General features: G+C 41.8%; 7 protein-coding genes and 1 long non-coding RNA gene across 17 annotated transcripts; 2 read left to right on the top strand and 6 right to left on the bottom strand.

Annotated features, from left to right (window-relative positions):
• The first annotated feature begins 25,800 nt into the window (after positions 1–25,800).
• Positions 25,801–67,754, top strand: ASZ1 (ankyrin repeat, SAM and basic leucine zipper domain containing 1). Its single transcript, XM_054187949.1, has 15 exons — positions 25,801–25,905; positions 27,267–27,363; positions 32,620–32,742; positions 35,788–35,899; positions 45,650–45,761; positions 46,023–46,157; positions 48,590–48,702; positions 52,420–52,495; positions 52,872–52,928; positions 58,478–58,590; positions 63,803–63,908; positions 64,332–64,445; positions 66,256–66,339; positions 67,258–67,298; positions 67,628–67,754. Exons 1-15 carry the CDS (start codon positions 25,801–25,803, stop codon positions 67,662–67,664), a joined length of 1,425 nt encoding a protein of 474 aa, XP_054043924.1. The 3' UTR covers positions 67,665–67,754.
• A 1,531-nt stretch (positions 67,755–69,285) lies between these two features.
• Positions 69,286–95,373, top strand: WNT2 (Wnt family member 2). Its single transcript, XM_054187950.1, has 6 exons — positions 69,286–69,384; positions 75,220–75,798; positions 77,239–77,462; positions 80,990–81,267; positions 84,161–84,425; positions 94,112–95,373. The coding sequence occupies exons 2-6, from the start codon at positions 75,719–75,721 to the stop codon at positions 94,339–94,341; spliced, it is 1,077 nt and encodes a 358-aa protein (XP_054043925.1). The 5' UTR covers positions 69,286–69,384; positions 75,220–75,718; the 3' UTR covers positions 94,342–95,373.
• Positions 95,374–101,078: 5,705 nt separating this feature from the next.
• Positions 101,079–253,251, bottom strand: ST7 (suppression of tumorigenicity 7). Of its 6 annotated transcripts, none has more exons than XM_054188782.1 (16): positions 252,907–252,958; positions 244,942–247,875; positions 172,627–172,709; positions 161,634–161,793; positions 157,017–157,071; positions 156,331–156,446; positions 155,127–155,202; positions 153,229–153,383; positions 149,850–149,947; positions 139,300–139,414; positions 128,790–128,862; positions 127,146–127,248; positions 117,054–117,204; positions 112,425–112,517; positions 109,253–109,392; positions 101,079–101,409 (listed from the first exon to the last, which is right to left on the bottom strand). In XM_054188782.1, exons 2-16 carry the CDS (start codon positions 245,099–245,101, stop codon positions 101,314–101,316), a joined length of 1,674 nt encoding a protein of 557 aa, XP_054044757.1. In that variant the 5' UTR covers positions 245,102–247,875; positions 252,907–252,958; the 3' UTR covers positions 101,079–101,313. The 6 variants fall into 6 exon arrangements, with proteins under 6 accessions (XP_054044757.1, XP_054044760.1, XP_054044759.1 ...); XM_054188785.1 differs by lacking the exons at positions 244,942–247,875; positions 252,907–252,958 and adding exons at positions 203,704–203,819; positions 253,159–253,168 and having other exon boundaries at positions 101,080–101,409; XM_054188784.1 differs by lacking the exon at positions 244,942–247,875 and adding an exon at positions 203,704–203,819 and having other exon boundaries at positions 101,080–101,409; positions 252,907–252,979.
• An 11,169-nt stretch (positions 253,252–264,420) lies between these two features.
• CAPZA2 (capping actin protein of muscle Z-line subunit alpha 2) lies at positions 264,421–296,860 on the bottom strand. The gene is made up of 10 exons (XM_054210079.1): positions 296,730–296,860; positions 281,599–281,662; positions 279,517–279,568; positions 278,737–278,800; positions 277,997–278,203; positions 276,727–276,806; positions 273,911–273,989; positions 270,227–270,298; positions 267,522–267,584; positions 264,421–266,591 (listed from the first exon to the last, which is right to left on the bottom strand). The coding sequence occupies exons 1-10, from the start codon at positions 296,766–296,768 to the stop codon at positions 266,451–266,453; spliced, it is 861 nt and encodes a 286-aa protein (XP_054066054.1). The 5' UTR covers positions 296,769–296,860; the 3' UTR covers positions 264,421–266,450.
• Positions 296,861–319,118: 22,258 nt separating this feature from the next.
• On the bottom strand, positions 319,119–421,151 carry MET (MET proto-oncogene, receptor tyrosine kinase). Of its 4 annotated transcripts, XM_054207293.1 has the most exons (22): positions 419,487–421,151; positions 417,930–418,055; positions 391,552–392,766; positions 377,219–377,410; positions 365,227–365,361; positions 363,702–363,875; positions 357,586–357,746; positions 356,286–356,388; positions 355,942–356,078; positions 353,373–353,537; positions 352,407–352,506; positions 343,482–343,700; positions 336,382–336,528; positions 334,156–334,312; positions 333,209–333,349; positions 330,576–330,806; positions 328,121–328,201; positions 327,419–327,600; positions 325,725–325,834; positions 323,129–323,294; positions 322,095–322,231; positions 319,119–321,954 (listed from the first exon to the last, which is right to left on the bottom strand). In XM_054207293.1, the coding sequence occupies exons 3-22, from the start codon at positions 392,749–392,751 to the stop codon at positions 321,744–321,746; spliced, it is 4,149 nt and encodes a 1,382-aa protein (XP_054063268.1). In that variant the 5' UTR covers positions 392,752–392,766; positions 417,930–418,055; positions 419,487–421,151; the 3' UTR covers positions 319,119–321,743. The 4 variants fall into 4 exon arrangements, with proteins under 4 accessions (XP_054063268.1, XP_054063284.1, XP_054063275.1 ...); XM_054207309.1 differs by lacking the exons at positions 417,930–418,055; positions 419,487–421,151 and adding an exon at positions 413,024–413,149; XM_054207300.1 differs by lacking the exons at positions 417,930–418,055; positions 419,487–421,151 and adding an exon at positions 412,289–412,395.
• Positions 421,152–443,316: 22,165 nt separating this feature from the next.
• On the bottom strand, positions 443,317–461,478 carry LOC128911839 (uncharacterized). 2 transcript variants are annotated; one of them, XR_008467196.1, is made up of 3 exons: positions 461,230–461,478; positions 457,120–457,208; positions 443,317–447,259 (listed from the first exon to the last, which is right to left on the bottom strand). It is a non-coding gene; the product is annotated as an uncharacterized LOC128911839 (long non-coding RNA). The 2 variants fall into 2 exon arrangements; XR_008467195.1 differs by lacking the exon at positions 443,317–447,259 and adding an exon at positions 455,473–456,038.
• A 4,383-nt stretch (positions 461,479–465,861) lies between these two features.
• Positions 465,862–485,773, bottom strand: CAV1 (caveolin 1). Its single transcript, XM_054185424.1, has 3 exons — positions 485,553–485,773; positions 484,419–484,583; positions 465,862–468,231 (listed from the first exon to the last, which is right to left on the bottom strand). Exons 1-3 carry the CDS (start codon positions 485,580–485,582, stop codon positions 467,890–467,892), a joined length of 537 nt encoding a protein of 178 aa, XP_054041399.1. The 5' UTR covers positions 485,583–485,773; the 3' UTR covers positions 465,862–467,889.
• A 6,459-nt stretch (positions 485,774–492,232) lies between these two features.
• Positions 492,233–502,461, bottom strand: CAV2 (caveolin 2). Its single transcript, XM_054188098.1, has 3 exons — positions 502,233–502,461; positions 501,804–501,991; positions 492,233–494,402 (listed from the first exon to the last, which is right to left on the bottom strand). The coding sequence occupies exons 1-3, from the start codon at positions 502,380–502,382 to the stop codon at positions 494,252–494,254; spliced, it is 489 nt and encodes a 162-aa protein (XP_054044073.1). The 5' UTR covers positions 502,383–502,461; the 3' UTR covers positions 492,233–494,251.
• Between the last annotated feature and the right edge of the window lie 21,174 nt (positions 502,462–523,635).

The following is a 523,635-nucleotide window of genomic DNA, read 5'->3' as shown; positions in this document are numbered from 1 at the left end:
CAGCTGAGGGAGCTGGGGTTGTTCAGCCTGGAGAAAAGGAGGCTGAGGGGAGACCTTATCGCTCTCTACAACTACCTGACAGGAGGCTGTAGCGAGGTGGGGATCAGTCTCTTCTGCCAAGTAAGAAGCGACAGCACAAGAGGAAACAGCCTCAAGTTGCGCCAGGGGAGGTTTAGACTGGATATTAGGAAAAATTTCTTCATCAAAAGGGTTGTCAAGCATCGGAAAAGGCTGTCCAAGGAAGTGGTTGAATCATCATCCCTGGAGGTATTTAAAAGACAGGTAGATGTGGTGCTTAGTGATATGGTTTAGTGGTGGACTTGGCAGTGCTAGGTTAACAGTCTTTTCCAACCTAAATGATTCCATAATTCTATGAAAATGGTGAAATGCTAATTTAAAGACAGACTGGAAACAGTGTTTTCTGAGCAATACACACACATACACCCTTCTTCATGCTCTTTCCCTTTCTAGCCTTCAGATCTCTGGTGCAGGTGAATAAGGCAGAAACTGAGCATGGGATTAGATTTTTTTGTAATTTACATTAGAAAGTGAGGTATGTTAGCCATTTAAAACCCCTGTGGATCAGGTCCAAACTGCTTAAAATGTCAATGGTGAATGGAGTGCTTTTTATAACAGTATCTCCCTGTTGCTATTACCACCAGAGCTGAATTATGAGCATTTGTTGCAGATTTGGGACTAACAAAGACATCCCATCAGTCATTGCTGATTATGTAATTTTTTACATGAAAAATTCCACCACCTTTTATTTGTCAAGCTCTGTAGATCCCTGATTTTGGATGTTTCTTCTCTAAACTTAGAATATTTCTTTGCCTACTTCCTTAACTACCGGCTATGGCACCACCATGGTTCAGCACCACCAGAACCCAGGGAGTGATTATGTCCCTGCTCTGTGATCCGATAGTTTTGCAAATCATAGCATGGTTTGGGTTAGAAAAGACCTTAAAGATCATCTAGTTCCAACCCCCCTGCCATGGGCAGGGACACCTCCCACTAGACCAGGTTGCTCAAAGCCCCATCCAGCCTGGTCTTGGAACACTTCCAGGGATGGGGCATCCACAACCTCACTGGGCAACCTGTTCCAGTGCCTCATCACCCTCACAGTAAAGAATTTCCTCCTAATATCTAATCTACATCTCCCCTCTTTCAGTTTGAAGCCATTACCCCTCGTCCTATCGCTCCACTCCCTGATAAAGAGTCCCTCCCCATCTTTCCCATAGGCCCCCTTTAGGTACTGGAAGGCCGTTATAACGTCTCCCCAGAGTCTTCTCTTCTCCAGGCTGAACAACCCCAGCTCTCTCAGCCTGCCCTCACAGCAGAGGTGCTCCAACCCTCCGAGCATCTTCGTGGCCCTCTGCTGGACCCATTCCAACAGGTCTGTGCCCTCCTTGTGCTGAGGACTCCGGAGCTGCACGCAGTACTCCAGGTGGGGTCTCACAGAGCAGAGTAGAGGGGTAGAATCACTTTCCTCGACCTGCTGGCCATACTTCTTTTGATGCAGCCCAGAATGCAGTTGGTTTTCTGGGCTGCATATATAAATAACTCAGCCATTTTCCAACATGCACCCCCTCTGCAGTCACAAACTTTAACTAGTTGCATTTTACAGTATTATTTCTTGCCATTTTTCTCTTGTGTTTCCACAAAGTTTCCACTGATATATTTCCTTGCCCTTTTTTTTTTTTTATCACTGAACATTTTGTAGTTTCAGAGCAACCGATATTCCTAACCTTCTCAGGGATCCTGAACATACTCAGCTGACATGAATGTGAAACTTGTCATTAGCATTACTGTGGGGAGGAATAAACCGTAATATTTCTATTCTCTCTAGGGACCTCCAATTTTAGTATTATCTCTGAATTTCATTTACATGATCTTCTTTTACTTCTACAGAAATGCAACCTGATATGACAACAGTTACTTTATCGTTTAACTGTATCCACATCTGCCATCTATCTGACTTTACTTTGTACCTCTGAAGAAAATGTAGTGAGACTGAGTTACAGAGCCAGGTGGCACATGAACAGGAGGACAAGCAAAAGCTGTTTTTTCATGCCATCACTACAGTAACTCTGGCTACCACACTTGTGCCGGGGTACCTCAACCAGGCAAGAACTGACATGCCATGGTCAGTCTGAAGTCACACACCTGGCAAGCAGACTGGCTGGCTAGATGCTTTCATGTTCACGGTAACTTAAAGTGATCTGTACCCTAGGGGCTGTAACCCTGGTCTCTCTCCTGCCCTTGGGTACACCTTCCCGTTCCCCTCCAGGACCACCAGACTGCATGTAAAGCTGCTTAAGGCTTCTGGTCTAGCTGAACCCCATCGGAGTGGTGCACTTTCAGTGGGATCTGAACTTCGGAGGAGAAGAACTCGTTTAGCATTGGTGCCAAGTTAAGTAAGGGTACGAACACTGTGGCAAGGGGCAAGGCAGGAGAAAGGCAGAGCAGGGGGAAGATTAGCTTTAGCTGCCACGGAGCCACCAATGGAATTTTGCATCTCCTTTCTTAGCTATAGCAATGCAGTAGGGCTACAGAGCTTTTCTGGTTTTTATCCAGCTGCTGATTATCAAGAAAGGTAGAAGAAATTAATTATATTTGAATCTTTGATTGGCTAATGTCAATGGACAAAGGGGTAGAAATTATTAGTAGAAAGAGAAGCATGATCATATTAAATATCTCCTTAGAAAATGAAGCTAAGAGGCTGCCAAAAGTAACACTAATTAATCAATTTTTTTCTTGTTGCTTAAAATGAAAAAGTGTTTTGTTCTGTCTCGTAATTCTGATCTTCTGAAAACTTCATTCTTTAGAATAGTTCCGACAAAAAAAAACGGTCCTTTGTTGCAGGGATAGGGAGAGAGAAAACAGGTATCAAGGTGAAGTTTATTTTCTTTGTTTGGTGGTTGAAGCAACCAGACCTATCAATCAAATTTCTAATCAAATCCTCAAATTCTTCCTAATCTTTTAATTAACTGGAAACTATTTTGGTTGCAATGTTTCATTCAACCCAAAAGCAGTCCAGTCTATTCTCCATATTATTTTTTTAATATAAGCAGAGAACTTGATCCACAAATCTGACAATGGTGTTTCCCCTCAAGCCTCCCTGCACCCAGCTGGACTCTAGCACACTGGGTTCACTTCCTCATTCCAAGTGATTTAAAAAATGGTGGAAGGCCTTGCTTCAAAACCTCTTAGATGCATGCCCTTAAGATATGGGTCAGGTATAGCTCTTCAATATCTCTTGTGAAATGGCTCAACTTGATCTAACTTCCAACTATTCTTGGGAGCAGGGAAAGTAGTCTGGACTCCTTTCCATAGCATAGGGCTTTACTTTACCCTGCAGTTTTCCTTTACAAAAAAATGACTACTCTGTCTCAGAGCTGCTCACATACCAAGATATAGACAACCTAAAAAAAAGGGTTCAAAATAATAAAGCAGTAACAATGAAATAACTTTGTCAACTACAATTACATGTAAAATTTAATATTCAACAAAAGCATTCTACCTGATGGCTTACAAATACCTATTTTTAATTGTTGAAGTCCCCACAGTACTCTCTAGTTTGTGGATAAATTAGCACCGTCTTGCTTTTTATATTGCTTGTCAGTTTTTGCTTATGCTACTATGAATTCCAAAGAGCTTCCCTATTCCCAGGCAATATAATAAAAACTGAATCATAACCAAGATAAAAGATACAGAAAAATTTGTTTAAAAAAAGTAAACTATTCACAGATATTTACCACGCAAACAGATTTTGAGTCCACATTTGTAATACTTTTAGAATACAGATGGACAGAATATTTTATTTCTAGATGCAGAAGACACCAGCCTGACAGTTGCTGGATCCATTTACACAAGCAAAAACTGTATCCCAATGCATTGTCTTAATACTGCTAAAATTGCTTCAACCAATGCTTTCAGTATTTGTAGATTAACATTCTTAATCTGTGCACACCAGATACTTTTGGCAAGCAGAGTCATGTATGTTTTCCCACGCTGCATCATCAGTATCGTATCTAGCCATTTCAACACATGGTCTCGATAAATCCTGAAAACAGCTTAATATTCCAGGAAACTAAGCAGATCTTCTATCAGACATTTATTTCTGTGATACCGGGTATGGAGCTGGCAGGTGAAGTATTGTGAAAGTACCAGACCTTTCATTCTGGAGAGGCAAAATGGGGTGAAGACCACATTTTGATAAGCTCTTAAATGGAAATCATGAAAGGGAAACCAGCAATGAATACATCACAGGCCTGATGTAAGAACCGAAGAAGAGCTGTGTGTTGGTGTTTAGTGCAACTCATACTGAATTTGCAGGGGTTGATCCTACAGACACTCCAGACCAAATTCTTCAAAGTACTTCAAATTGCATATAATTTTCAACAAAAATTATAACATCACACTAGAAGGAGACATCAGATAAAAGTCAGACGTGTTCATATGCTGCCATTTTGTCTATGAACTGCAAGAATACCTTTTTAAACTGGAAGGTATTTTTAAGCCTTTTGAAATTGTTGATGCACAATAAGGGAAGGAAAAATGTATCATTTAATTCAGAAGCACAGGATTCTGTGACAACGCATTTCTATTTGTACCAATGGAGGAACCCCAGAGCATCAAAACCAGTTAAAAACTTTCAGATCTGCTGAAGTGTCATCTTGATCTACCTTGCTACATAAGCTATCAAAATACTCACTGAGGCCTTGCTGACTAAGCTTACGTCGAATTGAGTCCTGAAGGACACAGAATCTGAGAGGAGGAAGTTCAGACTGTGGCCTTGATAACATAAGAAAGTCATACTACTCAATTTAAGCACGAATTCTAAAAGATTTGTTAAAATGGTGAAAGCCCTGATGGTAGTAACTCTAATAATATCAAGATTTGTGGAGGGTCTTGTCAGTTTGGACACAGTTTAATGAAAAATTAGAATTGTCCTGGCAGATAGGACACCTGCATTTAAAAAAAAAAAAAAAAGAAAGAAGAAAAGAGAAAAAAGAAAAAGAAAAAAAGGAGACACTGTTGACAAACACTGAAGCTAATGAAAAAAACAACTTTGAATCAAGATGATGCAGCAATATAACAGAACAATTACTGGATGTAGGGGCACACTCATGCACTTTACACTTGATAAAATATATTTGGTTCTTTGGAAGCTGCAGTAGAAAATGAGCTGTAGGTTTTCTGAGGACTTAGGTTTCTTTGCTTTTAGTCTAGAATAAACGTGAGAGGGGTTAAGAGCCTGAGAATCCAAGTCTGACAAGGTTGCAAGGTTTATGTTTCCAAAGATAGCTTTAACTTCTTCCTCTTCATACTGTCATGTAACAATCCTAGAACAATGATATTATTGAGGTTGAAAGGGCAAAAATCCAACACTGATACCTTCTATGACTCACTAAAAGGCACATGCCAGCAATCTTAAACAGTTGAGCAACAAAGATTATTGAATCACCTACAGCATAACAAAATGTGCTTAATTATTTACAACTGTTTAAAAGAGAAAGAGTTTAAGTTCCTGACAGAGCACTCAGATTGGCATCTTCTTTACTGGAATCTTACCACAAAGATCATGCAGTATAAACTCTGCCATGTGAATCCATGCAGTGCAATGAATCCTTAACCCACTGCTTCTTCAAAGTGTGCTTAGTTTGGTACATGCTATTCTTGCCTAAAATAATTCCATATGGGTCAAAATATTTTCTGATCTTAATGGAAAAAGTTTGAAGCAAACAATACCACCATTACTCAAGTTACAGAAGAACTGCAAGACTTGGTCTTTTTTTCTTGTCTTGAAATAGCCTAGAATTGCCCATGCAATTGCCTCTTCAGTAAGAAAGCTGCCTCAACCTTCAGAATAAAAAATAAAAAATAAAGGAGGGATAACCAACCCCCTAAAGATATCCAAGGACTTTGAGTTCACTATGGGGAGAAAGGGGGCAGACAGTGCTCTACATGAAGACAAAAGGCCGGGTGGCATACAATCCACACAGTTTTCTCAGCATTCTCAGCCCACATCCATCCCATTTCCAGAGGACATGCTGAGATTCAGGTTAGTAGGTTAAAGCCCCATGTTTAGTCAGACTTCAGAAAACCTATAAGGGTTTTAAGTACAAAAGGACAAGGATTGGGCTCGCTGACTGACATTTTCACAAAGGATTTTCTCCCAGCCAAAATGAGAAGTGATGTCTTCTTTTTTTTTTTTTAAATGGCAGCTGACAGCAGAATGTTAGAATATTATGAGTTACTGAGTTTAATTAAAAACCTTTCACACTGGACACAATGGAAAATTTATGAGGTGAAAAGTATTTCTCATCATGGGATCTTGCAGCTACTCGTGCTAAGCCAAACAGGTGCAGCTGTATTTTAAATAGTTAAGATTTTTGATGGCAAAAGCAAGATGTTTGAATTTGAGTAACCTTATGTAAAGCTGTGATTTACATAAGCGATAGTAAGAGAAACCCACCATTACATAGGTGGGTTTACCCACCTTACATATGGAAGGTAACTGCCTTTTTTTTTTTCTTTACAAAATACTTTGTGACTTTCCTGCAAGAAAAAAGCTTACATTACAGGAAAGTGAGAATCACGGTAGAGAATCATAGCACAGTGATATCAGTGACAAAACAGAATCAGCCTTCCAGAAGTTGTCCACAGAACTGGTTGAAATAAGCATTCCTCCACTTAAGAAGGAATCCCTGAGATTTAAGAATTCTGATGGCACTTTTTAATAAAAATTGCTGGACCACCAGAACATAAAACTTGATCATCAAGTTCGGCCTGCTGCTGTTGCAAATAAATCTGCAGAACAATTCAATCCTGCCCACCTCAAGATGCTGCAGGCCAAAAAATACTTGCCAGCATTCTAGAAAAATTAAGGCTTATTGTAAAATATTATCTATCTTTCAAATGTGGAATGATGGTGTTTTTTTCTGAAAGGAAAGGTACTCTTGACAGAAGGAGGAAAAAAAAAACTAAAACCCACAAACTTGTCAGGTGTCTCAGTTTCTTCCCACAGCAGAATGGGAGAATGGATAATGTCACTGTTTTCTTTGGTATGAGACTGGAGAGAGGAGATAAGAAAGGGGTTTGATAGAAAATAAGAAAAAAAAAAGATAAATTTAACTGCATTGAGCATTGAAATGACAGACTCAAACAGTTCTAAAGAGTTTATGGAAGAAAGCATTTTCAGATTAGACCCTAGAATCTACAAAGGCTCTTTTAAAAGTTAATTTTTATTTTCCTACCCAGGGGTTTCTATAATTAGCTAGCTACAATAAGGACTATTACATTGCTTAATGCCAGCTTTAAGTGAACAAATGTTACCCAAATATGCTCATTAATTACCTCCCAAAACAGCCAATATTTGCAATATTTTTAAAGTAGAGTTTGAAAAAGCCAGGCATACGCAAAAATAATTATAACTCACACATTGGTTTTATTACTTAAGAAATGGAAAATATTTGCAGATATAACAGTTTTATTTCTAACTGCATTTATTGCAGAAATTAAAAATAGGAATTTAATACTCTAGCCTTGGATAGACTTCTCGCTTGCTGGCATACAAAAACTTAATTTACACTTCCCTGTGCCAGTATGAAAGGAACAATATGATCTATTCATGCAGTCTAATGGGTTATAAATTAGTATAACCATTCAGGGAAAGAACCAGCTGTGTGTCTAACTGTAGACAGCACAAAGAAACAGGAGTGGACAACACAAGGTGTAAGTCTAAATTATGAGATAGAAACTAATAATTAAAATATTTCATTATATTATAGAGAAAAGTAACGATTTCTCATCAAATACATGTTTTGGTCTCATTCACCTTTTCTCAGAAATAATGCAACAACTGAGTTGAATTTAGAGAATAATTAAAAAATTATGTATTTGAAATACCATATGGGAAAGACAAAGAATATCAAGCACTTCCGTTTACACGTTTGCACAATCTATAAGTAAGAGGAAATGCTTTTGTCATTCAACACATAATAAAGGTGTGAAAATCAATGACCCACAACTTTGTTAAGCTTACAAGGGATCGGGACACAAACAGGTATTTACATAAAAAGGGAAATATTTAATGCCTTTACACTGGTTATTTATCAAAATCTGAAATGTCTTTGTCTTAAGACAATGTCTATTTATATGAATTTAGGAGGCAACATCTAGTATATGCAGTCTATCACAAAACATTCTGTTACTGTAGCTTTACTCTTTTCGCTGTGGCATCCTGTACAGGATCCTGGCTAGGGTTGGCAACCACTGTAAATTGGTCTGTCATATGCATTTGGCTGCATGGAACTAAAGAAGTTTTTATTGACACAAATTAAGACAATCTTATTCTGACAGAAATACAGTACTGCTTTAGACTCTCCGTTTAGAGCTAGAAAATAAAAAACAACATCTGAGTACTAGCAAGAAAACTAAACAATAGGAACACTTATGCATCCATTGGCCATACAATAATTTCATTTTTAAAGTCAGAAATAAGAGATATTTTCAGTTTATTTACCATATTACCTTATAAGTTGTTTTTCCTATTATTGTGGTACTACCTACAGTCAGCTAAATTGGGATTCTGCTGAACACAAACACAAAGAAAATTATACCCTTTCCTCAAACTACTTCCAGTTCGAAGGCAAGATACAACAAATAAGTGAGACAAGCTTTCAGGTTTTGAGAAAACCTGTAACAAGAAGAGGCAGTAGCATGCATATTAGAGGCACATCTTTCAGCTCACTCTTTTCCCAACCTCAGCCAGCTTTCTGCTTCTCTGAGTAAAACAGACCAAACACGATTTTCAACGAGCACGTCCACCCAGTTAGGGTATACCTGGGAGGATAAGAGGATGCCTGGGATGCATAAGAAGAGAGAATTCAGAAACAACAGACATTTGTGATTTTAGAAAAAAAGAAGTTAAACAGAGGTGTGTTGTGATTTTTTACCTCCTTCCTTAAGAGACAAGACAATTAAGAACACCAAAAAAAGACCAAAGCTAGAAAAAAAAGTTGAAGATTGTGCCACCTGAACTCCATATAGATGCTGAGGGGAGAGCAGAAACACTGAAGGCTAGAAGAAAGAGAGTAACAGAAATAATTCACTTTTATTCTTCAAAGATTAAGCCAGGAAAGGAAATGAAAAGAGAATTTTTAAATGGATACCATGCTGAAAGATACACCTAAAACTCCAGTGGCATGGCTGACACACCTCATTTCATGTATGTATTGATGGAAAAAAATACTATAAATACTAAAAAAACCAAACCAAACAAAACAAAAAAAACCAACCTGAAACCAATATATCTGTCTTGAGAAATGTCATAGGAATTCTGAATACTGAACACACGAACAGTAGGCTTTCCTAAGCCATGATAGTTTTTTGCCATTCAAGCACTTTCTTGTCTAACTACAAATGTCTGTATTCTACTACAAATGCTTGGGGGACAACTTACTCTCAAAACAGAGGCTAGAACATCAAGTGCCTACACCCAGTATAACACGTTCTCTATATCCAATGAACTTGAGTTGGTAGCTTGACATAAACACTCTGCTTCATCAGACAGGAACAGCAAACAGATTCCACTGCAAAAAGAAGGCAGCCTTTTAAAAGCAAACACGGAAAGTATAACTTACCACTATTCAGACATAGCTGACGCTCAGCAACAACCCTGTTAACACCAGAACAAAACGTTGATCTAAAAAACCAGTGAAGATGGAATACCCTTCATATAACAGAACTCATGAGAAGGGAATGTTGACATTTTCTCTGTAGCTATATCAGTTGTACATGCATAGAGACCAATCAATTCCGCTTGTGGGATTCCCAGGAATACACCCACAAGAAATTAAATTCAAACAGGTGTGGATCAGTGCTGCTCCAACAGGAGACCAACTACTGAGTGAGATTTCCCTGTCTGATCCATGACTTTCAGGTACTGAGTTTCTATTAAAAAATATGCTTTGTGTTCTTCTAGGAGGTTGACATTTTTTCTGAATCATTCACCCTAACTGGAGCCAGGATCCACACCCATCAGAGGCTTGCAAAACCCAGAAGGCTTCAGATATCATTTATCTAAAAAGGGCCCTTAGATCCTACTTCCTGCAATTTTATATATTTTTTTTAGTACTGAAAGAATGAAGGCAGAGAAAGGTAAACAATAGTATATGTAAGAAACAATCCCATTTAGTTTGGTTAAGTTTTCACTGCATCTCAGTAAGACAAAGTACATGATGCAAAACCCAGCCTAACCAACAGAAAATCTGTTTTTTGCCTTTTAATCATGGATCAATTAGATCTATTACTCCCACATACAATGCCTTTGATTAAATTTATTTTCAAACAGCAGTTTCAACACTGTTAACTGAACACTACATTACTAAATGGAAAACACTGCCTTTCTTTATACTTAATCCACAGCTCTCATTATACTTTTGCCATTGCTGTTTTGATCCTTAACTGTATCACTAGAAGTGGCTTAATAATTACTCATTGCTTCTAGAAGCATAGTATAAAGTTCTTCCTTATTCCTCAGGTTTTCTGGAAAAAAATATCAAACTTTTTAATACCATCACCTGTTGAAAACTTTTAATACAATTTCAAGAGATAGTTGCAGTTTTTAATAGAGTCTCCCAAAAGTACTGCAACAAGTACAGCGGTGACTTTAACAATTCAGCAGAGCAATCAGATGTTTAGGTTGCTTGAGCCTAACATGAAAACCCATCTGTAATGAAAAGCAGCCTCTTCCCAATAGCAGTCCTCTCCAATGGCAGTGTAACAAGACATACACTACTGTTTTGCAGAAAAACTCCCCAAACCAAGATCTATATTAATCCTTGTGTGCTCAAAATTAACAGTTTCTCACTGGATCTGCTAGTAATTTATTAGACATTAAATACTTTAGGTGATTAACATTATGCACTCATGTCTGAAAATACTCATTCCATCCCTTTGTAAAAGGTTTAAAAATGTCAAACAGACCTTTCTAAGCTTTTTATATTTATAGGAAATCAGGCATTTCAAAGCCTATTTTTGTGTTGTAGTCAAAATGGTTTTTTTGCACTTTTATAGTTATATCTTTGTAAAATTCATGCAGGAAATTGCACCTTTTATTAAGGAACAAATTAAGGCATAACTTTTTGGTGGTGTTGAGCTACATGCTTCCTCCACAGTTACAAAAAAATCACGGCTGTAAGCAAACCTTGAATGTCTAACAATTACATCCCCAAAACGTTAAACGGAATACATTACATTTGAACTGACATCACTGGTTGCCATTGAAATCATTAGAGAGACAGATCCAAATTTACAAGGTCATGCATACCTATTTTTTCCCTTTCTTTTCAGATAAGATGTTTTTGTGATTAGATAGTAAAATACATATTAAAAAAATCAGGTATAAGAAAGGAAACAGACAACAAAGGTACAAAAAGGACCATCTGCTTCTTTGCTCACTGCTACAAACAGTAACAGTGTTTTACAGGATGATAAACTTCAGTGTCATGTCCAGTGTTTCAGAACCAATAAATCTGCAATGCAAGCAAAAGGATCTTGATAAGGAGGAGAAAGTGTGTGAAATTATACATAACAAATACACAAGACAAAAGGCATCATGTAAGTGATGTGAAATAATACAACATAAAATAAAAGAAGACTGAAACACTAAGTAGGAAGAAAAAAAAGTAAATAATCAAAGGCACAAATAGGAAGCATGAATACCCTACTAGTTCTGTGGAAAATACCCCAGGAACTCAGATTCAATAATTCAACAAAGTAAGTGGGGATAAAAATGCAAATAGAGTTGTGAAATATATTAACAGAAGTGGGGTATATAGGCCATGCAAGGTAGTTATGCTGCTACTTTTGGCACTGGGGTTATAGCTCGGCTGGATCACTGAATCAGTTTATTGGATATTACAGTGTAAGAAAAACACTGCAGCCTGGGAGAAGACCTGAAGAGGGATGGGCTTCATTTTCTAACCTGTAAGACCTAAATCTTCAAATACATGTAAAAATTACAGTCGATCCTCCTGTCTACCAAAACAAGAGCGGCTGGAAAGCTGCCCAGCAGAAAAGGACCTAGGGGTGCTGGTGGACAGCCAGCTTAACATGAGCCAGCAGTGTGCCCAGGTGGCCAAGAATGCCAACAGCATTCTGGCTTGTATCAGGAATAGCGTGGCCAGCTATTCCCCCCAGTAGGGAACTGATTCCCCCCCAGTAGGGAAGTGATTGTGCCTCTGTACTCGGCACTGGTGAGGCCTCACCTCGAGTACTGTGTTCAGTTCTGGGCCCCGCTGTACAAGAGGGACATGGAAGTGCTGGAGCGTGTCCAGAGGAGAGCTACCAGGCTGGTGAGGGGTCTGGAGACCAGGTCATATGAGGAGAGGCTGAGGGAGCTGGGCATGTTTAGCTTGGAGAAGAGGAGGCTGAGGGGAGACCTCATTGCCCTCTACAACTACCTGAAAGGAGGCTGTAGAGAGGTGGGTGTTGGCCTCTTCTCCCAAGTGAATAATGACAGGACCAGAGGAAATGGTCTGAAGCTGCAGCAGGGGAGGTTTAGATTAGATATTAGGAAGAATTACTTTACTGAAAGAGTGGTCAGGCACTGGAACAGCCTGCCCAGGGAGGTGGTTGAGTCACCATCCCTCGAGGTATTTAAGAAATGTCTAGATTTGTCACTTCAGGGCATGCTCTAGTGACAGAGACTGTAGGGGGTTTTTTTGTGTGTGTATGGTTGGACTCGATGATCTCAAAGGTCCTTTCCAACCATGAAGATTCTATGATTCTAAGAACTACAATAACTTGCAATAAAGAGGACCAGAAAAGTCTTCCCCTTCTAAGGGAGGGGAAGTAGGGAGTAGACTGCAGGTCTCCTTCTCAAGACAAGTAACACAAAATATCTGTGAAGAAAGTTATAGGTATACTGCATTTTGTTTCAGTGCAAGGGTTGGGTTAGATGACTTCTTGATGTCTGTTATGACAAGTTAACACCAGATTTTGAGAATTTTTCCCCCGAGTCAGTTACAGCATTGTGTCAAGTGTATGAATCCTTCCCCATCCTCAGATATAGTCTTGTTTCAAGCTTTAAGAAATGTAGACAAAAAGATGTGATCCCATTCTTACCCCGACACAAATCCAAAAATTGCAAGTATGCACCCATCAGAGCACAAACAGATTTAGCCCACCACATCCCAATTTACTGCCTTCACATATCCCATTAACCAAATTAATGACATAAAAGCAGGGCTTTTCTCAAAAATGTCGGAATATGATTCTAAATGGAAATGGGATTTTCAGGCACCTATCCCTTGAGCAGTCTCTATATTGTGTATATATGCTGCATGGACCTACAGGCATGATGTGGACATGGTGATAGCGCAAGAAGTGTTTGTTCACTTCCTGGAGTAACTGCAGAAGGTAAAAGAAAATCAGTAGATGGGTAACTACTCCTCTTCTCTTCAGAAATTCTTTAGCTTCTCTCTAACTTCCCAGGTTGTGAACTTTTTCCTCAATAGCTCTAAGTTTCAGAGACACCGAGACAAAAACAATTTGAATAGGAATTTAAGTTAGGTGCCTCTGCATAAAAAAGACCACTCACACTTGAGCAAAACAAGGCAGAAGACTCATTAGACTTTCTGTTGGCAGCATTTAAATAAACTAAATTATGTCCACAAAAATGACAAACAAGAAAAATTTCCTTGATCGAACAGGATTGCTAATTGCTTTTTCTCAAATAAAAATGAAGAGTCTAAAATTAGACAGTATGTATAATAGAAGCAAGCACTCCCACTAGAAACCATCTAGGAACTATAATTTCACAGGGATCCTGCCCTTCGAGCACACCATACACTCTCAACGGGAAATTCTTTGTTCTTACCCTGACACTGTATCGTCTATGCCACCTTTTGTCTCACAAATCTGGAGAACTGTTGGAAGCAAAATAACTTGGTTCCAATCCAGGAAAGATGAAAGTGTCTGACAGGTCTAAACAAGCATGCAAAAGGCGGAGTTGTAATAGCATATTCTGTGAATATATATGTACTCAATACCTACTCTTACGCATTCTGGTCCCTGTGTTATTTGGGGCTCTGCCACTCTAAAATTGTCAGTTAATAGCCACACCATGACATGGCATGCCTCTTTGCTGTTGACTGTGATACGGTCTTTTCCACACAGTGACTTGCAGCTTTGTAACCTCAAAGCTATAACATTAGAATGTGTTACAAAATGATCAGTGGGTGTCAAGGGGCAAGTAAAACAAAGGACTACTTTGTTAATGCATACAAATAAAAAGGCCCAAATAACAAGTAGATGTCAAACAGAAATCATATTTACATACCAGAATTAGAAACAATGCAAGCAGAAAAAAATTATAGATTAATTCTAAATTATTCGAAAGCATAAATATCCTTAACACTCTGCTTCCAGATGTAACAGAGAAATCTAATTCCATTTTTCTACGCTAAGTCTCTTCAAGCCTAAATTATGCTTAAAAGGTCCCATTGATCCCTTACAAAATTAGTTTTCTTTCAGATAACACAGCTGTCTGCTCATTTATTTGTAAATAATCATGCTATGCTGTTTAGGTAATGTAGATGAGGCTTAGATGGGGTTTGAATGTCATATTTAACACTTTTTTGAAAATGTGTTTTTCCAGTGTATATTCTTGGTATAGGTCACCAAACAAACATACAGAAAATTACTAACTTAAGCTAATTAGGATCAAAAAGAGTCTACAAGTGTATTTAATAGTCTTGAATGGAGTCAAGGCTTATAGAAGAATACAAATTTCCTGTACTTGCCACCTAAACCTATAAATGGTGTGTAATCTCAAGAGTTAATTTTAGCACTAGCCAATTTTTGCTACTAGAGAAGTGACTAGCCCAAGAACATATGAAGACCAATGACATATTTTCTTTCATGCTATGTTTTCCCCTATCTCTGAACAGGTACAGTGATGGGTTTAGATCACTGTACAGAAGAACACACATTTAGAAGCATGTAACAGACTATCATCCTCCATTGTTTTTTTAAATAAACATCTGACAGGATGAAAAAAGAAGCAGAAATCTCATGAGCTGCTCTAGATGAATTAGTGTAATATACTGTAATACTATGCTATGGCTAAAGATGAAAAAATGGCACAATTGTATCACAAATAAGGAAACTAAATTTTGTTATCTCTTGGAATTAGAGTTCTCTGTACAACTGTGCCAACTACTCCCATCCCCATGGCTGACAACCAAATTTCCACTGACTTCAGATAGTGCCATTTTTTGTATTAGAGGCTAAAGAAATAGTGTATTTCTTTCGACTGCTGTAATACAACACAAAACTACATCACACAACCTATATGCCTATACACTAAAATTAACAGTAATCATGATTTTCCTGCAAGCAGGCCTACGATCAAATTATCTTATTAAGAAGCAAACAACAAAAGTTCAAATTAGATCACCTTTATTGACGCCAATTTGTAAAGCAGTACGGGTGAGTTTTGTCATAACACTGTAACAGCAATGGGTCCAATATGAACAAGACCCGTTAAATTAAACATCACGGTATTGGTAAACGTTGTAGAAAATAACAAAATGAGCAAAACATTAGAAAAAATGTTACCAGAAGTGACTGTGCTGACATTTATTAGCCTGGTATGATACACTGCAGGAGAAATCCACATGACTTACTAACAGATTCTTATCTACTAGTAGTTATGAAACATAGTGCATTTAATTTACTATCTCAGAATTATATAATTGCTTTAATTTGACAATCTCAAGGTGCTTTGCAAAAGTTAATAGATAAGGTAAAGTATGCACAAGCAGCATGCTGAACGCCAACAAAAATATGTCATCTCTTGAATATATAGTATTAAATACTTTTTCTGATGTGTAAGAATACACAGCTCTTATGGAAATCAACAGAAACCTAAACATCTTCATACATCAAACTCAAGACTCCAAATATTATTTCTAGGTAGGTATAGACATCCTAATGTAAAAGATCAGTAGCCAGTCATCAGTGTTTACATACAGCACAGTAACCACCTTACACAGCAATAACTGGTACTCAATGTTTTTGAGTCATCCCAGACTAGAACGCAGATGTTTCTGGCATTCAGTACCAACTGGGCAGCTTGCAAGTGCTATCTTGGAGGTATAGGCTAGGCCCAAGTTTGGCGATGCCTTTAATGAAGCAGGTTTAAGCTGCGCTGTTCAGCAAATAACTTTAGCAAATAGCTGAAAGCATTTCCTCTTCCTGTATCTCGTTTCACTTGTGTCCTTTGACTGCAGCAGAACTAAGCATATAACTCTACAACTTCAGTATGAATTATACATATTTTCTAGAAAAAGCTATCGAGGAATGATGGAAACATCATTTAAAACACCATTTTTCATTACACTTAACCACCATGTAAATGGCTGTCCGTAAATATCTACAGTACTACAAGTATTTGAAATAGAAAATAATTGTCTACTGTGGCAGTCTCTGTTCCTGTTTTCTTCTACTCCAGATTGCAATACTATTCCTATCATCACAATCTAGTGAACATTTTTTAAAATTTATTTTGAATATTCTACTTTTTTAAGTCCTAGTTCTTTTTAAAGATTTAATGTGTAAAGGCCTTCTCAGTTCAGTATAAACACAGCTTAGTAAAACCTTAAAATTTCATTCTTCATGTACTGAACTGACCTTATTTTAGCCTAAGCAATGCCTAAAGATGCATTTTGTGTTTTTAATGTTATCTTGTAGGGAAAAAAATCTACACCGAACATGACTCCTCGTTTGTTTCCAAAAGCCCTATCAGAACTGTTTTGCAGCAGTTTCATCACAAGAAATGAAGAGATTGAAAAAAAAAGGAGTAAAAATAAACAAGGAAAAGAAACATATTAGAAGTTGTTTACCTGTATTTGTCTTTCTTCAAATTTAGTTACTGATGTAAGAGAGGGCTCAAGGAAAAAGAGATGACTTGTTACAAAATGGAGAAAATCTCAAAAGCTCTTCTGAACAGCCAGTACTACCAAGCTGCACAGGAGTTTGCCTTGCCCTCCTCTTCTCCTGCTGACACAGGGAACCTCCTTTGCTCTCTGCTTGGTAGAGACCAAATGTTACCTCTACTCTCAATACAAAGACCAACTTCTTTTCTTTCCCTACCTTGTCTTCTTCCTCCTTTGTGTAAGTCTACCTGAAAACTTAATGGGTACTGTATAGTAACACACCTTCCTTTCTTGCTGTGGTGCTTTTAGCTCCTGGTAAAATTAAGCAATATCAACTGCAGAGGCAACCGACTCGCTCACACAAAGGAGAGAATGAAATAGCATGTCTTGTTCTTCAAAATTGGGAGGGAAAGGATAGTTAAAAGTAGGAATAAACAGGGAAGCAGAATAGGTAAAAACAAGGTGAAAGAGCAGGGTATTTGTATCTCTGCTGAAGTCTTCAGACTTCATTTTACTATTTGGATCTACAGTGTTTAATTTTGAAAAATTCCAAACTTAGCAAGAACTAGAATATAAACACTTCTAAAACCTATTATGTGAACACTGCAAAGTCAAAAGTAAAAAAAACGAATCACACTGAAGTCCTTTATTTTGTATTTTTTCCCTACAGCATTATGATACAGCCCTTAATTATATTGTCACCGTATCTAAACCTGCCCATCCCACTTCAGATAACAAAAAACAGATACATAGGGAGAAAGTCAAACAAACAAAAAAACAAGCCAAACAAAGAAAAAAAGAGCCTTGCTAGGACCATTCATTCCTTAAGGACTTTCCTGAACGCAGAATCACAAATTTGATAACCTAACACACAGATGAAATTTCAGCTTCCCAGGAAAATAAGATTTAAAGGACACTGTCTTGTGTCTGTACTTCTAGATGACAACAATAGTAAGAATCCCATAAGTGTCACTGCTGCAAGTTAATTCTATTAAGCCAAGAGCTGGGTAAACTACAACAAACTGCCTAAGCTTTGCTACTGCTGGACTGGCATTCCACCAGCTTGCCAGTATTCTTTAATACTGTTGCATCCAAAGATTTTGAAAAAGGTCAGAATATTGAACTTTAGCATCAAACATACACCTCGCTTGTTTGATAGAAGGTTTGCATTTACACAGGCTCATCAACTAAAATTTCTGATGACAAAACTCCAGATGTAAAGAAACAACTGCCATAAGCTGCATAAATACAAATGGCTAGGAACTGCCAACCCATGGGAAAAAGGAAGGATTTTAATGTTGTGATATTAATGGCATTCAGTAAGTAGTTCTAACTGAGAAGAGAGGAAGGGGATTTTTGTTCTCCCCTACAAAATCAAATTCATTGAGTTATGTGAAAAAATATAAGACTTTTCTGAAGGAACGAGTAATTGATTAAAAAATATTAAAGCACCTACAAGTTGGTTTGGTTTTTTTTTCATTCTACGGGAGAGGATAATAAAGTATTTAGCCTGGGAATACAATTCACAAATTTTAGGACAATAGTTTAGGACAAGGGTGGAAAAAGACTACTACAGAGTACTATCCTAATTGAGCAATGGATTGGTTTTCTGTTAAAAACAATGACTGTGAAGTTATCACAGAGGAACATCCCATTGACAGGACCAACTGGTACAGCAACAACATCACAGAAATCAGTCCCCACCACAGAAAATTACCATTCCCCTCTTTTCTCCAACTTATGACACATCATTTGTCCACCTGTGACAGACACATCCATATTGTAGTCCCACAATCTTCACGCTATTCCCATGACGTTAATCAATACATCTCAATGTCTCTTTTGACATAATGCCATGGTATGCAAAATAAGGCTACTTAATACAAGTTTTTAAGTAGAGATACTAACAAATAAGGAAACTGCTTAGTGGGGAGACAACGCTCTTGACTAGTAGGCTCTCTACCTGAAAATGGCTCAACTCACAGAGGGACATATGCCTACTACAAAAACCCGTCTACTTAAAATCACCAGTCTGAGCTCTCTGCCAAAGGGAACTGTGGAGATTTTGCAGAAAGTTAGACAAGGGGTTAATCAGAGGTTGGTTACAATTGGCTGATGTGGCCAAGGAAATCTATGACCATTGATCATCAGTGCAAGCGATACGGCCCCATTTTCCCCCATATACACCTGGATTTGAGCTATATTCCATGATAGTTTAGATGATCTGGTTAAAGGAATGGGTATTTCAAGGAGGAACATAAGAAACAACTATATGGGATATAAGCATGTATGTTCATTGCAGAGCCTTGGGGCAATTGGAATTCCACAAGTTTAGTGCAAGGTAAGTTTTGTAGGAAAGTGTTATGCTAAAGAAATCTAAAGCAAATAGCTGGTTTGTGCATTAACAGAGAAGAAACCATATCTTCAATAACCTGAATAGTTCCGGTATACAGGATAATTAAGACTCCGGGCATTTTTACAATGCTAAAGTTGATAGGAACTGCTGAGGATTTTACTGCACAAAGTAGACAGAAGGTATGGTTTTTAATATAGTAGTGCCTGTTGATAATTCTGAGATTTCACACGCTGAAACTAATGGGACTAATAAAAGGTTTTTGTAACAAGAGAACTGTTATAACTATGGCAACAGCAACTTGAATGAAGGAGTTTATCAGTGTTTAGAGACTTAGGGAAAAAAGATACAGATATGGGTACAGGATCTTATGTAACAACATGGTTCAATACGGGCACACAGGAGGCTGGACTCAGGCTATTTAAGTATTAGGGATTTACTAGAGGGAAGAAACCTTCCTCTGCAATCTCAGTAGTCGATGCTTCAGACAGCCAAACAGTGAGGGCATCCCCAGTGCATAACTGCTTGCACCTGGCCAATAAGGAAGTCTTATGGCTTCCTGTTATTCGGCCAGCTGTGTACCCAGAAATGATCATAAAAGTCTATTCCACAGTTAGACATTTCTGGACAAAAGTCTGAAGAGTAGTGTAAGAACGCAGGTATAAGACACTGGGAAAACAGTGCAACACCTTTGGATGGTTTTCCCACAGAACATATTCCAAATGTTGGTTTTATACCAATTTTAGTTCATACCACTAGGGATGTGGACAGTATCCCAATTACATGCAAACAGAAGAGCTTAATGCAAATGTAAAGGAGATGCTGACTTTGCTGGAAGAGATGAATGAGATAAAAGGAACTGGTAGCAATGTTCAGTTAGCACTTTCTAGGAATTCAGGGAGAGAATTCTCAGGAGAGAAGCTGTGAAGCTTTAGGAGCTCTGAATTACTGATATCACTTTGGAGAGCCAGCATCACAGACTATAATGTAAAACATCATCCTAACTTTAAATAAACTCAAGCAAAACAAGTCCAAGAAGACGGTATATGTGTGGGAGTTGTCACAATGCCCAGTGACTAGTGATGAGCAGCCCCAGCAGCCTCAGAAATAAGAGATAAACAGAGACTTAATATCTTGTGGTAAAACTATGAAAGCAAGGAGGTTCAGTATGCAAAAATGACAATTAGATTGATTGCTTTGCTATGAAAAGAAGAAAAAAATCCACCAAACACAATAAAGCTAAAAGAGCTTTTGGTTCAGTCCCTTTCCATAAGGCATATTCCTTCTAAATTGGTCAGAGCGAAATAAGAATGTGGCGACCAACAAAAATATTATATATGTGAATACACTTAAATATCTGGATAGCCTTCAATCTTGGTAAAAGTGGTAAGATAAAGTGATATATCAGAATAAAAGGTAAATGAGGCAGAAAGTTCAAAGCACCACTTGATCATATAAAAGCCATTAGTATATTCAAACATCTGAGTTCCTAAGAGACAGGCATTACTCTTAGAAGTGGCCGCCTGAGGATCAGCAGAGAGTGAACAGGCTGAAACAAGAAGGTACTCACCATTCAGCAACATGATAACGAAGTAGGAGTACTGCCAGTCAAGATTAAGGGGAAGAAATAGTGTAGAAGGGAGGAGAGATAGTGGAGGAATGAGGAATTTTTAAAGAGGGGATGCATCTAGTAATAGCAGGAATCATTCTGACATGTACTTGCCATGCAGACAAAAGCTTCTAGGTTATATGGAAAGAAGCTAAAAATGTGCCTGCCTGACACTAAGAAATAAATTACCTTCAACATCCTGATTCCTGTTCTAGGTTTTTTATACACTACTATGATAATAAGGTATTTTCATGACACTGGCACCTAGGAGGTCATGAAAAGGATTCAGGTTTACACCATACCCATGAATTTCCCACTAATTACTTTATGTGGTCTCGTTTTGACACCGATTTAAGGCTTCTACCAGAAAACAAGCAAATTTTATGAACAGGAAAATAGCTGGTATGCAATTTATACTCAAGCTTTTGGCAGCAGATTGGAAGTTTTACATCATGTACTATCCAGAGAGATTTGGCAAAGTGAACAGGATGAATACAGCTATAAAAAATGAATTATCAGAAGCAAAACAGCTGAAATTAAATGCTTACCATCTATCGTAAGTCCATTAGAACAATGACTGAAATAACTACGAATAACTCAATTCGCTGTGGTGCAGCAGCTCGTAACAAAATTTCAGGATGGCAAAACTAAAACTGATTTAACACAAAGGGTGATTTCACAGATCACAGAAAGGATGCAGCTCCCTTCAGTGCTTTTTACAGAATAAATGCTGTACAGTCTGGAGTCAAAGTTTATAATATTAGCCCTTCTTTGTACTTGAAATACCTTAAAAATAAGAGATGCCACAGGTATATACAAGTCAGCTTAAAATTCACCCAGGACAATCTAAACTGCTGTGAAGTACTTTTTTTTCCCATTTGTTTCATGAATGTGACCCGTGAAATTGTAATCACCTGTACTACTTTATGGGACTTTTTGCAAATTATGTAAATTCCTGTAGGATGTCCTGCCCTTAACCATGGAACTGGTACAGCTGCTACTTTACCATCCCCCAGCTAAAAATTTACTGGTGGTTTGTCAATTCAGTAGACCCACAGCTACTACTCCTCTCTGGGAATGAGACTCTCTTACAATTGCGATGTCCCTTCTCTCTGGGGTGCCCGTTGCTTGCGCAAGGACTTCTTTCCTCCTCTGCACAAATGAATTAGGAGACCACGAAAGGAATGGGTTCAAGACCTCTTACCAGTTGTCCCACAGTCCAATTAAGTTTTGTCAAAGTAGTAACTAGCTAACATTAAGATAAAGAATCACGGAGTTTTTTCTCTAAGTAACGTTACCACAGGTGAAAATTACATAAGAATAGTACTGAAAGGGCGTACTCAAATGAGTAGCTATGATAGCAAATACTATGTAGAATTCCACTAAAATGCTGTTAAACCTCTAAAGTATTAGCTGCTGTTATAGCAGTAGTTAAGGTTTACAGAGTCATTCTCTTAAAAAATCTACCAGTTCTGTTTCTCCTCCCAAGAACATTACTTTCACAACGTCAAAGCCCTTAAATATTTGCTGATTCAACCTTTTGGTCTGAAACAGAGGAAACCGAATCAGTTACAATATTCTGGAATATTGTGGCAACCATGTTTGAATACAAATTTTTAGCTATACATGCGTCAGTCCTATGTGAGACAAAACATGAGCTATAGATAAAAATACAGAAGAAATTCAGACAACTAATACCAGAAGTCATGAATAAAGATTAAAAGTCAGCTGATTAATAAAAACAAGCTGAAGTCTGAATGCAAGTATGGCTGGCAAGGAGAGTGGCTGAAGACAGATGGAAAGTGTATTATGGAAGTTCTATTATTCAGAGCAAAAATGGGTTCTTATAAGAATACAGTTATTTACTGCATCCCGTGATTGCTATCCTTACTATTCACTGTATTTTTAACAGATACATTTAGCACAGGCTGACACGCAAGTACATGGAGCTAGGCTACACGCAGATTAGGTATTTATTTTAGAGTTGGCTTTTAGTGCTTATTCTGATGCCCCTTGTGATACAGGAAATTATTCTAAGATGTTTTCCCAGCTTGAGCCATTCTATAATTGCCTTCTGCATGTCAAATGAGTACTGCATAGCAATGAGGAAAAGATGTTGGAAACTGCTCCTACCAGAGTAAGTAAAAATATACTGATATTTGGCAAACATCGATGACAACCAGAACTTACCATACTGTCAACCAAAAGGAAGAGTCTGCTTAGCTGAAAAATGAAGACAGACTTCAAGGTCACAAATGAACTGGAGCAAGAAGAATCTGAAAAAGAAGAGGGAGAGTCCACATCAACAATAATGTCAGATTTACAGTTCCAAGCAAACACACACGGAGAGATCACTTGCTATCAACTTCTGCATGATCAGCACGTTCACATTTGAAACAGCTATCAGGTACACTGGCTGCAAAGCTCTTCTGTGCTGTATTTTTGAGAGGGGGTTTGTTTTGTAGTACTAGGGACTAGCAGGCCTGTTACTGAAGGTGACCTTTTTAAAGAGAGGTGGCCTTTAAACAAAGCAGCAGCATGCAGGTTGCACATGAAGTGTCTGCTGTGACATTTTAAATTGTGCATGAGATGGTGCACAGAGGAAAGGGAAGAAAGAAAAAAACAACCAACCAATCTCAAACTTTGAAACCTGAACCAGGACAAAGAAATCACAATTGTCAAATAGTAAATAATCTGTAGTGTATTAAAAGTAAGGAATCTATAGATAGTAGCATCGCCAGTTAGAAACAACTCTCTTGCACTCCATCAGGTCAGTTGTAAAAAGTCTTTAGAGTTCAGCAGCTAGGGATTCTAGTTCTAGATTCTAATTCTACTAGCGAGCCCATGTTCTGTAACATGGCTAAGCCAAAGAATATTATGGAAGCTTGATCCTGGATATGGAGACTAGAATGTTGAGGACTGGTAGGCTCGTATAGATACAAAGAAGCTAGATGACAATGCCATAAATTCTACTTTTCCTCTGAGGGCAGAAAGTGACAAGAAATCTTCAGGCCAGTGATCAGAAAACTGAAAACTCTGAGAATAAAAGTTACAATTTTATAAGAACTGACATGGCTACAATTTTTTTTAATTATTACATCCAGTAAACGTTATATCTTCATTACTAAACTAATTTAAACAGACTTTTAGTATATGCAGGTAAAACCAAAATAAGCACATAAAGCTAAGCATTTATATAAAGGTATGTATTACAGTCGACTCAATTTTAGCATCTTTTGTTCTAGGGAGGCTGTGTGAAAGGAAAGGTTTTTGCATTTCTATCAAGTTTCCAGAACTGGAAGTTTCTTTCATGGGAGTTCATTTAAATTGTTCAGCTAGCTCTATACCAGAGTTCCTCATTGTTAATAACCTGAGTTTCACAATACTTCTATGCAAACAGGTTGTCATAATTTACAGACAAGCAACTAAAATCCAGAAAAAAAATTGCTGTTAAAAACATCAGGGGTGCACAACTGAAATATGCAGACCACATGGTTTTTTTAATAAGTGCCATTTTTATAGCACTTAGTATGTTCTAAGCACAGCTCTTCCCAAACACTTTCCCAAAAATTACTTTTACGCCATCATGGGCTCAAGGACGACACTCACCATTTCATACTAACACCTGCCTCTTCTCCAAGACCAGACTTTTTCCCTGCTGTTCCCTTTCGTTCAGTGGAAGGCCAAATTCATTTCAGAGTGGGGCATGGTCTGCATTGCGCTCAAAGACCAGTTTTGCCTGTGGATGAAATGTAGAATGTTGTACCCCATCTGTTCTTCAGAGAGTTGCATGTGAACCTTGCAATGGATGATCATCCATGTGGACATTATCCATGAAATCCAACCACAATTCTGAAAGTAATCCCAGGTGGGAGGGAGCAGGGTGAAAGTTTGGCTTATGCACGGCTGCTGTTCAACCTTCCCCACACAAGTGCCACCACCATGGGCTTTTGTAACAGTGGTTACTTTGGTAACAGTGCACGTACACACACATAAGTAGTGTAACTGACTGCTATTGGGTTAGGTGTATTAATGATGACAGAAATTTGAGAGAAAACCTTATTTTTTACCATAAACAAATTTACCAGTCATGGATTTAGAGAGACAACTTCATACAAAGCCCTGCTACGTTACCTCACCCCCCACAAAACCGCTGAGCCACCAGTAAGCCATGTCAGCTTCCTGTAGACTCAAAACCCTTCACCTCCTTCTTTTACCTGACGCTGTAGCGTCACCACCAGCATGGGCCAGGCGACCCTCTTCCTCTCACAGAATCACAGAATGCTAGGGGTTGGAAAGGACCTCTGGACATCATCTAGTCCAACCCGCCAGCCAGACCAGGGTCACCTAGAGCAGGTTGCACAGGAACGCATCCAGGTCGGTTTTGAATGTCTCCAGAGACGGAGACCCCATCACCTCTCTGGGCAGCCTGTTCCAGTGCTCTGCCACCCTCAAAGGAAAGAAGTTCCTCCTCATGTTTAACTGGAACTTCCTATGTTCAAGTTTGTGCCCATTACCTCTTGTCCTGTCACTGGGCACCACTGAAAAGTGCCTGGCCCCATTCTCCCGACACCCACCCTTTAAATACCTATAAGCGTTGATAAGATCCCCCCTCAGTCGCCTTTTTTCCTGACTAAAAAAGACCAAATCCCTCAGCCTTTCTTCATAAGAGAGGTATTCCAGCCCCCTAATCGTCTCACAACCCACCGCCGTCCAGCCCTGAAATCGGTGCCCACGAAACGTCTACCCGTCCTGCCCCGCCGCTCCCCTGCTCTGAGGGGCGCCGCCGGCCGCGCGCCACGCCCCCAGCACGCGGCGGGTCGTTACGGTCCCTCGCGCCGGCCGCGCCGCACTGCGCGCGCGGGAGAGGCACGTGAGCTGCCAGCGCCATGGCCGCCGCGCCGTGGGCGTTCCGCGCCGTGGCGGGGGGAGATGAGGAAGGCGACAGCGAGGAGGACGGGTGGGATGTCGGCGTCGTGCGGCGGGAGCCGCAGGTGGGGCTGAGCCTCCCGGCGCCACCGAGCCCGGGGGAGCGTGAGGGAGGTGGCCTCGGCCTGAAGTCGCGGTGAGGGAAGCAGGGCTCGGCCGGCCCCGCTGAGGAGAGCGGCCTCCGAAGGGGCTGCGGCGACTGGCCCCTTCTTTGTGGTTATTTCCTGGCGGGTAGTACCTTCAATCCAGCAGTAAATAAAATCTAAATTTTGGGGGGTTGTCTTCTCACATAAAACCTCAATGTTTATTTAAAACATTTTTCTCTGCCTCAATAACGGACCCCAGTCCCTACCTCAACATGAGAACAAATTTGAAAGTGGCTGGAGGGCTGTAAAGCTGATTTATATCTTAAATCTCTGAGACTGTTTCTTGCTCCCATGAAGATTCCAGTGGTTTTATTGCATCTAATAGGTGTGAGGCGTCTGATACTGTGAGGCAGAAGGAGATTCTGAAGGGCTTTGTTGCCGTTAGTTTGTCTCATGGCTGGAATTGGAAAATGGAAGTAACTGAATACTTGCAGTAGAGAATCATAGGTAGAGATGGCAAACATTTGAAATGCTGCATCCTGTTCCTTTTAATAAGACTTTCTATATCATTTTTGGTTGTGTCCATGCTATAAAGAGGCTTTTCTTCTAATGGGAGACAGTACTCTTGCTAAAGGTTATAGGCAGTTTTTCAGGGGCCTTGATTGTTAAATTGAGGTTCCATTCCAAGGATATGCATTATTTGGAAATTGTTGGCTAAGTAGAACAAAAATAGGGCTAAATTGTTATATTGACTGTTGCTTACCTTTGGTTCACTAGACAATAACTATTAAAATCTATACAAAAGTTATTGGAAAGATGGACTACAATGTGCTGGGGAAAAATGTATAATTCTGAGTTCTTATTTTATGACTTTGGAACTTACGAAATTGCTTCTCTTTACATACCCACTTCTGTCTGCAAAGAAACTGGGGAATAGTATTCCACTTATTGGTGTGTTAAGTGGTTTGTGTAATCTAGATAATGCCAGCAGCAATCTTCAGCTGCATTTGATGAAAAAGAATCTTAACTGAAATCAGCTACCATTAAGAAAAACTGAGAGCAGTGTAGGAGGATAGCAGGTCTGTTGAGAAAGAACATACTTATATTTTCAGAGAATGGAACCTTTCTGAAAAGTTAATTTTAAAACTTAGGTATTACAGTAGACCCTAAGCGGATCTACTAAGATGGAAGAAGGAAAGTTTTACTATGCTCCTCCTGCCCTCCTCCTCCTCTGCTTTGTCCTTACAGAGATCATTAATGCTTTTATACTGAAATCAAGCTGTAGTTTTTACCTTGGAACAGTTACCAGGTTTTGACTTAACTTTTCTTTGCTTGTCTAGCAGTTGGATCAAATGTTGCAGGCGGACAAGAATGAAGCATTAAAGAAGGCTCTGTTTCATGGTGATGTGTCATTAATTGAAGAACTCTTAAATTCTGGTGAGGAAAAGTCAGTTATGAAGATTAATATTTGTAATTGAACTTGGCAAGAATTCTAAAGCTTTGAAGTTTCTTGTTTCAAAATAATGTGTCAAGTGCACGTAGGAATATGTGAGTGTTTCCAATACAGGATATAAACTCTTATAAAATAAGATGAAATTACTTTTTCAATGACTCAGCATTTGGTATTCCAGCAAATTCCTTATAATTTATATTTCTTTCATCAATCAGGAGCCCTGAAAATTGAGAAAACTATAATGTGTGAACTATGAAATAAGGTGTTTCTTTGTTTTCAGATGCATTTTTAACCTGAAAATATAAATTACAAACACTGAATTCGAGGTGGTTTAAATTGAGAGTGTGAATTCAGTGGGTGGTCTTACTTTGGTGTTGAAGGTTGCTGGGGTGGGGGCAGGAAGGGGAGGCTGGCTTTTTTTATTTTAGTGCTCCCCCCCCTTTTTTTTTTTTTTTTTGGTCTTTTCTCACAGCACTGTTAAGTTTCTGGTATGTGCCCTGTGTAATACTGCTGTCCTGGCAACATCAGCTGGACAAAGATTTTGTGATTCTTAAAGGTCTAATAGGGTTTATGTGGCATTTTTCACTAAAAAGTAGTTTGTCTTAACACTAAAAGCCTTTCTCCCTGTTCTGTTACTCAGTATTTGTCTGTAATGTGTTTCTGTTATTCAACATTAGGAGAATTGGATCACTTACTGAAGCATCCAAGGCAATCAAAAGCTGCATAACTGAGTTAACCTGCCTAGTGATAATTGTCAGGGAGTTCTGCTTCAGCAAGCAAGCAGAATATAGTAGCCAAGAGCATGTTCTCTGAAGAAAATCTGTCTTATGGCTGGAAGAAAGTCGTTTCCTAGTTAGCAATAGATTTTTCTGAGTTTTAAAACAATGTCATTACTTGCCCTTCTAGAGGAAGAAGACTGTTTCTCACCACAGTGGGGGAATGGTTTTCTTTTTAAATTAAGTAAAAAGTATTGCACAGGCTAAAACACAGAGGTATAATACTGAGCAAAATACATCTTCTGTCTTGCTTTCAGAAAATATGTTCTTATTTATAGGTAGAGTTTTTAGTGATGTCTTAGTGATTGCTTGATTGTTTTGTTACAGCCATCCATTTTTAATTGCTTGTATTCCAGTCAAACAGCAGTAGTTCACTTTCTGCATTGATGGCTGCTACATAATGAGCAGTTCTGTGCTGTTGGAAGATGACAGGTATCTGTAAAAGTGTAAAGTCAGACTGAAGATTCCTGTAGTCTAGTGTCCTGTCTCCTGAAATGCACAAGGCAGTATAACAAGAGAATCTATTGTTTCCTGAAAATAAGATTAACGGTAAATTTTGACCCATCCAGTACTGTCCTGCAGAGCAGTAGAACACAATGCCTCTCTAATAGGGAAGTGTTTGTAAAGAAATGTAACATTGTCTTTCAGAGGATTGGTGCTCACTCAGATTAAATCTTTGCCTCCAAAGTTGCCTTTAGTGTATGTTCAGTAGAGCTTGTAGGAGGCTCGCTACCAGCACTCAACCAAACTCAGGATTTGTATTGGGAGTGGATTTCCTAGCAACAGTTGGGGCGATTCTTTCAGGGAGAGCAAGAACATGTTGTCTTCTGACTTGCTTAGCCATTGCTTTAAAAATCTTTGGCGCCGAGGCAGTTTTACAGAGCTCCTTTAGGAGACGGACAAGCAAAATGTCTTCTCTTACCCCTCCTATAAAATGGCAACATACTAAGAACTAAGTTTCTGAAGTACCTGTCACAAAAGGTAACGCAAGTAAGTAGCAGGTTCAAAGATGACTTGGGCATTTTCGTCTGGTTTTGCGAGTAAAATACTTAACACCATATAATTCATATGTTAGTTTTCCTCAAATGGAATTAAAAGTTATGACCTCATGACAGTTTAGGCTGATCAAAGCTATGGCTACAGTCAAATCCTCATTCCTGTTTTCATTCAGCAGTCTGTTCCACTCCTATATTTGCACAAGTGCTGGAGCCCATCTTATTTTTTGTGAGCCAGTTCAGGGAATTAAAGCAGTAGTAAACTATGGGAGTGGAGTGTGTGTGAATAACTTTTCAGCCAGTTTAGGACTCTGGACCCTGAGTCAGATGAGAACCATGGCTGGCCCAGCAGTGGGAGACATCAGCAGCTCTGACGTAACTCAGCTTTGGAGCTTTGGAGCGGAACCATAGCACATAGCGCTGACAGACTTAAAAGAAATCAATACTTTTATTGGAGAGAATTCTTCTAGAATCAAGCCTTTTAGAACTTTTCCTTCAGATAAATTGTGTCTGAATGTGAATGAATTCTAATACTAAGAGCTAACTAAATGAAAATCTTTCAAGATCTCAGGTTTTTTTGGTGTCAAATGTGGAATTATTTAGTATAAAAAGCTCTCTGTAGAGGTTGGTCATAGCTCTTCGGGCATTTGTCTTGTTAATCTTTTTGAATTTTTATGTATAAAACCAGCCTTTTTACCATAGCTATTATTAGCCACAGTCAACAAAATATCTGGCAGACCAGAGAAACTGTAGTAATCACAGAAAGAACATAGTTCTTCGTTTGCCATTCTTTGTCTTCACATGGTTCTTACAGTTTCTGCTGTAGAGCTCGACTGGGGCCAGAATGTATTTCTCCCCATTCCTGGTTAGAGAGGAGGGTATTTATCTGTTACTTGGGTTGTAAGAAAGAGTGTTGTAACTGCTTTACCTCCTAGACATAATTTGTGAGGTTATGTGACTGAAAAGCTCCTCTGCTCATGCCTAGAAAGGAACACAGAGAGGTAATGGCAGGTGGGGGAGCCCAAGTGATACCCTGGCCCAGCTGCTCCCAGGCCTGTCATGGAAGCCATCAGCCCATCACAGGCCCAACTCTACAAGCCCAGAGGATCAGAGAGGCCCAAGGGCAGGCAGGAACCCAAATTACGGACTCAGAGGAAGGGACGCCCGGGGCTGTCATAGGGCCCTTGTGCCTGGGTACCAGCGACTATAGAGACTGGAGTGAGTGAAAGGATGTGCCGGGCACAGGAGTGGGACCAGGGGTCAGAGGCCCATGTGTCTGTGATGACAGCAGCTGAAGGAGATACATCTTTCCCAAAGGGGAGCAAGACTAGGCCATTGGTGCTGTCTGTGTTGATTGGCGTGGCTGGTGGCGTATGTGCGTGCCTGCTGGGAGTAAACAGCATCAATACTGGTTGGACTTGGGGAAATGGAGCTGCAGCAGCCTCTGGCTGTTGGATCTAGCCTGACTTTTCACTAAAAAAAATCTTTCTGTGTTTCACTGTTGCCTTGCAGAACTTCTTGAGGGTGATTTTAAATGCTAAACTAACGTTGCTTAGTTCAAGAACAGCTCATGAGAGAGTCTGAGTAGTAACCAATGGGTGGCATTTCTGGTTCGGTCAGCAGCTCCTATAACTAGCCATGCAGCCAAGAAGCAACATGACTGTTGCTGTTTCAGTCCTTTCTTTGTCTTCCTCTGAGATTCTAGCTGGTTTGCATTGTGACTTTCACACTGTGTGGTACTTCAAGGCAGTTACTACAAAGATGGAGGAGACCGTGCAGGACGAACAAGCTGTAACACAGCTTTGACATTTCATTGCCAAAAAGACCTTTTAAAACTTAGAAGAATCACTGGCATCGTGGCAGATACTGTCTGCTATGCATGTAAAGAAAACGGTGAGGAACCTGCCTTCTCAAGAGTTTTAATAAGTTTCTGTATGCCTGCCAAGCAGATCTTTTATCACTATTGTTCAGATATGTATTAAAATAAAAAGCTGTAGATGGGAGCTCTAGTTACATGGACTGCTTTTCTTAAGAGGAAAAGGGACTTCTTAAGGCTGACAGAGTGCCAGCTTTCTGGTGTTCCTTTTCTACTAGTGTTACTTCAGTGGGCTGTTGGATATCAGGCTTTCTGAATTCTTGAAGTGACTCATCTACAAGGAAGTTCAGGTGTGACTGCTAAGGGACACTTGCTGGCTCCCGTTGTAGAACTTGGCAGTGGGCTTTAATGAAATGTTTTTTATGTTGTAGACAGACTGGTGTGCTGTGACATTAAGGATGAAGCTAGTATGTATGAATTACTAAGGAGATTTGATCATAAATTTAGTAGCTTGCAGGTGTTAGAGTGCTTCAACACCTGGCTTTCATTGAATGTTGCCACTTTACTGCTCACTTCAACTCCAGAGATGTTAAACAGTTGAAGAATCAATCCCAGAGCAGTGACCTGTTACTCTCATCTTTAACAGCTTTATGCTGCTACACAGAGCACATCTTTGACAAACTACCAAGGCAGGGAAAGTAAATACACATTTTGCATGAAAAGGTATGCATGTAGCTCAAGTGTCACAAATTTCTTAGGACAGTCTTGGGTTTTTTTTCAGAGCTGTCTCTTTTAGAGGAGTATTTTTGATTATCCGTAATCACTGTTGGACTGGTATGGAACCAAATGATGGAAACTGTTATACAGGAAGTAATATTTGAGGAAGGATTGAAGGAAAGATGATTCCCCTTACTGCAAAAATATTTAGAGGTTTTTATTTGAAAGTTGTCAGATGAGTATCTCAGTCTGATACTTGGCTTTTGGTGAACTTGGGAGGACTGTCTGTCAATTTTACTTCTAGCCACAAAGGAAGATAAGGCTATTATAAAGATCAACAAACAAATCTGGTGATTGTGACTGAATATTGCATAATCTTCTATTTCTTTCTGTTGATACAATATTTTGTTGGTACTGAACGCAGAAGTGGTGTCTGCAAGTTAACTGTCTTGCAAGAAGACAAGGAGTTGTGAAGCAGGAAGACCCTACTCAATATGACCTTAATATCCTGACAAGCAAGTTGCTTCCCAAGCAGTCCACTTGGCTTAGGAAGAATCAAAATTTTTCATTTTGATTGATGAAAGCTGTTGCACATAAGTGGAGAAAACAGAGATTCTGTGCAATTCTCTGAAATTATTTTTGCAGCTAAATTTATTAGTTACCTTCTTTTTAACGTAGTCTTTCTGTGGTACTTAAAGTCTTTCTGTGGTACATAACTTCTTGGATTCCTTGGTGTCAGTTCTAAAAGCTATTTTCTGGTATTCTAGGTATAAGTGTATTAAAAAAATGAAAATGGTATAAGAGACTTCTCTCCCTAGGACTAAAAAACACAAATGGTGTGTAACATTTGTAGTGATACATATTAAAAGTAAGGTTTATAAAATGAATGTTTATTGTGGTGCAGTTTTATAATTTTAGTATCTTAAATTTTGACAGGTATAAGCATAGAATCTAGCTTTCAGTTTGGTTGGACTCCCCTGATGTGTGCTGCCAGTGTGGCTGATTTCGCAGTAGTGCGTCTTCTTCTGGACAGAGGTGCTAATGCATGTTTTGAAATAGGTAAGATGTGAATGAAAAATATTGGCCAGTAATGGTCAGTACCAGACATTGTCCTATTCTTTTTTACATATATAGGGGAAAAAATCAAAGTTCACAACAGAACCGGGACCTAGCCTGGCTTTCACAGTTTCGAAGTAAAAGTAGTAGTTTTAAAGTAAAAATTGTGTTCTTGGAACTGATCTGGAATCAGTTGATGGGTTTTCTTTTTCTTTCACTCTGTCTTTTCCTCCCTACCTCTTAATCCCCAAGTACTTTTTTAAAAAGGATGTTTGGAAATACTTATTAACTTGGATAAAGCTGTAGAGTTAAAACGTCCTTTGTTTCATCCTGTTATGAATTATGTACATGCAGAAACCAGCTAGAATCCCAAAAAACGGGAACAGCTTTTGAGTTTGTGGGAAACTAATGTGGATTTCTCTAAAACTAGAGCACAATTTTTCTATTAAGTGAAAACTGTTCTTCAGTGTGTTGCTAGATCACCTTTTTCTGCAAGAGTTCAGTGGAGCTTCTAAGAAATATCAGTTCCTCTGTCAATTTTTATGGCTTAATAATAACTTTTTCCTACTTAACCATAAACATGATTTTCTTTCTCTTTCATTGTGTTGGAAGATTTATCCAAGTTCAAGAAAAAGCATTGCAGTACAGAAGAAACTGATGCAACACATGATATCGCCAAGTACATAAAAACAGTGATCGTGTTTCCAGTAGCTTGGCAATATTTGTAATAGTAGTAAACTGAAATGCAGATGGTACAAATCTGGCTCTGAAAATTTTCTTGAAAGTCTTAGCAGCTGATCAGAGTATGAGATTAGAGTAGATTTCCTGCACCAAAAGCAGTCATGCCTTCGAATTACTGTCCTTGTTTCATCAGCCTCAGAGAACTTCCATGTGGCTGCCTACAACTCATACCTGTTCTTGTTTATGGCTGTAGAGAGCTATAAATGGGGCAGAAACTGCTATGGGCAGCAGTTTCGGCTGACCAGTTAACCAACATGCGTGGCATTTTTTTAGTGTGTGACCAACTGTGTTTGCCCTAAGTGGCACCTTGCTAGGATCAGGTTTCTCATCTTGTTTCCCTGTTAGTCTGTGTAGGGAAACAGTAGCTAGGGCATATGCGCAGCAGAGTATTGTCTGGCCAGGAACAGTCTTGCAAGTCTTTGATTCAGGTCAGGCCACATGTGTTCAGTAAAGGCATACCGTCCTAAAGCGGTACTAAATGTCACCAGTCCTGCTTTTTTTACATCAGCAAGCAATCACATAAACGATCATATACTAATTATCCTATACTGCTTATAATCCTAATAGTAGCTATAGTGTTAATTACTGTCATTCTTTGTAAGCGGTTACTTAATTTTAGGTAGTCCTGAAGAACAAGGAACTTATGTAGCATTCACTATGTGGTGGGATCAAAATGCAGCATCTTTGAGCAGTAAATTCACTGTCACTTCTGGGTTTTTTTATCTTTTTTGCAGTCTCTTACCAGTTTTTCTCCGCAAAAGAGAAACCTGAGAATACTAAGGTGTTTCTTCTCTGTCTCTTGCTCACATGTATGAGTTATAGGTAGGCTAACAGAAATGAATTTCCCACTCTTTACCACTACATGAATTACTGAATACAAGTATAACTACAGGTTCGTCCTAAATATCATTCCCAGATTAACCTTTGTTCAGAGTCTGCCATCTTTCTGTCCATGTTGTTATTGATAACCAGGTTAAACATTGTGAGTAAAAATCTGTCAGTGTATCAAGTAGTTTACTGAAATGTTACTTTTCAGGAGTTTAAGTGACTCTCTGAAACCTAATTTTTCATTTAACATACTGATTTATGTGTGTTAGAAATTGTACATGAGGTAGTTGAAAATTAGAAGATGGTATATTAAAAAAACAGATGAATTTATACACAAAACTAAGGTCTTTGGTTGGGGGGTGGGGGACAAGAAGTGGTAAGAAATAAAGAAAGTAGAGCAGAGGGGGATGAAGTACATAAAAAAACTTCCAATGTTTAAGTATAATAAAAATCTAACCTCAGTTGAAGAATAAAGGTGTTAATTTATACAGGGTCTTAAAATTTCTACAAGAAAGCTAGAAAATATGTTGTAACACTTCATGGTATGGTCTGAAGTATGTACAGCTAAAATTATCCTTGTTAAAACAAATTGTTAAAGGCATGTTTGAACTTGTGAGCAAGTTTGTGCAATAAGCAAAATGGGTAGTTATTCAAGTGGCAGTCTTCTAATTGACTCTAGGGCCAACCAACTTGCTAAGGTCCTTGAGGTGTGATGCTTCCCACATCTCTCTAGGAGAACCATGGGAAAGGAGATCAGCCTGTTCTGTGGGCAAACAGCAAGGGTGTACAGCCTGATTTCTGAGCAAAGGTGGCATGGAACACCCAGCTGGCTTCAGAGCTGGAGCAAATACCCTGGTTCCTCCCGAGGAATCTTTATGGACTGTGTAGATGTTCTTTAAATCCACATCTAAAAACATACTTGTAATTCTCTTCCTGCCACTACTGCACCATAGTAATCTAGTTTAGTAAACTTACTTCCTTCTCCTTAAGCCCTATAATACAGCCTTTGTACTTCAACTGTCCTTTGTACTAGTCTCTGTTCTCCATAAAATTGATGTTGCTATGTGTTTATAATACATTTCATGTACTTTTTTTATAGGTTGCAGTTAACTTCCTGTGAGCTGTTACTTCCCTTGACTGTATTTTGGGGAGAAGTGGGGAGGAACAGGGAGTGAATCTACTGGTGTGGAACAAGATTTGAGATTTTTTTGGGGGGTACCTAAGAAGTATCCTAAACTTGAGTAGGAGTAGATGCTTTACTGCTGCCGTTCACTCTCATCTTTCTGAGTATCTTGTCAGATGCCTCTATCTTACCTGATAATTCTAGTTGGAATTGGAAGGAAACCAAGTTTCTTATAATTTTCTGAATATCTTAAGAGTATCAGAACTTAATAACAACTCTAGCAAATGTAAAGTGTATCATGCAAGTGTAGCATGATATTTACATATGTAATTCTCTAACTGCAAGTTTCAAAACAGATAAGTACACTGTGCTGATGGCAGCATGTACTGCGCATGCTTCAGAGGAAAACATCTTGAAGACTGTAGAACTGCTTCTATCAAGGAATGCTGACCCTAACGTTACTTGCAGGTACCAAAAAAATCCATGTCTGTGGATACAGCGTAAAATTTAATACTAATATACAGAGACTTCTTAATAAACTTAGCTGTTGTTGGTTAAAATGGTGTATACTTCATTAGCTTTTTGTAATTTTGCTGCTGTCTGTATAAGGTAAGATCAGTGTCCAGATATTTATTTCTCCTAGTACAGTCATTCATCTGAATAAATAAGACTATGATCAGTTTTATCAAATTTAAGTATGTTCCTCAGCTGAACAAGATATATATTTAAGATAAAAACTAATCTTAATACTTCAGTTGACTGCAGTATAAGGGCAAGAAATATGTCCTCTACCTTTCCCAAATCATATTGCTCCTTCTGTATAAGGATGTAAGTTAAATCAGTTAACTCGTTATTTAAATTCATGGCCTTCTTTTGTGGGTATCTGGCAATATTCCTTTCACAGACAGCCTCCTATCAAAAAAGAAAACTTTTGTGTAAATAAAATACGTTTATTCCAGTGCAATCTGGAATAATCCAGATTAAAAAGAGATTTAATGTCCTTTTAAAAACAAGTAACAGCTTGTTTCTTGAATTACCATTTTGTGTCTCAGCAGTCTGAAGCAGTGCATTGTGAGATGTGTGTAGTTGCATAGTCTGATGCAGTGTTTCAGTTTGCATCCAAAAGAAAAATTCTTTTTTTCCCAAGATAAACTGTCCTGCCTCTGTTGGGGAAAAAAAAAAAAAAAAAAAAGATATTGTTTGGGTCAAACTGAAACTGCTTGGTTTTCAGCTAACTGAAATTATTTTTTTTTTATACCACAGCTCTTTCACCACATTACCCGAGATACATGGACAGTGTAGCCTTTTGAAAAGAACAGAATTGGAGGCCTGTTGGTTCTCATTAGTAGAATTCAATTACTCTGGTCCCTGAACCTCGCTGTGAGCATTGTACTGGTAGACAAGAAGGAAACATGGTTGTGCTGAAGTACCACTGATGTCTGGTACCAAATTTAAATGCCATTCATTTATTCTTATCAGAGAGGCTAAACATTGTTCATGAAAGAAGAGAAAGCTACAGATTCTGAAATAATTACATATTGTTGCCATCAGATAGCTGGTAATTAGGATAAACATCCTGATTTAAAAAATGGGGGAAGTCTTTGCATTATTAAACTTTGTCCTGGGTGTTTGGAAACGTAAACCAGAGTGCAAAGCTGCAGGTTTACATTTGGAAAGGCCTTTGGCTAAACTTTGGGGGGAAAAAAAAGAAGCTTGTATTCTGACACAAAAGATGGGAATTTTAAGGGCAAAACTTTATTTATAAACTTAGAACATGCGTAGTTAGTCTTTATACACAAATATTTATTTGCTATCTCTTTGTTTATATGAGTTATGCTTGCATATGTTGGATACAGTATCCAGTTGTGTCTCTTTCACTGTTGCAATGTTAGTCTTTCTCAAATGAAAAGGTGAATTGTGACAATTAGAAATGTCGTATTTGTACCAAACAAAAGTAGAAGTTTGATGACAAGGTCTGGATTTTTCGAAAATCTTCGTGCTGCCTTTATTCCTTTCCAGTATGTGACATCTGTGCATACCACTGTCATTAGAACTGCTCAGGCAGCAGCTGCTGCTTCTCGTGGGCTTCTTCCACTGTGTTCTGAAACAGAAGGATGAAATGCAGACAGCTTCTGTGAAGATAAGGGATCAAAACAGACCCCTCTGTGGCACTGCAGTCCCACTTTACACCCATTTCATTAGAGTGAGCAGGATGTTCTCTAGGAGGGCATCAGAACTGTCAGTGAGTTGAGGTTATTGTGAGAGTACTTCCTGTGTGATCAGCTTACCACAGGTGTTAAGAACTAAGGTTCTTAACCAATGGCTTAACCAATAAGCCATTATTTGGCTATCTCAGCACTTAAGAACCAGAATGATTTTAAGCTTCGCTTTTGTCCACAAACAACTGGAATGTGTGTGAATGCAAAGCAGAATATTTAATTTTCATGTAAGGTGGAGTTTGGTATTTATCCTTTCTCTGTTGTGCTGTCAGGGCAGCCAGTAGGCTTTTTTTATTTCATGTCATCAGGAGGTGATACACAGAAACTTGCAATTTTTTTTGTCCAGTTGGTAAAGTGTATGTGGAACGGAGAAGGACTAGTGAGAAATAAACTGGTTTTTGAAATGCAGTCTAAGAAAGAAATGGATTTAGGAATGGGCAGGTTGATGGTTTCTTTGCAATAGGATAGAGTACTGAGGAGAAAGTATTCAGTAGAGTGACTTCTGATATTTTTGCTAAATCAGAATTGGGAACTGAGTACTGATGGTTGTAAAACCAGTTTTGTTGATGAGAATGTAGTTTATCAAAGCATAAGTGCTAACTGAGGAGTTTTGAAAGACGAACAAGAAGTAAGGTAATGGCTAGGTGAAACAAGAACGCATTGTAAGACCTGTTCTGTGTAGTCTTTGTAGAGCTACTATGTCCTGAGCACTTCATTTAAGTCAATGCTACCTTGACAAATTTGTTCTGCTTATCTTGTATCATTCACCTCTTTCTTGCTCCAAAACATAAACTATATACTTTATCCTTTTGTAAGGCCTCAAAATATTTAAGCAGTCTTTTTTTTAAAAAAAAAAATGTTTAACCTGCAGTTCTTTCTTGAAGGTACACTGGTTTTATTAATGTTAAGCTGTGATTTTGTTTTAGGCAGAAGGAAAAGGCATGACCAACTGATAACTAAATTACTACTGCTAGGATTATATGTTATAGGTTGTTTAGTGAATACGGATTTTAGTGATGACATCCTCCAAGTTCGTGTTTACATAAAGTAGAGTAAAAGAAACCTAATGGCTTTGCAGGTAAGGAGAGTGCTCTGAGTTGAAGTTTCATGCTAATAGCTCTTTGTTAGGAGAAGGTACAAATAGGTGAAGGACTGAAACCTTTATTTTGGTGTAAGCTCTTTGTCTCTTCTTCTGTATGGGATATGTGGAGGTTTGATTTTGTTTGTGTAGATTTTTTTCCCCTCGCTGTTAAAACTTCTGACACAATTGAGTCCTGGTCAATGATCAAGTGTTTCTGCTCTGAAATGGTTATGAATTTTGTGTATATTTGAAGAAAAGTCTTCAGAAAGTCTTTGATTATTTTTTTTCTTTTAGGATCAGTATTGTAAGAACGAGACCTTTTGTCTGTCTTTAGTCATTGTACAGATTAAAAGTTAAGCTTGAAGCATACTGTCATGTACATGAATGCCTATACATGAAAATATAATCATTGCTCAGGTGTGGTATTAAGTTGCCTATGTATGTTCACTTATGCTTATATTCAGAGCAGTTTTGAGGAGTATCAAAAGTGGTTTCAGGATGTAAGTTTTGGTCTATTTTGCCCGCTTGAGAAGATGATAATGGAAGGGGGGAATTTTCATCATAGTATTCCCCAGTTCACAAGGTAGGTCTCTCTTCAGGTTGCATAGTCAGAATAAAGCAGTTGTGTAACACCTCAATTTTAGCAAGATACTTATTGCTACTGATAAGATAGTAAGTCTGCGCTGCCGCATAATAATTTCAAAGACCTTGACATTATCATTATGTGATAGTTAACCACGCCAAATGACAAACAGTACATTTCAGTAAAGGTAAATAGCCTGGGAAACATTAATGCACTACAGTGCCTTTTATGGTTGGGGCAAGAAAATCAGGGAATTTAATAATGATTTAGTCATGATCTTTAATCCTCTTCAGAGTGAAAAATACCTGTGATGCTATGCTCTGTTATGCTTCATGCCTTTCAGAGAGTTTTTTATTCTAGCACCATAAACTCAGGACAGAAAGACTTTTTTTATTATGTTGGTGGAACATCAGGACAGAGGGACTAAATATAAAAAATCAGATGCAAAATTACATTTACCAAAGTACTGTGTTCATCTGGGCTATGTCCATACATCTCTTCCTTCCTCTTATTTGAGTTAGGGAGAAGTCAAAAGCATGGTAAATATGTGAGTTTGGAAGAGTGGCTTTTGAACATAAGTGTTGAGTCTTGTTCATCACATCTTTTGGTAGGGGGAAGGAGACTAGACGCTGAAGTAGATGATTGTACTTTTCCCAGCTAGTATTGACTGTACCATGGCACTGACAGGCTTACAACTATTGATCACAGTTTCTGGGCAAAGGTGTAAAATACTTGGGGACAGCAGCAACATTAGGTGCTATTTTTAACAGTGGCATTCTGAAAATGTACTGTGGTGTCTTGGAATGTCATCTGAACAGTCTTTGTGTAAAACAGAAACAAAACCTGCACTGAAACCCATTAGCATTATATCAGCAACATTCTATCACAAGTATATTAAACTTCCTGTCACTGCCACTAGTTTACCCTGATCATGGATTATTTGCATAGAATTGGTTTGGGTTTTTTACATGACAGAGAACTGCCCTTTCATCAGAAAGGTGGAGTAAATTTCACATGTATGTGCTGATTTCTAAATCCAGAGATTTAGATTGATTAGAAATCACTTAGAAAATTATTTTTAAAGACTGTAGACTTTACCCCCACTTTGAAAGTAAAGTTGAAAACAGTCCGAGAAGTTTCTGATTATGTGGATGACTCTTTTCTTTTTCTAGTTTACATCAAAGTCTCTGTGTTTTAAGTTAAACCAGCATGCTTGTAAAAATGTAATGGAGTAAGGATGTAGGAGGACAGGGTAGGATAATTGGGAATGTCATAGCATAGAGTGCTGCCATCCGCATTGTTAATTTTTATGCTAATCCCTTTTATAATCACATCCTTAGTACTTTTCTAGTCATATGAAGATATCTTTATAGCTGTCTACCATCCCGTCTCTGTGTGATGTAGTACTTACACAGAAGGCTTTTTTTAATTTTAAAACAATCATGTAGACAGAGTTCATAAGCAGAAGGGTACAAGAACCAGCAATCTGAATTGAAGTCTAAAACTAGGGAACCTGAAACTAGGCTGTCACCTTTACCAGCCTCACTTTCTTACTAGAGCTCTATGTTCCATTCTCCTAACAAGTTCTGCTTCAAGAAGACAGAGGACTCTTCTCTCTTGCTGCAGCAGATAGTGCCTGAAAGAAGTATCTTGCAGCTCACAGTACGCTAAAGTATGTCCTTCCGATACTACTTGTTGTATAGGGTTTACCACCTTATCACTTAAAACCCCAATAAGCCAGAAAATGGGCAAATAGCTTTCCTTCTGTTGGCTGTGGACACACTCTTACCACTTAGTTTCTCAGTTCCAAGCTTAACATATGACACTGGTGTGGTGAAACTGGCTCCAAAAGCTTCTGAAGATGCTTCTTGGTTATCTGAAGCAGTGTTCAGTTTGCAGATCAATAGACTGAAAATATTAGTGTCTTGTAGCATCAATTCCTTGCTTTGGGATCTCAATAAGAAAAGAACGAGACTAAGCTCGTAAGGTTAAATTGTTTTCTACCTGCTGTATTTTTTTCTAATATTAGTGATACACTGGTCAGTTAACAAAACATATATCCAGTTATGAGACTTTACATACAGCTTATACTTAGGATCATAGAATCGTCTCACCAACCTGAAATACAGAGTTTTCCGTAGCCATCTCCCCGAAGGAAGAAAACCTGTGTCTAGATGGAAGATATCTTCTCTGCTTCTCCTCCGTCTTCTGAAATTTTCCAGGAAGATAAACTTTGTCTTGCTTGAGAGTGCGATCCCCAACATAAGAATGTGCTTTTGTCAGGTGTGGTGAATTCTGCACCACAGATTTAGCTTAGTGATGACAGGCACCTGGGACATCTTTTGGTGAGATAGCTAGCTATCACTGTATCACCTGGTTTTATTGTGGCACTGGTTATCCTGGGGGGGATATCCAGGGGAGAGGAGGCTCCACATGGTAGCTTTTAGGATGTTCTACTCAGCTTGTTCTCTTGTGGTTATGTTTTGCCCCATTTTTTTGATAGGATGAAGATGAAGTGAGCCTGTAAGAACCTCTTGTTGTATCTTTATGTAGATGTCACATACAAAGTTTTGGATGGCCCTGAACACTGAAAAACCTCTTGGTTTTGTCCTTTTCTCTAGCCTTGACATAAGAGCAGGGAGACCTAAAGATAAAACAAAAAACAAAACAAAAAAATAAAAACAGCCAACTTTCATTTGCATGAGACCAGTGAAGAATTCCTTGCTTTTTATTTAGGTGCTGCATAGCTGAAAGCAAACATAGTTGGAACGGATGTCATGCTTAATTAATCAATTGCTTATATGCCTTTTAAGATTTTTATTTATTTATTGACTATCACTTGAGTATCGTGTTCAATATGGGCAAATGTCATGTGGCAAATTGTGCCTTACAAAAGGACTTCACAGGTGTTTGGACAAGAAGGTGATCTACAAACCAGATTGCTGAAATGCGAATGTTTGCATGGTTCCTAAAAATGATGAAAGGATTCTTCAGATCTTCTGTCTGGATGGTTATCACCATGCTTTCTATGTACATTTTTAGATTGCAGTAGGATGTACATTTAATAAATTTAATTTCTCTTGCAACATTTCTTCAATCAAGAAACAGTGGATTTGGCATCTTAAAGCTTGTTGTTGTATTTGTCGGGGTTCTTTGCAGGGTTAGGAAAACAAGATTTGTTTTCCCTAATGCTCTAGTCTCCCTCTTGTGGACCTACGTGTAAATGGACCTTGCTTTCTCAGGTGGTGCCTGTGCAGCATGTGTTCAAGACGGTAAATGGTACCTCCTGATACATAGCAGCGTGTAAATGAATTACACACCTATGCAGCACTATGTACGTTTCTATCCTGAAACAGCTTGTAGCCTTTGAAATTAAAACCCGACCATTAAAATGGAATGTTTTAAGTACATATTGCGTATTCATGTTGGTGGACCTTTTAAACATCATGCTTATTGTGCTTTACTTAAAAATGGAGAAACTTTTTCAGTGGTTTTAATGTTACTGAATTGTTGCCTTGATTTCAGATGCCATATCTGCAGTTCTGTACAGCTGTAACCACTACATGATGTCCTTTGGAGAAAAGACTGTTCTGTAGCCTCTGGACTTTTGTTCTGTATTTTTCCTTTGAAAAAGCAGGAGGTAATTGTGAGGTAGTAACAGTGTGCAAGTTCAAAACAAAAAAAAAAAGGTTGAGAGCAGAAGAAATGAAAATGAAAACAGGTGTGAATGGACTGTTTTTGCATTCAGATGTAAATATTTTAAAGGTGGTAGCATGGAAAGCCTGTCAAAGGCTACCTGCCACTGCATAGAAATAAGATTGGAAGTAAGTGTCTGCATTGGGCAGGAAAGTTTGATTTCTGTTACTACAAAATATTAGGTTGTAATCAACTTCTGTTCATTCTTTGAATGTATATGTCTATATATAGATACCTATGTCTTACTATCTCATCCATTAGTTGTTAAGTTACAGGAGCAGATTGTAGAGTCTTTATTTCTGTAGTAATCTTCATGGGATCACAGGGTAGTTCCAGTCAGAAGGGACCTCAGGAGATCTCTAGTCCAGCTTCTTCCTTAAAGCCACCTCCGGTATGACATTGGGCTAGGTTGCCATCTGGTCTTGAAACTTGCCAAAGATGGAGACTACAAAACTTCTCTGAGCAACCGGTTCCACTGATTGACTGTATCCCATGGTAAAAATGTCTCCTTGTGTTTAGCCAGAACTTCTGCTTTTGCAGTGTTGATGGTCTAAATTGGATTAGTTATAGACTGATGCAAGTCTTTTTATTTCATTAACAAGTTCCTTTCTCTTATTTGACTGTATGTCTTGACAGCCTGGTTACCTTTCAGTTTGCTTAGCTCCAAGTAATTGACTTTTCCCCCCCTATCATAAGGCTCTTTCAAATTTGTAGTATTTGTAATTTTTTCAGTGCACTTTTAACTGTGTTTGCAGAAGACAAAAGATTATCCTTTTGTGAACGAGCGCTAACAAGGAAAGATGAGCAAAGCCTTAGTTCTATCAATACTCTGGAAGGAGGCAGAAAATCGGTGTTTTAAGACAGCTGCTTTGGTATACATACACTTTTCAGGGTCCCTCTAGTGGTCAGTATTGAACTTATTATTAAGAAACAATATTGGAAAAAGCAATCCTCCCCTCAAGTATATCCTAATAAGATAGAATAATCTTTTGACAGCAGATTTTTGTTGCAGAGCTTAACGTTAAAAGCAATACATGATAGTTTTTTTAGGAAAAAATACTGCATTTTAAGATACGATAAATTTTAATTGAACATGTTTAATTGAAATTTTTAATCAAAATGTTTTAGCTTAAATCTGATTACTTCATAGCGACCAGAAACTCCGCATCTTTGTCCTCCAGTAGTGATTTTTTAAAATTTTTTTTAATTTTTTTTTAATTCTGCAATCTTATTCTACCAAAGAATAAGTGTCCAGCATGTGGGAAGATACTTTTCTAACATAAGTGTTTGAGTGGTATTTTTTTTTTCTTTCAAAAAATTTAGAGCAATTCACAATGGCTCCATCTTGTAAGCATCTCAATAGAAGCATAAAATCAATAGGCTGTTGTCATCATGGTTTTGGGATATAAAAAAAACAGAATAATGGAAAAGGTGGCGTCTGTACGTACTCATTTCTTCAGCAATTGTAAGAAATAGTAATAGATGGAGAAGAGAAAGTGTCAACACTTCTGGGAACAGAAAACAAAAGTGGGATAAAGGACAGAAATACTTTGATGTGCATTTAATTTTAGTACTTGGAAAATTCGGATTTTCAACATGGTATTTGTATTGTAATTCTCTGAAGACTCCTCTTAGGCGTACTGGGGGGGATCTGAATGTTTGATACTACGTGTGGACCCTGTGCTATTGCACTGCACCTGCGCACACTGGCAAGAGGAGTGTGACCTGTGATTCTGTTGCTTACATTGTTTTTACCAGAGAGGGTTTTGCAAGTATGTACATATTTAAGAGGAAGAATATTCAGTTGGGATTTACAACTTGCCCTCCGCAAAACTGCATATTTCTTTTCAGAACTTTGGATTTAAATTAAACTGTGTGTAGAATTTGTCACTTAAGCTGTGTCTTTTAAAAATAATTTTTGAAGTAAAAAAATTAAAGTCCCTGCCACTTTTTTCTTAATTGAGGCAGCGGGGGGGGGGGGAAATGGGTGATTTGCTAATACTCTCTGCTTTTACTAGGGTGAAAACTTGTGATGTGGAGTTATGCCCATTCCCTTCTCATGAAGCTGATCCATGTGCTAAATGAGAGGCCTGCTGCTGGGTCTGTGGTAGCAGTAGGAGGGATCGTCTTTAAAAACTGGTTTTATGTAGTTCAGAACCAAACCAGAAATGGTTTAATCACCAAGCTAACACACCAAGTGTTTAATAGCTGGGATGTGTTAAGATTATTTGTGTTTTAATGTGCTACTTGAATTTGGAGGCAGTAAAAGATTGATTTTATTTTTTTTTCCCCTCCCATTATAAATCTGTATTCTAAACTCCTATAAGAAACTTATTTAGTTTCTTCTGAGTTTCCTTCTTGCGAAGGACAACAGTTGACTTCTTGACTTAATTTCAATCAGGAAATAAATGCCAACTCTTAAAATATTTAAAAATTACTAACTGGACATAAATGAGTTGCTGAATTCTGTACTTTCTGTTAAGTTGACTCTTGTGCTGAAGCGTGAATGTGGTGGGCTTTCATCTTCTGCTTTGTTCTTCTATAGAAAGAGAATATTTACAGAATTGAGGTGTTCTACTTGATAATACAGTTGGAAATCTTTAAATTTTTTTTTTTTCTCCCATCCCCTTTTCTTTCAGGAGACAAATGACTCCGCTTATGTATGCAGCTAGAAAAGGCTATCCTCAGGTTGTTGCTCTTCTTGTTGCTCATGGATCGCACCTTAACGCCCAAGATGAAAATGGATATTCAGTAAGTGATTTAGTTCTGTGTGTTGTAATTAATGATAAACATTTTAAAGCAAGAACCCACAAACTTGTTTCTTAGTACAACTTCCTCAGAAATACTCACTGGTGTATTTTTCTGCTTTAACACCACTTTGAGATTGTTTTGCATTACCTGTCTTTGTCTTCATATTCTGCCACGTAAGAACTTGTGAAGGTTGCATTATTGATTGAACCTCGGTTCTTTTTTTCTCTTTTAAACTTGGTAAAACAAAGTTGTTCTTTGCAGGCATTAATATGGGCAGCACAGCATGGACATAAAAGTGTAATTTTTAAGTTGCTTGAGCTGGGAGCTGACAAAAATCTGCAGACTAAGGATGAGAAGACAGCAGCAGAGCTAGCAAAAATCAATAAACATTTAGAGGTATTTAATTTTATTTCTCTTTGAAATGCAAATTCTGTGTTTTGCCTCAAAAATTCATTCATTAATTGTATAATTTTCTGTAGAAGTGTTACTTTATTAACTAAATTATAGCAGCTAGTTGAATACTTGTGCTATTACATCTGTATAGGCTATTTTCTGCTATAACCCAACTTTTCACAGGCCTTTAAGTGCCATAATGTTTTGGGAACAGGTGGGTTTTTTTCAGAATCCTTGACTTCAGATGTGGATTACAGAACAAGGGATTATTCGTGTTAGTAATGTTGATGTGAGAAGTAAAAAAAAAAATTATTTTTTTTCCTGTCTGCTGAAGTGTGCGAGCAAATGTGGATATCAAACTGATTTGCAGTGTATAGCTTCTGATTGAATTTGGAAGTGAAAAGAGTAAAGCTAAAAAGGGGGAAGTTGGCACTGGCCATCTTCAAAGTCCATTCTCAGGAGGGAAGAAGGTGTAAAATTCTTAAAAAACAAAACCAAAAAAAAGGTAAAATTTAAGAAGGTGTAAATTGGTCAGATCTGCTGAAGTCAACATATATTCTCCTAAAATCAATCTGTTTACTGCTGTTACCGAATGATGCATAGCGGATCAATCAGACCAGATTTCTGTGTATTTTGCTTTGAGTTGCTCTTAGCAATGATGTGAGGTTTTGCATTGGCTATTCAAAAATGTATGTGAAATGCAGTTCGCTTTACAGTTTCTCTTTCTTTCTTTTTCTTTCTTTCTTTCTTTCTTGGCTAGGCAGGAGAAAAAATGATAACTATTCACAAAGCTGTCAGTGTAGACTAGCAAGATCAGTGTCTGCGGCTCGGTGATCTGTTAGCTCAGGTTACTGAAAGGGTCTACAAATACTTTCTGGCTTTGATAAATTACTTGTTCAGCAGGCTATGGCCATATAATCTCATAACATGACTTTGTCTGACATGGAGGGAATACAGGCTCCTTACACTTGAGAGGTGGGTCTTGCCTCTTGACCTGTGAAGCGCTAACTTTCACACAGTTACTGCAAAGTCTTGCAGATGGTATTGAGATATTTAATGGTCATGAGCTTCTTCCAGCTTGGGGGTTTGCTCTTCAGGCTGTTGACAGCCCCTTGGGTTGTCATATAGACTATGTCTGCAGACACTGTACCTGGGAAGGATGATATTTTTCTTACATGTTTTTGGCTGGGATAGAGTTATTTTTCATCCTAACAGCCTGCATGGTGCTGTATTTTAGGTTTGTGACCAAAACTGTGTTAATAACACACCAGTATATTAGCTATTGCTGAGCAGTGCTTGTGCAGTATCAAGGCCTTCTCTGTTCCTCACTCTGCCCCCAACACCCAGCAAGTAGGCTGGGGCTGAGCAAGAGGTTGGGAGGGTGCACAGCCAGGACAGCTGACCTCAACTGATCCAAAGGATACTCCATACCATGTAACATCATGCTCAGCAATAAAATTGTCAGGGAAGTTTTTCTGAAGTAGCCATTGCTTGGAGACAGGCTGGGCATTGGTCTACTGGTGGGAGGTCATGAGTGATTGCCTTTGCGTCACTTATGTTTTTGGTTTGGTTTTTTTTCCCTTCAAATTTTGAACTGTATGTATCTCAACCCATGAATTTTTTCTCACTTTTACCCTTCCGATTCTCCCCATCCTGCTGGGGGAGAGTGAGTGAGTGACTGGGTAGGGGCTTATTTATCAGACAAGATCAACCCACCACACACACTTATATGCTTATTTGTGTATGTATATAAAACTGGCTAGTCACCTGAATTTCAGGAAAGTGGTTTCACCATTACTTTAGGTTTATTAAGGTTCTACTTGTTTTGCTGGGTTTTCTAGTAACTATCTCAGAACTCACACAGGGGCAGTTCAGTTTCTGGAATCCATCACTGATGTGTAGTGATGTCTGGCAGAAGGCTTGCTTCTTTAATCTGTTGAAAGAATCCCTGTCTGTCAGATATAGTTAACTGGGATTGTCAGTTGTAAATTGCTACATGTTGGGTCCATATATGCACTGGAAATGGAGACATTGAAATAGTCACAAGCCTCATGCTTTTTAGACAACTTATTCCCTTGTGTATGTAGAACTCTTGTCTACAAACTGCAAAAATGAGTATGTTGGTGTATTGCTGCTTCTATGGTGACAGATGCTAGCTTTTTTAGACTCCCTTATATACACTGTTTTGCTCTGCATCAGTTCGCCGTTGTGCTGGAATTTGGTTAATTCAGAAATGCTCTTGATAAACTCTGCGGGCTTAGTCTTAACTCCTCGTTGTAGTTGTAAGCTTTAGAGAAGCGGCAGATGTTTCATGTTCCCTGCAAGTAGTAATTTATAGTAGAACTCTTTGTAGTCTTACTCCTGTGTATTTATTTATGCATTTTGAGTTTGAATTCTGAGTTTGAATAATAATTAATTCATTTTGGCTCTTCCAGGTTTATAGTTTACTCTCTTTGGCTGCAAATCACTTGCAAGGGAGATGCCATGAAACAATTAAGCAAGAGGCGATCTACAAATTTCTGACAGCTGTCCCTGACCACAGAGTTGGGTAAATGCAGTCATAGTGTAATTTTAGCTTATAAACGTTCCTAAGAGATTGTATCTGTTCATATCAATGATTAAGCTGTACTGATATGTATTGTTTGGAGTGCTACCAAGAGTCCACAGTAAGTATATTAATGTAGTATTAATTTTTCAAGATTGCAAAGTTCCTTTGCATTATAAACAAAGAGCGCACTCTAGATCTTCCCGTCTTCTCATTTGGTGTAAAGTACAGTAGAGCCAGGGTCCAATGTCAATTCAGTTCATTTCAGCTCTGTTAAATTTGTACGCTCCCCTGCTGGATACTCCTTGTTGTGTGGTTGTCATTTGATGTTAAATTTTTGATGCTTTCACTGTGAATGCCTGTTTTCAGCTTCATACCACCAGCAAGAGCTTTCAGTTTTTCTGCATATTTTCATTTTTTTCTGCATATATGAGAGTCAAAATTAAGTATGAACACCAGTTAAGCTCTAGAACTTTTTGCATAGCATGCCCCTGGCCCTGAAGATTGCAGGTGTCTTATGACTGAAATCAGCCTCTGCTTCAGCAGCTTCAGAGATCTTTGGTATGGTTTTGTCCCAGAACATGTTGGCTAACAACTCCTCAGCAAACCGTCCACTTGTCTCTTTGAGCTTGAGCTCCATGGTCTTGAGAAGACAACTTCCAGGGCCCATAGTCTGTTCTGGCTGGTCAAATTGATTGTTTATGTCCTTGCTCAGTCAGGTCATGCTGAATTTGAAATCCCCTAGTTTTATATCATTAGGCTGATGGCAGTTCATTAGGTAGCAGTTCGCCACATTCAGGTAGTCTCAGACAGGGTACCTCAGTTCGGACAAAGCCACACCGGGTTCTGTTGCTAGATGAATGTATATGTCAATCAGATTTTTGTTCTCTGGTGCATCAACCACAATCATCTTGGAGGTACTGCTTGGAGCAGCAGGGTGAAGGCTTTGGATGGTAAAATCAATTATCTATGCTGTCCTCTTTGTTATTGCATCTTACTACTCATAGATTCCTGAAGGCGTTGTTCTGGGTATATCTCCCCATCTCTGAACCAGGGCTGCTGTGGGATTTGTCTGCTCCTTGGGAATCATCTTTTGAGTCCCTGTACACTTGCCTTGAAGGTGACATTCTTTTAAATATATTGGTCTTCCAGTACTATTCACAAAGACTCATACTCCTAGATAGAGTCTGTACTAAATGACCTCTCTTTTTTAATAGGTTTAGGTTATTTAGGAAGTTTCCCAGGTTTTTTCTGGTATAAGAAAATAAACGCTATGCAGCAGTTATCCAAATGGATTTAGTGCTGTTGAAGCCTGATGGTGGCTAGGGGACATTCTACCAGTGTTCGGGTAATCTCAGTAAGCATATAAAATACAGCAATGAAATCCTGAAGCCCACTTAAAATACTTTGTGGCAGACAGATGTCTAGCTAGGCAAATGTAATTCTGTATTAGGCAATGCTTGGGCTTCCAGAATTTCACAATGTTTTGGTAGTCTTTTCCTAAACTCTACTGGTTTTCTCTGCATCAGATGAGCAACTGATTCGTTTGTATGAACAAGCTGTCAAGCTCAAGGCTTTTTATATTAACAATAGCTAGTTCTGATGTTTCATAACTTTGAGCATTTCTGGTAATTAGTAGAACTCTTGGTTTCAGGAAACAGTCCCCTGGAGTGTATCAGATGTCTGGCTGTTAAATGCCTGTTCTTACAAATACAGCTTATCCGTTTCCACACATGCACACATACCCACCCCCTAGTGAGTCGGGGTTTTTTCACCTAGTGATAGGCAAGAGGTACATTGATACCTGTGTTTACTCCATCATAGTTCCTTGTGCTGGATATCTCCTTCCTGCCTGCCATTCACTTGCATAATTTTCATCGCAAGCATTGACAGTTGTCTTCCCAAGTTCCTTTTCTTTCAGTTGCTCCTAACGCATTATCTGGTACTGGATATCCGTTGTGCGCCACCATGCAGGGTCAGTGAGTGTAACTTGTTGTCCTTGGTGTTTGTAATCCTTTTGTCATTCTTAGGTAGTGAGTGTAGCATCAGTCATTCCGGTCTGCCATCCAAATTAGACAGTTGTCCTGGCTCTAGAGACCTGGACTATGCAAGGAAATGCACATACCTGTCAGGAATTTGCTTTCTTCAGCTCCTGGATTAGGTCCTTCTCTAGCTCAGGGGCTTTCAAGTTATTGTCTGGATGCTGAGTAGCCCTTTCTTTGGTCTAGGGAAAAAAATGTCCTTTCCTTGCACCTTTAGCAGAGCCAAAAGTCTTGAGTTATGCAAGGACTCCCAAAACCTTTGCAAACTGGGAGCTTTGAAAGCCTAAATAGCAACATTTCATCATTGCAGGTCATTCACACACCGTCTCCTCTTGCCAGCTGAAGGGCATTGTCTGTACGTATGATGTTTGGATCCATATGTGAATCACTTACTTCAAAGACTGGTTCTGGCTGTCTTTGTGTTGAGGGGGGAGGAATCAGGCAGAAGATAACACAGTTCTATAAAATTTCATGATGGGGTGGTGGCTTTAAACTCCACTAAAATTATTGTAAACTCGTTTTATATTTTGCGTGCTGACAGAAGGCATGCTCACAGAATTATTGACTTGTTACAATGTGGACGTTGCATGAACTCCTTCATATGTGATTTAGGGTGTCCATCCTAAAGGGATTAGTATACTTAAATGCCAGAAATCCTGGAATGCAAGATTCTCAATATGCAAACCTGAAATATTTTCTTATGTACTCAGAATAATTTTCAGAAAGGTTTATTTGGGGGTTGGTTGGGTTTTTTTTGTTTGGGGGGGGAGAGGGGCCTTGGTTTTTTGTTTTGTTTTGGTGGGCATTTTTTTACAAATTTTAATAGATGATCTTTAAGTCTTTGATGTGAAAATGAGTCAAACCTTCATTTCTGGGCCTACAATAACACAGAGCAAACTCTCTCTTAACTTGGGGTTTTGTCAAAGGATTCGCTGTAGCAATTGCAGTAGTCCTTTCTGCATTTCATATAATTTACTTTTTGGTTTAATTCTGTTCATTAGAGTTGTTCATCTTGATTATTGAAAACTGTTTAGATTTTTTTTTCATCTTATATTTTTGTATTGTGTGGTAGGGTGGAGAATCAAAATTTATATTTTACCTTTGTTTATAAATGTTAAACTCTGAAACTGCAGTGGGTTATACTACTTCCTCGGTCTACCTTCTGAACCATCCTCTTCTGACAACAAATTTCTTACTGGACTAATTTACATTATTTTTAGTTACAGATATTCTTGTCTTCTTGATAATCTTTTTTGGTTTAAATGCAACTGGAAAGGTAACAGTTGTGGGATTAATACAATTTATATGAATGTTATGAATGTATAAGAATACATAGTTATCTTCCTTAACCCCACTTCCAAATTTTTCAGGCTGTTGCAACCCAGCTTTAAGGTTCATTTGGAACATTTTGCTACTTGAAGTGACATCTATTTGTGAAAATCATTCCCCTTAGGCTCAATTCAGCTCATTAGACAGAAAGGCCATTTATAAAATTTTGATAGATACAATTGTTCCCCATGATGCTTATAAGATACTACTGTAGGTGTGTACAACTTTTTGTTCCCCAGTGCTTTGTCCGGAGAGCTTTTATATAGTATTTTGTTCTCTGTGTGTATCTTTTTTTTTTTCTTTTAGTTTCCACTGGTTTTATCTCAAATATCATTAATTATATTTCCAGTTCCTATTCAGCTTTTGATGACATGGAAGTGTTTTTACATGGTCTTGGTCTAGGACACATAATAGGATTACTGAAGGTAAGTTTGTGGTGTATCTGTTATCTGTATTCATGGAAGCAAAATGCGCCTACAGCATAAAAAAAGTTCCTCACTACTGGTATATTAATTCAAATAAACTTATTAAATTAATTCAAATAAATCTATTAAACAGAAGTTTATATATAAAGTGCTGAGTTAAACTGCAGTGGACTGCGTTGGATTGCGTAACTTTGATTATGTTCGTTAGTCACGACATGATGTTCTCTACAAGAGTAGAGAACTCTTTCATTACTTCGATAATGGTGTTGTGTGTCTGGTTTTGTTTCTGAAAACTGAAGTAAAACATGAATGAAAAAATTAAAACAATGTTTTCTGAAATTCTTTTTAATGACAGAAACCCCTTTGTTTTACACAGGAAAAAGATATAGCTTTAAGGCAACTTCTGATCATGCAAAAAGATGAGTTAATACAGGTCAGTTTACTACTTTAGAACTTAATTTACTTTTCTCCTTTTAAATGTTTTTAATGTCTTAACTTCTCTTTATAAATGTCTAACCTTGTAAGAATTCTTTTTTTTTTAAGATCTGTTTTCAGAATATTCTGCAACTTCTTACATTTTAATATAGACAGACTTTTTCTGAAGTACGTAATCCTATAGATCACCCTTGAAATCTTGGATCTTCTCTGCCTAGATCTCCGTATGAAGTGGAATTCCCCAGTATTTCTTTGCTGCAATGATGTGGGAGTTGGAGTGAGCAGGAAGTAATTCTGTTTTAAATTTTACTTGTTACCACTTTTAGTATTTAAGTATGTTTTCCCTGAAAGGAAATCAATGCTCAGATTAGCAGCAGATAACCCTAAACAACTACTTTAAATGTGGTTCTCCTTCGTGAGGTGGTAATTTCTGTTGAGAAAACAAGAGCTGTCTTACAATGTGGAATTCCATATCCCACACAGGTTTGTAAAACCTTACCAAAAAAAAGAAAAAGAGAAGGATAGAAGATTTGGTTTCTTACGGTTTACGGCAGCTAGGATTTTTGCTGTTATGCAGGACTAAGGGATGCATTATTACAAGGTTTTTGTTTCCAGTTCAGTTAGGGTAGTTGCTTTTCCTTAGTCTTTACTGGAATTATTCCTGTGGGAAATGAAAGACTTCCTGTGCTTATAGGAAGATGCCATAATAAAATCCAATTATATGAGTTTCCTTGGAACAACGTGAGTACTTCAGGCCGCAGGATTCTTCTGAGTACTCTGTACCTGGCCTGGGATACCAAAAACGCCTCATTAAAATAGCTGCTTCAAGACTGCTCCCTGTCACTGATGCTAGCCATGTCCTCAGTGTCGGCTTTTTTCCTATTGTGGTGCCAAGGGGGCATGTGTTCTAGTGGCTGGAACCAACATTTGCATACAGATGTTAATATGCCTTTAGAGTTGGTGTCACAAGGATGTTTTGTGTGAACTTTTGTACCTGAGTGGAGTTTCGGTGTTTGACTGTAATTTTGTATTCTCAGAGGGTGCACGTATAGGGAGCTTTGTCAATGAAGAGATTTTTAACAGTTCAATTGACCTGAATATTTTAAGGCATGCCAGTGTGTTCTGATGTTACTGCTTTTCTGAAGCCTCGGGATCGTGCCCATTAGACAGCATCCTGGTGTGGGCTATATATGAATCCTAAAGCCCCCTTTGGCAGGAATTTAGCTCTTAAAGGAGATTTTTTTCTGGCTTTCGTGTCATCACTGTGTGAGCTGTTGTCTTGGTCATGATTGCATTAAACTGCAAATCTGACTGAGTATGTGTTCATATTGATCACCTGTTTTGGTGTTGTAATTGTTACTTGTTTTTGTCTAGGGGACAATGGGATAAGGGGAGAGAATTGTGGACTTCAGTGAATGGCTAAGCCTTATGGTTCCCTTGTTGAAGGGGTATAATTTCACACAAACTGATAACTTCTCTTTCAGTGTTTTAACATGTTTGAGACTCCGTATTACAAAGAGGGATTTTTTTGACAAACTGAAATAAACACGTGGATCAGCTGCTCTTGCACAGGAAGATTATAGGAACAGAATTATTTTGCTTCTTAGCTCCGCAACAGCAGGAAACAGCAGTTCCTGGAAAACTAGTTGTGCTTTGTGCATGGACATGAATTAATTAGTGAGTCTTCAACTGAGAATTTTAAAAATGACATAACACTCCTGGCTTATTAGCACTTCATAAGTTATCCTGAATTCTTGATGGAGTCTAGTTTTAGAGTTCTACTAACAGTTTCTCCCCACACCGCTGATAGAACAAATCTAATCAGTTTCCTCGTAACTCCAGAGTCGAAAGTTTTTAGTGTGATGGCAGATCTTCAGCTAACAGCCAGCTATTTTAAAGAGCCTGGATCTTATTACTACAAAGATTAATGATGACCTCTGATGGATGCCTCTGAACCAAGCTGCTTTGTATCCAGAGAACTGGGGAGAAATCCTGTCACTAACATGATACACTTTCCTCCATCAAACAATATCAGAAAGATATTTTCTCTGTAAATATCTTTATCTGTGCTCTACAACAGAGCCTAAACAATGACTCTTTCAAGCTGAAATCCTTACATTCCTTACGCTTACAAACTGTTCCATACTGAGACAAGTCTGTTCAATATACTGGGTCACGTCCATTCAACATTTGAAGGTTTTTGTCTGATTCTGTGCTACTCATAACACTCAGTTCTTTTTTGTCTATTTTTCTTGAGCATTGGTCTCACAAGATAGCAATAAAAGTAATTTTACTTCTGGATGCATTTAGGATTGAGAAGGTTACTTTCTCACATGTTTATTAGTTTAGACTAAGAGAAATTGACATCCTGTTCTGGATTTGAGATTGAATAATGAAAATTGACACATCAAAATTCAAAATATAACCCAGAAGTTTAACTTCTCCTTTAGAGAACTACCTGATCTGTGTGCTTCCATATCACAGTTCCAGGACTGTCCTTCCTCTACTCACGCTCCCTGCAAAAAAACCCAACATTTAATATTTGGCAGAAAATTGTCAGGTTATTAAAATTAGTGGCCACTTGAGCAAGATGGCAAGGATGTAAGAGTTCATGCATAACTTCACTGTTTTTATCAGAGAAGTGTGTCATCTTTCATGTGTTGAGGCAATCTGCTATTCGCCTCTTTTTTTCTGTCATCCTTTAGATGGAAACAAAAGGTCACGTTGATGCTGGAGCCTGAGTTTGGGGCATGTGTTTTCAGGGGTTAGGTTTTATTACTTTATTTAGTTAAGTTAGAGTTGATGTGCCTAAAATCAAAATCTAGACTGTGCAGTCTGTTTTACAGATAAAAGCAAGTTCTTGTACAACACTTGCACATTTTTAAACATATGGCCACTTCACAATAATATTTGCGTTATTTGGACTGCAGAGTTTAATTGAACCAACACCAACTTAAAAGCTTGCTTATCCATAAGGAAGAACGGCACCTTGCACTGTGCTTGTTCCATGCATTCATCATTGCATGAATAGTCAGGTTCTGGATAACCCTCATGTTCAGCAGAGATGGTCTAGAAAGGGAAAATGTCTTCTTTGGGAAGTAGTTTGAACTGATTTATGTGCTTTCTGTCTGTTAAGTTGTGCACCTAGTACCTCTGAATTCAGAATTACTGTGGTGGTGGAAGGTTTTATCTATGATGACTTTTATCACATTCTTTACTTCCTAAACCTTATCTTCAAGATGTGGTGGTGCTTACTCACTGATCCATTTGCAGAAGGATGAAATTATGTTTTAGTTGTAGGGAAACAAAGTACATCATTTTCCTGATACGCTGGTCAGAAAGCTGTATCCTGATTTGCGTTTTCCAGGAATGAGAAGACGGAGTCAGAAGCAAACAGTCTTCGCAATAGTTCCTGCTTTATGCAGGATAGTTTTCATATTCAAGAATAACTGCTGTTCTGTCATTGGAAGAGCTAATTTGATTTGTTAATTATAATTAAAAGTAAACTTGCTGCTCTTGTATAAATTGGCTTACTTCTGCCTCATGAAATGACTGCTGTAATGCTTTGTAAGCACTAAGGAAACATTAGTTTATACCAGATAGGACTCCACAAGGCGAACTTGAGAACTAATTAGTTGAGCAAACTTACAGTTCAAAATAAGTAAAGCAAATTATTTCTAGGAAGTCCTGATCTTTCTCTCTTAATGCTGCTAGTGATATTTACCAAAGAGACTTGAGTACAATTCGTTCAGGTACCCATGGCAACCTATTGGAAACAGAAGTTTTTGACACCTGTAGTTAAACTCCTGATTAATATTGTTGGGATTTTACATTACTGAAGAACTTACTTGTCTATAGACTTAAGAAGTTGTTTTGAAATATTTAAAGACACACTTGTGAGCCTGTACTTACGTGTTACCTGTGATTTCTGTTTTGTGGAGCCACGATGAACACTGGGCATTGTAAACAACAGTCTTGTGTAAAGCAAACGTTTCTCCAGGCACCTTCTCTTCCCTAGAATTGCTGCTCAGCACCATCCAAGGAACTGAGACTGCCTGGCATTTTGATCTGATATGTGTTGTCAGCTGTTCATTCAAAATTCTTTCTGCAATAATTGCAAAAATCTAGAGACTGCAAACACTAATATCTTACGAATTTCTGAGGCTGCAGCAGGCTCTAACATCAGTAAGAGCCCTATATGTTCTAGCTGTGGAGACTGTGGAATCCTTGCAGTCTCAAATTCCAGAGTGGTCCACTCCTGCTGAGTCCAGGTACTCAGCTGGACAGTTAGGAACAAAGTCATACTTGGAGATGGCATTACGAATTTTTTCACTTGTGTGAAGAAGCATCCTTAGGGCTGCTAACATCAGAAGTCCTGTGTTGTACAGCAGCCTGTCAGATGAGCAAGGAAAAGTATTGAATGTGCCACAGAAGCACATCTCTCTTAACAAATTGACTATTATTTTTTCTTTATTTAAGTGTTCTGCAAGAAAACTCAGCCTAGGATTTAAATAGGAGTTAAATTTTAATCCGAGATAGTTGATGGATAACACAGCTGACAGTGCTTTCTGTCCCAGTCATCACTTGGAGAATCTCAGTTATGTAGTGCATAACTTCTGAGGAAAATTGTGCCTTTCTTCAGCTAAAAAAGGCAATAAGCCTTGAACTCTTCAGAACTTTTCGGTTGTTTGCAGCATTAGTCAAGAGTAGCAAATACGAACTGATTTGAGTTTAGGGACTGTATAGCTGATGTTGAGTAGTATTTAGGCTTAGTCTTAATTTCAGGTGAGAAATCTATTCTGAGTTTATAAGTATGGTGTCCTTTAGATATATCAAAAGGCTGTTTTTACAGGCTATTTCATGGTAGAAACATCTGGATGAATGTTTTTTTAACAGATCATATTCTCTCTCTTTCTACTAGTTTCTGATCATTTGAATTTTTGGAAATAGAACCAACTAGATTTCTTTGTAGATGTAACATTTTTAAAATGAGATTCTATAAGAAATTAAGATTTTAAAAGGTATCACGTCTTATGAGACCAGTTTCTCTGGAAAAAAATAGACGCCTAAAAGTTCGTAAAAGCCCTTCTTAAAATCTGGCCTCTTTCTGTAAAATTATCCATTTGATGCTGATTTGATGGTTTCCATTCTTTCTTTCTGAGTTAATGCTGTATCAATATCATGATGATTGGTTATTTTGCTATAAAAAATGACTGAGATGATTCTGAAAGAGGGGAGCATAACATCCTAATAACAGGGGTACTTATAAATACTGCCATTCATTTTTTTTTTAATAAACCTTAAACGGATTTTCTGAGTATCCTGTGCAATTTCTGTTTGGCTCTTCCACAGCTCTTGTAATTTTGTTTTGCATCACTGAATAATTTTATTTTTTACTTTGGCAGTTACGTACACTGCAGTTGGTTGCAATAACTTAAAAGCAACTTCTTTTGACTCCTAATAATGAGAAACTAGTGCAATAAATGGTACTGTACTGTTAAGTCTAATAAGTATTAAATAATATTTGGAATTATACTTTAAATTTAGGTTGGCATTACAAATCCTGGCGATCAGCAGAAACTCCTAGGTGCTACTAAGGAGCTACAAACAGAAGAAATAAGAATTGGAGACCTTCCTGAAGTGATGAAGCTGGAATTGAGGTATTGACTGTGTATCTAAGCAATTGGAAGTGAAATATGAACTGTTCAAGGTGACAGCATTGTTTTCTATACCTCAAAGGTAAAATTCTCTCACACCTTATCCCATACATAACATTCATGAGAGTTAGTGGATTATGAGGACGGGTGGTACGTGTGTTTTGTACAATGGAAGTTGGAAGCTTAGATTCCTGTTGTAGGAATCTGTCTGTGGGTTATATTGCTATTACATGCCATTACTTTGGCCATCTTTTTGAGTGGTGAATCCTTTCTTTGTACCTCAAACAGGGTTTCATGGCCTTGCTGTGCAGGGTTTTCATATAATAAACTCTGAAACTGGCTTCTCAGGCTCCAGTATTAACTCATTATTTAATTTCTCTGATAGACTTCAGTGAGCAGATATTATTATTTCTCCATGGAAATGAGGTCTTACCCTCCTTGCTTCCCCATGCTTCAAGAGCGTCGTGGACCCTTACAAACCGCACATGATGTGGTCTCTCTAGGTCTCCATTGTGTCTGTAGACAAGGCAGGCTGTATTAATCTTGCAATCAAATTTGTCTGATTGTAAGATGCAACAAAAAGATGCGTGGAAGGGAGAGATGTGTGTAATTTCTGCATAGGACTTTAATTTTCAACTGATGAATTAATTACTTCTGTATTTCTGTCTTAACTCATAAATGCGAATTCTGTGTAGATTCGGGATTTTTTCCTTGTTTTTCTCTTCCACTGGAAGCAGCTTTAACTGGCTTCTAAAAGGATTCTTTTTTTATATTACAAATCAATAACTTTGTAAGATATTTTCCTTATCATAGATTGTATGTGTCAGTAGAAGTAGATTTCTAAGGAATCCATTTTTTAAGAAAGTCCTTCAAACTGCCATTCCAACTTGATATTTTTCCCATTATTGGTTCTTTCTCACAGCCCTAAGCATCAGCTCTGCAATACTTCTCATACTTCTTGTGTAGTCTTGTGCAGTCCCGTGAAAGCCAGGCCTGAGCTGAGAGGAACATCCCTCAGCAACCTTATTAAACTCATCAGTCCCCTCAACACCGGTAGAGCACTTCCCCCATCCAGCACATAAAGAAGTATGAAGGCTATAGTAAGTGCAAAGGTGTCCTAAGATTTCTTAAACCTCTTATCCTCTATTTTGCTGTGTAAATATCATATTTTTTCCAGAAGAGAGACCTAGACTTGAATTTAGATTCTGTGCTCTTATCTCTCCTCTTTTTACTTCTCAGAATTATAGAAGAATTGCTCCTGAAAATAGGATTAGTTTGATATTTTAATTTGCAAAAGTTTAGAGATGGACTTGGGCAGAAGAAGACTGTGGCTTGCCTTTCAGAGGCTTTAGTCGGTTAGTTGAACTGTGGTTGTTTAATCTGGAGAAGACTGGTTTGGAGGTACTGCTCCTTCCTCATACGGTAGCTGCATCACTAGTAAATTAGCTTCGCTGTGCTCATTTCTTTCTTCCCAGTCCCACCACCATTTGCATATCATTGTGTTGCCTTGTTTGCAGTGGCCTGGCTGGAAAAAACTCCTTGCATCGTGTTTACTCATTAAATAACTTTCTACTGTCTGGAAAAGTAAGGGTTTAGTTCCTCTTTGCAGTGTGTCTCTCTCCCTCTTGACTAGTGACCTGACAGCTGTGCTGCTACTGTTAGATATTTCTTCCCCCTCCAAAATGCTAGGGAGAGCTGTCTGCATTATGGAGGTACTATAAAGCTAGATAGACTCTTCATTAGTCATCTTGTTCATTAGACTGAAGAATGTGCTTAGGTTCAAGTTCATTCTGTACATGTTGCCATCCTTTGGAGGCAGCTAATACTGCCAAAACCACCACTAACCCATGGTCCTAAGCACCACGTCTACCTGTCTTTTAAGTGCCTCTAGGGATGGCAATCCCACCACTTCCCTGGGTAGCCTGTTCCAATGTTTGATAACCCTTTCAGTGAAGAAATTTTTCCTAATACCCGATCTAAATCTCACGTGATGTGGTTCTGCGGTTGTCTTTTGTGCCTTGGCTACATGAGTCTGTCTAGTAAGTACTCCACTCCTGTCTAGTCATTCTTACATATACTGATTGTTCCTGTGCCTGTGTCTGTATCCATTACTGTGTTTATACAAAAGAGGCTTTGCAGCCTGCTTGAGGTACGTTTTTGCAGCATGATGCCAAATTTGAGCTGTGGGATGTAGGAGAACGTACAGGGCATTTGGGGGAAGCTCTTGAAAGACTAAGATGGGCTTGGAAGAGCAAGGTGTCCATGTCCTAATACAGAACCTTGATGCTTCTTCTAGTCTGTGAGAAGATTTCTCCATCAAAACAAGTACCTGTGTACTTTCAGAAGAGAATCCAGGTGCAAACTAGTACATGTGCTGTAAGACTGAAGAACCAAAGTTCCGGCACGCAAGAGGGTACAAACCAGTTTGATGTGGATACACCATAAATACTCTCTGACAGCACCTGAGCCATTCTTATTAAAATAGAGGTTTTGCTGCTGAGCTGAGGTAGTCGGCCAGGCATCTGGGCGTCTAGCTGTCCAAGTTAGGCACCTTTAGGAAAGGACGTTGACCCTTCAGCAAGGGATAATTAGCTGCGGTTAAAGAGGACTTTGCCCAGCTTAAGCTTCATGCATTTTTATGCTAGAAGTGTATGCTTTTTTGAGGTTGGTCCATAGTGGTGCTTAATATATACATTCAAGCAGAAAGCTTAAAAATTTGAACAGAGGTAGTAAGTGGAGAATTACAAAAAGTTAACAGTTCACTGCAAGTATGGCCAAGTACAATAAAAAATACACATGACGTCTGGTGCAGTCTCACACACCGGTGACATGTGAAATTCCTACTACAGTATGGTTTTAGCTCATATGTAGCTCTCAAAACCAGATAATGATTGATTGATTAAAGATTGAAGTACACTAAATATGACAGCATTTCAGCTACAGCAGGCACTGCATAGTTTTCTAGAAAATGGCTTGACATGTATTCTAGGAATCTGACCTTGAGACTAAAATCATAGGCTGTGTTTACATGCTATTATATAAAGATTTTACTTCCTGCTTGTTCAAAGTCATTCTGTGAGGAGGAAAATCAGTCATTAAGTCATAGAAAAACTAACATAGTAGAAAATGTTGAACTGATTGATTATAAACTCACAGTGTGTCTAGCACTGTTTGGCCACTGGTGTTTTGACAGCCATTAATTCTTTTTAAAAGTGATTATTTTTTGAAAACGTTATTTCCATTTGCAAATATAAGAACGTCACCGCAACAGATATAAAATTATCTGAAAATGTTTTTTAAGAACTATTATTCATATAATAAAGAGGTATGAGAAGTAGAAGTGTTTTTCTTTTCCTGTTTTTTTTTCCTCCCCATTTCATGCCTATGGCATACTTTATTTTTTTCTGAGAATCCTTCCAGAATTCCTAAAAATAATTTCCTTTGTGACAAAACACAGAAGGTGCCATAGCTGATCCTAGCCAGCTGAGAAGTTATCTAAGTAGAAGGAAATTTACATGAGCACGGCTTGACTGTAGTAATGTCGGAGAAACTGTCAGACTATGTCCAGATGTGATTATTTTGTGATTTTTTCACTCTAAATGTTCAGTTCAGTTATATTGTTCTGAAATAAATAATAATTTATTTTATAAAAACAAGCTAATAAACTTTCTTACTTCCCTGACTTCATAAAAACCATGAACAGGCTTGGGTTTTTACCTCCAGCATCCCTTCTGATGCTTCTGTATATTTCTGTTTTAAGTGTTAAAGTCTTAACAGTTTGGCAGTGTTGCAAATCACAGATGTCCTGGGCAGTGTTGGAAACTTTACTCATGAACGATCTTGTGCCAAAGTTGAAGGAAAACAGACTATTGGCTAAATTCTCTCTCTGTTTAGATACTGGCCTGTAGCTTAGTTTGGGAAATTTTATGTGTATCTTTTTGCCATCAGAAGCAACAGCAAGTAAGGTTGTGAGTGTGTTACATCTAGGTTTAGTAGCAGATTGCCCTAGGGAAAAGAACAACATTGGGGGTCTGAATTAATTTTTTCAGATGCTTCCATAAATGTAACAAGCAGTCCTGCCATAGCAACTTAAAATTGTCTCTTGTTTTGGCCCTTCTTATTAGTCACCTGAATGGCTTATCACTAGTGGAAACTTTTCTACTGGAGGTACAGATGCTTCTCAGGGGTTTCAGGGTTTAAGAGCTCACTCTGTAAAAACAAATGCATGATATTCCTTGTCCCCCTTTCCTCTGGCCGGTCAAGGGCAACAACGTTTGGACAGGACCGTGACTCGTAACTAACACTCTCTGAGGCTACAGTGAAATAAATTGACTGAGAGTCAAGTGGAAGAAGTAGAAACTTCACATTGAAATTAATCTATTAAATTTTTCTATCCTTTACTCTACTCTTTGGCAATACTGATCAAACTAATTTTTCAGAGTTCAGAGTCTTCCTGCTTGTATTTCGCCATAAGTATAAACTTTCTTCAAAATAGATAACATCAGATATTTTAGGCTTTGAGGAATGTATTTCCAGATCCAGGGGCCAAGTCAATATTACCGGATTCTTCTTTCTTCCCCTATGCTGGAGACTAAGTGACTCTTAGCCTAGTCATTTCAGGCCTAGCTCCAAAGCAACAAACCAGACTTTTTTTTTTTTGCTCCCCGCTTCTTCCTCAAAAATGTAAGCTGTAGGTCAGGAACATTAATAAGTCAGCATAAAATTGATTATAAATTCTCTGTTTCTGGTGTTGCAAGACTGTGATCTGTGTGCACATACGCACAGGAAAACAGTGTGTTGCAGTTGTTATGCATAATGTGTCACAAAATTACTTATGGAGCAGGTAATGGAATGTTTTCATTGATAATACAGGATTGATGAGAGTTAGAAACAGATGTGGAGGTTAATAGAATGTTTCCGAAAAGCTTTTGGGTGACACTTTTTCAGGTTTCAGTGTGTCTTACTAGCTGAATATTCCAGATAACCGAATGATTTGTTGTCCTTCCAAAAGGGGGGGTGCAGAACCAACTTGCTAAGTTGTTAAATGTAATGTTTAACTGCCCTGTTTTAAAATGACCCTGGATTTTTTTTTTTTATGCAGTGAAACTGCATGTCTGATTCACTCACTAGCCAATGTTGAAAATGCTTAGATAATATCAGCTTGCAAAAAGTTACAGCCTTTAACAAATAACAGAATATCGTTTTATTTTTGTAGTGGAGATGAATTCCTCAAGTTTCTTCAGAAGTTGAATAAAGAGTGTAGTAAGCTGACTGTTCCTGTGCAGACCATAAATAAGCATTTCCTTAAGAATTCTCACAAGGTATTCAACCAAAGAAAGACTGATTTAGAGTATATTATTCTATTCTAGACAAGTATTCTACCTTGTAAAATGAAAAATATGAATACTCATCAACATCTTGATTATTGTCTAGTTATATAGAGCTGTCCAATGCTCTTTCTCTAAAGAACACCTTGTTTTAATAATTTATTTTGAAGAGTTAAGCCACCCAGTTAAAGGAGATAGATCTGTTTCTTCGTGGTTCTGCTGGTAGGGGAGTTAAGGTGACAAAACGTTCCCACAAAGGCTGATAGACAATAGTAGATCATGTTGTGCATAAACCATATAATAAAAACCCAGCATAAATGCAGTTATAACCTTTTTCTGACACTGTCTTTTATGATATGTTAACTGAGGAATAATAAATGATAATCTATGGTAATTCTGGCAAATAACTACTAACAGATAGTGCTGCAGTGGACACCGACTGAAAGTTTTATTGAAGTCTGCAAAGACTTGATTTGCAGTGTTGAAAAGCTGGGAGAAGAAGTTACCAAACTGAAGGACCTGTTGGAGAAGGTGGGTATGTGTGAGTGAGGCTACTAAATACTGTGTACAAGTTTCTGCATGCAACCTCGGATGTGACATCCATCAGTGAAATGTTTTGTACCTGGTCTGGCACAGGCTCTTTAGCTGTAGCTTGGACATTGCATCTTCCTCTCCCCCATCCACCTTTCCATGGACAGAATGAGAAATAATCTAGAATATTCGACAGCAGCGTGGACAGTCACCAAAGGAAGGCGTAGTCAGCCTTTTTCTTTCTACCACAGGAAATAATTAAGTTGAATGTATCCCTGTGCTCTTGGACAACCACTGTGGCATAAATGTCACTGTGAATACTTCCACTCTTACTCCTTAATTAAGGAATCTTCTGTTTGGAATTATTGACTCACAAAGAAGATACTAAAGTTTTATGGATTGGATGGGAGGCATCCCAGATAACTGCAGAGTGACAAAAGAAGAGGGTGGGAGAGGTCAAGGCTAGATGTTAGCACCACATCAGTCATTCTCAAACCAACACAATGACACGCTCTTGTCAGATGGGGTCATTTTAAGTAATAGGCTACTAAAAGGAATGGCTGCTGGGATAGAGTAAATGGAGCATCAGTGTCAGAAAGGAATCTGTTGCTGAACGAAGCCATGTGGAACTTAGACCTTGAGTATAATGCTACTAATGCAATTTCCTGTAGCTTAAGTAAATTTGATGTAATATAACAGCCTTCTCCCAATAAATCAGTTAACAGCAAATGTATTTAAGAGGTAGATTGAGGTAGTGGCAAAGAACGTTTTAGCTATTTGTGTTCCTTTTTTTATGTATGCAGAAACCAATTGTATGTATATATTTGCCTCCTGTATGTGCAGGCCAGTTATAAGGGCTGGCGGGTATCTGAGTTAGGTGCCACTTGACTTTACTCTCATCTGTACTTAAGGTTTTATAGCTGTCAAGATGAAGCACGGCGGCTCTGTACCCAGTGTTAAACAGAGGTGTTAAATGTTAGCCTTCTAATTACTTCAAAAATACAATTCCCATTCTCTCAAAATACAGCAGTGTTTTAGGAATTTCACTGAGGAAGACTTTAACACAAAAAATTTTTGTACTACTTAATTTATGGTGGGGCACTCTTGAATGAGTAGAGCACCGAAACATTTATTATGAAAAGTGCCAATTTAAGTGAAACAGTTAAACCTCTTAGATAATAAGTTTGTATAAGTTCCCTTAAAATCTCCAGTACTGTTTGCTAAGCTTAGTCATTACAAGACTTTGCCAGCAGTACGTGTTATGTCTGCAGCATATAATTTTTGAAAGCTGGCCTTCCAAGTGTCATAAACTAAGGTGGGGAATCCAGACGTAACCCTGCTGCACTTCATGATGAGGCTTCACTGAGCTTCAACATGTGTTTGAGCAGGCACTTGTAAAGTACTTGCCATTCGCCCTTCAATTTCAAGGAAGCCTGATCTGTTACATATTTAACTTGCTGTTCTAATAAACAGTTGGTTTACTAATTAAATGGCAAAAGTTCTGGTTAAAATATTTGAGTTTAAATGTTTTGTAATTACATTTTTGTAGCATCTCTTAGCAGTGTGTTTTACCCTTGAGGAATTAAGTTTGTAAACAAACAGTTTGTTTTTCTAATATATATTACAGAATGATTGAGTATCACGTTTATTTCAATTGAAGTAGGGCACAGACAGACGGTGAGAAATAATAGCAATACTAGATGCATGGACAGTCTTAGGACTGGCTACTTTATCACATACTTAAGAAGCTTTCACGCTAACTTTCTTTTTCTTTGTTGCACTTTTTACATGAACTTAACATGTACGTCAGCATGAACAGAAGAACGACCCCAGCCGAGTGAAACTTCCAGAAAAAGCACCCACCTTGGAAAAAAGATTAGTAAAAACGGGAGCGGTAACGTTGCTTGGATTTGGTTTTTTCTTCTTTATAACTAAGTTAATGGTAAAGAAAACCTGACTTTTAAGTTTAGTGCTATGAATAATTCTGGAAAACCTGGTCACATTACGCTTCTGTTCAGTATATGCAGCTGAGCTGAAGTCTTGTGAAAATTTGTGTAGTTTCTCATCATATCAGTAGTATTTGCATACAGTAAATACTTTGATCTAGAAATAAAGTTATTAGAAATTAAAACTGCTACTTAAATATATCTTAAGGTTTTATTTTCAAAATTATTTTTGGTATAGACAACAGGGCTATGATCTTGTCAAAGCTCCTTTTGGCATGAAGCTGTAATTATTGCTTACTAATTGCTAATTTCATTTTTACTTTTAGCTGTTGTTCAGAGGTGAATATAAGCAAATAATTCTGATTATATCATATGTTTGTATTTAAAATGATGATGCAGGTGTGTTTTGGTGTGTTTTGGGAGTTGGGAGATTTAAAATATTTTAAATATCTCATGCAGCTTATGTTGATGAAGATCTTTTCTCTTGCAGTTTTTCATATGAGTCTGTCACATGAAAAACTTCCTGCTGAGGTGTACATTTTCTTTGTCACAATCACAAGATTGGAGATGTCATTACATGTTGCCTCAAAAGTCATTTCCCACTAAACTATGATAGTCAAATTATGCCTGAAATATATCTCCTCAGGGATACTTTCTTCTGTTAAGAGTTTCATCACATCTATTAAAAGGGTTATAACAGTCCTTTGCTATAAGAATGTAAGCAACTTAGAAGGCATGGCAGCATGTTTTTTCTTGGTCTGGTCTTTCAGCAGCTTCATGTTTGGGAGTAATTTGTTTCTTAATATTTTCGCCACTTAAAAAGGTGTTTGTAATTCTGCAGTGAAACATTAATATCTGTTTTTCAGCTGGTTACCGAATCATCTATGTTGGAAAAAAGGGAATCGGTGTAAGTAATTCAAATTAAACGTTTTGGCAGACTTCAGTAAATATCTGTAAAAATCCTGAATGTTTCTGAAGGGACATTCCTCTATCAAAATAAAACAGAAGCAGTGTAGAAAAACCTAAGCCTCAACAGGTGTCTCCTCTGTTTTCAGAGATGTTGTGTGGAGTCTTAATCTTTGATGTTCCCTCCAGAGACTACTAATGAGAAGATAAAAGCCTGAGTGCTACTCCAGTTGCTGTCACAGTTGTTCTCTGCTTTTTGTTTTAGAAAACTAAGTTGGATGTTAGTATGTTTCTTTGTTACTGCAATTGTTACACTTCCTTTCCTCCCAGGTTTATCCTTCAATGCACAGAACATCCTACAGAGTGATGAGGACGGAAGCAAATACAACAGAAGTTGGTGGTTTTTTCCCATTCTGTTCCCAGTTTCGGGTCAGAGTGGTTAAGCTGTATTCCTCACCACCACCATCTACCAGCAAAAGTGAAGTGCACATACTATCAGCATACTGAATTGAACCAACAAAGTATAGAAAAGGAAATATTTTAAAAATAGTTCTCTATTTCTTGATGTTACCTTATAATTAATCCTGAATTTATAAGATGCATATCCCAAAAGGAAGAAGCCATGGAAATGGAAACATCCATGGAAATACAAAAATCTGTAAAGCACAGTTCTAACTGTTTGTCATACGCGTGGATCTTTATATATACAGAGCACTTCTCTAATTCGCCCAAAATGCAATTCAGATGCAGTTCCCAGTGGTGGGATGGCTCACAAGTATTACTAGGACTTTGACTTTTTCTTTTGGGTGAGGGTTTTTTTTCCTTTTCTGTTCTTTTTTTATTTTTTGTCTTTTTTGGGAGCAGGAAGGTAGACAGGCATTTTGTTCTTACTACGTTTCCAACGTGTACTTTCACTTTAGTTAAGTGGAATTATTTCAACCACTAGTGAGGTTTCTGCAATACTGCCCTTGAAAAGATTATGTTACTTAGTCTTTACTCTACACTATTCCTTAATAGTACTCTACACTATTCCTTACTTCTCCAATTCACTGAGAATTTGCATTAACAAAGCCACTTCAAAGGACACTGAAAGTAGCTTCCATTTCAAGAGGTGCATTTCCTACCAGTAGTAGATCTTGTTATTTGAAACAACAACTAAAAATAACTCCACTTATATGGAAGCTTTTAAGCTAGCCTTGAAGGTCTTGCAGTTGAATAGGAAATCTGTTCCAGAAAATAATTTTCTCAGTATTTCACTAAATTATAACAATATGAATGATGCCATCAGTGTAAAGTACCTATGAGGGGAAAAAAATAAGGCATGATACTTGCTGCTAAATGTTTTCTAGTTACAGTAAAACATTATTTGCAGAAATGAGCCAAAAGTCTGAACACTTGGAGATGACCTCCAAAATGCATTTGGGAGAAGCTGGTCCTGTTATCTTATGGATCACTTGCTTATAATCACAATTGCAAACACACATGTGAACAGCATTTGGGTTAAACATAGATTTTCTGCCAGCAGCATCCTTAGCATGGTGCACTGTTGAAGAAGTGTTCAAAATGGTATAAACCACACAGGAGAAGCAAGGATCTTGGAATAAGCATTTTGAGCTGTTCCATTAATTGATTGGTCATGAACTGTCTTGCATGAGTAGGATATGGTAACAGCCAAGTAAACAAGGATTATTTTAACCTAACATATCATAAAAAATGTCTGTTTTCCTCTTCGGATTCCAAACTCGGATTTAAACAATGAATTTCAAGGTCCTTTATTCACTTTCATGTTGTTCCAGTGCCTCTTTCAAATCCTGTGTTTGAGAAGGTGTCACAATGTGATTATGGTAGGATGGGAAGCAAAGAAAGAGATTCCTTCAGCATCTGTCTGCTGAGCTACCCTGTCAAAATTCTCACCCCCACCAGCACCAGACAAGGAAGCCTGCAGATGAAAATGTCCCTGCTGAGAGGCCTCCTTCTGTAAATCATCAAATTAAAGTCATTATCCCAGAACAGTAAGAATACAACGATTTGCATATCTATGAGGGGAGTGGAGGAGAACGCTAAAGAGCTTTGCATGCATTAAGCAGGTAAGCTGCACAGCCTGGGAGCTATTGTTCCTCTCTTACAGTAGTGCAAATGGAGATGGAGGAGGATTGAGTGGATTGGACCTGGGGCCAAATCCTGCAGCTACATAGTTGCTTAAAGATGCAGCGAGGTTCCTACTTGCAATACCATTGGATACCTAACTTCTCTTCATGCAGATGAATATTCATGCAATGGCCTTTTCTGAATCTTTAGACTGTTATGTAAAATCAGGGACTTGGGTGATCCTGTGGAGATGTGAAAGAACCGAAAGAATTTTTGTTTCTAATTTGTCCTGTCCAAGATAAACTGCAGGTTGTGTCTCTCTTCCTGTGCTTGGGATTTGCCCCACCCTTTAAATTTTGCTTGTGGAGTACCTGGCCTGTCGTAAGGCGTTGCTTAATTACTCCTGTTGGGTACCAGTTGCAAATAGTAGACACTAATTTGGGGTATCTGTATTCTTCAATGGAGGAAGAGTGAGCTTTTTTTTGTTACATTCTCCATTGACTTGGAGAAGTGTTGTGTTTGGGTTTTCTTTCATTTCATCTGACTGCCTTGTTGGGGACAAGACTTACGCATGAGCTGTGCAGTTTATTCTTTTTCGTCTTGCCGTCTTTGAACCCCTCAGGTGTTCCTTACTCCTAAGTGTGAGTAGGTGTTTGCTTGCATTTGCCTTCTCTGTTCCAGCAGTTCTGCAAAAGTTACAGGTTTTCTTTCCCAAATAAAACTTCTGTGTTACTGGTGAAGTACTACAGATGTTGCTTTGGGCCTTACGTGGTGGAAGATTTTGAGTCTTCAGCCTTGCTGAACAAGTCTCTCTCAGAATAAATTGAGTAAATCCATCTTGCCCTGTGTCGTGAAAGGATGGCTAAGTGATCCATAGCTTGTCTGCGTTAGTTGTCCGCTTCCTTGCCGTCTGTTTTGGTATTGATACGAGAGGTCATCTTTCTGCGCAGATAAAAAGCCTTGAAGGTCTAGCAGGTACCATAACTGCAGGTTTCTGCTTTTAAAGACTTTTACTGTCATTTCTTTGTCCTGGAGGCATGGAGGAAATGTGTATTTCCCTATTCTAGAAATAGGATTTTCCAGGTAATGGGGTCTGTATTTTACGGACCAGAAATTATAAGTGGTGAGGTATAAAATGAGGCATTACTGGCATTAAATGAATAATGTGATGTGTATCCCTAACAGCTTTAATAGCTGTTAAATTACTTCTAGTTTTTATCCTGATTCAAATGGTGTCATTTCGTGTAATACAGAGCCATAGTCCCTGGAAGTGGAACTATCCAGGGATCCCTCTGGGAAGGATTTTCAGTTGTTTTAAGCTGTGCTACTGACTGTGATATATATGGGAAGATGCCTTCTACTTAAGGGTTTGGTGGGGTTTTTTTTCTTACTAATTATTCTTCTCAGGTGAGCCTTCCATGCCTTCAGCTTTTCTGAAAAGTCTTTATTTGAATGTAGAAATACAGGTTTAACTACATTATTTTCACTATTGTATTGAAAAACCCCAGGTCAATTTAAGGTATGTATGCAAAAAACTGGGCTTTCAGTGTTCCTGACTACTCTGCTGTCACCTGTATTGCACATGGCATGATTTCTTGACTGGATGAGAAACTCAGTGCATAATTCTCGTTGAAGGCACGTAGAGCTTTGAAAGTCCAGTCCGCTCTTGCGGCAAGGGTGGCAACTAGCCTCTCCAGGGCTGCATCAGGAACAGCATCATATCACCCGCAGGTCGAGAGTGTGATCCTTCCCCTCTCCTCGGCACTGGGGAGGCCACTTCTGGAGTGCTCGGTCCAGTCCTGGGCTCCTTGGTGCTAAGAGGGTCATGGACATACTGGAGTGAGTCCGGTGAAGAGCCGTGAAGATGCTGAAGGGCTTGGAGCATGTGAGCTACGTGGAAAGGCTGAGAGAAGGCTCAGGGGTGTCTTATCCCTGTGTGTACATATCTGGGTGTGGAGTGAAGATGGCCAGGATCTTCTCAGTGGTGCCCAGGGGCAGGTCAAGAGGCAACGGGCACAAACTGAAGTATAGGAAATTCATTTAAACTTAAGGGGGGAAAAATGCATCCCGGGTCAGATGCTGAAGCAGGTTGTAGTGTTTCTGTCCTTGGAGGTACTTGAAACTGGACAGCCTGGGCAGCCTGCAGGCTGACCCTGCCCTGAGCAAGCGCTTGGACTGGAAGAGGTCCCTGTGGTGGGTTAACCTTGGCTGGACGCCGGGTGCCCACCAAGCTGCTCTGTCTCCTTCCCCCCACCCTCCTTTCTTCCCAGGCTCAAGTTCACTCCCGGTTTTCCCTACCTCTTCTGACACAGGGGTACGGGGAATGGGGGTTGCAGTTAGTTCATCACACATTGTCTCCACCACTCCTTCCTCCTCATGGGGAGGACTCCTCACACTCTTCCCCTGCTCCAGCGTGGGGTCCCACAGGAGGCAGTCCTCCACAAACTTCTCCAATGTGAGTCCTTCCCACAGCATGCAGTTCTTCACAAACTGCTCCAGCATGGGTCCCTTCCATGGGATGCAGTCCTTCAGGAACAGACTGCTCCAGTATGGGTCCCCCATGAGGTCGCATGTCCTGCCAGCAAACCTGCTCCATCATGGGTCCACAGGTCCTGCCAGGAGCCTGCTCCAGTGGGAGCTTCCCACAGGGTCACAACTTCCTTTGGGCATCCACCTGCTCTGGTGTGGGGTCCTCCACGGGCTGCAGGTGTGTATCTGCTCCACTGTTAACCTCCATGGCCTGCAGGGGGACAGCCTGCCTCACCATGGGCTTCACCATGGGCTGCAGGGGAATCTCTCTGCTCCAGTGCCTGCAGCGCCTCTTTCCCCTCCTTCTTCTCTGACCTTGGTGTCTGCAGAGTTGTTTCTCTCGCAGATTCTCACTCTTGTCCCTGGTGCTGCTGTTTTACAGCAGGTTTTTTCCCCTTCCTAAATACATTATCATAGAGGTGCTACCACCGTCACCGATCATATAGACTCATAGAATGTGTTGGGTTGGCAGGGAGCCTCAAAGGTCATCTAGTCCAACCCCCCTGTGGTAAGCAGGGACTCAGCTTTGGCCAGTGTAGGTCCATCTTGGAGCCAGCTGGCACTGGCTCCATCGGACACAGGGGAAGCTTCTGGCATCTTTTCAGAGAAGCCACCCCTGTAGTCCCCCTGCTATCAAAACCTTGCCATGCAAACCCAACACAGTCCCCAGGGCCCGTCCCAGCCTGGTCTGTTCCGTTCTGTGTAACGGGAGAGAGCGGTTAATAGAAATGATGCATCCAGGGTGAATTCGTGTAGGGCCAGCACAGAGTGTAGTGCTTGGAGAAGGAATCTGGAAAGCAGTAAAGCTGGAATGCAGGTGTGGTAAATGACCCTTCTGGAGGGGCAGGGGACGTCATTCATGAGCCGCTGGTGCAGTTGCCAGAGGTAAAGGAGCTCCCACAACAGTCCAGAAGGGTATTTCAGAAAAAACACAGGTCAACTTCTTGCTGCAAACCCGAGAAGGCTGGTGGCAGTAGGACTGTAGCTGTCCTCTCCCTGCCTTTTCTCCCCCCTGCTAATTGGTCTCTTAAACTTCAGAAACTGAAGTTGGCCAGCAGCTGAGAATTGGAGTGTGTTTCTTCAGGCTGATAGTGCTTTATCAAATAGATATAGAATGCTCGTCTGTTGCTTTTAAGACGTGGTGGAGTCAGTAACTGGAACTGTAGTTGCCTCTGGGCAAGTGGCACTGCTGGGGAAGCAGTAATGTGTTCCAAGCTTCAGTTGCCCTTGACCTGAAGTCTTTGCAACTAGAAGCCTTTCTGATGTTGGTGGAGTGGGGGAATGGGTGTTTTCTGTGGGGGTGTTTGCATTTTGAGACGGTTTTTAAAGTTAAATTGAGAATTGTGTGAATGTTACCATCTCAAAAGTTGGCACGACTCTACCTTTTGCATTTTTTTTCCGAAAGACTGCGTGCTTGCATCTGGTTGTATGTCTGGGATCTCAAGGAGTCACGCTGGGCGACAGCCTGGAAGACCGATGTCAGTTCTGTGCGCAGTCATGGCTGTAATGTGCTGCCTGGAGAACAGATCCCAAGGGTGCTTCCTAGCTTGCTTTTCCAGGATTTTCACTTGGGGTTGACAACTGAGGGCATCTTCAGGAACAAGAACTATATGATTCTGAAGTTCTTTAGCAACCTTCAGAGTTTTCCTTTGTTACAGCCAAAGTGGGCTGACTGGGGGGGGGTTTGTTGGTGGTTTTTTGATTCTTTTTGTTTTGTTTAATGTCTGTTGTCCTGTATTTCCCATATAGAGATGCCACTAAGTAAAAAAAAAAAAAAAAAAGTTGCTAAATTCCTTCCTCTTGAGTTTGTTTATTTGGCAACCATCAGTCACAGGGAAGGAAAGTGGGACTGCGTCACCTGGAAGCTCTGATTTATGGGCAAGCAGTGCCAGTGCCTTTGTGCCACTGGGTGGACGGGCTGGCACTGGAATAGTGCCAACATGAAAGGACGAGACACCTTTCCTTATGGCTTGGAGTTCAGGGACAGCTGCTGTCTTCTCTGGCCCTAGTCTGATGCATTTGTTGTGGGTGAGATGTGGCTGATAAAATGGACTTACTAGAGCGGTTCTGTCTTGGTGATCGTTAAAGAAGCTGTGATTAACAGCAGGGGGGAAAGTGAATGGGGAGCTGAAGAGCAGAAAGGTCCTTCGGTGGACTTCTTGGGGTCTGGAGATGGAGAAGTTCTCATTGCACGGGGAGGAGAGAGGAGGCCTCCGCTGTGAAGAGCTGGTTTAAGGTAAGGATGAGATGAGGGGAGCTGATGCTGCACAGGTGCAGAAGGACGAATGGATTGAGAACATTGCAAGGAGGACGGGTAAAGGTCTTAAACTGAAAGAGGGGAGATGTAGATTAGATATTAGGAAGAGATTCTGTACTGTGAGGGTGGTGAGGCACTGGAACAGGTTGCCCAGAGAAGCAGTGGATGCCCCATCCCTGGAAGTGTTCAAGGCCAGGCTGGATGGGGCTTTGAGCAGCCTGGTCTAGTGGGAGGTGTCCCTGCCCATGGCAGGGGGGGTTGGATCAGGATGATCTTTAAGGTCCCTTCCAACCCAAACCGTTTTATGATTCTGTGACAGGAGGGGAAGGAGGGCTGGGACCTGCCCCGACGGGGACTGACACGCAGCGAGAGGCCGCCTCTTCCCCATGCGTGGATGCGAGGGCAGGTCACCGGGGCCAGTCGGGGCCGCTCCGGTCGGGGCGGCAGCCGGAGCCGCCGCTTCTGTCGCTTCGCCTCCGGGGCGCCGGGCAGGCTCGCTGCCGGGAAGGAGCCGCTCCCGCCGGCGGGGGTGGCGGGGCGGGTACCCCCAGCCCCGGAGGCATCGCCCCGCTCCCCGCCCCAGGCCGCCGCTCCCGGCCGCCTCCCCGCCCGCCGAGTCGCTGCTCGGGGCGGGGAGGCGCTGCGGCGGCAGCGGGCTTCCCCCCCAACCCCCGCCCCGGGCTTTAAGAGCCGCGATGGGGCGAGTAGCCCATGTTCTCCTCGCCGGAGCCCATCGGCCGGGGGGCCCGGCGCTGGTGGCCGCGGGAGGTGGCTGCGTGGGGTTGCCGGGGGCGAGGGGAGGCGGCAGGGCGGTGTCGCACCCCCGCAGCTGGGCTGTCCCCGCTCCCCGCTGGACACCAAGCCGTGGTGTCGGTCTGTGCTCGGTGTTTGCGGGGGCGCGGCACGGAGTAATTAATAAAGCGGCGTCGTGTCAAACCCTGGGAGGTGTCAAAGGGCTGCTGGTTTTTAACAGCCGGGGTGGTCGCGGCTGGTGGCAGCGGATGGCGCAGCATCTGCTGCCCTGTTTGAACTAACTGTCTGCTCGTAGGGTTACTGGAAAGCAACTGGCTCCTCGGGATTCCTTGCCTAATCAGAGGTGTTACCTCCTCCTCTTCCCCCAGTGTCTCTTGACATCATTTCATCCATCAGAGTTTCAGAGGAAAAAAAAAAAAAAGAAAAAAACACAACCCAAAGCAGAACCCACCCAGTCTGCGAGCAGCCCGCACCAGCCCCTCAGTTTTGCTGTGACTGCAGGGAAGAGCTGGATCAAGGCGAAGATGAAGGATGGGAGCGGGGCTGAGCTCCTTGTCCTGAAGGATTTGGTGCGGGGCGAGCCGAGAGGAATGCGGAGCGATGCACAGACCGGCATCCCCCGTACCCCGGGAGGGGATCAATAAACCCGTCGGCACTGCCTGGGGATGCGGAGGCGCTTGACCCAGGGAAGGAAGAAGCCCCCAAGGTGCGTTTGCTCCTGCCGGTCATTGTTGCTCCATGGGATTTCTCCTGCCCCCCGCGACTGACCTGATGTGGACCGAAGCGTTTCTAACATGAACTTTCTCTCTGGGATCTGGTGGTCTCTTCCCTTGGTCTTGGTCTGGGCGACCCCACCAGTCACCTCCTCATGGTGGTAAGTTGTGCAATTCCAGGAATTTTTATGTGCTCTTGGGGAAGGTGGGGTCGGATTAATTGTAAATTAGGGAGGTGAGGGGTGTGGGGGGGAAGCCTCTCCCTCGCAGTCTCGTACGAGCAGAGCTGGCCGCTGCCAGCTGCTCCGCTCCAGAAAGCCCGGCCTTAACAGCGAGCGGGGATTAGACGGTCTCGGCATCTCCTTCCACACCCCGTCCCTTCTCCCCGGCCTCCTCCTTCCCAAAACCCCGGAGCAGCTGCGAGGGCTGAGCGAGGGGCGCGGGGGGAACCGGCCCGGCCCGGGGCGGGGGGGGGGGAGCACAGCGGGCACCCCCTGCCAGAGCGGCCGGAGGGAGTGGGAGGAGGGCGGGCCGCGGGGAACACGCCCGAGGTGCGCGGATGAAGCGCAGATGCTGGCAGCCGGCCCTCCGCGCCCCGGCGGTTCTGGGACTTGGCTACAGCGAGGACTTTTTTTTTTTTTTTAATTATTATTATTATTACTATTATTATGTTTTTCCCTTCTTCTTCGCCCTCCCCGTCCCCTCCCTCCTTCGAAGTCGCTCCTCGCTGAACCGCGAACCGCAAGCGCAAAGGGGCGAAGGCCCCGCGGGCAGCGCAGGACCCGCTTCGAGGGATGTTCGGTCTCGTAGCACGGGTCAGAATGGAAACAAGGAACCTGCCCCTCCAGCTGGGGACCCCCACCAAGCCCAGACTGGAAAAGTCTTGGCGTAAAAGAGGAGTTAAACCGCTTCTTACAAACCTGGGGGACACATTTAAACCTTGACGCTGGCTGATGCGGGATCAAAGCCTGATTTATCAGACTGGGCATATTTCAATAAAATTACTATCTGTGTCCACAGCCGTATAAACGTAATTTATCGCCCTGGCTTTTTTGTCATGGTGTCTTTTAACTGCCGCTTAAAGATATCTATTTTTTGAAAGTCACGGCTTTAGCGATTTTATGATCGTATAAAGTAATGAAAATACAAGAAAAGGACATTTTCTCCTGTTTGATCCCTTCAAAAGACACCTATAGTAGTTTGGGTTTTATAAAAGGTACCTTTCGAAACATTTCAGGACTAATAGAGACCATCTGGACGCAGATGATGATGTAATTTAATTTTTGTCAAGGTTTTTTTGGTTTGTGTTTTTTTTTTTAAGAAATACTGCACGAAGCTGTAATAGCGGGGTTTGGGGTTCTCCTAAATGCTTCACGTTATTAAAAAACACAGCATCGGAGACTCATTTTAAAGGATTTCCACACCAAAAAGAAAAAAAAAAAAAAACAAACCACAAACAAACCAAAAAAAACCCGGCAGCGGCAGCTCTGGCTCGGCCGGAGGAAGGCTCCCGCCCGCAGACGGGGGGCGCTGAGGACCCCCCCGCCGCCGGTGGTCGCGCGTCCCCGTCGCTGCCCGCCCTTTCCCCTTCCCTCCCGCAGGTACATGGGGGCCGTGGGCTCGTCGCGGGTGATGTGCGATAACGTGCCGGGCCTGGTGAGCCGTCAGCGGCAGCTGTGCCGCCGGCACCCCGAGGCCATGCTCTCCATCGGCCGCGGCGTGGCCGCCTGGACGGCCGAGTGCCAGCACCAGTTCCGCCGCCACCGCTGGGACTGCAACGCCCTGGAGCGGGGGCAGCGCCTGCTCGGCCGCGTCCTGCTGCGCAGTGAGTGTGTGTCCCCCCCCTCCTCCTTCCCGTCCCGGGGAGCGCCGGGGGCTGGGAGGGGCCTTTCCCGCGGGATGGGGCGGGGGCGCGCAACCTCCGCGCAGCCACCGGCGCGGCGTCCACCGCCGCCCCTCTCCGGCGCCTGCGAGGTCCGCGTAAAAAGGGGGGTGCGGGAGGGGGACGGGGCTCTTCGGGAGGGGAAAAGGGACGGTCAGCGCAGGGGCCGGCACTACCGGGAACAGCAGGGGAATACCGGGAAGTGGTGACCCTCCTCCCCTTACCCGTGTTCCCAGCAAGGGTGAAGCTGCGTTTTACTTTTCTGGAGGAAGGGAAGGGCAAATGCAAAAGTATCTGAGGGTCTCACAGTCAGCAGAGCAGCTGGAATCATGGAATGGTTTGGGTTGGAAGGGACCTTAAAGATCAACTACTTCCAACCCCCCTGCCATGGGCAGGGACACCTCCCACTAGACCAGGTTGCTCAAAGCCCCATCCAGCCTGGCCTTGAACACTTCCAGGGATGGGGCATCCACAGCCTCCCTGGGCAACCTGTTCCAGTGTCTCACCACCCTCACAGTAAAGAATTTCCTCCTAATATCTAATCTAAATCTCCCCTCTTTCAGTTTAAAACCATTACTCCTCGTCCTATCGCTCCACTCCCTGATAAAGAGTCCCTCCCCATCTTTCCCATAGGCCCCCTTTAGGTACTGGAAGGCCACTATAAGGTCTCCACGGAGCCTTCTCTTCTCCAGGCTGAACAACCCCAACTCTCTCAGCCTGCCCTCACAGGAGAGGTGCTCCAGCCCTGTGAGCATCTTTGTGCCTTCCTCTGGCCCGTTTCAACCCGTTGCAACATATGACAATGAGAAGTGCTGCTTTGCTTAAAAACCTGTATCAGAGCAGAAGGACATGGACAAGGTTCAGAAAAGGGGGAGCCTGGCATATTATGGGCTTGCCCTGCAGTTCCCAACTTCTCTGTTTTTTGGGTTTTTTGCTGCATAATGGACCCCCAAATCACAAATTTAGAGCTACAGAGAAACCCAGGCACCAGAATGCAGCAGTTGGGCAGAGGGCTTTCCAGCAAGGAAAACCCAACCCACCCCGTCTAGGGATACCAGTACTCTGGGGGGCTGAAAGGGGCAGCCCGTGTCCGAACAGGATCCCAGTGCATTGGGATGGCAGACGACAGCTCCTTCCACAGGCCGGTTCCTGCTGGAGCGTCTTACCAGGGAAGTGCAGCAGCAGGGCGCAGCCCCACCAGGGCTGTGCCGCCTGCGAGATGTCCCATGGCCGGGGCAGCGCTGCCCTCCAGGCCGTGCGTGACAGCTGGTCCCTCAGAGTAGGCTTTGGGAGAGGGATAAGCAGGGACACGTCCAATAGGGGTGAGCCAGGCTTGTGCGGACCCCGGGCAGCTGAGGACTACAGTGTGCTACCCTGAGGGAAGGACGGTTAAGCAGGGGCGTGTTGCCATCTAAATGGGGGACTAAGGCATCTAGTGAGTCTTCAGACAGCTGATGTGGTCCTTTTGACTCAAAGAAAGGGCTGGGATCTGTTACCATCCCGGGATGTCCCTACCCAAGTGGTAAACGTGCTGAGATTCTTCTAAGCTGCAGCTCTCTTCACCAAATGCCACACCTGGGCTGACCCTGCCCTGACACTTGTGTCCCTGGGATGTCCCCAGTACCCTCTGGGATGGCCTCTCCAGGCTGTGAGCAGCGTGGCACCTGCAAGGGGAGGAGGAGGAAAGAACCCTGGGGCCATTGCCCCACTGGTGGGGCCAGGGAGGAGAACAGGAGACGCTGGGCACGCTGATCCGAGCAGTGGGATTCATCCGTGGAGCATCACTGGGTGCCAGGCTCCGCTGCTGGTACGCGGTCAGTTCCCGTAACTGGTTTCGTGTTCCCTCAGCAATTATTTGTGAGTAACCAGTAACGTCACCCATCAGCTGAAGCTGTCGATGAGGTTTGTCTGACATTCAGGAAAACATGTCTGGCAGAACACAGCCTAATTCTGGTGAGGCTATTTCATTTAAAAAAAAAAAAAGTAAAAATGCAGTTCTCCCAAAAGTGAAGCTTTGCTGCTGGCTGATGGGAGAGAATTAAGGTGTCGGGCTTCTGAGCCCTGCGCTGAGCCTGACCAGGCGGTGACTGCCACGGGAAGTGTGGCTTGAGACTGCTCTAGTTTGAAATGAAACGTTTTTGAGTAGTTTAGTAAACTCAAATGAAACGTTTCTCTTCCGATGACATCAGGGGTTTCTTTTTAATTTGTAACATTTAATTTGGTTTCTCAGAAATGAAGTCTTCAAAAGAATATGGTTTGTAACAAGCCGTGGTGTCTCCTGCCCGAGTTTGAAGGTAGTGTAGGGAGGGCAGGGTTTGCCCAGTCCCTTTGCAAGTTTTTAATTGCCATTTGCCGAAGTTATGCGCAGTCCGGGGCCCTTCCTATTTGAAAGATCTAGATGCCACTGGAATATAAACACTAAATAATAAGTTATACGGTGTAATGCTGCCCCTACAATAAAATCACAGATAACATTCCCTCACTGGGGTCCCACTTTACTGTGCTGACATTACTTAAGACTTATAGTTCCTCCCAACAGGGGGCTCTCACTGCTAGTGGCCTTAGGTACTCCACAAAAAGCTACTTCTCCCCCCTTCCATGCTAAAAAAAACTTCTAAAATGTTAAAATATCCCATTACCGTAAATACAGTTGTGCCAATGTGAGATAGCTCTGTATTGTAAATGACTACGTCTTAAAACAAACTTAAGCATTGAAGTATGTACCTGATAGCCTAAGAGTAGGTATAGCCCAAAAATACAGATAATCTTTAGTATTAATACAGTGTCTTCGTTAAGAGAAGGGAGAAGTGCCTGCACAGCTGGCGTGTAGAAGTCACGGCTGCCAGGCCAAATCCTGCCTCGAGCATGACACAAGCAGTGCCATTGATTTAATGGAACTTATTTGTGTGGATTACGGTTACCGGGCTTGGTTCTAGGCAGAAAAACCTAAATTTAACTTATTTTCAGAAACTAACACCCAACATTTCTCCTAACTGCCTTTTAAGCAGGAAAATTTATTCCGAGTGCTTGAGAAGAGGAAAAGCTAGTTTCTAGAGCGATTTGCAGTATTTTGCAATGTACATGTTGTTCCAGTGTCCCTATTTAATCATTTCTTAAACCCATCTCTGAGATAGCACTTCATATATTTTCCTAAATCGATGAAGCACGATAGAAATACCAGCTGTCCTGTTCACATATCTGTACAAAACAACTGATCCGTGAAGGTATATTAATCAATATCAGAAGCACGCGTTTAATGTTTTCCAACTCTAACACTATATTGATGAGCTTTTACCAGGGAGGGGTCCAAGTTTAAGCCATGACTAATTCTGGCTCCAGGGAATGTGTGATTTCAGCCCAGTTTTATCTTTTGCTCAGCAAAAAAGTCCAGGCTAAATGGCTGGAGTCAGGAGAGCCACTCAAGCTGACTACCCTAACAATTTTTAAAGTGACTTTTTTGTTTGTTTCAGGTAGTCGGGAATCTGCTTTTGTACATGCCATCTCCTCCGCTGGAGTTGTTTTTGCCATCACCAGGGCGTGCAGCCAAGGGGAGCTGAAATCCTGCTCCTGCGATCCCAAGAAGAAAGGCTCCGCCAAGGACAGCAAGGGCCACTTTGACTGGGGCGGCTGCAGCGACAACATCGACTATGGTGTTAAATTTGCCAGAGCCTTCGTAGATGCCAAAGAACGGAAAGGAAAAGACGCGAGAGCGCTGATGAACCTTCACAACAACAGAGCTGGAAGGAAGGTGGGTGTCCGTCCAACAGATGCCTCTCGGTGAGCTCTTGTGGGTCTTGCAGGCTGGTCTCAGCAGTTAGGAAGACGTATGGGATGAGTGGGAGCCTGAGATGCTGTTTCTGTCTCCCTTGGAGGTTCAGGGTGGCAGGCATCTCCATAGAGAACGGGTGCAACTGCTTCACGGTGCTCCCGTCTCCGTCAGTTCGGTGGCTCCATGTGTGGGAAGTTGAGCCCGAGTCCAGGGCGTTGCAGGATGAGTTTGGATGGAGGTTTCGTTTTGAGCCTAATCCTTAAATATGGAGGAGTTTTACTTTTGGTTAATATAGAACAGCAATTCCTAAGGGAGGCTGAAGACCACACTGAAGAACAGGCTTGACTATTAAAGAGCAAATTCAGAATAGCATTGGAGAAAAAACCCCATCCTGTCCATTCCCATATGTATACGGTAAACCTAAACACAGAATGAGCAAAGAGAAAATACAATTACTTTGCTTTTCAAGAAAATAAATCCAAAATGCGTATCCCTCCAAAAGGCGTTGGCCTTGGGGCATGACCTGCTCTAACCGACCCCCTTTTCTAACCATTGTATGAAAATACCATTCACGAATTTCAACAAAGAGCCTTTACTTTTTTATTGTAGCTGAGCAGAAGGAGTAGTTGCCAGGCGTATTGCCCACTGCTGGTGCAAGGGCTGAGGAGTTACATGCCCTCACGTTTTATGGTGGTGGCTAGAAATAGTCAGAATAGTGCAAGAAACTGCAATACGCTGTTTCATTATTCAAAAACATATTCAAAGTTTGCTGCATCCACGGCATCCGGAATAATACAGAAGAGTATTTTACAGTGCAAGACCAGTAGAGACAAGAAGTAGAGACTTCTTGTTTCTTGTCCGGTTTTTCTTAACATATATTCAGCAGGAAGTAAATTGTTCATATTCTGATCCTATTGTATTAAAAATTTCCCTTTATAAACTGTAAAATCGTTCTGGATTAACTAGCCCTTCTTAGAAGAAAAGATCCAATTTTAATGAATTGTACTGCAAGTAGATGATTTTTTCTGATAAATATTCCCCCATCAATGTCTTTCCTCCACCTGTTTATTGCCAGCAGGTGTAACTAATGTGTGGTACAGCCAGGTGAGGCTGTTCAGGTCAGTGATGTGCATATGCAATACTATGGCTGTACTTGTATTCCTTGGCCAAGGAGACTGCAGTCTACAACACAAGCAAAGAGTTTATGGGGTGAATTACCTCCATGCTGGGAACTTTCTGAAATAGTTGAGTGTCTTAGTAAATTTAAAAAAATATATATATGCCAAATAATACGACGGTATTGGTAAGCAGGTAGTTTGTGGTTTTTTGTTTTGGTTTTCTTTTTAAGAAAGAAAGATAAAGGGACTTTAATAAATGTATTTGATTGAAAATAATCAGCACGTTCTCATCTGCTTTACAGAAGGGGATGCCGGTTTGTATCCACAGTGCAATAGCGTAGGTTTAGTTTTGCAGGGCCCTCAAGCGCATGGCGTTCTGATCCGGGTAAGCCCAGCTGTGCCCTTGGCTTTTTCTCACTCCCAAAAGGGGAAGAAGCCTGTGTTGATAGTTTTATTTTAAAACTAGGCTATTAAGATATCACTAATTTATAAATACATTGAATAAATAGTTACGATAATCCCATACGAATCACACAAAATAATATGCCGTGTATCAGTGTAGGAACGTCACTGCAAAAAGGGCCTCCATCCCTGCGTGCTGCTTCTGCTGTTCCACGCCTCAGTCCAGCAAGTTGGTTTGAACGTACAAGAAGTTTAACTTATTTCTACTCAGATAATTAAAACGAAGCATCCGCTTAAATCCCTTTCTGAGCAGAATCCCAGTTTTGTGGAAGTACCGTTGGCAACGAAGTGGGGCTGTGGGAATGGCGGCGGCTTCTTTGAAGCGGTCAAATCATTTACAAGTTGGAAAGAAAGAACGAAAGTTAGAAGTGCTTTGGTTTTCTGGCACATTCTCACTTTATTACTGAGTGCTTGACTGAAAAACACACCCCGCTGTGCATCAGTCTCACTCCTAATCGTGGAGCTTTCCTCCCTCCTACCTTCTTCCCATGATGCTGGTCCTCTTGGACAAACTCTAAAATGTTCATATTTCACGAACCCTTAAGGCGTACTATTTATAGATCAAATATCCGTATCTTCAGAATTGGGAATTAATTATTTATTGTATATGAACCCATCTGTTGTTCTCCAATGTCGTACAGAGAGTTTAAATGTCTGAGATGAAGCTGAAATGGCTCTAATGCTATTCAGACATTAAATTAATGATGATCTCTCGAAGGTCCTATTCAAAAATGTTTGTTAAAAGGTTTATAAGCATTTTAAAATTTTGCATGGATCTGATGCCTAGCCCAGGTACAATGCTTTGCACAGTCTCTGCAAAATAATTTTAATATGAAACACCTCTTAATTTCTAGGCCATATTTGAAACACTATTCATGGCAAAGGACAACTTCATGAAGGTGAGCGAGAGGGTCATCAGCATGGCGATGCTGGAACGACGGGGAAACGGGGCACTTTGCCCGCCAAGGGGCTCAGTGGTTCCCTCTGTCTCCCAGATCGTTTCCTCCTGCCCAGTCCGTGTCCTGGTGTTATGGACCATCCCAGTCCTCGGGATGACTGGCAGGAGCGGGGAAGGGAAGCCCACCAGGCAGAGGATTGTGTGTAGGGTTGAGTCAAGCAACCAGAGCCGACCAGCCATGTGGGGATGACTTGATGCTACCAGTGGGTGTCACTACAGACCGTGGCTTGGAGACCCATTGCAAGCCTGGCATTAGAGGATGAATGGAAAAAGGCTGAGAAGCGTAAATTACAGTTTGTTTTACCTGTGTGTATTTTACTGCGTTTCTAAACAGGCCGTGAAGCGGTTTTTGAAACAGGAGTGCAAATGTCACGGTGTGAGTGGATCATGCACTCTAAGGACCTGTTGGCTGGCCATGGCAGACTTTAGGAAAACAGGAGATTATCTGTGGAAGAAATACAATGGAGCGATTCAGGTGGTCATGAATCAAGATGGCACGGGTTTCACCGTGGCTAATAAGAGATTTAAGAAGCCAACTAAGAATGACCTGGTATACTTTGAAAGCTCTCCAGACTACTGTATCAGGGACAGGGATGTAGGTAAGCCTCTCTCATTACATGTGAATGGTTTTATTTCAGACATTTGTACCTTGAAGGTCAAAAATTTATCATTATTACTGAGTGTGTGTGTGTGTATATATATCTCTCTGTATAGATCCATGTGTGTAACCAGGGGGGAAACAGGCAGGAGGATGTTTTGGAAGGCCAGCTCTGTATGAGAACAATAGCTCCTCGATGTCCCTAGATGTACGACAGACACTTGTTCTAACAATTCCGCAGTTTCTTCCAGATGCTGTGGAGCCCTGGAGACTCTGCAAGGCAAAAGCTGCTTTTAAGTTTAAGTTCAAGTTACGCTCTGGAGGCAGGTCCGTACCCTACACAGCCACATACACGCTTGTATCACACAGCTCACTCCAGAGCTGCCACGTCTAACTGCAGCAGCCCCAGGTCCCATGACGTCCCCATGATACCACCTCCAGTTGCGTTGCTTCTCTTCCATGTTGTTATGCTACTTCTGCAGACTCCCAAGAGACCCGTGTCCTCCTTTATCGGCACATTCCCCGCAGCTCACTGTGGGCCGTGGACCCCTCTAGTTGTAGACACATCTGTCCCTGTGGGTGATGTAGGAGGCACGGCAGCTTGGTGCAAACCGCGCTTGCACCAGCCAACGAATAGAGGTTGGTGGGGCGCAGGCCGCTGCGTGGGGTGACACAGCTGTTATTCCTCTTTACGAGATGGTCGTGGCTCCGTCCGTGATAACCATCACATTTGCTGAAGAGTCCTGCCAGCCCCCGTGGGAAGAGGTAAAGTTTCAGGGCTGCTATTAACACGGAATTTTTCTGCTTTCGGAGATTTCAGTAGAGACACTTAGCAGTGTTACAGGACTGGAGGCATTGCCAGGCAACAGGAATCCTGCTAACGGTTCCCGACCTGTGTATAGCGTTTCCTGATGTGGCAATTAAAAACTAGCAACTAGAAAACCAGAAATTTGGAAAAGAGAGCCAGAGTGAGTAATGTATGAAAGATGTTGTGGAACTAATTAATAGGTTGTATAACGTACCAGATTGCACCCGGTATGACATCTCCGTAAGTATGTGGATAGCAATGCAGCTCAGCTCTTTTTGGCACCGCTGGCTATTTACAATCCAAGTTTACTTGGAATAAGCATTGCAAAACAACTGTACTTAAATAAGAACAATATGTGAAATCCTGGTCATGTACTATTGACTTCAGTGAACCCGGAATTTCATCCAGTATGCTCGTGTTGAATAGTGTTCCTGGTTAGTAGAGCAGTCAAGGTAATTTTAAATGTTATTTATGGCTTTCGCGGGTGATGCTTATTACCTGCACAAACACATATTGTTCCTTGAATAGTGGCCTATATTCCCATATTTAAAGTACTAGACTTTATTGCTTGAACAAAGTCTAGTACTTTAATCCGAGTGAATAAATGGGCATTTTGTGGCATTGTGCAGAGTCTGACTTTGCAGGCTAGGATTTATTCAAACCTTTATTTCTTGAAGTTGCCTCACTCACGGTAAAACCCGGGACTTCTTTCCCCCCAGAAAGAGAGCCTGTACGCCACCCGCTTCTGTGTCGAAAAGCCGTTTAATGCTCTTTTTGCACTAAACCTAATCTCACCTGTCGGTCTCGTTACGGTGGGGGAGAGTGGGCATTTTTCACTGCAGTGTTTTACGTGCGCTTGCCGGGTGCTGTGGAGCCCTCCCGGAGCCGGCAGGGTCTGACACGTGCTTTGGCTCAGCCCAAGACAAGGCTGCGGCTGGGGCGGTGTTTCTCTCCTGCCCAGAATTCAGAGAATGTGGCTGTTTGGAAGAGCGCATTTTTTTGGCAAGCTGCAGTAAACCCTTAAGGGGATGCCCTGCCGCTCGCCCGGAGCAAAGAAAGAATCAGACGAACAAAAACTGATCTGGGTTTGAGAGAGGCAATTTCAGCAGCTGAGCAGCACTTTATTACCTTCGGTTTGCCCTGTTGAGCGCTCCAGAGTGTCAGCCCTGTTAAACTGTGGGAAATGAAATGAGATTATGGAAGTCTGAGTTTGGAAAAAGGTGGGGAGCATCTCAGCGTCAGCTAAAGGTAATGCCACAGCGCTGTAGTATGTCCTTGGATACAGTACTGCCTTTCATTCTCTGGGGAATTCAAGCAACTTAGTGCTTCAGGAAAAAAAAAAAAAGAGTAGCTGGAGATTGGTTATTGTTGGGGGTGAACGAAGGATTCGCAGAGCAAACCTTATGAAGCGGCACGACTTGACCAGGAGACGCTTCACAAACTGTAAAGCAACCAAGCCGGTGTCCTCTGTGGTTTGAGTGTGTGAACACGCATGAGCCAGCAAACTGAAGGTGCTCAGGGGTCGTACCATCAGTGGCCTATCCAAAAAACCTCATACCTCGTCTTCTGCCATCGGAGCTTTTAGTGTTGGCTCTTCTCCCTGGTGATGGGCAGCCAGCGGAGGGTGCTGGGGCTGAGTATGCCCCACTGGGTCTGTCAGTCTGTCTGGGGGAGGCAGCTGGACATACGTACATGGATCACCCCTACAGCGTGAGAAATCTGGTATTACTATTTTTTTTTCCTGGGAGGAAAACACGAGTCATTGATTTAGGGACAGATATAATATGTGGAAATCACTAGTAGCAACTCAATGGCAAGAGAAGGTAATAGCCCGACCACCTCTTGTCTAGCATTAAGATTTCACAACTTTTAGAACAGAACCAAAGGAAGGTTTTCAGAAGTGTTCAGAATTCACTTTACTCACGTGGAGGCTGAAATCATTTTTACTCACCATTTTGCATTCATAATTTGATAGAGGTGGGACATTCCAGGGGGCTTTTGAAAATCTTGTCATGAGCTTACAAATTTTGCCACACATTTTTGCCACACTTTGCGTGGTCTTCCCTTATGTTATCATAAACTTCCAGCTCCCAAAACCATTACAAGTATACCCAGGACTGCACAGGGAGAGACCTGTTAGAGATGCTAAAGCTGTGAAGGGAAGGAAAGTGACGGCTATGCAAGTGGCAGTCCCGCTGTCGCACGTCCTGTCTTACCCTGATCGTGTTACTTCACTTCCAAAATGCTCTAAAAAACCCTCTCGCTTGTCTGCTTATAAGCTTCTGTTAGAAGCATTTTAGTTTTTAAAAGATTTCTACCTGACCTATAGCCATGCAGGCTGGGTCCATTACACAGAATCACAGAATGGTTTGGGTTGGAAGGGACCTTAAAGATCACCCTGTTCCAACCCCCTGCCATGGGCAGGGACACCTCCCACTAGACCAGGCTGCTCAAAGCCCCATCCAGCCTGGCCTTGAACACTTCCAGGGATGGGGCATCCACGACCTCCCTGGGCAACGTGTGCCAGTGCCTCGCCACCCTCACAGTAAAGAATTTCTTCCTAATGTCTAATCTAAATCTCCCCTCTTTCAATTTGAGGCACTTACCCCGTGTCCTTTCATTACACTCCCTGATAAAGAGTCCCTCCCCATCCTTCCTGTAGGCCCCCTTTTAGGTACTGGAGGCCCCCATCTTGTTTTGAACGTACCGGTGGACTAGCAGAGACTACTTTAGGAATAAACATATGAGCAGCCATCGCGTGGGCATCAGCAGCTTGCTGCCCCCGCCCTCGTTACAGGCTGTTGTTCGTGGAGGCTATTAAAGCAATGTAACGTCTTTCTGCAAAAGAGAGCATCTTAGAACAAGTTTATTAAAAATTAATTTGTACAGAGCAATCAAAAAAAACTTAGGAGGTGTTTGAGTGAAGCCTTTTCCTGCAGAGAGACTCCCACCAAAGTGTGTAGAGCGAGATGAGCTCGGCTACGTGCACTGAGGTGGTGCATATGGAGCGGAGAGGTTGTGTCCCCAAGCATGGACACCGAGGTGGAGGTGGTGGGCGAGCGGCAGGATGGCACTGGGGAGCATGTGTGGACTGTTTGCAACTGTTCTGGTAGCAACGAGGCTTCAGCTGAGCGAAAGCGGTGGTGGAGCAAAGAGGCAGCTCATGTCTATGTGCAGACAGTCTCAGGCCGCTGCAGCAGTCCCTCGGGACCTGCTGCAAACTCCTGTGCCATCTGCTTCAAGTCATCTGCAGGTTTCTTGCGACACTCATGTGGTCCCAGTTTGGGCACGGCCAAAGCCAGTGTCGCTGCCTCTGCCTGCACATAGGGTGTGGGTTCCACACCTGGGTTGTGGTGGCCATCTCCTGTGTCCCCAAGAGGCAGGCAGGGTGCTGCGACTGTGTCTGAGGACCCTCCACACCTGGTGTCCCAGTGGAAAGCACTGCAGAGGTGCTTGTGCAGTGCTACGGGCGGCCCCCAGAGCTGCCCGTTGGGTGACAAACCACGTGCCCAGGGTGACCTCCTTTGAGTCCTTCACGGGATTATTTTTGTGTTATTTCCCTTGCTGCCCCACATAAGCTATTTGCTGCATTTCTGAGATGAACGAGGCCAAGTCCAGAGTGAAAGCAAAAAGTGAAACTAAAGTATAGCCCGGAAAGTATTGGTGTTGGGCAAGATGTGTTAGCACTTGAGGTATGTAACCCATGGAGGGAAACCAGTCCTGATCTCTGTCAAAAACTTCTCCCTGAGGGTAGCCGCATACAGGCAGTCCCTGCGCGACTTCTTGGCCCGTATTTCCCCATTTACGCATTGCAGACATGTTGGGTACAGTCCCAACCCCGCGCAAGCTGACGCTGGAGCATTGCGATGGCTTCCATCAGGGCAGCTCTTCTCCAAGCACCGGCCGGCAAGGGAGCAGCGCGATCGCCCCACGAGCCTCTGGGACCTGAGAGGTTGTGACAGCCCTCAGTGGCTCTGGAAATTAGAGCGAGACACGTGTTTACTCTAAACTGAATCAGGATAAGCTGCTTTTATCAGCACGTTGCCATCTCTTGGTCACTGGCCTGGGGAATCCCAGCCCCTCCAGACACGGCTGCTGTACCTAGGTTCCACGTGAACCTTTCTCAATTCAACAAGTAGCTTCAGAGCTATTTTTCTGTGCGTATTTCCTTTTCTCTTTTTTTTTTTCCCCCCAAAATGCTTGTGTGGAAACTAGTTTATTGTTTTTTGGGATTTCATTGCTTTTTTTTTTTTTTTCTTTAGGTGAAAGGAAAGAACTTTATTGCGTGAAGCCATATTTTTAATCAGTCGAAATAAGAAGCAGAGTTCTCATGCTATAAAGGAATAAAATCAATTTAATGCTTTTAGGAATAGGAAAAAGTATTTTTTTTAACTTGCCATATGTTTGCTTAAGAAAACAACTGCGCAAACCAAAAAGAAAGAGTTTGATGTACAGGCTGTAAAGTTGGCAGTGTCAAGAGCTGGGGATGTTTTGGCAGGTATAACGTGTGTCAGCATGGCAATTCCCAAACTTGAACTGAAAACAAAGAGGTTGCATGAAAACCTTCTGCAAGTTAGAACACACTCCTGCCTTTTAAGTGATGAGGAGGCACATTAGCTGGCAAAGCTCAGAAAACTCTGCTTTATTTTGTTTAGTGTCTTCTGTTGTCGTCACCTGGGTGTGTAACTTGCCCGGCTGCTCGCTGGCAGTTACTGCTCATTTTCTTTCTCACGAGAGAAGCCGCAGAGATGCTGAAGGTGCTGTTTGAACTTTTCAAAAACGTTGATTTTGCTCAGAAACTAAGCCTTTATATCAGCCTGTTTTCTCTTTCATCACGTTCTGTGGATAATTTAGCCTCCTCTCCTAGCAGCGTGGTAAATGTTGATGTGTTGTGGGCACTATCGGATGATATCGGCTTCTGACTAGCTGTTAGGGGGTGAGGGGTCTGGAGAATAAGAAGCTGGTGAGGGGTCTGGAGCACAAGTCTTGTGAGGAGCAGCTGAGGGAGCTGGGGTTGTTCAGCCTGGAGAAAAGGAGGCTGAGGGGAGACCTTATCGCTCTCTACAACTACCTGACAGGAGGCTGTAGCCAGGTGGGGATCAGTCTCTTCTGCCAAGTAAGAAGTGACAGGACAAGAGGAAACGGCCTCAAGTTGCGCCAGGGGAGGTTTAGACTGGATATTAGGAAAAATTTTTACACTGAAAGGGTTATTAAGCATTGGAACAGGCTGCCCAGGGAAGTGGTTGAGGCACCATCCCTGGGGGTATTTAAAAGACGGGTAGACACAGTGCTTAGAGATATGGCTTAGTGATGGTTTTTGTACGAGTTAGGTTGATGGTTGGACTACATGATCTGAAAGGTCCCTTCCAACCTAGGGGATTCTATGAAGTAATTTTGGTTTTGAAGTCAGTGGGAAAGCTCCCATTGAAAGCAGCAGGTGTATCCCGCTCAGGTTCTCCTTCGCTGCGGTGTGGTTTCCCCAAACATCTGGAAATGAGAACTGTGGAGTTGGAAACTAACCTGTGCCTTGGCTGAGGAATGTGGTCAGACCTTCCTGGGGCAGCTCCTGCACCTCATCACAGCCGGATGTGATGCCTGGCGCCTGTCCTCACATGGAGGGGGACGTGGGGTCTTCCTTCCCCGCCAGGAGCCTGGCGGCACGTCCCCACTCTGCTCCTGGCCAGGAGATGTGCTGAGGTGGGGAGCGACTTTGCTTTGCCTCTGCTGGAGGAGTGACGCCTGGCCGCCCACCAAGTGATGGTGGCACAGCGAAAGCTATCGAGTGTCCGGCTCGTTTCACACGAACTACACACAGAGAGCAAAGTACCAAGTGATTTGAAATCTAACCCAAATCGTGATTGTTGGAGGTTATTGTCCTAGGTGTGCTGCGTTGGGAGACGCGGGGGAGCCCGTGCAAGGAGGTAAGCAGGAATTCACACCAAATTCCTGAGGCAGGACATTAATCGTACAAGTCGCAAGCTTGGCCATTGTACCTTTCTTTTTTGGTCTAAGCAGAGAGGGCAGGACGAGCCCCTACAAAAGTGGTTATTCAGTTGTATTTTGCACAGCCTGGGATGCGATGGATATTGCTGTGGGCTGACACAAGCACCGGCACTTACGTCGAGATGTCAGGGTGGAGGAGAACGTGGCAGCCAGGAAGCGGGGTTTGGTTTGCTTTGTGCCACAGGCTTCCTGCAGGACCACAGTTGGATCATGTAGTTCTGCATCTCCCTGAGCTCCTGTTCCTGCCTAGATCAGGGGTACCATGGGCCTCTGGAAGTCTCTCTTCCCCAGTGTGGAGCAATTCCTAGAGAAAGGATCTGGGAAAGGCCTTTTTGGCATCACGGCTTTGCCTGATGTGCAGGTTGCAGGTGCAGGTGGCCTTGCAGGGAGAGCTGTGTGGCAGAGTGCTTGCTAGGGGTGGTGTGCGCCCGTGTAGGTCATTGCTTGGTGGTACCTCTCGTCCTCCTCCCCGCGACCCCCTGCATGGGATGGGATTCAGGTGCCGTTGCTGGTTGTGGGGACAGGAGACCAGGAGTGGCTGCCGATTCCTGGTGCCGGGCATGCCTGATGCAACACATCACTGTTTTTTCCATCAATGTGAGGTGCTTTGCAAATAGCAGAGTGTCCTGGTTCGAGGACTTTGAGGTTCTGTTCAGGTGCCTCCCCAAGGATGGTACACGGAGCACTGCCCCATGGGCGGCAGCATGAACGAGCTCAGACCCTGAAGAGGTCTGGGATTTATCAGGCTGCAGGTGCAGGAGCCCATCTCTGGCTCCATTCAATGTGTCTTCTCCTCCCTCTGCCTCCACAGCACCTTTGTAGCTCAGGACCCCTGAGCCAGGGCTGGTGTCTCTGCAGTCGGCAGCAGCCGGCAAGTGGCTCGTGGCACAGGTGGCCGTGGGCACACGCTGAGCCTGGGGGGCAGGCGGCCACACAGTGCCCTTCTTCTGCTCTGCTCCCAGCAGACCTGGACCAGCGATTTGATATTGAAGCTTTCCAGGTGTGTATTTCTACCCCTGGCGCAATGAATATTTAAATAAATCCAAGAGTATAGGCTATGGGAGAGAAGGCTGAAATGAATTCTAGGGACTTCTTGGGTGGTGAGACACTGGAACAGGTTGCCCAGGGAAGCTTTGGATGCCCCGTCCCTGCCCATGGCAGGGGGGTTGGAAGTAGTTATCTTTAAGGTCCCTTCCAACCCGAACCATTCTATGATTCTATGACTGAAACACTCCTCTGGGGCAGCAGGTGAAGCCTGTCTTGCCTGAGATGCAAGAAGAACAAAATTTCCCCCACTGTGGCGAAGAGTCTTAAGTCGTGTGTCAGTCACATGAAAAGCCACAGTCCGAGAAGGTGACTTTACTCAAGTCCCTGAGACCACTCACTGCCCCAGTGTCTGGGGCCAGGCCTGAGAAGACATGAAGTCTCCCTGGTGCTGGGGACAGTAGGGGACGGAGGAACGAGGAATACTTGTACATCGTGAAGTGCTCAATACAGCAGCGGTGGTATGTACAACCATACGTACCACATAGGAGGGGATAAAAAGAAAATTTGAATCATGCAGCTTAGATTTTTCATAATTACAAGCTAATAGACTTTAATTTTTATTTATTTATTGGTTTGCTAATTTGCATTAATGTCTGCATGTATTTTTTTTCTTTAAGAAGTTAAACTGTTCGTGTTTGATGTGCACCTGTGAATACACTTCATAAAATGTTTCCATAATGTTTAATTTAATGACCACGGTCAATATTTAGGTAATCTCATTCTGGCCGAGAACCGAAGAACGGAGCTATAATCTGGTCTAGAGAAAATGTCAGAACAATGTTCAACTCATGGCTATGCCTGAAATTGATTTCCAATAGCAAAACATAAGAAATCAGGTGAAGCAATGAGTATCATGAAGTTTTCAGATGGATAACAATAATCTGTCCACAGCCGCGGTATAGAGCCTAAAGTGTACCCTACGAGAAGTCGGTATTAGATGAGCAGCAGCTCTTCTGTGGGACAGTAACTGTTTGGGCTAAGACATGCCTTAAAGAGCCATTTTGTGCCACGCGGAGACGGGCAGAGGCATTTCGCCCACTCCAGAGAGATTTTAAGAACACGAAGAGGTGGGGTGTGTTCCCCTACCCCTCCTTTAGTCCACAGCAGGCTGCAGATTAGTTTCTTTCAATTTCTATCAAGAAAGAGGAGAAGATCCCTTCGTGCTTGCCCCGCAGAGATGAGGGGTGTCACAGAGCAGCCGCTCTTCAGCTGCCACCTGAACTGGTGGGCACGGGGGGGCCGTGGGTGGACGCTGCAGTGATGCCGAGCAGTTGGGGTGCTCCTGTGCTCGTTTATGCAGAGACTTGAACCACCGGCAGCACCGTTCACACTGCCCATCGTGTCCCTTGCAGCCACCAAATGGAGTGGTCTCCACTTGCCCAGCCCCGGCTCCCCTGCAGAGCCCCCGAGCACCGGTGGGGTACTCCTCCCGGGCGCCCCGTTTCACCCAGCCCCGGGGGACGGGAGGCAGGCGACAGGCGGGGGCTGCACGGCTGCCTCGGGGAGGGAACCTGCTCCCTGGAGAGGAAGGAGGCGCTACGGAAAGATGAAACAAACCACGATGATACTAAAAGAATCAGGCAGAGCCTTAAAGTTTTTAGTTCATTTTACTCCTCCTCATCTTCAAAAGAGATTTCCAGGGTAAATTTGAGAATTTGAGCAAAATTTTGCCTTATTATAGGCACTTCTCCGGCTTGATTTTGAATCCTGTGTGATATGATGTTGAAGGATCTAATACATTGCAAATTGTATCTCCTATACCTGTTTTCATATGCTTTCCGTCCGTCCTTAAAATCCACCTCCTGACCTTTCCTGCGTTTCCTCTGTAGGGTCCCTCGGGACAGCGGGTCGGGTTTGTAACCAAACCTCCCGCGGGATGGACAGCTGCGAAGTGATGTGCTGCGGGAGGGGCTACGACACCTCCCGCGTCAGCAGAATGACGAAATGCGAGTGCAAATTCCACTGGTGTTGTGCTGTGCGCTGCCAGGACTGCCTGGAAGTGGTAGATATTCACACCTGCAAAGCGCCGAAGACCGCTGGCTGGATCTCCCGGACATGATGCACCAGGATGCTGGTGCTTGAGGACCACAGCCTTTGCCCTTCCTGGTCCGTGCAGGGAACGCGTCCAAGGTCTCCTCTGCTTTTAATCCAGTTTTGCCTTTGTCTTTCATTGCACAGAAGCTGATGAATAATTAATACAAACTCTGCAGCGTTCACTTCCCATTTCTGCATGACGGCGTTGCTGCAGAGTTGTCCGTTAAACTGATGCAGCTCTGGAAGGACGTACTTCTGCCAGGGCTCTTCCAACCACCACGCAACTCTCCTCCGGACACCTTGCGGCAAGTTATTTGGTCCATCAGGAACGCAGCAAGACACAAAGATGGGGCGTTTCTAACAAGTCCACCAACAACTGCATGGGCTGAGCTTGCTCAAGCGTCTTCCAAAGGATCTTGTGCTGGTCACAGTTGTGCCCTGGATACCAAAGCGCTTGGGAGTTTGAGCACCAGTTGGCGATTCCTCCATGAGAGAAAAGTTTGGGGCCAGTCTGAGTGAAACTCTCTACAGGAGGCGTGTTTTTCCATCCCTGGTGGACTGGAGTTTGCACTGGGGTGGCCCAGCTGCCGTCCCCTGGGTTGTCCGGGGCCGCCCTGGCTGCCATTGGCACCCTGTGGCTTCCCATGGGGCAGAAATGGGCCCATGGCAAAACGCAGACTGCAGGAAATATATTCAACACAACATTTTCATAAACTATTAAAGAGTCAGAGCAAATGCCTTAGTTATGTATTTGTGAAAACTTGCCTTAAAAGCTTTTAAAAGGTCATTTTTGTTAACTGCTGAGTCATTTTTGTGATCTGAAGGATCGAAGAGAAGAGATTTGTTTCTCAGCCCGGTGAGAGCTGGGTAGAGGACACTCAACTACCTGAGAATAAGGTTTCCTATTTTTCATTTACTGAATAAACAGAAAAACATTTGCAGAAAGCTGATGGAGAAGGAAATACCTTGTCTCAGTAATGATATGGTTTCTAAAGAATCTATCAACCTTTATGCTCTTTTAAATTTAATAAATCTATTAAATATGTTCAGAACGATACTTTCCTTTCAGATGGGGACTTCCAAATAAGATTTTCTCTGAGTACTTTCTGCAAAAACTTAGGCCTGTGATTAAGGCCGTGTCGGCCTTTGATGGAGGGAGTTACAGGTTGTGCTGGGTCCATGTGCTGGGCTGGGACCAGCACAGAATGGCAAAGTGCTGGAAAGATGCCCAGGCTCAGGAGGCCCAGAAATCGCAGGCGCAACGTGAGAGGAGCTGGGTCAGAGGGGGACCAGCCCTCTCTCCTCAGAGCCGGAGACCAGCAAATGTGCCAAGAGGAAAGACGGGTCCAGTGCCGGTAAGTCTAAGGCTGTGGAAAAGCAGAGAACATATTGTAGATGCAGATAAGATTTCCATACGAAAATGAGAAAGACTGGAGGAACCCCAGCAGGTACAAACAGTGCATGAAAAAGTAATATACACGTAGCATAACATGGCAATAAAGTGAGCACTCCGGTTATGTTGGGTTGTTGCTTTTTTTTTTTAAAAAAAGAATCTTTAAAAAGAATGGTGTTTTGCATTCAATGGTTCTGACAGAGCAGTCATTTACATCCGAAAGGCTTTGGGAAAAGTGTCTATCATTTAAATAGGCTAGTCACCTCCAGAAGACTCGTCTGGCATTAAAAGATTAGGAGGATGCAGAAAGGGATTTATTTGGTCGATAAGATAATGTTTCAGTTACCGTACACTGCATTAATGTAACGATCACGATTAGAAGTAAGAACAATCATGCTTCTGGGTATAACCCCCGCCCCGGTGGGAATCGCCCTGTCATCGTGTTCGTGTCCGGCGTGTGCGTTACGCACAGGCCCTGCCTCCGTACCTACACACGCTCGCTTCAGTGTTTAGGCTGTTGGCCTCGTTACTGCTGGCAATCCCGGCTCTGGGCGGGATGAGGAAAATTTCACACCTAATTGTATTGAAAGGTGAGCCCCAAAGAGAATTTTTATTAGGATTTCATTGTGAAATTAAATCCACATGTAGTTCACAGCCTGAGCACTATCACGTTTTAAGCCTTAAACTTAAAGAACTTAAAAGCACTATAGTATTTTTTAATTTTTTTTGTGCCGGGTGTTCTGAAAGATTCAGAGACCCTTTGAGTAGTCTACAGATTCACCATGGAATCACGCCGAAAATATTTCAGTGTTCTGGAAAAAAAGGAAGCCTCGTTCTTACAAGGGATCTTGTTCTAGGAAGTTGAATAAAAGGTAATAAAATCAGATCATTTCTTAACTGTCATTTGGTTAACACAACACAAAACGAACCCACCTGAATTCTGCGGTCCCAGGTAAAGTGTTTTGGGGTCACTGGATTCAAGGTGGGACTGTTATTTCCCAACCTGGTCCCCCTCCAGCAAGGTACATCTTCCTGCTCCAAACGCCCCTCTCGCTGCCGGGGCCTGAGGTTCCCAAAGGCTGCTCTGACCAGTAAGAGCAGGAAGATGGTGGCATTGAGTACCTTGGCCTTTTTTGGTGTCCTTTGTCACCATGTTCCCTGCCCCATTTAGCAGGGGGCCTGCCAAAGGCGCGCAGCAGCCTGAATTTTATATTCCACACAAGTGCCATATGAATAAGCCGCAATGCGACCCCCACCAAAAGCCCCGCTTTACCAGAGGAAAACCAGAGTATTTTGCAGCACAACAAATGTGTAACAGCTGAACTGGCCAATTATTTGATTAGGTTTTTTGCTGTACTTAGGAATTTTTTTAAAGAAAAGAGCTCAAGGTAGGCTTCTTAACAGCTGTAAGCATTTCTGCTGCCTCTTCCACGAAGAAAGCACTCCCCGGAGCTTTTGCTATTTCTTAGTGGGACAAGATGCTCAGAGATGTAAATATTGCAAGGAAAAGCACCTCCTTGACCTTCAGCTAATCAAATAAAGAAAAAAAAAAGGGGGGGGGGGAAGAAACAGGAATCAGGCAAGGCAAATGAAATAATTCTGTATTTTGTCCTATGGAATAAATTTATTAATGTATTTAATCATGAAGAGGAAACAGCTGTCCCTAGGTAGACACTTTAGTGTCAGAATAATGTTAGGTGAGGCAAAAGGTCATAGGATTTTATTTTTTTCTAAATATGCAGTCCAATTTTCTTGAGGGAGTTCCCTTTTGCTGCGTGAAACCAGAATCCAGCAGTACTCTGCAATGCTGTTAGCCTGCCAAGCTTTTTAGGCTTGTTTCCTCCCCGCTATTTTCTTTTTTAACAAACTTAACCCTAAAAAGCGTGTCGAGCTGTTTTCAGGAGAAATCACATGAAAAAAAGTGTCATTTTCTTTTACCTCATGGAAAAATGAGGTAAAAGACTGGGAATGACTAAATGGCTAACAGGGAATGACTTTTAGGAATGGAGGTGTATGTTGGGGCGTATTGTTGTAGCTTGAGAGATTGTCGTGTTGCTTCTTTTTTTTTCTTTCCTGCAAAACTACCTAAAGCCAATTTGCGCATCTCACCCTCACCTCCCGCCCCTGCGTAACCTTCTTTGCAACTTTTATTATTATCCAAAAGAACAATTTCAGCAGCAGTTCATGGGCTGTAATCACAAACACGCGGTGGGTTTCTTTGGTACAACAGCTCATTTGCTTGAGTAAATGGATGTGACTTCATAATGTGAGATCTTCTCTTGTGTGAAAGAAGCAGACGTGTATGAATCCATGTATTGACTGCTCCTCCTCCATCGTTCCAGGGATGTCTCCCTGCTCCTTTGGTGGTGGGAACCGGGCAGGAGCCCACAGGAAGCCGGGCGGCACGTGGGGCTGGGGGCCACCTTGCATTACACACTGTGCCTTAACTGGAGCCACTGAAGTTTGCAAGCTCTCTGTCTGGTGACAGCCCCACCGGGCGTGAAGGGGGTGTGTGTGAGGAGTGCAGCTTCCTTTGGATGTCTACCTTCTGTAGGCTTCTACAACACAGGAAAACTCCTGATATGTTCCCTCCTTTCTACTGGGGTAAGGACTTCTATGCTATCCCACTGAAAAATCAGTCAGCGTCTGTGGTATTTCACACCAAATCACAGCAAATGACTAACAACTGGAGAAAACAATGGCCTTCCGCTTGGTGCAGCGCTCACCTCTCCCAGTGTGGCTTTCGCCTTGGAGCAGCTCTGAATCTTCCCAGCGGGAGGGCCAGAAGGTGGCCAGTTTGGCTTACCTGGCACTCCTGGGCTTCTCTCCTTTTTTGGTCTATGCAGGTTACAGTGTAAAGAGATAGCGCACATCCAAATTGTATTAAGTAGTCTTCAAAAAAACCCCACCAGGAAGTGTTAATATTTGGCATTTAAAAGCGCGTGCACACACACACACATCCCCACACCCCCGCCCTAAATCTGCAAAGTGAAGATTTAGATGAGTTGTTACCTGAACGCGATTTCCAGGAGTCATCTCCGTGCTAAGCCAGAGGTTTTCCATCGCCACAATCACAGTCTGTGTTTGCCTTTTGATCCAAGCCGTGCTGAACTTCACAGGGAACATGTCAGAGGCAGAAAAGCCTAAGGGCAACAAACTCTGCCCGATGAAAAAAGAAAATCCCTTTGTCTGACTTGCCTAGTCTCCCAGATGCCTAGAATTGTAATTAAAGCTAAAGAGCTATTTTCTACATAAAATCCATGTCTCATTACTGCTTATAAAAGAGATGGCTATAGAAACAGTAGAAATGGAGTTGCATAAAGGTATTTTTGAGTTGCTAAAAGTTCCCCCCAGTTCAAGGGAAGGATCTGATTCTTCCAGGAGTTAAGCATTGTTTTTTTTCAGATTATTCAAGACAGTGATTCCCCCACAGATCCTAATTCTCATTATCTCTTCTTCTAACAGAAGGCCAAACCACCACCTTAGTTGCTGACAAATGCGGACGGTTGTATATAGCTAGATATACACTGATATGCAAACACATTTACATATTAGGACTGTTAATCACAGCAATTTGTTCTTTTGAAATGTAGGGTATATATAAATGAACTTTGGAAGGTTTTTGAGGTGACTGGGAGTAAGTGACACAAAGCAGCACAGGACAAGAGCTGACTATGCCTGATTTTCACCAACCTTAAATAATTCTGACAGCGCTGTTGTGAGGCAAACAAATGAATATGCTTGTGCCTAGTTTTATAGCTAGAAACACCCAAGAGCACCTGCTGTAAAGGTGTTCCCTCTGGCCGTTCTAGCAATTCAGATACAAAGCAGAGAACACAACTATTGGCCCATTTCACACTTCCACGAGCCCTCCATTAGCAATCCACTACCTCTGACCTTACGCCGCATCCCACATTAAATATAAGGCATACTAATTTCAACACTACAGTGAATTATTTTGCAGAAATAATGGCCAGAGATGAAAACCCTGTATGGAAACCCCCTACGGCGACACACCTCACCAGTTTTAACATTTAGCCACAGGGCTCTCTGATCTTCTATATCATCCCTCAGGCCTCATTCTTATGGTTAATTTCTCCTGGTGTGGGGCTGTGTTTTTTCCTCAGAGTAGGGTTTGCTGTAATGCAGAACCATTGCTCACTTGGAAGAAAAAAAATCTTTCTTCTACGAAGACTAGTGTATCTGTGATCAAGAGGAAAAAAACCCCAACATAACGCATCTCCCACTGCTAAGAAACACTTTCCTTTCATACCAACTCCAGTAGTGGGAGTTTTGTCTTCGCTCACTCATTTCCTCATTGATAAATAAACTTATCTGCTTGGTTATCACAGTCCCTCAAGCTGCCCAGCAGTTTTACAAGAACAGCAAAGTTGAACTGGCAAAGTGGTGTTTTTTGATCAGCTGCATCGGGTTTATGCTTCCTTATCTGTGAGAGGAGTTGAAAAAAAATATCCTTGAGGCACTTACAAGGATGCACTTTCAATTCCTGACAGATAGGACAATTTGCTTCAACTTCCGGATCAAATTCTTGATCTCAGAGCTGGCCTCGTGCACTAACAGAGGCGTCTGCAGGAAGTTTCCATCTACAGTGGCTAAGTTATAAATGAGTATTTTGTCTAAACCTCTCACAGCACATGGGTAAGATTTCCTGCGGTAAGCACTAACGACAAAACACCAACCTCTCTATTAATTGTGCATGAACTAACATCAATTTTGCTAATGAGCTTCTGGTCTCAAGCAACCGTTTATACTGCTGATGTTTAAATCTGTACAGGAAAAAGTACCTGCTTTTTCATACTTGAAAATTACTGGTAATGCAACAAAAACTCAGCAAGAAATACATAAAAGCATGCATGCAACGATCACTCACTACAGGTAAATTTGTCTTCAGTTCTCTGCCATTACTTACGCTTTGTTCCGTAGACAGAGAACAAAGCATGGAGCTTCTGGAGGTACTTGAAATAACTTGAAATAAAGTGGTGTGACGAGAATCTGTCAAGCGCGTGGCCTTTCTGAAAATTCAAATGAGGATAAAACTGACCTCTGTGCAGGGATGGGAATCAGAAGCCCGATGTGCCATCCAAACTGCCTGGAGAGCCTCAAGCTGCTTTAAGCAAGAGCTTTAACTGTCTGGAAGCCTCGTCTAGACCATCCGCAGCGGTGAGGGCTTGACCCTAATTGAACTGCATAAGAAAAGGCAGTGATACCGTTGCTTAATTGTAAACTTATTAGTGTTTTTCCATTAACTGAACGGAAAGCCTAGCCCTAGCTGTGGTGAAGCAGATACACCAGACATGTTTAAGAACACAAAGTGCGATCTGAGCTTTGAAGAAGCAGCCAAAAGACAGCCATGCTGCAATACACAAAAGTTTATTTTTAAGTTTTTCTTTTCTGAAGGCAAAATATAATAGAACCTAACATCAATGTATTTTGTACAACAAAACGGTTTTTATATGAGAACAGACAATCCATGAAGAGTTTTTAAGTCTTAGAACTGCTTCCCTTTTTTTATCATGCTTTCTTGTGGTCAACGAAAAGTTGGCACAGAAGATGTCATGGCAGTCAGTCAGCAGGCGTACTCCCTCAGATCCTCGTCAGCTGGTGCCACAGACTGGAGGGCAGGATACTTTCTACTTTTTCCATCACAAAATTTAAAGGGGCAAAGAGGGTGCTGAGGAACTGCAAAGAAACCAGATACACATTCAGATCAAAACTCCAGAGACAATACACCTCAAAAGCAAGCTGTCCAATAAGACAAGAAACTCCTGCTGTGATCCTCTGTAAAATCCTCCAGCATAATAAAAACTGCATAATTCACGTATAAAGACTTCCTGCCAAAAGCTGAGCCTTACATATATACAGATGTCTCGATTTTGCAGAAAAGCAAAAGCCTCATTTTTAGGAAGATCAAAGTGATGAACTACAAAAGTTTTCCCACATCTCACATCCCAGATTCAGGCTCATACCGAAGCCACTAAAAGCTCAAAATAAAACCTACTGAAAGAAAGAGAGGCTTTTTCAGAACAGCAAAATCTGCGAGACCACCTCTCACAGACAAAAAGTGTGTCTTTTAGATTCAGGTTTAAAATGGCTCTGGATTATCTATAGATCTGCTGTATACACTGAGGCATCACCAACTGGAATTTATCTTAACATCCTCCCTCTGTTACAGAACACAGTCAGCAATGTTGAAAGAAGTTTCAGTGTAATAATGTTAGGACAGACATATGTGACAAAAATCAAGCGAATAAAGACTATTTTATCACAGGTAAAAAACACTACCAGCTACACATCTCAAACTCAGGTACTCAAAGCACTCCCAAAATTTTGGGAATTACGTATTAACTGTCCTTTACATTAATTGAAAGTCAACGGTAAACGTTACATACAGCTACGTTGGGGCCCTATATGTGTATGAGAGAGTGCAGTAACGCGCAGTCAGCCACCTCGAGACTGTGAACCCTGTGGCTTCTAACCATTTAGGCTGATGTGACTTTGATAAAAATAAAACAGTTCTGTTTGGAACTGATCAGCAAAGAGCTGCAAAAGGTTTATGTTTCAGTTACTGCTCTGTAGTCAGCACAAAACATATAAACTCCGTTTACTGCACTGATGTGTATCTGAAGTCTGCTTGGTAGGACAGTATTAAAGCAGAAGTAGTGCTGGATGTGTTCTCTTGCCCCGAAGAGCTCTCTCTCCTGACAAAAGAGAGCATCAGACTTTATATATAAATACACTTACATGCCTTTTCATGTTCTGAATTTGTCCCATATATCTTCAGGCACTTAAAAGAATGCAGACATCAGGGTCTGGTTCCCCTGTAGTCACTGAAGAGAACTAAGCACTTCCAGAGAGTAATTCTACCTATCCCAGGACCAGACCTGCCCCAGCCACACTCCTGAACTACCAGCACAGCTCCTGACACAGTTCTGGCCGTGCTGGTTAGTCTCTCCTCAGCACAGCCCGGGCAGAGTCTGGGGACAGCACAGGGCAGGGACAGTTCCCAGCAGCCAGCGAGGATGGGACCATCCTGCCTCTGAAGGGAGGAGAGGTTAGAGGTACAGACGCGAACTGTGATATGTCACTTGCTTTTGGAGCCACAGAACAAACTGTATTTTATTACTTAATACAGATACGGTCTTGGTCTCTAACCTGGGCTCCTAAGGATCTAAAACTTAATTATGAATGCAATTTCAAAAAATTGTTACAGGTCTGTGTGCTGCTGAAACATAGCTATATATGGCAAACGTACTGGGACCGGTCTTGTTTAACACCTTCGTCAGCGACATGGACAGTGGCATAGAGTGCACCCTCAGCAAGTTTGCTGACGACACCAAGCTGTGTGGGGCGGCTGACACGCTGAAGGGAAGGGATGCCATCCAGAGGGACCTTGACAGGCTGGAGAGGTGGGCCCACGCCAACCCCATGAAGTTCAACAAGATCACATGCAGGGTCCTCCATCTGGGTCGGGGCAATCCCAAGCACCAATATAGGCTGGGCAGTGACTGGATGAGAGCAGCCCTGAAGAAAAGGACTTGGGGGTACCGGTGGACGAGAGGCTCAACATGAGCCGTCAGTGTGCACTAGCAGCCCATAAAGCCAATCATATCCTGGGCTGCATCAGGGGAAGCGTGGCCAGCATGTCGAGGGAGGTGATTCTCCCCCTCTACTCCACTCTTGTGAGACGCCACCTGGAGTACTGCGTCCAATTCTGGAGCCCCTACTACAAGAGAGATATGGACGTGCTGGAACGTGTCCAGAGAAGGGTCACGAGGATGCTCAGAGGGCTGGAGCACCTCTCCTATGAGGACAGACTGAGAGAGTTGGGGTTGTTCAGTCTGGAGAAAAGAAGGCTCCGAGGAGACCTTATAGTGGCCTACCAGTATGTTAAGGGGGCCTACAAGAAAGCTGGTGCGGGACTTTTTAGGATGTTGGGTAATGGTAGGACTAGGGGGAATGGATTAAAACTAGAGATGGGTCCATTCAGATTGGATGTTAGGAAGAAGTTCTTCACCATGAGGGCAGTGAGACACTGGCACAAGTTGCCCAGAGAGGTGGTGGAAGCCCCATCCCTGGAAGTTTTTAAGGCCAGGCTGGATGGGGCTCTGAGCAACCTGATCTAGTGGGAGGTGTCCCTGCCCATGGCAGGGGGCTTGGAACTAGATGATCTTTAAGATCCCTTCCAACCCTAACAATTCTATGATTCTGATTCTATGATTCTATTTAAAACATTTCAAAATTTCAATATCCAACAGCCAGAGATTATAACCATTTCACGGTACCATGCAAGCAAATGCCAGCAAGGTTTCACTGTTTACCAAAATGGGCTCTGTGCAGAGTTTAATTGTAAAAAGAGTATGATGTTTACGTTGTTTATACATTTTAAAGGCAATAGTAAGCATTCAAATTCTTTTTTTCCTCTTGGACATGTTTGCATACAATACAGACTACATCATGGACAACTTGTGCATCACGGGAAACCCAGGGAACACCATCACTGGTAATGAGATTTTGTCATAAGCACTGGTCAAAGAAAAAACTTCTTCTAACTGAAGCTGAACAGAGTATTTCAGTTGTGGTGCTAAAGGTAAGCTGTGTAACGTGAATCGCAGCTGAGTTAACAAACCTTATGAAGAACGACTGAGGGAGCTGGGGTTGTTTAGCCTGGAGAAGAGGAGGCTGAGGGGAGACCTCATCACCCTCTACAACTACCTGAAAGGAGGTTGTAGAGAGATGGGGGCTGACCTCTTCTCCCTGGTGACAAGTGATAGGACAAGAGGAAACGGGTTCAAGTTACGTCAGGGGAGGTTTAGATTAGATATTAGGAAACATTTTTTCACTGAAAGGGTTATTAAACATTGGAACAGGCTGCCCAGGGAGGTGGTGGATTCACCATCCCTGGAGGTGTTTAAAAAAAGGGTAGATGGGGCACTTAGGGACATGGTTTAGAAGTGGCTTTTGTCAGGGTAGGTTAAAGGTTGGACTTGATGATCTTAAAGGTCCCTTCCAACCTCAGCGATTCTATGATTCTATGATTCTAATGTAAGGCTGACTTATCTAATCTTAGAGTTTGCTATTACTATTTCAAGTGGCTTAGCCCAAGTAGAAGCATTCCCTCTGGTTAAGCTGTGAACTGTTTAAATAAATAAGTCCCTTTAATTTTGCCAAATGCAAAAGGCTCACTAGAGGATATTTTCTGCTCTTTGAGCAGCACTTAATCTATGTGGTAAGATTGCACCATCACATGTACTTGGATAAAACTCAGCTTTGTAACCAGTGCAAATTACATACTTTTTAAATCAATGAAACAAGAATAATTTGCCTGATAGTAAGTTTTATTGCAATTTATAGGAATTTTGTTGCTGAAATAGTCAGCTGTATCCTGTAACAAACTCAGCAAAGTAATTTGTAGCTTAAAATGAGCCAAGTTTTTCCCCACCTGGAAAATTAGTTGGTCTACAAAATACATTTAAATTCATGGATGCCAAAGCCTGGCTTCACTGAAGCCTAAGCAAAACCTTGCTGACAGCAAGAGGTTCAGGATGCCACCTACTCTCTTGTACAACAACATCTGTGCTGGGGATATCTGGCCCTTGGAAAGGTCCTGCTGCTCCTGTCCTCAAACACCACTGGCAGATGCCTATCTGGCTTGTTTGCCACATGGCAGCATCCAGGAGGGCTTAGTCTGCATGATATGGGTTTTTTAAAATTTTTTTTAATTTTTTTTGCCTTTCCTTTTGACACTGACTTCTTTTTTTTCCATATGGAACAGAAAAAACCAGCACCAGCAGTAGAGTAAGAATTCAGGGTGGCAGAACTGGTGATTGGAGACCTGTAAAAAGTTTGCTGTTATTATTACGTATTTTAAAAGAAAACTATCAACCTGGCTATTTCAAAGCTGGCAGAAAGCAGCTTTCTAGTAGCACCTTCTGAATAGCACCATTTGATTAAAACAAATATGCAAAAGTATTTTTTCAAGCTTTTCTAGTTTTTCTACTGTGTGGTTGGTGTTTGCATGGAGGAACTGACTACTTATTGCTCAGTCCCTGTAATCGGACCTAGATGTTCTCTGCCTCAGTGTCTGTAGAGGTCCAAGCAGATGAAATATCTCCCTGGGCAAACCTGCTTGCTGAACTGAGGTCCCATCCATCATACAGGAAATATTGAAACAGATCACGTCAGTGATCTCCAGCAAAAGAATCAAATCAGAGAAAAATTAGTCTTTCTGAAGTTTCACTTATTTTAAAAATTTAACTAGGCACTACACTTTTAGACGTGACTGTTGACTTGAATTATATAGTTACCCCCTTGTTAATACAACTCTCGATTTTATTTAAGATACATTCTTATTGCTATCATGCTATCAAAGGACCTGCACTTACATATTTTTAACCATTTCCCAGATATTATTATATTTCTGCATGACAATGAAAGAAATTCAATACTACCAACACTGTGCTGTCAATTTTATCCAAGCCAGGCAATCAGAAATTTGTTCTGCTTGTATTCATATCCTAAGTGACTTCCTTTTTTGTTAGAAAAGGCCTTTTGTTAGAAAGGCTAACAAAAATTAAAACCACAAGCCATGAACATTCTTCTCCGTAACCAAGTGAAAATGCCAAGATCTACTGTCATTTTGAAGTTACTTATATTCAGACTGACAAAATAATTAAAGAACTGGTTTCTTTCAATTTCATTATGGGAAGAGTCAAGCTTATTTCCAGGTACAGCATCACAGAATTGGCTGGATGCAGTTGGGACTTTCTAAACTTGCTGCAGAAGTGCAGGCAGGGTTCAGAGCACGTTCTGTCTCTAAACCATGGGTGCACTGATGGGAGTTTGGTGAATTGCACCCCACGTTGAACCTCCCAGAAGAGAAAAGTAGCTTTAAAATAGCTTTGTCTTCTGCATCCAGCGGGGAAAAGCGGGCTGCCCTAAGGGACTGTCACAGTGGCACAGGCCACCTTTGGCAGTCTCACATTTGGAAATAGTCCTCAGCATTCAAAGGCTTTTTCTGCCTTGAAGAACTCAGTGTCTGAGTTAGTGGGCTATAGAAAAGGTGCAAGAAGATGCTACCTAGAGGACAGCTCAAAGCCAGTTCTCAACACTCAATCATGCCAGCCTGTTCAGTTTTTGTGAAATGTGGTAAATATAAATTTGCAGTAACGTAAGCCTGGGCCATGATGGCGATACTACATCTGTGCAATGCTTTTGGGATTGGCAGGCATAAGAGAAGGTATAATTTTGATCTATTAAAATTAAAGCATATGTGCACAGTTTTACAATGTAATATACCACATCACAGCGAGTACCAAGCATACAGGAAAAGGTAATTCAATGCACATAACAGCAACAGTCAGCACGTTCATCTTTTCGCTATTTATGAAATTAATTATTTATGAAACAATTTTCTCTAAAACTGAAAGGGAAAAGCCAGGGATGGGCAGGCTCTTCTCTTCTGTTCTGATACAGCTGCATTTCAAAGAGATGTCTGCCATGATTTTATTCAGTCTCATACACCTGGGCTACTTCTTCCAGAGGAGACAACAAAACGAGCCTTCTGAATCAAAACCTTTCTATGAGCTACTAAATGAATGTCACAGGCTTAAATTCTGCCCTTCCCATGTACAACACAGCTGCTGCATGTGGTGGTTTATGAAGATTAAGATATAGCTAAAACAAGTCACAATACATGTTAACTGATACACTAACTGCATCCATACATGTTCCGAGATCTTGAGTAATCTTGCCAACTTTATGCATGTAATGCAGCCCACATTTCAATTGTATTTGTCTGTGCTTATTTTACTAACTAGGAGCTTTAACTGCTCCAATATGCAGAATTTAATAATCACGGAGTCTTGGGGTATCTATTCTATTAATACCAATGGCAGCTGCACTTACACATCAGGGAAACAGACCTTTCTGGTCTGACTCTACTCCCCAGACAGCTTTGGAACCTGCAAGCTCCAAACTATGGAGAAACAGCTACTAACACACCATCAGTGCAACTTTTGGTATCTCTGAATGCACTCAGCAACCATATCCAGGTGAGTTAGGCCTATGCAAACATGCTACCAATTTTCTCCAATTCCAGTAGCTCACTGCCTGTAGCAGGAGCACTAAGTACAAAATCTCATCATGCTGCCAGCTTGAGATATAATCTTTGTTCAGGATACAAGGCTGACAAACACAGGAACAAGGCTAAAGGGACAGATTTGGGGTCATTAACAGTGACAGTAACAGAAAATTTCAGATTACATTGAAAAAGCCCCCAAACAACGGTCATGCATTTCAACTTCAGGAAAAAACCACAAAATCAGCTTTACAAAGAAGTTTAAGATCATATGCCCGAGTTACGCACTTATTGTCCACCAAATTCCTATATATACACTCAAGAAACAAGAGGAAGTAATAATATTTCAGGTACGTTTCAGCACCTTTTGCTGACAGAAGTGGTATCTTTTGCTACAGCTAATCTTACACTCTGTCTTCTAGAGCTAATGAAAGAAAATTCTTGATGCAAGAACTGTTGCTGTAGCGGATCTCTATCACCCACAAGCCTGGGTGGTAGAAGACCTGGTTCACTTGCAAAGAGAGTCTCTCGCCATTTGCAAAGGAGTTTGAAAGTATCTACAATCTGGAATTTGCCAAAGCCTTTCAGCATTGCCTTCTCCACCCCACTTCTTATGCCCCCCAGATCAAAAGCACCAAAGACATTAAAAACAAGGCCAGGAGGCTATTTTGGAAACACAAGACCTATGAGAGATACAAATACATTTGAAAAAAATGTATTGCAACAGAGGATATTTAGTATTTCTTGGAGGAGGAGGAAGCTTTTTTATTATTCTAGAACTTTTCTGTAAGTGGATTTTTCATATCCTAGCGCACTGGAGCAGTGATGTTCTTGGTTGTGCAAAAACAAAAATGTGTTTTAGCATAATTCACGGCTCTTCCCCCTCATCCTCCAGAATTTATTAATCCTTGGTGGATTAAAAAAGCAGAATTAGCAGAGACTTCTCTGGATGTAGTTAAGAAAAGTTATAAGGAAAATACTGAAACTACTTCCTTCATGGCAGTTTGGGGAAAGAACACAGAAATTTGCCCTGGTTAGCCATGCACTCTATTTGTGCTCATACTAATAGTTTCTACTGCACTGGAAAGCACGGCACAGTCATTATGGCTATACACAAAACAGAGGGGTTCTACAAACCATTATTAGTTAATTTTATCAGATTATATATGAAAGCACAGATATTCCCTTCTCTGACCAAGCCTTTTTTTGGCACAAGAGATCTAGCCTAACAAAAGAGCCATATAAACCAGAAAAGACAGCCAGTAGTGTGTTTTACTGATTAGCTCCCTTAACAGTTGTTCCAATGCCCCCCTGCTCAGACATCTCTTGATGTTTTATTTATACTACTGAATATGCAGATATTCAATACCCAGCAGTATTTAGCTCAGCTCTTCCTGCATCTGTGTCTTCATTTACTGTAACAGAGCAGCAGCAGAGAATACTCACAGCTTTTGCGAAGACCCCCATAAGCTCTGGGAACTGATGTGTCAGGAGGGCTAGCATGGCTGTGAAAGAACATAGTCCAGCAGTGAAGAGGATGAAGAAGGGAAGCTCTTTCTTGGGGTAAACTGAAACTTCATGAAATGCTGTAGAAAAAAAGATGGGAAGGAGAATGTACTACATGTAAAAAAAAAACACAAAAACAACCCAAACCAACATTCTTATATGATTAAAACAGCCAGAGACACTAACAGATGCTTTTAAAGGAAGAAACACATAGGAGGTCTGAAACATCTTAGGCCAACATTATTGTTGTGTCAGTCATCTCTCTGCCAAGTAATTCTCATCCAAAGATTGTATTTCTGGCTTACTCTGGTCCTATGTACATGTTACTTTTGTGTCAGCACTAACTATAAAACAGCTAGGCAACAACTAACCCCATAAAATTCACCTAAAATAAAACATCCAGGTTTTTTACACAGGTCATTCACTAGCCACATGGATGCATGTTTGCCGATGCTGATACACAGAGAGTGGAGAAACATGCACCCTGAAGCAGCAGTGAGCCCAACCTTGCAGAAGCATGGTTGTACATCGATTTAAGCAGGCTGTAAAACTACAGCCTTTGAACAGTAAATTCTGAGGATTCAAGCTGTGGAACCAAGAAAAGTTATCCTAAAAGTAGGACATATAAACACGTACTCTAAATTCAGGTTTCAGAATTCTCTGAATACTTATAACAACACAACTTTTTAAAGTGTTAAAACCTGAAATTTAAATTAATAGTGAAATTTTAAGGTGTTTGTTAGCGTAGACTAAAAGGAACACAGGAATTTCCTCGACTCTGGTATGAGAAATTGCTCACCGGGCTTTGGAGAAAGCAGCACTGAGAAGGCTAAAAGAAGAGGATAGGGAGTATCTTAGTGGAAGAATATATCCCTTAAACTTTTACAATGGCTCAGATTCAAGGTGAAAATTTGGCTGGGGTGGCAAAAGGTCTGGTGAGCACTTATCTACCTGCTTCACTCATTCAGTCCATACAGTCACGATAAATGCAAACTTTGAAACATTTTTTCTCATACAGAACCAACCTCAAGACTTCCCATATACTCAGATGCTATGACTACTTGTACGGACAAAACAGTACTCTTCCATTTTGCCTACTTTCTTTGCTTCAGTGACCAGCTCTCATCTCATCGTACTTGCAGACAACATAAGCACAGGGTAATCCAGCAACACGACAGGACAATATCCTTGACTGCATTCGTCCAGAGTGTAGCGGTTTCCGAAACCAACAGTAGGAATTCATGAGTTTAAACTAAAATATTATAAACTAAAAATAGTATAATTTTGGGGGCTGCTACTTCATTCAGTTTAAAAAGAAAAACACTGATAATTTGCAACTTCTCTTTGATTTAAATTAAATTTAGAGATTGGGAAATAACCAGATCATGGACTTCGTAAGTCTAAGATTTCTTGTGCTCAGTTTTTTGCACTGTCTTTTGACACAGGCTCAAACTTGTTCTGGTCTGATACACAGTCATGGCAAAAGTTTTGTGATTGATATTTTTAATTCGGATAGTTTAACAGATCTTAGTGTTCTCATATAACTCCAGCTGACTCTGCTTTAAAACACAAGCAATTAAAGGGTGTGGACAGGTACTCAAAACCCCTTTAACCGACCTGTGTCTGTCACAGTATGTTAAACCCTTCCCTCCTCAAACCCAAGAGATTTTGCAGTGAAAGGCATTTCCCATAACTGCCAGAGCAGAACGCGACTGTCTGCATATGCTGTTAAAGAGTCCCTCGCGTCTAACATTTGACAAGAACAATCAGTTTTGCATCTAAAAAGAAATGCTGAGCTATTCTGCATGACTTTGTCATTTCTAAATCTCATGACGCTCCACCCTCCCCAGCTCAGCATCCCTCTGAGTAAAAGCAAGCAGAGCATTCTAAGAGGTGGTGTTACAATTAGGGTGATTATAATGGGGTGGGGAGATACTGTCAGTTGCCAAGGATTTCTGTGTAATATCAGCGAGAATGTACTGTGAAGGAAAGACTCACAATGAGTGGATTTTCACTGCATTATTCTCACCTAATGTTTACTCACATAGGCTTATAAAAAGTGGCAACACATTTTTTAGCCCAAACCAGAGAGGCTCTGAACGAAAGACTGCAAAGAGTGCAAATGCCCTCAAAACCAGCCTTCACAGCAGAAGCAGGTTACGTTTTACTTTTTCCAGAACAGTTTTCTCTTCTTTCTTCAGGGATAGAGAAGGTGAGAGAAAAATCTCCTTCCTTGGATCAGCCTGTATTTGCCTCCTCTGTCCTGATCCTGCAAACCCCTCCACATTTGTGTGTGTTTCACTTGTGCTCACACGAAGTCCCTCTGACTTCAGTGAGAAAACATGTGCGAATGAAGCATAACTGTTTGCAAGATTGGCTGCTTCGGCTCTTCCTCTGCATTCTTGTGCTTCCCTGCATGCACTGCAAGACGTCCCATTAGCTTGGAGTGTAACACTTCCCAAGGGCTGGATCTGTCTTTATATCTGCATCTTGCAGAGCACTAGGAACACTGCTGGCACTTTGCTAATAGATTCCATAAACATATATAATAAATGACTGAGGTAATTTCACAACCTCTTCATAACAGCACGCACACCATTACATTAAGAAAACCCTTTCTTCCTATTTAAGACTGCTTTTCAGAAAACATCAGCATAACCTGTCAGAATAATAGCTGCGTCAATGATCCAGTTGTCCTAAAGCAGGTTTGATCTCGCCGTGGAATTTAAGTAGCTACTGTTTCTACAAAAGACTAACAAGGCTGGGTCACTGTGCTTTTGGTTTGATGGGATGCTACCCTAGATGAAAGATCAGACATATTTTCCAGTGTCTTGGCAAGAGAGAATAACAAGATCTAACTGATTTTTATCTCTTCAGTAATCTCTCTCCAAGTCCCTACACTGTCAACAACAATAATGATAGCCACTCGTTATCAACTATGGCTATGAGCTGCCTCTTAAACCATCAAGGGAGCTCCAGAGACTCACTGTCAACCCAATTGTTCTAATCCAGTGTATTCAATTTAGAAGGCATCATCAATGGAGAGCAGCGCTGCAAGACTCAGGTAAACGATTCTTTGATGTCAACAATAGAAGATAAAAGTTGAACGTACACGGTAGTAGTTCTCTATCTGCAGTTTCTGTACAAATAGGGTAAGGGTAGAAAAGATGTCCTTTTTCCAGTGGATAGGGGATCATTCTGAAAGCTGAAAAGAAAACAACACCAGAAGTTACCGTGAGTGTGGCAGTAACTGAACATACTTAACTATGTTTACTATTTTGAAAAACAAACATAGATAAAACATAACAATTATATTTGGTTGCAAACAGCACATAAATTGTTTAATGAAATGCCAAAATATAAATCTACACTTACCTTTTAATCCTGCAAACACTTATGTTTATTTTTATTCTTGGGAGAAGGCTCTTGAGTGTCAAGTGAGACTGTATTACAAGCACATATATAAACGTTTGCATGATCAGAGCCCATTGTACTTACAATTTCATAGCCAAATTTACACATTTTGTCTTATGCTTTTAAGCTGCAGAATTTTAAAATTTCAGGGGAAAAGAAGTGTATCTGATGTAACAGGTATAGCCTATAAAAATGACCAGCCAAGCTTGTAAATTCAAGCCAATACTCGCAGTTTCTGTGCATCAAGCATAACAGAAGTTTTGCATGGAAAAAAGTACACTACTTTTTGCCCATCACAGCCCAGCAGACCAGGTAACACTGACAACTCAAGCCCAGAGAACCGGTTTTCCAACACAGTCATGTTTTCATTTTATATTTGGCAATCAATGATTAATCCTGAATTATTAAAACCAGGTTCCTCACATGCATTCTTTTTAAATGTAGCAGATCAAGTCAGGTTTCCAATATAAATCTTCAGGTCATGGATTAAATAATACTTAATCTTACCCATTTTTAAAATTGAAAATAATAAGAGAGAGGGAGGGAAATGGATTACTAAATCTGGACGGTGATGATGTCATAGGCCATCTGAGTGTGGTTTATGGAAACATCAGAATACTTGACTGAATTATAGTTTTGCAATCAAGGCATCCTTTTCCATTATCCTATATATTATTCTCACTGTTAAAATGTCATCAATGTGTTATTCTCACTGTTCCTATGAACATCAGTCACTGAAGCAATATTTTCCTCAACAGATGTCCTAGAAGCACCATATATGTTAGATGTTAACTACAGCCCTCTGCCACATGATAACACTCTGTTATCTTTTGCTCACAAGGCAACCGAGGAATTGGTTTAAAATTCACAATACCCTGATATTTTCCGTTGCATTTTCACTGCATTTGAAATAACTCTGGCTGTATTTTTTGTGCAATTTTATGTATGTATTTATTCTTGATTACTATGTTTAAAGCAATAGTAAAGAAGGCAAAAATCCTCAAAGACTGTAAACCAACCTGGGCTGTAATGCTCTTCCAATATTAATCCCCCTCTCTCCATAGCATCCCCAAAAGCCAAGTACAAATACAATAATCCAAGCCTTCTATGATCTTCACATGCAACAAACCTGAGTGTCTGGACAAAAACATATATGGAGGGATGTTCAATGCTCATTACTTCAAAATCACTAACACAAGTTTTTCCTTCCAATTTGGCTTCATATTTAAACAGACAACCAAGTCTTTTATGCCCTACCCTAAATCACAGTAGTATTAAGATTCTAATGAAAATAAAAAGGGATGGTAAACATGTTGCTTTTACAAAACAAGTGAAAAATGTCTGAATAGATTTTGCTGAATTTAAACAGTCATCTTTGACATGAGACCAAATACAGAAAATTTACAGCAAACCAGTTTATTTAGCAAGGTTATCAGCCATGGAAGAAAGTGTTGTTTCATCTATATCAGTTTGTGTTTACATAAGTACTTCTCTGCCTCACTCTTACAGTATTATCCGACCCTATTTTACATTAATCAGTGCAGGTAGCAAAGAAAGAGGCACTTTGCCATTCAACCGTGTGCTCATTGTAAAAGCTGCCATAGTATTTGAGAACCCCTAGGTTTTTCCTCTTCATGTAAACAAAAGGAAACATGACACAAGTTTAGAAACTGACGGTGATGAACAAGCACCTCAGACTCTTTTGAAACTACAGACCTTCTGTCCAGGGCACCTGGGCCAAACCCAGAGCAACTTATAACGTGGTTTCACTTGGGCTGTTTTAGTTGTACTATGAATAAAACTGTACTTTGACTGATCAAATGAAAACAGAGCAGGAAACAACGAACATTCCAGTTTGATTACGATCATTATTTTTATAACCTCACTTTTCTCAATTGTCGAATGCAATTTGGTAAAAACACTCTGTGAGAATTTCAGAGTTTAAAATATCACAAAGACAGTTCTGCATAAATTCTGTTAGAGGCTGTCTTAATTAGGAGTGACCTTATTCTCCTCACAAGTATCCAAAATGTACCCCCCAAGTGACTGACTCAGTGTACTTAATTCTGCCCAGTTCCCACAAGGTCAGAACTAAACAGCATATCATATATGGGCATTAGATTTCTACATACAAGCTACTAAAGTGAGACTTCTGGTTATTTAAGCACACTGACTTAGTACACTTTAAGGACAAAGTACATAAATACCTAGAAAGAAAGTACGGGCAACTGACCATGTACTTTATGTAGATTGTTGGTTAGAACTAGTATTTTATTAAGTTTAACTTCTCTGTCATGTTTCCAGTGGTTTTAACTTACAATTGTGCAGAGATGCCAAGGAAACCTTTTGCAAGTAAAGGACATGACAGTGACATAAATAGTTCACTATATCAGTAAAGAATATTGCCCAGCCTAAGATATGGACCAAAAGTTATGATTATTGGAAACCATTAAAACCCATGGGAGTCTCTATGCGTGAGCAAAATCTGAACAAAATTTTTGAGGATTGGTGCACCGTTCATCTCTCTCTGAAATCATTGAGCAAAATGAATTGTGAGTTTTTCTTTAGAGGTTATGCAACAACAATAATTTACATCTTTACAGGCTACTATACAAATATTAGCTAATAAAGTACATATTCAGATTGCTGTGGTGGTAATAAGGAGACAAATCAGTTGATGTAATTGGATTGGAATGCCCTACGCTGCTTTCAAGCACAGATGATTAGATTGCCCATGTGGCAGGATGACTGCTGGGCAGGTAGCCTCCTGTGCCAAAAGCTGGACCTTGTAAACAGCCCCTTAGGGTCTCCCCAGTCTGACAAAGCAAAAGAAGATCTATTCAGGATTCCCTGAAAAATACTGCTCCATAATGATTGAATAATAAGCCTTGGGCTAAAGGACTTCTGCAAGCATCTGAAAGAGAAGAAACGCAAACCACTGAAAATAAGCCACTGGGAAGGAAGCTATGACAGAGAAAATAATAGACTGGGAGAAATGACAGGAAAAGAGCAAGCAGGTAGGACAGAGAACAATGCAGCAGGGCAAATCCCAGGCGGCAATCACATGGATTACTGAGCAAGGTGTTCTATACACCTAGAAATAAAGCCATTGCAGGGAGCCTACACTGCAAATTAGGCAAGTTCAGGCCATTTAATACGGTGCCTGAGACAGTAAGTCACTTTTACAATGGCGGTATTAAATCATGATGACAACAAATCTAAATGAGAACAGCAAACAGAGGAAGGAAAAAAAATGGTGGCATACTAACATATGGAGAGGCTAAAGGAGAACAGAAGAAAGCAGAGCAGAAAAGGGGAACCAGATTACAGAAAGAAAAATATGCATTAAAAAAGCCCACAGTGGCTGATTCTAAATGGCACTTTTTAATTCTCTGGAAGCTGAAAAGAGCACATCTCAAAGACAGGATAAGATAATTCAGGGTTAGAAGGTTAGTATATGACTCCAACCTCCTACTCAAAGCAGGGTCATCTTCAAAGTTAGGTCTGGTTGCTCGGGGCCACGTCCAGTTGAGCTCTGAGTATCTCTGGGGATGGAGATCCCACAACCTACCAGCAACTTGTTCCAGTGCAGCACCATTCTCATTCTGAAAATATTTTCCTTATGTCTAAATGAGATTTCTCCTGCTGCAGCTTGTGTCTATTGCCTCTTGTCTTTCTGCCGTGCCCTTCTGAGAAGACGTTGACTCTATCTCCCATATTATCTTTCCACTGGGTGGAAGAAGACAGCAACTGGATCCTTCCTTCACCTACCAGAAGTCCTTTCCAGGTCAAATTAAACGAGCTCACTCGGTGTCTTTTCCTACTTCACGTGTTCCAGCCCCCTATACATCCTAGTGGTCCCCCACTGGACTCACTCTAGTTTGTCAATTAAATACTACCGAATAGTATAAAACAAAACAGCATTTTATGTTGTTATTGCTGTTTGGTTTTTTTTCTGCTTATAAGACACTTTCATAATTTCCCAAAATCAAAGCATTCAAATAATGACAAACAAATCTCTACAACTCTGGAATATGGAAGGTAAAATACTAATTCCCTTATCCATGAGTAAGGAAATATGTCACAAAGAACATGGAAAGTTTTGTTCAGTGTCCCACAGAAAACAAAATCCAAGACTGCAGAACCCTTTTTCCTCATTTAATGAAGTTTGTATTTTCACTTTGATTTTCAAGTATTTCAGTGCTGGTGAGGATACAACTGAACTCCAAAATTCCCACGTACCATACTTCACAAAAAGCTATTATTTTCTCATGACATTCAATAAAAATATTTTATTAGCTCCTTTTAAAGAAAGAAAATTACTTACTGCCTTCCCATGTACAGTGTAAGAGATTCAATGCCCCCTCTACTCTTTTCCAGTGTTGAAGATGAAAGAAAGCGTATGCTATTGCTTCACTGTCCCCTCTCTTCAGAATATGTTCAGGGGGCAGAATTAAGCTTTTCATTTCTAGTAGATACTGCAATAAAAAAGCAGAGCACAATTATTTCAGAGGTAATAAAAAACACAAAAAGCTGCCTGCGATTCTACAATGCACACTGGAAGGTCTATTTCCCTAAAGGACTTTCCCTCATAAGTGTTTCATCAAATGTGTAACATCACCAACTGCACTTGAAGATAATTATTGAATTATTCCCAGAGACTAAGATATGCTGACAGATGGTTAATGTTCTGCTCTTCAGCTGTAGTAGGGGGACTATAGAGAATTTCAAAATGAGATGTCTCTCTTATCAAAGGAGACGGAAAAAAGGGCTCAAAGCAGAAAAGAGATTCTAATTGCAAAAGCTTTTTAATTAAAAGTCTTTATAATGAAGACATTAAGCGGTTTGAAGCCCATAGTCTTTCTATAAGGAAACACACAGTACTCATAGTTTGCACACAGGTTGCTTTACTGCGTTGTCATCAACTGGTTGCTAGGTCTATGAACATGCAAGGCTTGCAGCCAGGTAAGTAGCTACCAACAAGTTACAAAGCAAAAAAAAGGTACAAAATGTAAAAAATACCCGATTTCCAGAAAAAAAAAGTATTGGATGCTTAAGCTTGCTACTTGAAATACTTATTGAAAATGGTATTAAAATGAAAAACACCACTGACTAAACCCACAAGCAATTCTTCCTGTTACTGGATCCCTCATAACAGAAGAGGATGAAACAGACAGAGGGTTCATGCCATGGGAGAAGACAGAGGTCCTGGCCTTTTTCCTCCTTCCCCAGCCCATGAACTAGACCACTACCAGTTCAGCAGACATTATCACTGATGCTACTACATTCCAGTTAGTGGAGGGGAAAGATACAGCGGAGGGGAAAGACACATCACTTGCTGGCATGCTTTACAGGGAAAGGGAAAGGCATGACAGACAGAAATCACAGGCTGCCAAATCAACTCCTGTTTGTCAGTTCGCCTTTGAGAAGGGTAACATTTCCCAGCTGTACACTGACTGCTCTTCAATAGCATAAGGAAACTGTCGCTCTTTTCCAGGATGCCCAAGAGCAAACGTTCTCACCACCAGACTATTTAAGTTAACACAAGAGGCAGCAGGTGAGTCAGGCAGTAGGCTTCAACACAAGGTTCAGAAAGGAAAGTTTTGGTTAATCATTGGCAAAAAGAAAGTGAGCACATAGACCCTCCACTTCATTGAGGTCTCTGTGCCTACACACTGGTCTTCACTTTGGTCTGGAAGAAGGAGGTCTGCAGGAGCCAGGACTGAGCAGGCACCCAAGAGAAGGCACTTGACGCCAGAGGTGTAACAGAGGTGTGCGTGGTGTTAAACTTCCGCAGCTCCTCTTAAATGCTGACTTCTGTGAAGGGGGGACTGCAGGGCATGCTTAAGCACCCGCTCAGTGTGTGAGCTGGTGCAGAAAAGAGGAGAAAAGAGGGCAAAAGAAATACACGAAAACTGAAAATCAGCCTTGGGGAAAGGAAGAGGAAAGGCCAGAGGGAACCGAGCTCAAATAGCATGATGGCACGGAGTCACCCCTTCTCCTGAAGAAGCCTGGAAGGATATAGCAAACAGGTAAAGGATTTGAAGAGACCATGATCAAAGCAGAGAACTGTCAACCCTGGGACGTAGATAAATACTTCACAGAGGAAAGAGAAATTATGTGTGTTTCTGATGCAGGTAACAGCATTAAAGGAGGAGAAACTGAATTAGCAGTTGGAGTAATATGTGTGAGACTTGGATTTTCTCTAAAGCCTTTCAGAAAAATTTGAGAGCACTACAGAGCAAGTGGATTAATGGAAGAAGCTGCAATTCAGTAGGCAGGACAGGGGATTAGAGTGACAGAGAGAACAGAATAAAAAGCTGACAAGAGGCAGGGAACTGCCAGGCTTACAGAGATACAGCAAATGTTCTTATTCACTGCCCTAATGAATGTGCCACCCTTTTAAAATCACACATTGTATCTGTTGAGCAGAATGGAATACAGCTGCAAAAGCTGCAGTTTTCGATCTGTTTTATTAATTGAGAACGTAAGTCTTATTTCCATATTCCAAAAGTAAATGAGAAAGTAAGTTCTCAATATTTAAATATTTCAATCAAAGGAAAAAAACCCAACCCCAAAGCATGTCACTATTTGTAGGAAAAGAATAACCAGAAAGGCATGTCCTATTTCGAGGAGTGTTGAGATAAAAACATGTTATTTTGATTCTTATGTACAGCTTGTTATCAGTGATTAAAAACAAATCAAGTGGAAATACCACATGGAAGGATATATCTTGACACTTGCAAATCATTCTTAGTCCTCACTCAGTTGTGTTGTTCAGTCTGCATTTTTCTCAGTTTCAGAAAGAAAAAACTATTTTTAAAAGTTCCTCAGATCAAAGATGTGAAACACTCCTCCCTCATTACTCTATCACAGCTACTTTCCCAAACAAAAAGTCCATAATCTGGTTTGGTGATATTCAAGAAGACCCACGCACAAAGTTGATGGATGGCTCAAGTCTCATTTGGGCTTCATAATAGTTTTTGTTTTACGCACAAAGGTCAGCCCCACCTTTTGGGCATACAAGCTGTCAATGAATTTATTCTGGAGGTATTTCCAGCAGGAATGTTAATTGCACACAGCCCCAGAGAGACCTCGTCTGGAACACCTGTACAGTTCTCATCAGGCACTTTCAGAAACGTAAAGATCAAATTCCACAAGTACAGAATAGAGCTAATCAAAGAAATGGTAAGCCTGTTTTGCAAGAGGGCACTTGAAAGTCTCCATCTGTTTAACTTTTCTAAATAGAGGTAAGGGGTATCAAAAAAGTACCTAGCTGTAGGTAGGGCTTGATTATTACGGAAGGAGTGATATGACTGTCCACGAAAATGAGGATGGTCTTGACGTCCTAGAGTATCATACCCATTCATGCATTGCTGTATTTTCAAGGAGAGTTCAAGAGCGCAGAGGGCATTCAGGTTCCTGGAGGTTTGGCTGACAGGGCTCAGAGTCTACCTGAAGATAGCACAGCCAAGGGCAGCCCCCTCTTATGGTAACTGCAGGCTACTGGCACCCAGATACTCGACAGGCAGGACCGAGTCCCAGCAATCTCCTGGGTTTCTAGCAGATTGTCCATTAAATCATCACAGTCCCCCTGAAACATTTTGGATTGGACAAGGAGGCAAATTCCAGTGAAATGAAATTAAATTAAAAAAAAACAATCATTCTTCAAAAACTACCCAATAAGTTGCAGTCCTCATGCTGCCCATATAATGTGTGAGTCACAGTCCTGATGGACTTCTGTGTGCAACAAGTACCTTCAGCTCTTGGGAAAAAACAGCCAAAAGACATCTGATTATAGTTTCCAAGAGGCTGCTACCAAAGATACTACACTAGACAGGTACAGTCTTCTCTTCAGCCACCAAAGACTTCAGGGTGGGAATCTGACTATTTATATCTCAACATTTCCAAAGGCCTCAGTCCAGAGCACAGCCCTTGTTCTTACAGGACTAATATGGACACAAGATCCTAATATACCACCACCAAGTATGAACTTAATCTGGCTTTACAAGCAAACAACCTACACCTCTTGACAGAACCCCTATTAACTGTAACTCCCGATACACTGTCATCCTTTCAGATTCAACTATGATCTTTAAAATTTAAGTAATAAAACTTCACTACCTTTTCAATACTTTGAATACACAGGGAAGACAGGAGCCCAAAGTCATCCTGACAGGGCTCTGAACCAAGGTGTGGTTCCACTTTGGAAAGTCAAGTAACAGACTGAATAAAAAATTTAGCAAAGAGCTAACCATCATGGAGGAAATGGAGATGGCAAGCCCAGCACATCTCCAACTGCATTTGTTTTTCAATGAGGACTGAAGAAGTTTAACTAGAACAGGAAATGGCACATCACCACCATCTGGGGTTATCATGTTCCTTTAAAAAAGGAATCAGCTCAGAAAAGACAGTGTAGAAAATGTCAGCCAGAATGACCCAGTCTTAATCAAGTTATAAGTGAAAACTAAAGTTGCACAATGATTTCTGTCATTAACAGATGGCTCAGTCAGCCCTTCTCCACTGCATTGTTTTGGCTTGGATTTTTCTGGTTGTCCTTTTTGTTTTTCTAGTCTCTCTCTTCTCTCACACCAAACTTTTTCCTGTCAACCCCCTGAAATTTCGGAGTTACAAAAGTCTAACGGTGCTTCCACAGAGGTCTTCTATGCTGGTTACATTACGTTGTGATAGATATTGCTCAGCTATGGCCACTCTGTACACTTATGGGAATATGCCTTTTAACGAGCATTTGGAGGATGACAGTGGACCTTGTACACATGAATTGCAACATGGTAGAGTTTATATTTCCCTTACTTGATTGAATATACATTATTTATTTCATCATACTGACAGCACTCTGGCTCCTAATTCTCCTCTGCTGGGAGTGCTTTTAACATTCCACATTAATGAGCTACTTCAGTGCCCTTTTATAAAATAAATCAACCTATCTCAGGCAGGTTTCCTTCTTTTCCTCAACTGTGCAATTTGCCTCTGAAATTACAGCTCAGGACGCAAATAGGCAATAGTCACTCCTGCACCTGTGACAGCATCCCTCCAGGCCAGAATATGAGAATTTAACACTGTTTGAACAGGAACTCTCCTCCTCCCAGCAGGATGAACAGCACAAGCTTAAAACAGTTACAAAATACTGGTTTCTACATGCCCAGAGAAGCCACTTTTAGGTCACCTTATGAGTTCTCATTGGATTGATGGTAATTAAGAAGTTTGGCCTTTTTGCTGGAGATAGGAAAACAAATCACCATTTCACTGAACAGTTAAAAACTCTCTTAAACATGTCTGGAATAGTTTCTCTGTAATATCATGGGGTGTGTGGAACAGACTCATTTCCCATGGTATATGAATTTGTTTGCATTATTTGTTTCTATTAGCAACTACAACTTACTAGAAACCACACAAGCATACAGACAGACACAGTTCTTATTAAAAAAATTTAAAGTAAGAAAGAAATGAGAAGGGATGAAATGGAGAACAGATAAGTCTTTGAAAGTGTTTAAGTCAATTATTTGTTATATCTTTTTAAGAAACTGTTTACATGCAAAATTGGCATTTCTTAACGTAATATCAATGTTTAAGTTGTCTGATTTAAATGCAGCAAACTTCAGCAGGCACTCTCTTTAAATCAACTCAGCCCCTGGCTTACATAGCAAATCCATACAACCGTGTGCTGAGCACACTTTTGACTCACTTTTAACAACTAGATATATGGACCATCATATGTTTTCTCTTCCTTTTGACTTTACTGAATAGCTCATGTCTCACAGATCACAGAAAAGAGGGGGGGCTTTTCAGGAGGAATTTGAATGCAGGGAGGGAGCCTTGCAAATCAGTTCAGAAAGGGTGTTCCACAATTGAGGAATGTCCCAGATACAGCTGGGGCACTTTATCAGCGTTAGCTTGGGATAGTTGCATTACATATAAGTGGGGAAGCTCCAAACACAACTTATAAATAATACTGATGAAGTCTGGTGTGTGTATTCTCCATGACACAGGATGTACTACACTCTTTTCCATACAAAACCCTCCGGAATTACAGTGATACCCCAACTGTTTCAGTGGCAATAAAATCCTTTTTGTTTAACTCTTAAATTTTTGAGCAGCATGTTGTCAGACAGCGTCAGCACATTTCCTTGGGACCAAAACTCCATGGTGCACGGCACTACACTAAAACAAAAGGATACCAGTCTATAGAATCTCATTTAAGACAAAGATGGTTGAAAAAAATATTCAGAAAAATCTTCACAAACAAGTGATATAATTTGTTGTGATTCTTCTCACAGTGAAACTAATTCACAGTTCTTTGCTTTGTTCTCTTTCCTGCTGTACTGCTGACTCCAATCTGCTACTGGTTATGTTTTTCTCCTACTAAAAAGAACCCTGAAAACTCTCTGCCTGGTGAAGTGCTTTCTTTTTACATGGGCAATCTCTGACGAAGTATAAAGCTGCAATTTGCTGTAGCTGAGTTGTTTCAGTAACATAAACAAGACAAACTGCAGAGACGTAATATCTTTTATCAGATATTTTTCTGGTACAGCTTAAAAAATTAAGCCACTTTGAAGCACATAAATCTTTTTACAGGTAAGACACCTTCAGAATGAGAACTCTTGATCAGTTTGACATTGCTTCCATTTTTGCTGCAGTAAAGAAGGAGACCACAGTTGACACACCTGAGCTGGCCTTACCCTGCACAGCTCAGCTTCCAGAAACAGCACAGCCAGGTCAGCTGCCCAGCTCCCTGGAGAGATCTGGCAGGCTGCGCTGAGCTCTGTATTGCCTTTGTTCAATTAAACCAAATTCTGATACTCCACGTGTCATATCTTGATTCCAGCGTATTGCAAAACCAATGTGAATTTATCAACCATGGCTGAGAGTTAATGGACTGATCTCTGGGAATTAAATTGTCATTGAAACGTACTAAAAAATGGAAGAAGAGATCTGTGTCAAAAGAAGGTTATTTGCTGGAAGGGTGGCTGCCTGAAGAAAGAGTCGGCCATACTAGGTCTCTGTAAAAGGCATTTTTGTGCAGACAGAAAACAAAACCCAAGGTGATGCATAGTCATCTAGAATCAAAAAAAGTGGGTGCCAACCCCTTCATGACATACATACTGAGAGGACACCCAGAACCATGCATACACACTGGTTTCTACGTGGAAGGTAGGTGTTTTTGCAGGGTTTCTCACCTCTATGTAAAGATGGAAATCTGGGACTTTTTAACTGCTTCTTCTTAAGGGATTCCTACATCTTCAGATTACATTCAAAAGAAAGTATAAGAAGTATATTTGACCTCTGCAACATCACTATGGAACACTGGACTGCAATCTGGCCATAATCTCCTAGGGAAAAACCAGCAGCATTGTAAGAATCCCATGGTTGTTTTACACAAACCTGCAATAATTCACAACGGGAGACCCAGTCTCCCTTTCTTGCTTAATCCAGCTCAGCAGCATCTCTCCATGTGTTCAGAGTTTGTTCCCTGCATTCCATTTGTGTCAGAATCTCATTAGCAAAAATCTGCTATTTCCAGTTAAATGTCTTGAAAATGCATACCCAGTAATAACTTTTTTAATGTGATAATTATAAATTTTAATAATTTTCACTGAAAATGGTAAAATCTCATTTTGAGACAAACCAGAAACATATTGAACCATTTTTTTTTCTCTTAAATAGTGCAGTTCCCTGCTTTCAAGGCTTCTGCTGGAAACTCTGCGAAGGCTTTAAATCATTTGTCACCTTTGTAACTTATTTCTTCCTCAGTCTGAACAAGCGATTCATGAATCTTTAAATGCTAAAGAAGCTCTGAAGACATATTAGTTTTGTGGCACTGTTAGATTTCTTGTGATGCTGCTTGCTAAAACTTATCTCCATTTCGTTAAGAACAAATTGGATAGGACTTCAATCATAATTGAGTGGAAACTGAGTTGTAATATCCATACTGTGCATAAAATTATAACAAAAAATATATTTTTGCCACCTTAATATCCTTTAGCTAATAGCAGAAAGCATAAGTGTGAAAGCAGCAGTGCTGGGTTTAATCTGTATTAGGATGCACTGTTTTAATGTTAAAATATGAACTAAAAAAACCTGGAGTCTGCTCCCATTACTACCTTGTTATCCGGATACATTATATGTTTCACAAAATGACAGACTTTGAAAAACTGAGGGAATCAATTAACAGTGTGAACTGACTGAAAAACTCAGGAACTTAAGTGAGGAAGAGGACTGGAATATCTTTATAACTAAAGTACCTAAAATAACACACAATCTGCATTTCATACATGGGGATACTTGTCAGAAAGGAGATTCAGCCTTGTATTGAACAACCACAGAAACAGAAGCTGGCTAGTGAGAAGGAGGTCACAAAGTGACAAATGAAATTACTGATCTACAAGAAAAGCAGGCTCTTGGAAGTCTGGAATTGCAGCGGTTATGGAGCAACTGCCACAACTTACGGTAAGGTAGATTTTGCAAAGGAAGTCAAACCAAAGAAGAGCAAGCTCTTAGGTATAAACAGAAAAAGAACAAGCAAAAAGGTAATAAATGAAGACTTAGCCTCAGTTTCATGTCAGTGCAGAGCATGGAGACAACAGCAGGATGGACACATTAGGAGCATGTACAGAAGTGGAGGCCACTACAGCCAATGATCTCTGGCCCTGAACAGTGAATGAACCAGTCCCAGAAATGGCCAGACTACTGTAACTGACTTAAAATAAAAAGATCCCTACTCAGAATCAAGTGATACAGTAATGCGAGAAGTAAATGCCATGCCATTCATTTAAAGAGGAGGGAAACAATATGTGTTACTATGGAATCATTAGTATGCAAACTGTTAAAAAAGATTTTGATGGAAAGAATTATTGAAACCATGGTGGTAAGTGAGGAAAACGGAACAGGGTCCCAAGGATTGCTCATGACAGGCTAAACTGATATCTTTGCTTGGCAAGATAGGTAATGTTTTAGACAGCAAGGACAGAATACTCTAACTGGGCTTCAGTAAAACATTCAGAAAAGTTCACCCAGCACAGGATTGGAATAGAGAGTTAAACAGGCAATCAGGCAGAAGAGCAATATCAATGGTTGTGTTGGTGCAAGAACCATTGGGATGGAAGAAAGTAAACAGAGTTCCACATAAGCAGTCCTGGAACCAAACTTTGTTTAATATTTTCATTTTATAGCTTGGCATAAAAATAGAAGATCAGCTAATAATACAAAGGGACTCATCTCACCTAAATCTTGTTGTCTAAAAATCAGGCTTTTACTGGAAAATAGTTGCTCCTTTCATAGTCAATGTAGAAACAGGCACCTCGGAGGAAAAGTCTGTCTAGAGATGTCTAAGATAGTTCCTTCTTTCCACTGCCTGTAGAGGAAGTCTAGATGATTTTATTAAACAAACAGTCTAACTTTCATATAGCTAAACCATGCTATTCAGCGGTTGGCATAACAGATACAGCTCATACAGAAAATATTTAATTCCTGCAATGCATGAGAATGAACTTTCTGCAATCCATGTGTATATATGGGAGAGGTTTTGGTTTTATCTTCATCTGACTTGGTATTCAGCTGTACCTAATGGATAGGCTCCCTGCATTAACACGCACTAGTGTTCTGCTATCCAGTGGAGGCTGTTTACTTTCAAAGGGCAATACTGGTCCAAAGGTTTGTGGGGTGAATTTCAGAGGCAGATCTCCAAGGGCCAAAAACATCTGCCTCTAGTTTGCCTTTACAATGAACTTACAAACTGCAATGCTAAATATCAGGTGATGAAATAATAAAATACATTAGTCTCTAGTAGCCCCTGGGCAAGATTCTTACTGCCGAGATACATATCTAGAGAGGGGATTAGGGAATTAGAACATAAATCCCTTTTCTTACTTTGTAGTTCTCAGAATTCTTCATCTCTGAGCTTTACATTCTCAGAACTTAATGACAGGGTGCTGCATAAGGAATTACTAATGCAACTTATATGAAGCGCACCATGAACTCCAAACACAGGTTCCTTTGTATAGTATGCCAAAAACATATTCTTACATGTAATCATCAAAACAAATAAAACATGCTATTTTGACCTAGAAGATCTTTTAGGGCTATTTGGTAAATAATAATCTGTCTTTATGTATGGTTCTATCCTGCAGCGTAGCATTTGGTGGCATCTACTACTGCAATCCACCATGTAATTGTTGCTCACCTAGAGGACTCACTTCAGCTAAAATTTCAAGTTGCATGGTCCAGAGCAGAGGACATTGAATACGAAATACCAAACAAAACCACTGTGCATACTATCAGCTTCTTTCCCTTCCCATTGTTTTCTCCCCTTTCCACAACATCACTTGTTAATCTAACACAGAAATCAGGAGTGAGGTCCTCAGCAGTGTTAAAGCTACAACAATGCTTTCTCCATACTCACTTTTGGCACATGTGGATTAAATTCTACTGCTCTGTGAATAGCTTCTACTGCATTCATCTCTGCAGTGCTCAGCCCTCGCCTTGAGGCAGCCTCTGGAGAAAATCTACAAAAGCAAAGAAACAAACACATTTGGTCAGAAATGCTAGTAAGAAAAAGCCAGAAAATGAATCTAGAACACGGGCCCACATAACCAAACTGAGTCAATTTCCTATGCTCTCCAAACTTCCATAGCAAGTGGAAACTCTGAGTGATCTATTACATCATGGCCAATGAAAATCCCAGCAGAAGTGGAAAGCCTGTTTGTATCTAATCACGGCAGAAAGTCAGTTCAAACAGTCCTTTCTCTGTCACTAACCTAAATTTGCTCTAGGTAGCTTGCTAAGGGGCATATTCAAGACTGAAGTTGCAGAAAAAAGAAAAGAAAAAAATACCACAACAATGCCAAATTATTGTTGGAGGGTTTCTGTTAAAAACAGGTTTGGGGAGGTTTTAGGGAGGTTCCCAACCCAATGCCCCTGGGTCAGGTTGGGATAGAAGCACGATGCAGCAGCAGTAGCGGGTGGTCTACTGGCCGCAGCACCATTGAGGGTAGCATGCCCAAACTGTGGGCAAATCATCTGCCCCAGTGAATGAAAAACCAGACCATGCAATCTCTTTCTCACCTCACACCCCACGGCTAACTCCAGAGCTGTACTTGGCAGGCAGACACCACAGGGAAAGCTGTGACAACCTTAGCCCTGCCCTCCCAAGCTGGAGTCGCTGTGTAGGGAGGAAAGATGTTGCAGTAGGTACTGGCGATCTACAGGATAAAAAGAATGAAAGAAAATTACTTAGATCTTGATGTGTACATACACTTTAAAAGCAAAAACTGTCAGGATGTCAGTCAAGAAAATGGCTTTCCACTCTACTTGCTTTCCAACTTTAGGGAGGCATTCGACCCTCAGGTGCACAGACACAACTCTGCCTGGGATTTGTGTGAAGGCATCTGAGAGCAGAATCGGGATTTTTGAGCTTCATCTCACAAGGAGCTGAGCACCCTTTCAGAGTGGCCAGTGCTCTCAAGTCCACAGGCACGAAGTAGATGTGCTCAGCACCTTGGAAGGTTGAGACCCAGGAGAAAACCATAACAGGAATGAGCAGACATCTGTGTCTCTAAAAATATGAACGTCATCTACCTCTCAGAATCCCTGACATAGTAATGCTAAATCCACCTGCCGCTATTTAAGTAGATGAGAAGTCTTCTGACAGCACTGGTAAAATGACATTGCTACCCGTGCATCCGTATTTATTTATTACCTTCTTGTGGTCTGGTTTACACAAAGTTGAAGAGGTTCAGCCACACAACACCTTTTAGTTGCATCTTCATTTTACTATCTAGGAAGCCAAAGCTCACCAAGACAGTATATGTAAAACTGAAACAAGAATTGAATTTATGCTATTTCTCTTCTTTTCTTCTTCTGTAATATTTGAAGTGCAATGTTTGATCACTGCAAATTTTTCTGATATATATAAAGTCATTTTATGAATTTACGGCAGGACTGAATTCTCCTGCTAACCCAGCAGATTGTTAGGGTGTGGGCTCAGCTAAGAGAAATCTTGAGTTAAATCAGGAATTTTGCTGGACAGTGGTTCTTATGCACTTACTTGTCAGAGACAGCTCTGGCTTTGAGCAATGCAGCTGTGTAACATATTGTTGCTGATTTTGGTAAGCTTATATCTGTTGAAAAGAAAGAAAAAAGTAAACATCTGACAATGTAAAAGTCTGCAGAAAGAAAAGTGTTTGATCGATACTTCTGAGTATGCATGGCATACGCAAATATATTACATGAATTCAGAACACTTTCTGATCTTGGGGCTTATACTCCCATGTCACATGGATTTTTAAATTTCCACCCAATATACAGGCTTTAAAAACCTGTGTTAATGACCACTGGAACGTCTACTTATGCAGCAACTGAGTTCATTAGAGAACTAATTCAAAGAGTGACATGATAGAGACATAACAAAAGAATTCGTTACTTCATACATAAATGTATAGGTAACCTGGAATACATGAATTTTTCCATAGTTAACGAAACATCTAAGTAATAGCTGAGGGCTATCTTATTCACTCCTCTTGTTTTCACTCAGAAGCAGTTGTCTAATTTGAATACATGGCAGCAATACAAGTTAAGACAGCTATTTAAGTAATAATAGATTTGACTTGCAAGCAAGCAAACATTAGATTTATTGCAGTTAAAGATCAACAGTAAAATAAGTTCTCTTAAGAAAATCTTGGACCAAAATATTCACCAGTCTCTGGTCATTTTATGTTGTTCCAAAGACACGCAGGAGCCATAAACCTAACTTAATCCATTAGTTCAAATTAATTTATACCTGTTCTCTACCAGTGGATTGGCACAAAGCGTCCAAAAGGTAGAGAGAAATGATGCTTAAGAGAACTGAGTTATAGATTTGTTTCCACTGTTACAGAGAATTGACTTCCACACTAGTGATCTACCCAGCAGACACATATTATATAGTGACTGAAATATTACAGCATAAAAAAGTTAAAGATTACAGCTAAATGGGAAAAAAAATAAAAGCAACAACTCCCACTAAAGGCTGGATTCTGCAAACACTTCTACACACTGCAATATTACAATATTATAGCTTCTTATAGTAAATAACAAATACACAGCATAGTAAACACAAGGCACTTCACAGTAAAAGTGAAGAGCAGCTAATCTGACTATTGTTCTAAGAAACTATCTACCCCTCAGTTTGTCATTAAAGTTGATTAGAAAGATGAAATTACCATAAAGCCAGGTAACTTTAGGGTTAAGAGAAACTTGTGATTTACTGAACTCCAGTGCCTTGCAAGACAGGGCTCCAAAAAGGAGTTAAAGAGGACAACCAAGTCATATCTCAGCAGTCACCATCCTCCACTTACTAACAACCAAGCAGAACATTGTTCTGTTAGACAGGAAACATTGACAGAATGACTGAGGCACTTTGAAAATGCTACCTGTTAAATCATCTCTATTGTCTTTTTATGCACTTGCACCTCACGTATGAGATGTAAAGATCTTGTTGGATGCTCCGCTATAATATATTCCAACTGTAATTTCACTGGAGTATGTAATTGTAGTTACTAAAGTAATTAAAATCAACAGCATGCAAAGCAGTCTGGGTGATAGATATGTTAATTACTCCACTAATAGTAGCTAGCTACAGAAACAGATGTGAGCACATCTTCAATCACAGGAGGAGAAAATATTTATAAGCACCTTCAAAACCCCTGCTTATACCAGCTTTTCCTTAACATTAGGAATTAAAAGTTATTTCCAGCAAACAGAAATACCTTTTTCAGAACATACTGGTCTCTGTCCTTCAGTATAAACCTTATTCATCAAATCATAAATGGAGTGAAAGGTAGAAGAATGGAAAAGGAAAAAGCAAACTAAGAAAACCAACGATGTGCTGTCATTTATAACGTTTTAAATTGGTCAACAGAATACCTTATTTTCCCCTTACCTGCAAGTGTTTCTCTGGGCCATGAAGCCACCATTACCTCACGGCAAATATCTTCCCTTGCACCAGTTCGAGTCTAGTAACATTGGTTCAGGATCTGACCATTACAAAATTTTGCATGAATGACACAGAACAAGATGTCTACCTAGAAGTCCCTGGAAATACATTTTCCCGGGCAAAAGGAAAACTTCATATAAAAGAGGACCAAGAAAAGAATGTTTGCCTGTACTTCTTCAAATAATGCAGAAAGAGCACCACTTTTCTATCTGTTTGAAGGAGCTGAAAACTAGGAGGAATCAAGAGGGTCTGGAGGACATAACTGATGTAGCAGAGGAAAAACAGTTGTTATGCCAATGAAAGCTGCTGGCTCGATTTCATCAAAGAAAGCAGGTATGCCAGCAAAAGCCAGAATGACATCAAGAAAATGGCAATTCAGCCATTAATACACAATCCATGAGGTTAAACAATGAGACCACTCAACACACAAAAAACCTCTAACAACATGTATAAAGGCTGCTTTCTGCATCAGATCATTGCTACTTGAGTGGAGAATGTTCAGTGGAAGTTGAATGGACCAAGTTGTGAGGATTATTACAATTCTTGACTAAGAGATTAAGATATTATACAGTAGGAACTGAGCTTGATACAGGATTAAATATACCAAAACAAAACACCATTATCACAAAAGAGCATCTTCTAGTATGTAGTAAGTGCTCCTGAGTTGGAAATATCTGTGCACATAGATTGCAGGATGATCCACAATGAACTGCTGGCATCTGTAAGGAAGGGAAATGTGGTGAGGTGAGGTAAAGCTCAGGTACACGACCTAAGTCATTCTCGCAGAAGAAATGGGATTTCTCAAGGAATTTTGTGTTCAAGCTGATCACCCATGGTCAAGAACAATAAAATCAAACAGAAAGACTGGATTTTTTTGTAACAATCCAAATGAAATAAAGTCTGAGAGAAGATACAACTGTTCCCTATGCATGCCCATAAGGAACACCAGGAAAGGAGGAGGGCTGCTTAGGTACAGGATAATGCTGGCACAAGAGTAAACAGTTCAGAATTAAACTTAGGCTAGAGATTAAAAGCAGGTTTCTGAGAAGTGGATTTTTGAGGCAGATTTCTAGGTAGAATAGTGGGGCAAACAAAATAGCTAATTCTAGGATGGAGCTTGTTCAGCTCATGGAAGGGGTAGTATCAATGTAGTGAATGCAACAGTGGGGGACCTAACTCACCCAGGAGGCCTCTTCCAGTACTATGCTCCTAATGATCAAGCAGCAATTATTTGAGGGTAATATCTATAGTCCCTTGGCAATGGAAGAAATACATACAAATGTTCATGTTTATGTTGCTGTGGAGATAGCTCTCGGTAGGTCCATGCCTGCTTCCCTCCAAAAGTGTTCTGCTTTTTGTTTGCTCCATAGTAGACCATAAGTATTTTGTTCTGCTATATTCTGGTCTGATCGCTACAATATTTCAAAATCCTCCTATTATTTAGGCTTCATCTCCAAAACTGGACCCTCGTATTTTAGAGAAAAGCATAAGACAATTACATCTAGTTACAACTTGAATTTAGCAAGGGAATCAAGTCTAAACTAGACCTAGGAGATACATCCTCTGTCAGGAACCAAAGTGAAGTTTTTCATAAATGACTGTGTCCAGCTCTGTGAGCCATCTGGCAAAATAACTTCACATATACTATTTCCCACCCTCCTGTGATTACTTCTGGAGCTCCCACAATGTGCTGAAAGATGTGACTGCTATTCTGTTGTCAAAACCATCATGACATTTTTGCCAAATAAGAACGGATGTGTCAATCTAAAAAAGGCTCTCCTTCTTCCTTATTGCTTGTATCTTTAAACCAAATACAAAATAGTCCAGACTTCATTTATGAACATATTCTTTTGTTTAGCCCCAGTCAGCTACGGAGAAGGTTAGGAAATGGAATTCTTACTGGTCATTTGCTTCATAAGTGGTTGCTTGTGAGAGTGAACTAATGGAATGATGCTATGGATATAGACTTGCAACCATAATATCACTACTTCTCTGATTCGAGATATCCAGCATATGCCATAGATCACCTACACAGGTCATGGGATCTATTGTTTTTATAAAATAGCAACTAAACCAAGAAATGATGAATCTAGATAAGGACTGCTGCAACATCCCCTATCCAAGTCATCAGAAGGCCCTAAACATGAAGTGACAGGCATGCTGCAATTATTTTAGTCATGATTAAAAGTAAAATCTAAGTCACTAATCAGAAATTATTCCCTATTTTGATCCCAAAGCATATGTTATTCCCAAGTCAACAATACAGATTCACATGGGCTTAATTTCATATAGTTGAATAGTCTTATCAACACTAATAGGACTTAAATATTTGCTGAAATAAGCTGTAGATCTGGGGCCATAATTTGCACAGTAAGATCCTTCCAGTCAAACTGCTAGCTCTTCTTCATATAGCACTGGAGAGAGTCTACATTAAGCTACTGGAATCATTCACATATTTCCAAATATGTAACTGAAAGTATACCGATAAACTGGAATAAGTAATGCAAAGAGGTAAAACAAAAAACAGTGGAATAGAGGACATGTATTGGGCTATGGCTTGGGGGTGAACCCCAGCTCTGATTTTCCGTAGAGTCTAAGTGATAGGCCAACACTTGCCCTGTCAGCAAAGAACTCCCCCAGTTCTCTGCACCTGCAGGCTGCATTGTCAGCTCTTGCACAGGTGGCAGGAAAAATTGCTTATGGGAAAGACTGAAAGCGCTCAAGCAAATAAATATGTGCAGGCTGGATCAGTGATGACAGAAGAGAGATGCAGTCATCTATAAAGACACAGACATTAAGGAAGAAAGTGAATTAAGCTCAAACAAATGGTTAAAAGCAAGAGTGATGGGATGGAATTCAATAAGGGAAAGTATGAACTGAACACCAGGGGAAGAACACTTTGTCAAAAAGATCTAATATCCTGTAGTATTATCTCCCATGAGAATAGTCATTGCATTTTTCCACAAAACGTGGTAGAAAACATGCTGGAGGGAGCAAAGCTATGAACACAATGATCTAACGCTTACTTTGTGCTTGCAAAACAAAGTGGTTCCGATTGTCTGTACTTTTGACATTCTTCCTCAGTGGCGGGAGACACCCCAATCAAACACAAACACATAGCCACTGTGTACGTTAAGGCCTGGATTTTGGTCCCCTGATAGGATAGGAAAAACATTTCAGCACAAACAAGAAGTGTTTATATTGCCATGACCACAACTAAAACTGACACTGGTCAGTTATGGAAAGATTTTGGAGGATCACTGCTGGTCGTAAACACTTATATGCAACTCTTGCTGAGACGCATATCTCAGTGACCAGGCAGGTGTCAGCCTCTTCGATTTGACCAAGTTCAATCCTAAATGCATATGGAGGGGAAGGAATAATTTCTCCTACAGGAGACTAGAAAAAGATTAGTGTGATTAGTTCAGACTTTTTGTGCTTTTGGGAAGCAGGACGAACAAAAAATCCCACAGAATCATATGGCAAAAAAAGAGACCAGATGGTACGAACAGGCACAGAACTGATGCAGAGACCTAGTTGAAGTGACAAGTGATTTTGACATGGAGGAAAGAAACTAGTTCTTCGAAGCAGAAGCTGAAAAAGATGTAATGGGAAAAAAGAGAAACTATTCTCTTGATACTGCTGTTACACAAACTGGAGATCTTACCTGATTTGAATCTCTCAGAGAAGGTTGACTAGGCTTTGGTTTTAATTAAAGGAACTTTCTCTCAAGGTCTCTCTTTCAAAGAAATAGAAGGATTATAAAATAGTGTGCAGAAGGTAATGCTTGCTTCCATACTGCCACTTGCTACTTCTTTAACCCAGAAGAAAACTCTTTCTTGCACTACCCAGTTAGCTCTACCAGGTATTACATTTCAAAATTACCAAACACAATCATTGCAAGTAATGAAACTGATGGAGTGGAGCTGTGATCTCAAATACATACATATACACAAAACCCCTGGAGACCACAGCTAATATAACTGAAGACTCTCTGCAATTAGTTCATCAATTTGCAACTCTGTACGAAAGGAATTGCCTTCAAGTTCAATGTAAATAGAATTTACCCATTTCCTAAGTCTGTAAAGACACGATGGAACTGGACAGAGGGGGAACAGAGAAAAAAGAGTAGTCCTGATTATGCTACATTTTAGAGAACTAATTTTGCTACATTAACCATTTGGATTTCACTAAGTTGAATGCATTCCAAGACAAAGACGACACTGTTTCTAAAGTGTTTGTTCAAAGGCCTGCATTTTTATTTGACACTAATTTAAAGTAGGATTCTTCGAAGTTAGCAATCACCTAGACCAGAATGAGACCTTTTGTATTTAAAAATCACTTTCTTTCTATGTATGCTTTGGTCTAAATTACCTTCTCAAGTGAACTCTGAATTTGGGATTCTGTCTACATGGTGACATAGTCTTTCTCCTTCTTTGCAAGGGGGTAAGTGAAAGGGGAATGTGTACAAGGTGTTCCTCCTGCAAACCAGATGGCTTATAGTCTCACTGGAAAACACTGTCATTTAAAAAAAGGAAGGCAAGGACAGGTTTAGGGAGGAACCACTGCATCACTATGACTAAATACATAGGCATCCATTCTTTTTAAATCTGACTTTCAATTGCCAGAAAGGTCTGAGTTTTTACGCAGTGCCAGGTTACCAGATAATAACAATGAAAGCAACTTGCTGCCCAGGTAAGTTAATAAATCATTTGCTCTACGCATCACAACAAGCAGACCTACTCCGCTGGAAAACAATCTGTTTAAAAAGCAAGGGAAGAGGAGCAGAGAAACTTTATCTACTATGAATACCAGAAGCTTATTCCATCAAGAACAGTCTCTTTAGTAGCCATAACTATGCTGTAAATAACATGGATATGTGTTAAATCAGAGCCAAAAATCTTTTCAGAATTCAACAGTATTTAGGTCATCTGCACTCTATTGACAGACACTGAACTCTGAAACCCTAATGATGTAGCTCAGCAACAGTGCATGCTGTCCCACTAATGAGGCCCTTTTTCCATGAATAATGAGTATGGACATCAGCTCTGTTGCCAGGTACATAATATAAACACAATTTAACACATGGCTTTTGGTAAAGCAGTGTGTCTGCTTGCAGAGGTTGAGGTTTCGCATAACGAATCCAACTTTTTAGCCCAGGGTGGGGGCAGACTGCTCAAGGAAATAATTTGTTCATATGTTATCAAAATACAATAAATCAGGTTTGGTCTTAGTCAAAAAAAAAGGCAGTGGAGTGGGACCAACAGAAACTGCAGATAGGAAAGTATAAATGAGTTCATTGTTTTATATTCCAATAAATCTTACAACACATGAAGCTGATGAGTTCTAAAATGAGCTGAGACTCCCTGAGAGGGGCCTTCTGAGACTCATGAACTGGAAGGGTTATACTGGTTAAGCCTGTGTTTGCTGGGTCCTTGTGCATACCTAGGGTGTACGCACACCTCTGTTCATACATGGCAAAGCATGAGTTGAAACTGCATGGGTTCAAACAGACAAAGAAAGAGGAGTTTTATTCTGAAAAGCCTCACTCTATCAGATGCTTTTCTTTTTTGAGAAAACAAAATGCAACTTCCATGACATGAAGTGCCACCATGGTATTGTTTAAAACTAGGCATCAGGGCATTAGTATGCAAAGGCAGAGCTAGCACAGGTGTTTAGTCTGAGATTTGGGAGGGCATGGCTTAATTCCCTGTTCTGTCAGTTCTGCTGTCTCCCAGGGCTATTATCTCATAACTACATTAAAGACTAGAAGGTGCCAACGCCCTGTGATGCCTGGGGCATAAAAATAGGCATTTCTATTGACTTCTTTCTTACAGTGACAAAATAAAGTCCATGGGGATCCACATGTGTGTCACAGAAATTACTGAAATACAGGGAGCTACAAGAAAGACTCTGATGTTACCACTTCAACTGCAGATTTCTTTAACCAGACTAAGCGTAACCAAGATCTCTCCGAGAATCATTACTGCTACTGGATGGCAGTACTCAAGCACCTGGGTGATATAATTTGACTCCAGAAAGAGCTGACATTCCAGGCTGGACTGGTAGCAGTGACTATCGCTAATGTTACCTGTAATCAGCTGCTTATTTATCTTTCATTAAATTACCTCAGCTCTGCCACAGTCTACTGCAGCGGCCTGAAATTTGGCAGTATGGTCGTGTTAGGATCAAGCCAATGGTTTATTGCTAGCCTCATTAAAATTTATCTTAATTTCCTAAGTTATAAGATATTAGAAGAAAGTAGTTAGCACATATTCAGTGGAAGCTTCTGCAATTTTTTCAGTTTTACCCTCCAACCATTCTTTGCTCATCAAGTACACGCATCTCAGTACTCCAATAAACTTATGCATCATCCCCTTGCCACTGTTCCATGTGACGACACGGGGCCAAGTACTGGGGCTGGCAGCGAGAAGCCTCTGTGCGGGCTTTTGCTGTTCTGCTTTTTGGCATCCAGGCAACGCAGCAGTGAATGTCAAGTGAAGAGGAGGCAGAAGCCACAAAGAAAAGGGTAGATGGAAAAGATGTCTGGTAAGACAGGAGTTAGAAAGTGGGTGAGGAGATGTATCATGACCATCACTGCCCTGAAGAGATGATTGGGATGGGTAGTTAGGAGAGGCAGAAGAATGGAACTGGGAATGAGCAGTACTGGCTGAACAAAGAGCCTCTGGTATGAACTGGGGGCAATAAAAGCTGAAACTGACCACGCAAAAGAAAAGTAGAGAACAATTCAGTAGACAAATGGGATGGAAGATCAACTAAGGGCAGTCTGGAAAAGATGCTAAGTCCTTCAAAGAATCAAAGAGCCCATATTGGTAGCTATTTATACAACAGTACCTCAAATGATGTCTATTTACCTTTTCAAAAATTCTGGCAGTTACAAGCCTTAAAATCTCTATTCAAAGAACACCATAAAAGCTGTAAGAGCTAAGAACATTTTAAAGTCTACAAGGTCAACCTAGAGAAAGAGTTAAGAAACATCAAAAATAAGTCTACTTGTTTCACTTAATTCAGCTATTTGATTCATATGTGTTATGATCTCATTTTTAGTTATATGATTACATAATATTCCTTTCATAAACTCCCTTGCCATACTCCAGTGCATAGAATGAGACTTCTCCGAGGATGAAGGAGGACTGTGTAGTAACACAACATGAAACTGATGACTGTAGGATTCCTCATTCACTTGTTGTAGAACACGGAATGTGGATAGTGAGTGTCACAGTTTCAGCTGGGATAGAGCTGACTTTCTTACTAGCAGCTGGTATAGTGCTATGTTTTGGATTTGGGATGAAAACAGTGTTGGTAAAACACTGATGGTTTTGGTTGATGCTAAGCAGTCAAGACCTTTTCTGCTTCTCGTACTGCCCCTCCAGCGAGTACGCTGGAGTGCACAAAAAGTTGGGAGGAGACACAGCCAGGACAGCTGACCTCAACTGATCAAAGGAATATTCCACGCCATATGGTGTCATGCTCAGTATATAAAGCTGGGGGAAGAAGAGGGAAGGGGGGATGTTCAGAGTGATGCTGCTTTGTCTTCCCAAGTAATTGTTACACCTGATGGAGCCCTGCTTTCCTGGAGACGGCTGAACACCGGCCTGCCGATAGGAAGCAGTGAATGAATTCCCTGTTTCCTTGTTTTGCTTTTCTTGTGTCTGTGGCTTTTACTTGAAGTTTTCTCACTTTTATTCTTCTCCCCCATCCCAACTGAGGGGAGCAAGCAAGCGGCTGTGTGGTCCTAGTTGCCAGTTGGGGTTAAATCATGACAGTGAGTAAGCCAGGGACTGCAGGAAGAGGATGAAGAGTGAAGGTTGATGAATGCTGCTCAAGAGAATTGGATTGTATTCCTGTTTCTGTCACAAAGTTTCTACACAATACAAGGAAAACCCATTTAAGTTAAACTAAACAAAGAATGCCAGTTGGCGCTTCTTATTCTGTCCTTTCTCTGTTTGAGATACTGCTGTCTTGAATTCAAGTTCAAAGGGCTAGAGCTAAAGTGAGCAAGAGCTGTGATTTGAACATAAAAGTGATGTAATGCTGCAAAAGATAACGCTTACTGAAAAATACTGAAAATTAATGCGAAAAGTTCACCCAGTCTTCTGAGCTTTTCAAGTTTTTCCCATAAGGCATGAAGTCTGCTATTCACTAGCCTGCTGTGAAGTTAAATCAATTAATGTTTGTAAAGTACTTGTATGCTACTAAGTCAACATTCATAGAAAAGCCCACAAGGGAACTGATAATACTTGCTTCAGACAAGGTTTGAATATCATGCAATAAAAAGTCTGCAGAACCTAAATAGTCATTCTTTAAATATCAACCGAAAGCAAAGAAAGCACTGAAGAGCTGCTAGGAAGTGAGTTACATTACGCTGTACAATGAATTAAGCATGGGTTGGCAGAAAAAACATACAATGTTTAATCTTTGGATTAAGGATTGTGTAAGGGGATCTATAAAGCTCGTGCTAATCATCTCAATTACAGTGTTTCCTAAATTTTAAAGAGTTTGACTTAGAAATACTGCCTCTGCGTGTACCATATAGAGAAAATATAAATACATATGAACTTACCATCGTACTTTGCTAAGACTGCCTGGACATCTGCATATGCCTGCAGTTCCAACAAAGCCTCTAGCAGGTTTTCATGGATGTTGAACATGCTGAGCAGAGGGAACTCCTTCATCAACTAAAATCAATAACATATGAAAGGGTTAGATTATTAACAAGGAAAAGGGCTTCTTGTTCAAAATGCATTAAAACAACCAATGAAAACCAGCAAGCCTTAATCTCACAAACAGATAACATAAACAAAAATAAGCCACAACTGAAACAAGAGGGGTGGAGATTCACCAAGAACTTTAGAAAATGAGAAACAGGTAATGCAGTAGAGCTTCTTCACTACGTTGAAGAGGAGACCTTAACAGGTAAACAGAGATGCAAAGCATGGAGAATTTCTTCCTTGTGTTAATGGTCTGGCATAAGCTAATGTAAGACCTTAAGGGGTAAGTCTGTCTAAATTTGGCTATCTGTATAGTACTGACTTTGCTGCAGTTTGAGGATTATTAAAATGTCAAAGGCAATGACAGCAGTGTTTTGTTTAACTGATTATATATATATATTTGATGCTAGTGGCATAGGGATGGCCATAAAACACCTAGTTTCAACGGTAGGAGCTAAACCTGTGAAAAAGAACACAGGCAAAACTGCATAGTTTGCAGGCTTTTCTCCTCCGGTCTTCCAAAAACTGGACCACAGACATTCACGCTCATCTAGATACGTGGAAGCATTTGGCAATAAAATACAAAGTTTAAGTCATTGCTCATGGAGAAAATAACTTCATGTGAAAATTCACATAGTTGGATTCATCAGTTAAAGATCCAGCATAGAACCTACTTCTCTTCATTCTTGTCCTTACTCGCTATTGCATTTTTAACAGAGGAAGCTACTATTTGGAAGAAAGAAGCGTGACAGAATCTGGCCCTAAGTAAATCGTGATTTAAAGTTCAGAATGAACACATTACAAAGAAAACCCTCCAAGGGATTAAGAAAGATTATCTCTGCTCTTTGAGAATGAATAATGGCTGGCAGAATAACACTCCCTCCGTCAGTGAAGAAAAGGGAAGAGCTGCAGCTAGTTATAGATGTACTGTGGCCAGTAAAAGCTCTTACTCTGGTTCTCCATTTCTCAGTGACGTCACTCACTGATTATTTTTCTCTATTTTAATTAGGTTCTATCAAGAGTGATAAACGCTGCCTAAGACAGCAGCAGAATAAAGGTAACTGTCTGGACTGCCAGGCCTCCAAACTGACAAGTGTTAATAAAGGTTTCATCTGGGAAAGGTCGAATGTTAAGAAGTCCAACCCAGTTATAATGAACTCAGTTGACATTGTAGCTACAAAAATAAAACACCTCTAAGTATCCACTCAGCTATTCGAACACTGACTGTGCACGAGTGACAGCATGTTTGCTATTAAAAAAAGAAAAGAAAAAGAAGAGGGGACATGAACTCATTTCTCTGTCATCTCAGGATGTAGAGTGTATAGTTTTCACTGCAAATAATTTTCAGTCAGAGTAAAAATTTGGTTTTTGAGAAACTTCCCAGAAAGTAAAGCCATTTAGATAGAAGAATATTACAACAGGTCATCTTTTAGGCCTCATAGTGAAAGCAAACACCGGGGAAGGAAAAAAAATGCCACAAAGGTTGCAACATAAGCCTGCTGCATGGTCAGGGCAGGCCAAATACTGCATCATGCTGAGGAGCAACAGAGCGTGGACTGCGAGCCTGCTCCCCTTCTCTCCCTAGCAGATGGAGAAGGAGGCTGTCTCATACTCCGCACAGAGATGTTAAGATGGGCATGTTATCCCTAAACATGAGATGAAGAACGCACCCTTGAGTTCCCCAGACCCATACAGCAAGGAGTTCTAACCTGGACTCTAGTTTAAGAGGCACAGACCTCCCTTTGCACCCAAAGATTTATATTCTACAGACTAACATTTGCTAAAGCTACAGACTAACATTTGCTAAAGAATTTGGCTTATCAATTTTAATTCTCTTTACATCTTTACTGTAACCTGACAAATGCCTTCATGTGAGTGGCAAGCACTGCAGTTAAAGAAAAGCTGAAGGCTCTGTTATCTTCTTTCTCCACATCTTAAGATCTCAAGAGACAGCCATCAAATCCAGCACTCAAGATTTCTCAGCAAAGCTGCTACAGTTTTTCCATAAACACTAGTTAGGACTAAAAGTTTAATTGCAAAATTCCTGTTAGCTGGTTTCTCAGTTGCTATGAAAGAACTGTGCTCCACTGAATGCAACTTATTTTCATCCCATATGAAAACAGACACCACATAGTTATGAATGTATTCCCTCACAATATAATATGTTCAAACAGGTATTGAACATACCAAATCTTTGTTCACAAGGATTTTACTTTGAACTTGTATTAGTCGGAATACTTTCTAGTGATGAAATTCAGACCTGGGGCTGGCTTAGCCCATATTCTATTCTAATTGCTCTGCACATTCCGGGGGAAATAAATACCTGGGTAGAAAGTGTACTTACTTTTCACTGAAAGATTCATTAAGTATATGCAAATATACAGAAATGGTAGCTTTTGTAGATAATTTGTAATTTTTAATTTTTTAGATTAGTAATAATTTTGGAGTATAAGTTCACAGAAAAATTCTGGAAATAAGTCTGACACAATCGGTATCTTATCACTAGTCCCGGGAGGGCTGTATTTCCAGACTCACCCCAATCCATATTGCAGGGTGTAGGTTCAATAATTTTGTGATGGATATGAAAACGTGATGATCACAAGAAATGCTTTATGGTACAAGGAAATCCATTTCTGATTTATTGGATGAGGAACAAGTTTTATCTTCCAAAGAACAGTTTAACGAAAAGGACTCCCTTCCCTGAGAATATTTCAGTCATCAGCATTTTCTCATTTAGATCTAATTTTTGAAACATTTTCAAGGAATGTAGCTTTAACTGTTGCATCCGTTATTCTCCCTGTGATGACATTAACGTCATGCATCAATTAGCAATGATACATTATTTGTGTAGAAAACAGCTTTAAGCTACAGTTTATGCCTACGACTAGACCATGGGATTCAAGGGAACACAGAGGTGGATAAATGAATGATCTTATATATAACCTGGTGGTGACACATTTATTCTCCATGTGCATTATGGCTGTGTGCATGGTCACACATTTTACGGTCACACATTTACAAAATGCAACCATTTATTGCTGCTTATACTCATAGCTTCTCAATAAACAAACAAAAACATTTTTAGATAAATGTATTCAACTGAATGCAATCATAAATATGAAAATTGAATTCAACTTAAAATGAAGAAACACCAACAACAAGCAAACAAGAGAAATTCAATGCAAACAGTGAAACTGTTACAACCTTAATTGCTAGCGTATCTGTTCCTGCAGTAGGTATCTGAACTGGTAAATCTGTCTCCTAAAGGAAGAATGACTGAGGCTGCCATCTTCCAGGTGCAACTGTCCACCACCATTGACGAATCAAGCACACAGTACGGACAGCACTGTTATTTTCACAAGCACTTTGCATAAGCTGCTTTCTTGTATATGACTTGTAATCCGTAAGAACTATTAACTGAACAAGTCAGAAAAGGCAAAACTCCAAGCCATTTCTGAGTAGAAAACCGGAAACTTCCATTCTGTGGGCATCATTGTCTACAGCTGAGCTTTCTGATGTTTAAGCTCTGACTGAAGCTTACACTGAGCGTGAGACATTTGCAACGTGTCACTCCATGCTGACTCTCTGATATCTAATAAGATATGCTAACGCTTAAGTTTTTCTCCTGGCCAGCTCACCTGGCAAGGACAGGAGGGAAGAAACATTGTCAGCAGACTAAGGCTAATACCCAAAAAGGCTCTGTTAACAATGTCAGATCCTAAAAGGGCAACTCATTCCAGTGTGATCTCATTGTGAGCGTAATTCATGTGATGTAAACAGACACCCTCATAGCTCTCAAGAGTTGGAAAATCATCTGAAATACACTGGACCTACCTGAAATAAAGTTCTGCCTAATTACAGCAAAAGTAGGATTCCGTCACTTAATGCATTTCTCTATGTGCTACATTCCTTTTGGCAAATAACCACTGTTTTATTTGGAAGCAGCTCCGCAGTCACTCTTTCACAGCTCACAGAGGATAGAAACTAAGAAGCCAAATCCGCCAGATCCTGTTCTTTTGGAGCTTGGAAACGATTAGCAGTAGGATCCACATATTTTCATCCATACGTGGAATTCAGGGAATTTGACATGTCATCCAATGGTTGAACTTTAGAGTGTTAAAAAAGAGACCCAGATCCAGTTTGCACTAACTGTGGGATGGCACAGGTATAAAATTTGCAGACATTCCAATTTTAACTTGGCAAATGAGATTTTAGCTGTAGTGATCTGTAATAGTCACAGATAGTATGACTTCTCTTCAATGTGGGATTAACAATGAGTCAATACAGTGAAAAACATCTTACCAAATATGCAAAATCTAAGGAAATATGCTAGAACATGAAGTCTTTATATTCTGTCTCAGTTGGAGGATTAAAGGCTTCAGAGTATGACTTGAGTTCTTTAAGGAATATAATTATGAAAATGCTGTTACTTGGACTGTGTTGTAAAGATGCACATATTTCAGGAATAAAGAGAATTTTCAAGTTAGATGTGGCATGAAACCAGAAGAGTGCAAGTTGTTCCAGATGTACATTTACTACTAAACAATCACATCACATAAAAGTAGCAACAGTGATAAATTACAATAATTTTTGTTACATCAAAGATTAGTAACTTTATAAAGCATGAAAATAAAGTCATTGCTCATAGCCCTCTTTAAAGCATTCCTTTACTTGCATTATCCCAAAGTACTTTTTGCAGAAACTTCGCCATATTTTTAGAAGTAGATTTTTAAATGAAATTAAAGTGAGGAAATGATCTAGTAGTTCAAAAATGGGCTAGGAGATTCCAGAGAAATGGAAGAGCATAATTAAAGGACAATACAAAGCCCCTGAACACGGAGTGATGCGAGAGGGCAGACAAAAAGGAGTCCAAGTCACCAGGGCTCCTACCAAGACTATGTGACTATATTCTAAGACTATATTTTATCTTAATAGAATCACAATGCTGGAAACCATTGATTTATACAAGAAACATTACTATCAGGTTTAGGTAGTAGTCAACAAATTTCTAGGTTTTGAGGGTTTTGCGGAGGATCACAGACATGACAAAAAGCGAGGGGCTTGAGTCACTTGCAGGTAAAGGGAAGGAATAAACATCATCAAGGGAATCACAGGAGTCTCCATTTTGCTTAAGAGCCCATTCAAATGAGAGATGTTCCAACCCACCCCTCCCTCTTACCCGTAACATGTGAATCTGTGACAAAACAAACCACATTTGAATATACAGGCATTTATCACTCACTATTATTGCTGTGCTTGTGTGTCGGAACAAGAATTAACTGAAGATACTGCTCTGTGGTGGAGATTGTCAAATGTCACCATTCACAAGAGTAGCATTCTTCTAAAATTTATAAGGTAACTCTTGGTCTCATTTAACTAAGAAGTCCTTTTCCTTGAAATTTTAATAAATGGTACTTTAAATAACTGCTGCAGATGTTAATAGAGCTAGAATCCCACTCAAGGCAGACCAGCCTGCTCAACCTGTGTAGCACAAGCCAAAGAAGCTGACTCACTAATCCTTGCCTCAAGCACAGAAGTATCTGGGAGAGACAGACAGTAGCTACCGAGGCAAGCAGCTGCAGAAGTTGTGCTGTTAAGTTGCTAGGGATAATAACATCTTTACTAGCAATTAGTACTCTCTTTGTTTCACACAGCTTGATAATTCAAGGTGCAGAACACTGTCCTGGCTATGTGCCCAAGAGCAAATCAGCAATGCACACAAGAATACAGAATTCAAGAGAATATTGAAGAAAAAGGCGTATTCAAAACCCAGCAAAAGAGGTTGTCAAGAAAGGATGCTGGATTTGCAAAAAGCACCATACCAGCAAAAATCACTAATACTGCTCATCATAAAAAGATAAAAACCCAACCTACCCATGTCATTAAAACTGATTTAGTATGGTTGAGTACCCTTTTTAAGCCTTCAAGTGACATAACCTTTTAAACCATTTTAAATACTCAGGGCAGCCTGAGTGTTTAAACAACTTATCATGCAGCCCATTGATAAGCATGCAGCACTTTAACAATACAAGCTGCTTAGGTACTGATAATTCCTACGCATTTAGAGCTACAAAAAGTACGCATTTAGAGACTGCAAATGGGCACTGAGATGAACACATGAACACATCCAACTGAAATATCCTCCGCAAGGCTCTCAGAGCTAGGTACATAGAAGCAGACTTCTAGGTCCTTTACTGTGAGCTCAAGAGTAATGTCTCAGTAGATATAACTGATCCCAGAAATAAAATGTACTCTTCTGACCCTTAATAAGTGTTTCGGTTTCTCTCCTTCTCCAGAATTCAGGAAAGACTTGGAGAGTCTCTTCCCTCCCTAAACCTCATTCATTTCGAAACAAAGCTGCAAAGCATGGGGCAAGTTGCAATTCCACTGTGTCTCAGAAACATAGACTTGTTAAGACTACAAAGCAGTCTTCAGGGACAGCAGAGCTGGGGGTAGGAGATAAAGACACTCTAGAATGAGTTTCTCTCATCTTCTCTCTGAAAGAGGCAGCGATTAAGAGCTTCTGTTCACTTTGTCCACTAGCACGTCTTCTGCCTGCCACCCTTCTCTTTCCTAACTGTACATCACCCTCCAATGAAAGCTTGTTTCACAGTCCAAATGTTCTCTAGAACAATCCCAAGAAGCTCAGATTAATCTGACAATTCAGTTTCTTGCACGGTACATTTTAACTTGGATACTCCAGTGACCTAGTCAAGGAGTTGGTCTGCTTCTGAATTCAGTAGCGCAGTCGCTGATCCAGTCACCCAAAAAGTACTGAGAAGTGCCTTTGCAAACCCTTCACATCATCTCTGTTTTTAATCAATGAAAAACATGAAACACAAACTTAGCACACTTCTGTTTTCTTCCATTGTAAAGGTGAGGGAATCAGTAAAGAGCAGAGAGCGAGCAGCTGGTACAAAAGGCCACCCCTGCTCATCACCAGCTAGCTCCTAGGCTGTCCATAATAAAGATTCAACGTGAAGGGATACTAAAGATTCTCCACAGCCACCATCAAGGACCTTCACCTCTGCACATACCAGATTTTCCAACTTCGTTTAGAACATACTGGTTTAATTCCTCCTAACATAATCAGCACAACAAATAAAACAACCAGCACTGTGGACGTTCTCCTCAGGGACAGTAAAAGAGATCTAGTTCCCTCACAGACCATATCATGCTCTGTATAAACAGGAATAAAACTGGAATAACTCTGTTGACTAGACTGGAGTTATTCCAACAACACACTAATCAAAATGAGATCACAAGTTAGCTCAATATATACAAATAGTGACAGCTGCTGGTTTCTATAGCAAAATATAGTAAATAATTATCATCAGAAATATAAGCAAAAGCAACACCTATGTATGATTCAATTACATGCTTCCATGAAAATTACAGATTTGTAATTCTCATTAATTCCACTCAATTAAATGAACGACATCCAAGCAGCAAGGCAAGCAATAAAATACCATCTCAAAATCAATCACAGAAGCAATAGAATTTCCTACCCAATTTTTTAAACTAAAACCTCCTCTTTTTAAACATTTTTTAAAACAAGTTTTAAATATCTTCAATATAATATTAAAGAAAATTATTTTCCTATCAGCAGTGTACATAATCATAAAATCAAAATCTTATTTAAGTCACCAACAACTCATTTTCTCTCCATTAAGGTGTTTTATGCAGGATCTCAGCGTTTTCTTACATAAAATTCAAGTACGACAATCTAATCCATCAGTAATGTCCCCAAGATGGCCCCATATATGCAATGAATTAAAACACTCTCAAATATTTTCTTTTTTCAAAGTGGCAAAGACTCACTACATCCCAACCATATTTCCCAGATGGTGTCATGAACCTCTTAACACTTCATTTCCATCATGTTCCATGTCTTGAGAAATCTGTTTTCAATCTTTCAAACACAAACACGCCCTCCGCCCTCTGTCCCCTGATGCTAGATTCAGCAGTCCCCCGCCAACATATTCTTTTTGGGGTGAATAAATTCATCTCCTCCCTCATCAATCACATAGAAGCCTTCAATGACACATTCATTTCTTCAAACTTCTTCATAAGTATATTATTTATGTCTTCTATGAAGAAATGGAGGATATGCACTCATCAGAAATAAGTAGCTTCAAGTCAGTCTAAGAAAAGCATCTCCAAAGCTGACTTGACCCTTCTCTTGCTCCCAGCGTACCGGAGTTGCGACCAAGAGATACTGCTGCTTTTATATTTCATCTAGGGACCTGCTAATTCTCAGCTCTCGTTGCTCACAACAAAGTGCTCTAGAGGCGTATGTGGAAAAATACAGAGTACGTTGATCTGAGATGAAGCTCTAGAAGCTGAAATTCTATCTTTATACCTCCTTTGTCTTGCATCCAGACCTTTCCTTTTAGCAAAATGTTCCTATTGAGGAGAGCGTTTTCCATCCTTCAAGTGTCTAACAAATGATGACTTTGGGTCTCCCTGTCATTGTTGCTTTTCGAGATCCACATTGTACTTAACTTCAACAACACACAATTTTCTCTCTAGTGACACAATAAGCCATTCATTATTATCAAAGCATTCTGGAACTCGCTTCTTAAGAAACCTAGGATTAGATGGACCACCCAAGTCCCTGAATCCAGTGCTCTGCATTAACCGTACACATTGACATCAGCAGAAGAAGGGTTCACAGAGTATCTCTTCCACATCGCCCTATCTACAAATCACAAAACACATTCAGCAGCCCATAGTAAGCTCCAGAAGTTGCCGTAATTATGATGTGTGATATTTGAATGTGAAATTCAAAATTTTATTTCTTGTGTATTAATGCCAGAACTTAGAATTCCAATGTTTGTCCACAAACATTTCAGTATTTGTCCCAGACTGCCTATGTAACAAAATTCATGAAGAATCAGTAGAGTTGTCTGGACTGAAAACAACATTTTTGAAATCAACATTCTCCCAGCTGACCACAAGACTGCAAAAACAGGTCTTTCTTCCTCGTCCCCCTTTCTCACACTCCTAGCTGTACAACGGCTGGGGTTTTGACAAGTTCTTTTTCAACACCTCTCTCTGGGAGCCTAGTGATTCTGGGGAATGAGAGTTGAGTGCCTGAAAAGCGCCAGCTAGAGTCAGGAAACAAAGTTACTCACCACTTGCCATCTGGTACATTAGTTAGCATGATGACCTGCACTATTATGATGAACTCTGCTCAATGTTTTCAAAAAACATTCATGAATGCCCCAGTTCCAGGAGAAGATGCTGGGTGCTGGATTCCAAGATGGCAGACGTATTTGCCTTACTGCTGTTGATGCAAGTGCCTAAGCCCCAGAGAAAGTCACTTGCCTTTTTATGTTATAATTCCCACTGACTTGCAGCAAGAATTTCCCTTTCCACTAGGCAGGTATTGGGACCATTCATCTGAGCTGCCTAAAGCACACTTTACAGGTGCTTCATTCTGGTCTGGGATTACATTTTGTGCACTTAAAATTCAGGTCCTTCAGCTTAACTTGCAGAACTCTTTATCTTGCCAGATTCACCTCTACCTCACTTTTGTGGGAGATGGAAAATGAAGTGTAAGAAAGGAGGGCAGTTTGACCGTCATCTGCCCAGAGCTCTAGGGCTCCATTCCTCCTTGTGTCACAGGCTTGCTACCTTGGGTGAGGCAAGCCACCTCCTCAAAGAATTGTGTTCCTAATCTGCATTCAGCAGATCTCGCTTGAAGAAATGCTGGGCATTTGCAGCTATCTCTAAACTTAAGCACTTTACATACTTGAAACATATACAGTGCCTATGTGGACAGCTGCCCCTCCTGCCATCCCCAAAATAGCTACTGTTTGGCATTTCAGATTTGTAGCTTTGACGCTTACTGACTCATGACTACCATTGGTAGCTCCCCTGCCTACAAAACAGGGATATAATAATCCCCCATCTCAGAGGGAAATCAGTTCATTACAGATTAATTACTTGCTTTTGACTTCTCGGTAATAGGTTTTGCATGAATAAATAACACTGTCCTCAGGTCTGAATAGCGTGACGTAAACAATGCACAGAGCCAAACTGCAGCTTTGCAAGGAGGAAACAGAATACTTAAGATCTGTTTATTGTTAGCATCATTCATTACATGCTTCAGAAAAAAATTATTTGATCATGAAGTTACATAGAAGACTGCACTGTACCAGGATGGGAAATTCAGTCTGTACAGGCAAATGGCCATCTGGTATTCTATGACTTCATAGTATTGCTTCGGCCATGTTATAAATGATCTTTTAACTTAACCGTTATGTACATTACGCATACAAAAGGGCTATCAACAGTGCTGCATGCAGCAGGAATGGATGCTAACTGGTAAGCAAATGCGTATCATTTCTATGCTACTATTATCTAAGTATCACATGCGAAACAAATCCAAACTCACATCTCTCATCATTTTCACTGCTTCCCTGGTCCTTCCCAGCTTTCTTGCACACATTGCCAGCCTCCTCTTAATATAAACTAACACATTGGTGTCCCTTCCTGTGTAAGAGGAAAAAGAAACAGCATTAAGATAAAAAAGATCAAACAAAGGTTCATTTAATATGCCAACATAAAAGGAAACAAAATTTTCTTGCCATTTTTTGCTATTTGCTATCATCAATGCCTTCACAATGATTTTAATAAAAAATTACGAAATTCTGCTGATTTAAATGTGGCATAACATCACTGAAATCAGTGGAATTACTCCAGATACACAGTGGTATAAATAAGGACCCATGGGTTGACCTTACACCTATGAAATATAAGCAGATCTGAAGGTACAGAGAACGCTATAGGATACAGACCATCAAGTAATCAAGTGGGGTAAGGAGAATCCTTATGAAGTTAACATTAGCATAAAACTCTCTGGTTGCACACACAGCATTAAGTTACTTACCAATTCACATACATGGTTAAGGCAAGAGCATCCATGAAAACACCCATTATATCCTGCCTCTTTTGTAAGTTATGAGGTACATGCTTGTTAATAGGAGATGCAGCAAAACAAATCCTCATCCTCTAACAGTCTTTTTCCTTAATGATTAGAAGAAAAGAAGTATACCCTGAATGTTTCGTTTACAGAGCCTTCACTTGTTACCCAATTATCATCTTCAAATTCCTCACACTGCCAATTTTGGATGGCAAATTAACATGTTTCAGATATGACTGTCCTATGTGCTGGAAGATGCCCTAACAGCAAAGATGACGGAAACTAAACAGCTGCAATAATTATTCTCTTGGAGAATTCTTACTTGTTTCATTTCTCATTCTCTTCCCTGTAATTCCAATGTGAACTCTCAATATGCTTCTGGACTAAGAGGAAATGTGCAGACAGCTAATCATCTATAAAATTACCATATCGTGAAAATATAAGACACCTGCTACAAATTATCTTTGTGTATAGTACGCTGTCTGTAAAGATTTAGTCTGTTCCTAACATTTTCAAGTCTTTCACAATAAGAACAAGATGGGCACATTCCAAGTATCTACAAATAGTTTTAAAGCTGTGATTACAATTTTCAGATAGATTAAGCAGCAGGTTGAAAGGTCTGACTTTAGAAGAAAAAATAAATAAGGGAGGGAAGGAATTTCTTTAGTAGTATTTTATATTATGTAATTCCTTATCTCTGTATCGATTCCTATATATTTAATAAACAATTTATTAGTTACATCTGTTTCAACATGTTTATGTAGTGTAACTAAGAGGTATACATTTCAGGCCAAGCTCCTTTTCAGTCCTTTCAGAAGGAACTGTTAAAAGGCATTTACCTACTATGAAATCAAGATAACCTTTCAGGCCAAAATCTTCTGAGGTGACTAATGATCTGGGGTGACTAACATGAGCCACCTCAAAAAGAAGGCTGCCCGCACTTGCTGTAAACTAGCACCTTTTTAAAGAGGTTAAGTTGGCTACTCAGAGACATTATTTACTCTTAAAATTCATGGTTGAACATAAAATACTGTATGAAGGAGATGGAACACGTGAATAAACAGAAATATAGAGCAACATGCCATTGTTCAAGAAATTACATAGTGTTCTTCACCTGTAAAAGATGAAATAGCCACTTTTCATCCCGAAGTCAACTTCAAGGACCAGGAACAGAATGACAGACATCTCAGAACCATGGAGTAACTGCAACACATCTGCCCATGGTCTTTCCTCCCTAAAGAGAGCTGAGCTCTCCACCTTTGTAAACCATGCAGAAGTCCAGCATATAATCCAGAGAATGCTACTTAAAGCCCCTGTGTCCAAGGCACCATCTGAAGCTAGAACTTCTCTAACTTCTGTGGGTGCACACTGACATTATCAAGGGAAGGCTAGGTGGTATAGAGAAGTGTGATGATCTAGCCCCTCCCAAAGCCACAGTCAGAGCTAGCAGTCACCTTTCAGCCCCTCCTGCTCTGTGGCAATTCACTTAATTTTGGGATTCAACTGGTTGTTTCCTCTGTTGTAGTGCTGAAGGTTCAGTAATAGTGAAAGTGTCAAATTTGATGATGACAGTAGCCATCTAGCACACACAGGTTACAAAAATACCATAATTATTTGCCTGCACAAACTTAACACGGTTATCTTGGACATAAGCATCATGACAGTGTTTAATTACTCTTATTGCATATTCTTCATAGAATTGTTGTCATTTTCTGTGCTCAGGATGGATTGAGTGCACAAATTAAGGTTTCACAGACAACCATAAGCCTGCTAAAGCCTGAAAATTGCTTCAAGGGCTCAGCTGCTCTATATTTTTTTTTCTCCAAAAATAAGCAAATCATCCTAAATATCATTTTATAACCAACAAATGTCTAAAATACTACCCCCAAGCTTTATAAAATCTCAGATTTTCAGGTATAGACTTGTGTACACCTTTGAAACCAGAGATCACAGACAATTTCACTATGTACAATTTTTATCAGCAATCTCCAAATTACGCGAGATCGCCAGAGGCTGAGAATTCAGGTCCTGAGAAACCCGAAGATGTCCAAAGTATGTTAGTTCTTGTACTTATGTAATTAATTGGTATTATTTTTGTCCAAAAGTAGCTATTGTAGACTAGAAATATCCTAGACTGTTTGCTTTATTTATCTTTTTGATCATTTACTGTGAGCCTTCATGTATTTTCTTAAGAAGCATCCAATAAATATCGTCAGAGCAGCTAAGTCTGCTTATTAAAAACTTAAAAAAAACCCAAAATCTAGACTTTCAATTAGAGCACTGTATTATTCCAGTTGTTAATTTTTACGTTTCTGTGACCTTTCTTAATGTATGCAATTAACTTTTCAAATGTCACACCGGTTAATGGGTCTCATTAACTTTTACACAGAAAAATGTGGTGTACTTATTTACCCTCCCAGCTGATGGAAGAAAGCTGGCAAAGCATCACTTCACTCCTGTTCCCATCATTCTTTACTGCCTTTTCACAACATGAGCCCATGGTTTCAAAATGGCTAAAGGCACTTCAGTGCAAATTCCTAAATCAGCATCCAGCATTTTCCTAATATCAGATCTCTTTTGGCTCTGCTACTTTTTCTTTTCTGTTAAGTACATGCTAAAACATTTTCTGCCACGACAAAGAAAAGGTGCATCTGTAATGTGCACATTGCTAGCTCAGCAACAGAATCAAGTGAAAACACTGAAAAAGAATAGTCTGGCTCCAAGGCCATAGTCCAGTCAATCTTAAATACCGAGTACATAGTTCTAAAAGAGGGAAAAAGAATACCAAACCAAGGAGCCCCTCGGAACTTCTATCCCTTTAGAAATGGCTATTGCCTCCAAAGAAACGTACTGTGTTGGGCTTCATACTGGGCACCATGGTGCTGTAACTGCTGACTGCGCCTGTAACAGCCCTCTCCAGCTTTCAGAGCTTGCTTGAACAGCTTCTCTGCTTCTACAATCGTTGTTGCTTCTTCTTCGGCCAAAAGAATATAGGCAGTAGCACACCTGCAAAAATATACAAGGAAAAACCATGAGAAAGTTTCATGAAGTAAAAGCTATACAAAGACATGCAGACTGGCAAGGATATACCAAATACAAAGGCAATGGGGTTTTGTCCATATACCTTTCTGATGAACTATTCCGATGAATAAATATTCTGGCAACCAAATCACAACTCTCATTTGTAGGTACTGTATCACTCAGACATCTGAGTAAACCTACTGATCGCTGCCCCAGAAAGTAAAGCACTGTCTCACTAAGCAATCATGGCCTACATCACTAAAACTCCTTCTGGAAACCAAGACTAGTTTTATGCACTATTGCTTTAACACAAAATGTCTCCATTACTGTATTGGTATGAAAAGAAACAATAGACCTATAACACTTGCCATATGCAAAGAACAGATTATGAATGTAATTGTAGAGATAAAAAAAACAAAACAAATCCCCCCCTCAAAAAAAAACAAACAGGAAAGCAGCTTTAGGAGTACACAGAAAGGTGAAATGCATGGTAGGATTCACCTCATCCAGCTTTTAGCTGTCTAAGTTAGATCTCTTAACTATCTATGCCCCTCCACCTCCCTCAAGGAGAATCTTCACAAAGCCATTCATTTCACATGATTAAACATCTCTCTAAGAACAGGGTGAACCACTGAATGAAGGTGCTTCTCTCACTGGCTCTAGGGTGAGCCCAGGCAACTACTTTAAACTCGATGACCACATTTTTAGCTGCTGAAGTTAGATGAGACTAAAACTGTTGACTTCTTTCCGATACAAGCAAACTGCTAATAAGATTCTTTATACAGAAATAGAATTGGGCTGCAGCTGCCTCTAGTTGCATTTCACAAAGAGGAGGAACTGGAAACAACTGGTCCGTGTGAAAAAGAGATTCCAGGCACCAGTACTTGCTGTGGGCCACCCAGCTGGCAAGTAGCTTGGCAGGAAAGGACTTGGGGATCCTGGTGGACGACAAGTTCAATATGAGCCAGCAATGTGCTCTTGCTACAAAGAACACTAATGGCACCTCGAGCTGCATTCACTTCTGCAAAAGCCTTTTATGCTACAATCTGCCTCGGTTAAACTGCTGTCCAGGAACAAACAATTCTTTTTCTCCTTCTGATGAAACACGTGGAGGACAATCCATAAGGCACTAGTTTATGGAGTTCTAGAATGCAGTAATCTCTGACAGCAACCTAAGGGACTCTCTCCACTTTATACACTTCGGCAACATTTATACAGTTTGCCATGCCAGTAAGGCATTGAGTTTGTTGTGGGATCTCAGAATACTACACTTCTCATTGAGAAAATAAATACTGGACTCAAAGACCAAAAGTCCCAGAAAATTACATCATATTCTTTCACACTATGAAACGAATATTTCAGAAGGTGTTTATGAGTCCCATCTTTCTTGCCTCTGTTCAGGATGACTGAGAAATCCAAAAGGGAACTCTCCATCCCATAAATGCATATTTCATATGCTCATCAGGAGGCAACTTAATTAACACTTCACTATGCTGATCCAAAGTGCACTGATATCAGTGGGAAGACTCCCATTGTCATCACTGCCCTAAGGATCTTCTGTGTGGCTAGCACAACATGCAGCTGTGCTTTTTTCCTCCCATTGTAGGCCTTTCTGTGACAGGCCTGTAATCATGGTTAAAAATTACTGTAGCAAACTCCCTGCCTTAAGCTATCATCAAATGGATTTTTAAATGACAGAAAATAAATGTTAATGTTGTTGTCACTCACTCATTCAATTCCAAAGCTTCATGTGCTGCAGAAATTCGGGCTTGGGGGTTTCTCTCTCTCCAGGCTTTTTGCATTACTGTTCAATAAAAAAAGCAGAACAGGGGCATATCAGTCATTACAGCGTTAACAAGGAGAATCTACTGCATTATAACAACAGAATTTATTGCTCTCAGAGCACTCACTCCAGAGCATTTCAAAGAGCTCAGTGATCACTCAAAAGATACATAATCGACATGAGTTTTTGTCCCAAATACTCAGCTTTATTCTTTCATTTAATTACACTTTTTTCCATAGGAAAATCTGGCTGAGAGATGATGCCATCTGCACTGTCACATACAGAGGTGATAACCAGCTTTTTCCTCTTGGGGAAGTAGATTCCACAGGGCACAAAAGAATAAAAGGACAGTTGGGATTCTTATTCTAGTTCCTTACTGTGCTGTTGCTTTAGGTGAATGTTAAATGCATACAGCATCCAGGCCAATCAGATCACCTCATAATTAGCCTCCAGAGTTCAGAAAATAGGATTCATGTTTATTGTGTGTCAAAAAAACACAGTATGTTCCCCTTTGAAATTATGCCCTCAGAATGGAGTGCCCAACTGTCAGTATCTCTCCTTTCCCAAGAGACTAAGAAGATTATCGTACATTTTTATCAGAACCAAAGTTTGCATGTGGACTTAACAGTAAAGACTTAATACAACTAAAGCTGCTTACATCAAATTCAGTTGTAAATGCGTTGTTTGTGGTTTTTTACAGAGCTTCTAACTACATCAGGGTATGAAACACAGGATTTAAGTTTTACTTAAGATCTCTCTCTTCTGTCAGCATAGGCTAAATGGGACCTGGATAATGTAACAAAACATACTACACTGCAGCTCGAGGCAAATTAAGCTATACATATTTGAAGCCACTGCAAGAAACAGGAGGAAAAAACAAGTCTTTACACTTGCAAATGGTACCTTGAATGCCTTCAGCAAGAAAGCAGAACAAAATAATGACACAAATTACACAGTTTATACCTATATAGATACTTGTTCGGATTTAGAATACTACGAATCTAACAGCAACAGCTTTCCAGGCAGGATCAGACTTTTGCCTTTCCTTATGTACCCAAGAGAACTGATGTCTGAGTGCATTTTTCTTGCATCAGTTTAAACCAATCATTAACCTATTAGCAAAAAATGGTTGTTCACAAGGTCTCTTACTAGCGTCTGCAGGCCGTAAATGATCCGTGTCACATGTAAAGAATGTCTGATGGTCTTGTGCTGAAAGATTCATATCGTAGTAAGTCAAAGGTTCTCTCCCTGTTACCCATGTATAGCTGCAAACATGCCAACAAAGAGACATTTTGGTTAATGAGGTCATATTCGGAAAAATGAATCTAGAAAAGAATCCTAGACATTAGAGATGGGCACAGCCCATCAAGTTCACCCAGCCAATCTCCTAACCAATATACACTGCATTTCACTGTACTGTGATGGGGCAACAGTAGCTGAACCTAAGCTAATGAGGATGTTGGAAAATACACACTGAAGATTGGTAACACACATTCAAACATTAAGACTACATGAAACTGAGATATCATTAATTAGGTTGTTTGCTGGAACTGATTTGAACAGAATTACTGTATTAACAGTACCACGTATACCACACTTACGTTTTCCGTTTTTTTATAAGATCACCAAAAATTGCAGAAATAATAACTGCCAGAGCATGAAATTTAAACTCCTCCTAATTCAGAAACATTTTATAAGTGACAGAAAAACCTTGCATGAGAACATGTGTCCACAGTTGGTTTTGTTATTCCATCTCTGAGCTAGATTAATGGAAAAGTACAATTAAGGTCCTTAACCCAGTACTATGCCTGAAGCTGTAGCACCATAGCACTTACCGATTATATTCAGCTCCTCTGAACAGGTTTAAAGGATTTCGCCAGACTTTGCATTCTGTCATAAACAGAAACACACAATAATGAATCTTTCCCAAATTACAATGGTACTGGAGGTTTATCAGAAACATCAGTTACCTTCTAATGAGCCTTATCAAATAGCGTTTCTCTTTTATGGGTGTGAATGGAAAAAAAAAATCAAGAGCATAGAGATACAGGTAATCAGATTGTTCTTCCTTTTTTAAATAATAATTTAATCTAAATTGGAGTCAACAAATGTTATCATTCCAGACAAATAACTACTAACAGAGCTACAAACACCAGATGCAAAGATAATACTGATTAGTGCCAGGACCTGCATTTACCATAATGCGGAATTGAAGAGGGGTCACACAGGGTTATTGCACTGAAAAACAGCAATTAACTCAGTCCTACAGACTTGTTATTTCTACAGAAAAACTTCACTGTCTATTTAGTACTGTACATCACTGAGAATCTCAGCTACAGTTGCCAAATTTAATTCCTCCTTAGCTTGTGAAGTAAAAAATCCATGGCTGACCTTACTTAAGTTATAAGCATCCCAGGTTGACAAAGGATGCTGAAGTTGATTGGCAGAAAAAGGTTCATTGCATTGCAAAGGTTTGGGAACACTAAAAGCATTTCATACATTCAGGGAGGGTGTGGAATGCAAATTCGTCACACAACAGGTAGGAAGGGATAAGAAAATCCACAGCAATGTAATTTAGAACAGAACTCAAAAAAACCCCACAGAAAACCCAAACTCAAACCAATCACAAAAATCAATTCCTATGGCTTTTGAAAAAGTGAGGTCTTGATTCTGGCTTTTCTTCCTTCAGTTTAACATGGTATTTGTTCTCTTCATTTCAACAAGGACAATTTACTCCAGTGAAGGTGAGACCAGAATCAAACCCAGTAATTGCACAAAGACTCACTGAGAGGCAGCATGTTGTTCCACCACAGGTCTGCTACTGGGTGACCCCTCACATGGTGCTCTGCAAAAATGCATCAGTAGCACTGGCCCTGCAGCATTTCACCAGCTGCTTTCCACCACTAAAAGTCAACCAGCACATTTTTCCCTATGAAATCTGTGACATCGTTTCTAAAGAGATCACAGCAACAGTTTCCTGGTGTGATATTGAGTCAGCAGGGTATCTACCCTATTTTATACAACACTCGTAAATATATGCCTTTTCCCTTTATGCCTGTTCCATTAAAGAAAGAGACAGAAACACAGAAGGGCAAGTCAAGCCCTTCTCTTTTTCCACAGACCTAGCTCCCACTTCTGAGTATGAGGCTAAAGTGGCATGGACAGAAAGCATTTTGCATAAATTATTTGCAATAACACCATGACACCTGTGGCTACACAAAAACTAGTCAAGTGGCATAGAGGTGGGCCCTCAACTTGGTGCCTACATCACCTAACGTGCATGAAACAGAGATACGGGAAAGGGAAGATGTTTTGGAAGACGGCATTGATTATATATCTGCATCTTTCAACCAGACACTTCAGCAGGTAGCTAATATTAGAAAGCTCTACTGGTTTACTCAGCAGAAGTGCTCAATCAACATTCAGTGACCCTGTTGTGAAGCCAGAGGCTATGGCTGTTTGACAAGCTTCACTCTGACAGTTTTTACATAATATGACTTTCAAACCATAGCAAATATTAAATAAACATCAGCCTTCTCAGTTCCAGAGGCACAATTCAATGGCTTGGCTTACTCTATTTGCGACCAACAAGATCAGGCAACAAGAATTTGATCACAGCCACACCATTCTTTGTGCTCATCTTGTTTGAATTTAAGTGGTTATACTTTATCCAAAGTATGCAATACTTCAGCACTGCAGTGGGGAAAGGGTGAATTAAGGAAAAGAGGAGTTGAAGAAGGGATTTTATTACCACCTTCTGTCCTGTGGGGTAGTTTGGCATCTGTCTGGCTAGTTAAATGTGATGTGCTCTTTGTTGCTTTTGTCTTGTTATCTGCTGATACCGTGGTGTCAGTACAACAACCATTCTTCTGACCTTACTGAAGGCCAAAGTATCTACTGCAATATTCTACCATTGTCAAACATCTACATAGGAAAGCATGGTGAACCAAGTGAAAAAACCGTCTTCACCTTGTCAGGTAGTGAAAGAAATATCCCAGCGTTGATGTATGGTAAACTGAAAAGGTTGCCTTTTCTGGGACATTACAAACTATATCCTTATTTTATATAAGCAATTAGGATTTATTGAAGATTAATCTTTCAGCTCCTTGTTCAATGATCAAGTTTTGAGCACTGATATCTTTCTGAAGACATGAATAATAGGTTACCTGTACACACTATCCAGAGACACTGTGTCCCAGTTCATAGACTCGAGTGCCAATGCACTGAATGCAAACACTCTCCTTGACTACTTCTGTATATCAGAAAAGTCAAGATGCCTGGGTGAACCTCATTAGTCAAAATACTGTGCCTTCTGCTTTAAAATGATGGGAGTTATTTCAGAGCTGCTGAAGTGTGATGGAGCTCACTGATCAGTGCACACAGGTGTTTCCAAGCCATCCCATGCTTTCTGCCCGTTCACCCAAATCTAATATCCTGGCCCATGCAGTGCTGCTATTCACACCCTCTCCTGAGATGGGAATGACAACAGCTGATTTTACGGTGCTATATGGAGGCTTCCCTAAGTAGAAATACCCAGTAGAGAGCAAGGGTTTTTGAGGCCACATGTTTTATGTAACTTGTGAGTTCAAAGATAATTTTTCTTTGCTTGTTTTCACAAATACTGAAGAGCAGAAGTAAAATTTGCCTGGTACAGACATGGGCACCTTGGCTGCTAAACAATACTGTTTTTTCCATAACTGAATTTGGGGTTTTTTTCATTCACTTTTCCTCACTTGTTAATTCTGATATATTTTAAAATTTAATGAAACCCTAATTGATTCTAGGGGCACATCCCTAATGAAAGCTCAACTAATTTCCAATATTAAGATTATGGCCTGTATGCCAAGCTAGGGCTGAAACAGGTAAACTTTCTTTTACAGATGAGGAACACAAGTTGAGATGCTCCAGCCCTAACTTTCGTTAACAGTGAGTATTTCGAACTCAAGCCAGAAGCAACAGTATTTCAGCATCTTCATCACCCATGGTCTAAGTGTTCAATGCATCCCCCCCAGGTAGCTGAGTCACCCAAGCAGGGAGACAAGTTACCCTGGGACTCGTCTTCTGTCCACAAAGATCAGAGCTTGCTTAGGGGGCTGACTCATTTTAGGGAGGCTGGCCTGCCTCTCAGAGGAACCATCCCTGGGCAACCAGGCACCTGACTCAATGTGCCTCAGCAGAATCCCAAACCCTGTGACTTGAGTGAAGTGACTTGCAGGGAGCAGAGCTGTAACAGGACTCAAGCTGCCTCAGTTCAAAACTTACATCCTCACCTCCATCATGTAAGAGCTGATCTCTTCTGATTTAACATTGTATTTTTCACCAGGGCAAGTAACTTTGCATTCGTTATAGTAATATATAAACGCACAGCAAAAATTACAACTCATACATTTATACCACTCATGTAAGGCTCTCAAAAGACCTCCTCAATCGTATGTTCATTCAGAGTAATGATATGCACTAGAAAAGAAGCCCCAGAGTGGCAAGGTCAACTTCAAAGGCTTGCATGGCTTAGAGTCAGACCCCTTCAGCCTGATTTGTAGCACCCACTCCCTGCACTGAAACTCAAAGGGGCTGTGAATACCTGGAAGCTCATGAAAATCGAGCCCCAAATGCCTGAAATCAGGCCCCCTAAACTGCAGGCCTTTTTTTAAAACCTGTGTTATGACTTGCCCAAAGTCACAAATCAAATCGGTAGCAGAGACAGGAACAGAACAAGCCCTTAAGCTATTAAAAGCCACTATGCTTCCACTTAGCAAGGTGAAATACAAATGTTGTTTACATACTACTTACATGATCTAAAAAATAAAGTGATGCAAAAGCAGATGAGCATTCCCAACATCTTTTTCTGATTCTTTTTTTCACAACTTTGTTATTGTCCAAAAAGAATTTAAATAAAAATGCTGCCTGCCTTTAGAAACGATATTGCAGAAACCGCATGTGCAATTTAGCAGGGCTTTCAGAACAAGGGGGAAAACAGATGCATTGGCAACGCCGCCTGAGCAATAATAAGCATGGCATGAATTCAGAAAGATATTATCAGCCCAAGCAATTAATGAAGCAGCTCTGCCTTTTTATGTGACAACAGAGCAAGTTTAAAGAAAGCCTTATCTGATCTCACGGCTCAGCATGAGATGATATTTGTACCCTACAGCGGGCTGCCCAGGGCACTGCCCATGACAGGCCTGGGTGAGTGTCGAGCCAGGCGCCCTCGGCTGAGGTAAACGGGGGGTGTTATGGGGCAGAAGCGCTGACTGCACCGCGGCCGCGCCAGTGCACGGCTCACCAACCGCTCGGCGCTCACGGCTCGTTATGCCTCTCCTCGGGGGTACAAAGGGCCGTTTTCCCCGGCGCTCAGCAACCCAGGGCACGGGAACCTTAGGGAGCAAAGCTTCCCGACCTCGAAAGGCCGGCAGAGGGCCGGGGGGCCGCCCTCCCCCCGTCCCTCCCCTCACCTGAGACGCTCTGCCGGCTGGAGTCCGCGTCCCCGTTGGCGGCGCTGGCGGCGCTGGGCGCGCTGTTGTCCACCCCGCCCAGCAGGGGGCGCAGGTGGCTCACCGAGACCTGCTCGATGAAGGAGGTGCCGTACTTGCGGAAGTACCACCACTCGAAGATCTGCAACACACAGGCGGCGCGCGCCGCGTCAGCCACCGGCCGTTAACGGCTGCTGCCCCCCGCCACCACCACCTCCTCCCTCAGCATGGCGCCGCCGCCCTGACAGGGACGAGGGGCGAATAGGCAGGCTCCCGCCTCACCCTGAGGGAGGCACCGGGCAGTGTCTTCGCCGCCCGGGGAGCAGCCGGGCCCGCTCGCCGCCACAGCGACCCTCCGGCCGCCCGCCCTCCCTCCCTCCCTCCCTGTGGCGTAGCGAGAGCTTCAATGTGATCCAAGTTCGTGCCGAATCTGGCAAACCGCTTTAAAAAACCTGGTTTACAGGTGAAAAAATCTCAATCTCGTCAGCAAAAAATAATTGTTGGGTTTTTGGTGGGGTTTTTTTTTGTTGTTGTTTGGTTGGTTTGTGGTTGGTTTTTTTTTTACCCAAAGCAGCTTATGTCAAATTATTTCTTTAAAAAAATAAATATTTTTTTTTTTAAATTATTAGGAGTGTTCCTTTAAATTGCCTTCTGGAAAAAGAAAAAAAAACCCACCAACAGAGGAGCCTAGCTCCATCCTGCCCGACATCAGCAATATTTGCCTCATCCCTCCCCAGCTCCCTCTGCACTTGAGGAAAAGCAGGTTTGCTTCTTTTCCCAGTAATGCTTCCAAAGGAATTTTAATATAAAAAATGTTAAAAATACCAAATAAACTCCAGGAAGCTGAATCCTGTTCCTTTAAGGATTTTTCCCCCCCCCCCCCAAACTGAACTGTGTTTTGTTTTGTTTGGCTGACGGGCTGATTCCAAATTAATTTTATTTTCAGGCTTTTGGTTCAGCTAGCAAATCAGAAAAAATTATTATTTACAGAGCTCTACTTGGAAAATCACTCCACAGCCTAAAAGAACCCCTTATAATTGAAATTACATACATAAATATATATTTGTGGTATGTTCACCAACAAATTATTTTCTTGGGTAAGAATACACATATTTCAGGAAACCACATAAATGTGGAAATGACTATTTCATATAAATAGGGAAAAGGTTTTGACTGTAAAAATTGTGAAGGCATGCATGCTTATAATGAGTATGTAAAATGAGTGTATTTTGCAGTTGCACATGAACCATTACCCAAACATCTATATAACAACTGAAACAAAAGCAAATCGAAGGGGTTTTGAAAAATTTGGTAGTACTTTGTAATGTTGATTACACTAGAAATGGTGAATGAATGATCTTTCTATATTACTCAATGTCTCCATGGTTTATGCCAGCGATGAAAGCTTTTACAAAATCTCTACCAAAAAAAAAGGTTATTTATTAATTCTTACTACAACTAGGCACAATTAGCAACAAGTGAAAGGATTGCATTCACATCTTTGACACCATCAGCGCACCATCAAGCAGGTGCTGGTGGGCCAGCCAGGAGCCAGCAGGAGTCTACCTACTGCAGAGAGGTTCAGGCTGGTCTCCACGCTCTCCCTTCCACAATATTTTTTCATTTTTAAGTTCTCTTGAGCTCTTTATATAATTGAACTGACTTCTGCCTCCATGGGGCTGTCTGTAGACAAGCCATACTTTCCCCCCCTCCTCCCCCCTTTAAACTATTCCATATGGGAAAAACAGAAGATAAACCTTCTGGCATAGTAAGAAAATGTTCCTCCAATGGAACATATCCTCCAAAGGATATTCCAAAGCATTCTGCACTGGGGCTTCCCCTAAATTCAGCTGTGTTGTTAAAGCATCTAGAGCATTCATATGGAGGATGCTGACCCTAGCTGCATTGGAATGGAGTGGGAATGTAGCTGGTGGCCACCTGAGGCAAGTTCACAGAAGAGTGCGTGGCAGCCCTGGAGATCACTCAGCCCCCAAAACAATCTAACAGCCCTTCTAGGAGACACCAACAAGGAAGAATGGAACAGTCTGATGAGAAGAAGACAGAAGGGCTATGTGAACACATAAAGGTCACAAGCACTTGGGAAGATAAACAGATGGTCACGGAGAAACCAGAACATAAACACGCCCAGATCTTTGTGAACTCTACGTCCCAGGCAGATCACCAAAAAGTCACACAGCCTGGATAGTTCCTCCTTACATAGGCTCCACAGCACGTTTGTCACTGTACTTGTTCCATCAGCAGCGGCACCCAGGTGGGAATCCCAGGAGGCAGGGACAGAAGGCTGAGGAATATTGCTGAACGCTTGCTCCTCACTGATATACTTTCCCTGGCACGCACCACTGCCTCCAAACACTAGAGATGGTGGACAAGGAGCTGGCACAGGTGAGCCAGCTTTGGTTTTAGCTGATCTCATGCTCTTGGGCACACAACATTTTCAAAGAGAGCATCATAAGCTAAAGCAGGCAGCATGTGGCAAACCAAGAGAGAAAGGCTGTGCTGTAAGATACAGTCACAGATCTGCTGTGAGCATCTGTTTCCGTTTTATCTTTGGAAACTTTGAGGCATGTAGGAACCAAGGCACACAAGCCACAGTTGTACCTGTCCAAGGCCTCAGAGGGAATGGCTGTTAGGAATCAAAGACTGTACTGAGGCAAGGGACACTCTGTAAGGATGTCACTGTAACCTAAGTCAGGGACTGAAGAACAGCTGTCGGACTGGCCGCTCAAAACTCTTGGCAGTTGGAGACCGTATCTAACAAGCTTCATATTTTCTTTAACAGAAGAAACAACCAGATTTTTCAAGATGTGCTAATAAATTCCTGCTCATTATTTCAATCATAATCAGCTTTTAGATAAAAAGCCAGTAAAATCCGGAAAGGGAGAGGGAGCAGCACAAGAGCACGCTTGAGCCCACTTGCCCTGCGCAAATGTATACCAGCTGGAAAACTATCACACTGAATTTCAATGAAACTGAGGGTACAGAAAGAATGTGTACATATATGTGGTCATCACTGCAGTTCAGCTGAGTGACAGGAACTTGCTCTAAGTCTGCCTCCTCAGACTTACAAATACATTAATTACTTTTAAAAATGGCATTGAAACTCGTAAATTGTTTAAGGCAGCTTTGAAAAATAGTTGCAATGTTGAGTCCATCCAGTGCCAGGAAACATCAGCCAGATCTCAATGCATACCGTCTCTTAGAAATTAAAGCCATAAATCATCGTCATAATAAGCCTTTGCTTGCAGTGATTTGTTCAGGGTGTATGAGAAGGTAATCTGTAATCTGGTACTGAAGTCAAAACAATAAATTCTCTTTGCAGAATTTTTGCACCTTTCTCAAACAGTGTCGACTGTTTTGAAACCTCATTGCGATAAATCAAATTTGATTTCTAACTGCACCAGCCACTTCGAAACCAATGTGAAATCAACAAGGCTTTGACAGCTCAGCAGATGAGAGATCATCTGGCAGAATAATAGCTGACTGTAAGGATTAATTACCCATTGAAAGAGATCTGGATCGGAGAGGAAATGAATGCAAAAGATCATTTCATAGAATCATAGAATTGTCAGGGTTGGAAGGGACCTTAAAGATCATCTAGTTCCAACCCTCCTGCCATGGGCAGAGACATCTCCCACTAGGCCAGGCTGCTCAGAGCCCCATCCAGCCTGGCCTTGAACACTTCCAGGGATGGGGCTTCCACCACCTCTCTGGGCAACCTGTGCCAGTGCCTCACCACCCTCATGGTGAAGAACTTCTTCCTAACATCCAATCTGAATCGACCCATCTCTAGTTTTAATCCATTCCCCCTAGTCCTACCATTACCCGACATCCTAAAAAGTCCCGCACCAGCTTTCTTGTAGGCCCCCTTAACATACTGGTAGGCCACTATAAGGTCTCCTCGGAGCCTTCTTTTCTCCAGACTGAACAACCCCAACTCTCTCAGTCTGTCCTCATAGGAGAGGTGCTCCAGCCCTCTGAGCATCCTCGTGACCCTTCTCTGGACACATTCCAGCACGTCCATATCTCTCTTGTAGTAGGGGCTCCAGAATTGGACACAGTACTCCAGGTGGGGTCTCATGAGAGTGGAATAGAGGGGGAGACCTGCTGGCCATGCTTCTGCTACAGCCCAGGATATGATTGGCTTTATGGGCTGCTAGTGCACACTGACGGCTCATGTTGAGCCTCTCATCCACCAGCACCCCCAAGTCCTTTTCTTCAGGGCTGCTCTCAGGGCAGTCACTGCCCAGCCTATATCGGTGCTTGGGATTGCCCCGACCCAGATGGAGGACCCTGCATGTGGTCTTGTTGAACTTCATGGGGTTGGCGTGGGCCCACCTCTCCAGCCTGTCAAGGTCCCTCTGGATGGCATCCCTTCCCTTCAGCGTGTCAGCCGCCCCACACAGCTTGGTGTCGTCAGCAAACTTGCTGAGGGTGCACTCTATGCCACTGTCCATGTCGCTGACGAAGGTGTTAAACAAGACCGGTCCCAGTACTGATCCTTGAGGGACTCCACTTGTCACTGGCCTCCACTTGGACATGGACCCATTAACAGCCACTCTTTGGGTGCGGCCGTCAAGCCAGTTCTTTATCCACTGAACTGTCCATCCATCAAACCCATATTTTATCAGCTTGGAGACCAGGATGTCATGCAGGACAGTGTCAAAGGCTTTGCTCAGGTCCAGGCTCAGTTGTTCTCCCCTTGTCTATTGATGTTGTGACCTTCTCATAGAAGGCCACCAGGTTTGTCAGGCACGATTTGCCCTTGGTGAAGCCATGTTGATTGTACCAAATCACCTCTTCATTATTCTTCTGCCAATAACATAATAATTTCTGCACCACCTCTGAAAGAAAAGGTCACCTCATTTCTGTCATATACATACAGTGGGAGGGGAGCTCATCTTCCCAGACCTTGTCCCCTTCACAGCAGTGGCAAACTTCTCTGGATTCTTCCTAGTTGGTGTCTGTGCTTTCAAATCAGAACAGGATCAAACATCTCCAAACCCTCAAGGGATCTTTGAAACCATTATGTTCACAAAGGCCAAGTTAAAACCCTGTTCTGAACATTTCCACCTTTGTGTGTTTAGAAATCCAAATCTAAAATTTTTATTTTTTAATCGGGTATGGGTAATGCTTAATGTAAGAGCATTTGATTTTGGAAAACCCTTATTGATGATTTCTAGAAATGCAGGGCTATGAAAAAAAATCTGTAGGTGACAAATATATTTGGATTAAGTGAGAGCTGGTTAATCACTCATAAGTCTTCTTAATGCATTTCAGATACTTGGTCTTTTTTTGGTTTTGTTGGTCTGGGCAGGTACTTCTCTTCCCCTGTGCAATGAAAACATAACAGTCATCCTCTTTCTTATCTCTGCTCTCACATACAGACAATCCCGGATCGTTTTATTTCTCTGTGTAGCAACACATCTCTTCTGCATCACTTGGATATCTGATCTTCCCGCCTGGTTTTTCAGAACAGATATTCCATCATAAATACATCATTTCACAAGGGGTGGTTTTGATGGTGGTTCTCACTGGACCAAGTAGTGATGTCTATCAGCAGTCTGAATTACGCTTTCCTGTTTATCGTATCTGAGACAGGCATCCTCTCTTACAGCAAACACTCTGTAGTCCTCTCCTAGTGCGTGTGTATTGAGGCTTCAACAGAAGTAGTAAAGGATTTTGTTTGCTAGCAACTTCCACAGCTCAGAGTTCTCATTCAGCCTTGTAATGAGGCTTCCAGGTCTCAGAGGGGTAAGATTTGGAGTACTCTTCTAATATGAGGGGTGGTAACAACCAATATAATGGATTTAAATGAAAGTTACCCTCTTGAGGAACAGGATAATGACAGCAGAACTTGATTCAATGGTTAAGCCTATTTGATAAACAACACGGGACGACAGCACAGGTTTGGCTGGCTCAGTCATCCGTGCTGTTTGTTTGCTAGCACGCTGCCCGGCCTCTGCCAACTCTCCCAGGTAATGACTGGACATCTAATGGGGATGTCAGCCCAGGGGCTGTTTCCAGTAGACAGTATGGAAAAGATCATCCTGTTTTGGGGAGGCAAGAGTGTTTATCCATATGGATGTGACTATACAATGCCACTTGCCTTAGGACAAAGCAAGCCCCTGGTCTGTTTTATTTAGCTGTTAGGGGTAGCCAGTGACTCAAACAGATCCTCCAGTCCTGCCCAGCTTGGTTCTAAGAAACAGTACGCGGTACGCCTCTGACCATGCTCTCAGTGTTTCATTCTTGAAGGCTATCCAGCTCCATTCCTTCTGGATGAAATCCACATATTTAGCATCATCTTAGATTCTGCTCCTGGTTACTGCCCACTTATCTTATCTCAAGGAGTCAGCATGAGAAGATACACACAGTGCTAACGAGCGGCTTATTCAAAACAGCTATTTACTTACACTTCATCTACCTCTGGAAATACAGAAATGGGAAAGAAAATAATATATTGCCTGGACTAAGTATAGTACTTCTCTCAACACTGGGTAGAACCCAGCTACTTATGATACCTTTCTCTCATCTGAGGACTCAGTTATAGCCTGCCTTCCTACAGACCCTTCCTCTGTCATCTGCTCCTTGGCAAGTGTTTCTAGTTTCTTAGGAACTCCCTACAAGGATTCTGCCCTCCCTGACCTGTCAGCCTCCGTTGAGCAGAGCAGAAACTTTGAACAATTACCACGTATCACTTTTCAGCCACCAAAGATTGTCCCTGCACAACTGTCAGACTTGCCTGGAGTGTGTGGGAAAACCCAGAACTCAGTCACCCTTCTGCCCCTCTGCAGCAAAGGTAACAAAACAAGCAGAAGAACAATTAATACCTACAGAAAGTAAGAGAGGTCCCTTCTGTGTTATTTCAGGTGCTCTCTCAGACTTCCTGTACTAGCACTATTGGCTGCAAAAGGCTGGGACTCTCACATACTAAACACATATTCAGGTAGTTGCAGACAGCCCAGCTGCTCGGCACTAGCTACTGTGTACACTCAGCACTCATGATCCACCTCTGTAGACTGGCTTTCTAATTCTTATCTTTGAAAGATGTGGTATTTGTCCATTGTAGAATGTTTCTTATCGTGAAGCAGAAAACTCTTATTATTGTCCTAAGCTCTGAAGGAGAATAACGAGGCATTCTTGGTGGAGATTCAAGATCGGGGCTCACTTCTGCCTGTGCTTTGTTAGAACTGATATTCTATCAGTTTGCAGTGCAAATGCCACCCACATTTGCTAACTAACTTTCACTCTGGCAATAACTGTATGTTAAATACGTAGCCTTATTTAGAAATCTTAGTGGCATTTACATAGTTCCAGTTCACAGCTTTTACTGGACGTCAGTTGTGTTTCATGACAGTTTTATTACCCTACCTGCGGAAAAGCTTAGCCTCTCAGACACGGAATACAATACAGCTCATTGTATTCTGTGAGACAGAACCCTGTTTTTTACTGGATTAAAAGTAACTGTGGCCAAACCAAGTTTCCAATACAATATTTCTAATGCAGCTTGGGACTTAATTTGGTTCCTCTTTTTGATCCCTAAAATAGTGCAGGAATGAATTAAATATATGCTAAATTGTTCATTTAAAACTAATGATTGAATTGAATGAATTAAATGCTTTCCTGAATGAATTAAGTATGAATTAAATTAATTTTTTCCAATTTAAATTATGTGCTGTAGTCAAATAATTATTAAGGAGAATGCTTGAGACAGAAAGTCTTTTCTGTATGGTTCTGAGCTATCGTGAAAAGAAACAAGGTCTGAAATCCTTGCTTCATTTAAGTTACATTGCCTACAGCAAGGCCAGAATTTTACCTAAAGAATGAAAACAAAGTAAGAGATAAAATAAGACAGGAGAGTAGTGTTTTGCAAAGGAGTTCACATAGCATGCAGCTGCCCAAAGCTGAAATCTGGAGAGTCACTGTTTCATGACCCGAACATAGGAAAAGCGTTCACTTTCCCATCGGTTACCACACTTCTGAAATGATGGAATTTTCCATCATTTCATAACCTGCAGTGCTGTGATTTCTCCTTCTGATTAGGAATTGCAGCCAACTGATAATGGAAAGAAATCTGCCAGACCATATGGTGGAAAATTCCAAGGAATATTAGTACATGTAGTCTGAAAAATACCCCAGCGATGTAGATCAAGGGAACATTTATTTTATAGAAGAGTTTCACTTAATACCACTAGCAGGACTAAGAATCCTTTAGAACTGCAGATGCTGTGCAGTGTGACAGGTAAGTGGGTGGTAATGCAGGCAATTCAGCATGTTACAGGGCCACTGGTAAACAGCAAGATTATTAAGAAATAATTAAGCTGAAGCGCAATTGGGCTAAGTGGCTAGCACTACCTCACTAGAACTTACTCAGCTGTTATTTCCTGATGCATGGTCTGTTCAACTTGCAGTTTCTTCTTTCCATGACCATGTCTGCTGAGATCCTTTTCCATCATCCAATTTACAGACCACACGTTCCTCTCAGCACAGACACTGGTCCCTACAGTCTAGGGTTCCTGGTTGTTACCTGCCTGGCCTATATATCTTTTGCACATTTAGGATGGTGACATGTGAACACCAGACAACAACTGATAGCAGTAGTGAAGGTCCACAAAAAAGGCTTTCAATCTTTTTTCAGTCTGCATCTACACCCACATCACCTCACTGTTCCTTCAACTTGTTTGTAATCGACTTTGTCATACAGGATTTGGTGAATTTCTTTGGTTAATCTCTTCTTGGAAGGCTTCTATTGGTGCCCTTTTCCCCTTTCTTCATATCACAGTCTTGAATACCCCTTGCCACTTCCTTCCTGCACTTTCCATCAAAGTACAGCACTTAGAAATTTCTTGCTCACAAGTCTCCTACTGAGCACATTCCTCAGAAATTGCCTTCGTGACCACAGTACAAAACGTACCTACATTTGCAGTCATGCTATACACAGAATTTAGTTACAGACAATTGAGTCTCTCTTTAGGGGTTTTGTTCCTGTTTGATTCTGCAAGGTAGGGCACAGACTGTCTTTTTCTTGCCACCTCCTCCTGCTGTCTTCGGTCTCCAACAAAAAATATGGAATCGTGCCTGTGGAACCCATGTATTTCTCTCATTCCTTTTAATCTTGGCGGTGGGGCCTGGCCTTTTGAATGTTTCTTCTTTCTGAGTGACAGTACTGAATGTAACATTCAGTATTTTCCTCCCATGCATTTGAGTGAGCTGTGCTGAACTGCATCCAAGTCTTACAGGTCTGGCTTCTGTTCATATTCTGAAAGATCTGCTGATGTCTCTGGAGCCCTGTCCTGTGCTTTGGAGCTCAACCCATACAAGGATGATGAATGCCCAAGGTGCAGACATTAAGTAATTGCCTTCTGCTATGAGGAAACCCCAGAGCAAGGCACAGCAGCAGTGCACCTGATACTTTACACCTGAAATCATCTAAGTGACGAGAGTCTCACAGGCATTCAGGAGTCAAGGATGCCATTTCTTTGTCTACATCAGCTACAGGCCCTGTGGAAAATGAGAGGTGCGGATATCCTACACCAAACTGGTACAGTTTAGTTAGGATCCTAGTTGCTTTCAGGTTTCTCTGAGGTCAGTAGATCCGAGGTGATGTGAACCAGCACCTAGCCATCTCTCTCTCTTCCCTCTTACCACTGTGGTAACTACACTCCTAAAAATTGGTCTTATTGGTCCCCCTATTATCTGTCTAGTTTGGTATGGTGAGGGAAGGTCTGCAGCTTGTATCCATCAGATTTTAAAAGCATACCACTTGGTTTTAGACAAAGGACCTAAGACTGGTTGAACAAACAGAACTAAAACAAAGACAACATTTCCCTGAGGAGGGGAAGTGGAGAGGGAGCTGCTGAGCTCTTCTCCCTGGTATCCAGTGATAGGGCACGTGGGAATGGTTCAAAGCTGTGCCAAGGGAAGTTTAGACTGGACACTGGGAAGCATTTCTTTACTGAGAGGGTGGTGAAACACTGGAACAGGCTTCCTAGAGAGGTGGTTGATGCCCCAAGCCTGTCAGTGTTTAAGAGGCGTTTGGACAACGGCCTTAATAACATGCTTTAATTTGGTCAGCCCTGAGGTGGTCAGGCAGTTGGAATAGATGATCACTGTAGGTCCTTTCCAACTAAGATATTCTATCCTATCCTATCCTATCCTATCCTATCCTATCCTATCCTATCCTATCCATTTGTGTAAGTAAAAAACCAGCTCTCAGCAGTGAGGAAACAGAAGAGCCCAGTATAAGCATAATAACCTAAGTACACCATGCAGATTCTTAGATTGTTTGCCTCCATTTGTTGGAGATAAAATAATGCCACTGTGATGGCATTATGATTCACTCCACTGCATCGATTTGCACAACGAAGCCCTCAGGGATTACATATGGGAGGAGGGATTATTAAATGGTTTAAAAATACTCTTCAGACCTTTAAGCGAATAGGCCAATATGTATTGAAAAAGATTTTAAAAGTGAAGATCTGAAATAATTATCCCTTGGAATCCTGGCACCAGAACTCGGTTCATTGCTAATATTCTGATCGCTGTTTCCCTATTAAGTCCTGCCGTAACGTTCTAAAAGGACCACGCCAAGCTGAGATAGTTGGTACCTCTCCTCCTCTTATTCTTACTGTCCTTTTTATTTCTGTAGTATTTGTTGATGGAAACACTTAACATGCAGACGCTTGTTATGAATTACTATTGGGTTGTTAGGGGGGCACATTGTCCTTCAGGACTTTTTTTCTTCAAAGACACATAGCACTGAAGCATTTTCTTTCTTTTATCTTTTTTCCCCACATAAAAGGAAGTACAAATGAAGAAATACAACATTTATGTACTGCAGAAATGTAAGTTTAAGGAAAAATAAACAACACCTATTAATCTGGATAAAGTCTGAAATCCCATTCTGGATAACAAAATCAATTTGTAAAGTGGTATTAATATATCTAGTACTTACCAAAATAAGTCCCGAGATTAATGATGAAGTGCCTGTCAGGGCAACATAGAACTTGGGGGTTAATGTGTTCAAAAACATACTCACTGAAAAAGAAGAGAGAGGAAGCCATGAGTACAAGAGCAGGACATGTTCTCCACATGTGTCCCCTCCTCCCCCAGCTGCTTTCCAACTTCAGATAAGTTATTACCTTAATTCTGATAAAAAACACAGTTTAAAGAACATCCTGTTCCATCTGCCTAACATGTGATAAAGCAGAGCATTAGACTGCCACATGCAGAATTTTGTTTTCACAACAGAGTCAATCACAAGGCATTGGAAAACAGTTACACGCACATTTGGGTCTTTTCCTATTCCAGTCAGTGCTCCACTGACACCGAGTTCAGTATTCCCCATGGTATCTGCCTTTGCTACTCCATTGCAGTTAGAAATCTTAGGGGTTAATCTCAATGTCTTGCATTCAACATTGTCTCAATGTCCTGTATGATCTTGGTGAAACTATCTGGACAAATTTTTAAAAGCCTTTTACTTCTCATTACTTTGGTTCTCACTTATAAAGTAGGAGATAATAGCATTTCCCTAAGTCATTCCACTGCATTAAATTTGGTGAACCACTCAGCATGACAATAGCGAAAAAATGCATAAAACAGATTAGCAAAAGACCTAACTGGCTTCCTGATAATTAGGGGTGAAAATCACGATAGCTGTCCAGATTATCTGAAATCTAGTGCAGAAGCAAAGCCAGCCAAGCTGCAAGGAATGTCAATTCCATCTGTATGGGCTTCTGGAAATTCAAAGGGCTTTTCTAGTCATACCACATTTTGGAAGCTGCTGAGAGAATCACCAGGTAGTTGTGCTCAGCCCCCATAGAAAATCCCTCTGGCCTTAAGAGAATAAAATAATCTTTTTATAGGTTTTGGATCACTCTACAGGAACTACTAGACATAACTGCAGCTTTTCCACTAGATTCTAGATGTTTAAAGAAAACTCTCAACTTCCTATCACCTCTGTCTTCCACAAATGAAAACATTCTCTATTAAACTACATGGAGGGGTAGAATATCTTCTGTAAGAAAAAAAGACTGGTCTCACCCTTAACCAGTGCCAAAGTATTTCTCACACATATATACATATATGTATATACACGCATATGTATTTGTATTTCTACATGCATCCACTACTGAAGAGGGAACTGACAATAGTTAGCGGATAAATTTAAAAGGCTTGTAGCAGACTACCAGTCAGTCATTAAAAAACGCTGATAAAAGACCTGGATATGTAGGTGGGAGGCCCTCATTTCATTCTGTTCCCTTTAGAAATGACACTTACTGAAATTAAATAATATGAAGCCAAAAAAATGAGAAGAAAACAACAGCGGGATACAAATCATCAAACATATGATTAATTTCCCATGACCAGTAAAACAGAAAATTGTTTTCCAGAAGTGCATCACTAAAAGAGATAGAAACTCTGCAATTCAGCTACTTTGTTTGGGCTTTGGCTTCATATTTTCTCTATTTTTTTCTTGAAAAAGCCATAAACTGTTAAAATGGAATGTCATTTTCTGCTCCACTGGCGTGGCATCAAGCACCAGGCTGATATAGTAAAGAATTAGTTTGTTAGTTTTTAATTCCATCGTATGTTTTCTTTCACAAATGAGTTGCATGCCAGATTCTCTGCTTGTGTAAATCAGTGTAACATCCCCAATTTTACTGTGTGCAACACAGCTACACTGATTTATGCTGGCTCTGGATCAATAGTTGGGATTTTCCCACATCTTATTTCTTTTTTTTTCTGTTCCCATTCTTTCTTTCTTTCTTTTCTTTTTTAATGTCTAATACAAGCTGACTTTGAAATAGTAGTCCCTGCCCCAATACCTGTTAAGAAGGAAGAGGAATGGAGAGACTGAAATAGCTTTGGCTTCTGCCAACCACCATGAGTCCTTTAGAAGAAACATTCCACATTCTGGAATGCAAACATAAGCCAGAGACATAATCAAACTGTGTCACTGGGGAAATTTCAGACTGCCAGTGAAATTACTTCCTCTGCTTAGGTCAGGATATTCCTGAGAGAGAATACGCTATGATGGGATATAGATGTCCATGTCCCCCATGTAGCACAGTGCTGCTGCAGTGCCAAAAATAACATGAAAAGCCAGGCAGCAGGAGACTTTACAGAAGTGCTTTCTCTTCCATTCCTCCGCCATAGCTTCACAGGTCACGGAATGCTGGAATTTTTCCTATTAAACTGGAAAAAATTTCCCATTACCCTGGAGGAAATTGAATTTCCAAAGTTGTGAAGCCACCTAAGCCTCCAGTGTTTCAGAAGATTCCACATGAGGATATCCATTGAATAAGGATATAGTCTATTTGCATTGAATTCCTATTGCATGTTTCACTAAGAAATGCTGCAAAGAGAACAGTTTCTTAAGCAGTGACGAGATACTCGCTCACCGTTACTGACTGCCATCAATAAAATTTGCTTTGGGAAATGCATGCCCCTTTGGAAGAGTCCTCTCAACAAATTAGCTCCATGGAGCTCATCAATGGAGTAGAATGAATGAGGGTCTTAAAAAATCCTTCTGGCCTTTCTCTGTCACTGCTTTTTTACAAGCAATGTATACTGATTTACAGACAAACCCTCAGATCTGAATGGAGATAGATAGGATTTTTTTTATCTGTCATTTGCACCAGTGTTACTGCTTTCTTCTTTGCTTGCATGTAAACTGGTGCTCCTTTATGCTTTTTACTATGGGCTGCTACAATTCTTCACTTCTACAGCTTAGTTATGGGAATGGGCAAGGTGAACATGTACGACACTGGATGCTTTTAGATTGTATGGGCCAGACTTCCAGGTAACTGGAATAGTTCAGTTGATTTGCTACAGCTGCACTCAGCTACCAGAGCTGCTTATCTGGACTGTATCTCCCTAATCCTTTTGCCATTCTTCTTCCCACTCATTAAATAGAAGAATCTTCTGTTCCATTATGAAAACTATCAACTTCTGCCAATTATTAACTACCCTCCCAGTCCCTTTGTCTCCATAAATATTAACAAAAGCAAACAATTTCTAATAAGAAACATATTAACAATAAAGCTAAGCACCGGAAGATCTGTGGTCAGACTATTTTTATTCTAAAGTCAATGAGAATTCAGTCATTGTTTCAGTGGATGCTACATCAAGGCCTAGTTCTCATAATATTAATCCCCAAAGTAAAAATCAACCCACTTTTGGGTTATCTGATATATATGATAATCCAAAAGGGAGAATTTCTTTACAGTCTGCATCCTGACACTGCAGAAATCACTATCATATCCAATGTCTCTGTCCTGTAGTGGACTCAGGTTTCCTTCAGTGTGTTGCACTAAACTAGAGCCATTAGATAATGCTGAATGTCCATCTGCCTAAATCTGGATAGTAATATTTTTCTTCTCTATTTTTTTCGGTTTGATGAAGTAGCAGGATTGAGGAGCAGAGAGAAGATTTCTGAGAAATGAGAGTTGATGACACCGTCAGAAGATGACTGCAGGGTAAAGAAGCCAAGTAGAATCACCAGCAAAAGGTGGTACTGGATGTCCTTTATTCTGAATCATAACATGCCGGTGTATGCCTAATTATTTCTGTCCACAAAGGCAAGATGGTGCAGTTATTCAGCTTGGAGTATCATCTCTTGTCTGTAGCTTGGTAGGACTTAAAAAGGGCAACTAATGAGTATTCAAGAAAGAAACTTGCCTGGTGTTCCTGCAGTGCCAACTCATTTGAAATTACTGTCAAACCCCAATTATCTCCACAGGGTTTTGACGATGAATGATTTATTTTAGGTGTGTTATTAGAGATGATGGAATACAGTACAGCCTGTTGGTGTTTTTTTAAAAGAAAACCAGCATGACCTATAAATGCTGTCTAAACAAGCCAAGCGTGTGTGCTTACGAGAGACTCCTGGCCTTAAAAATACCCACCCCCCTCTTTCTTTCCTTGTCTTTATTGCTTTCATTTTAATCATGCTTGAGTCATCCAGAATAAGGCACTATTTACATTTCCAAAGGTGCCTAAGTTACAATGGTAAATCATTTCATCCTATTGTATAATATTGAGGGAAGGACTGTTATTTCATTGTTAACTGTGCATGCTCACAGAGATGAATTTACATCCTATTCAATTCACAGCAGACAAGCTGAAAAAGCACACAAGTCATACCTAATATTCCCTGTTGAGGCTAATCAAAAGAGGTGATTGAAATGTTCTTGAAAGCTGATGCCATTTCATTCCTGTTATATATGTTATTTGTTGCCAATACTCATGATTCATTCTGAACATGGGAATAAACAACAGAGGAAAATCCAGATATTTTTCAAGCAACAAAATCCTTGCCTCATGTAAAATGTATCACTCAAGGTGATAAAACACTGTGTTGCTTTACAAATACTGGGGTTAAACTGCTCAAAGTATCAACCTGCTGCTGTATCAGTTAATTACATTAGAAGATCATTAGGGGAGGGAGCACTGCAAACTGCCTACTGTTCCCATGTGTGTATCTACTAAAACAATAGCCCCATTACCTACTTCTGAATGGGAGGCTATGTAGCTTGCACAGTAGGGTGCAAATAAAAATTTAATAGCAATGTTACATAAATCATATGCACAAACAGATCAAGCAAAGACAGGACTGCATCATTTATGATACTTCTAAGAGGAAAAATAATTCCCCGAACAGAATGCTATCTTAAAATACAGGTAAAATTAAATATGTATCAATAACTCAGTATAAATAAAAAGATGCACTGCAGACCTAGAATTAAAGATCAAACATAAACAATCCAAATATATTGAAATACACACAAAGGCGCAGCTCTTTTTGTGCCAGTATCTCTGGGCTCCTAAGTGAGACAAGGTTTCTGGGTGCAGTAGTAACTTTCATAAAAACGAATAGCCAGAAAACGTAGACAAGCTTATAGTCACAGAGTCCTTCTAGTGCATTACTGGTCCTTAAGTTATCATGGCTAAAATATCTGTATCCCTAAGAAATTTCGCTGCATGTTCTGTTTCTACCCTCCATAATATTTTCTTGGTGAGCAGACCAATGCAAATTCTTGTAACACCAGTGCCAAGAACCCAAATCCTTTAGACAAGCGACAAGCTAAGAAACCTGTGGTTGAAGACCTTTGACACAGCAATTCAGCTTCTTTTCACTGCAACTATCCATTCAAGCTGGTGTTCAAACACAGTACAGAGGATGGGGCAGTAACTGCCTTATTTCACAGGGGCCTGCCTCAGCACGGATTAATGCAGCCCCCTGATTCAAAGTAGTTGCAGCAGCGGAGAACTCTTCCACCAAAGTGTCAACAAAGAGGACAAATTATAGTTCAATAAACTTACTTTAATAAATGTATAACATTCCTCTCTCTGAGTACGAAGCACTGCATACTCTTGACTTTAATTGAACTATTTATACATAACCTTTTTGAACTCTCAACCCATCCTTCATAAGAATATTAACTTAATACACTTTTGGGAAAACACGCTAGTGTCAGGTTGAATTATGCATTATATACTATGATGGCTTCCAGCTCAATATAAATACAAACCCCACCAGATTTAAAGCTAGCATGGGGTATTGTCTCAGAAAAAAAATAAAATTTCCCAGGATTTTCCCTGGGAAACTACCAAGATGTTTTTTTAACTTCTTCAGACTACTTGGAGAAATTACCAAAGAAGTAAGCATTCAAAAGTTGAAGAATGCTGGAGAGTTTCATTTTCACTTGTTACAAATGCCATGCAATTTCCTTCTATAAGGCCTTTGTGTACCTCTGTTTTCAAAGCTTGAAAAAAATTGTCACTCAAAACCAAACACATGGCCATTCCAGGCAGAAACAGCCGGTGTCTCTGTGCTGTGCACAAGGAAATCCAGATGCCCACTCACTTTGTTCAACCACCTACTCTTGTCCTGAAGGCATGGGGCTGAATGAGAGTCACATTCAGACGTCTGAAGCCCAAGCTAATGGCCAGCAGTCATCTATTGCTCTCAGCAAATGCTGGATCAGAGCCCAGGTGAGAGAAAATGGTGATTTGCCAAAAGCGACCTATTACTTCAGATAAACAATGAACTCCGATTAACTACACACACTTGCGCGTAATTGAAGTACTGCCCTTACAGATATTTCTAATTAGTGAAATACAACTTTCTGGACTGAAGACCACCACACTCCCTCTTCCATGTTTCCACATCTTAAATGTAGGTTTTTCTCTTTCAACAGAATGCCTTTACCACAATAAAAAGGGAGACCGAGTAGGGATGGTCTGTTCTGGAGAGAAGCTGGGTGTCATGGGAGAGGCTTCCAGCCACAAAGCACAGCCCAAAGAGAAGAAAGAGCAGAAGGCAATAATACAGTACCAGTTCCAAGTCAAAAACATTCAAGTTCATTTACTTATAACTGAAAAATAAAGAGTTTTGAAGGTTGCAGATGACGGCAATAACATTCTCTCCACTTTGTGACCCAGTGGCCCGCTGAGCAAATTATATGCAGCACAGAAGACTGAAGCAAAATTCAGTCTATCTTCTCCCAAACAACCCTGCCTGAGGATTGCCAGCAAATCAATTTAATCATTCTCCTCAACATTTTAACGCATTGAATACCTGAAAACCAGTGACACAATGATCAGTGCTGGCCTGCTTTTCAACACCAGGTCTATAGTCATGTTATAAGGTCAAAAGTTAACAGACCGGTCAAAATTCTGGCTCAGTCCTAGGGGGAATTAGTCTGTGCAGGTTCTGGAGCTTTTGAGGTTTACGTGAATATACTGTGTCCTTCAGAGTGCCTTAAGTATTCAGCCTGTTAAGACATCAAGATTGCTCATCCCCACTGAGAAAATACACAAGGAAACATAACTGATAAGAGACAAGAGCCATCACAGAACTGAGGGCAGAAGGACATACAGGTGAATCAAGGAAACCAGATCTGGAAGACAAAAACCACTTAGACGCTACTGCGACTCCAGAAAGGGAAAAGAAAAGAAAACCAGATTAGAGATAGACAAGTATAATACAGAGATGAGTTAAAAGAAATGGAATGTCAACAAAAATTAATATGCGTAGAAAGAAGAAGTTAGAAACAAGAACAGCAAAAGCAAAAAAGACACAGAAGAACTGACACATGCAACATGAATGTAAATAAAGGCTATTTTTACTTTAGCAAAAGATGGTTTGCGATTCAGAACTATCTTTTCACTGGGAGAAATAAGACTGCCAACACTAACAACTGTGGTCATTTAGGAAGAGATACTGTCAGCAAGTTATTCCTTGGTATCAAATACACTCCAAAGCCTTGTCTCACAAACTAAGGCACTTAACACAAGATGCTACTAACGATTCCCATTCCCAAATATGTTTTCCCAGAATGTCCTGCTAAGGTCAGCTGTGACACTTTCTCCCAGGAACAGACAGGCTGGACATGTGGGCAGAGGATGCCCTATACCCACACCAAGAAAAACATTCTCTCTTGTGAATTTAAATACCAAAAACCAACTCAGGATAGCTAGACTCAAGCACAGCATGTTGCTATGCCATTTTTCTGAGATCACGAACTCCCTACCTTATGGATTTGGGGAGAATAAAAGTATGGAGAAAAAAAGATCAACTTTGCCCCAAGAAAGCAGCTATTATAATGCAAATTTGCTGCCATATACTTGCCCCTGCCAAGAGACAGGGACATTTCCTCTTGCTTTCACAATGCAGTGGTGACATGAGTTAATTATACAGCTCCTGTTAATTGCACAGCATGCTGCACGAACACCAAGATTTGCTAATATATTGGCATAAAAAAAAAGTTTAAAAAAACCACAAAACAAACAAAAAAACCCCCACAGCATTTCCATTTAAAGAAAATGAGGGAGAAAGCATTTCCTAGGACTTTACAGCCCTTAGCTGTCAGGGATTGAACTACTGTGCATTTCTTTATGACCATCGCAGTGTGCTAATGCTAAAAGCAGACTGCTGGTATTAATAATGTACAAGTGGAGGGAGGAACTGGGCCAAATAAGAATGAGGCACGTAGGATGGGCAATGACGTATTGAGTAGAGATATTAATATCTGGATTTTTAGAGATGGGGATGTGTAAAATCGGGTTGTTGCTTGGTTCTTAGTCAAATTCTCTTGCAACACTTTCAACCTCAATTCTTCTAAAATCAGGTTGCTTGCAAATTGATTTGAAATATTGTCGTTATACGCATCTCCCCTGCAGATTTTAAAGCTTGAAGAAACATATGAGTCCTTGTCTTAATTTTTACTTCAGTGTTGCACTGCATGAGGAAGCACGCTCTCAGATTTGTGATGGGGGATTTCCTTCACTCTGCAATGCTACAAGGTGTCTTTGTAAGCAGAACCAGTCCAAATATTGCAGAAAGCACCTTCATACTTAGCTTGTGGTTTCCTTTTCTAATCACACACATACCACTGTGTGTGTACCGGCAATTTCCCCAACAGAAAAGCGGGGGAAATCCTGATGTGATGCTACAGTCAAGTGAGGATGCGTTCCCCGATGGTCTCGCATGTGACTGCAGAGTATCACTGTGTATAGAGATCTTCTACCTTCTTTTAGATACACACTTGTAAGAGAAAGCAGGCGTACACTGACCTCTTCAAAGTATAGCTGTTGCAGTTTGTCAAGTAGATGATTTTAAGACTTTTAAGTCTTCAATTTAAGGCAAACAGCAATTGGGCTCTACTGAAAATCAACAGTAAGGTATTTCATTGCAAAATGTACCTAAGCACTGCAACAAAATTACGTTATTTTCCACTCTGCACCCCAAAGTGTTCAAACAAATGCATATTTTAAAATTATTCTTAACATCAACTAATCATTCATGCAACTGAACGGATGAAGCGTTATCCAGTTTGCACAGGCACTGTTTGTGAAGTCAAACCTACCTGTTACCTTAAATGTTGCTTATTCTGAGGCATTACAGAGATTTATGTGGTTTAGCCTTTCAAAGCTGTATTAAAACAAAAGCCTATTACTAAACCTCATTATCTGGAGTCATTTAAGACAATTAATGGCTTTTGTTCCAAGTGCCAGATCAGCACAGTTCTCTCAATGGAACAGGGTAAATTTTGCCCTCTTCTTTCATGCAACACTCAGGGAGGTAACAGCTCCATTAAGTCTTTTTGATTTTGGTTCATTAGCTGTCTAAAGAATACCCTAAACTGAAAGTTTGCCACAATGATTAATTCCAGTGCCACAGATAACAAAGGCTAATCTACTCTAGAGAGACAAATCACGCAAAGAGTTTTCACCAGCTACTGGCATTCCACAAAGGAGAAAATATCCCATGGGTTCCCATTATCCGGGAACCTCTCTCGAAGGAGCTATTCCCATGCTAAAACAAAAAGCAGCACATGAACAAAGCCCCCTCAGCTGCCCTGCACCCTCCTTTTGTACCTCCTTTTGTTGAAGGCAGCATCTGACATGATCTCTAAACCTGCAGACAGGAGCAGTGCTACATCTTCCATCCTTGCTTGTGTGTTGCATTCATAGGCATACAAAGATGAGGATCATCATGTTTTGTGCATCCAAAAAAACAGTCCCAGCGATTAAAAAAATTCAGAAAATACATCTGAAATTTGCCTCTTACTACTTTTCAGATTATTTTTTTTTAATTCTGGAGAAATATTCTATTCCAAGACATTTCTGTTCTAACCTTGATAGCTTCACTTTATATAGCACATCTATTTTGAGAGTCTCTAAGATGCTGATCTCTTCGCATGCAAGAAATTGCAAGGTGCTTCTTGGAATAGAGGTGACTGGAAAACATTTTCATAATTAGAGCCAGAAACCTCATGAAAACTCTCCAGAGATCTACAATAGCTAATAACATTATCCTGTCATTGAAAACTCATCTATGCTTCCTACTTACAAAATCAATAGCGTGTTCATTCCATTTTTCTCCTATGAGAAATTTCTACCTATGATGAACTTCTATATGCGGCAGGGATTTTTTCCCAGTAATTGATGGCCTAGGTAATGTGGCACAAAAAGAAGGGAAAAATGAATTTTCCATCGAGTGTGATTCATTATTCTTATGTATCTAATAATCAACTTTCCCCTTCAAAGCATTCTTAAAGGTGAGTGACTCACACAGCAATTGTACCAAATGGAAAAGAAGTCAAATTAAGTAGAAAACTTCTACCTCTTTTCCTCCATTTTGAGGTATTTCAAAGAAAGCACAGCAGCGTGTTTGACATGCGCTGTATAATTTCCATTGTCTACCAGTCCCTCAGGACACCCAAAACTTATTAAAATGGAAAAGGCTCTGTGGTAACTCTGTAGACAGAACTGCAATCTGCATTCAGGACCTGACTGATGACGAGACAAACTTTGGGGGAGAGTTTTGCATAATAAAGATTTTCAATAGAGTGAGCTCCAGAGGAAGAATTTCCAACCAAATGCAGGGCAAATGGCACAGTGGAGGCTGAGGGAGTACCTCTCTCACACGGCCTTACGGACGTATAGCATGAAGTTAGACTCAAAACATGATCATCTTGTGGCCAGGGTGGTCCTTCTGTCCCTACAGGCAGGGAGTCTCTCTCCAGTGCAATTTCCTCCAAAGGTCTTGTGTGTCTGGTAGACAAAACTGGACTGTTCACCAGGTTTAAAGCTGATGTTGTTTCACGAGAAGATAAATAAAATGCCACTTAGACTACCTCATTAACATTAACAATAATGATGTTACTTGATTTAGGCTTTGATGAAATCCCAGGAGTGCAAGACACCCACTATTTTTCTTACTGAATATTCAATTCCAAACATAAGCCATAGCTGACCTGGTTGAAAGTAACTGTGAAACAGCATTCTGTCCAATAGCGTCTTCCTTAATTTTCCTTTCTTCTGCTTAAAATTACTGAGTATTTTCAGAGGTGGGTCTTCTCGTGAAGGTAGGAGGGACCACAGAAGGAGAGGGGCAGGACTTGCAGGAAGACCTGAGTGGGGCTGCGTTAGCGCTGTACAGAAATGTCCCTCGGCCTGCCGCAGCAGTCAGGCTGCTCAGAAACCCCGCGCAAATACACTAACCCCAGCACTCCGTGTTACCCACCAGCTACTGTCAGATCTCTTTTCCTCTAAACCCAAAGAAAGAGGAGACAGAAGTGAAAAATTCAAGACTAAATTAGCCAAATGTGGCAAACCTGATAGACAAGAAACTTGCATGAGAAATAACACCAGTGCAGGACTTATACAACCTCTGTTCTCACCCCCATTGTTGTTCCGGTCAGCTACTGGTTTTGCTCTAACTTGAAAATTCAAAGTCTAGGTAAAACATTCATCTGTGTTTGGAAAATCCACATTTAGGTCCAGCCTGGAACCTGTGAAAGAAAATACCCATTTGCCTGTCTGAATTCTCCAGGTAGACATCAAGTAGCTGAGGAGTGCACCCCCACATTTTAGGAAATAACTCTAGGGAAATATTCTACACGTCACACTATCAAACTATAGCTGGATTGCAGATACTACAATGTAGAAAGCAGCTTAAAAAAAAAAAAAAGTATTTCTCTTTGTGATTAACAGGCTATATCTTGGTTTTTTGCACTTTTTTTTGCACACTATCCTGTGAGAAAGATGCTGAGATAAAGGGAGGGCATGTCAGAAGCACAGCCAGTCAGCAATGCTGCCCTTCCCTTCCACTGCATCACGCACATTGCGGTCTCAAAACATAGCCAGGTAATGGCTGAAGATCCTCTTTGCAATTCCACCCCCGGCCCCAACTCTGACTTGAGGTACGGGAACTCCAGGTTCCTCAAAAATCATGCCAAGATGCCTCAAATCGAATGTCTGCAATTAGAAACTGGTTTTGAAAGTTTGGTCGGGCAGGCAGTGCGTCACCGAGGTGAGAGAAACCTCAAGAGCCCAGCTTTCCACTCGCCAAGGGCTGGTAAGACCTGAGCACTGAGCAAACCCGGTGACCGCTGCCTGTACTCATTTCTGAAGATGACTGAACGCTTCTTTACTGCCGCACTCCATGACCAGAGAAGGCTGTGCCGCAAAAACAGCACCTCAAAACGCTGTGGTCTTCTTGCATCTGCTTGTTCCTCTTCTGTTCACGTTAGTATATCTAGGAGTAGTAACCATGGCTACGTTAATCCTCAGATACTGGTGGTTAATTATGATCATCACTGCACTGAGATTTTTTTCAGCAGTCTTTTAAGTTGACCTACTCAGATCACCCTGGAAAAATTGTCTTTGAACCCTGTTTTCTCTTAATGCAGTAGCAAAAGTTTCTGGAATTTTTCAGGTAGGGGAATGCCAGCAAAAAGATTCAACAACCAGGGGACCTCACATCCACTCCCAGGTCTCCCTACACATGTGGTTAGCAATGAGCTTCCCGTCTGGCCCTTGAGGAAGAGCAATAGGAAAGCGATCTCCAAATGTGCAGCACATGGAGCCAATTCCAACTCTGAACACACACATCTGAATAAGCAACTGGTTCAGCAGAAAAATCCAGAAGAAAACTTTGAGAATGGCAAAATACCAAAATCAATACAGCGATAGATTCAAAGCGCACTCTGGTACAGAAAGCTCAAAAAGGGAGCACAAAATTATTGTGGGAGACTACTTAACTTAATGCTTTTCAAAATGCCACTTGGCTCAGAAACAGAGAGATCTGGAACCTGCTAAGTGTGTTTAAGTGCTTGGAATTGTGGCATTTGAATGACCAACAAACCCCTTAATGCTCATTATTCAAAGCATGAAATACCACCAAGAGAAGGGCAGCTGACTTTCCATCTAGAAGTGCCCATTAGAGAGATGCACTTAGGGATATATAATACCAGAGCAACACGGAATTTGCTATAAAGTTTGGCTTCTGCTCCCAGCTTCATGGCTGGTTTGCCTGAGAGTCTTTCAATGCAGTGTCTTCGGGCTTGGTTCCCTGCCTGGGCTTTGGGAAGAAACCTTCCTAAAGGTGGGGGAAGAACCCAAAGGTTGGGTTCCCTTTGGGGAAGAAAGTAACATTTTGAAGCAGCAGCGATCTTTGCACTCATTCACAGCCCCTCCGCTGGTTTCTTCACTTACATGTAGCACCTTCCAAAGACACAGGCAAAGTGAATTGTTCTGGCCATCTCCAAGGGCTGTTTCTGGTACTATCATCCTCCCAAACAAAAAGGCATTACAGAAAATAGCTGATTATATCCAAAAAAAGGTATTTCATTTAGTGCTTTCCAGCAGACCTGATCTGAGTGCAGCCTGTCCCAGGACAGCACGGTAGTCTAAGCTATGATAGTCCAGGAAGCAGACTTGCCTGCTCTCATTATATAAAGTGGCTGGAAAAATGAAGTAAAGCATGAAAGAAAGGGTAGGTAAAGGTGATTAGAACAAAAAAACTAACACAGATTTGCAGCCTTAAAAACTCCCTACAGCAGAAAAAAAATAAAGGCTCCATATAACCTACTGTGTTGGATTTGGGTCTTCCTGTATTTAGCTACCATCTCCCTATTTTCTTTGTTGCTTTTTAAAAAGAAAAATAGCTCCTCAAAGGAGGTTCCTCTGAGCTCCAGCAACATTAGCACTATTAAGGAATGGGTCCCTTGAAAAGCTCTTTTTCATATTATGCAATTAATATTTCACATGGTGAAGAGCTGCCACTGAGCAGAAAGATCCCAAACTTTGAAAATAGGAAACATCAGCAATCAGGGGAATTAAGGAAAACCATCTGGGCTTGTTAAGGCATCGCTGCCTGAAGGAAACAGCGTGACGTGGGAATACGTGCTACAGCTCGCCGGCAAAGCCCAGCCCAGAGCTGATACTGGCAGCAGAAGCCAAAGGCAGGAGATGCCAATAGCTTGAAATGGTACCAAGAGATGTCACCATTTTGTAGCAGTAGCAAAAAATGGTTTTGGCTGACATGCAGCGGGGCACAACTTGTTTATTTCTGTGTGAATGCATCAAGAAAGAAACATTGCATTAACCCTTTTCCAAAAGCATTCACAACTTTCTCACTGAACATAACGGTAAAAAAAAGAATTAACTGCTTTTCAAAACCCAGAACATTTTTTTCCCATTAGCAAGTCCTTTGCCCTGAAGACATTTAATTTTTAGATTAAATAAACAAATCAAGTCTTCCTTTACCTGGGAGTTAGGAACATGGCTTTGTGGGAAAAATGCACCTCTTGAATTGGAAGTGTTATAATAGGGTTTTGGACTTCTCCGAAGTGGTGGTTTCCTTTTGCTGAGGAGTCAGACTCCTGAGGAAACTACTCCAGGTTCGTTGCTCATGAAGTACACTCGTAATTTGGGTAATTAACTAAATGCCACAGAGTCATTAGCTTTTCCCTAAAGCTGTTTTTCTTCTGTAGGAGTTTTCCCAAGTTAATTTAATATTGTCAGTTTTCCCAAGTTAATTTAATACTGCCAAATAAGTAAATCCTTCAGAGATTAGTTAGTCTCAAACTAGAGCTAGAAATCCAGAAGGCACACAACTTGTAGCGGGATTTGCTGCGATTTTAAGTATGTTGCTCTTCCGGCTTTTCAAAAACATGGAAACATTTTTAATCCTATGCTTGATTGCTCCTATGAGGCAAAGCGAAAAAGGAAGGCAAGAGGACATTGTTCAGAAAAACAAAGCTTTCTTTGCCCCATCTGCCAGTCCCACTGCTGTCAATTCTGCCAGAAAATGCCGACTGCATCGATACACGTCAAGAGAACTGACGTGCCACAAAATGCCGCAGACGTTTTTCCCATACTGAAGTTTGGGGAAATGCAGGCGAATGCTACAGAAGCCGCAATGCTAGATGAGCATCACTGAGGCAAAATTACAAGTAAACACACAGCACAGAAATTCAAATGAATAATTAAGGCGCACCCTTCTGAGTTCCAGCGTGCTGCCTGGGTGTTTGAAAACAAGGCCCTGAGGAGCGGTTAAGGAGAGGCCTCTTCACTGAAGTGGCCCAGGATGTTCTCAGGGGCTGGAGAACCTCCCTGGCATGCAGAGCCAAGCTCGCCTTCAGCTGGGCTGCAAAGGGGAAACAGAATTTTTATCCTGCAGTTTCAACACTTATTTCATATGGAATCAAGCAATTTCTGCCGAATCCTGACCACTAAGATCGAATGAGCAGAAAAAAGAAGGCAAAATCAAGAAATAGAATGAAACGAGCCCGTGATTCTTTGCTGAAAGCCATTAACCGTATCATTTTCTTTCTGTGTAGACTGCTGTTTCTTTCTCTGGTTTGCTCTGAGCAGACAGAATATTTTCAACACGCTTATACTCCCTTTCTTTGAAATGTTTATCACCAGGAGCACTCCACAGAGCTGACAGGGAAAGCACAGATGCTCTGATAGCAGATGGGCTCATTAAGATTTTTTGCTCGAGGCCAGCATTAGTGGAAACCAAAGTGCTCTCCATACACCAGATTACCTGAGGTGGTCGCATGGCTCCGAAAGACTGAATTATTTGTGCCTTCATCTCTTTACCTGCAGTTTGTAAATTCATTTCCCCAGCACACCAGCTTCAAGCTCACAGGGCCATTTTTACTTTCTTTCATGCTGTAGTAGTTTTTAAAGCCTCTTCTTGCCTTCATTTCTGTGATGTGCATCCACTTGCTTGCCTCCATTGCAGCTCCTTCCTCTTTGACTTGTAAATTATTCATTTTGACTGTCATCTGTCTCAATTTAGTTTCAATTTGCAGTGTCATTTGAAAAAAGCAGAGTAGATCTACCCTCCTATCCTATCCTATCCTGTCCTGTTCTCTCCTGTCCTATCCACATGCATTGGGAATGGCCTCAGAAAGGAGAAGGAACCAGAGTGCAAAACTTCTGTTTATGTCTTTTCTGCCAGGAATAGGTAACGCCACCCATTTCTGAAGAGTTCAGAAGTTGCCACTTTTCCTTATACAATCTAATTGTATAGTAAACAACCATGGGCCAAACACACAATGAATGCTGATGGGTAAAAACTCTGATAGTCAAAGTCTCCACTGACACAGAACAATTTATTTTTGTTCTCAGTAAATAGTTTTGCAAAGCTTTCCCTAAAATCAGATTTCCCTGTAGTTCACCTTAAAAGGCAGGGAAGAAATTCCAAAAAAGTGGTTGATGAACAAACAGATTTGAGGGACAAGGGGGGATGACCAGGAGATACAGCCACTATTTTATTTAAAGGAAGAATGAAATAGTTCCTTTAACCTCGAAGGAAAATAATCCTGTTAAAGAAAAGGCAACTGAGTTACTGCCGTGGATTTATTGCAAGTACAAAGTCCGCGACAGATGTCTGTACTGCCTGGTAGGGTGAAGGTGCGGGGGGGGGCTCATGGACGGCAGCCCATCCATGAGGATAACCTGGGGAGGCAGCACTGCCTCTGTACGACAAAGCCCGGTTTTCAAAGGCAGCCCTGAGAAGCTGAAATCAAGAATTGAAAAAGTTGGTTGGCGGCATCTGCCAAACCCAGGTGAGGGACAACGCAGGCACCCCCTGCACAAGGTCTTTTCCTGGGAGCGATGCTGCCCAGCTGGCACAGCCGCAGGAGCAGCGGCGCGGAGGGGCCCGGACTCGTGGCCACGGGTTACGATGCCCTGGCCCCCAGACCCTGCTGATGCAGAAATAAGAGCTTACCTTCTCTTTACCTTCGCTTCTCTCCATATGTTTTAAAATGCACATGCTTTATTTTTGCCTACTCTTCCTAGATTTTCTAAATGCATGTTAAATTCCTACTGGTGCTGCCATTTCCTACCCCATCGCGAGAGACTCAGCTCCTCTGGTGCACTACCAGGGAATCAGAGACCCACGACCTAAGAAAGAGGTTAAAACCAGTTCGGTGCTGAAGGTCTAACTCCGCTCCCTTATCATACGCCGCGCAGTATCTCGCCCCAGGCACAGCGCCTTTCGCGCAGGGGGGCTGCCAAGGATGGAGGTGCTCTGTGCCAGAGCCGCGGGTGTCAGTATTCACCGCTCAGGGCAAACACAGCAGCGCGGTGAGAGTTCCTGTCATCAATCACATGTGCTGCACCTTATCTAACTTCATTTCTGACTCAAGAGTCAGAGTGAAACAGTAGCATTTATTATAACACACCTTCTAATGCCACAAAAGAGTACCTGCTAAAATACACATTAGAAAACCCAAAGTTCACTTTTTGTATTCTTTTCTTCTTCCTCCAGCTCTCTTTCCCCTTCCTCTGCTTCTCACTTCCATGTGATGCTGAGCCACAGGCTCTCCAAGCAGTTTCCCAACTGACCTATGCTTAAGATGGACTCCAAAGAGCATATTTCCAGCGCAGGGATTTATCTTTCCATCTCCCGTTAACGGCACCAGCAACCCAGCACCTAAGCCTTTGTGCGTAGCACCAAGCATTTACCCATACTATTATTTAAACTGAGGGGTTTCATTAGATTTTGGTTGTTTGATTCATCTCAAGAACTGCTCCAAGGCCGTTTGCTGCAGTAGCAAAACCTTCAGGACAGCTCTACACCCAGTAACACATGCAAGTTATCGACTGCAGTTGCTCAATGGATTTTAGGCTCACCACCTTGGGCAGCATTTTCCCCCCTCTTTTTCCGAACCACAATAAATGGGATAATTTACTGTCTTGTTTCAAAATAAAGGGACATTGCCAACCTAAAAAATAATTTCTTAACAGGCACTTTTTTTTTGTCGGCCCAGTGAACCAAAAAAGATTGTGTTGAGAACTCCTGGTATTAAACGAAGAAGATAACCTGTCTTACTGATGCTAATTTTTTTTCCAATCTGTTGTCTGTAGCCTCTTCTGGATGAATGTTTTCAGCAAGGTACTTTCTCTATTTTGGCCTTTCATAAAACAATAAATTTAAAAAATTAGGGAAGCACCACGTATTGATTACTGTGCTTGCATGCTAGTAAGAATCTACAAGTGATTCACAACAATTAACAAAAAGCTCCCTGCTTCGCTACATATCCTGGATCCTCATACCTGATACTACCTAAAGGCTTGTTGATTCACTTTCTGCTAAGTGCAATACAGAATATGAAGCCAAAGGTGTGTGTTAACATTGCTTCAAACCTTCCCAGTTCTGCTGAAAAGGCAGGAATTTCCCCGGTGCAATTTGAATAGACCTATCGGTCCAAATCCAGCATCCTGTGGGGATGTCTCAGGGATCACGGTGCAGCCCAGAAGCTTTGCAGCACTGTGATGAAGCTCCCATGGAAATGCCCCTCTTCACCCTAGATAAAACTAGTCAGAAAAGAGTCCTTGCGAGACGCTCAAACAGTTGTCTTCTGCAGAAGTTTACAATCAGGCTTTTAATATCCCTTAGATATCTTTTACCTGAGCAAAGAAGCTAGGAAAAGTGTTCCTCTGATAAGTGATCTTTAATGGGCATGCAGGAGAGAGGTGCCTTTATTTATAGCACAGAAAGCTTGTGATGTGTTTATTTATGTATTTAGCAATTGTTTTATGTAGCACATGCTGGAAAGCAATATATCAAGGTGCCTTTGCAAGAAAGCTTAGAAACCAAATCTGTTTTACCGAGACCTGCAACTGAAGCACTGTAACCACATCTGATAGGTTTATCTCCCAGTATTTTCCTCTAATCTTCCCCTTACCGCGAGCTAGAATCTTCCTGCCAATCTCTATGCGGGATGTCAGCACTACAAATAGATTGGAGACATACATTTTATTTCCCCAGACTGTTTTTCACCTTCGGAACTTAATTTCATGTCTTCTTGTATCTTCCTGGAGAACAGCCTGGGCGAATAGAGCACAAACACCTTCACACCTTCTTCAGAAGAGACACTTGAGAAATACAATAATGCTTCTCCAGGCTGATCAGAGCTTCTGGTTCTCGTAAAGCCTATTTTCCTTTATGGAAATTTCCTTCTATTAAGAATGGCCTGGTTTTCCTTGTGTTTTGTAGAGGGGCCCCGAGATACAGAGACAAATAATTTGGAGCCTTTCTTAGCCCTAACTGAGCATATTTGAAGGTTATACCTCTTTTAGTTAAAAATAATGGCTCTGTCTGTATACTACTGAGAAGTATATTGATTTTGAGTGAACTACAAGTATGAACAATAACAGCAACCAAAAATATATAAAATGTTAGATTAAGACCAACTGTTAGCATTTGAGGGGTCTGATTCACTGACGGATATAAGCAGACTCACTGTACTGATATAAGCAGAATTTTTTTGCTGTGGAAGGAACAATAAAATGCAGGTTTGTCCAAGATTTTCAAATGCTTATTCCATTTATAACTATGTGGCAATCTGAACTTGTCCAAATTAGATGGAAACCAACTACTTAAATAAGCACATTATCAGCACATTCTGATGAGAAAATGTTTCTCAGAAGGACAGTAAGAAGCAAACATAGATCAAGATTTTGGAAACACCTTATAATTTTAGAGGTTTAAATTAACACACTTTAAAAACTTCTAATTCGGAGAATAGAGCACATCGTCAGTAAGATCCTTTGACAGTCTTAGATAAAGTGCCCAATAAAAGGGGATTTAAAAAATATCACTGAGAGTTGGTGTAGAAGAAAAACAAGAGGGTTTGTTCATGGTAGAACATTTGCTGGTAGAAAAGGAAAAGCCAAAACACAACTATCATCACACAATCTCTCTAACAACAACAACAACAACAAAATCCTTTAACATAAATTTAGCATGTATCTGAACAAACCTGACACTGCAGAAGATGCAGAGAACGTCTAAACCCTACAGCAAGGTATGTTACAGAGTGCTCTGAACGATTGCTACAGCCTCATAAACCCCGTGTGGTGCTGCAGGACAATGCCATGTGAAGATGCTCATTTTCACCCAAGACAGCAGCAAAACCCTATTAAACAGCTCGACAGACTAATTAGCTGGAGTACAGAGCTGAAGAACAATATTGCTTCGCTAGCTCGCTTGAAGCGCTCTCCACTGCACAATACAGACAATGCCCTTCACAGGAAAAACTTAGCTCCATTTATTAAGTGACGAACCCCTTCTGACTCAGTTTGTCCATCAACCGTTATATTAAATTCCTATCTTCAGCTTTTTGGAGCAAAATATACTGCTGTATGTTGAATGCCATAAACAGCAGCTGAATCTAATGAGGCCTGTATCCAAAATCATAAGAGAACTCAGATAAAATGTCACATCCATATTTATTTGAAATGTTAAAAACTTTCAGTCTTCTCAGGCATAATTAAAATTTGTGTTCTGTATATGCTTTTTCCCTCTGGAAAAATAATGATTTATCATTTTAAAGGCACCAAAGCATGTTTGTACGATTGGCATCTGACTGATTTCATTAAAGTCAGGTTTCTTTGAAGAGTGATATCTATAATTCTGTTTAATGTAGGACTCCCTCTGTGCATTTCTATGTGTAGACAGTGAGCACGCCTGTATTTTCCCTCCTTCCTGACAGTAAATCTGCTTCTGGTGTTAAAGAGCAATACACTGAAGCAAGTAGAAACGACACTAATTTGTCCGTAAATTTAATGTATGCAATATGTATTATACAATATATGCCTGCATGTGAATTATATGGAATTTGTATTTAATGGAGTTAATTAGTGTCTCTCTTACTGCTGATTTCACAGAGCTGGCTTAATACCTGAAAAGGTGCTTTGCTGTTCAGAACCCTGCCCTGATCTCTACCTTCAAGACTCTTCAGCTTTCCGTCCTAAAGTGCCACCACAGCTGCCTGCTCCCACGCACCTCTGGACCAGAACATCACCCTGCAGACGGCCTGGACTTCTCTCCGTACTCAGCAGCAGGCTGAGTACCAAAGAGTATCAAAGTGGGGGTTTTACCCACTACTACCAGAGAGATTCAAGATGTTGCCTGGCTCAAATTTGCGTGTCTTGCTTAGCAAGTGTATTGCAGTCATTAGCTAACCACGGTTCTACTAATTCCCATATTTGAATGCTCTTTCATTTAGTACTTCCTGCGGTGACTGTAATTACATTTCAGGGCTCATTGGCTGGGAAAGTCAAATGACATGATATGAAAAGCCTAAGATTAAAGCAAAAGTTTTCAACTCTAAATGTCAAATACACAAGAATGTACTGTGAATTGGCACCAAATGAGAAACCAAATTTTACCCTACCGTTAACTACATACAGAAATTGTCCTTTCTATTCTTTTGCTTTCTCTTATAGCTACTAGTTAAATTATTATGCTCTCGTCACTTACTATATTGAACTGTAGGAAAAGGGCATACTAGGATAATATATGCCAGAATCTGAAGTAATTTCTACAAACATATGCCCAGCTCTTCGAAAGACCTTTCTTCCAGTGGCCCTAAGGCAAACCGTGCTCAGAATCTGGAATCTTTTCTTTGTATTTTATCAGTATTATTCAGAGCTACTATTAGTAGCAATCTCTATTAATAATTATTAATAATTACCATTATTATTTTGATCACATGAACTACAGTTATCTACTTGGGATCAAAAATGCATTTGCATCTTTCAGGGATGGGTGACACTACTTCAGTCACAGGATAGCCACATAAATAAATAGAAATAGAAAGATACTATATAAATAGAAATATATTATATAAATATAATCCAATACGATTTTTCCTGACAGGAGCTGGTTCTGGTTATCCTTGTCAAGGGAGGAGGTAGAGTTATGGTTTAGTCCATACAGGGTTGAAGGAGAAGAATTTGTTTTGGATCAGGGGGAAATAAACGATGAAGGAATCTAGAAGTGTCAGTATATTAATACACGACTTTGAATACCTACGGGGAAGGCACAGGCAGTTGCTGCGCTCCGTGTCTCCTCTTCTCCCAGAGACAAGTGTAATTACAGACAGCAGCAACAGATGCTGCCAATAAGCTTAAAAGGAGAAAGGGAAGTGGTAGAAATAGAAATGCAGTGTCATATAGAAAAAAACAACAGGAGGAACACCTGAAAATGCCTGACTTTCTCTCCCCAAACCAGCCCGGTGGCAGCAGTGCCCATCTCCCACTGCAGTCGAGCAGACGGTTGTAAAGGCTGTAACGGCACAAAGATCACAGAATATCCCGCAAAGCCATAGAAGGAAGGAAACCAGTAGCGTTGCTTAATAGTCTGCTTATTTTACAGTCAAGTGGATTGCCAAGCAACTAAGCTATAACAAGTCCCATATTTAGGGGAAGAAATGTTTGTCTTCTGTCTGTCCCTGCTTGGAAATGGCAAGTGGAGGGCATTTCTAAGCCAGATAATTCGAGTACAGCATGTTCCCCGAGCACCGAGCCTGTGCTGCTGAGCAGCCGGCGTTAATCACGGCCACAGTTGACACGCGCGCCTTGCCAGAGTCCAAGTTTATCGTCAGCGTTGCGGCTTTTACTCTCTACTGCTCAAAACAAAATAAAAAAAACCCTGCAGTTACTCAGGAATCTGAGATTCCCACATTACTTAACACGACCGGATCCCTTCAGGATTACATAAACGACAAACCCTGATGGCGAGAAGAGCTTGATTTGGTTGCCTAAGCGTGTGCATCCAAAGCTGGCTGAGATGCACGGGGTAGCTGGTACACCAACACAAGCACAGACAGAACACCCCAGGGACCGACAGCTGGAGGCCAGGTGAAATATCTGAAATGGCTCTAGATGCCTCATTTACACAACTGACCTGAGCCCCAAATGACCCCTTCATGTCTTGCATTCTTCAGCTGCATTACTCACCAATAAATATGGGTTAGCGTTGCTATTAAAAAGCACCTACATAGAAGTACAAATAGATACAGTGTGTACATTTGGGAGCACATCTTAAATCACTCACAAAGACTAAAAATGGAGGACTTCTTCTGAATACAAGCAGATATTGAAGATTCTCGCCCAAGAGAATCATCTTGTAAACACAGTGCTCAAGCCTGAAGAAAGATGTGGTTATGGCAAATGACAGAAGATGCTAAAGGGTAACACTACAAGACTACAGGTAGTTGGGTCCCTATCCCAGAGCATCCTGCTGTTGGAGGAGAACAATGCGGCAATAAAACAAGCCTATAGGTCGTATAGGTAAGTGGGGCAAAATGACCCCAGCCTGGGCCACCAACACCCGCAACATTATTTCAAGCATAAATCTGGTTGGTTACCCTCAGCACTGCTAGCCCACAGGAGAAAATTATATTATCTGAATGCTTTGATAGACGTTTGTTATCTCAGTAGTGGCTTTTCAGGAAGCACCTGACTACCTTCATTCAGAAGATACGTCTTTTCCCCTAGCTTAGCTCTCTGACATCGATGTTTTCCAGGATTCTGCCTAATGGTAATAGAATAAAATTTAAGGTGTGATGAAAAACTATAGTCTAAGTGAAGAAGTAGTACCTCAGCCTAGACTGGTACCATATTAATGCCCAGCTGAAATATTAAGGAATGAAAAAGAATTGTGAAAAAGTAATGATTTAAAACAACTGGCCAATTTTGAAAAGGATTCTTTTTGTAACACGCTGCTTTACTTCAAATAATAGGATCAAATTAATGACAAAACCACCGTTTTATTTCAATCTGAAATGATACTAAGAATCAAAGTAGAATTCAGCAATGGTAACGTCCACTGGCTGATCAGCACTAGAATTTGATTGGAATATGACTGAAATGCCTTTGCTTGGGAAATTACTGCATTTAAAGTCGCTGCTTTCAGTTCCAAATTTACTACATTTCATAGCTTTGACTCAGTTCCTCTCTTTATATCCTAACAGTAAAGCTGACAACAGAAACCCCCAAACCCACAACTGATGGCTAGCCTTCTCCCTGAAGCACTGTGTCTGTTACATGGAGGATGTGACGTGAAAAGGTAAGGTATAGCTTGTTTATTACATAAACATACACGTGCTGTTATTCTGTCACCCAGTAACTGCCACAAACACAACCAGAGAACACAAAAATAGGGGTATAAATAACTCCAACATAAAATTCTGCCATTGCTTCAAGCAGGTGCTGCTCTGCAAGCACGGCAGCTACCTTCCACTCACCACAGGCACTTCTGCTAAACAGCTTTTAAATCTTGCTTCAAGCAGATGAAATTAGTGACTGGAATTGGAAGAAGCGCTGTGTTGAGCAGAGATGTATTAGGGTGAAAGTGGTTCCAGCAGTGAAGCCGTAGCTGAAGAGACAAATTCTCTTCCTTACCAGTTAAAGATGACCCTTGTCAGTCCACTCATAAACCATAAAGTCCCCCTGAGCAGAAAACTTAACTACCTAACAGGACTTGATGAAAAGTCTCCTCTCAAAACCAGGTGCTTAACAAAATAATCCACCAAACAATTTCCAAGAAGATGTCACGTACTGTAACCACACAAACCACAGAGTGGCCACAGCAAAGGCTGGAGCATGAAGACCAGCCAGATATGTCTGTAGTGGACAAAATGAGTTAACTCTGGTGTCTGAGATGCACTGTGCATCACATTGAGCCCCACCAGCCAAACCGCATGCAGCAATGGGCGTCAGTCACTAGCAACAAATAAAAAGGTGACAGGTTCAAGATAAAAATATGAGAGACCGCTCCAAGCCAAATAACTGAAGGCCATGTCAGAGATAACAGTAACTATTTTCTCTAGATGACTGTTTGCTTCCCTTCTCCAGGAGGACAGGCTTGTTTTCGTCTTATCTTTCTTACCGTTTCAGGGATTCTATCAAAAAAAAATATTTTAGCTTCAGAACAGACTTATATCCACTTTCAAAATACTCAATGCCTATCTGTTAATTGAAAATACATACGTAATTTTTGGCTAGCTATACTCTGGACGCTTTGACTTGTTCATGCCAGAGACCCAGCTAAGCCCTCTCTGTAGCAGACTAAGCTCTCTAAACCCAGCATGTCCACCACAGACCGCGAAACGGCCTTTTTTTAGATCTCCCGAATTAATTCAGTGCACCTTTTTGTGCTCAGGGAACCTATCTGGCATGTGCACAGACTGTAACAGAAAGGAAAGCATCATGCTTTTTACAGCTGAGGACTGTAAAGACCTCAGGGTTCCTGGGAAAACCTGAAACACTGTTGGAAGTGATCATACAGCAAATGAAATAGTGGCATGTGCAGTGATTTTCTCCACTGTCAGCCTTACAGTTATGAAAAACAGTGAGGAAAATTGAGGCAGGTCTTCCAGTAAATTCCCAATACGTATTCTGAAAACATGAGATTTTTCAGAGTAAGGGGAAAACCATCCAGCAGGAAAACCTCCATGGGGCCATCCTGGTGATGCTGAATGGGTGAATAGGCCCACGCTCAGAAATCTGAGTTCTGAACAAAAGTGCCCGCGGAGCAGCTGGAAGCTGCAGGAGATCTCATCAATAAGCAGAGACTTTTAGTTATTTTCTCTGAACTACAAGATGCAAGATCTAAAGCAAGCAATGGAGTGAAAGGGATCTTACAGTACGTGCATCTGAAAGGAGGGAAGGCATCACTATGGAGGGCATAAATGCATTTGCTGTCCTCACTCGTTCATTAGAGAAAGCGAAGGGGGAAAAAAAGATGCAAATTAAATGGAAATGCCTCGTTTTCACAGGAGCTGAAAATAACACGGCAGCCCATAGGAAGGCACAGCTGGTACTCAGGCTTATTGCTACCATCAAGGCTGAATGGCTAGCAGGATTAGGAGCAAGCCAGGCTCAAAGAAAACAGCACCAGGCAGTTTCTCCTCTCCCTGGCTCCCACCCCGCCCCGGTTCTGCTCTCTCCTGCTAACTACAACGTTAACTCCCATCCCACCATTAATTCAGCTTCAAACAGCAGGCTGCACCGATCTGCGTACAAGATTACAGCTTGGGCTCCTGCCCGTTTTGTTACAGCACAGATTGCTTCCCGTATTGAAGAGGGAACCATCTGGAAGGAAGAGCAAATGCTCGGCTACTTAATTGGTGCTTTCAGTAAAACAGGGTAGAGACAGGATTGACAGACCTAGGGAAAATCACAAAAGCACCCACTGGAAAGTGAGGCAAGGAGAAAGGAGCCTGCCTCCACTCCAGACTCTGAAAAGATTTGGAAATAAAGTAGGGTTCGTGTCAACCCCCTCAACCCTGGATCACCTTGGTTGTTGCAGCTTCGCCACCCCAGTCCTAGAGTCCCTGCCCTATTTTCCCACCCTAGGCAGGAGCAGGGGGACTGGCTCCATGGATGGGATAAACTCTTGCTCACACAGCAGTCAAGGACTACGTGATAAAATCTAGTATGGCAAATTATCTACTATCCACTTTCTCATCTAGATATTGGAGTAAAGGGAGACTGATGTCTTGATTTTAACTTTTAAAAAAGCCTCATTGACTAAAATCACTTCAGTAGCATTTCCAGCATTTTCCACCATTTTCATTTTACATCTTAAGGATGTCTCTTCATTGCTTCATGGAAATGGCAGTACGTCTTCATTAGGGAAGGCTGGGCAGGATTAAGCAATCCACCATCAAACCTGTTCACATCTGTCTCTCTTACTGCTTCTCTCATTCTCCCCCCTCTCTTAACCATACGTGCTCCCGCTGCCTATTCTGCATATGAGATTTTAGTGCTCGCGCTTTCCAAATCCCCCACAGTTTGAGAATTTACTATTCTAGGAACTTCCATGTTGCAGGCTTCCTTCTCTCTTCTAGCTCATCACACCTCCTCAATTTTCTTGTTGCTCAAGAATAAAGTTGATCTGACCTCCTCCTTCAGGTTTCCAACTGTTCTTCTTCTTCAGCTAATTTCAGTCTCCGCAGATCCGCCATCTAGCCCATACCTGATTTTGCAACAGCTTGCAACGTATATTTTGTGCTCAACTCCTGGTTTTGCCCAAATCTCAAAAGTTTTTAAACCAGCTCAAGTTTAGTGTTTAGACCTAGAACAGAACATAAACAGTAGGCTGTTTGGTGTAAAGACTAATTTTTTGTACCACCTTGGACAATGGCTTAAGTGCTGAACTGTTACAGATAACGCCCTCACAAATTTAAGAAGGCCCTTCTCACCTCGTGCTCTCAAAATTGTTGATGCTCTGCCACTGTGGATCAATAGAAATGTCTCTAGGCCTTCCCACAAGCAAGCATCTCAGGGAAGCACGGCCATATCTACGAGCAGGGCAATTAACACTACCTTGTATCCACTTTCTTGGCGTCCTCCAAACATACATCATTAGCTTTGCAGAAACATCACCAAAGGGCCGACTGCACGGCAGCAAGATCAAAGAAAACAGTTATTCATTTGTTATGCTTAGAAACTGTAGTTCATCTTCAGCAGATGTGAACTTCAAACCCTTTATCAAAGGTCATTCATGGCTGTTAAGAAACCTGAGCGCACAGCAAACAAGCAGGTATTTCGAGTTTCTGAAAACTGCAAGAAGTATTACAAAAGACAGTAGAAACAAAACCAATAAACTATGTTGACATTTTTACACAAATATTACTTTAAAGTACTTTGACCTGCATCCACATTTTGACGCAGTATAGTTCATGAACATTCTTATTTCAGCTAAGAGAGTTTATTTCAATTAACCTTAAACCTACATCCTGTTAACTCAATCTAGTCCTGATTGAGAATCTGTGTAGGGTTTTTTGTATCAGCTTAATTAACCTTGTTAAAAAATAATTACACTTTTATTTAAACCTAAGTACACATACAGACAAAGCCTGTAAGAGATCATGCACTATTTCTGAGAACAGTAATCACAGCGAAGACTGATCTCATCCATCAGCCTAAGCTCTTAAGAGCCCAGCACAAAGGTTTTCAACACCTATTTAGGACAAGTCTCTCATTGCTCAAAACCACCTTGACATGCTCTTCCCAAAGAAAAAGTGGCCAGCTGCAAATGACCAATACTCAAACTCAATTGCAGTGACTTGTACCATACCAACAACTGCTGCTGTTGGCTTATTTTTGGACGTCAGCATCCTGCAGTAGCTGGTGTGAAATCACTTGCATAGAAGCAATCAGATAAAACTTGAGTCCATGAAGGCCATGTTTTGCCTTGGGCTCATGCATAAGGCCCTGGAAAAAAAACTTTATAAAGAAAAAAAGAAGTTAACTCTACTTTTGCTCATAGCTAGCGCCCTGTTCTTCTTGCAAAGAATGAAAGCAGATGAAATGTTGGAAAACAAGGTGATTTTTTTACATGTTCTAAAATACTTCTTGTCATAGCATGATTATCTCATTCACCAATTATTTTATAGTTTAGTGTCTCAGACTGCTGATCAGAAGTTTGTTTTGATAAGATTTAATTCTGACTATATCGATTGATGACTTTTGCTATTATTTGCCTGGCTGTCCTCATTTTCTTCTTCCAAATCAGACCAATTCTGTGAGTTTGGATGATAGAAAGCAGAAGCACAGCCCAGCAACTAGGATTCAAGTTTAGGAGTTAATAGTTGTTCATCTTTCCCTTTGAAAGGTATTTCTTGACTGAGCTTACGAAATAAATACAGGACTCACAGCCAGGTTTTAGCCTATTAAAAAAAGAAACAACAAAGCAATCAATAACCTCCAGCAGCTGATTTTCCGAGATGAAATTCCAGTTTCTGGAAGACAACTTGGCAGCATAATCCTCCCTTACCTGTACATAAGGCAGCACATGAGTCAGCTGCAATGCAGACCTGCCCATGCTGCCCACCATATACCTCCACCCTCTTCCGTCAGTATGTCTGCATCGCTTCTGGAGATGACACACTTCAGTTTCCAGATGCATGTAAATTTTTGGGCTTCTCGCATACAGTAACGCGAGTCACTAGCTGCCATGGTACTGAATTCCCAGTTCCTGGAGAGAAGCAGTAAGACCACGGCTTCACATCAGCATCTCCACTATATGGGGAGACAGCTTCAGGCCCTTCGTTCACTAGGAAAAACCTGCTTTAACTTTGCTCAACTAGTCTGTTTTACAATCCTAGTAAAAACAAGGCAGTTATAACTTTAACTCACAACAGCTGTCAAAGTAAAACAAAAAAAAACCAAAACAAAAAAAACAACACATATACTACATGCATAAATAAAAATTGAGAGTTTTTGAACTCCTTTGTCCATAGTTAGATTGCTCAATGACATAAAGACACCTCTTTCGTCCTGATATAAACCAAAACACATTTGGAGTGCGTACAAAACAGTGACCTAAAGGAAAGTAAGTGAAAATGCAGATGCCGCGTATTTACTGCCAGCCTGCGGGCAGCTGCCTGCAGTGCCTCGCTCGACAGCCACGGTGGCTGCCCTGACCGTCCGGATTACAGAGTCACATTGCGTTGTTCCCTCAGGGAAGCCTCTGTGTTTAAGGGGATACTATTGAGGATGGCAAGTTCAAACACGGGCCTTTTCTACTTGTCTTTTTCACGTAATTCCATGTGAGTATTTCTATGTACTTCATTTTATGGAAGAATTAATTGAATGTCACTACAGCCGCACAAACAAGACATAACCCGACTAAATGCCAGGTACGTAGTTCACTGAACTCTTGCAGTACAGGGCACTGGTTTTCAGTCTACAGCTTCATTCCTCTCTGACATGCAGCCAAGACCCGCAGAGACTCTGTCATTAGCATACGTGCAATGCCCCAGAGCGACCAAGCTGATGTCTCTCTGCAGCCAGACAGGTCACTGCAGGCTGTGACACACGATTCCCACAGCAGTGCCACCTTCCGCAGCGTGGAGGTGTATCCTAGCAGAGCGAGAACCCCAGTCACAAAACTATTTATACCTATGAAGACAACTCTAGAAAAGGTCCTGTGTGAAGGTCTTTGAGTGCCCACTCTTTGTGGGCTCCCTCTCTGCTGTGACAGACCACCAGCGCTCTATCTTGAATAGGCAACTTAATCGCTTGGTCATCATAGTTGTTGTATCCCTATGGGCTGGGGCAACACCCAGCAGTCCCACTAGAGCATGTGTAAATGATATTGAAGAAGATATACTATGTCTTATTTAATACACTTGAGAAATCCGTCATCCCAGTGCCATCTCCTCGTGCTATCGTAACATTCCAGCGGAAGCCTCAGAAAGACATCACTAGCGGCCATAATCTGCTCCCGCTTGTACTGCCACAGAGCTTCTCCTTGTCCTGTGACAAAAGACACCGCGTCCTCCCATACAACCTGCGTGAGGCCTCTCACACTTGGGTGGTTTCTTGAAGGAACACAGCACTTACAGCTCAGATCTTGCTGCTTTTTATCTGGCTGCTCTTTTCCACCATTCGGAGCTTTTCTCCATCCATCTGCACAGGCAGCCTGATTATCGCCCTCTTCGCTCTGTACATAATAATAACAACTGCTTATCTGGAGTTATCACCGTGGACCACGCAAGCAGCAGAGGACACAGAGAATAACCAGGCTGATGTACATTGCTGAGTTACAGGAACACTCTCCCCGGCTCAGTTAAGCCTCTAGCAGACCTTTGCCTCCACTCACTGCCTATAGAATTTCCAGGGTTTTTTACTTGCACCCTTTGGGCTCGCGTCCTTTTGGATGACAAAGCACCTTATGGGATCTTCACACACAACTCGACACATTTCTTTACCAGCTAATTTGACATTTCTGATCTAGTGTATTCTTTTTGATAATCTAAATCAAAGCTTGAGAGTATTTTATCAGCAGATGGATGGTTTGAGTGACTGGTTGTTACCTCTATGCAAATACAGTGGCACAATTTACTACCACCGCTGCAGTCTTAGATACCTCACTTAACACCAGTAATGAATGCAGCTGACAGGAAAAAAGGTTAGTGGTGCTAATATTTTCCACATTCTGCACTTTTCCTGAATGTTAAATATACCTTTTTAGCATCTTTCGGTATTGCTAATTACGATGCTGTTGTGGGTTTGGGTTTTTTTTTATATTTGTGACCAGCAGTATTTTCCTTGTGCTAAGTCAGTTCAGAGGTGTGACTCACGTTAAGTATCGGTAAGCCAGTGATTTATGCAGTTCAGGTTCTGCTTGGGGTGCTATCTTCTTATAGCAGTTTTTCCTTTTCTTGTAGCAGAGATCTTACAAGTGGAGTCAGCTGCCATTTTCTGAGCTCCATGGAGCTGTAATATATGCCCTTCCCCTCAGAATTTGCTTTCTAGTACCGTCCTCATCATATGATCCCTTACTATTTTTAAAAAATTCAGCTAACACATAAAGTGAAAAATATGTGATCTCCTTTTTCTAATCCCATCCAGGAACTTTTAAGATATGTAATTGAGTACATTATCCTTTTGCTGCACAACCACAACTCACCAATGTCAAGACCATATCCTCTTAAAACTCCCTGTTGCACCATAAGACGGGTACTTCCACACACAGGCGAGTACAGCAGGAAATCCAGATTCACAGCAGCTTTCCAAGACTCATTCCTAGCAGTAAAAGGTAAGTCAGCATTTGCTGGGGTGATGACATATATGAAATCATATCATCTCTGTAGATTGCAAAATCACCGGGCTAATGAGTGGCATGTTAAACATGAGAGGCCAAGGGAGATGGATAATCTTTCCTTTGGCATCTTCAAAACCTCCTCATGGCTTCTTAGGCTACAGACCTTTTGAGCACAAGACACATTCTTCCAGAGCTCATTCCCACCACTTTCTCATCCTTCTTCCCTGTTCAGTCAAACCTTTACAAAAGCTATGTAAGGGCTATACAGATGTCGGAAGTCCCCACTATAGCTATATACTTTCTCTGAAAAGCTCACCAACTTTGTAGCGTTTTCACCTTAGGCTCCTGCTTTCGACTGAGACTATCTAGCGTGCCTTGAGGGTCACCTCAGCATCCTTCATTTCACTGCACTGAGGACAGATCTTCACAGCTGCTGGATTTCTCAAAAGAGGACAAATACATCAGACTTCAATTTCGTATTGCTGCCTTGTAGTCCCACAAGAATTTCTCTTCTACTTCCCATGTACTGATGAAAACACTTGATATGGCTCAAGATGCCATTTCCAAATGAAATCCATAGAGAGCCCTAGGAACTCCTAAAACACTTTCCATCTAATGCTGGGAAGCAATGGCACATTTCTTGGTCTAGGCAGAATATGGGTTCACTTGCACTCCCAGTTTCTGAGCATCTTAAGTTGATCTCTCAGCATAAGCTTCACCTTGATCAAACATAGCAAAGCCAGCCAGTTTTCCACTGAGCTACACCACATTCTGGACAGCAAGTGTTTTTCCCAATAGTTGTACAGCTTATTTCCTCATCATAGAGCTTCAGCATCCTATCCTTTACAATAGGGAACAGAATGGCATTGCTAAGATTCTGTAATCTCTAATTATGGATAGGGACCTTCATATGAAAGGGTCTAAACAGTGACGATAGCATTTCCATACATTAGTATTTTCGGCAAACAGGAAAGGTATCCATTAATCTTGAAACCTGGAATACTCTGTCTCCCTGAATCCCACAAGCTCTTTTCGTAGCCCTTTACAGACCTTTTCCTGGTGTTTCAGGACTCAAGCAGGGTATTGTAGCTAAGCGAAAAAGAGTCAACATAGGCTCTTCTGCAATTTAGTCTTTTGCTGGGCGTACCCAGTAATTACCCCCGAATTTCACGAAACTCTACTGCTTCTACCCCAGCTCAAATACTATGACGCAGTCCTCACTGCACGTCCTATCTGGGTCACGCAGCCCAAAGGGACTCTAATAATCTTTCAGTCATCCTTGGGCATAAAGATTTATCCCTATTTCTGGTCCTGTAAATTAAACTGGTCAAAGTTGAAGCTTGTTTTCATCTCATACCATTTTGCAGACATGCAGAAGGATTGAGATGGTATCTTTCACTGGTGCTAATTTGGAGGTCGGTCCTGCTCTGAGGGAGGGGCTGGTCCCTTCAACCTAAATTATTCTATGATTTTTGTCTGAAATCTGAAAGTTCTTTTGCCATTTTGTCCAAACACAGACTAATTATAGCTAATGCTTTTAGCTATGGCAAGGACCAACAACCAATTCGACAATCTGAAAAAAAAGTCACCTTACCCACTGCCCACACCATGAGGTTTCTTCCCCGTTCCAGAAGCTTGTGTGTGGACACAGCTACACTGGAGACCAGCACTGTACTCAGTAACTTTACATCAGATCCTTGCAACCTCTAAACCAATGAGACGGGAAAGGCGATTCAGGGCTGCGAGGGCCAAATCGTCTAAGACTGTCCAATGCGTGAGTCAGATCTAGCCTGCAAGATGTCTCCGTTCACTTTTTGTTTCTGGAGGAAGAAAGGGCAAGGTGCACTTAAACATTCCCAACAGCTGCCTGCTTGTGAACAGCTCAACACAGCAAATTCAAGCCACCATTGGTGCTGTCTGAGAAGGAAGGCAGAGCTTCACGCCCCGTCCTCCTGAGCAAGTGTGCAGTGAAGCCCTTGGAGACATCACCTCAGGCATCTAACAAATACAGCCAAAGGAGTTTACAGAACCTGCACAACCCTCCCTTATCTCACGTTTGTATTTTTAAAAAATACATTTATTTTAAAAATAACAACAATAGCCCTCAGTAAATCCTCGAAGTCTGCTTCCCTCCAAATATCTTGAAGTTTCACTGCAGAATTTGTCGAGTTTATTACAGCTCCTGCAATCTCAATGCCTTTCATAACCCAGGTTTACGCCAGCATTTGACGCTGCTGTAGCCAAGCCTGTCTTTGATCTGGTTCTGCAACTTGTTCAACAACCCTGACTCTGTGGGGAACAGTGGGAACCTCAGCAGCCAAATATATTGGTTTAAAGTTACAGCTTCTGGTACGTTCCCGTAACCTCTCTTTGACGTACAGTTGCCTGAGAAACCAGTGTAACATCATTGTGAAATCGTGGCTGTCATCTGATGCCAGGTACCTGTACTAACTGTTATTACTGGTCTTGGCAATTCAGGATGACAGCGGGCTATTTATGTACAAAAAAGGAGGATTTTGGTCATCAGCTGGTTCAGTGGAGCCCACTCTCACCAGGGCTGCCGTCCCACCAGAGTTTCAACAGCTGTGTCCCACCCTCCCTCATGCTGCTGCTCATTTAATCACCCCACGAACCAGCCTGGGGAGCCAACACGCTCAAGACTGGCTGCCTGCAGAGGTGGTCAGGTTTTGGCTGGGTCTCCCACAGGTTGGGGTGAGCACCCATGTTGGGAGTGCTGGGGAAAGGGGAAGGCAGGCACAACGGCCCAGGATGTGCAGATCGGATCGTCCTTGCTCTTACTACCTGATGCTAAGATCTCCTGTTTCTCCACTGTTGGCTGCTGCTGTTTTCCAGGGGTTTATAAGACTACTTTCCTGATGCCGTAAAATCAATTATCTTGGTGGAACCTTTCCCATTTATTGCATTCTGGCTGGAAGAGAATTTGGGAAAAAACACTGCCCAGGAACAAAAGCACTTTCTGAACAGACAGAGCAGAAGACAGTACAGTGAGTCTGGGATAAGCACAGCAGCTTTCTCTGGCAGGCACAGTGGGCAAGGTTTCCCCTTCTGCACAGCATTGCCCAGCCTCCCCGTGGAGAGCAGCCTTCCAGCATCAGCCTCGCGATGGAGGAAAGCTCCACTTGCCCTTTGGGTTTGCATTTCCCCTGCCCTTTGGTCACCTCTCCTTTGGGCCAGAGCCGCTCTGCTTTCCAGAGTGCAGCTGTTGGTCTACCAGACAGGCACCACTGTGAGCATCTCCCTGAACAGCCCAGGCTGGAAGAGCACCTCCCAGACACCCTGCCGTCTAACCCTCACAGTTCAGTGCTGCTGCTAGGTCAAAATATCCTGGCATGAACAAACGCAGCAGTACTCAGGACATCACCTCAGACTTTCAGAGCACACATCTGGATCCTTTCAGCAGTGTTGGGGCGAGTGGCGTACGCCTGTGTGTGCGATGCCCTTCTCGCACCTTCCTACTGAGTTACTCTGTCTGGGGTATCTGAAGCACACACGGTGCACGTTCTCAGACACGCACGAAATGGCTCCTTGAGCGCCTCTTTGCTCGCTTTACAGGCTCTGAACCACATTCTGCCCCATTTCTCCCCATTACACAGACAGATTTGGTGGAGCCGGGTTGCCCTGACCTCCCCCAGCATTGGTGACCCCACCGACTGTGGCTGCTCTCACATTTCTATTTAATTTGTGCCTGTATTGTCTCTCCTATAGGGCTGCAACTGCCGGTATTCTGAGTTAGACAAGGGATGTTTGCTGGATATTTCCCCCAGGCTTGGGGTTGTCTCTTCTCCCTGAACCAAGGATGTCCTTCTTGTGGGGACCAGCTCATCACTTCTTCAGAGCTCCACTACTTCCCTGCTTCGGTGGAGCACTGCAACATCATTTCACCTTCAAAAAGACCTCATTCTCAACACAATGCTTTATCAAACCGAGTATTATTTACTTGCTACAGAATGTGAAACAATTACGTCCAGCAGATAAATCTGTCAGGTCAGGCGGAGAGGTGGGGCGGGATGGTGAGCTGCCCCCCCATGCGTACAGCCCCCCGACACCACCCCGGCGCTGTGGCTGCACGGGGGTCACCACAAAAGCACCAAAGGTGAAGAGACAACAAAGATGAAAGGTCTCCAAAGATGAAGGGTCTCCAAAGACGGAGGGTCTCCGACGCATCAGTTTCCCGTGGGGATTACAAAGAGGGCAGGTGACTGATGGAAAACACTGAGCATGACCGTACGGCAACCCCCCTGCCATGGCGCAGCCCTTCCCACCCACACCTCACGGGGTCTTGGCTTTGCAGGCTCCTTCCTCACTCCTCAGGCACCGGAGCGTTACCAGCTGTTTGTGCATCGCCTGCCGCCTCATCCCCCTCCACAGGCTGCCGTCGCCTGCTGTTTGTCTTTCCCTGCATCCAGGAGGCGATAAGCGGATGCCTGTGTTTCCACAATGGCCCTTGGACTACCTTTTATTGCCCTTCTGACTGCTGTTAAAAGCAGAAAGAAAAGCCAGGACTGCTGACCGAGGGTTGATTTGACATTTAAAGTATTTTGATATCGAGTGACAGAATAAAGGTTCTAAACCAGGATTTCTGGCTTCTGACTGTTTTTCTGGGTTTTTTAATCAGAGGAAAAAAAAGCCTTAATACTGAGTGTAAACAGCAGGATTAAACAAAAATGTAATCTGCTCATTTCATGCTTTTTGGAGAGCAGCAGCAATGGCTTTTGTCATGTTTTCAAGGACCAGATGATGCTGAATCTTAGTAATTTATTTTATTTTATTTGTTTTATGTTCTAGCCAGACAGAAATATTAATAATTTGTCGCACTGTTGTCATTTGACAGCCTGGAAATACGAAGAAGACAGGAAGAGAGGGAAGACCAAAAATGCCTAGGTGCATCTGCGTTTTAATTAAATAAATTTTGAGACAATTTTCCTTCTTTGAAAGCCAAACCCGCCGTTCCTCCAGCAGCAGTGTGGGCAGGGGCATCGCCCATGACCCCGCTGCCCTCCCGTGTGCCAGCTCCCGGCGGCAGCAGGATGGCCTGTCCAACCCAAAGAGGAGCTCCGGTGTCCCAGGTGGCGCCTTGGGGACGAGGTCCAGGCCTGAGCAGGGGCACAGGGGAGCGGGACTGAACAAAGGCGAGGCCATCACACTGCCTTCGCCTTCACCTGGCCAGGCAGTGCAGGCCAGGAACTGGCCACAGCCTCTGCTTCCATCGATGCCAAGTAGCCATGTTGCATTTAACCCCTTTTTTAAAGGTAAATAATGCCGCCAGACCCTTCTGGGAAACAGGTAGTAGCTGTTACAGACGCTCCCGTTGCTCTTTTCTAAATTGTGGGAACCATGGAAACAAAAGCAGCCACAGCTGCTGGTGGTGCAACCCAGCGACAGTAGCCAAAAGCCCGATGTGGCAAGCGAGCCGCTTATTAATGCACCTCATAAAACAAGGGGGGACCACAAAAATGAACACGGCTGAATAATTTGACTTTCCCAGTATGCAGTACGGGCTTTCTGCAAGAGGGCAGGTACGCTGCTGATTTTATCTCAAAGGATGTCGATAAGTGTTTCGCAGAGGCAGGACCCCATCGATGCACGGGCTGGGGCTCACAGAGCTGCCAGGGTATAAACAGATGCGGCTCCAACATTTGGCGTCGCTGCTCACGCTCCACTGACCCAGAGCTGCAAACATGTTTACAACCATCCATGAAAAATGGGTGCCCAAAGGAAAAAAAAAATACAAAAAAAATCTAAAGGCACATTTTGTTTTTACACTGCCTGACCTTGACCAGGCGTTGTGGCAGAGGAGGTGGGGAGCTGCCAGAGCAACAGGACCGATTAACCCTTCGGGGGCACTGGGACTTTGACAGCCAGGAGGATGGGATTATGAGGTACTCCGATGCTCGTACCACTTCTCATGAAGACGGTCCCAGCTGAACGGCATGGAGACATTACACCACATTCTAGCGCTCTAAAAAATATGAAGCACCACTGCTTCCTATTCAAATGAGACATGTTTTCAACGTGCACCGTTATTTGTGCACAAAATACAGTGTAAACCGACTGTTTTCTATTTTTCAGTCACCCGACAGTCACTGGATCAGACTGGCCTCCACTCGGCCACGCTGTCACCAGCAACATTATTTATACATAAACCCCCAGCCTTCCTTCGCGGTCAGATTTGCCAGGTAGGTAATTGCTGTTCCCGTTGAAGCAAAAGCTGCCTGCTCTCAATGACATGCGTCTGCGCTGCTATTATAGAGCAGACCGCCTCAGTTAAGATTTTTCAGCACACAGATTAGGAAGAGGCAAATAAATGATCCTATTATTTTGCATTTTTCACCTCATATTTAGAATTCCACCTAATTTAATTTTGGATTCTCCAGTTACATGAGGGATCCCACGCAAGCCTCCTTTTTCCCAGAAACAAAAACGAAGCAAATGAGACAGACAGTCTTTTCCTGCCGATTAAATCGCTCTCCCCCCAGCTCTCGCCCATCTAATGCTGCAGCATCCCCAGTCCCCAAACATATCATCCCAGCACCGCATTCATTAGAGCGTTTGCAGCTCCCCACCATTGACAGATGCGATCTTATCAATTAAAACATTCAAGCACAACTGCCTTTTTCCCCCCACCGTCCAGTGGCCTGAATTCGGCAGCGCTGACAGCCCTACGCTGCCGGTGCCGAGGATGCACCCACAGTCAGGAGGCAGATGATTCCCCTCCGGCATCTTTCGTACCCAGGCAAAGAACCGCAGCTTTTAGCCAACGACCTACAGCAGAGGGAACACCAGCGCGGTGGGTAACGGCGAGGATAAAGCAAGCCAATAAAGCTCAACAGAAAATAAAAAAGGATGTAAGTGGGATGCGTTTACTTACATGAAGATTCAGTGCCAAACATGGCTGGCCCCAGATGCCGCTATTTTAAAAAGGAAAGAAGAAAGAGTGGAAGGCAGAGGGAGTGTAGGAGAGCAGGGATGAGACGGCTACGCAGCAGGGGTCATGAAGCCAGACAATGCAGACCGGGCTATCCAAGCTGCCAGATTCTCCTCTCCCCTCCTCTGCTCCGCACCCCAGAACAGCTTCTCCTTGTGGCCGCAGCAAAGCTCCTTCTTCAGGAAGTAAAACGGCGGGAGCTTGTGTTTTAAATCCAAGAGATAAGGGCAGGCCGGCGTCCTCCCCGTGACAGCGGCGGGCAGAAATAGGTAGCAGCCAGCAGATACTGCAATCGGCAGCCCCAGCTCTCCCTCCCTAAGACAATAGCGGGGCTTATGCACACACGGGATGACGTCAGGACACTGCAAAGACCGACTGCCGCTAACCCAGGGGCTCGGAGGGGGCTCGGACCCAGCACAACCATCCGAATGGGAATGCCTTTGTCACACACACACACGTACAAAAAAAAAAAAAAAAAAAAAAAAAAAAAAAGCAGAAGACAAAGAACCAGACATGTATTTCCCTCCGTAAATGACAAAACCTCCAGCCAGGGCTGGTTACCGCCAGCAGGGAAATAGCTGCCTTGAATTCATGCTCTGCTCCTCAGCTGCACGAGACGCAAAGTGTTTCTGCGCAAACAGAATAAATGTCGGGGAAATTGTCCTAGTAAATGGCCCTTACAGCATTTTCAATCAAGAATAACCATGGATTTCTATCACTAACTCTCTTCATTATTTTTTTCTTCAAAGACAAATTAAAATCGTGGGCCAATCTACACTTCAGAACTAATTTTCACATTGAAGTGCTAGCCAACTGTCTCATTTACTTAAATCTGTTGTCAGAATACACTGTAGCAATGCTCTCACCATAATAAATAAGTCACACATTCGAATAAAAAGAAAAACCCCAAACCACACTGATCTCAGCGATAAAAAGGCATCCTAGCAACCAAAGAAATATTTCCCTTATTTCTTCTTTATTCTTCTAAACCATCTCGATCTAGTGTTTCTTAGTGCATTTTTGAGTGCATTGAGCTTATTTTTTTCTGACGCTCGGTAATTTAAAAATATTCAAATGTAGAAACAAAGCCCTGAGCTGGCTCCTTCCGATCCTCTCGCAGACAAAAGGAATTTGCCTGGCTTCTGCTGGCGAGAGCAGCCAAGCAGTAAGCTGATGGTATGAAGCTATCAGGCACTGGGGGCCATCCCCAATGGAATGGCTGTCTGGAGGGGGCAAAACCGAGGACGTTTTTGATCAGTCTCACTGAACACGTATATGTAGCTCCAAGGACGGCAAAGACTGAAAAGCACTGCAGGTGGATGAGGAGAAAGGAGAGAGATGCAAGTCCATTAAGCGAAGCATTTTAAAAAAAACAACACACACACACCCATTTCTGAGCTTTTGTGGGTTAACCGTTCCCAAACGCTCCTGCTGCTTGTGTACTAAGGGGGTTTGCGCTCTTCGCAGAACAGGCAATGCCACCTCCAGCAGCAAGCTGGAAAAACAAGTAGCGCTGGAGGCTGGCAGGACCTGCCACCAAAGTATCCCAACCTCCTTAAATCATTAGGGAACCAGGCAGGTGTTGGCTGGGGCCACCGCTGCCCTAAGAGCGGACAGGAAAGCACCATACGAGTGGGAGCCACGGCCATCCAATGCCACCCCAGTCCCTGGGGAGGGGGAACGCGGTCCCAAGCTCATACAATGTGCGTGCCCACCAACATCCCTATGGACCCTCAACTACCCTGGCCCACAGGTGCAGCGAGGAAGGAAAGAGATCAAGAGGCTGCATAGAGCCCGACCCCCTTGTCCTCCCCATCTTGGCGCAGAGGGTGGGGGACACCTGCAAGGCACACCGAGTCCTCTCCCGGTAACCTCTGTTGGCACAAACCGCTCTTCAGCTGTTTCCCCGCTTTCCACCCCACGGGCTGAACAGTCTCTTTGTGTTCTGGACACGCCATGAGAATACTTAGGACCAGCAGGCTTTTGGGAGCATTTAACTGTATTTCATCTCTGGAAGAAAGCCACGGGAGAGGCCATACCCTGGGGTGAGACATCTCACAACACACTCTCTTAACAGGCGACTTTTATTCTCTCCATTGGCAGGCAGGACACGGGTGCGTGGTGACTCAAACCAACCCTTAGGCAACGAGTAACCAGCTGTCCTCAAGCCTATACTTAGGCACCTGAATTAATGGCCTGGCTGTTCAAACATAACGAGTATTTGCAGTCATGTGCGTGGATGCTCAGCACCAGGAAGACACATCCAAATTGCTTTTGGCCATAATGCTATAATGACAGTGGCACAAACCCTCTGACAAGGACCGTAGTTTTGCTGTTTCCAGAACTGAACTAGTTATTTTGATTATTTAGAAGCCAGTAACACCTCCTTCAGCCGTAACAGCTTGACAAGAAGCTGCGGGGAGCAAAGCAGAGCTTGGCTTTCCAGTGATTGAGGCAAGTTCACAAAGGAAACGTGTCTATTATGTACCGGTAAGTCTCCCAGCACCTTTAAACACAAACCTCTGGAACAAAACCCCTCCTGTTCATGTGCAATGGCTGAACAATAAGTTTTGCTCTGATGAGCAGATCTGAACTTCCCACAGCACTGTTTCCAGGGAAGATGCAAAACCTCAGGGCTTTCCAATGACATCCCTGAAGGTGTCACAGAGCCCAGGCCCTCTGCCAAGTTCTGATTACACTGACGCACATACGCAGTCAAAAAGCTTAAACAACCCATGCAGTATCTGTGGAAGGATTTCGTAATAATGTATTTCATTAGCATTAGGCTTGCCAGGTCAGTGCTTTGCCTGGTGGGGAAGGTGACTCTTGACAGGCCACTGAAAGACTTTCTCCGAAATTCTTTCAAGTCTACCTAAACCACTTCATAAAACGACGTAGAGAAAGTGTTAAGATCTGTTTCTTATCTACTGCTTTTGTAAGACCGTAACCTTACAGTTAGGCCAGCTGGCTAGCAGAATTACAAATTTCTGTTTCCTACCCTTAGTTTTGCTGTTGGTTTATTCTGCAAAGAAAGGTCAACAAATATAATCTCTTCCTATGAGAAAGTTTCTCTCTCTTATACAGTGGTGAAGATAATGTGAATTAGTGTACAGAGAACATCAAATGAAATCTCCTGCAAACATTAGTGTTGCTGTGATTTGCTTACAATGGGCACAAGATCTTGTTCAAACGCTAGATTCATTTACAATGTAACTTCCATACATTTCTCCACAAACCAGTATGAAATATTTAAAGCAGCAAATATATTTGTTATTCAAAGCTCCCTGCTATACACGCATATTTTCCAGAGAAAGGGATGTGCTCCTCAACCATTGCCAACCTTGAGCAGATATTCTCTATTCCTGAATTTTTTACCACAGAAAAGTAATACATGTATTTTAGTTAGTTTTGTAAGGACATGTGTGTCTAAAGCCTAAAGCATAGTTTGAGTTTTAATAAAGCATCCAGATAATGAAAGGTTAAATTTTTATACAGATGTAAATTTTTGCTTTTGAGTAATTTCTTTGAAGAAAAACAGCACAAGCAGGAAATTGTGAACTACCAACAGAGGTAGATTTGTACACATGCCATATGCTGATCCACTAAACTAGAAATCTTCATTCTCTCTTGTCACTAGAGAAAGATTTCATTTTCAGCTTAACCTCATTTTCCACAACTCCGGGAATGGGAAACGAATCCATCCCGTCTGTGAGGTTCTCCTGCCCTACTGCCCTGGCAGCTCCCCTCAACAGAGGAGGTCTCACAAGCCTCCCCCTGCAAAAAGGGAACAGGTCCCCTCTACAGGGAAAGTAGAGGACAATCTTCACCGTCCTCAAAGATGGCTAAGGATTTTTATTAAAGTCAGTTAAACGTTACGTTCCAAGTTCCCTGTTCTGTAAGGTCACTGAAAGTTTTTTAAGGCATTAAAAATTTTCATGCATTTAAGGTGCTACTGGAAACTTCGAGCGACTGTGTAGTTAATCCACACTATTCAGTAGCCCCCAAAAGGAATTTATTTTGCCTCTAGGAAAGTTAGCTCCCTCCCAAAAACCCAGTGAGACCCCCAGTCACCCACACCGTGACAACCTGCAGCTTCTGTAGTTTTTGTTGGCTCTGCCAACAGCTGCCACACAAATTATTAATCAACATGACACCAAGAAAAAGGTGTTTTTTCAGGCTCTAGAGAAGGTGGGGAGAAGAGCAGCCCAGAATGCCAGGCAGGCGGCAAAGCCAGGACCATGCCAGGCAGCCCAGACACAGAGGCAAGGGGACTGGCTAGCCGGAGCAGTGGAAAATATCCTGCTCCTACCACCTTTTGTTCAAGGTTTTCCACCCGCATTCCCCCTTTGCAGCTCACTGTTCCCTTACTGCACTGGCACAGAAAGGAAGGAGTCTGCCGTCACAAAAAAAGTCAAGGTCTTGGCCCTGTTCAACGCACAAAGAGTATCTTAGACTGGACTGATTTACTGATTGCAGGAATGTTTTTTTTCTTTTTATTATTATTTGCTCTTGTACTGATTTTTCAAATATTTCTGTGTAGTCCACATTGCATTCATGCAACCTCATTTCATGTAAAAATTCTTTTTTTGCAGCATCTTTAGCCAATTAATGCCTAGAACAACTAAGCTTTTTGAGTAAACACACGCATGCACACACATATGCAAATGACAAGAAAGACTGAAGAACAAGTACTTAATTTTGCCACCCAAAAATATTTTTATGTCTGTGTTGGTCCTCATCTGAGAGATGAAGGTCAAAAGACAGATTGCTTTTTAAAAAAGAGATACAATCACACAGAATAATAGGGGTTGGAAGGGACCTCTGGAGATCATCTAGCCCAACCCCCCTGCCAGAGCAGGGTCACCTAGAGCCCGTTGCACAGGAATGCGTCACTACGTTACTGCAATGTCTTTCAGCTTCAAATTTTAAGAAAAATCTTAGCTTCAGCACTGCTCTGTAGTTGATTACTGCAAGTCATTCGCCACGGGCAGCGAGAGGCAGCTCTGAGGAGATGCTCAGCAATTAACAGAGGAAGTTCTGTGCGTTCTGCTTCTCCCAGGACACCGTTCTGGGACACATCTAATGGGCATGAAGCTCCCGCAGTTATAAAATGGTAGAGTATTACACACAGAAACGTCTATGTCAAGAATATTGCATACAAGAAAGAAAATAAGAAAGGATTAGCCCAGCTTAAGCACTTAATTCTAGGGTAAGGCTGAGATTGTGGATCCCAGGCAGGTGTCCAGCTCTCTTCAGAGGGCTGGGTGTTTGCGCCTCATTAGCCTCATGATCTTGAACAAACCCCCAATCTAGGGCTCCTGTCTTCTCATAGGAACCAGGAACTTCTGCAGGCAACAGAGCATTGAGATACTAAGCTATACGGTGTCTGCTTCTCCTCTGGTAGTAGCCCCTGGACTCTACTTGACTACCTGGGGCCTAGTAACAGGGAGCAACAGGACAGAAAGTTATTCCCAGTTCCCTACAACAGATGATACAGAATAAATCTTCCATTTTCAACAACCCCTTCCCTTCCAACATTCAACGTGAGTCTGGAAAATAAGGCAATACTATATGCGGCAGAGTACAGCTCAACCTCTGTATAGTACTGACAAAATATTAGAATCACAACGTGTTGGGTTGGAAGGGACCTTTGTAGGTCATCTAGTCCAATCCGCCTGCAGTAAGCAGGGACATCTTCAACTAGATCAGGTTGCTCAGAGCCTCATCAAGCCTGGCCTTGAATGTCTCCAGGGATGGGGCCTCCACCACCTCTCTGCGCAACCTGTTCCAGTGCCTCACCACCCTCAGTGTAAAGAACTTCTTCCTAATGTCTGATCTAAACCTACCCTGCTCTAGTTTAAAAGCATTGCCCCTCCTCCTATCGCTACTTGCCCTTGCAAACAGACCCTTCCCAGCTTTCTTGTAGGCCCCCTTCACGTACTGGAAGGCTGCTATAAGGTCTCTCCAGAGCATTCTCTTCTCCAGGCTAATTAGGATGATGATTTGCCTCTTTTTTATTTCCGTTTTGTTGGTTTGGTTTTCAGTTTGGTTTGTTTAATTTTAAACATAAAATTGTTTATCCACAAATATCTAAGACAGTTACCAACACAGTGTGACAATCTACTCACTGCGTGCAAATGACATATCAAATCCAAATTAAATGTGTTACTTTTTCAGTAACATCAAGCCCCACGGCTCAACAGAGCATGTGTGATTGCTTTGTTAAATTCTGAGACCATTTTTTGTCCCAAATGCGTGCAATTGTGTGATGAAACGGGGCCGCTACTGTATCTGAAAAATGCACCAGAAGAACACACTACCTTTTGATACGATCCAAGGAGAACTTAGAAACAAAGGAAGCAACCAATCAGCACTGTGGTTAAACTAAACACATTTAAATGACCACCTATTTAAATGCATTTTTAAAAGAATAAAATATTAGAAGAAGGAAAAAAGGGTGTCTTTTCTACACTGAGGGAAATACCTGAAATATTTTGGTTTGGGTTTTTTTGTATCCTAGTGTCAGGGTCACTTCCAAGGATCTATGCCACAGGACTGCACATAAGGTACACATGAAAGCCTCAAACGTCTGAATGAACAGAGGCAGATAACAAATTAAAACACTGATTATAAACAAACTGTCATCATTTTTTATGCAACTCTGAGGGACCACAGATTAGGATTAAGGCCGACTCATAATAAACCACATGCAAAATGGCACCAGAGGGAACATGTGTGCCCCAGAAAAAACACAAATATCCAATTTATATGCATAAAAAATAAGTCGGAGGGATTTAGAACAGTACTAAACATTGCCAACACTGCATCAGGATCCACATTAATAATGTCTGATCTAATGCCAAAACTTCACGGTTAGGAGTAAGTTTAATTGTTGAGAGAGGAAGATCAAATTTAAATTACTTCTCAGTCCAAGTAAACATAGTAAGAACGTTAAATCTGACATTATAGATAGCAATTACTTCATTGTACATACGGGAAAAGTTAAGAAGGACTTCTAAACCTATGAGGGAATACCCACAAAAGAGTGTAAGAAGGTATCCAAGGAATTTAGCTGTTCAAATGAACATGCTCCATGTGTCCCTGCTCAGTAACTCAGGAACCAGTCAGCCATTTCAGCCCAAATTAGGGAAGGGACAGGAGAAACAAAGTTATCCCGTGTGCCCTGTGACAGCAAGGAATTAGACAGGGAAGAAACAACTTATGAAGGTCCCTGCTGGATGAGCCAGTGCTGTGTTCAGGACACTCCCTAGGAAACATAAAAGAATCCATAATACAACCATGGGAAAAAAACGTCAAACAAGAGTTTTATTTTTATTTTCCTATGTGGACACTCGTGTGCATAACAGTGGATGAGCTGACATTGCAGCCGTAAATATACTGCAGTTGTGGAGTCAGTGGGGAAACCAAGTTCACTGGAAACTGTCTCATTAGTTCCACTGGACAAAACTGTAGTCATTTAAGGATTTCAGCTTTCCCGAGAGGCAGTATTTCGGTGGTGTCCCAGCCCCTCTTTCTATGGGTTCCACCCAGCTTCCACGTGGTGCCAGTCCAGCAGAGTAGAGAAGTAAAATTTCTCTCTCAGAATAAAAGAAATGAACCACAAAATCTAGTAAATGTTTGGATAACTTGATTATCGTAGCATTTCTTGAGAAAGAAGAGCTTCCAAGAGGAGAGAAAACAAGACAAGCAAGAGGCCCTCCTGAACTTGCAGCCTGACACGTGTTAGGTTGCTGAAGGTACAGATGTCCATCAGCGAGGCTCAGACTGCAGGCTTCAGGCAGTGAGCCTGGACACAAGTCTCATTTGCTGAACACTCAACAGCAGAAGAGTAAAACCTCTTCGGGAAATGCAACGTTCTCCAAAATAAAAAAAGGCGTATCTGGATAAGGGCCAGCCTGAGGAACAAACGTGTGGTGAAAAGGAAGCCTCCACCAAAGTATGGTCCCACTGGCCTTCAGGAGAAGTAAGCTTGACAGGCACCTTGGAAATGTTCTCCTAGACAAGGCACCAGAGAAAACTTCAGGCATTTAGTCATGGTAACAGAAGGCTTCCCTAGTGAGGTAAAGAAAAGAAGATTGGAAAGGGTGGTGACATCTGCTCTCCTCACAGCAGATTCAACTGCACCAACATCCTTCCCACCAGGCATGAGTCACAAAGGAAAACTGCAGAGACTCCCATGCCCAACTCCATGTGGGAACTCAACTTAGGATGTACAGCAGACCTTTATTAGGAACTCATGGCACTTGCTGGTTCACAGGGTTCCTCTCATAGCAAACCACTGTGCTACCAAAACACAAAAAACAGCCGAACTACGGCTTACACCGTCTGCCTGGTGAAGGTCAATGTATGGACACCATGGTAGAACACATGATTCCAGATGGGCGTGACAATAAGTGGCAAGGCAACTTAGTGGCAATTAAATGTTCAGATATCAACACTATTCAAGTTTCTCAGGAACTTCATACTAGTTGTGGGCCTCCCTCTGAGCAGACCACACTGCCCAGGGCCAGGGTGCTTGTATCGCCCTTCCTGGCCTCTCCCCTGGAGAGGTGGGTGGTGGTACCCACAAAGCTGCTGTGCAAGGAGAGGATGGAGACATGGAGGTTGTAGCTCCCAACCTCCACAGCACCCATCCCAGGAAAGTCCTCGTCAGCATGATTAGAGAGCACTGATTTTCTGAGTATTTTTGTTGTCAGTTCAGCGGTTGCCATCCCCAGTAGCGTCTGTTTCTCTCTGCTGACTACAGAGAGAGTGTACACAGAGTCTGGCTTGAGCAGCTCAGACGCAGACATCTACATATGTGTAGAAGAAGTGCCTCCTGTGTGTCTGGGAGTTTTAGGGGAAGCACAGGAAAAGGAGAAGGCTACGCCAGGGGTCAGGGGCCCCACACTTCAAGGAAGGAAAGGTGGATCCCTGTACTCCAAGCCTGCCTTGAACTGTGACCTCTGCTATGGGCGCAAGTTCCCCTTGAACAGATCCCAAGCTTCAGTCTGATCAAGTCACCCAAAGAGCAGGTGTTCAACAGAGACACACCCTTTTCCCCCCTGTAGCTGCATAAATTTCTCCGTTACACCAGTGATTTAACAGTATCTCAATACCTGGAAGCACTGTGCCACTTCTCTGGCTTCAGTATCATGAAAGATTCAAGGGTTTGTGTCCAGTACTAGATGGCACACAGAGTTTATCAGCTTCATCAGCCCAGGCAGGAAGGTTGTGAGCAGCACAGCATTTGCAGATACCCAAAGTAGATAAAATCAGCAGGTGCCACTTCACCAAAGAGCAAGTCTCCACTGCCATCGGAGACATTCCTCCTCCTAAGAAATTAAAAGCACGGAGACGCGTTCCTTTCTTCAAGCCGAAGGGTTTGTGGCCCTTTTGACATACCTGATTTGTTTACTTAACGCCACCTAATCACTTCTCAAACAAGACTGAAGAGCTCCAGCTTGCAGTAGAGCAGGTGCATACAGCTCTGCTCAGCCTGCAGGGTAGGCAGATCGCCTCCGACCATCCCTCGGTAATGCTTCGTGAAACCCACCAGCCTTGAGAGCTCTATTTCTTGTCAGTCAATGTTATTTACCCACTTTAGTCTCTGGGCCTGTGTACATTACAGGCAAGTAGCGTTTGACACCACTTATCCTTCACGGAAGATGGTTTGGTGGTTGGCCAAAACACAACCTCAAGCACAAGGAGCGACTGGCCTCCTGCCTTTGGCTGATTAAGGCTGGCCACACCGCAGGACCCCTGCGGGCACCCCGAGGACAGAGGCTTGCACATCCTCTAAACTTCAGTCACGCAGCATGAGAAATGTACCTTAAGCAAATAGTTCCATCTTTTTCTATTAAAATTCTCAAGAAAATGTACTCCGAAATGAATGACACAGACCACGGTGCCTTTCTCCAGTTCAAACCAAACATCACTGGAAACGGTGCACTGGATGAACACGGTCCAATAAGGCACCTTCCCTCAACCCTCGCATCTCTTTATAATTTGGTAAAAATAGACTTCCAGGCTTCATTCTTGTTGCTAATTGTGTGATTGACTGAAATTGGTTCAACATATTACAGGTAGGGAAAAGCAAAGGGTTAAGTACTTTAATAAGAAAAGGGAACGTGATATCAAGTGTCCAACTATGAACATACAGCCTCCCCTGGCATGCAGTGTCAGGTCCTAGGGAAAAGACCTCAGCGGAAAGTCACACTATGTCTTAATCATGTGCTCAGTGTGCCCCTTATTCCAAATATCTTTTCTCATGCCTGTGCAGAGAGAGTTAAGACTATTCTGGAACATTGCTTTCATTGTACGCAATAATTGCTTCTTACCAGAGTAATTATTTTTATGGAATATATTCCAAAAAGAAATAAAATAGTTCACTCGGTTCAACTTCCAGCCCTGCATTACAGATGCAAATGAAAGCAACACATAGGTGAATTTGTATTTCATCAGCAAACTAATCCTTCACCAACTTTTCATTGTCATTTACCGTCTTGAATTAACATCAATTTAAATGCAGTTAGATAACAGTCATTTAAAAAAATGCCAATAAATTTTCTTTTGCTATGCAATTACATAAAGGATTTAAAAAAAAAAACACTTGTTGAAATGTGCCTCATGTGTCCTTTGATAAGCGCCCATGCTGACGCAGGCAGTGGACAGACACATGCTGCACGTTCACTGTGGAAGCCAAAAGGGAACTGGAATATTTTACTTCCAATAGCCGCAGTCATAGTTCAGCTCTCACAAAGCCCAATAGATTCACATGCATCAAGCTACAGAGCCAGAATATGTCTCCAGGGCAGGAGGTCTCTGAAGGGGTAATTTCCTAGTTAGCAAGCTGCATTGAAAGCATTTATTTTCTTTAAAATCTGTCTTTTTAATTGTTATTGTTTTCTGTTGTTATTAATATTGCCTATTTAAAACCGAGTGTTTCACTAGTTTATAACAGACAAGGGCTACTCTGCCTCCAACGGTAAACACAAAGGAAAACCAAACCACATAAAAACCTACAGGACAGGGTGATGGATAGAGTGGACAGACCCCTTGCAAAAAGTCATGGTGAAGGGGTGAATCACCCTCGGAGGATGGCTGAAACAGAGCAAGGCAGTCATGCCATAGATGCATTTCTTTATTCAAGTCAAGGGGTTTGTGGCCCTTTTGACATACCTGATTTGTTTACTTAACGCCACCTGATCAGTTGTTAAACCAGACTGAAGAGCTTCAGCTTGTACTACAGCAGGTGCTTTATTCAAGCCAAAATCTAAGTTAATTGAAATGGGTATAACAAAGTGCCTACTTGTTCCACCTACCTGGCCACAGCCAAGCTCAGGTCCCATTCCCTCCCCGCTTCCCAGACCTACCCCTGCACCTCCTAACCCAGAGCTCTGCTATACCAGTGTTCATCCCTTCCCCGGGGGAGCACCCAGCGCCCTTCCCAATGTGCAGCCAAGTCCCTTCTCTCCTCTAGCCAATGGAAAATCGTTCCTTGCTTCACATCCTCTGCTTTAAGCCTCTCCTAAATCACAGGACAGAAGCACAGGTTGGAAAGGACCTTTGAAGATCATCTAGTCTGAGCCCCCTGCTGAAGCAGGGCCAGCGGCAGCAGGTTGCTCATGGTCATGTCCACCTGGGTTTTGAACGTCTCCAAGGATGGAGACTCCACAGCCTCTCTGGGCAACCTGCTCCAGTGTCTAACCACCCACAGAGTAAAGAAGTGTTTTCTCTTGTTCGGACAAAATTTCCTGGTTTCAGTGTGTGCCCGTTGCCTCTTGACCTGCCACTGGTCCCCACTGGGAATGCAATCTGTGCATCCTGTCCACCTCAAAGGCTGCAGCCCCTCCTGGCCCAGACTCACCATTCCTTGCAATCTCCCGACCAAAACACCCTTCCATTTCAGCTAGAGGTCCCTTGGATAAAAATAAGGGGACAACGACATGCACAGTTTATTTTAATAATGTCGCTTAAAGCAGATGTCCATATAACTTTTTTCCCCATTCCTTTTTCTAAAATCAAAAAATCGTGTTTTTTGCACGTGCCTTTGGAATTAACCTCTAATTGAAACTCGGCCTTAACAGACGAAGATTTTTCAGACTTCTGTAATCTGCCCAAGTCTATTCATGCAAGAAAAGTATTCTGTCCATCACTGCATTTGAGGTAGAAAGACATACAATAAAGTCAGGAACTTTTAAGGAACAGAAAGCACAAAATTGTGCCTTCTCCTAAATCAAAGCAACTGAAGCATAAACGTAGAAGTCTGTGAGGAATATTTTATAGTGAAAACTTTAACAAACAATCCATGACTTTTGCCAAATTAAGTCACCAGTAATGCTAATGACTAGATTGAGCTACGCTCAAGAATGTATAATAAATAGATTTTAGTACATTAATAAATACTAGTTATAAGCCACACATAAAGTGTGTCTTTGCTTTCCCCTTTCAGCATCTTTAAAAAAAAAAAAAAAAACACCCAGAAATTGCAATATTAACAGGCCTGTTTTGCAGACCTAATAGTACAGAAGTAACTCTTGCAATTGCAGCCTAAGGAAAAAAAAAGTGTTGTGAAAACCTGACTAAACATTTCCACGTCACCAAGCCCAATGGAACAGATTGTGTCAGGCAGCGCTGAAGTTTCTGCAGATAGAGACAGTTCATTAGAGCCTTTGATTTCACATTCCCCCAAATCAAGGACCTGTCCATAACGGTTACTGCACAGCACATAGGCTAGATAGTAGTTCAGAAACAAATAATGGTTTATATTTTTTGAAAGTTACAATGCTTTTTATTGTTTCTTGAAAATAATCATCCAACTGATTTACTTATTTGCTTTTGTTGTAAAACAACTGAGTTTCTGAATTTCCTTGATTTGAGGCATCACTGACCTCAAAGAAAAATGTGACCTTCTCAATCAAGTCTTTATTTTTTTCTTCCAATTGATAGATGAAATTTGTTGACAACAAACAAAACCTTTCATCCACTTAAGATGCATCATTTCAGCCCAGGGTAAATACTGAAAACCGGGTGGTTTCATTTTCTTTCACAATCAAAGAAATCCATACTTCTTCTGGCAATACCGCAGCATAATTTCATTGCTCCTGCAGCAGCCAGATATGGATCTCTGTATTCCTCCGCACCAGAGGTTCACAAACCTATGGCTTTAGAGGCTCTACTATAGCTGTTTTGTGATCCCCTTCAGTCGCCTGCAGTTGTGGCCCGGCGCTGCTACACCCCTTTCAGCAGCCACGTGCTCCTTGAACCCCTGTGAGCCCACGCTCCTTCAACCCGCCTTCTGCTACTTTGCTCTCCTGAGCAGTGTGCAGGGAACCAGGGCTGGGAATGGACCTGGCTGAGCAGAACATGGGGACGAACACGCAGCAGGACCAGCTGCCCACCCGCAGAAAGCTGCTCAAGGCAGCACAGTCACCACTGACCCACGGTCATCTCCGCACGGCCTGTGGGATCAGTGGGTTCCCTTCACCCGGGATGCTGTTAATGCAGCAAATGCTGTGGTCATGATCAAGCTAACTATTTTTACTTTGCCTTTGGTCACGTTTGTACCCTACATACCAGACCAAAAGATCTAACATACTGTTCTCCCAACAGGCAGAAGTCAGCCGTTGGATAAAATAGCCTTTAGATACCAACAGACTGCACATATAAGCTACTCTTTTTAAAAGAGTACAGTTCTTATGTGAAATATAAACCATCCTTTTTCATTTCAATGATGGCTGAAGTAATTTCTGAATAAAAGTTTGAAAAGAAATGTAAGGTTCTCCATATTTAAAAGTGCTGCTTACATGGGATCGGAGTACTCCCATCTCAAATGACAAGAGCTGGTCTCAAGGCACAAGGTAGTTCAGGGAAATGAAGCAAAGTCCCACAAAGGTGGATCTAGTGCAGTCTCCGAACTGCCACAGAGGAGGGAGAGCTCCCCAAGCACCTTTCACTTATTCTTTTGTCCTTTTATCTATGTACTTATTTATTTATTGCAGTTTGCTGTCTTTAAGCTGTCAGCAGGACCTCAGGAAGGCTTTTGCCCTTTCAAAATCTCACCTAATTGCTCCTACGCTCAAAAAGAAACCATTTCTCTTTCCTCTTCCACCCCACAGCTCTCAGGGCTCCTTTCTACAGCCTGCACAACTGACAGGAAAATGCTGACAGCAGGGTGCAGTGCGCCCCCGAATGCCTCTCCTACCTCCAGATCCTGATGGTGGGTGATAGCTTCCCAGGAGCTCCAGTACCGTTTCTATTTAAAAGCTTCAGACCCTGCCAGAAGGAGCCGCGTTGTCAAATTTCAAATCTGTGCTCTCTACACAGTACTCAGACGCGTTTCTGCAGTAATAAATATTAGTTCTCCTGTGTGATGAGCTGTTGCCCTTTACACAGACATGACTGAAGCCTTGCAGAGGTCTTCCTCCTTGTGCTCCTACTCCTCACTCATTTCTAGTCCAGACACAGCCTTCCTCTGACTGAGGAAAGGAACCAGTGACCACTCAAGGAACAGGGGAAAAGCACACACCCTGCCAGGGTCCAGAGATTCCCCAACACCCACCATTGCTCGCCCTACCCCCAAAAAAATCACTCACATCATGAGCCTCCTCCCATGTCTTGGAGCCCACCTCCGCTGCCCCAGAGAGGACCTGACTATCCCCATTTTTCCAGATCCCTGATTTTGCTTTGGGAGGAAGCTAAAAAAAAACCATCCATAAGTTGCTCTTATCAAAACCCACCTTCACAGGACTCAAGGGACAGCAAAAGCCGTGTCTGAGAAATAAGAGGCTAATAAAAGCACTGCGCAACAGGCTGTCTAGCGTGGCCACAGCAGGGCAATACAGAGCTCTTTCCAGCAAATACTGAAGGACCTAAGCTAAATATCACTGGATTGCTGCGTGGCAGTGATCCACACGACAGACCAGGGTTATTTCACAGGTCAGCCAAGGCTTTTGCTGCTACAGGGACGCAATTGCATTTGCAACACCATTTTATCTAAAATCCTTATGGGACTGCAATGGGCAGCTGCGCTTCAAGGACCAGGCTCTGCTGAAAAGCCAGAGCAACCAAAACAGGCTGCAGAGAAGTGACAGGCAGTCAGGAGAGACTGAGGTGCGAGCCCAAGAGAAGATGAATGGCAGGAGATGGGAGAAAGTTTACAGAGTAACATGGCAGGGAGCGTCAGCCATCCCTCCCTGTGCGATCATGGCTGCAAGAGCCACATCCTGTGACCAAAGACAGCATCAACAATAAACCTCCTGCGAACCAGCACGGCTGTCAGAGGAATTTTCCCACAGTAAGGATCACATTCATCGCTCTGTGCCAGGAACAATATTGCATTGTAACGTTCCCAGGATTCCAGCAGACAGAAGAAAAAACATCCAACCTCGGCCACAAGGAAGCTCTGGGAAGTGGCTGAAGCGATGAGGAGCAATGCTCTTTTGGCTGCACTACAGCACAGCAGGTATTTTACATGTTGACCATGTGGCCAAGCACAGTGACATGAACTCCAGTGAAAAACAGAGACCAGATCTTAATAAACCTTAAAAAGCTGACGGTCAAACAACCAAGCTTGATCTTACCTGTAAATTCAGGGGAATGCTGAAAAAGGCCAGAAACACCCAGGAATTAGATAAAAGCAAGTGTCTGAACCTTATGGATGTATAAAACCAAAAGGAAAAAAAAATTAAAACAAAAAAATAAAGAGGAAAAAAGAAACAGAAACACTGAAGAACTTGAAGTGCTTTGTCTACCTGTACAATCTCACACATCTGTCAGTGGGAAGAGAACATGGTGATGGCCACGGAGACAATGCTGTGGGCTTCGCTGTTGAAAAAAAACCACACTAATATTTCCAATTATTTTCTCAGGGTTCTTTTTTTAAGTTTCCCTAACATGTGGCAAAGCCTCTGTCCTATAAGGAGTTAGGCTTTTCTTCTTATCTGTAATGGTCACTGTTATTTTTCTTCCTTCACATTTTTCAAGTAATCTTTCTCGGCATTGATATGAGAACAGGATTTCACAGCCACTCTGTTTTTCCTTCGGTCCGGGACCACTCTATGCTTTCTCACAGTCCTTACAGCAGGAAAGCTGTAGCCTACATGAAGAGGAAAGCATAAATTATGCTATGACAGGTTTATAAGACTAATTCTAATAAATATCTCTCAGTAGCCTCCTATTCACTGTCTCCCTAGAAGAGGAAAGGGGGATTTTTCTGCTGGCAGCATTTTCAACTGTAGCAACATATCTCATAGAAGCGCATGGATTTCAGCGACACTTTGTCAGGGAAGCCCAGACAGGCTTGCAGGCCAGGAGGAACAAGGAGAACCTCTCGGAGTGCCTCTGGTCAGAGCACTGGCCTGGGGTGAGACATACCAGACTTGACCCTATTTGGTGAGCAGATGCATTCAATCTACTTTTTTTCACCTCGGATCACCGTGAGTCAAGCTCCCAGGGCCAGGCAAGGCAGAGATGTGAAGCAGGACGCTCATGTCCCAAGATGCGGCCACCAGCATCCACAGCCCAGCCCAGCCTGACACACTGCCCAAATGCGTCTTGTGCTTTTTTACATCATGTCAGCGTGTTTTGTCTGAGCGTGCAGAAGTCCAAAACACCACTCAAAGCTCACTTCATTTCAATAGGACCTTTATACTTGTCTTAGTTTCATCCTATCTACTGTCACTGGATTTTTATTGAGGGGGGAAAAAAAGAGGTCCATATTGCAGACAGAAAGAAATTACGTCCCTGAAAGAGCAATGTCCAATGCTATCAAAAGCACTATACCACGTGCACTGCATGTGGTAGATCTATTTTTCTGTCATTCATCCTTTCATGATTATTTATTGTTCTGCTCTTATTGTTTCAAGAAACATTTCATGCCTTACCTACATGTATTTGTTTAAACATTGGTTCAGCTGTGTCATTGAAACTCTTAGAAACTCAAGTGGCTTTTGAAAAAGTTAATTAGGAACATCTTTATTCAAGTACCATTGGCTTTCCTAGAAAGTCACATCACTTTTGAAAATAGGATTTAGATGCATGACAATGTGGAAGGAAATTCGGAACTTCATTTTGGAGACATTAACCAGTCCAGTAGGCCATCTGTACCACTGACCCATACCCATATCATTTGTTAACAAAGCCTCTTATCACTGATATTCATGTGAATGCTGCAGAGGCCGGAGAGCTCTGTGTGTTCACGCCTGTATAAATCATACAAACTATGAAGGTCTAGGATTAAAAACAGAGGCTGAAGTATGATGCCCAAAAGCTAGAAGCATTTAGTATGAAAGTATCTCCTGCAGCACTTGCAGAAGAGTTTCTTCCTACGCTACACTTGACAGGGAACATAGCAAATTATGGCTTTCTACCCTCCGACTAACTCCATGCTCTGTATCACAACCTCAGTACACAAAATAACTAAGACCCAAAAGAACATCATTAAAAAAAAGTTAAAAGAAATGTAGAATTAATCCGGTGATGGAGTTCTTGACACCTTCATCTATCGACTCTCCTTTTCCAATTATATAGAGAGAGTTGCACCAACTTTCAGAAATACCGAGAAAGTCATTTTAAGTTTTTCCCTTATGCAAGACATGCAGCTGGATCTCTCCTTTGGCTCTCCATGAAATGCCTTTTACTCAGCCTCTCTGCACTTTTCCTTTTCAGCCCAAGCACAGAGTATCTGAGCACCGTCCCCCCCCTTTTTGTTGTGAAACTGGAACATGCCCAACATTTTTTCCTCAGTAGACAATTTATTTTTAAATCCATGGCTAAGAATGCAGCATAATATATTTTAAAACAAATGTTCTTAGTCATCATTTCCATAATATTTCAACCCCTTCACAGGAAATATGATTCAGAACAGCAACAGAATAAAACCCAACAGTTTTCTATTAGCAGATGTCCACAGCTCTTCATTTCAAATCTCAGCAATAATAAAAAACTGAAGTAATAAAAACTTGGATAAAGACTAACTCTTTGCAATAGCACTAATCAACAACTGGAGATCTGTCTGAAAGGTACACCATATTTCAGTGACACACAGTTGGTCAGCTACTGAAACAAACGCTTAAATTATGTTGCCCATGCTAGGAGCATGACAGACTTTGTAGGTCTTCAATAGGAGATAATAACTATATTGCCCTCCTCAAACAAATTCTCATTGATCCCAATTAGCCTGTTCTCCTAAGGAAGGTTTTCAGTCCTAGATGAGGAGAGAGAAGGTCTCCTATACCATAATTCCCTGTTACTTCTTAAAAGAACATCACACCTGCACAGAAAGTGAGGTTAAATCCCTGTTACTTCTAACAAACTGCTTCATTCCTCCTTCTTTTCCCCCATAGCACTGATAAATAAAGGCAAGTGTGTTTCGTGCCAGTTACGAGGAAGGTTAGATGTCAGGTCTGAAGTGTCTGGTTCAAATTGCAAGGTTTTGTAAATTAAGCTTTTATAAATGCCAAGGCCATGGAGCTACCTCATGAATCTGGGCAGGCAATTTCGGTCACAACCAGGAATTATTCCTTTCTTCCTTCCCTGCTTACTGAATTACACGTTGGTACAAAAGTGCTCCTGCCATGTAACGTAAAAGCAGATGAATCTCTCCACTGCACTTAGGGATCTTGTATGTAATAAGATACTGTACTGACTAAATGTATCTTACTGCGCGCAGCTAGGGAGAAAAATAGGAAATACTACTGCAAATAAGTTTCCACTAAATTGCTACATTTATTCTTTCCTTTAGTTGAATTATTACTTTGGCGTTGCTCACTGCCATGATTTTATTTTTATTCTTAAGTTCTTTCTATTAAAACAAACAGGAATAGGATGTATGTGAAATAATAAAAGTCATGCTGCTATTTTTCATATGAAATTATTCAAAAACCACTTAGGTTCAAAACACAAATCCACGGCCAAACATGATAATGTACTTTTATTCATGTTGCCATGAACTTTTACCTACAGAAGCCAGTGAGAAATCAGCTATTGATGTCACTGTGAGTAGGTCAGACCATTCAGAAAAAAATGTAATAGGATAATGTCACCCTGGAATTAATTAAGTTGTGTAAAAAAACCAAGTGGTAATCAAAACACACAATGGTCCAACCTGTATTGAGTGTTTTCTCTCAACTCTATCAAAAGTTTGAAGACGGTTATAAACACAATGTTTCCTAAAACTGGCTTAACGGATGCAACATGGGCAGAACCATGGACCATGTCTGATGTTCAAGAGCTATAGCATTTGCTGCCCCGCTGACACCACGGTTTGCAGAGTGGAAAGAAAAGGACTTCTCTTAGAGAATACACTGCACCTGACAGAAAGTATTTGCAGAAAACAGTACCCGTGCCTTTGTCGAGACCTTACACATCCACAGACCAGACCCTGTTTCAGTACCGGCTGTACTCTGAGGAGGGGGACACATTCATCTCCATTGCCATAACAGCTCCCAAGGATACCTACTTTCCACGGCAGTATTAACAGGACATTAAATAAGAAAAGCAACTGCACTTCCACTGTTACTGTTGCAGTTAGATTCCCTCAGAAAACATATTTGTCATCACTAAAGAACAGGTTCTCACCTCATATTCCTGGCAGAGTCCAGTGGTCTCAGACCTAGGGCTCAAGACACAGCCTCCTGAAGCCCCCAGGTACCTAAGGCAGATGTCTCCCAGAGAAGGGGTATGGACAAGTCACTGCTCTACTTGCACTTACACAGGACAATCTATCCCAAGAAACTGGCTAAAAAAACCAAGGTTTCTAGTCACAAATGCATTACCTTTAATAACAACACAAATCCAATGCACCCTACCAATTGGGCCTTATCCTATCCTGAAGTCCTGGGTTTACCCAAAACCCCAAATCCCAACAGTCCTTCTTGCCTCTTTGATTTTTGTCCCTTAGGGTAAAAGGCTTCTATTCCTCCAGGATCTCCTTTTTTCAAAGGCATTTCTCTTGCTGTCCATGCAGTTCATAGAGCAGAAATCCATCTCGGCTTACGAGTGTGGCTGGCTTCTGCCTAATTGCACGGGGAGACATTCTGAAGTCGCTGGCCGAAAACGACAGCCGCAGCTGTGTGGAATAGCTGTTGAGTTGAGACGGTACCTTGCTGTGCCAGAAAATCTCCTCTGGCCCTGACTGTCCATGAAGTATCACATCTGTGCTGAGACAGAAATGCTGTGAACAAGAACGCAAGTTACAACTATCAATGGTTTTCATACACCAGAACGGAATTCATAACTTTATATGGGGATATTTCACACATAGTTACAAACATGCCTAAAAGCTCCTGAGCTTCTCACTTACTATTAAATAAAGAAAAAAGTAACAGAGATTCCTTATGTTTCTGTTTCTGGTTAAGCTGAAGATGAAAAACTATTAATAAACCAATGGCAGAAAGAAGACAAACGTCTGGTAAAAATCTGTTAACCTAAAATAGAGCCCTACGTGCTGATTTAAGATAGAGAAGCAGGATTTTCAAACACACCTACTGTTCGGAAATCTCTTCAGAGATTATAGACTCTTCTAAATCCATAAAAGCAAGCATAAAAGGTCTTTAGTCTTGGCCTTAGAGAAAAATAGCAATGGAAAAATTCATCAATGCCTACGTCATACAAATTAAACAGTCAAAACCACAACACAACCGTCAAGATCTTGTTACAGGTGAAACATTCCTGTGTGTGACTTTACAAGGTCAAACTGTTAACATCTACAATTATCCATAATTTCCCAACACTGTAAAACACTTTGGCACCTTGTTGTAAAGATTTTCCGAAGAGGCCAATTTCAAGATCACAGAACCATGGAATGGTTTGGGTTGTAAGGGACCCTTAAAGATCATCTACTCCAACCTCCCTGCCATGGGCAGAGACATCTTTCACTAGAGCAGTTGCTCAAAGCCCTGTCCAACCTAACCTTGAACACTGCCAATAATGGGACATCAACAACTTCTCGGGCAACCTGTTCCAGAGCCTCACCACCCTCATTGCAAAAAATGTCTTCCTTATGTCCAATCGAAACCTATCCTCTTTCAATTTAAAACCATTGCCCCTTGTCACTATGGGCCTTGGTAAAAAGTCTCTCTCTGTCTTATAAACCCCCTTTATATCTTGAAAGGCTGCAATAAAGTCTCACTGGAGCCTTCTCCAGCTCAGCCTTTCCTCACAGGAGAGCTGTTCTGGCCCCAAGACGAGAGATCAGAAGTGACACCCCAAAAGACACCATGTGTTTAATGGTCAGAGACTGGAAGGAGATTCACCTTTACACAGAGGACAACAGTCAGTGACCTTCTTGGAGGGCAAAGAGACGGCCCAGAGCATCAAACCACCAGTTTGTTCATGTTCGGCTACATCAGTAACTTCATCTGATTGACCTTCCTGTCTGCCACATGCTATCCCTCTCCTCAATTCATAAATCTTGGCAAAACTACGTAAAAAGAAGGATGACTCTCTATCAGTAAATAAACTCTACAGCCAATTTAGTCCACGGAAGTAGATGCATTCAGGACAGCTACAGAAGCAGTGATGAGATTTGGGTTTTTTTTCCTGGTAAGCTCTCCTTCAGCTCAACTAACCACCCAGCTACTTCACCAAACTTTGCAGCCTTTTCCTAGCAATTTGGAGAAGGAAGACATTGAATTCCTCAGACTTTGCTTTCAATGATATGAAATTGGCTTTGCAACAACCCATGGTTATTCTCAAGGGTCTCCCAGCTTGGCCTTACTCTCCCAAATGGCAATGACGCTGGGTTATCTCTTTTGCTCACCCCAAAGGACATCTAACACCTATTCACATCCAGCTTTCAGCACTCCCCAGAGCCCCCAAGGAACATCAGGCAGAAGGGTTTGTCCGAGGCTTCAGCCACCTACAGAGCTCCAGAGGAACCTCCAAAGCATGACAAACTAAATCTGACAGCATTTTTAGTAAATTGTGTTTTCCATTAGCTACAAGAGCTATAAAATTAAAGCTTCTGGTCAGTCAATGCCCTTCTGTTTCCATTTACGGTTAAGAATGCAAAAACTTGTCTGTAATTTCTTTCCCAAACTCTCCTCAGCCTGTTCCAATTTGGGGACAGAAATCAGTCTAGTCAAAAATATTTTTAAACAATGTGGTTTATTTATAATTGGAAAAGTGATCTTAGTAATCATCAAAATTACTAGAAGTTACTAAATTTAAAACACAACGACTGCATTTTCTTCTCTCCCCTTACAGAGCAACAGATTGAGCAGAAAATCTGAGCACTGCTGTACACAGCTCAACAGAATCCCCTCCCTCCACCAACAGCTGCAGCCACAGTCAGAAAAAAAACCCAATAAGCAAAAAAAACCCAAACCAGCCAAACACACACAATGTTGGGAATGGCAGAGACTATGAAATACATAGTCTCTTTTATGTAGTGTAGTTCACCTATACTTTATGAGTACTATCACTCAATCCAAGAGAGATGATTGTATAAGAAAATGTAGCAGTGAAAATAAAAATTGTAAGATTAAAAAAATCTGTATTGTGTAGGTCACATAAGAGTTAAACTAGAAGGGATACTGTACGTGTATGTAGAATAAAGAAGCAGAATGGCAATAAAGGAGCCATTCCATCAAATAAGCTGAGAACTGTACAAGAAAACAGGCTTTCATTAAGCACATAATTTACTTAAAACAGTCACTATGAAAAGATGATGCTGAAGTCAAGAACTAGCAAACTCAAAATTGGAATTACAACAAGACCGTCCAGAAGAGTTACAAAAGCAAAGCCAAGTGGCAAAATTGCATGTGAAAGTAAATTTCAGATGAAGAAGGAGAGGCAGATTACGACTGGCATTTCACATTGTCTGCTGCATCTGGTATTACCTGTTCTCAGAAAAAAAAGAAATACACCAACCTCCCACCTCCTCCAAAAGAACACTAGAAATGCCCCGCATGACTGTACCCCGGCAGTTCATATGTTCTGCATAGTTTCTGAAGCACAGCCTGCTGGCACACAGAAAAACTCCTATGCTGCTCAAAAATACCAAGAACACATTAAAAACCCCCGCTCTACAGATAACAAGAATCTGTTTCATGATTTGCAGAGTACCCTGAAGAAGCTTTCAACATGCATTATATTATGTTTGAACAGCAGACTGTCTTTTCTTCCCAAGTTAGTACCACAACCCATCACGCTTACTCCAGCTATGTGACACTCTGCAAAAGCAAGACTAAGGCTGTGGTCTGACAGGTATTTCTGGCTGCAGGTCAGGCGTTAAGTGCTTTTTTCACTGTGAATGCCTGTCGTCACTGCTCTCCCCTACCTGGGGTAACTCCCAAGGGTCTGCTGGCCTAACAGCCCGGCAGTCGACCTACATGCCAGCCCTTCCTGAGGGATGGAGGTCACAACCAGAACCAAGCAAAACAGCTGTTACCAAAGTGTTTGAGTTAAGTGAGATCGCTTTGTCTTGCCACATCTGTCCAGCTGTAACACCTGGTTTTGGAGCACAAGTCCGGTGGGCACTAGCAGTGAGGCATTTCCCATACCATAGGAGGCTTCAAGCGCGTTGGCTTTCACGCTGAATGAAATCTAACCGTGACTCAGTTGGTTTTTACTCTCTGTATTCCCAGGTGTGGTCAGGGCTGCTTAACAGCCAGGGATTCCTTTGCCTTTGCAGCAATGTTAAGATTTTGCCTCCACTAAGATTTTACAGCAGTATTGCAAGTGGGTGTTAACTATGTTGCATGAGGGAGAGCGAGACAGAAATCACTGTTTTGGTAATGAAGACACTGCTTCTCAGTAATCTCTAGATGCCAGTCTCCAGCTTATTAAGCACAATCACCCATTCTTACATACAACACGCTGAACTCATGCGTCTGATCGCTGCAAATGAACTTTCATGGCAATTAAACCCCATCCTTCCCACCTATTTATTTTCAATCAAAGGACCTTTGCTAGGAAAGCAGGCAGCCTAGTTCCGAGCATGAGTAGAAGAGATTAAAATATATGCTAGCAAAGATGCAATACATTTTGCATTATCTGCGATTGCTCCTCCAGGATGTCATAGAGGATGCAAGTATGGAAAGAAAGTTTTATATTTTCACTCTCCCCACAGAGCTAGACGTCAGAAGCTTTTCACCTATATTTGCTTCCAAGTTGTAAAAAGAAAGAGACACGTGGATTTTGAACCTTTTCCATATCATTGTCTTGCGTTTCTTCACATGCCACGGAACTTGGGAAGGGGCCACGGTGATATGGCTAAAGCAAAAGAAAAGCAAATTCAAACACAAGTGGAGGGGGAGCACGAGAGAAAGCACTCATTTAAGATCTGGAGAGCAAATGAGAACTTGACACTCAAATGATACTGGGCAACACTTGAGAAATAAATCAATAAACCAGGCATTACTTGGCTTTTTCTTTACATACGAAGAATTGTTTTTCATGCAAAAAAATGCAGTGAGCCCCACTCATATTTCATGGTCACTTATACATGTTCCCAGCTTCAGATGTTACAACACCATTGGACAAATTTAGCTGTTAAAAGTACTTCCATAGGAAGCTACTTAAATTTCTTTTAATTCTTCTGACCTTGCCATTGCTGTACGGCATTAGAAGATGTGGTAAGCTAAGGAAGGGCCAAGGGCTTGTCTACCAAGGTAGGTATTTTTTAAAAGTCACTGCCCTTCCAATTAACATGTTATTTTATACCATGTAAAATGCAAGAGAGGACAAGGCTGAAATATATATTATGCGAAGAGACTCACCAGAACAGAACACCTAGCCCTACGCCTTTGATTTTCAATGATGTGAGTTGCTGGTAGCCATAGAAATTTATTTTCTTGTTTTCTCTTCTTGAAATCTCTCTAAAATCTTAGTTAAGCTGCTGCCTTCATAGACACTAACTAATACTTTTATTCCATTTATGAATATCTGTCATAAAAACACACCACAGCTGAGACTGCTCTTACTCAAATACTTTACAGACAAAAATTTTGAGTCTTTGAATTGCTTCTACCTAGTATGCCTCACTGTAAGTCTCCTTAGCTGAGGCAGTCCCTGACTTACAATAAGCCATACACAACACAAATCAATTTAATAACCATGAAGCAGGTGGGCACCTGACATTACAAAACACTGAGACCTGCTTGGCACTTTGTAACCTATTCTAAACCATACCTGCAATACTATTTTTCATCCTTTATTGCTCACATTTATCTTTGGTCTGTCTGGATAAATCACATAAAGGTGGGAGCTAGCATTTAACACACAGCCGTATAGAGACTAGTCACCTGAGCACCAGTCTAGTTGAAATTCCCCAAATAAGCTCATGGATCAAAGGCCAATGAAGCAGACGTGAGGTATTCCAGAGGCAGCTGATGTTGAAGAGTCTGTTTTAACTGTCTGAGCAGCTGCAACCACCTACATACTGCTATTTTTAAATGATGCTACTGTGCATAAACAAAATATCAATGGCAGTCCAGAGAATGAACACAAGCAGCTAGAGAAGAAACTGAATGAAAAGAACCAGAGCTCAGTCAATTTGATTTATAAAAGAGCAATGATTTATAAAAGAACAATCTGCTATACAGTTCTTTTAGCAAGGGAGACATGACTCCTTTCCTGACAAACCCTTGATAAAAAATGTCAAATGCTAAAAGTTAGCAACATACTTATTCCTCTTTCATAAAGACGATATTGAATCAAAGGGATCATTTTTTAAGACGTGTATCAGTGTCCCTAGTTGCAGGTGCCTGAATGGATCAGCTGTAGGGGGAGGGGGGAGATAAAAAATCCCCTAAACTAGCATGAGTTTTCCAGAGCCTTAAAAATGACAGGCAGGGAATTTTAAGCCTGTAAAAATGCTTTGTTGAGGCAGTGGGGTGAGCAAAGGCAGGCAGGCCGGTAGCAGTTACCTCCTCAGCACTTCAGTGTAAATTGTCCCCGCTGCCTTAAAGCCCGCAGGAGCACTGGCACACAGTTGCAGCACCCACCACCGCAACTGCTTCAAACTCTCGGTCTAGCTTATTTTGCGGTAATCGCTTCAGGAAGACTAATATGAGACATCTTAAGTCAACAATTAGTCTTCTAGTCCTGCATTTTCCATTTTTTTGTTCAACTTTAAATAACCTGTCTTTATGGCAGTCACCATTCTTCCTTCCATTTACTGTAGCCCAGGACCTGGCTCTCATGAACCTCATCTTTCATCTGACCTTGTGAAAGCAATCTAGAGGGCCACCTCACAAGCAGGCTTCTGAAGGTTGAAGGTGGGACTTGACTTTGCCTTACAACTACATCAGCTGTGGGATGGCCTTACAACTGTATTTCTTACTGTGACTGTGTTCAACTTAATACTTCCTTTCTGCAGAGAACTTGATGCAATGTAAAATGACTGCTATGGATCTCCATTTGAGTATGAAGTGGCTCCATCACTTTCACAAGTTTGCTGCATGGGGCTGGGCTGTGTGTCCATGCGTCCACTATTGGACACTGATGGCAACCCTTTGTCAGATCTCTGAGATACAAACAGACCTCAGGTTTTCCAGAGGTCGTTTCCCACAGGCCGCAGCCGCCTCTCCTTGTCCCCGGATGCCTCCTGCGTCTTTAACAGGATGCCATCTAGTGCGTAAACTGCACATGGACTTTTCCACTTCTGCCCACGTTACCGCATTATCAAATGCAAAATGTGTTTAAGGCAGCCTCGGCGAGGCAGGCGGCAAGGCCCAGCTCAAGGGCTAGGGAAAGGACTGGAAGGGAATTAGCAAAGACAAGGGGGAAAAAAATACCTACACACCAATAGCATAGAACAAAAGTCTGATATTACTGTTCCCATCTGAACAGCAACCACTAGGAAATGGAAGAGACTCAAATGCAAGTGCATCGGCTTCTAGTTAGTTTTCTGCATGATAAACATCTGCTGAATTGAAAGCATAATTTTATCCCCTTCATAAACAAATCCAACGAATCCTTTCTAACAAATTTATCTGCAACATGCCAAACGGCAATGTTAACGCCCTCTGTAAATAAAAATGCAGTTTATTTTGTTCACTATAAATTAAACAGAATTCAATCTTCAGACCGTTCCCAACTCCTGCCATGCAGCGCTGCAGTCCCCCAGCACGAGGGACCCATATTTCAATAACAATGTCGAGGACCCGGGTCGGCCAACGTTCCTCTTGCTGAACTACAGCACTCACCGAAGGCAAACACATTGTAACCAAACTTGTTTGAACTGGCATGTATTTTTGGTTTGTTATTATTTTATGGTGTTCTCGTATCTCTCATTAATATTAACTTCTATTCCAAACTGATAGCATAACTTCCTGCAAAGGCAATATCTACAACACACAGCACAGAATCGCACTAACAAACGAGTAAAAGGATATTGTGCCATTGTAGATGCACATATTATATTGTATATCAGATATTTAATGATTTTCTTACAGTTAGCAAAGCCCTTTCTGGTATATTACTATGCTTATTATAAAGAATATATAAATAAGCACGTGTTAATAAGTAAACTGATGGCTGACTCAAGCATCTAGGTGATGAAATACCACGGGTGCTTCTGAAAACACTGCCGTGTAGATAGAATTCCAGCCTGTGCATTTAAAATACATACCCCAAATAAAGTAATGCTAAAAAGCGGAACAGAGAAGATACTTTCAAAACTGATTTATTCTCACCTTAAAGACCAAAGGCGGATAAAAATCTAAGGAGGGAGGGGGGAAGGAAGAGGACAGAGCCCTTAGTTAAAGGGTGGGCTCAGGTACAGCTGGTGAGGACACAGCTATATCCTACTCCTTCCATAGACAAATAAGAATACATTCAGAGAGCTGTCCTGACATGAGACACATCCCTACCTACTCCATCAACGTAATGGGTTTCTGATCCTTATGCAAGGAGAAAGTTTCTGAAGGGCTAAGCCGAGGACCACCGCAGCCACAGCCTGCCGTGCGAGGGGATGTCGCCTCCCCCCCAACACCACCAGCCCCTTCGCTCCTAAAACAAAGGCCTTTGTGAGAAAAGGCTTCATAAAACTTCATTGCTCCTGGCATCCTTCTCCCTTAAATGCTTCTCTGTCACATTACATTAGAAAAGGAGAAGAAACGCAAAACTAAACAAGGGAGATTTTGGTTGGCAGGCCTTTCGTTATTCATTTACTGTTTATTATTGATTTTTGTGCCCGTGCAGAAGGGTCACGTGCATGCGTGCTGGAGAGAGGATGACGGCAGTTTACAGAGGGTTGTGTATGTAAGGGAGGGAGCTCAATGCCCAGAGAGGCTCTCCATGGATTCTCCCTGTGCTGGGTTGTTAGCTTGGTTGTTTTTAAACAAAGAAAGCCTCCAGTGTTCACCCTGGGCTAAACCAGCAACCCCCCTCTGTAGCTCTGAGTCCAAGCTGTACGGGTCCACTGCAAAGATGCAAAGGGGTCGTAATCTGGATAAGAGGACCCAAGATCCCACCATCTTGGGTGATCCCAGGGTGGCAGTCGCCCTCCCAATGAACCAGGCTGGGTCAGCATTTAGAGCTGCTGAACCGCCGAACAATAACCGAGCGGCAGCTGGTCTCGTTTGCATCTACAAACAAAATGGCCCCTCACGGCCCTGAGGTAAAGTGGAACGTATAGAGGTGTACAAACCCACGCATTTCTGCCGTCCACTAAGAGGAATCCCACCTTACCTAGGCAAGGACAGATCTGTAACGAAGATATTATAGGATATTTATTTCAAGCCTGTATTACTAGCTGGCCTAAGGAAAGCAGCAAACAATGCTGACTAGGCCTGCACATCACTGACATCCCAACTGACAGACCACTTCCAGACCTAGACTGTCAAACACAAGGGGGACAGAACTATATAATTATTCCGTACCTAAATAAACAAGTTGCCTAATAAGGGTGTTGTTCCATAATCAGTCATTGCCAGCTTGAATGTGGCCTGCAGAAAAATTGGGATCTACCAAGATCTACCTGAGTTTTAGAAGACAGTAGAATAGTACTTGAAGCACCCAAAATTTTCAGCTGAGTGATTTACTAATTACTGGGTTTGACTTATGTCGTGTAAAATTTGTCATATTGTCAGAAAGCTTAAAATACCTTGTAAACCCAAAAATTTATATTGCAACTTCAAGAACTTCAAAAAATGTGTGGGAAGATAACTGATTAAAACTCTTTAAACATAAAAGCACCTGAGAAACTTCGCAGCTTAGGTTTAGACAAGTCAGCTTTTTTTAAACACATGATACTCACTGAAGATCTTTATTTCATGTTGTCTAACCTGCACTGCTGTCAGTTCTCAGTTTCTTGATACCCATGATGTTCCAAACACAGGAAGGCAGCAAATGTGCAGACTTATTTCAAATTGCTGGGGGGTTTTTGGGAGTCATCCATGTTAAATACCTTCTTCTACCAGGACCTAATGTCAAAAAACTCTCAGAGCAACACAGTAATTTCATCAGAGTCAGCAGGAGCTTTGCCATCTGCCTCAAGGAGGCCAGAATTGCAACACAGACTTCTCAAAATAACCATGGCAAGTTAAATTCCATTTCTACCTCGTAGATACCAATCTATCAGCTGAGGCTTTAATACAAAGCAACATCAGCCCTGTACAAGTAACCCCACCAAGACCTGAGAAGTTCAAACATTCCCATCTGCTTTGGCAAGGACAAAAGGCACAGAAATAAAACTGTATCTGCTAGAAGTCAGAGTTATACCTTAAGAGTTGTATAAAAACACTTAATATATATACCAAAATAAACACAGTAAACCAGTAAGATTACTTCAACAAAATAAAAAATGAGACAGCAAGGTAAGAAATAGGATACAGCAGTCCCAAAAACAAAGTGAACACTTACTTTGCTTTTGAATGGGAACAAAACTGTCGAATGTGGAGGAAAAAAGATATAAAAGTGAGTGCAAGAAAAGAGATATTGTGACAGGAGAAACAGAGGTATAATTCAAAGAGCTTAACACGTTCAAGACACGGCTGAGTGTGAGACGAAGGGAATATGCATAAATCACCTCACTGAAACAAGTGGCATTTGAAAACCAAGCCCAGCATCAAGAGAGTTTTAATAAACTGATGAAACTCCCCATACTATGCCAGAATACCTCATATTTCTATATTTGATATACAGACCCAGCCTACTGCACTGCTGACAAAGCAGTACTATGTGAAACTTCAGAATTTTAAAGATAACAATAAATTAAGCAACAGAGGTAAATGAAAAATTGGATGAAACACAAAATAAATAATTCATGCCAGACCAAACAGATGTGTCTCTTTATTAAAAAATAGCTAGTTTTCTAGCCAAGAAAAATGAGTAGCTCTAAACTGTCTGGATTTCAGTAAAGTATTTGACAGTGCCATAGGAAGTTAGTTAAAATAGGAGACGTGAGGAAGAGAGGGAGGAACTGGCAGAGATGGAGAAACCTGCAGCTTGCCTGGGAGCACTGGGCTAAGAGAAGAGCCCGTGAGCTGTCAACTGAACTTTACTGAATATTTTCATTACCAAAACCAGAAGGCAGCTGGTAGGAGCTGCCAGAGAAACTGGATCAAAGTTAATGGTGCAAAGGGCAAGGGAGCCGGAAGGGTTTCTGCTCGCAGCTGGTCAGCTGGTGTGACAGGTCCACATCTACTATAGACCACATACTGCTACGACCACCAAGGAGGTACCGACACAAAAAAAAGAAATTTTAGTCATTTGACTACACCACAAAATATCTCTAGTGGAAGGCAAGAAAGATGAATTACACTACATAAGGCAGTTAATGAAGCCTTACCTTTGGGTACAGCATACAACGCTGGTTACCCAATTACGAAATGGATGAAAAAAAATGAAAGAGCAGAGTATTACTAGTATGATCAAGGCCATCCAGCTGTTTTAGCAGAGCAGGATAGGACAGCCTAACTGACTCAACCTCACAAGGGGAGGATGGGGAGGGAAAACCCCATGTAAGGGCACTGGGAACCAGTCCTTGTGGCGGTGGTGCAGTTTCTGAATGAGAGAGCTGTCATGAGAGCAAATGTGTGCACACCAGCCATGACTACATCTGGGCTGGAGTAAGACCAAGGTTACTAACCATCAGAGCTATCAGGTTCCAGAAATATCTTCCAGTGCAGTGGTTTATGGGAAGATAATGTAAAATATGACTGAGGACTGGAGTCAGGGACCCAGAGAGCCCCATCCACCTCTAGTCCCACACAACACAGCTCCTACCTGCTCCTCACGAGAGGCAGGGCCCTACGCTAGGACATCAAGGGTGAAAACCCTGGTTCCCACAGAACCACAAAACACCCCCGACTGTAACACTGGCCAAATCCTCGCTTGCCAGGTCTAGGCAAATCCTGCAGTCTGGGCATCTTCATGAGTCCTGGAGCTAACGAGAGCTCCTCATGGCAGTCCTGGAGCTAACGAGAGCTCCTCATGGCTTGCATTCCCCCCAAGACTACATGGCTTCTGGGGCTGCTGCTAACACAGCTGTGCTCAGCACTTTAAAACCATGGACTGTCGACAAGGCTTTCTGGAGGGAAATCCAAGTTAGGAGTATGTAGGGCAATATTTACTGCTAAGGAAATTCTCCTGTGCTTTTATCATTCCTCTTTTGTCCTAACCCAAAGAGCTGGATGGATGGACACAGGGACCAGGAGACACTGCTACACCAGCCAACGCAACACGGTACTGAAGCCTACTCCTATCAGGCAGATAAATCCACAAAGTCAACCTCTGTCGAGGAGACACTTCTACCCCTAAAAGCGGTAGGTCTGCATCAGTGCAGCCCTCCATGAGACCTCCTCAGCTCCTTCTCTCCACAGGTAGGGCTCGTCAGCTCGGCCACAGCATCCTGCTGCTGCACAGAGTCAGCTTCTGCTCGAGAAGTGGTTTCAGTCGCACTTGGGACACTCTGTCCCCTCATCCCCTGCACAGGGTGAGACAGGTTGGGACACTCTGTCCCCTCATCCCCTGCACAGGGTGTGACAGGCCAGCTGCATGCCCTCTCCTAAGGGGGTCTTGGTTTAACCTTGTCTCCGAGGAAATGACTAGTCCGGGACTTTAAGCTGAGATTTGCATAAAACATACCAGCTGGGCATGATGCTATCAAGTTCACTTCGGAATTAAAAATAGCAAGAGAAATTTCACATGGAAGATTAAGTGCATTAGTAGATCATATAACCTCGCTCCAGACCAAGCCATACTGTAAACCATTTTCAGTCCTCAGCATAAAACATACAGGCAGTGCCATCAAAACATTTAGTTATGTGAAGATCAACATCTACGGATCTCTCAGGTTACAAGCACATTTTCTTGAGAAATGCATGTCAGTCTTACAAAATAAAACAACAATGACGATAACATTTCTTGTCCTTTAAATCTGATCTCTGAGTGTCTTGCGGCTAAGCACAAGACCTAACATATCAACCTAACAGGCTTGACATTTAATAAGCCAAGTTTATTTCTAGAAAGTGAGCTGGAAATTGAATCTCATGGTTGCAGTTGGCACACTGTGCAGAAGAATAATTTCATTTTTGCCCTATAGCTTTCATCCTTCTAATTGGTATATTCAAGTGTACTTAATCACTTAAGCATGGACCCTACCGCAGTGATAAATCTTCAGTTTAGACTCCACAATAATAAATCTTTGTCTTCTCACAGCAGCTGGCGAGTTTTGATTTGGACTTTGAATTTAGGTCCTTTCCTCAGGCTTAACAGTAACAACTTGTTTGTTCTGTCTGATGAAAGTGTGACATTAACTCTTGTCTTTAAATGCATTATCCTTGCTTAAGCTTAGCGTTCTCGGTGTTAAAATCGATTGCCCTTCTGCAGCGCCCAACTAAGAAACACACACACAAAAAAATCCAATTAGCCTGTGCTGGGAGTTTACAAAGCAACTTTCACTCATTAGTATTTACACAGCATCACTGGTCCACACGACACTTCACAGACACGAGGACGAGCTGGAGTTTATAATACAATCTTTCAATAGATGCCTCCAGCGCCACAAAGAGCTAATTTAAAAACAGGTGGAAGGAGCCTTCAGACACCCCCTGTAACAGCCAACGGAGGAGCAACATCCCCACCAGCACCTCACAGTCTGACCACAGGACCAAGCTAGGTTTTAGCTTAAATTCTTTGACAAATGCCCTAAATATGTTCCTGAAGTAGCTCCGGTAAAAAAAGGCGAAACTTAGATGCGACCATCAAATTGCAAGAGGGAATTTTGCCTTTGGACTGAAGATACTGGGGACTTTATCCCCTGTTTTGCTATAGGCTTCCTGCAGTACCTTGGTAAACTGTTTGTGCCCCAGTCATTAAGAATTCTTGTCCCTTAATTACCTTTGCAGTAAACCCCTGGACGTATGCTTGTAAATCATGCCATTAAAGATTTGCAGGATTGGGGTCTTACTTCCCTGTGCCTTGGTTCTCCCTGTACAGTTTAACATAACTCTCAGTCGTATTCAACATACCAACAGATGTCTGGAGTAAGGGCTTATTTTGTTAAATATAAAACGACTTCTTAAATAATTAGCCTTGTTATAAGACAGCTGAATCCTGACTTGCCCCACGAAGGACAATATCTTCATCATTTTCTGACAGGGATGTTCATTGCTGTAGACTGAAGTCCAGAAGAATCTGCTCGGTCATCCAACATAAGTCACCCCTTAGGTGGTTTTATTTGCTTTACCTCTTGCCAACAAGACAAATAACTCTCCCTTAAGCACAGAGCTTGCCAGCTGACCAAGCTGCACGCAGAAACCCTGGAACTGGTGGGGACGGCACTCTGGCACGTGCACAAGAGTCCTGGCACATCCAGGGACGATGGGAGCCGCCGTGCTTGCACAACGCACCTGCACGCCGTCAGCAATCGCTTCCAGCTGGGTGTTGGGTTTTTTTTTTTAATCTCAGCATGATAGCGTTTTTACTAGGCAGCTCTCCTGTTTATCACAGGCCATTAGGTTTCGTTCCCATTCCCATTCCCCCTCTATTGAGCTTGGCAATCCTCATCACACTGACGGTCTTGATACCATGACAGCCAAAGCTGTAAAACCATCACCTGCCCTAGCAGCCGGGTCCAAACGCACACATCTTCAAAAATCTCTATTAAAAAAATACTTTCCATGTGAATTCCTCTGGATTCAGCTTGCAGCCACCCACTCCTCTATGGTTTGTCTCCCCTACATTAAAGGCTACGTTAGTACCTGCTATTTCCTTCCCATCACACAGTTTACAGTGTGAGCAACCACCTCTCAGTTCTTGGTTTCTATCGAAGCGAGGGCACGGCACGCAGCGTGTCTCACAGCCAGGCTGCTTCTTCAGACCACAGATGATTTGTCTCCAGTTCTGCCAAGTGTAACACATGCATTTAAACTCCAAATATTTAGGAAGCTCACTATATGTTTGTCAACTGGATTAAAGCTCTTACTCTTCCTTAGCTACTGTCAAATTGCTTCTGTAGCTTTTCTGTGATTAGATGAACGGTTTGAGCTTCCTTACGCTATCCATGTATTTTTCCTAGATTCTGCGTAATTCCTCTCAGAGATGCTGCAGTTTTCAGAATCCATTTTAAAACACAGGCACCCCCAAAAACCCCTGTTTTGTCCAACATCATCTTCCTAATTCCTGCTAGGTGTTGCTCTCCAGGCAGGTATCCCATCCTTCTGTCTTTCACTTAAGGTACATAAATTTGGTGCAGAATTATGTATTTCTCTCTTTTCAGTCCTTTAGGCACTGACACCACTTAGCACTTCTTGCGTCTTTCACAAATGCAAATTTAGCACCTAGATTTTTGCATTTGCTTTGTTTACAAAATAATCACGGGGGAAAAAAAAAATAATCTATTTCACATTTTTCCTTTCCTTTTAATTTAGAATTGTAGTATTTTCACAGACACTCGCAATTAGGACCTGCGACCTCTGTGAACGGCTAATGTTCTTTTGTGCTAAATTTATCCGGGCACTCAGTGGATCCTTTGAGAAAATACCACTACGTATACGCAGTTTTAGGAGCACTTCTTAAGATTTTCATCGGCACACGGAGGACATTAGACTTCAGTTAGAAGCTGGCAGTACAACTCCGTGTAGCATATCAGCCAGTGTTACAGTAAGCTCACTCAAGATTTTATCAAATATTATTTTGAAGGCTCTGGCTTACATATTTCCCCTGAAATATTGGCTGCAAATCTTCTAGAGCTTTTTTAGCGTGAAAGTCAGTTTCTTAAAGAAGTACTTTCTGAAAACCTAGCATCTGCTACAAACTTCACTCAGTTCCCTGCATTTGATGCTGATTGAAAAATTAAGCTAAATCAAAAAATTCAAACCAATGAAGAAATGTCAAAATTCGTAGAAAACAAATGTCCTCCTGTATCATTGTACTCTATGTCCATCAGGAAATGATCTATCAATTTCTGTTAGGGATTTCCCCCCCATTTTGTTGCAAGAATCCCAAGTTTCATCAATAAAGACTCTTGTCAAAAATGGCATGCTTCTTTCATGCACATTATATTATTTTCCAGAAAAATTTAAGAGAGAATTTCCAAGCATACCATGCTGAAAATACGTCCGTAAAATGGTTAAAATCTGCTGTACAATAACCTCTTGAATACTAGCCTATATCCAGGCAGCAACTAATTTTTTGCCAAACCCAAAAAAGCAGGCCAGAGAAACCTCTAACATCCAAACCCCGTCTGGAGGCTCAGCAGCGCTACAAATGCTTGGCGGTGCTATAACTGATACAGCTGAAGACAGAGGTTAACAGTAAACAAAATAGTGTTTAATTCCATTAGGCACTGCAGAAGAATAAACTCAGAATAAACTCAAATATTTAGAAAGGACTTCCCTGACATTCTGAGAAACACAAAAATTAAAAGACAAGTGATTTGGTGTCAGTGGGCAAACTATCTATATGTAACTGATATGGTTTATTTTATGAAATCCATATGCAGAATTATTGATGACCTTGGCAGAAGTGGTCACGTATTTAAAATTTTCCTTTCGACTGTTTAGTTCATACAGAAAAAAAAAAAAAAAAAAGAAAAAAGAAGTCAATACTGCACTAGCAGGGAGTTACGAGTTTCTCCATCCCCTTTTGGTGGCATAGGAATTCTGCTCCAGGTTTTCTGTGGTCACATCACCACACTCACTTCTGTGGTTCACAGAGCAGACACTTACAGAGAAACCCATCATGACAGCAGATGACTTTCATAGAAGGCCAAGCAACCACAAGCAAGTCCACAAACGTAAAAATAACTGTCCTTCAGTTTTTCTCAAAAGAAAGAAGCTGTTCACTCATTTTTAATCCATTTGAAATTCCCTGGCCTTCATCAGGTTAATGTTTTCCAACCCTCATGATTAGCTTCCCAGGCTTAAATTGATGAAGGGGAATGGCACCTCCTGACTGCGCTGTCAAGATGCTATCGCAGCAAACACACACACCGCGACACACACCGTGCCTACGGCAACCAAGCACATGGCACAGATGCCAGCAGCCACACTCCCTGGCCAAGGAGGACGAACCCCCAGGTGTCTGGTCCCAGCCCCACACCAACAAGAAGCCTTCTGTCCTAAGAGTGGTTTATCACCGTAGGTCCACGCACAGGCAGCTCCAGATGGCCAAATGTCGCCAGCAGAAAAAAAAGCGACTGTTAGTTAAATTTTAATAACAGGCGAATGTTTGCTGCTGCTACTTGAATTTGAGACAATGGGAATAAGTAGTTACTTATTTCCCACTTTGCAACCTATCGGAGCACACTGCAGCGGTGCCCAGCATAGATCGGCAAGGTCAGGAAGGCCAGAAAGGGAAGATCAGAAAGATGAGATGAGCTTCACTGACAGCAACCAACCACCACCCCAAGACAGCACAGCCTAAACCCGAGAGGCATGCTCCACCTCTTCATTTCCCTCAGTATTTCTGCTTATGGAGTCACACCCAGCTTTCTTGCACAGTTAAATACCAGAGATTTTTCATAAAATGAGGGTTCAGTGAGACAGAAGTGGTCTGAGCGTTTTATTTACCAAAGCCCGTGCCATGCACGCATCAGTAAACGCATCTGAGGTGGACCAGATCACCATAGCATCCGGCTGCTCAGAAACCCCTCAGTTCTGTGTCTTCAGAGTTGTGGATGAAGTGCTGTTATCCTAATTTTACAGGGAAGAAAGAAGACACTCGGAACACGTCCGCTCCGTCCTCCTGCCTGTGCACGCACAAATCCTGACTGTGAGCGAGTAACCTGGCCTTGTCCAGTGCCACACATCAGCCTCTCTCTTCCCCGCTCCAGATGGCCACCACCGAGTGCGGTGTTTCAGGCTCTGGGCTCTAAGAGAAGCCTCCTACATGGTCACAAATCCCACATTAATTAAGATCCTAGGTAAATATTCAGTAGGAACGTCAGAATAAAAAAAAGAAAAACACCGCGTTCCCCAGAACACAACTTTGTCAGAACCACCAGCTCCTAACCAAGGCAATGTGGTTTTCCTCCTCCAGCTGTGGCTCTCCTGGACTCGCTGACTTCGGGGGCCGGGAGGACAACACTACTTGCTTTCTTTCCTGCTGTAGGTTTCTAACCCTCCCTCCTCTAGATGTTCACCTGGTAACAGTGTGGGGCCTTGCTCCAGTGCAGCTGAAGAGGGATGTACCACTGAAAGGAAATAATATTCTACAGACACTGACCGAGCTAGATTCAACACGGAGCTTATAGCCACATATTTATTATTCACACTTTTAGGAAATCATTTTTTCTGATTTCTCTACCCTCGTCAGCCCAAAGGTTTCCTCCTGTCTGCCTCATCACTAGCCAATTGTACTTAATTATTATTAAATCCATCTTTCTGCTGCACTTTGAAAGGATAAATAAAATCATCAGAAACTGTTTAATTTGTGGGACTCTCTCCTTCTTAGGATATGAATAGAAAGCCAAACTGTTATGTCAGGAAAAACAAGCAGGGTTGCACATTTTTAGAAGAGGTGTGTCTTAGTTCAGATTAACGTGGCATTCAGAAACTGTGCAAGTGCCAACAGGGGATGAAAATAAAGCTTGTTATATAAAATAATGAAGTTTATTTTAATTATTTTGGAATAAAATGATAACATCCGCTTCCTGAACTACTTATTCTGTATTCAATATTTTAGCCTGACCTATTAAGTCTCTTCTCTTGCTTCCTGGCTAATGGTGTGGTAGTGTTATAATAGTTCAAATGCCCCTATTCATAAAGGATTTTATGATTTCATTTGTATGTCAAGCTTCAACAAAATGGAAAAAAACCAACCCCATGAAACACCAAAATCAGATTTAACGTGAATATTTCTATATGACAGACTAGCTCTCCCTTTGAGGATACCACAGGAATCTAGTCCACTGAAGATACTGAAATTACGCTTGCCCCAGGCTGCGAGACCGTTCAAGCCTGGAAGCCCAGTGAGACACACGGGGTGACGGGCTTGCACTACCACAGCTACCAAATGCTGGGGGCGTGCACATCCGTACAACACCAAAAGAGGGGGGAAAAGAGAAGCCCCACACTTCATCTTAATAAAACTTACCCCTAGAAGTGACCACTGGGCTTAGTGAAACCACCCGTAATTACTCTGACGGCCGTCGTCGCCCAGCCCACGGCCCCACCGAAAACCAATTTATCACAGAATCATAGAATGGTCTGGGTTAGAAGGGACCTTAAAGATCATCTAGTTCCAACCCCCAGATTTCAGGCTGTCTGAACACCAGTGACTCCTATTTCGCCATACGATTTAAAGACTTTCAGACATGGGAAAACCCAAAGGTTCCGATAGCAGCTGATCCACAGTTCATTAAAAATTAATGCCTAATAATGACTAAATTGAGTTTGCCCTCTGCTTCTAGTCATCTGTTCTTATTATTCCTTTCATGATTAAAAGGACATTTATTTCTCCCCCATGACAATACCTCCTTACTGTAATCCAGTCGTCTCCCAAGCGAAATCTCTTATTCTGATGCTTCTCTCCAGCCCTCAAATCGTTTTTCCACTATCTTCTCCAGCTTTTCAACTTCCTTTTAAAAATATTGACTTCAGGCATGGAAAAACAAACTCGCCCTGCAGTAGGAAGTGCCAGTCCCTCTGGTAGGTTACTCTGCCTTACATGCCACACTCGTCCTTCATATCACAGCGGCCCTCTGTCAACTCAGGTTCAGGTGTTTGATCTAAATACCTAAAGTCTTTTTAAAACCCTATTTCATTGGAGTGCACATCACACCTGCGGAACCGCATTTCTCTCACTGGCTGTCTAAGCCCGCGTCTGGTAGGTACTGAAAACCAGTTTGTTTGACCTCAACTCACCAGCAGATCCAGCTTGTTCTGGGAAAATGCCCAGTCACTGTTTTTAATCACCTTATTATTTCTTTACGTCATGCAGAAGTTTTAGTAGCAACATTTATACTATTATTTTCCCATCACTGAGATCCATTTGATTAGTATCACATCTGGGGCCATTTTCTGTGGTACTTTATGATCAACCTTAAACCAGTGACAGTAGCCCACTGTGTGATCGATTGGGGAAAAAAAATCCGCACTAAATCAGATCAGTTTTAATCCATTCACAAAAGCTTTGAAAAACAAAGCAAAAAACCCCTCATGTTATTGCCAGTGCTGATTTTTTAATAAACCCCATTTAGGAACAGATGATGCATAAAGGCCATATTGTGCCTATTGTTCTCCCTTGGTAACTCATTTTCATCACACACTTTGGGATTTACTGGTAATTTCTTCAGTCTTTTTAACCCCCTCGATGCTTAGAACACACAGCTGTGAAAACCTCTCCCGTTTACAGATCTCATGCTGTCATTTTACTTGCATTTTGGGATGTTTCAACGAAAACCAAGATGACTCAGCTGAAGACGGACGGAGTAACATTTCAAATGAGAAAGTGCAGCAAGAATTAGCTCAAAAAATTCAAATTAGTTCAAATTACTAATTCAAATTAGTTCAAATTCAGGAAAAAAAATCAGAGGGGTTTGATTAGGTCTCAGATGGATGCCTGCCATTTTTTTCCAACAGTGAAAATGATAATATAAAGCATTCTGACGTTTTTGCTTGACAAGCGTGGCCTGCAATGTTTACCTGGGACATATGCACTACATAAATTATTAAGAATCAAGCAACAAGAATTACATCCTGCTCTAATCAGCGTGCAGCAACGTCAAAAGAAACAGGATACTTGTTCGAAGACGTATGGAGAAAATCTGACCAAAATTGTATTTAAAAGTCAGTTTTAATTGCGCTTACGCTTGAAGTGAAAATTGCAGCATGCTGAATCTTTTTCTTATTTTTTTTTTTAATTATTCTTTGATGCTGGATTCGCCAAAGGCTTATCAAATGAGAACAGGCCAGAAAGACGGGCAAAGAGCACCCAGATAAGGTTCGGCTTCCCAGCAGCAGGGATGCCGCGTGGGTTACGGCTCGTCTGCCCCCAAAACAAACCGCCTTCTTCAGGGGAAGGGAATAAAATGATCACAGTAGATAGGAAGGAAGAATAAGCAATTTCAAGAGAAAGACATAACTGCCCGATTCAGAGTGGCTAACACGACGTAAGTTACTGCTGATTCAGTATAGCAGTGACATAGTACCTTACTGAGCCTTAACAGTCAAAGCAAAGTCCACTGCAACAGTGATAATCTTCCACCAAACTCGTACCCTTACTACTTGTTATCCTGCAGAAGAATAAGCCGATATCTTATTTTTATCACATGCACAATAAAAGTTTTAATCCTGTTAAAAAAAAATAATGCTTGAGTATAACATAAATTGTACAAGAAAAGGTATTAATTCCACTCCATGTACTCCCCGAATACAAGCATATTCCCCATAATAACTGAGGTCCTTTTTTACGCTTCAAAGAAACAAAGAATTTTCCACAAAGACAATTCTCCTTTGGAATCCCTCAAACACACACATGCCACCCGCTCCTAAGAAAGCTCCCAGAAAGAACGAACTGCCCTGCAACTGGGTCTGTATTTACACACTTACTCCGTCGACATCAAAGATAAGCCTGTTATGGAAATGAACCGAGACCAGGCGCAGACGAGATGTAAATTACTTTTGGTTGCTCCTGACTTAGGCTCGTGAATTGAACAAGCTGCATATTTTTGCCCAAGCCCCTGAAATCCTCGGTCATTCTCAAAAGTACAGAAAAAGCAGGGCATTGTGGGGGGAACTAGCAGTTTTTCTATTTATCATAGAATGGTTTGGGTTGGAAGGGACCTTAAAGATCATCTAGTTCCAACCCCCTGCCATGGGCAGGGACACCTCCCACTAGACCAGGCTGCTCAAAGCCCCATCCAGCCTGGCCTTGGACACTTCCAGGGATGGGGCATCCGCAGCTTCCCTGGGCAACGTGTGCCAGTGCCTCACCACCGTCATAGTGAAGAATTCCTTCCTATCGTTTACACAGTAAAACCAGGATAAACAGTTCAAGTCACTACTTGAAAATTAAACGTGGTTTGGTTTTGTTTGTTTTTTCCCTCAAAGAGCCTGCTAGTCAAAAATCACTACGTTGACTCCTTTAGGAAAAGTCCGGCATGAAATAACAACTCCAGAGAAGAGCAAGCTGGGCCACGGCCACAGCTCGCCCTCAACTCCTGAAGTCATCTTGACTCCTTTACCTCTTCTGGCAGGACACAAGAGGAGCCCGAGGAGCTCCTCCGAGTGCCACCACCGCCCTTACACCCCAGCAGAAGGACATCGCAGCATCCCTCCGGCAGCTCAACTCCAGCGGGCAGGAGAGAAGCGCTTACACCACCGGCAGCAGCTCATTTCTCTTAACCCGCCAACACACACACACACACAAAAAAAAGCACTGGGGTGACACCGGGTTCCCCCCCCCCCCCCCCCCAACTTCTGCGGCACAACTCCCAAGGAGGAAACTCGAGCTGAGCTATCTCTGGACCTTCAAGGACCAGCAAGCAACGGGGTGCGGGGGGAAGCCCCGGGGATCCCCCCTGGATGTTTCGGGGAAGGGAAAACCCACGCTCCCTCGACAGAGCCGGCATCTGAGGGGGGAGGACAAGGGTGTTCTTCCCCCCCCGCGGGCAGCCCGACGACCCCTTCCCCCGGGGGGCGGACGCCCCCCGGGGGAAGGGGTCGTCGGGCTGCCCGCGGGGGGGGAGGACATGGAGCGGGGGGGGGATAATCCCGTCCTACCTGTGGTTAAATTGTCATTAATCTTCAGGGGCACCCTTAAGATGTAGACCAGGAAGAGCATGATGAAGAACCACAGCGTCCAGAGATAAGTCCAGGACCAGACGATGCACGACTTCAGCTGTTCCAAAAAGCCCGTCCCGGCTTCAGCCATGTTTTTGGTGTTTTTTTTTTTTTTTGTGGAGGAGAGAGTGTGTGTGTGGGGGGAATAAAATAAAATAAAATAATAATAAAAAAAAAGAAAATAATACAAACCCAACCCAAACTCGGCTCTCTACTGCCACAACCTCTCAGCGTTGTGTATTCGTGGGGATGATTCCCGCCCCTCGCACCGCCCGCCGCGGGGGCGCGGCCGGGACGCGGGTTCGAGACCGCCCACGGCCGGCACCGGCCCGCCCGCCTAAAATGGACTCCCGCGGGGCTCCCCCCTCGGGTGCAAAGGCCGAAAAAAAAAAAAAAAAAGCGGGTCTTAGGCAAAGCCGAAGGAGGGGACAGACAGACACACACAAACACACACGCACGACGTGCTCCAGTCCTGCCACCCCCAAAAGGCCGGACTCGGCCCCCGCTCCCGGCAGCTGCATGATGAAACGGCGGGGAAACAGCAGCGAGAGGCTGCGGGCAAGAGGAGGGGAGGAAAAAAAGAAATTAATTTTTCTTTTTTTTTTTTTTTTTAAAAAGCCCATGCAGCTTTTTTTTTCCACGCCTTTACGATTTCGAACAAGAATTTCCGGCGTTCTTTTTTTCACCGTGTGACAGGACTTCAAGCCTAAAAAGGTCTCACGAAGTATGTTTGGTTTGTTTTGGGTTTTTTGGGGGGTTTTTGCTGTTTGCCTGAGTATCTTGCTGGGATAACATCAGAGGTATAAAACAACCGTTTGCTTATGTGGATTTGCGTGTGCAATGCCCAGCACAGTCCTGAACTGTAAAACTCTCCCCCCAGATCCCGTCTTGGAAAGTACTTTATGGCACAAGAACGAAGTGTGTGTCACTAAAATAGCATCAATAACACCTAATCATCAAGTCACAACATTGTACTTTTGTGAAATGCATTTTTCTTCTTCCGAGACTCTCTCGGTGAGGCATTTCTTCATGAGACAAGACTTGTCAACAGAATGTGACAAAAATTCAGAGGCCGGTTAACGCAACTGCGCCCCGCGGTTTTTGATGCCACACGGGTTACAAACATAAGTAGTCGGGCAATGTATATCACAATTTGTTTGGATCTCGCTCCTGTGTTTCCACAATCTGTATTGAGTGGGACAATACTTTCCAGCATTTTAAGGTATTTCTTAAGCAGTACCAAAAGAAGAAAAAATCCTTGAGAACTTTTCCAACTGGTAATAGCCACCATGTCCTGGGATTTTCTAGTCTAATAACGAAAAGGTCATCATGGAGAAAAAACACAGTAGCTTTTCCAGAATGTTTACAATATCTAAAGACATTAAACCAAAATAAATCTGTACTTGTACAAATTGATACCTTCTCATATAGAGGCAAAAGCACCAAGATTCACAAATTTCTTCTTCCAGACCGTGCTATGGGACTTGAAGCTGGACGGAGAAACTTGGAGCTGGCTGTGTCTTGTGCAATCAAAGGTGGCGGGATCTGCCGATTAAGGGACCACGGTCCCTATATTGGAATATTGGTGCGAGAATGACAGAAGTTTTCCCTTCTAATACATCACAAAACTTTTAAAATTAGAACATACAGACAGCCTTTAACTACAAAAAGGTCATTTATAGTTTAATTACACACCAGGGAAAACCACATTTCAAATATTTCAGCTTCCCCTTCCAGTTATAAAGGGAAGAAATACTTAACGCATTAGTTGCATCTGAAAAATTCAACATTATTCCATCATGCAGTTATTTATAAATCAAAATATTCATCTCACGCTCTCTTATGTATTAGTGAAAAAAAACAAAACGCTAAGAAATTTTTTCACTTTTATAAATTTTCCTCTACATATTTTAATTTTCAGAATATTATTGCTTATATTATAAAACTATGATCAGTTCCTTTTGTGTATGAAAGACAGGGGTGATGTATGGGACTTTTTAAAAATTTCTTTTCATAAACAACTTTTCATTGTGCTAAGCTGTCTTTAATTGAAAGACTGGAGTGGCCTGTGTTCGTTTCTTCAGCTGTGCTTTCTTTATATCCCCTGTTATTACCAGAAGATCAAAACACTGTGAACTGTGCCCACTTAAAGCACAGTTATTCATTTTATGCCTTTCTTCCTTTAAGCCCCGCTGTTTCTTCTTCCCCTGGAATTAAAGCAGTTATTAATATTTTGCAGTAATTTTATGCATTTCGATCCTGGATCTCCAGTGTTTTTACAGCGAGCATAAAGTGTTTAAAATCCAAGCCCCCAGCAGAGTCCAGCTCTTCAGGCTCCCAGTAGCGCACTCCAATGGAGTTCCCATTTGGTGCTACACACAGAAGTTGTTGAGGATGATAGTAGTAATAGTAATAACAACAACAACAACAATAATACCAAGAAAGAAAAAGCATGTGTCCAAATCCAAATGTTTGCATGAGATGAAGAGCAATTAGCTGTTACGATATCTTGATTCATGGCTAGTTTGGTGCGCTCAGATGACAAATGACATTTCTGTTGTCCCTATGAAAGAAGCGCCTGAGCTGACATTCAAGCCAAGTTCGCAGTTCAGGCTCTGTTCAACACAAACTCTCTCTCCTCTTTCAATTCTGTTAAAAAGGAGCGCCAAGTATTAATACAAAGCCTTAAATGATGAATTTCACAGGTGAAAGAAGCAAACTGTTCAATACTATGAAAAGACCCGATTTTATTGTCGTCTGGCTCGTGGCGCTCATTTGCTAAGTCAAGGCATAACAGAATACAGCTGAAGTGATCGCTGGACAAAAATAATTTTGAAAAGAGTCTTATCTTTCTGCTAAGATTTGCCACTCAATTACCTCACTTATTTAAGTGTTTTCTCACACAACCCCTCAGGTATCCCGGTTCCTACCTCAAAATACCTTATAAGTGCAAACGCTACTAATTTGTTTGCCATGAACCAAGTTCGGGGTTCCTTGTTTCTTATACGACTGTTGATGACTGTGCTAAACGAAATCAGGAAGTAGAAGCAATGACAGTTGCTGAACATGAGGCACAGTGAAGTTATCGGTTTTTTCCAGAAGAAAGAAACGCTCTTGAACTTGGGTCCTGGCAAGTAAGCAGGAAAAGACACGACCGCTGTGCAGCAAAAGTCGAGTGTGAGAAGTCTGTCCACTCCATCTTTCTAAGGGCCCAGGGCCAAAGTAGTGGGGTTTTAAATCTTCTTTTTTTTTTAAGAAAATAAACCTCAAAATATCTTCCGTCTGAACATTTCAGAAATCAATAACTTTTTCTAGGCCTATAACGTACAATCCCCTTGGAGCCCTGCTATAAAATAAGATTGCGTCGGGTTTCTTGGCAGCGGAGAGATGGCCAGGCGCATTCCTCCAGGACGTTCAGAAGGGGCACGAACAAGACCCACATGGGCTCCAGACATCTGTGAGTGCTGGGAAACCTTGTCAGCGTGGTTCAAAGGAGCCAGACAAACCCCTGACCTTCAGCTGATACCCGGTTAGTCATTGAATCCAGCTGAGCAGCGTTACACCTAACACCTGTTAATCTGGATACACATTCAACACTAGATATACATATGTGTCTATCTACACGTGTATCTATATACATATAAATACATATGCATACAGTGCACCTATTAAACAGATCAGACGCGTATTAAACAATATCAGGGATGAACTGGAGATGGCAGTCTAAACTGCAGCCGGTGATGGTGAGAAACAGCGTGCGGATGGGAGGGGAAGCACTGGGGCAGAGTTCACGGCATCCCCTACCCAGCACTTCTCAGACATACCGAAGTCTGAATAAAATGGGCTTAAACACATGCCAAAAATCTGTTTTTGGCTAAAGCACACTGTCCTTAGCCACAGTCCGGAGAACTGAAAATATGCTAAGAAAGACAGAAATAAAAATTCATGCCTAATTTACAATGTAATCAATGTATTTACAGGAAAACAAAGATGTTTCAAAAGCATGCAACTACAGACTTCTGAGCAGCGTGCCCAGGCTGAAGTTTCTGTTCCCCATCTCAAAAGTGAGGCTGTTACAGGAATATTCTTCAGTTTAAAGGAAGACAGTAACATTTAAAGATATGCCACCATTACTAATGAGGAAAAGTCAAATAAGCATTCACATGCCTCCAGCACCGCTTCTCAAAATTAAAAACAACAACATTCAAAAATTGTCTTCCTTGTGACTTCCAGAGCAGTGTGAAGGTGGGAACGTGGGGATGAAGCTTCGCCTGTTTTATCGGTTCAGAAAGCAGGAGAGCTGAGTTTGAGGGAGCTGAATCTTCAGATTCCCAGAGATCCGCTTAAACCGGAGGAGGATGGAGAAAACGAGCAGGCAGACTCCCCTAAACCCACGGGGTTGTCCAAAGCCATGGGGACTCTGCCAGAAAATGGGGTGACGTAGAACGTGTCTGGGCAGTTGTAGGGGAGGGAGGAAAGAGCGCCTGAAAGTTCATTTTAAGATCTTTACTGACAAGGAAATCAGCCAACAAGCTGCCTAAAACTGCAAGACAAGTCACAAAAACTGAGTTAGACCTGGCTCAGTTAAGAATCAGATGTCAATGCAAAGACGGGGCAAAGAAAGGTGTTGCCAAATAGTTGTTGCAACTCAGGGCAGTGTTTCAGTATTTTCAGGTAGTGCTTGAAATAAATCTTAAAAAAGAACCACACACACCCCCAACCCCCTTCCCCCCCCCCCCCCGAAAAAACAAAACAAAACAAAAAAATCCCAAACCTGTTTTCTTCTTTTGCTTTTTTGCCTAACAAATGACTTTTCTCCCCAAAAACGAGACGGGAATTCCACCCTGACCATCAGCACGCTTAGGTGTCAGTGTGGGGCAGAGTGCCCCATCCCGCACACACACCATTGCTAACGCACATTGAAATGTATTATTTTGTTATTGTTTTAATCCATGGAAATATCCCTCAGTAGCTCTTACATATTTTTATGAAGTAGGTGGCCACACGCATTCATTGAGGCATTTTAGGAAGATCCTGTATAAAAATCAGGTGGTGGACCAGGACACGTCAGTATTTGTACAAGGTGGTACGTGCTTAGGATTCCTAAAGGAATCACGCGAGCTGCGAGGTTGGCCCCCGGTCAAGAAAAGAGTTCTCGGCGAGTCGGAGTCTGGCATCTGCATCCACACATGTTCTCGACGTCACGGGAGGCAAACAAGGCTGTGGGAGAAGCGGGGAGGCAGAGACAGATGGCGAAAAGCCTGGAGGAAACCAGCGCTGGCTTCTCCCTCCCTCGTTTAGGTCGAGGAATAGGACAAGGGCTCAGCTCCCCACATCCATGCCTTGGGCTGCAGCCAAACAGTAAATCTGCTGCTTTTTTTTTTTTTTTTTTTTAAAGGAGATGCATTTGTGGGATGGAGAAGACATGGAATTTTTTTGCTGTTTGGTATCTTGTCCTTTTTTTTTCTTAGGAAAACGAACGTTGAGAATGGTCAAACTCGCCCCTCACTACAAGACAGACACTGAGGTGCTGGAGTGGGTCCAGAGAAGGGCAGTGAAGCTGGTGAGGGGTCTGGAGCACAAGTCTTGTGAGGAGCAGCTGAGGGAGCTGGGGTTGTTCAGCCTGGAGAAAAGGAGGCTGAGGGGAGACCTTATCGCTCTCTACAACTACCTGACAGGAGGCTGTAGCCAGGTGGGGATCAGTCTCTTCTGCCAAGTAAGAAGTGACAGGACAAGAGGAAACGGCCTCAAGTTGCGCCAGGGGAGGCTTAGACTGGATATTAGGAAAAATTTTTACACTGAAAGGGTTATTAAGCATTGGAACAGGCTGCCCAGGGAAGTGGTTGAATCATCATCCCTGGGAGTATTTAAAAAAAGTGTAGACATAGTGCTTAGTGATATGGTTTAGTGATGGTTTTTGTCAGAGTTAGGTTGATGGTTGGACTAGATGATCTGAAAGGTCCCTTCCAACCTAGGAAATTTTATGATTCTATAATTTGCTGAGCACTGATACCATATTTAATAAAAAAAACCCCAACTTTCTAAGAGAGAAAAAGGTCCCAGCTCCTCTCCTCTGAAATCTGCAATTAGCAGAGCACAGTTTATTTTCCCCTATCATTTGTCAACACAGCATCTTTCACAGCTCCATATCGGTAGAAACACAGAAATCCACTGACAGTTACATTTTACTTATATCTCCAGAAATTCAGACAAAGGCAATTGAGCAGTGGCAGCACGGGGTCACGTACAGATAATTATTGCTGCTTGAGACTGGCAACTACCGCGGAGGATAAGAACAGCTCTGACTGCAGGCAGACGGGGATGGAGCAAGCAGCACCTCTTCTGCCATGGAAGCAGGTAGCATCCAAATCGCGCACAAATTCCTTATATCCCAGCTAGATTTGGCTCCTGAGCTCCAGAACAATGATCCTTGCTTGTGGGATTGCTGAGGTTGCATCTGCTCCTGCCCCGTTTCTCAGCCTTGTCATCATCTGTGTTTTGACACCAGGCACTGGGCTACCACACTGCGTCAGCAGCTACAGTTTGGGCAGCAGTTCTTGTCACGCCAACTGCTGGTAGGACTGCGAGGCACACAGCGTCCAGCTGAGAGAGCTAAGGGGAGGCCGCCAAGTTCTTAAATGGAAGATGATGGCTCACTAAGTTTAGTAATGAACTGGGACATGACGTCTACTCATTACTGACTTTAACAGATTCTTTTGCTTGCGCCTTAACTCCAGATCTTCTCGCACCTGGCGGATCAGCTATGTAGCAACCTCTGCCTTTGCCTTGCAGCAGAGCCCTGGAACAGGAGCAGCACTTCAGTTCTTCATCAGCATATGGCATTTACTTTCTCAGCGGCATCTCTCAGGTCTAGTCCTCTGCAATTGAGCTGGCTCCCGGCATCTGTGACAGCTCAAGGACTCTTCATACTTGGTACACGCCTACAGGAACTTAACACAGGCTCTGGAACGACACAGGCATTCCTGATGCTCCACGAGAGGCGCTGGCTAGCCTCGTGGAGGGAGGGTACCACCTATTCCTACACACAGAACTGTTGGGACATACGGAAAATGCTTGCATGGACGCTACAGCAGCTACTGTCCAGTCTTCACCAGCGCATGGCAGGAGAAGTGAGACGCACTTCAGTGCTTCTGAGAACAGGACAAGTTATCCCCCTGGACTCCTACCTTAAGCTGCCTCGGCAACTCTGATCATGGATTCCTTTTCTTTTCCTCCACATAGAAAAAAGATAGATAAAAAAGCCTATTGTGTGCTTCCTAGCACAAGAGAGGGTGGCGCATTTCACCTCCGCAGTGTTGCCTGACATCGGTGCCTCCGAGGTACAGCCGAACAAACTGCCTGCTGCTGGCACAATCCTCCCAGATCACAAGGATCCAGCTCATCACCCTGGACAAGTTCACAGCAGCCCTTGACGCTTCATTCCAGGATGGTCTTGGCTCAGAATCCATTTGCTGGCTGCTCCACATCATTAGGATACTGAACGGTCTCGTTTTCCTACACTCCTAGTGCCTACTTTGTCAGTAGAGAAGGATAACGTCAAGCACACGTACCTAGCACTGGTTGGTTGGTGGTGGTGTTTTTTTTTCCCCTCCTTAATTTAGCATGGGCTTTAAAATTATAACAGAAATCTTCTAATTGCTGCTGAGGACAATGCTAGAGAATATTGTAGCATTCCAGGCCAGATTCTAACAAAAGGAAATCCAAGTAGCGTATTAGTACCAGGACAGCCTGCAACATCCCCAGGACCAACATGAACAATCAGCAGAGAAAAACAAACGATTTGCTTCTCAAAGTGAACAGAAACCAAAAAGCAGGATGTAGACAAATGACTTAAAAGTATTGGATTTCATGTAGAAATTAAAAGTTGCTGGATTCAGTCTTTAGCCTAAAAGCTACCCAGTCCGGGGACGCTCTTCCAATACATAAAGCGCGTCGCAAAGAAAATGGGAACAAGCTGCCCACAGCGAAGATATAAAGAGGTTAAGATCCAGCAAGGAAGATTTAACTTTTCCTAATATCTACCGTAATACTAATAATTCTAAAGCCCCGCAAGAACTCGGAGAGGAAGGATAATCTTGATCATTAATTTATTTCAGAGCAGACAAGCCTCTGTCCTGCCACGTGCGGTCAAGATGCAGCTGATCCTGCCACACCATGGAATAAAAAACAAGGTGAGCTTTTGCTTTCCATTTGGGGATTTCGATATTTCTAACAGCGCTATTGTTCAGAAATCAGCTACGGGAACTTTGGAGCCTTTAACCACAACTCCTTTTTGGCCAGTCATGTTTTTGCTACCTCATGTTCCTGTTTTTACAGTGGAGTGAAAGCCTTGCAAAGCTTACCGGTTTCACAGCATCCGAGAGCTGGTTTGACGATGCAGCGTCACGTACGAGGAAAGAAGGAAGCGGATTTTTCTTCCTGCTATTTAGTTTAAAACTGCTAATGACCCTTGAAAGCTCAGATTTCTACTCCAGTTGCCTGTACATATATTAGCTGTGTCACAGCGAAGTTGAAAACGTATTAAAAAAAAATCAGTTAATCTTTTGAACACTTTTATTTTATTTTGTGATTGGTTTACTCCTTTTCCAAGCCTTCTTCCCTGATTTCCTGTGTTCCAGTCTGTGCTTGTTGCCGGGCACCACTGAAAGAATCTGGCTGCATCCTCTTGATGCCTGCCCTTCAGGTATTGATAAGCATCGATAAGATAGTGGCACCTTTCTTTCTTAAGGAAAATCATAATAGATCACATTCTTGTATCTCTTATAATCTCACTGACACATCTCACATTATCACTGGATGTAATACCTTACCTGGGAAAAGGCAGCATGACGGCATCCGAAACCCCAGGAAATCTGGGCCCCTTCCCAGCATGGCAAGAATTGGAACATTTCTGCCTTTGGGCACCTAACCTTTAGTCCCCAGCCTCTGCAACAGATGCCCAGTCCGAGACAAGACGCACCACTGTCCAGGACCCAAGAACACCACCACACGGGGCAGGGAGGCAGTTCAAGCAGGAGGAAGGAAAACATTTTAAATCCACTGCAGCCCGAGTGAATGAGAGGTAAGCGTCCTTCCTGCACTTGAGAGCTGCTGACTGTGATTCTCCAGTTAGGTTCATACACACTTTATTTAGCCAGTTGTAAAAACATTTGCTCCAGCGAGATCGAGTCCCCTCTTTACCTCATGGGACCAAAACTCTATTCTCTCCGTGTGAGGAAAGCAGCCCAGGTTCCTGATGTACCACGAGAGGTAACTTCAGTCTTACCAGGCTGCTGCACGGTAATTGGCAATCCCTCTGAGGACATTTTTACTTGCTAAGAAAGAGATCGTTATTTTTTCTGAACCCCTGCTCGCAACGCTGCTTGTCTTGCATTCGTAGCGTGCCAAAGCTGTCGCTCAGCTTTCTGCATTATTGTTCCTACGGGATTTCTGAAATAATCTTGGGGGTAACTCCAACTTCAGTTTGGACATTCACCAACACCTACAGTAGCCATAACTCAGTGCACACTTGGCACTGAAAAATATTAAGCACATTTAGATACAAAGCTGAAATTAGTATTTGCTACAGGTCACTGTTAGCATGTGGCGGTGTCCCCCCAAACCAACCAACCCCATCCTACTTTAGCAGGCACATTTACAACCCTGTCAGCTGGACGTTGTTTCAGAGCTGAAGTTATTTCAAACTACAGCTGTCGGGCAGAAGTCCCTACATGCTCCTCTTGACTTACGAGGAATAAACCTAACAGATTTTTCCCCCTGCACAACTTTATTGATTGGCAAGGAAAAGATGCACAGAAAAATCTAAATGTGTTTACAGAATATTATCTTTCAAGGCAACAATTACTGCTCTTGTCCTCTCTTGTGATGAGCATGTGGATAATATCCTGCTGAGCAACACCTCTTACAGGTAAGCCAAGCACAATAGCAGAGGGAAATATTGCTAATAAGAAATCCTACTGAATATTAAGCATTCATTTTCACAGAAGAAATAAAGTACATAAGTACATATTCACAGTTCCTTTCTTTTAGCTGTGGAAAGCTAAAATTTTTGTTTAAATCCGATGCAAAATTTTCCCCTTTCCAAAAAAACACCAGAACACTGTCACACAAAAATTGACACTTCCAAGGTTAGGAACAAACTAAGTTTAATCTAAACCTAGTTTACAGTTGCATCAGAGGAAGAACGGTTTCAGTCTTTCCAGTAAACAAATGCGGCAGAAGCTACGTCTGTGTCAGCAAGCAATTCCGTACGATCGGAGTGAATCCATAGAATCAAAGAGCTGATGTTCAGCCTCTGTACCTACAGTATATACAGTCTGGAAATTTAAAGGCCAGGTTTAGTCTGATCCTCCAGCCATCCTCAACACACAGGTGGTTTCAAGCTGCCTGAAAGGAGGGATTTACTCCCAAACTGCACCAACGACATCACTGCCATAGATGCGGCTGGAGCTGTCCCTTAGAGAGAGCACATCTATTGGGATGCTCGGTCTCATACCGTACTTGTAACCCTGGGCTGAAGGAGCATTCACTAACAAACTGCGTTGCAGCCTTCCCAACTGAACCACCCATTAGAATTGCTTTCAGCATCTCCAACATCGGAAGCAGTAGTGATGTAACCAAAATTACAATGATTACAAAGTTCCATTCTACCTGCAGCACGAATTAAGAGAGAGATACAAAAACGGGGCTGCTCAGGAGAAACTGAAAGCAGAATTGTCACTCCTGTTGCAGATGTTCAGAAAGAACAATTGCTTACTTGCATTAAATTTAAAATCCCTTTGGATAAAGGGACACTGAGATGCATAAGATGTAATACACTTCATAAACACAAGCATTTTACAAGTCCATATTACAAGCCATAATGTCTAGTACATCAACATTCCACGATACAAAGCTTATCTTTATATTTAAAAATAGAATATAAACAAATAGTAATTCACATTAAGACAACTGCCACAGCAAAATTTCTCAGAGAAAAGTGCTTTACCTACACAAAATTCCCTAAAGCCTACTGAGCAAGCTCTGAAGTTCTCCAATTTAAAAGGGGTAAGGGTAGAAACAAAAAAAGGGCAAGTGACATCCGAACTTTTGAGGAAAATCAAGAACTCCAAGCGTGCCATGTGCCTCAGCTGATACTCAGGTCAGCTTCATCTGGGGAGTCATTACCCCTAATTATGACACAGCATACCATTTTGGAAAAGTAACAGAATAGTGACTTACTTATAAATTGCTTTATTGAAGCTATAACTTAATAAATTTGATGTTCAAGGTGTAAAATTATCTCACAGACTAAAAATTATCACAACAGGAAAAAAAATGTAAGTAATACAGATCTACTTATTTCACCCTACTGGTAGAATTGAACCTGTAAGATGCCATTCTTTGAAGATAAGGAATCACAGGACTGAATAAACAGAGAGGGAAACACAGCAATAGAGTACTTCACAGTAAAATACCTCTTTATTAGGAATATATTTAAAATTATCTTTTTATTTCAGGTAAGAAAAATAGCATTCTGACTTTTAGCCAGTGCTGATTCCGGTCATACGCAATATTCTAACAGCTAGAAAAGTTATTTGCACCGTTGTTGCCCATTAACAGTTCTCCTAAGTGTCCGTTCACTGTCTTTTATTTTTTAAGCTTGTTCTTAAATACGTTAAAGAAATTCTTCCAACAAAGTTTGTATTTAGATCTTAGTTAAGATTGACAGACTGACTTGACAGTGACTCGGCATCTGTTATTAGCTCACATACAGCTTTTATAAGCCTTCTTTTCAAGAACAACATGGTTCAATAGCTGATGTACAAAGACAATTAAGAGGGCAACTCTCCAGGAAGACTGTGGTAGAACAAATCCCACTCTTCTACTGTACAGTTTAGTACTGTAAAGTAGCAGCAATTTCAAGAACTTCAGTTAATTCCATACCCCTTTATGAGAGAGCACTGAAGAACAGAATACAGGGGTATTGCTATTACAATTCAAAGAGTAAACTACTTTGCGTGTACATTTTCATACTCAGTACAAGTCTACACTCTTTCTCTTGCTACGCTGTAACTTAACAGTTTAAGGTAATTAATTGGATCATGCTGTAAACAAAGATGTGAAACCTTTGCGTAAGCTTTACTGGTTTAGGAGTGTGCATTAATACCTGCATTCCAAAAAAAGGAGCTGTTTAATTTTCTGTCATAAGCATGTAATTAGGTAGCATATTTTAAAACAGGTTTTCATCCACTTTAAAATGAAATCTATGCATTTCACAGAAGTGTCATACAGCATTTGTACTGAAGACTGTGTATTTAGATACCCGATGGCCATTTTCAATACAAGATATATCACACAGAGAAAGTATTCTTCACATTCAGACAAATGTGCTATTTTTGGTCATGTAATTTCCTCCATCCTCTGTAGCCAACATGAAGCTAAAAGATACCTGCTTTAAGTAGACTTCCATATGTAGATGTTTCTTAAATGCAGATGGAAACAACAGATGATGATACTACATCAATCTCCAAATACACTGAGAATAGCCAAGAGGCCACAAGTTTGTGGCTGTTTAAAGTGGTATTAAAAAAAAAAAAATAGAAACACCAAAAATAGGCTATATCAGGAAGCAATCTGATACTCAAATAAATAGAAAATTTGCATTTTAATGTCACATTGAATTTTAGTACATTTCAATCTAAGAAAAAAAAATAAACTGACAGACATAGTAATGAGTACAGGATTATATATATTACAATATGCCTTGTTATAATACATTTGTGGCTTTATAATAAAAAAAACAAGGGCAGATGGAGTTTAAGCTCATTTAAGTAATCGTCAGGAACAAAGCATTAAATGCATTTCTGAAATAAGTACTTTTACTTAATTTCAAAATCTTAAAACAGTGTTAGATCTTGGCCTTTTTTTCAAATTTAGTTACCATGGAGCGATCTAAGTAAGTATTCTGAAAGGTTTAAATGATAGATAAAATGCTTTTCTCAATTTTACATACAATGAAAGGATAGATGATTTCAAAAACAGCACCTATGGCTAACTCCATGTTGACCTTGACCTAGAAATGCACGTTACTGATCTCCACAAGGAATCCAGCAAATTTTGGAAGTTGTCCATTTCACATGAAAGCAAGAGAAAGGGTTATCATATGCAAAAATATTTTTCGAACTGTTCTTAATGTGTAATTGAAAACTAAAGGCATGGTCTCTTCATTATAAAAAAATAAAGGTACAACAGAAACTCTAAAGGAAGATATTCAGCTATACTGAAGTTGCAACCCTCTGAAAAGAAAGCAAAAGGAAAGAAGTCAATTAGCTAAGCTTTGTGCTCTAACCAAACTACTTACAGTGATTTTCAATGGCAAAAGCCCATGCTGACTGGGTGATTTGACAGTTCCAAATACTTTTTGTAATAATTTTTATTTGTATACAAGGACACTAAAATGATCCAGTCATGCAATGTTCACTTTAAGCATTCTGCATCTCTTTTCCAATCTTATAGCTAAGGATCTTGTTCCAGTCAATCTTGGTGCGGGTAACTGGCAATTGTCGACGTAAGGCCTTGAAAGTAGTGTCCGACATAGTCTGATAATTCTCACTGATAGCAGTCTGTTAAACACAAAGTCACACAAAACAAAGACACATGAAGAACAAAATTAGGATGTTATGTAAAAGGTTAAATGATTGAGTAGTCTATTGCCCCTTAAACAGCTTTAATAAAAATATGCCAAATTAAAATATTTTTTGAAGGAAAGCTGTTGGATCTAGATGGAAACTCTGTGAAGAAAATTAGTGAGACAGCTGCAATAAACCTGACCGTAGCCTAGGTGTTTCAGCAAACCACAGCGTGCTTAACCAGCAGCATGAATACAGTGCTGACTGGAGTTAGCTCATACATCATTAATTTCACACACCAGAGTCTTCCACTGTTTTTTCTGCGGGGATGGTACAGTCAGTGCACAACATCGTATGAGCTTGAATATAATGCATACGATACATACTTGGTAAATTTTTATTAAAGAGCATTTTTTTTAAAAAAAACCTGACAGAACATGGTGTCTGAAATTCACCTTATGTGTAAGATCTAAATGAATATGAATCCACTTCTACAGAGGATATCTAGAACAGTTATACTTTTCTAACTTTAAAATGACTAATTGAAATGAATGCTTATAGTCATATTTAGCAAAGCCGTCTAACAGAGTAGCCTCTGAACAGAATCTGTACAAAAATTCCACTTAAGGAACGCACGAATACTAAAAGAGATTAGAATGGCTGATATTTGATCACACCAGGGACTTTTTGCTCTCAAAAAAAAACCAAACCAACTTCTAATGTAACATTAATTAGGTGAGTCCAATCACCAGAAGGCATGGAAAGGGAGGATACAGTTAATAGCAGCATGTAATCTATTTATATTTATATGGAACCACATTATCTTAATATCAAAAGCTTACTAATTGTAGAATACTAGCTTTGGTTAAGTATATGGTAACGTTATACATGTGAGTAAGGATATAATGTGTGTTTCCAACATACCTGATATTCATTTTCTGCAGCCTCTACAATTTTTATAAATTCCTTCGCTGTCTGGGCTTCATTCTAGAAAAAGAACATTTGAATTAGGTCTCATGTACAGCATGATTCTATGACCTGCTGAACTATGTATTTTCCTTTAGTTATGAGAGATGTCAGGTAGATTCCATGAGAACACATGACCATTTAGTGGCTAAACAAAAAATGAGCAAAACAAACCCAAAAGGCATATGCCACATTATTATTATATTTATATTATTATTATATTAAAAAACCAAAACCAGTCCAACTGCAACAAGTATAAAGATTACCATGGAGCTCCTTAAAATATTTTGATTACAAATTCAATGGTATGATAAAAAGACATATGGAACAGAACAGCATTTGGAAATATGACAATGCACACACAGACAAGTCTCTCAAACATGCAGAGTATGGATATTAAATATTATCAATATTAAATTTCCAGTGCAAATTCAGAAAAATTTAAAGAACACCAGCTAACCTGGAAGTATGCAGAATACAACCAAAAAAACCCAAAACAAATTTATTCACCTCTAAACATTCTGAATGTAGCAACTATGCTGAGGCAAACACTGACTTTATATACCTGGTTTTCAAAAAACATCACCAAGTACATCTTGCAAAAATGAGGGTGCAATACACCACAATGTCAAAATGTCATCATGGCTGATAAACAGTTTCTTTGCTTTGGGCCTCATCCTTAAATCTGCAAGCATGTGTTTGTTTGAAAAATAAAAAATGACCCATCAGTCAATCCGGAGAAAAGTTAGCTGAAGTGCTTGAAAGAAGTCTCAATAAGAAAGTGAGGGCTCATGAATTTCAAAACCTCCAACCAGGTGTTGAAGACATTCCTAAGGGTGCTTCTGCAGAAGCTGTTTAAAGATTGGAGTGTTCTTGCCCCACATGATCCCTTGTTTCTACAAAAGCAAGGAGTGGGAGAAGGCTATGGCAGCTTCAACAACTGGTTCAAAGTTTCAGTGAAACTGCAGCTAGCAGCTGTGAAAGTGCTTCAGGACACCGCAGAAAGAGATGAAGGAGGAGGCAGAGGCCAAGCAGAACAACAAAAGGGTTTTGACTTTTCAATGAACTGAAGCAATGATTTCAAAGGCCCTGCTGTTGAGAGGAAGAATTCAGGGGTATGAGGTCTTATTTGGCTAAGAGAGAAATTAGGGCTAAGAAAGTAACCTTCAAGAAAATTATTCACAGCTCTAGCAACTAGAGAACTCTTCAGTCATTTATTTCAGTTGTGTCAAAATTGCTTCTCTGCTGACAACAGGAGAGGAGTCGTTGGGGCTCCTTTTAATCTACCTACCATTCCTTCTGTGGGAAATAAGAACCTGTACAGCCTCTGCCCTCTATCAAGCTCAAAGCTAAGGCTAAAAATTGTTAACCAGCAGCATACTTGCTTTTGTACTAGCAGGAGGTAGGAAAGTTATGTAAAAGATATTTTCCTATTCATCGGTCTTCTGCTGCTTTACTAAATTGCGGAACAGGATTAAGTTTCTTCCCCATAGAAAGTGAAGCAAAAGCTATTGAAAGGAGAACTTCTTCCACATAATCTTCTCTGAAGCAACTCCTAGTTGAATGAAAGACTAAACAGATCCCTTTGCTTAGGGGGTCAAAAGTAATTTTATATCTACAGCTCCAGAAGCGTTATCAGTTGGCACCACACTCACCCATTCTTTATAGTGCTATTGCAACTGAAAAGCCAACAAGCCTTGCTTTATATTAACAAACAATGTTCTTTATTGATGAATTCAGCTTTTGAGCCAAATTGGTCACTACTAGTCATTATCATTAAAATACTTCTACTATTCACTTTTACGATTGCCCTTTGCCAGTTTAACTATACTGGCTTAAGTTTTATTAAAGAACACTCCAACAGAAAGTCTTACTGTTTATAAACACAGTCTCCAGTAGGGGAAAGGAGCATTATTTCAAAAGTAGTAGTAGTTCACAATGCAACATTACCAACTCTTAAAAGATACTCCTGGTACTATTCACAGGCAATTTTTATTTCTATAGTCTACTCCTCATTACTATACTGATCCATTTGGAAAGAAGTTGAAAAAAAAAGTATGCTTTAATATAACGTGTGTTATGCTTCTCAAGCCAAAGCATCTCTGAAAGGGCTTTTTATATAGAAAAGCAAGAGGCTGACAGCACCAGTTACAGACAGGGTGGAAATGAAGGGAGAATATCCACTACTGCTTCTCAACTGGTAGCATTTGTTTACTATTTTTAGCATACTGGTCTTCTCCCAGTGAGCAAAGGAGGCAACCTCCTAGAGATTGTACTGAAGTGGGTTGTTATAACTCAAACCTCCTCCATATTAAAAAATTAATACTATCGGTCACTTTGCAGACCAAAGTTTAAATACAACAGAATTGCAGAAAGACTGACAACAAGCTAATTAAAGCTTTACAATCAAAGTTAATTTAGCTTATATATAAGCCACACACAAGCATACATTAATTTTATTTTTTTTTTTTAACAGTAACTACATGTTAGGCAAAATTAGTAAATATTACATACAAAGTATTTATAAATTAGAACATTAATTCCCATTGATGCAGAAGAGCAAACTAGCCTCCAAACTTCTATGGTTTTTTTTAAGCTTACTTCTCTTTTTAGATTAGAAAGTCATTTCAATATACACGCTAAGGTCTTTAAAGTTCACTTACAGACACTGTTAGAGAATCTTGTATGTCTTTATGGCTCACCAGCTGAACATTACCATCTTCATAATAGTGAACCTGCAGAAAATTAAACAAAGAAACTCATATTAAATATTACAGACCAACAACAGACAGGAAAATCAAAGTGTTGTAGTATTTATCATAACAACAAACACACAAATCAAACAGAAACACACATAAAATGTTACAGAACAACAAAACCAATTAGGATAACCAAATATTTTTGAGGGGGAATAGTAAAGAAGCTACTCTGGAAACATTTTTGTGCTGATGTGCCTTATGCAGTATTCCATGCAAAGAAGTTTAGAATTATAGAACCATAGAATCGCACAGGTTGGAAAACACCTTTAAGATCATTGAGTCCAACTGTAAACCTAACACTGGTGAGTCCACCACTAAACCAAGGTTTTGATTAACATCATAAAGACAACAACATACTATTTATGTGATCTTACTAGAAACTCTTGCAATAGTGAAGTCATATTTAAAGTGAGAATAGTTGAGGCAAGGCTTCAGGATACTGTGAAGTTGGTTTTTTCTTCATCCAAACTGTTTCCTAAGGACAGTGCAACATTAAGCTTCCCTTTCTAGAACTGCCTGGTTTTGATATTTTCATCTCTTAGATATGACTCATAACAAAAGATGGTATTTATCTAGACAAAGGAGCTCTTTAGGACAAGGTGTGCCAAGGTTAGGTAGCAAAGCAGAATGAAATCTACTTACTCTTGAAACATTATTATCTACAAAACAGCTTCCTTGATTATTTTGCAGGAGAAAAACAGTAAAACTCTACCCAAGACAATTTAGTACTTTCAAATTCAGTTGGTAAGGATCTGAAAACATTCAGTTTCTAATGCAACTGTTGGAAAACTTAAAAAATGGGAAGCAGATATAAAGTTACATGTAATCATTCAAAATAACTGACACAGAAGAGTTATGTAGCTCATTGACGTTTAAACAGGTATCTTTAAAGATTTTCTACAATTTTGATAAAGTCAACACAGTTAACATAGCTGATGCTATGAGGAGCTGAGGCATTTGTGTCTCACCCTATTAGGCATGATAACATTTTAATATGGAGACTAAGGCAAAATACAACAATTTCATATATATTAGGATCACGATACAAGAAACCCTCAATTTTATAAACAACAATAAAGAAAACATGACACAGAGTAAGACAGATATACCTAAGGAAATGTTTCCTATATGAGAAAAACATTATTTCCTATGATATATCTTATATTATTATTTTGCTTATTGTCAAATACTTGTTCTTCAACAAAAGGCATCATCCTAACCATAAAATAAGCTTGTTTTCAAATTGAACACTATTGGGTGAAACTTTCAATCCACCTCCTAAAAGATGAGAAGTGCTTACTCAGTGCCAAATTCTGAGACCTCCCAAAGAAACAGCAGAACCCAGAGAAGTATAAATCTCCCCCTTTCTCCATCACAATCCACTGCAGGGGGCCCAAAGCTCCCCTGTACTCTGAGGCCAACATCAGCACAAACATCTGTCTCACTGGGTGACATTCTTGGCAAACACTCAGGCCTAAAAACTTAACAGGGATGAAGAGTCAAATCTAATTCTGGGATGTGTTGTATCTTATACAAAATATGAGAAGTAACTGTTCTGTACTATACCTCACTGCTGACATCCTTCTAGAATGCTAGGTCTGGGTTCAGAAGACTACAAGAAGGATGATGTTTATGAACAGAACCTCTTGGAAAGGTTAACTAAGGAGGGATGAGAATAACAAATTATCTAAAAGATAAAATTAGTAACGAGTACACTTATCAGTTGTTTTCCATGCACAGGTGGAGCATGTCAAGCACCACAGGGACATAGTTTTAGTAAATGACACGGCTGTTGCAGTTTTCCCCTTACATATAATTAAAAGAAAATTAAAGAAAGGAAGAGATTAAGACAGCTGAGAATCTTCTGTATTAGAATTTATTCATAGAATTTTTAAAAAGGAAGAAATTGTGCAAATGACCTTAAAAATACTGAAGACACCTGAAGACAGCAGGTGATGCTGGAACTTTCCCCAACATATTCATAAAAGGTCTTATCAGAAACAGCGCAATGGCCATATTGCTGTCATAAAGACTCTGCAAATAACGCTGAAATTTCAGTCCTCTGAAATTTCACTAATGTTGTAGTTGAGTTCATATTCTAGAAAATTACTTTGCTACTTAAAAAAAAAAAAAAATCAAAGCACCTTTTTTTGTTTGTTTGGAGGGGGAGAAGGGGAAGCACTCCCACATATGTGAAAGAAGTTTTACACCATTTCTAAAAATTTGAAACAGAGTTCAAAACTCCTTGATGATATACGAGCAAAAAAAGTAAAATTTCTCATCACTCCCCAAAACATTTAATGAATATAAATAATGCCTTGATTAAATCTGTGTAATAGTAATAAAAGACAAAATTAGCTGGTGCCCAAATTCAGATGCTGATTAAAACCTGACTAAATTTCCTTTTCAGGCTATTTTCTAGGCTACTGGCCTAACTTTTCCAGAATTAGGTAGACACCTGCCTGCTTGTTCTGTAAAAAAATCACTTAAGACATTTAACCAAAAGTGCATGTTGTGGAGAAAACGCCTGTTTTGCTGAAGTTGTATTTAAGCAACAGTTTACTTGGATTTTCCCAAAGTCCTGAGAAGCCTAGAAGTTATTTAGGGTGCTCACCATGACCATCTTTATCTGATAATGTAAGAATGGCTGTCCACATTTTGACTATCATTCCAGTTGTTACAGAATTTGCCCCAGAATGGGAAACCAGATCCAGGCCCCCTGCTTGGGTGGACCTGAACACATCTACCACATCCTAAAATAACATCCTAAACCTTAGGCTATGGCTAGAAAGACATTCCATTGCATCTTCCTGAAGTCAAGTGACTGAGCAGTAAGGAACTGCAAAACTCACAGGGACACAAAAAGAGCAGGAAAAGGGAACCTGACTCAGTGTCTTGTAAAAAAATAGTAAGGTACTACACTGAAAGCCAGACTGCACTGACATTCTAGTTCCAGATCCCAGAATTGTTTTAATAAACTCCTGCAAAATATGTGCAGACATTCCAGGGAACCAACCCAGGACGTCAAGTCCCCCACCTACCACATGACAGCCAGACTTCCTTTGGTCTCAAGGATTTCTGTATTCCTGCTTGGACAGTATCTCTTTTCTGAATGCCCTAAGGCCAACAGGAAGGCCAAATTTGGAATGAAGGAGACCTATATTCAAAAATTCCAGATGGCGGAATAACTGAAACCAAAAGTTACCACCTTTCTGAACAACAGGGTGGGCATCATGAAGAAAACCTGCTATTATCAGTTAAAAAGAAAAAAAGTTCTACTTCAGAAAGGGCCTACCCTTAGGAAAGGCTTGTGCCACGGCAAATTCAAGAAACAGAAAAGACGTATATGCCTAGCTAAGGTGATTACACTGTCTGAAGTCTTCTGAATCATTACATTAAACATGTATTTTGTATTCGTAAGGATTAGGTAAATATGCAATTAAGTCACTAACACTTAACTGAATGGGCATGTCTGCTTTGCTTATTGGGTCCCCAGATTCTCTTAGAATACTTAATACACTGGCCTGAGTCTCCCTTGATAATAACTGGAGACTTTGCTGATCAGGACACAATTTGAGATAAGCATACCTGAATTTTCAAGATGCCAGCCACTTGAGTGGTTGAAGGGGTGATTGTAAACTTCCATTCTGACCTCCAACGCCCATTCCTTTAAGAAAATAAAATAGAAAGCAGATGTCACCCTACAGGTTAAGAAAAAAAAAAGCAAAAACCAACATACATCTAATAATCAAAGAAAAATGGAGAATTAAATATGCTGTCCACATGCACAAAATCTTTCCCTAAAGATTCAGCCCCGTAATCAGTCAGGAAGAGAAGTTTCCCAAAATATTTACCCTCAGCTTTGGATGTGGACCAAGTAGATTTATTAGTAAGAACCTTTTAACAGCAGGACTTAACTTCCGAAAATACCTAAAGTCTACAATGTTCTTTCCCTCCTTTATTATTAATTAGGTGTATATAGTCAATATTTTGTTTCTGGGACCTGGACAACTTGCTGCATCAGCTGAAGTCACACTTCACATGAAAAACTTGAATGGAAGGAACATGAAATCAGCAAGACTTTCCGCTACGCTGCGTTGTAACTAGGCCTTTCAGCTCTTCTAGCATTTCTGTTTGAGGACAACTATTTCCTTCCAATTTCCTTCCACAAATTCAATATCCTTGCCAAATTGCCTAAAGGGAGTTTCAAACATCTGGAAAACAGTATGGGGAGATTGTAGTTTCACCTGATTTCTTTCCTGTAGACTAGACATTTTCTTATTTAGTTATAAGGTTAATGGATTAGAAAGTTAGTACATTACAGCTATATTAAGAATGCACTGCAGCTGTCTCTCAGTTTCTTCTTTGCGCTTAAAGGATGAAAGGAAGTTGACACTATGAGTTCCAATCCTAATGTTAGGTGTAGATTTCAGTGCATTCAACGAGGGGAGAAAGAGAGATAAAGACTTTAAGATTAACACTTACTAATACATCTATATTGACACATCTTAGATACTAACAACGTTAACTCAATTATAAAGCCATTGGTTATTACTTCAGACAATATCCAAATTATAGATTATCACTGAAAATTCAGACTAAGGCAATTGAGAAGCTTGTTTGTCATCTCTGAGAAAACTGAAAGGGTTACCCAACTCAGTGACACTAATATTACTGGTAGCCTTAAGACTGACCCATTAGCTATAAGAAAGCTTACATGCTGAACTACATTTTGGGCACAATATTAGTTTTTAGATGCATGGGATTCGATGGCTAGCTAACGGATTTGTTTGCTTCTTAGTCTCTTTATGGTCCTTGAAGTTAAGACGACCACAGTGTTTCCACTCTGGGATATCTTTTTGTCCTTAAGATGCTATTCCAAGAAAAGAGTTCAAGTTCAGAAGGATCCTTCTGTAGGAAATGCTCTAAGTTAAAAACAACATGTCATTACTTTATTTACCTCTGCTGACTTAAGATGTTTTGTAAGAGACTGACTGTCCTTCCTTTTCTTTCACATTCTTTAATAAACTATCTATCCTACTGTGTTGATAGTATTTCAGAAATTCATAGAACATTTTTCTTTGGCATGTATTGGTTTTCTATCACCCAACAAACTTGCTTTCAGGGTAGGCTGCCAGCCTTCCAAATGCCTAAAAAGCTGGGATACCTTGACAATAAATACTGGCTGTGGCTTGGGCTGGATATCCAGACATACAGCTGGATAACTGAAGAGCCTTGTTAACTTTGAATCCATTCCTCCATTCCCAAATTCCCCAAACCAATATATGTTTATTAAAACTTGCTAAGAATGAGAATTAGGATCTGACTTTCCCCCTGTAAAACTCTAGAAACGTGTTCAATATTTACCCATAGATGTCCGACTGTAACTTTATTAAAATATTTTCTCTATCTAAAAGAGGTTGTTGCCTATCTGTTCCTCTTCTTTAAAGACTGTTTATTTCAAGTTACTTTTAATATTGATGTAAAACATGCAGACTTAACTAGCCAAATTTAAGTCAGTAGGAGAAATTATTTATTAAGTGCGCAAATTCAATTAAAATCTATGGAACAGTATACTGGGAAAATTATTTAGCTGATACAGACACATGCTGAAATTACTATGCATATGCAATATTCACCTTCAGCACCAGAAAACAAGAATTTCTGCACTTCCATTCAATACCCATGGGATTACTAAATATAATTTCATTCAGATGCGAAATAACAAATAAAATAATAATGAAATTTATTTCTTCAGACAACTGCATATATTAGCTATCTTTAGGAGATACTTCCTTAACCCAACTCCAATACTGTGATATTTATCTCAACTCTGGCCAGTTTTGTGCAAGGACCTATCCAAAGTTCACTCCTGACTGTGGAAAACATCTTTCAACCGAGTACAGAAAAAAGAAAAAAAAAATCAAGCTGCAGTTTATAAGAGTTCATTTCATCCAAGATCACCTTTATCTACCTCACCCAAAAATTAATGATTCAAGTCCTACAGGAAATTTGTCGTTGGTCACCTTCTTTCTCTGAGACATGAAAGCTAGAAGAAGCTGTTTTTATTCTGTCAGTCACAAAGGAAGCAACACAAGCAGAATCAATTGTATTACGGAACACAGGCGTAGGTATTGGTGCTAGCGTGATAAACTGAACGAGTCGTAAGGAATTTTACGAAGCTCCCAAAGTTCTGCAAAGGAGATGAAGACGTGCAGTCTGACATTTTAGTCACCACACAGGAAGAGATTTCTACATAGTTTTGGCAGAAAGACTTGGGGTGGAGGGAGAAAAAAAAGTCACATGCAAGATGTGTACGCACCTCCTTCTCTGAACTAAGACTTACCAGTGTAATGGTACTAGTGCAGTTAGTTTGCTGTATTTGTATCCATACAGAAACTTACCAAAAATTTTTTGCTTGGAACTGATGGCTTTCTATGCATGCAATAATGGTCTGCTGTCCATCAATTGTTTTACCATATACCTTAATTAGAAATGGAAAAAAAAAATACATAAAGAACACAGTTTAAGTTTCAGTATCTATCTTGCTCAAATTGCTTAGATATCTAGTTCTATTATTGTTACATAAACTGTAAAATTTAATTTTGTAATCACCGTGGTCCTTACATAATGTTCAGTACATGAAACATTACAGTGCTTATTACAATGCAGAAAAATTTAAGATTAGAAAATCTGAAGGTCAAGCATCTTAACTGAAATTTTATATGCTGCAGACTCATTTTTCTGCAACTATAGGAATTTTAAGCCTATAGCAGTTACTGCTGTGACAACATATATTACCAGCTGGTTTCAGATACTTGTTATTCTACAATGAAATGATGATTTAAGCCTTTACAGACTAGTGAAAAGGTGATTAAAAGGATGGGTTTGGTTCTCTGTTCTGCTTTATCCCCTAAAATCAAATACTACTAAAAATGATCTCCATGAACATGTAATCTGGTTTTCTTTACAGAAGCTGGAACTCATCTGACCACCTGGGAATCCAATTCAACTTGTTACCTCAGCAACTGATTTTTGTTCCCCACTTCTGCCCCAGTTAGTTTTTCCATCAGGTTACTAGAAAGCATGGAACAGCTATCATTAGATCAGTTTGCTAAACTTCAAATAGTCCTAGGGCTCCTAACAGCAAATGAATACTATTTTAGTACAGACTGAGAGGTTCCATTTTAATAAGCCATCAGAACGCACTGATTCTGGTGGTAAGAACATAACACTTTGATATATAGAAGATGTGATGGAGAGAAAACAGTTTGCTTTACTGACAGTTTTGTCAGTACACAAAGCCAAGACAGACATTTTTATCTTACGCATTTTTTTAAAAATGTTTTTATTTTTTAAAAGTAACCACCCACATAGCCAGGATCAACCTGCAGTAGTCCACAGAAGGCATTAATGCTTTAAGAAACTGAAACAAAAATTCTTCAGAACCAAGAGGTCAATCTTCACTGTGATCTGCAGTAACCACCCACTAGTAATCCAACAGCTGAAATATTAAACTTCTGATGCTTTCCCTCATTTCCCTGTATGAACCCTTGACAGGACTAAATTCTTTACAGTTGAAACTGCCTGTCTTCCTGGTTTACAAATAATAACTTTTTTTTTTTTACATATCTATCTATAGCAGTTATAGTGATTATATAATTTAGTACTTACTGTGCAGACACCATTTGGGTAGTGTTCTTTCACATATGCTTTCATTGCTGTTTCAACTGAATTTCTCCAGGATTCGATGGCATTTTCAACTTCGTGTGGTCTAGGATCAGTAGCCTCCTTTCTTAAGTGATCAAATTTAAAAGAAATCTTGTTCTTGGGATCCAAAAATTTTCCATTTCCCAAATCACCATGTTCTGTTATCAAAACCTGTATCACGAAGTTTTAGTTAATAACATTTGCTATTGAATAAAGACCAAAAAAAAAAACCTAACATGCCAAATCTAATTATATCCTGCACTTAACTGGAGCTTATTCATATCTAAAGACTCACGTAAGACTCACATTTTAAAGAAAATATGCATATAGCAAGAGAGGACAAGGCTAACACAACACACTGACTCAGAAAAAAACCCTCTGAATCTTACCCTCTTACAACAACAACCAATGTGATATAGAAATTCATGTCTTCTAGTACTAAAGATGGAGCAAATTGTTTCTACAGCTCCAAATCAGGTCTGACTGAATTCAGGCCAACAACACAGACTGAAATTTCAAGCTCTTTAGATGTCCTAAATGATTATCTTATGGAACTGGTATTATTGGAGGGCCATAATCTCTATATTTTGTCAGGGAAGATGCATTTCTTTTCATTTTTTTCATTTTCTTGCCAAGATACATTCAAATACCAGAACATCTTTAACAGTTTAAGGAACATTGCAAGTATCTCATTGTATTCATACCTGTTCATCGTAACCGTCAATTTTTACTGGAGTAAACTGGTCCAAGTTGTACTGTGCAAATGCACTACAAGAGAAAAAAAACAATACCAAAAGCCTGCATCAAGTACAGTCTTTTTTCTTACTAGCTGAAAGAGATTTAAATAATAACCAATAATCTGGGGGGTGATACATCAAAAAATTATATCAATGATTCATTATCTTACAGGCCCAAATCCTTGGAATCACCTTGGTTCATTTAGTGCTCGTATTACAGATTCCAACCACCATTACACAATGATTTACGTTCAAAAATAACCTGATATAGACAAACACATAAGCTTTACAGTAACCCATATAAACTGTGGGAACAGATAAAAGTTTAAATTCCACAGGGATCCAACCTACTAAGTCAGACCTCTCAGTTCTTACAGATGAAACTAATTTTGGCATAAAATACAGTAGGCATAATGTTTTGATATAAAAGTAGGGTCTAAGGAAGCAGTATCTTACACATGTTCAGTGCCTATAACATCTACCAAGAAACAGAAAAGGAAATCCAAAAAGGTGGAGACTGGTTCCAAAATCCGGGTTACCCTTTTCCAAAACAGTTGCTCTAATCATTAGGATACAATACAGATCTCTTCTCTGCCAAGAACTTAATCTTGATCAAAGATGCACAACACAAAACGGTGTTTTACTTGCCAAGCACACATCTTTTTAAACAAATCACTTACTGACAGTGAAAGTCTTACTGAAAGACATCTTGCTTTTATGCAATTGTATGTGGCATCTGGTACTTACTGGGCAGCTCCTTCCCTGAGAAGATTGTCATTATTAAGCAGCAACCGAACATCTGAGAGGAGATATTTACAACATAAAAGTGCAGTTAACTCAGAAACTTGTTTCAGTCACATAAAAAACGTCAACAGATTGTACAAAACAAAAAAACCAAACCATCCATAGAGATTACTAGGTAGAAAATGTATTGCTTCATATTTCATAATTTTGACTGACCGAAATGAGAAGAGTAGTACGGAAATGGATCCCTTCCAAGACAATCTGGTAAGCAGATAAAAGCCATATTCTACTGGCTGTATGACAGCTCTGGGAATCTGTCAAACTAGTTTTTAGAGAATTTCTGAATGAGAACAGCACAGAATTCAAATAAGTTCACTTTTAAGATGTAAGCTATGAAATCCCTCACACTGTATTCATGGTAGTGGCCACTGTATTTTAATGAGACTAATATAGTATGTGTCGTACTTATTTTTTTTTTTAAGCTTTACCATTTTTGCTCTCATTCCTTAATGACACTTAGTAGTCAGAGCACAATATATCACAATACCATTTCTACCATCATACAAGAAACATAAGTACAGAATAAAGTTAATACCCTCCTCAGAATTATTTCATATTTACTATGCACCAAATTGTTATTTATGTACTTGATTTACTGGCTTGTTATTTGCTAGGCACTATTTTAATAACAATTTAATGCACTGATCATTAACTGATCATTAGTCTTGCTATAACATTTTAAACTCTCCTAAAGATTCCCAAGGTATCATGCAAGTGAAAAGAAATCCAGAATATGTTTGAAGTATTTCTTCTTGAAAAAATAAAAAAAAACAAGAAAAACACACGACCCGATAAAAAAAAAACACCGCCAACAAAAAAAAACCTAATCCCAAACCAAAACACCCCAAGCGAAAAAAAAACAAAACAATCCCAGAAGCTCAAAAAAGCCCACGCCAAACCAAAAAAACCCAGAATCGCACTTTATAGAATTGGAATTTAAAGCTTTCTCTCTCTTTTTTTAGGAAGTCAGTCTGAATCTCATTGAACACTGGTCATGCATTTATGATCAAATATTTTGTTATGTGTTTTCAAACATATTATATTCCATTATTGAGCAAGTAGCTGCGACAATGAACTAGCTTAACAATACAGTTTACAGCAGTATTACTATAAGAAGTCATGTTAACCTTCAGGGAGCTAGGTTATTGAGCTGTTTGCCAACAGTTCATTTCACAAATGTAGTACAAGCTAAGCTTAAATAATAATCAGCAGGTCACAGTTTAGCTGAAGAACAAAGAACTTCTAAAAACCTTACATTCTAACAAATTTAAGCTCTCCCCAGCCTGACACAGACTAAAAGTTTAGTATACTAAACTTACTACTTGACTTAAATAACATCAGAGATATTTGTAAGCTAAAGCAACAAGACATATTCATTCTTATATGATATGTATGTCCACATATCTTTATGTAAGACACGCACAACAATTTTAAAAGAAAAATATCTTAGGTAAAGTTCAGGGCAACAATAGTTGAGAGAAGCTAATTTCAGGTTTCTTTTCAGTTTACCAATACACTCAGTAAAATAAAGTGTGCCCAGAATTCAAGGGTTAACAATGTTTGGAGAAGATTAATATTCTTTTCACAACTGGCATTAAGCAGTAGTCCTTTGTATATTCAAGGTTAAGTATTTGCAATGATATTCCTTCTTTAAAATAAAAAAGATTTTAATTTCAGCTAGTTTCATTTCTATTGAAAAATGTACTCTTCTATCAAAGACTGGGGGAAAAAAAGTGTACCTGTGTCCTCTAAATGAAAACCCTAGCAACTGTTAATTCATGACTGATTAAAAACAGAAAGAAAGCTCATCCTCACATCACAAAGACAAGTGGTACTTTCCTCCTTTTGCATTTAAACTCCAAGCTGTCTTGTGACTGCAAAGCTTACTATGCCAAGCTACAAAACCAGCTCTTACAGCAAGTGAGCGGCTAAAATATAAGCTACATGAAATTCAGGACAGTAATCAGCAATACAATTTTGTATATAAATGCCTTAAATGAAGGGACAGAGCAGACAGATACTCACCATTGAACACCTCATTGAATTCCCCAGGAGGAGCATGAATTATGAATTTTGCTGCTATACGCACCTTAAATACAAAAACAATTATGTGGTTGTATATACTTGTATTCATTCCTATTCAAACCAATCATGCATTGTATAGCCTTAATACCTAGACATGGAATTGTACAGCTCCCACTGTTTCATACACTTGTTCACATTATTTAAACTCCTCTGTCTTTGTTAGAAACAAAGTTTCACCTCTTCAAAGAGAACAGAGGAGATTATATGTGATAGAAGCAGAGAAATTGAGTCACTCATATTTTGTATTACTGGCAAAAAGATTAATCTAACAAATAAGATCAATAATATATTCACAATATATTTCAACTTTCGGTCCATGGATTCCTGGGAATTAACACATATTCCAAGAGAGTCAAAAACCATGATGAAGATACATTTGGTCTTCACAGCGTCTCCTCTCATTTTACTATACATCCTATGGTTCTAAACTTTCCAAGAGATCCACAGCTAGGCAGTAATCGATAGACTACATAAGCTTAAAAACGCTTCTATAGACACTAAATCATGTAATTTCACCTGCATCTTAGTACCACAGTATCAGCAGATACAACTTAAAAAAGCACCTTGAAAGCTTCTTTAATGCAAGTCCTTGAGCAATTGCCTTCAGCCACGACTTCTTGCAGACAAAACACAGCTAAAGCCAGTACTTCCACTAAAAGTAGGTACACCTGCCCTGGCTTTCTCCCTTCTGCTGGCACAAGCACTTGTACAACCGCAGTGAGCAAAGTTAGAAAAGTTATTTTTCTGTTTTTTTCAGACCAGTTCCCTGAACTGGTTCACTGCACAGCTGCAGACACATATGCTTGCAAAAGAAACATGAAAATGGCTTTTTTTTTTTTCTGATGTGAAGCAACCTTTCAACTATTACCTTACTTGCAGAATGTCACTCAGCAGACTTGCTTTCATTCATTCTTCTTTCCCCCTTAAACTGTTAAGGGCACCCATTATATAAACAAACAAATAAACAACGTTGTTTTCCTAACTTAACCTCACAAAAGTTCCTATCCTTCACAATTTACAGTTACCTAAGTTAAGGAGACATTCAAAGCTCTCTTGCATCCATGATACGATGTCGCTATTCAAATACAGGATACTACCGGAACCATAGTTCCCATTTCTAACACCTCCAGTTATGCTTCTATGGAATACAGAGCTGGGAGATTCAGTGTCTGTACTCTCTGGGCTTCTTGTTTGAAATTAACGTGTCTGAGAAGCACATACTTAATTAACAAATAGCTAAAAATAACCAAAGAACACTTTACATTGACACGTCTATATACGTCTGAAACTACAAAAGAACTGCCTGAGCATGCTAGAGCTCTTGAACTGACTTTTACAGCTGAGGGTAGCAATACAGCCAGTGCTTGGGCCCTTGGTTCCTGACAAGGTCCAAGTTTCAGAAAACGGTCTCAAGGAGAGGTGGTTCAAGCTTAGAGCATCCTGAGAGCGTGCTTTGCTGCCTCATTAGCAGTGTTCAAACCTCAATGAGATTCCAAATGGCTAGCCCAGGCAGCTTCTGCTCACTAGAAGTCAGCACACAGCCACTCAGAGCTGACTACGGAAATGAAAGGCTACCTGTTCCCAGCTTTCTAAACTGAATCCAACATTTTGGACTGCAGACAGTCTTTATCTGCTGCCTCAAATACCTAAATCAGAACTGCTTTTTACATGTAAATTTGCATTATACTGAGATGAATGCCATAGACTTTACTCTTCTCAAGAGACACAGAGAGGCAAGAGGCTCTTCTTCTATGGCAGCTTATTAATGCACTTGCCCAGATAAGAAAGCATGACTTGGACTGTCTCCTTTGACCCAATGGAACGTGAACTCATCTGCATTAGCCAGATTACCCCAAGCACCAGTCTGCATACTTTTCCCAAGAGAGGACATACTCCATACCTCTCCTGCTGAAGTCAGGGCACTCTGTACACAGCGTACACAGCTCAATGCTCAATCCAAAGACATCTGAAGGACATGACATATAGCTGACCTACACTACTATTAAACCACTCAAAGAGAAGGGCAAGACAGGCTCCAAGGCTCTACACTACCAGGACGTTTTATCAAATGACCAATTAACAGAATCTAGAATCAGACTGGAATTTAGGCCTCATACTTAAGAGCAGGTTGTGCTTACAGTATGATTATCGGACTGATTCCTAGCTCAAAGTCAGATGAAAAGACAGTTTCTTGGGTCCGACTCGACTTCAGGACATGAACAGTACTGCTTACCCCTGCCGAGGCCGGGTTAGCTCTGGGCAAGCAGAGAAACAAGACTTAGAGACACTCTGAGTTCAGAAATAAGTGGTCCATCAGTTTTCAGTTGGGCAGCAGCTGAATGAGCAAAATTAAGCAAAACCTGGGTGCCCGAACTGCACTCTGACCATGTGCTTTAAGCTCATAATATCTGTAAGGTGAGATATTAAGTCTGTACTAAAACTGGAATAATACCTCATTTTCAGTAGTTATGAAAATGTAAAACTGGTTTTGCTTCTTTTTTCGCTATCAATAAGAACTATTCTTCTCAGTCATATTAGCTATAGTATAAGTAATATCTGTTCAGAGGTATTCAATAGTAACAGATGTTCCCTCAGGACAGACCAACCTTAACATTACTCTTAATGAACATTTTAACTAGTAAATTCAATTCCTCAATGAGAATTTTTTCAGTGTGACAATTCATCATAGATGCCACTTTTTATAGGATAAACACAATCATGCAAATTAGCAATGAACATCTCATCAAGAAGTACAAAGCATATTCATGCTTACAGAAGCAAAAAAACTAATATATCTTCAGAAGTTGACAGTATGTCAGCTAAGACACACTCTCCATTTTGCTAACCTGCCTTTGTGAAGCCCATTTAAAACTAATCCACTTTTCTTCAGCAGTTAAACCAAATTAATTTATCTGTGGAGATGAGTATCTGAAAAAGCTATATTTCCCCAACTCATACATAGAAGCTGCCCATATAAGAGAATTAAATCCAGTAGTCTCACTTAACACGTAAGAACTGAAAAGCACTTACAGCTTCTTTATTGCCACTGAGTTTTTCCAGAAATAAATGCTCTAAAGGAGGTTTCTTTTTCCCAAAACCAGACTGATACTGAAGGATAAAGCAACACACCTTCATGAGCTTCAATGAGATGAAGATTTCCCCCTTTTGGCAATAAAAAGCCCCAGGCTCTGCTATCACTTGAGGAAGCACAATTTAAACAAAGGGTAAGTCCATATAAAATGCAGTGTTTATGGCAAATAAAAAAAAAATATTTAAAAATGCACACATAGCAAGAGGCCCATTACTTGTAATATAAAGGGACAGGCAAAAAACCCTAAATTGCAATACAATCCAGATAGGAAGTTATTTTTGCTGAAGACTGTTTAACAAAACACTTCGATCAGATGCGTTACAGTTGAAACCAGTGCTGGTTATTCAACACATTGAGACTTTAAAAAATTGATTAGAACTGACTTGAACAAATCAAAACAGAAACAACATAATATTTTAGAAGTCTAAATGACAAAACCTTTTCCATTCAAGAGAACTGCACTTTCACACATAGCACCTATACATATATCAGCAAGTAACAAAAAATTAGGTTAAACAATACAGTTGAGTATTCCTTTAGAATACTCAAAAGATTGAGAAAACACCTGAAATTTCTCCACTTTATTACTCTAGTTACTCCCAAAACACCACCTGAAGTTTAAGACAGTGTTTCATTGAGGTACTTTCCAAGACTAGATGTACAGACACTGTTTTCAGTTAAATGCCTGCAGAGTGGCTTGCAAGAAACTATGAACTTCAGAGTTCACTAATCCAGAACATCTGATCATTAGTGGTTCACAAAGAATGCACAAAACCAATCTAAATACATTTTCATGAGATGTGACTTCATGCAGGTATTAGCATTAATTTGGACAAATCACAGAGGCTGAGAGGAGGTTACAAACAAAACAAAACAAAACTAAGACAAATGACACAAAGCCAAACTTCTGAAACATTAAGAAGGAAAGTATTCCCCACTGAAGCTGTTCTCTTTATCTGATTTTCACATATACACCAGTCACAGTCATCAATTCTAACTTAAATGGAAGTCTGACATCAGCAAGTGCTAGTGAGATTTACTTTCTCAATTTAAGTGAATCCAAATGCTACCCACCACATCAGTTACAAGCTTTTTTATTATATAAACTATTTCAGTTAAGGTAAAAATTCAGACTGAGAAGCTTAGCAAAAGAGAAAGGGACAGGTTTGTTGTATGCGATGAGCATGGACATTAGGCATAATAATGCCTAATTCTTCATTCCGCTAGAGATCAAAACAATTGGTCTGTCAACAAATGCCTACACTCAGTTACTACAGTATTTGCAGTTTTCAAATTACACAAGCACAGAGGTAGCAATGTACAGAACAGTACAGTTATGCTAAATCTGCCTTGTTTTCATGCTTTTGCTTTCATTTCACAATCTAATTTCTCTCAAGGCATGACACCCATCAGATACATAGAGAAATTCTACTTCTCTACCTTTTCCCGACTGAGACATTCTGAAGTTTGTTTTATTTTAAAGAAGTTATATGCAGTGACTTCAAATGCCCCCAAACCACTCTTCCTGTTCCTGGCACATCGGAACTGACACTGGTTGAAAAAGCCCGACCTTCTGTGCTGTATGTGCCTATATATGGTCATGAATATGTGTCTGCAGAAATGCAGGGGCTGCTGCCACGCCACTGTCAGCTCCGCTAAGATATGCTCATTCCTGATAATTAGCTAGGGTACACCTAACAATAACAGAGACATTAAAACTTAAGCTAGCTTTTCTCCCCTCCTTCTTCTTTTACCCTTTTAAATTTAACTGAAATACAGCTGTATTTGCCAGGCACCCTGACAGCTCCCGCCTTCACTCAACATCAATGCTGCACAGGTGCTGTTAAGCAAGATGCTGTGAAACCACATACTTTGCCCTTACTCTTTCCAACACATCACTTACTTCAAGTTCAGCTATGAACTCCTTGCAGCAGGGAGATCCACCCTTCCTCTACACTAATAACAGGTTAAAGTTTACTGCTCCAGAGCAATAAAAATGAAATAGTCAAGCAAATATTAAAATCCCTTTTTACCTAACACCTGCATGAAATTTGGAGGGGGAGGAGGGAAGTAACAGAGGACCTCCGCAATACATTTCCACTCAAATACAACTTTGTTGCTGATCACAGAGGGGAAAAAAAAAGAGCTTCCAGCAGTTATTTTTATCAGTGATTACAGAAAGTGTTATAGCAGGAGCAAAGCATTGTGTATCATGCATTTATATTCTGGATTCTTGAGAGCACCCTTGCTTCCTTATAAAACAAAACAAATCTCCCACTCACAGGAACCTAAGTTTGGCAAAAAAGCAGATGAGGTATCACATTTGGGAGACGGGAGCTCCTTGCTTCTGCTCTAGGAACACTAAAGAACCCAGAGAGCTCTATTCCCACAGTCACGCCTTCTGCCGTAATTGTTGGTTCAGGTAGCCTTTCCGCAAGTAACTAAGCAAATAGCTTTGTCTTGGTCCACTAAACTGTATTTACAGGTAACACAGTTAAGCTGATTCACACTAGGTAAGTTCCAATTCTCTCAAGACCCTGTAATTCACACTCACGATAACATGCAAGTCATTCAGGAATCCTGCTTGTACTACCTGGAGTGATACTGAATAAAACTAGACAAACCTTTTGCCAAGTTCCGAGTTTGATTCAAACTCGCGTTTTGAGTTCAGCTGAGCCACTATTTTTCAACACGCAGCTTTACTTTCTAATGAACAACAAAACTTCTCTAACATCTTCTATCAGTCAAAATTAATTTTGCATTGACACATGTAGCACGCATCAAGGAACACACTTTAAGGTTCAATCACTTGCAAGATACAATGCCTGATGACCTGTCAGTACGGAAAACATCAACATAGTTTTTGAGTTTACAAATCCTTCAATGTTTAAAAAAAATGTAACTGGCTTTTCCTTTGGACAGGTAGATACTGGCTCCAATGTTACAACCAGCAATTACAATACATCTTTTAAAATAAAAAAAAAGCTGGGAGTGTTTCCTAATTGGCATAAACTGACCTAATACCATGCTTCTGCTGCGACCAAAAGGACTAATCTCCCTGCCCCTTCACAAATAAGCCCTGTGATCCATTTTTACAAACTCCTTTTTGTCACCAGTGCTCATCTATTTATGTGAACATCCAGAGACAGAAATTGATCTAACTAAAGAATAGCTTTAGAAGGTGGCATGAACATAGCAACCAATTCACTTATCAATAGAGCTTTAAACAATTATTGCTTCTTGCTGCTAACAGTTTAGTGAGGTAAATAAGCCTTCAAAAGGCTAGACAAGCGCCAGCAAACTGTCTTCTCAGCATCTCATGAAACCTCACCCAGACCTGCGGGTATAATTTCAAATAGTGAAGAAGCACCCCAAAACATGCAGCATCTCACACAAACATGGAGCAAAGGCAGTGACTCCAGTAAAGGGAATGAACATAAAAAGTATTGTTGCAACTGCTTTCCTGCCAAGCTCAACTGAAAAATGCACTGTAGCACATTCAATTCACTTCTGCTTCTGGGAAGAAAATGCTGCAAAAATGTGGTTCTGTGGCACAGGAAAGGAGGGGCACATTCCATGCCTATGGCTTTGACTGAACAGACATTTCCTTCATAGTAATGCCTGAAGATGCATTGCGCCTGTAGAACATGTGTTTTCCTCAATTATTTTTAATACACAAATATTTAATAAGAGTATGTAATAGTACCAGCACTTAATAGTGGTGCAAAAAGAAAATCCTACACAGCATGAGGTATTCTAGCTGCATTCTTTTTACCTGAAGAATTGACTCGGATAATTAAATTTATTTTCACAAAAATAACCATTTTGAAAGGTGCCGACTGTTTCAGCGTAGGGCGTTTCAGCAGCAGTGTATCTAAATATTATAGAAGTCTCCATCTTAAAATTGCTTTATGAACCACTTCATATTAAGATGAAGGATTAAAAAAAAAAAAACAACCCCAAAACAGGACTTCTGAAAGTCCTCGTATCAGGTACAGATAGCAAAGAGGTATATGAAAGCAATGTGTTATTGAGGTAATACAGAGGTCTAACTACAAAAAAAAAAACTAGAGAAGTTAGATCTCCCCCATGACATTTTGCAGTTACTTTTATTACTTCTGACTATATCTAATTGAACATCTTTTCATGTCATGCATTTCCGATATTTTAATTCAGAAACATATTACAAGGACTGTACTGGTCTCGAATTAGTGAAACAAGTATGCTTTGTTTGTAGATGTTAAAGGATCAAGATTAACCTGAAACTTCGGCTTCAGCTATCACCATCAATTACTAAAAGCTCTGAATTGAAAAAATTTCCTTGTAATTATAATACAGACAGTAGAATACATTATATTATTTTTCCCCACATCTGTATTTCTCTGAAAGCCTATGTCTTCTTAGTAGTTGGCGGGAAAGCAAATAAGCCGAGAAAACCACATACATACAAAAGTGGTTCTAAAATTACTGATAGAGTTACATGTCTCAAATTTGTCATACAGAACACTCTTCCTGCAGCGTCTTTACTGCAAATTTTTACCTTTAATATAGTAGTCCTTTTTCCAGCTATGTACATGAAAGCTCATAAATGAGCATCCAGGAAAAAAAAAAAAGGAAAAAAAAGATTAAGAACATCTCACGTTCACAGCTTAGATAAAAGTTGCTTTCACTAGCTTCCAAAGGACTGTCTGAGAAAAAAGGCAAATAAAAAAAATGGAAAGAAAAAAAACAGAAAAGAAAAAAGGATGAATAGGAAGTGTGTCAAATAAAGTAGCATTAAGTTCCAGTCTCAGAAGACTATACATTGGATGCTTTAAAATATCAGTATCTCAAACTGTACCATTCTTTGGTACTTTATATTTCATTGTAGGGTCAAGCCCCAACATAGATAATCAACCCAAGAAACAAAATATTGTTTGGGGAAGCATGTTAGAGGCTAGCACTCCCCTTTGCTAAATAGAAATCTCATATGATTTGACAAAGGTCAAATGCAGTCCTCAGTCTCATATAAATTTATGAGTAAATCTTACCCATAAAATCTTTAGAAGCTGAGCAATTGCATACTTTTTTTTTCCTTACGGATCAGATAGACAACAGATAATAAGCATTAAAAAAAACCCTCAGAATTTCCTTGCAAAAGTCATTCATTGACAACTGAAAAAGCAGTAAAATTTTACATTTAGTCAAAAGCAAATGCATTAAAGTCTGTTTGAGAAGTAAAAGGTATCAGAAATGGCTAAGACTTCACAAAGAAAGAAACCAATGGCATCATCCCCCACATAGAGAATCAAGACGTTTTCTGTCAGCCCAACACACATGCTCCTCAGCTGCAGCAATGAGACCTCTCTTTCTCAGCAGTCTTTACAGAGTGCAACCTACCATAATCTAAAAAGCACTCGGTTCATGTTTGCAAAGCATTCTTCCACCACAAAGCCTACATTTTTCAAGTGATCCTTCCTACTGCTCCAAGATTGCTATTTATAATTAGATACTCCCAAGGACATCGAGCCTGGATTCAATGGCAGCAGGGAGAGAAAAGAAACAACATCAGAGCTTGTTCTATGAAAAATGCCTTTATTAGAAGTCACAGAATAAGGTGCCACCTTAACTGTATATCTCCCCCTCCCAATTCCAGTGTGTTAAATTTCTCTCTCAAAGTTACCTATTAGTTTGAAAGTTTTAATGCTTTCTGTCAAGGTAAGAAAGTATTTGAAATATTTTACATTTCAGAAGCTTTTTATTCAAGGATTAAAAAAAAAAGTTATTTCCATACGCTGAAAAATCTGCGTTCATTTCTGCATGAGCAGTTCTAACTCCTTTACACCTGCTTTCAGAAACTGGAAGTGAATATTTTAAGTGCTGCCTGAGAAAAATACACTGATTTGCTAAACAATGTGGCTAAAATCCTTATCCTATTCTTCCTTGGCTGCCAAAATCAAAATCAACCAAAGATGGTATTTCACAGCAGAACTGTAGGTTGATGACTGTGTTGGTGGGCAACAGAATCCTATCTGTTATACCACAAATTATTGTCTCCGGTATCATTACTGGCTTTGCCAATAATGTGTTCTGTTACTCTTCTCTATTTTTGGTTCAATCAGTTTCTCTTATCTACTTAAAACTATGAGGTTTCCTGGTAGCATGGCTTCCGCAATAGTTCTGCAAGCACAAAGGCAGCAAGAACAGGGATTTTGATGGCCCTGAGGTGCCACTGCATTATAAATACCCCACAACACAGTAAAAGCCATAATCCACAAGTACTTACTTCTTCAAACTACTAATAACAAAAAAATTATGAACTGCAGTTTTAGAAATTGCTGATCTTATATTTAGAATAACAGATTTAATTTGTATTCATTTTCAAGCTTCAGATAATTATTTTTAGCTTGTTAAAAAAGCAGACAATTTTGCTTTGCATAATAACTTTTACGGAGGTGCACAGTGAAAAGACAACCAGCATTGGACATTTAAGTTGCAACATTTAAATATTAGGAAAAGTTTCTGACCATGGGTGTAGTCAAACACTGCAACACATCACCCAGTAACCCTGTGCAGTCTCCATCCTCGGAGACAGACAAAACTGAAAGTGCAAGTTCCTAAGCAACCTGATCTAAGTTGGCCTGCTTTGACCAAGCAGCGTTTGAGTTACCTCCAACAGTTTCTTCCAGCCTGTATAACTTTAAACATAGTTATTTTTTTGCAGTTATACATTGTCATGATATATGAACATTTTTTCAGACAGTGTTGAACACTTCTGTAATTTCTCAACAGTGATTAAAATTTCTCTTTTGTCCTTCAATCTCAAGGGCATACATTTTTTAAAAAAATAATTCCTAACTCAAGACCGCACACTATGATATGTCAGGATGTACACAAAAGTCTTAATCTTGGAAGGACTGCTATACTCAGAATTACATGGCAGCCTGAGAAGCACTCCCAACTTCCTCTTTCTTATTAAAGAATTTACCCCAAATGTTACCAAAGTGTAATCATTGAGTTTAACCTCATCTTTGTAAAAGCAATCCCTTCCACACAACTTCTCTTACGTTCACTTGTGGAAAAATGTTAACTTTCACAGCTTTGTTAATGTAGTAAATTAAGCAGAAATTATGCTTAAACAGTAACTGAGTTATTTCAGTAACTTCGGTAACTGAGTATTAAACGTTTTTTCAACCTTTCATCGGAACCTGCCACAGCATTTCCAGTTCTATTCAGAATTTAAATATAAACAAGAACCAGAGAGCTCGCAAGGTTCTCCTGCTGGACACGTTAGCAAAGATGCACTTCTAAATATAAATTAAAATGTGCACTAATGAACTACAGAGAAAGAACATTAAGGACACTTGCAAAACTTAAACTTAAATTTACCTTATAGATTACAGTGAAATTATACCCAGAAAAGGCTATTCAAATCCTGCTTCTACTCCAACACATTCTGCTTCTAATCATCTATGGTCTCCAGGTCCCATTCAGAGCAATTCGAAAAGTGAGAATTCAAGATCCTTCCAAAATGAATGATTTAGAGCACGTGTACTGCTTTAATACATGTAAAGATTTTTAAAAACTAAGTTTTTTGTCAAAAAAAATCTGCTAATGCTTCCAAAGTAGTTTCAGGAAAAAGGTTTATATTTGCATTAAGGAAACATCTGAACCTCCCACATTGGTGGGCTTGTACGTGCAAGTCCGATCTGCTGTCAACATACTACGTTTTAAAGACGAAGTTACACACACAAGAGAATGCATTTTACTGGCCTAGACTTTTCATCTCAAGGCATTGACTAAAAAACAAGTTTTCCTTAAACACCCTGACAAAACTACACTGCAGTTTTGTTGGTGAAAGACATCCACCTTTATTAGATTTGTAGGTTTTGACACCTAATTTAAGAAGTTATGAAATTACCCAATGCACCAGGAAATACCTGGAAGAGATGCTGGCTCATTTTCACAAATGGGACTACTTCCTCATCAGAAGAGAAGTTTTGCTCTAATTACAGCAAGGTGACCCACTGTTAAACCCCATCTTCCTGAACAAGTGGAACTACTGAGATATAACCTGACTGAAAGAGGTACAGTTCCTTTTTTTAAAAATCATATTTGACTATATTTATATGCTCAGCATTTTAAGGAATGCAAGAGCTAATTTTGCATTAAAAAAACCTGATGCGTTATCCTTTCCTATGAGGATTCTCCCCTTACCTCCCTAAAGGCATCCCAATTTTCTTAGGCTTTATCTTGGTATCAACACAGCTATTTAATTCCTGTGCTTTGTAGAGAACAGGATTCACATTTAAAAAAAATAATCTGCAGTAAATACATCCCTTCGAGTCACCAAAAATGGACTGCAGAACACTGGTTTTATGATTTAAATAGTTGTAGTCCTGTTTTGCATTTGTGCTGTTGCTTGTTAATGACTATTTACATTAGTAAGTACAACTTTTACAGTAAAATCAGTACCTTCCATTAATCATTGCCTATATTCATACAGATAAATTGTAGCTTTTATAGTCACACTAATATGCTCATTAAAAACATTTTTAGATATGCTTATTAGTTTGACACAGCCACAGGTAGGAAAACAATTCCTACAGAAACTGGAATAACATTAAACTGCAAAAAAATAGCTACTAGACTTTAGCAAAACTACTTCAAATATGCTGGATAAATAGGTTTTGTATTCAAAACTTGTTAAGTGAGGATGCATTACCCATAGGAAGGGCACAGAAGTGGTGACTTCCCATTGCTATCTCCCTTAAGAGTTCAGGACTTCAAGATTTACACCTCTCACACCTCATTTTTATTTATAAATTGACGCAATCAAACTTATGTTATTCCACCTATCTAAAAGCTTCTGAACTTTCAGTGACCTACATGAATAAAGCAACTACAAAACACTGTGTCTCACAAAAGCTGGTTTGAGCACTGGAAAATCCCTAGTACTAGATGCTAAAGCCAGTAACTTTCACTGGCAATGGCCCAACTTCAGATCTTCAGATATACACAAATTTTATACGCTGTATTTACTACAAATAGTTCTCAGATTTTTTTTTTTTTTTTTAAAAAAAGCTTTTTCAAATTTATCCTCGCACTTACTATCATCACTGAAAGATAAGCAAGGCTTCAAAAAAATCTCATGCTAAAATGTGAATCTAAGGAACAAGACTGGGTTCAAAATCAGTTACGCAATCTCGCATATTGAAATCAAGTTCTTTCTGGCAACTGCCTCTTCTCCTTCCTTGGTTTTAGAGCTTTTTCACCTGAACTGTAGCTCTCTGTTTTGCCACTATTGCAATTCATGCCCTTCCTGTATTCTCAGTTACACTAAACACTGCAAGTTTTAAATCTGAATTATGTTAGAGCTAAATACAGCCATCTTTAACTGACTACTAGATAGCAACAGGAAGGAAAGTATAGCGGCTAAACGGAATTGCTTACTGTCTTTGCAACACTTAAATGTACTGACTATACACAGAGACATGAATCAAAGACCTTTCAGAACTTGTATCACTACACCACTTGATATCCTATTTACTTATGCTTTTACAGCATTATGAGGAGTCTGGTACAAAAAAGTTCTGTTACTTTGTTCACCTTCTTCCCTCCTTGAATTCCAGTAGTTTTGATCAGTGTTCTAGTTATGTCTGTATCGACATTATCTACAAAATTGTACTACCACCATCACCTGTGTCAGCCTTCAACACTATCAGCTCCACATCATTGGAAAAAAGTATATAAAGGAGCAATGTGATTTTTTTTCTCCATGAAATGGATATTTGTCCTACATTTATTTATAGTCCCAACTGGATGGGTGAGAAGGGTGTGCTTTCAAATGCTATCCAGATATTTTTTTTTTTAACTCAGTAAAACAATGTTTGAGATACATTTAAGTTCTGCTATCATTTTACAATAAAAATGTTATCTGAATTAAAATCTTAAGGCACCACAAGATCTGCATGGATATTTGCCTGCTTTTCCAAGAGTTTGCATTGTTGCTTATCTTTGCTTTGTTAGGCAATAAAATTCACTGACAAGTTTGGAAAATTCCACTCATACAGGACAATCAATTTTATATGGGATTGAAGTGGATCAAGGAATCAATTTAAATTTACAATTGAAGAGTGCGGATTCTATTCACTTATAGCAAGGCAGGAAGAGTCTCTAAAAGGAATGCACCCATTTTGGGAGAAAAGAAAAACTGGAATTAACAGACAGAAGAAAGTTTAGAACTTAACTCCATCAGTGACAAAAGCCCAGGCAGTGCATCTCAGATCATACAGATACAAGATAATATATCTTTTATTATTTGACAGGACAAGGGGTAATAGGCACAAAATGAAACACAGGAGGTGCTGTCTGAGCATAAGGCAACACTTTTTTACTGCAAGGGTAACCAAGCACTGGGGCACGGGCTGCCCAGGGACGTTGTGGAATTTCCATCCTTGGAGATTTCAAAAAGCCATCTGCACATAGTCCTGGGCTGTCTGCTCTTGATGACTCTGCTTGAGCAGGGGGTTGGACAAAATGACCTCCAGAGATCCCTTCCAACCTCAACCATTCAGTGATGCCAAGATAGCTTGTAGTATTTTCAAGCATAGCCTCCAGGAACAATGTACTCGATTAGTTACTTGCATTTTCTACAAGGGGCTAAAAGAATCATGGATTACCACATATACTTCTTGATTACATTATTACTTGTACCAACAGAGAGGTGGCATTTGAATGTGAATTGAGCAGAAGAGGGCACAACCTTAAAGCCTTTTGGGAAAAAGTGAGATGCTGGCGTTATGCATCTCTTGGCATATCAGTGCATCTCTAGTTCTGAAACGTGGTCCTGTTAACCTCAAACATGCAGAAATTCTGCCTTATTGTAATCGCTTGGACATTTCAGACATCCTTCTTCTAACTTCAAAGAAGTTTGAAACGCCGTTTATTGATGTCTCCCCCATTTAAGTCATCTCACGGTTTCCACAGCCAAGAAAACCTACGTTTTTCAAGTCGAAAATGAATAATACCGTGTATTACATAAAGACATGATCAGTGCACCAGCACCATGTATACAAAACACCACACCCTAGCTCTGAAACAGGCAGCTGCCATTAAGCTGGATCCAACACAGGAAGACAAGTATCCCTGGTAACTGAGGTCTTATAAGACACCCTGCTCTTTGTGAAGTTTTTCTGGGTAAATGTGTCTTAAACCTAAGAAGTTTCCAACTGCCCTAAAACGAGATTATATGTAGATCTCGTTAACACAGCCCTGCTCCTTGACTTTACACTTTCCCAAATACTGTGTCCTAATCGGAAGTAAAACAGCCTTCTTCATCCCCCAAACCCGTCCTCCTCTCCCAAATCCCCCGTATCCCCTCTCCTCTCGGAGCCTGCTGGGCTGAAGCTAGAGGCGGTATCTTAGGCCGGCCCTGCTCTGGGGACGGGGCGGCGGCACAGAGCCCCTCAGCGGGGACGACAGAGCCGGTGTCCCGGCTCAGCCGGCCGGCCCGGGCAAGACGCCTCGGAAACGGGAAGTGGAGATGGGGGAAGGGGAGGGAGAGTCCCTCCGCTCCTTTCAGGCTCTCCCCGCCATCCCCCGCCGCTCACCGCCCCCCCCTCCCCACACACACCGGGCGGGAACAAACAGCGGCCATGCCCGCAGCCCCGGCGGCAGCGGGGAGCCGGCGGAGCAGTCGCCGCCGCCGCCACCTCCACCGGACATCGAGCCCCGCCTCCCCACCGGGCCCGCTCCCTACAAGGAGCGGCGGGAGATGCGCCGGGGCCGGCGCGGTGGCGGCGGCCGGCCAGCCCTGCCCCCGGCCTCCCCGTCGACCCTCCTCCCGCACCCCTGACTGACAGGCCCGGCCGCGGGGCGACGGGAAAAATACGAACCGCAGGGCGAGAGCCGAGCTCGCCCCGCGGCCTCCCGCCTCGGAGAGTCGGGGAAGAGAGGGCGGCCCAGCTCGGCTAGGCGCAGCACCCCCACCCACCCCTACCTTCTCCTCGTCGGACAGCTGCTCCTCCAGGTCCGCCATCTTCCCGTCTGACTCCGGCCGCCGCCCCCGTCTCCTCCCTCACAGGCAGGAAGGGCGGGGCCCCCCACCGCTCCCCGGCTCGTCGCGCGGCGGCGGCTCTGCGCATGCGCGGGGTCAGGGTCCCGCTGCGGGGTGGGGGCGGAAATTTGGGCAGCCAGAATTAAAAATTGCCATTTTTAAGTGTGTGTATGCGTGTGTGGGCGACTGCCGGCGGGGTTGCCTGGAGCAGCCTGCTACCCGGTGGAAGGGGTTTCAGAAAGCGGAGGTTTGGTGCCAGCAAGAGGCCGTGGAAATGGGTTGTGTGAGATGATTGGTACTGTGGGAAATTTTTTTACCACAAGAAAGTATGAAGAATGTCTTCCAGCAGCCGTGACATGGCAGGTACAGAGGGGCATCTGATGTGGTGGCTTGCAAGGGCTGTCTGGAAGAAGACAAAATACCAGCTTTGAGGAAAACTGTAATAAAACGTTTCTGCAAGCTCAGACCATGTGGATTTGAGGGCAGTGGAATCCTGTTTCCTCTTCCAACAGCAACCCAGGGGCAGGGAATTGCCCGGGGAGCGGTGAGAGGACAAGGCCATAAGCCATTCCTTGCTTCTCGGGAATGTTTCCTCGCTTCCAGCCAGCCGTGGCGCAGGAGGTGGTCGTCCTCCCCGGTGACTGCATTCTAGCGAGTTTTGCTGGACTGTTCTGCAAGGGTCAGGTAGACAGTGGGAGGTTTTGTTTTCTTGCAGGAGCAAAATTAGGCTGAGAAAAGGGATGAGCAGGAGAAGCTGCTCTGATAATGATCTGTTGTTCTGGCAACAGGGAGACCGTCGCAGACTCCATTCTGCAGTAGGTGAAAAACTGCAGAGGCCTAAAAAGGAAACCAAAGAGAGGAGTCAGGTGACCTTTTTGAGAAACCCTTCCTGTTCCATGATCAAAAGTGGAAAGAATACAGGAAATACTCATGTTGGGCAAGGAGAGTGCTTGGGGTTTGTGGAACACTGGGATAAAGTCTGTAGGCTTAATCTCATTAATATGGGTGCCAATTTCCTGGATGATACAAGAGCAAGGGCAGCTGAGAGAACAAAATAAATATCCTCATGCCACATTCTAAAAAAGGACAACCCTAAAGCATTATGAAGTAAATCCAAAAGTTACATTGTATGTCGGGGGTATATATTTCGGTTTATTGCATATTAATGTTAGGAAACTCAAGTATGTAAGACAATTTGGAGCTTGAGAAAGATTATATGATTAGTGTAACAAAGTTAGTGGGTAGAGTCTTGTATGATGTTGAAACTGATGGCTAGACCTTGTTCTTCAGGATGGAAAAAGTATGGCTGGTGTATTATGCAAGTCTCCATTAGCAGTTTCAAAGTCAGAGAAGTTTCAGAAGAATAAGAATTATTTATAAGTTAAAGTTTTAATTCTTTAAACAAAATATGGTCTGCCATGCCATGAACAACCTGATCTTGTTAGAGAATACGTTGAACTTCTTAACGGTCTGTTCCTAATGCGTGGGAAGAATAAAGTTTCTATCAGTATTTCAAACTGAAGAAAGTATGGTGGAGGAATTATATGTCAAGTGATAACTCTTCGGTAACATTTAAAAAATACATTTTCTTAATGTCCAGCACCGTGTACATCGCCCCAGTTATGATGGACAAGGAAACGCTGATCATTGCCTGGAAAATCATAGGTATCAAGATACATCTAAGTCAGTCATGGTTAGTGGTATGAATGTAGCCAGCTTCTAGCTAAAGGATCTTGTTATGCTATAGAGTTCATCCACATCTGTCTTTCTTGCATGAGTATTTGTACACAATGATTAATGCTGTCACATGCAGTATAGCAAAATATTGCCAATATCTGTAGAATTTTTCAAGGCTATTATTCTAGATGCTCTAACAAGACTGTTGCGTGGAAATGAAGGAAAGTGATATTGGCCAAGAAGCTGTTACAGTCAAATGGGTATGTGGAAATTACGATGGCACCAAAACTTAGTATATGAACAAAGGATGAAAGTGAAAAATAGTCAAAATAATGAATGTACAAGTTGGACAACATGACTGATTCAGAAAAGTTGGAGAGACTTAAAATACCTGTAGCAGTAAAGATAATGGATGGTAGTTTATTCATGTCAGGAACAAAATAAAGGACAACCAAATCCAATGTTTGATAAGGCCTTTGCTAGATGCAGAGTGATGAAGTGTAAAGCAGAAAAGGTACATCTAAAGGATGTTTGGTTTTGGAACATCTCATGTATATTATTTGGATGCAATAATAAAAGGTAATGGACTGTAGCAGGGGAAGGCATTGCACAACATTGCTTCACGCAACAGGACTTTATAAATTCCACCCAGGAGTCTTAACAATAATTAGCTGAGGAGGTCTGTGAAATGCTCCTATTAATTTTTAACACACCTTGGGATTTGCCAGCCAGGGGATGTTGACAAACATGTTGCTTTATTTAATATGTATTAAAAGGATAGTTCAAAAAGGTAGATCTTACCAGATAAACATGAATAGGTTTCTCATAAGTTAATATATCTATCTGTTGGATGTACCTTGTTTACACCAGGTTTTTTCTTGAAGTTTGCTGAAATTAGCATGATGAAGTGAATGATTCAGAGGAGGACTGTGTAGTCATCGTAGATACTAATAGGAACCTTCTGTGTAGTACCCTGGCAGGTGCTTTACTGTGACCTTAGGACTTAATGAGAAACGAATAATCATGCAGAAATAAGTACCGTTCTTGCCTTGTGAGTCAGTGTTTTGGAGTGCTTGTGTGTCTTTTCAGGAAGAACATGGAAATTTCAGAGGGAATTAAAGGACGACTAAAATAATCCTGAAGATGCAGGACAAATTTCAGGACGTGAGGCTTAAAGATGTCAAGATTAAGGATGTCAAGATTAGGAAATATCAGTGATACCTGAGTTACTTTGGAATTTATATGCATCTTGTCTGGAGTCATACATCTTTAGTTGCTGTTTTAAATTGAATGCAGCCAATTTCCATCCAGTAAATCTCATGCTATAAAATTCACCCACATTAGCAATCTTTTTCATGTGCCAGTGTCTCTACATGTTGATCAAAGGTTAATTTGCACTACAATCACATACAGAACAGTAAAACATTCTATTGCTAACTAGCTAGTTCATGTCTTAGTAGATGTCTGGTCCTACTACATGAAGCTCACTGTGGGCTAGCAGATCTGTCTGGTGAGCAGTGTGTGGTTTACCGATGCAATGAGAGAAAAACAAACAAAAAACCCCCCCAGGTATTGAGTTCTTCTTGATCTAATCAGATGTGATAGAGCTACCAATCAAGTACCTTGCTATTTTGCTGTACTGCTGCTGTCATTTCTTTCTGTATTGACTCTGTAGGGCCAGACACCTGGCCCTTGAGTAGCACTGGGAGGAAGGGCACAGCAATCCTTCCTGCAAGGTCTCCCTGCAGGGCTGTCAAAGTGCAGTTTCTGTGCTGAAGCCATCCTGAAGACTGGCGAGGAGGCAATGGGGCATTGCGGTTAGCACAGCAGACTTCCTCTGAACTTCTGCACTGGCCCCACAGATTGAGATAAACCATGCAAAAAAAAAATAAACTACATTTTCATTCTTCTTATTCAAGGCAGGTGATTGACATTTGGCCTACTGCATCTGTTCAGATGACAAATTGATGAGAGGTATATTTGGTGCCTAGTTGTTTAATCTGGAGGATGTACCACACTCCGCTTCCTAGGACAAAGGTGGACTCTGGCCAAGCTCTGAGCCCTGCTCAGATGGTGCTCCTGGCAGTGGGACAGGAGGAGTGCCCAGAAAGGTGTGGCAGGCGGTGTCCCTGCTGCCTGCTCCTTTCTGTGGGAAGCATCTTCCTTCATCCTGCCGCATGTTGGTATAAATCCTCACATTCCTGCGGGCTGGTGGGAGGCATACTCCAGTTCCTGAGATTTCCAAATATGGATCAGATCTCAGGGCCTTGGGAATTGCCTACCAATTTGCGTCTGTATTTTGGGGTGGCTGGTGTTTGCAAACCTTGCAATATGGTCTTTGTACCTTATAGAACCGTAGCAGCCAAACCAAATAGGTTTGTTCTAGATAATTTGTATGTTAAATCCTTACAGTGGTGTTGTAAAGCAAGCTGTGACAGCAAGAAAACTATAATAAAGTGCAACTATAGAACAAACCTGAGACTGAGCTTCTGTCTTAGATAACACTTAGGATCTTTTAGGCCACAACAGACGTTCAAGAGAATGACTCGGTAGCCCTTCGCCTAGTGTGGAGGTCCCATTTAGAGTCATAGAATAGCCCAGGTTGGAAGGGACCTTGAAAGATCATCTGGTCCAACCTTTCAAGGGAAAGGGAGCATAGGTGAGATTATCTAGTGCCCTGTCCAATTGCGTCTTGAAAACCTCCAGTGATACAGACTCTACAACTTTCCTGGGGAGGTTGTTCAAGTCAATGATTGTTTTCACTGTAAACGTCCATCTTATATCAAGTTTTTTATTGATACCTTAGAATTTACTGTCCTTTGGGTTTTTTTTTTTTGATCATCAGGTTGACGATCTTGCATACTATGGCATTTTTAAAATTGTCACAACATTCTTTATGCTTCACAACCACAATATTTTTACAAGTTTTATTAATTTTGCATCATATTCTATGTTTTTCATGGAAACTATGCATGTCATAATTGTTTAGATGACAAACTCGATATTTGGAGTGGATTTTTTGGTCAGTTTTAGGGGCCTTTATTACCACACTTACCCTACAAACTCTTTTTAGGTTCCTCTTAGGATTGCATTCAGATCTTATCCAGGCTTGCTCTGTGACTTCCTACTCTGTTCTATTCTTGGGAGCTTTCTTGGCTTCTTTCTCTCCCCCCATCCCCTCCAAGAATAGTCAGCTATATATCTTGCCTTATGTAATTCAAATTCAGAGTCTTGCATCTGCCTTTCTTTTGACATGTACCTATGTTTTAGGAATTAGATACCCATGTTGTTTCTTAGATTTATCTTAAAATACAGGCCAGGAGTTTACTTCACTGGTGACAATAAGATTTAGTTCTCCCATAAATCGAGGTGCTCCTAAACAGATATGGTCTCTTAAGAACTAAGAGCGGGATTATTTATTTTAATACAGAATTTTTATTCAGACATGGGAATGCACAAAAGTAGGGTGAAAAAGAGCAAGTGTTGAGCACTTTAGAGCTCTTTAGAGGAAGGCAACCAAAGGAAGGAAATACACCGAAGTCTTGTTGGCTGCTACTCCTGCTCCAGCAGAGATAACGAGGTTGCAGGTCTTTGAAGGCAACAGGCAATAGTGCAGCAGCATCTGCAAAGAGCTTAAGGCATCAAGATGATAAAGAGGAAGTGCTGTATACGAAAACATCTACTTTTGGTTCTAGTCAGTCCCAAGCTATCTTTTGGAAGGAGCTATACTTATATAATCCAAGTTATGTACAGGTTTTCAGAGGTGCCAAAAAATTTCTTGTGCTACTGATTCTGAAGCCTGTAATCTTCATACGAGGGGTATGTGTTGGTAGGTTTCTCCTAACATGTTTGTTATATTTGCTGTCTTAGTACGTTAACTATTTAAAAGCCACGGTGTTAGCTTTTAAAATGTTGTCTCTACCTGCCAACTTCTTTTCTTCACCTGCCCTTGTGACTCCTAGAGTCTGCTGTTTGATAAAGTTGACAGACTTGCAAAAGCACTTCATCTAAAATTCTCTGATGAAAGAATTCTGATTTCCTTCTAAAATGTAAAATGAAGTACTGTCAAGCAAAGAAGATTAGTGACTGCTTTTAAAACATCTTTCGTTACAGAATATCTTCTCTCAATGCTAATTTATTTAATTCTGATGCAACCTAAGGAACAGCAGTGTAGTAAAAGTGCATTCTAAAAGCATTCTTGAAGTTAGCAGTGCATGATGGATTGCCAGTATTGAGCAATTTTAAGGGTTTAAATTACGGCACAGGAGTTTTCAGGTAAAATAGGAGAACTAGAAAAGTTTTCTCTAGCATTGTTTACAGTGTCTGTGGAAAAGTTGCTAACTTAAACATTAGTGTGTGCTACAGTGATAAATATTTTGTGAATAAATTATATCATAGCCATGGGCTGTGACAGTGCTTTGGAAAGAAAAGTATTAGCATGTCTATTTTACAGCCTGTTTTTCAAAGATAAATAAATTAGCCATAGACAGGTACAGCTAGAGGGGTTTCAAGGAGAACATTTATGAATTGCAAAGGGTTCAAAGAATAATGAGGGCCTGGAAAATATGAGCAATCCAATCTGGCTAGTTTATCAGCAAAAAGCTTAAAGGTTTGTGAGTACTTATTGGGAGATTGGAAAGTTGTTAATAGGATGTTTTGATGTCTTAGGATATTACAGGACTCATGGCCAGAAGTTAAAACAGGACAAATTCAGACTAAAAATAAACTTAGTATTAATAAATAAACTTAGTATTAATTGTCCGAGTAGATGACTACTGGAACAATTTAACCAAGGCAACAATGGCACTAGCAATTTTAAAGTAAAGATTGACCATTTTTCTAAAAGGTATATTCTACAGTTCAGTAAGGATTTAAGGAGTCTTGTGGTCTGTGTTGCAGAAGAAGGTAGCAAGAAAGCTCCTGAAGCGATCCTCTCTGACATTGCATGGCATGGTTCTCTGAGCCCTTTTCCTGTTTGGCAACTGATGGAGAGAAACTCAAGTGAGAATGGAAGTGAATCCATAGAAGATCCAAAGAAGAGAGGGTGTAATTGGAGTGTAATGAACTGGATCCAGCGAAGATGGAGTACAGAAGGCGATCTGTCTTTTAAAAGGGAGCGAAGAAAAAGTACCAGGGAAATTACTGAGGTTAGAGTGGGTATTAATGAAACAGGGAAGACGAGGGTCAAATAGAAGGTCTGTAAAAAAGTTTAGTAGAGTATCTGAAATGGGATTATTTGGGGAGTATTTTTGATAATTTATAAACACCTGAGTCTGAGTTGGTGAACCTCGGCTCGCGTTACAGCAGCAAGGAGAAATAAGCACTCCAAGGGTGAGGTTCATCTGACCTAGTTAAGATGTCTGTCGTAGGATAAGATTATTGGCTGTAGTTAGGTGGCTAGTTCAGCCCCAGCTGTCTAAATATTAGGTGCCTGTGTTGTGACAGCCAAATCCCCTTTCAGTATTAGAAGATCAAAGGGCAAGGAGGTGATGGGCCAAGGAAGGGGGACAAGGGCTAAGGGGAAAACACAGAGGACAGCTGAAGTTACAAAGGCTAAGGGAAGGGAGAAAGGACACTTGTAATTCAGCATCACTATGTGCTTCTCAGGGAACCTGTACTCGGGGAGGGAGATCACACACATGGGCACAAAGGACTTTGTACCAAGAGGGCTGTATTTCTGTACTGCCTCTATTGCAGCTCTTACTTGGACATCAGGAATGCTATATCAGTAGTTATTGATAATACAAAAATGGAGCAGGATTGGGATTAACAAAAGGAGAGGACAGGCTGGGGATTAGGAAGTCGGGAAGAATCATAAGTGTAAGGATTCTGCATCCCATAATGGCTAAAGGGGCTCTTTAAGATAACTGTGTGCCTTACAATAGCTCTGAGACTTCTCCAACCTGAACTGGTCAAGCTCTCCTTTAGTGTACATCATTTGTTTGCCTTTCCTCTGTATCAGGATAGGTTGGGAAGAGAAGGGAGGACCAGAAGAAAGCAGCAATGGTGCTAGGAGAAAGCAAATAGAACTGAGGAAAGCAAAGGAGTTGGAGCACTGCTCTCCCCAGCCATTGACTCGTTACAGGAATAGAGCAGCCACCTGATTCTGAAAAGCTCCACGACAAAACACAAAAATTCCTTTCCTTCCCTCTAACTGAGCCCGGTTCCTGTTTATATTTTCAGTTATTCCTTTCTGAAAAAGGAAAGTGTAGTCTTCTAGCTGATTTATTTACCTTTATTTTAAAGGAGACATTGTTTGGCAATTTTATTTTTCAACAGGAAATGGCAAATGTGCTGATTTGTTTAATGAAGTTGAGATTCACTGGAGGAGTCCAAATTCCTTTTTCTTTTACTCTCTGTAGAACTGAATGTCTTATGAAGATAAAATCTCAATAGAAGTAAACAGTGCAAGCAGATGTGACTGAAGGGCTGAGAATTTCTCTGCCTGTGTAGAGAAAAATGCCTCAGAGACAGAGGTATTTCAGGCTGCTTAACAGGGGTGTGGGTGCTTAATTTTTGATTTTATGTCACATATTAGAAGAAATAGTAGGAAGACAAGTTAGGATTTTTAAGTAATGAAGATAATTAAGTAATTACAGTGTAATTTTATTTTTAATTGTTTGGCCCCTGAATGATGCACAAAATTAGTACTTGAGTACACTTGCTTCTGACGTCAGTAGAAGTCCTGAATGTCAAACACTTGTGAAAATTAGGACAATGTCCAAATGTTGATGTGGGAACATAACTTCAGTCATCTACTTTTGAAACAGCTGCCATGTTGTGTATTGATAAAATCACATTAATCTATTAAAATAATTTGTTTGGTTTGTTTTTTTTTTCATTCTACACTGTTTAATGGGAGACTGGTGCAGATTGTGGTGCAATTTGCCTATAGCAGTCATGTAAACCTTGTCCTGCAGAACTCATCTGTGGCCTCAGAGACTGAGATCTGCTTCCTTGGAAGATCTGTCATTTCTTATCTCTGCACAGGGATGCAGTGAAACCACCTTAGATGTAAAAGAAACCGAGGAATTTATCTTACCATTCTCCTTTAGTGAAAGTGATCCCCTATATGAGTGTAATAATTGCATTGTTCTCAATTTTCTGGTGCTGTAGAAATTAGTAGGTCTCTGACTACAAGAAAGCCAGGATTTCACCCAGCTGGATTCTGAAGTTGATAATGATCGTGCACCTTTTCAGGTAAGATTAAACGATTGGGAATCAAGGGAGAAGGTTACAGACAAATGGGCAGTGTGCCTCACGTGGGAGGGAATACCAAGTTTTACATCTCTGTACAGTGTCTCAAGATGATATTTATCTTGTTTAACTTGACCCCCTCTCCCATATTCTGAGGCTTCAATTTTACACTTAATTGGATTATATAGTGGTACGGAGGTCTGTTGCAAAGAGCAAAATTAATATCAGAAGCATAACAAAGCTCAATGCAGGAATTATCCATCATTGTATTTCATGCTTGTTTTGTACTCGGTTGCAATTGGCTTCATAGGCTTCATATTGACACCCCTTTATTCAATGGTTTACAAAGAAGAATTCCTGCCCCCTTCCCCAAGCATTACCACTATTGATCATCTCTATGGGAATGGGATTTTGATTAGGTTAATAATTCTCTCTATGCCTGAGAAGCTTGTAAAAAGGGAAAAAAAAAGGTGTCTTCTTTTTTTTGTTGCAGTAAATTGGGTTATAGAGGTAGTTGGTCAAATTCTCCCTCAACTGGCATGAAAGGCAATGGACAAAAGTCTAATGCACAAGTCTAATGCAAAGCCAGAGGAAATACATCCCACCATAATCCACCCTCCACCCCACCCCCCTACCCCACCCCCCCATGAAGTAATCATTTGGTTAAGAAGAACAACTCAGAACAAAAGTAACACGAAGATTAAAGGTCAGATTGTACTACTTTCACTTCTCTGTGTTCAAGAAATACATAGAGAAGTAAAACATGTTTACTCTGAAAACAATGCTGCTATTTTCCTCTTTGTGGCCCTTTAGTGAGCATTTTGTGTGAACTAGTTGGGAGTGGAAAATACTAAAACCAGAACTGTATTTTGGTAGTAATTAATAACTCACTAAAGAATTTCAATATCTAGATGAACTATTTTGAACTAAAGAAAATGCTTTTGACCCTGGAAAGGGAACAAAGTTTTATTCCACATGTGCTTTGACCAGTTTTCAACTTTTAGAGAATTGCATTTGCCTTAGAGAAGTTGCATTTGCGACTCCTGTTGCTGATGTTATAATGATATCCCTGACTGATACGGATCATTTGTTTCACAGAAAGCCTCATGTACTTTCTTTCCAGATGGTAAGCTCAGGCTTTTGCAATACTGTCCTCCACTTCCTTCCTCACCAAAAGATTTTGAACTTCTGGTTTTAGTCTCTCATGTCGGATCAGGATATATAGCAAAAAAGGGAGTCTCATCCCTGTTGTGATGCGTAGGATGAGGTGATGAAGAGATACAAACAGAAGTGGGATATATGTAAGGTAACACCATCTAGTCTGATGAAGAGGGGTCTCTATTCTCACTATTCTTTTCCAAATTTTTGGGGGCCTCAAGTCAAAAGTCATTTTTAGGGGAAGAGGCAAAGGAGAGCAGCAAGGAGCCTTTGTAGATGTTTCAAGTGCAACACGGGAGAAGACAAAGAGTTTTCTTGAAAATTTAATGGCAGGATGCGAGTGATAACCTATGAAAGACCTAGAAGGAACGTTAATAGGCAGGAGGTGGTGAGACACAGGTGAACCATTGTTTTCATGTGCTGCTTGCTGATGTGATGACATGACAAGCAAAGTTTCTAAACCTAGTTGAGCTTATTTGCAGACCTGCTGTAACTGAGTCCAGCTTCCTCATGTGACCTGCATCCTTGCACGGTGCTGGATGTTGTTTTCTGGCTGTTCCTTTGTGAAGCATGTGATGCTTGGACCTGTATGTGTTCATTTCTGGTAGTTTTTACTCTTCATTGCTACTTACTTATTTCTGGGTTTGGCCTTACATTCCTTTTAGTCACAGTCTTTTGTTTGCTCTGAGTCACATTGGATTACTGCTGCCGCCATTGCGCCCTTCCTTGTGTGCTGGGCTTCTGCGAGACAAGGAACAAAGAGAAGACCTAGGAAAGGAGTGGGGAAATGGGAGTGTGGTGAGGAGAGGGAAGCAGATCTCATGTCGTGTTTTTTCCTTACAGCTCATTGCCCTTTACAGTTTCTGTGCAATACAGCCTGCCTCTCGTCTTGGGCTATATTCCAGGGAAGGATTTTTCTAATGGGCCTTTAATAAACCCTCTGTCTAGTCATAAAAGTCTGTTGCAGCCCTCTAAACGTGGCAAAATTGGTGTTTTGTCTTGTGTGCAGTGGAGGACCTGGTGGGGTCACCTGCTGGCAACCAGCCCTGCGAATGGCCGAGGCTGAGAGGGACGGTGGTGAGGGCCTGCTCCTGCCCGTGGCTAGAGGCAGAGGGGAGATGGCTAAAATGGGCCAGGTCTGTGTCAGCCCGAGTGTTTTGTTGTATGTTTTAACATTTAGGGGAATTTCTGTTAGCCAAAGAAAACAAAACAACAGGGAAACCAAAACAAACAGTGAAGTGGTTTCTGTGGGTGTGGAGGGACTAGTTCCCCGATGTCAGGGGAGGAGCTCATGAAGAAGACAGGGAGGAATTTCGGTCTTGGCTAAGCTGCAAAATCCGAAGGATGCGTGCTGTGCACATCTGTGTGCCCAGTGTCATCTGAGACGTGCCTGACACTATTTTGTATGGATTACAGATTAGTGATACCAGGCTATGGGTGCAAAAAACCCCAGTGAAATATGAGTCCTTGGAGTAGAAAGGAATCTGAGGCAATTGGCATAGAGATTGTAATCTTTCTTTCCCTGCTGCAGGATATATAGCCTTTATTTTAGGCTCCCTTTTGTAGTTTAAGGCAATCTATGTTAAGAGCTGACAATGGATCTATGTTAGTGTAGTGTAGAGGGCCAAGTATGATGTTAGAGGTAGTGGGAAGACTCTACAGAGTTTGGGGAAAAGGAAGCCAAGTCAGTATTTGGTGTTCCTGAAAGGGAAGATTTAATAATAGGGGGCATTAAAGCAGCCAGAGGGAAAGAAATTTGGGTGGCAACAAAATGGGAGAGCAATTCTGTGGAATTGTGACTTCTTCCAGGGCTCCTCACGTGGGTTGGACCCTGGCTCTTCTAGAGAAGAGGGTTCAGAAGCAATCCCTGCATGCTTTGTCAGGGACATATGGGCAAAGAACAGTGAATGGCTTCTTACATTTTTCTGGTAAACTTGATCAATATCCATTAGCAAGGGGTATATTTAGCAGATCCTAAACAGATACTACACTACAAAAATAAAATGGTACCGTCCTTTTTTGCTTTCTATTTTTGCTCACTGTTGTGTATACATATACACCTAATAAAAAGTCATGAAAGATATCCAGAGATTCTCATCTAATGTGTTTTAGTGCATATTATAAAGATACCATCTAAAGACAACAGAGATGTTCCAGTGTAGCTACTGTGAAACAGAGCAGTACAAACCTGGGAATTTCTGTCAATGTACAACTTTTTTAAAATTTCAATTAATTCACAGTTAGTAGTTAAATCCACTAATCAAGTAGGTTTGCCTTTATAGTTTTATTAATTTTAGAAATGTAAATATGATGTAAGATTTTCTTCTTCTGGAAGTCGTGTATTCCCCGACAGTAAGACTTGGGACTTCAGGCTTTCAGAAGTGGAGCAGTAATTTATCAGTCCTTTCTCCTTAACGTTAGGAAATCGCTGAAATGAAGAGTGACGGCCGTGATTCTGCATGGGGCTCTCTGAAGGCAGTGATGCACTAGATGGCACTGTTGGTTTTAGTTTTACTGCTGTCTCCCTCTTCTAGGGAACTTGTCTTAATTAGCTTCCTTTTGAAAACAAACACGCTGTTTCAACAGAGGGTCAGTGTACATTGTTCTGGGCTGCTGCTTTTATGTTTATAGTCATGTAATCAATACGTTGGCAGGGTAATTAATTTTTAACTTCAAGCCAATTGTAGATCAAATGCCAGTAGAGTTACTGGGTGGAGACAGTTTAATTTCTTTTGAAGCAATGATACTGATTAGCTGTAAAGGGTTTGCAGGGAGTTACTAGAGATCCAGAAGACCTTCTGCTTTGAAATACTGCTGTTAACTTTAAAGTAACATTATTACTGTGATACAGATTAATGAGTTGTGGCGTAATTCTGATAAAGTTCCTCTCATGTACTTGCTATATTTTGTCCTGTCAATTCCTATTTCAAAGCAGCTTTATTTGCTTTAACTATTCCGTTCCTATCAAAGAATAGTACAAAGTCAACATTAAATTGATCAAACTCACTTTCTGCTTTTTATCCTTTTTCTCTCATTATCTGTCTTCAGGGACTCTAGGGGGCCCACAGCTAAGGATGAGATGTGACCCTCCGTGCAGCCGCAGATAGGATACTGTAAGAAGCTGGGGGATTTTGAAATCTCTCCAACCCATGCTTGTGGGGAACACTGGTGTCCTGGCCTCCCTTACCTTTCTTCTGCTGTCTAGGGCAGCACTGGCCATATCTCAGGGCCCTTACTTGGGAGATACTTGCTAGCTCAATACTTCCAGTGCTTTCAGCCCATCCCCTTGATGCTTCCTTGTTCTCTGAGCTGACCTTTCTTGATCATATTTTTATCCGTTCTCTCTCTTTCATCTTCCTCCTTGCCTCTGTTCTTCAACATTCAAAGAAATTAGAATCTCAACACTCAGCTCTCCATCCCTGTCTTAGGACTTTAATATCTTCTTCCAGCTCCTTTTTTACAATCAATAAGTGGGCCATTTTTATGGATAGGCTATTGATCCCTTCTCCAGGTGTCTGGATTCTTTGTGATCTAGTGTCTGTGCTTTCCATTACATTAAAATTTCACTACAAGCTCTGGCTATCCATTCTTGGGCAAGTCTCGGAGCTTCTCTGCTGTCCTCATCTTCCTTGATGTCTTGCCTGACTTTTGATACTTTGATCGCTTAATTGGATTTCATGCCAAGTAAAACCATGAGCACTGGTTTAATCTGAAATTAAACTTTTGTTTAGTCTAACATTAAAAAAATAAGGTCAATTTCAAAACCAAAAATATTTCCCTGAAAATAGCCAGCCTCTTGTATTTTTGGGTTTAAATTATTAATTGAATTCAGTCTGGACCGAACAACAATTTCTGTCCTTTTGAGTCATACTTTTGCGTAAATCTTATCAGTTAATGGGACTGTGTTACTGAGCTGTGCTGCAAACGGCTCTGATTTCTGCTGGAACCAAGAATAGCCCTCGGTATGGATGAGCACCACCGTCGGCTGTTGAGACTTGTGAGATTTTTAACCTTTTCAGGAAGACAAAACATCATAAGTAGGATAATGATCAGCAGAGGTTAGGGTCCACGCCATTACATTTTCTGTCAGAAATGAATATTGTGACTAATAAAGGCAAGACTGCAGTTACTGCAGCAGACTGCTCTGTAGACTATAGTCTACAGTTGTTTGTAAGATATTAGATTAAGATCATGAAATTTATTCTAGTTTTGAGACAAACTAGAGATGGATATTTGCAGCATACAAGAAGATTGAAAACCCGATTATCATAACCACAAGAACTGAAAAGAAAAATCCGTGCTGCCTTTCTGTCTGTCGGTTCTGCGGGATGCATTTTTCCCGTGGTCTTAGTCACGGTGCTTCAGAGTAGTACCTTTATGAAAACTGACCGTTTTGGGGGCTGCTGGGGTGGTGGAGTAATGTATGCCAAAGTGTTTACAGTAGAGGGAGCTGACGTTCAATGACTGCGTGCGTGAATTTTTACTGCTGTGACAGACTTTGTACAGTATGAGCCATTGCCAGTGCCTGTGTAAGCACTGCTGAAGACATGCCGTCTTCTCTCACTGGTTTGAGGGAGATACCTCTGCATCCCTCGCCCGCCGGCTGCAGCCATGACGGAGCTCTCTGGCAGGGCAAGTGGGCTCGGAGAGCACTCGGTAGAAAGAGTCACCTCTCGGGGCCCCTGGGCATTTTTCCACGCCTCAGGTTTGACGTGAGGGGGAGCCTGGCAGTAGTGTTAGTGTAACATTGCAAACAGGGAGCCCCAGCGCACCTCCTCCCTTACCTACCCAAGTCTGATGTTTCCATCTTTCCAAATATCATAACTCCTTATTACACCGCAAACAACGTCTCTCTTGTGCTCTTAGCTTCGCGCTGCTCCCTGGGTTTGGCCCGGTTTCTGCCTGACCCATCTCATGAATAAGTGCTCGAGAAATCTTTTGCTTTACAGCTCTCATTCTGGTGCTGCCTGGCTGGATTATGCAAGTTATTCAAAGTTAATTGATCAAAGTTAGTTAAAATAGAGACCAAGCAAGTGTGAAACATCAGAATACGTATGCACTCAAAAATATGAAGAGTCATCATTCCTTTAAGTGAATTTCATTGGGTAACGTGGGCTAAAGGGATTGAAGGATTGGGGTTCCAGCTGAGTTCCCACTCCTGGCTTTGCTGTAGCTCTTTGGGTGGAAGCTGTCCTACAAGTGAGGCAGCTTTCCTGACTGCAATGGTTCAACTAAGGTAATCACAGAGGAATTAGTTAGGGAAGGGACATTGTCCCGAGACAAATGTAGGATATATACTTAAAAAAGAAAAAAGAGAGGAGCCAGAGGATTGCAGACCCATCTAACTTGTATAACCAGAAGGATCCTCGAGCAAGTTATTAATTTGCTTTGTTAGCTCCTGGAGACATACTTCTCAATCTGCATCTGTTTGTGGACAAAACCTCTAAGCACGTAATGTGCTGTAGTCCCTTGCTTTTCCAGACAACTTGAATTATATCACTGGTGGCTTTCTTTAGCCATGAGCAACAGAGCTGCTGACCTAATCACTCTATAAAGTAGTACCGAGTCCATCCTCGGCAGCAGACTTAAGTGGATAGACTTGAAGAACCAGCAAGAAGAGAGTTAAAATGTTTAGAAAACAAAGGATCTGAGTAAAGGTTGAAAAAAACTTTTTAGCCCAGAAAAGGGGAAATTAAGATGGAAGATCTTTGGTTAAAAGTTTTCTGGAGATAACGTGACAGTCATTTGTCAGCTGTGTAGCCAGTGTTGAGGCAAAAAAGGAGGAGGGTGGGTCTCATGCTGCAGCAAGGGTGATTTAGAAAAGAAATGCAGGAGAACTTTAGCACTCTACAGATAATGAAGCCCTAAAATCCTGGTAGTTTTTACATTTTTTGGGTTTTTTTGTTTTTTTTTTTTTTTTTAAATACAACACAGTAGACAAATGTTTGCCAAGGCAGCTTAGGTGCGTTCACCCTTTCTTAATGACATGGGATGGACCAAATGATCTCCTGCTGTTTCTTTCAGCCCTGTATTTCTGCGCAAGTGCTTTGAAATTTATTGATGAAAAGCACTCCCTCCACTCTGGGTAGTAATATTCATTATACTTCTTCTTAGCGTGGTTACAAAGGAAAACTCTTATCTCCAAAATTGGTTCTTTCTGCTCATTCTCTGGTCAGCTTTCCTCCTCAGGCCTTGGCGCTAGGCATTGTCACAGCGGGCTGAAATTGTCACTAGCTGTTTAAATAGAGCAGGGTTTGATTAGAAGCATCAAGAAAGGAAACAAGGAGGCTTTTATGATGACATTTCTATTAGAGAATTCTCCCAATGTTTCAGTATTTCCTAATCGCGAGTAATTTTGGTATTGATTTCCTTAACCAGTCCTCCTCAGAGTGATTGATTTTTGAGCTGTGTGCTGTGGTCCCTGTTGCTGGATAATACCTTCGTGTTGGGCAATGTACTGATGTTATCTCAGCTGATCACAGAGGCAGGATGGATTTGCCTCTTTTTCAACAGCCCTTTATCAGTTTTCCCTGGTCTTGAAGTATAAATTATTGTAGGCTGAGGAATATCTCTCCTATTCTCTCAAGTGTAGCTTGGCTCTGTGGGAAGGTGTATTATATATGCAGTCAGTATCTAAAGAAAACCCACTTCACAACGTAAGCGTCTGAAGTTGTGGATACCTTTCACGTACATGAAAAACACAACATTGGCATTGCAAAGCATAGATAAGCCAAAGCAGCAGCGCTCCTCATTCCGATCCCCTGTATCTGACTGGCGCAGCTTACCTCTCAGTTGTGCTTTACCACTAAACAGAAGTTCCCTTGCAACCGTGCAAGTCTGTCGCTTTATGCTTAGATATTTGGAACTTGCAATACCTCTGGGAAGCGAAAAAAAAACAACACTGGGAAGCATTTCAGATCTTGAAGGAGTCAAACGCTTCAAACACATGGCTTCTTTCCAGAGAAAGCTCTTCCAGCTTTCAGAAATGTTCCTCATAAAATTTGACCTAGCTGTTAGGGGTGGGATATAACTAAGTAAGGGGGGCGGGGAGGAGTGACATTAAACTTGTAGAAAATAGTGTTGCGTACCTCGAGCAGTACAATCCTTTGATCTCATTGCAGCCTCTAAATTCCTGATTGTGGCTGAATGTATGAACGATTGACAAAGTTTCTGTATTCTCATTCAGGTGGGTTTTTGTTTTTTTAAGTTTTCACTGAAATGAGAACTTGTTAGTCTGAATTCAGGTTAAAAATACCAGAGTGTTGCTCCTGTACATTGTACTTTATGAATGAGTCTGTTTTATAATATCTGCTTGACAGACTAGTACATAAGTAGAGTATGACAAATATTATCTAAGCGAAGCATTTCATTAAGGGAGGACATTTGTCATCGTCTTTCAGTACGGGCCGTTTACCTTCATGGACACCAATTTCACTGCAATAAAGTTACTATTTTAACACCATTCAGGGTTTTAATGAGTAAAATATAGGACTACATAAATTTTAATGCAGTTGTGGTAAGTACTATAGGAACTTTGGAAGGGGGTGCATGGGAAAAGTCCTGTGTTAATAATGATTTGTTCAGTGCAGCAATACAAATTTGTTTATATTGATCAGCACCATCTAGACATTATCTTCCTATTCAGGATTGACTGCAGAAAATAATATTGGGTAGATATTTGCACACAGAACCTCCATATCATGATGCTTTCTGGTAGTGTGAAGACACTAGAGACAAGAAGTAAGATGAAGTATTTGGTAAATCAGTTCTGGTGGACAGAAGAACCCTCAAGTACTGCAGAAAACTCTAGTTTCTGCCACATAATCCAAAATCAGTTTCCCTGGACTCCTCTCCAACTAACTCAGCTCTGAGAAGAAACAAAACCTATTTCAACATGCCCAGAATGGCTACGAGAATTCCCTTCATTTATCCAAATAGGCTGGCAGATGTATTTTGAAGGCATTCATTCTCCTAGACATATGACATAGACTGAAACATATTTTGAAATAATTTACTTTGTCTTTTTGTGATGGTCTTAAGAAAACCCTGCTGCTGTAAATTAATATCAAGATACCTAGCAAATGTATTTTATCATTGTTTTTGCAGATGCGCGAGTATTTTTCCAGGATATTTTTGAGAAAAAAATAATATTCACAAAAAGAAATAGAAGTAGTCCTGACATAGATGCCGTTTATTTACCTGCATTTCATACAGCAGCCCAGGTTTACAGCTGTCAGCGAGGTGAGTTTGTTTTCGTCACGTCAGCGCCGTGATTCAGTGCTCATGGGGACTGCGTGGGCCTGACAAACTTTTACCCCCTTCACATCCAATTCAGAGCTGCTGTTCAAAGGTTCTGCCGACAGCTGCAGTAATTTGGTGTAGGGAGGACACAAGCAATGTTGGAGCATTTTTACAATTATTGTTGATCTTTGAGGGAAATACTACGAATGCTGTTATGGCTCCTGTGGCCAGGTGGCAGGTATGTTATGTAGGCATGGCTAGGAATTCGGTAGAGAAGCTAATTTCAATAGGTGTGTTTCCAGTAACTGAAAATGAATGAAGAAACTTTTCAGATAATGATATTTCTCTGCAAAATCACAGAATCACAGAATGATAGGGGTTGGAAGGGACCTTCGGAGACCATCTAGTCCAACCCCCTGCCAAAGCAGGGTCACCTAGAGCAGGTTGGACAGGAATGCGCTCAGGAGGGTTTTGAATGTCTCCAGAGACGGCGACTCCATCACCTCTCTGGGCAGCCTGTTCCAGTGCTCTGCCACCCTCAAAGGAAAGAAGTTCCTTCTCATGTTGAGGTGGAACTTTCTGTTTTCCAGATCGTGCCTGTTGCCCCTTGTCCTGTCACCGGGCGCCACTGAGAAGAGTCTGGCCCCATCCTCCTGACACCCGCCCTTTAGATATTGATAAGCATTGGTGAGATCTCCTCTTGGTCTTTTCTTCTCCAGGCTAAACAGACCCAGGCCTCTCAGCCTTTCATGCAAAAGTTACATGGGGAGAGTGTTTTTCCCTTCTGAAGGTGATTGTTCTTCCTGTAGCAGTAGCCTCTTCTAAGAAAAAGCTTTTCTTAAGAAAACCATTAGCATACAATTGGAGTTGGATGTGACTCACTCCTTGTTATGTCCCACTTGCTGACCAGGGTATAGGGGTTGTCACATCATCGCACGTGTTTGTGTGGATTCTGCCCCATGAGCTCCAACAGGCTGCAGCTCCACTGTCTTTCTTAAATTGCCTTCATTTTTTTCTGAGCTGCACAAAAGATAGAGAATATACCACTTGTCTGAAAGGCCTTTTTTTCCTTCCTAATTAAAACTCAGACTGTATTTTTAGCGTTTATGTTCAGCTTTGTTGCACTTGCAAAGCATGCCAACTGCCCCAGTGAGCTGCAACCTCATGACAGCTGAGGTGTCCATGTTTGGTCACGCACCCTAAAGTTCTTGGCAATAGCGCTTTTCGCATCCTAAAGGAGGACATTCAGCTGTCATTTGTACCAGAGAGGGGCTCAACGTGTGCTTGGTAATTAGAACTCTGGCAAGTGTTAACACATAAGAGTTTGTAGAAACGCACAGGGCCTCCGAGGCCCGAGCGAGGATGTCTCCTCTGTTAAACTGTTGTAATGGATGTGAGAAGACGCTCACAAAATCACAGAATTGTAGGGGTTGGAAGGGATCTTCAGAGATCATCCAGTCCAACCCCCAAAGCAGGATCCCCGAGAGCAGGCTGGACAGGAACGCATCCAGGCGGGTTTTGAATGTCTCCAGGAAAGGAGGCTCCACCACCTCTCTGGTTCGGCAGATACCAGTGAACCCCCTAACGGCACCAGGCTGTGGCAGAGCACTCACTACCGAGAGAGAAAAGCACGTGGAAACCAGATTAAATAAATCACTCTTTGGCATTCTACCTTATATTGTACAAACAAAATCCTATCAAACCTGACCTACGGTTTCTGGCTATATTCACTGAAATCCCTAACTACAACTGTGCTCCTTTGTTGAATTCGGGAACCCCGTAAGGCTGCAGACCCAGAGGGTCACTCTTCTGCCCCAAGGCTTCCTGTGCCAACTCCGGACCCAGGGAAGAAGGGGTGAGGTGACAGCAGGGGGAAAAGAAATCTGAACAGTGCCTCTCCTCCTCCCTCTAACCTCAAATTAGCAACTGAAAAACTAAAAGCCCAGCGTGGTATGCGTGTCAGAGTCTCCCGTTTAAGCCTGATTCGGCTGGATGGCACCTGATTGCCCTTCAGCCGGGAGGGTCTCCCTGGGCTGACCCCACCAGGGACTCACCCTCGGCTGAGGGTCTCTCCCCAGGCACGGTGTGTGGTGAGGAGGCTGCCGGCGCTGGAAAGGGAAGCACCAAAGTTAATAACCCCAGCCAGGGAAGCAGCGTTTTCCGTACGAAACAGAAACCATTTCTCTCTGTCCCCCAGGAGGTCATGGAGTGCCTATAAGTGCTTGACCTTCCTCAGAAAAAGAGCCTGCTGACATCCTCGTTGGAAGTGATGAGACCTTGAGCGTTAGCAGGTGGATGGGGATTTCGAAAGGCGAGTTCAGGTTTAATGTGGGAGCACGCAGCTCCAGTGCCAGGGCGAGAGGCTGATCTCCGCTGGACTGGTGTCTGCTGAGTCAATCACGTTGCTCTGAATTCTCCCTGCTGCCTCTGAGATCACAATTTCTTGTAAATGTTTTTACTAATCGGTCTGGCAAAATCCTAAGATTTCCTGTGTCTTTCTTCAATGCTCGGAATACTCAGTTCATGACCTATTTGTTAAAAATAATGGAAATTGAAATTTCTGAGGAATAGGTGTTTTGTTTAGTGAGTAAAAATCCCCTTAGGATTTGTATTTCATTTATCTCCTATGGCCTTTTCCTGTGATACGGTGTCACGGGTGAATTCCGGAAATGAAATTTCGGAAGGGAGAATTTCATTTTTAGGCTTAAAATTATTTTGATGCCGGTTTGCAGTTGCTCATCCGTACTCCTTCTGCCACTGTAACGAAAATTGCAATGTACTTTTCCTCTCTGTTTAGTTATATCAGGCATTTAAGTCCATTCTTCCTGACTGAATTTAACACGAGACAGAAGATCAGCAATATGCAAAGCCTTAGCAGCCCAATGGTAGAGCATGCTGTTTTCCTTGCCTTTTAAAGACCTTTAATGTTGTTGGATGTATTAAAAATCTTCCTTAATATAGGCAAATTATTTGAAACGGTTAATAGTGCGCTAAAAAAAAAAAAAAAGTTTGTGTGAAATCAACAGGCAAGTTTCCGTGGGGTAAGGATATTCCTCCCTATTTTTTTAATCTCTTGGCTCTTGTGTAGGGTATCTGTTACGCAACTTTTTGATGACGGGCCACGTCCCATGTTAATGTTCCTGCTGGGGGAGGGCTGCCAGCCTCAGTCAGCTGAAGATCTGCTGCAGTGGGTACCTGCTGTAAACAAAGTTACCAGGATGAAACACCACGGAGCATGGGAAGCTTGTGATTCCGTTGACCCTTTCAAAAATGCAATATAAAGCATCCCTCAGAAATCATGCGAAGTAACGAGAGGAATGTGTTACAAATGCGGTATTTACGTTCAGGCCATCATTTGGCTGTGTATGACGCTGGTTGAGATTGAAGACCCTGTTATCAACAGCGGACTGCAGGAAAACCTTGGAGATTTTTTGACTGACTTTTCAGGGAAATCCGGAAAATGTATTGGAGAATAAATTAGGTGTAAATAATTAGAATTAAAAAATATCAGACCGTTTAGCTACGTTGGGCTTGTCACGCAACAGAAGAATGTTTTCATCCTATTTTCAATGCCTTTTTTCTCCAAAATACACTTTGAGTTGAAACTGAGCATATACGTTTTCTATTAAAAAGTAAGTGTGTCTGGAGAAAACGTGTTTTGATGTTGGTTTGCTTGATATTTTGAAATTACAGGAGCATATAAATGCTGGTTTTAATCAGCTGAGACTTTGTGCATTAAAATATTTCTGAGCTAAGTATAAAAGGTCCCCCTGAGGTAAGCTGATGGAGAAACGAGCTTGTAGTGTCGTCTGGCTTATGAGAGGCACAGCGTGTGTTGCAGTGTTTGTGGGGACCTGTTTAAAACGCGCTTCACAGAAGTGAACTTTGAATTCAGTGGGAGGCATCTAGCGTAACTGGGAGGACACGGGTGGGAGAAGAGTGGGGCTGGCTCCTGTCCCCCCGGAAAACCCCTGGGGACCGCAATGCCTTCTCTCTCCAGGTGTCACAGATACTAAGCACCTTGCAGAGATGAAACACCTGATGGATGACTATGAGGGACATGGCTTCAGGTGCCTGAAGTTTCTTGTGGCTCATGACTGATCAGGGAGCTTCGATGCCGAATGCAGGCGCTGGCAGCCTTGTTGGGCCAAGCAGCTACTCTTTATGATGCCTCAATTCCGAGCTTCAGATGTCTCCCCCGACACTAAATGCATGATGAACTTTAAGGCTCTGCGGGGGCACGGCCTGTGGTTGGGGAAGAGACTTTCTAACCAAATGGGCTGTGCCATGGCTGTTCACGACAGAATATTCTGCACTTTTCTCCGGGGCATCTGTTAATGGGTGGGAGGCTGATGAACCGCGTGTTTGATTTACGGGGGCGCTCTCCATATTTTTATGTTTCGGAGTTGTTTCCTTGCACAGTCCCGCAGGCTGCTTTTCCCATGTTAATCAGAAAAAGCATAGAGACTTCTATCAGCTTAGCAGTCAAATGTTAACAGTAATTACAGCACTCGGAACGTAAAGTATTACAATAATTCATTTTAATAACATGTTTATTAGGTCATAACAACAACTATAAACATAAGTACCATTCAGCTCTTTTGCAGATATATGAACTTACTAACATCAAATCCTTACCAGAATCACGTATTCTTACAGGTGTCCCAGACACAACATTAACTTTATTAAGCCAAAGTTCATAAATAGTAAAAATGTCCTCTGTTTCACATTGCAGCGTTCCTCAAGCATGTATGTACAAGTTTGGAGTATCTTCTCCAAATCTATGTGTCATAAACTTCCTTAGCTGTTTTAACAACCATCGAGATGATTTTTTTTTTGCCTGCAGCAAAGCCTTTTGTCCTTGAGCAATCTACAATTAGTATTGCTCTCAGCAGACATGAAAGTTCGTTTCTGAAATGAAAGTGGTGATGAAACACAATACAATATTATCTGCTCGTAGTTTGCCTACACGCTCTGCCCTCATTATAAATCTTTCAGTTATAACACTGTCTCCCAAGAACAATATATCTCCCTTATATCGGTTCTTTATCTGCACTACCTCTCTTTGAAGATCTTAAAATGGTTGGCTTGCAGCAACGGAGATATTTTACTCAGGGTGGAGTGTGTTTACAGTCAGTTCTTTTCCTTTTTAATATTTACACAGTATTTTTTTTAAGGTTGCTACAATTTATGAATCATGTACGTTGACATACATTTTCTGAAATGTTCACAGTGCAGTATTTTGTGGCCTAACCAAACTTTGTAAATGTCATTAAAAATAAACTTTTTTTTTTTAATATAAAAATAGAATACTTTATGTGTTTACACCAACAAACCCAGTTCTATCCTATACTAAACAAGCTATACAGTAGTATGCACAGAATTCCACAGGAACAGAAATGACATGTGATGCTTGCCCTAAAGCTATAGTACTCTTCCCTAATGAATGCGAGTTTTGTTTACTATCTCTTTTCAAAATTGTTTCTCTGGTCATAATTTAGAAATAAAAGTAGGTATCATAACTCACTGGGCTGTGCGATCCAAGAAGAGGTTTGGGGGGGGGCCTAAAGCTGTTTCTTCTTTTGATGGGTCTTCTCAGCTCTTCAGGGCTGGCACGAAGAAGTTGTCAACATTCCTGCTACGGCACAGTCTTTTTAGGTCAGGGCTGGTGCAACGCCTCCGCTCTTTACTCACCTTTGGCAGCCGCTCCACCCAAGGGTAGGTGGCAGAGCTTCAGCTACTCGCTGTGTGACTCACCAGACAGCAGCTCCGTAAGGCTGCCAGCCTGCCTGTCTCCTCTTCCTCTCTAGAATAATGCGTCCCTACATCCCAGGGATTAGGCTGGCATTTAATATGGATGCCTTCGAGTTTTCAGTCTCAGAGAGTGGTTAATTCTTTATTGAAAGAAATGGAGGCTTTGCATTTTTCAGCAAGAGATCTGCCGATACAGGCTTTGTTACTCAGAGAAGTGGTTGAATGCTGGAGTAAAGTTGACACTAGAAATGCTTTAAGCTAGATGATTTTCCCTTCATTTTATGTACCGTCTGACAACACCAGAGGACTGGCAAGGCTGACATACTTTACCGCACACCGCTTTTTGATGTTGATTTCTGTTAAGACATTTACCATGAGGCTGGCTCTCTTGGCTGTCTATGTTCTAAGAAACCTGGTTGATGTAGTGCAAAAATCCAAAGTTTGGACTGTGCAGGAGGAAAATACATTTTAAACTCTTGTAACTCTCATTGTTTGTCTTAGCCTTTTGTGTGAAAGCCATTTCTGCACTGCTCATTATCCTAAAGTACATGCAACAGTAACAGTCCTTCCAGCCGTCCTGATTGGTATTCTTTCTCCTTCATGGCATTAATGATGGATCTTTGTTCTTGGGTCTGAGCACACATTAATGAGAGCTAGTGGGAACTAGCTCTGGATGGTAGCACACAACGTTTCCATTTGGTAAATTGATGCAGTTGTCCAAATACTCGGAAATTACTGTGATGGTTTATAGAATCCCATAGCCTTAAACAACATGGTATCACGTCCTTGTACTAGTGCAACTTGGGCAACAACATAAACATGTGCAACAGTGTTCTCACAAAGACCGGGCAGTAAAAACTAGTGGACAAAATGTTTCGCTTTTTGTTCATACAACTAAGAATGGATTTTCCTCTCTTTCAGACATACCCGTCATGTGTCAACATCCATGTCTGTGTTGTCTTGTGATGATAAAAGAGAAGGATAGGGAGCAACGCACTTCACGTTGACATAAGTAGCATTGACATGAACGTAGTGTTCCCCAATAAAAGTGGAGAAGATTGTTGATATTTTTGAAACAAGTTCAGAAAATGCTGGACGCATCTCGGGTTTTGGATGCCAGCACTTCAGCATGACTTCATACCTGCCATTCAAATAAAAGAAGTGTTTAATTATGAAATCACGTAGAAAGGAAAAAAAAACCCACCCACTTTCCTCCCCCAGTCTCACTATAATATCAGAATTAGCAGCATTTGCAGAAGGCTTTGCAAACTGTTTACTTACAGTGGGTCGGGGCAGTATTCAGGTTGTAGCAGCCTTCTTCCTTGTAATAAGTAAACAGTGATATCAAAAGAATTTACATCAGGATAAGGTGGTGCCCCTCTTGTCATAAGTTCCCATAACAACACACCAAAGGACCACTACGAAAACAAAGAAATAAATAATAAGTGATAGGGTTGGAGGGCTTTACATTCCAGTTTTAGAAGATGGTTTGACAGATTTAAGCATTCAACTGCATGGATTTTCCCTTTGAAAAGTTATTTTACTGCATTCAGCTTTCTTTTAAGTGGGCTAATAAATGCTGTAGGGACTTGAGGAGCCACTTAAATTAGAGCCGGAGAAACTCAGTTAAGTAAATGAAAGAAAATAAAAGCCTATAGGCCTGCTACTTAGCTGGTATAAATTGGCAGACCTCTTTTGAGGTTAATGGAGCTCTGCCAATTTACATGAGCTGACTAACCCTGTGTAAATACATACTGAAGAGAATATACGTGGTGAAAATTCTATGCATCACAGGCTAATTTGAATCTGGATTGAAAGGAGAGCTAAAATACAAAGTGATCCAGCCAACTAATGACTTCATCTTATAATTTCTTCTTCATAAATAGCCAGGTAATACTTGCGATTGCTGTAGGCAGGCAGTAAGTGTTTATAAAGCAAATGAAGTCTTTTTGAGAACTATTAAATTTTACGAGTGTCAAAGTTAACCTGTTTTGTCAAGCTTTCCAGAGCCCCGCCTATAGCAGGGTTCAGCTCCAACTTGGCTTCTCGCAATGTCCTTAGTTTCCCTTGGAGCGGGATTAAACTCCTAACTCTTTCCTGACCAGTAAGAGATAATCAGGCCAACATCTTGTTGCTTTGTGATTGGGACAAATACCCTTTTGGGATGTATTAACAGTCTCTTATTCTTATGCGAACTAAAGTTAGATTCAAATGTAAGTTTTGGTTTGGAGTTAGTCCATTCATTAAATACTAGAGGGATGCCTCAAGCAGTGTAAGATAAATTAATAGGTGATACAAATATGTTTGTACATTACCACATCTGACTTTGTTGTGAACTTCTGAGTTTGTAAACTTTCTAAAGCCATCCATTTCACTGGCAGTTTAGCTCCTGTTTTGTTGTGCACGCTGTAGTATTCTTTATCATAGACATCTCTAGCAAGACCAAAATCAGCAACCTTGACAGTGAATTTTTCATCCAACCTAGAGAAATGACAAAAAGTATTATCTGCAACTGAGCAGCTGCGATTTACAGTGATGGTGGAGTATAATGAGCATCTTGCATTTTTGAGACCATGATTTTGGAAGGCAGTACTTTATCTTGCATCTATTAAGTAATGTAACAATGAAAGAAAAAGTGCAGCAAAGTATACTTGACACCCATTTAACACAGTGAATGAACTCAGGAAATTACTGATATTGTTTTGATAATATAATTTGAATTACAGTTCTTTTAAAACAATTGCTCTGTATGAAAAGATCTTTGCTAATACATCCTGATTTAGTGCTACATCATTTCTTCCACTGTTGTTTCTTCTTCCATATCCTGAGGAACCTCCCATTTTTATTTCCAAGTCAAGGCATCACCTTTCCTATTCACTCTCAATTTGGATAAGGAAGGACCCATCATTATCTCTGTGACTGCCCGTATATAATAATGTAGTTCTGTAACTAAGGGTGCGCTTGGTGTCTGTGCTGGGAAAGAATGATGGTATAAAGAAAGTTCTGCTGGGGTTACAGCTCAGCCATACCAGAAGATCTCCCTAGCTTTGCTCCTCCTAAGCTTGGTGTTTGTCCTGATAACGTGGTATCATTGTTAGAAAATGGACAGAGTTCATCTAGTTCATCCAAAAGTTCATCTATTTCACCACTACCTCCCCCGCTCAAAGCAGGGTCGGCTGCTGCAGGTTGCCCAGGACCATGACCAGTTGGGTTTTGAGTATCTCCAAGGATGGAGACTCTACAACCTCTCTGGGCAACCTGTGGCCGTGTTCAGTCATCCTCACAATAAAAGTGTTTCTTCCTGTGTTTAAATGCAATTTTCTCTATTCCAATTTGTGCCCACTGCCTCTTGGCCTGTCCCTGGGCCCCACTAATAATCTGGCTTCATCTTCTTTACTCCACCATATCAGGTATTTATACACATGGATAAGATCCCCCTGAGCCTTCTCCAGGCTAAACGATCCCGTCTCTCAGCTTCTACACGTGGTGGCATTTCCCTGTCCTGAATTTATGAGCTTTCTGCCTGGACAATAGTCTGGTCTGTTGAAGTCCCTCTGAATGGCACACAACCATCTGCTGTGTTCACTGATGTAATAACTAAACCAATACCAAGGAAGGGAGTAGGAAGAGAACTTTGATGGGTCAGCAGTGGACAGTTTATGCCACAGCAGATTCCCGCACCTCTTCCAGGATGCTGGAATAGAGTCAAGAGTCCATGGGGACTGTATTTGCATCCTGGCTTCCTTTCTAATGGGCATCACCATTGTGGCAAGGGCTGTGCTTCTGAGTGCTGGATTGCACATGGCCACTGGGCAATGTGGCTCTTCAACCCTACATCCTCTCAGGTGGCAGTGGCTCTCCAGGCTCTGAAGTGCTGAGCCATACAGAAGTACAAAAGCAGCCTTTTGTCTGGCAATGTGAGACATCCCAATACCTGTTCCCTCCTCACCTACGGAGGAGACAGTAGGCCAGGGGAATGTCTTGTTGCCACTATTTGGACTTTGATGAGATGAACCAGAATTTCTATCCAGTAACCCAATTCCTTCTTTCTTAGGAAGCCTGAAAATCATGTTGATTGTGGCTTTTCCCCCCCCTTAAAAAACAGCAGCTGCAAGAAAATGTTCTTTTTCAGAGGCTGTTCAGCTGCAGGAGTGTGCACCCTTTGAAAAAGAACAAGAAGTCACAGGTGAATAACATTTTTGCAGCCAGAGTTCCAGTTTATGACATGCTAAAAATAAACTCTAACGTTTAATCCTGTACCTCATTAATTCACAACATAGGTGATGAATCAGCATAATAGTATCAGCAACTCCCATATCAGTTAGTCTCTGTGTAAAACTGAACTGTCTGGCTACTCAGACACTAGTAAGATTCTTTCCATGCTCTGATTTTTTTAATGTTAATTTGTGTGCGCAATTGAGCCAAAGTAAGCTCATACTCATATAATGAAAGATTACTGTTAAGAGGCCTCACTGGTGTTTCTTTGTGTTCCTGTTTTTCTCACAAAGTTCCCCTGGGTTCCTCTCCCTCCTGCTAGGTGCGGCAGCAGAGACGTGCTGATTTTGAAGAGGCTGGGTGGAAGCACAGCAAGTTGAGACAACGGCAGTTTAACTTCCCTTAGGAGATGCCTTTTATACTCTCTAACCAATGATTTTGAGAGACTACACTTTCACCTCAGCTTTTCATATTTCCCACACTCAAAAAAAGCTTATATGTAAGAAGTGAGCCCTTAGCAAGCTGAACAGCAGCTCATCAGTATGCAAGACAAACACCAGTATAATTATGGAACAATGAAAAAAACACCCTATTTTGACTAAAATAGCAAAATCCTGGAAACTTTAACTTATCTCATTTCACTGTCTTACACAGAAGAGTGTGATAACGTGGCTGGAATGTGACGTTTGTACTTACATACAGTTTCTTGCTGCCAAGTCTCTATGGACAAACTTTTTGCTTGCAAGGTATTTCATCCCTTTTGCGACCTGAAGGCCAAATCCAATTAAATCTTTTACTGTTGGGTTCTGTAAAAAACAAACATTTGTGATACAATGAATGCAGAAGCCCAAGGAGCAGACTGTTTTTTGCTGTGACTCTCAGTTTTTGACACACCTATCTCGCCACCAGAATGATCAAGACAGGCTGGTGCTTGTAGTAGAACTGGCATAAGTTTAAGTCAAGTTCTTACCTCCAGGGAGGAAACGCGCGTTAAGAAATCAAAAAACTGACAGACTCCAGAAGAGTGGAGTTTGCAGCATAAGCAGCATGACCTGGGCTGGGACGTGGAACAGTGTGCTGAAACCTCACCATCGCAGCTGATACACAAAATTCACATTTATGAACTGAGAGTAATAGCATGTAACTCCGTAGAAAGTGCTAACTATGAACTTGGAGCTCATCAGCAGGAAATGACCAAGAAAGGAGAGAGTCCTATCTGGGGCAAAATAAGCACAAGCTGTCATCAGTAAGGTGCCATGGAAAAGGCAAATGAGACCTTAGCAGTTACCAGAGGAAGATTTTCTACAAAGATTGGTAACTCTTTCTGCTGGTCTGCAGTGCACGGGTTAGACCTTATTGTAAATGTTAAATACAGAAATAATGATAACCTGTAATTCTTTTACCCAACAGCATGACTTGTTATGTAATAGTAAGGTCCCGCAGATTTTTGTGTTGTTGACATTGCTCGATATCATATTCTCCTGTGGAACAATCCTGTTCCAACTGTGGCATTGTTCTACTTATTTCAGGAAGGACTATGGCACTATTCATAAACAAGGTCCCTGGTGCATGTAGAATAAAACAAGCTAAAAAGGGAAGAGATCCCTACCTCAGAAAGCTTAACTCCCGCAACAATTTGTCAAGGTGCTTTTTTTTAAATAGATTTTACTGGCAATTGTTGATTGCCATAGAGGCAGGGGTGAAATCCCATTAGCTTAGAAGTCGCTTTATATTGTCCTAGCAGTGGGAAATGGGTGAAATACTACAGTATAAAGTGGGCTTATACTACCCGAGGCGAGACCTGTGGTCTCATACTTGAGAGAAAGCAGTGAGGCATGTTTGAGAAATCTGCGGTCTTTCAGTGAAAACAGGGAAAATCTCTGGTAAGAGCGTACTCATAGTTTGTATAACAATTGCTGGTTTTGTCTCTTAACATAAGAAGAAAAAATATTGGTTAACAATGGGACTGCGTCTCTAGCTGGACATGAGGATCCCTTACCTAGGAGCTGGAGGAGCAGATGGTGATGACTGGCACAGCTGTGCCGAAGTCAACAGAGATATGCCAGTTTAGACCAGCAGATGGTTGGGCCCCTTGACTTACATCTCATAAACACATTTGTTTATAAAGAGGCTTATGGATGGGAAATGAGAAATACTTATTGCTGATAATTTCTGGGAAACATCCTGGAGAGGAATTTGAGGGGGAAGGGCAGGAGTGGCAGCGCTGTGGTCGGGCTCAGTGCCAGCCTAGGCAAGCGCTAAAGGTTAAGGTGTAGTAACAGCGGCAAGTTATAGATGTAACGTAATTATCAGAGCTTATAACCTGTGGTGTTGGAGCAGGGCGTGGCTAGACTTGCATTACCGTTTGGTAGACCTCGCCATGTACTTACATGAGTCTCATTCCTAATGAAGTTTCGAAGATCTCCGTGTTTCATGTATGGAAGAACGACTAAGGGGGATCCTTCGTTGGGCAAACAGATTCCCAGCAGTGACAGAACATTGGGATGAGTGAAATCTTTCATGATTATTCCTTCTTTCAGAAACTGAGCTACTTCTTCCAGGTCTGTAATCCCTGAGAAATGCAGTAATAAAATGAATTAATTGAAAAAACCCAAACAAACTACAGTTCATTTCTGTACAGCATGTCATTGCATAACAAAGTGATAATGAAAAGCGACAAACGTGCTCCCTACCTCTCTCATTACAACTAGGTTATGTGCATCGGTTTTCTTACAATGACCAAATACAGCTTGTTGGTGATTTTCATTCCGTTTCTCATTTTCTTATTATGAATTATTTAGAATTGAATAACAACACCTGAGTAAAGCCTTTAATAAATGTTATAGTCTCTTCCTGTTTTTCCAGCAGCTTTGCCTGCTCTCTAGCAATTTAACTTCCAAACCCAAATATTCAGTAGTCAGTAGAATAAAAAATGACATTGCCCTTCCCTCATTTTTGGAATTGCTCCAGAGATAAATCCGATCCAGCTGCAACTAAAAATCTTGTGAAAGCACACTTCACTGTAATTAATTAGTTCACCTAGGTAATCTTTGGAATTATGGTAATTTCTCACTATTAAACATGTAACTCACTATTCAGTGACTTCACAGCGCAATGAATTTTCCTGCCATCATTATCCAGCAGTGTCCCATGGTACACACACCCAAAATGTCCTGTGTGAAAAAAGAGCAAGATTAGCTTTAATAAGTAAAATTAGCTTTCTGGTATTTTCCACTGGGTAGCAATTATGCTTTAAGAAAGTGATCACACTCTGTTTCTGTCCAATTCCCAACACTTGTAATGTAAACTTCATAACTAACACATAAAACCACCATTACATAAAACCATCATTACATAAAATGAAAACTCTATTTGCAGCATAATTGATATTTCTTGACCTAGATGGAGAGTATAACTAAAGACAAGGCTGGCGCCACAACTGCTTCACGTTCTTGTAATGACTGTGCACACAAAACCCATCTCAGCCCATTCCCACCATGCTCTCCTGTTTGATATATGTCAAAGGAGGGCACTGGAAGGCACAAGAGAGCAGGTAGAAGGAGCTGACGTGACCACTGGATCGGTGGTTCTCAGTGATCTGCAAGCCCATGCTGAATGGTTCACTGGATTGTACAGCTTTGATGCCTCTTCAGTGGAAAGTTGCATAAGGAGGGTCACTGTGGGCTTAGTCTCTCAGGTCTTGCTATTCCATGGAAAATGCTGAGTGTTATGTTGGCCATGAAAGGTTTGGGAGTCACTCTACCAATCACAGACTGACCACATCCCTAGGCGGCAGTCTGTGGTCTCTGCTACGGCCTAGTTCCTAGTGCAAAATATCACTAAAACATGACGAGCGAAATTTGTCTTCTTGCTAATGGTCGAAGCAGTGAAATAAACTGCCAGGGACACGGAAATCCTTCCTGATGCTGTGTTTTTCTGTCAAGCAAATGGGGTAGTCTGCAGAGTGGGGAAACCTACTATGAGAAGTCAACTCAACCTGTTTGGGACACACAGAGGACTTTGAGCTCCAGGCATGTGCGTTAATTTATCCAGATCAAATGATGTACATGTAATGATGCCTTTCCTTCACAGATGTACTATTTACTGGGCACTTTTAAAATAATATTTGCAGTTAGAAAGCAAAATATTTTTTTTGTCAAGTGTGAGTTCTTCAGGGAGCAATACTATCTGATTAATTCTACTAGGTTCCAGTCATAAGCACTGGTCAGAGCCCAGTTGGCTTTGATTTTGGCTGGGGGTAAAATTAATACAAAGTTTGTTTTATAAAAGCAACTAAAATCCCACCAGACCACAGATTTTTTGGAGCCTCGGCACAAATCCTAAAGCTTGGATTGGGTGTGTCTGAAATATTTTTGGGTTTGGCCTATTTCTAGTTATGAAGGAGAAAATTAAAAAATGGTTAATTATATCGGTGTCATTCCCGGTATTTTTCAACATTTAAAAAATGGGAAATTACTTGGCCTTTTCTGAAACAAGAAAGAAGAGAAAAAGGCCCACCCTTGCTTTGGGGATGATGAAGTGCAATACACGGAAGGGAAACACACTGACTGTTTGATTTGTGACTATTTTCCTGCAGAAGAGGCATTAGGAACATCATTTAAAGCCAAATTTTTATCAGTATTCTGATACTCAAAAAGAGACCTCTCCTGCATGATCTGCAGAAGAACTGAAAAGCCAGTTTCTGCTTGGGTTACTAATAGGTAATCGATAGTAGAGAGTTTAATAAATGCCACTAACAGAAATACTGGCTTGGGCTATGAAAGAAGGAGGGAACCTGCTTATGGAGATGTAGAGGAATAGGAGTGATGGGAGAAATTCAGAAAAATAAGGGATTTGCTGTATGAGGGACAAAAATAAGGGGAAGTGAATCAGGAGCTACTCATTACTGCAGCTGGGATGAGAGAGGAATGCTGGGGAACGGAGAGCCATTGGCAGGAGGAAACAAACAGCAAATTCCTCAGAGCTGGGGGAAACTTGCGGAGGCAAAAGGGGTGTGAGTGTTTCACTTGGCCCATGGGGACTTTTACTGAACCCAGTAGTGACTGCAGGAATTTTCTGTGTCACGCAGGATTCTGCCAGCTCTCAGGCTCCGAGTTTAAGGTCTCCGGTGCCCCCACCTCAGCATCCTCTGTTGTTTGGGCATATGCCTCAGGCTCGAGCAATATTCTGCAGCACTGCAGCCTCACAGATTAGAAGCCCTGGCTGAGCTTTTCTGTAGCCTGGAAAAGGGTGAGAGTGAGGCAGCTAAGGGGGAACCAGCAAGTCTTGGAGTTCAAAGGAGTCCCATTAATTGGCAGACTCCTTCCTCCCTCTGGTATCTTCTCCAACTGATCGAATGCACAACCCTTCATCCGACTTCAAAGGAGAGCTCCTTAGTTCTCCCCTTGATTTGGTGCATGGGATAGCAGTGCTGTAAGAGGCAATGAGCTTGAAAAGCCTCCATGTAGACACCTTATTCAGAGTGGTTTGTAATGAATGGCTGCGCAAAAAGAACAGCAATGTGAAGGTAAGAATCGCAGTACCCACCTCTTCCTATTACTTCACTGAAGTGCACAATCAGGCTGTCAGCACCAATAACCACATGCTGCACTTCTTTGACCAGGTCAGGGTTTAAGGCACTGATGTCTATGTGGACATTAGTTTGGAGAAGTGGACTGGCTAAATCTGAGTCTCCACTGGACAGAATTGGGGAGAGGTCGGAGTGAGGATACTGGGCAGGTCTGCACGATCCATTCTGAGACATACTTGGAAACTGATCTGCAAGATGAACAAAAACTGTTATAATCCTTTCAGACTCCACCTTGGAAAATGAAGAGTTTGCTTTCATTGGTGAGCAAGGGTTTGAATTTATCAGTTTGGAAGTGGCTTGGCTTTGCAGAAGTTTTGGTCACAAGGGGAAAATGAAAATATGCATTGCTAATCTGCCAAACTCCAGGAAAACTGTATCACTAAAAATTTATGCTCGTATCAGCTCTACTTTTATGAAAGGAAATGGCAAAACTTCCACTTTTCTGAGTGGATGGAATGAAGCCTTGTCATATCTTGCCAAGCGTAGGTTATAGCATTTCTAGTAATTGGGAGTAACAAGAGTAAAATGGAAAAACGACAGTGATATGGAAGGAGGAAGTAGTGAACAATTAAAAACATGCAACCTTTTATTATTGTCATGTTCTAATTTGGTAGGGAACTTTACATTTCATGAAGGTTTCCAAACTGCTGGTGACTAGCTATATTTATCCAATGGTAAATATTCAACCAGGGAAATGCCTAGAGGTGATTCATATCCTGTAACTGCTGAAGATAATACAGTTGGTGCTACTCATGAAAATAACATGAGCCAGCTGATTTAAAATAGCAGAAATTAAAATGGTTCAGTCAAGCCATGATTTGAGAAAATTATTTTTGTCAACAGCATGTTGTTCAGGTATTTTAAATTGCTGTTGTTTAAAAGAATATTTTCTAGTATTTGATGTAATAGAATCAAGGCATTTAGTTTCATTTACACCAATTTCAGTCTAGAATGATTCGAGCGGAATGAATGAGCAGAATTTAGCCCAAGGTTAAAAAAAAAAAAAGGGAATAAATTTAACAAAAGAAATTATCAGGTATTTTATCACAAAGAGTAAAAGGTGTTGCACAGACATGCTTTATATGTTCATGTATAAAACCTGGGAAGTTTTCATACAGTGCTGTTATCACTCTATGTGCCAAGAAAAACTCAGTGCTGCTCTATCTAGAAGCAAAAATACTAACTCTTCCATTTACAAAGCCACGTTTGTGTTAACAAGGGCAAATATCTATCTAATAATCACAGTAAAATACTCTAGCCATGGTTGCAAAATAATTTTTACAGCTGCTATATGTAAACCTGCATGTTTTCTACTGCTCCTGTCATTTTGTTCTTTGGCGGTAATCGAACATTCCTACAGGAACATTAAGAGAACACACCTCCTCCTTTGGTGCGCTCTCTGCTGTGCTTTGCCAGTGCACAGTGGCCCCAGGACCACTACAGATTTACCTTCCACCAAGGATCTTTGCACAGTTTTGTCTCGTGTACCACTTTCCCTTCTAACCACTGGCACAGGCTTTCCTTTTCCTTTGGGAATCTTTCAATCAAGAAACTTCCTGCGAGAGCTGGTGGCAGCAATTAAAGAATCATTAAGGAAGCTGGGAACGGGTCTGGCCCTCCAACAGCTCTGCAATTGGGGATTACTAAGGTAGAATAAGGATTTGGAGTGATTTCTATTGAGTTGTATATGGCAGCATCTGAAATAGCACAAGACTATGTCTACACCAAGACTAAAAAATACCAGTGATACCTCAAATATCATAATATGGTAACTCCTAATACTTAAAGACTCTTCAATGGTAATCACAGAACATGGGTTACACATGTCTTAAAGGACATGTTCAGCCAAAAGTGGTATGATAAGTGCAGCAGAGTGCTCTTCTGGAGAATGGTGTTATAAGGCACAAAAATGTATTCAGCGTAGGGTTATTCTTCCCTCCTGCCCACAGCCCTGAAAGTGAACAGGGTGTTTTCTGAGCCTGGCATCCCAGCACGCACGGACCTCCACTCGATCTGTCAGTTTTCATGTCCCCTTAGTGTAATTTTAAAAATGAACATTTCTGCATCGTACAACACACCATTTTACAGGAAATGCATGAACAGACCAAAGAATATCAGTTTACAAAACTTCGTGTTGCATATTGGGCTGACAGAGCTTTATAATGACTGCATGAAGTCACTGAGACATACTAAACCTACAGCCACTTGAAGCTATCCTTGAAATCAGTTTTTCAGAGTGGATTTGCGCATGGTGTGATGAACCCCATGATAACTCAAAATCACGATAACCACCAACTCCTAGTTAATTGTGGAGTATACTTTCAGTGATTTTTTACTAATAGTGTTTTATATACTCCTCCAACCTGAGTGAAAATAAAAATCATTTGCATATTAATCTTGGGAAGCGTCTGAGAATCTCAATTCAAATATCAAACCTGTGAACACATGGAAGTCCTGAACAATGGGGACACAGACAAACCAGATGGAAAAGTGAAATTAAGATATTGGTCAAACCAGCTATAATCTGAAGACATGAAAAGCAAGAAGTATAAAATGGTATCATCCGTATAGATTCATAATAGAGGCGTACCTTCTAGAAAAGTTGATCTGTAGTCTACAGATTCGCTTGAAACCATTTCTGTCGTTGGACTTACACTCCTCGCGCTCACCAGCCTGTCCAGGTGGGGAGTGTGCACTCTGCCGTCATAGCGCACTAGGTCGCTTCCCAGATCTGAAGCGGGAGGAGAAAGAAATATTGGAAAACCCTCATGTTTACTGCGTGCCAGCATTCATTTAGCTATTTATTTAAGGTTAAGATGTTCTGCTCTGCCGTGAATAGGGTCAGGTTGTTGCTGAGGCAGACATGCGCCGAACCTGAGCTTCAGCTACTTGAACAGCACAAGAATTGCTGTAACTTGTGTTAAAGTGCTGCTCTTGGACACAGTGGAAGTTCCAAGAAAGCTTTGAAGCCTCTGAGGCCAGCTTCATGATCTGACTGTGATACCGTGTCAGAACAAGACCTGCTTATATACTAGCTCCCCTCTTCCTTCCCCCTTGCGTAGTGCAGTGGTTCCCACTGGAAGGAAACCAGACACGGCGGCCAGAGAGGAGGCACACTCTGACCAAGTTCTTGATTTGGGTGAACCAGAACACTGCAGCGCTCTGTCTTGCACAACCTAGGCACAGCCTGGAGGACTGCAAGGCAACTGTATGAAGCTGAAGTACTCGTGATTCCATGCATGTCATTTACTCATCCCCTATTCCAAGGCTGATTGGGGAAGAGAAGTTTCTAATTTTTCTTAATAGCTCAGAGTTTCTCCGAAATCATTCTCCTTCAGGCATAGTGTGGCCCTTCACCCAGCTCAGGCAAGAGCCAAGGGCTGAAATGCAAGTAAACATTGGACTTGGTTGTGAAACGTCTGCTGACAGGTTATAACAGGACATTGCATGGCAGTTAAGCAAAGCATAAACTGATGTCAGTTTTTAAAATGTAAGGTACAATTATGGAATCATTTGATGGAATTGACTATGATGGACCTTTAATTTGTTTCTTCTTCCTTCTCCAGAGGAAAAAACCCAAAAAGATCAAAATTAAAACTGATGTTGAAACAACTCCAGCAATTAGCCCAGTGAAATTCTGATCTTGCCGGATTAGCACTTTTCCGATAACTGTTGACAAAACTTCTTGCTTCCACTGAAAAAAAAAAAAAGAAAAAAAAAAGCATGATTTCAAAAGACAAGAAAGAAGTAGATTATTAGTGCTAAAGTATGAGCTGATATGTCCCCTATGTATTAAGTCTCGATTGATTTAAATCTTGATGCTGTACTGCGATAAGATACTGGGAATGGAGAAATTTATTATATATATATATATATTGGTGTATGCGAAAGCAGATCTCCATTTTTATGATGCATTACATGCCTTCAAGAGCTCTGGTAGTGACACAGCTATGTATGTGCTACACCATACACATGGCACGCACTCACACACGCACTCTGGATAACAGGGTCACACTGCTACCAGATGTTTATTCAAAATGCTAAATTTATGCCTTTACTCAAATGGTGCAGGGAAATGTATAGGCCTATGGATATATGGGCTGAGACCTATGTTAAAAAAACTAGCCCAAATGTCTTTAATATGTGACCTTCTGGTGTAAATATGCGACCTTCTGGTGTAAATATGGTGTAACATCAAACTCTCTGTTGACAGTGTGCCTGCTTTTTAGTTCCCAAGGTCACGTGAGCCTGTCCCTTGCCAGCTTCTAGCTTGTCAACAGTTTAAAGAAACAAAACAAAACAAAAACACAATCCCAAAAATCAACAACCAAACACCAAGCAGCTAACAAGGAAAAAACTGGTTTAGGTCACACAGCACTAGCTCAGTCAGTTGGAATGCATTTGGCCATCTTTTCTCTTCCTCCCCTGGAATTCATTCCTCTGGGTACTGTAATGATGGATTTGCCCGTCAAAAGAGCAAATTTTCTTCTTCGCTGGGCAGACTGCAATTTCTGAGGCTCCTTGCCAGTAAACAAGCAGAAACCTTATTTAACCCCTTTATGTTGTGTTCTTTTCTACGTAGGAAATATATGTCATGCATATCTGTTTCTTAGAGGTTAAGGAAATATCCCATAGTAGAGCTGACTAAATGTAGTGCCAGTCCTGGTTGCATATGTAAAAATATGAACAGGTACAGAATGCAACATATGCACAAGTATTCTATGAAACTAGGCATTTACTGGACTGGGAAACAGATTTGCCAAAAAGAAGAGCTGCGTGTAATTTTACAGTTTGCCTGATACATCCAAGAAATTTAATTTGCAGTTTTCAAAGTAAATTAATATTAAACTAAATTAATATTTACTGTATTAGTAAAGCACATTAGTTATTACTATTTACTTAGACTGCGGTAGCACATAGGAATACCGTTCACGGCCCAGGATCCTATTGAGATGAATGCCATAAAGACACACTAAAAATAGAGGGTCTCTGCTCCAAAGAGCTTACATAGTGTTTGATCGTAGTCATATTTACATGACTGGCAAAGTTTCCACTGTTTTCAGTGAATCAGCGTCCATGATCATCAAATTTCATAGTTTAAGGGTAATCCCCTTCCACTGTGATTTTCCTTTTTTATGTTTTTTTAAAAAATACAAAGATGCTGAAAGATTTCTGCCTTATTCTATGAATCAGTAGGTCAAAACTTTCTACAATTTAAATTTGCAGTAGGGCTTTGAATGACTCTAGTGAGACCACCTTTAGAACAATAATTTTAGAACTCAAACATTTGTCCTAAGTGTCTGCATCTTACAAAAAGAAGTGAAATGAAATTACAAAAAGCTGACAAAAAAATTCTTTCAGAAAGGACCTGATCCTCTTGACTGCAGCAGAATTTTTTGCTGAAAAAAGGACTTGTGAACGCCGAAGTAAACCTACTCCATCACAGCTTCCCATTCTTCCCCATGTGTTTCCTCTTGTGCTTGGATTAATAACTATGATTTTATTTCTGTGCTTAGCCAAGGTCCTGCTTTGTGCCTAAAGCTCCATAAAGCCTCTGTACAAACAGGTAATAACAACGATGCTGATAATAATTCTTTTAAAAGAGTCGATATTATTTGAATTTCCATCCCAAACAAACAGGGATAGAGAGATCTCTGTAAACAAAGGCTTAGGCTTAAATTTAAAGTTTATATGCTCAATAGTGACATTGGGAATAATAATAAAAATGGTATTAATATCTCATGTGTGGTGTAGTTGCCTCACCTCTATATTTAGCTCGCTGTTGGATTTCAGGAGATCGCTGGGAACCGTACACAGAATTGATTCCGACTGCAGGAGGAGGTTTTCGCAGCTTTTATTTCCAACTTTTAGCACCTCTCCTTTAACAGCTTCTGAATCAATATAATTTCCCTTGGAAAAAAAAAAATCAATTTCATATTACATAACCATCTCATAAAAGTTAAGGAGAAGTCCTTTCATTACATTAGAATTTTTTAAATGGAAAAACAATTGTGAACTAAAAGACTAATGCAAATTTACATTGCCCTGTCAATATGCACGTATCAGGTTTCTTCATGTAAATGGGAGTTTGACAGACAGGCCAGAGGGGGATGATAAAGTTTACAGATAAAATCTGCTGTCACTAATACTCATACAGCCCATACAGACTTCTAAAAATGTAAATGTCCGAGGGATAAATTCTGTTGGTCCTGTTCAGATTTTTGCATAATTTGCACAAGAAAGGAAGCATTATGTGACCCTGTTGTTTATACAAAACTGGCATTATATTATCCACAAAGTAAAGGCATCTCAAACATTTTGTTTTGCAAGTGGTTGTGATAGCAGGAGTGAAGCTTTCAAAAAGAACTAATTAATTATATTCATAAAAATGCACAAATCTGTTAAAATCACATTCCACAGACCAAAGAGGAACAAACCCTGGTAAAAATGACAGCATGAAAAGCACACTCCCTACTCAGAAAACCTGCTTTCGCATCCCAGACTTGGATAAAATATTATTTAAGGGGATAGAGTGCACCCTCAGCAAGTTCGCTGATGACACAAAGCTGGGAGGGATGGATGACACACTGGAAGGCTGTGCCGCCATACAGAGAGACCTGGACAGGCTGGAGAGCTGGGCAAAGAGGAACCTTATGAAATTCAATAAAGGCAAGTGTAGGGTGCTGCACCTGGGGAGGAATAACCCCATGCACCAGTACAGGTTGGGGGCTGACCTGCTGGAGAGCAGCTCAGTGGAAAGAGACCTGGGAGTCCTGGTGGACACCAGGATGGCCATGAGCCAGCAATGTGCCCTTGTGGCCAAGAAGGCCAATGGCATCCTGGGGTGCATCAAGAAGAGTGTGGCCAGCAGGTCGAGGGAGGTCATCCTCCCCCTCTCCTCTGCCTTGGTGAGGCCGCATCTGGAGTGCTGTGTCCAGTTCTGGGCTCCCCCGGTTCAAGAAGGACAAGGAACTGCTGGAGAGGGTGCAGCAGAGAGCTACCAAGATGATTAGGGGACTGGAACACCTCTCTTATGAAGAAAGGCTGAAGGATTTGGGTGTCTTCAGTCTGGAAAAAAGACGGCTGAGGGGGGATCTTATCAACACTTATAAATACTTAAAGGGTGGGTGCCAGGAGGATGGGGACAGGCTGTTTTCAGTGGTGCCCGGGGACAGAACAAGAGATAATGGGCACAAACTTGAACATAGGAAGTTCCATCTCAACATGAGGAAGAACTTCTTTCCTTTGAGGGTGGCAGAGCACTGGCACAGGCTGCCCAGAGAGGTGGTGGAGTCTCCAACTCTGGAGACATTCAAAACCCGCCTGGACGCATTCCTGTGCAACCTGCTGTAGGTGACCCTGGTCTGGCAGGGGGGTTGGACTAGGTGATCTCCAGAGGTCCCTTCCAACCCTATGATTCTATGATTCTATGATTTTATGCTTATTCCTTCTGGTATTGTCATAGTAGTGTCCAAAGGCCAAGTTCAGGATCTTTTGTGCTCAGGAGTCCATCAATATTTAAAAAGCTGCCCCACCCTGTGTACGGCTCAGCTTAAGATGAAAGAACAGGCATATTAAGGGGAGTAGAAGGGGAGCAGTGGGGAGTAACACTAATACAGGCTATTCATGTGGTCTGGATCCGGGAGTTTCTCACAAGAAGGGAGGAAGGCGTCATGGCTGACACTGCTATAAGGCCTCGTATACTGGAAAGACAAGAAGAATCCCATTATGAGGGTCAAAAATATCTTACTTTGGAATATGTCTTGGGTCTGCTGCAGAATCAAACTGAGCCCCAGGAAAATATTAATAAAAATATAGGAGAGCCAGTCCAACGTCCTCCTTTGACTGGCAAAGCCACACCCAAGGTGAATGGTTTTTAATTGCTGGCCAAAAAAGTCCATTTAGCACTCTATCTTCTGTCTACTTGGAGCCATTCTGTTTGGTGTTAATTAAATAAATATCAAAGTTTATTGCTTATTAGTGTGGAAGCTTGCTGCAGATTGTGAGCCATCCATGTTCAAATCTTTTCCTTTGAATGACGTAACTCAAAAGACTTGACTGTGGGTCTTCCATCTCTAGGATAAATGTACTATTCTGGAGAGTGTACGTGAGTGGCCTCTCTGTTTCTTCTACACCAAAACTTAGAATTTTTTCTCCACCAAAACTCATACTTACCCAAGGCAAAAAAAATCATATTGACGTTTCCTAAGGTGGTCCTTAGCCAGTTACAACAAATATACTAGTTTTTACTTATAACCATTACCATTATACTACCTTTATTATATTATGGTTTCAAGTGTATTGGGTATAATATCTCAATATATTAAGAGTTTCAAAACTCTTTCAGCAGTGTTTTTTCTCTTCTAAGGACCACAGGATTTGCCTATGATTTTAAGAAAAGGAGGAAACCGACTTCTCTGAGAACCAGGAAACAATATTTTCTATTTTAAAATGTGTATTACCCCCTTTTTGCTGAGCAATGGCTTTGCATGCAAGTTGCAGAAGCTAGTTACTGGACTGAGTGGCTGTTGCAAACCAATCTGATAGACCAACTACCACACGACTTTAGAGAGATGGGAACAATATGGGTGAAAGTCTAAAGCAGTGGAAGGACCACAAACCAAGGCATGGATTTTGAGATTGGTGTCAGCAGAATTTTTGAAGTTCCTAAGCAGAGTGGGCTGACTTGGGAAGGACTGGGAGTTTCTGCAGCTGTAGAGCTTCCACTTCAGCTTGCTCACAACTACCCAGGTTTCCATACTGCACTCTCTTGGATCAGACATTGAAACATAATTTTCTATACATTGTGGAAGAAGATTGAAAATAGAGTGACCTATAAATAGACAAGAAGAGTTCCTTAAGATTGTCTCATAAAGAATGTGTTGTTCTGGTTTAGGAATAGAGTAGGCAATTTAGTAAGCCTTGTCCTACTCTTAATTTTAGGGCAGATGTGCCAGAGGAGAGCCAAGATCTCAGATGCGATGTGTAACATGAAATGACAATTGCGCTACTTCTTCCTCTAGTGGAAGATTTGTATTTATACATACACCCTAGTCATCCAGTGGCCCATTCCTAGGCCTCCTCTGGAAGCACGCACAGAGACCCCGCACCAGCTTGGTGCACAAGCACAACTCAAGACCTCTGGGCAGACTGAGGTAAGAAGCTGTTTCTTTCCTTATTTACTTGTTTGGGTTTTTTTTTTTTTTCACAGCTAGGACACACTGGGCTGTCAACAGGCCAGCTTGCAGGTCTGGGTCAGTGGCTCTTATGGGAGGCAGCAAGTAGACTCTGTCCTCTTCAGCAGACTCAGGTCTTACAGAGAAACACCAGAATTTCTCTTGCCCTGAGAGCTTCCCATGTTGGCGGCAGAAGGGAGCACTTCTGAAGTGGTGTCTTCACGGTGTTGAAGCAGAGAAGTGCCTCAAGCCACTCTGCCATGACCCCTCTGACTGGGGCATGGTGGGCACTGAGAGACTTCAAAGAGCCACATACTTGGCAGAGGAAGACAGTGATGATGTGGGGCCCTGAGAGGCTCAGGAGCGTGGAAGACAAAAGGGCTAGCACTGAAGACAAGAAGGGCTGGCATTCAGTGGCACACAGTGCCCTGACTGTGTTTTAGAAGACTTAAAGTTTTCTTGTGTGTAACATTTTCTTACAAAAACATCTTATGGTCATCAGGGGAAACCAAACAGAACCTTTCAATCGGTACCTACTGTCATTTGATGAAAGCCAAATATGTCACACTAGATTAGTTTGACTGAAAAACTTGTGATAAAGCTCCCTCCGCCCCTCTGAAACTAATTAAGAAAAAGATAAAAGAACTTTGGTTTGGTAGAACAGACTGTTCACTGAAGCAAGCTGCCATTTAATTTCATGCTGAGCTTGCTTAATTACTGCACAAAATATGATCATGAGGCATGTAAACTTGTGTGTATTTTTGAATGCGGGTATGGGACGAGGGAGAAGTGTTGCCAATATGGCTTGTAATGATCTTTTGGCTCTCGACTATAATTTCTGAAAGTCGCCTCACTGTTTTGATAGAAGCATCCCACTATAACTAATGTTATTTAGAGGAAGATGTTAAATTGGTGCTTGTTCATGCTTTGTTCTAGGAGACCAGCTTTCACTAATGTTCTTCTCCAGCTGGTTGCCAGGAAATAATCAGGACATTAGGCTTAGGTAGGTATCTGCCTCCGGTGCCATGACTACAGGTGACATCAATGCTACAAAATTGTGACACTGGTCAGTTGTCAGTGGGACAGTCCTCAGCCAGCCTTTCTCATCTGAATGGCTTCTTCCCAGCAATAAAGAGCACTAGGGGCTTGTCCTTAAGGAAGAATAAAAGGTTCAAGAGTAAAAGAAAGAAGAATGTTAAAAAACACCTAATTTTTAACCTCAGTCCCTGGGAATATTATGGAGCAAGTCCTCATGGATATTTTTCCAGGCAGAGGAAGGACAAGAACGCAACTGGGAAAAGCCAGCATAGGTTCCTAGAGTGGATTTTGCCTAAGCAGCCTGATGGCCTTCTATGAGGAGATGACTGGTTCTGTAGATGAAGGGCGAGCACTGGACGTTTACCTTGACACAGTCTCTCCTAGCATTGAAAACAAATTGGGATGATACGGACTGGACGGATGGACCGTAAAGTGGGTGAAAAACTGACTGGCCATCAGCTCAAAGGTTAGAAGTCTAACAAGTGGCATTCCTCAATGGCTGATACTGGGACCAATGCTGCTTAAAATCTTTATCAGCAACCTGGACAAAGGGACAGGATACACTGTCCTTGTGCTTTCAGATGAGATCAAATTTAGGAAAATGACTGAAATACTGGAGGACAGGATCACTGCTCAGAGTGACTGTGGCAAGCTGGAGGAGTAGGCCAGCAGGAACCTCATAAATTCAACAAAGATGGATACAAAGTCCTGCACCTCAGGTGGAATGACCCCATGCACCAGGACAGGATAGGGACCGCAGGGTAGAAAGACACTCTACAGAAAAGGACTTGTGGTCCTCATGGACCACAAGGTGAAACGAGGCAGCAGTGTGCCACTGTTGTGATGAAAGCTCACCACATACTTTAGCAGCAGCAAAGCCATTAGATTGAAGGTGATTGTTTTCCTCTTGTGAGGACCTTGTGAGGCACTTGTGAGACCACATCTGGAGAACTGTGTCCAATTTTGAACCCCACAGAACAAGAGAGATACTGAGAAACTGGATGAAGTACAGCAGAGAGCCACTGAACTAGGAAGAGAGCTGAAGCACAGGATGCACAATCCAAGGCTAGTGAAGCTGGGTTTTTAAAGCTGTCAAATCTCCATTCTTGGAGATCTTTAAAACTCATCTAGACAAGGCCATAGGCAACCTGACCTAATTTTTAACTTAGCCCCGTTTTGAGCAAGGGGTTTAGATTACAAAGACCTCCAGAGGCTCCTTCCAATCTAAGTTATTCTATGATTCTTCTCAAATTAGTCTTCTTTCCAATTGGTTGATATGCATGACCTGGAAAATACTGGAAAACACTGCTGTCACTGCACAGAGGCACTGAGCCATGCAGCAGCTATATATTCCCAGCTCTCCATTGACCCGCACACCAGAACTCTTTCTAGCGTTTCTCCATAACTGAACAGAACTGCTCTGCATTCAGGAAGGGGTGATTGTACGGCCACAAGTTCCAAGTAGAAAAACAAAACAAAAAAATAAAAAAATCAGATTGATTATTCTTTGGAATTTTCCCAACACGCTTTGTGGAGACAGATCAATATTAAGAGAGTTTGACACTGAACTCAGCATGGCTGAGGCTCTGAGGTAAATCCCCTTTGCTTTCCTGCAGCTTAGGAGCTGGCCCACTGGACCATCATCTTGGAGTCAAGGACCTCAGGGCTTCAAGATTTCATGTTTGTCATAGCGGAAAAGAGTTTGGGCGTACACAACTATGGAGCAGCTACAAAAAGAGATGACACCAGCATTAAGGCTGAATCTCTTCTGTAAAGCATTTTAATACATTATATTGTATATAAATTATAGATATTCTATATAAATTTCATGTACATAATAATACATTCTCATAAACATCCATTATAAATTATAAATACTGTTTCTAATTTATACTGTTCCTATTTGATGCTCTAACTCAGAAAAGCACTAGATTTCAGGAAATCGGACTCTCACAAAATTGAATTAACTTTCTCTACAGCACTCTAGTAAAGAGCAGCCTGTGCCTGCGAGGGCCCCACATTCCTAAGAGATGTTTCTCAGTGCTGTGTAGACCATTCTCAGTGCTCCTTTAACGGGCTCTCAGCATCAACTTTGCATTTTTCATGGATCCGTAAATATTTAGGCTACAGTGGTGACTGATTCTCACGAGTGACTTTGTGCACAGGCCAGAGCTTCCCTCCGCTCTAGAGAGCCAAAGCTGCTAGGCCACTTTGTAAAGGCAACTCCATGTCTTTTGTGAGGAAGGGCACAAAACCCTGTGACAGTAAGAGCTGGCACTCGCGCGCAGACCACACGCTTCAGGTTCTGGGCTGCTGGCTGCATTTAAACCTGAACCGGTGACGCAGCTCATTGCAATCAGAAGCTGACGCAGTGTGGTCCTACAATGAGGACAAGGAAAGCCCCTCTCCTACCCCACCTGATGCCAACAACAACCACTCTGGTATATCTTTGGTTACAGCTCTGCATCTTTTAGGTGTGACAGCTGGGGGCTCGGAAGAACGCGGTACTGAACGCACTGCTCTCCGTCTCTCTCTGCCTGTGCTTCCTTAGGGCTTCCTTTATTTCATCAAAATGTCTGTTCCACACTACACTGCTGATGTGCACTTGCAAAACATTGAAAAATGTATTCGTATTTCAACATTTCTTACCTTAATTTCCAGAATGTTTTGGTTGCCTCTTGAGATGAACACTGGCTTTTCAAAATGCTTAAATACAGGATTATTTACATAATCAAAATCAAAGTACAAAGAGCTGACACCATCAAAAATAAAGAACACTTTGGTTACAAAGGGTGGTTGGAGATTGAAGGCTTTCAGTGAAGGAGTTGTACAGCAGATTATCTCTGAGCTAGAGCGGTGGCTACACGCCTGTAAGAAAGAAAGAAAGAGGTAATTGAGTAAGTACGTGCATAGGAAGTCACTGATGAACGTAACTGTTCTTTAACAATACACATATATTGAAAAAATAAACACCAGAGGTCTTGTTCTTCTTTAACCAAAGCAAAATCCTGATCAGTGCTACACAGCGTTTATTTAGAGCTGGGAGAAAAGTATAAAAACTTCATGTCAATGGTGTTTGCACTCTTGTTGAGGAAATGTTCAAGTAAACAAGCTTCCTGGCCTGATTGTTCACAGCACTTTTAAAGTAAATATTTTGCAGATAATTAATGGAAAATGATTTCCAAAGCCAAGGACCATCAGAAGGCTATCCTGATGCACTGAGCTGGACACAAAGCAGCCATAACTCAGCTTACCCGGCCTATATCAGAGTGACTGCCACAAGGATTTCTCTTCCTTTCACACTACCAAAGCAATAGCAAGGGACCAGAGAAAAAGGCAAAAATAGGGCCAATGAATCTGACTGAAATAGTGGAAAACCAAAGTAAAGCACTGTCTACCCAGAGCATAGCTAAGCCGCCTTGTTTCCAGAAAGACACTGTGGATGCTGCGAAAAATTGCTTTAAAGCCGAAACCACCATGGGATTCTGGTCCATGGAAGCTCAGCAAAGTGTATATTCTTTCAAAAAATGTACGTGTAAGGCCCCAGACACGTGGTATTCGGTGTTTAAGTACACTGGTGTAATGTTAGTCCCTCCTAGGAGTGTTGGCTGTGGGACGTGCTGTATCTCATGCCCCTTGGATCAGTGGGGATGAGATGCTTACCCCTCACTGCTGCGCAGGAGCCACCTGACAACAGGCACGAAGCCAACGCTTGCCCCTCACTCTGCTGTTACTCCTCGTGAAGGCCTGCTCTAGAGGTGCTTTCTGGGGAAAAGCTGCTGGTGCACCCCACAATTCAGAAGACCTGCCAGGGCATGCTTTGTGCATGTGAAATGTCTGGCCAGGGTTCTTCCCCCTACCCCATACTGCCTTGACACAGGACTCATGGGACAGACACGACAGACCCAGGTCCTTCCTGAAAGGATTGCTGGGTTGCAAGCAAGGGCAGCAGAGGTTTGCAGGCAGCCTGATCTGAAGCTGAGTTTAGTCTGTTTGCAGGGATATTGTGAATCCTTGCAGATGGGATTTATCCAGCCTGCATCCAGACACCTGCAGTGGAGTTAGCTGTCTAAACTGCCTTTACAGGCAACAGAAGGAAACAGGTCATCTAGAGTGGGATTCATCTGATCTGATTTAGACAACAGCTTCAATTAGATTAACGGTGCTCTAGAAGGGTCAGCTTCTCTCTCTTGACTCTGTAGGTTTCTACACGACTGATTTGATTATAACATCAACAGCACATCCACAAGCATCGATGGGAGGCACGGTGGGTGCTGGGCAGCATCACGCAAATCACAGAGTGGCTTGTTTGCGACTGCATGGTGTTCTCCCTTCTCTGTGCCTCCCTTTCATGCTGCCTACCGCGGATATGGTTGAAGGACTTCTGGCACAAACAGAGTTGCTTCAGCTCCATAGAAGCATTTCTCTTCCAACTGTATAAACCTTCTGTAAGTAGTTCCCTGTCCACTGTGCCCTGAGAGCAATTACACTATTTTTTTTTTAAGATATAAATAGAGTGGCTGACATGTGCCCTGGTAAGAATGGGGCTTAGTTCCTAGTCACCATAAATCTTACATTTGTTCTACAACAAATTTCCCTAGAAAACTAACTGTTGAAGACCTGTGCTGTTGACTACCTTTGCGCATCTAGAGAAGGCCAAAAAATGTATTTTTTTCTGTTTTTTTTCATTCTCGTTATAAAATGCTGCCTGAAGGAGCTGTGAAATTAGTTTACATTTGTCTCTAATATGCTAAATTAATGCAATGTAATTTTGCTGTTTCAAATGAGTGACATAACCGTTCAACCTATATCAGTTCTATACCCACATTAGCTTGAAAAGTAGGATTCAATTATCTATCTACAAATCAGCAGTTTTTCTTATCACCACAGCAATTCATGTTTCTGTGCATAATATTGGGAAATCTTGAATCTGCCAAGGGAAACATTTTCCAGGCTCTGAAATTGAGCATTGGAGTTTTAGAGCTCTACTACAAGGGTTATGTGTCTGTGAGCTGTCAGTTTGGCACGCAGCTAAATAACTTGGTGCGGCTCTCAGTGATGCTAATGGCACTTGCACCCGTGTAACTAACAGCCCATTTAGATTCCTAGCACAAATTCAGAAATATTTGTACATCCCCCCTGACAACAAGGTAATCTGTGGGACACAAGACAAGGCAGATGTTTGCTCCATTTGCTTACGGTATTAGACTGTTCTTCCTCTTTTGAATACCTTTTTATACACCGTTGACCACATCCCAGGCTTTGTTATATCACATGGATCTAGAAATTCATTTGAATCAGTATGGTAATAGTAAGATACATCATTAGTATAATGGATGATCAAGCCATACTTTTCCATGATACATGAATATCCGTAAAGATATCTATCATATTGTGTCGATTCTAAAAAAGGATTACTAAAATATATATAATTATAAACCCAAATATGTCCCAGGTAATCATTATATTTATTTGATTACTGTAAATTCATTAGACTTTTTATCTACTGTAGAGTAGTGATGTCCCTTAAATGAATAGCAGTGGTATTCATAACTTTGTTTGTGGCTATCTATTAGAATCAGATACTTTACTTTATCAGGCTGGTCTCTGAAGAGGAAGCTTTCAGAAAATGATAAAAATCTAATAATACTCTTTGGAGGGGATGCAACGTGACTGATTGGTAAGGTCAAGAAAAATCTTATTTGCAATGCCCTTATTGGTACATGATTTGACATGACATTTCTACCTTGAAATTGGTTTTAGCAATTGAAGAATATGACGGTTTAGTTTTCAAGAAATATTGGATTGAGGATCTATAAGAAAAAAACCCTAATTCAATCTATTGCCTTCTCAATTAAGATACTGCCTATCACCCAGCACCTTTAACTTTTATTTAATTAGGCTTTAAAGTACATTCACTTTAAAAGCTAAGCCTACGTTCTTCTTGAGACTATAATCTGTATCTGAAGACAATAAGGAAGAAAAGACGTAAAAATCATGGAGCATTTCACAAGCATAAGTAAATACTATACCCCAAGGGAATAATAATCCATTGCACAATGCATATGACTCATCACTTAAAGGTATGTATTCTTGTTTCATTTGTAAAATATGACCCTTGAGGTAATTAATTCAAACCTGACCTACAGAATCTGAACTTTGGTGCCCAATTCAATTTTTTTTCAACTGATAGAACAACAGGAAAAGTATGAGGGAGGATCTCTGAGCTCCAGAGGTCTCCCAGCAGCTGGCCCAGATAACAGAGGGGCAGCTGGATGTGTTTTACAGGATCTGTAGCAGTCAGAAGGGAAAAAACGGCCAATTTTTCCTTTCATGAAAAGTAAAATTTTGGAGTTCCAGTGAGGAATGAAAGATGAATGAGGTTAAAGACAGACTGGGAGATTCTCCAACCGTCTTTGCCAAAGGATGATTTCTCAATAGAAAGAGATGAGAATTCAGGTCTAACTTGAGGAAAGCCCATTCAGAAGGGTTTTCCATGTAGGCCTGAGAAACTGAGTAGTGACACTCAAGCAGGGTATCTTGAAGATTTTTCAGAGAACTTATTGCCTTTTGCTGCCATTTCAGGTAGTGCAATGAATGGTCCTAATGGTTCGGCAGCATTTTTTTTCTTGTTGTCTTCTTGGATGAATGCATGGGAGATGATATTTCTTGTCTATCAGATCATTGGACCAGAAGGCAGAGCAAAACCTCTCTTGCTTCGGGGTCTGAGAGACAGCCCTTTGCACAACACGACCAATACTGACTGGGAGTGTAAATTCCTCCCTGGGCTTGGGATGGTCAATGTACCTGCTAGCACCACATCCCTGGCACCCTGGTGATTTCACAGGGTGGGCTTTTCCCTGCCACTCCCTGCTGCACTCTTTCCTTGGCAGGAGATGTACATGAGATGCAGATTCGGCACACAAAGAAAGGCCAATGGTTCCCCTTCATGAGGGAAACTCTTTGCTGGGCTTCTGTGGCAGCTTTATGGCACAGAGTAAATATAGATAGAGGATCCAACCCTGAGTGTCTTCGGATAGGTAGTCAGGAACATCTTCAATAATCACACGCTCACCATCCACAGTTTCCAGGGAATTTCTTCTATCATTATTTAATAAATCTAAGGTAGACACTTGCAGGTGAACTCTAGGCATTTTGATGAGTGTTATGAGTATAGATTGTTCACAGACTTGTAAACATTGAAGGAACTTTAGAGTATTTTAAAACTCTCCTGTAATACAGCAGGAAATGGCATCTAGCAGGGCACAATTAAGAAATCCTAAAGATCATTCAAGAGATTACTTACTGAAGAGATAATTAAAAGTCTGTGGACAGAGATGATCTTGCATAGCTACAGGGTCAGCTGTTGAAGGTCATACATTAAAAGGTGCTTCTCCCTAATTTTGCAACCTTGCATATCTTGTGACATTCATGGTTAGAAGAGATTAAACAGTGGGAATATATATCCAAATTAGTTAATGGATGGAATATTAAAAATACTGTAGCAAAGGATCCCCGAATGACCACTTGTTCACTATTGCGGAATCAATGCAAAGTACAGGCTTTCAAAGAGAATATATTGGCCTCAAGTGCTTCAGAAGCAGAAGAATCATCTAGCACGACTTATAGCAGAGGTTAGAAGCCACTTACTATGTAAACAAGCTCCTAATCAAACACTCTTCCAAACTGTGCATGGCTTTTTTACAGGCACAATGCAAAGTGAAAGGAAGGAATGAGCTGCTTCCCCCTCCTTGCACACCTCACACAGGAACAGAGTCTGAGCAGAAATAAGATGGTTTGTGTATCCTTATGAATTATCTAGAGCTGTTGGGAATTTATGCAGCACTGCCTAAATTCATACTTTTTGTTCCTAGTCAGAACAAATGGTCAAAAGAACTCATGAAATAGAAATGAAAAAGAAACACATTGCAAGTATTGAAACATATGGTTCAATAACTCTAGAACAGTTTTTTCACCCGTTGAAATACCAAATTCGAAGAAGGCAAAAAGTATTATTTTGATAATGTTAACCCAGAATCTAATATAAACACAACTAGTATGAACACAGTATTGAATAATTTTAAGAAAATTGAAATAAATATGAAATGAAAATGATAAAGCTGAAGCAAGGTATTTTTACCTTATAGAAGAAATACTGAACTTCAAATGTGAAAGCTGAAAAGCCTCAACTTTAATGTTTCTTCTATAGGGGGCTGACATATTGCCCCCAAAACTTTTCAGTCAGTGAAACTGCATTTCTTATGGAGAGTTGTTCCAGAAAAACTCTTTTACAAGTTACTCTTGTACTGCTTGTCTCTTCCACCGGGATGGAAAGAAAGTGGCAGAGAAGAGCAAACGCCCCAGGGCATGTCAGCTGGCTCTGCTCCCAGCTTTGGGATGCAGAGCATCCCCAACGGCTCCTGCTGCTTACAGAAGTGACCCTCCACTCACACCGCGACTCCATCAGGGCTCTAGGCCACAATTAAGCCTGAGGGAGTGAATTAAGGGTCTGGGGACAGATAACTGACAGGAAAAGGTGAGACCTCTTTTAAATTGGGCACCACCAGTTTTAGGCAAATGAGAGAGGGTCTGGGAGGTGGTAGAAAGGACGAGCAGAGCTCTAGGAAACAACACTCAGAGGGAGAATTTGGAGCGGTTTTGTTTGGTTTGTTTTAACTGGAAAAGAGAAAGGCTGAATCATAATGTAGTGCAAATATGTAAAATTAGCAGGAGAGACTGTTAATCTGTTGTTTGTGTCCACTGAGGGTTAAGCAAGAAGATAGCTAATTAGCAGCTAGGATTTGGGTTAATTATTAGAAAGAAGTCTTTCCAAACCACCAGGTAAGCAGGTAGAGCAGCTCTCTCCAAAGCTTGTTTAAGCAAGGTTGTGAAATTTCTTTCACAAGGAGCTTTAATAACAGCTTAGACAAATATCCGTCAGGCAATGGTCTGCATACATTTGCTCCTGCCGCAGGGAAGCGGGCCAGGCTAGGTCTTTGTGGTCCCTCCCAGCTGTACTTTCCTTTGATGCTTTGGGATGTGTTTCACTGCTGGCTTTGGTTTTCCCAAGAGCCAGAGTTTCTGAATGCTGACAAAAGCAGCTTCTTGGAGGAGGCTGGTGAGAGAAAACTGAAAAGAAAGAGGGCTTAAATAGCAATTAAAAAATTGACTCAGTTAGCTCTTCTCTCACAAACTAAGGAAGCAAAAAGATATATAACCTCAGCTATAGGACTTCTTGATCATTTTGGTTTGTATTGTACTGTTTGTCTGGATTTGTTCTATTCAGGACCACAACCTGTATTCTCCTTTATGGAATAGCTGGTCATTGCACTGCTCTGGATCCCTGCTGGAAATAGTTCCTCATTGTTGTTTATTTTTGTAATGACTGGATGAAAGCTGGTTTTTTGGCATATCGCTCATGCATAGGGCCCAGAATCTCCAACACAGGATGGGGGAGGCTGCAGCCATAGGTATCCTCCGACAGCAATTTCCTCAGTTACACAGTACAATCTTGTTTTGCCACTTATAAATCTGCCCCTTCTCCCTAAGAACTAATATCCTTCCTTGAGAAATAAGCTGGAGGTAAAGACTAGCGGCAGAACAAATGGCAAGCAGAGCTGGGCTGCCACAGAGGCAGGGAAAGCCACCAAGTGCCAGAAGCCTTTAATTTCAATAGAGCAAAACATATTGCCTGGGCAGTGTAAAAGTATAAAACACTCTGTATTATAATCTGTTTGAGGTTATACTCTACCCTCTGTGCAGGGAGAATGAACTTGTGTACAGCTGCTTTTACACTGTGGCAGATTCTTAGAGATCGGCAGTAGTAGGGGACAGATATCCTTATGGAAAAGGAGGGTCAGACCTGCCTCTTCTGTGTTGGCAAATAATCACGCACACTGCAAGGTATGAAAAGAAAAAGTGAGATAATTCTGACTGTCTACGTCCATATTTTTTTTCAACAGCAGGTTAAAAGGCAGGATGGCAGCAAACCACTGCTCAAAGGGAAGGTTGCTCTCCAGTGTCTGGGGGAGAGAGCAAACTCCACAGCGTTCATTGCCTGGAGCTGCCAGTCACTTTCGGACAGTGGATTTAGTTCTTTAAAGCTTCAGATCCTTTCAAATCTGTTCAAATTCTGAGGAAGTCCCAAATATTTGACAAACAAGGCATGCAGAATCAGGGCCTGAAGAGAAGCAATATTGCATATTCTTACAGGGGAAGAGAGAAAGCAAGTGAATGATCTGTACTTCAAAAGAAAGGCGGCTCAAATCCACACAAAGCAAAATCTAAAGAGATGATTTCAGCAATGATCTTTTCTTTGGAAATCTTTTGTACTTAGAAATAATCATGCCCACATTACTCAAAACCTAATAAATTTTGAATTTGGTTGATTTCACTGAAATGTTTTGCTTTCCAACTCATGTGTAAAGTGTCTTTTTGATAACATTGAACACCGTGTTTCATTGCAGGGGCACTGATTTTCAGATTAAAATCCGAACCCATTAAATTACAAGTCATGATTACATCCAGCTGAAATTCAGGTCCTGACACTCATAATATTATACAAATTAGGATCATGAAGAATATTATGACCTTGAAGCTATAAAAGACTGCAAATTTGCAGACATACCATTTAAAATGCTTTGAGCAAACCTAGGTCTAATACTTAGAATTCAGTACAGGAAATAGTGTATGATGATCATTAGAAATCAGATGAGGATATGAGCAGTAGTGTAGCATGTCATAAAGAGTGCAGGTCAATTTAGCTTCAGTTAGGCTAAACAGACCTTACAGGATGAGAAAATGTTGGAGGTGCAAGATAAATGTGTAGGCAAAAGCTTACAGGAAACAGTTCCAGTACAACTAGCCAATAAATGACAACTTTGCCGTATAAAAATTAAAGTAGAACACACGGTCATATCTGAACACCTTATTTAGATTTAGACACTGTGTATTATCAACTGAGGTAACAAAAGAAGGCTCAGATCCCTGACTAACGCCCTGTTCATGCAGAGGTACCCAACTGCAAAAGCCCAAACTTCTCTTAGTTGCTGAACTTTGATAAGCTGGGAAAGCTTTGCCCCAAAAGGTAATTTGGCAATCAGAAATTCTTCACAATAATACTTACTTTTGATTTTACATATTTACTTTTTCTTTGATGGTTGCTCCATTTTCCTTTTATATCCACAGTCACCCTTTGAATGTATTTTCTACCTATCACAGTAGCACTTGAACTTGCCATGTAATCTGACATACCTTTATTGCATTGTTCTGTGTTTAGTCACTGAATTTGCACTGTTAAATTGCAATATAGAAATCTTGTTATCAGATACTGTAAAAGCCTTATTTCTTTGGAAGAGGTTCCTTGGAAACTGTTGTTCTACTCCCAGCTTAATTTCAAATTTGTTGTTGAGTTTTGCCTTTGCAGTGGAAACAGTTTGTGCAGAAAACACCAAAATGTTGGTGGAAGCCCCAAAGTTTCAAGGCAAAAATCAAAGTATTTTAACTGAAAATTCTGTGCCATTCACCACGCGAAAATGACAAGAAAACAGATTGTCTTCTCCAAGACTGACTCACCACAGAGAAGTTCATTCCCAGTTTAGGTACAGTAATCACCATCTGAGGAAAGCACACTGAGTTCAAGTTGATTCCCTGAGCTGTGATTGTACTTCCACCACTAGGAAAAATTAAAAGAAAAAAAAAAGATGAGTAGGATAATGATACATCTGCTATGATAATCTTAATTACAAATTATATTTTAGAGTAAATGACAACATAAAACCAGAATTAGGGATATATGGGATGAATGCAAATACATAGCTCTGAGCAGTGAGATTCTTTTTCTGGGAAACAAATTCTACACTTGCCATAACAACTAATCAAATACAAGAAAAGAAAAATAATTTTTAAAATTGTGGTATGCCAGGATATAAAACAAATGTGTGCATTTTAAAGGAGGGCGTATGCTTGTACTTAGTATTTGCTAACTTACTTAACTTATTGCTTTCAGTGGTGCTGAAAAAGGTGTCTTTTTTACTGCTGACATTTTTTTGGCAAAGGCAGATGGCTTGGATTAGAGCTACCGAGACCATAAATATGTCACTTAAAAACACACACATACTACCATACATATATATTCATAATATTTATGTAGCACTGGATTTAGACTATTTTAAAATCCATTTGCTCTCCTGAGTACCACTGACTTGTCACATTTAATGATTTTCCTCACTAATCAGCGTAATGTCCAGATGCAGCATAGGAGACACCCTTAGCTGTACAGTAGGTATCACACAGTGGGACATCACAGGTACGCTCAGCAGCAGCTAGTAGTTAAATCACATAAAGAAAAGAGGCACCCTTCCCCCTTCTCCTTCACCTCTGAAAGGAAATGATCTGCCCTCTGCAACTGCACCATAATAGAAGCAATTGGCATGGCAGATAGAGATAAAAATGCAATTTCTTTTGATAGATTGCTGCACAGCGTAGCCATTCTTCTCTCATTCATTACTTTCCTTATTTCTCTGAGAAACTTTTACTGACCTAAGAAAAGATTTGGCTGGATGAATTTTTAAAACAACGGGGTCTTCTCTGTATGTGAAATGACCGCTTGCGTCTCGAATAGCTTCGTCGATTCCCACCCTCACGCGATATTCCTGGGGAATTCGTTGTGCCGGAGTGTAGCACTCCACAGTGCTCGCCGATATGCTGGAAGGACCAAAAAGGGCTTGTTTGTCAGCATTATAAAACTTGTACTCGGTTTGAAACACTGTCCTTTAGTGAGACCCAACCCCACCTAAGGGTCCGCTTGTAAAAAAATGTCACTGATTCCCCCACTGGATGATCATATTGCAACAAATAAGCATGGCATCGGGTAGAAACAGCACCACCACCGCTTAGGCTCAGGATTCATCTTAATTTTGTTGACTTGGACTTTGCCTGCTGGAAGATGTTTCCCCAGTGCTGGTGACAGCCACAACAGCCCCTGTGCCCTGTACAGGCAGCTTCGAGCCTGGAAAACAACAGCACACTCCAGGTTTCAGGAGAATGACTTGTTCTGCTGTAACCAAGGGATAATGTCTTTCTCTTTCAAATCCACGAGATTTACCCTGTGTAAAAAAACCCAAGAAAAGGTGATGGTGGGGGATGTCAGAGATGTCCTGCCCTGGGGCCACCTGCTGACTTGGTGATGAGGGACAGGCAAAGGGCAAACAGAAGGGAGGAGAAGGTGAAATTTCAGGAAGAGCTGGCTGAATTCAGCACACCGGCAGAGTGTCTGGGATATTCACCTCTCCCTTGCTCTCTCATGCTTGGCCCTGGAAGCCCTCCTCCTACACTGAGCTCAGCGGATGAGCGGGCAGTGGAGGGATTGAAGGATCCTGAAGCTTGAAGTACTTGAAGCACATGAAGTGTGGCCGCAGGGAGCAGGGCACATCAGAGGTGAGGACAGCAGCTGATCAGAGAAGCAAATGTAACTCTACCAGCTGGTTTCAGTGATTTGGGCCCAACCACATCCAGGAGCCCTTCAAGTGAGGCCATTCTCAAAGGATGTGAGAGACTGTCTCCAGATTAGACAAAAGGGGCGTTTGCTGCCACTTCTGAAGCTTTCCAGGAGGTGGGGTTCACCGTGTGCTGTAGGGGTTAGTGATTCATTTATATGTATCTGGAAGCTTTTTACCACCTTCAAAAGGAAAAAATAAACGCTTGATCTAGCTGTTCTCAGAACTGTGGAAAGCTGTCGGATTAGGTAGAGAAATACCTGCCCTGGGAAACTGGCAAAGACCTCTGTAGAAGTCTTCAGACAACCTGGCTGGTGAGAAAGAGGGGTGCTGGGGATGCTTACTGGATAAGGCCCAACTACGGTTCGATACCTAGAGGTCCACCTGACCAAAGCAAATGTCTGCCTCTGAACAGGCTGTCATCTCATCCCCACAGTAGGTGTCTCAAATGGATCAGATGAATCACTCCCAAAAGGTTTATATATCTGTCCCTTAGCTGACCAGCTGAGGTGATGACACCAATAAATGCCACCTTAAAGTAGACACTGAACAGAAGTTTTGAAGATCTCAGTAGTGATTAAATATCAGACTTGAATACCTAAATCCCTTTCTCGATTTAGTCAGACTTAGCTGATTTGATAAAAAGCATACAATAAATCATTTAGCAGCAAAGAATAAAATTTAGCTCTCCTGACTTTGAGTCTGACGTTAACTAATAGGCTATTGCTTCCCCATGTTCTCCACAAGTGTGATGTTTCACCACTACAACTTTACATAACCAGTAGGAGAGACTCAAAATTTAGAGGAATTGCTGGGCATCGAGCTTCTGGGACACAGCGGGCCAGATTCTGTCCTTGGTCACAGGATTTGCACTGGATTTGATGGTAGAATGGCTGCCCATAACAGAGAATCTGTGCTTGGTATTTAACATTTATACTCAGCTGGGACTGAAGGCATTTCCACACAGAGCATGTCGAAGATTCTTGACTGAGTTCCTACTGGATCCAGTACAGAGCCACAAGAAATTCTGGCTTAATCCTCAAAACAATTTTATATACACCAGGAAAAGTCCCAAAAGGATGCTGCCTCTGGTTTGGAGGCTGCTCAGTGGTAGTAGCGCAGAAATAGCTGCTCCTCTGCATGGGATACCCATTCCCACACTGGTCAGGTTTCCACCAAACAAACCAGTAGGAAATGGTAACCTGCACCCACTGGACACTCACTGGGAGCTGCTGCATGAAGAGCAGCTCTTGCTAATACACGAGAGAGGGCTGAGTGTGCGGGAGTTAGGGTGACAAAGAATTATGGGAATCTGGCAGTTTCTAGTCCATTAGAAGCTGATTTGCTACTTCTCTATGCAACCTTTTAATGAGGTTAATGAAGGCATTACAGAATAAACAAGTCTTCTAGGGAACTGTACTCCCTTCTAGGAACCTTTCAGACATCCTGAAGTCAGGATGTAATCCAGAATACAATGCTTATTGCAGTGTCAATTCTCCGATACGCAACCCACGGAGAGGAGAGCAATGCATGGCTGCAGTTTTTTTCACTCCAAGACATTTTAATAAAGCCATTTAAATATTAAATGCATCATGTTTTCGTAAGTCCATTACCTTTTCAAGGCGCATGGTTTCTCACCAACAAAAATCCTTCTGGATTTTCCACTGTTTAGGTATTTTCCAGCCACAGTTAGCAATGTTCCTCCAGATTTGGGGCCGTAGGTGGGAGAGATACTTGTTATTACAGGATTCTGAGACAGGGGTGAAAATAAGAACAGTGAATTGTTAAATTATTTTCAAAATGTGAAGAGGAAGAAACTTAAAACATTTATTAGCATTTCCATGAAGTAATATTAAAGCAAACAGGAATTACCATACTGGACTGGACTCATGAGGAGTCTCCGTCCCATTAATATTGAAGCTAATTTTGACAATAAAGTTTTAATCATAGTGCTTACCACATATGAAAATGTATTGAATAGTGTTTTGCCATGTCCAACAGAAACACTACTGGATATATTAAAACTTGGATTTTTTGCAGCAGGAACTGTGCATTCCAGCCTTTGGAAAACAAGGAAAAAAGATGAGATTACATTTTTTTTCTGGCTTGATTTTTTTGTATTAAAATAGAACCAACTCAAATTCATAACAATGGAGGATCCATACTAAACAAATCATCACTCTACGCACATCAGGGACATTTCAGAAGTAACAGCCAGAAGAACTGTGGTTGTCTTCTTCAATACAAAATACAAACACTGTGGTGTTTATACTTGGCCAGAGAAAATCCTTTTAATATACCAGATAAATTTCAGAAAAAAAGAAGCATGCTAGAGAAAACAAATACTTCCCACTCAATGGCTGACTTGGTTTTTGGAATTTTCCTTTAGTGCCAAATTTTGGCAGACAACAGGATTAGAAAAAATGCATCATATACACAAGTTTGTTGCATAAATTTAAATATAACCAAAAATTAAACTTGAACTTTTGTTGATGCATATGTCAATGTATTACATTACATTTACACAGTCTCATATATGAGGTAGTCTCCTTAAATCATTTTGTTTGCATCAAGACTGTTCAGCGTAGCAGTTAGGAGAGTGCTCAGTACTTCTGGAGGGTGATGTTTTTGCTGCTGTATATATGAATAGGGAAGCTGTGCCATGATTTGCACATTGCTTTGGCAGTAGATAGTCATATGCCTTGAACTGAGAGAGGATATTAATTGAACTTCCTATTTTTTCAAGATAACAACAGAATAACCTCTGTCTTAAACATAAGCCATTATCCCGCTGTCTCAAAGACATATTTCTGAGGAGGAGGAGGAGAAGTGCAGCTGAGGGTCATAAGCCTCTGGATGACGAAATACCTGCATCTTCTCACATTACTCTCCAGCAGCTTCACAGATCAGGAAGACGGAGGTGACACAACTGAGCCCAGCAGGATCCTGGCCAAAGGAACCTGCCCCCTTTTCAAACCTTTGAATAGTTTCATTCTTGCCAGCTCCCACAGATGTTGAACGGCATTTTGCAGACAAACGAGAAAAAGCTGCTACAGGAGCTATCGTTATTAACATTTATTTGATTTCCATTTTGAGCACTTTTTTCCTGAGGAGCTGTTCAAACCAAGGGATTGCTTCCTGTTTGAAATTTCAGAATCGGAGATGACACTTATAGACCGAGTGTTTATATCATAAAAAAATCCATAGCCCATAAAGAACATCTGTATAAAGGGAAACTCATATTTTATGTTTCTTACTTGTTTTTGTTGCTAGATCTTGCTTCCAGAGCACAAATTTGTCCTCCGATGTGGACTACTGTATTTTTTAATTCAAATCTATGATTTTTGCTGAATCCAAAGTCCCATCCGCACAGTGTAAGTTTTGTCCCACCTTCTAAGGGAGCGCTGTTTGGAAGAATCTGTTGAAAAAAATATTGTGTTAGTTACATCAGGTTTTCTTGAACTTCAAATGGACTTAAAGAATGTGCAAAGGTATAATTTTAGAAAAGCATTTCTTCTGGTAGACTATGTCCTACCATTCATCTTAATTGTTCTTCACCTTTCATTTGTCACATTATGAGCTTTCTCTGACAGTAGCAATAAATAACAAAACCTATACTAGAAAGCTTTGAAGGACAGTGTTTAGGGGCACTGAACAAGCTGTGCATTGTAATAGTCTTTTAAATCCTGCCGTTCTTGTCTTGCACATCTTATTTCTGGCATGTTAAACATACAATGTACTTATTTTGTTAGAAGCTGAATGCTGAACACAAAAGAGCCCCAAAATGACCATTTTTTTGTCAGCTTGATGAAAGTCAGGTTCAGAGTGAAGTAGCTTCAAAGACACCAAAATCCGATATCGCGTTGGCTGTGATAAAGTTAATGTGACTTCTGCTATTCTTTCCTTAAATCTTTTACATTTGGTCACCTCTAATTCCGAGTTAAAAAAAACCCTACCCCTCAGAAACACACAGACAATCTACAAAGGAAATGCTTTTTTTTCTACATATTGTAAATTGTCCTGTAAAATATAACAATGGTGGGAAAAATGTAGGAACACTATAGAAGTCTTACAAAACTCAGTAAAAGTACTGGTCAGTTCTGCCAGTAAAAAAAAAAAAAAAAAAGACATTGGTTCAGGGTTTATGGAGACTTTTAACAATACTGCATAATTTTGCAAACTTACCAGTACTGCTGGACAAACAGAAAATGAAAGACTGAATTCATACTTGTGGTCATAGTGCCTAAATGTCTCGGACTTAATGCTTTACTGATAGTAATTTTGCCCCTAAAATGCAATACAGCTGTGCTTTTCAAATGACCCGACTTCATTTTCAAGCTGAAAGGAAAATGTTTGAGAGATACTTGGCTATTATTTCATCTGGAAATCCAGTAAGACAGCACACTTCTTTTCAACTCTCTCGTAGCTATACTTCAAGACTCTCATAAATGAACTATTGTAGATAGAAAGGCAGATGAAGAGTACTTCAAAAGAATTATACCATATATTCTATATGGGGAAATTTACTGCCCCCATTAGAAACCAGACAAAGAGTCTGATCTAAAATGCACTGAAGCCAGTAGGAATCTTTCCCATTTTAATGAGCTCAGAATCAGCTCTCAATGACCAAAGAACAGGGAACCTATACAGGAACAGTACTTTTGCACATATCTCATAAAAAAGGAGTGATGCTCATACAGCCCCCTGACACACAACACTACAGCTAAGAGCGTGCAACAGTGCTGTGGAGACTCCTATGGAGTCTGTGCTATTCCCAAGTTTAACTTTCCCTTATTTCTTTGGGGTTTTTTTCCTTTGAAATCTGGATTGACTTCAGATCCTAGTTTTCCACTTTACTTAGTATCTCAGCACACTATTTTTGGAGTAACAAAACCCCAGCAGAAACTGGAATTGCTCTGTGGGGGTACAGGATGTCTCATGTTTTGTACAATAATGCATTGACGTGTGGCATTTGCAGAGTCTGAAATGTAATCCATAAGTTAGCAAAATAAGGGCGTTAAAATCAGGCTTCACAAAGCCATACAGAATAAAAACTGAAGGCACTTAACTGGTTTTGAGTGATCTTATCTGCCAAAAGAGACTTGTGATAGCAACCCATGTGCCTGCACTGAGGGAGAGTGAAAGTATTTACTGCATTCTGCCAGCAAATTTAGGAGGCAAGACTTTTAAGTAGATAGCAAAAAATAAACTAAATCTTATACTTTTTTATTTAAGTTCTGCAGAAATCCCCCCGGACTGTTTGCATTCATTTCTTTACTTTTTTTTCCCTTGTTCCATACGATGAAACCACTGAAAGTCAAATGTGGTTTTGCAGACTTTTTCTTGGGAGAGTAGCCAGGAATGAATAGTGAACCTCCTGGACTTTCAGCTGAGGTATACGTAGGCATCGTCTGTGTGCTTACATCACAGAGGTGGTAACAGAAAGTAAGCAAAACCCAAATCAGTTCTAAATGCTAAGAAATTTAGGATTCAAAAGCTCTCTATAGCAAGGAAGCTACACTGATAAGATGGAGTAAGTCCCGCTGCGAGGCGTGATGTCCTGCTTCTCCCTGCTGCTCTCTGGACTTTGGGTTAAGGGAGAGAAAGTTAACTTTTCCTTTTTGGAAAACTGTAAAGTATCGTTTTTTCTTTTGTTTATGTTGACAGCCATTATGCTAATATCCACTCACATACCTTATAAATTGTTAGAAGAAGCTATCTATTTATTAAAGTTTCAACGGCCCATTCATTTTAATTAAGCGGCAAGAACATGTACAGGCCACATGTGAAATTTCCAGCAAAACCTCCAACCTAAACAGGCAGCAGAAGGCCCGATGTTCTTGATACATCTGAGATAAAAGCCAGCTAAAAGGACTCACTGTAAAAACAACAACAAACCAGGTCAGGTTCTTAACCACAACAAAGAAACAGAAGGGAGACCAATTTATTTCTTCTTTTATGCCGTTCACCTCTCAGCGCGATCCGAGTGCCGCACACAGATGCCTGCAATTTGTTCCAGCACCAAGTGATCTCTGAGGAACCTCCTCCGAGTCCCCTGGCTTTCCTTCTACCACCGCCTGTCTCAGCTGACAAAAACATGCCTCACTGCTGGCAGAGGCGGTGGATGGGAGCCCGCTTTGGAGCCGAGGCATGGGGTGGGAGCCAGGTTACGGTGGGGACACGTCCTGGCACCAGCGCTGCAGCGCTGTCTGTAGCAGGGGGGATGCTCGGGCAGAGCTGGAGCTCCGCGCTCCCCGCAGGGCTGGGGGATGCTCCCTGCCACCCACAGCTCCAAGGAAAAGTGCTTAAAGTAGGGCAGGGAGATGAAGGATCTGCAGAACTCCTTGGAAAATTCTGGGTTTCTTTTCTACCATCCCTCATGAGCGTAAAAATCTCATTTTTTTCCCCACCATGCACCACTCTGTGTAATAACCTGGGAAAACTCTGTTGAAAACTTAGCTATCGTCCATTGGACCAGACCATCGGAGACGCTCTGTGCTCCCCTCAGGTTAAAGCGATCATATGACATACTTCCCGCAATCTCTCACTCTGAAAGTTCCAAAATATTAGGGGGGGGTTCAGACTGAATTTCAAATCCTATGCAAAGCAGGTCATCCTCCGTTTGTTAGGAACAACACAAGCTTGTTTCTCATATTTTATGCATATGGGTTTAAAGACAGATCAGAAGATGATGAATAATCTGTTTTATATTTTTTTCAGTAATAATGTTAAATGTCATGGTCCAGTAGAGCATGAAATCTGTCTTAGCAGCTAGCAATCCAAAGGGATTTAAATACTCAGCTGCATTTTTTTCCTTACAAGCCTTCTAGAAGCAACTTCTACCCATGTGGGCATGCTGTAATTCGAGATTCACTTTAAGATCCATCAGTGCCACAGATCCATATTCATTACAGGGTTAGACTGGGCTTGTGCTGAGCAGGCAGGACCGAGCCCCATGGGGAAGGGGAGCACCCGGCCGGCCCCACGCCTGCTCCCACTGCCCCACGTCCACAACGTGCTCCCATGGCTGGGTCCTCCCTGTCACTTCACAGGGCCACAGAGGTGGCCTTGGGGATGCACCTCTCGGTCTAAGCATCTCTGCACGGGCTCCAGGCACTTGCTTCTTAAAACTGCTGAGCGCACACCCTCGTAATTGAAATTAAAGAGGGCTATATGAGCTCAGCACCTCTGAAAATCAGAAACTAAGTAGTTCAGAGCCTTAGAAATCTTTTTGGAGGCATGGCAATGTGCAGCCACTGCTGGAAAGTTTTGCTAAGAAAAAAATATTAAGGGATGCTACTTGTGTTTGAGCTTTAAAAGGAAAGACAAAACAAGCTGTGCAGTATAGGTGTGAGTAGCTTGGTCCTGCAGAGGTGTATAGAAATGTATTGGGACTAATTCTCAGTGTATCTCTTCGAATTTGTGATTCATAGTCTCATAGCAACTAAGGCCAGAAAGGACTATTTGAGCATCTAATACAGCCTTTTGAAAGATATGTGTTCTTGCATTAAGGGGAAGTAAACTATTCACATTCTGCGTTAGCAATTTTTTTACATCATCTTTGCCCAAAGGTAACTGGCGATGGAAGGCAAGGCAAACACACACCCACACCCCTTGCCATCCATTTTGGGTTTGATTCCTATGACGCTTCATTGAATTTTGCCCGTGTTAGTCCTAAATTTTGTATCTGAAAGGTGAACACGGAAAAGAAAAAAAAACCCTGTAAACATGTGTTTCTAGATTATTAGCAGTTTTGCCTGTCTATTCTTTAAAAAGTTGTTGCACATTAAATCATCTGCCTGGTTGAAAGAAATACATTAATTATTTAAAAAAGCTCTTTTGTCTCCCTTTCTCTCTGAGAGTTTGGCATGTCAAATTTTCATCTCCGCTTATATGCATTATAAAGGAAAATGTATTTTTGATTACACTGTGTAGTTTAAATGCAGTAACAAAAGTAAATGGGTGTAAGTGCTACCAGAAAGTTTGAAGCTTGTCCTTCCCTCAGGTTTCTAGTCCGTTAACTGCCCTGTAAACTTCCGCCTTCACAGCAATGTCACACTTCACACGGGATGATCCGGTTACATGTACAGCCGGCTGGTATGGACCCTGCGTTAACCATAGCTAAACTAAAACAGAACGTGACGGTGTGGCTCTCTGCCCTTCTTCTCTGCGCGGTTTCATTCTTGCACACCCTTTATGGCCCTTGGCCGGCTGACAGCCGCCTCCGGCTGTCCCCATCCCAGGGAGGGCCACAGCTACAGGCTCATCCCCCTCAGTGGCGCATGGATCCATGGGAACAAGGAGGAATGTTAGGGAAAACATCTCCCCCACGGTGGTGTTTGGGTTGGCAGCTTTGTCGCAGAGCTGAGGTAGGATAGAGAGGGACTTTTCTGCTCTGGTGAGCCTCCACCTGGAGTACTGCATCCAGCTGTGAAGCCCTCAGCACAAGAAGGACATGGACCTGTTGGAGCGGGTCCAGAGGAGGCCACAAAGATGATCAGAGGGCTGGAGCACCTCTCCTATGAAGACAGGCTAAGAGAGTTGGGGTTGTTCAGCTGGAGAAGGCTCCAGGGAGACCTTATAGCAGCCTTCCAGTACCTAAAGGGGACTACAGGAGGGTTGGGAAGGGGCTCTTTATCAGGGAGTGTAATGATAGGACGAGGGGTAACGGTTTTAAATTGAAAGAAGGGAGATTTAGATTAGATATTGGAAGAAGTTTTTTACTATGAGGGTGGTGAGACACTGGAACAAGTTGTTCAGAGAAGCTGTGGATGCCCCATCCCTGGAAGTGTTCAAGGCCAGGTTGGATTGGGCTTTGAGTAACCTGGTCTAGTGGGAGGTGTCCCTGCCCATGGCAGGGGGTTGGAACTAGATGATCTTTAAGGTCCCTTCCAACCCAAACCATTCTATGATTCCTCCAAGGCTGGAGCCAGTGTGGGGACAGATAAGGAAGGAGGGACAGAGACCTCCTGCATTGGGTCGGGCTGCGGCAGTTGTGGGTGCCTTCCTGCACCTCCTCTCTTTGAGAAGGGACTGAGGGGAGGGGCCCTCCATCTTGTGACTGGTCTTTCCCATCAGACCCCTGCCAGGCTGGCTCAGATCCATGTTGTTGCCCCACCACGAGGGCTTTGCAGGGCCAGGGCTCTCCCTGGGATGGTCACACAGACCTGTCCGCCACAAGCCTCTGAGCCTGCAGCGTTCAGGGAGAGTACATGCATCCAGCCAGAGCCTTTATGGACGCTGAGGCCGAGGGGACATCGAGGAGAGTGGACACTTCATTTATCATAACTGCACAAAAATAAACAGAAAATGTCTGCAGAGTGCAGACGGCGTTCTTCCCTCGGAGACAAACATGAGAAACCCACGGTTTTACCTCATAAACCCTCGGCAAGCAGGTCTCCTGGGTCCAGGTGCCGTCGGGGCACTCGGGGGACCTGAGGCACCGCCAGCTGCACCAGCCACACTGCATGAAGGGAGGCGCCAGCAGGCACTGGCTGCAGGACCCGAAGTGATGGCAGCCCGGCCCCCGCAGCGGGATCCTCGTTATCTGCCGGTGGAAAGACACGGAGCACAGAGCCTTTTAATACAGGCGCTAAGGAGAGTCGCTATTTATGCAGCGCGCCGCGGCGCTGCTCAGATTTCAGATGTGCAAGCTGCGGTTCGACATCTCTTTAGCTCAGTAATTATAGGATCTTATAAGTAATTTAACTGACATGATTTTAAACTCGCTTGGGAGAAACCCTAAAGGCATCTTAATGTTATATACAGTTACTACCAGCATCTGGTGTTTACAGCAAGATCGCAGTTTTTGCTGATGGAAAAAGAAAACAGCAGCGTGCTCCTCCCAACTCTGCATTAGTTCTTGGAAAAAAACAGAGCATCTCAGTATGCCTTAGCTCATACATTTGTAAAAATAGGCACGGTGGCTATTGCAACTTTGGCGAGGCTGTATTAATATCCGTGACACACTTAACAGCATGCGACTGCCCATGTACTTGCTGTTTAACACCTACCGTCAAAAAACCTATACTATACCTCAAATATGAACTAAAATTTATATTATTTAAGATAACAGAATAGTTATGATAATAGTCACTAAATAAATTCTTTTTAGTCAAAATATTAAAATTAGTATATAATTACATTACTACACAAGTACTTCTTTACACTTCAGTACCTTCCTTAAATGTATTTTGGACATTTTCTTGAAGATTACTCTCATAAATAACCCATATATTTCTAGTAAATGATTAATAACCATCTTTACTAATGGCTGATGTATTTCTGTAAATTCTTATAGAACTCAAATTATTGCTTACGATTATAGTTTAGGATTATCTGTAATATTATCTGCTGATGTTTTCAAGCCATTCTACAATGCGTATCTACTTATGACAATAGTATATTTATGACAGGTCTTCATCTTTTATTAACCCTTTGTAGACTATATGCTAAAGCAATCTTTAAATCTTGCTACTGACTCCCAATTTTAAACACAACCCTCCTTAAAAAGTTATGTTATGACACAAACCAACAAAAGCCAGGAAACTGTGAGCACCATTCTTCCCTTGAGCCATTGTGTGTTTTTTCTTTGCAAGCACTTGAATTAAGGACAGGGTTTCAGCCTTAAAATTTGCATTTCCTGGCTTTTGTTGGTTTATATCACAACTCTTACATTATTTAAACATTTCTCAATATTAGGCTGTCGGTTCGTTTAGTAGGGAAAAATAAAAGATGTCTTGGAGGAAACTTGCCCTTCCAGTGTTCCCAGGGGAATGGCAAGGCTGGGAGGATGCAAAGCATAAGGCAGCAGTGTGAATAGTTGCTCTTACGGAAAGTTGCTGCTCTGAAGGCAGGTTTACACGGTGCACAGAAGGATCAGATTATGAACCACTCACCTTTTTCCCAGTCACTACCAGGGTATAGCCATCATCCGCTAATGAATTCTTGACAACGACTTGGGGAGAGACGGGGTGGGAGTCTAGCTGAAAGCTGACATGTGGAGCTGTGGGTTCCGAACGGGAAACCACTATCTAAGAAAGAAAGAAATTGGGAAAATCAGCAGGCTGCGTGTGACACAAACGCATGCTGCTCAGCGATCTCATGTTCTTACCACTTCTCTGCTTGCATTAATTACTCTGCATTACATTGCATAATATTTTGCATAATGTTCCATCATGATCTGATTAAAGCGCTATAAAATCTACTTTATTCAACACAGCAAAATCATGGCTGTTGGAGGATCCTCAAAATACATCGTATTTATGAAAATATGAAGGAGTCATTAAACGTTTCCTAGTCCTTTAATTTCAGGTATTAATAAAACAACTGTAAAAAATGAAGACGGGCCATTTAGTCAGCCCTGTACATTTAAGAAAGGAGAATTTTATCTCCAACGTCTATTCAAAAGAATCTTAGAACTCCGGGCCTTCAAAAGTCAAAGATATTTCCGTTTATTTTCACTTTGGTCCTTCAGTTTGAAAAGTAAACTTTACCCTGTCAACAGTATCTGGCCCTGGTGCACGTGGGGCCATTGGACCGCAGAGCTATGGCAGGGGCAGGTCATCGCTGTGAGCAGCACGACAGAGACACAAGTACACGGAGCTCGATGCCCAGCGCTGGCGAGGTGGTTATTGCTGCAGACAAGTTCCTTGGAAGACATGGCTAGGCACCTCAAGGTCTGGCTCCCGCTGATTTCTGCAGGAGCCGGGTGTCTGGGACAAAGCTGCTTTGGAAGATGGTCCAAAACAGGAGCCTAATTTAGTTGTCCTGCTGCCCCTTTGCAAGAGCCCTCCTCTCTCTCTCTATTGATTTTAGGAGATCTTAGGGAGATTAGTCACACCAGTACGAAATTCCCCCACTAGTCATCTCTGCATCTTGAGTTACCTAAATACTTCTGAGAATTTGGGCCCATTCCTGCAAACGCACGCTTAACTTTACTACTGTAACTCTGTTGACTTTAATGGGATGAGTCATGGCTGTTAAGCACAGGCATAAAGCATCTGCAGATTGGGGTGGATATTCGATAGCGAGATTTTATAGGCTTGGGCCTGCAATCCAGAGGGATGCGCGCCCAAATGCGATAGCATCAGGCAACAAAGGCAGAGGATTGTTTACATGAGGGAAGATCATGTTCGTGTTTCAAAAGCTGCATCATGTGTAGTTTACTTAAGGAATTTAGATAATCGACTTTTGCTGAGAAGTTGAGATTCAATGGGGCTCATTATTTAAGAAGATCGAAGCCATTCTGGAAATAACTTGTATGTCAAATGTTTAATTTTTCACTATAATGAAGCTTTTCTTCTGACTCCGAAGGCAGCATCAGAACAGCTAGGACATTGACTTACATGATTTCACTGGCTTTTCGCACTGCCAAGGTCTTTCAACAAGATGGCTGACTCCAAAACTAGACTTAGAGATGCTGTAATTACAGCTGATGTTTTGTTGTAATTCAAGACTAAAATAAAATATATGAGCAGTTTATATGGCGATAAGTGCTCACATCCCAGAGGCATTTAGTTAGGAGTTACAAGAGGGTTTTTTTTCCTTTACAATGAAACTGGCTTTGTTAAAGACTTTGCGATGAGTTTGTTTCACAGCACAGAAAGTGCAGCTTTTAGAAATCAATAAGGTCTGATCATTTTCAGTGACACAGAAGTATGGTCTCTGACTCAGTATATTAGGGCATGAGCTCTGTTTTTATATTCAGGACAATGAAAAATAGAATGGACTGCAAAGCTGCATGAAAAAAGCTTGATTAATGTTGGCATTACGGGGAGAGGTAGCACCACAGCTGCAAATACCTTTTTAGTTGATCATTAGCCATGTCTCATCTCGAATACCCACTGCTATAAAATGCTAAGAATTCTTTTCTATCATTAATCCAGGCTTCCTCTTATTGCCAAGCATTCTTTCTGATTGAGCCACAGCATTAACCCTTTAAACACATCTGCGTTGCAACCTCAGAGCAATACACAAAAATTTGGACCCCATCTCTACAATCGTGGAAAAATTATTTGGTACTTTAAACACTGATCGACCTTTATTTTCCCGAGGCTGATAGTCAAATCACCTGCTCAAAGCCCAAGTGAATAGACTTTGACCTCATGACATACAGGGCACTCAAATTACACTTCCTAACTCATTTGGGACTGCAGAATAAAAGTTTGGGGTTTGCTTAGAACTAATCTACCAGCCTACAGTGCTGCCGTAACAGATACTAGATGCAAAAATGCTCTTTTTGGTCTATATAACTGTGTGGTTTTTGCATGCATCAGCCCAGTCCTTGAAATTCTATCTTACCCTTATCCACCATAATCCTGAAGAAAAAGGCAATCTGAAGACAGCTTCTACAGCAGGAAGAAGAGGCCGCTTAGGACTCCAGCATCGTTCTCAGAAACCTCTGATTTTTATTGCTTGGGACTGGGCTGGTATGCATACAGTGTGGCTTTAATCTACCGTGGACACACCACCATACAGGGGCTACTCCTACCATGGAAATGGTTCACTACTACAGAAGGATTTCTCTTTACAATGACTATAAAGTGCTGGTTTGGAGTTTTTTTGGTTGTTTGGGGTTTTTTTTGTGGGGTGGTGGTGGTTGTTTTTTACATTTTAATAATTAATAACCAGATCATATAATTAGATCATTAATTTAGGTAATCAATAAATAATAATTAATTTAATTTCTCCAGAGCATAAGAGAAATGAAAGCATACCTATGTGCCTGCACTCAAGCAGTTAGGAGAGAGGGGAGGTCTTGCACTGATAAATAACTGACTAAAAGAGAACACACAGATGTTAGCAGTAAATGGTCTGTCCTTGCCACGGCGAGAAGTCACCAGAGGTGTTCTGCACGGTGCCTGTGCTGGGATCCACACTGTTCAACATACCCCTAAAGGAGTTGGAAAAGTGGCTGAACAGTCCAGTGACAAAGTTTGCTGATGATCTGAAGGTATTCAAGGTGATAAGGATGAGGACGGACTATGAAGGATGGCAGAAGGACTTTACAAGACAGCATGTCAAGGCAATAAAACAGCAGGTGTAATACAACAAAGAAGATGAATTTAAAGCGGTATATGATAGATAGTTCCATGAAAGCATCATCTCACTGCTCAGCAGCAGTCAGACAAAAAAAACCCACCCCAAATAAAAACTTAGGAATTATGAGAAAAGGATTAGAGAACATATCAGAAAACATGCCGATGTCATACAAATTCATGGCTTGCCTGAACTTTGAATTCTCCATACAGTTCTAGCTGCCTCATGATAAAAAGAGTATGTTAAAATGGGAAAACGTTCAGAGAAGGGTAACAAAGATGATCAAAAGGCTGTAATGATCAATGACTGAGCAGGGTAGGTATGCAAATGCTATGAAAAAGGCATACAAAATTTTGAGTGGGTAGACACTGATCATTTACTCTCTTCTAATAAAAGTACCAAACACCATCAAAATACAAAAGCAAGAGTCAGGTTCAAAGCAAACAAAAGAGTAAGACTTCCCAGGAATATGTGATGACCTATGAGACTCCTTGCCAACGGACGTGAATGCAGGAGGAATACACATTCAAAGGGAAACTCCACATATACATGGAAAGAGCTAAACAGACAAAACCCAATAGCTCAGGAAATCCCCAGAATGCAAAATAGTTGGAGGCTTGAAGCAGAAGGTATTACATATGTTGCCTGGGTCCTTTGGCATCCAGTTGCCACCCCTGCTGGAGACAGCGCACTGAACTAGATGGACCCTTCGTTTAAGCCTGTGTGGCTCTTCTGATGTTCTTATGAATAACCCTCCTGAGAATCACATTCATTATCAGCAACTACAACCCCAGACATCCTTCTCAAAGCAAACACAATATTTATGTCCCTCTATTTACCAGAAAAACAAAGTACGTGGTCTTTCAGCATAGCCCAAAGTACTTCCATGATGATAACAGCCAACGGTTAATTAATGAATACATTAATTAATATATCCTTTATACTGGAAGTCAGTGATCACTTAGGTCCATCAACATTAAAGTAATTCATTTAAATATTCTTTCATTGCCATCAACTAGTATTAATGTTAAGTGAGAAGACTTGACTCCAGGTTCGTTTATGCATAATATGGCAAATTCAGACTGTAATAACTTAAGTTGAAAAACAGCATGCAACAGCTTCTTTTAAAAATCATTCTGATGCTCAGTTCTGCTAGTCATCAGGATTGAATTACAAATGTTACTGTCTGCATGTTGAAATATCTTCTGCAAAAATGAGAGGCCTTCTAAAAGCAATCCCATCTAAGTATCATATTGTTATTTTTCCCTAGATGTCTGGCAGGTGTAGGCCATTACCCAGCAGAGAAAGGCTCAGGGTTAACTTTATTGTGTAACGCCTCAAATGCCCTGGGATATGAAGTGTAGCCTTGCAAAGGGCACATATGTAGCTCTCTAAATGCTGTATATCATTCTAATCCATGGAGAGTATAATGGATCTCCTCTGAAAGGTGTAAGCTCTTCTACTCAAACTGAATATTAAAACACGTGTGCTCTCAAAACAGTTATTTGGCACCAGGTGTTAATTTTAATTTGACTATATGGATTGTGCATTATGCAATATTTGATTTTTTTTTTTCTGGGAGCATCAAGATACATTTTCTGCCACAGAAAGGACTGCTATTATAAAACTGTTAAAAGTTGAGCTATAGATATGAAAATGTTACTTATCAAGAGTTTGCCACACTTTTCTGTTGGTTTAAAAATGATAAAGTGGGAAGGACTGCAGCTATTCACATTCCTACAAATGCATGTGTGCGTAGTTTGCATTTAAATAGGTCAGACTGCCAGTATTGGCTTGCTGGACCACAGAGGCAGGGCAGCAGTGGGCACTGAGGACAACCTTTGCAATGGCTCCACGGGCATCCCACCACTCTTTCCTCCTTCTGGCTCTGTAAGGTTTGAGGTCCATGCTCACGTATTTCTTGACCTCCTCGCGCTTGCTTCCAACATGGCTTGCCACTTGGACTGGTGGGTTTTGTTACGACTATGTTTGTCAAGTGGGACAGGAACTAGATCAAAAGAAGTTTGATCAATTCAAAGGTAGAAATGGCTTCCAGTATACAATGGTATAAACTCAATTTGAATGACCATGCTGAAAGATGCAAAGCTCTCTACTTCTTTGTTCTGCACCAACTCATTTTGCTGACAGGCCCCATGGCTTTGAGCCTCGATTCCTGCAGCGGCGAGGCCTGGCCACTTTGCTGTTCGCAAGAGGAGAGCAACGCTGAAGGCTTGGCTCTCTTCTTGCTGAATTCTGGGACAATTCTCTCCAAGCCTTGACTGCAGTTACAAATAAAAAGCAGATGTGATTATTTTTGTCTATACTAATTTCTGTAGCATGCATTATGTTCCCTGGCACGTAATCTATGAAAGCAGCTATGACACATGCTAATTTCTCTCTTTTCAGGGAAATGAGATGTGTGTTAAAGTTTGGTGGTGGTGGTATTTGGTTTTAATCATACGTATTCCTGGGAAACGAGTTTGACTATCAAGTGTTCTGTCTATTTGAATGTGAAAGCCAACAGGTTTGTGCTCAGCGTGTGAAAATTTCCCAAACTACTGATCTGTGAGAGCCAGAGCCCCGTCCCTATTCCTCATCAGGCAGAACCAGGGGTACCAAATGAAATGATAAGGCAGCAGGTTAAGGAAACACCAAAGGAAGCTCTTCACCATTCAAAGCAGAATGAAATTATGGAAGTCATTGTCACAGTGTACCATGGAGGACAAAATAGCAAATAATTTAAAAAAACAATAAGCAAAATTAAGGGAAAAGATGTCCATAAAGGACTATTAAATACCAGATATGGGTGCGATTTCCAGCTCAGGGAATCTCTGGGCCACTGAGTGCCAGAAGCAGGAGGGTACTGGGCGAGGTATCAGTGTGTGCTTTTACTTGCCTCATACCTCTCCCTTATCCATCTTAGCCCCTGTCAGAGACAGGAAACTCTGCTTCTTGAACCTTTATTCTAACCCCATACATCTTTTCTTAGCTAAAAATCTGGTTTAAAAACACCGGGATATAATGGGTCCCTTGAATAAGGTTAATTATTATTCTGTATTGCTTCATGTCTAACAAGCGCAGAGAGGCCCTGAGGAGGGTGAGTGCCCTGTTGTGTGACGTGCTCTACTCCAACGAGGCCTATCTATGCCATCACGCTTTGGTTCTCGTGCCCTAAGCCATTTTCAGTCCAGAATCTGTTCAGACATGACAGTGCGTGACCATGTTTTGCTAACACTTGGCTTCTCAGCTACAGCTGGCATATGTCCAAGTAGATTGGACAGGACTGCAGCCAGCATGTGGCTGACGGCATCTGAGGGTGTATGTATGCCCATGGGAAGACCCTTTCCTTACCTCCAGAACCAACAGGATGGATGTCCTGCTGCCCCATGGAGATGAGAAGGCGCATGGGGGAGCTCCTCACCCCAGAGATGCCCCACCGTGTACCGAGTTTCTCTGGTATAGTCAGAAGGATGAGATGGCCCTGCTGCGAAAATTGCATCTAAAGAGAGTCGTTGCCCGTAGCAGTTGTAAAACGTACAGTGAAAACTTCTCTCTCCCTCTCTTCCTCAAGAAGGTCACCAACAAGCAGTGCATTTGCTTGGGCTTTACCTCGGAGAGGCCAACTTCAGTGTGGGGGCCACATGCAGTATTCTGCTTCCGAAAATAGCTTTATGCCAAAAATCAGCCTCTGCATACGTCAAGGGCATCGGTCTCTTGTTCATTGTTAAGGCCAGACCAAATGTGAGTTTTTCAGAATAAATCTTGTAAAACCTTCCCATATCCCACTCTCCCCAGAGCTATCAGAAAGATTTCCCCTTCCTGAAGAACTTTGCACTTTTCTTCATCACTCAAAAGTCACTCTCTGAAATAATACCAAGCTCCAGGCAAAAAAAAAAAAAATCACCTTGGAACTGAGCAAGAACAGAAGATATTTTATCTCAATATACCATGGGGTGGTTTTTTTTTGACAAGCTGTAATTTCCCCAAAATTAGTTGGTAATGAAAGTGACTTTTCCACTTGCGAGTTGTATTCTCAGTGTAGCTTTTTTGGCTTGAGTGGACTAAGGCTGCTTCACCCCAGCTGAAAATCTGATTCCCCAGCTATAGCAGTGTGACTGGGTGCTGTTTTCTAATCAAATAGCCACTGTGAAATACCTGATTCACTTTGCACCCAACAGCTGTACTTTCAGCCTGTGTTCCCAGTCACACTCTGAAAACAAGCACAATAAGAAAGGCCGAAACAGCTGCAACTTCTCAACAGAAAAAAAAAGGAGGAGGGAAAAAAAAGCTTGTTGTCAGGCTCCAGCTTAGGAAGGAAGTAAAACCATTTTTCTTTTCCGTCTCATGCATGTCAGCTGTCTTAGAAAAATTATTACTGCTCTGTTTTGTAACAGAAACTCCACAATATTTGGTAAACTACAAACTCCAATCTATTCATGGCCAAATACAGATTTAACATTTCTGATGCAGCCAAAACATGCTCAGTATGTCAATGGGCTGCAATTACTCTCCAGGAGAGCTTTGGAATTCACCTCCTGGCCCCAATTATCCTCCTTAAAAGAACTCATGAATCTTCTGTATTTGGACCATCCAGATCGATTTGATTTTAGTTTTAGATTTTGGCTGAAAAACAATAAACATTTAGTGAAGGAGGCTGTATTTCCTTTCCAGTGTTAGAGCTTTCCAGAGCTGTTTAAGTGAATAATTCTCTTTAATCGAACTAAAAGCACAAGTGGAAAACAAGAGGTGACTATACCTTGGTTGGATAAAGCACACCTTCTTTTGCATTCTGAGTATTACTGGCTCCCAGATGGCTTTTTTAAAATAAGCAAAATACAGGCTATATTCTGAGTTGGGTCATTAGCACAGTTTTGATGGGTGATGCCATAAGCTTCAGCGGAATCACTTGTAAAGACAGAAACTATTCATTGTGATATGGTTCTAAATAGATCAAACCCCCATAATCAGGTAGCCATCATCTACAGAAGGAAGAACTTTGCTCTCAGAAACTACATGTTAAACCTTCTGTTGTCTTGTGCAGCAGTGCTGTGTTGTAGTTGTGTCGTAAAGAGAGAAAAATGGATGGAGATGGAAACAGGGTCAGAGATGAGGGGTCAGCAGGAAGGCAGAGAGTGATAAACAGAATAAAGTGCAAAAGGAGATGGAAAGACTGCAAGAAAAAGTAAAGAAGGTAAAGAAGGAGAATTAAGCGGCTGGCTGCTGATCAAGTATAAGCAAGTAAAAGCAAGTGGAATCCACCACTTCCCATTGGAATAATCTCCCCAGGGAGGTGGTGGATTCCCCATCATTGGACAGGGTGCTGGACCATCTTGTCTAGACCGTGCTTTTGCCAAGACGGTTGGACCAGATGATCCTTGAGGTCCCTTCCACCCTGGTATTCTACGATTTTATGATATGAAGTATAATGGGAGAATATGAGAAACATTTTCAAAGAAATTTCTCTTGGGTTGAGCATCGGCAGCTTGCTGCTGCACCTCGTGCAGGCTTGAAGCTTCAATTCAATTTAGGTGACATGATCACTATGTTTTAAACATTTTTTTTTCCCCAAAATGTTTCATAACAATTAAAGGAAGACCTAAATTAATACAGCAAAAATGCGAATTAAAAGTTCATTACTTCCACGAAGCTGTTTCATATTTGGGCACTTCAGGGTGCGGTTGTCAGAGAGAGAAGTACTGTAGGACTATTTCTTTTAATCTCATGGATGACTGTTAGTGCTGAAATTTATGTCACAAACTAAATTGTCTAAATATGGTAAGGTCTGGTATTTCAAAGAGGATGCAAGATGAACTGGATTCACTGGAAGGGCTGAGCTTATTTTCTAATTTTAGAAACCTATATGTGAATATTTTTTTCTTTTGCTTTTAAATAGCTGGCATGAAAATACGTTTGCAAGATATGAATACAATACAACCAGCTATAAAACAGGTTCCCTGACAGGTAGAATTTTGCAACTAATTTTCTCTGGAAACATACCTATGTCTGAAGGGATACAGTCAGCTCTGAATAGCTACAAGTTACAAGGAGATTGCAAAGGAAAATTCAATATTTGCAAGTACAAAGAGTTAAAAATATGAGTGCAAATGACTGTGCAAAAGTGAGGTGCGAAATAAGTGACAGCCTGAGGATTCTTTGCAATATGTTCCAGTAGATTTGTGAATGAAGTAAAAAAGAACATCATTACATTTCTTCACTAAAAAACATGGGCAATTGTTAGTGGTTTTCTTTTTGATTAATTAAGTCATTGTTATATTATCCTGATTTTTTTTTAACCCATTTTACTTCACTAATGGTCGTTTAATAGCTCAATTTTTAATGATCTCCATCTCATTGCATTTAATAGCTATATTTCCATAGAAACACTGCAAATCTGCTTTAGTTGGACATTTGCTAATGAACATGTTTGAAAGCACTTCCTAGATAACTGCTAGTGAAAAAAAACGATTTAATGCAAGTGAACACCAAATTCTGCAAAAAGCTGTGTCTTCTGTATCCTACAGACCTACTATCACTTTCAAGATCATTTAAAGGCAAAACAAACACTGACCTTTTTATTTGAAGGTAGCGTCATTAAAGGTAGTCAATATGCTTATTCTCCTGCTGATTTCACTAAACCCTCAAAGAAAGAGTTCCTACTTATTACAATATGAGCCCAATGATGACTTCCCCCTGTAGCTCAAGCCAATCTAATTCAATGATGAGAATATTTCTGCTAATGGCAATGTGCAGTTTACACAATAGCCTTTCTTTTGATCTGTAACTGAACCTGGAATGGGAAATGTATTCTGGAAATATTTTAATTGTTCCTTGAGTTGGGCAAATGTCTGAATGAAGTGTGTGGTGCAGGACTTGAATGAATAATTTAAAGAATGTTGCAAATAAAAATAATGCTGCCTTGCTCTTTCCACCAAACCTCCCTAAAAGCTTTGTGACAGCCCAGAAGAAATGCTATGAGTAAAGCAGTAGTTGTTATTAACTGTATTTTGTAGATAAGGAAATGGCTTCAGAAAGGTTAAACAAATTGCTTATTTTCACTGTGTGAACCAGTATCTACATTTAAGAGCAGAGCGTAGGTTGCTCCTGTGCTCAGTGCATAGCTCTTAGCATTTGCCTTTCCTGCACTGAAGACAAACTGCAGCTTCGAGTTACCAAGGTCATCATGGGAAGTTCAGGTAAAACTGGCAGGGTTGTCCCTGAGCATTTTGTTAAATTCCTGTCTTTTAGGGGGAAAGAGAAATATGACTTTCTCCAGTTTTTCATCAGTCCTTTACGGTAAATCGCTTTGACATCCCTCCCTGTAGGAGCATTATGGATTTTGCATTGTGGGGCAGGTTCTGTGTCCAGTCTGTGCAGAAGACATAAATGGAGGTATAGGATTCCCTTTGTCCAAAAAGGGTGCCAAGACTGGGTTAACAAATACTATGGCCAATATATAATCCTACTTACTATGCGGCAAGGACACAGAATGAGGAGAAGGGAGAGAAGAAAGGGAAGGCTTGTTAGTTAATCTTATCTGATGACTTACACCACACAAAGACTTTCGTGAAAAGGTGCAAAGGCCCAAGTGTTTTCTAATGGAAGCTTTTGGGAAATGGGAAAGCTGGAAGGTCACAGCAGCTCATGACGGCAAATCTCATCAGGTTTCAGGTACTGATGTTTGGGACACAACACTACTAACTTTGATAACTCTGCAGCCTGCGGAGCAAGAAGAGCCAAAGACTGCCAATACTTCAGGAAGCCCACCAGAAGACAGATAATACTGGCAGAGTAAAAGGACGCAGGTCCTTGGGTGCAAGAGGGATCCAGGCTGAGATGCACATCCAGGCTGGACCCTGTGGCAGCTGGAGAAGCCAAGCTCTCCAGGCTGGCCACTGCAGGATGACTGCACTTGAAATAAGATGGGAGAATAAAGGAAGCCCTTGGTGCTTTCAAAGTATTTTGTCTTCTGATGCTTGAGTTTGACTGCCAGGTTTTTAAAAGATTGTTGGCCCTGTGAGTTAGAATTATTTTGTTAGTCACCCACAAAGAAGTCATGTAGTGTAATCTACCTGTCTAGATTAGTTATGTACTCGGTGGAGGGAGACAGACTTCTCAGGAGGGTGATTTACCACTTATTATGGAAAATCTGATTTAGAACAGGAAGAATTGCTGTCCAAAAGAACAGTGAGAAAAGAATGAGCAAGAGCCTGAAAATCTCAGAGAAACTTGAAAGTAGGTGGAGGAGGAGCTAATCTCAATTCTACAGCTGTGAGTCATAGGCTATGGGTACATTAGCAAGTAATTTGGTGCCAGGGGAGTGCATCAGTATATAGAAATAGCTAATGCTGAGGCTCCTTCTTCTACACTATAAGCTGTCTCGGAATTTTAATTAGGTTTAATCTGATCTTCTAGACCAAATGACCATATGAAGTGTATATCAGAAGCTGTTTGAAGAATCAATCACTGTTTTGGACCTTCCTGCCCCAGCTGGGGTTGGAGCATATTTGATGTGTATCCAAGACTGAGCTGTCAGTTTAGTTTCCTTTGAAAGAAATCTAGTTTGTATGGACCAAAACTGCTCTGTGAACTGAGCCAGCTGGACTAAGTGGAGATCATGGTGGAATTTACTCCACAACCATTGCTTCTCACCACAAAGTCCATATAAACACTTAAAATGCTGAATGCTCTATTAGGCACTTTGTTTATATTCCAGAAGCTCTTATTTTACTCAGCAATTTCAATTTTCTAATGCCCTGCTCAACTGGGGTAACACTGCTCCTCACTTTTCACCACCCTGCTAAACTCCGGTCTGTTTTTTTTTTATTGTGAAGGTGTCATAGTAATAGTTACCTGCATGAAGCGGCCCTCTGACGTTCCCAGATTAGCAACGGTGAGGTTGCCTTTGGTGAAGACAGATATCGAAGTTAACAGGACACTGTTGAACTGTCCCATGAACAAGTCAACCCTCTGCAAAGGAGTCGTAACTTCTAAGCGATATTCATCATCTTGTGCTCTGCAGTATGAAGCGTTTCTTGAAAAAGCCTGTTAGAAAATGAAGTACAGATGAGTACTGTCTTTACGAGTAGGAATAGATCTTTGTCAGAGTGAAGTCATTTAGCACAAATGCATTTGACCAAAAGTATTTTAAAATGTTTCAAACTTAATTGCTTCATCAGTTATGATGTTCCACGAGGAAGGCAACGACTTCTTAATGTTACGGGAATGTTTCTTTTAACTTTTTTTTTTAATCCTGTCTATTAGGAATAAGACATAGGGTTTTTATTTAACCAGATGGTATGTGTATAAGCCCGTATATCAAGGTATCCTTCCTCTTAAGTGACTTCCGTAATGCTGCTTCTCCAAGGATCTCAGAATTCTTTGACTGCAGAGCCTGCCCAGCAACACACCTGCTTCTAAAACAGTGATTCCTAGAAAATGATTGTCTAAAAATGTTGCAATTTTTTAAACCTTTTTTTGCATTAAAATAACAATTTCCTGTATTCGTCTCTTTCTATTCTCTTTTCAACACCTTTTTCAGTGATAAGACAGAAAAGGGGAGAAAAAGATGGAGAAAGAGAAAAGGGAGATAAGCCAGGAAAAATATGTTTCTGATTGTATATATAAATGAAACTATGGGGAAGCCAGCTTTTTATAATTACTTAGGCTATTATATTGATCAACTATGGCTCATGCAGTATTTTGTCCAATCTCTATATGTCTTGCGTGTACTATAATAGTTGCTGCATTTGCAGGATTTTCTCTTTCACTTTGGGAATAGAGATTACATGTTTTTAATTTTCATTGGAAAAATTCTTGAACAATACACTTTAAGTTATCTCCAGAGAAGAATATAACCTGCTGTCCTGACAATTCAATAGTAATCTATTAACTGATAATGCCATTACTATTGATACTACATCATCTGTTTTGGTGAGATCGTACAGATAATAACCAGGAACCCCCTAAAGGATCCCTAACCAGTTTAAATTTGGAAGTCATCTAGCAAGTTCCCACTGTGACATACTTTATGAATAAATATGTAGGGAGATGATAAAGGATCTTATGGTGGTTCCCTCTGTTGAAATCAATAGAGAGCTTCATTTTTCCTAATTTTTTTATTGATTCGTTATGTTTGATTTTACACACGTTTTAAAATTTTTTTAACAAGCTTGAATTAAACCTCTTAAAGACAGTCAGAGTCTTTCCACTAAATTCAATAGATCCGGATCACAGCCTTAAAGAATAAGTAGGAGTAAAATTCTATTTTCTTATTTTCTTGATTCAGATGGTTTTCCTTCTACTACCTATAACCAAAGTACTATGAGAAAGAAAGCAATGAACCAAGAATTTCTCACCGGCTTAACTCTGGTGAAATCTGGAGAAAAAAATAAGGCATTGAAAATACTATTAGCAAAATGTTCAACCTAATAGCTCAGTCCTTTGCTGTCGACTCGTAACGTTTCTGAACTGTACACAGCAACAGCACTGGCGGGAGAAGTTTTCTGTGATCCCTAGGAGCTGCAGCCAGCAGTGGTGCCAGCTTTTCTCTGGATGCTCCATCAATTTACTGTATCGTTTAGGTAAAAACCTGCGTAAGACCAAACAAGAGCAACTGAAATCTCTGTGCACTGCCTAACGACACAGAAAGAAGGCTTCCACATTAGATCTGATGCAGCAGTGACTTAACAGTTTGGTTATCCACATGCTAAAGTGTTTGCTGTATTAGTTTTGGTATTAACTGTTAAAGTATGGTGTGTTTTGCTCAGCAGGAACTGAACTAATGCTTTGCAATAGGCACACTGAACATTCATTGTATACACTTTAAATATTTTTGACTGATCAACAAGGGACAAATGTAGCTTTCCTTTGCTTTGGCCACCAAACAAGCTAAGAGCTTGTCCTTTGCACTCATATCCTATCCATTCTAAAAGTATTTCTGAAACATCTGTGCAAAGATTACTCATACAATGAGTATGAATAGTTCAAGTGCAGAAAGATGTACAGTTTTCATGCTTTTTGAAATAAGCCAGATTTCTGAATTTACCCTCCCCCAACTTGGGATCTCTGCTCTTTGCTGTAACTCCTATTTTTCCATAAGCAAATGACTTTGGGGAGAGATGTTTCTGTGCTAACCTTAAAAAAGTACTTCCTCCTGTGTAGTCATCTCGACACAATTTGAACATCCTGACACGCCTCATGACACCCCGTTCGAGTTCTTTTTACCAAGTGGCTAGATCTTCCTGCTTGCCCCAACACCTTTCCTAGCTTCCCCAAAGTCGGTTCAGCCACAAAGTCAGCGCAGCCTTCCTCAGAGATGTTGTAATTTTGGGTATCTGCCCAAGAACCTGCAGACTGCGCCACATATGGCTCTCTTACAAAACCTGGCGCTTCAAGGCTTAACCATAATGTAAGGTTAGCTGTTTAAGAAATAGGAAGGCTTTGATCTCTCAGTAGAAATGCAGAGATTAAAAGGCTACTTAGAAAACTCAAGGAAGATTGATAACACAGAAAACTTCAGCAACGAAGCGGCTTTAAATTAACTCTTTGAAGCCTGAATCTCTCCCTCCCTCCCTCTCTCTCAGTGTACACTAAGTATCCATTTGGCTGTCAATGTGGAAAAATAACTGATGTCAGATGATGCACTCTGGATATTATGCCAAGTTCCAGTGACAAATCACACAACTATTGAAACGGGCGATTAGAGAGCGGGTAAGTGCTTGGGCTGAGCTATATTGCTTCTCTGGTAGGACGAGAGGTGCCAATTGTGCGCATGTGACTCATAGCGAGGGCTTTGTGAAGCTGGTGTAGGTGTGACACTGAAATGCAAAGAGGTGTGGGCAAATCCTGCCTTTCGGCCGTGTCCAGAAGGGTAGGAGATAACCAACGCTATCTTATTTGTTCATAGGGGGGAAGTTGTGGTATTTCGGAATTTAGCCTGGATTCGGTCCACAGAAGAAGAACGTGCCAAAAAAGTCTCTAAACATCATTGAGCTGGGCTATTAGGAGCTGTCGCTGTTTGGCAGTTAACCGATAATTTATATATCATATTCAGTCAGCATAAACATAGTATTTCGGACAGAGTTGCACATTTGAAGCCAGAAGTGCAAAGTGGGGAGGAGATTTTAAAGCCCCTAATGACAATCTCAAAAAAATACTCAGTTAGGTTAGTGTCAGAATAGAAGTGATCATAGAGTCTAGTCTCTAGTCTGAATAGCTGGACTCAGGGAAAAAAAAAATAAATCAAAATTTTAACCAAACACTTCTAGGGAGCTTTTCTGTTAATTTGCAGCAACTGCAGTCTGGAGAAACGCTCCTCCAGGCTCATCCCTCTAGACCTGGCCAAAACCTGTTCTTCTTAGTTAAATGCAGTGCTCAATTAGCAAGTGATATTATGTGTACTGTCTTGATATTACGTTTAATGTCTTGAATAAAGTAGAAATTAATGACTTAATAACTGCAGATCATCTAATTCCGTCTTGTGAGCGATTTGGAGGGAATCATTAAAATTAAAATTTAATTTGACAAATTGGAGAAATGGTCTGAAAGTAACTAGGTAAAATTTCCTAGTGTCGATTGTAAAATACTACAGTTATGAAGGAGAACTCGAGTGAAAGTAGGAATAATCAGGAGTCTTTCCTGCTGGTTTGTTTATATGACTTTTAACTTGTTGGCTGTCAGCAATCAGACTCCTAAGTATCAACTTCTGTTTTCTGCTGTGTATCCTCGGAGTCTCCCTCAAGAGAAGTCGGCACCTAGAAGTGCCAAAAATGTTTCTCCTTCGAGCATTTCTATGGCACAACATAGAGCAGGGGGAAATGGGCTACTGCTAAATGAGCTGGATCCTGGTATCTGCAAATGGCAAAAATCCTTTTACAGAGAAACTGCTGTAGAGTGAATGAATAGATGACTCTACATAACAAATTGATTCCCAAGCCGATTAAAAGCGGAGACAGTGTATGAGTTGCTTATCTCTTCTGTTGTGGAGGTCAGTGAATTAAGATGAATAATAAAACTGCAGTTTTCAGGAGTGTGTCTTACTGGAATCGAGCACATAATGGTGAAGAATTTATGTGAACAGCAGACTCTGAACAGGAAGAGTAACTGTGAGGAACACAAAAGAACCTTATCAGATTTTCCACTCTAAATTTTCTTGTGTATTTTTAGCCAACACAGTTTTGCTGTTCTGTAATACATTTGAATTTTCTGGGTAGTTTGCAGTATTTCTCTGCAGGTGAGAAGTGCATCTGATCATGGCTTCTCTCCATGTGAAACACACGAAGGGAAATTCTGGCCCCAATACCTCAGTGAAGCCAGGGTGTTGCCTAAAGAGGATGAGTGACTTGATCGGCGCGATGCTGGAGGTCTGTTAGAGGGCTGGAGTTAGAACCTGTATTTTCTGTTTCCCAGTCCCCTGTAAATAAATGTGAGGGACATTATAAATTTAGCCTGTCTGTCATCGTTATCTTTGAAAGGAATTACTCCTTAAATTTCATAAGCCTCATAAATCTTCCCAGCTGTCGCATACCTTTTTTTTTAACTCTGGACTCAGAGATGACTACTAAGATCCCTGTACTTACAGCTCTTTGACAAAATGGGGAGAGGAGAAAAATAACCAGGACAAACTTTGTGGCTTCTGGCACATTTACAGACTCGGTTCACTTCATGCCTTCTTCTGTCAGTTCCCTTAGCAAAGGCACAATATCCCTCCTCCTCTCTCACGTGGTTTCATGCCATAGCTGGTCAGACTGAATAAAGCATAATGGAGAAGAGGAGAAATACATAAATAGCTTTCTACTGCGCTATCACAAAGAAATATTTTTCCTCTGCAATTTGCAAGACAGAAAGTTTGTGAAATGGACAAGATTTTACTACGAGCAATTCTAAAAAATCATAGTCACATTTACTGCTCTCACTATACACAACTGTCACAGGGTGTCTGAATTCTTTACGGTTATGAGCACATTCAATGATGATACATGGAAAAAAATATGGACACATTTATTTTTTGGAAGTAATTGACCAGAAAAGAATCTCTTGTGAACAAACTCCAGCGCTATACAACAGACAGAAGAGAAGCCAGCCAGAACTGAGGAACATGAGAAACAGAAATTCTTTGGATGTAGCATGTTGGCTTTTGCCAACACGATCAACTGCAAGTCCACAGTGAGACTCCTCACCCGCTGGGTCAGCGTCACTTCAGCGTGATTCCCAAAATGTGCTGCTGCATTTCCAAGAGAAGCAACTGTGGGTAACTAAATAGGGCTGTCCGTACATGTGTACTAGTCACAGGTACTGCTCAATAACAGGCCAAAGGCACACAAATAGCGTTCCTTCTAGGCACCAAGATTGCATTGCATTCATAGTTCCCCATTTCACTTCCTTTATCAAATATTATCAATTAAAAGATTGGGTCTTCCGTATTGAACTATTGCACATAGTCGTATTGATAGGGTCAGTAAGTCCTCAGAAAGAGGTATTCCCAAATGGATGAGTCAGCTATTATTTGCTGTGGAGACGACAGGGAAGCTAGACTAGAGCGGTTTGCTGGGGATACGCAGTGCGCACCCCACCTGCTGCTCTCACAGCACAGAAAGACAGGTAATTCCCACGTTAATGTGGCCGTGATAGGTACTAGGTATGCTGAATTACTCTTTCTTCTTCAGGCCCCATTTTGTCAAACAACTAACTTGTTCTTCCCCAGAACTCCACGTTCAGAAATCACTCAGAAGTCACATCAAAAGAGAAAAGTATTTGAAAACACAGTATTCAAAATGCTACGTGCTTTTGTAAAACAGATTTCTGCACAGTAGCACCAGACACCGTTACCAATCACTTCTTGTAATCCTAAGGAAGGGAAAAACAGAATAATAAATGTAACAGCTCAATTTTGCCAGTGGACACAAACAAGATGTGCTAAACAATTCCCATAGAAGCAGATCCACCGTGCTTCTGGTTTCTTCTTGACCAGTAAAAGACAGAAGGATGGTATAGGCGCTGTGTACTCAGCCCAAAGTTCAGGGAGAACTGAACGTGCCTGTGGCAGAGGACTGGCTTCTCCTGTTTCTAAGAACTTCTGCTGAGGCACTAAAGCTTTACTCTAAAAGGTAAAAGAGTTTCTTCCTCTTTTTGTTTTAAGTAAAGAATCGTTTCCTTCTTCTTCCTTCCTCCTCTTCCCAATATTCCTCATGTATTTGAAAGCAATTCAAAGGGGTTTTTTTTATAAAATACAGGAGAAGTATGTTCCCTTTCTGAGAACAAACTTTTCACTTATCAACTGCAAAGTAGGAGACTTGAAGAAAAAGCAAGCAACTGGAAACAGTCCTTTCAGATGGAAACAATCAAGCAATCCTCACTGCTCAGTGGCCACTACTACATGTTGCTACTGCCTGGAAATGGTCGCGTTACACAGGAAACCGGCCCTTCAAAATACTACTTGTTGCAAAATAAGGAACAATTTAAAGGGAATCACTGAAGGATTAATTACCTTTAAGCTACACTTTCAACTTCAAGGACTTGATCTAGAACTCACTGAAGTCGATGGAAAGATTACACAGATTTTTTATGACTCAGAGAGAAATTTTTTAAAGAACTCCATTGATGTAAAATTTTACACAGTATCATCCCACTAACTCTTAATACTTGTTGCTTTGATCTGCTTCACTGCTAAAATGAGAGGGGGGAAGGAAGTTACTGTACTGATGCCCCACTTAAGGTAATAGGTAAAAAGACATCCATGTTAAATGTAATTAGTTAATACAAATTAAGATGATTACATGTTCTATTGTCGAGATCATTCAAAGAGTTATTTGCTTTTGTCATTGAAGAGTGCTGCATTAGTTCTCATAATCTGGTTAGTGCATTAGCACTAAGTAAATCCTATTGATTCAGCAGATAAAATGGACCTAAGTAATCTTCGTATTTTGCTGATTTCCCTTATATTAATTTAACATTTAACTCAGTATACAGATTATCAAAGGAGAGGTGCTGACTAATTACACATTTTGAAGGAATAAAATAATGCATGGGAGATTTGTTGATAAAAGCAGTTTGATTTGTTGATAAAAGCAGTTTTGCTGTACGTTTGTAGTGCACATCAGGTGCATTTTTCATAGAAGTCCTTATTGACACGGAAGCTGTGATGAAATAGAAAAGCTGTGAATTCCAAGTAGACCAGTTATCCTAAGATAATGCTGAGTGTGGGGACTCTTATTCCAAGATAACAATTGCACAACGACTGCATGTCTAGCCAAAACAGTGGTGCAAGAGATGTGTGGGATAGAAAGGAGTCCAGAAAGCAGGAGAAAATAATGCAATTTGCCACAATTTCCACAGGCTGTGTATTATCACTTCCCCAAGATCATTCCTCCTCTAACATGTCATTGTTTTCACCCACTGCATAGACAGCGCAAGTAAATTTCTTTGTGACCTACACTTGTTTTCTGAACCATTTATGCCATGTAAATTCTTCCTTAGCAGTATTTTTTTTACTGTTTACTGTGGGATTTGACTGGTTTTACTCGTATGTTTGGAAATGAGGAGTAATTCCACTCTGATGCAAAAGCTGTCTGAGATCAGAAACCCACATGCCACCTAGAAAGTTTGAGTAACGCAGCACTCTCCTGGATAGTAATTACCTACTGTTGCTTTAGTGAGCAATAATGACAGCAATATGTGGTCCTGAGTCAGATCAAGTAGAGTAAGTAGAGAAACTGCTGAGGTAAGGTTGGTGCTGAGTGAGCTGGAAGGCAGATGTCTGCTTTGTCAGGATTTATGTGTCTCTCCATCGCTTGGCAGCAGAACCTGAGGAAAATTCATTGCTTACTTAGATGTCTCAACTACCTACCAAAGCCAGGTGGGATGAATCCAGGACTTAGATCTGCATGCACTGCACTGCAGAATCAGCTTCTCTTTCTCTGGAACATGGAATTGTTTACAAAGAAATCCAAGCTGCTCTTTCAAGAGGGGCTGACACGGTCTCATTGCAGAATAGCCATCAGCAGACTAGACAGGAACTTAATCTGGGGCAAAAGACACTTAGAATTTGGTCTTAACCCAGAAAAAGAGGCTTAGATCTGAATATTACACATCTCTAGTGAGTGTCCTTAATGCGGCATACCTGCTAGTCTACATTTTAGACATCTCTTCTTGTGAGACTGTAAAGGTTTTCAAATTTGCAAAGTTACATAGGATAAGAAAATTATGCCATGTCCAGTTCTAGTCTTCAGTGTTATTTAAAGGCCTTCTGAAACTCAGAGACACAAAAAACACATGACCAGAGAATGTAGATATCCATGTTAAAAAAAGAATAACTTTACTTTCTGCCTGAAATTATTTCTGTCCAATTCCAGAGAAAAGCAGCGAAGCCACTCTTCCACACTAATAACCAATAGGGAACCCTGCCTTCAGTGGAAGAATTTGATTAAAAAGTCTGGAAATGGAACATTATTAGTAAGTCTGGCTGATAAAGCGGTGCCCTTTGCAGAAAATGGTAGTTTAACGGATACTACTTTTTCACAGAGAAATCCAGCTTTCATCGCGAAGATGATGAAACACCAAGCAGCAGCACTGGGAGGCAGACAGAGACAGGCCTCTAACAGGAGATCAGGAGAAGGGAACTCTCTCTAGTTTTTGCAGCACTTAGGGACTGAATAACAGGTCAGCCCCCAGACCCCATAGTTCCTGGAGCTCAGAAGAGTCTGCAAAGATACTTACCACTCAGGGCGGTGCGGTACTTTCCAAAGAAACTCCCTGACCTGCCAGTTTCCTTGCCTTGCCTTTTTCTGGGGAACTCCCTTGTGACGGTGTCCACGTGGCCCGTCCCAGGGACAGAACAGCCCTTACCTCTCTAGTTACACCTCTGCTGGATCTGGCCCAGCCTGAGGTAACCATACCCATACCCATACCTGTGCTCATACCATACCCGCTACACGCTCATACCCGTATCTGTGCCCATACCCATGCCTGTGCCTCCTTCATATGCAGCTTAACCGGAATTCAGTCTCTTCCTGCAACTCCTTAGGCCGTGCTGTTTGCCCCAGTCAGGTGTTGCATGGCCAGGGGGAGAGATGGCCGTGTACCTCGTGGTGGAGGGGAGCTGGGTGGTGAGCACACCCTGCCTTGCGCTGTATCGTTCAGGGGACAACGGGGACCCTCGGGGTACCACCTGGGCGTTCAGCAGACAGGCAGTGAGCACGGAACAGGAAGGTGGAGGCAGCCTGTCACCTTACTACTGCGGTTTAAGCCTGTTCTAAAGGGTGTCAGTGCACGTCGCCCATCACCCAGTCCCTCTTCACTTATTCTTCCGAGACGTCAGAACCCATAGAGAAGCTTGCACAAAATCCGTACAGATGGGCGCAGGCTCTGTGCCAGGCAGAGTGCTGTATGCCATTTGATATAGCCTTTCCAGAGGAATAGATGACTGAACCAATTCAATGGATCCTGGTGCCTGACTTTTAGGGAAAATATTCAGGCACATTCTAGTTGTAATATAAAAAAGATTTCCTCCATGCTGTGAGATTATCTAAATAAGCTACATCGACCCTTCCTAATCAGAGAGATGTGGTGTTATTTTTAAACCTGCCAAAAATTTTTTAAGCCAAATGGTGTGGGATATTACGGTTACGGGGCCTCAAAAGAGTTATTTGTCTCTGTTTATTTTATTAAATATTCCTAGGCGTACCCTTAGGATGACAGATCAATAAGTGCCTTTGCGGTTTCCTGAGAGAAGGCAGCAATTATTTGCTTCCATTACAATATAAGCATAACCCAATTTTAGTCATCTATCATGTGTGTGATGGTAATAAAGAAGCATCACCATGTGTTTATTTTACTGTCACTTTATCTTTTGTTTTGGTGATCTTCTGTTTTCATTTAATGTTCTTCCAACTGTTTGTGCCTTTCATTTGATGGGAGTGGTGACCAGTTTGTCTTGCTTTAGGACACTTGTTGGGAACATGGTAGCAAAAGCCTGTCTGTGGTTTCTCTTTTCCCGTAAGGTGAATGGAGTACTTTAGGTTTTCACCTGAACCTACCTGCAGAAGAAACAAAACCACAGGAACTTTACAGAGCTGAATTTGGATTTCATTTTTAGAGGTGTTTTTCCATTGAAGTCAATAGTGATTGAAGTTGGGTAGCAGAGGACAACTGATCTCACAATCGTTTAGCACGTAGGAGTCGCAGAAAGGCTAAACAAAGCCCATAAGATCATAATCTAACTAATGACAATTCAAATGTATAATTGAGACTGTCGCGGCTAAACTCAACTCATCTTTCTCACTTGGAGAATCACATTTAATCCATGATAGAGTGCACACTACCGGACCATGTCTGCAAATGAAGTAAGCAGCATTTGTCTCCTCATCTAAGTACTCCTCTGCTTTGAGAAGTACCACACCAGGGCTGATGATAGTGACTAACCGTGACCAAATAAACTCTGCTAAAAGCCTGCATCCAGTTTTCTCCTCATTGTGGGTGAGGAGATTCCTGAACAGTGATTCAAAACCCTCCACAGCAGCTACCTCTCAGATATCCTTGTCCTGACTTAGGCAATAAAACCCCTTTACTATGACTCCAAATTTTTCTTTTAATTCAAAGCCAGTTCTGTTTCCTCCTTGCTGTCATTGAAGTGACAGCCAGCTCTTCACTGAAGGAAATTATTAGGAAGTGCTAACTGGTCACAGCTCCGCTGAGGTACATCTGATATCAATCAGATGCGCCATCAGATTCACTTTTCCTAGCCCTGACTTCAGTGAGTCCAGGCTTTGGCTTTTTATGTATTTCACTTAAACACAACTGGAAATGTTTTATTTTGAGTTTATAAAGTTTTCCATGAGCACTGGAATAAGTGAACCACTGTTGTGTCTGGGTTTGTATCTTGTGGTTGGTTGACTTTGCTGTCCAACTAAGTTCTGACAGACTTTTCCCCTGGGTGAGCAATACCTGCTTTGGTCCCTGTGAGTCCTTCTGATGTTTATAAAGGGGCTCCTTACACTTCATTGGCTTCCACAGCCTGAGCGTATATTGGATCTGTCTCTGGATTCACACCTGGATTCACATCTTTAAGATTTCTTATTGTTGAGGTTGTCAGGACAACTAACAGAAAGCCAGGCATACAGCAGTGTGTCCACATAAACTTCATTCCTTTAGGAGAGAAGGCTAAAAGCTAACTAACTTTGTCAACCACATCAAGAAGAGCTGAAGTATTATTTTTCTGAATGCTTAAAATCTGAGAAAAATGGGTTGAGGAAGTGTTTTGGATGTTTTATTCTGGTTTATTTTGGTCTAATTCTACCTTTAGCAGCCTCAGACTAAACAGTCCTGAGGGACAGCCACTTAAAAAGATGGACTGCCCAAAGTCCAACAAAATTATGTACAATTGTCTTGTGGGACTTTTTTTGGTAACATGAAATGGCCTCCATCAATCAGACTCTAACTGTAAATTATCAGATAGCACTCCATTGCAAACATTGCTAAAGGCTCATTTTTCTTTTTAATGTTGAAGTCAGTGGTATACCATATTCACTGCTGTACGGCTTTCACTGTCCTATGACTTAATCTCACAGTGGTCAGTGCCTTTCACTTGCATCAGTGGTCTGTGGTTTCATTCTTTCAACATCAAAGAGAAGGATCATCTTGGCTACATTACAAAAAGCAAGTTTTGAATTTTGCCAAAATAAACTGTGACAAACTCTCGCAGTTTATAAAAGCTTTCTTTTAAGTTGAAGGTGACTTACAAAGGGGAAAAAATGGGTTATGCCCTCATGCGCGTTTTTATAATGTACAAAAAAAGGGACTAAGAAGAATTGAGGGGTTTGGGATTCTTTTTTAGTATTACTATTTTATATCCTGCAAGACCAGAGTTGACATTCCTGACACAACCATAAGCATAAGACATAATGGGCTTTCCTTCTTCAGCCTGCTTCTTCCCTCCCTTCACCTTCCAACCTTGCAGGTCTATTTTACACACCTGGGAAAAACAAGCGTATAAAGGATGCCTGGCAAATTCTTGACAATCTTTTTGGCCAATTGAAACCTGAAAGAACTCAGGGGACACTTTTCATTGGAGCCTTAATGAGTCCTCTGGAATAAAGCAAAGGAAATGGAACGACAAAGCTTGACAGTCTTGATATTTCAGTGTTAAGCAAACAATCAGGACAGAAAATTCTGACTGCCTTTATGCCATTTAAAGGAACCACAAGAAATCACAGAAACATTTTTCCTTTTATGAATTTAATGTAACAGAAATCAGAGTTCTGATGACATTTCTTGAAAATGGGCAACTATAATAAACCGTCTGCAGTGTAAGACATTCAGTTCTGATATGCAAAGCAGCAGCAGACTCTGTAAAAGCTTTTGAAACAGAAAAGTACTTCCCAGCATGTGAAAAGTGGCAAATTATTCTGTCAATATTTTAATGGTATACTTTGCTATGAAAAGATCACCTTATGAAACAGGTGTATAGGCAAGAACAGAATGAGATAAGTTAAAGGCCACAAGTTTTAAAGAGAGTCGCTCACAAATAAAATGCCCCAGGAATAAGGAAAAAAAGTACTTTCAGAGAAGAACGATGTTCATTGTTAAAAAACGAACTGAAAAATGGAAAAAAAAAAGATATTAAGACCTAAAATGAAAAATTAGGACAGCAATAACACAGTGAAGAAAGATAAGAAGTTACTGTGCTGAATGTTTGCTAACTTCTCTTTAGTTCCTGAAAATTGCCTTGCCTCCAGAAAAAAAGGGAATGAATTGCTAGGTCTGTTGTGGTTGCTGTATCAGCACCCGCTGGCAATGCCTACATCTGAGTTTAACACCTGGAGCCTGCCACAAGCAGTCGTCCCCCAAACGCCCAGGCTGATGTGATGATGCTCAGGGGGTCGGACCCCCCTCGGAGCACATTCCCACTCCCGGGGAGAAGCCACAGCAGCTCTGTGACAGATCCTTCTCCCTAGAACCCCCCGTCTCACCCCTGGCAGTAAAGAGCAGCCCTTCTCTGTCATGCAAGAGGCTCCCATCTCCAACAGGGGCATGTGCCAGCACCCCGTCCTGACGCCCTGTGCTGGGCAGGCATGCTGAGGAGGACTCTGGTGGTATCAGGGTGATGAAGGCCTGCGGTTCCCACTCTCACCAGGAGCCATCCCAACAATGGGGCACGAGAGATCGCCTCCAGCCCAAATGCAGGCTGAGCTGTTGTTCCATCCTGACACAGGCCCCGCGCTGGCTCACGAGGCTGAGCAGAGCCCACCATAACATCTCTGTCCCTGCTCGCTGGGAGAGGACCTCATGCCACCTCTGAGTTCCAGTTTTCTTGTATTTGGGAAAATAAAGCTCCCCAGAGAGGACATTTAAAGCTCTGCTGCGTACGCAGGTACAATTCAAAGCTTTAGCATTTTAGGTTTCAAAATAAACGTTAAAAATACTTGATTCACAGATTGTGCATTTCCTTTACAAAAGCTGACATGAGACCGGCACAGACACTGTCCAGAAGGGAAGAAATAACTTCTGTGCTTCCCTTGTTTGCAATACTTCATATGGCTGGAGAGCAGCAACCACCTGAACACACGGTGTGCAGAGGGGCAACCCTCCCATCCAAGACTACCAGTATCCTCATTCAGATACACTTTACATAGACACTTCTTTCATTAAGAAAACTGATTTCAGTGGGACCGTTTATGTATCGAGCATGAGTAATGGTATTACAATCTGTCTCTCCATGGCATGTTCCAAACCACCTCTTTCATTTTTTTCTAAAGAGGGCAGTGATTCAGCATTAACACAGTTTAAAGTATGAGTGATATTTTCAGGGACTCCTCAGTGCACATGGATTCGAATGTTAATGAACACTTTTTTGAGATATTGAAAGAAATAACTGCCTAAATGTTCCATTTATTTGCATCACAGTCTCTCAAGATAGCAGAAAAATAACTGCTTGCAAATAAAATTTTGAAAAAAGGATTTCTTCCCCTGTTCCACTAATACTTTCTTAGCACCGTAAGGACCTCAGTGATTTTCATAGTCAATTTACAGGAACTAATCCTTACAGAGGTGAATCATCAGCAATGCCAAATAATCTCAAATGTTCAGGGACTTACATTTCGTAACTGAAACTGAGGGGACGGCTACCTGGCAATGGAGTAGGCAAAAAGAGAACCAGCATCCCAGATTGTAACAAATTAATTGTCACTTACCCTGTTCAAGCAGTATTTGCTCTCTTTCCTGTAAAAGTGCTGCAGACATTTCATGTTCTGCTTGTCGACAATCTTGTTGAAGAACTCGTTGATGGTTCGCACGGAGACGGCGCAGACAGCAGATCTGTTGGTTGGCTCGGCAGAGTCCGGTTTGCTTTGTGCAAAAACGCCATAGAGAATATCATCGTTCAACCCAAGGCCCATTTCGTGGGCTAGAGCAGCACCGGGCTTGCTTACGTAGGCAGCTTGCAAAATGTTGAATACCTCCTTGCGGATGGACCTCTTCCTCCGCTTTTCGGTAAAAATACACTCAAGAGGCATTTCCATGTAAGAACGCATCTCTGAGTCTAAAGTGCAGAAGCGGATAATTCTAGTATGAAAAGCCTGGGAGTCAAGAGATTCTCTCTGGACAGTCAGAAAATAGACAAAGTGATCATTTTCAAAGGCATGGACATACCTAATGGGATACGAGTCGCGGAACTGAGGGAGGATATCTATATAAGATTGATCTGTGAGAAACTCAAAACCATCCTGTGTTTCTTTTAACCTTCTAACCGATATTGAATGCAGCACATGAGGAGGCTGAAATGCAGATGTCACAGTGTTTCCAACAAAGAAGTTGACAAACCTGTCCTTTTCGGTCACCAAAACTTTGGTTCCTAAAGTGCTTACGACACAGTCGGGACAATTATCTGCTTCTCCGTCCACCCGGGGTGAATACATGCAGTGCACCTCGCTTTCGATGTCAGCAGGGTTGTCAGGGTGAATGATGTGGCGGTGGCAGATGCCCCCGGACACACTACCGCAGCTGATGAGCTGATCATCGTAATAAGTTTCTAAGAGCAGCGCCATGTTGACATTATCCTTCCACACGCTGTTAGATAAATTGGCTTTATCTTTGCAGTCTTCGCATGGCGCGCAGTCAGGGTTCTCCAAAATGGGCCCAGTCTTGTACATAGAGATGTTCTGGAGAGTTTCATTTAGTACATAAATCTTGTTGACGGCTCCAATATAAACGTGATGCTTGTACAAAACTACATTCTGGATCGGTGTTTCTGCAATGAAGTTAGGAAGATCATATTTTACATTCAAATTCATCTCTGATTTTTTAGCTGCTTCTTTGCATTGTCCATGGCTCCTCTGCAGCAAGGCCAACAGGAATATGATAAACCCAGAAGGATACGCAGTAAAAGGCTTCATTGTCAGAGATTTAATCTGTCAAAATATATTTAAATGAAACAGTGGTTATATTTCATACACTAAATCATCAGTTTATGAGTCAACAGAAATCTGTCTCTAGGCTGCATGTATTAGCTGAACTATTTCAGTTTAAGAAGTGTCGCAATCTTGCTTAGTGTCATTAATTGTCTTGTGCTAGAAACTGCTAGTTACTGTTCTTTGGGGGTACCCATTTCACTGCTTTCAGAACAATTCACAGAGGATTTTCTCCTGATAACTTCTGCAAGACCCCTCTCGGTGTGTTGTACGGCAGCAGAAGAGAGACGACTACTTCCACGTGGGTATTAAACCAGCATTAAACCAGCTGAATGGTACGATTTAGAACAAGATGGCGCACAGGCAGCTGAAAGCAAATCTGCTCAGGACACTCAGGACACACAAAACACTTGTAGCGCTTCAGTGCGTGGATATAAAGTATTTGGCAAGTTCCTCAAGGGGCTGAACTGGTTCTTAGCACAGCTGCTCAAAAATGAGCAGTAGGAAAGACATGAAATAATGTGAAGATTTGAGCTGGAAGTGGGCTTCTCTTTTGTTCTGCTGACGTTTTTGATTAACCAAGGAAGAGACTTTTCTCCACCACGCCAAAGGAATAACCCCCTCCCTCTCTCCCTCCAGCTCCCCAAATCGCTATCTTTCGTAAGGGCCCAGTTTGGAAAAAAAAGAATGTTTTTTTTCAGCCAGCTCCACTTCTTGGAATAGTCATTTTCCCCAGTGTTGACAAGGTTTTGTAATATATCGTTAGAATATTTTATGCATCATGTGGTGCCTGGCATGTGCAAGTTTTATTTCAGGCCTTGTACCACAGCAGTTAAGTCACTCTGGTGAACCTTTGCAAGATACAGGCCTATCACTGTGTTGTAAACAAAGCGGTATCGAGTGACCTACAGCCATTAACTGATGAAGTCAAAAAACCTAGCACTTTTTTTTTTCCCCACTTCTCCACACAATTGTTTGAAGTGGCTTGGAAAACCAAAGGCAGATGACTAGTGTGATATTTCACCCCCTCTGAAGATCAATTAAATGAACTGTGGTTATGAGCGTTTCGGTGCAGTGTCCACGCTATGCCTTGTCACACCAGGCATTTTCTGTTAATGTCATGACACAGTTGTTAAGCCAAATATAGCTTCTCCATGGAGAAAACAATTATGCATTCTAACAGCAATATGATAACATACTTTGGGAAAATACTTATAGTTTGGCTATAGTTAAGCAAGTGTTGCTACGAGAGAAATGCTTATGACCCCTGGAAGGATTTAAAATAGACAACCTTGAAAATTACAAACTAATAATAGGAATTTGTACTGACTTTTTATTTCATTAAGACTTTAGGCTAAATGAAAATATGGCTGTAGACCACAGCTGCTTCGGTTGTGTATAAATTCAGTGTTTTCACTAGATTGGTTAAAACAATCCATCAATAATCTCCTGCATTCCTTGTGACATTTTATTTCAGCGTCCACTGGACTCCTTCTGTGGCTTGCCTCATTAATTACACAAAATAATAGGTTTTGGAAACAAAGAATTGTTCTTCCTCCCTGTTACCTGATAAGAATCATGATCGAGAGCTGGGGATAAAAATCAGAAACACCGGCTATTTGCAAGTATTAGCTGGTAAGAACAAGTCACACTTCTGGTACTGAGAAATGAAGATCTTCCTTCGAATCAACAACATTTTCTGATATTAATTAGTGATAACAGAATCCTGGAAACAAACCAAACATGGATTTAAGTTTAAAAGAAAAAAGAGCAGGGATATTGCTATAATTAGAAAATAGCCCCAGTACACAGAGCCCTGACTTATATATTGTATAAGGCAGGAAACAGTTTTCTCATCCTCTGAAACTTCTTGCTATTACAGAATTTTTCCTGCTCCAGGCTGGGATGAAACCAAGAGCTTTCGTAGTTTGCGTGAAACACCCAGAAGTCACACCCGATCCAAGAACAACCGTGTCCACGTCCCTGCCCTGCCAGCGCTGGCAGCGCAGAAGTGCCTCCTTCCAGCCGGCACTTCCACCCCGAGAAACTGCTAAAAACTGATACATTCCTGCAGATTCACTTCTGACGAGTCAACATGTTCTGACAAATACTAGATTAAGCAGAAAATTCCAAAAGTGCTCTATTTCTGACACAACGCAGAGGCGGGTATATTGTTTACTGCAACAAGTTTAAACCCACATAACAGAGGTGGGATTGCAGCGGAGAGAGAAAACAATAGGTGGGACAATAGTTAGATGAGGATGATCGACCACCATGACAGGAAAAAAGATGCAGGGTTACTTGAGAGCCAGGCACCTACTTTGTTGCAGTATATCATGTGCTACCTTCTTGTTTTAATATGTTCCCAAATATATTTCCCACCCAGTATGCCCCTCAGTCTTCAGCTTACAATCTTCTCCATTCTTCCTGTCTCCGAAAAAAAGGATCCCTCACTGTCCAACAGTAAATACCAGTGTGCACTGCAGAGGGATTGAGAGCCATAAATACTGGCTGACTTATTCTTTCCCTCAAACCACATCTTGGGATGTGAGGCCAGTATCCTCGGATAGGCTACTCTGCCCACAGCCGGCTGGTGAAGCAGCTCCGGTTTGAATCTGTGCTCCGGAGACAGAAAATTCCTCCTTAGACTCCTTTAGCAATCGAGATTGGAACCAAAAAGCTTAACAGCAAGAGCAAGGGCGGGATTCAGTGTAATGCAAAGAATGCCAGGAATAATAGGTACTGTATTTCATCACTACAGAAAGGAAAATATGAGCAATAAATGAAAACCAAGTCACCTTTGCTCTCATATTTGAGCTCCATCATTGTGCCTTCCTTTGTATGCTTTTAAGGTGTTTCAAGCATCCTCCCAGGCAGAAATCTGCTGATTCCCACCTATGGGAAGCTCAGGCTCAGATTTATGGGCAGCTGTAGGGAAGATGGTTCCCCACAATGCCCATCTGCAGCACACTGTGAATCTTTCCTCAAGGTGCCTGAAATCAGAAGGCACATCCTCTACTGTGAGACATTTATAGCTTAGGGAGGACATAGGAGTTATGTGAAGAGTACAATGTGCAACTCCTTCTTTTAGGTATTTGTTTTTTCACAGTCCTCACATGATATAAACTCTACTGTTCCCCAGTGAGACTCCTGTGATGTTCGGTACGTCTTTATGTCTGTATTTGACCCAGGGTCTTTCTCTATTCCACTGCTGCAGTCCGCAGCACAGAGATGCTTCTCTGTAACCTCCAGACCAGGTCACTACAAACACATTTCACTTGAACACATCCCAAAGAAGGAGGAAAACTTTGGAGAATTAAAAATTCAGTCCCACCTCTCTTCAAAGGTCCAAAAGTCCCAGTTCTCCTTAGCACATACTAAAATGTAATTTCAGTTCACTTAAGCACTTTTTTGTGTGTGCTTAAAAAGAGTTTTGCTGAATTAGAACCAAAATACTTAGGCTGTAGATGCACTTTTTGAATACAGGTCAAAGAACCAGTTGCTGCCTATCAGTTGCAAAGGGAAAACAAGTAATCCCTTTGTTTCTTTACTTGGTTTGAATGATGGATGCTGTTCATTCTTTTGTGACCTTCCTGTGACTTGTGTGTCAGTGTGTCTTTCATGTGTCTACAGAAGACTTGTAAGCTTTGGCCTGTGATAAGTATCAGCAAGCAATAGCTGTGGATGGATTATTTCTTTTGTAAGAGATATTTTCAAAGCCTGTGTCATGATGTGCTCATTTTTCCATCCCTCAGCAGACACTGGCTTGTATAACTGATGAGAAAATGCATTTTGGTCAACCGTTGCAAGTGGCTAGTAATGATGTGTCATATTAGTGTGCCTGGCAACCTCAAGTGCTATGGCTGATGCTTCCCACCAGGCTTGGTCTTGAGTGTTTGTGTACCATTAATGGCTTCCCAATGGCAATCTTTTTCCTACAAGTTTCATTCTCCCTAATTATGGCCAGGGTGATAATTTGTAAACATTGAACATCCTGTCTCTTCTTCACACTGTTTGCCACAGTATTGACAAGTCAGGCCTGGCCTTATTACGCAGTAATGTTCAAGCTGTCATATGCAAGGAAGCCAGAAAACAGAGTCACGCTTGTTTTCCTAGCCCTCATTTCAACAACTCGGGTCCCATTTAACTCTGATCACAAAGCACTCCACAGATCTGCACAAGCTAAGACAACACACTGACACGAAAGCGTTTTGTACGTTGTTCGGTGCATCCCGTTTTTCCTTGCATTATTACAGAAAAGGAAATGACAGGGTCCTGCGTATCCCACGTAGAGCATGTTTGTACAAGAATACATTTAGGCCTCAGCCAGGTCATTTCAGGTTAGGTAACAGCAGAGCCATGTTAATTCATATTTCAAAAACTCTACTGTCAGCAAATGGTAGCCTTTTCCCCTCTTTCAGGAAATATTTGGTAATATAGTTTTATATTTTTTCCAGTGGGATAGTACATCTTGTTACTTTGGGCTCTGACAGACTCATGGTGACAAATTTATACAGGATAACCATAGTGATTGCTGCTCCTGAGAGTTCAGTTTGCTTTGCCATCCTGGACTGAAATCTGTGCCAGTTCAGGACCTGATTCCCTGTGGATCAGATGCCCTGCCATGGAGACAGCAGCATCATTTAACAGGACAGGGCAAATGAGAGGGGGAGATGAGAACAGCTCCATCCATCCAACTTTAATCTGTTGTTGCAAATCTGTCACAGCACTGGCATCAGCTTCAACAGACTAGAGCCCACAGCGGACGTGTCTTCACCAGACTTTCCAATTAACCGATTGCATCTGTAGACAAGATTGGTTATATGTAACACACTTATTGAGGTTAACCTATTTCCCATGTCCACAGATTAAAAATGTTCTTAAATCAGAATTGCTAACCTGAATTAGCTACCTTGAGTTAAAATAACAGAAAGAACAAGGAAATTGGAGAGAGTAAGTCAGCAACAAACATACAAATGATCCCTGAGTTGAATTCAAATGGCTAATCTGAGTTAAAATCCACGTTCCCTCATCTTCAGCACTATTTTAACTCTAATTTAGGTTACTCATCCTCACTAGGATGGGAACATAACTTTACTGCAGCACGATACGTACACTGACATGACGCATTTTCCTAGTGCATAGAGTCACAGGACTTAGTAGCGGTGATTTAGGTCATAAATTCATTCATAACAGAGCTGGGAGGTTTCTATGGTACACCGAGAGGTGTGTGTGCATGCAGATGGCTGATGGTGAAGAACCGGTGGGCAGGGCACAGCCTAGACAATTGCTGGAGGATCTACCATTAACTAAATCCTCTACATACCCAGTGCAGCCATGTGTGTCAGAAGAAATTGCTTTCATTAGCATGTTCAACCGATCTGTAAGCTTTCTCTTACAATATTGAAATACGAAAAAAGAATCTCAATTCTCCCAGCATAAAATATGCTCTTTAATATACACGGTCCATTACTGGGTCCAACATGCCATTGTAATTCACAGCAGCTATCAATAGAAGCATTTTCGTTGTCTGACAGGTTTATTTTTAACAGGCATTAAAACACAAGAACACTAATCTATCCTTTGCAGTGGAGAAAATGCTATTCTTATACTCATTTAGCAATATTTTTCTGTAGGTCCCCTGCAGTCCAATAAAGCACAGTGTTTTCTTGGAAACTTGCTTCAGATCTTAACATTCTAAATCCAACTCGTATCTTGGGTCTGTAGCATAACTGGATTTATTTAATCATTTTTTTGTTGTGATGGGCTACAATGGCACTACAGGTTCTTTTGTAACGAACCTCGGCAAAGACTCACTGATATATTACAAACGAGTGGAGCAGATATGTTGCTCAAAAAGACTAATTTAAAAGGTGGTATACAGCATTTATTGGGATTCAGGGAAATTTCTCATGTGAGGAAGTGGTACTCATTCTAAGGGCTGAGAAATCAGTTCCACAAAGAACAGGAACTAGAAAAGAAGTGCAAAATATACAAAGAATAATTGAAAAACACAGAGAAAATACCCACAATAAGGTAAGTCCTTCCTTGTTTGTTCATGCGTATGTTTCCAGATGAATTTGGATCTTTAAATACAGGAGGACAGCTTTCCACATCTGGATGCATAAGGATGGATATTTTTTTTCCCCATTATTGTATTATTTAGTGGTAGCAGGAAAACAGAAACTAAACTTTGAACAACACAACACTATTGATCCACTATGTTCACCTGAAATGCAAGTCAGCAATTGTGGAGCTTCAGTAAGAAAATACCTGTGATGCTATTGTGGCTCTTTACCACTACACTGGTACTAAAATAAACCCAGTTCTAGCACAGGCTTAAGCTTGGTATCTGCAGCAAATAATTCAGCCTGACAACTGACAACATCTTACTCGGTCCAAGTAGGAAAGGAGCTGTGTGTGGCGTAGAATAACACGTTATGCTTGTTATTGTACAATTGTATGATCAATAACACAGGGTAAGGTTGGTCTTCTGCTTCAGGTGAGTGAATATGGAGATATTTGGGTTTGGCTCCCAATTTTTCATGTGTTTGGACAGACTAATTAATCTCTTAATGTACTTTCACTGCATATGCAAAGCAAGGACCTTTGTTGATTCTAGCCAGCTGAGATAAATGCAGACATGTGCCCTGGTTCACCGAGGAAGTCATACAAGCTCAGGTAAAGATGCAAGTCTTTTTAGGTGTGATAAAAACACCTTACAGTAGGAGAAAGCAGTTTTCTTGAGTTTCTGAGTCGATCCTGTTGATTGACTTTTTGCATGAGTCTGAGCATTTTGTGGTTGTCTGTACAGAACGGGGACAGTGTAATTTCCTTGGAATGTAGTTCCTCCTTTCGTAAAGAGCCAAGTTGGCAAACCTGGCTCCAAGCACAGTTTTAGCTCAATTCCCTTAACTACTCTCACCACTTACTTAGATTTTCTACTTTATGCTTTATGGCTATAACATCTATCTACCTGAATTCTTGTATAGAAATGCAGAGCAGATTTTGGAAGCCCTTCCTGTCGTGTAAAGCTAACAGCTTTCCATACTGTGGTAATTAAAGGAATGGCATGGGTCATAAAATGAAAAAGATTAAAAGGCAGATAGCCATGAGTAACCAAGACAGCATACAGATTTGATCTAAATGTTCTAGCAGCAATTATGAGAGATCTTGATGCAAGGCATTTCCTGCAGTTTAATTGTCATTTGGTGCTAATGGTTCTTAGGAGTCCCTGAGACAATAACTCTTCATAGCCAAACATTAATCTCTTTTTAAAAAAAAAAAAAAAAAAAAGAGTTCTGTACATCAACAGATAGTGATGATAAAGTATATTATATGAAAACTGTACCAAAGGATCTACATGCTCACCAAATTATTCCGCTTCCTTTTGATGTCATAGTAAACATAATGAGTATAATAATAACAGCAACTAAAACCCATCAAGTCCCTGAATTCCTCCAAGGTGTGGTACAAATACCTAGGATACCAAGCAAAAGAAATTGTGCTGGCTCTGTTCTTTTCTCTGAAGGAGCTGGCAGGAGGGTGTCAGGCAGCGGCTCTTCTGCTCGGAGGGCGCACATAAAGCATGCCACCGGGTGCCGTGACTTCAGCCTTCTCAGTCAACGCGTATCCGAGAGCCACAAGGCAAATGAGCGACAAAACCCAGGGTCAAGGATTTCCAATAGGTTGCTGATGCCTTGCTTGATACATAGCTCGTCAAGCCAAGATGTCACAGGCAAACTTTGTGCAAGTTCCCAGCGAGATCAGCACATCTGTAAGAGTGTGCTGGGCCCCCGGGGTTGGAATGAGACTGCTGGAGGCTGCCTTACCCAGCCAAAGGAGACGCTGGGGAAAAGCTCTGCCTGTGGCCCTGTGTTGCCTTTAGGTTGCCTCCAAGGCCCCTCCTTGCATCTAGGAGCTTTCGTGAGGCTGCCGAACCAGTCTGGCCTGGCACAGCCCGTTGGGCTGATACTGTGATTTGTCCACATGTATCGTGTTTAGTGCTGGAAAGGAGACTGCACTCCTTCCATGCTCAAACTGGCTCCAAAAGCATCATAACCACAATCGTTTAATGTTCTATCTGAGATAACTAGCCCCCAGAAACGGCCTCTGCGCAAAACTAACTTGGTAGCCTTTGCCCCATGAAAAAATGTGGTGCAGACCCTCAGAATGGCTACAGAGAAAACTGAATTGCCTGTGTTTGTAAACCACCTAGTGAAAGTAATGAAGTCTATATTTATGCCTTAGCTTAGCAGAACACATCCTTTATCTGATACCAAAGTTAATAACGTGATGGTGTACTTAGCTTCGTAGCAGCTTTTTGATAATCAAGCAGGAGCGATGTCAAGGAGAGTGTTCATTTCCCATCTGTGTTTGGTTAGGAGGTTATGACCTTTTCTTTTTAATGCTGACCTCGCTTTTGTCACTGCAAGTTTATGTTATTGCAATGCACTTTAACTGATGCCCTACTTTCACTCGGTTTAGAAACTGAGTTAATGACGGCTCATTGGCATGACTGCTGCCTTGCTGTGAACCTGTGATTCATGATCTGCTTCCAAGGACTTTACGGTATTGGTGTTCATAAATCCCGAAATGGCCTGGGACCAGCCTATCTGACATCCCGGCTCTCACCAGAGGCAACAGTGTCACAGCTGCAATCAGTAGAGTGGCTGATCTGGAGCAGCCTCAGCTCCTGTATTTTGGCAGATCTCCCTCAGCGAGGGCCCGTCAGCCGCAGCTTTTATTCTGAAATATTGTGCTGACCTTCAGAGGATGCTGAGAAGCTCAACAGTTTGAAGAAGGTGTTCAGGGATGGCTGAGCAGACCAAGTTTTTCCATGCTAATGGCGTATTTGTCTTTTTTTTTCTGAACGGATTTTTCAGCTGCTTCATTTACTTTCTTTCAGCCCCTCTCCCCCCCTCATTTTGGGGGGACCTGGGGAGCTTAAATGTGCAACCACTCAACCACTGCCCTCAGGGGTTCTTGTTTATACAGGGCCTGGTACCAGGTTTTGGACTTGTCCAGACCCTGGAGTGGGTCCAAATTCCAAAGGATTTCACCTTTGGAAATCTGGAGCCAGATTCGAGGAGTTTGTGAGATAAGCAAAGAGACTGTTTCCAAACTTCAGAGAGTATTTACCTTTCTCATAGGGGTGATACGAGGATAAATGAGCGCATTCTTACCAAACACCTCCAAAAAGGGCTTCATGCTGGTGTTTGCAACAGGCACAGCACAGCAAAGTTGAGCTGCAGGACAGTGCCTGCCGTAAAGGTCTCCGTCCCTGCACGAACAGGTTGGCCAAAGGTCTAAACGTGGGACGAGGGCTTGGCTCTGCCCCCCTCTGCTGCCTGGGTGCCGGCAGCCCCTGCCTGCGCTCTCCTGCCCTTCTGCCGCGAGAGATCCAGCATCCCACCCTGACGGCCGGTCCTCGCTCTCCGCCCCCCGTCGCAGTGGGAAGATGCAGACAGCGGAAGGCACGGATGCGAATCCTCCTAGGCACAGCTGTCCTCATGCCTCGGAGCTGAGCGGGCCAGGAGGAAGAGCCGGGATTTAGCGTGGGACTGGAGGACGCCTGTGAGCATCAGGACCTGTCTGCGGTGCCCGGCTCCATCCTGTCTGGGCACTGCAAACCAGCGTGGCTGGGAGCTGTAACCTGGCCAGGACTGAGGGCCTCTTACTGCTCCACGTGATCTTCTCCTGCGGAGCTGAAGCTCAGGTGAGATCCAGGGAATATTCCGCACGAAGTGCAGGCAACGGCTAGTCTAAGCACCTGAGAGCTTTGTGGCCAGTGAGTGTTAGCTTTCTGGATCTCTTTCTTGGACTTACGCCCTGAACTCACTCTAAACCCCATTATAGATGCCAAAGTAGCCTCTCTGGATCTTACCCATAATTTTAAGCTTGGTCTGCTTATCCAAAAGGAAAATCAAAAGGCAGTGTTAAAATTGGAAACGTCAGTTAATGTATGTTTTTAATTTAGGACGTTATATTACAACATTTGTTCCTGAGCATGAGGAGTAGTTAAGTAGTTGATAGCACTGAATTCAATACTTTGGGCGCTGAGCAAAGGTCACTGTCACTTAACAAGAACATTTTCTTTTACATCCCTGCTTCTGCTTCAAATATTCACATTATATTGTATTGCTTATTAGCACCACGTATGTCATGTTCAAATAATAAATGGACTGCTCGTGTGATTAACAATTACTCACTTGAGCAATTTATACTTGAAAAAGATACAGCTGTTGGGGGTGATGATGGGAGAGATCTAAACTCGTACACACCCTCATTTTCACACGAAAAGCCTGGTTTCAGACCTAAGGTTTGTTGGGATAAGTTACATTCCTTTACTGTGAAGCCACCACCTTTTCCAAAACTCGACTCCACAGTCTTTATGCAAACAATATTCTCATCGATTCCTGGGATAGTTGAGCTGACTAAGGACTAGAAAACGGGGTGCTTGAAACAGCCTGAAAGGCAGAAGATCTGTTGACATGACAGAATCTCAATATTACCTCATTTAAAATGAGCAATAGATGATACAGGGTAAATACTGAGATGGAGAAGGCATAACTTAACAGGGATGATAGGTGCAGAAGAGTAAATCTTTAAAAATCTTATATATTGTTAATGAAGATAATCATTACTCTTTAAAGAAAGACTGAATTAACCTACATTGCATTTCCAAGTAACTAGCTAATGGGCACGGGCATTATCTTTTCATATGTCTTTGAAATCCCTATAAACCATGCCTAGTCAAAGATTTGACTGATGGGCTTTTACCCCTATTAATAGCATGCAATGGAGGTCTCGGTAAATAACCTACCTTCAGATTTGGCCTTTCCAGAAGGGAAAGGGGCACTTTCTTATCCCTTAGCCACCTCTTATTCCTCCTTGCTGCTTCCTGAAAGGCTTTTTGTACTGCGAGAACAATTCACTGGTTGTTACCTTATTTTTGTGCCCTGCAGGGATTTGGGGCGCGTACTCTCCTCAGATAAGCAGGAAGCCCTCCCGCTGCAGTCAGGGGAACTTTGGAAGCCACGCGCGCTTATCTGCAGGCAGAGGTTGGCCCAGCTTGTGTTTAGTTTACGAGAGAAATGTGATGTTATTTGCATAAAAGGAGTTCTTTCAAAACATGTTATATGAAAACCCCCCAATTTGAAAACAAACAACAACAACAAAAAAACACCACCATGCAGCAATTTTCATTGCAGCAAAAGATGTCTCTGAGCTCTCCCCAAGCTGATTTTATCATGTCAGCTTACATCTGAAGAAGAACAAACACATACTTATTTTTGTAAATGTGTTTTCAGAAGGAAAGAAAACTCCAGAGAACTGGCAAACAGTCCTCCTGACTGATAATGACCATGCACGGTGTTTTCTCATTTTGGCCCTGCGGGAAAAACATGGGATTCTGTTCTGCAATTAGAAGGTCATTAATGATTTTTTGTGATTTCATGCACTCTGTGCTGACTTTGCCTTCCTCCTGTGTGGCTCCCATCTCTCCCACCTTCTGTTTGCATGCTCGGCATTCAGAACTAATCCTCTCATGCAGCCTTCCATAGCTATCCAGGAAAAAAGAGAGCTGCTCTTGGTCAGGTCTTTCTGAACATAACCAGGAGAGGGAGGGAATCATCCCTTTCTCGCAAACAGACATGCCTCGCAATCCGTCTCTTTTGTATACATCAGAACAGGATAATAAAGACTAAAATCCAACGGAATCTGATATAAATAAGAGTAACTCAAGTCTACAGGATTTAATGGAAGATAAAATGGGTGGGGTTTTAACATATTGCAGTTCTGAAGCACGAACAGAACTGCTATTACATTTCATAGGACAGCTCAAAAACTTATAGTAAGGTTCCCAAGTTGGGTAGATTCAATAGGATTTTCCCATTGTAGAAATCTGACTGGGAAGCCAAGGTAGAGACCTGGCAAGATCTGGAGAACGTCACAGGAGAGGACATCCCCAGACAAGGAGCTACTTAATCCTCTGAGAAGGCAAGAGGACACAGTGAAATGTTTCCCCCGTGGCATGTTCTCTGGGGATTCGTATGTAAGGCCAATGTTTGCAATACCAGGAAAAACAGACATTTGGGAATTTCAGATCCTGACTACAATATACTTAATCAACACTAAATACTAGGAAATGAGGAAAACAAAGCAAAGCATAGGAATGAAGCCACAGTGCAAGCGTGGGTCCTCTACCTGTTCTCAGCACTTGTATAGTTTCCACTGAAGGTGATGGAATTCACTTGTGTCCAGACACCTCGAGTTTAACCAAAGGCACCTACATCCTGGCTGGGGGAACACCCTCCATTTACTGTTTGGAAGCGCTGCAAACACAAACAAGGATAAGACCCATTATCATTGCAGCACTCTGTCCTTGAACACGTACGGGAAGGCAACAGCAAAGTGGATGCCAAAGTTTCCCTTCATCAGAAGGGTTAAGCAACAGTTAAGATAAAGTTTTCAATCAGCTACTGCGGGCTAAATCGCATCCTCAAACATTCACAGTGTTTTCCGCTGATTTGAATGGATGGTAAACATATTTTTCAGGGTGAAATTTGGATTATACTCTCTGATGCAGAAGTGCTTAATCACACAGGGAGCTTCACATTGGTTCACTGCTTCACTGGAGTCCAATACTGTTTGCATTCTACCTACTTTTTAAAGCATTATTAATATTGCGATTGTATTTTTTTTTACTGCAGCTCTGGGCATTTCTAAGAATGATATGAAATACTGAGTATTAACAAGAAACATTTTTCCACAGGAAAAATATTAGCCTCTAATCCAAAGAGCAAAAGCAATAAACCTAAAGAGTTTAAGCAAAGGTTTTGCAGGACAGTAATATATAACATTTCAAATTAGTACCCACTTTCTAGAAGTAGACAGGAAAACTGAATATAAATCCAGTAATTCATTTAACATTTTCAATGACATCAGGAAAGAGGAATTAATCAACTCTTGACATGAATTTAACTACCAACACCTTTCATTGTCTTCAGTAAAGCTGCCTCTCTCTGCTTAATCAGACCTAACCAATGGAATCTGGTATTTTTGGATGAGAAGACACATGTCATGAAGGCACATGAAAATGATATAATAATACCCATAACAGATAAAAGGGTATGTAATTCCCATAACAGGAATCCTAATACAATTTTGGCTGTATAGCAGTCTTAAAGATAGAGAGAAATCCAAGCCTCAGTTACCGCAGCATGTATCTGAAGACAGGTGAAGCTTGTGAAGTTATTTCAGTTTTACAGAGCAAAACATGTTCTTTTCTAGTCGTGCATTTGGGACAACCCACAGATCTGTGAATTTTCTCAAAGGCTAGGAAACCTGCTACCTTTATCCTCATAAGATCATCCACGGGGTGGGTGACGGGGGGGAGAAGGAAACCCCAATGTCTTAATAAATATCTCTCATGGTTCTGAAATGTTGGTGATTTACTTTGGGACAACCCTTCCAAAAAGCTTTCTTATTCATCATAAAGCTAAAGACAAAAGAATAAAAACCCATGTATGTATGTCTCTAGACATTCACATGGCACAGCAGACCTCTACCAAGCTTGAAACCATGCTAGCCAGAACATTTTCAATGTGGAAAAAATGATGTAAATGAAAGGTGAAGTTCAACATCCAGCTCAAACAAACTAAAAAATAAACAAAAAAATGAAAGAAATAATATCTCCTAAAGTAAGGGGGAAATAAGTAAGTCTGGAATTCTAAGTGTAGCTGGTAATTGTTTTCATCTGCTCATTAGACATGCTCGGAAAGGATTTCTGTTTCCACAAAATTTAGACAAAAATAAATAGCTCCTGCAGGAATTAGTAATTTGTACAAATATTAACAAGAAAAATTTTGTGTGGAAAAAGATACCTCGATCTTCCACTAAAGTTGAAGGAGAGGAAATCCAGTTGGCAAATACTTTGCAAAGACACACAAAGGCAGAGCTAAACCCAGCGCCTGTGAAGAGCCAGCGGCACAACTCCCGGGGACAACCAAGAGGCCATAGTCTTGCTCACAGTTACCCCCAGGCAAGTACCGCAACCACGAGAGGAGGCGTAAAAAGAAAAGTGGCACGCGTTGTGGGTCCGAGCCATTGTGGTGGGTGACGGAGGGACAGGCTGAGGGCCATGTTCTGCCAGATGTGGGCAGGGGCAGCCGCTGGCACAGCTGGAGCTGGGCGCAGACGTCCCGCACTGGGGCCATGTGGCTCTCAGCCCTAATGAACGCTCGGTGTAATCAGTCCATTAGTCCAGGTTTCTCCCAGTCCCAGACAGTTGTTTAAAACGAGCATCATTTGAAGCAAACCAGAAACCTTAACTCTGTATTTAATAAACAACTATAACTTTACTCCCTAAATGCAGGGTGGTCCAGCCTCGTTACTGTTATAGGCAAAATGCCTTTTTGAGTCTCGTAACAAACCTGAAGGGGGTTCATCTGTGGCACGCAGGGTGCAGAGGCACACTACAAGGTCACAAACATGGGCACCCCAGATCCCAAGAGGCAGGAGCATTACAGATACTTTGTTTTTTGGTCACCTGCCCATGTCTACACAGCTGGAAGCCTTTCGGGTCCTGCATGCAAACCTCCTGCAGTTGGGCTCTCGCCTGGAGGCCACATGTTGGGCTACTCTTCACTCCATAAAGAGAATCAGAAGATTTTACGGGACTCTCTTCAGTCACAACCAAAGCTATGATTCTAGCCATTTTATAAAATAAATTATCCATTTGGCAAATTTCATATCCTTATGCTGAAAGAACATCTGCCTGAAGCCAAAATCTTCCTGTGTGGGAAGCGAACAACTCACATTGTATAAAATTGTCAATAAAAGTTAATTACTTATTGCCTAAATCTAGCTGTCTTTATAACTATGCCACCTCAATTAACTGAGCCTGCTTGTAGAAGCATAACTGAGAGGCCCCTACGCTTCATCATCAACTCCAGAGCCATGCTATTTTGAAAATAAAAGACCTGTATCCTGTCCAAAAAATAAACTCTGGAGGTGACTCGCCATGTTGCCATTTTGGATTACAAAAAAAAAAAAAAGCAACCAAAAAAACCCTCAGCCAACACACAGGGGAAGGCTTAATTCCAGCAAACACACACATAAACAGGAAATCTCTCTCCAGTCAGAAGGTATTTTTCCTTCGTACAATGGGGTTCAGAGATGTGTCATCATATAGTTTAAAACAATTGCTAAGGAACCTTACCATTTCCAATAGCTTCGGAGTAGAGTCGGCTTCCAGGGTCGAAAGCCTGTCCGAACTCGCATGGGAAGCACACAAACACTAACAAATATCTGCTGGCTTAGGCCAGCGCAGAGTTTTTAATCAATAAGCATGTCAAGCCGGGGGACGGGGAGGGGAGGGAATCAATTTTCAGAAGGCAAATGGTAACAACTGTAGATTTAATCAAATTGCAGCTGCAATCCCTTACTATTCTCAATATTTTTGAAAGAAAGTAGCTCCACGGCAAAGAATGAATTTCAATAAATGTCACGTATTTAGTTATATTGCTGATTTTTTCAATTTATCAAGCTAGGTCACTGCTCCTTCGCAGAAACAATACCAGCACATGTCACAGAGATTCTGATACTGCTTAGTTGGATAAACGTCAAAATGAAGGAGCTACGGTAGAGGGAAGCAACTTACACAGAAATTGTTATTTCTCTGTGACTCCTGGAAAAAAAGATATGCCAATGTGACCCTTCAAAGAGAGGTTAAGGCCACAACGTACACAACAAAATGGATAGCTATCAAATACCATGGCAATGGCCGTGGTGTCAACACTTGAGCAAAATGAAAATCTTCTGAAAGCATTCGGCAATTTTCCTTTTGCATGCGTTTGCAGCCAAATTTATCATGAATTCAAAGAGATCCCTTCCACTGTCTTCCATACAAAAGGACAATCGCATGTTCATTTTCTTGGGGCAAGCAGAAGAGACTATCATGGAGCTGTAGGATGCGCAAAAAATGGGATCTTTTTAAGTATTTTGAGCTTATGAAACACCTCAGCGTTACAGAAACTCTTCTGTTATTGACACTCGCCTGAAAAATGAAATGCTCCGAGGCATTTGCTTCCCTGGAGACCGGCGCACCGAGGGGAGAGGCAGAAGAGAGGGGTTTTGGGGCATCCACCACCTCCACGTTTGCACCACATGCACCCAGTGCCTGGGTTATGCACACCCTCAACATATGAGGGCTATAAAACCCTTAAAATTTGAGGGCTATAAACCCCTCAAATTCTTTATTTCCATTTCTGTTTCCCACTCTGATACCTGTTGTACTCAATCGCAACTAATTCAAGGAAGGTGCACCTGAACCGAGGGGACTCGGTCACCACCCAGCCACATCAAGTGACTGAAAAAGATCACAGCATGACTAAAAAGTCTCATAACGGATTAAAAAAAAAGGCAATCTATTTGGGAATACTGTTTCCTTCAAAGGTGTTATATCCTAGACCACTTTGGTCTGATAACTCTACCTCTCCTTTATTTTTCTAATGTTTAAAATTGGAGGGAAAAAATACTTTATCTTCTTGTACAACATCATAGTTTTCCTGAAGGCAAATAGCTTGGCAATTTGCTCGATTTGTTAATGCTAGAGGAAACAAGTTAGCACACATACCATGTGTTTGAATGCCTTTGGAAATTAGATTGAAACACTGATTTGATTTCCTAAAAGGTATCTTAAACAAGGCAAGGTTAGAGATTTGGAGAGTAATGAGAATTTGTGTGACTTCAAACAGCTCTACATAAAACAGACCTGATATTCTGGGGGGAAAAAGGTCACCTAATTATTCGTTTCCTGAAGGTCCTGTCTATACTACATTTCCCCTGGGTAAGGAAACTGATTTAAAAACGGCTTCTGCTAACTCGCTTGCATCAGTCGCTATGTACAAGATATAGATTTGTTAAAACCATTGCCAAGAAAAAACACAACCTTTTTACAAGGAGAGAAGAACAGAAACCTTCCTGGCTTGGCTGCGTGGGGAGGGACAGGCAAAGAGGTGCCACCCGTGAAGTCCTCCACGTGGTCCTGCCTCCTCGCTGTTGACATGCTGCTTGGGACCGTGTGGCAGCCGCCGTGGCATGACCACAGGTTTAACTACTGGCTACAAACTTTGCATGTGAGGCAAAATCACAGGCTGTGGCCACAGCGGACAAGATACACAGGTCAATGGCTTGGCTGGTGGTAACAGCCTAATGAAACATGAAATTATGCCACCGGCTCGAAGGGCTGCCAGTGAGGCAGCGTCGGGGAGCTGGGGGTGGGAAGCCTGGACACAAGGGTTTCACAGGAACCGGCCACGAAGGTGTGGTTGCCACCCAAAATCTTAGGAAGGCTTGTTTGAAGTATCACGCTGCAACCTGTTCCTTCTCTTTCGCACCAGACAGATCCTGTAACTCCCTTCTGGGTTTCGCGTTCCTGTAGTTTCAGAGAACACTATTCAGCTACTCTGTCTCTTTCTCGTTCAAGAAACAGTGTGTGTTTCTGTAGCGCTGAGACAGCCTGAGCAGGATTTCCCTTACACTAGAGATTCCACAAACACACGTGGAGACACAGAACCTCTCCATGCTTTCTGTCTGAAGTGAATAAAGTCTAGACATGTCCCCACCACAAACCAATGGTGGTACAGAGCAGATCATCCAGAGGTCTGGGACTCCCACTGCTGCAGCTCGGGCGCTCGGGCTACCCCAGCCCAGCATGTTGCTGGCATCAGGTTCACTTCGTGGCCATGAAGGCTCTTGCACCGCAGCCAGCTGTGCCAGTTACTCTCTGGAGTCCTGGAAGCCAGAGCTTGGAGGCAGCAGGTTTTGAATTTCTCCTCTGAGTTGAAAAATCCAGAGCAGTCACTCGCAGATCACAGAAGAACAAGAGTAGGTGGGTTGGCCCCTTCAGTTGCATTGGACCAGCGGGAGGAGGTTACAGGTCATCAGCTAAGGTACCAGAAAACTATAAACACAGGGGAATCAGGCTGGGAAAGGCAGCCCTGGGAGGGCAACATTTGCCGCTCAGTTTTGCATTCATGAACTGTTCATTGAACCTCTGCTGAGTTTTGGCTTTCTGGCCGGCTTGCCCTGACTCACCGCGCTCCCCTCCATCTACAGGCTGCACTGCCACCTCCCCTCAGCGAGCGACACCGCCACCAACCACTCTCCAGCCACAACATGTGCAATTTAGTTTAGCAGTAAAGTGCAGTGGTTAACCTCTGGAGAAAAAAAAAAAAGAAAAAAAAAAAGCCCTATAGGAAGCCCTATAGGATAATAAAGAAAGACAATTCATTCACTCTCCAACAAAAAGGCAAAGAGGCTGACTCTCTTTTCTGTAAATAGAGATGAATGTTTTACAAAATATTCCTTTTTCCAAATGATTCAGTTTGAATTAGAAGACAGTCAGAAAAAGAATCATACAGCGCTGAAGAAGGATTAGAGCACACAAAGAACAAGCGATACAGTCATTCTCCAACTTACTTTGTTTTCAACATGCAGCTCCTGCCAAAAGCTAGCTTTTTGCTCTCGCAGTGTATGATCTGTAAACATTTAACCAGCTCTTAGAGAAACATGTGAGACACTTTATCTTGCCTGATTATGAATCCAAACCTCTCAGATCTCAAAAAAAAAAAAAAAAAAAAAAAGACGAAAAAGAAAAAGACACCATCCTCTTTTTGCTGGTGGACAATGCAAAAAGCACCTGTAGGATGAAAGGAAATGAAGTACCACACATGGCATAGGTTCTTTGGGAAAAGCATGCACTGCAGCCTGAATAACCTCCTGCAGGTTACAAACGCACGGTTTATTAAACACCACTGTTACTCGGTTATTAATCGCTATTTTAAGATATACGTGTGAAACTTCCAATTTGTAAGGAGTGCACTTAGCATCTATAGAGCCAAAAACCACCTAATTTAATGCTGGCATGGAAACATCGGTGGAATGCGGTGCAAATTATTTACCATTTTTAAGCAAACTCTGCTTTTAAAAATGGAAAAGAAAAAAAAAAAGCCGAAAGTGGAATATGAGCGCAAGGAAGCCCGCGAACGCCGCACACCCACACGGCACGACTCCCCAGCCCGGGGAATCCCACAGGCTCACCCCGAGCCCTCAGCCTCACGCAAGGCGACCGGACCGGCCACCGCAGACCCGCACCTCGGGGCCACCGTTTCCGAGTTGGAACTTCCCCCGCCGCGCTTGCGGACAGCCCCGCCGCCGCCGGCTCGGCTGGGCGGGCAGGGGCGGCGGGGCAGCGCCCTCAGCCTGCGCCGAGCGGCCCGGGGAGCGCTGCCCGCCGAGCCCCGCACCGCGACGTGGGGGATCCCGGCCGGGCAGGGGCGGGCCGGTGCCGGCGGCCCCGCACCGCGGCTCACCTGCCCCGGGGAGGGCAGCGGCGGCTCCGGGCTCCCGCCAAGTTGCCGGGCGGGGCACGGCGCGGCACCCCCGTGCCGCTCCCCGTCCGTCCTTCCCTGCTCCCGGCTCGCCCCGTCTCCTCCCCGCGCTCGCCGGTCCTTACCGGAGCGGAGCGGGCTGCGCGCCGGCACCGCCGCCGGAGGGGCGAGCGCTGCACCCCGGCGGGCTGGCTCCCGCCGTCCTCGCCTCAGCCAGCCGGCACGGCGGCACAGCCCAGCCCAGCCCGGGCGGGGCGGAGCGGGGCGGAGCGGGGCGCAGCCCGGCGGCACCTCCGCTACCCCGCGCCGCTCCGCCCGCTCCCCTCCCGCCGCCCCCCGCCGGCCCCGGGCCCCGCAATGCCGTCCCTACCTGGGGGCGGCGGGGGCTGCGCGCCCCGGCGGGCAGGGGCCTCCCGCCCGTCACCTGGGCTGCGGGGCGGCTCTGCGCGCCCTTCCTTCCCTCCGGAGCCTCCGCCGCGCTGGTGGCGGCTCCCAGCGGTAAATCAGCCGGTCCCCCTCGGCTCCCTCCGCCCCTCCGGCGCGGTCCTGACCTGCCGGTGACTCACCACATCGCCGGAGCCCGGGTGCGCGGCGGGGGGAAGGAGGGAGGGGGCGCCTCCTTCCCTCCCTCCCTCCCTGCTTCTCCCCTCCCTCCGTCCCCTCCTTCCCCCCCATCCCTCCCGGCCAGGCTCCCCCAGCCTGGGGGCAGGAGGGGTGGCTGTCGCTCTCCAGACGGGCAGAGCCTCGAGGGGACCCTTGGTGGCCCTCATCCGCCACCCGGGCGTTTCACAGCCCCCGTCTGCGCTCTCGGCCGCCGGGCACCGACAGGTGTCTGCGCCTGACCGATGCTGAAGCCTTACCAGGAGAGAGGGCAGGACTTGGGCATCCCCAGGCTTCTCCCCGGAGCCCACAGGCTGTGTAGCAGCGAACAAATTCGGCTCGTATTGCCCCTGTCACAGTGTCAGCGCTGGCTGTGCTCCGAACATCTGTCCACGTGTAATTCAGAGTAAATGACCTCAATTAATACAGACCATCAAGTAGCTATCTCCCCCCAAGACGTGCCTCCTACAGGGTACTAAACGGCTTGGGCTGGGGTCTCTCCCTCGCAGGGTTTGCAAAGCAGAGGGTGTCTTCGTCTTTCAGAGGTGCTGAGAAACTGAGTCACCGAGCAATGCCATGTACACTTGTGGAGCTGCTGATGGACTGCACGTCTTGACACCGGGGTCTGAACCAGGGGACCCATCTTTTTTGTGGTAATGAGTTTCAGCAGCTACTGATTTAAACCAGATTTTAAGTGAAAGGCTTCATATTCCAATAGAAGTTATTGGAGACATCTATTTTCCCTTTGCATGCTTCCTTTTTTTGGCCCCAGCTCTGCTCCCCTTAATCATACCGTTTAAACCGATGAACCTTTTGCATGAGTAAAGTGCGAGGAACTGTAAGAAACATTGCCCAGTCTCATGATTAACCATGGGAAAAATGTCAGACCTTACATCAAAACATTTTGAAAAGAAAATTAAATAAAGTATTGTATGTATTTGGTTTAGGCCTGGGATGTCACCGTGATGTGTATAGAGACAAAGCTGTGCATCAGAACAAAATGCTTTTAAAAAGCAGTTAGCCAGCCTTCCACTAATCTGCATCAGCAGCACTTTCACAATTTGTTTATCTGTCTCCTCTTTCCTATGGGCTTTTTGGCACTAGTGATAAAGACATCTAACCTAGCTATAAACCAATTCCCCGCAAAACCGTGTGATTGAAGCAGCATGTAACCTTTTATGTGTTTAACTTGCGAAATTTTTACTCTGCAGTATCTTTTAATGACAAGAGATAGCAAGAAAGGCAATGCGTTTCCATAAGAAAAGTGTAGGATGGCTACGGGTGAGGTTATACTTTTTGCTTCCTCATCTCATGTGTGTTAGCAACGCACTAAAAATTACACCAAGTGAGAATAAAACCAGTCCCCCCTTCTGCTCCCTGAAAGATGAAATTGCTAAAATTGAACCAGTGATACAGATGTTCTGGCTGATCCGATCTCATTTGTTTGAAGCCACTGGAAATCAGTTGTTAGAAAAGGAAGACTGAGAAGCAGCATGCGCAGTGCCAGCCCCTAGAGGGAAAAGCGTGGTTACAATTAGATCCTACTCACAGGGCTTCGATTAGTGATCAGTTAATCAGTGAGCATCCATACAGTTACAACAGATTTGGAAGAATCTTCCTCACTAGTTTTGAAAGGAAGTGATAAAGGAAAAGATTTTGGTGTGATTCATCCTCTTAAGGATGGCCCCAGGCATTACCTGTTCTTAGCCCGCTCCGCAGCTCCCCACGCACCTGCCCGGGCTGAACAGCCAGCGCCCGAGCTGTTATCAGTGGGACAGCCTGTGCCATTCTAAAGCTCACAAATGGGTTGTCACTGACATAAAAAGGAGAAACAGATGTTTCCTTTCCATTTTGACCAGGCCGATGCCATGTTATTTTAGGTCAGCTGTATGAGACAACAACACTGCAGCGGAGCTTTGGTAATCCTTGGATACTCCCTTCACTGTGCTTGCAATGATGCGTGTGCACGATGAACAGCTGCTCAGAGGCTTGAAGGGCCTTTAAGGTGCAGGAACTGGTGAAAAAGAAAGTATGACCTTCCTATTTATCGTCCTGTTTTTCTTATAACTTTTTCTTGCTTCTTCCTCCTGCCCAAAAGCAGCTGGTCCTCCGTACTCTCTTAAGGCGTCTGGCATAAGTATGATGGTGTGACACATTTTAGAAAGCTGACGGCACTGGAAAAACAATTCAAAAGTGTAAAGGAGAGTCTGTCGGGGTGATCTATTAGTCAAGAGAACTGGAACGCACCGGGGAGAGCATTGGCACATGCTCTGACGTGTTTCAAGATAGGGAGCTGATGAGCAACCACTACCACTTGTCCAAGAATACAAACCCATAGTTAGAAAAATGAAATGCAAGGCTATGTTTAAGTCAAACTTTCAAATGTAAAGATGAGGAATAAAAACACAGGACGATTTATATTTCTGTGCATTGGCAGTAGTGCCTCCCCAGCACGCTACAGGGCCCAGTTCAGTTCTATGGATTTGATTGTGACTTGTGTTCAGACCCTAAGAAATGATTTATTGTAACTACAGGTAGCAAAATGGAGTCCAAAGACCAGATTCACCCACGTACCCAACTCCTATTTAATTTCAATAAGGCAAAGATATTTAAATATCTCTCTGAATCTGGATCTAACCACCTTTTTTAAACCTGCAGAACCAAAAATGGGTCTACTATGCGTTTCTGTAGGACCACGCTATGCTATATGGCACCCCAGCTGTATGGTGCCATCAGTGGATTTGCTCTTTGTCCTCTGCTGCACTCATTCACACCTTTGGGAGCGGATATAAAATGTAAATGTCATTGTGAGACTCCAGAGACTTCTGACTTAGCGGGGCTTACTCATGAGTAAATGATTTCACAAGGAGCAAGACAGTGGAAAGGAATTAATTTAATGCTTAAGAAGACAGGAGACGAAGATCTCCAGACTGGAGCTTGGCCGTGGCGGGTATCAGGTACTCTCCTGCCGCAGTACCCTGCAACGCGGACTTGGCAGTAGCTCAGTCTGAGTCTCCCTGCAGGGTGTTATCCAAAAAAAGGAGCCTTAGATGACTCCACCCGACCCAACCGTCTTACAGACCAGTGATCCAAGGGTAAAATACCAATGCAACAGCCTGCTGGGGTAATGTGTAACTGTAATGCCTGCAGACCCTTGTCTGCTGGAAGGCAGCCTGGCCGCAAGTGCCGGGGGCACTCAGGGAAGGGGTGAGTGCCTGAGGCACAGTTCCCTGGGACTCTTCTGTCCCTTGAAGTCACTCTGACATAACCCGTCCTTCACTTCTGTCTTCCCTGGGCGCATAAAAGCACACGGTGGGCAGGGACAGGCAGTGCTGACTGGGGGACTGGGCTCTGGAGAAAACATGCCCATGATGGTTCCTCTGCCTCTCTGGAAACAAGGCTAAATATCACAATTGCTACTAAGAACTGTAGGCTCCAAAGATTTGATCATCACTGTGCTTTATGGCTATTTATTAATTATCTGGGCATTTATTAACTAAGCCCCATAGATTCTGCAAGCTAAATAAATACTTTCTGTTTGTTTGTAAGAGGGTCAACAATGGTACTAGAAGAAATTTCAGCCCGTGGCTGCAAAAGTCCCTTGCAAAGCCAGAGACAGAAGTCCCCAGCTAGAAATCCTGATCTCTGATCACCCAGCTACCCTCGGCAGTTCTCCATTTGTATGGAAACACAGGTCCTAACCAAACACGTTCCCACTCACTGCACTGCGTATCACAGGTGCTTTCCTTTCTCTATTTATTGACTAAGCAAAGGGAAGTCCTTTGTTTAACCTGATGGTGGTTTTCTCCTTATTTGTCTTTCTGGTTGTGACTGAACACCACAACTGAGCGACTCCAAAATCTGAACGGTGCAGGCACCGACTAACTGGATTGCTTGAGAACAGAGGAAAATATGGATGGCATTGGGGCATCTGAAGTCTGGATTGCCATGGGTCTGGGTCCCTGTTGTGCCAGCCCCAGTGCCTCACTGACCATGTGGGAAGCTGGTAGATGAAGTTCAGGAATCCAGCAAAAATTAATCACTCAAAAGAACAAAGATTAACTTACAGACAGATCAGCTCTTCAAATCGATCTGCTACGCAGTAACATGAGTGCTAGTGCCTGCCAAAGGACGAGGTCAGAGACTGAGGAGGAGGAGGGTGGGCTCGCGGCAGCCGAGATTTACGTTAGTTTAAACCGAGGAGGCACCTCACCCTCCAGAAAGCAGCCAGGGAACTGGGAGGAGGTGGCATGGGTTGCAGCCCTGCTCCCCACCTTTGCCTCGCCTCCCTTCCTAATGGTGTTGAAATACGTTAAATCCCTGAATGAGTATCCCTGAACGTACAAAAACAAGAAATCATTTCAGGGATGGAGAGCTGATTGGCCTTTACCGTGTTATGCTCGCGTCCCTGAAATGGATACAAGTACAGTAGCCCTGGGTGCGTTCGCTGAGCTCACACAGCAGAAGGCTTTCCCGCAGCAGAGAACTTCCCAAGCACAGCTCATCGGGAACTGCCTCCAGCAAAGCACAGGGGCAAAACCAACGCCGGCACCGCATACATGCCACTTTGGCACAGTAGATTTGTTCGTATAACGTGAAACGAACCCAATGAGATTCAAAAGTCAGTTATTTACAAAGTGAGGCATTTTTTGTGTGTTATATTCATATGTTCACTGGTATTGCACATTTGGTTGCCTTAAAATGGTCTAAAAACCTGTTTCTTCACATTCTTTTCGATACATTTTAAATGCATTTCCCCACCTTATTTTGACTGCAAACATGTGGCATTTGTCTTTTAGTAAAATCACTCCGATTATGGTATTTCCAGGATTATTTTTGGACCAACTGCTAGAAAGTTTCCAGAAGTTCAATTCCTGTGACTCAGGTGCAGCCTTTTCCTCCTCTTTTTTTTTTTTTTTTTTTCCCCTTCAGTTTGCTGTTTGTGTTTACAAAGGTCATAGCAGCCCGATCATTGGAAATAGAAAATCTGCCTCCTTAAAATCCTGCCTGCAGCGATGTGTGCAGCTGGTGAGCAGGGAGGGGCAGAGAGTGACTGTACTAACACACGTGTGAGCAGGCGTGAACAAACACAGTCCCGATTCAGCCTACTTTGGAAGGACATAAGCTTCACTAGAGACAATCAGATGCTTAAAGTTAAGCACATACCTGAGTCTGGCGATGCCGAGTGCTGTGGGCGCTTGCAGCCTGGTTTCTGCAGTTGCGCTCATCGCACGTAGGCTACAACGCAGGGCCGCAGCGTGCCATTTCCACAAGTACCACCATCGTGAGCTCCTGCAAGTTCAAGAGAACCGTCACTTTCAGATTTCTCTTCTGTCTGAAAGCATCTTGGAATGCTACTGCCTAAGATAATGCTGCCATAAGCACTGTCTCAGAGGATTGAAACCGAGAGAGATTTGAGGAAAAAAAATCCCCTTATTTTCTGCTTACTTACTCCTTGCATTTATAGCTCTCTGCCTGTTATCAGATTAACTCAAAGATTCTTCCTCAATAATTTTTTCAGAGTTCAAGGAGAGCCTGAGTGATGCTCTTAGTCATATGATTTAGTTTTAGGTAGTCTTGAGAGGACTTGATGATCCTATTGGGATGAGAGGGAGTTGGACTTGATGATCCTTATGGGACCCTTCCGACTTGAGATGTTCTATGATCCTATTTTTTCAACATATCAGAGAGAGGAAAGCATTTTAAACCCAGAAATTATCATTGCAAAACTTCCACAAAAGAGCAAGGAGTACAGGAAAAAATAGATCCTGCATCGACCTATATTTCCTTGGCATAATGTTGACCAGGCGTCAAGTGGAAAGAAAGGAGAGGCATTACGGAACACGTTTGGTAATGAAATCAGCTGCACACATAAGTGTTTGCAGATTTGGGAGCTTGCAGCTTAGCGTTCCATAACTACCAAAGTGGAGGTCTTTGGCAAAACCTCAGATTGATGTAGTTTATAGTGGGAATTTGCCCGGCATGCTTAGTTTTGGAGAACTGGATCTAGGTTTCATCATCATTGTCTTTTCACCACCTCTAGGGGCTTATACACAAAATTATTTGTTGATTTGGAAAACCTGGTCCTTTCTGCACGTATGAGTGTATAAAATTTGTCTTCTACATGGCAATGAAGAAAAAGAACACAGTTCTAAAAACTCGTAGTGTCTTTTTACTTAATGTCATTAAATTTGAGCTATTTCCCAGATGTGGTTTAGAATGTGTCGCATTTTATGTACAACACCTATTCTGATACATTTTTAAAGATAAAGAAATGTATTCTGTGACCAAGCCAATTTATTGTAAGTCAGGCCTGGATTTGGTTCATTATCATTAAAGAATCTGCATTTTTAAGTTAACTTTGGAATAACATTGTTGATTCTGTAATGATGTAAGTATATGGTATTTGCCAAAAGCTGTATTTCATAAGGCTGGTTTAGGATACAGCCCAACTCACAAGAATCTTGATAGGAGATTATTCCTTTCAATAGCTTTCATTATTTAATTAGACACATGTGCTGATTATGAATCTAATACTATAGAGAATGAAGTCAACGTTAAAATCCCATTATTTTAAATCAGGCAGGAGCACACCCATAATGTGTAGCCAGGAAACATTTGTGCCCTTAACAATACATCTATACTGATAGCAATATGTTTCTTCACAAAAAAAAAAAAAAAGGCAAAAAGCAGAATGTCCTTGTACTATTATTAAAACATTACCTTTTTTATTCCTTTGGGAGCTTGTAACACTGCTGTGTAACATCCAGAGAGAAGGCACGTTTAACATACCAGCAGGGACTCAGGTGAGTTTAAAGTTTAACTTTGAGTTTGGGAACGTTTTCAAATCAAATGAAACAAGGAGTTTCTAGGTAATGCTGAGCCAAACCAAAAGTGATTACTTCAGCACTGCAATTTCATGTTTCACTTTCCTCTATCTGTTATCAAAGCGTTTTTTAACACATGGTCTCAAGGCAAAATTCAAAGTTAAAATGTGGACTTTGTAAGAACACCTTCCTGATTTCGGTCACTTTCATAGGTTTAATTTTATCTCCAAGAAGGAACAAAAGCATCCCACCAAGAACTGGGCAGCAGGAAAGAGGGGACCAGTAGGACAAAATCCATCCAGCTCAGGCGATTTAGCCGTATAATGAGTACATCAGAAGTGAGGAACTGGAAGGTGATGATTTTTTTCCAAATTCAATGGCGGTACTGGCCCTGCCTACCTGCCCAGCCCATTGCAGAGGGCCAGAGGAGGCCCAGGCATCGTGTGTTGCTCTTCACCCGGCTTGGTGGTAGCTCCAGCCCCTCATAGATATGGTGACTGTGTCTTGCCCTCGGTTTGTCAGGGGGTGTTTTTAATAGCATGCTCATTATACAGAAATATTTTCATTTGACAGACAATTTAAATGATCCTATAAAAGCTGCAATTACCATCAGGACAAATCCAGCTCTGATTGACTCCCACGTTAGCTCCCAAAGTTTGACTCTCAACTAAGAGACAAGAAAGATTTTACCCTTTCTTTCTTCTTTCTTACATGTGCTCTTCCCCCTTATAGCTGTCTCCCATACTGCAGAACATCTCAAACTCCTCCTGTCTTAATTCTCCCCAAGAAAGCTGCTGAGAAGTGCTATTAGCTTCATTTTACTGACGAGGGACTGAGGAACAGAGAAAACCACTGTATTGTCTAAGGTAAGACAGGAAGGAAACCTCTAGAGAAGCAGAGGGAGGAAAGTAGGTCTAATACAGAATTATCTTTCTGAAGGTCCAAAATCCTAAAGGAAACATTTTTTTTTGATGCCTAAACAGGTCAGGAAGGTACGCCTCCTGTGAAAATAAAATTAAAAAGACAGATTTTCAAATTGTGCCTTTGAGTTAGGAAGCTAGTTCTGAAAATATTCCTTTTGCCAATGTTGTGTTGTTAATCTATGCAGTAGTAACTTATTTGCTTAGACAGCTGCTCACATAACTGTTTGTGAAATCCAGGAATTTTTGTCTGCTGCTATTTCTTGAGAAACTGGGAAGAAATCAGAGTTATTTGGTTCATCTACCTTGAGCATCCTGGTCACCAGACAACGGAGGTCACCTCGGTCACCTTGGTCAAGTCAGCTTGTGAGGTCAGATGGCCACTTTGAAGCATCCAGGTCACTTCAGCTTGTCCCCTCATTCCTCTGAGAAATAAAGGATCGGCTCTTTGAAACTCTCAGAAGTTGTGCCAAAGGCAATGCGGGAAGAGTGGACATTTGTTGGGGGTTTTCAGTTTCCTCTGAATGTGCAAGCCTAGGCAGATCTTTTACTTCTTAAAGTAGTTTTCAGTGCTTTTCTCAGAGCTAAAGTGTATTGCAAACATTTTGCTTGTATGTGTTAGTGCTATTTAATGACAATAATGACATAATAACTGTTAACATTATCTCAGAAGGCTGCGATGTGTCTCATTGCACACATCCTATTGGCATTAATCAGGGAAGAGGCCTAATCTCAACCCAAACATGTCCGGGGAGTGGCTGGGGTGGAGCTGTGGCTGGAGATAAAAAGGAAAGGCTGCTTCTTTCTAGGAAGGAAAGGAAGGTCTCCAGCCCCACCACCCTGCTGTGGGGTGAGCTCTGGGTCAGGGGTGGGTTCTCCTCTGCTCCCCACCTCTCCCCTCACCTGGGCAAGAGCCAGTTCACTTCACATGCCTTTTGGGATGCCCAAGGTAGGGACCTTGTCAGTCTGGTGTCCTTTTGTAGTAAACAGCAGCGCAGAGAAAAATGCTGGAGAATGTGATTCACTGCATCTAAAATACGAATCACTGTTTTTCTACATACACTACATACAAGATACAGGACATCTAATGCTTCCTATCTGGGTCTCAGTTACAGATGGGTAGTCAGACAAGAAGAACCAACCTTCCCTGTGTGCTACCAGAGAAGCACTGAGGCAAATGCAAGAGTCAGAAGTTTGAAAACCAATTAATTTAGATCAAGTCTCAGTGGAAATATTCCAGCTAAGTTTTGTTATCTCCGGTGTTGTCCAAGGGATTCTGAAGCAGGTCATTTTTGTTTTGAAGGAGAAAGCAGACAAAACCCACAGATGAAAACATAAAACCCCAACACTTACACAGCTCCCAAATTTCTCCTAAATTTCTTGGCTCAAGACTGCTGATGTTTTTTCTCATTATTAAAGGTAACATTAGAGCTCACTGTGGAGTTGTCACTCTTTTTTAGAGCTCACTGTGGAGTTATGTCTCTTTTTTTTTAAGACTAAAGAGGCAGCAACGTATACAGGGATAAATTCACTAGTTGTGATAATTAACAGTTTCATTAAAGTTTCATTAAAGGCATGGCTAATGAGATAAACTTGGACTACCGATCTACTTCTGCCATGGTAGTTTTGGAGGTAGTTTTTAAATAGACACCAAGAGATGGCAGAGATTTTGGCGCATGGACCATGTTGTTCCTCTTCCGCTGTTGATATCCTGGCACTTCCAACAGTCTGATCAACATTTACTTTACGTGGAGCACGTTGCCATTTCTAAATTTGAACATTTCCAATAAGGGATTTCCTAATCAAACCTTTATGTTTTTTCACCAGTTTGAGTGTAAACCTCACATGCCTCTCTCCTGGGTGGGAAGCAGCCTCCATGCCTTTTGCAGGGACTCAGAGCTGGTTCTGCCTGTCCTGATACGCCTGCCTGGTTTTAGAGCTGAGCACCACTGCTCTGAGTACCTACTGGTGGGTTTGAAAGGCTGCAGAGATCTCGCTCAGACAGAACCTGTGATTTAGAGACAGGACAGGTGTGAGCATCTGGAGGTAGGTCTGAGGTGGCGATGTGCCTTGGGCTTGCAGAAGGACAAAGCTTTGAGGAAGGCTGAAAGCTGTGCCTTAACTGGATTTGACCTGAGCTGCTGGAGATGGGAGATGTTCACAGAGAAGCTGAACGGCTGACTTGGACAGAGGGGTGAGGTGTGTCTTGGGGATGGTGAGACTCATTTTAGAAGTCTGCGTGTTTCCTGAAATAGCTGATGGTATCAATTATACCTCCGTGTATTGTGGCCTGAGCACGCATCTCACATGCAGATGCCTGCCAGTAGGCATCTCCAGGCAGGTGCCTTCATCACCGAGCTGAGCTCTACCTGCAGAATCTGGAACAGCAAGAGAACTGAGACAACAGCTGAGATGTTACATGTGGGTGGGATTATGCCAGAAGAGAAACCAGAGAAGGGGATTAAGAGGCAGAGCCATGTGGAGAGCTGGAAAGGGAAAGAGGAGAAGATCACACCAAGGAGGGGTCGGAAGAGAGAAAGAGGTACAATCACAGGTGTGAGTTTTCAAGAAGAGCACCATAGCTGCCATGGAGCCTAGCTAGTAATTTTGGAAGGAGATGACAGGTCGAGCTAGCCGATGGTGCAGTTCTTGCTCCAAGAGGTGGTTAGGAAATCCCAGCACCAACTTTGCTGAGAACAACTCCATATATGTATTCATGGCCCCACATCCCTGGCGTTTATTGAAGGGCTTGCTAGAATAAGGGAGGAAAGATGACATTGGATGTAAAAAAGTTTGCAATTGATGTACTGTGTTTAAAGAAGATTACATTAATTAATCATCCTCCTGGGAGTCCGACAGATCCTGACGGATGCGATCTATCCAATTGCATTAATCTTCTCAATGTGACGGCAACTCTGCGTGGGCCACCCGGCTCCGCCTCGGCACAGAGCCAGCAGCCAGGGTGATGGCCACAACCCCAGCCCTTGGGATGGAGCAAAACAGCCCGGGAGCAGCCTTACAGCGGGTGCGAAGGCAACGGCAGCCAGGGAATTCAAATGAAACCACTTGTTAGATTCTGCATGACCTTTTCCTTCATTTGCTATAGGGATGTTGTGTTGCCTTGGGAAGACTAGAATAGGACAAGGGTATCTCTCCCTTTCCATGTTCTTAATGATTCTGCATTCTTACTCTTCTAAAAAATATAATGCAGATATTTTTTTCATGAACATAGGGTCATATTTTGTGTTCCACTTTCAAAACAAGGAGCTTTTTATTAAAGAGATCTGATATAAGCTAACAGGGGCCTGACGTTCAGTATTTTTGCAAAATACAAAGTCGGGAATGATCAGGCTTTCTAAGTAAAACTGAAATAGCGAGAAATCACCATTAATTTTTTATTTTACTTTTTCTACTGTAATTGAAAGTAGGTTTTGAGGACTGGACGATTTCAGGGTATGATGTTCTGATTCCTCTGCGGGATAGGATCGTGTATGAATTCAGCAGGCGCCCCAGCACTGAGCACCCAGGAACATGACAAATGCCTCGCAGGAAGCCGGATCCCATCTTTACACAACAATTTCTGCCTTTTTTTTAGGCAAATAATTTTTCATTGTCTCTTTCGGAAATGAAGGAGATGTCTCAAATACTAACCCAAATTTTTCAAAACTGAGGTGATAAACATCACAATGACATTTAGATATTTTAAAAGAAAATTAATGTTTCAGGGTGTGATACTAAGAAAACTATGACACTGCCACCTCGTGGATTCTGAGATAATATCTAGATCATATTTTACCATCATTATTTACATAGTGGCATAAACGTTTGTCACACTTCATGGCCAAATAGTAGCTCATTTCTTACCCACAGAATTTTGCAATGCAGCATCCAGATTATTGCAAATATTCAGGCTTCTAATGACATACTTTAACATCATACTATGATTTATGTAAGCAACTGCATAAGTGAAGTTCCTAACACTTTCTTTCTGCTTGAAAGTCAGGAGGCATATCCTTACATAAGCCATGCTTTAAAAGCAATAATAGTCTAAACTTGCCACTTACTTGGTTCCTCTATACTACCCGCAAAAGCTCACGCTATGTTGAAATGTAGTGATTCTTGCTAATTTGTGCCTGAGAATAATTTTTTCTAAAAATTGTTGAAGGGTGCTAATAGAAGGAATGAAAGACTTCTCCATGTGTAATTGTTCATTGTAATATAAACTGAATTTCATAATTCAGCTCTGAGAAAGCCCGGGGTATGTGCATCTGAGGAATCCTTTCACCTCTGCTATTCTGGTGTATACATAACATGCACTGAGAAGTGCTCTATTCTACTGGACCCAATGAATCAAGAAAAAGGGAAAAAAGCAAAGGAATGTCTTTTTTTTTCTGAAGGATCTGAACCATTACTCCAGCATATCACCAGGGACTGCCTAATGAATCAAGGCATGAAAAAAAAATACATATTATGGCAACGTCAGTGCTGTCCTTACTTTTTGAGTTTACCAAGAACTGCCCCAGGATGCCCAAATCCCATATGTGTGGGAGCCAATGTCTGAAGCAGAGCTTCTTGTAAAACATCGCTGCGGCTTCACGTGCGGCCTGAATCCATTCTGAGACCAAACTATTGCCAGCTGCAATAAACCAGTGCTATCAATATTTGTACCAAGACAGCTCATCCCTTTAGGAGAATGAAAAATAGCACTTCACTTCTGCATATTTAAAAGTCAGCTATGAAAACATTTGTGAAAGAAGAGGTGTGCTGTACAACGACAAAACAGAAGCTAGGGGAAGGGTGTTAAACCCTTTAAATAAACAATACCTGAAGACTGCTTTAGTAGAAAAAATGGGAAAACAGACACCATCACTGGCAAAAAATACATTATGGTTCGTATTTAAGGCTAGACAGTGATTCATACTGTTTCACTAGACTCAGCATGCTGCAAAAGGCACTTGAAATAATTAACACTTAAAATTAAACTCCTTAGATTTCGCATCATCAAACATTTAACTTTCTGTAATTCCCTCTGCAGCTGTGATTTATTTGCATTTATTATTTTCTCTATTTACCACTTCTCAGTTGCTTTTTAAGTTGCTCATACTTCCTCCTTCTGTAAGTCTGAACACTGGCTTATTGTTTTGGTTTTAGCTCTTGCTTCTTACTCATACTCACACTTCTGCTGGCTAGTTAAAAAAGGGCATTGCATCAAATATGGTCCTCAAATTGCTGAAAGGAGTTTTCTGTTTGTTTATTTTAATCATTGCTTTCGCCTTACTTGGTATTCATAACATGCTTACTCATTACTGCAGTTTGATTGTTTAATATTGGCAAAAATATCACTAAATATATTTTTCCTATTCCTCTCACAAAAAAATTATTCATTTTGTTTTGATAAGGTTTAAGAAAGAACACATGTGAAGAGGAAGCCTCATTGTGTCCCAAAGCTTGTATCAAGAAATATGGATCAGAGTCCTCAATACGACAAAGTTAGTGAATTGGTGGAGACAAAAGCCCGATAGATAACTTGAGAAGAACGGACCTGGGAAATATTAGAAAATTCACCAGCTTTGACAAAATGCACTTTGAAGGTATGGTTACACTGGGAAACTTCAGAAAGTATTTATAACCACAGCAATGAAGGAGAGATCCAGGGAGAGACACCGACTACATAAGTATATAAAAATTGCTATATTGGATCAGGACAAGGGTCCAAAAACCCCATGAAACTGCTGACAGTCGCCCACAGCATGCGTTTGGGGTCGAACACCAAAAACAAGGTAAACATACAGGGATGTTTTCCCCAGTTTTCCTGCCCAGTTTCCAACAGTCTGTGGCTGGAGGACATCCTGAGCCAGCTGCTGATCCCTCAGGTTTGTACTTTGTACTTGTACACGTTTGTACGTTTTGTTTCTGCCCTTCAGTGTCCTCTGCCAATGAGTTCCACCGTTTAACTAGAATCTGTGTGTGAAAAAAGCCTCCAACACTTCCTTCTGTGCATTGTCACCCCTCTGCCTTGTCATTTTGTTGGATCTCTTCTCCCGTATCTTTAGAAATACTGAATATTTTTCAATGCTTTTTTTTTTCTCCATGATACTTTAATTTCTTTGTACCTTTTACATTTCCCCTCATTGTCACTTTTCCAAGCTGGCAAATCCTAATAAATTTAGTGTCTTTTCTGAACACTCTCCATGTCACTGTATTCAACCCCTTTGTTTTTTTAGTTCCACCATGTTTTAATGTCAGTCCCAGAAGCCCATGAAAACAAATCTTTTCCAAACCAATAAACTTTCCTTAATAATAATATAACGTTTCAGATTTTGAGAGTATACAGGTTTCTTTTGGAGTATGTTTTCATTCAAAGTTAGCCTGAGAGTTCATCACTCAGGTCTCAGAAGCCAAATTAATGCGAGCTGGGTGTGAACTGCACACCCACAGGTGCACAATCGTTGTTTTTGCAATTTATTGCATGTATCTGGCTGTGTAATTCCTAGCCCTTGTGCTTTCTCGGTCAGTTTGGGGAGAATCTGTTTATCCCTCAAGGGAAATTATGGGAAAGTACTGGCAGACTATCAGCTTTCGAAGGAGTTAAGTCAGCATCCTCGCTGCAAAATACCAGCTTAAAAAGAAAAGGGTCTAACTGTAGTCTGCAGTGGGATAATGTACTTGCTCTCAGGGTACTTCCAAAGGAGGGTAACATTTTTTTTGTGTGTGTAGGTGGACTTTAAGGTTAAAATTTGAATAAAAGCTTTGCTTTATACTGCTGTGTCTTCACAGGCTATTCTGGTGAAGATTTTTACTAACCTGAAAACGCTGCCATTGTTACCCTTCCTGTGCTTGGTATTTGTTGAAATCGTTATAGGGAGAAAACTACCCAGAGCGTGCTTGGATTAAAACCTAGAGTAGAGACAAAAGGTGCAGGGGGCTCGGAAGAAGCCAAGTGCTTGGATGTGCCTGCTGTTGATGCCCACCAGAGCTGTTAAGCTGACATAGGCCCCTGGATTTCATTGATGAGCTGCTTTTCACAGAGCTCATCACCTCAGAATTCAAAACATAAAGCTCAAGCTCCTGTAATTGCTGAAAATGAGATTCACCTCACCTAATTTTGAGAGTGTGAAAGCCTGGCCTGTAATGTAAACTAGTCAAATCCTATCTGTAGTCAATGAAGAGACATGGACGCATCTGGAGAGTGGCCACTCTGCCTATTTCAGACTTCACTTTTAGCATGCCCTCAGCAGCCCGGACAACAGCTGTAGAGCTGACTTCTCAGAAGGTTAGCATGGATGCTAGGTGAATCCCACCCTGAGAGCTGTTGTGGACTGGTACTCAGATGGAAAACCAACTTACCTGTAAAGCGGACAAGACTACAGCAAATGAGAAACCTAAGGGCAAACCTTACACATCACCTAGATGGTCCCGTTCTTCTCCTGAAGGCAGCTGGAGTCAGCTCCTAACTGCACTGCTCACTTCAATTGCAAAGTCTAGGAGCGGGAGGATGGTTATAACTCAAAGTCTTAAAAAGGTACAGCCCAGAAGATGGAAATGAAAAAGATAAGTCAACAGGTACTCCCAAAGAACAGATACCAGACATTGTACATTGCTGCCTTGCAGCTTCAGCTTTCCGTTGGCATTTCTCAGAACTGGTACGTGTTTATTTCCTGGCAGCTCTGTGGGTGGACGTGTGGACTCAGCTCTTGTGTGGCTGAGTTCAGAGGCAGGATGAAGTGAGGCGCCACTAGCAGCATCCTCGGAAGGCTCCAACTCTTCACCTTCACTACCTTCCCCCAGGTGCACACCTTACCTCTCTGCGAACAGGTTTGGTCCAGGGTGTTTAGAGGCTGGACGGTTGTTCTGCAAGGCGAGGCTTCCCCATAAATCATAGAATCATAGAATCGCCTGGGTTGGAAGGGACCTTTAAGGTCATCGAGTCCAGGCATCGACCAAATGAAACAGTCTGTGGGGCTAATTTCTCCTTAGGGCAGTGGCTTTTGTCTCAAGGCTGACTCCCAGCACTGCAAGGTAGAAACACACTGGTTAATGCAACACTTCACATAAACTGGAGAAACTCTACCATAATAATTCAGAGAGTGGAAAGATACTACAAAAGTCTGTTTGGAGGCAAGATGACACCATAAATTTCAGAAAGAACTTTATGGGGCAAAAATACAGAAAGAAACTAAGAAAATACATAAAACACTGCAGGCAAAAGTGAATGCCAAACCAAACTGTAATAACTGTGAGAATATTTTGAATCTTACGAATGTAATTAACTATTTGAAGAGGCACAATGTATTTGATAAAAGCAGTGAGGGCCTATATGATTAGGCAAACTTAAAACTAGTTTGTTGTAGACTTTGATAACAAAAATTTTCCTAGTAGAGACCTGGGCTTTAAAACAGTATTTTGGAGAAATCCGAGAGCTGGAAATCATATTGGAAGAGATTTCATCATCTTGCTTCATGGAAGTCAGCTTCATGTTTTTTGTTATACTTTGCATTTCAGAAAGGAAAGTTTGTGAATTTGAATAAATAGAATCTTATTTAAAAGTGAGTTTTGAAGAAAGATTTAGCAATTTTTTGGGACTTACCTTTTCGTATAGAAATGTTTTCTGGAGGAAAATACACTATCTCCAAGTAAACTTCCCCAATTTCTTAAGAAGAATATTGTTTTCTGCAAGGATGATGCAAATATTACAATGATGGATACCTTGAGCTTATCACTGCTCATTTTTTAATTAGCCCAAATGTTAGTTGATTTTTTATTACTTGAAATAAACATTGCAGTTTAACAACAGGAGTGATTACTGTCATCTCAAGTCTGATCTTGCCATTTTGATGTTCTGTTTTAGGAAGAAGTTCCAGGTAATAATTATGCATTTATAACTGACACCTTCCGTGATACATTCTAACTTGTGCTCCAGAAAACACAGGAGAACACAAACAAAATTGAACTACTCAGTACAAGTTGTAAGGGTCCATAATCTACAACGCCAAGACACAGAACTACCTGCAGGTCTTCTCCTTCAAGGCACTTGTATGAAGGGACACCACTATACTCACCACTGAATCTGATCTTTTCTTTACCACAGGAAACACATCCCATTTTAAAAAGAACCTCTTTTTTTCTAAGTTCCTCTGAAGCAGCACCAAGAGGTCTATAGACAGGTATTCCATAAAAAGGCTTATTGAGGCTGTTGTAAGACTAGAAGGGATTGGGACTAGAAGGATTGTCATCAGCACATTTACATGCCAGTGCCTCTTTATTTGAAATTACCTTTATGCTTAGTATAAGTATATATTTTTATATATATATATATATATTTATACGCACTTTGTTTCCTAATGAAGGGAATGGTATTCAGTAGATGGCTGCTTAAATAATCTGGCTTTGAATGTGAAGACTAGAGAACCTCTTCTGTTATATAGGTACATAATGTCACCCTGCCATTATTATTTGTTGGCTTTCTGTATAGCTAAAGTTCTGATTAAGTTTCAGCTGTAAGGATGCAATTAAGTTCATGGATGAGACTTTCTCTGCTACTGGCTGTCCTGTCTTGCTTTTCACAGAAGCGTTCCTCTTGTTACTTTTGGAAATACGGGAGACGAACACATGTTATTTCAGGCAGTCATAGCATAACAAGTTAAGAGATTTGAGTTATTTATAGTCTTGAAACAGGGAGCGGTTGTTTAAAATTTTACTCCCCGAAGCAATGTCACTGTAAGTCTGAATTTTTCTTTCTTTCTGAAGAACATAATTACATTCTCCCTAATGCTGCTGCACTGATGAACTGCAGTGCTCTGACAGAGGAACTGTTTCTCAGAGCAAAAGTACGGCCCCTCTGCAACTGCTCAAGGGAGATGTGAGTAGGTACAAGGTGTGACAGTGTTTCTGTGGCCTGAACATGTTCACTCGAAACCGGGCTAAGGCTCTTGAAATGGTTTCAGAAGACAGAAGTTGATGGATGGTTATACCCAGGACTGAACCTCTTCTTCATGTTTTACACAACACAACTTAATGATCAGTGTTCTTCATGGCAATAAGGAACTGCTTCATATGAGCTTCATTATGAACTGTAAAATTGCCAGGGCCTCAAGTATTTTGGCCTGTTTTAGTCCATGCTATGCTGTTGCCAGTAGCACAACTAAGCTAAAACTAGCTCGGAGACATCTCTCAGGACTGGAAACACTCACGGTGAGTATGGTGGAGATGTATCCTGTGATTGTAGCGGCCCCATGACATTCAGAACTCAAATCTCCTTTCTCAGGATGTTTTTTTAGCTTGATCACATGCAAATCCAAGGATTTTTAGAAGGGCAGCACAGTTTGGTTTCATACTGTGAAAGTAAAAATATACATTTCTGTGTCATATCCATCATAACACGATCCTTTGTTCTTTTTGGTGTAGCTCTGCTTTAGAAAATTCTTGAGGGAAAGGGTAGGACAATAATCTAAAAGGAGACAGATTGTAGATAATCCTTCAGAGACCTAGCCAGTACTGTACGGTCACTTTCCAAATTGTCCCATCCCTGACTGCCAGGATTATTGCCCTCTCCTCTGAAATTCTGCAATGCACCCAAGCCACGCATGCTCACTGCTTCCCTACTTTCTGGGAGTAAGGAATGGAGGGTGGAGATGGTGGGGCCATTGCATCCACTCTTCAGCTCTTCAGAAGTAGCCAGCACACCTGGCTAGTGGCGTTGCACACCACTGGTGCATCTCCATGCAGAAGTGAGTTGACTACCTTCTTTGAGATGGTTTGACTTTTGTACTATAACCTCTCCCTACAATGCACACAAATGGCAGGGGTTTTTTTTTATTCTATTTTTTTTTGTAGGACATGCATTATATCCAAGAGGTATTAGCTTGATTTCAAACAGAAATGAAAACACAAATTGTACTGCTGTAGATCTTACTGTTTATGTGATAAAAACACCCCAAATGTGCTGAAATGAAATCAAACGGAAGAATGCAGATGTTCAACAGTATGTAGGGAAACTATAGACTACTTGGAGTTTACATTCTGAAGCTGGGAGTTGGCTTGAAAATGAATAAAACAATATCATGACATATTCCTGTTGATTCCAGTCAAGATAATTTCTTGTGCCTGTCCATAGTCTATTTTAAAATGTACCTGTATTTTTTCTCTACCACCAGCTTTATTCAAATGTAAATCTATTGACTTTAGCAGAGTTCTGATATTTATCTCATTTCCTCAGTGTATTTTCCAGTCTTACGCATGACTTTTCTCTCCTGAAAAACCCAAGGAAGAAAAACCCACCAAGGTCTATTATATGCAAACTGAAACTCAGCATCTGCAAATTGTTGGAGCCTGAGGGGGTATTACAGGGTGCTGACCCTGTTTTAATAGTCTTCCATAGGCCTCTAAGGTTAGCTTGCTGTCAGATAGAGTACTGGGGTGGGTGGACCTATCCATCTGACATGGTACAGTCTTTATTATATTCTTCTGATTGCTACTCTACTGTTAAGCTATTAAATTAGGGACATTATTATGAGTAATTATTAGTAGTTAGTAATTATTATTACTCTACTGTTAAATTATTAAATTAGGGACACTAATTTTGTAAGCTAATTTTAGAGTTTGAAAATACTAACGTGAATAAAACCTCCTAGCATAATTAATAATTATGGGTTTTTTTCCCAGTAAGACACCAATGACCAAAATAGAAAAAAACCCCACCGGAATCCCTTCCTCTTTACTCTGCAATGATATATGGCTAAACACAAGAAAGAGAAATGGTCGGTCTTTTTACATGTGACAAGAGAGAGTCCCTACTGGATTTATCACAGCCATACTCCTTTGATGAGCCAGAAATCATGGAGACATCCTAGGGAAGAATTTTTGTTTCTAGAGAAAATGGTTAAGGTCACTGGGAAAACAAAGAAGAAAGCCTGTATTCATGCTGCTGCTGCTAGAGCCTCGGATTAACATTTAGGGCTTTAATTTGAGCAGTGTCAAATACCATAGTGCTTAGAAGCAGAAGTACAAATATTTGCACTTAGAATTAAGGCTTTTATTCTTTTACCAAAGCGTATGCGCTTGTCCGTTTTTATATATAGAATCACCATGTGAGATAAACTTGGCAGCCCAGGATGTTAAAAGATGGGAAGGTACCACGTCCAGGGTACTACCCTGTGGGCCTGGAAACCTTGGCTAAGTTAGGAGCTGGGGTACCCCCATCTTGTTTCTCATAACCAATCTGGAGAGCTTTCCTTCTCTTTCTGTTCGGTAACTTGTCCGTCTGGGGACTCACCTTGAGGTGAAGGGGATCAGCACTCAGATCCTTCCACCGCCTGGTGGGATGGGATTCCAGACCTCCCATTTCCAAGGTGTTTCTTGCCATTTTCTCTTGTGCTTCTGTTTGGCGTTGCATAAATACTGAGCACTGTAAGAGCATCGATTAGAGCTTTCACATAGGTGGTAAGAGGCAGTCTCTGCCTCCTCTGAATATTTTATGTGTGTGATCAGAAGCACCCTCAGCTGGGAATAACCGAGAGCACCTTTATTTAGATGACCCAGCAGTCCAGTTGAAAGAGTTGGAAGGTCAGAGGCTGTCACTGCTGGAGATGCTGGTGGCACTGGACCATTGATGTGGGTGCACATGGTTTTCTTGCAGTTCTTGAGTTGACAGGAAAACAACTCTGCCATCCCAAATAGGTGCAAATGGATACTTAATCAGAACATTAATTGGGATACCGGCATCTTCATCACAGTATGGTTTCTATGCGATTAAAAGCATTCCTAGTTATCAAGTCAGTTCTCAAAGGATAAGCAAGGACCACAATATTGTGGTGGTAGGTATGGAGCAGTGCTACTAGGATTGAAATGGAAGATGAGTGTTTAAACAGTTCAGTGTTGCCAAAATGTAGGTTGTTCTGGTATACTCATCTGTAGAAATGTAGAAAGTCAGGAGTGGGGTTTTTTTGTGTGTCTCTAGTGTTAAATGGAGGTTTGAAGGACGTTCACTTGGGACTTAAGGAGCCAGTTAGGAAACTCAATCCCTCAGAGAGTAATTGGAGGTAAACAGCTTTCCCACACAGCAGGAATCAGATTAAGCCCCCGGTTGCTTGGACTATGTGCACCCCTGTTTCACATAACGCAAAGCATCCTTGCAAGTGTACCCCTTCAGTTGTGGGCACCAAATGATGTAGCATAGCTGTCTGACAGCCTGCTTGGCTTTTAGCTGTGTTTCTAAGCCTACAAGGCAAATTTGGCCAGCACAGTGGAAGAGCAGCTACACCCAAGTAAACAGCCTGATTCAGAGTTTCTTTCCTTTGCCTGATGAAATGTGCATAGGAGGGACTCGGCAACCCCCAGTTTGGAGAGCACAGGATTCGCGAACAGCAGCCTGCTGCAGAAATACACTGTTCTGGCGAGGAAGCCTTTTTTCATCCAAGCTATAATGATCTTTACCAAAGCATGATGTTTGTCCACCCTTTCTGGGCTGGCAGTGCTGGCACTCCTGGTTTCCAGAGCTGTTCCAAGGAGTAGCTCTCTCATCACCCCAATGGCTGTGGCTTCTCCCAGACCCCATGGATTATCCAGGGTACACAGCACAACAGGGTCTCCTGGGGAACGTCCTGCGAACTGCCCCCCGTTGCCACCGGCCCGTGCTGAGGTTACTTCTGCAGAACAATAGGCTGAGCCGTATTTCACTGTCAGCGCGGTGACAAATGGTGGCCCGCTGAGACTCCGAGACATATGTAACTTGGCTGGCAATCAATGGCAAAGGTCGCGAGTTGTCGTCTTACATCTTAAAGCTCAATGAGACGGTTTTGTGCCGTATTAGTCTCCATGTATTAAGTTTCAGCAAAGAGGGGGCAGGGGAGGAGGAAAGAGATTTTTATCCGGAGTTAGGTGATGTTAAATGTTCTGAATAATTAGATAAGATTGTGTGTGTCAAACTCCGTAAAGAACAGATCATGTTTTCTGATAAAGTGTCTCTGATTCCCTCTGCCTCCCTGCCCTCGGTACGTACATGCACGCACGCACACACACGCACTTTTTAAGTGGTTTCAGGGCTCATTAAATAAGCCAGGCTGATAGTTCTAGAAAATGTTATTCTTTCTCAACGGGGCAATGAATCCATGCTCTGCACATTTTTGGAAGTCTCAAAAAGTAGCCAAAGTAGGTGAAAATTCACTTTCCATGGCTGATCTTTCTATTCTCAGCGTGGAGCTTTTAAAGCCTGACTAAGCACCCATTGCCTGGGCAGCGTCCCAGAGCTTACACCACACCGACTGCCGCTTCAGCTCAGTTTGCTTTCCAAACTCCTATTGAATTTCCAAAGAGGTGTGCAAAGCTTACCAGGAATAGGCGTATAAGGATATCCACAATGTACCCCTGGCCCCAATTTGAAAGGAGCCTTGACCAAATCTGAGCCATGCTGGAAAAACCTGATGCGAAGGTATGACCATGCGGGGGTGTCCCCATGGGCTGCAGCTCCTTCTGAGAGTGGAGGAGAAGCCAAGAGGAGGACTGGCCTTACCTCTTCTGCCCAAAGCCAAGTCTGCCCTCACCCCAGGACTTAGCTGCTCCTAAAGGAGAGAAGATACCTTCCTGAGCAGAGTGGCATTTAGAATATTTATTTTATTCATATCCTTTCACTTCCCTGGTTGCTGCCACATCAGTGTTATTAAATCAGGATTATTAGGCAGAACGCCTGAAAGCTCTGGGAAGCAAACATATGACAGAGGTAGAAACACCAGGGAAATCACAACAAGAAAATCATTAAGATGAAGAATGTTTTAAAGACAGTGCCATGACTCCAGAGGTCTACCAACCTGGGAGAACCGCAGGTTAGTTTTTTTAGTTCATTACAACCCAGTAAATCTGGTGTCGGTAGAAGCTAGCAAGTGTATCTAGGGATGCACTTGCTGTCACTCTTTTCAGACAGATACCTTGTACAGCTGAATATGTTTGTCCTCTGCAGCCCACTCCCTGCAAAGGGGAACAGGAGGAGCATCAGTCCTCATCTGCGGATTGCAGAGGAGCAGTCGTGTGGAGTGATAACCTGAGCATCCTTCTTTCACGGCGTGGGTGATAAGTCCAAGCAGGGATGCTGTACACCCCTTTCCCACAGATATGTTGGCTGATGCTTCCTACATGTGACGGGGTTACAGAGTCTCTCGTGGGGTCTTACTGCAGTTCACTCCTCACGTATCTGCTTGGCAGTGGTTTTCCTTGCTCTGGGGCCTGATTACTATGGAGAAAGGTGGGATGCGGGCCTTTGGCTGGGCTGCGTGCTGTGGTGGGGCTGTGTCAGGAGCCCCAGGTGGTGCGTGAATGAGTGCTCCCCGTGGTTGGTGCCCCCTCCCAGCCCATCTGGGGCACCCACCAGGGCAGCTGGACGGGCTACGGCTGGTTGTGGTACATTATGAGAGCCAAGACCACCATGCTCCACAAAAAACTGATGAAGGGAGGAAAAAGTGAAAGCAGCCATGAAAATCCCCTTCCACATTTGTTTTTCCAGTGCAAATACTTTATGAGTACAAATAGATGAATATTAGGCATGACATTGTTATTCACTCCTTCGAGCTCATACTTGTCTGTGAATCACCAAACTATGAGACGGAGAGCCGTATGTGCTGAACGGATGCGGTGCCGGATGGATGTGACAGGGTATGCAAGGCCCCAGGCCAGGGCAGGACTCTGCAGGCTGCCTGGAAAAGCCTGTGAGACCTCGGGTGAGCCAAGCCTCGCTCACGGCGCTCATCCGCAAGCAATGCTTGTAAGAGATGCCGAGCAGGAGTAACGTCAATCCCTGCTCTTTCCTGACAGGAATTTCACACTTTGTATTGATGCGCTCTCGAGGAATTAAATACCATTTGGAAATATCTATACGTACACGCTTAGCGCTGCTGGGGGAGCAGAGGGGGGATGCGGAGGTGAGTCTGTGCTCTCCCTTCCCCCAGCTGCCAAGCAATGAGACCACGCGAATGAACAAAGCCGGTGCTTACTGCCTTACCCGAGGATAGTTTAAAATAAAGAGAAAGATAATACTTTTGAAACCAGGGCCATAATTACTATTTATTTCAACAGCAATTTGCCTTATTATGGTGCACAGCATTTGTTACCTAGGCAACAGGTTTCTGTAGAGGCCCGGCTCAAATTAAAGTAAATCAGGCAAGATCTAAAGTCAATATCGATATTATATTTTAAAGTCAAAAGACCAGAGAGTCAGCAATTCCACCTAAGTGTTGTATTTTTTATTGTTGTCATAGGCAAATACAAGCAGCACAGTTTGCATCCAAGTAATACTTTTCTCTACTGTGTCTGACTGAGATTCTTTGTATACTGTTGCAAATAGAGTGAATTTTACAGAGTTCTGCTCTTTCCTGAAGAAATAATTGTGGACATGGATGGGTAACGTGCAATACACTGCTGCAGCCGTGTGTGGAAGCGGCACCGTTGAGGTGTCTAACCTGCTATTTTAGTTTCAAGCCCTTGCTCAAGCCCAGCCTCCCCGTTGTTTAGGAGCAGGTATGTGCTTGGCTGTGGGCTCAGGTGGATATTCAGTGTATGCTTGTGAGGAAAGCTTGGGTCTGGTCACTGCCTTGGTACCCACGCCCTCCTGGGTGACCTGAACAGATGAGCACTCGGGAGGTCGGGTTCCCTGGACCAGTCTACGGCCAGAGCGTATTCATGGGTTGCCCTAAGCATGAGTGCTTTGAGTGAAACTAATAGGCACTTTCCATCTGTACGGAAAGCATCCGTCCACGGGTGGTGAGCATGGCGTGAGGCTCAACGTCCTCGTGCCTGTCTGCAAGCCTGTCTTAATCTCACAGCGTAGGCAGAGGCCAAACGCTAGTTTCTGAATTCAAAACCAGTGTGCAGTTTGATGTTTTTCTCATCTGTCAGCAAATAATTAAAGGACTGAACATTAACAAGTGGGGTTTAGGGAATAGCGTGTAGTTATACTTTCAAATGTAGCTTTTGTGTAAGAGAGGGTTGTGTTTTGGGACTTTCTCTTACCTGAAGGAACACTGTAAATGTAAATCAGTGAAGATATAAAATTTTTAGGAAAGGAGTCTGATGCCAACAGATCTTTTAATGTCCAAGGCAAAATGAATACAGAAAGATATTTTTCATTCTATAGAAAAATGAATATAGAATGAATATAGAAAGAGCTAAGCACTATGAACTATAAATATATTAATATCTTTATAAATTCTGCTTAAAAAGTGCTAGTTAGCAAACACTAGACAGCTTGGAAATGAATCATTGATCATCCTAACCTTTTTTTTTTGCATGTTTTCTCACTTGAGTTTCGCTTTTTTGTTTTTTGTAGGTACAGAAGTTCTGTAAAAAATCTGTCTTGAGAGTTTGAATGGGCTTAGAAAAGTAATAGGAAGTTTGTAGTGAATGGCAATGTAGGAAGGCTCAAATATTCCCCTCTTTTAGACAGCTCTGCAACTATAATCCTTTAATGGGGGATTTTCCTGCAGATTTTTGACCTATTATATAGATTTGACAAGCTATTACAGGCTTTCCTCTTCAGATTGGGCTTTTACTCTTGGCAAGCCACTGTCTTTGTTATCTAACCCTTCCTCAATGTGCCTCAGCCAGCCTTTCTCTGTCTCAGAGCCTGCTGAAACATTAGGACGGTTGTAGCAATTACAGATAGACTCGGTGGCTGCTTCGTGTCCTCCTGTCTGTCCCGGTCACCTGTCCTTGGCACCCCTCTGCCGAAGGCAGCGCTGGGGCAGGGTGCCAGCCCGCCGGGCTGGAGATTGCTCTCGAGACAGTCACCCACCTCCTGGCGATGCTCTCCAGGGCTTCGCCGTTTCCTCTTATCCTGCCTCTCACGTACTCTCTGAGAATGCTGAAAAAACACTGAGAGAAAAGAAAGGTCCTGGCTGTTAGAGCCATTGGGCGGCAAATATTTTGCTGGGAAAACTTCATTAAGACGCTGCAATATGACCCTAAGGTAGTGCCCGCTTTCTGAGAGCCTTTACAAGTTCAGGGCTGCCAATAAATCCCACAGTGGTAAACAACTCCAGCTGCCTGATGTTGAGGGAACAAAGAGCTTTTTAGCAATCTTAAAGTACTTTGAGTTGCTGTGCCGCACTCGGTTGGGTTTTCAAATATGCACTTGTGGGAGCTGCTTCAGTTTGTGCTGAACAGGTCCGATGCTTTTCTTGCTAATACGCATCTTGTCTGTTGATTCATTATTTCTAATAATACTAACAATCAAATGTAGGAGAGCGTTCCATCTTAATGCAGATGGAGAAAGAGGTATGCATGTTGAATCATTTGCTTGTTGGCAAAAGAAAGGAGTTTTACTCAGCTTTGGCAAAAATAGGCATTTATTAATTGTTAAGTTTCCCCTGAATCCTTCTTGATTACCTCCTTCACAGGGTCCTGGGGAGGTGCAGCACTTCGGAGGTAACAGGTTTTGGACGAGGTGTTATCACTGGCATCCATGACTGTTAACGATTAGCGAAAGTCCCCTGGTTCTTTTTTTTTCCGAGAATATCCTGGCCATGCCCCAATTTCATAACATGCAAATTCCCCACTTTGATTTTAATAAGCCATTGAACTGTGTATGCCACTGGGCTGTTGTTTTTGGAGCTGCCCAGAAATTATTTTTCTTAATGAAAATTGTGCTCTATGATGAAAAATGAAGCTCATGGTTTCAATTGAAAATGGTTTTGTTTTGATACCTCAAGCGTCTCACGGGAGCAGTAGTCTGCATGCTTCGTACTCCAAAACCTTCAGCTGTGTGGGCTTCTTAAACAAACTGCTCCTCCCTTGACCTGCTGTATGAGTTCCTGGCTGTAGGACCCGTTACATGATACCTAGTCCAGCTAGAAAACCTGGGCAACAGAGGGGACTGAAGACAGCTACAGCGTTCATGAACCACCACTGGGACAATCCTGAAATGTTTTGGGTTTTTAAGGGAAAAAGGAAAAAAAAAAAAAAAAAAAAAAAGAAAAAGATGATTTAGATTTCTGGTAATCCGCTTTTTGAAAAACATGAAATTTTGTCCGGTAAACGGCTATTTCTCGCCAAGAAATTAATTTAGCTGAAAACTTGTTAGAAAACAGTGTGATAAAAAGAGTTTGTATATCATTAGCTGGTTTTCTTTTTTAAGGAATAATGCTCATTCTGCCAGAGCGCTGGTCAGTGCTGCGCCAGAGGAAGTTTTATAAGACTTATGCTTGGTGAAATTATAAATGGCTACACCTGAGATTTACATACACAAAGTAGTGAACACAGTGGAAACTGGGAAACATGAACTGACCCCCTGCACTTGGGTGATCAAACTCTTCTGCTGCGTAACGAACCTGTAGGATAAGCACTTTACTGCCTGAAAATACCAAGCATTTTACATTACCCACAACTGCTTTCAAACAATTTCAGGCTGATTTTCAAGGTATTTGGACCAGAAGGTTTTGCGTGGGAGGTTTTTTTTATCTTGCTTGGATACTAGTTTCTTAACGCTTGGCATGACTGCCTCTTGAATGTCGTATCTTTTCCTGCCCCTGTTCTCATTCTTGCAAAGGGGTCCGAGAGTTTTTTGAAAAATAAATATATTGTCTTTTTAACTCAGAACCTGGCGTGTTGTTTGGGCTGCAGCAGCAGGTCCTGGCGTTACGTTCTCAGACACCTTTCTCTCCCCATTTCAGCTGGCTCTTCAGGTCCCTCATGTTGCTGTTTGCACAAGTGACGATTTCTCATGCTTTTGTACACTTTGTCACAGGTCTCTGCCTGTGTTCATCTCTGAGGATTTTCCTCCTCTTTTTATTGCAGGTTTTGCAATGCTAAAAAGAACAAACTGTGGAGAAGTTTCCTTCTGTCCACATTGTGGATTTAAAATACATTAGTTTATGGTACACTTAGTTCCAACTTTGCTTTCTTTCTGAGAATCAAAGACTTCCCACCTATAACAAAATGATTTGCTGGGCCTTCTGGCTTTGTCTAACATGCTTTATGCATTTCCGATATCTGTTATATTTGTGTTTTTCATGTCAGCTGAACTGCTTGGTGAAGTATTCTCATTTCCTAGCTTCCCTGTGTTCATTTCTTTCCACCCCTACTCCCCCCACATCTTTTAACCACGCAGCAGCAAAAAAGGAGTTCTTTGGTTGGTGGAAGTCAAGCATAGAGTTTTTCAAAGTTTCATGTCAGTTAAGGACTCTTGTACTACTTTAAAAGTAATGAGCACTTAGGAAGAGCAAATTCACAGAAAATTGATGGGATTTAGGCATGTTAGTTGATTTTATCCTAAAAACAAACCACTGTGTCTTCCAAGATACCTTATGTCTTTTCTCTCCCCCTTCTCCTGCTCCTGTGAGACTGATGGAGCAGCCGCGATTCACTGACTGACTCCTTTGATGTCAACGGGATGAAAGTCATGGCCAAATTGGGCTACGGGCTTTCAAGATGACTTGGTGTATTATTTTCTGATTGCTTTAATAAAGCTACTGTAGCAATCAAATCTACATCTGCCAGGATAATTTTAATACAACAATTGTCTTTCTCATAGTGGTATTATGTAATTATGTTGTGCCCAGGACAAATTATTCTGCCATGCCTTCGGGATATTTCTGGAGGCTGCTCTTCTACAATATTCATTTTGATCGCTAATCTGATAGGCAAACCTGTTAGTTTACCTATCACGCAGTCAGTCTGGCTTCCTTTGTTATACCTGACTGTATCATGTAAGATCTACCTTTGATACAAAGGATTGGCAGAGGGGAGATAACCGAACTGGCATGTCCTACTCTGAAATGCGAGCATTCGAACTGCGGCGCTAGCTCCCGCGTTTGCAAAACTCTTTGGGATGTGATCAAATCTCAGATTCAAAGATGCTGTTTCCTTTTGAAGACCTTTTTCTGCATGGGCAGCTCAAGTTTGGTTCTCCCTGACTCACGTCAGCTGTATGGATTCTGCTCGTGCAACCTGTCTGGCAACGCTGTGGCTCCTGCAGCACCAGGAGCAGATGCGGCAGAGCGTCCCTGTAGGGGCCTATAATGGTTCTGCAGAACCACGTGGAGTAGCGAGTAGTAAATGCATATTGTGATTAGAAAATAAGCAGGGAACCATCTACTAAATGGACCATGGCGCCTTCTGAATAAAAAATGCCGTTTCTGTGCAGACACAGTTTGGAGAACAAATGAACCTTTCGCATGGTTTTCATTTATTAGCCTGTTGTGTCCAACACAGATATGAATGTTGATTTTTGCTTCCCAGAGAAAAGGACTGCAGTGATTCCAAACCTCTAGGTATTTTACATGTTTATTTAATCTTCTCCAAACAATTACCTAAAGCTTCTTGAAGATTGAAATTAATCAATTTATGTTTAATTGAACTGTATTTTAAAAATCATGTATCTTCACTCCTAAAGTAGATTTAAAGTATCTTCACCCCTAAGGTAGATTTAAAAATAACCAGAAAAACATAGCTACTGAGACTATAATTGAACACTATTTATCTTTTTAATCGCTTGCTGGTTATGTAGCGTGACTGAATATTCAACAAAATATCAGCAAGATTTTCTTACTAGACTCCTATTTTAGTGCCCGAAGCATAAATTAATTTTTACTTTCAGCTGCTCGTAATCCAGCCAGTACTCAGTATTTAGTATGCTGCATCTGTGATAGAGACATGCACAGGCAAGCATCTTTGACTTCAGTACAGTATTAAATAAGTAGTGTTGTGACAATCTTTCAGAAATATCATCACTCCTGCTTGTCATATGGCTCTTCAACACGTTTACAAACCGGCCGGTAGCAGCGCAGCTTGTTAGCTCAGCTTAAATGGTGGCTCTGAGGATATAACTTCATTTACAGAGCAGAAGAGACTTTACTTTTCCGCCATGGGTATTGTACGAAGCGTTCAACAAGCTGCCAGGCACAGGGATGCTCTCAGAAAGCCCAGGAGAGAGAAGCAGCAGTGCCGCTCAGCAGAGGACCCCGTGCGACTCCCCCACCGTGTCCCCTCCAAGTCCCTGCCCCGAGTGACAGCGCTGCGATGAGCGGCTCCGCGGGCTGGGTTTCTTCCCATTAGATAAACACGTAGGCATGCCCATGCTCCGCCTCTTCTCTTCCTATTTATTAAAAAAATAATAATCTGAAAAGCCTTTCTACCCGTGTTGTTGTACAACAGCACAATGGGATAACTGCCCCTGGCTCTGATTTATAATCGGATTCCAGATGCAATAGATGGGGCAGCAGATTATCTCTAACCCACTCCCATTTAAGCTCGGGTGACAGACTATTCTTTTCCATTGACACATTGGGTTTTTTTAATGCAAACAACAAAAAGAGGAATATGGGATGAAATAAGGCGGCGCATGTGGAACTGAAGTTTCTTTTTACCACCAGCTAATTCACCTTTCTGCTCTAAAACCTGTGTCCCACCTCTAGTGACTCTGAAGATGGGCTTCTTACAGCATCATGTTGCCTGCCTCGTATTTTGCCTGTATTCATATTTAATCAGGGTATTATTGTGTATTTTTCCAGATACTACCTTGCCTGCAGCTATGGCAGCAGCCTTTCAGAAGAGTCTTTTAGACTGTAATTAAATAAAATAAATATACACAGAAAGAGTGTGGAAGCTGTTCGTTGAAGACAAGAGCATTTGAGATGCAAGAGGTGCTATTTTTCTGTGTTGACCTCTAATAATTTGCATAAACCACCTGCCTTAGTTTATCCAACTGTTAAATTGTTAAAAGAGCACATTTCTCCCCTCAAGGGTTGTGGACAGAACTCATTAACGTTTCATAAACACTTTCAAATGCTTTTGTAAGATCATCCTATTCATAGTGGGTCACACTAATGAGATCTACTGATAAAAGGTAAAAAACAGGTATTATTATAATATTATTCACTTTCAAACACAAATATTTTGATGAAGTATAACAATCATGGCACCTTTACAATGAGAAATTTATCATAATTTTTAATTAAAGCATTATTTCTAATTAAAACAACATTAATCCTACAGCAATAACATTATTTTTTTCCATTGACAAGCCAATCAAAATTCTGACAGTGGAAGTCAGAGATTTTGTAATTAAATTCTTTATGACATATCCCAGCTCTGACTCTGCTTGTTATCCGTCTCAGTACATAGTGCTGCCAGCAGCTTTCCACAATAATTTAATAATTTCTGAGAGAGCAGCCATTCATTTATAAGCCACCTTCCTCCCCTCCCCATGATATAAACCTTTCCTAACAATAAAGCCTGGATTTTCTTCTCTCTTCAGACCCAAATAAGAGGGTTATTGCCTACTTCCAGTGACTTCTGAAATGAGCCAGATGCATCTATATGAACCAGGTGCTGACCAGAAGCATCAGAGCTTATTCTCACCTCCCGCAGCATCTCTGGGTGGCTCAGCTGGGACCAGAACAGTGTGGGACACCAGGCTGTGGTGTGAGGGCAGGGTGCAGCCTGGCAGATGTGCCCTGACACACAAAAACTCCCTCACAGGGCGATGAAGAGCCAGTCTAATTACCATTGCGCAAACACAGACAGGAGCTAGAGTTTGTCCTCTTCTGAATCCCGGAGATTCAAAAAGTTTCCTACATTACTTAAGTTTTCCAAAGAAGCATCTGCATTTTCAAAGGTGAGGTCTCTCCCAGACAGGTCCAAGCGGTTTTTTTCCAGGATGCCCTCAACTTCTCTTGAAAAGGATCCCTGAGGGTGGTGCTTAACGCCTCATGGAGGATGCTCAGTTCTCCAAAACTGGGCATCAGGTACAGATTGGATACGCTCAGATAAAGTTTAAACTCGCTCCATCCAAAATCGGTGGAATTATGGTTACCAGGATTTAATAAATACACAAAACATATTATTATGTACTATCTTCCAGGTCTTTTTTCTCTGTTTTCAGTCCTGGGACTGCCTAATAGATGTTACTTTTGCTTACACAAGGTTCCCCAAAGAAGTGCCTTCTGGAAAGAGGGATCTGTGCACAGATTTCCTCTCTATCCTACACATTTTCAGAGCCAGCCCTAAAGCAGGCTGGAAAAGCAAAGTCCTGCTCTGCAGGAATTCCTATATTTTTAGTTAACTGATCATAGTGAAACATTTGAGAATGCATGTTATATGAAGCAGAAAATCTGAAATGATAACAGCAAATTGTTTCAACACTGCAGAAATTAATTTGCAGCTAGCTTTTCAATTTACAATTCCAATGAAATTAGAAAGTTGCTGCAGAGTATTTTGGTTTATCTGAAACTTTTCTTCCAATGGAAAAAATACTGAATCTTGCTGGTGATTCTTGAGGCTATTTAACTTTGAACCCCCATTCTTAAAAATATCTTTTTTGAGGAGGGTTTGTTGGGTGCAGGTAAGGGACCCAGCATCTGAGAAGGGAAGTTCAGCTTGGGTTCCTTGCATTGTCCTCCAGTGGAGCCCTTCTCCCCATGGCAGGGTGCCTAGGAAAGACAGCCTGCAAACACAGGCACCAAATTTAGGAGCTCCAAGGCACCCTTTCGGATGTAAATAAAACATTTCATTATGGCTTTTCTTCAGTTACACATAATCAGTTTTTGCAGTAGGAAGGAGATGATCAGCAAGGTAGCAGAGGATATTGTGTGGCAGAAAGAACATCTTGACTGCTGAGTGATGTTTCCTTTGTTAATTGCTTGGAAAAAAAAATCTTGGCTCTTTAAGAAGGCAAGCAGGCCCAGATTAACAGGGTTACTATACAGCCCCAAGTTATACATGCTTAAAAGATAAAAAAATCAGTTTTAAACATAGGTGCTTGATATCCACTGGAGGCAAGCTGATAAAGGTTACCCTGTCCAGAATGAAGTGAAGACTACATTTGCCAGGAGTCTGTATGCGGAGCACTGCTGAAAAACTGTAGTTTTTCTAATTTAATGTACAAGTCTGTTACCTGTTAACCTGCAACAGCTTTCAAGAATTCTGAAGGTAATAAATAACATTGATGTTGCTGCTTTATGAAAAGTATTGAGGCTCCTTTCTTTGCTACTGACCTACTGAATGCTATGAAATTTAAAAATGTGGGCCTAGAAATACTTTTTTCCTGGAGAGATTGAAAACTGTGTTTGTAGAGATTGAATCTCTACTACAATGACCAGAAGAAGGTAACTGACCATGAGGGACATCTACAAACTTAGGAGCTGTGAACTACTAGGGATCAAACAGCCTGCTCCTCCCTGGTCAGCTACGGGGGTACGGCTGGTAAGTAAATCGGGGAGTGGCCCTTCTCAAAAGTTCTTCTGCTCTCGTCTCTAAAATATGTAAGGCTTTCCCCAGCTATTTTATCCAGCTACTTTCTGGACCTTTGACTTTTAACGAAACACAGAAGCAAAATGTTCTTTTGCAAGCCTTGTGAACACGGACAGAAACTTTTCTTGCAAGCTTTCCATTTTGCACAACACTTTTTGAAGGTCTGCCAACTGTATCAACAGCAAAACAACACTGGATTGTGTATAACAGAAGTTAAAAATACGATGTGCATGTCCCAGAAACTATGACCATGTTGTTGACCCTTGTAACACAGCCATGGCACCACTGCAGTGAAACACGCTCCCTTTGGCCACAGGAGGCCTGCAGTTCCCACTGACACCTGGAGGTGGAAGTACCCTTAGAAGTATGCCAATGTTGATCCAGATACAGCAAAATCTCCACCAGAGCAGCTGGACCCTGCTCTACTGAAGAGATGGAATGAGACATCGAAGGGCCTCGACTTTGCCCAGGGCACCCGCAGAACCTGAGCACTCCCCCCTGAGCTGGAAGGCGCTGACCTGGCAAAGCACTGTCAACCGAAAGTGACAGCTGCTCCTGTCACTTCTTATCTTCTCTGCAGCTCAAGGACCAAAAGTAAAAAGCTCATTGTACAGAAGATCCAGGGAGGATGTCTTCTGAGCGTCTGACAAAGCCTGGCCATTCCAATGCTATTCTGCCTATATGCCGTAGAGGATACAAACAACGCCTTTATGCCATTGAGACAAGAATTTAGGGGTCACTTCTTCAAATAAAGGGAGCTGTAGTGTGAATATGTCTGATAAATGCATTCACTCCTAGCAGATGCCAGATCTTTCTCACTGGCATACTTAAAAAGGGCAGGGACCTTCATTCATCTCAAACACAGAAAGCCACCAAGTAATATTATTTCTAATAGCTTTCCTGTTGGCAATCCGCAAGCTCATGTTTTTCTGGCTGGGCCTGCCAGCAAGATCAGAACTACCTTGCGGATGGAACAGGCCTGTTCCATATCGGGTTTAAATTGTACAGGCAGGATTTTTGTTTTTATTAGATGCATTGTACTCCCTTAACAACCAGAATAGCACTGATTGATTTGCCTGTGTGGAGGAACACAGAGAGCTACACAGCTTCCAGCATCACCCAGCCCTATCATACGCTGCTGGCTACACTGATGACCAGCCATCTAAATTGCAGTCTTCCGAACAAGTGTGCATGCTTGGATGTGCTAGAGAAAGTTTGCCACAGGTCCATGCCTTCTCCTTCACTCTTCAACAGCTGCATTTTTGTGTCAAGTTCTTCTATAATGATTTTATCTTTATAGCACAAGCCCCCATTTTTGCTTAGTTGAAAAGAGGCATTACATACCCGATGATTTGGAAGCTGCACTGTAACATTTCCAAATCTCACTGCTAACTAATTAACAAAAGAGCAAACCCAGCACAGAGCTACTTACTGTCACTTTTTGCTGCCAGCGAGTCTGAAACGAATCTCATCCGAAGCGTACAGGCAGAGCTTTGGACTGAAGACTGGCTTTAAAGTTCACCTGAAAAATATATAAGAAGACATCAAAACTGATATCTAGCCTCATGTGAGAATACTGATGGTGATACACACACACCTAGAAATGTGTCTGCTGAGCGTACAGTGTTTGCACTGAGCAGATCTCTGGTTGTGTAACTGAATGCAACCATCAAAAGGAAAACTTCAGGATCGGAATCAACATTAGGTCAGTGTTTACCCTCTGTGGCGCCCATGTTGCAAGTCTTTTTAGGATCACCCGGCTCTTAAAGCACCTGCAGAATTTCCATCCGCTCTTCAGGGCCCCCGACTGCTGGTATCCCAAGCAAACCTCTGACAGACAACATCAGCGAAAAGCCTCCAATATCCTGGAAACTACGATTTGCATTGAACTGTTTCAGGATATTGCGGAAAGTCTTATACCTTGGGAAGATGAGGATGATGTGAGCAAAGGGGCTGGTCGAAAGCTGCAGACTGCATCGTGAATCACTGCTGATGACAGCTATTTGTCAAAAGTGTTTTACACTTAACAAGAGGCTTCCCAAACTGTCTGCTGATAGCTCACTGATCTGAATTTAATTAGCAAAACGTTTCCTACAATTTCTTTCAACATGGAAATCATGGCCTTTAGCATGATTCTTATCAAAAGAATCAGGCTCTTATTTCTTCCCAGTAGACTGAGCTATCTGCTGTGTTAACTAGGACATCCCTCCATTACACTGTATTAATAGCTCCAAAGTCCAGCCAACGAGGTTACCTAAATCCAGTAAATGCGTACTAAATGGCAATGTTAACAATTTAACAATCTAGTTACAAGCAGTAAGTTACAAAAAAAGTCAAGTTGTCTCTGTCTTTCCTCAGTTTTCCCCTTAATGGTCTCATTAGTTTTTGTAGTTGGGCATAGCGGTTAATGGCCTCAGCAATAAATCCGGCAAAGTGAGGTTTTAAATCAAGGTAGATCTGTGCTACTGGTTTGTCTTGTTATTTTCCGTGTTGACCTCTGCTACCTTTATTTAGGTCATGCTACCTTAAATTTAACTGTTTCGGAATCTAGCAGGCAATACCTAACTCTGTAATATTAAATCTTGACCACGCAAATGGCAGGTCAGTGAGTGCTTCAGGCTCCACAAAACTATGTGTCAAGGCCTTCCAGGATTACAGCAGCTTAAAATCAGAAGCATTTGAAAACAGTGACAATAAAGCCACAGTTCCTTTTTATTTGTCTCTTGCAGTTCGGAACTTCATAACTCAGGTTTTGCCAGCAGCCCCGTGAGGGCCAGAAACTCCCTTTTAAAAAAACCTACCAGTTTTTATTTAATCATATGATTTGAGGACTAGGGAGGTTAAGAAAGAACGGCAAGGAAAACAAAAATCGCAACCAAATCTCAAGACTGGTAGCGATGTGTCTGACGCACAAAGATCCTTCATCGTGATTTCAGGATCTGTGTATTACAATAATAGTCGGATCAGTGATAACGATCATTGCATTTTGTGTTTCCTTTCTCTTGACAGCTTTCATGTCTGATTCCCTGTGGTGTTTATTGAGTCCAGGGACGTTCAGCCAGTGTACAACTGGAGTAAAACAGCCATGAATCATGCCTCCGACTTGCTCTTTACTGTAGCCACTAACACTTTATAATGTTGTCTAGAAATCCAAAAGAATGATTTAGTCAAACCATGGCTTCTATTTCTTTTTTATTAAACCTGGCTCTCTGCCTAAACTCTTGGCATTTTGAGCAGTGAACTTAGGCTAGGATATATTGCTTTATACGGAACATTTGTAACCTTTATTGATCTGCTCAGGTACAAGCACAGAGTAAAAGGTCTTTATTATTGATGTGGAAAATATTACTTCTCCATTGTTTTTCAGTCCACAAACATCTGTCACTTTCTCCTCAATAAATCACCTCAAGTATTCCTTGTTCTGGGCCTAGAAATCCCATTCATGGTTATTTGGTGGGGCCCAGATGTTTTCCCATACAGAATCATAGAATGGTTTGGGTTGGAAGGGATCCTTAAAGGTCACCTACTCCAATCTTCCTCCAATGACCAGAGATATCTGCAACTAGATCAGGTTGCTCAGAACCCTCTCCAACGTGACCTTGAATGTTTCCAGGGATGGGGCATCTACCGCGTCTCTGGGCAACCTGTTCCAGTGCCTCACCACCCTCAAATACCTGAATTAATGCTGGCTTGCAGCAATTTCTCCACATCTAACTTTTGAATACAACTGTTATCCACAAATACAGCCTGCTGTGCTCACCCAGCTGGTCAGACATGGTCTTTTCCTACATCTTTGAGGACGCCCTCCCAGGGACCCCGCTGCATTCCCTGCAGCAGTACCGCCCAAGGACAAGCATCCTTCTGGAGAGTACAGCAGCTCCGCCGCCTGCTCTTCCCAGCATGTGCATATTTTCCAGGGGAGAGTCAATTGGCAGCAGAGATTGTTGTGCACAGCTTCGCTCTCTGATTTTATCACCCCTGATTTCATCGTCCCCCGCCCCTCCGCTCCCCTCCCGGGGCTGCAGGAGACAAGCTCCCCCCAGCAGCGGGGAGCCAAACGCCTGCACCTGCCCCAGGAGTTGTGGGTGTGTAATATATGATTTTTCAATATTTTTTTTTTTCTGCCTGGTACTTGATGTCTCTAGCCCTTGTGTCTGAGAGTTCCAGCAGTGTAAGTAATAATTTTCACACCGGTCGCAAGCCCAGTGACCTGGCTGCGGCCCGGAGACGCTTGTTCGGTGCCTCCACCCTGTCAGGGCTGCCATCCCAGCGCCCTTTTTGATCTTATGACTTCTGAGGCAGAAGAAGCCTCCCAAGGTTTTCGGTCAGTGCATGGCTGTCATGTCTCATTTTGCCTGATACAGATCAAAGCGATACCTTTGACAAGTGCATTTTCCTATGCCATTTGTTGATTTCTCTTTTCTAATTCCACCTGCTGGGACCCAAACTGTCGTCACATCGGTCACCAGGGCACAGAAAATTTCACTGGTTATTTTCTGTGTCTGTGGACGGGGTTTGGTTTTTTTTTTGGTTATTAGCATTTGAAAGGATTTCTGTGTGTGTTCTGTTTGTATGAGTATGCATTCAGGCCATTTATATGACTTGTTCAGTCCTGTCTGGGCCATATGTAAGTTTGTGTGTTTGTTTGCATATTGAGGGTAATATCATTTATTCTTGTGCAAGCAAGGTGTGTGTGTGTCTGTGTGCATGCAAGCAGGTTAATGTATTCACCTCTTCATATATGTGCAGGAAGTTCCTGTCTGTGTTACCCAAAGATGAGCTAATGCTGTGGTTTGTTCTTCTGCATGCAGTATGTCTTTATCTGCATGGTAATTCTTCTCAGCAGCCTGCTCTTTGAGTCATACATTGGGCAAGGAAAGCAGCATGGCATCCCAATGGAGAACAATTATCTTAGGTTTCCATTTTCTGAAATTAATTCAAGATGGTGTTCCACCATTATGAAAAAAAAAAAAGTGTTTCACCTGACTCAGCTCTTCACTGGGATGGGGAGAAATATTATGCTCCCAATGCGCTGAAGAACACCTCTGGATCCAGTGGTTGGGATCCATTTCACCTGTTGTTAGCCATTGTAAAGTTAGGCTTGTCCAAGCTCATCATCTTGGCTCTTTCTGTAGTCAGTGAATAGAGATCTAGAGACTCCCTCTGTAGACACCCCATCCCACGATAGCTGCCTGAAGCAGTCGGGAGGACAGCTGTCTAGGAACAGGTGTTTGCAGTAGGCCATTAAGGCTTGCTGGCTTTTGCTCTGCTAAGGTAGTAGGAGAGCTTTACTCACCTCTTTATCTGATGAGGTGAGTCGGGGGACTCCAGAAAAGCAAATATAGCTGATGTGAACCTAGCAGTCTTTGTGTGTTTCATGACCACAATTTCCCTTGCAAGCAGGTTTTTCAAGTCTAGACATGGCCCACACTGGATGAAAGGCCCTAAAGGGAGTGGACTAGAATATGTGAACTATAAACAGCACAGGCATTTAATAGCATAGATCCTGGAGGGAAGCTTCAACAGAGGAACTGTGGATGCAAGACTAACCCCAAAGCCAGTAAAATACAATCCCCTTGAATTTACAGGCTTGCATCTCATCCTACAGGTGAATGATGATTATCTTGCAAGCGATGAAATCACTTTTAGTACAGGGGCAAGGCCAACAGCTAATGTTTGTATTGCGCTGGAACTGCTGGGCACACAAACAGGAGATCAGTGTTACAGCACTGGTAAGCCTGACATGGAATTTAAAGCAGCTGTCCCCAGTGAAGTATGAAGATGCTGAGTAAAAACAGTAGGGTTCAGCCAACGAACAGGCAATGAACAATTAATACACAATTTTTGATTATTTCCCCCACAGTATTTGTGAAAGGAAAGATAGAAATCCAAGGCAAAACCTGGTGCATTTGGGCCATTTTGTAGCTCTTAAGACATAAAACAGATACAGATTTGGACTAAGCAAAACTACAAGTTGTTTATCATCCAGTGGAACTGGTTTTACGCTCACCGAAAGGGTCTTGGAAGTCTAATAGGATACTGAAATTCAAACAAAAGGGAAAGAGATGAGCTTTCCCTTTTTGGGCTCTGATAGGCTTGAGACAATCAGTAACTTGATGGATCTGGGGAAGCACACTTATTTATAGAACACAAAGGGGTTTTTTATGAGTATCAAGTTGCTGATATACATAAAAACTTATAGAAGTGGACTCTTACAATGTTCTAAACTTCTCTGTTCAAGCTGGATTTTTAATATGTGATGAACTTGCGGTTTATCCTTGTGCAGGGTATCAGAGCGATACAATTTGGGGGAAGCAACTGCCAATACTTATGTTTAAGGGCTGAGAATTCTTTTTGTTGTTGTCGTTTGTGAGAATTTCACTGGACTTTGGGTGGAGCTGAATCCGTGTTTTAATAAGAATGTTTTGGATTTGGCTGATTTTACTATTCTAAATATGGATTTTTTAAATTTTTTTTTTAGGGCAGTAAAGCCCAATCTGTCTCAGGCACGCCTCATAGCTGTAGCTTTTCATTATCCTCTCTTTTCCTCCTCTCCTCCATCACCCCATGACCCGTGACTCCTGGTGTCCCTGCCTTCTGAGATCTACAGCACTATATTTCCTTACCGCCAAGCAGCCTGTTCTTTTTCTCTGAGATTTGAACCTGTGAGCGAAGAAGAGAATGAAGAAACATAACAAACTTAACAGTTCTCTCTCTTCTTCAGTCTCAGCAGTACCTCTGCTCTTTCTTCTGTATCTTATCTTTAATGCTGTCATGCCTCACTAAGAAGGCTTGACTCAGGGGTTGGGAACTACTGCTTTTGGTGATGACTTGTTACTTCTTTTCCCCCGCCATTTATCACATCTGAGCTAACTCAACAGCTTTCGGTTGCTGCCAGATTGTCAACACTGGACCCAGACATTCCCTGTGTACAGAATGAATGTCATCAAAGCTTTGCAAGTGCAGCATCTGAAAGCCTGCAGCTCCCTGCTTCTCTCCCTTCCACACCAAATATGCCTCACTCCTTTCCTGGAGGGATGGCATCGGCAGCAGGGGGGGATTTGGCTCCTTTGCCCATTTGCCCTTTTGGTTGAGATGCCAGCCTGGGAGTCTGCGGTGATGCTGGTGTTGGGATGTGGCTTAGAGCAGAACTGGAACGGCTGTTTCCCATCTGGTTCAGAGCAGCTGTCAGATGGTAACGAATGCCAGTATCCACCGGCAGGAGCCTGTTTTTGTTGTGAGTATGTGTTTGTGTCGTGCACGTGAAACTTTTGAACCTCCCCTGCACCGGGAAGCAGCTTTCTTCTCTTTGCTAACGAATGCACAGAGCGGCTCACATAAAGGTACGTGATACCCTGCGCTGTGGTTTGCAAGCCATAGTTTGCGTTGTTCTGGCTCACCGGCTAAAAGGCCAAGTTAATGTGTATGTGTTGAAGTTAATGAACTATTAACTAGAAATACTTTTATTTATATTTTGCAAAGGGATCTGGGAGAGATGCTGACTTGACATCTTGACTAAGAATCAGAAATTACTGTCATAAATCCTTCATTTAACATACAATGTGATCCAATACCTAAAGCATCAGCTATGATGTTTATATAGGGTATTAACACAACGCATGCATGTGAAGCAGGCTACCTGTAGGATAGCCTTTCTGCAAGGATTCCATGTTCTCAAGAGTGATAGAAGTATCCGAAAGCAAACCCACAAAATGGAAACAGATTCAAAACTTTCCCCCGCAGGACATTTTCAAATAAAAAAGAGTATTTCTTCCCTGCAGCAGGTCAGTTTGTATCCCTGCCTAAGGATAAGTGAGGATTATTTCAAAACTGAGTATGGGGAAGCAAGAGAAACTAAATAAAAGGCAGGTCATGTTAAAAAATATCACTGCCTGTTTGTGATTCTGGACAAGTCTTCTGTGAAGTTTTAGTTACCTCAAGAACCAACTGGGTAATGGGACCAGCTTTCCAGCGCTTGCTCTTGCCCATCTGGCTAAGGGGCTTTGTGCACTTGGCCAGGACCTGACAACTTTGGGGACTGTTGGTGTGTGGCATTTAACCAAGGAGAGCAGCTGTTGCTTATCGTAGAGCCAAGATCTCGCCCAGTCCCCGACTGTGAGCTTGTCATATAACCCAGCTCCATAATGGAGATAATAACGTTTGCCCTTCTTTAGAAATTACTTTGAGATCTGCCAAAGAAAGGGCCTATTCAAATGCAAAGCCTGATGCTTTTATTTATTAATAGACATTGTGCCAGAGTCACCAATCTGCTCCTGATGCCTAGTGCGGCTCTGAAAACAGAGGCTCTGCCTGCTTGATTTAACCCAGCCGGCGAGCTGAGGCCTAGGGCTGCTTCCTGATATTGGAAGCAGCACGAAACAGCCAGATGTTAACCAGTGCCGACTCAAGCTTGATGTTATCCTGCCTGTTACCCCTCCAAAACTCCAACAACTGTGGTGCTGCCTAAACTCACCTGCGGGCAGCATTGCTGCTTCTGGCGCAGAGAACTGGGCTGCTCAAAACAGTCTTATTCGCTTATTCTTGCAAAAAATAGCAAGTTACAGGTAAAACTATCATATCCCTGGGGGAATATATTTTATCTACTCCATAGGACTCATAAGGCTGGCGGCTTTGTGGTGCACTGGTAAGCACAGCACAGGATTAAAGCGGGTTCACCTGGTGCATTGCCATTACCGCAGCACTACCTGGTGTTTCTGAAGCCTCTGGCTCAACTCAATCCCAGCCAAAATTTCCGGGGAAGACAGGCAAGAAAAAAAAAAAAATCACTTTTCAGGCTTGCTCTGGCTTGATCCCTCTGCTGTCGATGATTAGCAGGTGGGAGGTCTGCTTGTCTAATTTTGTGCTTTCCCTGTTTTCTTTCTGACTGCACTTCCCTGGTGCAAAACGCCTGGTGCTGATTTCAGTCAAAGCAGAATTCTGCTGGATCCCTCCTCAAGGGAGAGTTTTATTTAATTACTTTCCCTTCCACACTTACAGTAATAGATGACTTTTTGAAACACTTCTATTAGAATGAAGGCAGAGGGAACATTTTCAGTGGTAAAAGGGTTGACAAACATTTGTTTTACCAGATGAAATGTCAGTGGAAGTAACTTAACTAATGTGCTTTTGCAAAGTTGGTTTCTGGAGCTGGTATGTTACAGTCTGTTTATTTTGATTTCTCATATTTAGAATTGATTTCTCATATTAGAATATTGCCTCTAGTCACAGAAGCATTTTTATCCCAGTCATCACGTAAACTGATGCATACTTTTAAATGCTTCATAGAATCGTAGGACCATAGAATGGTTTGGGTTGGAAGGGACCTTAAGAGATCACCCTGTTCCAATCCCCTGCCATGGGCAGGGACACCTCCCACTAGACCAGGCTGCTCAAAGCCCCATCCAGCCTGGCCTTGAACACTTCCAGGGATGGGGCATCCCCAGCCTCCCTGGGCAACCTGTTCCAGTGTCTCACCACCCCCACAGCAAAGAATTTCTTCCTGATATCTAATCTAAATCTCCCCTCTTTCAGTTTAAAACCGTCACCCCTCGTCCCATGGCTCCACTCCCTGATAAAGAGTCTCTCTCCGTCTCTCCTGTAGCCCCCTTTAGGTACTGGAAGGGGCTATAAGATCACCCCGGAGCCTTCTCTTCTCCAGGCTGAACAACCCCAACTCTCAGCCTGTCCTCACAGGAGGGTTACCCATAGCATCCCTAACCCTCCTGTAACTCCGCCCTGTTGCTAGATGTACATTGGGGTGTTTTGATAAACAAACGGTTGGCTCAAGCAGGATCAAACCAATTGCCTTTTTGAGCTCCAAACGAGCTTTGTATCTCCGTTCTTGCTGCGGGGAGGAGGTATTTCAAGCACCCAGCCGGCGGCCGGGGCGGGCCAGGAGGTGGCAGCCTCGCCATTGCGATGCGGCCCGGCCGCCGGCGCGGCGCACGGGGCCGCTCTGGTGGGTTTTGCTCGGCTTTTCGGGCGTTTTCCCAGTGGAAATTCCCCCTCGTTAAGCATAAAAAATAAAATCTTGCCTGTCGTGCTTTGTCACCGATTTAAAGAGCGAAAAACCCAAAGGGGTGTTTTCGGGGAAGGCTGTGCTGGCCTCTGAGCCGCTGCCCGGGGATGCTCCAGCTCCAGCTTTCGTGGGCGAAACGCGTGCCCTGGAGAAAGCTGGTTGGCGGGATGCTAAACACGATGGGAGAGGTGTTAGGCTCGGTGGGCTCATTCCCGTTGACGAGGGACTAATTTTCACCTGGTGTAGGTCGGTGTCATTCCTAAACGTTAGAAGAAACGGGTCACTGGAGCAAATCAGGAGAGAAAAAAAGGCAAGCATTAAAATAAGGCTTGTTTGCCTTGCTCTAATTACTAATACCTTTTAGTGATGTTCTCCCTCACTATGGGGTGGGATTTTCCTTGGCTTACTTCAGTTTCCATTGAAGTAACTCGGAAAATTCCAACGACTTTGGTGGAAACAAACTCCAATAATCTGGGATTCTCGGAAGTGTCCTTCCTTTCCAAGAAACATCATTATTCTGCAATCGAGAGAGCTCTATCTTTCACAGAAGTTTAATGCTTCTTCAGTTTTGATGCTGAAAATGTATTGCATCGGAAATAAAGCCCAGTGCAAATGAGATTATACACTGAGCTCTCTACTCAAGGAGATTAAATTGCACGGCATTTTAAATATCTTGCATTAATATTATTTGGTCCTTCATTTCATTTCATTTCTTTGTCTGACATTTGCAATTTATTAAATAGTCCGAGTTACTCTCGGTTTAATTCATTGTCTTCAAGCTTTTGACATATACAGTGAATTTGGCGGGCTGTCTTTAAACAGAGATTTCTACTACTTATTAGCAAATTCCTGGAGCTGTAAATGCTTCTTTGGTTTTCATACCTCCACAGCGTCGCCACGAATTGACAGAATCCCTCAGAAAGCAAAGCTATTTTCGGGTGTCTCCCTGGTCAATAAGGAAAAATGTTCCTCTTGCAAAAGAAAACTGTTTCTCTTCTGCGTGAGTCATGACTCTGCTTGTATGCACAGAGCGAAAGATTTCCAGCTTCTCAGGCTTCACTGGCATTCGGGGTAGACTTCAGCCAGCCAAGATTCACATGTGGAAACTAAATATGGTCATAGGGTTACACTCCCATTTTTTGCCCATTACTCAGGCTCCTGCATGGTGTATTTCAGTGCCTACTCCCTTTCTGCCGCTGAGCATCTCCCTCTGCAGTGACAGTTTACTCCGTGGTTAAGGCTAGTAAGATCTTAGACAGCACCAGGTTACAAACAAGCAGTGTGTTTCATCTTCTGCTTAGGAGTACTATATAACTAAAACAGACCCAGTATTAATCCTGGGAGGGAAGCTAAAGGCTGGATACCTTTATAAAGCTCCATGCTAGAGGGTGTCATCATAAGTCTTGCTCCAGCTTTCAGCTGTAGTAATCACCACAGTTTTCATGGTTAGAACCTGCCAAAAATAGAAAAACAAGAGGGAGAGAACATGTTGTTTTTTTGAAAACAAAACAGCCTGTGTATTTTCAGCAACAAGAAGTCAGAGGGACATTTTTATAATTATATACAACAGCAGAAGGGTTCTGATGTCATGGGAGCCAGGAAAATACATCCAAAATTATACTTTTCACCATGGAGGCTAATCAGCGTGCCAGTGGCGTTTTTAGGTCCCTGTGAGGGTGTTCAACCCTTGCTTGGGACCAGACAACGCGTGTGGCTGTGGAAGAACAGTGGTGAACACAAATTACCAGGGTCTATCAGCTACGCACCGCTCTGACACGGCAACGCAGCTCCTGGTGAGGCTCTGGCTCTCTTCCCATCAGCTCCCCCGGGGAGCCCTTGTCCCCTCCTCAGGCATTTTATAGAGCTGTGTGGGAGTAGCAAGGGGTCTGATTTCATACTTTGGGCTTGGTTTTGCCTTCCTCTAGAGCTCTGTGTTCTCCACTCATCTCAAAGCCATTCTGTGCTGCCTGGAGACAAAACCATCAAGGCATCCCCCAGTGGAGAGGTGACATTTGCTCTGGTCCCGGTTTCCACCTTCAACCTCCATTCATTACAGAATGGTAATGGCACTGTAATCAAAGATTTCTATGAATCAGGCCCATTTTCAGCAAGGCTTTTTATAGCATCAAGTGCTTAAGTTTTCCCAGCAAATTATATGAGACCGTACTTGATTAAAACAGACTTTTGGTCAGTCTGTATTACCATTTTGACCAGGAGATACTTTGTTAGCTGATGATTTACTCTTGCCCTGTACGACCTCCACGTGACTTTGTGGCTTGCTGCAATATTTCTCTTAGGAACCAAACCAAAGGTTTTTGTACAGTAGCTGTGGTGACTACATGGATGAGCAGCCTTGAACTATAAGTATCTTATGTGAATTTTTCAGGCAAACTTTTTAGATTACACTTTTCCACATTTTTTGGTGTTTAACTGCAGATAAGTCACCAGTAGAAGAAATGCAAAAGAAATCATTCTAACTTTAATTAGATAAACAGAGCTTATTTCCGTGAGAAGTGCCACACACTAAAGAACCTCAGAGTACAGAGTTTAAATTCACATCGGATTCACCGTGATCGCATCACTGCTCTCTCGTTATGGAAGGGCTTGTATGGCAGAACTGGTTTCTAGGTCCACACAACACAGAAATTACCAGAAAAATTATATCAGCATTGGAAGCGGTAAGAACTAAAACATCCTGCAGTTTGTTTCTTTACCATGAAAACCAACCCTTTGAAGAGATACTGGATAGACAGTTCTGCAGGGCAATATGAAAGCGTTTTTATTTCTCTTGTATGTACTAATATTTATTCTGGAAACAGACAAGTTGTTTTGTGAGAACTATTCCATTTCATGCCCTTTTCCAAGACTATTGAACTGTCTTTAGAAATATTCAGACATGCCTTATGCCAACTGTTTGCACCTGTCACATTCTTTATGTAAAATTAAGTCGCTGACTGTAACGCTCCTAAAGGACTTATGTTCTCCCTCAGAAAATCATTTGGTGTTGATACATACTGAAATTTGATAGTATGTGCCATGAAAAGGGATCAACATGGCCGCTCATCTGGACTGCAACTACCCACATATCTGTGGTTGACAGATAAACTGCTATTTCTTAAGATAAAAGCATCATTTCTTAACAGACTTCCAGCAACAGCGGTGTTGGGTAACCCAGCAGGACAGCTTAGTTTTGGGGAACAATTTAAAATTTGCATTGGACATAGCGTTCATGGGACTACAGCAAGTAGCATCATATACTGAAAGAACTGGATCTAACACATCAGTATATCTGATGATATCAGTTATTACCATAAAATGGTTAGCTAGTAGTTTTTAGCCACTTTCAAAGTAGTTTCCTTAAAGGAAGCTTTTTGCTTCTAGCTGGTGTTTGTAAACAAAGACAAAAAAAATATGAGCTTCATCTAGACGGTTATGAAATACTATTGAACAGGCAGAAGGGCAGCTAGAGAGTGATTTTGTTTGCATGAGGTTTCTCTCCAGAATCATCTATGCAACTGCTGGAAGCTCATCGTGAAGCGGACGCAATGTAGAACATGGACCAGAACAGAAACAAAGCAAAGAATTTCTTTAAGACTCCTGCAAGTTGTAGACCTGCTGCAGACATTGAGATGAGCTAATATGGAGGTGGCTTTGGAGGGAAAGCAATACCTTGAGCTGAAGCTGCTGAGCAGAGCAGCAGGGCTCTGGGAATTCCCTGTAAGGCTCTTGAAATAAAATGGGGTAGGGCTGAGCATCCCTACGAGGTAGTGACATGTCTGTGTGAATGAAGGAATTCCCAGATATCGTGGTGGTGTAACCACTGATGGTGAAATAGGGAGAAGGGGTGGCTGGAATGACGGTAGTGACCACAAAAGGGCAATAGCTGAAGCAAGTATCGTGGCTGTGAAACAGTAAAAGGTTTAGTGCAAAGAAGTACAGGATGCGCCTTTAATCCCTGCTAATACAAATATATGGTTAATTCAGCATTGTTAATTCTTCCCAAGTTTATTTTACTTTCCCTTTCTCTGTACAGGCTTAGTCTTCTAAATAAGAAATATTACTTATCAAGAGAGTCAGGGTTCAATGTCCCTGGGACTCAAGGTGAGGGTTCAGTCTGGAGGCTTTTGCTAGTGCTAAGAAGAATCCCTCTGCATTTAAGCCCAGCTCTTGTTGCCATCAGCAATAGGGTTGCTTTGAATTTCAGACTTCAATAATCCATGAATCAACAGGTCATTGACAATTAAGGTTTATTTTTTTTCTTATTTTGGATGACTATCTACCAACAGGATAATACCAGCCAGGAAGGAGTAAACTGTTGCATGGAGATGTCTGAGAACTCTGCAACAGAAAGGCTTTCCCCACTTCACTGAAGAGCTGGGCAGTGCTGGCTTTGACCTCTCTGCGCTGAATACTGGTATTTGGTCAGACAGTTCTGCAATCTAGAGGATTAAATCTGTATTTTCATTGGCCTTCTTCAAAGGATGCTTGTTAGAGATACACAAAGGAAATTTTTTAACTATAGAAATGATACTCCGAAGACACTCAAATTCAGACCAAAAGTCCCAGTCCTACTAAAATCTGACAAAAACCACTCCGGCTTTTTGTCCCTCGGCATCTTTGTTTCACAGCACTCTTCGGACTGTTTCAGAAACTCAGCACAGATGAAACAGGCAGAATTTTAGCTGTTTACAAATGTAGTTGAATCATTGTCTAATAGGGAGTAACAACACCTACTCTTGTTAAAAGAAGACAGCTGAATTGACAGACGTCTGCAATGGTTGAATCGGAGTCTACACATCATGAAATAAAGAGATAAAATACTATACAAGCCAGAAGATAAAAAGCCAGAAGATGACAAAATATGAACAAACCTTGAAGGCAGTTGTCTAAACCTACAAGAACTCAAATGCTCTATTCAGTTGTCAGTTCCTATTATTAGGATGTTTACTGTCCTGCAAGGAATCCAGGTTATAATGGAGGATTTCTGTCAGTGAGATAGGGCATATCTATAAAATGAGCAGTCTGGCAAGGCAACATATGCTTATCACAGGGAACACAGGCTGATCATTGACCACCTACAGATTGCGGCTGGGCTTTGGGGATTGCACGCGGAGAGTTTTTATGCCATGCTGGCAGCACGGGGTGATTCCTCAGCCTGCTTCCCAGTGTGCTTCTCCGTGACGGGAAGCACTTTCCAGGCCCGGCTCTCTGCCCAGCCAGGCTCCTGTTGTGCAAATCTGGTCATACCTATTGTGGCCGAAGCAAGTTCTGAGATGACTTCTCAGTGCATTTAAACCTCGCTCTATCTGACTGTACCTATGGTCATTCTCCTTCAAGGCAAGACAAACTTCAGTAGGAATTTGTACATCTTGATGGTACTTTAATGCCTTGGTTATTGCTGTCTCTATTGATGCCTACCACTGCTCTCTTCATATTTGCTTCCCTGTAGGATCCTCTTTCCGTTCAGAATTTACCTGCAAAATGTTACAGATAGGAACTAAGAAAAGTGCGAAGAGTCATCCCTCTCCTTTTTTCCTTCCAAAAGTCTCCATCTCTCACTGCCAGACGGATGCCAGATGCCTGCTGTGCACAGCTCCTCCTCATTTCTTGAGTATGCAAGGCTGTGAAGGAGAGAAGAAGGCTTCACTGAGAGGTTCAAATTAACAATTTATTTGGACTACACTCACAGGTCCAATACGCCATTATTGCAAGTTCTTATGGATACAGTGGAAGAATGCACTATTGCAATTTAAGGGGAAAAGAACAAAACAATTCACAGAATATGCTATTACCACCTAACAAGTGATCTCGAAAAGTAACAACGCAAACCACCAGCGTGCTAGATATTAATACCTTAAACGAGTGCACAAATCATGATCTTAAAGCATGCTAGACATCATACGTACATCATTAAATCACTTACTCTCTCTCTCTCAGCTAAGGCCACTCAATCCCGGGAAGTTACCTTGCACAGCGTCCTGGACAAGGCGGGGCAGAATCTCCTACAGGCCAGCTGTATCTTTGGAAGATTCCCCCGATTTTCTCCCCAAAACTTTGGACTTAAATATCCTTTTTCAGGACTGTGCTTGGATGGATTACACTATCTGGGATGGTTATCTCTGGTGGCTTGATGGCCCCCCAGATAGCAATGTTTATTTTGTGATGTCTGGTCTCACACTCACTGAATATTGGTGGGACTTGACTCAGGGCATTTTGTTTGTTAAAGGTACCATTCGGGTTTCAGTTCTGGTTTCGGTTCTCATCGTAATGCATTATTGAGACCACTCTGGGCTGAGCCATTTCCACAGCTCCCCCCAGGTTTTGTCTGCATAGATAGGGATCAATAATCGTCTGCTGAGGGGAGATGGAGCTGAGTCGAATGACAACTCCTGCATCTCACCTGTTGTGTTCTGAAACCAGTTTAGCCAGGTGCTCCCATTCAAAGGCAGACCCCTGAGATTCTCTCATCCCATCTTTCTCTCTGTACAATATACCTGCTCCTTTTGATGTACTTCATTTTGTTTTTTTCTCTTAGCACCAACTACTTCATTTCCATGTCACTTTTTTCACTTTTTTTGGATTTTCTGCCAGTAGGATTTCTGGCAAGCTACATGTGGAGCTCTGGTTGGTGGAGATGGGCAGGCTGAATGTTTTGATGAGTAATAGTCACAGATGAATGCCTATATTCTGATAGTTGCCAAGAAGTTACACAACTACACATCCCTTGGCCCTTTAAGGTTCCTCTGAGCTGATCCTCTGGTGTAAAGCGTTTTGTAGCTCAGAATAAGTAGCCAGGAAAAGATTGTTAGTGCCTAGATGCGCTGTAGGGGTGCTCCATACCCCGGATAAAGGTTCAAAGATAGGATCAACTGAGAAGGTCACAGCTAAAACACCCTTAGATTAAAGTTAATCCCTGGGTGCCAAAACAGCCCCTGAGGGCTGCTGTCAGTCTGCAGAAAACAGAACAAGGTCCCTAGTGTTTCGATCTGGGAAACCGAATTATCTCTAGAACTGGAGACTGTAATGCCTTTATTCCCCTCTGCATTGATGACTACTTAATGGAAGTAAAAATCTGGATTCTGAAGACTTTAGACCAATAATAGTGTCACAAAGCTCAGGCACCGCCCTTAGGGTGACCTGGCACCTATTGGAAGCCATCATGCCACATCAGGGGTCTACAGTTAGTTCCTGCACAGCACACAAGGAGAATTGGACTTATAAAAGCTGGATCCACAGTAGTCAGCACACTGAGCAATAAGCAGCTTAAGTTTACACCTGGGAGTTCAGTGAGAGGAGTTTAAGTCTCCTCTGTCTCAAGGAGTGAGATGCTAGACTACAATCCTCAGAGAGGCATCAATTCCCAGCTCTTGCTAGCGATCCCTGAGAATACCTATCATCTCCAGTTCCTGCAGGAGAAGGTGGCAGCCAGAGGAACACCTCATTTATACATCCCAGCAGTGCTTAAGTGTGACCTGGGCATTCTTATGGTGAGTTTTACTGACAATTATATGCCACAGAAGTTCAGGTGTCTGCAGGGTTATATAAATTCAGGTTCTCAAAACAAAAACAAATTACCTACTGCCATTGGGCTAGTGGATTGTGTCTTGACTCAACACTAAAATGTGTCTCGACTATGAAGGAGGACACATGCTGGTGCTGAGTCTAATCACTCTCTTCCCACTTTTGCCATCCTCAGTAAAAACAGATACAAATCTAGTGAGAATACTGTTCATTTATATATTGTCATAGTTATAAAATATAATACATAGTTATAAATTGTAAAACATTTTACCACTGTGCCTCCCAAAGGCCATAATAGAGAAAAGCATCTTGAAGACAGGATGTGCTAGTTGTACTATACAATTGAAATTTTAATTAAAAATTCTACAGAAGAAAGCAAGACAGAAATAACGTAACCTGTATCACATGGTGTCCCAGAGTCAGATAACACACAGTGAAAGACACAAATGAAGATAGCACAGGTGTCTAGCTCAGCAAAGACTTTTATTCTGTGCCTCTTTCCTCCTCCTCGGGAGATGAGATAAAAAAGGAAGGGGATGAGCAGATGCATGAAAGCAAGCAAATGAATGGAGAACAGTTCTAGTTTAACCTAAAAGAGGGTCAAAAGATAGCTTGGGTGCAGCTATGGCAATTCTCCTTCATTAATGAAAGCCTATGGTTTGTAATTTACTCCAACAAATGTATTTCAAAAAAATATTCTGCATTTAGTCCACTGTTCTTAATCAAATTCAGAGGGATCAACCACACAACCAAGCAGTTCACACTCTCATTTCTCAAAGCTTGGATGCTCCAGCTAGTTTTAACTGGCGTGTACAGCTCCTCCATACGTCGTCTCATGGCATTCAAAGGAAAATTGTTCAAGCTAAATGGCACAACTTAAGAACTGGTGACCCAGAGGATGAGAAGAGTGACCAGCAACAGCCAAGGAAGTTTTCTCATAGGAGGAAAAAGTCGTGTTGAACCCACATGAACCCACAGGTTCAAGGCAGCTTTTGACACTGACTTTCGTATCTAGTAGTGTAAGACTGTCTACACCACATTTACAGATTACACAATCTCCATGATAGGAGATTGACTGACGCCATTGTCTAACAGCATGTCTAGTCTCCCAGTAGACAAGCCCGGATCTTGCTATGGACTGTATGGTGACTGTGGTATTGATCATGAGTGTTACGGAACTGAGAGCCTGGCAGGAGCACGGGTATGAGACTGACCCACAGCACAGCCCTGTGACCGCTGCCCAGGGAAGTGCCAGGGATGATGCAATCGTCGGGTGAATCTACACATCTCCCCCATGAGGAGTCCTGGAGATGTGACATCATAAATGGTTGAGATGAATAGATGTGTCTGTTCTGAAACTATCCATCTCTTTGCAAAAGGAAGATGTTTTTGAATCCTGGAATGCTCATTGGCTTTACTTTCACATTACAACCTCCCTTTTACCTTTTAAAATATTCTAAATTTTCTCAGAATACATAGTCCAATTCAATGTACTATTTGCTATCATTGGACTATTAACTACCATTAAATACACTATTCAGCTATTGGAGAACATATGACAGAGTACCTTAAGCTGGTGTCTGCCATTTGAACACTAAAATATAGTTAAAAGATTTGTAGGCCAAAATGTAATAGCCTGTTTTGTTGGACTCTTGTGTACTAGGTTAATGGTGTGACTGGTATTGTGCAATAATCCCATAGAAAAGAACTGTCCTGTCACACGTTAGGTCTATACATGGCTGGATAAAAGCTGTCATTCCCCTATTTCCATACATAAAATGCCTAGACTAATGAGCTTTTATTAGGAAGAATCCTGTTTCCACTGGACTCAAAATGAAAGCTTTAAACAATTTTAACTGAAGAGCTATCTGGACAACCCAGATCTGAATTTTGGATGGCCAAAGTCTAATGTAAAATGAACTATAAGCAACTCATTGTATTATGGTATCATTCTGTTTATTGGTTATTAAAATCATCTACAAGAAAACAACATTATCCTAATTTGAAATGTAGGGAAACTGGGGAACAAGAAAGCAATGGAATTTGCCATCATTTAGCATATAAACAAGCTTAGGCTCCCTATTCAATGCTGTATTCACTAGTTCCACTGCCTACTTATTTAGCAGCAGAAATATTTACTTGGGAGAAAAATGTCATTTTTTGTTGGGAAGAACCTTCCTGAGTCAGATCCTGAACCACACATTAAGACTGTTTTGTGCTTTCTTTGTTGAGAAACAAATGACATCGCTTTCTGTTTCTTTATCGAGAAATAATGGACTTTTCTTCATAGAATCATAGAATGGTTTGGGTTGGAAGGCACCTTAAAGATCATCCAGTTCCAAACCCCCCTGCCATGGGCAGGGACACCTCCCACTAGACCAGGCTGCTCAAAGCCCCATCCAGCCTGGCCTTGAACACTTCCAGGGATGGGGCATCCACAGCTTCCCTGGGCAACCTGTGCCAGTGTCTCACTATCTGCACAGTAAAGAATTTCTTCCTAATATCCAATCTAAATCTCCCCTCCATCAGTTTAAACATGAGGTTTGTTCACATGACGTACAAGGAAAAAGAAGTCAGACAGGAGCTACCATTAAACATCGTTTTATTGTAGTCTTTAATGTACATGCAGAATTAAAAAAAGTGTCAGTTATATCTGTAAGCATATAACAACAATGTAAATGTCTCGGATCAGCAATGTATTTGGATTAGGGACTAATAACTCTAAGTGAACAGACATCTTTCAGGATATACAATTTATATGGTAAATCAAGGTTTTCTTCAGAGTGATTTTCCTCATAAAAAGATAAAATATTTCTTGTTTACAATCTCGCTTGTTTTTAATACTGAAAAAATCTATAATAGTACACTCTCCATTATGTACATAGAAAAACATAAAACTATATCCATACCAGTGTCTGTTTTAAATGCAAACAATAGTAGTTAATAGCTTTGTAACTTTTTTGTGCACCCTTTCCCCTCTCCTCCCTCCCCTCCCCTTAAAAAATGCAGCATTTCCTAAAGTTTTCAATGCTTTGGCAGAAACTGAACCGAAGGCACTCCCGTGTTAAGTAAAGCCATATGTGAAATATCAGCGCTAAATAAAAAAGCCGTAGGTGTACCAGACAGCTCCAAGCTCATCCCAAGGGCCAAATCTTGCACTCTCCGAGGTCAAGAACTGGTTTGCTGGAGATCCCAACCGGAGCAGGCTCAGGCCCCAGCTCGGTTTACCATAAAGCTGATTAGCCTCACAACTATTTTTTACAAATGCTTCACGCAAACCGTACGAGGATGCAGAGAGCACCTCTGAACACAGTACTATCACGAGGGCAAAAAAAGCTCCTGCAGGTCACAGCATCAGAATGTGTGGCAAAGGCCTCGCTTTCCGGGCCTCGCACTTCGCAACACGGCAGTTTCACACAACACCCTCCGTTTAAGACTTCCCGATGCGGCAGCTCAGCTAAAAAAATGCACAAACCAACCCACAAACGTGAAGTTTCTAAACCCACCCCTCGCGACGGGTTGGTTTAGACTCAGCAAAGCGTCAATTCTCCTGAAAATAATCTGCGCGCTAGTGGCGTGGGCAGGGAAGCTTTGGAAGTGGACAGAAAAGTTTCTCCTCTCAGGGGCAGCTCCTCCTTGGCCTCATGTGGCTTGTGTTTGGCACACCTTCATTTTTCTTGTAACCCAGGGCTATCTCTGGCATACCCGCGATATGTATTTATATGAATACTTTGCAAAAAATTACAAAAAAAAAAAAGAAGCCTACGAGAGAAGCACCTAAATGCTCGCTAAGGGATGTGTCGTAAGTCACAGTCGGGAAAACATTTCCATAATGACCAGTTTTAGTCCTCAGCTGCAGCTTGCTTCTGCAATCCTAGCAAAGGCTGAGCAATGACTGGATGCAAACTTCCAAGAGAGAATGAGACAGAAAAGCACCGACTGAAGCTTTTTATGCACATGAAAAGCTTTCCCGTGTCAATGTCTCCAACCTGATAAAGTGTTAGATTTTTGGGACGTGTATTAGTTTAGTAATTTGTTTACTTGAACTAATTTATTCGTAGTGCACCATATCTGACCATGACTGTAAATAGCTGCAGTCAAGTGACAATCCAATTGAAAAAGAACATTCTGCTAAAACCTGCCAGCTGGTCACGATCATTCTGCTGCAATAGCTCCGTGCTCTTTGGCCACAATAAAATGAATGGCTTTATAGCGTTGGAAAGCATTTTTGTCGTTCTTCAGTATCACTGTGAATTTATCTCACAAGGAATGAAGGGTGAGAGAAAAAGCCATCCAACAACACTTCAGTCTCTGGATTGAATGGCCAGCAAAATGATACGCAGCTGGCATGGAAGAATAGCCATTTAAGGTTAGTTTGAAATGCAAACTGAAGGGGAAAAAAAAAAAAAGAAGAAAAAAAAAAGAAGCAAGTAGTCCAGTAAGAATTAATAGTAGAAAAGAAACTGAGCAAGTGATTCTTTGTTTTGGGCCAGTATATCCACCACCAGTTGCTGTATGTTGCTTTTGGAAACACGAAACTGGCACCAAAACACTCCAAACAACACAAAACCCCCACCCCCTTCTTAGGCTGATGGCTCTCCTTGAAATGTCCCTCAAATCTCTTTCCGTACTGTGGCTCGGATGCTGCTGAACATTTTGCCTATGGCCTCAAAGAGTGGGTCGCAGAACGTGTGGATGCAGATGGAATAGACGCGGCTAATGCACTGGATCTCAATCAGGTAGCTCCTTATGCACGGCACCACTGCCCAGATGTGCAGGAATGACAAAATGGCAAAGTAGATGCCCCAGATGAGAGCCATAGGAATGCCAAAGATTGCTGACAGTAAACGATAAAACCAGTATTTCGTTACAGTGAAGGTGGTAAAACTGGCCTTCCAAATCCCATCAAAGCTGTGTGTTCCCTCTGGCTCAGCAATCACATCTTCAAAATCAATCTGCAGCAAAGAACACAAAGTCAGGTCAGTCAGACATTCGCGTCAAGGGTGGATTCCAGAAACACCTTTCCTGGAGAGCAATGGTCCCCGGCAACAAAACACCGAAGCACGTACTTCCGACGTCCCAACACGATTCAACCCATTTTAGCACAGCATTTAAGCCATGAATCTTCAGTAATTATCTTTCTCCAGTGACTACCAGGGAGCCTTGATAACAAGCTCAAGATTAAGACATCTAACTTCTAGATGGAGATGTCGACAAAACTGAATATATTTTCCTCATCTCCTACAGCCCTAAGGATACGCAGTGCCCTTGAAGTCTACTTAAGGCACAAACCAGGTGAGCAGAATCATCACGCTTTCATTGCCTAACGTAACTGTTTCACATCTTTATGAATAGAATAAATGCAGTCGCTACTCTGACTTTTTACATACCTCAAGCATGTATGAATAAAATGGGTTTTATTCGTCCCCATTTTCCCATCCTTCCTTGTTGAAATCATTGCTGAATTTTGACAGTGAATAAAGGGTGAGGCTAGCTATTTAAATATATACTTTGAAACAGGCACAGATAGCTCTTGTTAGACTGAAAAATAAAATGTTGGATTTTGATCTGCATCAGGTGAAGCTCCTCCTTAGTCTGAAAGGGTTAGGGAGCTCTTTCATCTTATTAAACATATGGAGGGCCTTCACATTAGAACCGTTTTGTTCTATCCTATCCTGTTTACGTGCTAACACTCTGTTCATGAAAGACAAGGCCAGAAGGAACATACTCTTCCACATATTTCACAGTTTTGGCTATTCCTAAATTGTTCAGAAAGTTACCTAAGGAAGCAGTGCATTCCAACGGGCATATTTTACTGCTCTCTGTTGAAATACCGAGCTATTCAGGAAGCTTAATTGTCATAACATTTCTATTAGAAAATTAACAGAATTGCGATGATGGTTCAGCCCCGTGTCACACGAACATGCGTTTGATATAACCCACAATACGGGATATTTAATTTAGCTAGTACAACCAATTGTAGAGGTACTGCATTCAACAGGAAAGAGAACATCACAACACTATTCCTCTGCAAGAAACTAAATGACTGTTTAAATCAAATGAAAGGAAAAAAAGAAATTGCATTCCTGGGACTGGATCCCAAAGTGAGATGCTGCTGCTGACGTAAGTGAAGATTTACAGGCACGGGGTAAATATGATACGGGTCAGCAGCCTCAGAAACTCGGGCAATAGTACCTTAGCATGCTGAATATACACATACACTCAGTATAAGTATTGCTTATACTGTAGGAAAAGGCTTACAATCACTTCTTTTAATCTAAAATACACATAACAATTGGAAAGAACTCCTCCCTCTCTCCTGTTGAATCTTCAATCACTTCCAAACCGAAGGGAAAAATGCTGTAAAACCGCTGGACTTTGCAGTTTCTTAAACAAAAAAGATAATTCCAAAGCAGAAGTGCACAGTTCAGGCACAATTTACTTGAACAGACTGAAAGTCTTTGGGAGGAAATTTCTGAATCAGCTGTGATATCAAATATTTTGAATGCCTAATGTCAAGCTGGCTTGATTCAACATATTGCTGGTGATACGGAACACACCTCAGCACTGTGCACTTGCCTGTAAAGGCCTGCAGAGCCAAAAGCTGAAACCAGACAGCGTAATTTTAAATAACAGCTACAAAAAACGAAAATGAAGAGAGTCTGAATCACAGTTCTCCTCTGCAATAGTTCTACAGGTATGCAATAACCTCTGCTTCTGTAGGTTGTGCGCATGAATTTTTGGTACAAATCTCAGAAAACAGTTTCCTTGAAACCAGTGTCTAAAGACGACACAGAAAGTACACTACAGTCACTGCTGAGTGAAGACAGCAAATTGGAAATTATTTGGGCTCTGTACTTTCAGTGGGTGCGAGACTGAAGCTCTAGTGGAAGTAATTCTGGGAAAGGCATCACAGGCAACAATATCTCTCTATTTTCATTGTGGCATTATTAGATATAAAAGTTCATGTTTGGGGACCACACAACTGACCAAAAATTAGCTTTATGAAGTATATTGACCATAAAATAATTACAGAAACATAATTAAAAGTTAGCTACAGTCTAGTAAGACAGGGCAAGGAACTTTCCTGGATGTATTGTGATCTTTTTACCAAATGAAACAATCAGATGTCTTTGTATCAATCATGGGATTTTAGGACTGCATCATGAAAGAAAGAAGAAAAGGTTGTAGATGTATACCTGGAGAAGTCAATAATATTTACTGATGATGGCATCTAATTGTCTTACAGCTATCCCTGTCCTCCCCAGATGATGTCAAGATCTTGTTCACTGAAACCAATCTCATTCAACTGAACGCTGAGAAAAAGGTATGCCTGAGTTTATGGAGCAAGTATACTTTATTTTTGGAATACACAAGCAGGCATACTTATAGTATCTGTTTCTGCAGCTATTTGAAAGCAAACTTTTTGTTGTAGCCCATAACCCATGCTAGCTCATTTTCAAAGAGAATGGGTGTTCTTGGCTTATCATCAGTGTTTGCCTTGAAATCAGATAATATAAATATGCAGATGATGGCAAACCCCAAGATGATTATAGCAAAAAAAAGCTGCTTTTCAAAAAACGCTACTACACGAAGACTACGTTTTTTTCTCATAGGTTAAGTATAGCCTTCTTATTCTGAAACTTCTGGCAACTTATGGCATGCTTCCCACCAGCTGATGTGACCATTGGCAGAGACAGTTTGTTCACGCAGCCATCACACTGCAGTTCGGTGCATCGAGGACTACTGAGGGTCGCATCTAGAGTCTTTTTATTCAATTTGGTTGTGGCGGAGTCTATCTTGTATTTTTTCAACTGGCCCATAAGGGAAATATTAAATCTCAGCAGGAAAGCAAGTTCGCATTGAGCTCCATCAGCCTTTTCATGGTTACATCTTTAATTTAGCTCAGCGGGGCCTATTTTTATCAGCAAAGCCTGCTTTTGGCATGCAAAAAGAGACCATAGGTTAATGTGAAGTTTCTAGAACTTTTAAAATAAATAGTAAGACTGGCCTGTAATTTGATTCCTTTCAAAATAATTCATTATAGTGAATGCTGTACCGAAAAATGGAAGCCAGTAAACTCATTGGTTTTCAAATCAAATAGTAAACTTTCTGCAATCATGATTCTCAATAACTAATGTTTTTAGCCTGCTGTGTGCTCCAAGATGTCCACGGAGTTAATCCTGGGGAGCTGACAGAAGAATCCTGCCATACAACATTTCCAGATGGACAGCCCTGTCCTCATTCCAGGAGATGATGCTAATATTAGAACATTTATGATATATCTTTGGCCAGGATTTCCCAGCTCAAGTCATACACTGTTGTCCTAAAAGTACTCAGGAATCAATCTGCCTGGGAGAAGAAAATAGCGGTGTATTTGTGCCACTAAAAATTGTCAAGAGGTTACTTTCTTGGAGTAATTTTAACAGCTGTAGAAATGCTTCTACCAATGCACACAACCTGAAGAGATGGTGCTGTAGGAACCACAACTGATGCCTCACCATCATCTTTCCTATTTCATTATTCCTCAAGACCCATGTTCCCCTTTGAATAAGGGAGATACTAAAGTGAATTTGAGAGTGAAAAGTGAGAAAAACTCTAAAATCACTCAGCTGAATACAGTGTTAAAATGAAGCTGCTACCTCCCTGAAAGCCATGAAATTACGTACATGTCAAGAGAGTCCAGCTACGACACGAACGCGAACTTCTGCGGTGCTGTCCAAACTCAGACTCACCCACAGCCGTGCACTGCCTAAATAAAGACTTGAGGTAATCTGGGCTCTTCTACTTCTCAACAGATCACGTACAGATCCACTGGCTGGGAAACGCTCTATTTGTTCCACTGTTCAGGCAGTACAGATAAGTCCTTACGCTGCAGGAACTGAGATATCACCCAGATTCTTCCTGCACTGAACCACTCCCATCAAAGATCCTGTTTTTAACTCCCAGGGATCAGTCCTCCACAGGCAGCAGGAGGAATAGGTGACTGGATGCATTTTGCCGTGCTGTGGGTTACATTTACCCCACTGGGATCGCTCACTCCTCGGTCTCGTCTCTCACTGTCTTCTGGTTTTTAGTTCAGCAACACTCAGTGACGGTGAGTGTCACTGGACTGATAATGGGAGTCCAACTGAACTAAATAAAGTAAAAATAGGACTGAGAGGAGAAAGAGAAGGGGCCAGAAATATGATCCTAGGGAACAAAGATACTCTAATTTCTGGAAATGAACCTAACTGGCTTGCAAGGACAAGATACCTTTTTTTAGGGTATTGTTCTTGACGCCACTTTTGACAAAGCATTGTGTGCATGTAAATCTGTGAAGACCTCTGTTTCATCTACATAAAGGCACGCTTAGGTTACGCCGAGGTCTTGTTCGGTACATTTCAGTGTGCGGTTTGTTCCTCCAGAGCTGTCAGGGTGTGCTGTGAAATCAGGGTGAGGCATTTGCCAAGCTCATGAAAACACAGGCACGTTCACTTGTGACAAGGAGAGAAGTAAAGGAAATTTGTTTTGACCCTCCAAAGGATGCTAATAACTCACTACAGCCTTCTGTTTCAGCCAAAGCTATTAAACACTATCAACTGCTGTTCCATGCCTACAATACACTTCCTGACTTCAGCTATTCTTTGTTTCCTACTATTCAGTTTGGTAAAGCCAGTTTTTACATTGCTTGAAGCTTTTGTCTGATTCTGCTATGAGAATTACTGCAGCTTCTTTTGCTCTGCATATGTTTATTAAACTTTTATCAGGAAATTAAGGAACCTGCTTTGATTCTAAGAGAGATTTATTTACAATAAAAGGAAAGAGCACGGGGAATTTGTCTTCTTTTTTTCCAAGTCTGTTTAAAGAAAAAAACTATCAATTAAAAAAGCTTAACAGTGTGAAGTTACTGCTTTTTCTAAAAAAAAATCCCAGCTTACTCAAGTATATAAGCTTTATATATGAAAGCAGTTGACCTGTTGACTGTGTCGCTTTAGTCCCTCTGTATCCAAACTTGGCAGGCTGGAAAAGTGTGTCAAACGCCAACCCCCAGTTGCCTACTTACCAGTTCTGCTTCTCCTCAAAAGTTTGTTCTTTGAGGTACACATTATCCATGACATCACAGAAAAATTTACTGTGCTGGGTCTATCAGGAAAAATTATTAGGGCCATCAGCATTTTATGGGAGCTTTGACCTATGCCACATTTCTGTGATTGTAACTGTAATTATTCAAACCTTCGTGTGTGGTAGCTGTGTGCTGCTACTCTGCTCACTTCGTGCAGTTCGCACAGAGAGGCACCACTGCTCCTCCACTGAGGAGGAACCCCAACAAGCACTGAGGATGCCTACATTTTCGAGTGCCATCTATACCTTTAGGAGCCAGTGAAGAGATGCTCAGACCCTTACTGGATCTCTCTTGATTGATCACTAATATCCTGAACCAAGCAAGCCATTTAAATACGCACACAACTTGAAAAACGTGACCCGTCCCACTGATGTCAATACGCTTACATGCTCTGCCAGACCAGGGCTATAGTCTAGTCTGAATATGTATTTATACAAGAAGGAGTCACAAGCTAGTTTTCTTTACATTTTTAACACAGAGTATGGGAACTGTCTTTACTGCTTACCCTGTGCTGCTTTTAAACTGGTTTTTCCCTGACATCAAGACTGTAAGTAGAATACTGCTTCACCACATTATATTGTGTCCCTGTAAAGACCTGGAATAGACCTATAGAAAAAGGCAGACGTGATCTTTTTCTCTGTTGTGATAAATGCAACTTGTAAAATTTCTGAATGCATTCAAGGACCTTTAAAGAAACACTCAGCAGAAGAAAATGTATAAAAGATCATGAGTTACATTTGGGAGGTGATGTTCAGGACAGATGCAGCACTACGAACTTTGTAGAAGGCTGTGGTGTGTTATTAAAACTTAGAAAATGCATAAGCATATGAGATTGTTATTAGTTTTTGTACTTCCACATACTATTTGAAACTTAAAAATTGACAGTTACAGTGCTTGGAAAACAAAGGCATCACAGCAGAAGCAAAAAACCCCTAAGCAATAAGCTCACAACTATTCTGTTAAACCAGTGACATCAGCTAATCATCTAAATGTTTCCCTGACCCTTTGAAATATCACATTTCCATATCGGCTGGTGCTTGTCTTGCTGACCACTACCACAGTTTATCAGAAAATGATGAAAAAGCCTATTAGGTTGTTTCTACTGAATCCAAGGGAAAGAGCATGGGATGTGCTGGGATTCATAGGGGTAAGGTTGTTCTTCTCCCTTCCCTCACCGCCCAGACACCAGGAGACTTCACTATTTTGAAGGTGTAGGGTGTTGCACATGGTAGCACTTCACAGCTGCAAGGCTACCTGAAAAAGGAATAGGAGGACACGGGGCTGTCAGTATTGCAAAGGGGTCCGATGCTCTCCCTGAGGATGCACATCCTCGCCTTGGTTGCACGGGGTTACAGGAACTTGAACAGTGTCTTCACTTGTTTCTACTCTAAAAAGTCATTCAACCTTTTAAGAGTTTACCTGCAGTTATGTAGAGAAGATGCTACTTCGTTCCTGAAAACATACAGCTTCATGATGCCTAGATGTTCTATTTCCTTTAGAAGACAGGCTGAGAGATTTTGGGTTGTTCAGCCTAGAAAAGAGAAGGCTCTGAGAAGATCTTATAGCAGCCTTCCAGTACTTAAAGGGGGCCTACAGGAGAGATGGGGAGGGACTCTTTATCAGGGAGTGGAGCGATAGGGCGAGGGGTAATGGCTTCAAACTGGAAGAGAGGAGATTTAGATTAGATATTAGGAAGAAATTCTTTACTGTGAGGGTGGTGAGACACTGGAACGGGTTGCCCAGAGAAGCTGTGGGTGCCCCATCCCTGGAAGTGTTCAAGGCCAGGCTGGATGGGGCTTTGAGCAGCCTGGTCTAGTGGGAGGTGTCCCTGCCCATGGCAGGGGGGTTGGAAGTAGTTGATCTTTAAGGTCCCTTCCAACCCAAACCATTCTATGATTCTGTGATTCCTTGCTAATCCTTGTCTTCAACAGCAAACATTATGTGCTGTCAGGTGTATTATAAAGCCAAAAGTCATTCTATTCCAGAGTATTTATATAAGCCTCAGGCTATAGCACTGGGTGGCTACAAAACACATCCAGCAGCGTTCAGAGACGGGATAAGTTCCATCACAAGACAAGAAATCACCTTGACTCTTGGTATGGTGGCAAGGATCTAACAAGGGAACCCCATGAGCCCCTCCTGGGGTGCAGCAAGATTAGGCTCTGCCTGTCAGCCTTGAATTCTGCCTTAGAGCTCGCCACCGTTTTAGGGACTGGCCAGATCGATGGGCACAACGCTCATTTCTTTGCACAAAACCAGAGATGCCTCGAGTGCAGATCGCCAGGACCGTAGTTTTTGTGTAAGGCTGGTTAAATGCAGAAAAATGACAAACAAGTAATTGCTAGGCAAAAGAAACCGTACAGAAGCAAGCAGAACTGTTCCACCCCAGCTACTGGTTCAAACTGGCCAATGACTTTGCCTTACATTCCCTGTCGCCCGGTGCCTGCTTTCCATAATATGGCACGAAAAGAGTGTTCTGCTGGCACACCTCTTAATGGAAATAGTGAATCTTTCCTGTGTACTACAGAGTATGCCAGAAAAGCAAACAATGCTTTAACAAACAAGGATATTCATGTCGGAAAGTAAATTTGAAGGACTACAGTCTTCTAGCCAGAGAATAAAACCAGTCTGGTCAGGAGTGACCCCTACTGCGCACATAACAAATATTCAACTGGGTGGTGATCGATTTTAAACAATGCCATGACTTAGAAAAAGGCTGTGATTGCAGGTTACCTTTTCAGAAAGTAAAAATCAATGAAAATAGCCAAAAAAATAATTCGCTTCTAATTACTGAGAGAACAACGTCCTGCTGCCTGCCCATGCTGAACTGCTGATGACAGACCAGAAAAGCCCTGGTGATGGGCTTTGTTTTATCAGATGGGCAGGCTCATCGAAATCTGCGGAAGTGCTCGTGCGAAAAACGTGACTGATGCCAACGGGTCAGCGCTGTAACAACCAGCCGTTCCTCCAGAGAGCTCTTCCTGAAGCACTTGCCCGTCCTGTCTCGGGATAATCCAGCAGAAGGAAAGCCGAGCAGCTTCAAGGAGACATCTGCACTCCTCTGAAACGCAGCGGAACTTCCTGTGCAGGTGGGCATGTCATGTCAGCCAGTTCCTTGGAAAATACGTTGCCGTTGTCAGAGCAGGCAGGCAGAAAATAAAAGGGCTCTTTTCCTCCCTGGAAACGGGGTGTCTGGGAGGTTATTGCTGTTTTCCCCAAGAGAAACTCCAAAGAAACTTTCTTCATTTTAGTATTTATTTCATGTCCCACAGTTCCGTGTTTGATACAGCTATTTTAGCAAAGAACTCTGATACGTCTGTGTGTATGTACATCCACATGTCTGTCCATCTGTATGTTTAAAGAGGCATATTAATCACCAAGAACGCCGGGGGGAAAGTTTTGACTGCAGTAAAGATAATGGGAATTCTTTTATTGATTCCAGTGGGGTCTGGAGTTAACCAAAATCCAGAAACATTAATAAAAGTAAAGATATTCCGTAAACAGATTCTATATTATACTTTCATATTATATTTTATTTTATACATATAAATATAATATATTTCTATATATGATATGATATGATATGATATGATATGATATGATATGATATGATATGATATTACATTATATTACCCTCAATGCAGGTTTGTAGACCTGCTATTAAGATAATAAACTGCTATTAAGTATAACTTTTCAGAACTTGCTCTAGCTTCATCCCTCCTAAATTTAGGCACTAATGGGAAATGGAAATATGGTGACCTTAGACTCTTTACTAGTGCATGGAGAGAGACAAGCACCTTTGGAGGGTGCTTTAGATCTGGAAACCACTTTTTTCTCTTTCTCATTTGTAAAAGCAGGCTAAGGAGAGGAGACCCTTAACTACGCATACTACCCACAGACACATTCCTGTTAACTGCCGCAATTCTTTTTAGCAAATCTGTATAACTTGTTCTCACCTCTTCCCTCATTTCTGCCTGAATACGCTTACTGCTGACTGTGAGTGTGCAGCGATGCCCTGCTGCCTTTTTCTTTAAAAAAAAATTGCCTCTTCATTTCTCCTGTTAGAAGGTTTCTTTCTTATGGAGGATCTTAAGTTACTGATCCTTAAATATGAGGTAATTACTTCTTTACTATTTCATAAAAATCAAGATATCATTAGTCTACAGTTCTGGTCTTGTCATGAACTACACTAGAACAGAGATATATGAACATGGACTTCAAAACCAACAGGAGACTATATGGCTGAGGTCTACAGGAGGTATTAACCTCATCTTGAGGGAAAACTGATTTTTCTTCTTTGTAGCATTTGTTTGAATTCTGAGAAGAGATTTCAAAGCTGACAGAGGAAGTGTTGCAATCCATCTATGAGACTCCCTTAGGCTTTTTTGGAACTCGGAGTACAAATTCAGCACAGCGGGAGTTTGGAGAGGGAACGTGATGCTTTCACCTTCAGCTGTGAGAGCATCTTCTCACTTCCTATCCACATAGCTGAATTTATCAGTTGCCATTTATTTCAAAATAAAGCACATGGACCAAATAAATAGAAGACGACGAACAAACCTCATCCTTGTACAGCCCCACTAACAACTACAGCACAGCTCCTTGATTATGTTGAATAAAATCAGGTGCAAGTTTTATCAATTAATGTGTTCATTAGAGTGGGGATAGTGGCACTGAAACTATTTGTCCTTTTCAATGCTAATCTCATGACATAATTTCTGACAAGAATGATATTGCATAAAATTCAAAGTTTGTTTTGAAACTATCAAAAGACATTTTCATAAGAAATCTGCCAGAAAAATATAAAGGGACTAACGGAGTTGAACCGGCATCCCCAGTAAATCAAATGAAATTAAATGGCATTAACTTCTCTTTCATCTTCAAAATAACAAATCCTTTTTAGTCCAAGATGGTATTTATTACTGTCGTTTGTCTAGAAAAGAAAAGAGAGATGGTAGTTCTGGATCAAAAAGCTCAAAAAAATCAATTGCCGATGTAGATTTCATCCCGCTGTCTATTTATTACAAGGGTATTTGAGAGCTGTGGGAAATGCAAACTTATTTTAGTTTAGAACTATATCTCTCTTCAGTTTTCCAGAGATCGTAAGTTTTATGGAATCATCCAAGTTCATTTGTATTTTCTTCTCTCTGTTGCCTAAAATACAGCAAAGATCAAATTCTCACTGGGGACCTCATGGGCAGACCACTCTATCATACACATTTTCCCTCTTCCCTCTGGAGATTTTTGGATTTTAATATTATTTGGTTTTGGTTTAGACATCCATACTCTCTGCAACAGAAGGCTGTATTTCTGTCCATATAGTGGGCTAAAAATTCTACAATTAATTTAATTTTTTCTTATAGTTTTCCAACGTATAATCTGAATTCTGTTGAATTTATCAGAAACTAAAAGTATTTGTCTCCTCTGAATCTGAGATCACAGAATCACAGAATGGTAGGGTTGGAAGGGACCTCTGGAGATCATCTAGTCCAACCCCCCTGCCGGAGCAGATAGCGTCCAATAATTTCTAACAAAAGGAACATCCATGCTGAATCGTTGGCTCTGTCCCCATGGCCATCAAATGAAGATTTTCCTATGGAGTTATGAGTCATGTTCGTCGTGCTAAGCAAGAAGGCAGTGCATAAGGCTTTAATAATACTATGAGCTTAAATGCAAACACATTTTTTTGAGCAAGAAGCTTTCATTAGGACAAATGCCATTACTATCTGTAATCTTATGGACATTCAGAAATTCCATGTCTGGAAACTCCTAATTAATGTGCAAGAAAACTGTTTTTCAGTCCTCATATAAACTGGCATTCATAATAACTCGAGTTTTTAATCTCTCACTCCTAGACTAGCTTTGGAAGAAATATTTAGAACAGAATTGTATCACGTGGATAGCCGAAGTCAAACATTTGAACATTCTTGCATTTTACATCTAAACCCCACATTAATATGATACAAAGTTTCAGAAGCATTTCATTTAAAAGCAGAAGTGTAAAAGTACAGTGCCTTGTCTAAGCTATATCGTTATGCCTAAACTCTGTGATGTGAATCTGCCTCCAGACACATCTGACTTCCATCACGGCCAATAGCAAGAGCCCAGATGACAAGCTTGGATTAGAATATACACACACACACATTTATATTGATATATTGATATTGATATATTGATATTGATGTATTTAAACATGCATTTATATTGATGTATTTAAATGTATATCTCTCTCTATATATCTCTCTATATATATTTTATATATCTATATCAATATCTGTATCTATATCTATATATTTGCGCCAGGGGAGGCTTAGACTGGATATTAGGAAAAATTTTTACACTGAAAGGGTTATGAAGCATTGGAACAGGCTGCCCAGGGAAGGGGTTGAGGCACCATTCCTGGAGGTATTTAAAAGACGGGTAGACACAGTGCTTAGAGATATGGCTTAGTGATGGTTTTTGTCAGAGTTAAGTTGATGGTCGGACTAGATGATCTGAAAGGTCCCTTCCAACCTAGGCGATTCTATGATTCTATGATTTTCATGGGATTTTTAACAACATCTGAAAACAAAGAACAGGGATCTGCATTAACTGTCATTTAATTCCTTGTTTCAGAAAAAGCACCTGACTGAGCTCTGCTTTTCTCTCGCTTTACCATGTTGAAGAGCAGAACTCTGTTCCTTCCAGGTTGACGCCTGCTGTCACATCAGAGTGACAGCCCACAACGCCTTAGCCCTCCCACCTGAAAAGAGCAGGGGACGATGCCTGCTTTCCTTCCAGGAGGTTCTCAGGTGTGGAGGTGGAAGATGCTCTGCCTAGTCATCTCTGCATCTTATACCATGCTCAGCGCAACAGGGAGGGACCGTAACTGTGAAGGATTAAATAAAATGGCAAACCTCTTTTTAAAAAAACCTCTCTTTTTATTAGAAAGCCGTAGAAATTGTAAATGGCTTTAAAATGGCTGAGCAATACTTTCCTCCCTCATGCCCACATAAGGGTGTTATGGTATTTGTCAACATCTGACTAAAAATTCCAGACTTTTCCTTGCAGCGAGCTGAATTGTCCTTAACTGCATTAGCTTTAAGTGGAAGGCATGAATACGTAACTGTTTAAAACTTGGTACAAAAGCCCTGCATCCTTACATCTGTAGCCAAGTACTGGAATTTTTTTTTCCAGAAAGAAAAGGACTCTTACGCAACAAACAGCAGATAGACACCACTCGTTTAAAACAAAATAATAATTATGTTCTGGATGGTAAACCAGGCACGGGCCTTTCTTCCTGGCACACCACTGTAGGAAAAAGCTATAATCTGGCTGCAGATGTGACTGCACCTTTGGTCCTCAGTACTCCCAAAAGAATAGACTTTGCAGGGCTGGCTGCAAGGTCCATCCCCATCCTGAGCAAGGAGCAAGGAAGTACTGAGAAGCGCAAGCTGCAGGAACACTGTTTCCCTCCTCTGCTTCTTCTTCTAAATTCAGTAAACTTTGTGCAGACTTGACCACAGATACTTTGAGAAACTCTGAACTCGAAAGAGTTGAAAGGCTGTAATTTAGCCATGCTCCGGAAAACACAAATAGTGTGCTGGGAAACAGGAAGAGCAAAGGCTGAACTTCAGGCACCTTCATGCGAATCCTCCATCATCAGGGAATGAATGAGAGAAAAAAAAAAACACCCGATGAGCTTTCTATCCTGTGTGACACAAGTCCAGGAGCAGAATCATTCAGTGAAGGACGTATTAAATAGATACAGCTGTGCAGCAAAATAGCCGCAAAATAATCACCAGACTGACTCCTGGAGAGCTCTCAGGTCCACAGAGGCTGCTTCTCCCTCGCTAGATTCCCTCCTTGCCTCCTGCATGACCAGCCAACTTCAAAAGCCAGTGCGTGAAGGCATGGGACCACCGTTGCACGTTCTGCCCCCGTCAAGGTGACGCACGAGGGCAGTCGTGTGAGGAAGAAACTCCTTCCTTTCCGCTCCCCGCTGAAGGAATTGGAACAGGAAGGAAATTCTGGTGATTTTACTAGATCGTGCTTCCTCCAGCACAGAGCTGCCAACTCCGTTGTCTGCAGACCTCAGGTTGGGTAAGGCCTCGTTTTGCATCCCTCTTTGGACAGAAATCCAATCATTCGCCCCACTTTTTTGGAAACCTCCCAGCACTTAGCTTCTACCTGGTAGATAATTTGAAGAGAAACCATAAGTAAGCTGAGGTCACCAATACCTTTGGTATAAAGCTGCCCCGTGTGTCTAGCTTTTATTAAAGGATCTCGACGGGGTCCCTCCCCTATTGCTGCCCGCGCCATGTATCTGCTGCAGGGGAAGCTGTGCAGATGCTGCATGTTGCACATCAAGGGAACGTGTCTCCTGCTTCTCACAAGCAAGGGTTATTTTTAAAATGTGCTATGGGAAGTATTTGGATGCAGACAACACTGAGGCCTTTTAGAGAGCTGCTTACAGAGCAGATTCCTCGTTCTCTGTCTAATCATTTCTGTTTCATGGCTGACTGATTTGTCCCCAGTTTCCATGCTATTGTGCCTCATAGTCAAGTGGCAAGAAATGCATTAAATGCTGGGTAAAAAGCAGAAGGTTCTGAATCTAGAAAAATGCAACGGCTCTAAACAAAACTGAGCTAAGCCTGAACCACACTTCTGGCATTACAACACTCCTGAACCTTTTTTTTTATTCTGATTCTCAGTACCTCAGACTGAGACTGGGATTTTTTACTCTGCCTGGATGTTTTACAGCTGAAGTAAGAAAGGCAGATGCATGACAGAAGGGGACCGCAGACTGATGGTTAAGGCAGGAGCTGAATCTGTGTATCTTCACCCCAAACCAAGCCTGTCCCCTACGTACTGGGCGGGGGGGGGGGTCCTGAACTTTATTGCTACGTCTAATAGGCTGAACCTGAAAGCAGTGCCCAAATAAACTCAAATTGTGGGAAAATTCCTATCTCTACTTTTCAGGTTGGACCTATCCTTGAAATACTTATCAAAATCAAAGTAATTCTTATTTATCCTTGTAACAAGACTGAAAAATGTTGCTTTATGATGCCCACATTTTTCACAAATGCTGCTGGTTTTATGAGGCAAAACGGATCCTGTCTGGTTAACACCGAATTCATTTTGACACATTCCCGTGTCTTGATGCGACTACGTGCACGACCAGGAGCTCACTTGCTGATATAGAGGCAGTACCGGTATTCTGGCTGTTTGCTGGTTTTCAATGAATGTGTTGGTCCACAATTATTTCAAAAGGACAAACTGAAAAGCTTGGTTTTTTCCATTCCTATAATTCTTATTTTTCAACTTTCCTTTAGATGATTGGATGTAACAAACTTTCTTAATCATTGCCCCTGTGGGAGGAGGAGAAGGCAGGATGGGCTTTGTACGCTTCAGTTTCTTTCAAGTCCGTTAGGAGTTTTTTCCGTCAGTGGTCTCCCTCTTTTCCCAGCAGGATCTTTCTTTCCCTAGTTAAGTTTGTGGACACCCGGATTCTGACTTGCTTGGGGGCTATGACTCACCCTCAGAAGGTTTGGTTGCTTTGGGGACTTCTTCTGTTGATGTACGCAATAAGCCGTGATGCAGCCGCATTCTTCAGCTCCTGCATTCCCTGTCTACTCAGCTGCTCCTCCATGGGTAGAAGAAAAAAGAATTGCTCCCTTCCCTTTGAAAATCAACCACTTTAATGGAAGTTTTGTGCTATTAGGTACACAGATGGTTTTTTTTCTAAACAAATAAAAACTTTGTGCCTTTTCTTTCTAGATTGTAAAGCTGATAATGGCTCTTTAAAGATACAGCCTGCTCTGAGAGAAAATCCTTAGCATTGAACCAGCACAATGGCTGGTCATATTCATCACCTTCAAATCACATTCATCACAAAATTGTGTTGAAGTCAGTGGAATTTAAGGTTACTTGGGCCATTGCTATATTACCAGCACATATAATGAATCATTTTACTGACATACATTCAGGAACCAGAGTCCAACCTTTTGATTGTCTGGAAACAATGTGATATTTCTCTTCTTCAATAAAGGGTCTTCCTGACCAACAAACATGGTGAACTGCGCACACTCTGACTCTGCTGGACACTAAATCAGCCAGTTAGTGGCTTAGTCACCCACTATGGCTGGGCAACTCCTGTTTTTCCTGGGTTCTGACAAGCCCAGATGACACCATCCTCAATTTTCACATGCAAAGTATAAAGTTTGTCTGCTAAGATGATCTCTATGAGTTTTTCTGACCAAAGTGCCTTCAAGCAAAAATCTCCATCGACCCTGATTTGTCACAACAGTCAAACTCTGAATCAAAAACCTGAATAAACAAACAAAAAAATCTAGCCAAGGGCACAGCTAGATTTTGCTTAGCTTATTTCCATTTATCACTTCTTGAGGGAAAGAAAAACACTCAGGGAAACAAAACGAAACAAGGAAACCGACCCAAAGGACCACCAGGATCCCTGATTTTGCACCCACTTGGCTTAGGCAGGGTGACCTGTCCCACAGGCCATTCCCAGCCCAGACTGCGCTGGTTTGGTGCCGCCTCCCTGCCCTGCCTCTATACGTGCCCGAGGGAAGGAAAATCCCTCAGCCGGTGTTACAAACGGTCACGCAACTTTTTTTCCCCCGGCTCCTGGGCGGGATGCCCCGGCTGCAGGGACTGACCCGCCGGCAGACAGCTGCAGGAGCCCCGGCTCCGGGGCGGCCCCTGCCCCGCAGGGCTGTCGCCAGCGCCCGTCCCGGCGGGGGGCAGCCCCGCAGGGCCCGGGGAACGCAGGGACAGCCCCGCCGCGGGATGCAGCCCCCATCCAGGGTGCAGCACGGAGCTCCAGCGGGCTGCCCTGGCCCTCTCCCCTGCACCCTCTCCCTTTTCTTTTAAAAAAGAAAAGATAAATAAATTAGGAACATATCTCTCCCCCCGCCACGGTCCCTTCCCTCTTGCAGCAGGTGGAGGGGAGCGGCTGCGGGCTGCTGTCGCCCTGCCAGTGCCCCGCGTACTCTGCCTCGCCCCGTCCCGCCTCGGTCCGTCCCCCCGTCCCCTCACCTTGACCACGTCGTCGTTGAGGTGCTTGGGGTCCCGGTTGACCAGGTCGATCTCTTTGGTGTGCACGTCGTGCACCGCCTTTTCGCTCAGCTCGTCTGCCATCATCTTGTTGTTGGGCTTGTAGATGTTGCCCTGCTCCCTGATGGGCGCCGTGTAGAGAAAGCCCTGCGGAGAGGAGGGAGAGGGAGAGCGGGCGGGAGGGGGGAGCCGAGCCGCGGAGGGCCGGGCCGGGCCGGGTAGGGCAGGGCGGGGGGGGCGGGTTGGGGGGAGGCGGCGGGTCCCGCGGGGAGCGCGGAGCGGCGGGAGCCTGGCTGCGGGGCGGCTCTCGCCCCGGCTATTTAACCGCGGCCGCGGGACGCACACCACACCCCCGCGGTACCGGGCACGGCGCTGGCTCCCGATCCCGACCCCGATCCCGCCGCCAGGCGTCCCCGACCCCGCACCGCCCCGCTCCGCTCCCCGCCGCGTTGCCCCAGGGCGGAGCGCGGCCGCCCCTACGCGGGGAGGGCGCGGGCAGCGCCAGCGCCTTCCCCGTACTGCCCTCCCCAGGCTACCATCCTTGTACTGCCCTCCCCAGGCTACCATCCCCTCGCTACCATCCCTGTGCTGCCCCCTCCACTCTGCCGTCCCCATACTGCCCTCCCCACGCCACCATCCCCACGCTACCATCCCCATACTGCCCTCTCCACTCTACCACCCCCGTACCGTCCTCCCCACACCGCCCTGGCCGCGCCGACCGGAGCACGGGGCCCCCACCGTGCCCCCTCCACGCCGGCGCCCTCATCGTAGTGCCCTCACCACACCGCCCTCACTATACCGCTATGCTGCCCTTCCCGCACGGCCACCTCCGTGCCCCCTCCACGCCGGCGCCCTCCATATACCGCCCTCGCCGCGGCCCCGGTCCTGCCGCAGGGGACGAGCCCCCCCGGTCCCCCCTGCCCCGCTGTCCCTTGCCCGCAGGTGCCCGGTTGTCCGCCCTCCCCCGCCGGGCTGCCCCCGCTCCTCCGCGGGGCCGGGGAGCGCGGAGCGGGGGGCCGAGCCGCTGCAGGTACGCGGCGGGGAGGGCGGGAGGGCGGCGGGGCAGCCGGCGGAGCAGCTCGCAACCCCCCGACTCCGTCCCCACGGCGGTCCTACCTCCGAGTCTACGTATTTGGTACCGGACATGCTGCCGCGGGTTGGCTGGCGGCTCTGCCGCGCCTGTCTCTGCGCTACAACTTTGTAGGAGCGGAGGCAGGAGGATCCCGCGGTGCGGAGCCGGCGGCCGGGGGAAGGTAGCTGCCAGGGAGAGGGCTGGCGGCCGGCCAGGGGCTGCTCCCTGCCTTCGGCTGGGGTGGGTGACAAGCCGCGGTAGGGCCCGGCATATCCCTGGGAGCCGCCGGGGGTGGGAGGAGAAAGCAGCCCTGCCCCGGCAACCTGGAAGCGGGCGGACCCGGTCCCGGATGCTTGGGCCAAGCCGCGGGGGGACAGGGGACACGACAGGGACAGGGTCCCCTCCGCGCTGCCCTCCCTGCCGCGCCCGCCCCGCCACCCCCGGCACCGGGTCCCCGCCGCTGGGCTGCGGGGGGCGGCGGTGCCTGCGTGCGGCCGAGCCGCCCGGGGCGGGGGGGGGGGGGGTGCGAAGGAGAGTTGGCGGGGAGGGGGGGAGGAAGCAATGAGGAGATGGAAAACTTTAGTTGTGTTTCACGTCCAGAGCGAGCGAGGCGTTTGTAGGGCTCCATGTGTGTCGTCGTCCGTTCGTGTCGTGTCCCACCCCCCCCCCCCCCGGCATTGACAATAGTTTACACAAAGTCATCGCTGCCCCAGAAACAATTGTGGAAACTTGGACATCCTTGGGATGAAGAAAAAGAGATTTTCTCAACCGGTTCATGTCACAACTATGCAAATATTTAACAGTTCTGCACTTCAACTGCGCTGTATTTTTCCCGGGAGGAGACTGACCCATGCACGTCTGCTGTGCATATTAACCGCTGGGATTTACTTTTAAAGAGGCATGGTGGGACAACTGACATTTCGGCATGCTCTGTTATCAAGGTCCTTTGTAAGCTCAGGGCCATGTGTTGGTGTAAAAGCTAGAAGGATTCATCACTGTGTTCAAAATGGTTCAGATTAGGGTTTCAATGGCACTGTATATGTTTATAAACATAAATGTATAGTGCCATTGCAACACTAACCTGAGCCATCTTTCATGAGCTATATTTTGTCCTATTTTTTTTTTTGGGGGGGGGTGTTTGCAGCTGTCAGTTTTCTGTTAAGAAATCACACCATTGTGAAAGATTTATAAGATTAACAGAAAAATAGTGACCTTAGCCTTATGCCATTTAGCACAGAATTGCAGCAAGAGAAGCAGAAAATTCTTAACGGCGGTATGTTTGGCTTTGGCAATTCAACAGAGAAATGACCTCGAAAAGGCCATTGGCTAAGATGGATGTAGGCTCCACAGATGTAAATAATGGCACCTGTTGACAACGCGGTCCACACGGACACATCTTACTGATATGGTCATCGGTTAGCAGTGGAATTTCTTTAAGAATGTATTTTGCTCATAAACTTCAGAACAAATGCTTTGGGTGGCTGTTTTCCAACTTTCCAAGTTAGTTGTAATTTTTAAAAGTAACTCTTTTATTGATGCAATAATTCACTTAGGCCATCATTAAAATATCTTCGGCTGTCCAAGCATTTCAGTGTGTGCATAGAGTGAAGTGGCTAGATTGAAGGACACAGTCTCTGCAATATTTCAACCCATCTGAAAAAAAACCCACCGTGAGACAGTTCTTTGTTCTCATGCTTAGGAAAGTTTTTCAATTAGTCAGTGTCCTGCACATAAATCAGAAGATTTTGACCCATCATTCAGTATTGCAGCATATCTCAAGGTCGACTGAAAAAAGAGATATATTTGTTAATTTGAAATGCTGTATTGGTCCTGGAGTGGTTTCTGCAGAACCACAACCCCCTTTAAATAAATTTCTGAATCATGCAACGCTACTGCAGCTAGAAGAATACTGGAAGCCAGCTGGGTTTATAAATTTTACAAGATGAATCCCAGAACAGGCTGCTTACATAGCTGAAATGAACCATCACATCTGATGAACCTTGGAAGTGCTCACTTGAGCTTAACTGACAAGATGACAGCCTGCAGAGAAAGTGGCATGGGTACTACCTGTGAAAGTGAGGAAGACACATCTGCAGAGATGGATAGGGACAGAGCCATGGCCCCTTGCCTCAAGCACTGCTGTCTGAGAAATGCCCACAAACACCGGGATACTTGGCATGGATGCGCGTAGGAGTTGTGCAAGGACCTCCCTCCCATTCCATACAGAGAAACAGCATGTCTCTGCTGGAAAGGCCCTGGTAAAGGCTTGTAGGAATCTCAGGAAAGTGCAGTGGTTATGGTCCCCTCTCATTTACTGTGAATGGATTATCCCGAGGTGGCCTTAAATTGCCAGGGGTTGTAGACACCCAGCTGGCCTTGGAAATGCCACCCAAACTGTCTTCTCTTTGAGCTTTGCTGTGTCCTTAGTAGCCCAGGTCAGCTGTTGAACAGGAATATAGGCTACTTTGGCTGGCCACGTCACCACCTTTCTTCTTCATCATACCCACCTTAGGTATTTCAGGCATAATTTTAAAAAGTTTCTTGTGCTCCAAAGTCTTGCTTTAACTCAACTTTCGAACCTCAGGATCACCTTAATTGAGAACTTGGAGCAATGTGTGTGCAAGGTATGAGCTGTTCTTCCTGTTTTGAGAAGAGGAAAGGCTTTGGTACAAGTAGGAAACATTTCTTCCCAGAAGCCAATGCAAAAAAAAACCCAACAAAACAAAATCAGACAAAATTCCTCAAAAAAGTGTCAGAAAATGAGTCACGAAACTGAACAGAATGTGCATGACTGCTCACTGAGTGTCTTTGTCTGGTATCAAACACTCCTCCCTCCACTCCTCAACCGAGGGGGGGTTCCCCTTCCCTTTTTTTTTCAAACTTGTGTAATTATTCCAATTATGGTATTAGCAATACTCCTCATATATTCCAGTGTCAGCAAGATCGGAATCAGCCCCGGGAATCTGTATTCTTTACGTATCGTTGCAGCAGCAGCGAGGCTGTCAGATAACACAGGCTGTCAGCACGCAGAGCTCCCTACCCAGAGCACTTAAAAACCTGAGCCTGGGGAGAGGGAGATCGTTGCTTTTTTTAGTGTCTTCAGTTCAACTGCTAAAGCACATCCTTTTATGCGCATTTTTGGATGTTTTGCTGGATGAACGCCTGAGCCGCCAGAACTGTTGGTAGTGAGCTTTTATCTGCCACGCTACTGTCCTCACCCTGCTGCGCGATAACGAGCGTTGGGACGGGTTGGACGTGCAGGGCGATGTTTTGCTCGGTCCATGATTTACAGACTTCTCGTCCTGGAGGATTCCTGGTCGTCGTCCTGTCCCCGGTCTCTGGAGTATTTCTGTACTTTAAATTGTAAGTCACTGGAACAGAACTTTTCCCCTGAGATGGGTGCCCCTCACCACCAGTATACAGGACCGCACTTTCATGTGTGCGTTTGTCAGCTGGCCTGTTCCTTGCGTGAAAGGAGTAGTCATACCAGGAGAGATGGTGAGATCCCCTCACCTTCCCCTTCTTTCTCATAACATCTAACTAGGAGGGATTTCCTTTCATATGGAAGCGCTGCTGCCATAACACAGTTCACACTAGCCTGAGGGCTAAAAGAAGTAATCCAACACTTGAGAGACCCAAAATCAGCTTTTGCCTGTTCAAGGTGCGCTAAGACGTTTGGACTCACTCCTGGGAAAGCGTATTTTGGGAAGTGCCTTATTCTGCTGATGTGCAGTAAGTGTATTTTGAGGGATGCAAGGCAATTCTTTTGTGATTCTGATGGGGCTTAGATGTGAGTAAGATGCCAGGTTGCTCAAACAAAGGCAGTTCTGGGCATGACCAAAGTAAAACTGTAGGCACCGAGGGGAGGTTGCACGAAAGGGAGGTGCCTTCTGAGTTTAGACATGTTCCTGGTTGGGTGGCAGCTGGGCAGGGATTACAATTTTGGATTTAAATGCCTGACTGTCGTCTCAGTCCTGCGGTAGGTGTGTACATCTTTCATTAGAGCTAGTTCCTGTAGGTCTTGATCGAGATAAGTTGTAACCGTCTTAGCTGGAGAGGCAAACAGATTGAAAGCTTTAATGCTGCCAGACCTTGTGCAAATCAAGTCATTCTTTTCTCAATCACTTTCAGTACCAAATTCCTTGACAAATACCATGCTGAACCATGAACGCTGATCCATGTCAACATTGTTCTGTACCATTCTGCCAGTTCTAGCATCTTGTTAACTGTTCAGGTGTCTTCTAGAAATATCAGACTGTGAGAACTGGTCTCATTAATGGGGCATAAACACCCACTCCTTGATGCTTACGTGGGATGGGACTCTCTGTCACTGGAGCTTCACTTCTAAGCATTTCATGGCCAATCCTAGCTTACATGGGGTGAAAAAGCATCTCTTACTAAACTGAGGCAGTTGGAAAAATAGAAAAGCTTTCCTCAAAGTTTGAAATAAAAGTGTGACTCTCTACATTTTATTCCATTTAGGTGTCTAAAGTAGCATCTGATTCAGTGCCTTGTGAAGGGCTCCTTCTTTCTTCTGCTTGCAGTTGGAGGGGGAAGCCAGACTAAAGTGGTCACCCAGCAGAGGTGACACTCACCCCTGGCCTCAAATTGTGAGAGCAGCATGTAGAGAAGGACCTGCCCCACCACTTATATGAAGCTCTAGTTGCTTCCATAGGCCTGCCCTATTTCTGCAGCAAATGTCACTTTTTATGGAGCAGAGGAAAGGAGCCAAGTCAAGCCAAACCTTTTGCATTAATCAGTGCAGAGAGTCTTCTCTGGAGGATGATTCAGAGCAGGAACCTATCTTAGCTCCTCTGAATTGCCTCTACAGAAGACATTTTCTTTTTGTTGCAATAAACTTCGGAAGATTAGTGTCACCAGGCTAAAATTAGCCTTTATTAATTCTCCCCTCAGTTGTAAATCCCTGCATGAAGAAAGCACCTCAGTTTTTAACGCATAACTGCTGGTTCATTATACTCAGTGGAGGTCTTCAGCTCTAATTTTCATGATCACAGTGGACGAACAGAGAGCGCTGGTAGCATGCCTGGTGTTTGACTTTGTTCCATTTGCATTTTATTTAAAAAAACCCCAAACACCATGTATTTTTCCACGTACTTTTAAAATAGAGTTAATACAGTTTAACAGCAATAGTTTTATCTCAGCAGGTGGGGGAACGATCACACCCTGTAAAAATAATGGACTTACCATTCTTTGGCTTCCACTAAATATGAGTGTGTGGTCTGAGGTCCCAGAGCTGCAGGGATGTTCTGAACTTTTCGGTCAGTGCACGCCTAAGTGAGCTTTTTCAATAGGTGGGAAAAGGCTCCTCATTTACTAATATGTCAAAGTTTCTGTTAAGAATTTATTCCAATTTATATGGTAAACAAGCAGGGTGGGGAAAGTTAAGATACTAATATAAAAGTTCTAGAGACAGATTAGAAGGATTGTATGAAATAGCTCTCATATGGAGGCAGGTTAAATTTCTTCGTGAATTAAAAGAAAAAAATCCACAAACACAAATCTGGGGTTAGTTCTGCATGTTAGTTGTGATCTTCATGAAAAACAAGATGCTGAAATATTTTGCGTGCCAGAACTGAATCTCCAGCTCATAATTACAAATGCAAGGTCTGCAGTAACAAGAGACAGGTTGGAATAGGAACACCTCACACTTTTTATTTATTTATCCTCATAACTCTACCATGATGATGGAAAGTCTACTCCTGTTAAGAGCAGTAACGTTTTCCCCATTCCACAGAAGGGAAGAAGATGCTGCAAAACAGATGGCCTGAATCAGGTGTAAATTTTCCTACATTTGTTGCAGACAATGAGACTAAGTTTCTGGACTCCCCTTCTTGCCTAAATTCTCATTGGTAAGTTGCTGGTAAGGGATCAGCTGGGATGGTTTGTCCACATTTCAAATGAATTGGAGATGAACTTAAGGAACCTACCCCTACATGGAAGATCACAGTTCAGTGCCAGTGCCCATTCAGTCCCCGTTGTCCAACAATGCTGTAAGCTATTGACGGTATCAGCCGTGGCAGAGCTCCGGGATGTCTGTCAGAGCTGTCAAATCCATGAAATCCAGAGAATGCTTGCCAGCCAGAGTTGCCCGGGGCAGATTCACATCCAAGTATTGACGAATCTGTATATATTCACGCTTCCTTCCACTCCTGTCATGGATGAAGTAAACGTATTTGCCCGGCATCTAATATTTTGCCCTCAGCCTAACAGTCCATTTGGTATTTTCTGATAGTAAAAGCACACCTGTTCCAGAGAAAGAAACTGCTGTAAAATATGTAAGAAAATAACAGTTTTAATTACTTAATTACAAGCTCGCTTGAGTCGTGTAACAGCTGAAGAAATGGTGAAAAGAACTAATTAGTGACGAGCCTCAATCAAAATAAGAACAAACCAAACCATTCTACTTGATTGTCTGTGGTAGCCAGAGCTGGATGACTTCAGTGAGCTATTTAAGAAAGCCTACATCCAGTAGTGCATGACCTAAAATGACACATTTTTCTCTAGGGAACGGCCTCATTCTCAAAGTTTGGATCCAGACCTGAGTTCTCTCAAAGCTCAGGCTTTTATAGGGCTCCTTTTAGACACAAGGGCTAGTACTGATTCATTTTTTTGTTTTATTAATTCATCAAGGGGACATTTTTCTGTGGAAAATATCTTTGTAAAAATCCTTGGACGTTGTGAAAGAAAATAACTCTCAAAAGACTTCAAGCCTAGCCTGACCAGTCTTTATTTTCACAAAGAGATATTTCAATTTTTAACATAAGAAAGGTGTTTTGAAGAGCACATCTGAACAGCAAGCTAACTTCTTGCAGAAGAAAAAAACTCCAGAGAAGTTTTCATGGGCACTAATCATTAAGATCCAGTTTTCAAAAGCCATATGAATCCCTCTCTAAATGGTACAAATGGTACAAACATTTTTAACGTAGAAAGATGTTCTTGATGTACAAAGAATATACAGTGTCAGCTAGCTTCCGTAGGCCAGTAAGCAAGAAAACGAAAATTCTCCAACTCATCTGTAAATAAAGCATGCGCCCGTGAAAAGAATTAAGCATGTTTTGAATGCAGCCAAAATTCAGCACCAACAGACCTGCTGAAGAGAAAGCAATCATTCCGCATGGGCTTAGTTACACACAGAGATACATTATTTTCTATTATAAATAAGTTAAATGCAGTTGATAATAGTGGAACTGCATTGATGCTCATCCATTTCTTTTCCCTCTCCCATATTTTGGAAGAACTGCACAGTATTCTGTGCTGTTTGGCATTTTGAGAGCTTTTAAAAAAGTTGAAAAATCGGAAAAAATGAAGTTGAAAATAGGAAAAAGCTGACATTTTATTATTTTATTACATAATCTTGTTTGATAAGAAATCTGTGACATCATTTTAGGAAGTAACATTCTAAATCATACAAACATTTTACAATTGCAAGTTATCATCTGTATTTAAAGAAAACAGCAGCGTACACCCATCAGAAGACTAATGTAATCTTAATGTACCTCTGCATATGTTCTGTTATTCTGGTTTCCACAGCCATAGTAGGTGCAGAAGGAAAGAAGGGCTTTTTTTATGGGTTAGGCTTGGAAGCAGTAAATAAGCAAAACGGAGAGTCAAGTCAATAGGTGAGGAGAATTAGACAACGATAGCAATTACACTCAATTGCCCTCTGTAAGAGCTTGCTACCTAGTTAAAGTGCCAGCATAGTGTCTACCATTTTAAATATCACAAAGTTCACACAGATAATGCACAGAAATAGGCAGGGTTGCATTTACTACACCCCATTTTTAATAAAAAACATTTCTCATAAACAGGTATTTCCAACTCTTTTGCATAGTCTTGTATGAAAACCCTTATAATCTTTGCATTTACATGCAACCATATATAATGAATATACTAGAATTGCACAGCAACACTTAAAAATCTACATAATTTAGAAACCGAAATTTTAGTTATCTAAAATCATTTTTTGCAGTGTCTCACTCTTGCTGCCTAGTAAGTTCGTTAGAATTCAAATACTATAGAAATAATGCTTCAAAGAAAACTGATCAAGTGCCATTTACAAAGGTACAAAATATACAGCAAAGTTAACCTCTCATTAAATAAAATATACAGATTAGCTGATGTTCCAAATCATTAGCTAACACCTTATTTTAAGGGATAAACTTCCAGGGAGCTTTTCCTCCCCAACACAGGAGAATTACACACCAGTTCCTTTCCCTATATGCTTATGCAATGAGTCACGTTCATTTTAATTGCTGCTAATAAAGGAATAAATTGATCATTTTGCATAGTGAGGGCCAAAAAATGTTCCCTGGTGGAACTGCAGTAAGATCAACGGGAAACCCTAAAGATCTGTTTCACCTAAGGTATCACAGCCTATTTGATTATTTATAGCAATAACGCCAAATCATTATCACTGTGGTGGCCGTTAAACCTCCATTAGAATTCTCCTGTAATCTAGCAATCGATGTACCGTTAAAATAAAGTGTTGCCAACATACTCCGCGTTCGCTCTGTTGTTAAAATAGTGAGCTATGAAAACTGCCTACTTATTCTTAAACTGATCTCCCTGAAAATAAATGAGTTTTAGAGAAAAAATAGCATGTTCCCACTTAAACCAGCCATTGTAATTTAACAGTTTGGAATGAATGGTAAGTGCTTGTATGTTAGGTTAGCGAAGAGGTATAACACCAGCTACAGTTACAGCAGTGTCGCATCCCTGACGTTTACTCTTGGTCCAGGCGTATGTTAACCATGGCGAAGCATCGGCCTAGGCTGTGAAAGAACGGTACGACGAAAACATCTGTCAGGCTCTTCCATATAGTTTGCACTGAAGGCAGGACCATGAGGCAGGTTTTCACGAAAGGCAGCACGATCCTGTAAAAGAGAAAATGCAAGATTTGAAGATTGCTGCTGCTATCTGAAGGGGCCTACAAGAAAGCTGGAGAGGGACTTTTTACAACGGCATGTGGTGATAGGTCGAGGGGTAACGGCTTCAAACTGGAAGAGGGTGGATTTAGATGAGATAGCAGGAAGAATTTTTTCACTCTGAGGGCGGTGAGACACTGGGAAGAGGTTGCCCAGGGAAGCTGTGGATGCCCCATCCCTGGAAGTGTCCAAGGCCAGGCTGGATGGGGCTTTGAGCAGCCTGGTCTAGTGGGAGGTGTCCCTGCCCATGGCAGAGGGTTGGAACAGCGTGATCTCTTAAGGTCCCTTCCAACTCTAACCATTCCATGATTCTATGAAATCAAGATAACCAAACACAAGTGTGAAATCTTATGGAAGAGGAAGTAATTTTATAACTCTAATCTCTAAACAAGTTGCTTTTACGCTCTCGTATGCATGCACCATCAATTTTGTTTGCTCACAGCCTCACACCTGCACACGCAGAAGCACCATGATGCATGTGCTCCTCTGGCCAGGATCATTTGCGTGCAACACGGGACAGAAGACACCAGCTTTCTTCTCATCATGTCTCTGCTCCTTAACTGGCAATGCTGAGCTAATTTTTGGACAGGCCTTTTACAGGGGGTGAAGTTTTGCTGTTCTCCCCCTGCTGCTGGAAGGGCTGGTGTACTTGATACACTGCAACCTTGATGCCACCCCAACTGTGGCTGAAGAGCAATGTCCACCCCTAAGGACTCATCTGCGCTGTGGGCGATTCTGAGTGTGGATCTTTGGGGCTTAACAGAAGCACCACGTTCCCCAGTTTTATCGATTGGGAGCAGCGCTCTTTACGATCTGTTCTTGCCCTGCTGTCCCTTTGGACATCTCTTTTCTCTGCCTCGCTCACACACACAGGTGCACGGGCACACGCACATCGCCATTCCTCTCTCATTCCTGACAATCTAACCCTGGCGTTACAAGCTGCTACAACAAAACCGAGAGAGTAAAGCAATATTCGGTTACATTTGATTACAATAGCACAGACACACGCCGAACCTCAGAAAAATGGGATCTTGCTGATACTGTAAAGTTTTTCATTTTGGGTGAGAAACTAATATAGAATGAGGTCCAAACTCCTGCTCAGGGGAAAGACATTTTTATTCTCTCAGGGTGCATACCTGAAAGTATTGTTCTTTCACCTCCTGAGCACTATAACCATCTGGGGATGCTCTCCATATGTCCCAATTCCAAAGCAGTGTCATTAGCGGTGGCTTACTTAAGCCAAGCATTCTAACAACGGAGGCGGCCAGAAGTGCACATATGGGCAGCTCACCAGGGCCAGTGGATTCATGATAACTGACCACACTGCTTTAAGTTATTCTCCTGTCTTAATCATTTACTGGCCAAAATCCCAGGTCACTTCACTAAACTGGATGTTCTTATTTGGGCCCAGACAAACTAAATGTATAAATTATTTATGTAATACTGAAGTGGCACTAGAACAAAAAAATATCTCTGCCATATATAGCACATTTATTTTCTAAATTAGGCAGAAGAAGCTATAGATTCTCTTGATAAAGATAATAAACTCTGTTCTAGTTTGCTGTTGCATTCAAAATCTAAGATCCCAGTCTCACGTCCATATAATTCCATTGCAGAACTCTCTTTGGCTTTGATTGGAATGGCAGGAAATATTTAATTTACTATTCCATTGTAAATCTGAAAAATATGTAAGTATTGTGTATTTCCAATGAGTACCCCTCAGAATAACAAAGTAGAAAAAAAATTGTACATTTAAAAAAAGTTGAAGTTTAAAAATGTAAAGAGTTAAAATGAGTTATTTTCAGTGTTTGCCTAACCAGATTCTCAGCTTTTATCATACAATGCAAGCCATATACTAGTATGTCTATGCTGCACTCTAAGCTAACCCGATGGATTTAAACAAGAATAGTTTTTCTAAAACCTTCTCTTCTTTTGTCTCTGCTGAAACAGCTAGCAATATACACACCATATAGAACTGCGAGCATTACTGGAATAACGTGTACCTAGTTTTAAACTGAACTCAGTAAACTATGTGTTTTATAACCACCTATAGTATCACAGCATATAGAATAGATAATGTCTAAAGAATAAAATTACGGCTTCACATGTTACAATACAGTTGATAAACATCAGTAATGCAAAGGGGGAAAAAAAGGGTATTTCTCCAAGCAACACAGGGAAAACACCAGAAATGGCTACTCAGCTTGTGTTGATTTCACCCCTTTTCTATTTCAGCTAGTTTATACAGGCTATGTCACCGCTCCTTTGCTGCCATCTAAAATTAATTTGGCCTGCCTTTTTTTTTTTTTTTTTTTTTTTAAATCTAACTGAATTGCAGAGAAGCAGAAAAGCTGACATTTCTATTGAAACCTCTGTCGGCAGGATCACACAAAACACAAACTAAACAAATACCACACTAGGCAGAAGTTTCCCAGAAAGATGCAGTGAATCACCAGGATGCCATTAGGGAAGGCTGGAAAAGCAGTGATTGTACTACTTGCAACTGCTGTAGAGGTCACTCATACAGTACCGGAACTCAACCTTTTTTGACAATCTTAAACACCATAAATATAAAAATGTCTTGGTAATGTTTTGTAATATTCTAATACTTTCTATCTGATTCTATGATAAATGCACTTGAAAAACAAAGTAGGTTAACTCCGTAGGAGGATACGTGAAACATGCTAGCAACCAATGCTAATTAATGTAAATAACTTTCAATTTTAAATAAAAAAAATTTAAATAAAAGTCAGTCTTCTTAGACAACAATTACTCAAACACCTTTCCTCAGAGAAGAAAATCCCTTATGCCCAGGAGAGCAGTAAAAGGTATTTTCTAACTTTAAAAAATGCGAGTGTGTCTATATATGTATCTACATGTTCTGCATAACATACGTTATCCTACTGTGCGGCATTTCCAAATCATCAGAGGGTGTGATGTGCCTTCTATGGAGTGACCAGACACACTTAAAAAACAAATAACCAAGCGCCATTAGAAGCTATATATTTGTTTTTGTGGCCTGTCAAATAAACATTAGGATATACATCCTTTACTCCCAGTGTGTGGGTTTACTCCAGTCTGCACTTCTATTCACAGAGACAGTAAATGTTTGCTTGAGCAATGCCCAAGAGTGGCAGTAAAATCGGCATATCCCAAGGATATCAACATTTACCACTAGTGTTGCCACACGGCACAGCGCTGGGAAGAAAATCAAAGCTTTGTTGAATTTGTCATCTAAGCTGAATCTTAGCCAAGGTATTTCAACTACCCGTATGACCTCTCATTGAATCTTGCTATGTATATATATCACAAAATACCCATCCTTTCACTAAATAGAAGGAATTACCTCTTTTGGGAACTGTTGGACTGAAAAGACCAAATTACCCCATTTTTTCCACCCTATCTTATTTTCTCTTCTTTCTGTTCAAGGCATGACATCTACAAAACGATACCCATCAACATTTCACACTTTTGCTCACATTACTTTTTTTTCTGCTAATCCCTGAGGGAACATTTTTGAGAGCCAAACACCTCTTGGGAATGGCAGAGTGCAATTTAATTCCCACTGATAAGGGTATTTCGAGTTCAAAGCAGCCCAACTTTTCACGGAGCTGGGCAATACGGTTGGAGCAGTCATTCAAAATTAATTCAGATTCCTGCTTCAAAGTGAAGAATCACATCTTCTCCTACAACGTTTTTCAAAACGGAACTTCAGACATGTCTTAATGCTATACCGTTCAGTGGTTAAATTACCTAACTCCACATATACACATGTACTACATCATGATTTTGGATTAGAAGTCTTGCACGGCTCTACAATACAAGCACGCATTGTCGTGAGTCACAGAGCTTCTTGTCGCGTCCCATTAACCCTTGGGATATTTATGAGTGAGGCAAGAGATAACCACCAAAGCCTTCCAGGACCCATATATAGTATATGAAGTGCATTAAAACCAAACATTATATATCCCAGGACCTGGGTAGACTGGAAAAGATAAAACTAGAAAGGAAGCAAGACAACATCCCCCTACTTCCTCTTCAGAAGCCAAGGGATATATACTGGACATGAATGAAGAGGCATCAAGGCAACACCAGATCATAAGGTGGGTCTTCATGGCATAGCTGTACTGTAATTTCTTTTGATTTCAGACAGCCAGTAGGAAGGTGTTTTTGGAGTTGAGTACGACAGCAATAAGTTATGTAAATGGAGTTGTAGAGAAAGAGGTAAGAGGCAACACATGTCCCCATCTATTTCTCTGTGTATAAGTCCCTGGCTACATTTTAGCACTGTGAATGGAAGTTCAAGCCAAGAGGAGCTCTTGAGTACCTACTGCTCCAGCTGATTGACAAGAACATAAAGCTGTCTGAGTTCTTGTGCTTTAGAGGCTATTTCAGATCCAACGCTCAAGTTATGGATCCTCAAATGAACCACTGATTCTTAGCATAAATATGCAACATACCAGAACAGTATTCAGACAAGACTGCAAGAAAGCATATATAAGATTCCAGTGTTAATTTCCAAGAGATGGCATACACGCGGCTTGGATCAGTCCTTGATCTGTAATAGAGATCATGATTTTGCATGTGCTGCCTGGAAAACCAGCAGTGTTCTGCTCATGTTCAAAACCCGATAACCTTAATCTAAGGACATGTTTAAAAGCTTGCTCAGATATTCACAGAAAGATGTTAAAACTCAGTCTTGACAACTTCCGCAATCTGTGGTGAGAATGACAGCCATCAGTAAAGAAGAAACGTGAAGAAGTAGCGTTCCTTGAACTATCTTGTAGATAGGTCACCAACATGCTAGCTGGCACAGTTTCAGCCCATCAATACCAGGTAGCGTAAAACTGGACTCTATCTCAAGCGGCCAGTTTGAGAACAGAACCAGAATATGTTCCTGCTTTATAGGCAAAAATGAAAATTAAAGTGTATTATTACATACCTCTTGCTCAGCTTTTCCATGAATTCTCACATGATTTCTTCCTCCTTTAGCAATCTTTTTGCCAGTGAAAGACTTATCTACCTACATACTATCGGGTATAAGAGGTGCAATTCATGAAGTGCCCTTGATGCACAAGGAATGCTGAGCCGGATTTTTGTGGATGTTTAGCATGCTGACAAAACTGGAACAACATGTGTGACAATCAACAGAGCTTTGTGCCTGAGCACTTCCAAAAGGTGTTGAAACACTTTCAAATTTAGCCTCAGGAAAGGCTCCCCTACGACAGATCAACATCATCATCTCACTGGTTTGGGTGATGGCACAGAAGCTCTGATAAGCCCTCCTGCAGGCAGCCATGTGGGAGGGTGTGCTCAGGGTTTTCCCATGAAGTTTCAACATCTGAAGACAGAGTTATAATGGAATTCCCTTCCTCTCACCCATCAAAAAAAAGTTACTATTTTTTCGAGACCAAATGGAGCTACATGGGAGCCAGTACCATGTGTTTAGGGTCCTTATGCCTCCACTGACTAATGCCTCTGCTATCTGTTGCTTCTATGCCACCCTCTCGAATGCAGAAACATTGAACTCCTTACTCCCAAGAAATCTGGAACATGGAGAGCTGTAGAGAAGCCAACTTAGTCTCAGTGCGTTCCACCTTTGCATTGGAACAAATCCAGCTTGTGGTTGTGGGAAGACGAGACAGTGCTGGCTTTGGATGGTAGCACTGGATGGGGTCCAAGGGGGTGCAGACAGTGCTAATGAGTTACGTGATTCTTTCACACCCATCCCAGGTGCAAGGAAGATCAACATGAATGATCACCTCTGTATTGACAGTGAACACAGGGAAGGAAAATTAGTTGATGGGGAAGCACGTGTGTTCACAGAAAGTCAAGGGAAACTTTTCAAAATCAAGTGCCACATTCAGGCAATCCTATTTGAGACGTACTGAGAACCCACAGTTCCTGAGAGAGTCACTAGGGACTACTTGCATAAATAGAAACTGACCTCTGAGACCTGGTTCAGTGAAACTCATGCCTACGTATCCAGGCTGTGAAATACAGATACAACATCATTCCAAAGCACAAAATCTTATCAGAGTCTTAATACTTTGGGCATCAATGAATTCTTCCATAGATATTCCACTACTGGAAGTCTATATGCCCACCAAACCCTTTTGCAGTAACATGGCAGAGTACAGTACAGTGACTGCTGACACACCTAAAAGTCTGGGGACACTAAACAATGTTCACCATAACTCGGGGAGCAGCAGGTGGGCAGCTCTAAACTACATTGCAACTCCTTTAGGTATTATGCAGACTTTATGCTCCAAAATTCAAGTTAATCAGTTTTTGAAGTGGCTCATGACAATGTCATCAAACCAAACTTCCATTCCACTTTTGAAAACTGAAATCTACATCCAAAAGTTTGCAACCACATGTTCAGACAACCAATGTGTTCCTACTGCTTTGAGTTTGTTTCTCATTTTCTGGATTGTATTTCGTTTCCCTTAACAACTTCATGATTCCAGTGTTACCCAAGTCAAATGAGACTGCCCAAAACCCATGTATATGGAAAACCCTGGTTTGCCGTAATGATGTTGACAATCCGCATTCACCCCTTCCGCTGCAGCCTGCTGGATTCTCAGTTCTTTCCTCATCCTCATTCTTTTCCCTGCCTTTTTTCCTTCTCCACAATCATCTGCCTTTCTGGTCTCAAGGTACTCTTCCCTGCTATTTTGCCAGTATATTCTGTTTAAAGTGCACCAGGTTTGCTGTCACTTGGAGGGCTACTGTATTTGCCTGTGAACCTGGGCCATGGCCAGAAGCAGCTTTCCTGATCTCAGCAGGGGTTCTTTGCTGAGGTGGAAGTGCTCTGGGGCACTGCACCTAGAGATGGCCATGTACCAGCTGCAAGGCGGTGACAGTAGATTTTGTGGCAGTAGCAAAGAAAGAGTGAGCTGGGCCCTCAAAAGCTTCCTTCAGTCTGTGAGGAAAAAAATGACAGAGGTAACCGTACTGAGAAGGCATCAGGCGTAAGTAATACTTCTGCCCGGGTTTTTCATTTCAAATATACATGTTTTAACAACTTAACAACCAGTTTTACAAAAAGCAAGCAATCATATTATCACTCCAAAAGCCAGCCGAGGCTGGAATGCATTGCGGTAGGTGCCACACAAATGGTAAAACGGGCTCTCTGCCCCAAGGAGCTTACACAGATATGACAGACCACTGGTATAAGCAAGGCAGGCAACTGAATCACAGAGAAAGCATTGTTTTCATTTAAAAATACAGCAGATAACGTAAGTCCGTCTGACTACCGGTTGTGAAGGCAGTGACCAACGGTTAGGCAGAGTCAGGAGAGTTCTGCGGAGCTGTCGGCAGAGCCCACGCGCGGCGAAACGCACTTACCAGATGTGCAGGCAGCTGAGGACGGCGAAGACGATCCCCACAACCAGGGCCAGCGGTATGGCAAGGACCAGCGTCAGGAGCTTGTAGATCACGTACTTGCTGAGCTCGAAGAGAGCGTGGCTGCAGATCCAGACCTTGTCGAAGGAGTGGGTCAGCTCCGGCTCGGCGATCACGTCCTCGAACCCCAGCTGCGACAAGAAGCGAGCGGCCCTGCCGTTACGCGGAGCCGGGACGACGGGAGACCGACGGGTCCCGCCCCCCCGCCCCCCGCCGCCGCGCCGAGGCCCCTGTCCCGGCCGTCGATCCCTATCCCCGTCCCCCACCCCCCGCCGCCCCGCCGACGGCCCGTCCCGGCCCGCCGATGTCGATCCCCGTCCCCCCCCGCAGCCCCGCCGGGATGGTTCCCCGCGGCCGCGGCCCGCCCCGCACCTGAAGGTGGGCGTTGAGCCCGCGGGGGTCGCGGTCCAGTTCGTCCTCCCCGTACTTCTCCGCCTCCGACAGCGCCGGGCCGCCGCTCGGCGGGAAGTTGTCGTCGTCCATGAAGATGCGGGTGTCCGCCTTCTCCGTCTCCAGCCCCATGGCGCTGCCCCGCCGCTCCCCGCTGCCCGGCCCGGCCCCGTCCGCCGCCGCGGCCCCCGCCGTCCCCGCCGGGCTGGGGCGGAGCGGGGCTGCCCGGGACACGCCCCGCCGGGGCCGGCAGCGGCCGGGAGCTCTCCGCAGCGCCCAGGGACGCGCCGGCTGAAGCGCCTGCTGGCAGCCCAGCCGCCCCGCGGCTTGGCCACCGCTTCACGGGCCGGGGCTTGCGGCCGGGCTCCCCTCCAGCGCTCCGGGCGGGTTGAGTTTCCCCATTCACCCGAAATCCCTCCCGCGGCTCTTCGCTGCGGCCTCACGCGTAACTGGGATTTGCAGGGGCAAGCGTTTGTGGCATTGCGGCAACAGGCAGCGGCAGAGTCGAGGCCGTCGTGCGTTAGGGTCGCCTCTGCTGCCCTCGTCACAGCCGTAGGGGAAGGGAGGAAGGAAGGTGCGCCATCCCCCTGATCATCTTTGTAGTCCCGAGGAGGGCCACGAAGATGATGGGAGGGCTGGAGCACCTCTCCTGTGAGGACAGGCTGAGAGAGTCTGGGATTGTTCGGCCTGGAGGAGAGAAGGTTCCAGGGGGATCTAATAGCCCCTTCCAGTACCTGAAGGGGGCTACAGGAGGCATGGGGAGGGACTCTTTATCAGGGAGTGGAGCGATAGGATGAGAGGTAACGGTTTTAAACTGAAAGAGGGGAGATTTAAATTAGATATCAGGAAGAAATTCTTTACTGTGAGGGTGGTGAGGCACTGGCACAGGTTGCCCAGGGAGGCCGTGGATGCCCCATCCCTGGAAGTGTCCAAGGCCAGGCTGGATGGGGCTTTGAGCAGCCTGGTCTAGTGGGAGGTGTCCCTGCCCAGGGCAGGGGGGTGGGAACTAGGTGATCTTTAAGGTCCCTTCCAACCCAAACCGTTCTATGATTCTAAAGGTGTGTTGCCACTGCCCACAAAAGTTCCCACGTCCAGCCCCACCGGTGTGTTACCCTCCAACATTACTTATTTGGCTCATACTCCGTAAACTGCCTAATTGTTACTGCAATAACATACTGCATCGTTACAAGCTACTATTGTGCCCTCCTTGGTTTTTAGCTTCAGTCTGGAGAGATTATTTCCTCTGTTTTATTTGAGAACATATTTTAAGCCTTAGTGTACTATTTTTTTATATAAATATATATAAAATATATTTTTTTATATATATCTAAACAGAACACTAAGGCTTAAAGTGTATATATATATATATAAATAGAGCAAATTGCTGTAATGACTGCTAAAAATATTTGATAATATTGATAGGCAGTGTGAGCTCATGAGCTGTCAGGAGTACATTCTTGCTGCATACAATAACCACCATCACCCATCACTCTCAGAAATAGAAAGGACATTACTAATCAATGATCCAGGCTTGTTAAATTAGAAGAAAGCTGGTACTGGGAATTTTCTTCAATTTCACCACTGCATTAAATTAAGAATAACCTTTGCTTTGAGAAGCTCACAGGAAAGTGATATAAAAATAACTATGCAAGGTTTGGGTAGGAAATCACCTAATACAATGCTCTGGACCATACCACATTGTTCTTGACCGGATAACTTCTGCAGAAAAGCTTCGCATCTATGTGTAACTCATGTTGATGCTTTTTTCTCCCCCGCTGATGATTTTAGTGATACTGGTGTCACGTAAATGGTTTGGATCCAGCAATGTAGCTGTGGCTCATTAAGTATAAAAGCCTGCAAGTTTACAACTAGTTCAAATGCAGGCAAAGAAAGAGCATGATGACTCAAGACATACTTATGAGCTGCATTTCTACCCTCCCCAAATCCTTTTTGTTCCATGAGTGGGAGGAATAAAAAGGGCAATTGACAGACCTGAGGTTCAGAACCGCCCTTCAGGGTGTTTCTGTCCGGCAACTATTATTTTTTAGCCTATAAATATGGGGAGTTGAGTGCAGCCCAAAGGCATTCAGCAGGCTCCTGGTGGCTGCTTGGGTCTGGCACAGGAACCTGTGTTTGGTGCTGCTGAAAAGCAAGGTAGGAGCAACCAGCAGAGGATCCCAAACTAGCCCCTTGGCTACTGAAGTGAGAACGTACTGGTTTATGTCAGCTAGTTTCTGCCTTCCCCCTCGCCAGAGGCATGGATGGGGCTCATGTGCACAACCAGGGAGCTGCTTTTGAACAGCTCTGCCCATTTCCCAGCCTCTCCTGTTGGCATCTCACTCTACCAACCAACTGGAACACTGAGTCCGTAGCTCCACTTGCCCAGCTCCAGCTTTGCTAAAAGCCGAGGGGTGGTTCTTCTTGCAAGATTGCCCAAATCACAGTTTGCTACTGGAGAGTGGTCTTGCACTCAGCCCCCTTTATAAAAAACGAATAGCACTTCTTGTGAATGTCCATCTGTGTTTTGAAATCTGCTAATGTAATAGCTGATAAATGTTGGTGTCTGTCAAGACAGCACCATGGAAAATGAAGAGTTTTCCTTTGTGATCTCTGAGGATTTGAAGATTTGAAATAAAGCGGTGATGCAATTGCTCCTGAAAGAATAATGTTTTTCATGAAAAGCCTGTTTAAAAGCAACAAAAACTCAAGGCTGTAGATATCTCAGGGTGTTGTTTATTAAGAACCCCTTAAAACATGCTGTTGTCAATAACGCTGGTAGTTATTTTGGAAATGATTTCTGTATGAACTACCAAGTGGGGTTGATGGCAAAGCCTGGGCAGTGGCAAGCTCTGATCCCTGACTTTGCTGGCAAATGTACAGAAAACAAGGAGGCATGTACAGTGTTCAGTAAGGGGGATTTTTCCGGTTCCCCAGGGCTGCCAGGCTCAGCTTCTGCCAGCATGGCTGGGCAGAACAGTTGAAGGACAAAAGTAAGAGTAGAGAGCAATGACCACAAACAGGGTGGAAATCTCCAGTCTTACATAATGTTCTGTAACACCCTTTGGACAGATTTATTTATTATTTTTTTTATTTTTTTAAATCTGTGTGTAGGTAACAGCCAAAGAATTATATCGTGTGACACAAAATGCGTGCATGTGTGTGTGTTTCCACACTTCGGCCCAAGCGTAGTTCCTTATGGTGCTAAACTTCTGCCTGAAAGTACTCTTGAGGAACTATAACGAATCTCCATTTTCTGAGCATTACGTGTTTTGCTGCTCTGTTTTTAACAAGTGGAAGGGTGAAATTCTTCATTATTTCAACTTCTCTGTATTAGAATAGCCTCTCAGAACTTAACTGCGGCACAGAGTGCACAAATGTTGAACAAGTAGTCTCTCAAAAACCTTGTAATCAAAAGTATAGGCCCCGGGATGAATGATGGATGTGGACGTACAGGTGGGGAACAAGCAAGGCTGTGGTGGGCTCAATGGTTTTATTACTGTGTTTTCATACACATTACTAGATAGGGAGTTTTAGGAACTGATATGGAGAAGGATATGAAGACGCATCTTGCATGTTCACAACAATTCCTCTGAGGCATGAAGTGCGGCATGAGGGGAAACAGCTCACACGCGGGTTTTTGGAAGGGGAAAGTTCTCAGCAAAAAAAAATTTCCTATTTGTCAGGGGGTTAAAAATGGGTTAAATTGGTTACATTTATACTCTAACCAATGTATAATTTTATTGAAAAATGTGGAGTCAATTCAACATTTGTTTTATAAGGATGTTCGTGTTTAAGCTTTGAGCATTACTTTGGTGATTTTAGTGCTTTATGTACAGATAGAAACTGTCTTTCCTGACCATGGCAGGGATTTCAGTTCTATGTCTCTGGGAAAAGCTTTCATAATTGTACTTTACATTTGAGAAAGCTCCCCAGTCTTTGCAACAAGACCATAGATAATGGCCAGTAGGGCCTCTATGCTATTTTGCTTGTCTGGATGAGTTCAGCTCTCAGGGTGTCCTTTTCCTATTTTCCCTCTCCTTTCCCTTTTAAAAACTATTTGTAACTTATCTAAAAGTATCATATCACGATTATCATAGAAATAGCACTTTATGTTTTCAAAGATATAAAGGACGAGGAATCCTATTAATTTCTCTTGTAATGTCATTGGAGTTTTAACAGATGTCTACTTCAAATATGTTCTTTTCAAGATCAGTGTTGATGATTCAGAATTTCTGAATGATCAACATTCAGAATGATCAACATTCATTCAGGAAATTCTGAATGATTTCAGAGGAGCTGTGAGAAGAGCCTTTTATTTTATCCTTGTATCTCTGTGACGGATCTGGGGAATTTTTGTTGCCACCATTTCACGGAGGAACTACTAGGATACAACATGTCAGATGGGCTCTAAAGATTTGTGTGCATATAGGAGTGAGGTGTGAAAACTGTGGCTGCAGCCAGCCCACACCTGCCCATGAGGTGAGGGTGGAAGGGAGAGGCTGCTGCACAGCTGAGATTTCAAGGAGTGAACCATGCAGTGTTAATGGAGGGGTTACAACCCCTTTTCCCAATTTTCCTCGTGATAAATGCATGCCTGGGTGTAAATCCGTATGATGGAAGCAGGTGTAGTGAGCTGAGAAACTCAGGAGGCATTCAGGGACGTGCGAGATGCTTTAAATTGAGGCAAAACCCGAAGGATCTTGGAGATTAAATATGGGGATTAGAATCTAGATTTTCTTGTTTTCACAGTGGGCAGATTGAAGATTCAGATTTGACACATACAGAGAGGTTTAAGCTGCAAACTCCAACATGTTGTCTTGATGTAGCCATATCTGTGTAAGGAAAAAAATCCCCCTAAATAAAATGATTTGTTTGAAGAGAGTACATAGGATAAACTGATGGGAGACTTTTGGGAAGAGTGAGTGCATCCTACCTGTGCTAATTTGTCACCACTGAAGCGGTGACTCTTGACTTGTTCCATGAAAAAGGATAATTAGTTCCTGTCTCTGTGTATGGATACTCCCTTGATCTCGGTTTCTTTTTTTTGTAGTTTTCTGCCCTGTGGAGTGTAAAAATCACTGTTTTCAGTGGTCGATCAATGTAAACAAATGCAAGCCACAGCTAAACATTTATATTTATTTTGCCAAATTATATCCAATGCTACCAAATTTAAGCCAAAAGCTTCTATGAAGCCTGGTTTTATATGTGTCAGGGTGAAAGCTGCTTAGAGAGTCAGCGTAGACATGACATGATAAACGCGTTTAGGCCAAAAACTGGTTGCAGAAACAATTTTGGGATTTTCTGGATTTCTTTTAGCCAAGTTGGGTTAGTGGTGATAGAGTTGTTTATAGTAGCTTTCAGCATAGCTTCTGATTTCTAATATGAGAAAGGAAGAAAGAAAGTGCTCCCATGGGGTCTCCTGAGTTACTGTTTAGATGATTTACCAGTTAGTGCTCAAATGGTCTCCACTGAGGGGGTGAGAGAATTTGCTGCTTAATACCAACAATGGGAATACAGTTCCTTGTGAGCAGATGGAGAGCGTGGGGAATAGCAAAGGGACTGGGCTCAGACATTTTTAGATATGTCTTTTTTCTTTTCTCCCATCGGTAGAAGTCTGGAAATGTTTTCAGTGTGTTTTCATAATTCATTCTTGTCTGTTTTAAGTTTTTTTTCCAATTTTTGCTTCTCACTGCAGTTTATAGGATGTATCATCAGAGCTGTTATTAGCATGTCAGCATATGCTACAGGGTAGAACTCACAATGACTCAGTGGTACCCAGATTTGAATGGTGAAATAAGTGATGATCTAGTGAAAAAGGTCCTAGGTTGGGATTTGAGGGCTGACTGCATGTGTGATACGTACTTCAGTGTTTACAGCAGTACAGGGAGTTTTGTAATGAATCTTTCCTGTGTGCTTAAGCACGTTAAAGATTATGAGGAACCCTAATTGGGTTTGAGAAAGTATTTAAGATAGGTTCCTGCTTACTGGGCCAGCTGCACTTGGTAAAAGGTTGGGAAAGGGACGCAGGGTATGGAGAGGACCTCAGCGCCGGATGGCAACTCATAGAATCATAGAATGTGTTGGGTTGGAAGGGACCTCTAAAGGTCATCTAGTCCAACATCCCTGCAGTAAGCAGCGACATCTTCAACTAGATCAGGTTGCTCAGAGCCTCATCAAGCCTGGCCTTGAAGATCTCCAGGGATGGGGCCTCCACCACCACTCTGGGCAACCTGTTCTCTCACGAGCCTGTTTGTGCTCCAGACCTGCCACCACTGGGGAGGAAAACCATCTGCTTTAACCTTGCAGCACGGTGGTCAGACAGTCGGCTGCTACTGTTCAGCTGACCAGTGGCAGCTCGTTAAAATGTGGTGTCCCAAGTGCTTACAACTGTTTATTCATATAAGCAGAGCAAAGAAAGGCATTAAAGTTCAGTGTAGCATGAAACCAGAACCTGAACGTTGATCAGAACTTCAAAGCTTGTGCTGTTCACCCACTGAAATGAGAAAGGAAAAAGGATATAATGGAGGAGATATGCAAACATCTCTGGTGCTGGTGGGATCTGCAGGACGAAGCAGATGATTTCTCCACGAGCATCTAACAATTAAACCAGATTCTGATGGAAAATCATTGTACAAGCAATAACCGTGCTTGGCTGCTCTCTGTTGCAAAAATTCTGGGATTAGCTGTCAATGATGGAGAATCCTGCTCTTTAGCTTGCACCATACAATGCTTGCCGAAGACTGCTAAATTTTTTAATTAGGACTCTGCTAATAGTTGTTTTGTACTTCTATTGGTGCAGTGTTTCTTTGTGAGACGCTAATGTCCGGTGGGAACCAGGTGATGACTAGGGGTGTGAAGCAGGGTGGATAACTTTTAAAAAAATGAAAATCAAATCCTTCAACTCTTTAATAGCTGCCACAAGCTCACGTAGATTGGACATGTAAAAAAAAGTCTGGTAATTTTTCCTGAAGGTGCAGATTCCTATCCATTCAGCAGCTGGATCCAATACATCTCAGAGCCGTTCATGAAAGCTGTCTGCCTGGAATCTGAATTTAAGTGTGACAATCACTTGATTTTAGTTTGCATTTCTAAACCACACTTCAGTGGTTTACTACCACTGAGTTTTCCAGATGATTTCTGCAACTTGCTATTTAACAAATTTCTATGTTGAAAGCTCTTTGATCTCACAGGTTTCTGCTCTTTTCATGCTTTGGATATGGAAAGGGAATACTGAGCATGCTATACTTGAATTAGGTCATTCTCTTGTGCAGTTCCTTTACAAAAATACTTACAATCTGATAAACTACTTATCCTAAGAATGCATTTTTGGTCTGTTTGCGATCTGTTGATGAGCCAGAAAGTCTCCAAGGAATTTAGGACATTCTCAGCAATAAATTAATCAAACCCTCGACAAACAATAAAAACCTTTTTTTTTTAAATAAAATATAGAAAAAATTATTTTCCATTCTTATTCATCATATCATTTTAGAATGGCTTATTGGAAAGCCAGAAATATATGTAGATTAGCTGCGTATGGAGTGATGAATTTTTCCTTTCCAAGGTAGTGGCCATTCCGACACTTAGGGTTCATAAGGATCTGACTTTTACTTGCACAAGGAGTGCTTCACAAACACTATTGTTGAGTTTTTTCTTAATGTATACTTTATTTACCTTTTTATAGTCTAATAGCTTGGTTGAATCTTGACTTCTTTAGGTAAATTAAGTAATTTTTGAGGGGAAAAACATCGTCCTTTATAAAAACGGGTGCTGCTTTGCTAAAAGTAGAATTTGCAGAATAGTTTTTCAGTGGGCATACAATTTAAAAATACCTACTTTGAAAACTCCACTGAGAAGAGAGATGAGGAGAGAATGGAAGACAAATGCCCATGTGAGCAATTGATATTTTTGCTAACTATTTTGAGTCAAATAAGTGTAGCTGTTCCTGTTCTTGAAGGTGCACTTGGATCACATTCCTTCTTTCTGTAAGACTTCTCTAGTATGAGTAGGCCTGTCCCTGTGGTGTCCATGCAACTAGTCCATGTATTAGGACACATATATATATAATATATATACATATATATATTATATGTACAAATGTGTATCTGTTACAGTGTTTAGCTCTGTCCAGCTTATCCAAAAAAAGAAGATAGGAGCAGATAGAATGCAAAGTTAGACAGGATGTACATGTTAAATAGTCAAAGCCTACCAAACTGTGATTAACCTTCAGTTGGCTGCTTCTGGGTTTTTTCCCTCCAGGCCGCTCCCTCCCAAGGCTATGTGCTCTTTCTCTTTCTGTCTGTCACATAGCTTTCTATTAAATCCAGATGGAATAAGGGAACTCTTGCCTAAATGAGTCAGCAGTACCCAGTGAGCTCAGAAAATGCTGAAAGAAGTTATATGTATACGATCTTAAAATTTCCTTCCGTGTTTGTGCTCGTGGCAGCAGTGGTAGGACAGACCTTGTCACCCTCTACAACTACCTGAAAGGAGGTTGTAGAGAGATGGGGGCTGACCTCTTCTCCCTGGTGACAAGTGATAGGACAAGAGGAAATGGGTTCAAATTATGTCAGGGGAGGTTTAGATTGGGTATTAGGAAACATTTTTTCACTGAAGGGGTTACTAAACATTGGAATAGGCTGCCCAGGGAGGTGGTGGATTCACCATCCCTGGAGGTGTTTAAAAAAAGGGTAGATGTGGTACTTAGGGACATGGTTTAGAAGTGGCTTTTGTCAGGGTAGGTTAATGGTTGGATTTGATGATCTTAAAGGTCCCTTCCAACCTCAGCAATTCTATGATTCTATGATTCTGTGACACACAGCAGAGAACAGTGACTAGGTTAGGGATTGTTTTGTTCTCCAAAACTGTTTTGACCAGAGCTAGATGATCCTTGAATAAAATGCCAGTAGCATTTTATTAGTAGCAAGGAACGTTGAATTATGGAGATGGCCTAAGAAGAATGGGAATAAGAAATTTTTAAGAGACCTACTAAAGACAGGGCAGGGAGTAGAAAACATTGTCAGTCTTAGACTAGCAGGTCTCTTCCACATTCCATGCTTGGGAGACTACTCAGTCTATTTTGGAAATCCAGCACGCATTTTTCTTTTCTTATTTAATTGCCCTTCCTCTTTTGCCATAAAAGTCCCTCTCTTTTTATATTCCTGCCTTTCAAGCTGTAGATTGCTGTATCTCTTTAATTGTCATAGAGCCAAGGGCTTAAAAATCCAGCTCTATTTTTGTCACTCACTATGTATCAGTCTCTCCAGCTCTCTGATAATTTTTGCTGTTTTCTGGACTCTTTCCATTTTCTCCCTCGGTCTTTCTGATAGTTAGACGGCTATAACTGCATGTAAGATTCCTGGCAGGCGCACTTCGAGTAAGGTGATCTACAGATAGATTTTCACCTCCCTTCTTTTTGACATGATGTGTTCGCGAAAACAGCTCAAAACTGTTTTGTTTGTATTGCAAACAATGCATTTAGTTTTTTATATGGGCTCTCTCAGGCATTATAGCTCTAAGATTAATCAGAATAAATGCTTGGCCTCCAGTGCTTCTGTTTATGCCAGCTGAAGGTCTGTAGGCTGCTTCAATTTATAGCTGAGATTTTGTTTTAATGTGTGTGTGTTCATGTTCCTTCATTGATGTTGTTTATCACTTTTCCATGGCTTGCTTCTTTTCTCCTTTGACAAAGAATTCTGTGTGAAGACCCCCATCCTCCAGTGAGAAACCTGCTAGTCCTACAGCTGAAATAAGGCAGAGCTCCAACTTTTCCAGCTGAACCTTTGGGAATAAGGGCAGAATCAGAGACTTGAATGTCAAAATACTCGAGGACTGTATCCAGGCTATATATGGTAAAACAACCCAGGCAATACTCTGAGTTCTAGGCTATTCCTGAGACTTAGCCCCCTCTTGCCCTCTGAGGCAGTTTTCCCTCGACCTGAGCTCTGGTTCCTTAAAAACCCTGCTCACGCTGGGCCAGGCGATGCTTTGAAGGTTCCTGGGGCCCTTCTAAGGAAGCTTCGGGGAAGCATCTCTCTCATCCCCTAAGTACAAGGGCAATGAAGGTGCATATATATATATCTCTATACTTTGTTTTTGTGGCTATATGAAACATATGCCGGGCACTCTAAACCTTTGAAGATCAAGTTTATTAGATAATATTGACATATTATACTGAGAGCGTGGCAAGCCTGAGGCATTTCTTGGATTATGACTCATTCTGTTTTCCATTTCAGCAGCTCCAGGTTTATTTTCATGCCTTAACCAAGTATTTTAGATTTGTTTAACTGTTTTCGTTGTAGGCTTTCTAGTTTACTTCAAATTTGTTAGTAAAAGAGAAGCAAAAGACAGGAGAACACAGCTTTTGTGGACCTTCTGACGTGAATACTAAAGTACCAATATGGTCATCTGAACACTGAGAGCTGATAGACTGGGGCTTTGTTTTTCTCTATATATAACTTCTGGCAAGACATCTGTGCTTTTTGTGCTATATTGTCTTTATTTGTGTGACTCATTCCAAATTCATTGTGTGGGAACCAAACGATGCTGTTTTGTCAAGCTCATGTTTATTAATCCTGTGAAGCATACCGGGGAACCCATTTGCCTTTATACGTGCCCGGTGTGCCATTTAAAACCCTGTTAGTGTGTGCTGCACAATACTGTGTACATAACTTCCAACTGTATCGTCAAAATTCAAACTCGCCTTTTTCCCTTGGATTTATTCTATAGTCCACAGCTTGGTGATGTCGTATGAGTACCCAAACTCTCAAAAGCAATATGTTAAATCCTTTTAGTCACCTAGTTTGCCTCATTAGCATAGCTTTTGCTTCTTGAACTGATTTGCAGTAAGGAAAAGCACTGTTCAGTGTGCTTGGTAGGGAAAGCTCTGAGGAATGTGAGAGCTGTTTTAAATAGACTCTGCCTGTTGTGTGTGATAAGATGGATGCCACCTGCATCTTCACAGTGAGTTTGAAAATACAATAAAGGACTGAACTCTGGGATCACCACAAAGTCTGCCAAAAGGCTAACACATCGGGTTGTTTCCTGGTTCTTCTCTTGCTCCAGTGGAGATATATTTTGCCCAGTCCTTGATTTGCAGTAGATCAGGTCAATGGTATGCGTAGGGTCAAAAAGCCACCACTCCTTTCCCAGCTCATTCCCTGCTCATCCCGTTGTTAGGAAGGAGATGACCAATTTCCCTATTGTGTTGTTGCCTGTGGTGATCTTTCTTAACGCTGTGAGGAAAGCCGACGAGCAAAGGGACACAGAGTAGTCCATTGCTACCCACCATGAGTGCATAGGAACAAGCACAAACCTGCCCAGAACTGTTAGAAATAGCCACACAACCTTTAGCATCAGGCATTCCGCAGATTGACTGGGATGTATTTTACTCAGAATGCTCAGTCTGTCTGGGAAAACCTCCTGCAAGAAGCTGGCCAGGAGGGAGCTTTGAAAAACAAATGAGAATGCAGTATCACCACAGGGGCTGTGGAGTCCAACTGTCCCTCTAATAGGTGTCAGAAGGAAAAAAGGCTCGTCTTTACCTGTCATACATAGAATACAGATTATTCTGATATTTTTAAGGATACCATTTTAAGACAGGCCTGTGAGAAAATGCCTTTTCCTTCTGTTTTGTTCCATTCAGAGACATTATTTCCAGATCACTGTGACATGAAAGAGCATGTATTTACAGACTATTACAGAGTGTCTCTGACAAAGCATAGCTGAAGGCAATATAATCTGGAGAAAGATGCCTCATAAATTCCAGCCTATCTCATGGCCCATCCAGCAAAGGTGGCTTTGTTCAGGCACTGTTCAAAAACCAACCATCATCATGTAGGCAAGAAATATTAACAATAGACAATGTGAGCATTTACCCGGAGCTCACCAAGCAGTGGGCGGAGAGGAAAAATCTAAAGAAAATCCAGGAACAGAGCTGAAGCCTGACATGATGAAACAGAAGCATGCTTTTGTAATTAGTGTGTTCTCAGCAGCCCAAATCTTTTGCTGCTTGCTGAGTGCGCTGCTGGGCAGTGGGGAAAGCTGGCCAAACATTCCTGTGTTTTCAGAGAAGGGCCACACGCCTCCACTGCCTGCAACGTTTGAAGGTGCTGCAAAGTTATTTTTCCTGTAACATCTGCAAACTATGACTAACACATGGAGAATCAGAAGAATACAGTACTGGCTATGCCATCCTTCCCACCGATAAACTTGCTCCCTCGTATCTGCCCTGGTAGCATGTGCGCTCTGGGCATCCACGTCCTGACGGCTGGAAGAAAGCAGACGCCGTGGCCAGAGCAGGTAGACAGCACAACCCAAGCTGAGGTGAGAGGGAAGGGCTAAAAATGAAAGGCAGGGAAGGCAAAAAGCCTGATATCAAAGCAGCATTGTCTTTTCCCTTTGGACGTGATACAAATCTCCACTAATAACCTGTATAGCAGGGATTTATGGAACACAATCTGTATGGAGAGGAATTTTGCCTCTTGTGTGCTCTGGGTCTAGTAGGTTTTACACACAGTGCCCAAAAGAAGCTGGACGCTGCCCAGGTTTTATGTTTCCCAGGTACAGAAGTTACAGGAACAACGAATCTTATCTGTGTTTTTATCTCAGCATGCCTGGCAGAGAGAAGGGGGCTTGGCCTTTGGAGGCCGCACACGGCTGGGCCAAATACTTCATGTCAGCTCATGTTCAGGGAAAGCAAAGAGAGATTCAGCACAAAGAAATCGTTTACATTCTGGGGCTGCCCTTTGGCAGGTGGAAATCAGGGTGGCTCTATCTTCTGAAAGCCTGAGGAATGGAAAAGTTGAAGGACCAAAAGCACCTACTCCTATTCCTTGCTCTGTGAGACGGACTTATTTGGTCTGATTTCTCTGTGAGGAGGATTTGAAAGATACTGAAGTGGAAATCCATATGGTAAAGACTCCTTGTGAAAGAAGAAATTTGTGCTTTATTAGTTGTGTAATGCGGTAATTGAGGCTAACTACTGAAATAATATTTGTCACTCTATTAATGGTCAAAGAGTTTGAGAGTGAAAATAAGCTGCTAAAATAACTGTTTAAAGTTTCTTGTATTCACACGAACTTTCAGAGCAGGGTGTCAGCTCTGCCAGCACATCAGTTAGCACCAACTGAAGACCTGCTCCTGCAAACCACCTCTCCGCAATCGGAACTGAGGAGAGCCTGGGGCACAGGGACGGCAACTAAAGCAGAAACTGGAGCCGAGTTCTTGCTGGGCAGGAGGCAGCAGTGAGGTAGGGTGTTACAAGAGAAACACCAATGCCTGAATTCTGATTTTGGACAGTAGCAGAAAGAAAAAACAATTAAGCATTTTTGCATTAGAAAGTGCTTAAGTGTGCCCACCTATGTTAATAGTCTAGTAGATGAACTTTGGAATGAGTGATCTATCAAAGTCCAGTTCCCTTGCTACCAACTGTTCTCACTGCTAAGGGATACTGGTGGTTTTTGAAGAGCTCTGGGAGCAGGTCAGGTTTGAAAACAACTATGCTAACATCTGTCCGGGTGGTTGGTTAAGCATTTTAATTCCATTCACCAGATCAGAATTAAAGATTGAGGACTCAGTCCATTCATTCAGGAAAGGCAGCCTCTCTGTCTACCAACTCCATCTACCAGCACAAGTTTAAAAACAATAGAAGCTCTTTTATGCCTCTAGCAATACACCGCATTGCTTTTATGAGAGGCAGGTAATTGTTTTGGGTACTCCAAAAGATCAAGTTTAACAATTTATGACCTGATAAGGGAGACGTAAATATTATTTGATGGGATCTGGCCAAGTGCCGACCTGCAGCACGGTTATTAATCGGAGTTGACTCCAGGGACTTAACAGAAAGGTTCAGCCACTGCCAGGAGAACAGAGAGCGGGGGCCTCAGGGGTGGCTGTTGTGGTTCCTGGTTCCTCTGCACTCATTTAAAGGGAATCCGTATTTTTAACTGCGGGGTTACACAGTTTCATTTTGTGGCATGTGAAAATGTTTGTAATTTTTTTCATGTGGTTGCATGACACCATCCACATCTAAAGTTTGTTTTATGTGAGGTTTGATAGACTGCTGTGTTCATAGGCTTCTTGGCTGTCATTTCGGGGTTAACTCTGGGTGCTTTCATTTGGCTGAGCCATTTTTGCTGAAAAAATGGCATCTTATATACTCTTGATGAAACTTGGTCTTTTTAAAATTTTCAGCGAGGTGGGAACAGTTAGATTAATTGTATTGTGTGCCAGTAAAAACCACAATATCCTACTTCTCCCCCCATGTTGGCTAGTTAGGGCACTTCCCTGTGATTTGCAGGCTTTAATTTCCAGCCTCCTGAGGCTGAAAAAGCCAAGAACACAGAACCCAAAGCTTATTTATAGAGTGGTTCTGCTAACCACAATGACATTGTGCAAAGGTAGACAGCACCACAGACTGTTCTGGTCTCAAAGCTATTAATATATGCTGACTGCAAGGATATCTCCTTTACAAGTTGCGGATATTTTAGCTGGAGATACATCAGCTCAGCTCAACCAGAGAAGAATTCTTTTGGGTGCGAATACATGACTAGGAGAAGCTAGATGCCAAAAGTAGTCTAATAATATGATGGATGTTTTTGACTTACAGGTACAGCTTATGGTACTTCTAGCTTAAAAATTTATCAGGGGGATTTGTTGAGGCTGTGAATTTGTCCTGCTGCTAAACAACAAGGGAGAGAACCTGTGCTCAGCTCCTTTTGGAAAAAAAAATCACTTAAAAAATCACCTTCAGAAAAAAAAAAATCACTTAAAAAAATGAAGTAAACAAAATATGTGTCAAAAATGCTGCAGCACAGTCCGAAGTACTATGACTTTTGCATCCTGGTTCCCAGATTTCTTTTTGGCCCAATTTCTTAATATCTTGGTTTACAGCCTTTCGTCATCAGGCAAGGAAACAGAGAAAGCTTATTGCTCCTAATTTCTTGTTAGAAGAAAGAAAATGTAATTGTCTTTACAACCGCTTTCTCTCTGTTTCCTTGCAGAACATTAATCTAGAACCTGTATAAACTGTCTCAGAGTAAAAAAGTATATTGTACACATTTAATTTTGTTTTCCAGATATATGGAGTGTGCTTTAGGACAGCTTTTAAAAACTGACTTACCTTGTTTTCTTATAAGTAGCCAAGCCAGAAGATCATTGCTGGAAATAAAACCAGATATCTATAGTTATGAAGCGTGCCAAATGCTACTGCCTAGCTTGATTTTGTATTTCTGTTTACATTATCACTAACATGCCACTGTTTTGTTTTTTTTTTTTTAAATTACCTTGTGTCCTGCAGGATAAGATAGTAACATACTTCCCTTTGGCTTTCAAGCTGTAATTAAGTTGGGCTTAGTTTACCATTTTAATGAGGAGAACTCCCTACACAATTCTCTGTATCATGCATAAACACAGATTCCTGTTTATTCACTCTGAGAGATCTGTTAGTACTGTATTACACTAACATCTGCATCTTGAAACAAAATGCACCCATTTTTAAAAATTCGTGAATGAATAGCATGTGTAGTCAGGTTTATGGAATATTAAGCTGATGAAAAGTTCAAGTGTAAACAATCAGGCGAAGCCACCTGAGGTTATTTAATTAACATTCAGAAAAATGCGAACATGTGGGGAGAAATATTCCTGTATGCTTTGACACATTTCTTTGTTCTTCTACCCATCAAGATACAATCCCTACACAATGGAAGTCCGGGGGTTGTTTAATGTCTGGGTAACTGAGAATAGAAGAAGTGCTATACAGCCTGTTTATGTGTCTTATATCTTGGATCCGTCAGGAATGTGCTGCAGCCCCCTTCCAGCTGACTCAGCCGGGATGCCTTCCCGTGGGAGCCGGGGGCTGATGGGGAGGGAGACAGGGCAGCCCCAGCGCCCTCCCGAGTGTGGACTGGGCATGTGGGTCCCAGAAGGTGAGACACAACCCTCCTGAGCTGGATGCCACAGGACTTTGTGTGGGAGGCACTGCTGGTGCAGACAGTGGAAAAGTTTCCTTCCTGCATAGTCTGCAGCACTGCAGTGACTTGAACTGGGGTTCTTGCATTGAAGTGGACACAGGGACTGCTCCCCGCCTATTATTTTGATGTAATAAAGTGATGTAAAAAGTCAGAAGGAGAAGCGCAGTGCTTCGTGAAATGTTCTATGATGGAACTATCTGGATTTACTGTAAGAGACGTGGCCATCCCTAAGTGGTGCTATCTATTCTAAAGAACCTGCTTTTACCAGGCAAATTTTTTATTTAGAGACAACTGAATAATGGGAAAGCATTTTCAAGTGGTGGTAAATTCTCAATGAATGGAAGTAGCCACAACTGAGAATGTTTTATTGAGATTACAACATTAAAGTAAAATACTGAACTGCTGAATGCCAGTGTGTGAATGATGGCTTAAAAATCGTAGAATTGTAGAATCATAGAATGGTTAGAGTTGGAAGGGACCTTAAAGATCATCCAGTTCCACCCCCCCTGCCATGGGCAGGGACACCTCCCACTAGACCAGGCTGCTCAAAGCCCCATCCAGCCTGGCCTTGAACACTTCCATGGATGGGGCATCCACAACTTCTCTGGGCAACCTGTGCCAGTGTCTCACCATCTTCACAGTAAAGAATTCCTAATTCACTGTATTCTTCCTAATATCTAATCAAAATCTCCCCTCCTTCACTTTAAAACCGTTGCCCCTTATCCTATCACTACAATCTCTGATGGAGAGTCCTTCCCCATCTTTCGTGGAGGCCCCCTTTAAATACTGGAAGGCCACTATAAGGTCTCCCCAGAGCCTTCTCTCCTCCAGGCTGAACAACCTCAACTCTCTCAGCCTGTCTTCACAGGAGAGGTGCTCCAGCCCTCTGATCATCTTCGTGGACATCTTCTGGACTTGCTGCAACAGGTTCACGTCCTTCTTATGTTGGGGGTCCAGAGCTGGACACAGTACTTCAGGTGGGGTCTCACAAGAGCAGAGTAGAGGGGTAGAATCACCTCCCTTGACCTGCTGGCCATGCTTCTTTTGATGCAGCCTGGGATGTGGTTGCAGGCACATTTTTGTGGCACATTGCATAGGGTCATGTTGAGCTTCTCATCCACCAACACCCCCAAGTCCTTCTCCTCAGGGCTGCTCTCAAGCCATTATCCGCCCAGCCTGTATTTGTGCTTGGGATTGCCCCAGTGCAGGACCTTGCACTTGGCCTGGTTGAACTTCATGAGTTTTGCACAGGCCCACCTCTCAAGCCTGTTCAGGTCACTCTGGATGGCATCCCTTCCCTCCAGCGTGTTGACTACACCACACAGCTTGGTGTTGTCAGCCAACTTGATGAGGGTGCGCTCAGTCCCACTGTCCATGTCGCCAACAAAGTACCTGTCCCAGTACCGAGCCATGAGGAACACCACTCATCAACGGTCACCCCATTCATCACTGGTCACCCCTTGGATATCGAGCCGTTGACTGCATCTCGTTGAGTGTGACCATCCAGCCAATTCCTTATCCACTGAGTGGTCCATCTGTCAAATCCATGTCTCGCCCATTTAGCGACAAGTATGTTGTGTGGGACATGACACTAAATGATCTTCTAGTGAGAATATGAAAGTTCCCTTTGCAGAAGAAAATAGAAAGCTTTCTCCAAATGCTTTTATTGTAGAGTGTGTGTGTGTCTGTCTCCATAAAACAACTTTTCGAGCTGCTGGAGAGCTATGGCATGGAGACCCCTTCAGCCCCGTACCCCCAGCATTCCCCATGAGCATATGTTTAACTTAACATTTTGCCTAGAACATTTTTACTGACTGAGTGCTGGCAATATTTTAGCATCTGTGATGCTAATTTGTGTCTATGGAGATGTTTTTAATAGTTTGATAGGAAAGAGCATTAGGGTTGTACAATATGAGATAGCGATGTAACTTTCTCAGGGTCCGGTAAAAATAGCACATTTACATTCTTCATGAAATTGGGGCATTCCTTGAGCAGACATTGCCTTGCTTCATAGTAAAGCAGCTCCAGTACCTTTGGTACACATGAATTTACCAAGAGCATGTCTCTGAAAGGTCAACAGATTGCTTAGTCTAGTCAAAACATCTTTCCAAGTTTTAGATTGCACAAACTTCAGTCTTGAGAAAGGTCCCCTTGAGCGATTCCCTTTTTATAAAAAATGTTGTGTTGATTTGCCAGTGAATTTTGCCAGTATGCTTTTTCTTCTTGAAACATGTTGCTAAGGCACACTGTCTTGTTTTCTATTCACCATTTGGGCAACACCTCACCATGCACTAGGAAAATCACTTTGAGGAACATGTGCTGCTGACTAATACAGCACTGATGATTATCCATGAACATTATGGTTATCCATTATCCATTATTATCCATGAACACGTATGGCACAAATGAGTCCACCAAGAAGGTGGGAAGCGACACCACTTTATTTATGTTTTCTTCACTGATTGAGACAAATATTTCATTTTTGGGCATGCCATGCTTTGCGACAAAGAAATTCTGGGTCCCACTTCAGTCAGTAGCAAACACATTTGGCAGTTCAGTGCTGACACTGTAATCGTTATTTCCCAATGGCCTGTTGCAGTACTTTCCAGCCTCACATCGTTCATGCCTTAATCACTTCCCATCTTAACTATTCCTGCTGCCACTTTTGTGCTCTTAAGTCTCAGAGCTTCTCAGTGTCCAAAGTTCAGTGCTAAATTATAGACTTACTCAAGGAAATGGAAAAGTCTCACCCTTCTCCTCAGGCACTTTGCACTGGCCGCCTATGCAGCTTTAGGGACAATTCAAACTTCGCCCTTTCTCTTCCAAACCTTTCCTCTATACGACGTCTGCTCTGGGATGATGACTTTGACCAAATTTTAACTGGGCTATTCATCATATTCAAAGGGACCAAATACTACCACATTTCGTATTTTTAACTGGGAATAAAAATTCTCATGAACCACAAATGTTGCATTAGGCAACATTGTGAGAAGGAGTTCCCCAAAATATCTATGAATGTTGTCTTCTGGACATGGTTTTCAGGAGATAATGTGGGGATCTTCTGGAGATCCCTGGAAAAATTTGGTCTTCAGTGCTGTTATGAAATTCTGAGGTTCTTTTGGTGGCAGCAGCTACATATTTAAACATCAACAGCCATTGTATACAAAAAGATTGGGTGAAATTGTGGCCATCTCAAGTCAATAATAAACCACATAATAATTAAGTATTTCTCTCTTCCAAATTTAACTGTCTTAAAAGTGGAAATTCTATAATTTAGATATTTAGCCTAAGCTAGTTCTTCTACAGTTAGCAGGAGAGGCTCTTTAGAAAGTGATTTGGCTACATGTGTGTTTTATAATTAGGCTAAAAATGCCCTTAGGAGCCAATTTCTCTCCCTTCGGAGCCGATTTCTCTCCCTTGACTGTAGGCAGTGTAAGGGACAGGCTTAGAATAAAATCCAGCTGGTTTATAGCTGGTTTCAATTATGCATTGTCTTCCATGGCTTTGTCTGTATGGTCTCGGGCTCAGTCCTGCATTGTGCACTGTGCGATCCTGCCCAGAGTCACCTTGATTTCAGTGGAAGAACAGGTGCTGGTTTTGGGCCACAATCCAGGTTGCATCAACCAAATTCTCTTTTTACTATGTTTTGCTAAAATGGAGACATTCAGCTAGTATAAATCAATTTTAATACTGTTTTGGTATGGAAATATAGAAACAGCCTGATTCATAGGAAATAACAGGAAATTTTAAAACTCTGTGTTTACAGTTGTAAACACATTTTGTATAGTTTTCCACAAAATGGGAAATCTCATTCCTGTAAAGCTCTGCTTAAGGTAGAAACCTTCTCAGATGTTTGCTTTACCATTGACAAGTAAGGACTACACAAAATTTGATACAGGTTACTTTAGTTAAGCTGTAATTGCTTTGCAGAATCTTAAAAATATTTAAAAAAAAATAGAGTATATCAGAAAAAAAATTGAAATCCATTTTCATTTTAACTCTTCCTGTCAGCATAATGTGTTTCATTTCCCTTGGCTTTCACCCTTCAACTGCTGTTTCTCAGTGGCTGTTTCTCCCTTACCTCAAAACTTGTTTCTCACTTAGACCATGATTTTGTGAACATATTATTGCAAACTAGGTGTCGATTTTCACCCAGTAGTTATTGTTTGGTAGGTGCCTGTGTGCACTACCACAAGTAAATTAGAGGTGTTTTACCACCAAAAATATTAGAGGTTTTTTACCTAATTTCTAGCCAAATCTAATGAATTAATAAGCCAAAGAAAACTGTAGAAAAAAATCAGTGGCAATGGAAAATACAAACTTAACTGTGGGAGATTCAGAAGCTATTGGATCATTAGGCTTTATAAGAGTCTTAAAAAGTGGCAGATTGTAGTAGAATGTAGAGATCTCTACTTGCTTCCATCATCTCATGTTCGTAAAATTAGTCATCCTTTGCTTCCCCTAGTTCTGCCTTACACAATAGATATAGAGGAATCCACTGGGATAACCACGGAGTTCCAAACCATTGAACTATATTTATTTAGATTACAAAAACAAAAGCAGCAAACCTGGCTGATGAACATCACAGACTGAAGGAACAATGCCTTTAGAAACATGCAAATAGATTTCCTTTAATTCTGGAAGAGGTCTTTGAAATAAACAGCGTGGTAAATTATTTAGCCTCTATTTTTTTGGAGGTTGAGCTTGCTAATGTTCCAGATGTGAGAGAACAGGAAGTTCTATCATTTCCTCAGAATATGTGATGTGTAGACTTTTTTTTTTTTAACTGGAGATTGGTAAAATAATAAGAAAAATAAAAAAGTCATTCCCTTATACAATTTTGTCATGGTATTAGTATTATTCATGACACCACTTGTTCTGATTTTTTACTTTTTCCTCAGTAGCATTGTTGTTTTCTACATTGTAAGAATCAATCCAGCAACAGAGACCCATTTTTACTGCAAGTGGGATGAGAAATAACTAGGATAATATTTTGAGAATATAATTACAGAATATTAAGCACTGCTAATAATAATAAAACAGTGTTATTAAAACAAAGGACTCTATGTTGGATATTAATGATGATTATTAGTACATATGTGGAAATATATTTTCCACTAGGGGTTTTGTAAAATGTTGTGTGGCATCACTGATCAGACGGATTTCTCCGTCAGTTTGTGTGATTAGAAAATCCGTGTTTGAAAGGAAAAAGAACATAATTAAAATTTATATAGATAACTTTAAAATTGTTTTGAGTCTGATAGCATCTAAGGCAGAGTAGCTGTTCAATCAGTAATTTCCTCATTAGTTCATTCAATGGTGAATTTTTCAATTTTTTCTTGTTCTATACACTTTTCTCTTCAGCACTGCGCACTCTTCTTAAATGCAGAAATTACTACTCTTTCCCCACCAATATA

The sequence above is a fragment of the Rissa tridactyla genome, chromosome 1 (assembly GCF_028500815.1).
Source record: "Rissa tridactyla isolate bRisTri1 chromosome 1, bRisTri1.patW.cur.20221130, whole genome shotgun sequence".
NCBI lineage: Eukaryota > Metazoa > Chordata > Aves > Charadriiformes > Laridae > Rissa > Rissa tridactyla.
Note: the sequence above shows the minus strand (reverse complement) of the source record. Positions and strands in the feature narration are given on the sequence as shown.

Excerpts from the sequence above, each read along its gene's own strand:
- ASZ1 (XM_054187949.1), top strand. The coding sequence starts at position 25,801 with ATGGCCGCCGCGCCGTGGGCGTTCCGCGCCGTGGCGGGGGGAGATGAG. Across the intron at positions 35,900-45,649 it reads GACCCTAACGTTACTTGCAG|GAGACAAATGACTCCGCTTA; the intron begins GTACCAAAAAAA and ends CTTTTCTTTCAG. Across the intron at positions 58,591-63,802 it reads GTGATGAAGCTGGAATTGAG|TGGAGATGAATTCCTCAAGT; the intron begins GTATTGACTGTG and ends TTATTTTTGTAG.
- WNT2 (XM_054187950.1), top strand. The coding sequence starts at position 75,719 with ATGAACTTTCTCTCTGGGATCTGGTGGTCTCTTCCCTTGGTCTTGGTC. Across the intron at positions 77,463-80,989 it reads CGGCCGCGTCCTGCTGCGCA|GTAGTCGGGAATCTGCTTTT; the intron begins GTGAGTGTGTGT and ends TGTTTGTTTCAG. Across the intron at positions 84,426-94,111 it reads TATCAGGGACAGGGATGTAG|GGTCCCTCGGGACAGCGGGT; the intron begins GTAAGCCTCTCT and ends TTTCCTCTGTAG.
- ST7 (XM_054188782.1), bottom strand. The coding sequence starts at position 245,101 with ATGTGTTACACTTGGCAGAACTGGAGACAAATCATCTGTGGTCTGAAG. Across the intron at positions 172,710-244,941 it reads TGATGGGAAGGAAATAGCAG|TGAGTATGTTTTTGAACACA; the intron begins GTACTAACGTAG and ends CTTCTTTTTCAG. Across the intron at positions 128,863-139,299 it reads AGTCTTAGCAAAGTACGATG|ATATAAGCTTACCAAAATCA; the intron begins GTAAGTTCATAT and ends TCTTTTCAACAG.
- CAPZA2 (XM_054210079.1), bottom strand. The coding sequence starts at position 296,768 with ATGGCGGACCTGGAGGAGCAGCTGTCCGACGAGGAGAAG. Across the intron at positions 279,569-281,598 it reads ATTCAATGAGGTGTTCAATG|ATGTTCGGTTGCTGCTTAAT; the intron begins GTGAGTATCTGT and ends ATCTCCTCTCAG. Across the intron at positions 270,299-273,910 it reads CTGGCATCTTGAAAATTCAG|GTTCACTATTATGAAGATGG; the intron begins GTATGCTTATCT and ends AATTTTCTGCAG.
- MET (XM_054207293.1), bottom strand. The coding sequence starts at position 392,751 with ATGAAGCCTTTTACTGCGTATCCTTCTGGGTTTATCATATTCCTGTTG. Across the intron at positions 352,507-353,372 it reads CCAGCCAAATCTTTTCTTAG|TGGTGGAAGTACAATCACAG; the intron begins GTCAGTAAAAGT and ends AATTTTTCCTAG. Across the intron at positions 330,807-333,208 it reads CAGATCAACTTTTCTAGAAG|ATCAGTTTCCAAGTATGTCT; the intron begins GTACGCCTCTAT and ends TTCATCTTGCAG.
- CAV1 (XM_054185424.1), bottom strand. The coding sequence starts at position 485,582 with ATGTCCGGTACCAAATACGTAGACTCGGAG. Across the intron at positions 484,584-485,552 it reads CCAAATACGTAGACTCGGAG|GGCTTTCTCTACACGGCGCC; the intron begins GTAGGACCGCCG and ends TCCTCTCCGCAG. Across the intron at positions 468,232-484,418 it reads TCAACGACGACGTGGTCAAG|ATTGATTTTGAAGATGTGAT; the intron begins GTGAGGGGACGG and ends TCTTTGCTGCAG.
- CAV2 (XM_054188098.1), bottom strand. The coding sequence starts at position 502,382 with ATGGGGCTGGAGACGGAGAAGGCGGACACCCGCATCTTCATGGACGAC. Across the intron at positions 501,992-502,232 it reads GGCTCAACGCCCACCTTCAG|CTGGGGTTCGAGGACGTGAT; the intron begins GTGCGGGGCGGG and ends TTCTTGTCGCAG. Across the intron at positions 494,403-501,803 it reads CTCAGCTGCCTGCACATCTG|GATCGTGCTGCCTTTCGTGA; the intron begins GTAAGTGCGTTT and ends TCTCTTTTACAG.